Source organism: Anabas testudineus, chromosome 15 (genome assembly GCF_900324465.2).
Source record: "Anabas testudineus chromosome 15, fAnaTes1.2, whole genome shotgun sequence".
In the NCBI taxonomy this organism is placed as follows: Eukaryota; Metazoa; Chordata; class Actinopteri; order Anabantiformes; family Anabantidae; genus Anabas; species Anabas testudineus.
The window spans coordinates 10,078,439-10,623,006 of NC_046624.1; the positions used below are offsets into that span (position 1 = coordinate 10,078,439).

The 544,568-nt window shown below is 40.5% G+C and overlaps 28 protein-coding genes, 1 long non-coding RNA gene and 1 other non-coding gene across 48 annotated transcripts; 18 read left to right on the forward strand and 12 right to left on the reverse strand.

The window, feature by feature from the left end:
• Positions 1-4,901: 4,901 nt before the first annotated feature.
• npm3 (nucleophosmin/nucleoplasmin, 3) lies at positions 4,902-7,458 on the reverse strand. The gene is made up of 5 exons (XM_026356979.1): positions 7,295-7,458; positions 7,010-7,095; positions 6,720-6,839; positions 6,528-6,621; positions 4,902-5,637 (listed from the first exon to the last, which is right to left on the reverse strand). The coding sequence occupies exons 1-5, from the start codon at positions 7,365-7,367 to the stop codon at positions 5,519-5,521; spliced, it is 492 nt and encodes a 163-aa protein (XP_026212764.1). The 5' UTR covers positions 7,368-7,458; the 3' UTR covers positions 4,902-5,518.
• A 424-nt stretch (positions 7,459-7,882) lies between these two features.
• Positions 7,883-20,280, reverse strand: oga (O-GlcNAcase). Of its 4 annotated transcripts, none has more exons than XM_026354152.1 (19): positions 19,758-20,280; positions 19,226-19,277; positions 19,022-19,119; positions 18,713-18,843; positions 18,398-18,569; positions 18,202-18,300; positions 17,791-18,075; positions 17,504-17,662; positions 17,208-17,398; positions 16,809-17,069; positions 16,497-16,700; positions 15,938-16,112; positions 14,287-14,340; positions 12,710-12,795; positions 11,576-11,680; positions 11,053-11,144; positions 10,755-10,947; positions 10,503-10,662; positions 7,883-10,253 (listed from the first exon to the last, which is right to left on the reverse strand). In XM_026354152.1, exons 1-19 carry the CDS (start codon positions 19,921-19,923, stop codon positions 10,117-10,119), a joined length of 2,820 nt encoding a protein of 939 aa, XP_026209937.1. In that variant the 5' UTR covers positions 19,924-20,280; the 3' UTR covers positions 7,883-10,116. The 4 variants fall into 4 exon arrangements, with proteins under 4 accessions (XP_026209937.1, XP_026209936.1, XP_026209939.1 ...); XM_026354151.1 differs by having other exon boundaries at positions 16,794-17,069; XM_026354154.1 differs by lacking the exon at positions 14,287-14,340.
• Positions 20,281-21,467: 1,187 nt separating this feature from the next.
• On the reverse strand, positions 21,468-30,750 carry pprc1 (PPARG related coactivator 1). Its single transcript, XM_026356307.1, has 14 exons — positions 30,622-30,750; positions 28,638-28,733; positions 28,364-28,513; positions 28,092-28,172; positions 25,946-28,010; positions 25,773-25,826; positions 24,824-24,884; positions 24,507-24,574; positions 23,563-24,283; positions 23,265-23,468; positions 23,097-23,175; positions 22,887-23,008; positions 22,418-22,569; positions 21,468-21,927 (listed from the first exon to the last, which is right to left on the reverse strand). The coding sequence occupies exons 1-14, from the start codon at positions 30,700-30,702 to the stop codon at positions 21,827-21,829; spliced, it is 4,035 nt and encodes a 1,344-aa protein (XP_026212092.1). The 5' UTR covers positions 30,703-30,750; the 3' UTR covers positions 21,468-21,826.
• LOC113159964 lies at positions 22,652-22,791 on the reverse strand. Its single transcript, XR_003298655.1, has one exon. It is a non-coding gene; the product is annotated as a small nucleolar RNA SNORA50 (small nucleolar RNA).
• Positions 30,751-36,302: 5,552 nt separating the features above from the next.
• Positions 36,303-53,188, forward strand: ldb1a (LIM domain binding 1a). 4 transcript variants are annotated; one of them, XM_026355755.1, is made up of 11 exons: positions 36,303-36,492; positions 46,314-46,416; positions 46,999-47,043; positions 47,257-47,332; positions 48,387-48,489; positions 48,639-48,811; positions 48,898-49,020; positions 49,101-49,178; positions 49,293-49,416; positions 49,619-49,767; positions 50,721-51,582. In XM_026355755.1, the coding sequence occupies exons 1-11, from the start codon at positions 36,465-36,467 to the stop codon at positions 50,940-50,942; spliced, it is 1,224 nt and encodes a 407-aa protein (XP_026211540.1). In that variant the 5' UTR covers positions 36,303-36,464; the 3' UTR covers positions 50,943-51,582. The 4 variants fall into 4 exon arrangements, with proteins under 4 accessions (XP_026211540.1, XP_026211542.1, XP_026211543.1 ...); XM_026355757.1 differs by lacking the exon at positions 50,721-51,582 and adding an exon at positions 51,590-53,188 and having other exon boundaries at positions 36,305-36,492; XM_026355758.1 differs by lacking the exon at positions 50,721-51,582 and adding an exon at positions 51,590-53,188 and having other exon boundaries at positions 36,306-36,492; positions 49,619-49,761.
• A 2,581-nt stretch (positions 53,189-55,769) lies between these two features.
• Positions 55,770-67,193, forward strand: prom2 (prominin 2). 2 transcript variants are annotated; one of them, XM_026355105.1, is made up of 24 exons: positions 55,770-55,925; positions 56,783-57,131; positions 58,560-58,609; positions 58,862-59,067; positions 59,257-59,377; positions 59,778-59,841; positions 59,932-60,021; positions 60,922-61,118; positions 61,638-61,712; positions 61,875-61,938; positions 62,069-62,219; positions 62,308-62,460; positions 62,587-62,710; positions 62,808-62,896; positions 63,004-63,088; positions 63,210-63,353; positions 63,447-63,515; positions 63,602-63,694; positions 63,793-63,846; positions 63,951-64,031; positions 64,562-64,630; positions 64,772-64,861; positions 64,989-65,101; positions 65,222-67,193. In XM_026355105.1, exons 2-24 carry the CDS (start codon positions 56,879-56,881, stop codon positions 65,283-65,285), a joined length of 2,499 nt encoding a protein of 832 aa, XP_026210890.1. In that variant the 5' UTR covers positions 55,770-55,925; positions 56,783-56,878; the 3' UTR covers positions 65,286-67,193. The 2 variants fall into 2 exon arrangements, with proteins under 2 accessions (XP_026210890.1, XP_026210891.1); XM_026355106.1 differs by lacking the exon at positions 55,770-55,925 and adding an exon at positions 56,341-56,446.
• A 1,596-nt stretch (positions 67,194-68,789) lies between these two features.
• On the reverse strand, positions 68,790-73,870 carry LOC113159442 (HPS6 biogenesis of lysosomal organelles complex 2 subunit 3). Its single transcript, XM_026356117.1, has one exon. The coding sequence runs from the start codon at positions 73,527-73,529 to the stop codon at positions 70,779-70,781; it is 2,751 nt and encodes a 916-aa protein (XP_026211902.1). The 5' UTR covers positions 73,530-73,870; the 3' UTR covers positions 68,790-70,778.
• A 63,959-nt stretch (positions 73,871-137,829) lies between these two features.
• On the forward strand, positions 137,830-207,716 carry LOC113158881 (Kv channel-interacting protein 2-like). 4 transcript variants are annotated; one of them, XM_026355182.1, is made up of 9 exons: positions 137,953-138,047; positions 202,916-203,014; positions 203,755-203,879; positions 204,062-204,131; positions 204,546-204,616; positions 204,791-204,898; positions 205,020-205,124; positions 205,254-205,316; positions 205,599-207,716. In XM_026355182.1, the coding sequence occupies exons 1-9, from the start codon at positions 137,975-137,977 to the stop codon at positions 205,644-205,646; spliced, it is 762 nt and encodes a 253-aa protein (XP_026210967.1). In that variant the 5' UTR covers positions 137,953-137,974; the 3' UTR covers positions 205,647-207,716. The 4 variants fall into 4 exon arrangements, with proteins under 4 accessions (XP_026210966.1, XP_026210967.1, XP_026210968.1 ...); XM_026355183.1 differs by lacking the exon at positions 137,953-138,047 and adding an exon at positions 198,906-199,415; XM_026355181.1 differs by lacking the exon at positions 202,916-203,014 and having other exon boundaries at positions 137,830-138,047.
• An 89-nt stretch (positions 207,717-207,805) lies between these two features.
• On the reverse strand, positions 207,806-211,511 carry LOC113158879 (cytochrome c oxidase assembly protein COX15 homolog). The gene is made up of 9 exons (XM_026355178.1): positions 211,303-211,511; positions 210,267-210,439; positions 210,058-210,180; positions 209,545-209,731; positions 209,230-209,397; positions 209,060-209,141; positions 208,711-208,865; positions 208,454-208,567; positions 207,806-208,359 (listed from the first exon to the last, which is right to left on the reverse strand). The coding sequence occupies exons 1-9, from the start codon at positions 211,375-211,377 to the stop codon at positions 208,228-208,230; spliced, it is 1,209 nt and encodes a 402-aa protein (XP_026210963.1). The 5' UTR covers positions 211,378-211,511; the 3' UTR covers positions 207,806-208,227.
• A 265-nt stretch (positions 211,512-211,776) lies between these two features.
• Positions 211,777-214,661, forward strand: cutc (cutC copper transporter homolog (E. coli)). The gene is made up of 9 exons (XM_026355179.1): positions 211,777-211,926; positions 212,037-212,117; positions 212,252-212,311; positions 212,414-212,623; positions 213,232-213,267; positions 213,408-213,541; positions 213,678-213,705; positions 213,790-213,895; positions 214,009-214,661. The coding sequence occupies exons 2-9, from the start codon at positions 212,048-212,050 to the stop codon at positions 214,118-214,120; spliced, it is 756 nt and encodes a 251-aa protein (XP_026210964.1). The 5' UTR covers positions 211,777-211,926; positions 212,037-212,047; the 3' UTR covers positions 214,121-214,661.
• Positions 214,662-216,615: 1,954 nt separating this feature from the next.
• On the forward strand, positions 216,616-233,066 carry abcc2 (ATP-binding cassette, sub-family C (CFTR/MRP), member 2). Its single transcript, XM_026354642.1, has 33 exons — positions 216,616-216,886; positions 217,037-217,186; positions 218,572-218,748; positions 218,948-219,094; positions 219,186-219,326; positions 219,488-219,610; positions 219,723-219,778; positions 219,867-220,122; positions 220,241-220,422; positions 220,871-221,048; positions 221,211-221,465; positions 222,794-222,859; positions 223,145-223,282; positions 223,370-223,516; positions 223,595-223,679; positions 223,791-223,857; positions 223,977-224,103; positions 224,861-225,037; positions 225,502-225,669; positions 225,784-225,967; positions 226,220-226,355; positions 226,477-226,579; positions 226,672-226,891; positions 227,511-227,665; positions 228,130-228,285; positions 228,407-228,606; positions 228,715-228,841; positions 229,017-229,118; positions 229,255-229,398; positions 230,096-230,254; positions 230,346-230,512; positions 231,140-231,334; positions 232,464-233,066. The coding sequence occupies exons 2-33, from the start codon at positions 217,142-217,144 to the stop codon at positions 232,591-232,593; spliced, it is 4,713 nt and encodes a 1,570-aa protein (XP_026210427.1). The 5' UTR covers positions 216,616-216,886; positions 217,037-217,141; the 3' UTR covers positions 232,594-233,066.
• Positions 233,067-233,437: 371 nt separating this feature from the next.
• On the forward strand, positions 233,438-236,986 carry LOC113158392 (pyrokinin-1 receptor-like). The gene is made up of 7 exons (XM_026354290.1): positions 233,438-233,481; positions 234,381-234,551; positions 234,691-234,787; positions 235,221-235,426; positions 235,663-235,884; positions 235,971-236,148; positions 236,586-236,986. The coding sequence occupies exons 2-7, from the start codon at positions 234,399-234,401 to the stop codon at positions 236,984-236,986; spliced, it is 1,257 nt and encodes a 418-aa protein (XP_026210075.1). The 5' UTR covers positions 233,438-233,481; positions 234,381-234,398.
• A 1,531-nt stretch (positions 236,987-238,517) lies between these two features.
• LOC113158809 (rho GTPase-activating protein 19-like) lies at positions 238,518-243,183 on the forward strand. Its single transcript, XM_026355059.1, has 11 exons — positions 238,518-238,576; positions 238,891-239,144; positions 239,561-239,641; positions 240,190-240,399; positions 240,508-240,734; positions 240,854-240,940; positions 241,573-241,638; positions 241,965-242,174; positions 242,263-242,358; positions 242,539-242,631; positions 243,114-243,183. The coding sequence occupies exons 1-11, from the start codon at positions 238,530-238,532 to the stop codon at positions 243,117-243,119; spliced, it is 1,377 nt and encodes a 458-aa protein (XP_026210844.1). The 5' UTR covers positions 238,518-238,529; the 3' UTR covers positions 243,120-243,183.
• A 4,469-nt stretch (positions 243,184-247,652) lies between these two features.
• On the forward strand, positions 247,653-325,251 carry slit1a (slit homolog 1a (Drosophila)). 2 transcript variants are annotated; one of them, XM_026355057.1, is made up of 37 exons: positions 247,653-248,259; positions 257,388-257,459; positions 259,766-259,837; positions 261,316-261,387; positions 290,436-290,507; positions 291,285-291,356; positions 292,603-292,674; positions 293,476-293,639; positions 297,553-297,700; positions 301,321-301,392; positions 303,530-303,601; positions 303,702-303,773; positions 303,985-304,128; positions 305,165-305,328; positions 306,337-306,360; positions 309,153-309,297; positions 309,439-309,513; positions 309,590-309,733; positions 309,839-309,982; positions 310,080-310,246; positions 310,930-311,062; positions 312,637-312,705; positions 312,777-312,848; positions 312,951-313,022; positions 316,579-316,650; positions 317,727-317,890; positions 317,981-318,105; positions 318,210-318,313; positions 318,411-318,550; positions 318,837-318,930; positions 319,057-319,194; positions 319,297-319,525; positions 319,624-319,754; positions 319,859-320,013; positions 320,907-321,189; positions 321,609-321,820; positions 321,908-325,251. In XM_026355057.1, the coding sequence occupies exons 1-37, from the start codon at positions 248,051-248,053 to the stop codon at positions 322,144-322,146; spliced, it is 4,608 nt and encodes a 1,535-aa protein (XP_026210842.1). In that variant the 5' UTR covers positions 247,653-248,050; the 3' UTR covers positions 322,147-325,251. The 2 variants fall into 2 exon arrangements, with proteins under 2 accessions (XP_026210842.1, XP_026210843.1); XM_026355058.1 differs by having other exon boundaries at positions 317,984-318,105.
• Positions 325,252-326,540: 1,289 nt separating this feature from the next.
• On the reverse strand, positions 326,541-352,188 carry wu:fc17b08 (ligand-dependent corepressor). Of its 2 annotated transcripts, none has more exons than XM_026355055.1 (7): positions 351,846-352,183; positions 342,832-342,897; positions 342,106-342,185; positions 341,732-341,864; positions 341,142-341,462; positions 340,912-341,008; positions 326,541-333,229 (listed from the first exon to the last, which is right to left on the reverse strand). In XM_026355055.1, exons 1-7 carry the CDS (start codon positions 351,940-351,942, stop codon positions 328,498-328,500), a joined length of 5,526 nt encoding a protein of 1,841 aa, XP_026210840.1. In that variant the 5' UTR covers positions 351,943-352,183; the 3' UTR covers positions 326,541-328,497. The 2 variants fall into 2 exon arrangements, with proteins under 2 accessions (XP_026210840.1, XP_026210841.1); XM_026355056.1 differs by lacking the exon at positions 326,541-333,229 and adding an exon at positions 335,606-339,518 and having other exon boundaries at positions 351,846-352,188.
• Positions 351,271-359,257, forward strand: morn4 (MORN repeat containing 4). Of its 5 annotated transcripts, XM_026355061.1 has the most exons (6): positions 354,191-354,238; positions 354,643-354,727; positions 354,877-354,950; positions 356,321-356,435; positions 356,522-356,631; positions 356,726-359,257. In XM_026355061.1, exons 3-6 carry the CDS (start codon positions 354,884-354,886, stop codon positions 356,872-356,874), a joined length of 441 nt encoding a protein of 146 aa, XP_026210846.1. In that variant the 5' UTR covers positions 354,191-354,238; positions 354,643-354,727; positions 354,877-354,883; the 3' UTR covers positions 356,875-359,257. The 5 variants fall into 5 exon arrangements, with proteins under 5 accessions (XP_026210849.1, XP_026210848.1, XP_026210850.1 ...); XM_026355063.1 differs by lacking the exons at positions 354,191-354,238; positions 354,643-354,727 and adding an exon at positions 351,276-351,745; XM_026355065.1 differs by lacking the exon at positions 354,643-354,727 and having other exon boundaries at positions 354,115-354,238.
• Positions 359,258-359,750: 493 nt separating this feature from the next.
• On the reverse strand, positions 359,751-361,782 carry LOC113159280 (ankyrin repeat domain-containing protein 2). The gene is made up of 7 exons (XM_026355895.1): positions 361,737-361,782; positions 361,535-361,642; positions 361,350-361,448; positions 361,176-361,274; positions 360,966-361,064; positions 360,779-360,877; positions 359,751-360,449 (listed from the first exon to the last, which is right to left on the reverse strand). Exons 1-7 carry the CDS (start codon positions 361,746-361,748, stop codon positions 360,324-360,326), a joined length of 642 nt encoding a protein of 213 aa, XP_026211680.1. The 5' UTR covers positions 361,749-361,782; the 3' UTR covers positions 359,751-360,323.
• Positions 361,783-363,584: 1,802 nt separating this feature from the next.
• Positions 363,585-366,047, forward strand: st3gal7 (ST3 beta-galactoside alpha-2,3-sialyltransferase 7). The gene is made up of 8 exons (XM_026355894.1): positions 363,585-363,702; positions 363,940-364,090; positions 364,182-364,299; positions 364,378-364,715; positions 364,843-365,029; positions 365,175-365,315; positions 365,417-365,566; positions 365,662-366,047. Exons 2-8 carry the CDS (start codon positions 363,957-363,959, stop codon positions 365,746-365,748), a joined length of 1,155 nt encoding a protein of 384 aa, XP_026211679.1. The 5' UTR covers positions 363,585-363,702; positions 363,940-363,956; the 3' UTR covers positions 365,749-366,047.
• A 981-nt stretch (positions 366,048-367,028) lies between these two features.
• On the reverse strand, positions 367,029-373,152 carry hps1 (HPS1 biogenesis of lysosomal organelles complex 3 subunit 1). Of its 2 annotated transcripts, none has more exons than XM_026355892.1 (18): positions 372,889-373,152; positions 372,250-372,444; positions 372,024-372,158; positions 371,522-371,664; positions 371,278-371,386; positions 370,446-370,606; positions 370,229-370,331; positions 370,044-370,128; positions 369,554-369,612; positions 369,311-369,478; positions 368,955-369,134; positions 368,738-368,814; positions 368,508-368,645; positions 368,241-368,306; positions 367,906-368,050; positions 367,542-367,655; positions 367,344-367,426; positions 367,029-367,264 (listed from the first exon to the last, which is right to left on the reverse strand). In XM_026355892.1, the coding sequence occupies exons 2-18, from the start codon at positions 372,364-372,366 to the stop codon at positions 367,102-367,104; spliced, it is 2,046 nt and encodes a 681-aa protein (XP_026211677.1). In that variant the 5' UTR covers positions 372,367-372,444; positions 372,889-373,152; the 3' UTR covers positions 367,029-367,101. The 2 variants fall into 2 exon arrangements, with proteins under 2 accessions (XP_026211677.1, XP_026211678.1); XM_026355893.1 differs by having other exon boundaries at positions 369,554-369,609; positions 372,889-373,151.
• Positions 373,153-375,785: 2,633 nt separating this feature from the next.
• hpse2 (heparanase 2) lies at positions 375,786-422,438 on the reverse strand. The gene is made up of 12 exons (XM_026353849.1): positions 422,017-422,438; positions 419,943-420,097; positions 419,080-419,241; positions 397,662-397,835; positions 396,438-396,609; positions 392,758-392,805; positions 385,999-386,092; positions 385,101-385,207; positions 384,835-384,949; positions 381,821-381,966; positions 379,638-379,784; positions 375,786-377,552 (listed from the first exon to the last, which is right to left on the reverse strand). The coding sequence occupies exons 1-12, from the start codon at positions 422,301-422,303 to the stop codon at positions 377,393-377,395; spliced, it is 1,767 nt and encodes a 588-aa protein (XP_026209634.1). The 5' UTR covers positions 422,304-422,438; the 3' UTR covers positions 375,786-377,392.
• A 3,993-nt stretch (positions 422,439-426,431) lies between these two features.
• LOC113159870 (metal transporter CNNM1) lies at positions 426,432-436,328 on the forward strand. The gene is made up of 10 exons (XM_026356833.1): positions 426,432-427,896; positions 430,760-430,903; positions 431,980-432,120; positions 432,272-432,441; positions 432,593-432,692; positions 433,898-434,046; positions 434,467-434,710; positions 434,827-434,931; positions 435,370-435,471; positions 435,895-436,328. Exons 1-10 carry the CDS (start codon positions 426,450-426,452, stop codon positions 435,972-435,974), a joined length of 2,682 nt encoding a protein of 893 aa, XP_026212618.1. The 5' UTR covers positions 426,432-426,449; the 3' UTR covers positions 435,975-436,328.
• A 2,107-nt stretch (positions 436,329-438,435) lies between these two features.
• On the reverse strand, positions 438,436-441,844 carry got1 (glutamic-oxaloacetic transaminase 1, soluble). Its single transcript, XM_026356834.1, has 9 exons — positions 441,682-441,844; positions 440,893-441,074; positions 440,681-440,804; positions 440,385-440,497; positions 440,205-440,309; positions 439,893-440,043; positions 439,562-439,727; positions 439,345-439,487; positions 438,436-439,193 (listed from the first exon to the last, which is right to left on the reverse strand). The coding sequence occupies exons 1-9, from the start codon at positions 441,788-441,790 to the stop codon at positions 439,054-439,056; spliced, it is 1,233 nt and encodes a 410-aa protein (XP_026212619.1). The 5' UTR covers positions 441,791-441,844; the 3' UTR covers positions 438,436-439,053.
• A 9,087-nt stretch (positions 441,845-450,931) lies between these two features.
• LOC113158035 lies at positions 450,932-457,915 on the forward strand. Its single transcript, XM_026353696.1, has 7 exons — positions 450,932-453,641; positions 453,795-453,875; positions 454,179-454,268; positions 454,367-454,462; positions 456,219-456,329; positions 457,611-457,703; positions 457,789-457,915. Exons 1-7 carry the CDS (start codon positions 452,084-452,086, stop codon positions 457,833-457,835), a joined length of 2,076 nt encoding a protein of 691 aa, XP_026209481.1. The 5' UTR covers positions 450,932-452,083; the 3' UTR covers positions 457,836-457,915.
• Positions 457,916-466,145: 8,230 nt separating this feature from the next.
• On the forward strand, positions 466,146-468,962 carry nkx2.3 (NK2 homeobox 3). The gene is made up of 2 exons (XM_026355754.1): positions 466,146-466,831; positions 467,780-468,962. The coding sequence occupies exons 1-2, from the start codon at positions 466,441-466,443 to the stop codon at positions 468,430-468,432; spliced, it is 1,044 nt and encodes a 347-aa protein (XP_026211539.1). The 5' UTR covers positions 466,146-466,440; the 3' UTR covers positions 468,433-468,962.
• Positions 468,963-471,896: 2,934 nt separating this feature from the next.
• nkx3.3 (NK3 homeobox 3) lies at positions 471,897-474,614 on the forward strand. Its single transcript, XM_026354003.1, has 2 exons — positions 471,897-472,290; positions 472,691-474,614. The coding sequence occupies exons 1-2, from the start codon at positions 472,056-472,058 to the stop codon at positions 473,164-473,166; spliced, it is 711 nt and encodes a 236-aa protein (XP_026209788.1). The 5' UTR covers positions 471,897-472,055; the 3' UTR covers positions 473,167-474,614.
• Positions 474,615-483,668: 9,054 nt separating this feature from the next.
• On the reverse strand, positions 483,669-489,711 carry slc25a28 (solute carrier family 25 member 28). The gene is made up of 4 exons (XM_026355463.1): positions 489,022-489,711; positions 486,615-486,843; positions 485,858-485,914; positions 483,669-485,414 (listed from the first exon to the last, which is right to left on the reverse strand). The coding sequence occupies exons 1-4, from the start codon at positions 489,688-489,690 to the stop codon at positions 484,840-484,842; spliced, it is 1,530 nt and encodes a 509-aa protein (XP_026211248.1). The 5' UTR covers positions 489,691-489,711; the 3' UTR covers positions 483,669-484,839.
• On the forward strand, positions 489,653-490,740 carry LOC113159011. Its single transcript, XR_003298596.1, has 2 exons — positions 489,653-489,729; positions 490,626-490,740. It is a non-coding gene; the product is annotated as an uncharacterized LOC113159011 (long non-coding RNA).
• Positions 490,741-492,986: 2,246 nt separating this feature from the next.
• Positions 492,987-498,673, forward strand: pyroxd2 (pyridine nucleotide-disulphide oxidoreductase domain 2). 2 transcript variants are annotated; one of them, XM_026355676.1, is made up of 16 exons: positions 492,987-493,232; positions 493,558-493,577; positions 493,707-493,800; positions 493,945-494,018; positions 494,147-494,302; positions 494,520-494,673; positions 494,793-494,854; positions 494,936-495,033; positions 495,134-495,275; positions 495,357-495,491; positions 495,578-495,650; positions 496,338-496,491; positions 497,071-497,222; positions 497,524-497,630; positions 497,984-498,104; positions 498,362-498,673. In XM_026355676.1, exons 1-16 carry the CDS (start codon positions 493,103-493,105, stop codon positions 498,430-498,432), a joined length of 1,743 nt encoding a protein of 580 aa, XP_026211461.1. In that variant the 5' UTR covers positions 492,987-493,102; the 3' UTR covers positions 498,433-498,673. The 2 variants fall into 2 exon arrangements, with proteins under 2 accessions (XP_026211461.1, XP_026211462.1); XM_026355677.1 differs by lacking the exons at positions 497,984-498,104; positions 498,362-498,673 and having other exon boundaries at positions 496,338-496,486; positions 497,524-497,606.
• A 612-nt stretch (positions 498,674-499,285) lies between these two features.
• On the forward strand, positions 499,286-508,554 carry zgc:123010 (RRM_SF domain-containing protein). Its single transcript, XM_026355903.1, has 16 exons — positions 499,286-499,486; positions 501,990-502,072; positions 502,158-502,238; positions 502,308-502,364; positions 502,453-502,665; positions 502,858-502,971; positions 504,107-504,152; positions 504,335-504,425; positions 504,522-504,663; positions 504,794-504,898; positions 505,047-505,140; positions 505,255-505,288; positions 505,440-505,517; positions 505,673-505,775; positions 505,865-505,986; positions 506,089-508,554. Exons 1-16 carry the CDS (start codon positions 499,429-499,431, stop codon positions 506,222-506,224), a joined length of 1,557 nt encoding a protein of 518 aa, XP_026211688.1. The 5' UTR covers positions 499,286-499,428; the 3' UTR covers positions 506,225-508,554.
• Positions 508,555-511,180: 2,626 nt separating this feature from the next.
• On the forward strand, positions 511,181-531,902 carry loxl4 (lysyl oxidase-like 4). The gene is made up of 15 exons (XM_026356892.1): positions 511,181-511,231; positions 512,416-512,749; positions 513,483-513,784; positions 513,865-514,079; positions 519,752-519,790; positions 519,972-520,185; positions 520,275-520,452; positions 523,865-524,019; positions 524,103-524,270; positions 524,626-524,788; positions 524,885-525,128; positions 526,102-526,217; positions 526,540-526,676; positions 528,830-528,941; positions 529,041-531,902. Exons 2-15 carry the CDS (start codon positions 512,437-512,439, stop codon positions 529,109-529,111), a joined length of 2,427 nt encoding a protein of 808 aa, XP_026212677.1. The 5' UTR covers positions 511,181-511,231; positions 512,416-512,436; the 3' UTR covers positions 529,112-531,902.
• The last annotated feature ends 12,666 nt before the right edge of the window (positions 531,903-544,568 follow it).

Sequence of the window (544,568 nt, forward strand, 5' to 3'; positions counted from 1 at the left end):
CTGCTGCATTCAGAGGAATCTCAGAACACAGTGGAGGAGGTTTGGACGATGATTTGTTGCAGACCGGGCCACAGCAGGCCCATTATCTGCCAATTTAGGACAGTTCACTTCCTTGTCAACATCCTGGTCTCTGGCAAAATCTCAGTCTCATCTCTCTTTGTCTCATTATCGGAGCTGATTGTCAAGTTAGGTCAGAGAACAGAAATAACTGATGAGCAGCACCTCCCTCCCTCCCCTCCTCTCTCTCTTGTCCTCTCTTGGGGTACCATTTGCTGGGGCTCGGTGCAGAGGAGGAGAAGGGTTAGAGCGGCGGATGATATAAGCGCAGAGTTTTAATGAGGGTTGGGGCAGTATAGTTATCTACTTATCTGTCACTCATACTCCTTTCATCTGCCCCCATCCCCCCACAGTGAGACGGTTACATGGTGGGAGCAAGCTGAGGGGTGGAGAGGAGGATTGAGAGGGAGGAAGACTGGTTAGAGAGGTGGGGAACTGCGGATCAAGAAAGGCAACATCACTTATTTATGGGATATAAAATGTTCTGCACTCCTGCTCAGTTCTCTCTTTTCTTTTGTCCCATCTGGATTTTATTGTTATTTAAATTCCAGAGCATGTAAACAGTAAATAGTAAAATTTCTGCTATTCTTTCTAAAGAGCCGGGCTCCCTTTAGCAGAAATGAGGCAGATGAGTAGGAGGAACAGCGCTTTAGTTACAGTGTGGCAGCAATTTGAGTGTGTGTCTGTGTGCGCGCCTATTAGTATTCTGCTTGTGCACCTTTTCTTCAGTGTGTGTGTGTCAATAATAAAACATGCAATAGGACCCTATACCACTAATTTAATCCAATTCAATTTATTGGTAAATGTGCAGTAATATAAATCCTGCTAATGTAAATAGTTAAAACAAGACATTTAGGTGGTTAAATGTTAAAGAAGACTGAATGCTGTTTTATTTTAATTTGATAATAGTAGTAGAGTATGAAAAAATGTAAAAACTCATTGTGAGGTCTGCTAGCGTTGTCATGTACCTATCTTGGCAGGCATTAAGCTTGAAAAAATGGTATGTGGCTTTGTGTGTTTGGTTTGTGCTGCCTCATGTGCAGGCTTGGTGTGACTCGAATCCTGTTGTGTGAGCGAATGTGTGCTCAGGTGTCAGCACACAATCAGCCAGTTAGTCTGTGCTTCCTCATATACTATGTGCAGAAGCGGGCTCAGTATGTGTGCGTGTGTGTGTGTGTGCACAGTGAGGTTACATATAGGGTAAAGAGTGATGCACTTGACAGCTGTGCTCTGCTGTGGCAGGTGTGTTAGAGCTGTATATGCACAAGTACAACACGCCCCTGCCTGCAGCAGGCCGTGGGGCTGTGGTGTGTGTGTGTGTGTGTGTGTGTGTTTTAGTACACGGGGAACTGTCAGCTGTTGTGCAGCTGTTGTTTGTGTGCTTTAGCCAGTGGCTGTTAGAGTTACAGTGGGCACAATCTTCCCTCTGTTCCTCCACACACAGGTTTTCTTACCCAGCAGCTCCAATATTATTATATTCCTCTGAGTGTATTTACATTTAATGAAATGTTGATACAGTAGCAGATGTTTGCACCCTGAGATGTCAGCAATAGTTCTACGTCATTTGCATCACAGTGACAGATCCACTGCAGGCCAAGCCAAAAGAGGATGTTTCATAGAGAAGTGGATGCTTAATAAAGTATTGAAAGAAAACAAACACCCTAAAAACGCAGATTTTAATGTCAGTCCCACGGGGGTGGGTGGGGGTGGACCTTTTTATTAAAATAAAGTCACCTAACATGGAGACATTGAGTGTAAAAATAGAATAACACCTGGAATGTACAGAACATCAGTGCCTGGAGTTTTCCTTTGTAAGCCAGAGATGAGTATTATTGACATAGTTGCTGTATATTTACACAGCCTGCAGCTAGATGGATGGATCGGAGAGGTGTCTAACATTGAAGCATTCACTATTTTAGTATTTTTATTACAGTGTTTATTAGTGTCGTTCATGTGGACACTCAGTTTTATCAGTTCTCTCACTACAACTGGCAGGAACATGGTAACATACAGTATAATGCATACAGAGCAGCTAGTCATCATGCAGAATGCTAACCTGCATCTGATAAGGCCTTTGAAATCAGTGCCAAAACTCAAATCCAGAATAACAGTGTACACACACACATGCACGCACAGTCAGTGCACAAACATCAAAGACAAAGCTCCGTGGCTAATGTTTATTGATCTCTTGCTTGTTCGTGGAAATAATTGTAACATAAACCAGTCGTCTGTCGAGCTTCTGCTGAGGGGGAAAATGTAAAAAATATTAAAACAATAAGTACAGAGGGTGTGTGTGTGTGTGTGTGTGTGCGTGCAGGTGAGCTCTACCAGTGGAAACATATGGCAGGCATTTCATATCAGAAATAATGTGCATTTCAGAGTCCCTCTGTGGAGAACAGCTTTATCAGTTTTTGAGTGAGATTGCCAAAGTGGCGTGCTTCAGCTGTTGCCATAGTAACTTTGGACTACACTGGAGTGACACATGCAAGTGTCAAAGGTGGAAACTAATAAATAACTATCTTCACTGGAGTACTGCACATACGCTATGCATCCCTTTGAGTTTATGGTTATCCCCTTTATTTTAGTTATTTCACAGCATGCTGGGGGACAATATTTATCTTTCACTTGAATGCATCTTTCAGAGGTTGTGGACTTCTTTAAAGTAGTACACACATGCCTGCATACCACTTCAACGTCTATTATCTGCCACAATGAGCAGCTTTTCCATCAATTTGAGTCACATGAAACTGGCAGATGCTGAGCAGTGAGTATAAATGTACTCTGAGGGGGAGTGTTGCAGCAGTAAACATAGAAAAAGAAACGGTCAAAATCTCCAGGCAACTAGAGTTATTGCAAAGGCACCAGAAAATCCCCAACTTTGCCTCTTCTGGTTCAATATAACAACATGTTTCTCTTTCTGTCCAAAAAAAACAGTACTTTCCAAAATAGTCCCCACTGCTGGAACGCTGAACGAATTGGGTTACTGGCATCTTCATGTTAAAAATGCTAAAATGCTAATTAATTAAGTAACGACTGTGTTCAAATAATCACTTTTAGTATTTTTATGTTCAAATATAGACTACTTTTCTAACAGGACTGTTGTTTCTCAGTAAATAGATATTTTTAGGAACATTTTGTTTTAGTTCGAGAAACAAGTATAAAACATAGTTATAGTAACATAGTTACTATAGAAACTAATTTGCTATTTAATGCTATGTTTAAGGTATTCAGTGTATTTCTTTATGTCCTTGATGTGATATGGACACGAAAAGTATGAAGTTTAATGTACTTCCAATTTTCTGGAACCGTTAAAATGACATAGGCATATGGAAGAGCGTGTAAATCTTTGTTTGAGGTGTGTAAACCAAAGAAAGCTGATACACACAATATTTACTAATACTGTCCCAATGGAGATTGTCATGAAAGTAAGAACAGGAGACAGGAAGAAAGTTGTGGTGGGAGAATATTTTATTTAGCCGTGGTAATGTTTCAGTTTTAGTAACATTTCTTTTAACGTGCTTCTCCGGCATATCGTTGTTACGCTGCAGACACAAGCAGTTCTCTGGAAGTAGCTGTAACCTCTACACCAAGGTGATGACTTAACGTACCGCACAGATGCTGGACCATAAAATCCTTATACCCAATAAAAAATGTGTAAAGGTTCACAAAACTCCCACTCAGCATAGACCAGTTAGATGAGCTTTATGAGTCAGAAAATAAGAAGCAGCAGCAGCAGCAGCTGCTCTGAGTCAAGGTGACATCAACTAGTTGGGAGATTGTTACGCACTGATTTGCTGTCCGTCACAACCCTCCTCTCACTCGGGTTGTGCATAATTCAACTCAACGGACCCTGCTCCCCAGTAAGAGCTGAGATGCTCTGATCATCCAAAACACACTAACAATGCAAATTATTACTACTTGAGCTTCCTGTGAATAAAACATCCCCACCTCCCTTGTCTGTGTGCCTACGCCTCAATCCTGTCCTCCTGTTAACAGAAAGCAGCCATCGAGAGCATCACACAGGTGGTCATATCTCATGTTACCATGGCAGCACCTGGCATGACTAGGTTGTTAGCAATAAAGTTGTGGTAGTGTTACCTTCTTACTGACGTCTGTATTTTTTAATCATTATTAATAAACTCAGAAGATCATATTCTTCCATGCACCTCTGTAAGATTTTTCCCTGTATCTCCTCCAGTCTTTCGCATGTGGAGAACTGTATATGTGATGAGATATATCTTTTTGTAATGTCCTAGCTCTATAACTCAGTATGAAGTGACACGTCTACTTCAACAAAGGGCTCTTTGGGCGAACTGGAACTGGATCTCGGACAATCTGCAGCTAAACAGTCCACATGGTGACTTCCACCTGCCTCGCTAAGATCACATTTGCAGTACACATGCAGATGTTTGTATAGTGCAGGTGGAATGGTAATGTGTATGTAGATAATGCAAACTGTAACCTGACACAGCCACATCTGCCTTCACTCTTCTGCAATGGGTTATCCATTGCTGGTGGTTTACAGTCAGCTTAGTTAATAAAACGTACACGGCAGCAGTTAACTCTAGGTAGTTTTTCTTTCTGGGGAAGTAACTTTAAGTATTCACTTCTCTAGTTCTTGGCCTAAAGTTCTGTTTTGTAGTTTTTCTATTGCTTGTGTATCAAATTGGATGAAACCACACCTTTAGCCGCAACAACACAAATACGCTGAGGTGTGCGCTTTTCAAAGAAGGCATTAAACTGACATAGATACATAAACTACTTTATATTCTTACTGTAACTGGTAAAAAATTACCATATTATTTATGAGAATTCAAAAGGCAGAAAATGTTTTTTTTGACTCATTCACTAGGTACAAAAACCTTAATTTTATGACACATCAGAAGGTACAAACAAATGGAGATATGCTTGTGAGACATTTAATAAACTGCGTCATCAGATTGCACCATTTGGTTCAAATCACAACCTAGAAACCCTTCTTTTCTGTCACACACACACACACACACACACACACACACACACACACACACACACACACACACACACACACACACACACACACACATACTTTTAAAGAAGAGTATAATTTTCACCACTGGTGCAATAAAACCATATCAGTGGTGACTGTATGATATACATATACAGTATAAAACACTGAGTAGCATAGCAAAAAACAGTTCTTCTGTAAGTGAACTTCGGAAGCGTAGTTATTTACACTGCAGAGACAGAGAACTTGCAGTAGGGGGAAGAGAGGCAAGGACATGCTGATGTTCCTTCCTCCAAACAGCGTGTTTAGCTGCCACCACACTCAGCATTCACGTGGTTGTGTGGAGAAGTAACTCTGTAAAATGGGTCCGTCTGGTACAAAACTGTGCGTTATTTCTTAAAACGTATCCACGAGCATCTGAGGCCTTTACAAAAAAAAAGACAAAAAAAAAAAACACATCGGCAACCCCTCCGCCTACTGTTTCTGCTTCTTCTTAGCGGGTTTAATAGGGGTGATCTCCTCCTCGTCCTCATCTTCGTCTTCATCATCGTCATCTTCCTCATCAGACAGATCCGAGTCTTCAACTTGTGAGGCTGCACAAGAACAGAAGACACAGTTGAAGCCCTGTTTCTATTTGAATCTGGGTACTATATTCAATAATAGGGCCAGAAATGTCACTTTATTTAATCTGCCATCACCACTGACCTCATGCACAGTTAGTTATATGCAGCTGCACAGAATCATTATAACCAGGAGTAACACCAGAAGAAGAATCCTAATAAATCGCCCTGAATGATTCCCAGCAGTACTACGAAAGTACATTTCATAGTTTACTTTAATATGTTAGTCTAGTTTTAATATTTAGAATTTAAACACATGACAAACGTGTCAAAGGTCTTGAATTTGATTTGAAGGGAAATGTGACATTTTGGCCAAAGATACATTTAAGGTTTTCATGTCACCAGGGCCCAATTCAAGAGAAACTGAAGAAATAAGTATTAAAGAACCTGAAAACTACAATTCGATCCTATTGTAGACCAGTTATTCTAAAAGGTAGGAAAGCATTGAAGTGACTTTAACTGGTCGAAACTCACGATGTCTACGTAAAGTTAGGTAAATATTACAAAATAACACATAGCTAATTTTTCATTATGTAGCTCTACACTCATTTTCATTAAGGTTAAGATGCAGATTATTTTGGTTTGAAATGTCTGAATACATGCTGGTCACAGTTTCTCTTTGCTCAAATTGCCAGCCATCCAAACAAAAGTCACAGACTATTTCGAAAAAAAGAGTGCATCCAATTATCAATTAGGCCCCTCGGAGAAGGTGTATTTAGCTTAAAAGTGACTGAACCACATAGAGTAATAGTTGTTACATTATGCATTTTTATAGTTTGGTCACTGCTGAACATTTATCATAACTATTTTTCTATTGAATCACATAAAGAATTGTTGTCAGTGGTATTAGCTGGGAGTTTTACCAATGAGGTGTAGGCCGCTGACAGTAACTGGTCCTGTCCCAGCCTTGAGCCGAATGGTCACCGGGGCTTTCAGCTCGAACTCTCCCAAACTCACCTGAGGAGAGAAGAGTAATAGCAAAGACACCTGAGACTTCAGTCTCTTTGTGCAGCGCTTCAGTCAGTGTGTTGAGTCTATTCACTACATCACAGTACCATGGGCAGACAGCTGATGTGCAGGTTGGCGATGGGCACAGAAATAGTCTTTCCTTGGTGGTTCATGGCCGTGACCTCCACCACGTTGCTTTCTTCCTTAACACCTTCACCTAGACAAACCTGCAGGGATCACATATAATTTCAATTGTTTAATATTACTGTTGGCATCCAGTTTAAAGTAGTTAATATAGTTATACATACAATATCGACAATAATGTGTATTATGGGTGGTTAAAAACTCATTTAAACATGCGGCTTAAAGACCAAATCTGTGCTGCAACTGTACATACTGTTCTGAGTTCCAGGAAGTGCTCCAGGTCCTCCTCTTCATCTCCTTGGAAAGTGTAGAAAGGTACTTTAGAGGACAGCTCGCAGCCTGGAAGAAGCACAAAACCAAGATTACATTTGTCGCAGTATGTTTTCATTTCTCTATATCTGTGCACCGACTAATATCTAAGAAGCTGTATGGTCAATTTAGGGATATCGAGGCAGATTTTCGCTGTCAGAACATCACAGAGGAAACCCACGTGTGCGCCAACAGAGCTGCTCGAATAAACAGTTTAAATTCTTCTTACTGAACAGGAAGCTCTCCAACTTGGATTGACCGGTTAATCCGAGATCGCAGGATTCATCGTCGCAGCAAGCCATTATGTCGAAACGCACAATTTTAGAAAAGCTGTCAACACGTTACAGTCAAATGAGCCCACCACGAAAAATAACAAGCGCGTCGCAAGCTTAACGCGTCATCACTGTGCGCCAGAATCTCGGTGATTTATTTATTTATTTTCAGCCATTGAAAACAGTCAATGCTTTAAATTAACCTAAAATGTTGTAATAAAAAAACATAACACACATACAGTAAATAAAACGATTTTTAAATTGAATTTGTTTTTAATATTTCATAATATAGTGGTTTAACATAACAAAAATTAAAAGTGACAATTTCAGTGTTACCAGGTATTTGTTAATGTGTATATTGCTTAAAAACAAGTGTTGTAAGAAATATTTGTGCGCAGGCCAATTAATATTTTCAGGAATAATGCAATAATGCTCGTTTAAAATAAAAGCTTACACAGATATGAACTAAACTAAATCCAATGCATAGAATGATGGCAATGTTGAGCACATAACGACCTGTACAAAAAAGGCAGAAAGTATCAAAGTAACATAATATGGTTTATTAGTTATTAATGTTATGCGTCTTACATACACATTTTACACTTTTATGACCCCACCCCTCCCAAATCAAAATGTACAAGCCCTTTCTCTCAGTCACAACCTGTTTTATCAAACCCAGTGAACAGGGGATAAAGTTGGTGCATCAACAAACTGCAAAAATGAGCCATTTTAAACAATTGTGAAATGTCTGCTGTCGTTTAATAGAACCAGCAGATCCGTTGGTAAGTTTCAAACCTTCCTGAAAGAATAAAGATAAACAAAATAACAACACTTAATGATTGACAGCGTTAACACACTGTCTATTTACATACTACAGTATTATGCTCACAGAGGTGAGTAGCATGCTTCTTCCTCTATGCAGCATAAGATGAGGTTATTCTAAAGACTGCCACAGCAAATCCAATACACCTCATGCACATTATGAATGTACACAGTATCAAAACATCACATTGGCAGGCAGCTACTGGAGAGCAACTGATGATCCTCATGTAACCAACAGAACACACCTATCTATAGTCAAAGTGCTTTTTATCAGCTATATAGATTTACAAAAACAAATGAGAAATGCATCAGAATATAAAACATTCAATGGACAGATACTAAAACGTCTAGGAATATCTGCCTTCCACTATAGTGTGTGAGTTGGGGCCACTTTGGTGACATTTGGTGGCAGGATTTAACAACCTCAACAGAGAGGACATTCGAGTGTGTGCAATATTGAAACAAAGCAGGTAGGGATGTCAGGTGTAAATCGATTATTCACGACTACCAATGACCTTTAAGCACAGTATGTGTGACACTGTACTTCAAATTACACGTTGTGTTTGACCTTAAATTAAGTTATGAAGAACTAAGCAGACTTGTGACAGTGCGAGGTTAATGCTCCTATGTTTTAGTCTTCTTTATCATTTTACCTCTTGAAACACAAGTGTTATATTTGTTCTAAAGCAGATCAGAATTTCAGCATTTTGGTCCCACTAGGTGTTGCCATCAGGAAATGTTGATTATAATTTTCATTTTTAAAGGCAAACTCAACATTTTAAAAACTTATACAAACTTAAATTACAAATCTTAACATTTCCATAACATTTAATGAATGTATCATTTTACATAACTTGTCTAGAAAGTCTGAGCTTTCTCTTACAGTGATATTCCTGTCAGTCAGCTTAGGTTTTATGAAGGGATTTTCTGCTCAAGTTTCCGTTCTGATTTGAATTTTGAATTTGAGCCAGATCCAGTGTCCAGAAATAACCCTTTGCCTGTTGTATTTGACCGACAGGTGTTAGCAAACTTTTACATAGAAGACACTGGGGTCTGCAATATAACCCTAAAAGGCAAAAGCTCAACAGGAAAGTAAGTAAAGAACTACTAAATCTTTAAAAAGGAAAAATGGCCAAAAGCAAAGCATGAGACTGAAAAAGGCTAAGAATAAAGTTTGTAAACTTGTGAGCTTTTCTGTTAGAATCCTGGTCTTTTACAGTCTCAACAAGAACTGTTCTGTGATGATCCTTTATTAAGGGTTTTATAAACCCAAAAAGCTACAACTTCCCATGCCTCAAGTGTGCAGATTCTTGTAAGAAACACCCCACTTAAAAGGCCTCTTTCTCCAAGTCTAGTGTGGAGTAACTGGAAATACCATGATGTGATGATGAAAGGCAAACACATCCTTTACAAAAGTGTCCTACTTATGTCGACGGCAATGTTATTTCTTTTAAGTCAGCGCTGGGAAAGCAGGATGTGGGGGTAGTCACACACTACCTCAGACACAAGCCGCCCTCATTTCACAACTCTGCCTCCATTTCAGACACTTTGTGTTAGGGCATGCCAGCAATATCCATGTGCTGGATTAAATCAGAAAAAGGCTTATGGAATAATCACTTCTTGCCCCTTGGAGGTATACGAGTAGTAAGACCCGAGAAATTAATGCTGGAGTGGCACACTTCCATGAAGGCTCAAATCAAACGACTACAGACCATGCTCTGCCTTTAGCTTCAGATCTGCTCAACCCTATAGAGCCATATCATCTAAGGGCAGCGCAGGGAATCTGTGTCTGGGACTGTTGTGCTTCTGTACACAAATCCTAAAAATAGGTCTCCCTGGGGCGAACCCAGATGTTATGTAGTATAAAATCATCATGGAAGGTTTTCTCATGAAGGTAGCAAACATGTTTAAAACTGTGTTGACTTGCTCTCCGTCTTTATTGTAGCAGATTACTTCTTCATAGGCTGCGTCCCATAATGATGACGTCTTTGGGAAAGCCCTCCATTTTGGCCACTTCAAAGCATCCCAACTTGCTATAGAAGTCCAACATTCTCTTATCGGTCTGACGAACCTTACAGAATGCACCATGGGACCCTGGAAGCGAAGAAAGGAAACAAAGCACTAAGTCAGCAAATCAGAATATCCACGTGTAGTTTCAGTCTGAGTCTGTCTCAGCCAGTCTCAGCCAGTCTCACAGTCTAGGTGGCACAATGACTGTTTTTTGTTTTTTACTTGAACATCCCGTTATCAATCTGACTAATAACAAAAATGCAATATGTTCTTGCTGAGTACAACATGTATTAATGTTGCCATAACTAAAGACAGCTGAGACCTTTGACCTACCATTGGCCTTAATAGAAGATAGCAGACATCCCATCATGCTTTTGGCCACACTTGGGTCAGTGACCTTGGCGTGAATGTCCACCTTGATGAGAGAGGGAAAGTTGGAGAGGAAAGAGTCTGGAAGACCTTCCTCGTCTTCGTGGAAACTTAGCATCATCTTCTGCAGTGACCATAGACAGAGATGATAAAGTAAAACTGAACAACAGGAGAGTTGTATTCTACATCTGATTTGAAGAGAGAAGAAGACCTTACCTCGGCCTCTGTGAGATCCTTCTCGCAGTCAGGTTTGTGGTATTTCTCTTGCATGAAAGGAATCCAGTTCAATTTGCATTTTTTAATGAAGGGCTTGACATCAACAGTGCCAAGAGCATAACCGCAGATGCCTTCATCATCCTCTAGCACAAATCCATAGTCTGAACTCAGCGTCAGAAGACCTCCTACTAACCTGTGAACAGTAAGGTTTTTGTCAGCCATGTTCATTTGTAGCACAGGCAAAACCCAGAGTCCAGACTTTAGTCTGGGTGGATTTTAAACAAAAATTCCATTTTACCTGTCTCCTATGAGGTCAGGATCATCATTAGAGAAAGGTACATCCTCCATTCCTTCACAGTACATTTCTTTACAGATTTTATAAACTGCAGACTGCAAAAACAAAGACAGATACAACTGTTATTGTAGCACTTTAAGTTCACCTCATCTCAAAATAATATAATACAATACATTGCACTCCAGTACAACACCACCACCCTAACACACTATGATGTCAATAGTAAACATACAGCAGAATTATCACCTTTGTGACAGTTTCAATAACACTGAGCAAATATAACCTTGTAAAGGTTACTAGCATAGACTTGTGGCATAGAGCATTCACAGCTTGAACTAGGCCAGTTCTGCTGGGAAATACTTGCAAATGGCCAACATTAGCTCTGCAACCATACATTTTCAATATTTTGGTTGTAATATTATTCATGCTTAGACATACAGGCTAAAAATATGATATAAATAAATGTACATATTGCTTAAAAAAATAAAGTAAAAACATTTTATGAATAATTGCAAAAACATCTTACCTCATCTTTGGTAAAGTATGGCCTTATGGTATAGATTTTGGAGGTTGGCATTGAAGGTGGAGGCTGGTAGAAAAGATCGTTTGCCCCTTCTATTGGCAACAATCTCTGTGGGTATCAAAAGAAAGGTTCAGTTTCACTGTGACCAGGTGGTGTGGTGTGACTGCCTCACTGAGTATTTGCTATAGTTGAGCCACTATCAAACCAACTGAGCAAAGTGCTTTGGAATGACAAATATTTGAAAAATATTCATGTAAATATATCAATATTGTTGTTGATCTGACAGTGGACAACAAGAGCAAACGTCACATCTTTCTCAATTTTGCTCAACAAGCGAATACATATTTGCTTTTTCGAAAAATAACACATTCGTGGTATTTTGGTCTGACTAAGGTTTTACTGGCTGAAGGAGATGCTCCTTTCCCTTTTGTAAGGCATCGCAATAATTCGCTGCGCAGGACCCTCCTGTTGAGAAAAATAATGATGCTAGCGCAGAGAAACAGGGAGAACTCCAGGAAAAAAACAAAGAGGCAAATTAAATGTGAGCAAACCGACTAAGTCAACAGCATATCCATTGCCATTATTAGTTTTACTACTCTCCAAGAATGGAGATGCAACTTTAGGTTGGACAGGTGTGTTTGATCATGGAGTTCTCCCATTGCAAACATGCTTGCGTACTCGCTGGCGCTGCGATGCTTGTGCGTGCACTTGCAAAGAGTTGGCTTGGTAAATTGTGCGCTGTGCTTTCCTGCAAAGAAATGAGATGTCATGAAAATAAAACCTAGCCATGCTCGCTTGCGCTGCGTGCGCTTAGGAAAAGCAGCATCTCCTTGGGCAGTTGCTGAAAGAAACTGGAATTAATTTATCAGAAAATGCCACGCCAAACACTGGCTGCCAGCATGGGTTTCAGGTCACCCTTTCCCCTCACACGGAGTGACACAAAGACATTAAATTTGTTTGAGAATAGGTTAAGTAAAGGTGATGGAACCAAGATGTTATGAAGCCCGACCCCTTACAATCAGCTCACCTTCGACAGACCAAAGGCCTTCATACCTACGCACATATTACCATTGTCTTCTTTGCTCACAACACTCTTTTTTTTCCATTTGATTGCTGTAAATTCAGTGCATTAGATACCTGGAACTCTCCTGCTAGACCTCCCCTAAAGGCCCAGGGCTCTTGGTCTCCTCTAAGGAATTGTGCTGAGGACTGACTACGACACCCTGTTAGGAGCAGAGCCAAGCGGACATTGTTACCACAGGATGGGGCTCTCTGACATAGATGAAGGCAGTGGGGAGATGGGGAGGAAGGGGTCATAAGTATCTAATAGCATATTCCATATGAATTATTTTTTCTTAATCATTAAAACATAAAAATTAACTAATTTAGAATAGATACGTCATATTTAGAGGAAATGTTTTGTGATGAAAACGGGGCTCAAGCAACTAAAGCTTACATATTTACAACAAAAAAGGTCTAAGATATACATTTCTCAAAACACACAAAGTTTTAAGAGCTCTGCACCTTAAATTCTTAGTGTCAGCATAACGTGAAAGAGGAATGTTTGCTCTCTATAAAAGGGAAGAGCGAACGAAATTAAGTGCAGTTCAGCCGCTTTGGTGTTTCAGTTAGGGTAATAGTCATTTGAAAAGCTGACAGACTTCATAAACGTCATACTGGCCATCAGAACTCCACTCCATACTATCTCTAATAAATAAGCTTCAGCTGCTGTCACCCCACTGATCCTAGCACCCCGTGTGAAGTCACATCCTCATTTTATCTGCCTTGTCACATGACTGGGGAGCATGAATCATCAAATCGGGAAGACAAAACAAGAGGTAGTATTAGTTTTGTTCTCTGATTTAAAGGACCTGTTATCTTACTATTAAGTAAGATAACGAAATTATCTTACTATTAAGTAAGATAACTGCTCAGACAGAGCAGAGTTGAAATATAAAGGAATGTGTATTTAAAATCACACGGGGCTCTTATACAGTATTGTTGTCGCTAACAAAGTCTACCCCTGCTTGACGAGGAGCGCCGTCATGTGACTAGACAAATGCATTGCGCGAGCAGAACACCTAACACTTCTTTAAATATAAATCTAACCCTGATGCCTAAAACAATTCCTCTGATGAGCTGACACGACACAGCATGCAGATGCACCCACGGGAAGGAACTGAACTTGCTTACCCAAATTACAAAATAAAAAAGCAGACAAAAAATAATTTCTCTGTGGTTTACTTGTACCTGAATTATCTATTCAGACTGCATTGTCGTAAGACACATTTCTGCAGAACATATGCTACTCTGCATGATTCAACCACCCTGTATATGAGCACACTCTTCGTAATCATAGTCAGATGTATCCTTGAGTTGGATGATATCATGTATCATATATCATGATAAACTTTCAATGACAAGTATAAATTCCCTTGAGTAGGTGCATCAGGCTGGTCTGAGTCATTTCTATAAGCCTACTGACAGAAACAAAAAAAACAAGTTAGAGAGAAGCTGCCAAAGAGAGAAATTTGGAAGTTAACACTTTAGATTCAAAGCTAAATCGCTGCGCAAAATGTGACTTCATCCGGAGGACTGTTTCCTTTCCTCCAAATCAATCTTTTACAGTTATAAATCTAATTTAATTTTAAAAATTACAAAAATCTTTTTAAAGTATGAACAAAAGAAAGGGACAATGTCTGCATTGAGCATACATCGGTCACTGTCGATCCAATAGCAGTAGAAACTTGTACTGTGGATTCTTCCATCTGTACGTAGTGAAGGGAGAAAACAGTAGAAAATATTTATTAGTAAGTATTTCAGTACAATAACCAGGGAGGTTGTGACTAAGTGCCGGCTGCACAGCTTCTATTAAGGGGGAAAATGTGGACAGATGTAAAAACGTCCTTATAGCAACAGCAGTAACACTGCAGCAGTAATTTTCAAAGATGCAATATGTTTATGCATTACATTTTCTGTTGGCTAGAGTGGCTACAAGCATTTCCTGATAAAGCCAATATCATGGATTTTTGGTGTGGTTTTGCCAGTATGGGTATGCTGCCTGCTGTGTACTATGGGCTAGAGTCCTCAGCTTTACCATATAGCCAGACAGGACAGAAACCTGCGAATGAAACTGGGTTACAGGGAGTAACCTACAAGCCATGCTGGTGCTTCAGACTATTTCAAAGAACACTCCAAAAAAGATGGAGGTGTTATCACAAGGCTGAATATCACTCAAACTGCATCACAGTGCACCATCTGAAAGAATGAAAGACGGAGTAAAGTGAAGGGAGAAAATGGGAGAGAAAGAATATTATAGAGGGTGATGGCTTCCACCCTGATACAGTTGGAGCAAATGATTTAGAGAGTTAAAATCCAGCCCCATTTTAGAGATTACTCAGCGAGGCAACAACATAAAACTACTTTATTCATATGATTTGTGTAAACAAATAACAAATTCCAAATCAGATATTTCGCATTCATTTATGCACCAGAATGGCCTTCCACAGTCAGTCAGTTAACTTGCTCTCCAAGCTCGCGTGCGCGCTAGGGCATGGAGGAGGGGGGATGGGGACTTCCCCCTGGCGCCCATCCCCACAGACAGAGAGATGGAAGCAAGTGTGTCTGTGTGGGAATGTAGCAGTGATGTTACTGGATACACAGCAAGCAGCAGTAACCCTGCTGGGACATTTGCCACAGAGACCCAGTTTAGATACAACCAAGATGGAGCAGCTTGTCATGACATAAATTGGGACGGTGCTAGCAATGCAAGCGGCATTCAGTCAGATGAAAAAAAGAACAAAATGTGTGAAACGAGAAATAGAATCATAGAAACATAACTATTCCAGGTGATGCATCTGGCCTGATGTGTGCAAAGTTGATGAATAATAAACTGCCAACAATGAAACTGGATGGTGTTAGCTACTACTGCTATATTGACTGTGTATATATATGTATATAAAAATGTAATTATTATTATTGTTATTATTGTTATTATTGTTATTATTATTGTTATTGTTATTATTATTATTATTATTATTATTGTAGGTGGTGGCAAAGGTCTCCAGAAAGCCATATTCCTCTTTCTGTGATCAGTAAAACTAAGATCTTTTACACAGACTGTGCAAGATGAGAGAAATTATTTTAAATTTGCCTCATTAAACTAAGCAGCATTGGACTACAGTATAATCCATGCAGTTTAAATAAGACAATCATTAAAGTGTTTTATGTTCATAAAGCTGATTTTTTCAAATATGACTGAATATGACTAAGAATAATGAATGTCAGGAATACCATAATTGATAAGACTATTGCTATGCTACTGGTCTCTAAAGGTAAGCCCCTTGCGTATTTCCTCATACATACCTAGCCACTGAACAAAAGACTTGACCATAGAAATGATGCTCTTGATGTCCCAGATGTAAGGGTAGAGGTCGTATAGGATGGTGCGGTTGGCTGTATTGGACAGCCGTGTGAACATGTGGATGACTGAACAGCACATCTCCTCAAACCTTTCTGCTCTTGATTGCCATTCTTCTACCTGCATCCAAAAAACAAATAAGGTTAAAAAAAGGACAGAATTAAAACTGTTTATTATGTAACAGACCTTTTGGCAAGGTTGACATTTTGACCTGACCTGTCACCATACCAAATTGTCTCATTGAACCAGGATACATGATTTATTTTATATTTATACCTGGACTTTTTCCCTATTGTGACATGTCAAAATGTCTGCCTGAGAAAAACACACACTCCATCTCCTATTATAACTACACCACCTGATGGGCAGTATGGGTAGTACACATCCACCATTTTGTTTTCAGCAACCAACACTATCACAAGCAAGTTCAGTTTATAACATCTAGTTACCCAAGATAAGCCTTTTTCAAGTCAGCTCATGAGTTATACGGATATGTTAACCCACCTTTTCAGTTTCCTTTCTCTTGCAGTTGACACTGACGACACTGCTGTTGGCTCGTAGCCAGTTGAACTCCTTTAACATTTGCATGGCTTTGGGACCGTGTTCATAAGGCAGGTAGAAAAGTTCTGCCAGCAAGCACAGGTCTTCAAGTGAGAGGGGCTCTGCAGTGAACAGAGGCTTCTCATTGGGTCCTGGCACAAAAACATCCTGAGGAACCAAAAATATGCATTAATACAACTTTCTAGATAATATTCATTTGTTTCTTCTTCAATTTCAGAGATAAGGAAAAAAATAACTCACAAATGTTTGGAGCACCTGTTTAAGCTGATCATCTGTCTGCATAGGGGCGATATCACTGCCAGAGTCCTCCTGTAGAGACTCTTCTGGGGACTTCAACTCTGCCAGACTCTCCTTGTCTGTGTCCATGGGCCTCAGGTCCTCGGTCATCTTGTCAGCTAGGATAGGACCCACATGCTTTTCCTCTGTGTCAGCTTCAGCTTCTGGCTCTGGTCCATCCTGCTTCTCAACCACCATCTCCATTGGCTCCTCATCGGAATCTTTCTTTTCTACATCAACCTGCACAGATATTATATTATAATATGGTTGAACCTTGGTGAAGGCCAAGACCTTGATCAGAAGGTGTGAGGGGTGTGCATGTGTACTAGCAGCCATTATATAGATGGAATTTTATCCAATTGTGATAATAAACCTTACCTCCTCCACCTCCTGGGTTCCTTTTGCCAAGGGGTGTGTGAGTGGATCCAGACAAAGAGGTGGCATGGATGGAGACATGATGGGCTGCTGGAATACAGTTGTGACTGTTGTCGAGGAGCAGAGAGAGGGAGCAGACACGGATGACACATCAATAGCTGTGCTTTTGGCACCACTCTGAGGCACCTGTCGGCCTGAAAGACAAAGATAAGCCCCAATCAATCATGCTTTTCATGATCATTCTCATTCTATAAACACCATTAGCACAGTGTTATGTATAAGAATGCAACTGTTCTTACTGTTGTATTGATGAGGCACACCAAATTCTCCAAGCCATTCTGTGAGAGCCAGTTTTAGAGCAAGCTGTGGACTGTAGAGCATATCTGTCTCCAGTTCTTCATCACTGCCCTCATTCTCTAACTTGATCTGGATAGACACTGTGCTATCCTCACCATCAGCTAGTATTGGGCAAAATGGAGAAACATTAGAAGAATAATAATATGGCAGTGCATTACCTCATACAGACAGAACAAACTATATCTACATCAAAGCATTACAAATAGGTAAACTTTTCAATCATACGTACTCATGACCACATCCTTGCGCACACCATTCATATTAGACTTGTACCAGGTGGCCAGAGTGTGGATCGCTACAAAGTTGGACTCAAACTCGCAGTTTGGGTTGGTGAGTACTCCTTTCAGCCTGGGGATAAGCTCTGTGGAGCGGCCTTTGTATGGACCCAAGAAAAGCCTCTTCTGGTCATAATCATTAGCGTGAATGTTATCCCAGATCACAGGAGCCCTTTTTAGGATTTTTGACACCTCCTCAATAGACTCCACTGTGATATCTTTGGACACAACCTTTGGGCCTGCAGAAAATATATAAAATAACATATGTCATCTACATTTTCTATCCACAACTCTGACAAATATGACTGTTTGCTTAACAGTAGCAATAATGCCAGTCAGTTGACAGGAAACTGTGCTGGACTCACCTGTCCATAGCACATCAATGCCAGGCAGAAGCTTTTCTCCAACTGTGTGGAGGTATGGAGACTGAGAAACACTTGGGTAGCAGAATGTTCCACAGTACTCTGTATTTTTAGGTAAGAAATCAGACAAATAATGAATTAAAAAACAGATCATACAAGTGTGTCAAATATGCAAAGGACAGACATAAAACCGAGGTACCTGTGGGGCAGAAGAGGAACGTTTCAGGCTCTCCCAGGTACTGGTAAATTTCGTTGGTAATTGAAACCTGAGCGTGTGCAAATGAGCTGAATACCTCCTTGTCAGCAGGGCACATGTTGTGGTCAATATCGTCAAAAAGTAAGGCAAATGACTTGCAGCCAAAGTGAGTAACCTTTGGAGGATGGAAAGGGGATTGAAATGAAACCAAACAAAATGGTTTCAAAATGATACAAAGTGTAAGCTCCATGGAACACTTCAAGACATGCATCAAGAACTTTAACACATCATTTGTACTACTGTCTACTACTAAAATACCTGATCAAGTTTCCTCTTGAGTGCAGACACCTCTTTCTGATTGGAGAAGGTGATGTCCAGTCCAGGGGAAATGGCATAGATGAACTCTATCCCATGTTCCTTAGCAGCACCAATTAAAGTCATGAGTTGCTCTATATGGGGAGTTGGGGAGAAGACATTGCTAAATGCATTACTGTGCTTTTATAATGATGAATCTTTTTACATTTCATGTTTAAACTGGACTAAGAATATCCTTTGACTTAGAAGACATGTATTATTAATTTTCCTTGCATCACGACAGATGATCCCAAATCTATTCTGAATAATCACCTGCTTCTTCCACCGAGTACAGCTCTCTCCAGAACATTCTGTGTTTGTAGTCATCTTTTGGTGCATAAAGGTATGTACTCAGTCCCCATTTCTGCTGCCTGTAGAGTATAACATTAAAAAACCTAGTAAGACAACTCAAATAATCTAGCTATATTATTAATGTAATCAACTTGAATGCTTAAATAAACCAATAACTCATTGTACCTTCTGAACAACTCCTTCCTCTGCTCCATTGTCCATGGTCGCCCATAAAAACCTGCATAAGCAAACAGTAGGTTCAGTCTGATGCAACCTGCAGTGCTTATAACCATTGGCTTTCCTCTGAATATTGAGCTGTTTGACTGCTTCGAGAAACAGTGGGATGGGCTGGAAGCGACATCAGACATGCACATTTTTACTGTTAGATTATTCATCGCCTTAGCGTAAGTGTAACTTGCCACTATATGGTATGTTGTATCAAAATCGATCGGTAGCGGAATTACTGCGAATCACCAAGGCATCTGACGGTATTGATTTGTAATGTGAATACAATATTAATCTGACAATCCATTTCTGTTTAGTGATTTCAAGTATTATCCAATTATAAAATAACCTAATGGCTTATATTTCCAACCGATAGCAACGACCATTTTCCGCAAAGGGCAGGACTGCTGTACCATCTGGATGCCCTATTTATCTATATGCAAATCAGAACAAGGGTTAAACTGTATTGTGTTAGTGGTACACTCAGTATTACCTTCCACGACTCCACTAATGAATTTTCTGTGGCCTTGAGGCTCCACTCCGATGCCGGGCTCTTCCACCGCGCCAGGGGCCTCGGCACAAGCCTCTCCGGAGACAGGGATGGGGCTCGGCTCACCGTCCACTTGAGGCGTCTCCAGCGTCTTATCTTTTTGAACCATCGTAAGTGGTTCCTCTCGATGTAAAGCCACCAAACTCGGAATATCCAGAAAGCAGAGAGTTATTTAGCAGTGTAGCAGCGAACCCCGGCGAAACCCAGAGGAAACTAGTCGCGTCACCCTCCTTTTACCGAGGACGTAAGCTAGTGTTAGGATATTTACGAGTCTACGAAAATTCTCGGGAATTTAGCAACTGCTTTTACAAGATAGTCGAAATAGCTATCGTGTGGTATATGATAACATTTGCGTTGGTTAAAATATAAAGAAATACAAGACGCTCGGGCGTAGCTGTCCGATCATTTCTTTTCTTTATGGAGGATTTGCCCTAGTTTTTCAGTTGTTCTTCCTGTTTACACCAAGTGCGCATGCTCCTGGAACTAGATTAAACCAGTCAGAACTAGATCTGCGTGACAAAACACCACAAAGATGTCACCACGACTAAAAAGATAGTTAACATTCACACCCCGCAGCGCTAAACATAAGCGCGTTATCCAGTATTACAGAAGGTACAACGATGCGTTTTTGAAGCCACATCACTGCTGCTTTTGTATTATTAAGTCAAATAACTTAATTGACATTGGTGCAACATATTATAATTTACAAAGTTATAAAGCAATAGCGGAAAAAACAGTTAGAGAAGACTTTATTGGTATTAAGATGTATTTATAGTCATCACACGGAGTTATTTAAGAATGAATAACAGTTAAAAGTTGTCATCAGAATAATCAAAGTTGCAACCATTGACTGTTGTATATGGTTTGCAACGCTCAACTGTGTTGTCAGCGTTGACTATCTCAACAGCTTTGCAACATCTTGAGATTCCAATCCATATTAGGAATGCAGCAAAGCTCCGACGCTCCATTCAAACAGCGCGGAGGTGCTGCTCGTTTGTTAGGGCTCGACTATCTGTCAGCAAAACACACATGCTTTGTTCCAAGTGGCAGAGATATAATCAGTTTTACTTTTGCCCACTTACACAAAACGTAGCATTTTACTCTGCTGAGGACACACAACGTGTATTAAGGGAAGATGGTGCATGCTTTGTTTTATGTAGCTTTTCTCAGAGCAGACATTTTAACTAGTGAAGGACAGATGTTACACATATATATATATATAAATAAAAAAATACACAAAAATATTAAATCCAAGTTTGTGCAGATCTGTGACATGAAGTAAAACATCTGGTGCGGTGATATATAAGAGTTGTTCCTGGTGATCTCTGTGCTTCTGATGGTTTTAAAGAAAAATCAAAAGCTTGACAGGAAATTTTTTTACTATATCAAATGTTTTAGAGCAATAGAGGCTTTGTTCTGCTAAAGCTTTTTTTACACAGCATATATTTGATGTTTGCACAAATAGGAGAACTCATGTAGCAAACCCAAATTCAGCCATTACTTTGTTTACCCATGTGCCTTTCTTGTTAGATGTCAAAATGGCCCCTGTAAGAAAGACTTCTTATTCTAAACTTTGGTTACACCTTTTAAACTAAAAACAGTAACATGTGCTGGATAAAAACAAAACAAAATAAAACACACACTTTACTTTCCTTTTTCTTTATTTAGGTTTGTAGTACATTCAAATGCATTACATCCTTTCCCAATAATAAGGGAGTTTCATTCCACTTAGTCTTCCCTCTTAAAATTACTCTCTCCATACCATTTAAATTTGATTTCATATTTAAATAAACTTTAAAAAAATTTATTTCACTTATTTCTTTTTTTTTTTAACTTCTTTTACTACTTTCATTACAAATGTTCACTTCAATAGAAGGCATTAGCTTGCAGAAACAAAATAACACAAACAAAAACTAATGCAACAACTAAAATGTAAAGACAGTGTTGCAGGTGAGAAGCCAAGTCATTGGCTCTGAGGTAAGTGTCAGCTTCTTCCTGCCGCAGGCCTCTCGTTACCTCTTCTGATTCTGCTTGGCCTGCTTCAGTAAAGTGTCGAAGTCTAGTGCATGAAACTTGTTTTTTGCCGGAGTTGGATCGTAATCTCTACTCGAATCTGAAAAGACACAAACAGACCAAGTCAGCTCCACATTCAATAACAAATAAAATTTAAATTCAGATTTTAATGGCAGAAAAGTCAATTGTGACTACGGTCAATAAAATTTTTTAAAATGCATCATAAATGTCATTAAAACAGTCATACTGTAAAAATGAATATAGAGGACATGACTAAAGGTCTCTGCAGTGGTAGATACAACTTTACTAGTAATGTATGAAAGGCAAAACATACAATTAGATAAAAGTATTTGACATTTTATATGTTGATATATAATAATTAGAAACATACTAAAAGCACATTAAAAGACAGTTTGCTCAAAAGGGGCTTTGTTACATTTGGCTTGTGAGCACACTGAACTAGGATGAACTATAGCCAGTATCTCCAGTCTTCTCCAAACACCCAAATCCAAGTCAAATACAATTAATAGCCCTCTAGGTTAGAGCTACAGGACTTCCTTTTGTGTCTGTCAAATTGAGACCATGCCTACCCAAGTCGGAATAACTGGACTTGCAGAACTGTCTCCTCCCACCAAAACAGAGATCAAACGGGAGCTCATCAGGCTTGCGCAGCTTGCTTCCGTTTTCAATGGCCGTGAAAGCATCCTTGGTGTTGTAATAAGTCACAAAGCCATAGTTGTCCCTGCAACAGATAACCAGAGCCTCAGCGTATGTTCAGTTTGGCAGAGATCCAGGGAGGATCATAAAGGACTTTTACAGTTCTGCGCTGTGACTTGCTTTTAAAAGAGCAACCTGGGAGAGTTGCCAGGAGGCCCCAGTTATGAACAAGACTCACTTTGCTTTAGCACTGTAGCTTGGCCTAAGAGGTCACGGACACGACCAATGAGGTTCAAAGACAGTGCAATTTGTTTGTTCTAGCCTTATTAAAGTAATAATTTGTTACACAAACAGTAACAGACAAGTGTAAACATATACAATCCCTTCTGTTTGTGTACTCACCCATGGTTTCTAAAGTGCAGGGTGCAATCTTCAATCTCGCCAAATAAAGAGAAGCGCTCTCTAAGCTCTTTCTGGGTCATCGTACCCCGAATTCGACCAACGTAAACAACTCGACGCTCCTCCTGAGAGAAGAAGAAGACAACTTTTAATATTCAAGAATAAAATATTGTATTCTGCATTTAAAAACTGCCCCCAGTAAAATTAACTTACAATGGCTTTCTCTTTGCTTCTTTTCACCTCTTCCACATCTGCCTTTGCACTGTGACCATATCCACATTCATATGAGGGACTAAGAAAGACAAGACAAATCCTTTTTAAAGTGCATGTCAAATTAAAGTTCATGTCAACATAGTACTGAATATAGTTAATATACTTTACCTGTACATTCTTCTGCTTCTACTCCACTGTGCTCGCCTATCAGGTGATCTAGATCGCGACCTGGAGCGACTCCATGAGCCAGAACGAGAGGAAGAATATGAGTACCTCCTCCTCCTGGGAGGGGAGCAGGACACGGAGGGAGATGACCGAGAGGAGGACCGAGAGGAAGAGCTGGAACTGCTCTCCGAGAGACGGGGGCGATACCTAGAAAGGACAAGAAGGAATGCAAATAAAAAACACAGTAAATCATACCCCAGAGTAAAGAGCATTAAGATGACATTTGGACAGAGATACAAACCTTTTTTTAGATGGAGAGTGTGATCTGGACCGAGATCTAGAGGAATGAGAGTCTGACTCTGAACCGCTGGACATACTGCTGGGAGATCTATGGGATCTTTTTCTAGACCGGGCACCAGTTCTCTCTTTGGGACTAGATCTGGGGCTGGTTGTGCGTGAAGCAGCATGTTGACGGTATGACCTCCCAGAAGGTCCTCTCCTTGGGCTTCCTTCTTTCCCAGCAGAATCAGTCTCCTGTCGAGTAGGAGAAGCATCTGGAGTTTCCAGAACAGAATTTCTCTCCAACCCATCAGGTCTGTGATCCAGGGGCTGTGTCAGTGGAAACCGTGGCGTTTTGGTTGTAACTGCAGGGTCTACCTTGGCAGAGGAATCCAAGGAAGCTGGGGGTGTTTGTGTAGTGGCTTCGGTGGGTTGTTTGATGGGTTTAATAGTGATAAAAGATTGCTGTTTGACGTTCCAGCGCTTGCCTGGCTCTCCAGTGGAAGTGCCTTTGTTGGGTAGGCAGTAATCATGGTCCATACATGCAAGGTCAGCAGCTATAGTAATAGCAGCAGGAGTGGGTTTACTGCGGGACCTGACTGAGGGCAGCGGACGAGCTTCTATCTGGATAACCTTAGAGGGACTCAACTTGGAGGCCTCAGAAGTCTTGCTTTTCCCTAGCAGGGCCACAGGGACAAGAGGTTTCCACATCTGATGGGGAGGAGTGGCTGGAGGAGTCAGAGCTGTAGCAGAGACAAACAAAATTTACCACCATTATACCTGACTTTCAAGAGCAGCAGCCAGTATATGTTGAATGCTGGAAGCATCAAAAACACATAAGCTAACAACGGCAGAGTAAACAACATTTGTACTTTACCTTTTCATAATAATAAAAACCTGAATGTGACATTTAACTGCTATTTTAACAATTCCACTGATTTCATATTAAGCACAACTCTAAATTACCTGCAGTACTTGAGAGGTCATTCGCTCTCACACGTTCCACAACAGTTTTCTCTGGGGCCAACTCAAAACTGCAAAGTAAGCACAAGAATGTGTTAGTATATCATTGGTACACAGTGTAGTTCACACCTTAGCCAGTCTTTGGATTAGAGGGCACCAAAGTCCAGACAAAAAGTCATTAAGCTAGGCCACAGAAATTCAGAACTGTGGCCAGACAACAGCAAGGTCTGCGGTAGGTCTTGGCGAAATGTGTGTCTCCTCCACACACAGCAAATAGTTTCACTCATAAAGAGCAGCTTAGGGGCTGTAGGGTAACTCACCTTGAGTTTCCTACAGCTGCTGCTCTACCAGAGACCTCCGGCACACATTGCTCCTCTTTGGCTGAAGGGAGAAGGAAATAAAAATGCATCAGCAATGGGAATTACAGAATAGACAGAGCAACACTGAGAAATTCCAAGATATGTAGATAAGTGTGAGAATAATGTCATGTATTATGAGTTTATTGTAGAATTTCACCACATGGTCAGCAGCTACTTTAGACACTTTACAAACCGCACAACAATAGTTCAATAACACATTCACTGACATGACTAATGGCACATACAGTCTAGGCACTTGTTAGAATTGGGGACAGTACATCCGCACAAACAAAGACAGCAGGGCGAGAGTTAAATGGATTTGCGGACAGGGCAGAATTCCAGCAGCTGAGCAGACAAGAGGACAAAAACAGCTTCTCTGCCCCCCGTAGCACACATCTCTTAAAGGGGAATGTTTCAGTGGTAAGGCAACAAAAACCCTGTCGTCAGTCAACCTCTGAGTGTTAAACATGCTTCTCTAGGGAGGATCACATAAGCTCCAAGGTCTTATGAAAATCATATCTTTGTTCCGTAGGTCACTTTTGGTGGACTGTGAACTGTTGTATATGCTGTTGCTCAAATAAAGAAATCCACCTGCACTGATGACACATTCCTAAACACATCCACAACAGCAGTGAAGCTCTGTGCTGCCACTTCTGTCTTGTGGTGAAACTCGTTCTACCTACTAACCCACTGCTGCCAACCAAAGATAGTGCTGCTATGTTGTATGCCACTTCCTGCCATTACACAACCAGGAAAACTGATACTCTGACTACATTTAGCTTATACTGAACTATGTGACCCACTAAGCTACTGGACAGTACAACCATCCAGATGATGCAAATAAAACACTGTGACACAGGAAATAGACAGAGGAGCTCTTTGAGAAGACCAATCAACCATTATGGATTACCTTGAGTTTCCTCAAACTGCTCCAGCAAGCTTGTCAGATCAGCAGCTTCAATACCTACAAAATATATGTATTAATTATCACACAAAACATGATTGAATTGTACTTTAACTACAGTTTATTGTATCTTATGTACAATTTTTTTTATTAAACCATTTGATTAACATTAAACTTACCTATCTCACTGGTGAAGGCCTCAATCAGCTCCTGTGTAGGGCTCTTTGTCCTTTGGGGTTTTAGTGCCTTAGTGGGGTTCTCTTTAGTTTCAAGCACAACAGGTTGTGCCTTCAAACTCTTGGATTCAGAAGAATTAGCAGCTGGAGAAGGACTGAACTGGGTACCACTGGCTGTAATTTTGGAAGACTCATCATCAAAAGTGATGGGCTTATTTAATGAGGTAGCAGCAGTGACCTCAGCCAACTTCGGGGTAACTGTGGTCTTCTGGGGAGCACTGGAAGCAGACACAGTAGCAGCAGTGGGTGCGACCCCCTCTGTAGTGGTTTCAGGACAGGTCTTGGTAAGCACTGCAGACTGAGTGACTTCGCTATTTTCTCTTGAAAGCACAGGAGAAGATTTCTCATCTGTTGAAGACTTCAAGTGGCTGACTTGTTTTGAACACACTAGAGATGCAGAGCTCAGAGGCACAAGAGGGACTGCAGGTTGACCAGTGGTGTGCTGCTGTATTGATGAACCCTCCACTGATTTAGGGGCATGAGATAAGGGTTTTTGAAGCAGACAAGATTCGGAAGGTTCGGGGGTTTGCTGAGGCTTAGGAGTAGGAGGAGTAGCAGCTGAAACTTTGCTGGATGAGGCAACCATGTAGGCTGGTGGCACCAATAGTGCCTCAGGTGTTGGTGGTGCAGCTGGTCCCCTTGGCTGCCAAGCAGGCTTGATCTCCTCCACTTCCTTCTTTGTTGTCTGGGTGTTGGGACGTCGATCCCTGGGGCTGGGGTCAGGCAGGCAGGGGATAGGAGGAAGCTCTTTAGGAAGCTCCTGAAGGCTGGGCCACTTGGTGCTGTTGTTGTCTTGTTTTTCCACTGGGGCAGGCTTTTTCTGCTGTCGGAGCCGCCGGTATTCCTGGAGACTGAGTGATTTGGGCTTCGGTTCTGGAGCCACAGGTGCCACAGAAGGAAGGGCCTCACTAACAGGTGGTGTCCTCTGAGTTATGGGACTAGCAGCAGCTGCAGGACTATCTGAAGACGGCAAGGGCAGCACAGCAGAGGATGCTGCTGCTGACTCTTCCAGGTTCTCAGAGACTGGGGCCGGCTGTTTCTGCATTTCATTGGGCTGCTGGGAGCTCAGTGTTGTGGGAGAACAGCTAGGCTCAATCTTCTCAGCACTAATGTTTAACTCAACTGTATCCTGTCTTGGTGAAACAGGTGTAGCAGCTTGTATGTTCATTTCAGGCAACAGAATTGTAGTGGTGATTCCTTTTTGTGTTTCAGTTTGGCATGGATTTGCTTTCTTTGTTTTTTCTGAAAATAGAGTTGCAGTGGGAGGAACCTTTGGTACTTTGGGTTTCTTCTCTTTTTTCTCCAACTTTTTGTCAGGCTTTCTGGGTGTTTCCTGTGCCATGTTTGTGACTGTGCCACTTCTAAGAACCCTTTTCTCCACAGGCTCAGGTTGTTCCTTACATTTCTTTTTCTTTTTTCTGCGAGATGGAATTTTTTCTTTAATCTCCTCCTGTTTATTGCTGATCATGTCATCCTTCACATCTGAAAATGAGTCTGGTGTTGCAGACGTTGCAGCTTTCACTACAGGTTCTGTGACTGTTAAATCATCATCATCATCAACAACTATATGCTCAGAAATGTCAGAGGCTGCCTCTGTTATTTCACTTGGCACCTTCTGCTCATTTTCTGTAGACTGCTCTTTAAGTTGCAGAGACAAAGGGAGACCCATATCAGGGATGGCAAGGATGGGTTCACCATTCTCTGCCTGGTCCACAACCTCAAGTACGATGCCTCCTTCAGGAAACATCTGTTCCCCATCTTCATTCTCTAAACAAATGGTCATACAGTATGGGTGCATGTGCCTGACCAAATCTCCCAGGCTGACTGAAAGACCATCTTCACCACTCTGCTCAAAAGTAACAGGAAGTGGGAGGTTGAGACCATCCCAGTCTAAGAGGTCATGATCAGGAGATGAATCCTGCCTCACTGGGCTTAGAGTGAGGGAGCTGTCTTCTTCTTCTTCCCCATCACTCCTCTGGAGAGAGTCAGGCTGCATTCTGGGGAGACTCTGAGAAAACAAAGTAAAATTATAAAAATCCATCTCCTTTTCAACTTTATATAAACATTGACTATCTGGAGGGAAGGATACCTTTCCATTTGATATGGGTCTTGAACTATATAGGGAGTCTTTTTCTGGAGGGGAACGAGACAGACACAGCAATCTCCTGAGCTAGAGAGTGAGAAATAAGCAAAAGCATTAGGACAATAATACTTTCACAAACATCTAAAACCAATGAAGTATGTTTAGAACCACACAGGACAACAGGTTTTTCCTTTCTGTCCCTTCACTCTCTCTGCCCCAAGCTAAAAGGCCCGGAATCTGTGCGACTAGATAGGTATGTATGACAGCTGGGCACTAACCGGAGAGTGTTCCCTGCCCTTCTGATTTGACAGCAGGTCGGAGTCAGGCAGTGTGTCGAATGGGGACAAGTTCTCATCATCCACATTGTCAAGTATCTCTGTCAGGGCAGTTAGCAGCGTGGCTTCGCTCTCCTCATCAAGTCCTTTAGTCTATAAACATGATAATTAGGTCAAAGCATGAACAATTCAGACTGCAACAAACAACTGTAGAAAGTTTACACAACATAGATCTATTAGGTTATTTGAATATGTAAGCATGTGAAAACATTCATACCTCTATTGTTGGCATGTCCTCAAAGATAGAAAGAATGGAGGGATCTACGCAACTTTGCAGGGTCTCTAGAGTTTCTTCAGAGCTCAGTCCAGAAGACTGGAGAGGAAAAACACACTTCAGATTTCTTTTGAAAAAACTCAGACAAAACTGAAAAAAACCAAACAAACATGCAGGTGAAGACTATCTGGAAGCAGCCACCCACATGTACATAACTGTGGCTATAAATGTGTATTTACCACACTACTAGTAGACACAAGGCAATGAGCTCTTAATATATATGGACCACTGGGCTTCTGTACCATTACAACTAGTTTGTCTAATTCTCTAATTATCCTTTCTTTTTAATAAAAAAAGTGTGTCCACTTGCCTTTGAATTTACACTTCTTGAACACATTTTTAACTGTAAAGAGTGCTGCAACAATTCAAAGCAAAACACCCCATTGTCTTGTTGTACAAACACAGAATCAACATCCTGTTTTGAAAGAATTTCATGAGAAAATGTTAAAGAAATTAAGTCTTTGTAAAAAAAAAAAAAGTTGCACAGCAAAACTGGTTAAACTATCTCGATGGGTATCTGAAGTTGAGTAAGCCATTTCAACATGCAATTTATTTTCATGTTGTGTTCCAGTTTAGAGGAAAAACAAAATACCAATCATTTCCCCACAGTCTGAAATAGGCAAAACAGAGTGAAAACATGTAGGATGGAGGCTCAGTTTGTGTTTAACAACTCCCCACATTTAAGTAATATGTATAACTACACTAAGTCCAGCACATATAACTGATAACGTTATGCACTTTCATCTAAACATGCAGTAATGATCTAGGGTGACCCACGTGTTTCTGTCCACACATGGACACACAGTGCGCAGACATGTTTGAGCCTCGCCTCACCCCGTCCAAAGGGAGGCTGCTTAGCCCACGTGTAGCACTACAACAAACTCCAGCAGGGCCCGCATGTCTGCTGCTCGCCGTTTATTTCCAACCATCTCATGTAGACAACATGTTAACACGTCATCCAGCACGTTTAAAAACTTCAGGTGTTTTTTTTAAATATGCTCTATAAGCGGTGTGCGTACAGTTAAACTGTAGCCATCTTCTGCGCATGTGTGAGAGGACCCAACATGTGATCCACCACGACTCCACCGCATGTGGATATACACACATGTGGATTTCGACTGAAAACCTGTCATGCTGCAGCAGCAACAGTGAATAATGATACAGGTGTGTGTAACTGTATAAAATACAATCACTGTCTGAGTGGGAAAGAGCTTCATCATGGTGTGCATCATCACTGAGCAGATGATTCACTACTGCAACGTGCTGGCATTAAGCCTATAAACTACACCAAAGCAAGATAAACCAGCTGAAAGAAGCTAACGAGCTGAAAAGAAGTTTATATCCACAATGCAACGACGTGATTGAGAGAACTGACGGACATGTTGTAGTGTTTGTTACCACGTGTGTCGGAAGATGACCAGGAAACTGACTACTTTTGCACATAAACCCGCATATGAAGCTTAAATGCTTAACATTGATAGTATTTATGCAACTGGTGCACATGCCAGGGTACCACCCAATAAAAATACAAAACTGTCACTTTGTTTGAAGCACAGTTTCTATAATAAGGGAGGAAACTGCGTCGTTCACTAGCCAGCCGGCCGGCCGGCCTGGGCTTCACTGACCCACCAGCTAGTTAGCATTTACATACAGCTAAACCTAGCAGCGGGTTTTAAACCAACTACTGTGTTCTGCTCATTTGGTTTATAAACAGCGAGTTGTCTAAATGCAATAACCAGAAAGCAATGAATACTTTTTGAATAAGTTTTACTAGTGATACCAGGGTGGCATCCACGTGTCACTTTTCCATGCGCAGTGTCCAGCTCCTACACACAACACACGCTCTGTCCTGCGTCTAAAAACACACACGGAACTAGTAACAATTACATTTCATACCAGGAGACACAGAACGGGTGATAATCTTTACCTCGTCTAGTGTATCCATGGGGAAAAAATCCATATTGCACGCAGTTAAAGTCTCCTCGCCTACTCCCCACCGCGCCGCCATCTTGCCTCTCTCCCCTGGCCCGACTCGTCTCGGAATGAAAAGGAATGAATCGAGCATCAGAAACACAAGCTCGCCGGTAGGAAACACGTGTTCCCTGTTCCCGGCAAAATGACGTATAATGACGGCGTCGGTCAGGGGTTACGTGGTCACGTTTTCTTTTGTAGTTCTTTAACACGCTTGAGCTCTACCTTGTGGCAGATGTGCTGCAAAAATGAACACGATAGAAAATGGACATTAGAGACATAAGTCAAATCCTGTTGCAGCGGTTTATTATACCACAGACTATTCAGTGTGTTTTATAGTTGTAACAATAGCTGAAACTACTGAAAACCCAACAAACACATCCAGGTAGGGAACAGCAGCAGGTAGATATACTAGAGAAAAATATATAATATAAATATAATAATATAAATATAATATAAGAAGGAAATATTGGCTATATACTTATTTCTATAGCTTTTTTCCGAGATGGGTGAATTTGATTATTAGCTTAAGAGCAGAACATTGATAATTATTCATTGTGATTATAGATTGAGGCATTAATCAAGCACAATGTGTAATATTGTGGAGTAATATTTAATGTTGAGTGGACAAAGTAAGACGTTTGAAGATACCATCTGGTGAAGTGGTGGCTTGTTACTTGCAGCCCTAATGTGATTTCCAGCTAAGTCCTGAGGTGTTGGTGACAAGTCATATTGCAATGCATGCAGAAGGGAAAATACTTCAGTTAAATGGAGTTGAGCCCAGATGTTGTTTGAGTTTCTTTATTAGAGCAAAATTACAGAATGGGAAAAATCAAATGATTTTACAGAGACAAATATTCATGATGCAATTGATTCTGGTTTCTAATATATAAAGACAAAGACTATTTCTGGTCAGAAACGTAATATGATGCACATACACAAAATGCAGGGAGCATAAACACAACAAACTCTCAAATATCCCTAAGATAAATATCCACAGTCCAAATTTGAAAAGTTTAGAGGAAGTTATCACTTTGCAAGCAAATTCAGTGGCAGTGCCTACACTGCTCCTTGGCTTCGTTCCATCTGTTTGGCATTTTTGCTCCCACAGTTTTAGTTTAATTGCTTGTACTTCGAAAGACTGTGGAAAGGAGGAAGTAAGAAGGACCCTTAAGTACTTGGGAACTCTTTGGATGAGAAAAAGCATAATTTGTGTGGAGATGAAGTGTATTTTTGCCACATTTAAATCACATTTCTCTTTCTATAAGAAATTTGTCAACACTATATATTTTGACCACACTGTTAGGTTACACAGTGACAAATATGGATTTCTAAATGTGCACAGTTGTGCTTCAAAGTGTATTCTGCTGCCTGTATATTTCATCGGTTAGAAAACAATTATATACTGCGTTTGGCAATCTTGTAATCATAATTTACACCACCAGTGGTCGCTGTTTAAGCAAAAGTTATGTACTGTATGAGGTTTTCAATATGCCAGCTGTGTAAATACACTTTTATTTTGAAAGATGCTGCCTTAATGTCACTATTCTGGTGCACATCATGTCCTAGTAATTAAAACACCACCTTTCTGTTTCCCAGGAGTCAGTGAATGGTTGGAAAAAGACCAAGAGACTAATCACATCCATCAAAGACAGAGGTTACGGTCTCTCCCTATGTTAGATCCACCTGTTATAACAAGACTAAACTCTCATACTAAAATGGACTGATGACAGCTGTACACATTGGTAAAGCTGATGAGCTCTGGAAAAAGCTGGCAAGTGGACCTTGAGTATTTATTTGTGAATGCTTTGTCAATCAAGACACTGGTTGATGAAGGAAGGGTACTGCCAGTGAATCAAAATTTCAAATTATTATAGGTGGGGATTACATTGGGTCAAATACAGAAGTGGGTGTGATGTGCAACTCATTAGGAGTGGTACTGCATGGCGGAGAAAGCCCATAGGCAATATCCTCTGTCCCGCAGGTTACATGGATTAGAGGTGAACCTAGCTACGACCTCACATACACATACGGGGTGGTCTTCGGCTTGTTTATCTTTCTCTTCTTCTTTCAATTCCGCTACACGACGAATAAACCTGCTCTGTTCTCTCACTGCTATTTGTGAAGTTCGCAAACCTTCGTTCTCCAACAGCTTCCTCGCTGTGGCAGAGCTCTTCAGTAAAGCTCATTATGGTGAATTTGAGAAAGCATCCTTGTTGCCAAGCAGTTTCAAAACAACAGACACACCAGGGAACACAGCAGACCCACTGCAGTGTAGATTTGTTTCCATGTGCTGCATCATTTCTGGCAATGATCCAGGCATCCCGAAGGCGACAATTAATGATCTCACTGATCAATTGTGTCCCTTGCTGCATTTCCTTTGAAGAACATGAATTTTCCATAGAGAACAAATCCAATTTAGTTATGTGGTGCAGCACATATGCAGCATTTGTATGAAAAATGTTTCAAATGTTAGTTTAGTCGGCAGGTTCTCCAGCATTTGAGCAATTGTAACAATCAGTTTTGTTTGATCTCTTTTCACATCAATGTTTCACTCAGACGTTACTTGTTATGTGGTGGTTCCCTTCTTGTTTACACGTACAGTCGAATTAACTTGTGCTTCCTTTGTGCCTGTTCCCAATGTGTCTGAGACACAACAGGCCCAAACAGTCTGCTTCCCATTACCTGTCATGTTCTAATGAATCCACTGCTCACATTTCCTCTGCAGCTTTTTCCTCCAGCATATCAGAGACTGCGTACTGTACATCTGTGGGAGCTGAAAGAGCTTGTCTGTGTGTGTCTGAGAGAGAGAGAGACAGAGAAAGAGAAGAACACTACTGTGCCCCAACACACTCCCTAACCGCTACCTACCGCTGCTCTGCCGTTGCCATGGATACAGTGCCCTCTCTCTCTCCCCCCGTCTCTCCTATCTCTTGGTGGGTATGAAGGGATGAGGTTGGAGAAAAGAGAGAAGAAGAGAAGTGGTTGTGGTTGTTACCTCTGCGTCATATTCATACCAGTGCAGCTGAGAGTTGCCCCCCCCCCCCCGTCCTTTTCCCCTCATCCTCTTCCTTCCTTTCTTCCTTCCCTCCTTCCTTCCCTCTGAACATCCAATTTGCACACTGCTAGATCCCCCCTCCATTTGTGTCTCCTATCTGCATCTGCTCATCACACTCTCCGTCTCTCTCTCCCTCTCTCTCTCTCTCTCACTCGCTCTGCTGGCCCAGCTTGCTTTCCTCCGCGCGACTGACCCAGGCGGACTTTTTCGAGCAAGCGTGGGCGCAGAGGAAAAAGGAAGACAAAGGTAAGCACTGACATGGACGATGTCTAACAGTGATTGTCTGTGAGGGAGAGTGTGGGAGAGAAATAAAAGGAGAGGAGGGGGGGCGCAAAACAGCTGCAAGACAAAAGACTGAGAGGTAAGGACTGATGGCATGAACTCACCTGAGATAAGTATTTCACCAGGAGCCTTTTAAAACATTTCTTGGGAATTCAGGAAGAAACAAGATAGTCAGTAGATGAGAACAAGTATTTGTCTGCTGTCAGAGGACAACATACTAAGAGTGTATCAGTGCGTGAGTGGATGTGTGCTTCAGTAAGCCAAGCAGTCAGTGTGTCTGTGTGCAGGCACTTTGCTGTCTGTCACATAGTGTTGGTGTTGTGGAACTGCTGCCGCTGCACGTTCCCACAGTAGAGAGACGGAGGCGAACAGAGGGGGAACTTCATTATCCTCAGAGAGCCTTTTGAGCGATATGTGGATGTGTTGACAGAGCGGGAATCTCTATATCTGCAAAGAGTACGAGAGTGAGAGGAAGAGAGGAGAGTGAAAGCCTGACAGTGCATTTAGTGGTGAAGTGCACAGCTTCAAAGCCCAATCACTCCTGGAAACAGAAGCCATTTCCCAAATCAGATTCACTCACCCCTCCTTTATTTCTTCTGTCTCAGTCTTCTCTCTCCTCTTTTTCTCTCTCTTGTTGTGTTGGGGATGCCTCTCTCTACTATCTGCTTTTGTCCACAGTTCTAGCAGTATCTTCTGTTAATGTCAGTCTTGCACACTGAAGATGGAATAACAGCGAGAGCATGAGAGAACTCGGAAAGAGACAGACCTTGTTGAAACAGTTGAGTTAAGACAAAAAGTGTGTGTGTGTGTGTGTGTGTGTGCTTGTTTGTTTGTGTGAGAGAAGGGGACATGAAAAAAGGGGGGACAAGTAAGAGGGGGGTGTGTGATGGAGGGTGAGGAGGCCCGCAGGATTGTTCATTGTGTCTCGGTCCTGAGAACAGCGTCTTACACTGTGTATGACATTTAACTGTGATGCTTCTGCCAGTGCGCTGGTGTGTGGGGAACCTGCCTGTCAGCTTTCGTTCCAGTGTAGACAGTTGTTTGTCCTTTGGTAATATACTGGTTGTGACTGACAGACAAGCGAGATCCGAGGTTTGTCAAACTGGACTTTACGTCGTGTGGGGTTTCCTTAGTAGACAAGCTACACAGATATACTAAATATATATAGACATTATTCACTTTAACAACATGTAGATACATATTTAAATTAAAACTTGTTGATGTACTCTACAGTCTTTCAGAGGAACTTTATTCTTTCTTTATTGTATTCAGTCACAGTAATTTACAGTGGAGTCTGTTAACAATCTAACAGGATCAGGTACATGAGCAACAAAGACATCCATCTTATAGGAGTCAGTTATATGCTCGTGTGTTTGCGTAGTGAAGTGTGAGATTATTGAGATTATTGGCTGGGAGGACAGGCACGCTCGAGCCAAGAGAGCCAAGACAGATGATCGGAAATAAAAGATGAGCAGGGAAGGGAAGGAAATTAAACAAAATCACATCAGGCCACATCAAGCTGCAGAAAGGTCAAGGTAATATCAACAGGGTAAGGAGATTAAATTGACAGGGTGAAGTAAGATTAAAAAGCAAGAAAAGAGTAAAGAGCGATAAGAGACATAGGCTGCTGGGCAAACAGCCTGCAGTCCAGTCACACTGTTTACATGCGGCTCCTGTTGGATGTGAGCGCGTGCACATTTGTACATGCACACCCCTCAAGCCTCCCATTGGTCTCCGGTGTCCCTGCGCTCCAGGTGGGCTTTGAATTTTTAATCAATAATGTCTGTAGTCATTAACACCAGTCTCCTCTATGCAGCGGAAAAACAGAAGGAAGGAGAAAGAGAGGGAGACAAAAAGAGAGATGGAAATCTGTCATACACGAGGCAGGGCGTGTGAGTGTGTGTGAGTGAGTGTGTGTGTGAGTGAGCGTGCATACGGTTCGTGTTTGTTTGGCAGTAATGACCCTCTGCCTCTGGGCTCCTACTGAGTATGTTTATCTCCCACAGCAGCACTGGGCAAAAATAGATGATGCATCACTGCCACACACACACACACACACCTTGTGCATTTTCTCTTTTTCCTCTCCTTTGCTCTAATTGCCTCCATGCTGCATTCTCCCTTTCACACATGTGCACAGACGCACTCTCTCCGATGCATATTACTTACTCCAGCCCCACATACCGTGAAGGCTCTTTCTTCCTATTTCACTCTTCCTATTTTCCCTCCCACTTGTGTTGCAATATGCCTATTAATGATGCAGCTAGAGCACCACTGCCAACTTCCTGCCTCTGACAGAGAGAGAGGAGTGTAGTTGGTGGTGTACATGCCCTGCTTTGTACCACTTCCTCTTATCTCTCCTCCCCTCTGTCTGTGTTGTTCTCTTCAGAGTTGGCCCATGCGAGCAGCGTGTGGACTGAGTGCAGTTATTTCGTTCAGAGAAGAGCCCAACATGTGAGAAGATGTCTGTTGGAGGTTGTGCTTGTCCCGGTGAGTAGCTACTCTCTTTCTCTCCCTGCGTCTCTTCTCCCCATTTCCTCCTCCGTCTCTGTGCTCAGTGGTACTGTCAGAAAGGCGACTTATGTAAAAGTGCTGCAAAGCTGCCTAGGGCCAGAATCAAGCTGTGTGAGTGTGAGATTGTGTGTGCACGCATGTGTGTGTGATGGTGACGCCATGCTACACTTTCGACAAATGTCTGAAAACAAGGTTATACACTGAGGCTACTGCACTTTAGGATTAAGTTGTTCAGCAGACCCTCTCAGTCACGCTAGCTTGCTGTGCAGCAGATCAATGGCTCTTTGAGTTCTACCACATACAGTACAGAGACAGTGAGATGTCAATACTTATTTAAAGACTGTTTTCACTCTTGTCCTCAGCTTTATATGCATATTATACGTCGTCTTCTTGACTACTTTTCTGTCGTCACAGTCATTGTTAACATTTGTCCCAGTGGGTCTGAGCTGAATGAGGCAAAAACGCTTTAATGTATTTGCAGCAAAATGGTTTAGCTGGTCTCTTGATGAGTGCAACTCATTAATGAGGGTACTTAAGAAGATTTAACTTAATCTTGCATTTGAAATTACTGTCAAATTACAAACTGCTGTTTACATAGACAGCTCTCTGTCACTGTGACTTTGCATTCCTGCGTAGTTTTGTTTTTTATGCAGTTATTCTTGTCTTGGCTTTTCCTGGAATCCAGATTCTTTATCTGTTTTGCTTTAAATAATGGTTACATAAAGTATTGTTTACTGCCATTGTTATATTGTCTTAGAGGTACTGTCAACACATCCACAGTCTCCTCTTATGCTACTTTGTCAGAGCAAGAAGTAAGAAATCTAGTACTGACTGAATCTGTCTGCACATGTCAGCAAAATGTTTTGGCAATTTTTATCAAGTTGATCTTATAATCGGTTCTCTCCCCAAGAGTATTTGATCCTTGTTCCCTTTGGAGCAATTTCTCTTTAACGCTACCCCAGTGAGAGCGGACAGGCTACAGAGACGGTTGCCTTTTGCACAGTGAAAAGCCTCACAGTGCCATGGGACGGACTCTGTGCAGCACAAGGGAGAGAGTAACAGATAGAAATTGAATCGTAGCATCTGCTCGGGGGGATCTTAGTGAGGCCATATTGAATTAGGGTGTCAGTATCATTTTAATGGGGCTGCTTTGATTCATTGGCAGTCGGCTATCAGATGGAATAATATCAGAGTTCGCTGCTTGATGTTCTCCTCTCCGATCTTCTGTCTTGTCCACTATCTCACTGGCTCGCTCTTCTCTGTAGTTTTCCAGTATCTCTTCCCCCTTTCGCTCCCTTTGTTGACAGGCTTTACTGTGGAGCAGAAACTTTTAATGACATCCACATGTTTTGTGAAGGACCAAAAAAAAAAAAGGTCCACCAGAGCGATCTGCATGTTGTGCACCAACTTTCAAACACATGCACAGGTTTATATTTGCAGGCATGTGGACAAATTTACCCCATGCACGTTTTACGTGTACACCTTCACGAGGAGCCCGCGAGGGCAAGTTCAGGCTAGTGAGTCTCTCAGATAACCGCAGCGCAACATTGATCAACACTGGTTTGCAGTTTCTCCCTCCTCTGTGCGTGTGCTGTAAATCATTATATTTGAAGCCTGGTTTGTTTACATTCTTGTACGATGGTGGATAGAAGATTCCCCCCGTCCTTTCTGTGTGAATGTGCTTTGGAAAAACAAATACTCTCTCGTTCCAGCATCATTTTTCTCTTTTCATCTGGTCCTGGTCATCTTTGTTTTCATGCGAGCATGTCTTACAATACGGGAATTGATATAGCTGCATGCGTGTGGCAGAATGTGAGCCATAATAAAGAACAGACTTCATTGACAAGCCTGTGACATCATGCTGTTGTTGTGACTTTGCTGTGAATCAGCCTTTTTAAGGCTTTGTTCCCCGCATGAAGGAGATCCGTCCTAACACAGTGGAGCCAATCACATCCTTTGTTCAGACTAAATGGTAAAAATAGATTGCCTGTGAGCTGAAGACACCCCTCCTCCCCTACATTTTCGCATGCACCCACTCAAGCATGCGCTCCCCTCTGCTCACCCTTCTCTCCGTCTGTCACCCAACTCACTCTGACCCCTCCCTCCTATTTATACCTTCCTCATCTCACTCTCCTCCCTCTTTCTTTCCCTCCCTCTCACTCCTCATCCGTCGTTCATAGCCTTTTGCAGTAACAGTGGTGTTACCTCATGCAGAAAGTCACATGGCTCCTGATTGGAGAAAAGTGACTTAAAGCAGAATCAAGATGGCAGCCAAACAGCCAGGCTTTTTTTGATTACGTTATACAAGAACACAACTGTCTCAGCTTTATCTACACTGCATTGAAAGCCATGTGCCCTTCTTTCTCTCTCTCCCCCCCCCCCCCCCCACCAATTCTTCACTTCTCTCCTCCTCATCCCCTCCTCTGTCTACCCTAGTGAGTCTCTTAGATCTTGTTTGCTAGATCAAAATGGCTGTGTGTGCAGAGGCAGAGAGAAAGAAGGAATGTGTAGGAGACAGAGATGCTGGAGAGTCGGAGAGATGGGGGGTGGGGGTGCAGAATGGAGTGGAGCTGTGGTGATGTCACATCTGCTATAGGCCGACAGGATGGCAGAGGAAAGCTGGCATGTGCCACACACCCAGGAGGATGGGGAGAAAACTGAATGCGTGGGATTTTCAATCAAAGTACACCTTTGTTTGTGAGAAATGTGCAAGCTGCAGAGTCTTTAAAACATAAAAGCAGTTTTGATACTGAGATAGAAGGTGATGGTAACAGTGCTCAGATTAAACAGAGCGGTGTTGAAAACAAAAGGTGTGAGGAGAGCCACAGAGTTGTTTGAAAGCTTTTGTACTGTGTCCCTGTGACTATTATGTACTGTATGTGCAAATGTGTTGGTTCAAGAGTGTGAATACAGTGCAAAAACCATGAACCACATTGATATTTTTTTCATAATGGATCTCAAATTAACCAGCTTGTTTGAGCTACTGGTAGATGGCATTACACTGGATGAGGTGTATGCAAATCAAGGCACATGTTTACATACTGAATACTGAGTTTATATTGTGGTTTCAGAGAATCAGAGAAGTGTCTCCCTAAACTAAAAATCAGAGCATCCAGTTGTGAAAATCGGATGTCAGGAGGTAGAAGTGGAGTTGGTCCATTTACTAACCAAATTACCCAGGAATTAGCAACTTACGTCTCATCAGGATTACAGAATTTGTGTGTGAGATGTGACCATGTTCCAGAAAAATCCAGTGTTGTATCATAATTGTTTCATTATGTATTACCAGCGGAGAGACCCCAAGATTATTTTTCTAATTAACATTGTCGCTGCAGTTCTGGAGGAGACATTCAAAGTGAGTTGCATAGAATTATTAAAAGATGAGAACACATTTTTGGTCATATTAGGCTGAAATGAAATTCCCAGCACAAACCTACACACTGTACACTTTCAACTACACCTGTGATTAGCAATTGGCTAATTCTGATTGGGTTCGGGTCAGTGACCTCTGTCATTGCAAGTTTCCTGAATATCAACCGTCACTTACACATTCACACATCGGCCTTCTTATGTTATCTTAATTTTATCTTAAACACATGCTGTCTTACTTCCTCTCGTCAAGCCACAGTCCTCTGGTTGCAGTTGGTGTTAGTTCTGTCTGCTGCCTTGTTGTGATCAGTACCAGTCAACTGTCACAACAGTTTCCCTGACAGGTTTGTGCTTCCACTGAGACGTCTAGAGAAGCAGCAGCAGAATTCTGAACAAGACATTCGTCTGCTTCACCTCAGTACTGCTTGACTGTCACAACTATGTGTACAGACTCGATATCGCTTATAAGATATGATTTTTGAGGCTCTTTTAATGAATGTCCCTATTTTAAAGTGTAAAAATTGTCAAATTGTGCCAGTATTTGAGTAATGAACCAAATAAATTTAGATCAGATTAATTTTCTATTAGTTCTGTATTAAAGACTATGCTCAACTGTTAGTTGCTGCATAAACTAAGACTTGTAAAACGGTATTGGGAGCTATAAATATAAGAGGGTACATCAGAGCTTGTGTTGACTAGCTTTCCGGTGACTAAAATAGCTAAGTTGTCGTGCATATGACTGCCATATTATGATTCTGACATTAATGTTATCGCTTCCTGCCAGCCCCTTGTTTCAGGATTGTATGTAAGTGGTAAATGTGACTCTTTCTCAGTAAGATGAAATAGGATTCAATTCTCAGAACTGAAACACTCCCACATTAATGCAACCAATACCTCATATTCTGTTTCATATACAGTAATAAACACTTCAATTTGAAATTATCTGCTGTCAGATTTAGCATGTGATAAATGCAGTCTAAATGTCACGGTTAGCTGGATGCTACTCATGTCTGTTGAGAGGCAATAAGACTGTTGAAAATCTAAACATGAAGCCCTTTGGAGGATTTCACCCAATAGATTAAATACATAGTTTACTTAATAGAAATTCTGAGGCCTGCAACAGCCACAACAGCCAACTGACTTATCCTCCAGTTTCAACAAGTTGGCTTGGATTTAAAAACTGTGTATTAAATGTGACGCTTCTTAGACACGAAATAATCTTCAGTCATCGCTCAATCTGACATTAAATAAGCACGTATTAGTACAAGTATAACTTCCTGATCACGTATTGTAGGTACTTCAAGAGTTGTGTAACACATCTCGTCCTTTTATTTGCACTTGTTTCTTCTTGTTTGCTTTGACTTTTGCTGGATATTTTAAATTCTATGAATAATTTAGAAAAAGTTCAACGTAACCTCAATATACTGCATCACATTTTTAATGAGAAATAACCAAAGACCATTTAAAATATAAACAACTTGTGAATGTAATTGCAGTTAAATTATATAACATGTCCTGCATTCAACCACAGACCAAAAACTGGCAGGATTACATCCTGTGAAATTGGCAGTGTCTGAGAATACTTTTCCATTTATAAAACCTCTGTATGGTGCAGGAGCAGTGAAACCTAAATCAGTCGTATCAATCAGTCATGAGGAATAAAGCGATAGTGAAATTATTTTCCTGGAGCTGCGAAGACTATGTGTGCCATTGCTGGTCATCCAGTACTGTACAGTGTATCCTGACCTCAACAATCCCAAAATTAATGAATTTGCCTTTGTTTAAGTCTGTGGCCTGTGATTAAGGCTTTTGCACAGTTCAGCAAGTCTGTAACAATGACTTGTCACCTAAATAGGCAGTTTGATTCAAGACAGTTTTGTAAAGGTTTATGAAAAATGTGGCCTGTGATAGCCTCAGATTATATAAGGGAATCATCTGCAGCCTCGCTTTTAATCAATAGCCATTCTAATGTGTACAAGCATTACATTTGAAGGCCAGAAAACCTTTTGTGGTCGCAAAGTGCATTTAAAGCTCAATTTGTTGAGGCGTTTACTTTGAGCTGTCTGTCTGTTAGTAGAATTATGTAAGCCAGTAATGGAGACTTAGAATTAACGCAATACATTTCATTGAGAAAGTAAACACTTGTGACCCGTACCCGTCAGTCAGATTGCTCCTTCCAAAATCTTCTTGTTACCAGGTGTCGTCCAGCAAATCTATACTCTCCATCACTTAGTTCAATTTTTTTCTCTTTCTAAATCCTCTGTGTGAGTTGTTTATGTGACAGAAAATACATTATCAAACAGCTACAGTGGAATTTTAAAGTTTTTGTTATAACATAGGTTCAGGCTAAGGGTCTGGTATTGAAAAAGTCTTTCAAAGTCTTTGGGTTCCAGACTATCATGTGTAGAAATGGGATGGAACAGCATCTCCCTCTGCTGGCAAATGCTACAAACATCTTCTTCATCCTTCAAAATAAAATGGAGCACAACAGGAAAGAAATACATTTATCTTGTAGTTTATAATTTATAAAATTGTCTATTATAGGGCTTGTTTTAAATAAAAACTATAAAATCTCTCATTTATTATGTTGTTAGGATTTTTGCTTAACTGGCCTGTCGCAAAAATCAATCATTTTTACATGCACTAGTGTTTAGCATATATTTCAAGACATATTTATACATTTGAAGGAATTCTGCAGTATCTAGTAAACTAAAAAAGGCCAGAGGGATCTCCTAAATTTATTTTAAAGATCCACTTCAATTCTGGAGAAGCATGTCAACCATGACTATAACCTCTCGGCAGTATGAGCATCTAGAGATAATAGTTCCCAAAGTCCCACCGAGGTGACTCTGAGGTCATCTGGAGGAGTTTTTAAGCTGCAGGCAGAGATTTTTTAATATAGGGAAGGCAGAGGTATGATTACTAGCATTCATTTACATGTACTCACTGAACCATAGGAATAAAGTTGAAAACTGTCGCCATTTAATAACATCTTAAACTCATCTAGCTTGGTAGGTGGTCATTACAAACTCATGCTGTGCAACCATATATATGTCACAAGGGAATGCAGATTTGCCCTTTTCAACATTAGAAAGATCAGACCCCTTCTTTTGGTCAATACAACATAACTCATTGTGCAGGCTCTGGACATAACTCGGCTTAACTGCTGATGTCTTACTAACGGGGTTACCAGCATGCACCATCAGACCCCTCCAGATGATCCAAAATGCAGCAGCACATCTCATTTTTAATCAGCCAAAAAGGACACACGTTACAGCACTTTTCAGATCCCTGTACATGCTTTTTGCAACTTCCCACATCAGGCTCAAAGCCCTGACCCTTGCCTACAAAGTGGTCCATCCAGTCTCTCTCTCTCACTTCACTCTGCAGGTGTACGACATGAACTTTCACAAACTTGCTGTAAACAGAACTCTTCCGAATCTTTCTCTGCACTTAAAAAAAAACTAATCTTGCACTTTAGTTTAAAGTTAGACATTTACTTTCTTTGTACCTCACCTGTAAGTCGCTTTGAATACGGGATAAATAACTAAATGTAATGTAAATATGTTTAAACGGACCAAGTCTCTAAGTTTTAATGCAGATTTAAAAGTTTTCCAAAACACCTATCTGTCAGTGGAAATGTGCACACATCATCAGTAGGCTGATTCTTCTATTTGAATGGTTCAGTGGTTTTAGTTTGACTATTTAACAACATGGCACCGTTTCCGTGAAAGTAGATGTTTGGTCGTGCGGGGTGTTGGAGGCTAAATAGGCGGATAATAGTTTTTCTCAACGGGGAGCAGTCTGCACGGGGCCACACATGGGTCCCGACCAGACAAACCGGGGGCCCCTGTGTTTGGGAGCCAGGCCTGTTTGTCCCGGTCTGTGTGTCGGGATGGGCGGAGTCGCCTGGGGGAGGCGGGGCCTTTGTTTGTTCGTGTCTCGGCTGGCAGGAACAAAGGGTCCTATAGTAGTAGTAGATGGGTAGCACGGTCCCCCGAGCAAATGACCTTTAAAACACATAGTTGGGGACTGCAAATTTGACAGGAACCGGGGAAGAAGCGGGAGTGTTTTACTTTCCGTCGCTTGCCGTCTTGTTTGGGAGGACTACGCTATCAGCGGTCGGCGTCGGAGCTTCCACCATCCAGCCGCTCCGGCTAGCAACAAAGCTAGCTGGCTAGAAACACCGAGCGGAGGTGTTGAGGAACACCGCGTTTCGGTTTACCTTTCTCTGCAGGTAACTCCAACTTACAGTCGGGCCACTTTAGCGGTGCAGCTGGTTCTCAGTAAACCGCTGCAGCCGGCTATAAACAAGCCCGGGTTGGCACCGGTGGACGGCGGTGATCACAGGAGTTTAGCAGCCAGGTTAAGAGCTTAGCAACGGGATTCGTCTGCAGCAAATGCTCAATGAACGCGGCCCTGCGCTCCAGTCCGTTTACGCCCGTGTGTGTGTGTGTGTGTGTGTGTGTGTGTGTGTGTGTGTGTGTGTGTGTGTGTGTGTGTGTGTGTGTGTGTGTGTGTGTGTGTGTGTGTGTGTGTGTGTGTGTGTGTTAAAGTGATCACTGGCTAAATTGTAAATGTCGACTGTGCATGTCCACAGACCGAGCGGACATCGGTGCAAGTATGCCGGCAGTCTTTCTGCACATTGCTCTGGATGTTTTATTGGCTGGTGGCCAGCCTCTGGATGCAGCTCTATTGTTTGCAATGAACAATTTGGGCGGACAAAACTGCACCAAAGTCTTTCTATTTAAAGTTGACCTTTTTTAGAGTGCTTATGCGCCATTAAGATTCATCTAATATTAATAGGATGTCTTCTGTTTAAAAGAAGCTTGCAGGCTGCAGTTATTTCTTATTTACATACGTGCTTCAGTGAGACTAGGACCTGTAATCTGCAGATATTGTGGAGATAGGTTTAATGCTGGTGACTGGGCCTCTTCAGGGTGTGTGTTGTTCTCCACTAAAACTGAGAATAGTCTGTGTGTGTCAGCATTTTTGCAGAATATGTGTCCCAAAACACATTTGCTTTATATTACATAAAATAAGATATTATTTGTCATGTTGCAGAATAAAAACGTGATTATGAACAGAATTAGTGCTTTGAACATTGCGCATTAGCATCAGATTAAACAAAGACTGATCATATGGGACTGAATGCTGTCTGGCTGATGGTGTTTAGGGGGGGTGGGTCTGTAGGGTCAGATGTAATGCATAGAGACTCATTGTTGGATGCTCCTGAACAGGTTCGCCCACATACTAATGGGGAGGAGAACATGACCTGCCTTGACGTTCTTGGGTAAAGTGAAGCAAAGAAGAAAAGGGTGAAAGAAAATGAAGGAGGAGTTGTTGTTTATGGAGCCCAGACTGGGCTGTGAAGACAAGATCAGAGTTCACAACCCCAACTCAAGCCTTTCTTCAGTCTTATATGTCTTTGTTTAGACATATATTTAATCCATCAGTTTACTAAAATTAATATGGAAAAAAAACAGTCAAGTTTGATCTTGCATTGGACTGATCCAGTTTGGCAATCCCATGTTTTTCCCCCAAGCAGATGGTGACTGAGTGTTCAGCATAAACTATGAGTCAAAGTAACACAATTACATTATGCTGACTTTTGGGGCCTGTTGGGAATACCTGATTTACAAGTAGGGCATGCAGTCAGGACTTTCTCTGATCTTACTATTTCCAGTAGCCTGGTAAATATTTGTAAAAACTAAAAACTGGAGGGCGGTTGTGATGGGACAGTCTTTATGAAAGGGGTTCTATTTGTTGTTCTGCCCAAACATTGTCTGCAGATGTATACAATATCTCTGGGTCAACCTAATTGCAGACCGGCACTGGCTGACTGTGTGGGGTCTCCTTGATTATAGAAACAGAAGAGATGTTTTCACAGAGCCCCGAATTGTTTGAGCATGAATGCCTTATCTGGGCTGACAAGGGTTAACAACAGTCAGGGTAGGGAGTGGGGGGATGGGTTAGAAGAGGCAACTAGAGGGGGAGACATAGACACACAGCGCAGAGGAGCATGGTTAGGATCAAATAGGGCTGTATGCAAAGAAGAGAGTTCCTTTTAATGGTTTGGATGGTACGAGGACAGAAAGACGATGGCAGATCATCTCCTCTGTTTGTATGTCCCCATTTCACTGAGTATTTTCTCAGATTTCTGCGGGCTAATAAATAATGCTGTTTTTCCCTGATGATGGTTTGCTTTCTTATCCATTTGCCAGATTGAAGATGCATTAGGTAATGAAAGCAGCAGGAAATTGTTTTGGCAGGCCGCTTTTATTTGAGCAAATCTCAACAAAATCATCCAACATTAGATTACTTTGATGATGCTGTGATTTGAATGAGCTAAATCTAAAGTAATCTAAATCTCCTCTAAATCTCTGCTCTTTTTTCCCCCTCCTCCTCTGCTTCGTGCTCATGTGCAGGCTGTTCGTCAAAGTCATTCAAGCTGTACTCTCCTAAGGAGCCCCCCAACGGCGGCAGCTTTCCCCCCTTCCACCCAGGCGCTATGCTGGACAGAGATGTGGGGTAGGTCTGGGTTCTTCTGTCAGGACACAAGATGTTATGTCAAAAGGAAAGGGCATCTAAAACTAGGTCACCTTTTGCATTAATTCAGGCTACTTATTACTTTCTGATTTTTCATTTTTTAGTTTTTGCAAGCTGTCAAGCCTTCATATTGAAATGTTCTGTGCTGACCTAGATATATTTCCTGAAGAATACAAGATGTCTATTTTTAGATGTCAGTTGTTTTAATAAATAATGATCTGTACCGATATTTTATGGTTTGTACTATGTTCAAAGCGTAGTTTTACAGGTTGTGCAGTTTAATCACTTCGCCTTTGATGATGATATTGGAATAAATAAGAACTTACTACACACGAGCGTATTAGTTAGTGTGACCTAAATAAATAGAAAAAATAAGGAAGAAGCAACATTCATCTTAAATAAGAGTGACAGACAGAAGTCACGTCACACCAGCACACAGTTTTGCTCTCATTACTTTTTACAAAATGTATACTTGTTTGTTCACTACTTTTACTTTACTTTATTGCTATATAGGGTGTTGCTATATAGTCCGAAAGGCAGTAAATTGTTGCTTTTTTCTCCTAGGCCTACACCCATGTACCCTCCGTCATACATGGAGCCTGGAATGGGGTGAGCACACTCATGTCTGAATAGTAAACATAAACTTGTAGTTTGTCCTAGCTCAGAAGTTATTTATAAAATGTTTACTCTGGGTGCTTCACATTCATGTTAAAACATTTAGCAAACTTTAGTTTGAGACCACTTGGTTTAAAACATTTGTTTGCACTACGGGCGCAGAAAGAACCCTGAAGTGTGGAGTGCTGAATGTGGTTTCTGTTTCAGGAGACCCACACCATACGGGAACCAGACAGACTACAGGATATATGAGCTGAACAAAAGGCTACAGAATTGGACAGAGGTGAGAGTCACATCAGTTTTGCAGTTATAAGGACTCGGCACCAAACTGCTGCTGTAGAAAACCACAAGAACAGTCACTATACCTAAAAGAATTTCAGTGCTTCATTTTGAAGCTGGATGTAATTACAGTCCATAGTGCCACGTTCTGCAACTCCTGTGAACTGCTTACTGTTACCGTGTTTTCAGATTTTGCTTCCCAGCTGCTGTTAATGTTACTAACCATGTTAGGGATTTTGTGGGAAATTAAGCTAGAGAACTCAGTGGCTTAATTTACATTCAGGCTGTAATGGGATTATCTGATCAACCTGGCTAAAATGTAATTGGAGTGCCAACTGTGTATATGCCTGAGTAGCTGTCACAAGCTGTGCTCTGTGACTGTCGGTCTGCACAAAAACGGCAACTACATGCACTGCAGGCTCTTTAAATTGAAGGGGTTTTAATTACGGTTACCCTTTATGTCCAGCAAATCATTTGACATTTAAATTGCAGCATGCTGTGACCTATTTAATCAGTGCAGAACCAAAACATTCAGCACTAACCAAACCTTTTTATTTTTGGGAAATGATTAGAGCCACTTGCATACACTCATGTTACATGGATGACCATGATGAAGCATAAAGCTGTTCTCATGTAATCTTTTAAGTCACACAAATTAATATTCTGTTGACAAGATTTTACAGAAAGAGAAGGATTTGAGATGTGATTAATTTTAGAAAACAATTTATGCTTCTTTTTTGAGCAGTTTTAGAAAATTCAATAGAATTGTTCATTCTGATGTGAAACTTCCTCATTAATTGATATTTTACTCCCACATTATCAGGGTTGAATGTAACTTGTTCTTTGAACTGTATGTTTTGTTTTTATGTTTTTGTCATTGTGTTGTCCCACTTCAATTAAAGGAACTGAACTAGTGGGTTCATATGAAAATAGGGAACATTCATCTAATCCATCTTCCTACTGCATAGTAAATTACATTGTGTAATTTTAACAAGGGGAGACTTTTGACATTTGAAGAATTGAGAGGCTGAAGGTATTGTTTCATTGACTGCTTTCAGGACTGTGACAATCTCTGGTGGGATGCCTTCACCACAGAGTTTTTTGAGGATGATGCCATGCTCACCATCACTTTCTGTCTGGAGGATGGACCCAAACGATACAGTAAGAATATTTTATTTAAGAAAATGCTAAGTTTGACATAATGGTGGCATCTATTTGTGTGAGTGTACACCTCATCTTAAAATATATTGTTTGATTTGTTTTTTGTGTATTAATTAAATATTAAATAAAATGAAATTTTCTGTCTGCAGCCATTGGCAGGACATTGATTCCCCGCTACTTTCGAAGTATTTTTGAGGGGGGTGCCACTGAGCTGTTTTATGTTTTGAAGCATCCAAAAGAGTCCTTCCACAGTAACTTTGTATCTCTCGACTGTGACCAGTGTACCATGGTGACTCAGAATGGCAAACCTATGTTCACACAGGTACAGTTAATATTAGAAATTTACAGTCTTCCTCACATTTCCTGTTGCTGGTGCCTTAACACTTTTGTTTATCTCCTGTGGGTAAGGTTTGTGTGGAGGGCCGTCTGTACCTAGAGTTCATGTTTGATGATATGATGAGGATCAAGACGTGGCACTTTAGCATCAGACAACACAGAGAAGTCCTACCAAGGAGCATTTTGGCTATGCACGTGAGTTCCAGATCCACAAAAAACACACACATACTGAAACTGTGCATGTACTCAAATCATTGTTTACCCCAATAATGCAGGATCCCCAGATGCTGGATCAGCTGGCTAAAAATATCACCAGATGTGGGCTGTCTAATTCCACGCTCAACTACCTCCGTGTAAGCCAATTAATTGTGATTATTTTATTCTTTTTAATCAACCACTAAATTAACCTTAGGTATACATGTTCTAATTTGCTAAATATTTCGATCTTCTCATTTTCCTCCATAAAGCTATGTGTGATATTGGAGCCCATGCAGGAGTTGATGTCCAGGCATAAGACCTACAGCTTGAGCCCCAGAGACTGCCTGAAGACCTGCCTCTTCCAAAAGTGGCAAAGAATGGTAGCACCTCCAGGTAACACACACTACTTCTAAATTTCCAGTTGCATTTAGGACAGTGTTGCCATTACATTCATTAAGCTGAGTAGTACCTGTAAACACACCCAGTTGCTATTGTATGACCGCACCTTACCTGCAACAGGGCTGGACACAACTGATTTGTAGAGATTTATACTAAAATTAACAATAATAAACTTTTTTTTTTCCCCTGCCTATAGCTGAGCCAGCCAGACAAGCTCCCAATAAGCGACGGAAAAGGAAGGTGTCCGGTGGAAGCACTGTAAGCTCAGGCGGTGGCAGCAATAACAACAGTAACAGCAAAAAGAAGAGTCCAGCCAACAGCTTTTCACTCTCCAGCCAGGTACCTGTAAGCATTACGTCTACTTGACTTATATCTGCATCTTCAAGTGCAGCAGGGAAAAGCATGGGAGGATAAGATGAGAGTGGAGGGGCTGGAAAAAATGGCAAGAAAGGGTATTTGTGGGTGTAGGGGGGTGGTAAAGGGGTTGTCAGTATATGTGGGTATGGCAAAACTGACAGCTGGTCCTGATGGACATGGCATAGTGTGTGTGGGGGAAGGGTGGGGTGGAGGGGGATAGGTATCTGTAATTTTACTGAGGATGAGTAGATTTAGATAGCAGACCCCCTGATATGAACCAGTGATGGGCAGTCCCTGGTCCTCTGGGGCTAAAGGTTTGTGGGTTTGTATAGAGGGGGTGCAGGTGACCTCCATCTAAATGCTTAATATATTTTGGGCCCATGGAGAAGGGTTAACTTGCTCTGATTTTCAATGGGAGTTAGGTTTTCTTTTTAAATCCACGGGATCCACTAAATATCAGAGCACATGATTCATGCAGCACTGCTGTCTTTGCTTACTTGGTTGCTTGACTGAATGAGACCCGAGGTGGAATGAAACGCCCCCCCCCCCCTCTCCGTGATGCAGCACTCAAGGATCAGGGATGCCCACTGCTGGCCAGTAGGAAGGGTCCCTCATCCCTGGTTCTTGGAACAGTGAGTCAGGGCCCCATGGACTACTGGACTATTAGGGTACATGCCCTGACAACACACTGTTGTGATTGGGTTCAGAATTCAGAGGACTCTAATATCCCAGCATCCTATTACTTTTACTACCTAGGTCCCTAAAACATAGCTTTTACCATCCATTCGAATGTGTTTCATTATCTTAAGTTGAACCCAGGTAGATTTCACCTCGACCACAGTCAAAAAACATTAGTTATAAGTCGTCCGTGTAGCCAGTCATTCCGCGCACCCCCCTTAATTATGGGGATAATATGTACCGGCCCTTGCTGTCCCCTTTAGGACGTGATGATGGTGGGAGAGCCCACTCTGATGGGCGGGGAGTTTGGTGACGAAGACGAGCGTCTGATCACACGGCTGGAGAACACGCAGTACGATGGGGTGAATGGCCTGGAGGATGAGGACAGTTTCAACAGCTCGCCTGCACTGGGGGCACACTCGCCCTGGAACAAGGCTCCCTCCAGTCAGGAGAGCAAGAATGACAACTCCCAGTCGTCCCAGTAAAGTGCTGAGTCCCTAGCCAGCCCCGTTTTTAGTGCTTATAAGCTACTGGGATCCATCTGAGCCAATGCACTAGTGAGAGGAGTCAGGGTGGCCTCGAGCTCTTGTGTTGTATTAATTTTTGGTTTTGTTCCGTTCTGTTATTTTTAAAGATAAGGAGGGTGATTAGTGAAAGTGATGATAGTTGATAGACTGAGCTCTTTGCTGTTACACAATGTCAGCAAATCCCACTCTCGCACCCTCACATTGTTGCACATGATCAGTGGTGCTCAGCCTTGGCCCTTATCTGCTCGGCTCCAGTCAGTCCTCTTAGAGGTGTGGTAAGACTGGCGGGGTGGCGGGTGTGTGCATGCCTGTTTACTCCCCATCTTCGCTCACCACAGTGTTTGGGCTAAAGTTGGCATATCCTGTTGTCCGAGTGCTCGCCACGGCGACCATGTCGGTGGGTTCTTGTTCCAACCTCGGGTCTCTCAAATGTGCGTTTTCCTTGACAACGCACCTTGTTGTTTCTGTTGTGCTCATGTCACAGGGAGGAACTGCTTAGCTTTTATTTAACTTATTTTTTTGCAGGCTGCAGAAAAAGTGTGTGTACTCTTAGTAACAAAAATTCAACGTCCAGTTTTTAAAAACTCAATTATTTGTTTTTGTAGGACCTGGTTGGAACAAAAACCTGTACAGTGCCGGAGCTTGAGGACCGGAGTTGAGAACCACTACGCTAAATCTTAAACGCCTACACACAAACAAACACTGATATACACACACAAACACACACACACACACACACACACACACACACACACACACACATCTCAGACCAGTGCATAGACTGACACACACACACACACACACACACACACACACACACACACACACACACACACTCTCACTCTCACCTGCAACATAAAACATTGAGGTACTGGAGAGACAGCATGTCTGGACCACAGCACCAGACGCTACAGAAGTGTGTTTTCATTTTCTATGTTTTAGACTTGTTTTGAATTTTTTTTTTATTTTTGTAAACAATTTCTAAAAAATAAACAGACAAGCAAACAAACAAAACCCCCAGAAATTCTTTGCACTGTTTTCCACTATTAACTCCAATCTATTTTTCTTAAGAATTGACGGTGTATTTTTCTTTTCTTTTCTATTATTGCTAATGTAAGAACTGTAAAGCATATGAAACCTTCAGTATATTAATGTATAAGTATTGCTGTTAGATCATTCTTATTGTGATGGTAATAACTTTCATGTAAGTCTATGCTTGATATAAAGTCCTTCATCTGTGTCGCACACTGTCATCAGGTTCGTTGGCTTTAGTGCTAGAAAACACTACGGGGAGAACAAAACTGGTGGTTTAATACTGTACTACATCTTGTTTGATGCGAGTCCAAAGCAGCACACTGGAAAGCTGTCTCCCCACTAAATTTCCATCATACACCTGGTTCGGATCTGTTGTCTTGTCTTTGCAGAACTGTTTGCTTTGTCTTGAAATTTCTATATGGGGTCCTCTCTTCTGAGGACATAACAGAAAACAGATTTGCTACTCAGAATATTTTAAAAACAAATTTTGACAGGATTGTAAAATAAAAAAAAAAAAAACAAAAACCAACAAACTTTTGTATTAACTTAAGTTTCCCAGAAATGTTGTAATCACAATTAAGAAAGCTGCAGACCAAGGAGCTACATGTAAAGATTCTTTAGATATTGATTACACTGCGCTGTTTTATGTTTTATGAAGAATCATTTGTTGGCTTTACTCCTCATGTTTGTGTCTGTGCTTGTATATTTTAGGTAGTATTTTCTGTAAAAGTTATTCTATGTATTCCTCCCTAGAAGTATGAGAAACAATCTAATGTAAAGAGATGAAAAGCCTCTTAAAAGTTTTTTAAACGTGATTTTTAATGGTACAATCACTGAAAAGAATTTTGCCCTCATTTTAGCAAACTGTATTTATTTTTCTATGTACTGACGTTCTGTTTAGGCCCAACCCTCCTGTACAATACTCATGATAATATATGGAGGAGTCTGTGGGGCTTCTGAGTCAGTTAATGCTAACAGAAGTCATCCCATCACGTGTGTTTTGACATTTGGATCCCAGGTAATTGGGATCTGCCTCTTTCATTTCAGTGGTTCAATATATTCACAGTAAAGAGAGATTTAATAGCCATTTTGTGCTGTTTCTGGTCTATCTGAAAACTTATCAGATTCACTGAAAACCAATAAATAACCACATTTAGAGAAAATGTCAACCTCGAAGTCGTCTTTTTTTCTGCAAAATGGTTCCGTTTTGTGGCGAGGCAGCCTCCATTGAGGAGCCTCGGGCTTCTCAGATTTAAATGATTTCTTTAAACCTGTATTATCAATTTTATGTATTTGTTTTGTAAGTTATTTGATGTGTATTTGCAGAAAGATTTAAAATCTGAGAAGTTTATATGTCATAAATGAGAGTATATGTTGACCATTCACAGGAGGAAAACAAGACTCACTTGACCACAAATTGCTGTGTCATGATTTCACGTTTTGCCTATAAACAGTAGAAGAGAAAATGTGACCCATATGACGACTGACGGCTATCAAATAATAATTTGCCAATTCTTCCACCAGGGGTCTCTGATCACCAGGACAGGCTGAGGTGATAAGATATTCCTCTGTCTTATCTGGCAGAAATGCCATCTGTAAATCTACACTGAGCTGCAGGCTGTTGTGATTAGATACTTATTCATTGTCTCTAGTATCCCTAGACTACTTTTGCGCTGTGTCAGTTCAGCACGCTGGCACAGAGTTTAGGGACAGTTTATTGAATCTATCTTAACACTCTGTTTCCTACACTTATGTCATTTAGGGAACGTGAGCTTTGTGAGACAAAGGTAAAATGCATCCATAGATGTCTCTTGTAGCACCTCATCGTAGGGGTGATTTTATATCTATATTTTTTGCCAGGTTCCTGTGATTCATAATTAATGTATGGTATCAATAAAGATGAATTTTCACATAAAATACCTTTGTCTTTTTTGGACTCAGCTGTGCTGATTTTTTGTAGAATATATATATATATATATGTGTGTGTGTGTGTGTATAAATAATCTTAAACATAAAATAATCACAACCTTTTCTTATTGTTATCTTAGTATTATTATTAACATTTGTTTGTCAAGTGAAATATGAGTAAGATACTGCAGCTCTTTGTTTCTGAGTTATAATAAATGATCAAGGATGAATTGTACTGAGATACAATTGTCTTATGTTATTTGGAAATCATTATTTCCTCTCTCTTGCCAGGTTAGAACTAATCTAGTAGATAACTCCCATCTCCCATGACGGTTGACAAGAAAAGAAGTATGATAACGGATGGAAATTATAACAATAGCAGTGTGTGTGTGATAGCCGTAGTTATAAAAAGCTGAAAAAGCAGAACTCCATGTTTATTTTTTCAACCAAGCTATTGACTGAAACAAGGCTTTCCGATGTACTGTGACTGAGAAGAACAGAGCGCTCACACTTCCAGACTAAAAAGTAATTTTTCAAAGCTGTTTCCTAACAGGCACCGGATGGAACTTCATAAATCAAGTTTGATCCAACAGAAGGAACAAAGTAGCTTTTGGACATTGGGAACAGTTTTATGTACGTTTACTCACTTTCGGAGCCACATCTCAAGGTTAAGGTGAAGAAGCAGTTTTACAACAATTCAGCCCGAGGTGATGGTTAAACAGTAAGCTGACCATAGAGGTCTTGCTTCAGGAACATACAATCAGTTGCTGAGTGACAGCACTGCAAGGCCTTGAAACTTTTCCCATGCCAAAACTACTTGCTCAGTGCTCTGCCGGCAGCAGATTAAAAAGTCAGCCTATAATTAATCACCTTACGTGCAAACGAACCCGAGCTAAGTAATAAACAAGTGTTTGTTCACCTGTTGTGGAAAATTGGAGAAGTGGACCTGCATGTAAATATTCCTTCTGCTTTATTTGCATTGGTTTAGAAGAGGAAATCAGATTCATACGTATCTCACCACCATGTTCCCCTTCATGCAAACATATTTCTTGTCATCACTGTAATAAGATTCCTGACTGCCAGGCTCTCACACAGAACAAGTAAAGGACAATTAACATCACTAGTTCACAAACTACACTTAAAAAAAAAAAAACTGTGAAAAGTTCTGATAAGATCAGCTCTAGGTAAGTAATAACCTTATCTCTGTGTGGCTTCTTCTCCTGAAAGGAGTTTGATAACAGACGTGGTTCAGTCTGTAGAACAGCCGTTTACTTCTTGTTACTATGTTATTATTTGTCTCACAGTAGTGAGAAAAGTGAGAAAATATAATACATAAGCTGTTGCCAATAATGTCTGCTAAAATAGTTGTTAGGATTTATGGGCACATTGGGATGTCGTTGCTTTCCAAACGCCCACCCCCGAGCTCATCCCTCCCAGCTGTCTTGCATAGTTTGGCTGTGTAAATGCTTGTTTGGATATCACAACATTGCTGATGTGGATGGCTTCATTTAGAATGAAAACATGACCTACAGTAGAATTACCTTTTTTATCACCATTACCTTTTATTTGAATGAATAGTACATTTTGATTAATAATTGTTTCCTGATTTGAATACATTTTCCTTAAACCCATTAAGTAAGTGCTGGTATTTGAATAACCTACTGGCATGTTGGCTTTAACTTGTGCCGGTATTGCACACACAAAGCAGGAAACTTTGTTTTTTTAAGCCAAACCTGACAGTAATTAACTTCCTTTTCCAATGCTTCCCCCTACCTGTTTCCCTGTTTCTCTCTTTAAGACCCTCCCCTCTCTCCCTCCTCCGTTCCCGTCTCTCCCTCCCTCTCGTCTTAGTCCCAGTGTTGTCCTGTCGAGTACACAGTCAGCTTCAACTTGACAGCAGCCATAGAGCATATCAGGTTTCCACAGTCCGAGGAGTCCCACACCCCTGGAGATCAGAGCAACAGTGGCTGTCCTCCTCTCTCTCTCCAGCCAAACGAGGTGGGTTGACCAAATAAAAAGACAAACTTAAGAGTTGCATGTGTTTTCTTCTTACTCCTTCTTCATCTGTCCTCTTTTCACTATGAATTTACTTTTTTTTCCCACATTCTTGCTTGATAAGTGTAACTGCTATGTTTCATGTCAAACGGTGTCATTTTGATTTTTATTGATGGCATCTTAAAAAGCAAAAAGAAGTGAACCGTTTTTTTCCCCTCTTATTACGACAGCATGCTTCAGCCTCAAGAGGAAGTAGATTCAGTTAGTCAAGGGCCTTACCCTTTTAAAGTTATTTGCTTAAGAGAGAGCCACACATTCAAAAACAGAAAGCCTTGAAGGATAACAGATATTCAAATGCTGCCAGTGTTTCATGAAAGCAGAAGATGTGCGGATAAATGCTGCTGTGTCCGCTGTTCTGAGAGACAGGAACGAGTTTCGACAAACAGAAGGGATGCAGGTCTCTGTGTTGGATGCAGCTTTTCAGTGTTTACACTATTAACATGACGGACATCACAGCCAAACAGGTTATATAAAGATTTCATGTGTTGTATATTTTTATAAGACGTTTCCTGTAACTTTTAAATGTGGGTATAAGTATATTATGTAAGAGTTTAAGGTTCACTGTTATTCTCAGGAACTCAAGACGTGTCGGCTTAACATTTCGATTTTCCATTTACAAAATGCCGTTGTTTCATCTCTCCTGAAAAATAGCACCAGTTGTTTTACATTGTCACTGTGTATGGAGCTGTGCTGGGGCCTCTCTCTGTGTGACTCACTCCCTCGCTCTGTCTGTGGGTTTCTTCTCCTGCTTTGTATAAGTGTGTCATTGTATTCAGTCTTTTTTTGTGTCCTGTTTTTAGATACATCACGACAGAGCTTGTGCTATGAGCTGATCACTCTCCAAACCCTGTTTCTTCGAGAGTCGAGAGTTTTCCACACCTGTCTCATTTCTAATCATGGGGCTATGTGAGAGTGCGAGGAGTCCGTGGGGCAGCTCTGCAGCACTCGGGGCTGGAGTAGGAGTGATGCTGCTGGGGCTTTGCCTGGCTCAGTCCACCGCTCCACAGGCTGCGTGTCCAGCGGCTGCATCCCTGCAGACCCTTACCCAGCCCCAGTACCAGAACATAACACAGGACATCGGTGCCAGCTTTATGGCAGCTCTGGTCCAGTCCTTTCTCCACACAGTCCAGCCTAAACCATTTCCCGGAGGTCAGTATCTGATACACACTTCATTATTCTGTCTACTTGCCATATCTCTTGTCTGAAGACTAGGTGCAATTTATCGTACTAAAATTAGTATTACAATTTGACGTTCATGTCCAGTGAACGCGATAGATGAGATTTCATGTTAAACTTTCAATCCTGCTTTGTGCTAATAACGCCAATGCAAAAACCCGAATCACTGGTCACTTAGTAAGTTAAAGGAAGTTCTCGTCCAGGTATTGCTTAGCCAATCTTTAACCTTCGTGAGATTAAGATCTGAGCTACACCTGTGGGTTTTTGCTGTGATGTGTTGAAAATGCTCGATGAAACCCTTTTAAATCTTTTTTTATTACTTCCTGCTTAGTGTTGATTTAAGAAGAAATACACAAAAGACACAAAACGTATCTGTTGACCTTTGCCCAGTTCAAAGTCATTAAATGTGAGTGGATTTCAACCACTCAGTGACTCATAAAGAAATGTTTGTTACCCCTTTTATGTTTTAACACAGCATTTGTCATTGCTCTATGATAGCTTAAAATGTCAGTAAAGAATGTAGTAATAAAGTAAATATTAAGTCGCTAACAAAAGTCTGGCCCGGTTCTTAAGTCTATCTAGAGATGTTTTATATAAAAGTATAAAAGCATTGATAAAAACACCTGGCAACTCAAGATTTATTCTAATGTCTTATTTTCTTTACTGAACTGATTCAACTATTAATAAAGTAAATGTGGACATATAAAACTGAGAATGGTAAAGTTGCTCTCACTCTTATTTCTAATGCCCTACAAGTCAGATGACTTATATGTAATTAACTATGGCTTCAAATAACAGACATTTGTTTGTTGTTGTTTTAGCCTTAAGGCTTAGAGGTCATTTTCTATTAACAGCCAACCTCAGAGTCTGGTGCCTGAATTTGACCTGCTTGTGAAACAGCAACGCTATTGTTATGCCAATAATATCATGGAAAATGATGACAGTTCTCAGCAAACACTCCACGGCACTCCGCCTTCTTGTAATATTTGTGCTTAGCTCACTGTGACATAGAGACGCTGCACAGAGTTTCATGGTAAAAGTAAAGCATTGGCCATATGGTGTGATAACGTGACACAGCCAGATGGTGAGAACTGTACTAATAGCTCACATGGTCACCTGGTCAACGTGTCCTCTCAGTTACCTGCACCTGTGTTTCGTGAATAATGTCCACAGTAACAAGATTCAGCGGGACAATAAATGAAAACCTGACGTTCTCTTGGTTTCCTAGAAACCCCAAGATGGAAGTCTCAGATTTCTACTTTTACAATGCCGGCTATCAAAATATCTGCATGGTGCTCAGGACACGTTGTCCCAGTGGTTCGGCTATTGTACCAACAGCAGAGAATAGCAATTATATATTCTTGAACAACAAAAAGATTTTTCTCTTCCTTTTTTTTCTAGATCTGATCCTGCAAATAACCAAGAATCCGAATCAAGACGTCATCAAAGAAGTGAGTGATTGTACTTGGAATTTACATACATCTCAAACAGGTGTCCTCAGGGTCATTCAAGCATGTAATCTGAGACGGTTTACCATTGAAACATCATTGTGTGGCGTGTACGTATCCCAGTGGAATGACGTTACAAAGACTCTTTCATCCTCTCTGGTTATGAACCGTCACCACAGTAATGCAAAACTACTGTTTCTGCCATTTTAGTTGTAATACATGTTATTTGTCTGTATGTGCGTGTTCTGTGTTCAGGTCCTTGTGTATGAAATAGGTTTCCTGGTTTGTGCGGCCATTGGCATCTTGTACATCGTTCTGATGCCCATAGTTGGTTTCTTCTTGGCATGCTGTCGCTGCTGTGGCAACTGTGGTGGGAAAATGTACCAGAAGCAGACATCCTCCATTCACTGTCGCAGAAGAGCTCTCTACTGGAGTGCATTCATCACCACAGTCATTATCCTGTGAGTGTGTGCTCCCGTGTGCGTTTGTGAACACTATAATGATGTGTTATCTGAAATTAGCATCAAAAAGAGACAGCTTGACTGTGCATGCCTCACCGCCTGCGTGTGCCTCCTTCTGAACAGCATTATGGTCATGACACATTTATTTCTGTCTGTGTGCGCATGTTTGCGCGTGTGCGATGCTCACAGCGCCGGGAACATCTGCATGTTCAAAAGCAACGAAAACCTTAAAGTGAGTGTGAACCAGAGTCCAGGGCAGCTCAGCAAAACTGTAGACAACATCAACACCTTCATCACAGCTGTGCCTCAGGTAAGAGACTGAAATGTTATAGAAATACTGATCTTTATTCAGTGTAACAGTTACAAAATGAAAACAATAAATTATCTTGTTTAGGATTAGACTTCACCCGCTGATCTGTCGTGAACAGACAGCTTTTGTGTGAGATTCTCACACATTGTGTGAGATTCAAACAGACCTCAGTTCCACAGTCAGTCCACAGATTAAGCACCAGCTCTGTATGCTGCAGTGTCAATACGCTTATCTCAGTATGCAAAGAGTAGGAAAAGGTTGGAGTATAAGAAGGGTTGTTCTGTTTGTTCTTCATTTGCAAAAACTGAAAGGATTAGCTGATTGTAACAGTTTTCGACCAACAGATTCTGACCACACTTTGAATGATTTATGGTTTTTTTGCCCCTCTTCCTCTCTCCAGCAAGTCAACTATGTGGTGAACGAGAGCTACAGCGTCATACAGAAAGTTACCAGCAACCTAGATGGTAAGAACTGTGCACTAAAAAAAATAAAAAGGCAGTTTTACTCAACATGTCCCCACTGAAATGCATCTGTTGTGTGCTTGTTTACATCAGCTATTGGACCTCAGTTGGGAACCGCGATCCAGCAGCAAATCAAGGGAGTCCTGTTCTCAGCACTGTACCCAGTTAGACTGCTTAACCAAGGTATGTGGTGACTGCTTGTTCTGTCCTGTTTCATTCTGAGCATGTAAATGCCTGTGTGCATTTTGTATCTGGTAGAAGATGAACAGTGTTGTGAAACTAGCTCTAGCTCAAAATTCAGTTCACAAAGATTCAAATGAATGAGTTTTTGATTTTGACATTTGAAGTTCATACTCCCATAAAAATGAAGGAGTTCAACTCCACTTCTCTGATGTCACACCTTCGGAAAACTTTGTTTCCTCGAGCTATGTCGTTGGCAGGGGGTAGGCGGGGGGTTTTTGTATGGTAACTGAACGCCGCCTTATAGACAAAGAGTTAAACAAGGTAGAGTAGAGAGGTAGGATTAGAGAAAAGTGACAGTTGACTGGAAGCAAGTCAGGTGAACAAAGCCTTTACCTCTCATGTTCACCTTTTATGTGAATGACGTTCATGTTCTTCAGCTGTAAAATAATCTATTCAGTCATTACAGAGCTTTAGTGACCAACACTGAAGCTGTTTAATGGCATGAATGGGTCCTGCTCGTAAGCTCACTGTGTGGTTTTATTGCTTCTCACTTATGACACTGAAAAGTTTAATCTAATCTTGAATTCAGTCTTTCATATTCAAACAGCTTGTTGTGACCAAACCAAGGGAAGAAGAACAAATCTGTACACAATACAGAAACATAAACAGTTAGAAATGATAGCCCATATAAAATACTATTCATAATATTTTATATTATTATATTTATATTTAATATTATTTAACGATTTGCTAAAACATAATCTACTGACATGTTCCTTAACAATACACTCCGCACTCTTAGACGAACACATCAAAACCAATCTCTGTGTGTTTTAAAATGATCATGACTAACACTGTTAAGATGACTAAAGTGTGTGCGTTTTTCATTTGTATGGGCAGAGACTGTGAACATCAGTGCTCAGCTGACCACACTTAACTCATCTTTGGCCCAGCTCCAGTTCAGCCTAAAAGTCCTCCAGAACAACCTCACTAATGTTAGAAATAGCATCAATGCCACTTTGTCCAATCCAAATTGCACCGGATGTGGCAGCAAAAAGTCAGAGCTACAGAAACTAACACTGGACACCTCAATTAATGTAAGTACTGGTTTTGTTGAACCTCATATATAAGGCGGGACATTACTATGAGTGCGGATTCGTTACCTAAATGCTTGAACAACACAGGAAAATGAGGAGGTTTTAGCTCACAACTCAGCCCTGTCGCTGGATGTGACAACACATTGTCATGAAGCAACAGGAAGAGTCATTTATGCAATCAAACTGCGTCTGATGCAGGCTGAGAGAGTGTGACACATAATGACACCTTATCTGAACAGCTGATTTGTCCTCCTCCCATCTGTTATTCTCCAATTCCTCCTACACTAACTCTGACACATACAGACTCCCCCCCCCCCACCATTCTTTTATCTCGCCTTCTCGACAAGACTGATGAGACTGAAAACATACAGATACCATTCAATATGCTTTAGAATAAGGACATTTAACTGTGGTCTTGTGGTTCTTGGATAACAATGAAAACCTCTAAATGCTTGTTTTGCTGAAGTCTGCTGCCCCCTTCAGGGGGTTTAAATCATAACATGTGGTTGTTCTCCACAGGTGACAGGCTTGAACATATTCCAGTCTGCAGTGGATGAAATCATCAAAATTAATCTCACATCCAAAATCAAGGAGGTCAGTGATGTCTGAGGAATGAAAATAAAAAGATCCCTAAAATATAATGTCAGTCGTGTTAACTTAGCAGAACTAGTTCAAAGACAGGGAAGAAGTGTTTAAGCCAAAGACAATGTGATTAAATGTGAGGATCATGAGGAATGAACTGCTTCTACATTTCAGGTGGAGAACTATTATGACAGCATCCCGCAGATGGTGACCAATGACACCAAGAATGTAGTTCAAAGTGAGTGAGCACATCGACTTTCATAAACTTGACTAAACTTTTACTTCTCTTTCAAATATGACCTCATTTAGCTGCAAGTCTGTTTTTAATTGTGTGTAAATGCTGTTTATTTGTTTGTGCATTTTTTCAGGCAGCAAGCAGCAACTGGCTAACATAGAAAAACAGGTCTCCCAGTTTGTCAGTAACAGCGCTTTATCTGCCCTGAGCAATGTGCCTGTGAAGCAGGTTCAGACAGATATCAGCAACATCACCCCGGATGTTGAACGAGCAGAACAGATCAGGTAAAAACAAATCTGCAAATGCAAACGTACATGGTCTAAAGAAGAGAAAACCCAACAAATGAATCATCGTTTATGAATTCTTTTCCAGATGGGGAGTAAGTTTAGCCATATGCTGCATCGTCCTCTTGGTGGTCATATGTTATCTCCTCGGTCTACTACTGGGACCTCTGGGTCTGATCCCCAGAGCAGACACCACAAAGCGCTCCTGCACAGCAGACTGTGGAGGCATCTTCCTCATGATGTGAGTGCTGGGTCAGCAGTTTTAGTCACATAGCTGACACTCTTATCCAGAGGAGAAACATTCAACTTTTCAACCTGTATGTCCTCCTGAGCACTTGCTTGACTCTGGACCTGAACGTTTTTGCAGGGGTGCAGGCTTCAGCTTTCTCTTCTCCTGGCTGTTCATGATAGTTGTGCTGCTGCTGTTCCTGCTGGGCGGCAATATTTACACTCTGGTGTGTCAGCCCTGGAGCAACGGACAACTACTAAAGGTAGTAATAAACACACACATACAACTGCACATAGATGCACAATGGAAGTACAGCTTAATCATCTCTGTGGTAATATTATTGCTTTTTCCATCCACAGTTCATTGATACTCCAGGCTTAATACCAAACTTCAACTTAAGTCAAGCTTTAGGATTGAAAACCGACCTCAGCATCTCCAACATTTACAAGTATGTAATGCCAGTTTACCACTTTTCTAAAGCCTATGATCTAAAGTCATGGGGCTTTACGAAGCACTTCGGTTAGAGATTATTTAACCTGATGTTAATGTTTACAGAGACTGTGAGCAAAACAAGCCTGTGTGGACAACTCTGCACTTGTATGAACTCATAAACCTTGATGACTTGCTCAATGTATCTAAAGTGAGTTTCCTTGACAGCCATAAAAAAAAACAAACAAACATTCAAACCTACTGTAACTGTATGTGCATTAAACCTGTATCATCCCTTTTTCTCTCCTCTCGCCCTGCTCTCTCACACTTAGTATACAGAACAGATCCAGCAGCAGTTTGACAATACAAACATGAATCTGTCATCTATCACTCTCCTGAGCCCTCAGGTTAAAAACCAACTCAGCAACTTCAGCTCCAAGGCAATAAGCTTTGATAGCACTGCGGTCACACAGCAGGTAAACATTACGCGTGGGCTTACATGTATCTTAGTGTAGATTTGTTGTCAATCTGCAAGTATTATTTGACACCCCTTTGCTTGTCTTTCTCAGATGAACAACATTTCCAGCATCAATCTAAATACATCAGCAGCTGTACTTGAAAACCTTGCTGGCACCTCAGTGAGTCACAGGATATTAACATATTGATGCATGATACTTTTTAGATTACACCGATTTTCAAACAACCGTTGTTTTTTTGTTTCTAGACGAACAGTGGTATTAAAAAACAGCTCCAAGATGAAGCCATGGCTCTGACGCAGCTCCAGATCTACATAGAAACAATCATCACTCCACAAGTGGTTAGTAGCTTTCTCCCCATAATCTCCTCAGTACTCCAAGTGTTGGCCTTTAATCTTAATTTTAATGGAGACATATCATTTACTTCTTTTGCTCTTAGAAAAATCTGAACTCTACCATCAAGAGCCTTGCATCGATGACAGGAGGAATCAATGTGAGTACAGTGGCTCCCACTTGGATCTGCCAGTAATAGAGATCTCCTCTAATTTTTTTTTATTTATGTCCTTTGGCTCATTCTCGCTTCTCTGGCTCTTCCAGAGAACAGTGGGGGAGGTGTTGACCAACGTGGGAATAGCACAAGACTTCCTCAACACAAATACGACACAGATCATAAAGATTGTGAGTAGAGTCATGGGTCACATGAGTTGAAAGAAAGAGTTATCCATGTGGCCTGTTAATGCCGGTGGTGGGTCAGTCATTTAGCCAGAGGGGGCGGACGGGCGGGAGGGGAGATGTTGAAACAATATGCATCCACGTCCACAGAGAACCAAGACTCTTTGTCTTCAGCTGCAGTCACGCATGTATTTTGATAATGAATTAATGTTCTGAGGTGTCCTGGAGGATATGTCTGTTTTACCGTATTTTTAAGATGAGTTTTGTGTCACGTAAACATCGCTGAGAGGATTCTGACAAATGTGTTTAGAAGACTAAACATATATGACCAGATGTAACCGTCAGTTGACGTTCACCTTGCCGTGTGTAATTTTAATGCTATTACAACTATTTACTTTAAGGGAATTAACCCAGAATTCCACACTGTGGAAATGGTTATTCCCCTGATTCCTCATTACTTCCCCTGATCCCTCATGACTTCCCACTGTAAGGCATGTGTGGAATTCACTCATTCCTTCTCTCTCTCCTAATCCTAGGAAAGCAGAAGTTTTTTGGACTGTCAGCTGAATTACTTCACCGCTTACGCTGACTGGGCTAACCTAACGGTAAAGTCTGTCCCAATTGTTGCCCACACTTGTGAGCACGTAGAGTTTACGTTGTGTAACCGCGAGTTGACCTTTTGTAATAGTGCTAATGTGTGTGTGTGTGTGTGTGTGTGTGTGTGTGTGTGTGTGTGTGTCCTTCAGATCACACAACAGGTGGGTCGCTGCCAGCCTGTGGCAGGAGCCGTAGACTCTGTAGAGACGATCCTCTGCTCACAGATGGTGGAATCTCTGGTGAGGATTAGACTTCCCAAACTGATCTGATCGCTTTTTGATATATGAACACAGGCACTGTAGAGATTAGATACTGCTTTGAGCAATTGTCACACTGTCATAAATTGCCCGTGCCCTCTCTCTGCAGAATGCGTTCTGGTTCAGTCTCGGCTGGTGCCTGATCTTCTTCATCCCCAGCATCATCTTTTCTATCAAATTAGCAAAGTTCTACAGGAGAATGAAGCACTCTGATGTCTATGAGTAAGTAGCACAACAAACTCATAACTAGATCTATTTACACACACGCAGAGTATCCACGTGTACATTAATTATGCTGGCCTGCCTTTAACTGCTGATAATTTTGTCTAATCATGTTTTCAGAAACCAAACAAGCAACCAAATTATCATGACTCACATCCCACGGGCCCAAATGAAAGCCACCTGAGAGGACGGCACATATGCGCTACAGCTTTAAAAGACTGCAACCACAACTGAACTGTGGCATGGTTTCACTAAATGAAAACACGTGTTGCAGCCCTACACAGACATTTGCACATTTTCACCATAAGGCGGAGGAACATTGCCACTTGTGAAGTGAGCGCAGTGGTCACACAACACATTTCAAACACCACACACAACGTCTTTGACTTGACCTCAGGGGGACACAGGGCATAAGGGAATCTGCAGGGATTTTTTTCATCATTTAAAAAATTGACATTTAAATAAGATTTCTATTGTTTATTTGTTATTATAATAATGTTTTGATCGTATTTAATGTATAGTCTGAACTGAACCTGCTGCTGGATTCTGAGAATATACTTTATGTTGGTCAGTATGACTAAAATGTTAAGAAATGACAAGTCTCTTTAATACAGTTCCTTTATTTGTAGCCAAAGAAGGATAAAGCCAATTAATAAAAACAAATCATTAAGCTACAATAAAAATTCTATATTCAATTCATCTAAAGTCAGTACAACATTCAGAATGAGATTGTGATGTTACATTTTTTAATATTTTGTATATTTTGTATGTCTGTCTTTATTTTAGATCCTAAACTTTATCATTAAAGATGCCACTTTTTATGAATCCTTCAAAAGCGACATATTTGGCTAGATAATATATTTTTTTCTTTATTCCTTTTTCGCAAACTGATTGTGTTAAGTTATCATTTTGTTCATACTCCTCATACTCCCTTATTTTATGCAATGTCCTTTGCCATGACTGATCCGTCAGAAACTCATCAATTTCCATAGAACATCTTTGTGCCAAGTCAGCAGAACATACTTGTTACCCTGTTGTCAATGTGAGATTGTGCAAATAGCAAATTGTGCGTGATGTCACTTTTTGGAAAACAGCAACTGTGCCTTACTATGACTCATAATTTCTCCTAACCACTGCTGATATTGTCTTCAGGCTCATGTTCAGTAGCTACTAATCCTGTTTTACACTATCCTATCTTTACGAGGTCTCATAATCTGGTTTCCTACTAGTTCAGACAATTCCTCACCATGTTGAGTCATAGTCCATCAGACCAAAGCCAGATCAAAACTGAGAAAGCTGTGGTGTTCACAGGTTCTTTTTATAACTGTGTTCATGCAACTAGCCTTAACTAGAAAATGTAAGTGCAGGTGTTTGTGGCAGTAAACACGGGTGCAAGATCAAATGCCATATGATTCTACTTCAAAAGAATTACAGTTATTGTAAGATGACAACATTTTCAGTCATTTACCAGTTTAGTTATGTTGCGTGTGGTTGGACTCAGTTTTTATTGCAAACCATATTCACATTTTAAAATGTAATGTAGGTTTTTATTAGGAGTTGATCACATTCAGACCTTTGCTGTATATATAGATCACGTTGGTGTGCAGTGCTTTCAGAGTGTATTACTGTGCCAAAAGGCATTTGTAATGTGCCAGCATCTGTCTATTTATTCTCGCTGCTTAGCAATCGATTTTTAAAGGGAAACACTTTTACCTACAACTTTAAGTCATATTTGCACTCTTGTTGAAAATCAAAGCACAGCTTCCCTTATGAAATTGTGAAAATTACACTTTTTGAGAGAAGAAACTTCTATACTAACTTGTTGTCAAACTATACAACTACTAAACTATACAACTTTCTTTGCAAAGATGTTTTTGTACTGATATAAATTAATGTGGTTAATGATTTGATAATGTGAATGTTGTACTTGGTACTAACTTGTATACAAAGCACAAGTGACCTGTGGTTTTTCTCTCTGTTACAGTACTCAGCACTTTATATGGTCTTGTGATTCAAAGGTTGTAAACATTTCTGAGATCCATTGTGAAAACTACTGTACCACTACATAAAAATTTATCAGTGATAGACACTATCTGCGGTGTGTTTTTTATTGTGTTTTAGGTGTAACACAAACTACTGTTCAAATGTTTGGGGTCACATACTGTAGAAACTCCATGTTTTTAAAAAATTATAAAACTGATTTTATAATGTCAAACTAATCAGAAAATGTTTAGAGGGTAAAGAACACGTTAATATTGTAAATGACAAACATATTTTGAATTTCTTTTTTCAGGAATAGCTACATAGGTGTGCAGAGGCCTGTTAATAAGGTTAAGGTCAGTCATCCTGTGTTCCATTGACTTTGCTATTTGCTATTGCATATTTATCCTTTTGGACCATAGTTCATGGTAGATCAGCTATCATGCTCACGTTTTACAGATAAACTGGTTACACTTCAAAAGCATTTGAATCAGTAGGAGTGTCAGCGTAATGCATATTTTGACGCGTCAAATAGAAATTTACTCTAGACTCAGAGTCTCACTTAATGTCCTTTAATGCTAATAACCCGCTACTGATGTATAATTTGTGCAGCTCTGCATGATACATTCTACTGTTCAGAGACAAGCAGCATCAGTTCAGATGTATTATTGTTTAGACAGTTCCTGTAACTGTAATTAGAACAAGTGAATCAATGGCAGTAGAGCACCAGAACACAGCACAAACAAAGTGAGACAATAGTGAAAGAGAAAGAAAAAGGGAGGAGGGAGAATAATAGAGGAGGGATGGTTGGTATCAGGATTTGACTGTTCCTGCAGCTCTCTTCCATTTTGTCACACAGTCTGTTTTTACCCTCTGCTTCTCACAGTGAACATATAGGTCTCACTACCTTCAACTTTCCACCTCTATACTTACTCCACTCCTGTGATTATACGCTCACATGCTCATGTGGAACCTGGCTGTGTGCTGTGAAAGGTGGCAGCAGCTGCACACGTACTCTCTGTGTCCTAACCCTGCTTTTGTTGTGATCACTGTTGGTTATGAGGAAGCCTCTGATTCAGACACATTTTGGTTAATGACCAAACATTCCTCATACAGGCCCCGTCCATGGCAAGATTTGACTGCATTTACACACTCAAATCCTTCCAGCAGATCACATACACACATCAGACTGCAGCTGTAAGTGGATTTGAAGGGATATGGTGGCAGTGGATCATTTGAATGAATGAGAACTGTGTGTACAATAACTCAAATGTTGTTAGATCAGCAGGTTGGTCTTCTGTTGCCTTAACCTCAAAGGAAATATTGACCTTGTCATTTTATTTGTTTGAGATTGAACAGTAAGTGATCTGTCAGCTACATCTATTGTGCAGTTGTGTGAATGAAATATGCAGAGCAAACCAACCAGATCTACAGCAATCTACGGGAAAGGGGACTCTGTAGCTAGGTGAGAATAAATAACACATTAGTAAGTGCTATTAAAATAACTTGGATGACACATGACTCTTAGAAGCTGTAGCAAGGAAACTTAAAACTTTCAAAAGTTACCAGGGTGCAAACAAAACGACCAGTCTCCAAAACACTGGACATTACAAGTGTGTATTATTGCTGCAGTGTTCTTGTAATGGCCTCTATTTCACTGTACACATTGCAGAACAAGGTCTTATATAAAACTCAGGACAGCAATAAATACGTTTTTAACCTCTGTTTAATAGCATACAGCATAAATACTTGCATATATGTTCTTCGCCAGAAGTAAACAATGTAGCTGTGAAACTCTGACAAGTCCAGGAGGAACCCCTATTTGTTAAAAGATACCAGATGTAAAATTTATTGCAATTTAATATTTAACATCTGAATAAACATAGCATTGGGTTTAGTGACCTGTCTGGGGAAGTCAGGGAGTTCCCAGTCAGTCTCAGGTTCCCAGCGAAACTCATGGCACTGAACTGAAATCGGTTGCACGCTTGTCCTGCTTGTTCAAGCGTACAGAGTTTGGAATGACACTTAATAAAGTAATAAGACGAGAGAAGATATTGAAACCAACATGAGACAAAACTGTCTTTCACTAAAGAGACCAGGAGATGTTGCGCTAAAATGATGATTGATGAGTAAAAAACAAAAACAATAAATGTTTTACACTACAGTAAACCCATCCTGAGTTGTACATAACAGCAATTCTCCCAGATTATGAAGCTGAAGAGACGCAGCAGTAATGCGACACTACCCTGTAAATGAAAGGCAGTACTGTGTAAGGCATTCTGACCATTCTGCAGCATTTTGGAGCCTGATTGTCAACAAACTCCTCTGTCAGTAGCAAAGTCATTTAGGGCACAGGGTTTTCATTTTAGTAGTCTTATTACAATATAAATAATATATAGTTTTGCTGGGCTCCACATTTATGTACAAAAACACTTTCTTAAAAGCAGCAAGCGATTGTTCAAACAGTATGCATTAACAAAGGCATCAAAGACATAAGGGCACTTAAATATAACATTTTTTAGAGCACTTAATCAGATCAACATGAATCAACATTCATTTCAAGAGATGCATCAAAAGCATAATACTGCCAGTGTGATATAAAAGTGCAGTTTTGTGAAGAGAAGCTAGGACAAAACAGAGGGCTTAACATTTCTAATAGCATTGACCTCACAGGCACCATAAAGTAAGATGTACATGACCATATGCAAGCAGCGGGGCATCTGTGGTAGTCACAACTTGCTCACCCAAACTCCAGTCCTAACAAAATTACTTCTAAAATTGAATTTCAAGTGGGACTGTGACTCATTTTTACTTGGTATTCAGCCTGGAATGTCCTGCGATTTGGACTGAGAGGAAGCAGAGTAGACAAGATGGATTCGAAAGAGAAAAAAATACACAGGAACGGAAATACAGAAATGGTCTGTTTTGTCTGGTCGAGTCCACCGAAACCAGGTAGATGTTAAAGCACTTATAATCTGTTAATTACAAAACTAGAAGGCAGTAAAAGAACCTTGACCTCTCATCCTTCTCTACCTCCTCTAAACCACATCACACGTAAATCATTCAAATGCCTGCTTTTCCATTTAAAAGTATATTACTCACTGAATGAACACATCAAGCAAAATGCTGCTATACTTGGCTACAATTAGCAGATATCAGCTACTTTAATGGCTAAGACGGCAAAATGTCTACATAAAGATATGATAAATCCCAAAAACAGGAGTTAGTGGCTTTGTTTTTGGCAGAGCACTTAAAACACTATATAAGACTATATAATAATATTTATTGATCATATTCTGATAAAGGCTAAGCTTATTCAATGCAAGACTGCAGTAGTTTCTTCTCATGCACGTGCAGTTAAGGCTTAAGACATAAATAACACTGTAGATACTGTATGTACACGTAAAGAGTTAAAATTAGTTAAAATTGTAAATTGCCTTATTTACATTGTTAACATCTTCAGTAGTCATTTCATAGTTTCAAGATGTGAAATTATTAATCTGTTTAAAATAATTTTAAACAACACAAATAACTGTATTATAGTGGTGCATACATAACATACTGATAATATTCTGTTTAGATTTGATTGTCAACACACACTGTTACACAGTTTGGTCAAAATATGTGTGGAATGTTTTTGACATGCGTTTTGTTCTCCATTTTGAATATTTGTTTATTTTATGTGAATCAGACTGGGCTAGCAGGCTAGCAAAGAGCCACCCTGGCTATTTGCACACACAGTGTGTGTGGACTGCTGCTCGAGTGTTTCTGTAGGCTCAGCTGGGGTGCTGCCCAGAGCCGAGTCTGTGCTGGAATCTGTGACAGTCCCAGGATGCTCTGCAGGCTGACGAGGAGGTGCAAGAGGGGGGAACAATGGAGACTGAAGGATGTCGGCATATCTCTGACTGGGCTTGGTCTCCCGCTGAAGGACTTTTCTCAGCAGGGGTTTCAGCAGTCCGATGGTCAACTGGCTGCTGTGCTGGTCTGCGAAAGGTTCAGGCGATGAGGAGGAGGAAGGGAGGGTGTTAGGAGAGGGGAGGTTTTTCAGAACCAAGTTAAGAATGGTGGTGACAGTGAGGTCCTCAGGGCAAAGTGTCCATAGCAGGTCCAGGTAGGGGTCCAGATCTCTGTGTTGGGCCACCTCACACAGCAGAACAGTGAAAATCTCTTTGTTGAGCAGTGGACTCTGCTTGCAGAAATCCTGGGCCACCTGGGTGACCCGCTTCCAATCCCGCTTGGCCATGAGGATCCTCAGTGCCTGCAGGATGGCATTAGGCCGCCAACTGACAAGCAGCAGCTCCACTTCCAAGTCAAGTTGTTGGTCTCTGTCTGGGCTCAGGCTGGACAAGACGCACAGGGCTCGCTTGTAGAGTGGAACATTGCTCTCTCTGCCCTCCCCTGCTCTTCCGCCAGAGAAGCTCCAAGATGAAGAGGCCAAGCTTAGGCCCAGGCCAGTTGAGCTCCGCTGCTGGCCGAGTTCGAGAAACTTAGGCAGCCAACTGGGCTGGAAGCGTAGTATTGAGTGGCAGAGGAGCTCAAACACAGGCAGGACAACAGGGGGAGTATAGCTAGGAGTATTGGCTTTACAGTTAGCAACATAATCACATTTGAGACTGTTATGTTTTGTACCATTTGTGAGGAAGGCTGGGGTGCAGGAGGTTGAGGCAGGACTGAGGATAGTTTTCCACATGTCTGGGGAAGCCCTGCTTGTCAGAGAGCCCTCTCCATTGTAGTGTAGCTGCAAGGCAGCTTGCACAGCCCTCCACGCTTCGTAGGGAAAGATGCTGAAGATGGAGTTGAGGTAAAACAGATCCTCTTTATCTAGCTCTGAGATTGACAGAAGCCTGGCTACTTCTTTTTCAATTAGACTCTCACACACAGCCTCTACCTCTTTACCACTTCCCCTCACTAAACTCCCCTTCACCTCCTCCAGAGAGACCAAAGCCTTCAGCTCAGCCTCCAGAGAGGCCATCAGCTTGTCTTGCTCTGCCATACATCCAACTCCTCCATTCTGGGACAGCTCTGCTCCCTTCTGTCTTGACCCTGTGCTGAAGTAGTTCCTGAGGATAGACGCTAAAGAGATAGGAGCCTGGAACCTACCTTCTTTTTTCAGCATGTCCACAGTGAGCTTAGTGCTACTCAGGCTCCTCTGCTGGTAGTATTTACAAGCCTCCTCAAAGACAGCTTCTACAAGCAGGGCTCCAGGGGGAACACTCTCCACTGTACTGAAACTAGAAAGCTTAATCTTAGAGTTGAATTCTCTGGAGTCTGTCTCCTTATATTCGACCACCAAAAGTCCAGTTTCTGAGAGCAGGTGAGGTGTCCACCCTTCAGCTTGGTTTGAATATAATAACCCCCGTCTCTTCAGTATAATCTTTTCCAGCTCCCTGCCACAGCTCACATCTATCAGATGCAGGGTTTGTCCAACCACCAGTGCCAAGATGTCCTGGTACATACAAATGCTAGTTTGAGTACCATGTTTTACTGAACAGTTGTCTGCCAGTTTGTAAACCTGTCGCAGCAACCCATCTTTCTCTAGAAGACACAACCAGCCTGTGCTGAGCAGTAGCAGCAGGCCTCCACAGCCTGTAGGAGAAAAGTCGTAGATCTCAGGTGGTTCAACAGCTGATAAATATCCCAAACAGTCTGTCACCAACCTCTTAAAGTCAGACTCTTTAGCTGAAACTGTTTTTAGGGGGGTGTTTTTGCACGCAGTACTGATCCTGAAGAAGTCATGGTGAGGTGACCAGGAGAGGAAAAATTTGGAGATGCTCAACAGTGGATTTACTTTCAAATCAGGAAGAAGGTGCACATATTCACCTGAGCTGATGACAGTGAATTTGGGGTTGTTGTGGAGGGCTATTTTCACTCCTCCCAAGTTAACAGCTCCCTCCTCGAGTACAAAATCACGTCTGCACACACAGTATCTCAACTTATTCCTTGTGGAGCCGGGGGCTGGGGAGCTTTCTGAAGGTGGCCGCTCCTCACACCAGATGATAAGACTGGAGCAAACACACACTGACACCACTCTGGCCCGGGGGCTGTTGCACAAGTCTGATGTCTGCAGGAGAGACCAGCCAGGTCTGCCCTCCAGGAATTTCCAAAATTCAGCTTTTCCATTCTCATAAACCACCAACACCACTGCGGCGTCTCTGCTGTTGTTATGATCCAAGTATAAAATGTCCACAATAGGCACAGTTCGTGTCAGCCACAAATCCAGCTTCTTCTGGTTCTGGATCAGCTGTGGTCTCTCGTACTTGTCAAAAGTCACAAGACCGACTTTAGGCTTGCGGAGGATGACATGGATGTGGCGTCCATCTGGGCTCAAGCGGACGTTTGACAGGTTATTTATGGGCTCGTTATTGGCCAGTTCAAGTATTTCAGCCAGCTCTTTGTTGCCAGTATAGTCCCCGAAATCTGACAGTTGTTTTAACACCAACCGCGCCATAACTCCTAACTCCAGCCTGAGCAGAGGAATGTAACTTGTAATTAACCAGCCTCAGGGTATTAACTAGCCTGCTAGCTTGTGTGGCTCAAATCTGACCTCGCAGTGCTGAGGCTAACTGAACATCATCCCGTTAGGTCCAACCAGAGGCTTCACCCCGATGCTAGCGTCTGTGCGGGGGCATACATCCACCGACAGCCGTCGACCTCGGTAAGTCCATGTCGGTAGACGACAACAGTGCTAAACTGTTAGCTGACAAAACAGTCTGTATAAGTTTTATGCCCAAACCGAATATGTCACTACAGTCATTCCGATGCTATGCTAGCACAGCCCTGATGTCACGGGTTTTGTGATTTCCGCATAGCGACGTTGTTTTGCATAAATCGAGGAGGAGCCAAATGACGTAACGACTACAAAGATTGTATAAAGACACAGAGAAGAGCAACTGCAGCTGCGCGTCGGTCTTCAGCCAGCCATTCAGCTGGTACACGCAGCCAGACAAAGTTAAACATCTTAACATCTTGAAGTTGAAAGTCGAGTTAATAAAAGTACAGTAACGTTTGCTATAGGGTTGGAAATAAAACAGAAAATAAAAATGTAAAAAAATAGTAAATAAGTAAAAATATATCATGATATTTATGTGAATATGCGCAGTAATGCTACTGATGTGGTTTGGCGGAAAATATCTTGAAAGTCGCACTAGGTGAGTTGTAAACAATGTCTAGATAAGCACGAATGAGGAACTGTGATCGTTTCCTCATTTGCTTTAATAGCAGATGTTCTCAATGTTGTTCCTAATGCACGTTTTACTTCAACACATCTGTTGGCAAGATCCGGCTAGACCTGAAGCTGAGAAACATTTTCCAGGTCATCCTCATTCATTTTGACGAGAGACTGTGAAAAAAGTGGCATCAGCTGTGTTACTACCAACCTGAGAGCATGACTCACTTCAATCAGCTTCAGAAATAAGAGCCATGTGCCTCACACCACAGATGTGGTTACAAGAGGATTTGAGATGTTATGTTGGTTAGGTTTAGATAGATCTGTAGATAACAGTGTGGCAGGTTTCTCAGTGGCAAACCATAGCAGTCGGAGAGTAAATGCCATTTAGTCTTTGAGGGAAAATAACATTTATTATGACGGGACTGACACACTTAGTGGTGACTCCTGTAGAGTAAGTAAATGTCTGCCTGCTGCTTTTTTTCTTTTGCTAACATTTAAGGCAACTTTGAGGTCAGCAATATTCAATCAACCCACACTGTCACACTGTACTGACATTTAGATCAGTACAGACGGATCCATTTGTCATATGACTGGCACAAGTACACAACAGTATCTAAAATATCTACTAATATGGTCGATATTTTATTTGAAAGGGCATCACGTCAGCATGTTGAGGCCAACTCAACCAAATCTGGGTTGAATTGTTACATCCCTTTCCTTTATAGTGATAACAAAGAGCAATCAAATATTGTATTGTTTGTTGAACTTCCCTTTGTTTTTCTACATCCTCTTACATGTACTCATTTAAAAATAACCTTCTACAGAGATCTAATTTTATCTGCTGCAGTCACGCAAGTAAACACTTTGAAGCTCACTAATGTGACTGAATCACTTCGGGTTACGTTTGCTTGTGTTTGATCATAATAAATAAATTAACAGACAAGGTTGGGATCCCAATAACCTTATCAAATTATGATGAAAGTTCCAGTGTCCTTTTCCCGCCACCTCATAATTATCGGTGGCACAAGCCTGTTGTTGACACATCTTGCTCATATATTTTTTTACAAATTATAACCCTTGTTTAATATTCTCTGATGAATTGATATCACCCGATCAGAAGTTTTAATCGGTGGCTAAAATATCTGTGTGTTCACTTCCTGTCCAGTAGGAGGTGGTATTGATCTTCACTCACTGCATATGGATGGTTTGAAAACCCAATGTACAAATAAAACATAATTAAAAGTCTGTAAAGTGCTCATCAGGGTTAAGAGTTAAGTGTGGTGGATTGTGCTTATTGTTTCTGCTTTTCCCTGTTATCCTGTAATGTAATTTATTTAATCATACTTTAAAGCACTACAGACAATGCTCTCTGTGTTTTCAATTAATATCACATGGCTGTACAGACTCGGCATTACAAGGGTGCCATCTTTTCTCACCAATGGGTAACTAAACTTGTCCTTTAAATCTCATGACTTTCATTGTTTCTGTTTTACCCCATTGCTTTTGGACAGTTCAAGCTGTCCAGTTAAATCCGCAGTTATCTTGTGGCGGCAGCTGTGTGGGTTCACTGAGAGCTGGAGAACATTTACTCGTTTTTTTTTTTTTTGAGGAAGGTGAAAACATTTTTCATCCACCTTTTCCACCTATATTTCCCCTGTGTAATGGCTCAAAGTAATGATTTCTGGTCACAAAAGCTAAATCTTTCTCCTTTTTTCTTCAGCCTCATGTCTGCGTTTGTTAGTGGCTGAATGTAAGAGGCTGGGAACAGATGAGAAACAGTCTGAAAGTTGCTTTTACTTGCTTGTTCTTTTGTATTTTCCCTGATAAATAGATGAAGAATTGCATATGGGTTTGTCTGAGGTTGCTCTTTTAAACCCGGTGTTTTTCTTGCTTTCCAGCTTTCATACATTCATACATATGGGCTGCCTGAAAGCATTTTTAGGGAGGCAGGTGTTTACGTGTCAGTGTATTTATGTCCTATTATGTCTTGTGTCATTAGTGATGAATGCACTGTGTTATTCAAATAGTAGATTCAAGCCCTGCAGCCTCCAGACAGGCTTTCTTTGGTCTAAAAAACACCCTGTATTAGAGTGTTTAGTCTGCTCTGTCTGTAGACAGGAAGATAAAGTGCTTGTATGGAGACTAGAGGGGGTTGGAAGCAGGGGAGATTTTCTTTTTGAGTTATATGGTGTAGAAAAGAAAACCAGTGACTGCAAGATTTTGCTGCTCACAGGTAAAGAAGATGGGTAGGCTGTCAGCTTTGCATGCCCTTAAGATAGAAATATTTTAATGTGAGCACAGTTTAGAAGAAAGATTTGTCTGTGCATGCATGAGTGTGTGTATGTGTGATAAAGGAAATATGTGTCTCAGTCTGTTTGGGGTTTGAGTGAGACGCTACTTCTCTGTGTATCTGTGTGTCAAACGAAAGTTGCAGCTGCCTGTCAGCCTCCCGTCTCCCGTGAGAACAGGCAGATATTACTGTCAGTTTGCTCTCGCTGTTGTAAAGCTGTCATGTGTGCAGCTTCTCTCTCACCAAATCTGCCTTTACCTCTCTGGAGCCTTTCGTCTTGAGCTTCAAGGGTCTTTTATCGACTCTCTGTGCTGACATACAGTAGCATTGTGAGAGCGGAAGTCATCCATCATTTTTTTCTTCCCGTGCATATTGTTTTTAAGAATGAAAAGCTAAGACATTGCTCAATACTACTGCCATCTTAATTTCATTATAATGTTTCCATCATATTGCATCATACAGTTAATTAGAAGTAGATTCAGATGTATAAAAAATAAATAGAAATGGTGAGATTGTTTTTAATATTTTTACAGCCGGCAGAAATCACAGGCAAACAAAAAGAAGTGTATTTGCCAAGAAACTCTCAATTGAAAAAGCATATCAAAGCATTTTGTTACACTCCAAGATTATATTGTAACATCCATGCACATATCTTGGCACTGTCTCTACAATACTGCATAATGAATTTGTACGAAAACATGAAGTGACAGACGAGAGAGGAGAGACGATAAGGAGTGAGGGAGACTTAGTGGTTCATTAGGAAAACAAACATACTTGTAGATAATTGTGCTGTAACAGAATGTATCTTCAGTTCTGATGACAAGCTTGCTGAGATGTTAACAACCATTTTAGTGATGTTATCAACCATAAGCCACGATTTTGACATAATGAAGAAAGTTATTATATGACAGAAGAGAAAAAGTTATAATGAGAACATTTCAGAATTAGTGAAACTTCTGATGTCCCTCAAATGAACCAACGTCTGTAGCAATGTAGCTCATAACAAATACCCCGCCTCATTGGCTCATTAGATAACCGGCTCATTTACAATTGGCTGTCCCTCTGCATTTAGCACTGGCTCTCTTCTCAACGATCCATAACCCAACTCTGAGCATAAACAGCTTTAGCTCTCACATCACACTATTAATCGGATTCATGGCCCTTGGCTCATCGCCGGATGTGCTGATGTTTTGGGATCTCACGCTTGTCTTTTATCTTAATCGGCCCTGTCCTCATGAAAGGCACGCAAACATCACAACCACTTGGCTAGTGAAGTGCAGTACTGTGTGCGACCACAGATTGGCAGCATGTGCGTATGAGGCTAAAAGAAGGTCGTGTCTCCACTGTTCTAACCCACGAGTTGCTGACTGCACTGTTAAGCTGTATCTAGTGGGTTTAGAACATCAGTATGTATACTCTGCCATCAAATCCTCTTTTCTTCTGCGACTGTGACAGAGAGCTCACCGGGCAATAAGACAAACCCATCTCCTCTGTGTTTTTATAGCCATTAAGATAGGTGTTAGTCACTTGCTCCAGCTCTGAGTGCTCTAATTTCTCACTGGGGCAAAAGATCAAAGAACAGGATTCAGCTGCAGCTTCCTCCCTGATTCCCTGTTAATTTCACCTCACTGCCTCTTCATTAGTCAGCCTGGAATCATATCAAGGTTTCCCTACAGCTTTGGTGTTTATGCTCTCTGTCTTGCTTTGAGCCTCAGCTTCTCTTTGTGTCTCCTTCTGCTTCCATCTTTCTGTTGCAGGATCATGTATAATTGCTGTTGAGATAAACCCTCCAATGCAATTTCTACTTTTGGTCTGTGGAAACATCCGCCTCACCTCAGCAACATGGAACAGTCAAACCTGTATCGGTGTAGCCTTTGATCAAGCGGAACATCCTCTCCCTCAGCCTTGGCCTAATTTATCTGGGTCTGCTTCCACAAAACCTTGATGCTGTCACTTGAAAGGCCTCCACCTAGGCTGCTTTTAGAGGGGAAGTTGACGGCATTTCACTGTGATCAGGCCCTCTAAACACAGGTGGTGTTTGTGCATGTGTACTTACACATGCGTTTCTTTGTACATGTGTCGAGCATGTTCCTGGTGGGTTTTCACTCGGATGAAGAGAGAAGCAGTGAAACCTGCCGTGAAGCTGTGCGTGGTGAGAGCCTCTCGCGATGAGCTGTGAAATTATGTCTTGCTATGTCATTAGAACGGTCTGGCATTTTAAATTGTTTGTGTGTGCTTTAAAATGCCTTCGTGGTGCCTGCACTTTTTTATAGGTGGTAATGATGGCTCAGAGATGCAGCAAAGGCAACATCTGTTTCCCTTGCTTTGCCACACATAAGCACACACACAGACATTCAATGTCTATTTCTCCCTTCCTCTCTGCTGCTGCTGCTGTCCTTAATTGATTGGTATATTCTGTTTCAAGACGCCTGTAAATGGTTTAGTTTTCTGCCTGATCCAACAATCAACCTCCACACAGGCGACAACTTAATATAAATACTAACAGTCAGCTTCCATTAGATGAAGCTGAACATGTAAATGAAGTATTGCAGGTTGTGAACTGGTAAACCCTCCAAGCTTTCTGTTATTACAGCCTTAGAAAGCTCATTTAAAGGATTATTGCTTCATAAAAACCATAATTGTAAAGTTTTTTTTTTCATGATAACATTGTGCTAAACATTATACTCACCAAGTTAACTGCTCTAGGAAGATAGACACATAAAAAGAAGAAAGTTTTTCAAATGTTAATCACATTAAATGTTCATTATTAATTGTTATCATGCCTATAATTATATTTTAGTGGGGGGAAATGGTACCAGTAGGCCTGAAGGTGCATAGTAGCCATAGTAATTATTGTATCACAGGAACTACACTCACCACTAGTGATCTCTTATGAAGAGCGACAAAGTCCTTGAGTGTGAGTGAGAAGGAAACTGGACTTGATAGGTGGGCAATAAAACACATCAGATGGCTGTTACCTTCCTGTTTCACTGCTTCCTGTTCAATACTAATACAAACGTTGGGTCTTACTAACCCATTAGCTTTTTTCTGATGACATAAATGATATAGCATGATAACATTTGAAGTTACAGACATAACAGTAACATATACTCAATCACTCCTTGAGCATTTCAAGCTCCAAGTATATGGTCCTGTGGTTTTATCCAGAGGTTAAAAGTCAGTTTCTTCTTTGAACATTAACCACAACTCACTCACTCCAATGAGCATGAGTGCTTCCTCAAAACGTAATCACAAACAAACTGAAGATGATGTAGAAGAAGATGCACAGTCTTACGTTTTGGGACTGTGAGTGACGGCCCCCTAATTTTGCCTTTGACCAGTAGTGCTGTGAACATCTGGTGAAGAGGCAGGGAGCTGCTTATCATCTCACTAGAAGGATATTATTGTCATTCTGGCCACTTCTGTCTGACCTTCGATGCATCTGGTGTCTGCTATGTTTTGGAAGTGCGCTCTGAGAGTGGCATTCGTTTGGCCAATGTGGGCTCAGGGAGGAAGACTGAGAGGTCGGACATGGGAGAAAAATAAAGAAAGATAAAATTCATCAACAGCTCTTTTTCTTCTTTTGTTGTAATTTGACATATTTGATGACAGGTTCAAAATCTTTGAATCAAGCATTAAAAATTAGCAGATGTGACTTGTTGTGGATTTCTGTGTGTTAATAATTTCATTACCACGTAGATGTAGTTCAGGACATTATTTTAAAATGTATAGCTTGATAGAATGATGAAACAAACACAATTAAAGCATCGGTTGGGCATCCGATACTTGTTTCCCAGCATCACACTGTTAAAATATCATGTTTCTAATGTGAGTGCTCTGTTGTGAACTGCATTGCAAGTTTTTTAAAGTTAACAAGAAGTTGAAAGTGCCTTAGCAGAACCCTTACTTTTGTGATTACCATTATTGACAAAATGCATGTGTCTCTTCAATATTCTGTAGATGTGAAACTGGAAATTGCAGTCATGAAAAAAACTCATTTCAAGGCTCATTTAGACGGACCAACATGCACTCACCTTCAGCATCACTGTTGAGATTCTTCCAATACAGAACTATGAAATATTCACACCATATTAAATGCAGATAAATCAGTATTTTCCAGAGACAGGAGACCTGTCATCTTGCATTATCGTCCCTACAGGCCTGTGCATGCGTGTTCCATTTATTTGACCTTAGCTCTCCCACACACAAGATACCGTGGAGAATACAAATACTTATTGCTACACCTGCACATTATAGTCTCATTGAGTCATTTGCTGTGTGGCTGCATCTCACTAGGAAATGACTTTGACACTGCTGGACTCTGCTTGATAAATTAGGAGCCTGGTTATTCAACTAACATTACAGTGGACATTCATTATAAGCTAACCACAGGCCATATGGCAGGGAATCTGCTACATCACCACACATTTGCTGGGCACGATCAGAAACACTGTGAGCCACAAGCTTCCCTCCAGATTTTGAAAAAAAAAAAAAAAAAAGATTTTTACACTTTACACCAATGTTCAAATTCACATCACATTTCTATCTGTATCTTGGGATTAAAGAGGTATGAGTTCAGATTGCAGTAGCTAGCAATCAACCAGCATACCTCCTAATTGGAAGAAAGTGGAACTCAGGGGACACTTACTGGTGGAAAGTTTCACACTGGGTGTAATGATTTCCTGTGTGCAGCAGAAGAGCCGGGGGCAGAGCCCGATCAGCTAGGGGTGAAAGGAGGGGAGAAGGACGGGGTAGGAAGGATCAGACGATGAAGAAGACAACTATCTTGAGACTCATTTGTGTAGCAGTTCTGAATTAGGAGAAAGGCACGTTACACACTCTTGAACCCAGATCAATGTCTGACTTCTTCCCCCTTCCTTCCTCTTTCTGTTTGTGTGTTTGTATGCCTCTTCAGTCATTCGTCAGAACTTTTCGCCTGAAGAGCTTTAGGTGAGAAAAGATTGTCTGACTGTCCTTCTAGGGGTCTTTTGTATTCTTCGTGTTTTGCTTTGCAAGTTTTTTCTTCCTCTTCGCCATAGTGTGTTATTAGAAATTAAAGATTGAAAATCCAGTTTCAGATCAACAAAAGTTCAGTATATTTGAGTTTGCTACCTAAATTATCATTCATAACTCTTAGATAAGTTTTAATTTACAACTTTTTTTTTGTGTTGGTGGATGACTTCTGTTTTTTATTTTTGATTTGTTATTGAATTTTAGAACCTTGTCTTATTTAATCTCAAACAAACAAATTGACTTAAAATTCATTTAATTTAATTTAATTGAAGGTCTATTCATATAGTTGTGGACATATCTGTTTGGGGAGACTGTTGCCTATAGTCTGGTTTAACTGTTATGGTTTCTTGATAGAATAGTGTTGGGTGAGTCTCTCAGGGTGGCATAGTTGTTTTTTTGAGTAAGGCCTTGTTGAGTGCTTGGCATTTAGTTGTACATTACAAACCATATTAAAGTACACTTCTTGTCTCCCCCAGGTACATGTCATAACTAGATAATAAAACGACAACAAAAGCAAAATGAAAATGAACTTCACACAGTACTAAGACGCAGACCGCTGTTCTCTAATGCAGCCTACCTGTCTTTCTTATTTATCCCCTATATCCTCTCTCTTTTCTTCTCCGTCTCCCCACGCTGCTGTTGTCATGCCCATTAGTCCTCAGCATACAATCGATACCTCGGGCCTATAGCTCTGCTGCCTTAAAAGCAGTGAAGGAAATGAGGAAAGGAGGAAGAACATCACTTAGGGCAAGGAGAAGACAGAGATGGTGGTGTAATTGTGTATGAAGTCCTCTTTTTTCTTAAAAGTCTATCACTGTCACTAGTGCTATTAATTAATCCTTAAAATGTGATAAGAGCATATTAAATGCCCTCTAAAATTTCCGTTGTGGATTATTGGCTCTGCTTTTCTACCGCTAGAACCCAGTGAATCGGTTTCTTCAATCGTTTAGTACATGACAAAACTGTTGCTTTAAGAGCTTGAACATTTTGACCAGTGGGACTTGGCAACAGTGCAGCATTTGTAGGTTTATAGTTGAGGATGCTGTTTTGTGTCAATAAAGGTTTTGAGAGGGAGGAGAGAGGGTGTCTGAGGTTTAAATTAGACCGTAGATCAGGGGAACCAGCAGTCACTGACGCTGCAGGCCTGATGAATGGATAATGGTGCCTCTGTTGCAAAGGGCCCTTGGCATATGGCAAATAAACCAGCATGCACACGTGGAGGGCCAGCAGACAAACAGGTGCATGCTCATGCACACACATTCATGCACGAAGATGCACACAATTTCAGTTCCGTGCCAAGAAGCTGCAGACAGTAGAAACCCAACGTGAATACAAAACATTGGTTGGGTTGGAATAAAAACTTTTGTCTGGGTACTGAAACATTGCATCAGGTAGACTACACAATGTACCACAGGCCTACAACTCTCATAAAGTAGCATGTCTTTGTAGAGTTAGTAGATAGTCCATGCAAATATAGTAATAATAAATTACTATTTAATTCCAAAAGCAAACAAATGTTTAACAATTCATTTTCACTACTGTTCACATTGTGCAAAATGAAAACAAACCAAACACTGGCAGACTCACTGACAGTACCTAACAGACACTAAATTACTATTAAAACAACAACTTAAATAGCCACTGCAGTGTCTTGCGGGGGTTTCTAATTATAGGATCATAATAAGATTCTGTAATGGCCAGCTGAATGGGAAAAACACAACAGCGTATTTAGGCAGAGCTATCTATTGTGACTACCAGAGATGGTCTTGGAAACTCTCAGCATTGAATTTTGATTTCAAGATGGTTGCGGATGTGCTGTTTGCATCATACATATCATACTATATTTGCAGCATGACTCAAATATCAGCATTCATTCTGCCTGGTTGCCTATGAGGTTGATTCTTTTGGTATTTTGAGGGGACTTTTTTCAGAAATGAAGAGAAGCACTGAACCTTTGCAGGGAATATTTAACACTGTCAACACCATTACTGACAAATCATTTAGATGCTACAATGATTAGAATTGCACGTCATTGATTACTGTTAATGCGTTTGCCAACATTTTCCCTGCACAGTGAATGTAAAAGTCTGATTAAAGACAAAAGAAAGCGAGTGTGAGAGAGTGTACTGTAGATGTAGATGAGTGTGGGTGTTGAAGAGATTAAAATTACTGTTTTTACCTCCCCTACACTTGATATCCATCACTTTATAAATCTCCATCGAGCTGTAACTATGACTCAGCCAGGATCTTAGATAACTGAAATATGGCTAGAAAGACAACATGCAGCAGTGCGTGGCTTCTAAAAACAGCCGTGTTATCACATCAATCTGAGACTTTAATGTTTAATGTTACAGACACATTCGTCACACTGGCTGTAAGCCACAAACTCCTCCTTCAGATAAAGATATCTAAAGGAATTGATTAGCGGGATTATTATTTTTTTAATGCAGTCATTAACCAGAGAGCTGCTTTGATTTGTTTATACAGAGATAAACTCGTTTCAATGATCCAACCCATGGGGCTGTAATAAATAATGTCACTTTTTCTGGTGATTGATCATGTTTACATTCAAGCGCAATGACAGCAACAGATACTGTGATTAAGCAGACATTGTGATAAGCATAGTTACAGTAGCTTATCAGAACAAAGACATAACAAACAACTAAAACTTTTAAATAATGTACAGAATGTGGGATATTCATTAAGTCTTACAGTTACAGTACAGTGAATATTATGATTATATTAATACTCATTATATGGATACAGTAAGTATGCTTCAATATAACATGATATATAATATATAACACTTAATATAATTATAGCAGTTTTACACTGACTGACAGCCCTTCTCATCTCAATATGTGGTTATAACGGCACAATATAGTGATATAAATAAAACACAGACACTACTATCATGTTCTGCCTGCAATTCTTGATACATCAGTCTCTAGATGTGCTGTGACGATAACGTGGTGGCTTTAAGGGGATTTACACAAGTAGGTGCTGCTGTGTGCTGGGTTTGTCTGTGAGCTCCCAGTGACGCCATTGGCAAAGCGCAGTAAACATGGGCTGCAGTCCGATAGCTTGGCATTAGCTGTTGAAACTGGGACTGAAGGATTTGATGGCCCACTAAGCTAATATCTGGGGAGATAATTTATCAACCAGACTGATTTCAAATGATATGACTAATTGAAGAGGGGTTTTCCAAAACTCATTCTCGCCATATTTGGTCCCCGAATCGCATTCATTCAGTTTAAAACATAGAAAGAAAAATCTTATTTTTGTTCATTTTGTAAATCAGAGTGTTTAGTGTGTTTGAAAGTGGCATGCTTTAAAGTGCTTATCAGGTTGTTGGACAGGATCTTATTATACTATTATTATATTTTTGCATGTTTCTTGCTCTGATTTCATTGCTACAGCTTCATAGAGAAAAAAGTTCTTAATATATTTTATACATCAATAACAATTGCTCATTCGTTTTCTCTATGTTACGTCACATACCACAGATCACATACGTCAAAACTTGTTATATTTAGAGTCTCAATCGGCACGCTTCACTGTTTGTGAGCTTTACTGCAAAAACAATCTGTTGGATATGTCATTTGGATAACTTTGCATGTACGAGGATGTTTTGAAGTAGCAATACATTTAGAGAGATGAGAACATAAATCAAATTGAGTCTCATTAAAAAGCGTGTTCACCCAAAGTGCCTCACAGAGATCAAGCACATCACAGTTTAAGCTACGAGGCAAGTGGATTAAACCGTGTGTGTATGTGTGATGTGATGTGAACATCAGAGCATCAGCAGGGTTTTGAGACTACAGATGTTGATCGAATTTAGATTCTGGTTGAAAGGTTTTTAACAATGCAGCAAAAAAAAAAAAAAAAAAAAAAAACAAGTTCCATCTGCATTTTCTTTTAAAGAGCAACAGGTCTTTGTACTGTGTATTCTTGAAACTTGGACCGAAATATGTTGTTACACATAGTGTCAACCACTAAGGGCAGCAAATGAGCTTAGAATGGCAACTCAATGACATGTAATACAACAGAAGAAGAGCATCAGGTGTGCAAATGTGGGGAGAGGGAATTCATCACATCACAAAAAATAAAACTAAATTAGTCATCCATCAATGTACTGGACTTGAAAAAAAGAACTTATGACCTGATGTTTTGTGCATGTGCAACATGTAGTTTCCTTGTGCCCATGTAGGCAGTGTAAAAAGTGAGGCTTGAGGTCATGGTAATCTTAACAATTATTAAATACATAATTAGAACTTTAACGATTTGTAGAATCTAGGTTGATTAAACATATCATGAATTGCATTAATCAAAAGGACGCAAGTGATTAAATCTCTCTAATACGAAGTAGCTTAACGATCTAGATATATTTCACAGAATTTAATTACAGGCTAAAATGTTCACACAATAGCAACCAGTGAATCAAATAGCCATAGTATATACTGTATATTCCACCTTGTTCCTCATCTAGAAGCTTTTATATTTTACTGAAAATGTCCCAGTTCACCAAGGTCACTAAGAACCGAAAGTACAGCATAAGCCAATTAGGAGCACTTTAAGCTATATTAACAATTAGCAATTAATTAGTTGCATTATTATTCTGTCCTTATCATTTTTGTTGACCATCTGCAGTTTATATAAAAAAACTAAATCTTAATTCACTTTGTCCCTTGTACAGTTTTAATTTATACTTTATTAATCATCTTGTCCAGGGACACTTGGATGTGAATCAGGAGAATCAGGGCGGAGCTGGGATTGGAACCACTAACCCTGGGGCTCATAGACGACTGCCCTACCTACTGAGGCACAGTCACCCCCTATAAACTAATAAAAACAGTTTGAAATACTTTTTAAATTAGAATGGACTCTCTGGTTTTCTCTCTCTCTCTTCTTGCCCGATCATCCTGTCTCTGTCTGCCTCTCTCTCTCTCCACACTGTGAGGAGTTTCATGTTCTGGCCCTGGACATGCTCAACCAAGCATTAACACTTCACTTTACATGTCACACATACAACCACCCACCCACCAACACACACGCGTGCAACACACACAAAATACTGACTTTCCATCCAACTGACAAGCTGTCTGCTCCACTTCATCCCTAAAAACACCTGTCAAGTCTACCCTAACTCTCCCTCTCTGCCTCTCTCTTTCCCTCTCTCATACACTCACACACACACACACAGCGAAACATTTCACCAAATGTAGCTGCACAGACACAGCTCCATGCTTAATGGTGGCAGGATGCTGGGATTCAGGGATCTAAGAGAACTCTCCCCCAATTATCCCTGAGGAAACCAAGATGGCTATGTGTGTGTTTGTCCGTGTGTGTGTGTGTGTGTGTGCACGTGGGAGAGTGCATGCACATGCTTATGGATGACTTTCAGCCTCTCACTCGGAGACCATTAGAGAACCACTCAGCTGTAACAGATCACTGTGGAGAGAGGCAGAGGAAGAAGAAAGAAGAAGCGGTAAAAGAGCGAAATGAGGTTTTCTTCTGTAAAGAGCGAAAACAAGTTTGTTTGACTTAGTTGGATGTCATGCAGGAGAGCAAACCAGCTGAGGAGTTCTGGCCTGTTTATGTGACAAATTAATGTCCGTCCAGTTACAGGACAACAGTGATTCTCATCTGTCCTTCTGTATCGACTGTCCAGTTGAATAAGGAAAAGGCATTCATGAGTACAGCACCTCGTAATCTGCAGCCTTCCTCCATATAGCTGAGGAATAATCCTGCCACTGGGAAGTGCAGTACATCTGTGTATCTGCCTGCCACAGTGCTGTGATAAGAGGCTGACACTAGGAACAGCCTGGGGAGATGCTACATTGATATTGCCTCTGATTAGCAGTGCATTGAGGGAGGGCTTCTCCGGCGTATGGGAGGTGGAGGCAGGTTCTGCCAAAAGAAATTGGTTTTGTTGATGATATCTACAATCAGCTGTGTATAAAACTAAAACCTGGCAGTAACCAAGCTGTTCATGGCTAAATATAAACTTGAATCCACATCCTGAGAGCACGAGGCCAAACCTACAGATACACAAACAAAATGGATATTCTCCATTTACTTAACAAGTAACTTCATTTTATGAAGTGTGTCTGCTGTGTAGCATCTACAAACTGTGCTGACTGGTGTAAGTGACAGTGTTGCTGCATACAGTACTTTATCACACACGTATTACTAATGATAGCGATGCTTTGGTACATGTTGTGAAACTAACTTCTGCTTGCTCAACCGCTATATGTCTTCCCATCCACTTATTCTAATTCACGTTGAAATAGGTCAATTGGGAGTATATGTGATTAAAAAAATAACTCAGAATATTGCAAAAACGTGTTTTATATTTGGCTGAGGTGCAACACTTGGTGGAAAGGGCATGAAGTGCAATACATCATCAATTATCCTCTTGTACTTGGCGCACTGGACTTAAACCTCCTCTGCAGCTTCTGCTTCATTGCTGCAGATGAAAACATTAGATCCATGTTAACTGATTAGCCTTGAATGCCATATTTCCACCAATATTCACATGAAAGGAATGGGCGGTAACATATTCATTCTTCTGCTGCTGACTCCTCTCCTAAATCTCTCATCATGTCAGCCAATTTGTCCTCTGATCACACAGTTGAAGCAAACCAGAATAACTGCAGTATAACTGAATTAAAAACTTAAGGAGTTACACATCACTTTTAAGAAGAAGATGCCATTACGTGTTTTGCAGTTGAAAGTCTTAAGAGTGACGGTGTCAGAGCATCTCTCTCTGATTTAGCTGGTAACTGACAGGTGTGTGTGTCTGTAAGTGAGACTGTGCAAATGTGCTTTTGTTTTAATATTTCAACGTGGGCTTATGTAAAACATGCATTTACGTGCATATGTGGGTGGCAAATGACTCTCTAAAAGTGGACTGATGGATTTGTACATCCTGTATGTCTTGTTGTAGGAACCCCACACATCTCTCCTACCGAGAGGCATGAAGTGCTGATTGCCTCTGCAGTACATCTCTCTCTCTCTCTCTCTGTACTTTGCAGAAGCCTGGTTTGCCTTGCATTTAGAATTATTCTTATCAGCCTCTGAGGAGCTGTTTGAGCCAAAGTGTGGCAGATAAAGTAATGATCATTATTGCTGCAGTGATAGCACATCTTTATATCCTGCTGTACGCACCTAATGACACTATGCATTCCAGTGTGCAATGACACACCTGTTACCAAACACGCGACTGCAAGTGAACCAACACTTATTTTTGTCCTTTTGTGACATTTGTTTTCTAATGCATGCAGAGAAAAGCTCCCAAAGGTTCAGTTAAAACTTATTAAGGTTTATTTTTCTTCTTGGTTTGACACCAGTGACTTGGGTCAGACCTAATACAGCAGGGAACCTGTCTTAATATAATGAGGAGCTGAGACCTGGCTTATCATCACATCTGTTCCCACAAGATATTAGCTACACTGTCGTTCAAGTTATTTTATTACACTCCGGGGCAAAGGGTCTTTGATGCAAATGTAGAACATACTTATCCAAACGGGGACAGTATTTGAAATGACAGGTACAGTGTTTCTTAATGTTTGGACATCATGGGCCTGTCTTTGTGCGCCCTGCTTGGTAAAAATTGCATCTGTGTCATCATTTCACCTTGAAAGCTTGTTTACTGTCCAAGTGTTTTTGCAGAAGGAGCTATTAGAGCAGGCATTAATTAGTGTCACTCCGAGTTAACGTAGGCGGTTCTCAGGCAGTCCTTGGCTTGACTCCCAAAACACGAGCACAAGCACACACACACACAAAGGAAAAGGACAGTGCATGCTGAATAGATTTTACTGCTAGTGTTCTTAATGAAATAACCAACCTTGTAATGGTCCAACATTTTGGTTTAGTTTTTTTTTTGTATTACACTTTTGCGTCTTTCCCTGCATCAACTTTTCTGAGACTGTCTTGGTCCTGATGACCCTCTTCCTCACAGTTTGAAAAGTGCATTGTACCACCTGGAAAAGTATCAGATTTTTCTTCAACCGGTTAACTACTCTCACTTTACTCTCATTAATTTAATATGAAAAGGTTGAATACTTTATATTTGTTTTTATGAACATATGAAACATATTAGGAGATGTGCACCATAATGGGCAAAATGCAAACAAAAGACATGATGTATATTCAATACAACCAATCCCAGGGAAGTTGCTATGAATTTTCTATACAACTGTAAATCTAGATTTGCCTTTCATTAGATGACTTTGAATTATTCAGCTCCTGCCTTTCACCACCTGATAGCGTCTGCTGCTTTAAGCTTAGATTGCTACTCTGGAACTGGGCTGCCTTCACTCTAGGACTGTGATTTAAAAGCGAGTAGTAACCTTGGAAAATAATTGGGTTATTTTTCAGACTGTGCCAAAGAAAGTGAATTCTAATAATCTACTTCAACTCACAATTTCGATCCATTATTTTCACTCACTCTACAGATTAATCAAAATATACAACATGTGCACAGATTGACACAATACCCACTCAAGGGGACACAAATGAGGAAGAGGACTTTATTTTTCAGTACAAATATAAGAAAAGAGATACTAATGGGCTCTCACAGATCATCCCAGGGACTGACACAGTTTCTCTCTATAAAGACAGTATATTTCACAAATCCATCCTTCCATTCAGCTTGAGGTGCGGTGACAAAACGAAACTGGTTCTTCAGTTGCTTCAGGCATGTCCTGGAGCCTGTTTAGCATGCTGCCCCAAGCATGCTTCCTGCCCTGGAAACCATGTTGTGTTTGCCTCTCAGGAGTTCAGTCTGCATCCCATAGTTGGCTGCAGTTGGACTGGGTGGGGTGAAGCCGCCACCACATAAAGCTGGGTGAGCTTTTGGCTGCTATTAAAGTTCACTGTTCCAGCGAGCAGACATGGAGAATGGACACAGAATAATGTATGAATGGCTTCTCTGCTGCAGGTTAAAGTGCTGCAGAGTGTAGCAGAGCGAGAGCATTTGAGAGTGTGTGCGTGGGCTTGGTGGGCATGACAAATGCACACAGACTAGATCTTCAAAGGATAGGGTGGGTTATTATGGATTTGTGTTTCTGAAATTGTACATCTTTATTCAGACTTGTAATTTATTTTTTTATTTAAGTATGATCAGTGCCTTTTTTGATTTCGTCTTTTGTCCTGTGAAGAATGTATTAGTAGACATCAACATGACTGGGCTATCCTATCTTATTATACTATTCATCCTCTGTGTCTTCATCCTGCCCTCTGTGGGATTAGCAGTGTTCCCCAGTGCTCTCTGATATCCATTAATCAGCTCTATTATTAAAACGTCTGGGCAAATTGTGAATGAAACTTTCTTATAAAGAATAAGAGGAGAGCAGTTGAGGAACCTTAGTATAAAGAGGCAGCATGTGGCACTGTGTTAATGAGTCTGATAAAGCCATAAAAATCAATTACTTGAAAATGTTATGCAAATAAACACTGTTAGGATTCAGTACATGAGTCCCAGAGTTTTCATTGGAGGGAATTATCGACCATGTGAAAAAACATTTTTCAACAATTTTTAATGCCCATCAATTGTGTATGATGAACGTAGGATCTTCAGTTTGATGATTTTTAGTGGGAAATAAATCCATGTATGTTCTATTTTAATGAAACTGCAGAAATGTTTTCATCAGCAATAAAGTATATGATTGATTAATATGTCATAGAATTTACATTAGCCAAAGAAGTAAATAAACCTCCTCAAAATTAACATTTTTAGGATACACATATGAAAATAAATATACTGTATATTCCCACATTAAGAGTATGTTTAAATCCTATACCCCATACACACACAGAAAGAACAATTTCCTTTTTATGAACTTTTTGCACAACAAACAAACACAATCCTGACAAACATTGTATGCCACTGACTTAACTATTGTCATAGCTATTTAAAAAAATATGGAACAGCTTGTAAAGCACCTCCCTGTGACATTAAGCCCATTTGCAGAATCGGCAGCAAACAGCCTTCTACCGTGCTTGACGTCCCTGTTCACGCAGCATTTTACTGTACCACTAAAAATACATCTCCCCAGCTTTCTCAAAACAGCAGCAGAAAAGTTTCTAAAGTTAGGATGAGTTTCCTCTAAGAAACTATTCTCAGGGCAGCTTTTACAGTGAAGTGTTATTAGGGAAGGCAGAGGCAGCTCTCACCTCTTTAGACATACACTGTATGCTAGTAATAGGTGTTTTTAACTGGCTGGTGAAGAAACCATTATTGCAGTAATTACCACTGCCTGTCAAGCTCCACATAAGATATGCCCTAATATGCAGACAACAAGGAAGAATGGTCATTTTCACTGTAATGATTTTAAAAGTGCTCTCATAATTGCTGGAGAGTTGCCACACTGTGATGGATTAAGACATTTATTGCCCCACAAGAGTCTGCAACATTTTATGTGTCATAGTAAAGAATAGTTTTATCCTCTCCAAACCTTCCATCTGCTTCTTTGGGATTTTTTTTTCTGCTCCAATGCTTGGACAATTGCTTTAAGAGATGCTTTTAAAATCGTGAGTAAAAAGCAAATTACTTTTGGAATTTGTTACAAAATCGGTCAATTAGGGCCTTTTGGCTTCAGCGGGGTTTGTGAATACGGCCCCTGTTCATGATTATTTCATGCACTCTTATTTGGACTAATGAATTATGCAAGGCATGTCATAAGTCTGAAGGTTTGGCACTTTGAACGACCCTTGTGTGTGTGAGACCGAGCGTGTGGGTTCATATGAGTTTGCGTGATGATTACACGGTTGTGTCTACGCCCCGCTGAAAGGAGACAAGGAGACAAGTGAGGGGACAGATTTAAAGCCGTCAACAGTGAAGGGAATATTTTTATAGGGGGAAGAAAGAAAGCCAGTATTTAAGACCTTTGATGCATGTGAGCATGTTTTTAAGTAACAAACACAAGAAAATGCACAAAGCGCCACACGTGTGTCAGCGGAGGCAAGAGACGTGTATGTGTTTAATAATGTAACAGCTCGCTCCTCTTTCCTCTTTTGTGTTTTAGAGATTAGGCAAACTTCTAGGAGAGTGCAGTCACGAACCCAGACTGCGTTGTGTGTGTGTGTATACACACATGAAGGGACACAGCATTACACACACCTGCAAATGCATATTTAATATCTACAAGGCTTTCAGAACTTTTAATCACCCTTACCAGTGGTCTACACACTTTTGCTGTGTGGTAAAATTATTTAAAAATGTAAAAGTGCACTTTTTGTCCATTAATCTACACACAATAACCCACAACCAATAACTAATATAACTGATGTTATAAAGCTGAACAAAACACTGAAATTTATGCAGTGACAACTCTAAATTGTGGCACCCCCTAACTGTAGCACAGCGACTGTAATAGAGGATGAGTTGGTGGACCCATCATTTTAGATATACAATGAAAATAGAATCTAAATCTCATATATTGTACCTGGATAGACTTCTTTTATTGAGCTGTATTTTTAAGCCACAGGCAACAGGTGTTGGTGAAATGCTGCTAAAAGTACACATTAAATTGAGTCGACAGTGAATAAGTGATATTAACTCACAGCACAGCACATAATTGGAAAAAAGTTCCAAAGCTAGATCTTTATTAAATGCCAGTGTACTTCTGAATGCTCCCTTGGAGAGTTTCATTTAACTTTTGCTCTCTAGTCTAGGTATATTGTAAGAACCCAAGAAGCAATAATAATGGTGTCAAGCAGATGGCATATGGTGATACGAAAACTAAGTATAATTGTAATCACCTATTGTTTCAGTTCAAGGTGTATTGTTGTTTGTTTTTTTGTCACACTACAGTTTGCAGAAGTTGCAACCAGGCTTCCTCACTCTAGGCCACAGTTTGATCCCTGGCTCCTCCTGGCCAGTGTCCATGGACATATTTTTTAATATCAGATTACATACAGTTAGATGTAGCCATCATTTCTTCCACTAAAAGAACTTTTATTACTTATCTCCTGAAAAGAAGGTTTTAAATTTGCTGCTATAGAGGTGAACCCCATCAATCTGTCCATTGGTCCGTCTGCCTACGTGTACTTTATGTACTGTATGTGTACGTGCTCGTGTTTGAAATACAAATTAGAATTCTATGTGACATCTATGTTATTTTCCATGTTTCCTCGGGGTAGCAAAGCATATTTTGGCATTCACAAACATTAGGGGTCCTGACAGGTCAGTTTATTTGCTTGTAATGTGTTGCATTTTGTCTTCTTGGCAGACCCAAGGCTGCAGCATGACTGGCTGCATTCATTGTCTGTCCAGGCACATGCAGGTTCACATTATTACTGCAGCCTCAGTGTAATCAGTCTTGTTTATTGCTGCTTTTGTTTGAATTTCTGGTAACTGTGTTTTGTTGATTTTATACTTTGACTTGAATTAAAGATTTAAATCCTCCTTTAGAGGTTCAGAAACCTTCGTGGGATTCAAAGCCCATTTTATTGTAAAACCGCTCTACCACCAGTCCTAATGGTGAAACTAATTCAAACTTTAATGATGGTCGAATAATATGGATTGTAAATTGAAATTGTTATGACAGGGAATTAACAAGTTACTCCAGACCATAAAAAACCTGATGAGATCTGTGTGACTAGGCCATAAGAAAATATATATATGAAACCTATACCTTTACATTAATCTGATCAAATAGTTACATATAGTAACACATTCATGTGATTATTGAATCTCTGTACTGAAACTTTTATAATTATCTATTATTTCTATTATTGCAGTTCTTTTTTAAATGTATGCTGGTTTGTGATTCATTATACATTTTAATTGCACTTGCAATCGTTAAGTTGAACTTCAAATGTCACAGGATTAACTTTCGGCACAAGCGATATTAAACATACAATATGCAACTTAACACAGACTCAAAATTAATCCACTGTGCTCCACCCAGCTCCCCCTCTCCCTGCACCTCTATGCTCTTCTGCTATCTGCTTTGCTCTGCCATGCTCATTATCACATTACAATAAACACAAATCATGCGGAACTTGCTAATCAAGGAGAAACCACTGAGACTCTCTGGTGGCTTAGAAGAGCAAGCCTTGCTCTAAAACTTTTGGAGGCAAATATCCCTGCACTGCTGCGAGTCCTGTTCTGGGAGCCCGACACCTCTTAGGAGGTGTTGACTGCACCTCTCCACAGTAAGATAAGTTTTGAAATACATATAAAGAAGTTACATAATGTAGCTTTAAGTGGTGTTTTTATGTAAATGCATCACTTTTCTGTAGATGGAAATGAATCATCCTGGCACCCCATCTACCCAACAATATGTCAGTGCATGTAGCACAGCCTGTCTCATCATGGTAGTTGATTTTATGACCCTTTGTAAAGATAATCCCCATCTTCATTTTCTTCTTCAGCGGGATGCTTATCGATCGTTCAGATCCCCCTTGAAATTAAAATCCTACCAGGGACTCCTCTAGTAATCGATCATCATACACAAGAGGACTGCTGTGGGTGGACAGATGAGGATTTAGAGTTTATGTTATTGGCAAGATCACAATTAAATGCACTTACATGCTCCACACACACACACACACACACACACACACACACACACACACACACACACACACACACACACACACACACACACACACACGACCAGTTTGATGAATGGGTTTCATCTGTGTGCGGATGAATGTGATGATATCTCACAGTAGGGGTGGTCAATTGTTCTTCCATGTAGCACCTGTTCTCTCCCAGAGATGCTATGTTATTATGTTGGTCAGACTGTGTACTGGACAACAGTGACAAAATGCAGAGACGAAAGGTTTTTTATTGCCTTGGTTGTTTAATTGGCCTTGTTCAACACTCTTTTAGTATTTTATCACTTGTGTTTTTACCCTTTCACCTCTGTGTTTCATCACTGAGTGAAAAATAACACACACGCTCTAAAAAACAAGACTAAAAGTAAACTACTGTAAACACAGTTTTCAGCACTCTTGCAGCATTCCCACTGTTAACTGTTATATCTAAGAGACTAAATCCCACAGCCTTGTCCCTGGCTATTAATCCCTGGCTGTTGTAGACCTACATTACTTTACCTGGAGCTGCCCACCAAAACAAGAACAGTTTGTGCTGAATGAGGGGCTTTGTGGAGGAGAGAAAAAAAGCAATCAGTGGTCAGACACAGAGAGGGGAAACACAGGGAGTGAGGGGAGGGAAGAGGGGAAAAGACCTCAAGGAGTCCGGGAGGAAGGCAGAGGGAAGTGAAACAGATAGAGAGAAGATGTTTAATTTGGCACAGTGATCCACAGACACAATTTATCTTCTTCAATTTGTGAGGAAGGTGAAGCAGGGTGGCAGAGGGTGTGAGGGGTTTGGCTGGGCCAGGTGGAGAAACCACCAATCTCCCACAAGTGCACAACCGAAAGCCTCACTGACTCGTCACGCGTGTTCTTAGCTGCCCTGCTGAATGCCAGGCAGACTTTGAAAGCTGAAAATCATGACCCATCAGTGAGAATCATAAAAATGAACAATCAATGAACAGTTACAGAAGAAATCACAAAAGCTCAGAAGATAAGCTGCTGAAATACACAGTAACAAAATAACCATTACAGAAAAATCTAAACAAAAACAGACCAACGCAGGCGATACAACACATACAGTTAGGAATAAACTATATTTATAATTTAAGGAAAAACATAAAAATGCAAGACATGCGAGGTCCCAGGCTCCTGGATGACTCGAGGAAACAATGGCCTGAGGCTGTTTCTATTAACAGGACACAGCACTGTGATTTAGTATTGCACTATAAACTGGACAAAATGTTAAATCAAACCAGCAGAGGCTGAGACAACCTGACTTTATCAGACCTTTGAAAGCTCCTTCCATTGTCTGAAGAACACTGTGATGACTGACTTTCAACCATCGTAAGTCTAATTTCTCTCTCTCTCTCTCTGTTTTGTTTCATGGCTAATTAGCCGTCCAGCCATCTACACAGGTGCTCTTGTGATCCCCCTTTCCATTAAGTAAGTTATGGAGTCCCATATGGTTGTCAGCCACAACTGGCTGTATCTTCAGTGGAGCATATGTGTCCACTTCATGGTCCAATGCAACCCTTTTCCCTGTTTGATGCTATAGATCTATTATATAGTTTCACATTCCACAAAACTGTAAACTACTTTGCTAATTTCATAGTTTTGCATGAAAGATTTAAATAGGCAGAATGAGGGTGTTGTGGAATATAGAGACATGTTAATTATGTAAATCTACATTATCTGAGGGGATATGGTGTTTTCCTCGCACAGCATCTTTGCAGCAGGTCGGGATTCAGTGCTTTGCTCAAGGGTGCGGGTGGAAATGTTACTGACACAGGGCTTGATCCTCGCCGCCCCTCAACTCTATAGGCCACCCTCTTGGCCCAAGTGGCAAATCATCAGAGCCGGATGTCACGCTGCACCTGCTGCCTCTCTCCTCTCTGCCAAAGGGTGGGGGCTTATCCAGCTTGATGGAGGTGCAGATGGCCAACAGGACAAAATGCCTCATGTGCCTCTGTTTGCAAAACCACTGAGTCACACAATGTGATTCACAAATGACTGACTTCAATTTCTCCTTTGCCAAAGAAAGCATCCCGAATTATACAAAAAATAAAGCAGACACGGTCTATGTTTATATTTTATCTATTTTGGTACCCTTTGGAATAGCAAAACAATTTCGATCCACCAATCTAACCTGTGGCTTCTGAGTCTGCATCATCTTTCTTCTGACTAAATAAAAACCTAGAAATCTACACATCAATTTGTTTATTGGCCATGAAATACATGGTTTAGTTCCAGCATGTAACTTGATATCATCCATGTAGAGAAGGTGACTGATGATATTTCTACTCTTGAACCTTTGTCCCTACACACTTAGGGGACTCTTAGGCTTCATATGTGTGGCACTGATTTATAGGCGTTCTTCTAGTCGATCCAGGCTCTACTCAGGTTGGTCTGCCAGGTTCCTGATTCATTAGTGACTGATTTATCTGTGAGCAAGTAGTGCTTTGAAGTTCTGGTCATGTTTCATATGCCCTTCTGAGCCGTGCTCATGTACTGGTTTATGTGGACCTTTAGGTTGGTAGCTATGATATCTGGTAAGACCTTCTATGTTGTATAGAGACAGGTAATTGGTTGATAGTTGGATGGTGCTTTTCCATTGTGGAGTTTTTTCATCAGCTCTGTCCTCCTTGTGTTCACCTGTTGACTTCACTGCAATCTAACAAAGTTCTGCCATCAATTTTACTTATTGAAACTGTGAGATAGATAGATATTTGTATTGTACACTATATGTTTATTATTGAGCTCATAATGGATGGCAGAGCTGTACTGCAGTGCATTACATTAAGTGGTGTTTCTAATGTTTCCTTTATGTAAAGAGGGTGGCCAAAACATTAAAAACACGTTGACTAGACTGTGAGTCAGTGAGTGTATTGCATATACACAACACCTGTCACCTTGCAGTATATGTGTTGCTCATAATAGTGAGCGTACAGAATTCATCACCCAGCTGTGCGATTTTACTGAGATCTACAGAGCATTTAGTGTGCTTCAAATCTTTGTTTGTTTTGGTTTTATGACTGCAACTTTACAGTTTTGTTTCACTTTTATAGGTCTATTTAATATTGTTTCTGGCTGCTTTCTGAAAAAGTGTGTTATAAAACCGCTGTAAAAAATATGTGTAAATATCCAACTGTTTTGCTAAAACCATATCACAATATCATTGTCGTAATATAGTGCCGTGCCTGTAACTGTCCCACTCAACCCAAAAGGGTAAAAAAAAATATTGCAAGGCTATATGGGCAACATACATATTGAGTGATCATCACATGTACCCTGATGTTACAGCTAGCTCCTCCGTGTTCAGCTCACCCCACTATGTCTTATGATTTATGTAAATGATTAGAAGCTAAATGCTTTTTATGAGACATACCCCTCCTGACCTTAGACAATGTGTAGGTTTGAAGACATTGTGCATGAATAATAAATGTACAAAATGACAAGTGCTTAAACAACCTCCTCTAGGGATATATGCACAGGCACACAATCAGAATGCCGCTGTGAGTTGCAAAACCAGCACATATGTAAATCACCTGTACTGACTTTATAACTAGCTGCAATTATGGGTGTTGACTTTCGTTAACTGTATAGCTGCATAATGATCCTGGACAGTCTGGCCTGAAGACTGTATGATGTTTTATTGATTGCAATTAAAAAGTATATTAAGTTTTCAGTGTTGAGGGGAGATCCAATCAAAGCCTTTATCAGTTTTTATGTCAACACAGCTTCTCATTCTAGGTGATATTAAATGGTCTATCAATTGCATCTTATTATACTGAATATGACACTAAATATTGAACTCTAATACACACAACTAGAGTTCACATAAACTATTGTACTTTCTCTGTGGGTTAAGTAAACAAACCTGTTAACAAATCATTCATCAGAGCCTGATTGTTGTTATTTAATTGATATGTGTTCATACAGGACAAATATCCATTACAAAACAAAAAAGACAGATTGAATCTAAATATACCAATAAAAAACTTTGACTCATGTGCAGTAACACTTTCAGAACAAAACAGAGAGAAATGTTGGTGCCAAATAAATAAAAACTATCCTCTCTCGCCAGAGTGTTACGTTGCTATGACTACACACCTACAGCTCTTATTTATGAAAGTAATTTCATTTGCAAATGAAAACCAACGCTGCAGAAGTGAATCTTCAGAGACAACAGCTTCTGCTGTGTCTATACTTCATGTCACATATATTTTTAAAGTTTAGAAAGTGAAGTGAGGTCTCCATCTTAAAATCTTATGGCCTTTTTTGAGCATTTGTTTAGCTGGAATCATGTCAGAGAGTGCATGGGTGGACCTGCATGTGGGTGAGAGCTGGCTGAGATTGCTGTCTGTAGGTGGAGGTTAAATTCTGTGTTTATTGTGTGAACAGTCAGTAAGAGTGACAGAGAAAAAAAAGGAGGGAATAGAATAGGTGAAAGCTATTCAGCCTTGCCAGAGGATCAGCTTGTGGTCCATTAGCATACTTAACCTAGAACGACTCCATTTGGACAAAGGTGATAAAGGTTTTTTTTTTCTTTCCTAACTTTTTGTATTTTTGGTACAGGTTGTGTTTTATATAGATTGATACGACTGTTCATAATGCTACTGTGGACTATCATTATATGTGTACAAAATATAAATTAATGAAGGAAATTAGTCATAAACCATTTTAGAGGAGAGAATAATTGGGAGAACACACTAAAAGGGCAAATAAAGGAATGATGCATCAATCAGAGATTATATGGGTGAGATAAGAAGGAAAAAATGGACAGCAGGATGCCCTGAGAACAGAGGGTGTACTAAGGGCTATAAATTTGGCTTAATGGGCAGAAAGAAGTCCTCAGGCATCCATAACACCGCACTGACATACGCCAACCTGCTAGCAACTCCAGAGTTAGACCAGTGTGTGTCTATGCTCACAGTATGTGGCTATAAAAGTGCATGAAGCAGGAGGGGTGATCTGTGGGAGGTGTGTTTTATGCAAAAACGACAAGGTGTATTTTATGGGTTGAGTCTTAATAGGAATTCTGTGATCAAATATAGCTTTTTGGTGTCTTTCTGCTGAAAATGAGTGGAGAAATGTGCGCTTCAAGCTGCATTTAATTTACAGGCTCAGTTCCCTTCACCCCTATTATTTGTTGAACCACATTTAGCTTTGGTCATTGCCGTGGCATCACTTCGATAAGCTTCTGCAGTGTCACAACTTTTATTATTGTCCAGAGTTGCATTAATATTTCACCAAGATGTTGTACTGATGATGTGAGAGTTGGACCGCTGTGCAAAGTCTTCTCCAGCACATCCCAAAGATTCTCAAAGGGGTTAAGGTCTGGACTCTGTGGTGGCCAATCCATGTGTGAAAATGATGTGTCATGCTCCCTGAACCACTCTTTCACTCTTTGAGCCCAATGAATCCTGAGTAATTCCGGGTAATTTAGTATATTCAGGTAGTCAGCTGAGCTCATTCTTTGGACACAACGTTGCTGAACCTAAACCTGACCAACTGCAGCAACCCCAGATCACCACAATGCCCCCACAGGCTTGTACAGTATACACAAAGCATGATGGGTGCATCACTTCACCCAATCAATCTCCTTATATGTTTTCTTTGCTCGATGTATATCCAATAATTTGACTCTTATGAAACAGACTGACATCTTTTCCACAACCACATGATGTGTCTTCCAGCATGGTTATTTAAGAAATGAAAGGTACTCGCGGCATCAGTTTGGGTTAAATAACTCGTTGCCACCTGAAACATAATCATTCATTACTATAATTATCTAGTGGGAGGCTCTTACCTGCTTGGTTAGTGAAATAAAGGTGGTGACTTTTTTTTTTTTTTGATGAGCAGTGTACGTGGTCCATTATGGTGACTCTGTCCACTTACTTACAATATTGGTCCTTCAACTGATTGGTTACATGAAGTGGCTGGATAGTTGTCAACTGTGAGGATTTAATCATATGTACTGTAAGTGGAAGAGCTAAGGGAGGAGGTGGAGCAAAAAACTGCAACTCAACACTGAAAACTAGAATTGAATAAGACAAGGAAATGATAACATAGTCAAGAGACACCTGAAAAGCGAGTGACAGCACAGGACTTATACACACAATACTGTACTGTGACGTAAGTCTGCTTCACAAACATTTAGTGTATTTCCCATTAGACCAAATGACTTCTGAACTAAAAATGTTGTCTGGAAGAAATGTGTTTGATTTGAGGGAGTAAAACGTGTTTAATGATGCTGTTTAACATCACTCAGTCTATTTCTTTACTGTATAATTGTCATAGCACAACAAACCCCTGGCCTTTTTCACTCCTGACCTTTTTTGCTCCATGAAACAAGAAACAAACATGAGCACAGCTCTCTATCGCTCTATCCTTGTTTTTGAGTTGAGTTCTGCCAAAAAATGCCTGTGAGTCACACTTGGCGTCCTGCTCTGAAAGTCTATTGTCATCTAGACTGTCATCTGCTGTTCTCTTTCTCTCTCCTGGTTCACAAATTCCTTATTCTCTCCTCTTGTTCTTTTATCTTTTGTTTCACTCTACCTTTCGTAGCACTGTAGTGCTGTTGTGAGCGTCTTTTATTCCCCATGTGAAACAGTGCATGTGATCACCGCCATGGCATCTCATAGGATCATGCAGAATGTACAAGCGAACCCAGTAACAGAAAAACAGCGTTTTCTGCGTCGTGGTTTGTTCTTTTCTAATCTGTTCTTTTCTATTTTGTGTCTCTTGCAGAATGTCTCAGTCTGCTGTGCTACCTCACTCTCATGTAAACAATGTGAACCATGCAAAGAGCCCTTCCTCTTTGAGAAATCTCCGTCATGAGCACTCAAAAAGATGCAGAAGGAAAACATGGCCTATTTCCAGTCATGATTGAATTTCTTTTTGCAAACCTTCATGGTTATTTCATAAGGCAAAGGAAAAGGTTGTGTGCTTGTGGGGGGGGGGGGGGGGGGGGGGGGATACTGAAGTAGATGGTTGCTTTTGTTGATAAGAAGATGTTTTTTTTTTTTTTTTGGAAAATAGTCCAAATGGACAAAAATACACAAATATAAATCTGAGCTCTTGAGTTGTGTGTTGTGTTTTGGTTTGTCACTTTCTCTTCTGAAATGTAACTGTAATTCTAACAACACAGAAAAAGACTAAGTCTGCTCCCTTAGACCGTGATGAACGTGCTGACCTGGATGTTTGTTTCAGAGGCTGAAGTGCATAGATCACACAGCTTCCTTTGCACCATTAGTAATAGTAGAAAACGAGCAAATGTACAATATTGAAATTTAGCCTCATTGTCAACAGATGAAAAATGAACTAGTGTCTGTGCATTTTATTAATAATACATATTATTACATATTAATTCATATTTAGCATAAGTGTAGATTTTAAACAATAAATAAAACTGTCCACTCTGCCCACTAATAGTATGGTATACTATATTATAGGTGACTGTAAGGGCTTTATAGGCTTTATAGGATTTTATAACTGAGTTGTACAAAAGTTCCCTTGTAACTATGCGAATTATGCGATGAACAATTTAGTTTTATTGAACACTAGTCTAATTTCCAATCCTGGCTGCCATTCAGTAAGAGGCAGGTTGGGCGTTGGACAGGTCACCAGACTATCAAACGGCTGACATACAGACATGAACAACCATTTGCACTCACATTCACTCTTATGGGCAATTTAAAATCACCAATTAACCTACCTGCATGTCTTTGCACTGTGGGAGGACGCTGGAGGAAACCCACGCACAGGGAGAACATGCAAACTCCACACGGAAAGACACCTTACTGGCTGGTGGATTCAAATCCAGGTCCTTCTAGGTGTGAGACACTGGTGCTAACCACCACGCACACATGTTGTCCTATAAATAAATATATCTAAATCATGTAACTTAATTTATTTTAGGTTTACAACTGTGTAAGAGGGAAGCAGATAAAGCAGCTAAATTAAATTTTACCACACTAGAAAGAACAAAAATAGTACAGTGACAATTGTGCATAAACTGTAAGTTACCCTGAATCAGCTACCTCTACAGACACACATGCAGAAACAAGCTGTCATGCATATAAATATAAATTAGGCATTCTGTCCCCTTAAGACACTTCAGGCAGATAAGCACAGCAGCAGCCGAGATGTAATCTATGTGTTTATGACTTCCATTCAAAACGGCAGTCCTCATCTCCACAAAGACATATCTCCTTGGCCCTCTGTGCGTGGATAGACTCTGTATGAGTGGCATTTCTGGGCCGTTAATACCCATTCGCGTTCATGAGATCCAGTAATGAATTTTACAGAAGTCAATCTAGTAATGTGACATTTAAGCCGTCCGTTTAATTCAAGCCCCTGCAGCACTGACCTCATTCAAATGGACTTGTGTAAGAAACAATGGAACATGATGCAGAGTCTGATCATGTTCTCTTCAAGTTTTTGTTAAGCAATGAAGAGGAAGAATTGCTCTTTTAACATTGTAACAGAGTTTCTGTCTAACTCCTTTACATGTTGGAATACATCTGCAGCCACAGCCTCGTTACTGATAATAAGAAGTACATGTCTTACGCTACCATGCGATTAAAAAGCTCAATTACATAATTATGTGTCACATTTGATTTGAAGTGTGAGAAGTACATATTTCATACTGAAAGCCTTCTATAAAACTCCAACAGCAAAGGAGTTTTAGAACCATGCTCAGTAGAAATGGTCAGCATGGTTATAATAGGGGTCCAAGTGGCATCATCCGCCTTAGGCATAAGATCATAAATCAGGTTGCCCTGAAACACACAAGTTAAAGGATATCTCCTGTGTCAGACTCTTGTGTAATGGGAAGTCATGCAAGGATTCATTCTTTTTGTTATATGAAAAACAAGCCTGAGACACTGTGCATGTGATAAATGAGACGCCTTCTTCTGGTTCACTGTATTCCACAATGACAAGAGGACATATGCAGAGGAGGAGTCGGTAATTCAGCCAAGTGATGTTCAACTTCTTTATTCAGTATGAAAGGGCACTGACATAATCCTGTGCAGTATAGACCTACTGTATGTACTGATGCGTGTAGTGATAGTTTCTAAAAGGCGGGCAGGTGTAGCAGGGACGGGGAGTGATGGGGCTTCCCTCTCTGTAGTCTAGCTGCTGACCTTTTTGAATAGCCCTGGGCTCAGGACCTCGTTTGTCAAGTGGACAGCTCTGCCCATGGCTCTCAGACTCCGTCAGTGTTTGCTCGCGGAGAGACAACTCAGAAGAGAGACCATTAGCATATCCCGGCACCCAGTGGCATTCTCTAGTGCTCTCTCAATCAGAAGACTTTCGGATTTCGTTTGAATAATGCAAGTTATGAAAGATGGGATTCATTCATGGCCAAAAATAGCAACAGTGGAGTGAACCCCCTCAGGTATGACTGTGTGTGCGTATCACGTGTGCCTGGTTTTGTGATGGCGTTTGTGAGAACCTATTAAAGTTGATAGGCGAGAATGCTCACAGCATTAGTGGCTGATGTGTTTGTGTGTTTGTGTGTGTGCACTATGCATGGATCACGATCAACAGTGATAGCTTTGGGTAATTAGAAAAATGCTATCACGCTATTTGCCTACAAGATGCAATTTGTCAATGCTTCCCCTCTGATCAAAGCACAAATCTCTTTGCATATAAATGCGTGGCATTAACATTAATAAGCCTGAATGAATGTATTCGGCCCAGGTCTGCGCCAATATGCAAAAATTGTTTGTGTGTACTTAACTTTCACTCTGTATGCTCTATTATTATCCTCTACCTAGGGGCTCCTGAGCACTATCATGTGTAGTACACCAATAGCTTCCTCAGTGTCAACAAAGACTGTCTGGGGACCAGTCAGCAGCCCAGTGAAAGATGCACCTGGGTGTTTTTCCCTCGGTCACAGCACGAAGGTTTGATGTATGTGTCGCGTATAAAGTACGTGTGCGCATCACTGTGTGCATCTGACACTGTCATCCTCAAAAGAAACAGATTTCATATTCTCTGTTGCTTACCTGCCTTTACAGCCTCTCTCCCGAGATGGATGACTGTTCATACGCTCATCACCGTGTGTGTTTGTGTGTGTGGGTGTTTTCTCACGTGAGGGTGAGCATGCGAGGTTGGAGGAAAGAGCACAAGTGCACATGGAACAGCGAACAAGTAGGGGGTGAAGAAGCAGCTCACTCACATACTTTATAAGATGACAAGACAAGTGCCAAGAGACTGTAAGATTTTGACATTTTCTCCTTCCCCGTTCCTTCCTTTCTGTCTCTCTCAGAGTGTTTCTATTTTTAGGCTCCCTCTTCTGTATTTGTAGTTATTACAGCGGTTGAGAACAACAGCACGAACACCTGTAAAATTGAAAGCATGTCAACACAAAAAGTATTTGATGAGTCTTGTAACTGGTTTTTATTTAGGATCAGATTCCAAGTTGGTGTAATACCCATTCGCTAAGATATAATGATAAAAATCAATCGAATATATTTCACTTTGTACTCCTTTTGAATAAGCAATGAATAAAACATTTTGGTAATTGGTTTCTCTTTTTAGTCAGCGTTTATCAGTGGTTTTGAAAGCTGAAATCACAAATGTCGCTGCCAGCTGATTATATCAGTTGTGGTTTATGTTAAGCCTCAAAGGAACTAAAGCTAGTTATTTAGAGAAAGCAGCTCAGTAACAAGAAGGTATGCAAAATGAGTGGTTTGATATGGATTTAATAAGCACACTCAACACTGGACTCAGATTTGATAATGTGTTATCCATCACTGCTTTGTAGGGATGGGAAAATTAACTTAATAAGAGAAAATGTGAGCTGCTGTAGATCTTGCGATATAATGTAGTAAAATACATAAAGACATCAGATAATGCCGTAATTGACTATTGAACATTAGGTTCAAATTTATAAAAAAGAAAGTCTTACGTAAAACGGTAATTACGGTTTAGGCAGTTTAGGCTGAATGCACAGTAATTACTACTTACAGACATCTTATGTTTTGTACAACTCAGTGAACAGTAGCTGAATGATGCTTGTACCAATTAGTGTCACTTTCAGAGACGTATTATTCCAATTTAAGCCAATTCTAGATTTTCACAACATCAAGTTAGCATTCAGTTCATCATCAACAATCAGCTCTCATGACAAGTCACGTGTCTAAAGGACACAGAGGTCCCGTCAGAGGTCCATCCTGTTGTCTCAGCACTAGCCTTTCTACTTCTACAACCTGAACGCTGTGATCTCTGTCACTCTTTGGCATGCACTTGTTGTTTCTTACACTCATTATATTCTGCAGTTTCCTCCTTTCCCAGTTGATGTTATAACTACCCCCTCCTCTTCCTGCTCAATGCCGTCTCGGGTCTGTACTTCAGTATTTTGACGTTTCGCTCCTGCTGAGAGATTAATTAGCCGTCTGCCTCTGAGATTGGTGTAGGTGCCTCGTGGCATCCTTTTCGGTTTGCCTTGTCATCTCTCGCTCACACTCACTCACTTTTCATTTCCTCCTCTCTTATTTTGTACTCTGCCTCATTCTCCACCATGTTACTCTATCTGGTATTCTCATGAGATGCTGTAGCAATGACGACAGTCGTTTCAGCATAATTCTAATTGATTCTGACTTTGCATTTAGAGGGAAAACTAAGTTTGATGGATGTCTACTTGATGCACTTGAGGCAGGCTGTGTTATTGAACAGTTTATCTGTATTCAAGCCATGAGCTTGCCTGTGAGGCTTACATACTGTATGTACAAAGGATGTGAAGCAGATCAGACACCAGAGACAAAAGCCTAAGTCTTTGTGGATAAAATGATCAATCACTGTGCCAGAGGACAAGAGCAAGAAAGATCCAAAAGATTTGCAGCATTATTTACAGAAATATTTAATCTCAGATTTTTATCACAAGAATGCAAAAGATAAATCAATAACTTAGCTTAAATGGACTTTTCCCATTTACTCCACAAATTTAATGTAGATGTCAGACCCTTAGGTTGAAAGCTCACAGTGAGCAAAAACAGCTTTACATAATTTTATGCTCTTGGAAAAGCTAAACAGCAGCAGTTCCTTGCTTTTTCTCCATAGCTAAGAGCACTCTATTTTAAAATTTCATGTGTTTCCCGAGTGAGTCTAAAGCAGAGTAAATGCTGTGGGAGGAGATCTTGTCGGGGTACATTAAATAAGCACCATTGTAAGAGATAAGTGAGCCGCACAGTTTGTCAGCTCAGCTGATGAGTTGTATATTTTACACTATATTCATTTAACATCTCTTGTAGAAGTTTTAAGAATGTGTTCCAGCCTTTGAGGATAACCTTTTAAATTCGGCAGCAATCCTATGAGATAAACGAGATAAACAGACATTTCCAGGAGACAAGTTGGACCCTGTAAGTGAAAATAGAATGAATGGACAAACAAAGCTGCAGCTGCAGAAGAGGTGGCTCTCCTACAGTTTGTTATTCACATGCAGTGTAAAGAACACAGTTACATTTAGATTTCCGTTCTCACATATTATACAGTAGTCTGCAGCTACAACACTTCAGTGAAGCTGCCTAGTGACATAGAAGTTTAAACACAGGGGCACAAACCTGTTGTAAACGTGTATCCAGATCTTCTGTGATCTATTTATTGACAAAAAATGACCAAGTTACAGATTCACCTACAGTCAAACACTGAAACACTGTTATAATGAAGGGTGCATGTGTAGGAGTCTTGACTTAACTATTAAAGTCTTATAACATTACAACATTACTATTTAAATTGTTGGCAAAGGTCTCACTGGAACACATTTAAATAACGTGACCGAACTCCAAGGACAAGGGTTTGTGTTAACAGACACAACCACCCATCTGACTAAGATTCACAGAGTTTCAGCTTCATTTTCACTGTGACTCAGAAAGCTTTAGCTGTTATTGTGCCCATGGCACAGCACAAAGGCTTTCCCGGGGAGAAAACACATGGAGTCACTTCACCGGCTGTGTAATCTAATGATTGCTCCCGTGGTGCAGCTAATCTAAATCTGAGTGTGCCTGTTCATATTAGTGTATGTGCTGGAGTATTGGCACATCGAACACTGCTTTACACTGTACATATTGACTGTACATTTGAAGTATTTTGGATCACGTCCATTCATTTATTTATTTTGCTTTTTTGGATCATTCATCTCACGCAATAGATTTTAAAAGAGAACTCTCATCATAAAAACATACTTGTCACTTGCCAGCAAAATATTCTGCGTCATTTGTGTTGATTGTCAAGATGTTCATTTGATTGCAATGCAAACTCCTGTGCATGTGTGTGTTTGTACATACAGTATAGGGATGTTCACCCTTCACCACTCAAGCTGATCCCATTAGTGCAGAGTGTGATAAGTGTAGCTAAGCCCCAGTGTGATTGCAGGGATTTGAACTTTGGCAACAATAATTAGAGATGATTACTGTGTAGTCACACAGGCGACATCCTTTCATCCTTTACTTCATGTCAGGAGACCGCAGCGGGCTTCTTCTGTTGAACCCACTCTCTAAGAGAATAAGATAAAGCAGCGCTGTGATTACTTTGGTGTCCAATTTTCTTTCCCTAAAGATTATTTGTTGAAATTGTATTTGTTGTTGCTCTCTTTGTTTTTGTGTTGTGTTGGAGACAAGATGAGATGAAACACGAACGCATTTCATTCTGTTTTGTTGTCTTTTTCTTTTATTTACGTTTTTTTGGCCACTGTCCTATTTCCTCTTTATTTTCATTCTTTAATCTCCCCAAAATACCCTGAATATGTTTTTGCCCTCTTGTATCTATTTTATCTCATCATCAAATTTAAGTAAATATCTAACTATAACTAATCTCCCAACTCATTCTATGTTACAAAGGCCATAAATCCGGGGGAATCAAGGGGAAAATGAAGTAATCTGAGTGACATATTCACAACTATACCCAGAGAAACTTTCAAATGATCTGCTGCTATGGTGTTCTTAAAGAAATCTGATAAATTAGTCTCTTTTTGTCAGAAAAAAGGCCAAGGAAATTCAGTGAGTGTGCATTATACAAAGGCCAGTGAGCACATTTAGTGAGTAAATGCCACGAATAAATGGCTCCACCATGGGCCCTGGTACCTCTGCCATGCCATTTTAGCTCTGAGGACGGGGAGAGGAAATGATCCCTCATTTACCTTAAGGCCACTGGGATCTGACAGATGTCATGTGACTGCATGATTGACAACTGCCAGAAGCCCAAAGGAGTGATGAGTATTGGTTGCAGTAGTTCAAGTGGATGAGTATTGACCAAATGTTTGCTGCTGACATTTAGTTCTATTGGGATGTCGATGTGCAAACAGCATCTGAGACAATTTAGGTGAATATTCTGTCTTTTTTATAAAAATATTGTATATTGATGCAGACTTAGAGTACGGACACAGTCTTTGTTGCAACATATTGATGTACTAATACTGCTTATTACTGAGGTAGCTAAAGTTATGAGTTGATTGGGTCTGAGGTACAGAGCTTTGAAAAGGTTTGAAGAAATAACTGAACTTACCAGACTTCTTTCACCCATTTCTGTGTCTCAATGCTTCATTAGCGACTACTGGCATGATACTGTACATCTGAATCTTACCTAACCCAGGCACTGATGCTGCACTAGCCAGTGCTCCCTTAATGCTGGCCCCAAGCCCAGATAAACTGGGAGGGTTATGTCAAGAAGGGCCTCTGGTATAAGAGCTGTGCCAAATCAGATACAGGGATCACAAATGAGATTTCCATACCGTATCTGTCGAGGCCAGCGTTACCATTTGCCAACAGTACTGTTGACCATCAGGGTCCTGGTGGAATCTGTGCTATTGTTGGGGATAAGAGGAATCCAGAGTGAGATGGAGATGGGTTATCCACTGTGTCGATCTCCTTAAGGGAGCAGCTGAAAGAAGAAGAGGATGAAGGCTCTGAAAGTCAGTAACTGTGCTATATTGATTTTGACTCCATCAATGCTGGCTTATCAATCAGCCAACAGACTGACATTGACTGGACATAGATGAAATAAATATGCATAATAGTCTTGTCAATGTGACCATTTAACACAAAGCACCTCTATGCCTCTAAGTGCAACCTATGCAGTTCTGAGAGAAGTGTTAATCTGGGGTCATCTGGTCGATAAAGCACATTCACATATCTGCTTAGTCTATTACATTTCATTTCGGGATATCAACAATGTCTAGAAGAGATGCATTGAGTGCTTTGCGTTTATTACTGGATATCGTCAAGGATGAAAGTGTGGAAGATGCTACATATTGTAGCCTGTCAGATATTTGCTTCACACAATCCACCACTTTAAAATGAAAGTTATAGTAAGAGACAACATCTCAAACTAAAGACAGTGAGAGACAAGAAGATTTTCTTTATCCAGATCTAGATTGGCGGAGCTCCAGCTCCAATAAACCACATCCATCCCTCTCTGTATTTCACAGGCCAGTGCCCAGCCATCACTCTCATCTGGGAAAGCAGCTGCTATCTATACTCTCATTCCACTCTTCCTCATCCACAGCCTCGATCTCCCCATGTATATTAGTCCTCACTTCTCAGTACGATGTGTCCCAGTGTCCCAGGAGAGGGGGAGGAGGGGAATAACAGGGAGGGAGAGGAGGTGGACTTCAACTTCAGAATGACTGCAGTTTAGCAGAAAAATGAAGGCAGAGACTGATGAGGGGAATTGCATCTTAGAAATGGAAATATAAACCTAGAAATACTAGAATTATCCTCATACTTCCTACTTGTTGGTTGTATTTTTGTTGTATCTGTACCTTTACATTGTCTTTTTAGTTCACCCTTTAGTACTAACTGGATCATTTACTCTTTGGCTCTCCCAAATTGTTTTGACAGGCATTTTTTAATCCCTACAGAGCACAAATTGGCAACAGTCCTATATCTCTGCTGGAGAGGTGAATCAGGTGACTTCAGGTACCAGATTATTGGCAGTCAGAAGCAATACACAATACTAATATCAAACAGAGGATGCTTGAAACATTTTAACTGCATACACAAGAGAGAGAATTCGATCATAAGGATAAAGGTTTGTAGACAGTGGAAGTGAAAAGGGCAGTATCTGCTGTGTTTAAAAGACAAAATTAGAATAAACATAAAAAAGAAATAAATGGAGGGTAAGAAACATGTAAATAAGAAGAAGTAACTTGGAGGAATAAAGTGTAACACTGCCAGGCAGGTGCTAGAGAGAGTATGAGAACAGTTTCTGGTGCATGTGGTTAATGTGGCTAGTTCCTCTAAAGTTAGAGGAGCAGCCAAGCGGTGGAGAAAACGGTGGGAGGATGTCAAGTTAATGCATGGGATGTCAAGGGAGAGTAGTGAGAAGATCACAGGAGACGATGAGAGGAGAAAAAACAAATGGAGACTGGCTTCATCAAGGTCGTAACCACATGGATTATCAACAGTGTTTGGATAGCCAATTATTTTAGTAAGTCTAGGTTTGTCTAATTAGTAACATTATGTACCTTCAATTGGCCTGAATGGTGTTGGCAGCTTAGCCATGCACTCTTGTACTTTTATGATAATTAGCCATGTGGAGCTTGTTTGAGGCAGACTTAGTTATGTAGTCTCCTTGTTTAAGTTTGTGAAAAGTTAAAATAATAAAACATAATTTTCTGTTAACTGTGAAAAAAGAAGTTTTGATAACTATAATTAAAACTATATAATGTTTTATCCAAATCCTATACATATCCTATGTTTCGAAAGACCACTGCTTTATGTACAATTTAATCCTTAGTCTCTCTTGCAGTCCACTGCCCCTCACCCACAGCCTCCATCTCTGTGTGTATAATAGTCCCCACCATTCACTATGATGGCTCAAAAACTTGTCAGAATTGTACTATTAAGCAGACTGGACATAACTACTTTTGCTTTTTATAACTTTGGTTTTACTCTTCTGAACATTCTGGACAGAGACGGTGCTGAAACTGGAAACTAAATTTTGGCTGACAGTAAAAAGTGCTCTCCCTCAGTTTAAATCTATTCAGTACAAAACTACCAAAGATGTAACTCAAATAAAAATACCAGTATTTCATCTCCCTGTGAAATGAATGGTCTTGTTTGACCATCTTAAATATTTGTGCCGTTTAGGGTGATCTTGAGTGAAATTTAAGAAAGTGGCCACTGCCTCTTTCGTGTTCTGTCCTTTTCTTTTGTCTGTCACTCACTGATAACCTCAGGGTCTGCCTGTTCATGCCTTCTGACACATTACTTTCCCTTCAGCTCTTGCTTTCCAATTTCCCTTTTCACCCTTCTGGTCCCTGCTTTGAACCATTATTCTCTTTCACATGCTTGTTTCTTTCCTCCTTTGTCTCTTCTCCTGTCTGTCAGTGTAAGACCCAAGGTCAGCCTCAAAGGGAGTGCTGTCCAGCTTTGGATGAAACTATTTCAATTAGGAGGTGTTTGATCTGTAGATTAGCATTTGTATCATTCTTTAAAGGTTCAATGAAATTTGGCAGTTAATACTGCGTCTCTGGAGTCCTGTAAAGAGTTTAGTGACATAATTTAGTTAAAAATCAGCAAGGATCATCCCCAACAGGCTGAAACTTCCCCAGAAGTTTCAAAGAAACTGCAGTATAGCTACTGACAATGTTTGACCCAGAATCAGACCCAAAAAGAGTGTGTTATGTGTTTAGCAATAATAAACAAGGCAAATAAGGGGTGCAAAAGGCAAATACAGTCAAAGATAATACAAAGTGGTTTGCACACACAAATAATCATTTGCTGTTTGACTTTTCTATCAGAAATCATGTTTAACCATTGACCCCTTTCTGCGCCTGAGTTTGTTGGTAGCTGTGTTCTTCAGCACAGCCAAATGCACCACAGTTCTTGTACTTCTTTCCTTTAGTAGTTTTAGCCACTTATGAAGCTATTTCCAGCTACCTCCCACACCATAGGTGGTAGTTCAGGGGAGCAAACTCACAGTACGGGCTTGTTATGTCAATGAGCCCCAAATGTATAGAAATTTGGGGATGAATCAAAACAGAGATGTTAGATCACAGGGTTTCAGACAAAAGGAAAACCACTGAGTGACTGGTTTTGACACGGATCAGTAAATATGGCAAACACGTACAGTGACATTTGCACTTGATGGGACGTTTAATGTCCTCTTGTTTTGTCTTCTTTGTTTTATTCATCTAGTCTTACCCATAATGGTAAGACTAAACCAATTAAACAATACAAAGAAGCCTGTACTCTGTGCCCTGCTGTACTTTATAGTGTTTCCACAGAATTAATAAAGCTCCTCCAATGCTGCAATTTAAAGTCAAACTTGTCTCCATGGAAATTTAATCTAACACTTTTCCTCTTGCAGTGTAGGAGAAGTGGCTGATGCAGCTAACAATCGCTGGTGTTCATTTGAAAGTCTCACCTTCATCCTCTGAACTGTCTGGTCACCTCAATATTTTCTAAAATAGTTTTCCATTATTTTTCTGTCATTCACTGAAATATTTCCAGAAAGCAGCCAAAATACAGCTGATCCACTGCAGCAAAGGAACTACATTTAAACTGCTACAATGCTCTACTGCTTTATCATTAGCTCAGCTATGATTAAACACCACCCCTAGTCATTGTTTACATTGCATACTAATCGATGTACACATCTTATTAGTATGAAAAACTATCATCTGGTTAACAACAAGTAATGCCAACTTTAAGTTTGAGTATTGATTTTCTTTATTGTCAAATATTGCCAAGAGAAGGGAAGCAAATTTGAACTGTAGTAAACACAATATAAAGGTGAAAAGGTCATGGTTTTTTCATCTGAGGACCAGGAAGTAGAACAAAGACATTACATATGGCAAATCCTGACTGAGACTGCAGATAAGTAAACCACATACCATTTTTAGAAGGTGGGATTTGTCTGTTTCATATAAAAGCAAAACAATATAGAGTTTTTAAAAATCGTCTTCTTTTCTTTTTATTAAAACTAACTTTATTCAAATGTATTTTAATTGTTCAAACTATGAGAACTGGTTATGTAACTTTAATCTCCTAAACAATATAGTCCAGAAGCATTGAACTGAAAAGGGAATTAAAGCCACATTCTTTAGTGCGATACTTAATCTTCTGCAGGATAAACTCTATCCCTGACTTAATCTTGTATCTGTGCAACCGCCACATATATTAGATGCATATCTTTCAATTATAGTCATAAAGTTGTTTGCTTTCTTCTGAGTTTGACCTTCAGCTTCACTTCAGAGAGGGAGTTCGCTGTGCTCTGCCCTAAGACATGCAGGGAGGAATGATTTACACCCCTTCATGGCTGATTTCTAATGATAAGAACATTTCATCAACTGCATCCTTTTCTCTGCTTATCCCTTGTTCACTGTGACTGAGGTGGAGGATGAGGAACATCAGTCACCCAGTGATTACAAGGGCAGTTTTTATTATGTAACTCCTGCACCTGCGTTTCTGTGAGCTCATGTATGTGAACAGTCATAATTGCATGGGTGCTAAACGGGTCTTTGCACATTAAATGTACGTGTGTAGTAGCTAACTAGTGTACTGTAAATACTGTATGTGTCTCTATGTGTAAGTACGCAGGTGTGCCCCAGCAAATCGAATCCTCTGGAGAAAACTCTATGAAGGTCTGATTTATTTGTGGCGTAGATTCATCTTCTCGATGGCACATCTGCTTCTCTGCCTAGGGCACTGTGCACACTCTGGATTTGTTGGCCCTGTGCTATGCAAACGCAATGACTATGCATGTTCAGAGTGTTCAAAGCTTTGCTTAAATGTAATTGTGCAGTATATTGATATACTGCAACTGAGCCTGGCTTAGTTTAAACCTTTTGAAGTAGGTGACACCCAACCTTACTCATCAAGATTTACTAAATATAGAACCATCAAGTCCTAATCCAGCAAAGACTATACATAAACCGAGACTTTAAATCCACATGATCTTCTGAGTATTAACAAATGACTTCTGAAAGGAAACTTGCTGTTTCCGTTGGTCTGATATTTCAGTTACACAAGAGACGTGTCTGATTTACAATCTATAATGTTTTTTTTTTCCTCTGAGAGTGTGTGTGTGTGTGTGTGTGTGTGTGTGGGAATGCCTGTGTGTATGTGTCAGAGCTGTTGCTTGTTTGCGTGGGGGATCTTTTTTGACACGTTTCTTGTGCTGTCAAAGCATATTGTGTGTGAGTGATTACCTGTCATCGCAAGCCTTGAGCTCTGCTTACTCCTCAATCACGCCACTGCTGTTGCTTTTCCACTCTTTCTTTCTAACCCCTGCCAGCCCTATTCCTCTCCTTTTGTCTCCCCCCCCCCCCTATATTTCTTATTTTCTCCTTTGCTTTGAGTCTGTGTATCCTGCCAGAAAGGTGATATCAGGGTCTTGAGGTTGGTTTCCTTGATCTGTCCATTATATGTATTTTTTCACTTTTGCTTTTCCTGAAGGCATTCAACCACTAAACAACCAATGCAGGTTGTCATGAAATTCCTGCCAGGCTGTTGCTGTACCCTCCATTTGTAGGACATGTAACAACCAGGTCCAGAGGTTGTGCTGATGATGACAGGTCGGATGTCAGTCTTTCTCTGCGTGGGCCATACATGTTAATGCCTGGAAAACAGCCTGGTGGGGATTTGTTTGAAGCTTTTTGAATCATTCAATTCAATGTTGCGATTTTAATTTCTCTGTCTTCATGTATTAAGAGTCATGATATTTTTTTAAGCCTACTCTCAGAATAATAATATGGGTTAGATGCACATATTATATTGAATTTGATTTGTGCATTCATGCAATGTTATTAAACTGGAATTTCTTCACTAGTTTTATACTTCTCTTTAGTTATAGTTGTTGCTTTCTGTGCAATGGTGCTGTTTATGTTGACTTTATGAGAACAAATGGCCCTTCTCTTCTCCAATCAGACATAAATATCTGCAGCTAATGGTATACAGTACAATGTATTGGAGTATTGATTGTGAAGACCACCCCACACCACGCTACAAATCTCTGCCAAATAGCTGCCTTGACTAATAAAAATTCTGAATCTCATTTGTGTGTGTCTGCCTCTGCTTTTTAAACTATAGGATTATGGTCTGAAATAGGTTTATTTGCTACAGTAGTTTGTTTGCAGTGTGCTTGAAGCAGCTTTTGAGGGTTGACTGTGCCATCAGGTTGGGTACCAGGTTAATTTTATGTCCAGTGGCAAGAGAGCTGTCTCCAGCAGCTGACTATCTGTGTCTGATTTTGTGACTGACGTTGCCTCAGATGCTCTCTGACATCTTCTTATTGCCTGCTGGGTAAGAGCTGTCTCCTGAGTGTTTACATTCTTTGTCTATAAGTGGTAGCATAGACTGCTTTTATCACTTTATTATCCAAAAGGTGACATGTAGAACTGTACCAGCTTGATGCATCGCTATCTGTTTTACTGTTGTTAAATACTGTCACATTCTCCACGTGTTGATAGTCACTGGGGTTAAGTCTCCTAGTTCACTATTATGGATGTTAAAGTCAATTAGCTCTGATTGACTTTGTTTTCTTACTAAACCCACCATATTGTTCATGTCCATGCATATACAGTATCTTTTGACACCTTCCTATATTTCGCCTGAAGTTGTGGCATTACTATTAATAACATCAACCTTCTCTTCCTCTGTTTTGATTGGTACTACATGGATGAGGGCCACCATACAGTGTACATGTGGATCAAACCTCCCACTCTTCAATCTGCGTGGCCATGTGGCACTAAGCTGGTGGTTAGGTGACAGAAATGGGGTGAGCTCCAGTGAAGCATCCCTGTTTGATGATAACTCTGCCCTGTGGGAGGAAACAGCAGGATGCCTGAGACAGCTTGGCTCTGGCACTGCTCCCTCTCAACAGGTACAGGGGAGTGGTGAGTCGAATACTGATGATCTGGGATTCTGTGTGTGGCTAGAAATAACAAGCAACAAGCATATACCTAATATTTAGATGATCCTTAAGGAACTGGCCCGAGTCAAATAAAGATCCCATAATTAAAATATGAATTTTAGCTCAGTTCATATTTGCTTTAGAAAAATTCTCATTTTAAGCCAGATTTTTCTAAAAGAGTGGCACCCCTCGATGAGCAAAGGATTTGTGAGTGGGATGTGAAAAATGTCTTTGGCTTTGCCAGTTTTATCCCATGTACATCCTTCTTTGCGAAGTCATTATAAGCCAGAACACACACACACACACACACACACACACACACACACACACACACACACACACACACACACACACACACACACACACACACACACACACACACACACACACACTGACATTTAAGGACAGGCAGAAGCCTCAAGGATGAAGTTTTTGTGCGTTTAGACAATAGATGGGAAATGTATTATGTGTTGGGACACAACTTGTGCATAAATTAAAGTAAGTAACACTTTACTATTTATAATGGTATCAACCACACCTAATAAATGCCAATATTAAGTGGGATGGCACACAGAGATGGAGCCTTTATGGATGGCAAAGCACATTGATCACAGTGCATACTCATCTTCCAATCAATAGACCACTGAGAAGTTGGGAGCTGTGTGGATTACAAAGAATCATGGGTAAATGTGAAGCATTCTCTGATTGCAAAATATATAGAACTGCGGGGGGAGGGGGGGGGGGGGGGCAGGAAACATATGGTTTGATTTCAGTCTTAAAATACTGCAAGTTGGAAATATTGTGAAACAACATCTCCATCCTGTCATCACCCAGCCCGGGTTTGCAGTTAGAAACCTTGCAACGCAAACAGCTGCAGCACATCCTCGTGTTTTACACTAAAATAATCAGACAGCTTCCCTTAGACTTGAATCATGTGTCTCATCCATCACTGTAAATATGCTACAGACAACTTACTGGCCACGCTTGATGATTTAATACACTGAAGAGCCCTGTATGTCAGTGTGCATGACTGTGTCTGCCTTTGCTATATGTATACAGAGCAGAAGGCTATCACTGTGCTACATACTGCCACTGCATTAGGAGACCAGTGGTGTGCTTCACTGACTGACATAATGAATAACTGTGGTCGGTAGTTTATCCTTGTCTTGGGTGCCACTGGCGGCGTCTTCTGTGGGTGGAGGTAAAGCTTAGATAAGCTTGTACGGTAGGTGGTGAAAAATGAAACACACTGTGCATCCTCTCAATGCAATAAAAGCCTGAGTTTCCTTATGTCCTTATGATGTGAGCCAGTGGACAGCTGATGTTCTTAAGTTCTCAGAGCAAAGTTAACTTGAATGTTGAATGTACTGAACGTAACTTGATGGGAAGTCAAGTAGAATAACACAAAACAGTAACAATATATCAAATTAAGGAAGCTATGATCCCTAATATTTGCTTAATATTTATATTATTTATTAAATAAACAAATTTTTTACAGATGATCAAAATAGATCAAATTGCTGTTGACTATTGACTGTTTGGCAGTTCATCCTCAACAACATTATGGGCAGTACATGTACGCACAATCTTGTTAAGCTCCCATTTATTCTTCTCCATCTCTCCTCTATTGTGTCACCATATTTAAAATTATTCCACATTTGTGTCTGGCTTTTTTAAAATGGTTCCTTGACCTTTGTCTGACCTCCTCATTTGCAGTCATTCTACCTGCTTGATGTGTGTGTCATGTCTCATCGATGCCTTTCTGCTATGTGTGTGTATATACTGTATACACGTTACCTTAAGGCATCATTCATTTCAAGGCCTGTAAACTTATCTTGGCTGACTTTCATTGTTGTGTTTCATGTTGGAGCCACGTCTCCATACAGTAAATCACAGCACCATCATCAGTCATTACTTACCACTATTTCGCAGTGGCTTGGTCTCACTGAGAAAGAAAGTTGTTGCCAAGATTAGCAGTAAGAGCTCTTCTGACAATGATGTGTGGTGAATAAAGCAGAGGCTAATCCTCCCTCCATAGCTGTTGGCTAGATGTCCATTTATGGGTGGTTGGCTGTTGTGTTCTCTTTCCATCGCCTGTGTTAATCCGCGAGAAGCTGAAGTGGTGGAGACGCTTCAGCACTTCTCAGTATATACACAAACAACCCAGCACATTCACTAGCTCCCAAGCTTAACCTGAGCATAATGCATTCTTCGTTGAAATGCTTTTGTAATTTTGATTTGCGTGTGTGTGTCCATGTGCTATATGCACATGTCTGTGTGTATACTTTGTATACAAAGAAGTAATATCCTCCAGTATGAGTCACAGGGTGGAAATTAAAGCCTGGGATGATCCCTTCCTCAATAAGCAAACACTTCATTTTGACAGATCATTAACTAGACATTATCTTTCATTAGGCGCCTCTGCATTACTTATTCAACACCCATAGGACACACATGCACATTCGCAAATGGAGGCAAACACACTTAACCCCATCTGCACATACACTCATGGTTAAACTGTGGACTGATTTAATACAGTGTGTTGGAAACTCTGCACTATTGAGCACTATCTGTGTCGCTGGATTGGACTCTTATGAGAAAAATATTCTGTCCGTTGATAGAAGTCTTTGTGCAGCTTGCTGTGGTTATTATACACTCAAATCTAATTTCTGTAGCTCCCATTCATCTCATTCATTCCCTACTAGTATCATCGCACACTGATCACACAGCCACTTTACAGATGGTCAGAGTAATTAGATCGACAATGAATTTTACAAGAGAGAAAAGCAGGCGGTGTTGTAGAGAGCATCCTGATGAAAAGAGGGACGCTCTTAAGAGCATCATCAGAGAGGAAATCATCGCATCATAAAGTGGTAATTCAGATGCCTGCTGCTCCTGCCTCTCTCAGTGGAGACAAGTGGAGAGGGACCAGGCTAAAACACCAGCACTGCAAGTCTTCCCCTCCTCCACAATAGCATCAGTGATACAACTTTTGTTGCAGCACGAAAACAACCCTCTGGCGACATTAATGGGACAACACATTTCAGGGTAGAGACTGGGGCAGTTTCCGGCCCACCAGACTCCATCCATCTGCTCAGCACATTGGCACTTTTCTTGTTTGCTCTCTCCATCATATCCTGCATCTACCCACCAGTCTCTGGTCTCCATCAATCTCCCTTAGTGGCTTTTTTCCCCCACTCACGCCTATAAAAGCCGTGAGCCTGTCTTGGCCAAGCACACCCAAGCGATCTATCAGAGGGTGATTTTATGGGCTTTTTTCCCCCTACTGATGGCTATTTAGCTGTCCTCATCCAACCCAGAGCAATTTGTTATAATGTTTGTCCAACACATTTAGACCGCTGGCTCTGATGGTACACTCATGAAAAATGAGGACGTTTTATGAAAACTTTGACAATTCATTACATTGACAGATCAGTGACACGGAAGGGAGGTAGGAAGTGGTAATGAGATTGTTGTGAAAGAATATTGAATTGATAAAAGATCGAGATGAAGGATGTTATGAGATGCTGAAACAAAATGGGATTCACAATCATGAGTTTAAATCCTCCCTCCTTACCAGTCATACATGGGTAAAAGGTCTCCAAACTACATCTGTCTCTTCTTGCTTTCTTTGATCATTTTGACTTTCATAGGCTTGTGGACACTTCATCTGGATTCTGTGCGGTTGGATGCTGTCACTGCTTCTACTGACAGGTTACACAGCTTAAAAGAATACAAGGGGCTGTCTTACCTCTCAGTCAATGTCCGTTACATGTCATAAAAAAATCACTTTGAAAATTGAATGGTATACTCCCCCTGGAAACATTGGTGGTTGATTATGAAGTGAGGTTTATGTGTTTTCAATCTTGTATATTAGCTTTGAATTTCAATGGTGTTCCCATCAGGGATGACTGAACTGAGAACAATGCAATCAGGTATCCAATAAGCAAATCAATTTGAAGTTTGTGGTTTATAGCGTAAACAACAGCCTCTTGGTCCACTAAACAACACTTTTCATTACTGTGGGATAGCACGGGAGGTGCATGTGTATGTGTTTGAATGCACATGATTATACGTGTTTTCATGCAACGTGACTCCTTAATAAGAGAAATTAGCCATTAGCAAATGGCATTTGGCAGAAATATAATACCTTTGATAAATGTGTCTGAAATGCTGAAAAATGTTAACACTGAACATTACTGACAATATAGTAGTCAATATATGTGTTTGTTTTAACTTCAAGGAGCAAAATGTGATATATTTGCTAAATAATATGACCTTTACAGTACATGTCATTAGAGATTAATGTAACACACTAAGTGGAAATATTCTCAGACAACAATGCTACAGCCTGTAAACGCTTGTTGCAAATCGAGCGGAGCATGTTGTTTCCTCTTTGGTCTGTGTGATCCTACCCACTGTACATTTGCCCAGTAAGAGCTGGGCACCACAGGTTACCTGACACGAAACAGCTTAGAGTCCAGCGACATTTTGAGAGGGATGTACAGTTGGCAAGTTTACTTTTGAACAGGTAGGTCTAAGCATTAGCTAACTTTAACTAATCACAGCTCCTAGAAGAGGTAGAACTATCTTAAGTAATGAAAAAGCACTGGCTTATACTGTGTGGTCTGTGTCCATACAGTTTATCAGTGTAGTGTGTGTGTATATCAGAAACACAGCTGTGAAAGTTATCCCGACTTCTGCTGGCTGGTGCTGTGATGCTAAAATTAAATGTTATTACTATATAATATAATATAGTATAATGTCACTTCGGAGGTGCAGACAGACTTTCTTACCCGCCCTCAGTGATTTCACTTAACGCCAGTGTGGGGCACTTCATTTCTTCATAAGTGAGATATCCACTGGCTACAAAAGAACAGTTCTCAGAAATATATTTGAAATTATGTATATGCATATGTTACCCATTAAAGTGAGCAATACGGTATCTATTATCTTACATTAGCCATAACATACAGTGTAGAACTTGACATTCTCATGTTCACTGGTGTACAGTGCTGCACTTTAACCAAATAGTTTTAAAGCCTAAACCTAACCACAGAGTAAAACACGAACCCCATGCTCCTGTGTCAGAGTCAATTTGGTTTCCTCTATTTAGCAAAAACATTCAAGTTTTTTAGGAAACAGGGTTGTAAAAGCCTTCTATAAGGCTTTTTACAGGGACTGCTAGGGCATGAAGAGGCTCTTAAAATAACTGCTCACTAACCGCACTTTAAGCCTACCCTTGTCAGATTTTATTGTATTATTCTCTGGACAAATAGCTGATAGATGATTTGTGCAAACACCAGTTGTCTGTTGATTAACCATCATAGAGGGCACCTCCAGATTATGTGCTCCAGTTTGTGTGTGTGTGTGTCTGTTTGTCTACCTTTCCACACAAATGACTCCACTGTCTGGACGGCGAGGACACGTCTGGGACAGGCTCCACAAGGACACACAGCAGGAGTGAAGAAGATGGCAAAAAGGGGCCAAAGACAGCAAAGGGAAATGAAGAGTGAAGCCAAGGAATCAGAAAGAGAAAGCATGCACTTTACACTCATGAGTAATTCATACACATTTCTGTTCTGCCTGGTTTTCTTTTCTCTAAGCCAGTAAACATAAAGAGATGCAACATTATTCAGCTGCTCTCTATAGTGAACAAAACCTAAAACACAAGCTGCATAAGTGAGACAAAAAGAGAAAATGGCGGTTAATGCACACCCACGCTGTCACAAAATTCACTATCCATATGACAGGCAAGTTATGGCATGACTCTGTGTGTGTGTGTCACTCTGCCTCACAGGAGTGTTGAAATACTGTAATTTCACCAATAGGGGCAGTGTGAGTTGTAACGTTGTTGTTCTGTGTTAATGAAGAAGTAATAAAGTGAACGGTGAGACCTGTGTTGAAATTCATCAGGTTATGGGCCCAGTAGGACGCTAAAAGGCTGTTTTCACTGTATTTTGTGGACTAAACAGCGTTGTGAGTTTTCACAATGGAAGATAAGCTGTTTATAGACAAGCTGAGCGGACCGGAAAATTGGGCAACATGGAAGTTTCAGATGGAGCACTTGTTGAAGGCTAAAGGTCTGTGGGGCATGCTAACGGAGACGGAGACGCTAGCCGCGGATGCTAACGCACAAGCACAAGCGGAGTTTAGCAAACGGAGAGAGAAAGCATTCTCCATGTTGGTGCTGAACGTGAGTACACCCCAGCTGTACCTGGTAACAAGCTGCCAGACTCCCAAAGAAGCGTGGACTACGCTTAAAAGCCATTTTGAGAGAGATACATTGGCAAATAAACTGTTCCTTAAGAAAAAATATTTTCGATGTGAAATGAAGGAAGGATGTCAGTTAACTGAGCATCTGAAGCAAATGAAGGAACTGACTGATCAGCTGTCAGCTATAGGAGCTGATATTAAAGAAGAAGATCAGATCGTAACACTTTTAGGTAGTTTGCCACCTAGTTATGCTACCATTGTCACTGCATTAGAAACTAAGATGGACAATCTGACGCTGCAGTTTGTTCAACAAGCTTTAATAAATGAAGAGCAAAAGCGGGTTAATGCACATGAAGGTTACAGTGGTGCTACTTCAGGTGGTTCATCAGCGATGTCATCTCAGTGTTGGGGAACTGTCCCAGACAACTCCAGGACAGTAGGAGCAGAAAGACCAACCACGTGGCGGTGTTATAAATGTGGAAAAGAAGGTCACATTAAACGTGACTGTCCAAGTTTGAAGTATAAAGCAAAAAAGAAAACTCATAAGGCTAAAAGCATGATGTGTGAAGATGCAGAAGGTGGAAGTGCCTTTGTCAGCAAAGAGACAAATCCAACTGACACACCACAACAGGTTGAATGGTTGATAGATTCAGGAGCATCAAAGCACATGACATGTGATAACAACATTCTTCAAAATTACCAAGAGTTCTCGGAAGCACAGTCTGTGAAGCTCGGTGATGGCAGGGTGGTTGATGCCCTAGGAATGGGAAACGTAAAGTTGAACATGACTTTCAAAACAAGTGATGTCAAAAATGCCACAATGTATGACGTGTTGTATGTTCCAAAGCTGTCAGGGAATTTATTTTCAGTGGGAGCAGCTATCAAGAAAGGCAACACAGTGCAGTTCAGAAAGTCTCACTGTTACATACGTGGAAGAAATGGAACCCTTCAAGGAATGGGAACACAAAGAGCTGATGGACTTTATCAGCTGAATGTAAAGAAGGACTTATCTGTTTGTCACAGTGCATCACTAGCAACCAGCTTATGGCACCAGCGGTTGGGTCACACTACCAAGCTTAAAGAACTGAAAGATCTGGTAAACGGAGTGGACTTCTCCACAGAAACAGATGTTTCTTTCTGTGAGGCATGTGTGGAAGGTAAACTGTCTAAACAGCCATACAAGTCGATTGGAGGAATTCGTTCCAAACACAGAATGCAGCTGATTCATAGTGACGTCTGTGGTCCCATGCAGACTGAATCTATTGGTGGAGCAAAATATTTTGTGACTTTTATTGATGATTACTCTAGATGCTGCAAAGTGTACTTCCTGAAACACAAGAACGAGGTGTTAACCAAATTCAAAGAATTTGAAAGAACATTCACAAATGAGTGTGGACAAGCTGTTAAAAGACTCAGAACAGACAATGGGGGTGAGTACACATCAAGAGAGTTTCAAGAATATTTGAAAGGTCAAGGCATCCAACATGAAGTGACTGTACCTCACTCACCACAGCAAAATGGTGTTGCAGAGAGAAAAAACAGGACATTAGTTGAAGCAGCTAGAAGTATGCTGTCACATGCTAAGTTGCCAAAAATGTACTGGGCAGAAGCTGTAGCCACAGCAGCTTACATTCAGAACAGACTGCCTACATCTGTACTGAAGCAAGAGACACCCTATGAGAGATGGTGTGAAAAAAAACCTGACATGAGTCACATGAGGGTTTTTGGATGCATTGCTTATGCACATATTCCAGGTGAGAAGAGACAGAAACTGGACAAAAAGGCTATGAAGCTACGTTTTTTAGGCTATGCAAGCAACGCTAAGGGTTATCGCCTATATGATGAAGAGAAAAGGAGGATTTTAATCCGCCGGGATGTTGTTTTCAATGAAACGAACTTTGACTGGAAACAGAAAGCAGAAGAGTCTCGTCTTGAGAATGAGGTAACTGTGGACACAAATGAGAATGTAACACATGAAGTCACTGCTGACGACACAGTCAGAAGAAGCGACAGATTAAGAAAGGCTCCAAAGCGATTTGGATATGACGAGTTTGCTGAAACAGTCGTCGTTGATCATCATGCAAATATGTGTTGTGTGACAGAGCCACTCACAATGAAAGAAGCTCTGAAGAGTCCTAATGCAAAGGAATGGCAGGAAGCAGCTGATCTGGAATATGAGTCGCTGCTTGAAAATGAGACATGGGATCTAGTGGATTTACCAAAAGATAGAAAAGCTGTAGGTTCAAGGTGGGTGTTCAAAGTCAAGCATCATAGTGATGGACAAGTGGAGAGATACAAGTGCAGACTTGTTGCCAAAGGCTACTCACAGTTGTATGGTGCTGACTATGATGAGACATTTTCACCAGTGGTGCGTTTCAGCTCCATTCGTGCACTACTAGCGTTTGCAAATCAAAACAATCTGCATGTACATCAGATGGATGTTGTAACTGCATTTCTAAATGGACACTTGGAAGAAGAAATCTATATGGAGCAACCAGAAGGATACATCCAACCAGGACAGGAAAACCTGGTGTGCAAACTAAAAAAATCAATCTATGGACTGAAGCAATCTCCTCGTTGCTGGAGTAGAGCCTTCACAGAGTTCATGATGGAACTTGGTTTTAAACAGAGCACATCAGATCCCTGTGTGTTTGTAAGATCAAGACAAGAGCTTGTGATACTTGCAGTTTACGTGGATGATCTCATTCTGATAACAGAGTCGACTGAAAGCATGAACGAGCTGAAAGCAGCGCTCAAGAAGCGCTACAAGATGAAAGACATGGGTGAGTTGTCCTACATCCTGGGCATCTCTGTGGTCCAAAGCAAAGAGAAGAACTGTGTCTTTCTACATCAGAAGAACTATATTGAAGCCATGCTTAAGAAATACGGGATGGAAAATGCTAATCCTGTAGCAACTCCTGCTGATACCAGTGTGAAACTGAAAAAGAATGATGGTGTTAGTAAACCTGTACACCAACAGAACTATCAGTCAATGGTGGGAAGTCTGCTGTATGCGTCAATAGCTACACGACCAGACATAGCTCAAGCTGTGAATGCTGTGTCAAAGTTCAACGCAGATCCCAATACTGCTCATCTGACTGCTGTGAAGAGGATATTTCGTTACTTGAAAGGGACAGTGAATCTTGCCCTGAAATATGAGCGGTCAGAGTCTGGATCTTTAATTGGATTTTCAGATGCGGACTGGGCTGGTGACCAAGATGACCGACGCTCAACAACAGGCAACGTGTTTTTACTGAGTGGAGGAGCGGTGAGCTGGCTGAGCAAGAAACAGGCAACAGTTGCACTATCAACGGCAGAAGCTGAGTATGTTGCACTTAGTCAAGCTGCTCAAGAAGGAGTTTGGCTGAGACGTTTACTATGTGATCTTGGAATGGAGGATACACCGACAGTGATCCTGGAAGACAACCAAAGTGCCATTGCAATCGCAAAAAATCCAGTGGATCACTCGAGGACCAAACACATAGACATTCGATATCACTACATACGTGAATGTGTGCAAAATGGACAAGTAAAACTACAATACTGTCCAACACAGGATATGAAAGCAGACATTCTGACCAAACCGTTGACCAAACAGAGGTTTGAAAGTCTCAGAGGACAGATTGGACTTTGTTTAATGTGAGAATAGTTGAATATTTTTTGACTGGCGAATGCTGAATACGACCTGATCATATAAAGATGTTTCCTTGTTCAGTAAAATCATTATATAGATAAGAAATGTAAAAGAAAGGAAATAAGCTTCTCAGGGTTACTGAACACAGATAAGTGAGGTTAAAGACAGATGTCTGAAATTTAAGTTATTCTTGTCTTTTGAAAAAGGGAGAGTAGCCAACTTGAGTAAAAGAGAAGGGTTCAGAATTCTTTAAAGTCCTAAATATTGTGAAATTAAGTGGGAGTGTTGAAATACTGTAATTTCACCAATAGGGGCAGTGTGAGTTGTAACGTTGTTGTTCTGTGTTAATGAAGAAGTAATAAAGTGAACGGTGAGACCTGTGTTGAAATTCATCAAGGAGGTCATCCCTCAGGCAAACGGTGACATCAGTAGCAGCAGCCCAGCTGACATCTGTCAGAAGCTATCACGGATTTTAAATGCTTCATGAGACAGCAAACGTACCTGTGGGTCAAGGGTTAGGTTATCCTTCTTTTCTTGAGAAGGCATCAGGAAACAAAATAGAAAACACAATTACACTTAAGTCTGATCACAAGAAGAATAATCTGTTGCATGCAGAGAGGGGGTATCGTGTTTACTGAAGGTCACACATTTATCCTTTACTGAATTGTATCATCACATGTCTCTGGCTTAGAGGAGAGGGTGGTTGTTTCAGAAAGATGGAGATACCTCAGAGAAAAGAAAAGTGGATTACATTGTGGACAGGCAGATCTAAGGGATATAATGCACAGGACATTCCCTATACACAGATGGCATACATTCTTATCACTTTTATAATCAAAAGCCATTATGTGTGGCTTTATCAAAAGTGAGCTTAGTACTGAAAATGAGTGAAATACAATCTGTCCAGCAGGAAACTTATATAAGAAGAACACAGTGAGACTAATAATTCAACATTGTCAGATTGACACTAATACAAAAAATATAGGTTGATTTTTACTTGAACGCAGCTTTTAATATGGACATATTGTATATGCATATTAGTAGTTTGTTTCATATGAAATGTATATAATTGCACTCCAAATAATAATCATTAAGAATGAAATACAACAAAAATTGAGATTTTTCAGGGCAAAGAGGAGGAAGAGAACGAGCACACGTGGCACCGTTGAAATAGCTGCATACACATTTAAATAAATAAAATCAGTTTAAATGAAAATAAATGAATGGCCTTACACAGAGCAATACAATAAATAAAATGAGTTAGGTGGTGCAGTTGGCAGTGTTAGAGCAACATGAGCTTTTTAATACACAAACAGTTTATTTCCAATAAAGTAAACCAAATAAATCATAACCAGGTTGCAAGCTCACTAACTCTTAAGCTTACCTTCTGTCTTCCTGTTGCACTGTGATGGGGTTAAAGTAACCGGTATGCTAAAGGCACTACATAATGTAGTGTTAGCTGTTTTGCAAGCGGGCTAGAGTGGACTTTTGCTGTGTTTCTCAAATTGCTTGTTGTTCTATTTCCATTTAATCTTATTATGCCACCTTTGTAGGCTGGGTTTCAATTGCATACAGTATGTGGCTTTTGTCTTGTCATTATTCAGTTTGAAGTGTTCCCACATTTACTGCAGTGAGCGAGAGGGATGTGAGTAGCACAAAATCAGACATAGCCAATGTATTTGCCCATTTCAATTAAGCAATTAAAATTAAGTGAATACTGATATCATACATGTAGTAAAACAGCCATCTATCAAAATAAAACAAATCCCACATTGCTAAAAGATGTTGAATATGATCAGCTGGTGTTAGAAAACACACTGCATCACACTGCATGCTATGTTAGAATTAGGGACCAACACAGTATACAGTAAGGCAAATAGTTAAATGCTGCGGACAAAATTTGCAGAACAACTCAGAACTACTGAAAGACAAACTGCTTAAACTTGACAAGGGCATGGATCAGTTATTGTTTTGTCACTGAGTTTGCTCATTTGTGGCTGTGTGTGCACTTGGTGCTTGGTGTTTGTATGTGTGTGTGTGTGTGAAGTCTCTAGGCATCACCAATCAATCACTCAGTGTGTATTGGCTGGTTGACTGAGGCCAAGCTGAAAGCTCTATGCTGGAGGTCGCTGGCTGCAGTGAATAATGAAAGGAAGTGTCACTTGAAGTTTTTTTAAATACTGTTTCAGAAGGAAGGTTTCCTTTTTACCTTTTTACCTTGGGAAGCGGCAGTGCAGAGTTGCTCTGGCAACAAATCTTTACTCCGCTGTCCCACAGAAACACCATTGATCATTGTCTTTGAACAAAAACAAGGCTTTACATAGAAAGAATTGTGTTTTGTTATGTGATGTGACATCCTGATTTGATTGTTGCTGGCATCACTGTAGCTGTGATGTGAGCACACAGAAACACACCCACGTTGAATTGGGAATCCCAGAGATTTGTGCTATTAATGTTCACGGTGCAATATGGCTCCTGAGAGAGCTGCCAAGGACGGGGGACTAACCTTGGGGTTGTTGAGAGAGCCAGAGGTTGCGTGTCCGTAGTTGAATTAATTGTTCCCCCTTTTATCCTCTCCATTCTTATGCTCTGCTGTTTTTCCTACTCTGACTTTTATCATGTCTTGCAGACGCTAACAGCATAACCTGTATGTCCGAGTGTCTGTTTGAGCTTTTGAGTAGGTGTGAACAATCTGCTTACAAGGTGCTGCAGGTTTATGTGCAGGCTGTGATCAAACAGCTAATTCAGAAAAATAGATGCTAGAGAGACTGGTGTTCAGATGCCTGTAGTCTCTTTATTGTTTATAGACTAGGTCAACTGTAGGAAATTAGCTTTAATCACAGACATGAAAAGGCCCTCGTCTTGTCCTTAATGTTATCTGGTGTTAAATATATGGATACAAACAACACCTCACTATAAAAACAACTGCGGACCTTGCTACCCTGCTGGCACCGTTCCCGGTACTGTAATGGAAATTTAAGCTCTTTGCATCTCCTGATATCTAACTTCCTCAAACACAACCTTCTGTTTTCTCACCAAAGTATGAAACAAATGTTGTCTTTTGATCAAGCCGTCTGGGTCTCTCAGGAACTATCACCTGGGTGTAAGATCCTACGGGAAACTCCTTCAAACCCACATCCCAGAAAGATAGTGACAACACTTACAAATGACAAAAGGTTGTGAAACCTACCTGGGGAGGTGTTCCCCAGGTATAAAAGCCCTGATTTTCCTTTGTCCGGGGTCTTTCTTCATTCTAACCATTTAGTGTGTTTGATTGACCTTCTTTGCAAAGAATAAACCTTGTCGGCCGGCAGAAGTCTCCATTTCCTTACTCACCAGAGCAGAGAAAATTTCCACAACAGTTTGGTGTCAGAAGTGGGATCCCACGAGCAGCCGTCTGGGACGGAACGCGGACAGCGACAGGCCATCCTGGAAGAAAGGTTTTCCAGCCTCCAAACCTCAAACCCTTCTGAGAAGGGAGGACTGACCGCAGTCGCCCCAGATCGTTGCCGCTGGGATTCCAAGAACGCAATTTAGCGAAATTCATCTGGTGAGCACTGAAATATTGACTTTTAAATTTTTAAATTTGGGGTTAAATTGATGTAATATTTCCTTTCTCTTATTATCCATAATTGAGTCGGTTTTATTATTTGTACCATTAAACGAAATAACAGGTCTTATTATTTGTTCCTTAAACGAAATATAAGGTTCTACATTTACATTTACATTTAGTCAATTTGGAGACGGGCATTTCATCACATGCCACAACTTTGTATCGCTATAATATCTGCGATACGCTTTTACCCAAAGTGACTTTTATCTGTTTCAAGAGATTACTTGTACCATAAAACAATATAGAAGGTTTAATAGCTGTTTTTTTCACATTTTACATTTATTGATTTAGTAGACGCTTTTATCCAAAGCGAGTTCTATCGGTTTAGTTGTACCATAAAACGATATAGAAGATTTAAATAGCTGTTTTTTCTTACATTTACTCATTTAGCAGACGCTTTTATCTAAAGCAAACAAGGCAAGCAAACAAAATAACGAAAATAAGGGTCTTAGCATTTGTTCCTTAAACGAAATACCGGCTTTTATCACTTGTGCCTAACAGAGTGGTCTTTATAGAGACGTCTGTATCGTAGTTGTCGCGCGTGGCCTCCACATTTGAGATGGGGAGTACGTTTTCCGGGGAGCGTGAGTCTCCGGAGGGACCGATTGTGGATGTTATGAGAAAGAAATATGGGGATAAAAGCTTAAAATTTTTAAATGTCTGGACAGCTGAGTTTGGATTTCCAGTAGGGGGATCCCTCAGTCTCAAAAACATAGCACAATTAGAACAAAAACTAAAAGGAAAAGAGCAACATATGAGAAGAAAAAAGAAAATTGCTGTTAAAAAATTAGAAACAATGGAAATGCAAAAAGAATGTTTACAGATGTGGAAAGGGGAAGCAGAGACCCTAAACAGGAAAACAATGCAGAAACAACTACCCTTTTCACAAGAAAAAACTGAAACTCAAGAAAAGCACAATTCAAACACACAAAGAACACCAGACTCGCAGATCTCCTCTTCTTTGTTTCTGCAGTTGATGGCTTTGAAGCTGGATCCAAACCTCAACGGCAACCCATCCCTCCATTCTTCAACTCCACCACCACACACCTCTACAACACGCAGAGGACAAGAAATAGATTCCACCACACTGCAACAATCTCCAATTGCACATAGACCACAACATCCCAACCAATATGCAGCCTTCAACATGCCCATGGTTGAAGTATCTGGACCAGAAGATACACCTTTAGTTTCCAATCTTCACTTTGCAGCAATAACCATGTCCACAGTCAGAGAACAGAGACAATCAAGCTATGATCATAGAAGGAAGGATCGCAGCCAGCGCAGGAACTGGAAAAAGATCAACCTCAAATGATATCTGTCTTCTCTGTGGCCAACATGGACATTGGAAACGTGATTGTCACAGGTCAACCTCAAATGACATCTGTCACCTCTGTGGCCAACATGGACATTGGAAACGTGATTGTCACAAGAACACCAAAAGACAAGTCAGACTGAGAGAGGATAAGGGTTGTCGGAGAGGAATGGATTCCTGCTGACAAGCCAAACCAACTCATGAGACAAAAGGAAGGTACTGCACCCACACACATATACTGAACACAAGAATACACAATCCACTGAGATCTCAAACAACTATTATTACTCTAACATATATTCAGTATACATCTGCCCACATTAAGTGTAAAATATATGTACTCTGTTGATTCATCAGGGCAAACAGTTAGAGAGAACATCCCCCTTCCACTCAAAGGTGTGGATAAATCTTTATAAATTTTAAACATGCCTTCTTACTCTCTGAAGTAAGAAGGACAAAGACCTGATGTGCAAATTAGGCCTCTGTTTGATCTCAACCCCAAACAGTGTCAAAGTCCACAGGCTATCTGATCTGGAACCAAATTGTTCACACTCCTTTGTTCACCATACCCCAGACCTGACACATACATATCAATGGAAGTTGCAAACAACAACGATCTCTTCTGAGTTCTTTACAGAAACAAGGACACTAGCTTCAACGGCTGCAACAGACTTCATGGCACCAGAGGATGTGCGTTGCACCTCTCATGTGCCACCAGGACCTGATGAGCCATATGAGAAAGTTGGTTGAGGGAAAGCTCTGACGAACATGTATTCACACATCAGAACAGCGGATTAATCGATTTTATTTTCACCAAAATTGCAGTGATATATTAAAAGTTTGACATATTTTGTGCACACTCAACAACAACAATCCAGCTGGTACCAAAAAAGCGCTTCTAACATTTTTTTTCTCTTCTTAATCTTTTTCCTTTTGCATGAATAACAACTTACCTAACTAACTACAAACTAACCTAACTATTACAACCCTACAGGAAGTCCCCAAGACACTGTGGGCTGTCAGTAAAATATATTGATGAATTGATGACCTCATAATATGCAGTCCAACGAAAGAACAGTGTGAAGCAAACAGTCAAACTCCTGAAGCATCTGGCTAAAAAGGGTCACAAAGCCAGCTTGTCTAAAAGTTCAATTTGTCCAGGGAAAAGTTGTTTTCCTAGGTCATGTCATCACTTCTGCAGGGAAAACTCTTTCACCAAAAAGAGCAGATACAATTCAGAATCTTCCAAAATCCTACCAACCTTTTCCCCATTCTAGACAATGAACAAGAACATAATTGTGTTGCTGTCTTCCAACAGGTTTCCTCCCCAAGGCCAGATCTGCAAAACACACCCCTAACTAACCCTGACTTTCTTTTTGCAGATGACTCTACCTCGCGTGACCACAAACAGATCACAACAGAGTTGGATTTGCTGTTGTCACTAACCATGAGACTCTTGTCTCAGATTTACTATTCTGCACAAGCTGCAGAACTGATAGCATTGACAGACTAGCTAGCAACAAAGATCAACCATCTACACTGAATCTACATATGCATTTGGTGTCGTATATGATTTCGGCACTTTATGTAAACACAGACAGTTACTGAAATCTGATGGAACACCCACTAACCACCATGACAAGGTTGCGGCTCTGTTAGATGCCGTGCTACGCCCAAAATCGATTGCTGTTTGTAAATGCCTGGCTCACACTAACAACTCAGACTCTTTCTCTCTAGGAAATGCAAAAGCTGATGCCACTGCAAAGAACTGCTCTCCAACCTTTCATCTTCAATCCTGTATTTATTTCAACCCCAATCTCTTTACCCACCTCTCTTACAGCAATACAGTCCTTTGCCACACAACAAGAGAATCTGTTGTGGAATCGCTGTGGTGCCACACAGACAGAGACAGTGTGGTGGGGACCTGATAACAAACATGACCTGTCTAACTATTTCTTTCCTCACTTTACAAAACTGACACATGGGCTGAACCATGTGTCAAAAGGGGGGAATATTGGACGCCATAACTCAACACTGGTTCACCAAAGGCTTTTTAGTTCAGGCTCAGTTCAGGCTCAGTTCAGGCTCAGTTCAGGCTCAGAAGTTCTGTCAATCATGCATGGTTTTGTGCTACACACAACACAGTCTCTCAACAGATGAAGTCAGCCCTTCCACCACCAGCTTCCACATCACTCCATGACCTCCAACCAGGGAACTGGGTGGTGACAAAGGACCTCAGAAGAAAAGGCTGACACTCCAAATGCTGGCGAGGCCCATTCCAGGTGCTCCTGACAACACACACTGCTATGAAGATCGCAGAGAGATCTACATGGATACACGCTGCCTGCAGAACTCAGCTGTCAACGTGAGCTGAGCCAACAGAGGAACTCAGCTGACAACGAGAGGACCGACAATGGGAGGAACACCAACAGGAGAACCGCCAACGGGAGAACGTCAACGTCAGAACCGGCAACGGGAGAACCGTCAACAGGAGAACCGTCAACGGGAGAACGTCAACGTCAGAACCGGCAACGGGAGAACCGTCAACAGGAGAACCGTCAATGGCAAAGCACAAGAAGAGAGGACACAAGGAACCAATCTGTACATTCAACATACACCAACCGGAAGTGCAGGACTGAGAACCCAAAACATCTCCACAGAACTACACCATGCACCACTGACTTTCTCATGTTTGACAACACTGATAGACACCTACACCTACACACCTGCCAAAACTGTCATTCTGACAAGAGGAACAATGCAAACACTAATGATGCCGACCAAAATTCAGCTTTGTTTCACATTCTTGATCCATATCATTACTCCAGCTCAGATTCGGACTCTGATGATGACATTCTGTAAACAATCTCTCTTTTTCCATTTTCTCTTAAACAACTGCCATGATGATACATTTTAAAATCCAGAGAAATGAGTGCGTTAGATAATTCAGTTGTGATTATTATTATTATTTTTTTTTTTTTCAATTCTTTTATTTTACATTATTTTAATTTTTTTTGTTTTGTTTTTTGTTTTTGTTTTGTTTTGTTTTTTGTTTTGTTTTTTTTTTGTTTTTTCTTTTCTGTTACTGCTGATCAAGTATCTTTGCTTTGTATTTTATTTCTACTACTCTTCTTTTCTGTTCCGTTTTTTCCATCATTGTCTAATGGTAATAGAAATTCTTTTTTTTTTCAACTCATATTATTTTATTTATTATAAGTTTTTTTTTCTATTGTTGTTGTTGTTATCATCTCAGTTGTGACTATTTTTCTATTTTTACTTTTTATTTATTTTTATTTTTTTTTTCTTTCTTCTCTTTTCTGTTATTGTTGACTAACGGCCAAGCATCTTTGCTTTGTATTATCTTATTTCTACTACTATTTTTTTTTTTTTTTATTATTATTTATTTTTTATTCCGTCATTGTCTAATGGTTAACGACTCATATTATTATTTTATTTTATTTTATTTTATTTTATTTTATTTTATTTTATTTTTATCTAATGATTAATGAATAATCAAAAGGGAGGAATTGTAATGGAAATTTAAGCTCTTTGCATCTCCTGATATCTAACTTCCTCAAACACAACCTTCTGTTTTCTCACCAAAGTATGAAACAAATGTTGTCTTTTGATCAAGCCGTCTGGGTCTCTCAGGAACTATCACCTGGGTGTAAGATCCTACGGGAAACTCCTTCAAACCCACATCCCAGAAAGATAGTGACAACACTTACAAATGACAAAAGGTTGTGAAACCTACCTGGGGAGGTGTTCCCCAGGTATAAAAGCCCTGATTTTCCTTTGTCCGGGGTCTTTCTTCATTCTAACCATTTAGTGTGTTTGATTGACCTTCTTTGCAAAGAATAAACCTTGTCGGCCGGCAGAAGTCTCCATTTCCTTACTCACCAGAGCAGAGAAAATTTCCACAACAGTTCTCAGTTCTGGGATACAACAAGGTTGTTTCTGGGTCACTGCACAGCTATGACGCGCACACGTCCACATCTAGGTTTGTCTAGAAGTGCCGACCCCCGCAGTCACAGACAGCCCCCTCATCAATGACTCACTGATGGTCTTTATTCTGGCTCTGAATCACTAAATCCCCTCTAACTCACCATGAATCGATCTCCTAACTTCCACTATCCTTCATTCTTGCACACCTCTCGCCTTCATTTAGAATCCACCTCTCCTTGTCTCCTTTCATTTACCACACACTGAAATCCAATCACTATCCAATCGTCCTTATCTGTGAAAATTTTTGTTGGTATTAGATGACAGAAAAGCAGGCATTGTGGTTATTGTGGACCTCCCTCTGTTTATTGACAGCATGCAGGGTTTAAATGGGGCTTAGCGGGAGGAACATCCAACTCTCGCAACCTTAACTCGCATATTTTTCAATGTGTTTTGGTGCCTTTCAGTCATAATTTACCCTCAAATTGTAACAGATCACAGATAAACCAACCATCTAGGCATCTATATGGAAATGAGACTAGAAGACAGGGCACTGTATATTAGGATGTGTTTGTCCATCTTCTGCTCATGAAATCAGTAAAGCCATGATGGGTAACATTAAAACTTATTGCTGTTTTGTAAAAGCACATAATCAGAGGTCTGATCAGAGTTGGCCTAATGTACCAAGGCCAAAGTCATTTGTGTGTGCTCATAGTGGGTCATTAATGCTTGCAAACTCAGCAGTTTCCTCCCAGGAGGACTACACACATCTCTTGGTCTGTCTGCATGAAAGACAAAGACACACCAACAAATCATTTTCAAAATGTGTTATTTACTGTACCAACATTGTTGTTTGTTGCATATTAAGTTTGACACTTTGATTGTTACATTTTAATCCAGACTGAAATGTATGCCCTAGATTAGTTCGTCTGACCCGCTGCACTCCTGGTGTGTCCTCATGTGATGAGGGTGATGTACTTATCTGATTTTTGTTTTTTAAATAATGAAAACAATTTTAATGGCAATCTAAGGAACTCTCTCTCACAAAGCCTAAACCTTCATCAACCCTGTCCTCCTCAACCTGTTTACTGCCACAATTTGTATTCACCTGAACACAGTTTGAGGCTGTAACATGAGAGAAGTGCATGTTTCAATGCCTATTTCCAGACAGGAAAATAAGCCAGGCCTGTCTGAGGACAAGGTCTCAATATTTTTTTTTTTTATTATTATTTTTTATAGATGTGTGTGAGTTGGTTACTGAGAGACTGAGAATGAATGCATTAGGACCCACCACGCTGTGCATAGCCTATCTTCAGCAGGGGGCAAAAGCTATAAACATCTAAATAAAAGATTTTATTCACCACACAGTGAAAGGGTGACAAATATTCCAACAGTTCAAGCCAAACATAAATTAGCGGCTGCATGTAAGAATGGAGCACGTTACTGGTGCAAAACCTGATGTAATGTAGAAAACATGGCATCAAAGACAGATTGCTTGACAGATTGGGACCAAATGTCATACTGTTGTAGTAAGTGAGGAGGAATGATGCGAAGATACTGGGAGGGAGAGAAGAGATGAAGAAAAGGGATAGACATAAGGCTTCCCAGAGCCAGTGAGTATTTATAGATCAGATGTAGTCAGAACCTCTGCCTGGCAGCAGCAGTGTGCTCCTTGTTGCTGGTGCTGATGTATCTGTACACATCCGACATGGCTCTGACTGAGCTGAGATTATTAGGAGAGCATGTGAACGTGATAACAATGGCAGAGATGCAGTCTGATGTATGAATGGAAGCCACAGATGCAGTTTTATGCCGCTAGGGGAGGATGTTGGGGAACTCACTGTGGTCATGTGTTTTAACCATGTGCGCATTTGTTGCGATTTCCCCCCCCCCCCCCCCCCCCAAAAAAAAAGTGTCCAAGCCCAAGTAATCTGATTCAAAGATTTGGACTCTTTATGTGTCCCTGCTTTTTCTTTCTCTGTCCTTCTTTGTGTGTGCGTGCGTGCGTGTGCGCGTGCCCCCTCCACGTGAGAGTGCCGACCAGTGCGCAGTGCGCGCGCGGTTTTCCTCAGCTCCTGGATGCCGAGAGCGCACACAGGAGCCGACGCGCGATCCAACGACTTACATGGGCTTTTTTAAAATCCAATATGACTTGTTAACGGCGGCACACTTGTAGCCATCCTCCGTGAAGGCGAACAACAAAACCGTGACTGTTGTTCACACGCAGAATCGCGCAGACAGCGGCGGGGTCCACAGTTTCACATTCCGGCGCACACGGGGAAAAATGAAGGCGAAAAACCGCGACCAAAGCTTGTCAGACTCCAGAGAGCTGGATGGATCCTATGACCAACTAACGGGTGAGAGAAACGTGAAACACCGCTACATGTTGTGCGAATAATAAAAAAGATCCAATATGTGTCCGGATTCAGATCAAACTTCAGCAAACTAAACGTTTTTAACGCCTTATTCGTTGTGCGTAACGATAAGTTTTTATTAAGTTTGTGTCATCTTTACCGTGGCTCCCATGGTAACAGCATTTTCCTCTTTTATTCCTCTAGTTGCTGTATGAAGTAGTGGAGCATCAGAAGAGAGAGTTAGGGAAAGGCATTTGAATGGAAAAAGACACATATTGAATCTTTTAATGTCAGTGTTGCATGTCGTTGTGGTTTTTGGAAGTGGTGCGTGGTCACGGATGAATTCTGTCCATTTGAACAGTGGTTTTGCTGGTCTGGCTCAGCCATGGGAGATCACCTTATTGTCGCTTTCCCCAGTGAAACGCGCTGCGGGGGTGAAAACACCTGTCTGACCGATATGATGCCCAAATTGTGGCGCTTAACCAGATTCCTCTGCTTTGGCGTGTTATCACTCTCTGTATCTGTAGTTAAAATAGGACTGGTTCTCTCTGCACAGCATCTGAGTGATGCTTAATGCCATGGGGATTTTTGGTGCGTACTTTGATTTGTCAGTGTGTCTCTATGGTTTGGAAAAAGAAAAAAAAAAAACATTTGGTCTTATATTGTGCCTTCTTTCTATCTGTTTTGTGTGAGTTGATGACAGAACTTCCAATTTATCAGTACAAATGACAGTTTTACAGCGACACAATGAATCCATTGTGCTTTGTATGTTTTCCCTCTATTGAGGTGTTTTCCTGTCACCACAGCCTTTACATACAGCTCACAGCTCTCCCTACTCATCTGAGCACTGTTAGCTTCTTAAATGCCAGCTGCCTACCAATAAAATGCTGTGTTTTAAGCCTGAACACATCTCAGGCATGCAGTGGGGAAGTTGTGTCTGTCCAGACAGCTTTGTGCCTGGGGCTCGACAGGGACACTATATTGTTAATTGCAGTAGTTAACGCATTATCAGCTAAAAAGCCCTTTGTCACAAATGTAATGCTTTCCAAATAAAGAAACGATTGCAAAAGGTGTTTCAGTGAAAGCATGGGAGATGCAGATAATGGCCTATGTGGACATTTTCTGTTGAGGTTATCTGTGGATATTTGTGTGTTTTATACATATGTACACTATATGTGGGTTTGTTTAGAAGAAGCAACTTTACATTTTCTACTGCTTAAAGTAAAAGAAAAGAAGAAAATTGTTTCTACAAAATAAAAACAAATAAAAAAAAAAAACATTTTATACACCTGTCACAGTAGCGTCATTTCTTTCCTGCTGGCGGCTGTTTTCAGAGTGTTTTTCACCTTTAGCCCTGCAGTCAGATCAATAAATACAGTGTTATACACCTGGTTAGGTAACATGTGTCGTGGATGTTAACTAAATGTGACAATGGATGTCATGTAAATCTAGGCCCTTAAGAACTATCAGCATTTTCCTCTCCGTCCCTCTTTTCTGTCCAGCTCGGTAAACTGGTCCCCTGTGTCTGACTGTCCACAAGAAGTCATATTGCTTTTTAAATAGTTGTGCAAGGGTGGGAGAGTGGAGGGTGGGGAGGTGGGGGAATCATTCAGTGTGGCAGAGCAATTTACTCCTGGCATAGTTTTTAATGACTTTTTCAAAGCTCTAAATTTCATGCTTTATTCATCTTTGTAGGACCCTGTCAACTCTAAAGCACACTTGGCCCTGATAGTGTTCATGGTTATTAAGGCTGGCTCTCGTCAATAAGACCGAGTGTAATGAAGATTTCTTTCTATTTTTCACACGATAGAGATAGTATTGTATTATGGGTGTACGTCTCGGACAGAGAAAGAGCAGGTGACAGGTGAATTTGTGCACAAGCCATATTAAAATGAAACCGTATACACTGTAATGGGAGTGCATGACTTGTGCGAATGGATTCTTAAGTGGGTTTTTGTGTGGGAAGAACAGCTACAGGTGAGTCATTCCTCGTACTTACAAGCAACTTGTGCGAGAGAGATGAGAGAGAGAGAGAGAGACTGTGTGTGTGTGTGTGTGCTCGAAGCAAAGCTGACCTGTGTTACTTAAAGGTAATGTGGGTGGTCTCCAATCGCCATTTGAGTGAAATGTAACCCTCTAGAAATAACTCCCTCTCAGCCCGCTACTTTGTACTGAAGCGCGCCCCACTGTGCGTGTGTTGGAGTGTGTGGTAGCCTGGCATTCCCTGTTGTGTTTAAGAGCACCGGCTGAGAGATGAGTGGTAATTATAGAAGCGTGGTGCAGTAATCTCCTCTTCCACCTCATAAGCCCAACTCAAGAGAAATCATATCACCTACACACACACGCTCGCACACACACAGGTGAACGCACACATACACAATGGCTTCTCTCCACATATGCATATACAGCTATTATCCCAACGTCTTCATGCCTCTTTTTCCTCGCTACAAGTCTACAGTATTATCGAAAGGCTAAATCCGTAGTGCTTGGCAGTTTTGATTAACAGTTGATCATTTAAGTCATTTTAAGCTAAAAGCAAAGTGCAGTATTGTATGATGTGAATAAAATGATACATTTATAGAAGTGATCCTGGGCCCTGAGAAACTGTGGTTTAGAGGTTACAACAATTAATTATTAGTGCGACTGTCAGATAGAACTCAATAATGTAATAGTCTGTGTTTTATGCTTTTTTATCCCACTAGTCACTAGTCAGTGAATGAATGTTCATCTCTTAAATTAACTGGATATCTTCCCTTGGCAAAGTAAGCTGATCGCCCACTTTCCAGCAGTCGTCACAAGCTACGGATTGCAGTGCTCACACATGCACGAACCATCACAGACAAATGCAAAAATATGAAACACTTGTATACGCTCACATGTGGATATCACACACACAGCTGTTAATGATGTTTAAAGCATGGAAACTCACAGCTCTGCCAGGCTTTAAGTTTCTCTTTGGCTGAAAACGAGACTAGAAACTATCCCGACGTTAGACCTCTCAGCCAAAGTGAGAGATTAGAGGTGCTGCGGTGAAGCATAGGCTGTTCTTGTAGCCACAGGACACACAATCACTGATTAATGCAGAGTCTCCATGGTAAAAACCCTGTTTTACTTTTGTTCGACCAAACCAATTTCAAGGCAAAGGCTGCCTTCATAATTGAGCCTGTCAGAGGAAGTTAATCCCAGAGTGACCGTCTAGGCATGACAGTTTTTGGTGTAGCTTAGAAATGTAATGGCCACTGGCAGTAATTAAAAGCCTTGATATAATGTGTCATGTGATGTGCCAGGGCATGTGTGACACACGTTTCCTCAACTGGGATCCTCTGGATTTCCAGGACTAGGTTTCTCATAGAAGTGTCAGAATTTCTGATGTGAAATGGCTTTAATGGAGGACTGCTTGGGGTGGTCCACTTAAACTTATCTATCACATTGGTTACATCAGTAAAGAAAGGAGAGAAGTAAAGGACAATGAAAGGCAGATAGGAAGGGAAGGGGCAAAGGAAGGACAGAAGGAACGTGCAAGAAGATGAACTGGGTTGCATACAGTATTGCATTTGCCTGGCAATGCTCTTTATTAGTCTGTAGGCGTTGCTCTTCCTGCCAATCACATCCTGCTAATGCACAACTCCTATCCATCAGTATAGTCCTGTAATTATATTGGAGATGTCCACCTGAGGCCTGAGTTCTTTTTGACATTCAAATTTATGTCTCCTAAGGTAAAGTGGATTGGATGTTTGCATGTATATACATAAGTGCCCCTCTATCTTTTATCTCCTCTGCCTAATAGCACTATATTTCTAAATAATCTTTTTTTTTTAACTCTGTCACACTCCTCTTAACTTTGTCTCTACTCTCACAAATTAGATTATATAATAATAACATAAATACAGTATACATACAGTATACCCGGAAAGATAAGGGTTGAAGACAGATCTCTACCCCTTACCCCTTTCATTGTCCAGTCTCTCTCCCTGACCCCTGTCCCCGTTTTTCCTCCATCCTTTCCAGCTCTTTCAGGCCACAGTGGGGCCGTAGCTTAATGTAGGAAGCCAGAATCAATCCTAACAAGTTCTAATCTTTAACTGACTCTATGGAGGGCTGAGTGATCGTTAATTAAAATAAATCCTGCTCACCTCTCTTTCTCCCCCTTTTTGTAAACACCTATAGTGGGGAGAGGGGAGAAGATCACTGCAAAGGAAGATGGGAAGACAGTGAAGGAATTAGGATGCGGCATGGGATTTACATTTACATTTAGTCATTTGGCATACGGAGGGACCTCTACTGGAGGCAGGTAGGTCAGTAAGGATTTGAAGCCCAGTCTCCTGCATTAAGAGCAACAGTCTTCCCAACACACTATCCAGCACTAACTTGAAAATAAAAAGAAATATTTGATTCCCTTTTTTACATATATGTTCGAGTATTTTTTCCAGCATCAGTCTGACACAGTGACGTTGCCAGAGATGTTTTATCGACACACAGCTGATTGACTCATTGATGGAGATTGTCTCTGAGTATGACAAAACCCTGTGTCATCATTGCATCTCTCCATCGCTTCACTGTGCTGTCACTCTGAACATCTGATCTGCATTAGAGGTAGTTTTCTGTCCATTAGCTAAGCCATTCTCCATTAGGATGATGGTAACTCATCAGTATGTGGAGGAGAGGCAGCACAAAGCCAAACAGTATTACTGTGTTACAATGTGGATTGCAACCCCTGCTCCCATCTCTTTGTAGCTCCTAAAGACGTGTGTGTGCTTAGGTGTGTGTAGAGAATTCTTTATCATCCCAGGTTTTCAGTCTCAGATTGAAGATAGGGGATCACTGTCGTTGTGCTTGTGGTGTGTGTGTGTGTGTGTGTATGTGTTTGTGAATCAGTACAGAGGATGTCTGAAGGGCAGGTGTAATTGCCACCACCATCAAAAACGGTGTCATGTCTGTAGGAGTGTGTACTGCTGTCTATTTCCCTTTTCCTGTTTTATTTTATCATAAGGCAATTTTGTCACATATTTACGTGTTACATACATAAAAATGGAGTTTGTAGGAGATTTGGTGTAGGTTTGACTTCTTTCATGCATGAATTATGAAAACCAATGCCAGGATGTGTCTTTGTCTCGACATAGGCATGAAAACCACTTTTTCTTTTTAGTATGGAGGTGGTCTTCTAAAGAGTGCATTTAACCATTTAGTGTAAAATAACACATTAAAATGCTAAACATGAAATGTAACTTTATTGTTAAACAAACCAAACAGTATATTGAATAGTGAGAATTTGTAGTGTTTAGTTAGTTAGTAGAATAAAAAGAAATTTGAACACATCAACATTAGCTGAGAGAAATTATAATCTAATAATTTCTAATTAACATTCATAATGAAAATAAATAATTGTTGGTTGCAGCCTTAACAACATCCTTAACTTAACAAACACTGTAACAAATAAAAGGCAGTAATCTTCGTTTTTTCTTTAGCATTCTTGAAATATTCATATGTTCCTCCACTCTGTTGTCTGTGAGAATTGGCAAAGAACCATGAGCTCAAAGACACGAGACGCTGTAAGCGATGGCACTTGGTTTTTCTTGTTCAGGCAGCATCATTTGTTTTTCACTCTTTGTTTTCAGTGAGTTGAGGCCAGAGTGGTAGAAAATTGGAATTTGAGCGGTATAGCAATGATATTGTTAACTAGCTGCTCTCATATCACATAAGTAAGAAAAAAGATTATTCTTGAGGTGCTTGGCATACCTGACAGTCTGTGCACCATCTGGGAGAGATGCAAGAAAATACTATTACACAAGGAATTAGTTTTACAATAGCTGTGCACTGGCGTTGCTCCATTCATCTGTGTGTGAGACAGACCAAATAGGCACATAATAACTGACTGTAATTCAGTTGTAAACAAGCTTATTGAGGACATTTACTTTACTCACTGAAGGTTCTTGTGTAACAACTTCAGTGTGATTGACAGCACAGCGGTGAGTTATAAGAAGAAAGGTGGAGGTGATTAGAGGAAGCCTGGGGTTTGCTCTTGTCAAAGCAAACTCTCTCATGCACTCACACAACACACATGCACACACACACACACACACACACACACACACACACACACACACACACACACACACACACACACACACACACACACACACACACACACACACACACAGGTTTTGGCCTGAGGGATGGTAATGCAGGAGAACACTGCAGCTGGTCTTACAATCAATCTGTTAGTTCTGACAGAATGTTGGACAAGGCCTAGCCAATAACACACAGTGCACAGTCACACTAATACAAACACACACACACACACACACACACACACACACACACACACACACACACACACACACACACACACACACACACACACACACATGCATATACACATGTATACATGCAATGCTGTGCAGCAATCAGAGAAGAATACACAGTGAGCAAAGTCAAGTCAATATCTGTCAGTTACCCCACCAGTCTGAATAAACTCAGTGTCTCTCAGTGCACACACTGTCTGATAGCCTAATCAAGCCAAGATTAATGTCATCCACTGTTTCCAGTCAGTGGTGATGAGAAGTGTTACTGCGTCAATGCAGTACTGAATGCTTCAAAGGCAAAGTAATTGAATACAGAAGTCCCGAATGACAAGTCAACCCTCAAAAGCCTTGGAAAACACCACCTCTTCAACATCAAAACAACTATTAAGATCAGCTTGCTTGTTTCCTGTGGCAATTTTATGAAAAAGTTAAAGAAACAGAGGTAAAAGATGATTCAGGTAGCTCAGCAGAGCTCAATAGAGATAATTAAAATGAGCAGAATCTTCATATCTATGCCTGTTAAATTGCACGGTAGCAGAAATTGTTAAACCAGCTGTTAAAATGATTCTCATACAACATGGTTTACCCAGCATCATTAGCTCCTTGGCAGTCCTAACTGCCCTTGCTCTGGCCCCAAAGTGGCTGTCTTCATCATTGCTCCTCTGTCAGCCCTGGGCCAGGTTGTCAGTGGGGAGAATTCCTGACAGCTTGGTCTTTATCTCTCCCGAGAGAAATGCTGAAATCAGCCAAATCGTCAACCAGCTAAATATGCACGTTGTGACAAGGTAGAAGGAAATAGGACCAATTGCATTTTGGAGGCTACGATATGGTTCAAGGTATAACAATAGTGTGAGAGAAGGTTATTGAGAAACGCTGAAATGCTGAGCAGGGAATTTTGTGATCAGCTTCGCAGGGCTGTGTTGCTGTGTGTCCTGACTGTTGAACCAGCATATACAGTACTTCCTCTCAGCCATACTACACACTTGTAAATTCTAAAGACGCGGACTTTAGAAGTCCAAAAACATATTTGTGTTTTTGAAAATCCATTTGCTTTAATCATCTCCGTTGCACACTTTGGGTGTTTGCTTTTTGGCTGTGGGGCTTGAAAATCCTATTTTCCCCCCCGCTATCTCCCTGTGGCACTGGTAAACAGATTACTCACACAGCAACCTGACGTTCCATAAGTGCTTCTCCCCAGGCACGACGGCATGGCACCAGAATTTCATAGGAGTTAATGGAGTCTACCAATCAACGCACATGCACTCGTACCCACACATACCGGCAAGTTTGATTGATTGGTGAAGTCACATTCCTGACAAGCAATGGGATCGTTACCAACCTTGAGTAGCCTCTGACATTGACATCAAAGGTGGATGGGAATCTAATGGCGAATATAGAGTGGAGAGAGGGGACGCACTGGGAAGGAAAGAGAGGTGAAATGTAAAAAATCAAGCAAACAAAATTAGGATATTATAATAATAATTTCAAATTTGATTTGGCATTTTGTTCCCTTTTTGAAGTTAGTGGTTGTACGCCACACACAAAGCTAATTGTCCACCAGTCAACACTAGCTTGAGTCAGTGTAACATGTAGTTGAGCACCTGCTCACATTCCCCAGCTGCTCACCTGCTGCTGTGATGTGACATTTTCAGCAATGCTTTTGTGATGCTTTAAATGTTCTTCCAGACTTCGTGGCATTCACTGGAAATGGCTGTATTTTGTGTTATAGAGAGAGCTCAACTCGAGCTTCCACTTATAGATTTGAGCGTTTCATTTCACCTCTTGATGGAATTCAGGATGTAGAGCCGTCGTCCACAAATCGTTCGGTAAGTGGTTCAGTTTCCGGATTCTGGCACATGTTGCGGATGGCTCCAACATCAGTCTGTGTGAATGACAATAAGAAGTGGTTTAAAGCACTTCAAATAATGATAAGGTAAAAAAGTGCTTCTGTATATAAGTACAGACCATCAGTGTTAACTTTGATAAACTGGTCTTAAGCTCATTCTTGTTGCTTAACATAGATATTACTTTCTTCTCGTGATCCAGGCAGTAAATTAGCACCTAGTTAGGAAACAACTTTGTGGTAGTTGTTTCAGTTGCAATCCACTCTTTATGTATGCCAGTGCATCACCTGACCTGCAACTGTAACCAAATTTGTAGCACAGTGCAGTGTTGCCCTTGGCCGGATTGTCAGATGGGACACTTCCCGACAGCTCAGTCTTCATCTTTGCCCAGGAGAGAAGCAAAAGTCAGCCAAATCTGCAACAACCGTCAGGTAATTATATTGTTTCTGGCGTTTCAGAACATTTAGGGACACTTGCGGTGGACAAGTAGAGATGAAAACACAAAGGTAAAGCTAGAGAGAATGAGTTACTTTGTGTTCAAGGAACACAAGATATAAAAGCTGGCTAAAAATACTTTCTCTCTATTTAATGTATTTGTAAAATGTACAAAATGTGTACCATCCACAACCAATCATGATATTAAATTGTGACTTGTAATTCACAGTTTACTGTATAAGTAATGCCCAGCTCCAAACTATTATGTGTAATTATAAAAAACGTAATGAAAAGTGTACTTGAAGCAACTCAAAGAGTTGCATTGTTTTTTGCTGGTCACCATTCTTTTTGTTACAACCACAAGATGTTTGTTTCTAATGAGGGTGAATTAAGGAGACGCGGTGTGCACACTCTGATGCACACTCAGAGAAAGTCATTAAGAGGGGTAACGATTATTAATGAGGCCAGTATAAAATGCACGCTCTGAAATATGGGCCTGTTGTTTCCTTCCTGCGTGTTCATGACTGAGAGAGCCTTTGCAGAATCTTGGCATCAAAGGAGACATGACTGACGGTGTGTAATAATACTCCTGACTCTCGCTGAGCGGCGTAAGCACAGTATTGGGATTGAACCAGTTAATTGAAGTTTCATTTTATGTGCATTTAAAGGCCTTCAAGGCGTTGACATGCCAATCATATTCTTAATCACTGTAGTGTGTTTCTGTGTACATATGTGTGGAGAAAGCTGCTCTTTCATCCCACTCTTTAGTCCTCCCTCCTCGGTTTCTTATTGGCCGAATACCTGGAATGAATCAGTAATTAAAGTGGCTTCATGGTGGAATATTGATCTACTCAGCTGTCAAAACTGTGACGTCTGTTTTGAATCCAGTTCCAGATTGATATGATCTAGCAGCTACCAAATCGTTTACGTATTTAAACGAAACAGAAGGGTAAGTTTTGCCTGGTGGAAAAAATCATTTTCACTTCACATCTCCCAGTTGGAGCAAAGAAAATTCTTCTGACAGATGTTAAATCTTAAGTTGACGAATGAATCTTAGTACTACTTTGATTTGATGCACATGTTTGGTAGTGGATAAATATTCAATACAAATCTGTCTAACACCAGTGTGTCAACATCTGACAGCATTTTATTAGAATTTACTGTCCAAAAGATGTAGTAAAGTATTTTTACTTGTTCACATTTAGGGATCAGTCATTGTGTGAGCAGTTCAGGGAAACATCCTGGTTGAAGGAAGTGTGTACAGTAGTATCTCGTTGATATTCCTCAATAGATCTTGAGACCAAGTGGAAGGTGGCTTCTTCTCACCTCTTCTATCACCTCCACTTTTCAGTCTCTTTCATCTGTTCTCTCCTGCTTTTTCTCCTCCTCTACATGCCACAATTTTTATGAAAGAGAGGCGCCGTCAGTAGTGACGATTTCTCATGTAGCGAGCTCCTCTCCTCTTCAGAGGTGGAAAAGGTGATTAAAGTGGATGTAAAGTTAATAGTTTCGGCTCCAGCTCTCATGCTTTGGTGGGCACTAGTCGTGAGTGCACTGGGCAGAGAGATGGCAACAGTGGGTGTGTTTGTGTGTGTATTTATATACTGTATATAGGGGTTGTTGCTCAGGGAGATATATTTATATTAGCCCTTGAATTTAGCAAGGGCAGCAGAGTGAACATAGATTGAGGTTGTACAGTTAAAGTAGTGAAACATTAGCATCTTTCTTTCCTTTCAGGCATTATATGCAAAAGATGAGACTTAAGGAGCATAAGCGAAAATAGCAACTTAAGATAAATAATGTAAGAAAACACATTACCCCTCGTGCACTGCGACTTAGACAGCACACACAGACCATCTGCGGTTTTCAGGTTGAATCATTTCTAATGCAACAAGCTTCTCTCTATTGTCCTTCCAGATTTATGAACTTTAAATATTTTAGCCTGGTGAAGTGCCAATATGAAGAATCTGTGAACATCACTGAGATTATATGTTAACTTGTTTATGGGATTTTTTCTGCTTTTTATTTATTTACTTAAAGTCAGCATCGATTTCTTCCTCCACAAGTTGCTTTTGAATCCAAGCTGCTGTTGAACTTTTGTACTGTAAGAACAGATGGAGTAGTACTAGAATTGCCAGGATGCTGTTTGTGTTGTTTTTTATTAAAAAATAATGCCAAAATCTCGTACTTTGTCCTCTTTACCCTCAGTTTTCCTGCAAAATTTCAGTTGATAAGGAAACAGTGGCTTGCAATGACCACCTGCAGGGGAAATGGAGCATTTACATACACACTTGCACCCATGATTGTCTTGATGAGATACATGCAGTACGTATACATCCATTCAATCCAAAATATTGACATATAAGGATAAGGATCCAAACATAAATGGTGTTTATTGGGTAGGGCCTGATCCCTGTCAATAACCTGTCATAATAAGAACAACCTCATCTGAGTTGTAGGAATGCTACAGCAATTGCACAGCACATTCATGTAGATAATAAAACGGAATTATTCTGATATTTACAACCATTGACATTCAAATATCCCACTTTGAATCTGTGTTTAAAATATATATATGCTAAAATATCTTTGAGTGTGTGTGTTTGCGTGAAGGAGAAAGAGCAAGGATGAGTCTATGCTATGATAGTGATAATGGTATAAAAAGTGAAAACGGACTAGCTGCCTGGACTCAGACAGCTTTTTCTTTGAACCTCTCCAGTTTCTATCCAACACAAGAAAAAGAAACATCTAACTTGCAGTTAAATGTGATCAGGGCAAGCGGCCAAACAAAAACACATACTGCCAGACAAACACGGATAGACTGTGAGCAACAGCAGTTTAATATGTGCACAAATGACCCTGTACTGTAGGTCAATACTTTGACAAAAATGAAATAATTTCAAACAGCAATATCATCTGGTGTGTGTGTGTGTGTTTTTTTTATTTAACAAGCTTTCCAGGCAGTGAATCAAATCAAAAGTTTTATGGACTAATGCAGCATCAATTTAGTGAGTGAGTCAGTCAAGAGAGAGCAGATACACACAGAAGATACACATAGGTTTGTGCCTTCACAGACACACACCCAGGCTGGAGGTGAGACTGATGCCCGTTGATCTGTTGATTCAGAACTATAATACTACATCTGCTCTCTGTCACCACGTTCAAGCAGCTAGAAAAGAACCTCTGTCATCGCTGCCCTCCCTCTTAATTTGGCTTCGTTTCAGCATAACCCTTATGGGAAACATTTTGAGCACCTCTCTCGTTTTGTCCTTGGATGCAGTGCAGTATTACCACGGGTGAAGAGAGGGGATGGAGTTGATTATTTTAATACAGGGATGCTTTCTAATAAACTAGTCAATCTGTGTAAATGTGTATTTTGCAAAAAAAATGGCAGAAGTTCAGGGTGATGTCATCTCGTGCAACACATCAGTAGCATCTCGACCAGTTTGCTGTCAACAAACGTGATGTAATCCCGTCTAGTCTACTAACTAGTCTGCCTCCATGATTCAATAAAAGAGGATTCACTCCTGCTGCTACAGTGTATTTGAAAGCTAATAATAACAACATGCCGGAATATTTTAGCATGGTATCCTCTGCGGATGTGCTTACTACTAAGTCATTACCTCTGGCGCTTTAGAACACTTTGGGATTTTTTTTTATGCATTGTCATTTTTTCCTTCCTTCTCCCAAAATGTTTCCAACCCAGTAAACTGTTCAGCCTCACTTTGCAGAAAAGTAGATAGCAGATAGATAAGTCTGATTAAATAACACAAACATGTACTGACTGACTATGAGTTTTAGGATTTGAAAGACAACTGAAATGTGTCTTTATGAATTTGGCAGAATGCTCCCCATCCCCCCACTACAGGTAATAAACCTATAGTTTAACAAAAACTAAGAAATTATAACCTTGGAGCAGAAACTGAATTCATGGGAGAGCTGCTGTGTTAGATTGCATTAGATTGTACAGGTGTATGTAATAAAGTGGCGACTCAGTGCGTCTATGATTAAGTAACTTAAGTCTGTGGTGTGACATTCCTGCACGCTTTACGCCTGCCATCTATTAAAAACATATGCTGCATCAGAATATAATCATCACATGACTGCTTTTGCTACTAGAATGTAATCACACTTAACCTTTAGCTGTGATATATATAATATAAGTGTTAGGAGAGTCTTATGTGGGAGACTGGGGTTCAGATCCCAGGTGGGGTCCTCAGGCAAGACCTCCTTATGCTTACCCTGCCTTTGCCTTGTACCTTGTAAGTCGCTTTGGATAAAAGTATCTGCCAAATGACTAAATGAAAATGAAATGCTACAATGGTTTTTGTAGGAATGTTTGATATAAAATCTTCATGGGCAGCTTACTGCACATTGACGTGTGCAGCCAGTTTCAGTCTTAGGATGCTCAGAGCATGCAGTATATGTGTGCATTATGTCTGTGTGTGTGTGTGTGTGCGCCGTTCAGTTCGTGACAAAGACACCTGTACACCTGTAACACAGGGAAACAGTTTCTCAGTTCTCCCTCTCTCGCTTTTCTTTGCATTTTAAGGATGGCAGTCAGTGACAGCAGGAAACGCACACTAAGGAAAGCCAGTGACAGATTGTGTGTGTGTGCATTACCCCTCAACAGAGACAAAGAAAAAACAGACAGGTGTGTGTTCCTGCTTCTCCTACTCTGCTGTGGCTTCACAGCAGCAGAGATGAATTGGTCCCTCCATGTGTCTGTTTCATAGCAGCTCCTTAAACAATCCTCTGCACTGCTCTTCACTTAGCTTTGAGTTAGACAGTCTAAAGATAGAATGGAACAATGAGGACTGTGCTACGGCTCTGCTCTAATAAGCAATGATTGGTACTTTGTGTTATTTTAATGGCTCAAACTTTGAAATAAGAACAGCTTAACTAAGCCTGCTAATAAGCACCGCTCCCACTGGTGATTATTGATCATGCATGATGCTATTCCCTCTCCATGGTACTTATAATTACTTAATATCATCAATATTTATGCATGTAAAAGTGTACGCTTTCTATACATTATACTAATATTATATGATTTACCACAATTGGCTTATCCATATAAATAAACATGCATTTTCACTGGTATCTCTCTTGGGGAAATGTGTAGCACTCAGTGATACTTTCAGTGTTTGCAGCATCAACAGTTTTATTCTGTAATACATGCAGAAGAAAAAATGGGTGGTTAGCAGGAGCATTGACAGTTACAATGGTTGACCAGCCAAAAAATAAAAAGAAAGGATATTAACATGAAGCAGTCATTGGAAAGTGCAAAGACACCTTAAAAATTAAAAGCATGATCTCATAAATTGTCACCCTAAGTGTGTGGGTATGTGTGCATACAGCAGGAGAGCAATGAAAGGTTTTGGCAGCTGCTCTTACCTCCCTGCTTGTGTGTGTGTGTGTAAGGGAGAGAAAGATTAAAGTTGAGAAGGAGAAGAAGATGGTTAGGAATATTAAAGTGCTGCTCAGGGCTCTCACTTGGCACATACATGAAGTGATATGTCTGAAGGATTCGAGGAGCGCTGGTAATGCTGATGACACCATTTGTCTCATTTGTTAGTCAAAATCTTGGCTCCATAGGAAATCCTCCTGCTCTCTCCCTGCATTGTGGCAGTGACAACAGCTCACTCACAGCTATGACAATAATCCCCTCTCCTCTGTTCTCCCCCTCAACCTCCTTTATCAGCCCCTCGCCCTCAGTCAGCTCAACAAAAACTGTTTTCGGTCACAAGACAGCAGCTGTGTCATAGTATCAAAGTATAGCTTTCCACACAAGTCAGTCAAGTAGGAGCGCTTTTCACGCTGTATGATGGATGGCGGTGATACGCTGTAGTGCGGTCGGAGATATGAAAACAGACGATTTGACAGAGCACTTTTTTTTTTTTTTTTAGCTTTTTCTAGTTTAGGGTTACCATAAGAAGACATCCCAGTACCATGAATCTCCACCATCCCTGCTCTCCCTTCTTCTTAGCCAGAATGTTCACCTGTATCTTGAAATCATCTTTATGAAAGATATTCTACCGCAGTAATGTATGCACATCCATCAGAGCTTCATAACCACCTAGTACATGAGGAAATTGCGTGAAACGAATGAGTAGCATTTTCACTTTGGCAGAGATTTCTGTCAGACTGCCAAGCTGAACTTCAGATGAACTTAATGCATTGTACTTTCTCCCTACCTTTTGCTGCCAAAGCTATTTTTCTTAGGATGTGCTGTTCAGAACATAATAGGCCAGTTCTCGTTATCAACTTCTTCTTGGTGTGAGTCATCCTTGCATTGTTACGAATAGGGAGATTTTTCTTAGCAGACTTTTTTTTTTCTCTTTCTGTTGTTGTGACTGTGTCTTCTTGACCTTGTTGAAGTTTGGCATTTTGAGTGGAGCACTTTGAAAAAAATTATAGACAGATGAGAAATAAGGCTGGGTAATGTCACAGGCTAATGCGCCAGTATGAAAGTACCATTTTAAACACACACCCACGTGCACACATAAACGCAGACACATACGCAGAGACACATAGTCCCTGTGTAGGTCTTATAAAACTGTGACATTTCTCTGCTGCACACCTCCCTGTCTCCTCTCATCTTCTCCTCCTCTGCTCCTATTCAGCTGCGTCCTGATCGGGGAGCCTGTTTGTCTTATCGCCCTCTGCCAGCTGCGGTTCGGATTTGGGATCCAGGGGTCCCTCCATCCCTCGGCTCTCCCCACTCTAAAAGACAGGGACACAATAATTTGGCATGCTTCACACACACTCATAAACAATTACAGCACGCATGCAGGCACACGGAGACACACAAACGCTGACAGATATGATGCAGATGCACACATGCGCACACTCGTGGAGCTCATCCAGATTTCATGGCTGCTAAATTGTGTGGACCTCAGAGGCAAAATAATAATACTGAAGAGGAAAAATTGTCCAACTTCTTTCAGCTAGGGCTTTCCTCTTCATGCTGTCATTATCTGCTCTCTTTGCTAGACTCTGTAATGCCACCTGTCTGTGGCTGTTAATGACTACAGCCACTCTCTATTCCCCCATTCTCCTCACTCACTTAAGCACCTTAATGAACCACCTGTACAGTGTGTGTGTATCTTTTTCTATGCATGTGCGTGTGTGTATGTGGGAGAGGGAGACAGAGGGATACCTAAACTGGGTTGCCTCTTGTGTATATGAGCCAATTATCTTTACTTACCTCTCTCCTAACGACTACTTTGAAATGAGCAAGGTGGAATAGAGATAACTCTGGCAGCTACAAGAAGCACATGCACTGGTGTGTTTGTGCAAGAGGCCAGAGGTTGGAGCAAATCACTGAGATGAGTCTGGCAAAAAAAAAAAAAAAAAGGAGTTTGAATGTGGATAGTTTAATTACTTGGATTACAGCTATTGCAGCAGCCAGTTTGCCTTATTATTTATGATTGAACTATTTCAATGCCCATTTCCTTTTAAATGCTCATATTAACTCATTTGGTGACCACTCCATAGGCATCATGAACTTGACTGATGACTTATGTGAATTTATTTGTTACTGCTCATGCCTACTAGATGATTTTGTGCATGCTCTGCCTGATCCAACGTGATGCTATGGTAATAATTTTTAAATCAACATTGAATCATAAAACCAGTAAATTGACTGTGATTGGTTATTGTGACAGAAACCGAGCTCTTAATAGCAGTATCAGAGAGCTGTTTTAAGCAGGAAAGTTCAGATAAATCAGTGTACAGTATGCTACATGCCCAGCAGACAGTATATTTGATTAAGAAGGTTAAAACATCATGTCTCATCAGCGTTTACTGCCCCTAGTGGCTAAAAACTTCTCTATGCTACTTAATTTTGTTCAATAGGATGGAACAGATTGCCTTTAGAAAAAAAGCTCTACTTTTTGCCTCAACTGAAGTCAGTAATTGGACTGTCTCTCAAGATTTTTTTCAGACACACATGGCCAGACCTGCCTAATTAATCCCACGCAAACCTCTGACAGTTTCCCATCTCTATCTCTGTGCTGTGGCCTTTTCTTATAAAATTGAGGTTTTAACTTGTACTGCCCGTGGCGTAGCTGACAATAATGCCTTTGTTTATGATGCGTTCCACGTCACTTTTAAATTACCTGAACACCAGAGGCAGCAGTTTCTGTCGCCTGGAACCTCAGTTTAATAAACAGAAGTCATTCCCTCTGTCTGTCAGCATTGTCACAGGTGGGAGACTGAGTTGTGCTGTGTCAGTGAATGCTCAGTCAAATAGCTGAAGTGTCTTGCTCATTTCCTAAAACCAACTGGGGGGTGTGTGTGTGTGTGTGTGTGTGCTCTCTTTTGAGCATTTGTATATCAAGGAGCTGTGTTTTTGCTTTGTCATTCAGGTGACCTGCAGATATGTTCCTGTGGGCTTCACACTTTCTCCAATCATTGCTTTATGCAGCCTCTTATTAAAAGAGACATCTAAACAAGAGTACAAAGACGCCCAACAGCTGCCAAAAATCCATCAGTGTTTAATACTTTGACCAGTTGACACAACACATCACATGATCTAATTTCATCTGTTGGACAATTTGGTTCCATAAAAAAATCTCTGGGATTAGGACGGTGTCCCTAAACAAACACACACACACACACACACACACACACACACACACACACACACACACACACACACACACACACACACGCACACACATACTGTGGGTATTTATGTTCTTTCCATGCTGAGGTTGTTGCCAAGCTTGTAATGTCTCTGAGGTGTTTGCTTAGATAAAGGTCATCTCAACAATTAACCTTGTGTGACAAGTGAGGCAGCAGTATCAACAACAGAACAGCAGCCGCTGGGTAACAGGCAGACAGTCTGCGTCTGAACAAACACAGACATGCATACCTAGCATTGCTGTGCACGCAGTCACCTGGGCTCTGATTTCCCCTGGACCAAAAGCTCTCAGGGCTGAGGTGTGTGTGTGTCATCTAGTTCAATTCAAATCAATCTCAACAAAAGTCATCTTTACAGTGTAAGGTTTAAGACCTTACAAAATTCATAGCACACAGTTTATCATATCCTAATGCCGGGCTCAGCACCAGAATCTATCTGACAGAAAAGCAACAGAATCGAAGGAGCTGCACCCGTTTTGAGCCCCTGAGAAAGGACAATACGGCTACAGCCGACAGCTTGGAAACAAGTAGGGTTTGTTATTGAACACCTGCTGGGCTGTTACAGGGCTCTGGCTTCCAGTTCTCTCGGGTATCTGGGAGCTGAAATCTGTCTGGGGTTACTTAAGAGATTAAATGAATTGTGAAAATGAAATCACCTGGAGGTGATTTAATTAAAGTTATTAAAAAGTTTGACAGATAGAGATAGAGCTGGCTCCAAGTTTATCAGCTTTTATTTAGTCATTTCATTATGTGGTTAATTTAATTTATCAGTTATAATTAGATTTAAACACCACTACTACTATGAATTAGGGCACCCTTGCCAGAATCATCAACCCATCGTACTAAAAATGAAAAGGGAAAAATTTAAATCACAGGCTCATCCGAGCTGTGTGAATTTCATCGTGGCTACTCAATGTGACTCACCAGCGAGCTCCTGGACAGTGTGTGGTGCTACGGTGCATCGGATGCACTGTAATGTCCCATTGGTGTCCAGAGGGAATGTGAGAGCCAATGGGAGGCATCAGTGCCTTTATCATCCAGGAATTACCTACACACTCTGGCCACATTAAGGCGGGCATTGTGCTGCACCAGGAGGAACCCATGGCTCAGTGTACTTGTCTAAGGTCTGACCATGATGCTGAGAATCTAAATCAAAACCCTCTTCTGACTAAAGCTCAGATGCCATCCGGCCGTTTTCATTTGAATTCAACTAATAAATTGTAAAGTTTCTTAAAGAAGAATATAATGTGTCTACTACAGTGAACTTAATAAATTAAACAATGCAATGAGATACAGTATACACAGGCTATTGTAATACTGTTAGCCGCTCTCTAACTTACTACCATTTCCACATAACTAGTGCAACAGCCACAAATAGACTTCTGTCCTCAGTACAGTGTCTTCTACCTTAAAACATCAGATTCTCCCTCCTCCCGAACTACCTGCAACTGCGAACCACTCTAGTAAAAGAAAAAGGGCAGCATGACCAGCAGATGGAAAACCATAACTATGTTAACGGCATGCTGTGTATAATTCACACTTTACAGTCAATTAATACAGTGTTGACCCAGTGGATGATGAGTAGTAATGACTGTACAAGTGAATACATGTAGAGTTTATTGTACTATAGTATACAACATATACTGTTGAATGAAGCACATAGTACCTCAAAAATTAGAAATGAATAATCACTAAGTGATTACAGTACATCTTTAAGTACCTTTGAGAACACTATCTCTAAATGCATGTATACGGACAGACACAGCTTGTAATTCTTTTCCACATGTAGAACTTCTAGTGCCATTTCCTCTTTCACTGCACCACAGTGCGCTCTGCTATACAGCCAGTGTGTAGGAAGCTCCTCCATAGGGAGTTGAGCTCCAAAGTAATGAGACAGCCTGAGAAACTGAGTCTGGGAAACTCTGTCGCACGCACAGTACAGTACAGTAGGTGGCAGAATGGCCTTTGTGCTCAAATGTCACACTCCTGCAGTTTTTTTCTTTCCATTTTTAAATTATAATCTTTGTGAAATAGAGAACTTCACACCTACATAAAAATAGGTTTTGTATCTGTGCTCTGTACTCTTTTATTATAGCGGGATTGACAAACTATTTTTAATGTATAATTTCTACTTATTAATTCAGCTTTCTAAATCTAGACTATAGATTTTTACTTGTAACCTGGTAGTGATGAACAAGCAGAGAAAAGGCTACAGAACTGATTGGCCGATGGTGTGTGTATAATAATAAAGACAGTCATTCCCTACAAAAAGGACCTTTTTACAGTCAGAGGCAGTACAGAAGCATTACATTTTCCTCGCTGCCGGGGGTATGACACTTATTCCCGCTGTAGTGGATCCTCTCACTCCCTCAGCGTCTCTTCGCCCACTCGTTTTTACGGCTAGTTCTGTAGCTTGCTATAAGTCTAATATGCGTGCATGAACGTATGTGTCTTTAAGACCTGAGTGGATTGGCTTGGGTCGTGTTTGAATAGAGCTAATCTCTCCCGGGAGATGTACTGCATCGAGAAAAATAATAGGATCTTCTTTCATGATTTATGAATGATGCACAAACACATGGTCACATTTACACACACACAGATACAAACCCGCACACACGCGGTCAGATTTTGTTGGTTAGATTGGTCCGTGTTTGTGTTGTGGTTGTTAGCATTACAAAAGCTGTCTATTTCTGTTTTTGGGTGTCTCTCACTTTTGATTAACTGATTATACTGTATGTTATAATGATAATAATAATGACGCTAATTTATGGTAACACGTCATCTGTTAGTTGAAGAAATGTGCCACATATTGACTTTCTAGCTCCTCAGTTTTGTCCTAGGTGTCAGGAAACTGAGTTTTACGCTGACGGACTCTGGCATACTTTTGATTACCAATATTATTAATTGAATACTTATTTATCATACATCAGTTTACCTGGTGTGTGTTTTAGACAGGCCAGTCTTCTGTCAGCACCACCTTTCCTGACAATCTATGAATAGCAAGGTTGGTTGAATAACTGGTTATTTATTTTCATTAAGATGCCCTGGAGCGCCATAAAGTGATTTTTTAGCGGTGGTCATCTGCCTTGGCCATCACAAACATTAAATGTGTCACCTCAGCACTATACAAACTATATTCTCGCAGCAACAGCTCTGCTTATCTATCCTGGTTTGCAGATTGTCAGAATATTTAGCTTCTCCCCCTAAACAGAAAAACTAACTGTCCTCTGAAGCAAAGGTTGGTTAAATCAACCATGATATAGAACTATCCTCTAAGGATGTTATGAGTGCATGAGTGGGTGAGTATTTTTCTCACCACCTCCAGGCCCTCACTCCTTTTGCGTGAGTCAGAAGAACAAGTTCTCCTGAACCGGTTGAATAAGACCATGTGTCATTGTGGCTACCTTTTTCTGCGGAGATTATTTGCATGTGTTGACACATTTAAGAAGCGCAGAGGCAGCAACAGAGCAACGGACCGTTTCCAATCACAGTGTGTGTGTAATTTACTGCATCATTCATTTATGTAGCTCTTTGTGAATGCTCAAGTCTGTTGTATTGTTTGCCTACTCTCAATTAGAAAGTGCTCTGCTCTCAGATTTTGTCCCCTACTGCTGCCTTTTTGACTTCCTATTCCTTTGTCCTTGTCCATCCTCCCAAACTGTGTGTCAGGACTTAAGAAGAACACAGAAAAATGAGGGAAGAGGAGAAAAGATTGAGTCAGAGGTAATAGGTGACAAAATTGTTTGGCAGAGATGGGTCAGTAACACTGTTATAGATAAATGAGCGTCATTTTAGAGTTGCAGTGTTAAACATAACCCTTTCCATAGATAAAAAAGTACTTTTTGCAAGGTTTTGGAATAGAAATGGTTCTGCAAAGAAGGGTTTCACAGTGAAGCTAGGCTACGGAATGAATTGAGAGCAGGGGTGCTGCATTTAATATCAGCCACAATATATATTATAGATAAAGGAAAGTTGTGAAGCCTTGAGAGCTTCTTCTTCTCCAGCCCTGGCCTACATGCCTCACCCTGTGTCTGTTGTCACAAAAAAAAAAAAAAAAAAAAAAAAATGAGCACAGCATATGATGGAAGATTTATTTTTCAGAAAAATAATAAGTGGAAAAGTAATTCAGGAAGCAGGTACAAGGCAGCGCTGAAAAAGAAGGACAGACGAACCAGATATAAAATAGAATCCACAATATAATATATTGCATATCTAGGCTTAAAATGATTTCCCAGTAATTAAATGAATGAATTTATTTTGTCAAACTCAAAAGTCTTTTTGAACAGTGATGGTAAAAGTCTAAATGATATCTTGGAGGATTTCCTTCTCAGTGCATAACTCATCATAATTGATTTCCTTTCAGTGGTAACATTTTGCAGTGGTTGTGACTGTAAATTATAATTAGCTACACTTGTCATATTAAATTGAAATCCATTCTGCAAAAGGTGTCCACATTAATAGAGATGTGACAATTTACTCATCGACTTTTTTACAGTAACGTTAAAAAAAAAAAAAACATCCTGGTACGAAGAGGACAAAACGCAGCTGCCTCGATTGTTGTGTATCAGTCACAGATGCTGCAAGTTATGTAACAAAGAAAGGGGGAACGGAAAATCGCAGCAATAACAGGAAACAGTGGTCACAACACAAAAAGACATGGAGGATATATTTTGTGTTTCTGTTTTTTTGTTTGGTAGGTGCCTGACTTTAGTCAGGAGAAGAAAACCTGGTTAAATGTCTTTGTTACAGTTTGAGTAATGAGGTGCAGAAGTTTTTGGTCTATTAATTCAGCAGTTATGTTTTCTTTGTTTGTGCGAAGGCCAGAGTGCATAAATAAAATTTATGTTTCTCCGTGTGACAGTTCACTTAAAATTTGACACAGTCATTTTGCACAGAGAAGGCTTATTTTTCAAAAGTGAGCAAAAATGCACTTTGATGGATGGCTAAATTTGACGAAGCCTTTCTTTTTGTTAGTCCTCATGTGAAAACAGTGTAAAAAAAAATGCCATTCATCATGATCCCGGCATAATAAAGAGTTTTTGTTCGCTACTTAGAGCAGGTGCAGTTTTTTTCTGAAGAAAGAAAAAGAAAGAATCCCTAAGAGAGACGGCGAGAACGAGAGCATTAAAGTGTGTTAGAGAGTGAACCCAATCCAACCTACCAGCCCTCCTCCTCCTCACCATCATCCTGCCACTGATCCATACCTGTCCGCCCACTGATTTCCCGTGAGCCTTTCGCTGATTTTTTAGCAAATTCAGCCAAGCCGGGCTCCTTTCTACTTCTCACGCATGCAAGAACACATGCTGTACACAAATACTCACATTAGCACGCTCTCCCACATGCACACACTGACTGTCCTGTAAGTCTTACATAACGGTAGTGTTTACGGTGATGGAGCTTCTTGTTTGGAGAAAACTTACAGGCAATATGTTTAGTATCTTCTAGGAATCAGTAGAACTCAATACTAGACGTTTTTTTCTACGAAAGATGTTGTGATCTCTGATGTCTGTGTAGTGTTTACTTTGTCAAGTCTGTCTAAATGCCGAAGTGTCTGCTGAGTGTCTAGACTTTAATCACTGAAACACAAAAAGAGGCACTGAGAAACAGGGAAACTGTTTTCTGGTGCTTCATTCTGTAGGATCTCTCCTATAGATGCTGTGACCCCCTCACGCCATCATACCAGTGTCATTAGACAGAGTCTCGTGCAAACTTGTACACGCACACACACACACACACACACAGAGTGGAAATAGTCAAGAGTGGAAGCACTTAAGAAGCCCTGCAAGAGTAGGAGATTGAGCTCTGAAAATTGAGTTGTGAGCGAGGTGGAAAGTTCAGCAGCGGCCCTGCTGGATGGACAGATGGAGAGAGCTCCTTAAGAAAACTCTAGATGATGTCAAGAGATGTGAAGGATCACATTAGGAGAGTTAGTGATTATAGTAGTGTAGTGTAAGTGCTGTGCTTGTCGTGATCAAAGCTGCTATTAGTGCTCTTAGCGAGGATCAAATCAGGCTCAAGAAACAAGTAATATAAGTGTGAATGGAGAGGCTGTCGAGATGGAGAGAGAAAGACGGGCAGGAAATGAGAAAGTCAGAGGTGTTTGATATTTTTGTTGATTTCTGTTGATCTCTTTTGGGATTAATATGGATTCTGTCTGTCTTGGGACAGTCACTCTAACCACCCTGCTTAGATTCACGTGCAGGCAGTTGTGTCAGTATATTGTCTACACTGACACTTTGGATGAATCGTCCCCTCAGGGTGTGGGGCACAAATACCTTCCCATCAATAATTTCCAGCCTTTACTTTCGGACCAGTCAGTGGCAATCTGACTTTTCTGACAGGTTTCTGCGCTGTAGCACAGGACATGAGCAAAATGTTGCTGTAAGCTTGTTGACAGACGAGTGACACGCTTGACAATTCGTGCACACAGGCAAACACACAGTGCCATGCACAAATAGCGAGCCGCACAGCTTCAGGTGCATTCTCAATCAGCTGGACTGTGCCTAAATCACGGTGAAGGTGACCTCCTGTCCTCAGATGGTTGACAGCAATGGGACTGATCTGTCCCTGTTCTATTAGGACTGATTATATCATTTAGATACAGATGGGTTGTTTAATCCAGCAGCTGTCCTCATCAGACACGCCAGACTGAGCCCCTTGGTTAATGGCTCACAAGAAGCCATGAGGGGAGCAGAGGCTCTCAATGAAGAGGAAACACACAAATTAAATAGAGGGGCATCGGGGTGGTAGAGTGGATGGAGTAGCCAACCTGTTACCAAAAGGGCCAAAGCTCTTTCTGTGCCCAAACCACAGATGTGTGGTCCCTGTTGACTAAAGCAGCATCCTTTTGCAATTTTTCCAGCAGTTGAAGTAGCAAAGTTGAACTTTTTCCACCACTAGGGGGCATAAAAAGCTGTAATTCTAAACCTTAGTTGGTCACATCCACCTACAATGACCGCCAATCTAATACAATTTAATACAGCAGCTCTCTGAATTTCACTATTACAAGGCTGTAATTTCTCTGTTTGTGTTTTAAGTTGATAACTCTACTATATATTTATCATTGAGGTGTTAGCAGTTATCCAGTGATGACTGATGGACAAATAGTCAAATTATTACGCTGTGGTAAAGTAGTGCTACAATACAATAATATCTACATTTGACTAAATTTAGTATTTTGTTTTTTTAAAAACAATTTATTTTAAATTGTTTAATTTTATTTAAAACCAGAGGTACTTGTTGTTATAAACCATTTGCATCATATGATTTGTAACAACCGCAACCTGCACGTCAATTATATTCTCAAAAAGGAAACATACTAGAAGCAAGTCAGACAAGATGTTTTCAGAGGAAGAATTGTGTCATACAGAAATAAATTTTCCACTTCACACAGTCATCCACCCACCAGTGGAAGCTGTGCCATTTCCACGTCCATGTTTCAAATTTAGACTACATAACCAAGGTAGGCAAGATAATATGATGCTTTTATCCGTGGTCATTTCCATTGCTCGGCCTGAGCGGAGCAGAAAAAATAATGAATACAAAATGATCTACACATGATGTGGCTCTGATATTACAAATATTCCCACCTTTAAGACAGGAAGTGTCACTGAAGCTTCATGCAGACTAATAGCAGAGGAGTGTTAGAGTCAGCATCACTGAAACTCGTTTTAGGTCAGAGAATGGGGTGCAGTGAAACTGGGTTACCTCAAAAAGGTTTGATTTAATCAGTGCAAAGTCACGCTGCTTTTTAGGGTTACGTCTGCATATTTTAATGGAAATGATGAATAATCGAGCTTTATCTCATTCCCTTTCTATTCCACTCCTCATTTATGTGCATTATCTGCACCCACACTCCCTGGTGACACCTCAACTCAGCAACATGTAGCAGATATGCTTCTTAATAAAAAAAAGGCCCCTCCCTCAGCCTGTAGGAGGCATACAGGAGCATGGATAAGACACATGCACTGATATTGAACTGGTGCGACTGTTGTCCGGGGGTGGGATAACCGCTCTCTCCGAATTTCAAGAAGAAGACAGACTCTGAAAATGGAAGCGTAGATTTTCTCTCTCCTCCTCCTACACAGGCAGCCGAGCTCAGAGGGGCTCCGTTTCTCTGAGGCTCTCTGATCCTCAAGTCACAAAACACCTGCTGCCTGCCTTCAGACACGCAGTGGGGAGAGGCGGGGGAAAAGAACAGCAGTCAAGCAGCCAAGACGTTGGGGTGTGACAGCAAGCATAAGAGGCTTCAGAGGAAATGCAGTGTGTCTGTGTTAGATGATAAGATGTAAAACAGGAGTGGAGCAAAATGTAGCAAAGGTGAGCTGATAGTGACACTTGCACTTAAGGAATTTCAGAGACCTTTTGTCAGTGACTGAGATCTTGATGTCTTCAAAGAGGTGCAGCGAGCATCGTGTGATTTGGTGCTTCTCCTTTCCAATGTTAGGCTTGGCTGACTGCTGCTGGTTGGTGCTGGCAATAAAAAAAATGTGAAAGCCATAGAAAATCCCCTGCGAGGTATTTGTAGACCTCATGCCCCGGTGATCCATTCCTCTGCTCATCTCTGACTGTTTATTTGTCAGCCTCTGCTCCCTTGAGTCTGGCCCGTTTCCATTTTCATTAGTCCACAGAGTAGAAGCTTCATTCCTGGCTGTATCCAAAGGAATGCGTAAGGAACTCCCACAGCTGAGAACAGCAGAAGAGAGCAGAGCGCGTGTTTGTTTCTTTTAATGAAAGAAAAGCTAAAATTGTTTGTGAATGTACAGTATGTGCTATACAAGAAATGACTTTTTGTTGTAGGTTCACCATTAATTTTAATATTTCATATATAAAGGTTTTTTGTTTTTCTGCAAATGATTTGTTGTTTTGTTTTTATTTCAGCTGTGCTAAAAAAAAAAAATCATTCTCATTATTTTATTATTATTCATTATTCATTTCCTTGTTCTTATTTCACTTCCTCTATAGCCTATTAACAAATCACTGACCACACCAAATCATGGCATGACCTTCCAGCCATGACAACATTGAAGTAATAAAAAATGACATATCACTTTGATGCCCAGAGCAAGGAGCAAAACAAAAGTCTGATCCTTAAATCTGAAGCAACTTGTCTTTAGGCTGATTAATACCAATAAATATATCTGCTGCGCTACCCTCCAGCCCTGTCTTCTAATGGTTCAATTACACTGCTGTTATATTTTCTGCAGGCAAGATAATTAAGTGTATATAAAAGCAGACAGCAGTAATCTGGTGCTAGACATTAATCCAAGGAACCTCGGCACAAATAATTGCTTTGCTTAGATTGGTCTGAAGTCATTACCAAGATGTAAAATGGCTTTATCCGTATACTTAAATATTATTTTGCTGGCCACAACCAACCTTATTTAGAGTAATGCTGTGATGTATAATATTGTGTTGAGTACCATTTCATGTGCATTTTGCTTCTTTCTTATAAAAGTAAAATGTTCTTTCCTTCATAGAGGGACAGTTATAGGTTGCAAGAAATGTTGCTTTAGACATGAACTAGCTGCGATTTTACTTGTGTGTAACTGCCCTCTACTGGTCTACACTGTTTGGTACAGCCAACAATTTAGAAATCTCTGGACAAAGCAGCAAACACTGCACACCATGTTTTAATGTAGAATACAGAGACTATCTCAGAGTGGGAGTATAAATAAACAGCACTGTGCAGTACTTTAATCAGAGGGAAGTTGTTGTGTTACAGTTATACCTCTAATTGTCTTTACATGTCAGAGACTTGCCACAGACAGAACGATGCTAGAGCCCATCATTAGGGAAACACAAATTAAAGAACGACTTGATTTGAGAACGACACATTTCCTTAACTAACCCTCTCCAGTAGTAAGCAGACTACAAATGGAGGAACCATGAATCTTCAGCTGGCAGCACACCCCTTAGATGCCTTGATACAGATATATATTTGCTCACACACATACACCAATCGCTATTTTCCAATCCATATTTTCTTATCTTGAAAGCAGCTTTTAGTGATATTCATTAGCATTCAAATTGAAATCTGCTGTAGTCATACAGTATGTCTCTCAGCTGGAAGAGGCGCGCATCATTAGTTACTTATAGTAAATTAATATCCATTCTCCTTCTCTGCTTTTCATTAAAGTTAGAAGTTGATGTGTATGTTAATGTCTGAGGCAGAGTTACATTCCCTCCGCGTCTTCTCTCAGTCCATTAGTTTGCCCTCAGAGCAGATGACTGGAGTTGTAGCTGTGCAGGTTTTTGCCTGCAGATGGCAGCAGCATCATGGAGCTTATACTCTGGTTATTGGCCTCTGCACTACTAAAGTATTTATAAAATAATATTCACTATACTATTTAAAAATCTAATTCATTTATAATATATTGTATTTTATTGTCCAACCTTTTTTATTAGATCACCCAAATAAAATGTGAAATGCTATAGAGGCCGCCATGTCCAGTGAGAAAGGTTGTGAACTGCGTTTGAACATTACATTAAAATGCACGACGTGACAGTTGAATACTGCACTTTCCTATTTCTGTGCATATGGATGTTAGATGTCTGGTCTGTTTTATGTAATTGATGTATTTATTAATGTTTTACACTATCATGGTTCACTGGTAAATGATCACCGGACCTTGCTGTGAGTACTAACCCCTACACCACTGTGACCGAAGTGCTGTAAATTATAAAATCACATTATAAAATCAAATTAAATGATGAAGTTGTATTGACTTACAACGTAGTATAAAACAAGGCTATTGCACTGAGCTTGTCTTGGCAAACAATACAAGTATTTTCTAGCTGCTTTCATATCTGAATTTAATAAACTCCTAGAGAGTACAAAGTAAACATGATTAACAATAGCAGGCAATATTTAGAGTGTGTTTTCATGATGATTTGGTATTGGATAGTTGTGTTCATTTCTTATTTAATTTGGCCCGCATCTTTAATCCAGCAAAAGTCAGCACCAGTGCAAACTGCCAATTCAAGAGTTTTTTAATCCACTTCCCCTCCATTACCTCACTTATTACTCCCTCTATAAGCACAAAACCTTCCCTGCATATGTGCTAATGGAGCAGGAATGGATAGGGAGAGGTTGTAAGGGTCATAATGTCTTTCTGTGACAACATCTCTTCATTTTTGTTTGTATTTGAGACTGCACATCCCTGAAGACGAGTGTTTCCACCTGTGCCTCCTTCTTGCTCCTCCCTCTCTTTCACCCCATCTTCTTTTCTTCTCTCCTTCCCTCCACAGTCACATGTTCTCGGTGAATAGAGTGTTGAGTGGGTTTCACCAGCTGGTGCCTTTGCCTGCCACATAAATAGTGTTAAAAAATACGTGTGTGTGCGTGCATGTGTGCCTTTGCCAGATACTTGAGTGGAGTGTCAGTGTCACATCTGCCCTCCAACATTCCCGTGTGTCTTTGTGCTCATATGGCAGCCTACACAGACTGCTGCACCCATTCCAAAACCACGGAAAAGCATTATGTTGTCCCTCACAGCACACAGGCGTACACACACACACACACACACAGACGCACACACACACACACATACTTTAATAACTCTGCATCTCATTCAGTACAAGTTATTTTTTAAAATTGATTTTAGAAGCAGAAAACATGGGCTAATGAACAAAGCAGGCTGCTCAGTGGTGTTTCTGACAATCACTTGACAGTCAGGGCAGGTTGGTTTCCAGGGTTTCCATCCCAGTGATTGACCCAACTACTCAGACAGTTACTCAGCAAAGGTGCCTGCTACTTAACTCATTTTTCGTCTTGTCTGTTTGACCTCTCTGTCTTTCTGCCAGACACCCTGTCTTACCCTTTTTATATTTTCTAATCATTTTGCAGAAACGGACACTACTTTTAGTCATTTCATGATTCGGTTGTTCAGTGTGTCAATACTAAATACACAAAAGGTTTTGATAATTGGTGCTAAAGGGGCCAACAGTGTGAGGCGTTATGATCTTTATTCTCTTTGTGTTGTTTCTTGGCAATAATGTCTAATGGACTGCAGCCTGCATTAGGCTCTTCTAGGTGGACTGGACGTCTTGGTGGTGGTGACTCAGACTGCTGGTTGGAAACATTTGATAAAGCACATGCACAAACACACACACACATGCACAAACACACACACACACACACACACACACACACACACACACACACACACACACACACACACACACACACACTCTGAGAACCGGCGGCTGAGTCAATTCCCAGGTAGCCTATGTGTCACAGTTTTTTTTTTATTCATGCAGTCCCTATTCTATTCTTACACTTCTTCCGTAAATTGCAGTCAATCAATGCACAGTTTAACTTTGCTTGTTGGTGATTGGTTCATTGGTTGGAGGGAGTCTCGACCCAACACTTCTTTTTAAACCTCAGCAAACCTGAGTGCTGCTAAAGTAGCAGTAGCTCTAAAATTACAAACTTAGTACAGGTGAGACTGTTTTGTTGTGGTAAAAGGAACAGATTTAAACAATATGCTATATATATATATATATATATATATATATATATATATATATATATATATATATATATATATATATAATATAATATAGACATGCTAACATGCAATTGCCAGAAAAGTCACAAAATAATTTATTATTGTTGAAAAAAAACCCAAAGCAACAGTCTTTCTTTCTTTTCCAGCACCTAACACTAGTTACAGTGTCTGATAAATTAGCACTTGAACTGAAAATGTGTAATGTGTTTGACTTTTGAACCTTACTGGTTTCATTATTCGTTCTTGCTGGCAGCAACATCTGTGATTACTGTATCTTTGTTAAACACCCACTGTCGATACTTGTTACCAGCTGTCACACATCTGTGCTTAAACGAGAAAGTCAACACACAAGAAAAAAAAAAACTGTTTCAGGCTGTGAGAAACTCAGGAACTCTCACTCATGCCTGAATTTGAGACCTCAAAATATGTTTTATCATATTAATTTGCGTATATTGAATAGTTTCTTTCTTCTGTTCCTGAAAAGTCCTCTGAATGATTATTAAACTTTAACTTTAACTCACTGTACTGTATGTGTGTGTTCAGCCACCACTGCAAGTCTGTAATCCTTCATGCTACACTGCTCACTCAATCACTTCGGTTCCTCCTCAGCTTTTTTCCCTTCAGGATGTGTATGAAGTGACAGTATGAGCACATATGTGTGTTTATAAGCAGACTCTATTATTACTTTAGGCTTCAGGAAATGATCAGTGAGTGTCAACATGAGTGAGGGAGTTTGTAAAAAGAAAACAAGTCCTTATATTTTTATTTGCTTCACTCACATCAAAAACCTGTCGGCGGAGTTAAGACTGAATCATCAAGATAATCATCTACCTCAGATCATGTATTAAAAGAGTATTTATCTCACTTTTATTAGAAAGCTTTCCTGTTTCACAACTTACTCTGCATGTACTGTAATAAACTGGGCCTGGCTATAAAAGTCCTCAGCACCAATATAAAATGAGCTTTTGTTGTTTCTTGTTTTTTAAGGGGTGTTTCCAATGGCTGAACTTTTTGCTGTTGGAGCTGAGCAATGCAGTATGGATTACTAAATATTTCATACCGGGTTGTCAGGGTTGGCAGAATGATGAAGACAGAGGCTGCAGGAAGCAGACAAGTACAGCTGACGACTGACTGCTTCAGTTGACCACTTATGCCAAAATATATATATATATATATATGTCAAAAGCCTTTGCCTCTATTCTCACTTTGGGCCGTTTAATATGGTTAATGTGGAGGCATTAACTGAAGATTAAGGTATTAGATACAACACATAAAATAAGCCTATTAAATATAAACTTCCCAGCAGCATAGAAAGAATGCAAAATTAGCTCTAACTTGAAATGACGACCTTGTCCAGCAGAAACAGTCACAGCACAGGTTTCCAATATTCCCCTTCACTGATAAGTCTCTCTGGGTTTGTCACTCTGAGCGACCCCTTTCACATATAACACAAGAAGAAGTCTTGTGAGCCACCGTTAATAAAGAAACATTGATTTCAGCCACTTTGAGCTTAAGTGTCCGACACACTGCAGTGATGTTTCAACCGCTGATTAAATCCTCATCTGCATCAGGGACTAAGTTCATAATTAGTAAGTAATCCTTAAATGATCTTTAACACTGAGTAAAAAGAAAAAAAAAAGTCCCACATGCTCTTCCAAATCTCTAGCTCCTTTGCTTTTATTTGAAGTCATTCTGTGTTGTCTTGTGTTGTGTTGAGTTTGTCTGGCACACACTCACCTGCACTTTGACCTCTCACTGTGATGTCTAGTGGGAATGAGAGTCCGGATAAAGAGAACAATAAACAATAACATTTAAAAGACGCAACTGCCTGATGTTTGATTGATTTTTCTCTCTGACGTGAAGAACGGAGTGTGTGTGTGTGTGTGTGTGTATCCGCCACACAGACTGTCAGTCTATCAGAGTATTGGGTTGCTGTGGTAACGGTAATCACTTTTAATGCAACCTATGGGAGACAGAGAGGATAAAGGTGGAGTGGCAGCCGTTTAGTTGGGTAATTTGGGAGTTGTAGGGGAAAGAAAACAAACATGTCGACAGGGAAAACAGGTGAGTGTTTAGTGACTCTTCAAGCATTCAACACTGAGTGAGACAGCGAGCGGAGGCAGAATGATGAGAATGAAGACAGAAGGGTTTTACAGAAATACCTTTCTTTCTCAATCCCACAGGATTTAAAAGCTCCTCCTCTCTTTCCCCCCCTTTTTTTTCCTTCTCCTCCTTTTCTTCTAACAAATGTTAATCCACCCGTCGACTGATGGTGAGGGCTGGTATTTGTCGAAAAATCTCTTTCCCCTGTCAAGCTTTTCCCCTCTTTTAAAATTTTTACCACATTGGAGAAAGGAGGGAATATATTAATTATGCATTCAGCTTTTTCCTCATCTCCACCTCCCTATCTGTCCCTTCATATACCTTCACTTTTTCTATTTGCTTCGTCTCTGTACCTCCTTTTTTCCCTTCCCTCTCTGTTATGAATTTCATTAATGAGCGAGCAAGAGACAGACAGTGTGTGATGCAAATTAATGGCTTTGCTTTGTTTCCTCTGTCACTTTACTCAACCTCCTGTTGGCTCGCACACACACACAGATACACACTCTCAGAGGCTGTCTTCTTTTTAAGCCACGAGTGGAGGAAAAATAGAAAAAAAAAAAAAAAGAAAACATCAACAAGATGCGTGGAGCACGCAGCCAAAGAAAAACCACCACCTGCCACTCATGCCAGCCTCCTCATAGTATACTACTGAGACACACACACACACACATGCACGCACACATGCGCACAATTTTCCGCCACACTTCGCTCCCAGCCAATCAGAGGCCAGAATAGGGCTTGTCAGAACGTGAGGAGGAGGAGACAGAGCGCTGCTGGCTGATTGACAGCCAGCACCCTACAGGTGGAGAGGAGAACAGAGAGAAGGAGAGGGGGGGGGAGGACAACGGAGAGAGGAAAGAGAAGGGGGTGAGGGAGGAGAAGAAGAGAGGCAGCGGCAATCAGACTTACACACACACACACACACTTACTCACACACACACACACACACAGAGCTGCACACTCACAGTGCTCTGTTCCTCCCCTCCTACCTTGAGAGCTTGCCTCCCCCAGCAGACTAGCCGACTAGCACCACCACAACTGAAATCATCACTTCTACCTTCATCACAGCCGCACCAAGATGAGCCAGTGCAGGAAAAGGTGCAAGAGGCAGCTCACCAAGGTGGCTCGCTATTTCTACCGCTTCCTCATGGGAACGCTCACCCAAGGTAGGCACCCAAAACTTCCACTCCCACGCCCCAGAGGTTCTCTGGTGGGTCGGCTTCTGTCACAAGAACAGAAGTAAAGTGGAGACGTTGTGGAGCAAAACAAACGTGACAGTTTGTTGTGTATTTAGCAGAGGTGTCAGATTGGAGTGTTCAAACACTTGCGGTGCGGTTTCTGATCTTTTGCTGATGGTTCTGCTGTTGGTCCATCAATTTAGTACCATTTGCCAATTTATTTTCAAGTGATCAGTGATGAGCCACTGCTTATTTGCATAGATCTACAACATACATTCACTATGTTATGGTTTGTGTGTGTGTGTGCGTGTCCTGAATGAATCTGTATGTGTATATAGTACATATGAAACAAAACAAAGAAAGCTTAGGCGTCAAACAGCAGTCAAAAGACTGCAGTCATCCTTCTCTGCAGAATGCATGCTCATACTGTATGTAGTGTAAATAGAAGTATGTATGTGTGTGTGTGTGCATGTTTTTCTACTTCTTGCTCACTTCTTAAGCCTAACAACAGAATCAATAACCCGCATGCATGGTGAGATTAGAAAGCTGTTGAGGTTGACTGAACTCACTATTTACCCCCCTTTCCATTTGCCTTTTCACTCCCTTCTCTCCTACCTTCCTCCTCCTCTCCTCCTCACAGCTCTGTCCTTCTCTCTCCTCCAGCTCTCTCGCTAGCAGTCAGATTGTCCTCTGGAAGAAAGTGGCATTCCACCTTTATTGAGAAACTCTCAGTGGGGAGAAAGACACACGCAGCCTTTTATCCAGACCTTCACCCAGCTCTCAGTATGACATCGACTCCCTCATCCCCCGTCCTCTATCCCTCTCCATCTCTCTCACTTTACACTTTTACACATAACACATAAGAAATGCTAATCTGCATTGAGATTAAAACAAACTTGCCTAAGCCCAGTAACAATCTTTTCTTGGTACTTAAAAGGACTTATTTCTTTTATGCCCCCCATGCTTTGTCCCACTGGGCTTAGCTTTGGCTGAATAAAGTGTCATTTGCCAGAAACACCCTCTATATCGTTTCTCATTGACAGCCTGCTGTTAAGCTTTACATCCATTTCCCTCTTCTTTCCTTTTTTTTGTGAGTGATATTGAGCAGTGGCGTACATTGCCTGGGGGGAGACACAACAAAGTCGGGTGGTTCTGTTGAATCTCAAGACTTAATCCAAGTAGGTGGGGATGAAACTGTGTTTAGGTGACCTTGTCATTAGAGCAGTCTTTACGTCAGCTTTTCTCCTCATTGTCTCTTCAGACATCTGCAGAGCTACATGGTCATGTACTGAAAGCAGCAACAGACACAAGCACATGTCTTCAGGGGCACTCACACACTTCTACACACACATGCATAATGACTTTATGAAAATGGTGTCTTGGCCAAAACAACCTTCTTTATTTGGAGGAGAACAAACTTTAACTCCAACACTCATCTCTTATTACATGTCCCCAAAGACGTAGCTGAATGTTTTTTTGTTTTTCATTCATCAAAAGCACTGGCAAGTTGGAAACCATCATATTACTTGTTTTATTGTCTTTCATGAATTTTCCGGTAGGTAAAATAGAAGAAGAATACAGAATGTTGACAGCCTTATTCTATTATTCACTTTATTCACCATTTCACTCACTAAAGTACTTATTACACAGTGAGCATACATGTACGAATTTAATACCAATAACGTGTTAATTAATTAAATTTCATTGTGCTAATTTGTCAATTTGCACCCATTGAAATGTATGAAATGCTTTGTAATAATTGATGTTCCGAACATCTGTTGCATGTACAAACACAGAGAGACAATTAGGAAGTGTGGTAACGTCATAGAAACGGTGGTAAAATCACGGAGTTTAATAGTGTGTTGGCAAAACAAACGACTCATTGTCCAGACAGAAAACTAGCTACCACAGTTTCAAAGCCCCATTCACCAGCTCCCATCCATAAAGTATTTATTAAAAACGTTGTGTGTATGTGTATGCACGTACACATCCTTAAGTTTACCGAGAATGGAGTTACCATGACTACTGGCTCCTGCGTGTCTGTTCCAATGGGAGAGAGAGAGAGAGGAAGAGAGAAAGAGAGAGAGAGCGATGTCTGCTTCAGTGCGATGGGAGCCAGTGAGGGCTGAACTGTGTAATGGCTGTGCTACATTGGGATTTGATCAAGGCCATTCAGAGTTTGGTATTTGACTATTGTGGCATTTTTGGCAGTGCCAAGGTGCTGAGCGACGTGCCATTTAAGTCAGACACACAGAGACAGAATGTACTCTGCTGTGGGCGTTGTGTATTAACTATAGAAACTGTATTAACAGTGATTCAGTTTATGCAAAAAAGGACTTATGACAAACATGAAAGCCCCAAGTTAGTTGGTATTTTACTCACTCATTGTTAAAGTCAATAGACCATGAAGAAATCTACAATTTTATTGCTTGTATTCTTCTACTGGGTCTTGATAGCACTTGGATAGACTTGTGTCTACTGCGTAATTAGTTGTGTAAATTACAACTATAATCACAATCCCCAGCCTATTGTACTGGAGACCTACACAGTAGTTTGGAGGCTGATTGTATCTAGTTATAGATCATTGGTATCTGTGTGTGTGTGTACATGTGCGCATTACTGATGACAGTTATTTGTTGTTAGCCTCCTTATTGCCCCTACTTCGCCCACTAATTAGTGTTTCATTAACCTCTGTAGGGGAAACAAGGCTGCGCTGGTGTGTGCTGGTGTCTTCTCATCCTCCTCCGCTTTTTGTTCGTGATTTACCCATTAGTGACACTAGCTCTGTATAGTGCAATTAAGCAGTACTTAATAGTGTTCAACTGTCCCCACATAGACTTGTACCAATTCATGTGCACCTACTGTACACACAATTTTATCTTCCCTGTTTTACCTCACACTGTTGCATGACACTATCTTAGTCTGTAGAGCTTCTCCACAGATCTCTGTGAGCCCTATTGATCTGTCCTTTGCTCTTGTCTAACAAAAGCAGTCCAAGCTGACAGCACAGCTCTCCTTCTTCTTCTTCCTTCTTTTGTGCTGGACCCTCTACTCCAGCTGTACCTTCTGTCACAATCAGCATCACATTACTCTACTTCCTGTCTGCAAAAAAACCTGTGGGCCTGAGGCTGACACACCCAAAATCAAACAAACCAGTTTCTTCTAGGTGTCGGGGTGCAGTAGTTTGAGCATGTTCACAGGTATTCCTAAATGCATTCTGGTTTTGTCGTTGCTGAATAACATTTTCACAATGACAAAGTGCAGTTATTTATTTCTTATCAAATTAACAAGTGACACTCTGTGCCCTAACAACTTTACACATTAATTTGACTTTTAAATTACTTTAGCTTGTAATACATGGCCTCAAATCAATATTTCAGGTCTGAAGATTAATGTCTCTGATAACTGTGTAATGAGCAGCAATACATGCTGGTCATTAATGCAAACCTAATTCTCTGAAGAGGATCAAGAATCCTGTGTTTGTACATTTCTGCAGACACTAGATTCCTGTGACTTATTATTTGTTATTAAACTCTCTACCACTGCACCTATTACACTGCTGGAAGCTTCCACCTGCACTTTGCAGTATAAATATGAACTCTAAGAAACAGTCCATTCATTTCCTTCTTCAGAGTAGAAGTCATTTGTTAGGAACTCTGACATTTTCCTAAATGAAACAGGGTGTTAATCTTCCTCCAGAACCCATTAGAACTTAGTAGTTTCTAATTAATAACCTCTGATTACCTCCCACATGTCCTGTTTCCCCTTTCTGTGGCACTGGACTTGTACTGTATACTTCCACAGTCGTATATACACATGGAAGTGTCACACACTGGCTGAACTTGACAGAAACACACACTTGACAGACTCTTGTCTTTCAGGTGTTGCACCTAGAACCAAATTCTCTTTGCAGCTCACCTGTGGCTATGACCAAAGAGATTGTATAATCAACCTTTCTTTTATGAATGGAACAAGTTTAGGCCCCAGGATAAAGATGAAAGAGTGAGTTTCACATGTTTTTGTGTGCATGTGGTGGTGGTAACTTTGAGTATTTTATTATGAAAACTTCCTAATACTGTAACTGTTGGTTAACGTTTTAAACCTTCATAATGATAATGACAAACTTCACTGATCACCTTGAGTTCATTTTTGTTCATAGACAAAATACATATAGACAATATACATTTAGTTTTTCACTGATCTGGAACTTACAGATGCAGATTTATTTCTGCTACAATCCTTGAAATCCTACAAACGTTCACTGCTCTCAGGTCATTTAACTTCTTGTGTGTGGCTTCTTGAATGATTTAGCTGAGTTACTTCAAAGGGGGTAAATATTTCTATATATCTATCTCTACTTTCTGGCAAAAAAATACCTCTCATGGCCTTTAAATACTTTTTATAGGCACTGTAAACAGGGGCTGCCCATGCTGGCAAATGTTGACAAATGCTTGCAGGGGTTAGCGTGTGTGTATGTGCATGTGTGTTGTATTTGCATAGGAAGTACTAAACCATATTGCTGTGTAGTAATGGCCCTCGCAGTGGTAAGGGAATTGTTCATTACTGTAAGGTAACACTATTCCCGATTAATGTCCCCTGCTTGTGTGCTACCATGCATGGGGTGAAGGGGAAGACATCCTGCTGGGCAGAGCTGGATGATCTCTCATTTCAGTGCATAATAGGCTATATGAACACACAGCAGGAAGCAGCACTGAAGCCTTGAGAACAAGAGTTGCACGGAGGAATTTGAGAGAACTATTCACATTCATTTGCAAGATTTTTCATTCTTTCATTTGAGATTATTATTTAACCGGCTGCAGAGCCAAGTTGTGACAACTGTTCTATCATTTGATAATCTGTTGTGTGGAAAGATAACAAGTGACAAAGTGGGAAGACAAGAAGGGATAGACAAAGGAAAAAAAAAAAATCACGTCTGAGCACTCGAATCCATTTTAAGTTTTGCCATTCTGTCGGCAGACATGTGAAGATTCTCACTGAAATGATCTCACTCGTGTTGATTATTCGCTTCTGTTTCTGTCTGTCGTTGACACCTCCTGACTCGCACATTCACAGTCAAGATGAAAAGGTGGCCTAAAAATAAACTGAAGTTCAAGGTCAAATTCTGTGCAGAAAAAAAAACAAAAAACTTTCCCCCTCTGAAGCTCTATATTTAAAAATTGCATTTCTATTTTGTGCGTGCTGCCAATTTTATGCGCATGCAGTGGCATTCCAGATCAAGTTATTAAAGGAAAAGCGACAGTTGGTTTGTAGTTATTTGTGCACTCCCTGTATGCTGAATAATCCCTCTCTATATCTGTTGCTTGCTTTCTTATCCTTTGTTTTCTCTGGCACCTATCCCGCTGTTTTAGCCCTAATCTGCTCCATGCTGTTCACATTTCACTCTGTCCCAAGCTGATGGAGTCAGCGCGAGCTTGCTCTGCCCGGCAGGTGATGTAGAGTCTATATCAGTCTGGTATTGTGTCTGCACTTTCTACTTCTTATCTTCACTTCCAACATGATTTAAAACAAGGTTACAGGCTTCTCACCTCTGGCTCACTTCCTCTCAAGAGATACTTAAGAGAGAAGACGAGAAGGTAGAAATTATTTAAATTCAGTTCTCACCCAGAGCTAAAGCTTGTGTGAGCTGTGTTTTAATTGGACGGTACAGTATATCAGGCAGTTCCCATCATCCTTCATGTCGCTGAAGAAGAGCACTAATACATGGTGCAGAGGGGCCTGTTGCTCTTCAGCTGCTTGTAGGTCAGTTCACTGTGCCAGCGGGGACTTCAGGTGGACGTCTTGTCCTGTTCCCTCCTTTTGTCAGCTGAGCGATTTGCTCCATGCCTCTCGTGTAGTAACAGCCCCCCTCCCTCAGCACGTCTCCTTGCTCAACCTTTCTTTCCTTCACCTCTATCCATCTTTTCCTCATCCTTTCTCTCCCTTTTTCAAGATAGGTGTGAACATCACCCTCATCCATCATGTGTATACACACACACGTCACGTGCTAAAAATACACCCCTATTAGTAGCAGTCTGAGGGGGTTGGAGGGTGTAAAACCAAATGTGACACGTGGAGAGAGAGGAGGAAAGAGGGCTTCAATGCAACGTATTGCAGAGAATAATTGCAGAAACCAAGTGAAAGGGGCGAATGAGACCATGGCGCTTTTTGTGTTAATGTAAAGTATTTGTGGTTTGTTAGTCGGCTTAGTATGTTGGGAACAGAGAACGTAGACATGATTTTGAGCAGCAGGTACTAAAGTCAGAAAACACAGACTGCACCAAACAGAGAAATGTAACCACTTCCACGGTTGATCTTTCAAACCAAAACCCACACTCAACTCTTTAAAAGCATTTTTCTTCATCCTTTCCTGATCTTTTGGAACAAAAGTTTATTTATTTTATTTTTTTTGCTTGTTACAAAAAAAAAAGGGGATTGTTTTATGTAAAGTGTGACATTTATTTATTTAAAAGAACACAAAGAAACTGGACGTGACCCAATATTGTACCTTAGTCTTTCTTGGTAGTTGACAGAGTGCTAAATTCCTTTTTCTGTGTTTCTCTGTCCCTGGTGCTGAAATATGATTTCACCCACAAGGCGCGTATCAAGTGCCATAGTCTTAATGGTATTTCCACCAAATGTTCTTGTTATGCAGTTTCTGTAGCTAACAGGCTGATGCCCATTACTTTATCTTTATCCATTGGAATACATATCAAGTTCACAGTGATACTACAGAAACAGGACAGTAACATCAGCATCATGTTTACTGTACTGATCCAGCCTGTGTGTGTGTGTCTCTCGTTATTCCATCTGGTGGCCATACATTTGCTTCCTTCCTCCAGGAGCTGTCGCATTTGTTTTGGACAAAGCGTAACATATATTCTTGACATATATTCAGGTTTTGTGTGGTTTATTTAAATTGATGAGAATCATTTAATACAAAAAAAAGGATTGTGATGAAATATATTTCATTGGCCAGAACATACTGGATTTTATTTTAAGATAATAACCTGGCATGTGTTGCTTTGTCATCATACCCACAACCATGACTAGTTTCTGAATTCTAGTTAATATGGTTTTGATACTCGATGCACAAGGAGTCTGGTTGATTCATAGCAAGAAGGTCAATACAACTGCGCAGGTGGGATTGTTGTGCAAACAAAGGAAAATATAAATAACAGAGAGAGCATGTGCTGTAGCTAAAAAATAGCAACAACTCGAGTGAGCAACTCTGGGGAACTCTAAAGGTTAACTTTATTGAACCTGAATACTCACAGACAATGTCCCTCATTGAAACCTATTTGAGAATGACCCTGAAGTCTGTCCCTTGAAAAGCTCCTAAAGTAAAATAAAGATAATGTGAAATATCACAAACAGAACCAGAAACAGATCCTTGTGTCATTTAGAACTGGAAAAAGCTCATTGTCTATACTCTGGTTAGCTTTAACAGCAGACTGAAATTTTTAAAAGTGATGTCATGTTCAGATTTTTTTATTCTCTTAGAAAGGCAGCGGGTCAATACTTCAATAATGTATTAAAGGGAGAATTTCAAAGGCTACTCAAAAATTGAAGCCTGAGTTTGAACAGTACCATCAATTATTGTAAATGTATTATTCACATGATGTAAAAGCCACCAGATGAAGGTAAATGGATTTATGGCAGGAGAAGCATAGAGAGAGGAATACAGAAAAAACACTGACGTGTGTGTAAAACTGGGTGGAGCACATGGACATTAACAGCAGTTAATGTGCTGTGGGCACACAACCCACCCAGGTGGTCAAACACAAACCTACATCAACTCATTCAAACATACCCATACATACATGAAGGCTCTGTCCACACGCGTGCTCATACATAAAGACGTATAACCCTCATTTGAAATGTAGAACATTCAATTTACATGTTAATGACTTGTTCTTAATTTTTCAGGGGAAATTTTTAGTAGTATTTTGATAAATAATTAATTTTCTAATCAGCTCTTTCCAGCGGCTCCTCAGTCATTAAAGGGTAACTAACTCAATGGAAGTGTATTTTCCATCCTTCGTTGACAAGTTCCTCTGACAGGTGGATAAATTTACTGCTAACTATAGCTATAAGAGCAGTGAAAAAAATCTAAGCTAACTATAGCTATTAAATGCCTCAGGGATCTCTCAGTCTCACTCCCCCTGCAGTATGAATGTGAGCACAATGAGCTGATTCTCTACTTAAAAGTTAATGTTTTATGGTAAATTGCATGAGTTTGTTTTACACACTTACATTGGATAGAAAGGCGAATGCCATATAATTCAGGTAGTGGTGTAGTAATGACAATTACTATAGACCTGAATAGTTTATTTAAAAAAAAACAATTCCTGGTGAAATTTGTGTGCAAAGTTTGAATTTGTCAAGTGTAATAATAAATTAAATAAGAAGTGGTTTGTGTATACATATTCTGCAGTGTAAGTTTACACGGTGTTAGTCATTTATTAGATTTATTTCCATCCATCCACCAGCCAGTCATTCTTATTTTTTCCGTCTGTCTTTCTCTGTGTCACACTCTTTGTAATGGACAGCAGCGAACGGCAACAAAGAAAGGATGTACCTCAGCCCAATCCACCAGGGAGGCCGGTGGTCAGAGGCACTAAAAGTCTAATGGTCCCCAACTGGGACAGAGCTGTCTGTTCCACTCAGCCATCCAGGCATGAGAAGGCCAAACCTCAGACAGGGACGACCTTGAGAGACTCTGACACTGACCTCTAGTCAACATGACAGAGAGGGAGCATGGGAGAAAAAAAAAGAACCAAAAAAAAAAAAGTAGGGCAGTTGTAGGGGAAGAGGTTGGAGGTGAGGAAGAGAATAGATTACGGTGATAAGAGCTTGTTCTGGTGAAGTGAGAAAAGGAAGTGAAGTTAACCAAGGGGAAATCAAACCTGGGGGAAGAAGGAAGGTGAAGGAAGTGACAAAACTAAGAAGCAGTAGAAGTTGGGACAATTCATATAAAACAGTCATATCAGTGATGACGTTCCCAAAACAAGACTAAGCAATGTCGACTCTTCTCGGATAAATAAAGCTACAAAATAAACTTAAAAAAAAGTACAGTATAAATAACTGACCTATTAATAAAAACCTAAATAAATAAATATATGTTTCCCCACCGAGAGACTTCATTACCATGATTCCTGATTGACAACAATTCTCAGCATCTCGCTTCCCTCCGTCGCTGTGAACCTGCTTGTCATTTTCTCGAGTGGCACTTGTCTGTCCCCCCCCACTGCATCAACTTGATGTCTGTCAGTCAGTTGTGCGCTCTAGACAAATGTTTGCACACGCGTGTATGTTCAGTGTGTCACAGTCGAGAGTGATATGTCTTTTTAGGGTTTAGAGAAGCAGACACACAGACACACTGTAAGAAAAGGATGTGATGCAATAGTAATACAGTCGACTTACTTGATTGTGTCCTTGGTTAAAGTCAAACATATTGAAATCGTATTCAAATGGAGAACAGAGTACGCGCTTCATGGATGACCTATCACACCAAAGCGTTTCATGTGTTATTAATACGCTGACGTCCTTGTTCGGAGCATATTTGAATATTAGACATCTCAACTCTTTTCCCTGTTTCAATGTGACGTGTGCAGTTGCATCTCTAATTTATTTTGGTTTCTGTTTCGTAATTGCGCCACACTTCCACTATCTTTTCCTCATCCTCTGTCAGGCCCTCCCCACTTTCATCACCTTGATGTCACTTCACACTCTCTCCTCACTTGTAGCCCGTGTGTTCAGCCTGTTCCCTCTCTCTGCTCTGCTTCCTTCCTGCTGTTCTGTCTGCTTGTCTGTCTGTGAGTCTGCATGATGTCAGTCTGACTCCATCTTCGTTTTCTCAGCTCCATGCCTTTGCTTGGGTGTGTATGCACGCACGCACGCATGCACGCACACACACACACACACACACAGACATATATGGGTATGTGTGATCGCATCAGTTCCCACCTCCGGTTCTCTAAATCTGATTCCTCTCAGGGCTATTTATAGCTATGGAGGCCCACTCCACACTGTGTAACACGTCATGACCTGTGTTCATGCCTGGCTCTGTGAAAACGGAGCACACAACACTTAAAAGCTTTATCAGGTGTGTGCATCAATCTGTGTTTTCTCTATAGCAGTTTTCTGGGAATCTAACATATGCTTACTCACCATGTGCTTAAGTTAAGTGAGTTTTAATTTAAGTTCACACATTCTGTGTTAAATCTCGGGTAATACAGTATAAGCATTTTCATCCTATGAATTTTTATTTGCAGAGCACATGATCTGTCACTAACACCCCTCACATAGAAATGAAATCACAACTGTTTGTGCATAGTTCAATAGACCAAAACAATTTCTCACTCCAGTGTCACCAAAAATTCTAGTACACAATTTATTATTATTATAAATAAGAAGAAAACAATAAGAAAACAATGGTTGATGATGATTATGACTGAACATAATGCTGCAGGCAGGAATTGATTTATCCAAACTAGAAATAAAATGTACAATGTATGTATTAATGTATGTAGTAGAAAAATGCTGTACATATATTTACTTCAAAGATGGTGGAGAGGTAGGAAAAAGGATTAGAAACTATTATCCTCTGAGAGACATATGCATCTCTTTTATGAACTAACCCCACTCTGCACATGTGCATGTATTTGTATGTGTGCTTTTTTGTGCCTGCTCTGCAGAATACTAATAGGCACCATAGCCTGCATGCAACCTGATATTGAGCTTTGTCATGTCCACAAGGTCTGGTAATACCAAAAAGGCAGCTCTGGAAATTCTTAACTCTGGGTGGTGCGTGTCTTTGAATGTGTGTTACCATGCGTGTATATATGCTGGATCGCTACAATGGTCTAGTACACTGTACATGATGAAATATAACAGATGAATGACTGTGTTATTTTTAGGAGATAAGTGAAAAAAGATGGGGGTGTAGGGTGTGTATGTAGCTTCGTGTTCACCCTGGTGAATGGATACTATGTGTTGTGTCCATGACGACAGCCTCTCTCGCTGTGTCTCCCTCTGTCAGTCTATAGCTCCCTTTCTCGCTGTCTTTGGTGACAGTTGACAGGTTTAACACAATGGAGCGTTTGACTGGGCCTGGCTGTCAGAGACAATCACAGCTTTCTCTCCTCTCATCTTCCCTCCATTCCTCTGATCTTCTCTCCACTCCTTTTGAAAGCATCTCCGGCCTTTCTTTTATCTATAATGTAAACAGTTGCTTGCACGTCTTAACCAATGAACAGATTGTCCCTATATGCAGGTTTAGATTACTGATATCTATCTTGTTTGCATGTGATTGTTTACTTAAATGCATTTTTTTTTTGTTTGCTCTCCTCCCTCTGTGACTTTGCAGGGTTTTACATATGAAGAACAAGCAGATTTGTCCTTTAGTATTGGCTGGATCTTCTTGTGCCTTTTCATCAGCTGCTGAATCAGCTTAGCCTCACCTGCTTGTTGTAATTGTCCTGTTGACTCCTGAGACTTCATTTAGACGCTCATGGATGAGCTTTGAGACTATTTATTCTTAACTAGGCATGAGTCAGTCAAAATGACAAATAATGAATTCAGCAGGGTAATTATAAATTACATGTTGCATATGCTGGAAAGCTCTGTTTTGTATTTTACATGCATTTGAAGTCAGACATTTTCTGCTCAAGGACTTACAGGTTTTTTACCTGTAATGTAAATTACACCTGTGACTCTTAATACCTCACACCAGGTCATCTGGCTGCATGCCAAACGATACAAGCCGCTCTCCTCAAGGATCGTCTGATGAAAAGGTGCTTTAGACTTGGCATTAACTCAGAACTGCTCCATGCCTTTATCCATTTAGTAGATCATAGAACATTTGAAAGTCACAGTTACAGGTCACAGCTTTATAGGACTACCAGAACATTCTCTGCACAGTTGAGATTTGCAGATTGTAGGTTTCTGAGTGAGTGCATGAGTTGGTACAGTGTCTTCAAGTAGTTTGAAATATATGTATATGCTTTATTCTACACTGACCTCTAGTGGACGTTGTTTGAAGTTGCACTTGTTATGTTGAATGTCCAGTCACTCTGGTGATGACACGTTGTTTAGGATTGCATATGCGTTTTGCTTATGCAAGTTCACCCTCTATATTGCATCTGCAGCTAAGTCTCACTCCTGTATTATTTTGTGATTCTCTTTCAGTCAGTGGTCTGACTTTGTTCCCTCACAACCTTCTTTCCCATTCTCTTTCTTCTATCCCTGTAGGTTTCTTGCCATCCTGCACCTGCTCGCTGGCACTATGAAATTCAAAGTTCACTCACTCCACATTCTGTTCAGGGTATAAATAATACATTGTTGATTTCACAATATTCATATCCTTGTATAGTATACAAGAATCTTTTTACACTTCTGTGTTTTCTTGCAGAGTTGAAAATTGGAACTGTCCTCCACTGTTTTTTCCCCGTATCTTTTAACAGCTGTGTTGCCATAACTGTAGCTGCACTTGTTGTTTGTGTGCTGGGGTGGCCCACCCATGTTGTTGTTCCACATTTATTGTGTGTTGCCATGGGGCATAATAGCACACAATACAAAAATGGTAGTTTATAAGACACACTGTCAGTTCACAGTCTATATATAAAGGGCCTCATTCAGGCTTGCTGAATAGGTTATTGATAGTCTGCGTCTTTTTTTGTAAACCTTTACAAAAGTAGCTAAATTATGAGGGTAGAACAACGTCCACCTTATCAAAACAAGTGATGCGTGATGATGTGTGTACAATATATGGACCCACATGGTTCATGGGAAAATATACTATGTGTGTGCTGACGCTCATATAGGGAGGGAAAACCCAGCTGCACCACTGATTAGCTCATAAAAAATATTCACACGTTGCCTGGCTATCAGGATCACCAGCCTTTTTTTGGGAATGTGGTTTAATGATTCTCGAGTCATCCTGAGCAGTTCTGAGGAGAGCATTGGAGGTTTCTATGCACTCATCCTCATGTCTATATTCCCACTGTCTTACTGGCTGTTTATGAGGAAAGGTAGGTGGCGCTTCCTCAAATTAGGATTAAAGTGTGTTTTGACCCCATAGTGAATATTCTGACATGTCAGTAGAGCAGATGGTAATATGATTTATGCTTGTGCTGGTTTTAGAGCAAGAAAGTAACATAGTCTTAATGTATCAGACTCACAAACAAAAGTTAGTCACAATAAAAAAAGCTTAAATTGGGCTGGTAGCTGTCTCATACTCCAACCTATGCATTGAGATAATGAGACAGTGCTGTACTTCCGGAGTCTAGCACCATCAATGTTATTGCCAGTGTGACTATGTATGCAGGGAGTATACATGCATAGTATCATGCCAGAAGGAGAGACAGACAAAAAGCCAGTTATCAAGTAAATGTGAGTGTATGCAGAATGACGGTATTGTCATGTGTGGGGCTGCAGCATGTGATCTTCACCCTTTGTGCCCACTAGATGTCCCAGCTCACCTAGAATTTAAAAACTGCCGGTGATGCCCTCTCTTCTAGCTTGTTGTACTGTATCTGCATTGATCGTCTGGATATGGATACTAAAGGTGTTATGTTTGTCCACACGTCTTACTTGTTATTGATTTCATACATACTCTACATGGTTATCCAAGCCTTCTCACGTGAAGCCTTAGCATCAGGTGACATTACTATGGGTGTTGCCTGAAGAGTGAGTGGAAATCAGAAATAGCAATTTTCTATTGACTAATGGCATCTTCCACACGTAATTTTGTTCCGTGTGTGTGTGTATTTGTGAGTTCCTCTCTCTTAAGTCGGTCAAGTCTTATTGAAGCAGAGATCAATAGTCATGTTCTCCAATTAGCACATTCTGTGGATTAGAGAATGTAACATGCAAGGATCGATATAGCAAGACTCAGCAATAGCAGATCAACTGTCGTGCATTTTCAACCTACGGCGCTGTGGAAAATGTATTTTTATGTACTACAAGATAAGAGGCCTGCAGGCCTGAGATCTGTCATAAATCTTTCTCCACTGCTTCACATCACAATCTGTCTGCCAGAGGTGAAATGATCGAGCTCAAATGTCAGATCGCTGATTCAAAATGTTCCCCTAAGGCCTTAAGTTTGACACATACAAACAGCACATAAATGCTGAGATATGAGTTAATAAAGCTATTCATGTCAGTCTATCACGAAACCCATGAACCCATCAGCACAAAGGTGAACACACACTCCAGAGTTTAGCACCTGCTGTATTAGTTGACGAGCTTTTCTTCAGTGCTCACGTCCCACAGCATCTCTTACAGTATACAGACGAAATTGGGAAAAATCAATATGAGCCTGAGGGTAAAGAACAAGGGAGTGGAGCAGAGACATTAAAGAGGGAGCATTAGTTTGCGTGTAGAAATATTATTTGCAATTTCCAAAGCTCGGGAATAGTCAAAGGGGATTGGTTATGATCCCTGATGCATTATAGAACATATTGTTTCAAAGGCACATGACAAAGCTGTTGCTCAGCAGATTTAGAAAATTGTCCTTCCTTGTAAATTTGAAGCCTTACAGAGTTAGTTGTGCTGCATCGTTGTATAAATTGGATGAAGAATACAATGGAAAGCTGGGGAGAGGGATAACAAAGGGGTAGAGGACACATCTCCTGGTTCAATTTTCTATCATGACAGGCAGAATGAGGTGAAAAATCCTCCAGGAGGAAAAAAGGTGCTGGAGGGTAATAAACAATAGATGCTTCTTCGCCTGTACTTTGTAGAGCAGTACACCTTAGACCTTAGTCACCCAGCCTCTTCAGTTTGTCCTTCTTTTGTTCCTTCGTGTTCTCTTTCCGTCTGTCTCTTCTTACCTCTCATCAGTCTCTCGAGCCACTGTGTCTCAAGCAACAACCTGCCTCACTTCCTTTCCCTTCGAGCTCTCGGTTTCACCACCGCAAACGACAGCTCTTCAGTAAACAAGTGGGCAGAGAAATCATTTTTAACCAACAAGTCAGGCTCAGATTTATCTTTCTCTCGCTCTCGCTCTTTTCAGAGTGTGTGGTTCAGTATTCGTCTGTTTACATTTATTACGTCTGCACTCTGAGATCCTTCTGTAATACAACCCGGTATACATCACCGCCATAGAGCAAACAGAAAAACTGCTGTGGTGTAGTGTTTGTTTGCCTTCATAAACGAGAAGAGTGACGTCACGTAAGAATAGATTTCCTGTCACCTTGTCTGACTTGTGGGTATGTCGTGATGTGAAGTTGTGTCCGTGTGGATGTGTGTGTGAGTAGACGCCCGGTTGACCCATATGGCCCTCAGTGATGCTGTGCATGTGACAGACGCCTCCATAATGAGGCATGCTGCTGTATAGCCCGGGAACAGGAATGTCAACAAAGAGAAACAACAGCCCGAGTGGATGCAGACACCACACATTTGTCAAAGCCCTTCTGTCTTGTCTCTCTCAACCTTCGTCCAAAGAAAGAGGCTGAATACACAGTGGGAGAATATAAGACCAAGAGGGAACATACCTTTTTTCCAATTCTGTTATTTTTGTAGCATAAGGCAAAGTGATACCCTCAGTGGGAGTTGTGCTGGGGTGGGGTGGTGGAGGGGGTGAGCACATCGAATGGTGGCTAACGGGAGCAGCCTGCACTTATTCTTCCTCGTGATGCTTTTGAATCACTTAGTGTCTCTTTGGATGTGCAGGTGGCTCTATTTGTATTAGCTTATACGTTTTTGAATAAGATAGTGAGAAATGCCTGGAATAAATTATTTGTAAGTGAGGAATACTCACCGTACATTAACGACAAAGGCAAAGTTAGTTTGACGAGCAGGGGACTATTTTTATTTATTTATTTGAATACCAGATTTTAATTTAGTCATCCCATATCACATCCCTATGTAGAACAATACAATCTCTGTGTTAGGCCTTCAAGTTCTTATTCACATTGGTAGTTATTACAAAAAGTAATGTTAGGCATTTTGTTGTTACGACACAGTAAAGGTGTTTTGTTTTGTTTTTTTTTTGACTAAGAGACCAAACGGATTAGAGTCAAGCAAAAATAATATTCACATCAACAGCTACTGTCTGTTTTTCAAATTATTGCATTTAGCTTTTATTTTTGTTCTCATCTCTGATGTTTGTCTCCCAAATTTAGCATTTTCTGTACCAAAGCCAAAAATCCATCGAGTTCTGATAGCAACACATTTAAAAAGTTAATGAGGCATTGCATCGACCGGCAGGCATACAGGCTGCAAAACAGCAGCACTCCTTACAGTGAAAACACACATTTAGGATGAGACTTGAATTCAGATGAACATAAATATATTTTCTTTCCATTAGTTAAATCTGGGTTTAAACACTCTGTCCCAGTTACCAAGGAAACCACTTTAGGCAAATCAATGAAGGTAATGTCACTAGAGAGGGAGGGCATACCTCAACTCTCTCATCTTTCAAACAATCTGGCTCACTACTTGTGTGTTTTTCTGTGTGTGTGTGTGTGTGTGTGTGTGTGTGTGTGTGTGTGTGTGTGTGTGTGTGTGTGTGTGTGTCTGCTGCTCTCTCTCTCTCTCTCTCTCTCTCTCTCTCTTTGAGTTAGTCTTTCTCCGGCTCTCTCATTTTCTATGCCATTTCGCACTCTTCCTCTCCCCCTCTCTCTCTCTCTATCTGCTGCCTCTCCCTCACTCACTCTCTCTTTCCCCCTCACAACACTCACTTCCTGACAACCGCTGCCAAAGGACTAGCAGGCGCAGCACATCCCCAAATTCCATTACTCTACGGGAACCTGGAAGAAAAAAGGCAGAGGAAGAGAAAAGAAAAAGAAAACTCTTTAAACTTTTACCCAGGTGCTGTGACAATATGGAGTTTTGTTTTGCAGTCTGTACCTTCAACAGTATGGCCTCCACCAGGGAATAAGAGGTATTGACTAAGCCCAGGCTGTGGGTTACAGAAGAGAAACGTCCATCAAGCCAAGCAACCGGCTGCATATTGTTATTTTGTTTTTTATTATTCTTCATTTTTTAATCATCAGTCTAAAGTAAAACTAGCTGTTTAATTGGGTCGAAGTGGATAAACGTAAGGAAGTAGGCAAAAGCTGCTACACTAAAGTTGGGTAGACTTGGGTGATTGGGTGCAGTTGGACAAGTCCGGTGTCCCGGTCCGACCTGACCTGGCTCGGTGGTGCAGCGCTGGGCAATGACAGACAGTGGCATCCCAAGATGTTGAGTCTGGACGGCTTAGAGATGATTGCCGTGCTGGTGGTCATGGGTCTCTTCATCAAAGTCCTGGAGCAGTTTGGGATGTTCGAGCCCGTCGGCGGGGAAGGTACTGGATTTTCTGTGAGATTTCTCTGGCTTAACAACAGGTCAATAATGCTTCAGTAAAAACAGAGTTCACAGACCTTAACGTTGGTGCAGGTGTAGAAGTGTGTGTGCATACACTGATACTTTCCTCTGCAGTGGCCATTCTCTCTGGTCCTGAGCGGACTGCAGTCCTATCTGAGGGTTTGGGTTACAAGTGCAACTGTGGACGACACAACACACATTCTCTCTCTCTTTTGTCTTCTCTGTCTCCTTCTCTGATTCTCTTTATCTTGTGTTTGCTCCCTCTCTTTCTCTCACGTACATAGAGAGTAACTTTAGCTATGTGTGAGGCCTCCCTCTGCCCCTGGGGCGTGTGCTTTTACTCTTTGATCGATAACACTATGGACAGAGTGGGTCTGAGTGCTGTGTGGGAGCACTTGACTTGTGAGCGAACATCAGCCTTGCTCTCAGTACTCTGATTAGCCTATAACCTCACTATGGAGCTATATGAAAAGAGGAAATATTATTAATTCTTTGATGACTCAGTGTGTTTTTGTGGTTGGGATGGTCCTTATGTGATATTACTAACTAAATTTAGTTAAAAGGTGTTCTAATTCGTTAATTTTGTCCCATCAGGACAACGGGAAAGAGACAGAACTGTATAGAAACCCTAACTGATATGTGGTAAATCAGTAGTCAATCAATTAGAAGGTCAATCTACAGATGTCTTGTTTAATTATAGCTTGAATGACACATTTACAGCATTTCAAATAGCACCCGTCTATAAAAGAAGCCATGGCTGAGAAGGTCATCGTCCTGCTCTGGCTCACCCCCAGAAACCGTCATTATGTTTAGCCAGTATTCTGTGGACGACCTGTGTTTTGTCCCAGTCTAATCTACTTTACTTTGTTTACACTTGTTTATGTGACAATAGGAAAGATGAGATTCTTATCTCCATTCTCCTTTTTCATTTGCTCATTGCTCTGTGCACTTTGGCAGTCTCCCAATAATGACATTCTTACAGATACCTTTGTTTTATTCTCATAGCAGGAATCTATAGGGATGCTCTACCAATGTCATTTTGTGACTCTATCAAAAAGAGAAGGTATGCGGTTAAATAAATAAAAAAAAACCTACATAGATTAGTAATTAGCTTTGGTACATTCTTCTAGATGCTAAATTTTAAGAGACACTCTCCATCCCTGATGCATCAGCTGGACTGGACCCAGTAGTCAAGGTGCGCCAACAGCTCTGTCATCTAAAAAAAGTTCATTTTGGTAACCTGTGGTCTATGCTACAGCACTCTACACACACACACACACACAGACATACACACACACAGTGGAGGCTCCATTTATACTGCCATTATCCTCTGAGCATCCGTCTTGAGCATATTTTCACCATTCTTTATGGAAAATAGCAAACTTAGTAAGTGTATATGCCTGTGTGCCAACTCCCCTGTAAGTACTTTAGCTAATGAGTTTTTTTTTCCTTAATGGAGGAACCTAGTCCAGATGGCAGAATGACTATATTACTCAGAATATATGCACAGTCATGTGCTCACGGGAGGGTTTGGAACCAATGCACTCTCAATATATGGGCCTGTGATTGATATTTAATATACACAAGACTCCTTCAGTATGTGAGCTATGTTCACATAGAAAGCAGTGTACTGCATATCCCATATATTCACAATCTGCTGGTGATGGCATTATGTGATTAGTTGATTGATTTTGGCCACATGTTCCCGTGTACTACAGACTGAGTAATATTCACTAGTAGCTTTCCCTCTTTCTTGCTGAGGCAGGTCCTCTCTGTTCATTGTGCTTGACCTGTTGCTGTAATGGTGGAGTCTTGTGTTGGCTGCTTGTGTTGTGGTGTTTATTTACTTCTCTCTCGGCATTGGCAGCAGTTACTAGTCAGTTGCAGTTAATGTGCACTGTTACAGGATGCTTTTGTCACACTGATATGACAAAAATAACCTCAATGCAAACCTTTGCAAAAGTAAACTGTGTCTGTTTTGCGAAGCTGACCTTCAACCAAGGGAAGGTCGTTTTTAGAAGTGAAGAAAAGGGATAAAATATTAATTGTGGTTGAAACATCCTCTCTACTCCCTGTTGCCAGATTTATAATGAGTCGTTTTCCAGTGAGACAGAGCGAGACAAGTGAAATGAACAAACTGAGACTCTCATCACTTTAATGAGTTGTGTCGTTGACCTTATGGTGATTAAGCACACATGTACACAAACATGCACACGATATTTATCGTTTCCAAGAGAAAGCTAGCGAGACAGGAAAGGAGTGAGAACTGGATGTGTGTGCTCGAGCATGCACGCAGTGTTTGTGTGGTGCCCTCAGGTCTGGAAGTTTACAAGACTCTGATAGATTTAAGGCTAATGGCTAATGGCTGAAGTGTATTCTTTAGAAGTTTATGAGGTGGAAATTGAAGAGTTGGACGATGGGATGTTCTGGCCTGAGCTAGATGGCATCGTGCCTAAGAAATGACTTTCTAACAACACAGCGGTTTCTTCCACACCTTCCTCTTGTTCTAAAAACATCCCCTGGACAGAATGTGTTGGCTATACTTACCCAAAAGTACAAATAGAAGCTCTCTGTCTGAGTGTTTGCCAGAAACATCCATTTATTTTCTCCCACCTGTTCCCGCCATAAGGATCTTTTTATCTATCAGCAGATACTATTTGATTAATTAGGAGCCACTCAGAAATATAAAGTCTGTTCTATGTGCTGCCATATGTTGTGGTATTCCTAAGCCCTCACTTCTTGCATGAAAGGTATGGCATCTTGCCACATGCGCAAGTGCACAGTCTCTATAAGCATTTCATTTTAGAATAAATTGAATTGGCATTAGACTTTGCAAGGTCCTGGGTGATAGGAGCATGTCCCAGCACTAATTCATCACTTCTTAGAGGGCTTTGATACTGTAATTTCTCTCCTCGCCTTCATGTCAGCTTATACCTGGTTGTAGCTGCAGGATGTGAGCCATATTTGAAATCAGCCACAGTTCTAATCATTTACATTCGACCCTGGTGTATTACTGTACTCTTTCCTTTTTTGTGTGATCCATGTCAGGTCAGTGAGAATTAGAAGTGAGTCCCTTGTGATTAAGTTGGCACACAGATGAGAAACTCTGTTAAATTAATTTTGCTCAGGGTGCTGTAAAAGACCCAGTGAGAAATTTAGGAAGGACTGCTCCTGGATATTGCTATTCAAATTGATTTGTTTACAACTAATATGAGTTTTAACCAGTCTATGGCTATGGATGGCCATATTACTCAGATAATTTTTGAATTCCTTAGGTCAATCTACAGATGTCTTGTTTAATTATAGCATATTATTTCATATCCCCTATTATTCAATTAAATATCTCAATCTAGCAAATTTTTTGTTCAGATATTCCCTAAGGATTAATTATTATAACTTAAGGACCTCTTGACCACTTTTTGTGTGTCTATATCTCTTTGTCTTTATTTATTATAGTCAACAGTACATGTTGTGATCTGCAAAAACTATGTATTTAAAATCGTATTGAACTCATTGTTGCTGATAGCAAGTCTAGCCCATATGTGTGCAAGACACTGTAAATAAGGTTTCAGTAAACTAAAATGTTTAGATTAAGTTTAATTCATGTCCAGAGTCAAGGAGTGAGAAAAGCTTCATTAATCATCAAAATCATCAACATGCATTTTATATACTCTCTAAAAGTCTGCTGCATCATAAATGTTGAATTAGTGGATTCATAAAAAAGAAATTAATTCATCAGCAATTGCAAATGGACAAAAATCCTGCACCTAATAAAAAATTAGTGGGCAATACTGTTAGCTGTAATATGTATTATAACAACATCCTTTTGCTGTACATTAATAAGACTCAGCAAATTTTTTCTTGCTTAAGAGGATATTTGGCTATGATCAGCACTGCTTGTGTGTGTCTGTGTGCATCCACGTCTTTATTACAATGTATAGACACATTTTAGGTACCGTCGTTGTGAGGACATATTGTTGTTTAGGTTAAGTTAAGGTGAGAGTTGGGATAAGCGAATAGAGAATGCATTATGTCAATGGGTGTCTTCAGGACCATAGAAAGACACAACTCTGTGTGTGTGTGTGTGTGTGTGTGTGTGTCTGTGAGGGAGACGGTATGACCGAGAGGGATAAGTGCAGCTAAATTGCTTAGCGGTCAGCAGAGGCCCCATTTGTGTCCAAGCACATACACCCACAGAGACACGTTCGCAGATGGACGTTATTGTAATTGCCCTTCAACAGATAGGCAAGTTAATGGAGAATGCTGTGAGTGTGTGTGTCTTTGTGTGTGTATCTGTTTGTAGTCTATTTAGAGTGAGCTGCACCACTTCACAAACTCTTCACAAACCGCTCAGGTCTGAGGGCACTGATGGCTTAATGAATCAGTCACCTATAGTAGTGCCTTGACCGTAAAAAGAAATAAATTAAAATGGCACCTGAAGCTCAAGATTTTTACCAGAATTGATTGTTTAAGTTTTTCCATTATTAGTAAAATAGTCATGATTCAGTTCTGATGCTGAAGGTTGAAACAAGGGCAGGTCCACTAATACTCCAGCCTCCATCAGTGGTTTGGACAACAAGTATCCTGGTTGTGGCAAACTATATAAACTGTAACGAAACTGCAGTGAGTACAGAGGAGACTGTCCTTGTTGTCCTTGACTGAGGTTCTTTCTCTCTCTGCCCCTCTGATGGCTAGCCAGCCAGGAGATGAGCCTGGGACAAAGGAGGATCAGACAGGGGATATTTAATACACAATCTCTTTCCTCCACCATCCCTCTACCCTGATTCACTCTCTTTTACAGTTTGTCTCTCTCCCTCTTCTGTCACTGCCTGTCTTCCTTTTTACTCTGGCTCCCCTTTCCTCATTTGATTAGGTGTGTGTGTGTGTGTGTGTTTTTATGTGTGCGGATGGGAGGCTGTATTTAAATGGCAGGTGCTCTGTGGATAAAAGAACAGATGTTCTGCTACTTCTCCTGTGACACACGTCTGCAGGAAGATGATAACATTGAGAATAAACTAATGAATACACACACTCATACACAAGCAGACCTGCCCTTGAAAATATCCCTTGTATTATTAGGTTTTGAAAGATTTTCATTAAAACAGCTTAGCCTTGAGTCTAAAGACCTTTTTCCTGCACACGGCTTAACCTGTTTCAATATATAACGTTGTAGTCGGTCTTCTGTTTAAGATGCTGCAGCAGTTTGCAAGTGCAGGACCAAGAAATGTTTCATGCGATATTTTCAGACACAGTTTATTGATATATATCCTTTTGAGGAATTAAAGAACAGGTAAGAAATGTGTAGATTATACTTTATGTCAAATGTGTCTCTAACACAGTCTTGGAAAATGACTGAGTTACTGAGTTTTGAAGTATCTGTCACTTTAATTATGTCACAGTCAAAGTCTGAACCTGACAGATTTAAAGGATAGCTTCACAGTTTTTCAAGTTGGAGCTATTTCAATAAAATTAAAAAAATCCTATTTCTGCTGCTACCCTTAAAACAAAAGAAACACAATTAGGAAGCATATATGCTATAAGTGTGAGATGGAAAACAGCTGTTAACTAAATGTCTCACCGTTTCTTTTTTCACTCTCAGTTACTTACTGATGTGAACCACAATGTGAGTAAAGTGCAGTTTTTATGTGGCTGATTCAAACTTTTGGCTTTTAACATACTGTAGCTCTCTCTCTCTCACTCTATTAATCCGTCTCTCTGTTTTCTCTTACTGTCGACTCTCTGTAATGACGAGGGCGCACAAGTCTTACAGCAGGAATAACCAGGTTCAAATATTTGTGTTGAGCCAACAGTGGCTGTTTTATAACAGGACATACACACTGCTGTCCTCCTGCTATTGATTTAACTGTCATTATGATTTTCATTCATGACTGGATCTCAGTTTGGGATCCATGTTTTGGAGAACTTTCCTGTAGGCTTTTCCCTAAGTGTTCCATTGTCTTTTGTCCCAACATAGTAATGTTGTAATGTAGTTTAGTAGCTGTTACTGTTTCCTGTGTAAAACATTTGCTGTGACAATAATTTCCCTGTTGGTGTCTTCGTCTTTTTAGTAACAAAGCTTTCAACAACTGAAACCAAACCCTCAGAGAGCTGCGATTTAAACGCTGTTAGCTGTTATAACATTTTTTTTTTTTATCGATCCATCCAGGATGTTTACCTGATTTAGTTCCTGGCAGGAAACAGCAGAGCAGAGTGTTTATGATTTGATGGAAATAAGTTTAAAGGATTGTTGGGAGCGATGCAAATCCAATTTATATTGACTGCTTTACACCACTTAAAAACACAGGATGCATTTTGAAAAGCACCAATGCAGGTGAGTTCTAGAAAACACGCAGCTTTAATGTTATTTTAACATGAAAGTGAAAGTATGCTCTTAAACCATATCATACAGCAATATCAAACATTAATGTTACCATGCTGTTCAGTATTGTGTGAACGTGTGCGTGCTGGAAATTAGTAATGGCTTGTGAGACTTGATTACTTTTAGTCTGGTCTCTTAAAAAAGGGGCAATAACAAAGAGAATCGCCAGAGAGCACCGTTTAACACTGTGCTGCTAATTGAATAACTTACCTTGCACTGCCCTCTTCAGGTGTACATTTTAATTGCTGCATTAAAAGGTCAGAGACTTTTTTGAGTTTTTAAGATTAAACATTCAGCTGCTGTATTATTTTTTATTAACCTGCTAAGTAGTTTCTTTATTAAGTGATGTTCTCTTTGGTTTATAATCTTGAAAATTACCCACCACAGTTTCTCAGAACTCAAGCTGACACAATAAATGTCTAGTTTTGCAGTGCAGTCAAATTGTATATTATGGCAATGCATAACATCAAACCCCCTTTTACATGTTCATATTTAGCTCTTAAACATTTTCCCATTAACTGTAACATATACGAGACTTTGTAAATGTTGGCATAGATGCGGCTCGTGTACACAGAAATAATCCACTGTGTCTTGTTTTCTCAAAAGAGAAAACCCTCTGATCCCTCATCGTCTCATCTGATTCTATGCAATCAAAAAACTGTTCATTAGCAGTTCTCTGTAGTTTATGCTAAAAGGACTCTGCCTCAGTAGAATGAATCTGTTTTTGTCCCTCATTGCAGTAGTAAAAATATCCTCTAAAGCTAATGATCTACGCAAATGGTTCTCTCCTTTCACTTATCTAATTGGAAACACACTAGCCAATTTTGAGCACCATTTGTCAATGACCTCCTCTGTGTCTCTGTGTGCGTGTGCGCCGCACACTCACAGACACACACATACCTCCCTGTTAGACATTTTAATCAGTTTTGAGAGGAATAATTGCCCAGGTAGACATCTAAATATGGAGGTATTTCAATTACTCTGTGTGTCTGGCTTCAGGCAAAATATGTCTCACAGAGGCTAATCAACTAAGACCGATTAACGCAGCATTTTATTACAGTCTCAGTGCGTGTGCATGTGTGTGTCAATCTAGCATTTAGGCAAGTGAATGTCCATTATCACACTAAGGTCAGAGGACATGATGTGATAGATTACAGTCGTCATAGTCATCACAAGGAACTTTTGAGGTGATGAGTAGAGGTCAAGGGAGAAGAAGAAACATGTGAGAAGTGTGTCTGAAAGCTGTTTTGTACACTGACCACCGGCCTGATAATTATATCTCACACACGTTTAGTTTCCAACACTATGTGGTTTCTCTGTGAGACTGTGCAGAGCTTGTTGTCTGATTAGCACTGACATGACAGCTATCACATAATGTGTATGCGTGCTTGTAGTTGTGCATGTGTTTGGTTTGATTACCTAAAATATATACATACATATATCTCCATAAGCTTCCCAGAGTCACAGATTCAGTGATTAGCAGGTCAAAAGACAGACAGACCTTCAATTTGGCAGGCAGTATTACTCTAGGAATGGTAATGTCTGTCACTGGCTATTGGTTGGATTGCTACGAAATGTTTCATAGATATTCATGGTTTCCAGAAATGTATCTTAATGACTCGCCTTAACCCCGACCCCTGACATTTCCTGTAGTGGCACCGTGAAATGTCTGCTCAGCTACTGGATAAATTGCCACAAAATGTCACTTCAGGATGAATTGTAAATACTTTGGCAAACCTTTAATTTTTTCATGCATCTCTGTTTTCATGCCACCATTAAGTCAGGATTTGAATAGTTGGTCTAGGAACAAATACACCTTAAATATACAGTAACATACTGTAGACGTCTAGACGTCTTTTGACCTGCAAGTTACAAAATCAATGCATATAGGGTTACAATCAGAGCAACAGTGAAGTAAGCTAAAATTGATCTTGCCATTATTAGAAACAACCACAACAATAGGAACAGGGTCAAATGTCAGTGCCTTACAATGTTCCTGCAATCACAGAGCCGTCATACTGAGGCTTTGTTAAGTTTCAGGAATGAAGTTTTAGGAATGAAAGGGGAGATTTTTTTTGTTTGTTTGCAATATATTGATCTTGCGTATCTGTCTCAATATATGACAGGTTTTCTAATACTTTATGTAAGAGGCAATGACAGATAGGCACGACCAGCCTTAATCTCTCATACTTTCATCCTTGATTTGGCTCTCCGACTGTGTTTGAGAATTTACTGGCCTAAATATGTCATTGTATTTAGGAATTTATGTAGCCTGCTCAATTAATCATGCCCATAAATGTATGCAAAGTGTACAGTAGGGGGGTAATATACATCTTTATAACTCTCTACAGAATACCAGCTGTGATGTAATTCACATTTAATGACCATTTTTCTCAGTTATGTTCTCTTTAGTCATCTCAGTTCACATAATCATAAATAGTGTCTGATCCTAACAGGTCTTCCGTATTGTATTTGGACCGTTTGACACTCAAAATCAACGCGGAAATTCAGTGACAGTGACCGATTATTGCACATCTTGAGTGAAATCAATCCGCCACCACAAAATCATTGCTTGTTGTAATTTTGTGTACCAAAAGAATATGTGTCAGTTTCTGACTGAGTGCAGGTTGTTTAGTCTCACAAGGCTATTAGGAAGATGTGTGTTCCCCGAGGCTCTGCAGTATACTGTAGCTCTAGGTCTCAATTTTGACTCTGAGAACCATTAATCACACGTCAGACAGATCAAGCTCTCAGTAGACCTTTCTGTCTCCTACAATTTCCCTTTTACCTTCCCTTCCCTCTGCTGGTTTCATTTTGTCTGGCTCTGGACTGACCTGCTCACAGGCAGAGAGAGACAGACACACGGACATACAACATACAGTGTTTAGGACAAACTAAGCTTTAATTTGTTGGGGACTAGATATCGATCCATCTATACTGTCATTGCCCTGTAGAGCAGCTATGGTAATGGGGGGTTCATTCACATGTATTGTAGGATGTAGGTGATGGGGGACTTTGAAGCCCAAAGGTCATCTAACTATATCTTATTTAGTGATGCATTGAACTTTTTCCATATCATACCAAAAGTTAAGGTTGGTTACTTCTTAACCAAGCAACAACTGTATTTGAACCCAAACCATGCACTTTCCATATCCTTGATGAATCCATTTTTAAACCTAACCAAATCATGTCAGATCAGAAAATATAATTTTGCAACATTGATTTATAACTGTGATGGGCACAGATAAATGCTATTGTTCTACTGTTTGTGCTATAAGACTAGAAAACAATTACATGTGTTGCTCCGGATGGGATGCACTAATGATGTTTAATTTGGAGGATTAGGATTCCAATAACTTAGGGTATCTGCCAACACTGCGTACCGAGAAGTGAAGAAAAAAAAGAGTGAAGGAAATAAGCTGTATGTCGGCCAAACATCATCTTGAATCTGTTCTTTGAAATCCTATTTTTGAATTTCCAGTTCCAGTTTTGTCGACAGACACTGTGTCTGTCTGTTGTAGGATGGAGGATGCCAGATGTGACATCAATACATCATATCCCTACTGAAATACTCCCTAATGCGCTGCAATGCATATGCAGTACATGCTAAAGGCAGATTTCACCTCTAGGCTATGTGTGTGTGCACGTGTGTTGACTTTACACTCAGGGGAGAATGCCACATCTGTGAGTTTGTCCACAGTAGCTGCTGGGTCAGACGCTTCGCCTCTCTGTCGTCACAGTCTCCCTCCTCCTGCTGTTAGTCTTTCTCTGCTTCTTCATCTTTTAGTTTCGTCCTTAATTTTCCCCCTGCTGCCTCTTTTTGATTTATCACTTGTTTTGGATTCTTTGCTACGCCCCTGGTTGCCATCATTTCGTACTTTTACCACTTCATCTTGCATCCTTTTTCATCTCATTTTCCAATTCATTCTTCTCATCTGTCTATTTTTTCTGTTTCCCCTCTTAATGCACAAGTAGTACTCCTTCATTTCTCATCCCCCTCTTCTTTTTTCCCTTCACTCAGTCCCATCACTGACCCAATTAAGCACTGGGAGGGACACAGCAGGAGGAGAGTGACGGAGGTAAGGCAAGAAAGAGAGGGAGGACAGGCAGCGGGTAGAGAGAGTTTGAGAATCAGTAGCTGGAAAAGCAGAGGGAGTCAGAAAACAATATACGCCTGCCTGCCAGGACACATACAGTGAATTGTCCGAACTTCACCTGGAAGTTAAACAACCTTTGACAGCCTGGAGACAGCGGGGGAGGAGCAGCAAGTCGACAGTCCTGCTGCCACGCACTTACCACTCTCCATAAAGAAACGAGGGGAATAACAATCTACCTTCACTGGAGAAAGCAGGCGGGGACCTGTGTGTGGAGTTAGCATGGCCAAGTACCGGCATATAGAGGGAGACTGAGAGGAGAGACTTGAGAGACGAAGACGGTGCATTCCTGGTTGGAGCTGAGCAGGGGGAGCGTGGTTGCCCTGGGGCAAGAGGAAGATTTTTTACCAGAAAGAGAAAGAGGGGAAGGGGTAAAGGATGCATCTGTTCTTCCAAGACAAGTGGGAGGTGGAGGGGCTGCAGACTGTGGGAATCCTGCTGGTGGTCTGCAGCTCCCTAAAACTGATGCACTTTCTGGGGCTTATCGACCTTTCCATGGCAGGTAAGAGAAATGGTAAGAATGCAGAAGAGACGTGCTGAGTAAGAAGCCAAAATGCCGAATATGGTGAGGTGACATTAGGAGATAAACGCTGAGCTGGAAAAGGGGAGTGTCTCTTTGTAGATCTGTGTGTGTGTTTCTGAAGTATTTTTAGGGTTAAACTTAACAAAGCGCAGTAATTTGGCCTAATTTCTTTACTAGCTGTCATGCTTGTCACACGTATCAATGGTTTGTTTGTGGATGTGTGTGTGTGTGTGTGTGTGTGTGTAGCTTTGTCTTATGACTGAACTACTAAACTATATACTGTACAGTATATCCATACTTTTGCCCAGGGTGCAGAATGATAAAACTGCATTCAAAACTTCTAAACAAATCCATTTGAATATAGAATTAATGTCCTGAACACGTTTTCATATTGGCCCATCCATCTCCCAGGAAAAACATATTAATTGAACACTTTACTTTTTACATCTAATGGATTCTCTCTGTGTATTATTTTATCAACCATGAACTCCACTAGTTTTATCTATCAATGTCAGTTCGTTCATCATGAAAAGTACAAAACCGTGTCTTCTGTGTCTCTTGGGGGGCTTCAGTATATCAGAAAATAAAACCCTGATGGTATCAACAGGGTTATTTAAGCTCAAGTAGGAGGAAAAAGAGGGTATGAATGCAACAAATGTAGGAAACTGAAGCCAAACCAGCTTTTTGCAATTATAAATGTGTCATCCACACAAGACCACCAGGATACCCAAAGCCCACACAGTTCTAACTGAAAACCTGCATGACAAATGTGAGGTTTTGCTACACAGCGAGGTGCTAGCAAAAAGATTCATTCTGGGAAATGTAGGGCCCACTGTTTTGAGCTCAAATATGTATATCTCCAACCATGCTGCATTCTCCCTGTCTTGACTTTTGTTAGTCTCTGAGTCTTATGGAAGGGAAATACTGAATGGCTGGGCTGCAGATGATATTAAGAGAGAGGCCTGAGAAGTGGGGGGAATGAATGACATCACATCCCAAGCATCCTTTGAAACCATTTGAATTATAGGCACATGAAAAACCAACTGGACCCGCAAAGCAACATTTTTGAAAAGTGCAACCAGTTTTAAGAAATTGCTGCTCTACTTTACTCATCACCGGATGTCAGGAGGGCCCTGTGATCATAGCTGAGAGCTTCAGTGTTGGATCTCCACAGCCAATCTCTATCAGCATCAGCTGTGTGACTGTGGCTCTAAACTCTAATATGTTTTCTGCTTTCACTTCAGTTGAGGGATTACGTGGTTTCTCTGTGCTTCGAGAAAAATCCTCAACTCTCTTGGGTTTATGAAACCTGAATTCCTTAAAAAGTTAATGGATATTGCCAAAAATGTGTTTCCATCAGCTAAAAATAGAGCTGTTTTTCTTATTTCCTGTAGAGTTGTGATGGTCTGTCAGTGTATACAGGAGGAAACTAGTGAACTCTAATTGCACAATCACTACAGGGTGTGCTGTGTAAGTGTGTCATAATGCTGCACAACAACAACACAAAAAGTTGTTTTTTGTTCCCTGCCTGATAGAGGAGTAGACAGTTTTTACTTTTCCGCCTACTCAGGCTAAAATGAAAGAATTTCCAGTCTCATTGTCAGTGCCACTCAAAAAAACAATTTTAACATCAAAGGCTGGAGAACAAATTGGTCACGTTACTTCAGTAGCTTACAGAGCACCATAACCTACTTGTTTTCAACAAAGCAATGTTTTTAATATTGTGTTTAGGTAGATAGATAGATAGATAGATAGATAGATAGATAGATAGATAGATAGATAGATAGATAGATAGATAGATAGATAGATAATTGCAGTGAGATCAAATGGTTGTTTTCCAAGAGAGAGACTTCACAACAAGCAAGCGATTTCATCACAAGCAATGGACAAAAAGACTTGAAGAGGGCTTTGACACAGCAAGAGAGGAAAATGTGTCTCAGCCCTAAAACGCGCATATCTAAGCATTGACAGTTTCCAGCAGATTCAGCTTTCATGATCCTTACGAGTATTTTAAAATGAGTGCTTCAAACTGTGATATGTAATGCTAAGCAACAGACGTTCCACACTACAGTAATCATTACATAGAAGTACTAGTTGCAAGTATTTACAGTAGTGTCGTTATTTATAGTTTTTTGGGTATATGCAGGTTTGACTGCACAATTCTTGTTAGCTATTTTCAATTTATTATCACCTTATAAATAAAAATACTGCATTATTAGTCCACCACATTTATCAGCTGTAGCTTCTACATTACTTTTAATGTCAAGATCTTCTAAGAAATACGGTTTAATGAGCCTATAAAATATGGTGTGCACAGTTCAGGGGTTAAATCAAAGCCCCGGGTCTTTCTCAGCAGAGGAAATGGTATTATTTATTATTATTTTTCTGTGTCTTACTTGTTACTGTATGTTCTCATATAAACTTTAGGACTTTTTGATTGCTGGTAAAAGTATTTGATACTTGTTTCTGTATTGTAGTCTGATGCTGGGTTCGTATAGAACAAGAGCTGCACTGTCCTGTAAACTTACAGTACAGTACTATACACACAGACCCAAGGGCCGAGGGCTGTGCTACGTGGCTTGATGTATTAATCTGGTATCTGTTGGATACCATGTCCTCCACCTGTTCTGACTCCAAATGAAGGCAGAGCCTGTGAGGTCAGGAGGTGTCAGAGTCCCTGAGGCTCTGTGGTGCAGATACACAACCGGGTGACACATTACATAGGTTTGATTGTCAGTGGAGGTAGTGTGGATCTATTGGTTTTCTCCCCATTATGGCCTTCATCCCTCCTACTGCCGGGGTCGTGCTGAAGGGGTGATAGGACTGTTACTATGGAAACTAGGAGACAAGAGTAAGTATGTGGGTTCATGTGTGCATGTATTTTACTTCTTCTGTCAGATTTTCATGGTCATTCTGCAAAAAACGCCCAAAAATATGATAAGTTTGGTGGTTTGATTATGTGGTTTCAGGCGTGATGGACTCTGGTGGATGGCTCTGGTTCTTGTCTGGCTGAATACAGTCGACTATGACATGACGTCCTTGTTTAAGCTGATTATGGGTTAAAACTGTTGATGTTTGACTTGTGTTTTAAAATTGATTCTGTCTGTTTGTTTTTCTAATACACACAGTTTACCGAATGCAGCACTGCAATATGAGAACCTGTCTGATTAGGGAAACTGTGTGTTTCTAGAGGTCACGCTGTGGTGCTGTTGTGCAGTGATATCTACAGTTTCAAGTGGTAATCATGGTCTCCCATCACTAAGCCAGGTTAGCAGGCAATTACCAATTTGCCTGAACGGCATGACTCAGTCTCTTGTTGCATCTGTTCATTGCATGGAGTGTGCGTGCGTGTGTGTGTGTGTGTGTGTGTGTGTTGCTTTTTTACAGGCATGGGTGCATGTGTGTGTGAAAACAGAAATACATCTCAGACTTGTGTCTGTGTGTGTGTCTAACCTTTGTGCTATGGTTGGTGATTGCAGGTAATCCTTCCACCAGCCAAAGCAAAAAAACCATAAAGCAGCGATTCCTCAAGCTGCTGCCGTGCTGCAAGCCCTCGGCTGCCCCCTCAATCAGTCAAAGCAAGTGCTCCTTCACTCTCTATACATCTCTACTTTACTCAACATGCCCAGGCTCTTCAGTGATCTAAGATCCACACGGATGCTTGTGTGGATCAGCCGGGTTCACACATCCACCAAAACATACTAATCATAAACTCTCACACAGTTACTCAGTTACTGATACACACACAACCACAAACTTGCACACACTGCAGTGTTATTGTGGCTAATGGGTGAGACCTGGTTTTGTATTTTGTGATTTGAAGCATGTGCTGCTCCCCCGGGCACTGGAACATGTGTCTATTTGTGAGTGTTCATAGTGTAGTGTAGAATATGACACATGCTGTGGGTTGACAGTTGTTTTCAGAGAAACAGATGAGATGACAATGATGAATGATGAAGAGCTCTTTGTGTGTTTTCACACCTATTAGTTTTTCTTCTTGAACTCTTATCTCTTCTTTGCCATTCTTGTTAAACTTAAACATCCTCTCTCAGTATAGGAGTTTGCTTTAGCGTACTTGATCTGAATTTTGCTTTACAAATGTTCTGTTCTTCATCTGATTTGTGATACAATAAATATACAGGTAGCTGATACTAGACAAATGCATCCATTCAAGATTTCAATAAGTTATTTAGCTCTATGTAAAGCGTATACAGTTCACTGAGCTGAACCTCAGTTTGATGACTTCATTGTTCTCCAGTCCCTGCAGGCTGGTGTGAGCATACTGAAAAATGCTAACACTGGTCTCTCCCTCACACAGACAGCGTGGAAGATGACTTTGAGTTATCTACCGTGTGCCATCGCCCCGAAAGCATGGACAAGCTGCAGGAGCAGACCAAGTTCACCAAGAAGGAGCTGCAAGTCCTCTACAGGGGTTTCAAAAATGTATGTTTGAAGAAAGGATCGATAAGGCAAAATGAAAAATTAAAAGAATGCTGGTTCTAATTAAGTCATTATGGAAATCAGAGCAATATCAATCATGCAAAACCTGAAGTTACCATGTAATCCATTAAGCTTTCTATAGTTAATAAGCTAATAGGTTTTCTCAATTCACATTTGCTTCCCAGGAGTGTCCGAGTGGAGTGGTGAATGAGGAGAAATTTCAGACCATTTACTCCCAGTTCTTTCCTCAGGGAGGTGAGTTGTCAGCTCCTCAAGAGATGTTGAGCTCCGACTGTGTCCATAATGTTTTCATTTACATCGTTCTCTATGTCTTCATTCACTTCATAAATTTCAGGTAAAACTGTAAATAACATCATTTATTTGATTTTGTGGAGGTACGCACGTAGCTTTTCATCACTTCAATGAAATGAACGTAATTAAGTCATAAATCTGCTGTGCTGAACTACGGTACATGCTCTGCAAAAAGGCAAGGCAGTTTTTCATTTCATGATATTTAGGTTGATGAAATGTTAACCACTCGCCTCCAGTTGTATTTGAAATTATTTTTATATCTAGGCTATATTTAACTCTCCGCTAATCCTAGCTGTTCAAAGACTTTGCTTCCTGTGTTGAGGGCACGCTGGTTACTACAAGTCTCTGCCTTTGCAGATTCAAGTATGTACGCGCACTTCTTGTTTGAAGCCTTCGACACTAACAAGAATGGCTCAGTTAGTTTTGAGGTAAGCTCTGTTCTTATGTCAGAGAGATAAAAACAAGTATATGATCCTATGAACAACACAGCTATATCCACATAAATTGATAAATATATCTTCTTTAAATACTGTACTGCATTGGTACTGTGATACAGACTTATGTTAGTATGTAAAGATGTATTTGTTCCCCTTCTATCCCAGGACTTTGTATTTGGCCTGTCTATCATCCTGAGAGGGACCATTAACGACCGGCTAAACTGGGCGTTCAACCTCTACGACCTGAACAAGGATGGCTGCATCACCAAAGAGGTGACACTATGTATATAATTTGAATTTTTATGGATATCAGGTGAGGAAATTCAACTGTACTTGCTTATGGCAGTTTCTACCTCCTAAATAATATTCACCCCCTTTTGTCATCACTTTACAGGAGATGTTGGACATCATGAAGTCCATCTATGACATGATGGGGAAGTACACATACCCCACTATGCAGGATGATGCCCCAAGAGAACATGTGGAGAGCTTCTTTCAGGTGAAACTAAACAGTCTTTTCTTTCAAAGACCACAGAAGTATAGTTTATAGAGCTAAAAAAATAAAAAGTGTATAAGTGGAGCATATTTTTTAGGGAGTGCGTCTCTAATGGCTGTATTGTTCTTTCAGAAAATGGACCGGAATAAAGATGGAGTGGTCACCATAGAGGAGTTCATTGAGTCATGCAAAAAGGTAGAAAAGTGGCTTTTAAAGTACTTAAGAATTAGTTTGATTTGGAAATATGTAATTTGCATTGTTGCTGTGTCAGATGAGAAGATTGACACCACCATTTCTTTTACTTTAACTCTGGACAAACTCCTGTGCTATGATAGCTTTTTCTTTTCTTTCTGCTACACTAAGCCAATCCTCTCCTGAATCTAGCTTCTTACATTTCGGAGAGAAAGTGGCGTTCATCTTTTCATCCTAATCTTACCAAGATAATACTGGAATCTAACCCTCTATGTCTCTGTCTAGGATGAAAACATCATGCAGTCCATGCAGCTGTTTGACAACGTCATCTAAAAGTCTGAACCAGTTAAGATGCTGGCACCAGGGAGAGGAGAGAGAGAGAGAGAGTGTGTGTGTATAAGAGGAATCCACATTGAAAAGACACAGTTTGCAAATGTGTGTGTTTGTGTGTGTGTGGTCGCATTCTGACCTGCAAGCTTGTGCTTGTCTATGTTGAGAGTCTGACGACACCAAGAGGCTCTCTCCCTCTTCCTGGGTCCCCAGTGGCATTTCTCCAGTGGAGTTTCCCCGACTTCCTTTCTCATCGTGCAGAACCTTAGTTTTACCCAGAGACACAGACAGAGAAGGAAAGCAGCGGGCTCACAGGAACTGGCACACCCAAGACCCCTCACCTGTTTTATTTTAACTTTATTTATTACTTTATTGGAAGACGAACTATCACAGCCTGTAATGGCTGCACTCAGAGGAAGGAATTTGTTCCAAAACGTGGACTTAAGTTCACCTTTCCCCCTTTCTCGATGATGGCTGAGATTTGGATTTGTGAATCTGATCTTTCCTTTGTGCATGTGGGTAACGCCGCCCTGGAGCTGTCAGACTGCTCATGTCCCGGCCATAAACATAGAAATGAGCCTATCGCCATCTAGTGGACGAGAGCGAGAAAGACACAAGGGAACAAGTGACACGCCGGAGATGCAGGCGATCCCCTTTTTACACATGGAGCTTCAAACATGTTGTTTTCCATGAGGAACTGATTTCAGTATCGCATGATGATGTCACTAATATCCAATTATGTATTTACAGAGATACTCCAAAGTCTGCTCGTCTGTCTGCTGTCCCTAGTCATTCACAGGTGCCTCACCCTTTGTCGTGTGTGTGTGTGTGTGTGTGTGCATGTGTAACTGAAAGAGATGTCATCTATCTTACCTATGTAAGACTCTAATGATATAATGCCCACCTCCATTCATGGGATTCTGGTAGAATAATTCCCTGCCTTCCAAACAATTACAGTCCTAGCTCTAGGTGTCTGTTGACTGTTGTACATTTTCTAGTATTCCCAGTGGTGTGACATTAGGCAGCACAACGTGGACTGCACTATACAGCTATACTGCACTATAGTTCACAAGTTGTTTTGACCATCCCAGTTTCTCTCAACACGAGACTGTCATGCCACAGTTGTACCAGTCTAATAATATACATCAAATGGGGAATTAGATTGCAGATTGTATTTGTGAACTTCTTGTAATCGGAAAAAATAAAAAATAAAAATAAAAATCCATTTAATTAGGCTCATTAAATTTCAATGAAGCATAGTATGTGCGTGTATGTACTGTGAGAGACGTGGTTCTGATTACAGCTTTTTATTTTAAGCCCAGCATCCCATTGCTTTCTCTCCCCCTCTCTGTAACACCAAAGAGAAAATACAGTAAAAGATACAAGATATTTAAAGCCACTCTAAGTTAAGACATATAGCCCTCCCATGGGTGAAGAGAGGGGGCAATGGTCTGTAGTAATGAGGGCAAGGGGCAATCAGAAATAAAGGTTGTAGTCTGGTAAACTGACAACATGGTTTACGGCACACTGTCCAAACCCATGTGTAATTTTTGATTGTGATCCCACACGTCAGGCTCTGATGAATTATTTTGGGAGAATTTGCAACCATTTTAATTAGTTTGTTCCATATTACAGCTACTCTTAAATGTAAGATGGTATGAGTACCAGAGGCACTTCAGCTATAATTGAATAGGCTGTAGTGCACTTCAAATGCAAAGATTACCATGGTAAAGCAATAATGTTCTCTCTTACTTTTCCAATCATCCAACTTCTTATTTGTGTCACCGCACAGTATAAGGGTGCACTATAGCCCTGATGAATATGCACTTCAAACCCTACAGTTTCCTTTTTCTGTTCTGTATTCTTTCTGCAAACATTTATTTTCAAGCGAAAAAGTGGTTTGGTTCTGATTGTTCCTTGCCCACAGTTTTACAACTTCCCTTCCTGACCACAAGTAAAACCTGTCTATGCCCGCATGTACTGTCTCTACCACAATGAAAACCTACTAACCCATTGTACTGACTGTCTAGTTAGCTATCCTCAACTGGTTGCATTACGTATTCAGAATGTGTATATTTTGTACAGAGACAATAAAAATCACAGTTACTATGCAAAATGGAATGGCGTTTCAATTTAAAAATGTGTACATAATATTGTTTTTATTAAAATAAGAGCGTTTTCAGGTTTACAAAGAAACAATCGAGATTCAACATATTTGTTACCTCACAATGTCAACATTGTTACAGTCATACTCTAGTCTGACTCCAAATCTCACTTTGATCTCAATATAAAAAACAAAATAGAAAAACAAACCGTAGAACTGTCACCTTTCTGATCAAACAAAAATTGATAAATAATAACCATGTAAAAGTAGAATTCCTGGCAGAGCTGCTGTATTGGATTGCATTCGACTGTTCAGGTGTACTCAATGAAGTGGCCAGTGTATTATTGTACATCCTCGCTTTATTAACAGTGTAACAACATCGTCCACTCTCACCGCATGAGGATTGCTTTGCACCACGACTTCTACTTTGCTAGAAGTGCGGCCTGTAAGGATTAGATGTGTCCATAAAGGAGCAGGGATTTACTTGGGCATTTTGCGGAGCTCCGCCAGAACCCAAATGGCCAGTGAGAGGAGAGCCACGGAGCCTGACTGGTGAGTTGCTGCCAGTGATGTGGGGACATACAGTAACAGAGTGCTGATACCAAGGACAACCTGCAGAGTAGAAACATACAGTTTCTTTGACTTAAGTTGCACTGATCAGTTACAGAGCTTGAATCACTTGTGTCTGTGTTGACTGACAACCTACCTGTCCATAGGCCATTGCTGCAAGTAGGCTAATGGCAATCTTAGCCCTTCTGGGCAGCAACATCCTTCTTGAGAACAGATAGAGGCCTGTAATTGCAGCTAAAGAAGAGATCCCCTGGAGATAAAAAGCAGAATAGACAGAATACTTAACACACCACTTCTGCCTTTCAGTTCAATAAACAGAAGTGTACAAATGCTCATTAATTTGAATTTAAATGTTGTCCAAAAGGCTACTTCTTTCCAGAAATGATAACATACCAAAATTCTGTGGTCGAACTGCACTGTTGTGGGATTTTCAAAGAAGTTCTTGAGGGTAGGAGAAAAAGCCAGCAGATCATCAGGGATCCATCGCTCTCCCATTTTAGGAAAAGAGTTATACACTAACCCAGCATCCAAACCAGCAACAAAAGCACCTGTATTTTAAACAAGGTTAAATAGTATTGGTTCAACTTAAACTTTTACAAAGTGTAGGAGATGTAGATTTGTTTTTACATACTAGACCTAAATATTCAGATTTCCTTGACAGTAACAACATAAAAAACAGCTTGACAAACTGAATAAAAACTCAGCATTTATACATTTATGTCTGCAAATGAACAAAAAGTACCTGAAAGAGCAGTAAGGAACACCAGTCCAGCAGTACCCTTGGCAAATCTCTTGAGCTGCATGATATGTCTGGTCTCTGTCATCTGAAAAAGTGATTCCCAAAAGAAGTATTAAAAAAAAAAAAAGTAATTTGTGATCCTATTTGACTCACATGTGTGATTGCCCCTGTACCTTGTGTGCAGGCAACAGTTGAGTAAGCCCTATCCAGAGACTGGCACAGTAGAGTAGCAAAGCAGAACCAAGGTGAGCACTCAGACGATACTGGCTAACCCGTGGGATGTCATACGACTCAGGCTTTTCCTCCAGACCACTTTTTACCATGTACCACCCCAGAAGGCCCTATTAGGACACACACAATGTTAAAGTCATTAATGTATTCTTTTGCTCAGATTTGATCTAATCGTGGTTTAAAAGCGCGTGTCCAACCTGTTGTAGAAAAAATAGCTGTTTTGAAAGACTAGACTCATAACAGTTGTACTATCTTACCTGAAAGACAACAAATCCACAAAGCCCCAGCACTTTTCCCTTCATGGAGCGAGTGAAGTATCCTTTCTTCCAGAAGTAAACGGTGGGGAGGATGTATGCAAGTCCAACCAGTCTGCCCCACATTCGATGACCCCACTCCATGAAGAAGATGAATTTAAACTCTGACAAAGTCATATCATGGTTCAATCTGGAAAAATATGACAATATATAATTAATATTTGTATTAAATGCCCTAGATTATATGCAACTAGTTACGTAACTGAGAAAACTGCCTTGAAAAATAAAATACAATAAAGGTCTGTTTGGATTCAGAATTTAGATGCTACTGAAAAAAACTTCATACTCAAATTCAGTGTCAAGAGATAGTTTGAATAATTAATTGAGGCATGCTAAACCATTTCAATATCATAACAGATTCTCAAAGTATGTTTTATTAATTAATGATAGGGTGCATTTAAAACTGTGCAAATATACTGTATTTTCATAAGGTAAAGAGAAAAGATTATGCATTACATTTTGAATTCTGGAAACTGCTGGTACTTGGAAAATTCTGCCTCCCATTCTGCTTGTGACTGAGGTGGCTTCATCTCTCTCACCAAATGCCAGTCAACCATGGAAAGTCCAGATTCTGTGAGCCTGATTAAAACAAACGTGAATATACAGTAAGTACATACAACACAGTAATAAGAAGACTGTTACATGAGCAGACACATCACTATTACCTTGTGACACCACCCAAGACAATAGCTCCAGCTACCAGACCACTGCATCCAAGTAACCAGCGACCTACAATGCGATTTGTGGCTGTGTTTGGGACAGTAGAGGCAGCCCCTGCTTCTGCTGTGATGGTGCTCTGACCTCGTTTCACAACCCATTGTCGTAGCTGTGGACTCCTCTGAGGTTGTAAATAATGGGGAGAGAGGACTTGAAACAATGCTGGGCAAAACAAGTTTCAAATCTATAATAAAGTAAATCTACACAAGAACTTCAACATTTACTACTAGACAAAATCAACAGTTTACAGATATTCAACACAGTGATTTGGTGAAGACCCTTTTCTACTTCAACAAGCCAATTGCTATCAACAAATCCCATTAAAAAAAAACTAAAACCAAACAAATGCATCTACTCACTGTAACATCTGTGAATTCAGAACCCCCTTTTCTGAAGTTTTATTTATACAGCCCCAAATCTTAAATGTGCAACAACATACTTCCAATTTTATTTAAAAGCTATCAAAAACACATAAGAGAGGCACATGCTGCACTGGGAATCATTTATTTTTCCTCACGAGAAATGTGGCGCTGTCAACAATCATAGGGAATATAAATCATTGTTGATTTATGTCTTATAATGGGGTTTGTTGAAAATAACAAAAATAGGAAATAACTGGCTTAGTGCTTTAAGGAATTCAAAATGCATACAATACAATAGACATTTCATACGATTGGGTCATTTTCAGCTCTAAATTTAATAGTTTAAAACATGGGTGTCACGCAACACAAAGATGTAGGAGGTCGATTAGATAACTTAGCTGTGACCTGATAACTTGAGGACGTGACTGCTGCTGAGTCCAAACACCCAGGTAATAGCCCTAACACACAAGAAAGCTGAAACAAACTGTAGTTGGCAGATGGCTTTTCGAAAGTGGCTCACAGTCTGTGTTAAAATATATTTACATTGCTTACACACTGTCTGACCTTTTTCATGCTTAGCTGGCTAATTGATGTTAGCTAACATTAGCAGGTCGCTACTCACAGTGCTGGGATGAAATGCCTTGCTGACACCTCTGCAACTGTAAAATATCGTTGTCCGTAATGAGGAGAGCAACATTTTTGTTCCTTCAAATCCGTTAACGCTGAGCTGATCCTACAGAGCTGATATAATAATGTTTTAGCCTGAGTAAAAGCTTACTGTCACACGAACATGTTTCCATAGCACAGCTACTATGCACCGATCAACTTTGACCTCGTGACGTCACAGCAAGTTAAGGAGGAAATTTTAAAGTAGCATTATTTTTTTATTTTGTTAGACAAAAAACACGGCCCGCAACAGAAATAACAAATATCATATATGTATATATTATTTATTCATGCGTACGACGATCATACAGCGAACGTTCAGGCGGTTGGTGTATGTTTTGTGTCTCAGCGTATCCCGCATGGGCGGTCACAGTCCTTTAGCTTAACAGAGCAGCGTGACGAGTATAGCACCGCCCGCCCTTTAAACGGTGGGTTTGAAATGTAACCATCCGGAAAACGCAGATCCATTGTAAGTTGGTGCCCAGTAGCAGTCACCCAAACAACACAACACGCACTGACCCCATGTCGATTCTCAACGACGGCCACGCTCCCATGAATCGATAGGAAGTGGATTTGACAGGTAGCTGTTCAAAGTTTCAGTTGTTCATTACAAGATTGTAGACGCGTTGGTTAACTCATTCACATTGAATCTCTTTCTGGCCCTGTTTGCATGTGTGTCCGTCCGTCCAGACTGTCACAGTATGGCAGAAGGCTTTTTGATGGAAGTGTGTGTGGACTCCGTAGAGTCTGCTATCAATGCTGAACGAGGAGGTGGGTAGCGTGCAATTGTGCCATTTCTGTTTATCTTACCAATACCTGCAGTTATTCTTGAAAGACTGTCTGTAGTCAGCACTGAACTGAACTGTGCTGGTTCACCTGAGTTCAGTGTTTGTCTTTCCTCCCAGGTGCTGGTCGACTGGAGCTGTGTTCCAGTCTGCTGGAGGGGGGGCTCACTCCCAGTCTAGGTGGGCACAGGTCACTTCTTCACACACAACCTTAGCATTTGCTGATGCTAAGACAAGCATATAATGATCACCTGTGCTTTTATTTAACTTGCTTCGCCGTAGGTCTTCTACAGGTAGTCAAGCAGCATGTCAAGATTCCAGTCTATGTGATGATAAGGCCTCGCGGAGGGGACTTCCTCTATTCAGACCAGGAAGTGGAAGTAATGAGGAAGGACATAGAGCTGATGAAGAGTCACGGAGCTGATGGACTGGTGCTGGGAGCCCTGACAGAGGACGGACGGGTGGACACAGAGCTCTGCATGGAGTTACTGGGTATTGTCTGCCAGTATATTTGATGTTATCTGCGTAGGCTGACAGGGCACACGATCACAGATACAGTATCTGTGATTATACTGTCATATTAAAGCTGCAAGTTTTTTCTTTCAATATTGCCAATGCAACAACCTTCCCTCTGGATTTTTATTTGTTTGTAATAGTGAAGCCCTTATGCATGCAAATGTAGGCATTAATACTGGTTTATTTATATACCCCAAGATCTCAAATTGCAAATTCACCCAATGCCATACAAGCCCCCTGCCCATAGACCCTTAAATCAGATTAGAGGACCTCCCTATAAACCTTTTAGTTTAATTTGAAAGAAAATGGAAGAAACTTCGCCATTGTGTACAGAACAGAGCAACACGGTAAATAGGCATTATGGAAAATAAGACACACGTGACAACATTATATATTATAAGCATATATAAAGAATAGGACGATCTCCTCACCGCTATGAAGACCTTGAAACTGAGTTTGTAGGCTCACAAAGAGGAAAAAAAACATTCAGAATGTAAAGCTCTTTTATTAATACAACTTTCCTTAAGGTACTGAAAATTAAAGTGTTTCATTTATTTTTTTATTTGTCATCTTATGTACGCTAGCTGCTGCTCGTCCATTGCCAGTCACATTCCACAGAGGTAACATTTTCTTCTATAATTAAATTCCTTAAGATTAAATTAAGATTTCTATAGTTGGACTTAAGAAATGTCACAAAGCCTCACTGGAACAAAAGTGAGTATTAGCTCTGGTTAATAAACCAGTATTGATCCTACTGCAGCCTTTGACGTGGTTCACGACCCAACCATAGCTGTGGAGACGCTGGTGTCATTAGGGTTCCAACGCGTGTTGACAAGTGGCTGTGACAGCTCTGCTTTGGAGGGCCTCCCTGTCATTAAACGGATCATTGATCAAGTATGTGTGAATTATAAACATGCATACCTGTCTAAGCACAGGAAAACAACGTGGCTATATATTCCTAGTCATTCCAGGTCAGCATCTCATGTCTCTCCCTTTCTACCACTCTTACATTATAATTTTTATTCAACAGGCTAAAGGAAGAATTATCGTAATGCCAGGTTAGTGCCTTTATTTTTTCTCCAGTATGTCATTTTATTTTTATTTCTTCTTCTTTACTTCATTGTCATTTTTTTTTATAACAGGCGGGGGTATCACAGAGAGAAACCTGCAGAGAATTTTAGAGGGTTCAGCAGCTCAAGAGTTTCACTGCTCAGCCCGCTCTAATAGGGAATCTGCCATGAAGTTCAGGTAGGTTCAAAGTATTTGCAGATGCTTACGTACAATACTATGATTCAGGGATCTATGTGGAGTAGGATTTAATTTTTTTGGTGCTCTCTGTGTATTAATATTTTCTTGTGTAGGAACACTTGTGTGACAATGGGAGCTACTTTCTCAGCACCTGAGTACGGCCTGAAGGTGGCAGACGTGAGCAAAGTCCGCACTCTTAATGCAATTGCCAAAAATACCTTGTGAATGGGTACGGGATTAAATCATGACAGACAACTAAACAGATACCTCAATAGTGATCATGAGTACATGTACTGATACATCATTTATTTTCATTGTATCCCAGAATAAGTGGACATTTCAGCATTACCATTTTTTAATCGGTTATAAAACAGTCCTTGGAAAGTTGGAGCTAATGGAACAGCCCTGAAGCTTTCTGAGATATACAGTCTATTAAAGTATTTCACAATGCAGAGAGCTCTGCTTAAATAACATGTTTTACTGCAAGTGTGTCTATGGCAGAAGTGAATGTGTACTAAAATACCCAGTACACTGTTAAGATAATGATACTGCTGAAACTAGAAAAATAAGAGCACTAGTCAGTCACACTGCTCTTTTCAGAACAGTTTTCTATTTGCCATAAAGATAACATATTTATTTACAACACTCACTTTTTCAGAGGAAGAAAAGGCAAAGCTGTGACCTACTGTACTTTGTGTTTTTTACAAGGACAGAAACATTGTGGCTTGAATCAGTTTGCTCACAATGTAATAAAAGTTTGAAAATATCAGGTGATTGGAGTCACTTTTGTTGCAAATTTTGTCAAACGTCTCCTATCGGTTTTATATAAGAAGCAGTTTACATCTTATCTAACTTATTTTATTCAGAAGTTACTATAATAAACTTGCTTCTTTGAAAACTTTCCTTTTTTTTATTAGTCAATTTCATTTAAATATGACTATCTTATATAAAGGTCAGCTAAAAATTCACATAGATCTCTTTCCCTTAATTTAACATTTAAAGCATAGTGTCTTTCAAGAGTAATATAAGGTGTATCTAGTGTTGGCGTCTGGTTAGAAAGCAGGGGGAAAAAAAAGTTGGATGTTTGATATTTGAGTTGTCAGAGACTTTGTGCTCGCAGATAGTTGTTATGTAGCAGTAAAAATGAAGAAACTACAACTCTACAGTACAGTATATAGTGTAGGGGCAGATTTCAAAGCATTTCTATTACTCCAGCCATAGCTAACAATTATTTTATAAATAAAGGGTTCGCTCTATTAAATGTCCAAATTTTGTTTTAAAAATGCAGTTAGGTCATAAGTCCACAGTTACATTATAAATCTTGTATCTAAATTGTTAAAAGACTACTTGTTTTGAGTTTATTTACAAATCAGTTATTAAGTTAATAAGCTGTAGCTGTAGCCCAAACTGCTGGGCCCAACTACTTCTTATGTTGTTTTTTTTGTGTGTGGCATTTTACTTTCTCATAGACAGGAAATGTTTTCAATCAAATATTTATCCACATCACCAGGTTTCAGATTGCTCTTGTGCCTGGTTGTAATCTGTGTTTATTAATTACTCTGAACTGCCCTATACCCTCTTTAAACCATGCATGGTCATGCTTGCGTAACACACAATCAGTCTCTGCTGATAGGCGCTAAGGGTTAATTATCATATACCATCCTGATTGCCATTCTGTGTAGCACAGCAACCATTACAATGCTCTTCAACTACATATGATTCATCTTCACATGTCACATGGTTGTCCTTGGAACTATACACACAGTGACTCAGGCAGATTACCACTGTGTGATGTTATCAAACATGTAATGATTAACCACCACACAGTTTGAGTAATCTGTGTTTGGATCATCTTAGTCAGTGCAATACTTTCCACACTCTTTTTTTTAGGTGCTAATCACAGTATTATTGCAGAACTGTGAATGAATAACTTTAAAAGTAAGTAAATCAATAGGAAGGAAATGCCCCATGTGTCAATTTGCTCTAATGTTTCATATTTGTCCAATAACGTTAGTGTACCAAGGATAATTTTCTTTTTTGCCAGGTTATGACCTCTGTATTTAAAAAAAAAAAAAACTTTAGTATAATGCTGCTGCGTTAAAATGACGCCAAATGACAAACCTCTGTACACATCCAGCCTCAGATTTGTCTGTATCATAAAGTAACCAAAACAATTGTTGGTTCATTTCCTCTTTTTTTTTTTTCCATGTGCATAGTCCTACACACGCAACAGCATCATTACTCATTGTTTCTGTAATTTATGTTGAATCAACATCTGGAAGCAATTTACCTCTGGAGTGATCTTTTAAAAATTAACACATGCTAGAGCTCTAAAGTTTCAGTTTTGGTTATGTACTATATAGTTTCTTTTTCTTTGTATTTTTGGTTGTGGAGCCTCTTCCTTACCAGAAATAAGATAAAATGCCCAGCAGTCATTCTGCTGCCCACTCCTAAAATTCCCATCAGCTATCAGTTATATTCGATAAATATCCTGCATCTTTTTAAACAACATTCCAAACTAGTAACTTCAATCCAACAACGTCATTTGCTCGTTTGACTGCCTGAAGATAATCGGACATGATTTGAGTTCTGTCCAGAGAGAGTGAAAACATTCAGAGAAGTTGAAATGCGACAGGAAAAGGGGTCTAATGAGCCGACTCCCTCCCCTGGTATAAACACATTCCTTTTTTGGTGGGCTGTCTCCCTAACACAGGAACAAAGCAGTGTAAAACTTATGCAAGCCCTTCTCTCTCTCTTCCTCTTTTTTCCTCTTTCATACCAGAAAAAGTGAACTTTAGACACCATTAGAGGTTAAGAATTGTCTATGGGCTGGTAGAAAGCAGGATTCTCTGTGACTTTGACTGCAGCTGATGAGTTCTCTCGTCTGCACCAGGAGGACTTCACGTGTCTGCTTTTTGCAGATATCTCTGAGAACTGCTAGAAGATAATCCTCAAGCTCTTCGGCCTGAAAAGAACAAAGTCAACGCTCAAGTATTAGTTTTAGTCAAGTTTCTCTTTATATGAATACAGTACTTTCTCTGTATCAGAAAGATGAAAGTTTTTCTTCTGGCTTAAAAGCCTCATGGCTCAAAGTTCCTCAGAGTCACATCCTGCAATTGTCTCTGGGGTGTGGGTGGACAGGGGGAGAGACCAGGAGCACTTGATTTGGCAGCAGTGGAACAGAGGGCAAGAGGCATCAGTGGTTGTCTAGTCATCAAAGAGCGATTGAAGCCGTCGGTGAGGACCATGTGTGCCGCCGCTTTGGATGAGTACTGTGGGTCCGTCTTCTGGGTGAGTTCAGCAGCTGAGGTTAATGTATGAAGGGTAATAGCTCGTAGCAGCCTTTGGCTGACGTTTTCGACTCTCTAAATGAAAAACATTGACTGACTTGTAAAATGTTTGACAGAGAGATAAATGATCAATAAAGTAAAATGTAACCAGAGAGTTGTAGAACAATGTGTTATATTTTTCATGTAATTACACATAGTAATGATCACCTCATTGACAGACTCAACTTATGTGTATTTTCAAGTACACGTTTATTTGTAGTTTTGTAATTTAGTAGTAATACAGGGCTCCTATATATTTTAAATTGTATATAATCTGTCTTCTGCCACATGTGAAGGCTATTTCTAAATAAAAAGGTAGCTGAGAAATGTTTATGTTTAAAATGTTATAAACTTTTATGTGAAGCATAAAAGTTGTTTTCAACCCCTGTACACAGTGAGCACAGCAAACATGTGACTGTCGAAAAATTAAGTAAGACATGACTCAGCATGTCTAGCAAGTGCACATGTTTGTGACTAGTAACCTGATTGCGTATGATTGTAAAAATAACTTGCTTTTTCGAGAATCGATTAATCACTTCATTCACCAAATGGTGGAAAAATAAGACGTGTTTTTTGAGATTTTGTTTTCTTTTAGGGCAGACAACTGACAAGTGGCCATGACCTCTGTGAAACTGAGACTTTACTTATTCTGATATTTTCTAGACATAGCAATTATTAACTACAGTTAATAATTGGAATTGAAATCTTAATTTTCACATAGCTATATTTATTTTAAAAAAAAAACCATTTAAGCATCCACAGAGAAACATCATGGAGACTAGAAAATGTAAACACATATGCACCTCTTCCCTTCGGCACAGCTGGGTTCTACATTTCCTCCTGGAGCTTATATTGCGAGTGTAGACTGTGAAATGGATCTACACTTCTCCTAATAACAGGGTGCTTGCACAGAAAATGGCAATCATTTCCAGTGCTTGAAATGTTAGTAAAAGCTTTTAAAGCTCTTCAGAAGCTTTGAAACCTGTTTTTTTTTTCTCTCTCTCTCTCTCTTAGGGCCATTTGTACTAACACATTTCCCTCCTCAGTGTTTAGCTCCTTCCACACCACATTCCTGTCAGTCCATTAGCTGCCATCTCTCCATCATTCTCCTCTCCGAAAGTGCTGCTGCACATCGTGAGCGGGAGTTATAATTTAATCATTTGTAAATCACTGTCTAGTGAATTTCTAATCATGGATGTGTGGGCTGTCCCTGTGACGTGATATGTGGTGGTAAATGTGGAGATGCATAATGGGGTTGTGTTTGCCTTACTAAAGAGGTAGATTTTGTAAAGCTCGTCATTAATTGAGGGGTTATCCTCTGTGTGTGCTTGTGTGTGTGCGCTTCAGAATTCCTCATATCTGAATAGAGAAGACCCAGACCTCCCAGTATGCTTGGAGCAAACGGTGTTGGTGTGGATCCCCCTGGGGTTTCTGTGGCTCTGTGCCCCGTGGCATTTAGTGTCTCTCTGCAGAAGCACACGCGTGACAAACAAACACCTGTCCAAGCTCTACCTCTGCAAACAGGTAATGCACACAGCATGAAAAAGAAACGAATAAACACACTGTTCAAGGTTGTTCCATTGAAGCTGATTTCATACAGAGACATTGACAGCGTGTAGTTCCTGATTAAGAAAGATACAGTTTCTCAGTCTAACAGACTGATATAAGAACACAACATGTTGGAACAACATTTTAATATGATTCTTGTCTTTCTTCCCCTTAGTTTGTGGTGTCTCTCTTGTTCCTGACGGCCATAGCGGCCCTGGCCGTCACATTAGGACAAGATTATGGTCCGAGCAAAGATCCACCATCAACAGTTAAAAATCCTGGCGTATTCTATGCAAACCCTGTCCTGTTTGCTGTCACATGGGTACATGTTACATTTCTTTATTTGCTTTTGCACTCAATATCGATCAAGATGTCAGATTTCATTTAGTGCTCTGCGTTGTCTTCTTTGATAGATCCTTCTGCTGTTGTGCCAGGAGGCAGTGAGGCGGAGGGAAGGAGTTGTAGACTCTGCCACTCTCTTTGTCTTCTGGCTGCTCCTCGTTCTGTGTGACATTTTCCCTTTCCAGACGCTCCTACGAGAAGCACTGGCACTGGTATGAGCAGAGACGTTAGGTCAAGTTGGGAGCATTAAACCCAACTAGAAGAAAAGTCGTTACTTACAATGCCTCTCCATGTTTTTCAGTAAGGCACCATTCACTGCTGCTGCTTCTTCATCACCCTTTAACACTTTTTTCCACTTATCTTTGACCCACAGGGAGAGGTCAGGGATGTTCCCCGTTTCTGCCTTTTCTACATTTCCTTTGCTCTGGAACTGATTGCTCTTATTTTATCAGCCGTGGCTGATGTTCCTTTGGAAGCCAAGGAGGTTGCGAAAAAGGTAATTTGGTTTTGAATTTCTTTTATTTTGAGCTGTAATATGTGTGATAATCGAATAAATATTTTCTGAATCCTCATCAGCTTACGTTTGTTTTCAATATTTTTATCCATAGAATCCTGAGGCAGGTGCAGCATTTTTGAGCAGAATCACTTTCAACTGGTTTAACAGGTGAGTAGTAAATTGGTGCTACAGTAAGAATCCTAACAAACAACCACAAGTGTAGGCAACAGCTTTAAACTCGTCCTTGTCTCTCCAGTATGGCAGTGAAAGGCTACAAGCAGCCCCTGACTCAGGAGGACATGTGGGAACTGAATGAGTCAGACAGCACTGCTCATATCAACCAACGCTTTCAGCATTTCATGGAGTCAGAGCTGGCTGCAGCTCGAGTCCGCTTCCAACAGCAGGTGAAGACGAAAACGGCTAAGAACATAAATAAAGTCCGGACAGAGGCCTCTACAAATGACCTCTCCAACGGTCTGGGGAAAGGCGTCAGTCAGAATATGCTGATGATGGTGAGTGTGCAGACGAAAGCCTTTAAAACTGATACAGTAGAAAGAGTACATACAAGTATGTTACACAGTCTATCCATGTGTGCTCAAAGACATTGCTAAAAAAAATGTTCTTCTTTAGGAGGAAAAGGGAACGAAGGAAGATAAAAAGAAGAAGAAAAAGGACAAAAAGGAGGAGGAGGCCTATCCCAACTCATGGCTGGTTACCACCATTTATAAGACCTTTAAAGGGATCCTGATTAAATCAGCCTTTTTAAAACTTCTGCAGGACCTGCTGTCTTTTGTCAGCCCTCAACTCCTAAAGTGAGTCACATTTAAGACAGACGCCAGAATATTGTCACTGAATGCCTGCAGTTTTCTTATCAGATTTCACACAGCTTCACTCGAAACTACAAAAAAATAAAAGTGAAAACATGTTCACATAATGCGGCAGTACTCCTCAAGCTCTGTAAACAGAATTTGATGACATCAGTTGCATTTCCCTTCAGAGCTGTTAAAATACCATGAAATGCCTTTGTGAATGTGAATGTGAATCTAACCCTGTACCTCAACTGTTAAATTACTCAGTGGTTCATTATCAGTTGATAACGCTTTCTAAAACCAAAGGAGAAATGGTGAGAGATGAAGATACAAAAGAAAGGAAAAGATAATAATGCATGATTGAGAGTTGAATAACTGCAATTAGGTGCTGGAAATATCGTAGTACCATGTGTTGAGCTGCCCAGTTATCTAACTGTTTTTCTTTTGGTAGATTGATGATCTCCTTCACTCAGGACTCATCCAGATTTGCTTGGGAGGGGTATTTATACGCGGTGCTGCTGCTTGTCGTGGCCATTTTGCAGTCTCTGTTCCTGCAGCAGTATTTCCACCAGTGCTTTGTACTGGGGATGAAGGTTCGCACTGTCCTCATAGCTTCTGTGTACAAAAAGGTAAAAATATGAGACACACAGAGCACAATGGTCTTTTCTTCCTTCGCTAAGTTAATAAGTTACTGTGCCATTTTACTTCTTAACTTTTTTCTTTTTTTCTCTCAACAAATTGTTCCTGTATTTCCTCTCTTTCTCCTGCACCTTCTCGATCCCTTATCCAAGGCACTGGTGGTGTCTAATGACACTCGTAAAGAGTCAACGGTTGGGGAAACAGTGAATTTGATGTCTGCAGATGCTCAGCGCTTCAACGATGTCACCAACTTCATCCACCTGATATGGTCCTGCCCTCTCCAGATCGCCCTTTCCATTGTCTTCCTGTGGCTGGAATTAGGACCTTCAGTACTGGCAGGATTGGCAGTCATGGTGCTAATGGTGCCAATCAATGGTTTGCTTGCCACAAAGGCCAGAAAATTTCAGGTCAGTAGAATTACACACATTCAGGATAGTATAATTGCCTTGGATATAATAGAAATATACCTGGACAACAACTGGAACAATTTTATTTAAAGTCAAAGTGTTGCTTAAATGAAATTAAAGTAAAATTGAGTTCAATTAATACAGATTACTTCCGTACTGTGGACAGGGAGGTGAAGTGTAGGCTCTTAGTACAACCTCCTCCATCCACTAAATATTCTACTAGTTATGTGTATTTGCAAACATTATATGTTTGTAATCCTGTAACACTGTTTACTGGGGCACAGGGCTATAGTGTAGTATAGAGTACTGTGTCTTCACTTATGATAATTAATAATAATGAACACATTTGAACAATACATTAACACATTTTCAAGGCACTTTATTTAAGAAATACATAAACCTCAACATCAAGTTTTTATTTCCAAATATTCTTCTGTCAACATTTATTCCTAAAAAACAATTTGCACTTTCCGACTGCGCTAACATTTTACATTTAGAATACATTAGGAAACAGCAGGGAGAGTGGCGCTTTTGAACTCTTGACTTTTTATTATGCAGATTATTTAAATAAGCCAGGAAATGACTGAAACCACACATAATTTGTCATCTTCATTCCCTGAGCGACAACAATTAAGGGTGTTCTGAGAGCTCAAAATTGAAATCAAAATGAAGAAAATAGTTTCATGGTCAAGAGCGCTGTTCTCTAGTTTTGTACAAACAACCACATAATCATTATTTAAGAAACTTGTTTTTCAAAAGCTCTTAAACCACAGTTCTTTTCCACTCACAACAAAACAGACACACTAACACTCATTACTGTACATACTCTCTGGAAACAGATGTACAGGAAACAAACAGAAACAAGACCTGAACCTTTTTTCTAAAAATAGGCATCACATTAGAAAATAATGCTGGATACATGGTTAGGTAAACGTGTGCTAACAGCTGCTCCAGTTTTACTCTAATTTAATCATATTTTCGTGTTTCAATCAATTCTATTAAGATGATGAATGCATTCTTGCCTCCCACCTTTTTTTTGTTGTGCACCTTTTGCCTTGTGTTTGTGTGCTGTGTGCGTAAGGTACTAAAACAACTTCCTTAGCACATAATATTCTTCTTTAATTAGGGTTATGTAAAGCTGCAGTTATTGAGGTTTCAAGGGGGCCAAACATTCAACCCTAGACTTAACCTAGTGTTGTTCTGTGTTTGTGTGGGTGCAGTTTAATGTTAATGTTTTTAAAGAAATTTGACATTTTCTCTGTACTGCACTGTAACATAAAGATAACAATGAGCTGTGCTTCTTGCTGATTTACATGATCTCTTTTCAGATAGAGAACATGAAGTTCAAAGACAAGAGACTTAAAATCATGAACGAAATCCTCAATGGAATCAAGGTGAGCCCCGTTATTATATTCGCTTTCAGTATCACCAGACATCCACCATCACTGGTAATCAATGTAAAATCACTGGCTCTGCTCCTTTTTGTGTAAATATAGTTTATTAAATAGTTGAATTCATTCTTGGAGATTGTGCGACTTTAGGTCTTCCTCAGATGAAAGTCTCAGGAAAGAGCTGAGTGCTTTCTATTGTACTGCACCTACCGCCCTTCCTTTTCAGTATGCTCCACAATACCCTGTACTTCCTCACCATCTCCACCTTTGTTTCTCACCTCCCACCAGATTCTTAAGCTGTATGCATGGGAGCCATCCTTTCAAACCCAGGTGGAAGATGTTAGGGGTCAAGAACTGAAGGTCATGAAGAAGTTTGCCTACCTGACATCTGTCTCTACCTTCATCTTCAGCTGTGCTCCAGCTCTAGTGAGTTTGGAAAACTGAATAGACAGCAAACAGCAAGGCAAAGGTGGTCCTTGCAAATGTTTTATTGCTCTCACTGCCTTTTTGCAGGTTTCTTTGGCTACATTTGCAGTGTTCGTGGGGGTGAGCTCAGACAACGTGTTGACTGCTGAAAAAGCGTTCACTTCCATTTCTCTCTTCAACGTCCTCCGATTTCCCCTTGCCATGCTGCCCATGCTCATTGCTGCCATTGTGCAAGTAAGACCCACGATATTGTTCACGCACACATATGAAACCTATACTAAAACTCTACTAACATATTGTTTGACACACCAGACAGGAGTGTCTAAAAAGCGCTTGGAGAAGTTTCTGGGAGGTGAAGATCTTGAGAGTGACATTGTGCGCCATGATCCCAGTTTCGGTATGTTTACTGTCCTCATTAACAGCCCTTCATTCACTTTTTTCCAGTTTGTTGCTACGTGTACAGTTTATATGCATTGTCCCTCTCCATCACTTTTCTTCCATTTGTTAGACTCTGCTGTGAGCATATGTGATGGCTCTTTCGCTTGGGATAAAGAAGCTGAGCCTCTACTGAAAAAGTATGTTTGTTGTGTCAAACACATTTTTATACATTTGGATATATGTGGCTTCAGAACTTTGTATTTGTCTCTACTGTATTTCACAATATTGCACATATGTATCTATTTGTGTTTGCCAGTGTGTCCTTGGACATTAAACCAGGCCGGTTAGTAGCAGTGGTGGGAGCTGTTGGCTCAGGGAAGTCCTCTCTCATGTCAGCCCTCCTGGGAGAGATGCACAGCACCAAAGGCTTTATCAACATTAAGGTAAAAGCTCAATTCTGTTTGTTTAACCAGTGACAAACTGTATAACATACAGATTTTTTGAAGTTTCACATTATGAGCACAAAAGGCAAAGTCCTTGGTTGATTTTCTTTTGGTAATTTTTTTTTTTTTTTTTTTTGTGATGACTAAAACACTGAATCACTGTATCAAAGCAGTGGTTAATCATAAAATTAGCTTTAAACTCAAACATGCAGCAAAAACAAACAAAACAAAATATGAAATCAGTGAAGATAAAACATCAAGGATTACAAAACACACAGCCTGCATATTCCAAGATCTATATTCTTGTAATATCACTTATATGACAAGAAACAAAATATACAAAGATGCAACCATGATGTGATTAGTACACTTGAATAAAAATTATACCACTGTGCAGCAAAGTAATGGGTTTTAAAAATGTGTGTGAATCTGAATAATGTGTATAAAATGTGTTTTTGGCCAAACAGAATGTACTGTACAAAAGTTGCTGAACAAACTTTTGTAAAATAAAGCTGTGAGTTTCTTTCCTTTCTGACAAACAAGTATTAAAAAGCTTTAGTCTTGTGATAGAAATGTAAAGTTTAGACGCTATTCAAGTTCAGTATAAAGCCTTTGTTGATCTAAGAAATGGTCAAAGTGAAACCTTGAAACTTTTTTCAATTCCAATTTCTTTTTTCATCTGAAATACTTTAATATGTTAGTGTGCTGGACAATACTGTGGTTAGAAGGTTCCTAAATCTTACATCTTTCTGTCCAGGGTTCTCTTGCCTTTGTGCCACAACAAGCCTGGATTCAAAATGCAACGTTGAGGGATAATATCCTGTTTGGCTCTCCATGTGAGGAAAAGAGGTTCCAGCAGGTGATACAGGCCTGTGCCTTGGCCCCAGACCTAGAGTTGCTACCTGGAGGTGTCCTCACTGAGATTGGAGAGAAAGTAAGTTAGTTAAGTTAGAGTTATGGGTCAAAGGGTTTTAGGTTTGATTTTGATTAGGTTAGATTTAATGTGTTTCTATAATGTTAAAATACCATTACATTGAATTGGACATCATTATTTTGTGACATTATTACATTACTATTGGTCAAGTTGCCCTTAACTACCAGTGTTTTTCATTTTCAGCCCATTCACTTAATATTAGGTAACTTCAAGTTAGATTTTTATTTTCCAATATAAAAAAAATACATGTACAAACTTGCAAATCCAAAGAACATCTGTTTTTATGTAGATCCATCACAGGTCAGAAGCTTCACAAAATGTTCCTTAAAACACATAAGGCAATATGGAAGACATACAGTACGAGTATGACATGCAGCTCACTGCATGTATAGAGAGACAGAGATACGAGAATTCCTGTGTGATGCATTAAACCCCTCTATGTTCCTCTCCCTCTCTCTCATCAGGGCATCAACCTCTCAGGGGGTCAGAAGCAACGAGTGAGTTTGGCTCGGGCAGCTTACAGTCAGTCTGATATTTATCTGTTAGATGACCCATTGTCTGCGGTGGACTCGCATGTAGGAAAGCATCTCTTTGATAAAGTGATTGGACCCAATGGACTTCTCAAGGACAAGGTTCATACTTAACAAACACTCGTGTTTTCCTGACGTATTTACATAAGCATGGTAGCATAACAAACCTAACAAAAACTAAATTATGTTAAGCCCACTGTGTTTTTGTCTTTGCAGACTCGTATTCTGGTCACCCACGGAGTGAGCTTCCTGCCCTATGTGGATGAAATAGTAGTCTTGGTGAATGGAAAGGTCTCTGAAATTGGATCTTACAACAGTCTTCGTGCCAGCAAAGGAGCTTTTTCAGAGTTTCTAGACACATATGCCAAGGAACAAAGCAATCAGCCCCTTTCAACATCAGGTAATTACTTTTGTAATTTTTTTTCCCCATGTGTTATGGAGGAAAGCTGATCAAAATGTTTCACTTCTGTTCCACAGCCAAATGCTTTAATAGCGGATGTAGGCTGACAATGCTGCAAAAAATGCTGCAATGGCTTTTAGGATACTTTTTGTGGATCTCAACTTGAATGTTTACTCTATATTCTTAAGCGCAGTAAGTTAGGTAGTGGTGGTATTGTGTACAAACATTTGACTAACTTTAACATTTGTGCAGATAATTTCCAGGAAACTGCAGATATAGACCTCATCCCTGAAAGAGAGGACACTCAGCCCGATTCGCCTTTGGAGGACTCGGTCTCTTTTACACTGAAGAGAGAAAACAGCATCCGCCGCAGCCAGCGCCATGGCAGGTTAGAGCACAGAAAAAGTGGTGGATGACAACTAAGAGAAATAACTGGTGTGTGTGCGTAGTAGTAGGTATGTCTTAAATCCTGTTTTGTTTCAGTTTTTCTGTTCTGTCCTTTTTTCTAGTGTTAGACTAAGAAAAAATAGTTCTTTAAGAAAACCAGAAGATGTTGGTGAAGCCAAGAAAGGCCAGAGGCTAATTGAGAAGGAAACTATGGAAACAGGAAAGGTAATCTAAGTTAGTGATTCACAAGTACAAATGACACAAAAGAAGAATGTGAAAATTAGATTCCTAAGCCGTCTTTTCTCTATAATATCTAGGTGAAGTTCTCAGTGTACCTCCAGTACCTGCGTGCCATGGGATGGAGCTATACCATTATGGTATTTGTGGTTTACTTCATTCAGAACATCGCTTTCATTGGTCAGAACCTGTGGCTCAGTGACTGGACCAATGATGCAGTGGAATACTTCAACAAGACATACCCTGCCCAGAAGAGGGACACCAGGGTGGGAGTGTTTGGAGCTTTGGGAGTGGCACAGGGTAACTCAAAATACAAATTTTGAGTTTTATATAATGCAAATATACATTTTTATTCAGCAGACAATCACCCTCAGTTAAAGTATAGGGTTTGTCTGCCCTATACCTTCAGCAAGACATATTTGTTGACATGAGACATTTTTATTATCATTGCATTATTACACAAATTTACTCCCTGTAAAACTACAGCTTGACTTTTTTCCAGTTCTCTTTGGAAGCACATAAAATGCTATTCAAAGAGCTTTACAGTTTTACTAATACGGCAATTGTATATGAACAGAGGCAGGATTGCTCCTTATTCTTTTTATGCTGAATTGAGCTATTACCACATTATTTCATAGAGACTGATGTTAACCTCTACTCATTTAACAATCGGCATCAAAATGAATTTGCCCAAAAAGGATTTCTTTAATGCAAAGAATCAGAATCAGTTTGAGATCCAACTGACTTTGTTAAGGACATACTTGTGATATCTGCAAGTGTGTGTGTGTTTGTGTGTCTATTCTCTTGTCAGATAAAGGAATGAAAAATGTAATGACCTAAAGCCACAGTCTCTTATGCTCTATGAAATCACTGTGGGAATGTGTTAATATATTTCTGAAGCTGTCTCGTTTTATTGCAGGCGTCTTTGTGTTTCTTGGTACACTCCTCCTGGCCAATGCTTCAGTCGCTGCGTCCCGTATTCTGCATTCAAGGCTGCTTAACAATATCCTGCGAGTTCCCATGGTATTCTTTGACACTACACCAATAGGAAGAGTCGTCAACCGCTTTGCAAAGGTAGTTTCTTTGTCTTACATTTTAACAGATTTTTTTCCACTTTCTATTTCTTTAGTTGCTTTTGGAGCTTTGAGCTAAAGATACAGTTGAATGAGCCATTTGGGTAACTTGAATAAATCAAAATAGACAATGTCAACAAGATGCCTGTAGAGTTAAAGCAATTTGACAACTAAATGGTTTCATTATTTCTGTCTGCTTCATTTATTACCATGGAGATTCCATTTCTGTTGGACGTGGAATACACTGAGGGCACCTGCACAGAAATAGGACTTTGAAAGCCTATTATGTGTTACCAGTTTGTGCTTCTTCATGCTCTTCACACTCATCCACTAGGAACTATAGTGTAGTAGTTTAAAGAAAAGATTGTTCAGAAGGATTGTTTTAATGTGCTCTCAGTCACTCGCAAGCATCAGCAATGAGTTGCTTTAAACAAAGACTAACTTCTTCTTACACTGGTCCTCAAGGACATTTTCACCGTGGACGAAGCCATCCCTCAGTCCTTCCGCTCCTGGCTCCTGTGTCTGCTGGGTGTACTAGGGACGCTGTTTGTCATCTGTCTGGCTACTCCTTTCTTTGCTATCATCATCATTCCTCTGGCCATTGTCTACTACTTTGTTCAGGTAAGAAGAAGACGAACTAAGAGTTTTTTAAACTAACAGAAAGTGAATTTAATAGGGAAAGACTTGTTTCAATTAAACCTTCCACTGTTTGCTCTTGATTTTTCTTGCACTCTGCACATAGCGCTTCTATGTAGCCACTTCAAGGCAAATGCGTCGGCTGCAGTCAGTATCTTGCTCACCTATATACTCCCACTTTGGCGAGACGGTGTCAGGTCTGTCAGTGATAAGAGCCTACGGCCACCAGGAAAGGTTTCTAAAGCACAACGAAAAAACTATTGATGAAAACCTCAAGAGCGTCTATCCATGGATAGTGTCAAACAGGTCAGACACTAAAAACACCAAGTGCACATTTGAACACAACTCATCAACAAATCCAAGCCATTATTAGTGCACATTTATATGTACTTCTGTGTGATTTTTACACTACAGGTGGCTAGCCATCCGTCTGGAGTTCCTGGGAACGCTGGTGGTGTTTTTTGCGGCTTTGTTTGCTGTTATTTCCAGAAAGTCTCTGGATAGTGGCCTGGTTGGCCTGTCTATATCCTACGCCCTCAATGTCAGTCACTGATACACTCACATTCTTATCATAGACACTGCAGATAATGATGATGTTAATGTTAATAGTAATAATTAGCATTAATGATTACAGTGATAGTGATAGTAAGGTACACTAATGCTAACAATATGAACACAATCTCTCACAATCTTCTCTCATAAATGGGGCATTGCAGGTAACCCAGACCCTCAACTGGCTAGTGAGGATGACCTCAGAGCTGGAGACCAACATTGTGGCTGTGGAGAGAGTGAGTGAATATGCAGAGCTGGAGAATGAGGTATGTTGAATCGAGAGCAGAGCTTTTTTTCCTCGTCCTTTCTTTTTTTTAAATTTCATTTCTTCTCATACAAGTAGGCACCTTCATAAATAACAGACCACTATTTCACATGTCCTCTGTGTTTTTGCATTTGCAGGCTAAGTGGGTAACTGACACTCGACCTTCAGAGAAGTGGCCTGAGGAAGGAAGGCTACGCTTTGAAAACTACAAGGTCCGTTACAGACCTGAATTAGACCTGGTGCTGCATGGAATCACCTGTGACATCGACAGCACTGAGAAGGTCTGTGTATGTGTGTGTGTGTGTGTGTGTTTCTGTTTAGTGTGTTGAATGCCTGTTGGATTTCCCAGTAGTCTCAATTAGAATGGCGAAGAGATAAACTATGATAATAATAATATTATATTAAATATGTAACTGAAACAAGAACATGCATAACAATAGACCTAACCAGGTCATTGTCATTATAAAAAAGGGAAAATTGTTTTAAAGTTGACATGCAAACTTAATGCCAGTAAAACCAACTGCCTAAAAGGAAAAAACTTACAGATGTATATCTCCTGTCCTCCCCTTCCTTTGGTGACTGTCCTCTTTCTAAGAGAATCTTGGTGTTTTGTTTGCCAAAGTGACTGAAATGTTTTATTTTCCCTTAGAGGAAAAAACAGATACCAGCATACAGATATAACCTATAACAAGATATAACCTCTCATGGAAAAGCAACATCTAGCAAAACAAACAAAGCGAATATGACTATAAAAGAATTCTCAGACAAATGGGATGTTACATTGTTGGTGGACACACGCTGTATAAGGAAATCTGTTCTGGGTAGAACTGTCTGCAATTTTTATGTTTTTAAGAAAGCAAACACAGTATGTTTACATCCAGAAAAGGATGGTCAGTAACTGTAGTTTTATATAAAACATATATGAAAAGATGTAAGTTATTATGTTTTCCTTTAATTAATCTCCCTTTCTGTACACAGATTGGCATAGTGGGCCGCACAGGAGCTGGAAAATCAAGCCTGACAAACTGCCTTTTTAGAATAATTGAGGCTGCTGAAGGTCGCATCCTTGTTGATGATATCGATATCTCCACAATAGGACTGCACGACCTGAGAAACAGGCTCACGATCATACCACAGGTATACACAAAACAAACAAACATTCATCCAGACGGAAACAGAGTATTCGGTTTTAAATGGTGCACTGATTTATACAAACCTGTTGGCACAGGATCCAGTATTGTTTTCGGGGACCTTGAGAATGAACCTGGATCCATTTGATAAATTCACTGATGAGGATATCTGGAGAGTACTTGAGCTCTCCCATCTGAAGGGCTACGTGTCAGGGCTTCAGGAAGGACTACAACACGAAGTTGCAGAAGGAGGAGAGAACCTCAGGTGGGCCAAAAAAAATAAAAAAATAATAAAAAAAACTCTCACTCACATTTAAGATTGAAGAAACAACAAGAATATCTTTTTTTTTTGCTTTTATAAAAAGTGCACTGTCAACAGGTTAAAACAACACAAAATTGGCACAAATGATAAATATTCTTATCATATTTCATATTGTTGTCTATATTCATCATTCATTCATTCTTATTTAAAAATACATAAATCTTTTCCACTGTATTTTGTATTTGTTTTTCACATGAATATACAGTAATCACCATTTAAAATGCAATCTATTAATCTCGGTTTTCTTTGTCTTAGTAATCAAATAGAAGAGTTAAACATTGGAGGATCACATGGTTAATTGTGTTTTCTGTTCAGCAGATGATGATGTTTGCATAAGCATTCGCAGATGATTAACTTGTCATTGAACTTGTGGTTAATGTTTACACAGTCTAAGCCTAATAGTTTTAAACTACACCACCTACACAGCTCAGATCTTTGTTCCAGCAGATACTAAGTTCTCCTACATCAAGGCAAAACTTTTAACAGTAAATTATTCCCTGTACTGATGAGTGCTTATCTCTTTTGTGGTTAGAAAACTTCAGAAATGTCAACATATCACTCTCTTCCTAGTGTTGGGCAGAGGCAGTTGCTGTGTCTGGCCCGAGCGCTGCTGAGAAAGTCTCGTATCTTAATCCTGGATGAGGCCACAGCAGCTGTTGACTTGGAGACTGACAACCTGATTCAGACTACTATCCGCAAGGAGTTTTCACACTGCACTGTCCTAACTATCGCCCACCGCCTGCACAGCATCATGGACAGCTCCAGGTGAGTTAATGTGCCCTAAAATCAAGTGAAGTGCATCTGAGCTTATTTCAGTATTGTCAGTGGCAAATTTGCTCTGTTCAATTCAATTCACTTTTGTTTAAATTGCAAATTTACCAAATTACAACAAAAGTCATGTCAAGGCACTCTACAGTTTAAGGTGGAAAACTGTAGCTGTCAGAAGAATTTCAACTCTGTGTCCATGTCTGACCATTGTCTTCATCAGCAGATGTGGTCTATTTAGTTGTCATGGTTGTTGTCAGCTTTCAGACTGTCCATAATTTTTGAGCACTTGCAGGATTCAAATATTGTCAGCTATGCCATTATTTCTATTGTTTTTTGCGTTCCTTTCTCATCTACTTCAGTCCCAAACAATGAGCTAGTCTGATTCAGTATCAGGTGTAATGGACCAGCTGTGCCAGCAGCTAGGATGATTCATCAGTTGTGACAAAAGCCTGATGGCCACAGCCACAAGGTCCCACAATTTCCATAAATTATCTCCTTTTTTTGCAAGCAAGGACTTCAATTGACAACAAAACAATTATTAACTTTAATATTAGGCAGACAGCGATGACATAAAATTAAAAAAAAAGTTCAACGTTCTTGCTGTGTTAAGATTAAATATTTTTTCTAACATTACAATTTAATATTTTGAAGACAACAATTCGTACAAGTGCTGGGAACTGATCTGAAAGTGAGGGGAACCTGTGCTGTATGTGACACATTAAAGACAGTATTTTTTATTTAGCCCTTTACTTTTTACTGGAGGACACCAGACTGGTGCATTCAGAAAAAAAAGTCTCCTCCACCCCTTTGTCCATCAAAGGATCCAACTATCCTTTTATCTTTCTATTATCTTTGTCTCTTTATTCCCTTGGAGCTCACACTCGTATACATTTGGAAAAGGGCAGTGTGCCAGTTACTCCTTTACTTAAAATAATAAACATGCTCTTCGCCACATCTTACCTTCTGTCCTGTTTCTTGATTTGACATGATGCCTTCAAAAGGACAACACAACTTATGTACAGGAATTTAATTTTCATTTGAGCGGGACGTTTGTCACTGTGTGAACATACACATAAAATACACTGCTCAGCTGCTTACTATTTCTCCTTGTGTTCCTCCTCTACAGGGTAATGGTACTTGATGCTGGGAAAATAGTGGAATTTGATTCTCCAAGTAATCTGCTTGATAAACAAGGTCATTTCTATGCCATGGCAAAGGATGCTGGAATAACACAACAATACACAACAGCGCTGTAATGTTTCTGTTTCACTTACTGTTTTTTTGTTTGTTTGTTTGTTAGTTTGTTTAATTGTTTGTTTAGGATGGTTAAATTTCATAAATGTTCTTTGATTTATAATATTTCTATTTATAAGACACAATGTGAAGAAATTCTGTAAGTAAATAATGTTTATATTTGGACAAAGAAATATTGTTTTTCATAAAGGGAACTAACTATCTCAGTTGAGATAAGATGAGATGACTCTTTCACTCACTCCCATAACTGTACAGTAAATGTGGAGCTACAGCCAGCAGCTGGATAGATTAACTTTGCATAAACACTGGAAACAGACAGAGACACCTGGTAGGTTGGTTGGTGGACTTTTAATTTTTTATTAGCTACTGACTGGTTAACTGGCTACTAGACATTTCCCATAGCCAATCTCATGTATTCAGGGGATGAATGTCATCACAATATCAACCTGCGAAATAAAAACATGGAAATATAAAATGGCTGTTTGTGTGATTTTATGTCTTTCTATGGCAGCAGTGTGTCTTGTGCACTTCCCACTGGGCACATTCACTTATTTCATAAAATACCCAAAAACAGTGGTGATTGTGCAACAGCTGACTGTGTTTGCATCTGTAGTTCAATTATTCATTTACATTTTTTTTTACACATCTTGTCATACTATCTTGTGTATTAAGCAGCTGCTTTGACTTCTTTACATTTTTATATGTATCTTTATGTGAGCTGTTGTTTGTGCATAAAGAAGGAAGTGGAGGAAGTGAGGGAGAGGCAGAGACTCACAGAGGAGGAGGGACAGTGGGATTCAGTGAGAGTCAGAGAAGTAAGGAGGGAGACAACCAAACAGATAGAGACAGAGAGCTGTTTGGATTTATCCTATATTTTTTGCATCTAGGAGGTAAGTCTACACTTAATTGATACTGATACAATACACCTTCAAACGGGTAAATTCTAAGTGTACCATAACTGTAACACTAGAATAATTTTCAATTTACTGACTAGGCTGGCAGTGTAATAGGTTGTATACTATTCAAGTCAGATTTGAATAAGGCATCATTAAAGCTCTCAGATTTATATGTTCAATATTACTGCACTGGGCTCTCCATGCCATTCCTTAAGCTTATCTATCCTTTGACTGCTGCTGTTTTGACATTTTGTTATTTGTCATATTGATTGCTGGATCAATGGTTAAGCTGCCCTTTTTAGTACAGTAGGTAGATGGGTGGGTAGGTTGAAAACACTTCATTAATAAAGATTGATATACACTGCACAATGATAATAGTAATGTCCAACAACATACTGTACATTAGTGCAAGTCTGCTGTTTAATATAAAACAAGTAAAACAATAACAAGGAGGCCTACACTAATAAATACTTAGCGATGAATTCTTAAACATGTCCCTCATATGGCAGCTGTAAGTTTTTCCCACCCAGAGACTCCACAGCATCGAGAGGTTAGTCCCTTAAACATCTCTGTGTAGTAGGAGATTATATAGCAGGCAACATTCCTCCTCTTTTCTTTTCTTGTCTGACATTCTGATGAATCATACACACTTAAAATGCCTACTGCATCACTCATATAGAACTGACAAATTTAGTAAGTAATGGAATAGCATCTGGAAAATGGACAATATATAATGATTTATATAATGATTTCTAATTTCCATCATCAGCATGAATTATTTTAATCTTAGGAACATAGTATAGGAAGTTAGACATTAAAGACATTCCTTTTATTATGCACAACCCAAACTGGTTAATTAATTTAAAAGTTATCTCTCAATAATGTATTTCTAGTTGTCAACCAGCTGCCCTATGACGAACCTCTCAGTACAGATGTCGCTCCTCTTCAGGTGTAATGTCAGCCCAAGTGAGACACCCCAGCTCAACATTGGTGTCACCAAAAGTGAGCCACTGACAATTGCAGTCCCCATGACCATCTTCTACAGCATCATCTTCTTGTTTGGAGTATGAACATTCAAAATCCTAAATATCTTTGCCATGCTTGATTATAAAATTCAAGTTAAGCACTTAACCACTAAGCATGCTAACAGAAAATATTTTTTACTGCTTGACCACACAATACATAACCCACGATGCTCTACAGGTCTTATTCAGTGGTGTGAGCATACTAACCCTGCTCATGGATCCTCATATGAGAGTTAGTGCCATTCGTTTCTATCTGCTCAGCCTCGTCATATCAGGTACGTGCTGTACTCACTTCAAAGATCATAAACAAAATACCAAATTGAAATTTATCATCAAAAAAGTAATTGAATTGTTTGCATTACGTAGTGATATAATTGTAAAAAACAAATTTTATTAAACTGAGAAATGTAACTCCTGACAAGTTCTCCCATATTTACTGTACGTCTAACTAGCAAAATGTGTCAAATTGCTCTTTAATTTAAAATTGAATCATACTTCTCTTCTTATGAAATTGTTTAAATGTAAATGATTATTTTTGTTATACATAATGCAATTAGTTTCCATTTGAACAAATTAATTATTTGAAAATTGACATTGCAAATCTTCAGAGATCCTTTTTAAAGCTCACAGCTGCAATGCATTGCATAAACTTAAAAGAACCATGCTCATTGTGCAATTACTAAAACTTCTTCTCTGTATAACTTTTAGATATTCTGCAACTGTTGACCATCCCAATAACTTTATATCGGTATTACTGGGAAAGCTACCCATGGCGTTTGGGTCAAGCAGTATGCAAAGCCTACTTTATGGTCCGCCAAGTGTACTGTGCCACCACAAGCTGGGTTATCATGACCTTCACCATTGAGCGCTATGCAGCCATTTGCCACACCATGTGGTCAGTCTCCAGTCTGAAGGTTGAGTACAGACTGCCCATATAAGTAGACTCTATGTCATATATTATATGATACATTTAATGGGCAAATTGCATCATTTGGTTTTATCCCCAAAAATAATATTAACATGGAATAGTACAAGATAAACTGCACAAGGTACTGTGAACATCCAGTTAAAGTAAAGCATGCACTGAAATATATGGTGGACAGAAAGGGATGGGTATCAGGGTGAAACTTGTCTTCTTTCTTTCAAACAGAAGTTTCGACTGCCATGCCTGCTCTCTGTATGGATCATTTCTCTGGTCTCAGCAGTACCCTTTGCTCTGGTCTATGACCAGGCACTTGCCTGCATCCTAGATTACACAGCCACCACACGAGAAGATGCCTTCCATGTTTCCACCATGTGTGAGATGACGGAGCCTGATCCTGCACACATCTACAAAGGAGCTTTACTCCTGAGGGCAGGGATTTTCTTTCTGGTAAGATTACTCCTATTCAACATAATGCATTTTCTTATTTGTATCAAACTCAGTGAAACAAACGCTATATGCCTCTCTAACTACAGGTTCCACTGGCTTCCATCTTTACTCTCTATCTGCTCATCCTGCTCTACCTCAAAAGGAATGGGCGTCAAAGGAGAAACATGGGTCTCACACGGTCAGATCCAGAAGCAAGACGAGATGTCCAGTGCCATCAGAATGGACAGCTACTTTTAAATGAAAAGAGAGCTCTAAAACTCATGGGTGAGTTGCACCATTGTGAATCTCCTTTCATTTGGATGAAGTGCTTTATATATGAAGATCAAAATGTTTGGTCAAACCAGACACAAAGTAGGTGATGCTGGAAGCTTGGGGACTGCTGCTTGTGTGAACATTTGCAAACTATCTCATTATAATTGCCAAATGCAAAGAATAACATATGCACATTAAAAGAGGCTGGATACTGATGTGTCCCGATGGTAGAATTGTAGCTATGGTCAACTCAGACTAGTTAATCCAATCAGCAGTCAGGTATGAACATCTAGGTAGCCCTTATAGGCAGCAAATAACTCCACTGTAAGGATCATACACTTTGATGCAATGCATGCCAAAAATGCTACTGGGTGCAAATGAACTGCATTAACATGCTATGCCATTTACTCTACATATTGTTGAGTCTTGTGTTTGTTTTTGTTTTCCAGGTGCAGTGGTAGTTGCCTTTTTTGTTTGCAACTTTCCAGATATTGCCTCGTCGCTGATGCAAGTCTATGTGGTTGTGTGGTCTGACACTGTTCTTTCTGTCTACACAATCTTGAAATCCTACTTGTCCCTGCCACTGTGGTACATCAATGGTGCTTTGGACCCCTTGTTGTTTTGCATCTCCTCCCACACATTTCGTAGGGCATGCTGGAGAACACTGGGTAGGCTCAGGCCTCAGTGCTACTGGAAATATGGGAGCATGTCTTGGCTGCATCAGAGAAGTTCTAGTGAAGAAGCAAGCACAATATCCAGAAAGAAAATTGATGGTAAATGCTACAGGGAAACAGAGGACAATAAAAGAGGCATGGAGATAGCCATGAAAGGCCCTTTTAGCATGAGTTGAAATAACAAGTAATGTAAATTTTTGAGCATGCGTAAATATATGATCTTAGCTTATTTAAAAAACAAACAAACAAAAAAAAAGTATTATTCACCTTGAAACTGTTCTTTTTATTCTGTTCAGTAAAAGTATCTCGGTATTACATATTTTTATATTAGCTGCACTATAACTGCACCGTTGATATATATTGTCTCAGATGTCTTAATGTCAGTGGCTAGAAATACATATTTTATGCTTTACACTGTGCATCATTGTGATGAACATAAGGAAAATCAACTTAATACAGTAATTCCGTTTGTCTGTTTCAGCACTATGTTGTTAAATATATATGTTATATCATTGTGAACCTTGTTTGATTTTGAAAGAGATTAAAATTCAAGTTTGTGAAGTAGAAAAGTCTTCTGTGTTGTCAAGACAACCAACCACATAATGTCTCTGGGGTATAAAAATGGGTACAAAGAGAACCTCTTGCTATGTTGCAAACAAGCCAGCTTCCATGTTATTTCTCCTGGTCATGTTATAGTGAATTTAAATCCTTTACATCATTACCATAATTCTGCATCATTTTAGCTTGCATCATCGTTATTATTATCATTATTATTGTTATTTACTTACATTATTTTGAGATGTGTTTTCAGTCCTACTAAATACACAGTGGACTTTTGTGTAATTTGTGGATAAATTAAGCATTAAAAACAATCTCCAATCAATAGAACCAACCCATTTCTGCAGTAGATTAACTGCCAGACTCCTGTGCTTGGTAATTTCAGCAAGCTGTATCAATATTGAACACCTGTGTTTAATAGCACATTTAAAAGCATGGTCTGACCTCACTAAAACAACACTATAATAACACCTCTGAGTCACAACAAGCATGCATGCACATCAGTTATCACTAAGCAGTTTAGGGTATTTATAACCCATTTTTAACCATTTTTAACCTTTAATATGCTGACATTTTATCTTCCATGACAGCAGAAGGGGAGGAAGCACACGACACAAGAATAATTCTTTTAATTTTATGAATTGTAGGGCTACATTGCTGACAGACTGACTGGGCTAGACTGTATACAACTACACTGTGTTGTAATGTAAACAAACAGGGTCAATTGGGTCACGTACCCTGGACGCCTCTGACTGATTCACGCATAATGATTATTTCTGTCCAAAACCTACACTTGTTCTAATTGCCCCCATGCTACTGAACAGAATAATAGTGTCAGTGTCTTGCACTACCTGTGCCTCACTCTTTGCACAACTTATGCATGTACATAATGTCCAGTCTGAGTGAGCAGTAAGTCTTCTAATAATAAATATTTTAGATTTATATTTTTGTCTGCTGTATCAAATCAAAGCAACGCCCCAAATCAATATATAAGTAATATATAATCCATAAAAATATATAATACAGTTGACATCTTGTTAAAACTGCCGTGTGCTCTACGCGTGTGCTGCATATCGCCCCGCCCACACTGACACCTATTTCAGCCAATCACAACGCTTTGGGCGGGACCAAAGATGAAACAGCGGAAGATTTAAAACGAAGATGGCGGCCGAGACGGAGTCCCAAAACAATCACAAACTGGAGCGACGGTACCAACATTTGCTTTTGTCGTTATATTAACAAATTACACAGAAATGATGTAAATTGCAGGTTTCTGCAAGGACGAGTACCGATTAAATATCTTTGTTTTTAATTAGTCAGTACCGTAACTTGTTATTGGGAGTAGCGTTAGCCAGCGTAACATAAGTTAACGTTAACATTAGCTAACTAGCTGATTTGTTAGCTAACTTATGTCTGCCAGTGTGTTAATGGCTAACTAACTACATTTACCAACTCTAAACTATACTATTCCCCTGAACTCCAGGATGAATTCCAACTCACCCTCTCTTTTTTTTCCTAGCAGGGCAACAAAATGCAGTGTGTTTATCAGCCAGGAAAAGCTAAACGCAAGCCAGCCTGTGATCTTTAACCCGGACTTCTTTGTGGAGAGGCTGAGACATGAGCATCCACAGGCCTTCACGGATTTGGTGCTTAGCAATATCACTCGACTCATTGACCTTCCAGGGGATGAATTTGCCCAACTCACCGGAGAGTCTGAGCCTAGAGTGCCCTCCTCCACTGGCTTTCTACGCTCCTTCAACTTCCTGAAACGGAAAGGTTAGGCGTTTAGTGTTTTAGACGAATATGTCATAGTATTTTATTGGTATTATTACTGAACCACACATTACACATTTACACACTAACAACTTTGTCATAGGATGTCGAAATTATTACTCATTTAATCCATAAATAACTTTATCGTAACGTTATCATCACATTGGACTTTTTAGTGGCTCAACACTTTAGATTAATTCATAGATTATATAAATAGTAAATATTAGGATTACACTGTCCATTTACAGAAAGTGTCAATTTTCTCAGCTTGACACAATAATTGATAAAGTGATGTATAGTTTCACTCTAAACATCAAATTTTATCTATAAATGTTAGGATTGGTGTAATAGAAAAAACCTAGTTAAATACTTACAAACAATTACAGTCAGTCTTATTGTGCTATTTTAATGGCTTTCAGATAAAGGAGTTGTCTTTGGTGCACCATTAACTGAAGAAGGAATAGCACAGATCTATCAGCTCATTGAATACCTGAGTAAAAGTGAGTATCACCTCATTTAGCTGCATAACATCTGCCACATGGAAGTGATAGTGTGGGCATTTCCATCCAATACTACATAATGCATGCCTGGACTTGAGATAGAAGCAAGTAGTAAAAAATCACTAATCATTAATAGTATTTGGGACAAATACTATTAATGATTTTAATCTCTTGGAATATCTGGTCAGATTATCAGATATATCTTGATCAGCATATATCTTTATGTTATGGAAGAACTGGATTTATTAAGCATAATGGCTATATCCTGACTTGTACTACTTGTTCTTTAGTTCTTAGTTGGAGCATGAGGTCATGGTCTATTTCTAGAAAGCTTTGATGTCATTCACAGAAAGTGGACACTGCGAGCAAATCTTTGAGTCAATAATTCATCTGAAAGCACTTTACTCTTCTCCCTTCCATTTCATTCACTCTGTCTTTCTTCACTTCTGTCTCTTTGTTCACTCTGTGTCTACCCTCCTACACACCTTCTCTTTTTTCCCCTTCTCACTGGCTGTTTCTGTTTGTTTTGTTTTTTTCTCACCTCTCAGACCTTCATGTGGAGGGGTTGTTCCGTGTGCCAGGCCACAGCCTACGGCAGGCAGCCCTGAGGGAAATGCTAAACACTGGGGCAGAGATAGACCTAGAGACAGGCGACTTCCACCCCAATGATGCAGCTACATTGCTGAAAACCTACCTGGGAGAGCTGCCAGAGCCTCTGCTCACACACAGGCACTACCATGCTCACTTGAAGATTGGAGGTGTTGTCACTTACATGACAAAATCTAATTCAGATCAATGTAAAGTTAATAAAACTATGGGGACATTGTTGCTCTTTGGTTAATGTTTCTCTTGTCTGCTGTTTCCAGAGCTAACTTGCTTCGATGATAAAGGGAATAAGACAAGTCTACCTGACAAGGAACGACAAATAGAGGCATATCAGCTACTTTTCATGCTGCTCCCTGCTGCCAATCGCAGCCTGTTGAAACTGCTGCTGGATTTGCTGTACCATACTGCCCGCAATCAACATATTAACAAGATGTCAGCAATTAATCTAGCCACAATGTTTGCTCCACACATCATCTGGCCCAAAAATGTGAGGTTCTGTTTTTTTACCCCCCCATATGTTACATGTCCACTAAGTATGCAGTGAAGTAAACCATGACAGTAGCAGTTACTCTAAATTTGCCCAACATGTTTTTTTTTATGCTGCAGGTGATGGCAAGTGATCTACAGGGAAACATTGAGAAACTGAATAGTGGCGTTGCATTCATCATTAGGCACTCACAAAAATTATTCAAGGTAAGCAGCTTAAAGCCTGTTTCTGTGGAAATAACCTCTGTAATTATAGTTTATCTTACTGCACATCTTTAAACCACTAAATGCAGGATGTTTATCTGTTGTTTTATCTGTCTGATGGAGGCAGCAATGTGAAGAGGGTTTTTTGTTTGTTTCTTTTTTCTGAGGGTGTTTTTTTTTTTATTATGTGCTAAGCTTTAATGTCCAAACCTAACCGCAGCTTTTTATTTAAATGTTGTGTGATAAAAAACATAAAGTACATGACAGGTGTGTACTATGTTCACTCTGTTATTTTATAATCTTTCTCTTTTCTTTCATGGGATTTTTTATGACAAGTAGTGTAATTGTTGCCAAGGTTACAAGAAATACAAAGGAAAGAACAGACAATTTAAAGATATCATTAAGACCTACGTATGTTCCTAATTGCTCTGCAATCAGATACCTTTTAAATTATTATGATAGGCTTTATTTTAAAATAATCTGTCCTACAGTGTGCCCTTACAAGTGGAATACTGGCAGCTTTAATACATCATACATTGTGTTATGAATGAGTTAATCAATTTCTAATGCACTAGATTATTTCTATGAAATCATTTCATTGGACAGTTTAATATACATTTTTGCTTTTATTGAAGGCACCTGTGTATATCAAGGAATATGCACGCTTATACTTCACAGGATCAAAAAATGTTCAGTCAAAGGTGAGTGTTTGGTCCTTTTTTCTTTTTCTAACTTCTTCATCTTAATTAGGAGGAAACACCTACATTTATCTATAAAGCTGTTGTCAAAGCTTGTTTAATCTTCCGTTTTAGGTAGGTCATGTCTAAATAAAGAACTATTAGACACTTAGTTAAGAGAATGATTTACAAAGTACATTTACATCAACATTTGGTATACTGTGTCAGTGTTCAGATTTTAGATATAAAAGTTTTGTTTGTTCTTGTTTGTGCATTTGTATAAGTTTTGTTGTGGCTTTCTTAATTTATAAAGAAATTCAGTGAAACAACGTTTTGTGCAATCCTTGTAGGATGACCTGACACTTTGTTCTGGTACCAAAAATGCGACTGAAGATGAGCCTGTGCCTGTGGAAACAACTGCCTTCCCTTCTCCCTCCATGAGAACCGGTACCATCAGGTCATCTGAGACTCAGACTTATACTGAAACAGCTCTACGGGAGCTATACCAACAAGTGAACAATATGCCTGAGTCTGCAAAAAAGAAGAAGCTCATCAGACAGGTACAGTAGGCCAGCATATCAATTATGAAGAGAAGAGCATGCAAAAAAGGAAGCTCAACCCCTAAAGATGTTATGTCTTTGTATGTAGTTTGAAAAGCAGCCTTTACTGACGCCTTCAGCTGACTCAAGGACACCATTCAGCAGGAAACACTGGCGCTCACGCTCTTTGGGTGGAATTATCAAGGTTTGTTCTACGGTGTACAATATCCTCTACTTCTGCACCTTACATGTATTTGTTTATGTTAACACACTAAACTCAGTATTTTCTAGTGAACGGTGTTTGCAAGTACTTGTAAGCAATGAAAGAAAGAAAAAGCCTGGAAAATTATTTTTTTTCAGTAATGGTGTTTTGTTTCTAAAACAGAGGAAGGTGTTGGGAAGCCAGGTATTGACAGAGAAAGAAAACAGCAGACTGCAGAGTCCTCTATCCAGCAGAGACAACACAAGCTGTGGAGGAGTGAGTATTACATTGTTACACCAGAGAGCGAACACATTTAAAAAAATACATAGAAAACAGAATTGCTATCAAATCTGCACTGCTGGATAGTAAACTACAACGGATATATCTAAATTGTCAGGATGATTCACTGGCTGCTTCATATATACATCAATGAGAAATAAATGTTTGACAGTGGTGAAATTGCCTATAATTTTCCACTGTGTGTATATATGTAGAAATAAGGGGTGATATCATTTTATTAAAACCAAAACTAATTTGTGGCACAGCAGGATTCACTCCTAAAACTGTCATCGAGTAGTGAAGTAGTTTTCCTCATGAAAGTGCTGAGGGAGTTTTTTGGCACTTCAGACCTCTGTCTGTGGTTCACCGCTGGCCAGTCTGGCCTCACTTTGACTCAGCAGTGTTTAAATTGCTAATGATCCCTGAAAGAATTAAAAAATGACATTATCCTTCTTTCTGCCTCTCTCTTCCTCCTGCAGGACTAATCATCTTTTAAAAGACAACTAAGGAAACAGTGTAAGTGCTTTGCCAGGGATAGTAAAGTGTGTTCAGTGTCAACAAAAACTAAACAGACACCATGTTTAAATAAGTGCTCAGCAGTTTTTTTCTCATATTAAGTCTTAAAATTAGTAACATAGCAAGAAATAATCAGAATTTAGGGGCATAAAAGGAGTAAATGGACAACGAGAAAGCAATTTAACAGTTTCTTTACTTGGCGCATGATGTCCATCTTTATTTTCCTATGTCTTTTTATCCATGATGTAGGTAACATGCATGTACACAATTTGTAGTTTATTTGACTTTATTGTTGCTTTTATTTAATTTGCAAACCTAAATGTACTATATTTATGTTTTATTGGTCAGCTAGACATTACAAGCCCTGGGATCCAGTGCATCAAATGTATTGTTAAAATTGGGTTTTCTATTTAAATCTTAGATTTGCTGTTGTAGTAGTTAGACTTCTATTAGAAAATGATGAATTCAGAGATGTGCCTTAAAAGTAAATATATCTTAAGTTACTGTATAATGCAGATTTTATTTAACCTTAAGACCTTTTTTTTTCTCTGTAAGATCTCAACAGCTTAAGATTATGCTGAACCATTTCAAAAAATGTATTCAAGGTCAATAAGAGACAGAAAATTTGAGATTGGGAGATACAGAATGAAAGATTTTATTTCAAGTTTTGCTCAGATTTGGTCTGACTTCACTGTGATGCTTTAAACTACTGCTATTTTTAAACTACGTGTGGTTTTGCAGCCTATTAGTTTTCTCAGGCAAGTTTTATCTTTTTATGCAACTCTTTTATATCTTTATATGCATTTTATCTATTCACCTGTTAGTGAAAGATATTTTTCATTATTTGCCTTGATTGTGGTTGTTTAACCAGTTGCTTCTGAAAGTTTGAGCCAATTTTGACAGATACTAGTGATCTTACTCTTTATGTAGCACTGCCCATTTCAGTGGTCACTCAGACAAGCTGTTACAATTGAGCTATAACATGGTAATTGCTGCATGGTCATGTTAAATTACCATGTAATCAGATTATATTGATGAACTGTGAAACTATGCAACTCATTGTAATTAAAAGACATCAAGCGCAGTCGTGTGTGCTGTCTTTTTTTTATATATGTAACAATAGCTATAGTAGGACTTGAACCTTTATATTATATTTTTGTCATACCTAAATAAAGGTATAATAAAGTTTCCTTTATTTGTCCTCTGGAATTTTAATAGCTTTCTGCATCTGTATACATTTTCAGCCACAAGGTGATGCTGTTGAGTTGCAAATAATTAGTCAACTACAGCATTGCGAAAAAATCTGATTTACCTCTGTGCTGTTAAATACCATAAATAAGTAGACACATATTCCCTAATAAAATAAAATCAAGAACTGAAATGTATTAGCCCAGTGATCATTCTTTTAAAACGCATTTGAACATATGCAATATTTCCTTTAAAAACAATAATTGCTACTGAAAAGGAAAAACCAGAATGCTACTAAAGGGAAACTGTCACTAAAATCATTGCGTTCTGAAGTAAATGATTTGTCCAACTTTAACATATTTTATAGAGCTGGGGGTGAGTGGGTGGAGCGTAAGACTGAAGCCATTTCTCCACAATAGGAGGAATGTCTAAGTATGTCATTATGGTGTCCATGTCAATACATGTTTGGTATTGTAAGTATATGTTGTAAACATCTGTGAGAATGGGTCTGTTTTTTCTCAACTTCTGTAAATACACTACAGACAGCTTCCATGTTAGGAATAGTATTGTTTTACAGCCAGATCTCCAGAGTGGTTTTATTTAGCATCCCTTCTCCAGAATGAGTGTGTAAAACGAGTCAGACATTCTGTAATCAACTTTATATTATGCACAAACCCACATACATACATGTTTAGTGGAATGTATGCACTAAAATGACTTTCAGATGAAGCTAAATCTGTCTAAAACTCCATACAGTAAAAAAAAAAAACGTGTTAACAGCAAAACTAAACTCATTTTCTGGTGAAATATTCTGGCATACTTAGATCTTATTTTTACATTTCATGGAGAGTAGAGGATTTTTTTTTTCCATGCCTTTTCAAACAGTAATACCTCAAGTAAAAAGTATGCTGTTGAAATTTCCGGATGCTAAATTTAGCTTCTTTCTACTCTCTCACTATATTTGTCAAGCACATTTCATTTCCATTTTTGTGTGGCCGGCGCGCAGAAGTTAACCAATTCTTTACCCTATTCAGCAACAAGCAGCTGCTAGCTCCATTAATGTTTGTATTTTTAGTTTTTTTTTTTACATAAGCTGTAGAAAAACAACTTCAGGAATACTGTGAATTTAAATTTGATGTTATTCCACATTAATCACAGTTAGTCCCTCAATTGAGTAAATTGTTGGTGGGGTCTTATGTTTTGCAGACTAATTGTAAATTACTGCCATGTCCTCCCACATCTTTGAGAGATGTGGGAGGACCTGTTGTGTATTGTGTGAGCATTCCTAACACGGCTCTGTGAGAGCAGAAGAACGTTACCACCACCCCCCCATTACCGCTAAACACCACTGTCTCCCCTTTAATTAGCCATTCATAGAAGGAAGATCTACATTGCACTGACACTTTTACTAGGACAAATTTAGTTTTTTTTGTTGTTGTTGTTGTTGTTTGAGGTGCGTATTTGTATGCGCACCTGCATGTGCACATAAATACGCATATGCATGCAAGTTTGCAAGAATGTAAGCAACAAAGCAGACAGATGCGCACAAGTCAATTGTTTCTGCTTGCATCCTCCATGCCTTTTGTTTTCAGTTAATGTGAATGGAAGTCTTAGGTCTATGCTGATATTTACATTGGGAGGGATCCACCCCTTAGCAAAGCCCCCTGTAGGGCCAAAATGCTTTTAGCTCGAGATGGCTGAGTAAAGGCAAACTATGAAACACTTTACTATTATTATTAAAACCACGTGTAGTAAAAAGTAACAAGAAAGAACAGATTGGGGGCTAATGCTATGAAAATCAATCTTGTGGTCTGTTTTACAGTCTGTTTAATTTCCAGGTTTCTGTGAATGTGCATGTTTATCTAATGAATGATTCTCGATTAATACTGAATCAGGCGCTGAATGCACTGAAATAATAATGTATTGTTATTTACTTAGTTGCCATTTTTCTTTGTGCACAACAAAGCAATCACCCCATCAACCAAGTTTCAGGTGTGCTGCCTTACATGAGGTGAAAGGTAGGCAGGTAAAACGTGTAGCTTATATAAATTAAATATAACAAAAAGGTGAATTGAGTGTTTATTAATCACAAATTCAAAGTTATATAAGACGTACTTGGTACTCCTCTCAGTTACTTTGCTTTATTTTAAAGTGTTGCCTTTTTTTCATTGTGTGGTCAACTGTGAACAATGCACCTTATGACTAACCTCATAAAAATAAGAGGTCTGTTTCCTGCACCCACCACAACTGATTTGCAATTCCATGAACTGCAAATCAATATGCTTTTGGAAAAAGTTTTCCGAAAGCTACAATTACACTGTCAACAGCTGCATGACTCTGAAATATATACTGTTTTAACTAAATGTCAACCTTTGCAAAATAATATTTATTAAGAATGCCATTAAAGTAAATAATGGCCCGTAGATTTTTCAGTGTTCCCTTCTCAACACAGTTCGGTTTCTGTCTCTATACCTTGAGTCTACTTCAGGGAATGCATGGCCCCGGCGTTAAGACAGGGATTGTGTGCCAGTTCCTCCCATAAAGCTAAATCTTAAAGCAGGTATGGTTGTCAGTGTAGCTGTTTGTCTTTTGATTAGTGCATATTAGGACATAATCTCTGTTCATGTGCCCATGCCGTACTTAAAATATAGTGTTGACTTACTTTTTATGGCTGCGGTTTCGCCTTCCCAACAGATCATGAATATTTGTGTGTGTGCGTGCTTTTTCTCTCCAGTTCCCGGCTGCAGCTTCTGTGTGTGTGGCCACACTTGATCTACATGTTAAGACCCACACTTACGGATTATTTATTCCTGCTTTTTGCCTCCGAGGACTGAGGTGTTGATTCCTCTCTTCCCCAGTGGATTCTCCTTCGTTACATTCACACACACACACACAGACACCATCTCCCCACAGCTTCTCCCTTCGGGCAGGGGTTATGCAGTGTCAAGCAGGTTAGGCCTCTCTCTAGGGGTTTGCCTGGAGGCAAACCTGAGAGAAAAGAAGGAGTGGAGTGAGTGGGGAAAAAAAAATGAAAAAGAAAGATTTGGAGTAGATTTGTATTGTGTTTAGAATCAAGGGAATGAAAGAGGGATCTCAAGAATGAGAGTGAGTTCAGGCAGGGTTCTAGGGGGTGATGTTGTGTGAGGAGGGAGAGGAGTGGGGGAGGAGAGGAGGGGTAGGGGTGGAGTCGGGGGCTCTGCTATTTGTAGATCCTTGTGATGGATGACTGGTGTGTGTGTGTGTGTGTGTGTGTGTGTGTGTGTGTAAGAGAGAGAGAGAGAGAGAAAGAGACTGGGTTTTTTTTCTTTCCCTATTCCCTCTCTCTTCATGCGAGCAGAGCAGAGCAGAGCAGAGCGGGACTGAATGAGAGGAGGACTGAGGCGCAGACGTGTGCAGACCAGAGCGCAGCAACTCCACAAAGACAAGAGAGAAGAAGAGTTTGCAGACAAACATCAGCAAACTGTGGTGGATATTAAACAACACCTAAAAGAACAGAAAGGATTTTCTTTCCCTCACAGCTAAGAGGAAAATAATAGCATTTCTAATAGTGATTTTTCTTTTTCTTTTTTTGTATTTCTATTCGCCACATACATAAAATTATTCTAGAGGACTTGCGAGGTGAAGCAGGACTCGTGGTTTTTGCAGAGAGAGAAAGGTGGACAGAGTGAAGCAGGGGCTTGTTGAAGAAGATCAGGCTACAGTAGTGGTGAATATGCTCATCAGAGGTGACTGTTTTGGGGCAGGCATGGGCAAGCTGGCTGGGCAGCCACTCTGGTTTTGGGTGGTGATGCTCTCTGCACTCCTCATGGGCAATGCCAGCGCTTGCCCAGCCCTATGTACCTGCAGCGGCACCACAGTAGACTGCCATGGACTGGGTCTCAAAACCATGCCAAGGAATATCCCCCGCAACACTGAAAGACTGTGAGTACCATCTGTACTCCACGTATGTGTCTGTGTGTTTAACAGAGAAACTCCCTGACTGTGTGCCTGTCTTCTTTTCTCAGTTTGCCTTCTCTTTCTTTGCTATATTGTAATGCACACGACTTCGCTTAGATTCAAAGAGAACAATAGCCTTGTCCATAAAGCTGTGTGTGTGTGTGTGTGTGTGTGTGTGTCACTCAGTCACTCACTGACATTCCAGTCAGGTATAAATAGGCATGAGGGACTGGAAAGAGCAGGAGCAGATGTGTGCCTTTCACATGTGTCCATAATCTACTTACCTGCTTATTTATTCTTGCTGAGTTTATTATTATTATTATTTTTATAAATCATGTAATCAATTGCACGGATGGGCCACTTTTTAACGAGACATACATTTAGAGTTTTACAGTAAAGTTTGACTTGTAGTTTGCGATCTGGAATCGCTGTGATTTCGGATTTGCTACATGGTTCTTCTGCTATGTTTGGGAATATGTTTCCTCCACTCATATCATGAGTCCTGTCAGCAGAGTGCTGCGTCTCTCTTTATCTCCTCCACTTGCCTGCTTTTCACTTTTCCTCTGCTCCTGGGCCAAAAACTCCCCTTCTCATGCCCCTGAACACTAACTCCACAAATTGTTAAATCATGTAGAAAATTAAGCAAATCTGCTACTTAAGTGAGTCTTGCACAAGGATCACGCCGCTGTCTTGTAAAACGCAAGGAGGATGGGAGACGTTGGGAGACGCTGGCTTGCAGCGCGGAGTTTCTCTTTTTTGACATTCCTCTGAAATATTCATCACTAAATCAGAAATGAGGAGTGCAATGGGAAATAGATTGTTCTATTTCAGCTTTTAGAATATCAGTCTTGAATAAAACATGCAGTGGGAACGGAGGAAAGCCTGTGTCAGAGGCAGCATCAGCATAGCGGGAGCTAGCTACATATTTTATGTTTTTCATATTTAATTTCTAAGAACACCTTTTTTCTGGCCCAGCAGTCTGCATGTTTCCGGGTTGCTTATGTGCACATGCTGGTTCTACATTGAAGCAGAGAGGAAACATGGGCATTTTGTGGTTTCCTTTTACATGAATGGCCATTCACACTGGAAATATACCCTGCCCCTCCGTTCAAGAGCATTTTTGTGTTAAAAGTTGCTTGTGCATTCATAGGTTATGTACTTATGTACAGCAGAGGGTTTTATCGCTGCAGCATCTCTGGATGTTTTTAAGCACATCTAACAAATTCAGGACACTGCATTTTAAACATGATATGTACAAAGGTCATGTGCAATTTATCCCTGGGTCATTGCCTTTTTGGTTCTGCGCGTGTGTGTGTGCTGGTAGATCATGTTGTAGTTGTGTGCATGAGCCATGTAGACTAGTCTGCAAAGACAAATACTATTTAATAATAGAAACTCTCCAATCTTTGTCAAAGATTACTTTTTTGTAGAATTGTCCCAGAGGATTTCTTTTTAGAAATTCATTTAAATGACAAAGAAGTCATGTGTGTAATGTTGCAAAATGTACTTGTCTCATTTCACTGGAAGGTGGAGGCGTAGTATTACTGTTGGGAGGGAAAGCAGATGCAGATCAGAGGAAACTAACAAAGTAGCAGAGGCTTCACTTTGCTTTGTTAGGGTGGTTTGCTGTAAATGTACCTGCCAAATCAGGCTATATGCTTGTGCTAATGTACACAGGGCGATGCTTTGGGACAGTGTGCATTTTAGCGAAGGAGGGGGTGGGTTTTAGGAGAAAGTGTGTTTGTGGGGCAGGGCATGTGTATGCAGGGTGTTGAGACAGACAACAGAATCCCATTTGCACTTGTCAGTGTGCATTTGGATCAGCTCTGACCCCTGGGCTCCTCAGACCGAAGCCTGTAATGAGACTGTGAGCTCCACGTGTTAAAATCACACCCTGCCTCGTACGGGCCACTGTCCGCTCCCTCCCCCTCTGCTACCTCTCCGTATCCATCCTCTTTCTCCAGCTCTCTTCTTGCCTATCTTTTCTTAATATTCTTCTTATGTACAATATATCACATTAACATGACATCATCACTTTGATATCATTTGAAACATAGTGAAATGAGAATCTGTAGGGCTGATTAAAGCCAGTTTACATAGACAGTATTGTTAAGCTTTTACGTGGACAGGTATTGACCAAACCTTTTCTCTTATCCTGCTTTATCTCCCTAACAGCCCCTCTGCTTAGATTAAATGTGTCTCATCTGTGAATGAGTTGATTTGCAGAAGGGGTGGAGCTGTGTGTGTGTGTGTGTGTGTGTGTGTGTGTGTGTGTGTGTGTGTGTGTGTGTGTGTGTGTGTGTGTGTGTATGTGTGTGTGTAGCTTAATCTAATTGCATATAGGGAATGTATTGATGGATTTTCTGTGCCAGAAAATTCCATGTACTGTGATTTGGGGGCATGTTTGAGCTCCTCCAATATAGAGAAGGTGGAGGCTGCACACCATATGTGTCTGTTTGTGTGTCTGTTTTCATGCATGCCTGTCTTCACTTGTGTTTGTTCATAAATTTGGGCATGTGTGCATGCATGCAGTGAATAAGTAATTTTAGATGATGAAAACACGTGAGGCTTAGAGGAGGTTGAAGATGAGGGGCACCCTTGCTTTGATTATCATGTTTCTGTATTTGGGGGTTGGGAGGTGGGAGGTGCGTGTGCATGTGCCAAGGAATGCCTGCAGTGTTCTTGGCACCAGCACATAGCTGGTACAACTGACAGCTCACCGGCCACCTGATCCATAATTTACCCTGACAAGACTGAACACTGCCTGCCCACTACCTGCCAACTCCGGCTATGTGACTAAAGGGGAAAGAGGAAGATGAAAAAAGACAAAGACGTGGGGTGGAGCCGGGGGTTGAGAGCAGGATGAAAAGATCCTTCAAGGTGAGGTTGGCACAGTAACTGAGGTGGTACTCACTGATGAGTGGATTGCTGCACAAGGGAGTTAAGAGACTTGTAACTCAACCACAAAGCTAATGAATGAATAAACAAGACCAAGTTATTTATTACAAAGGCCTAAATAGGTCTAGCCCCAAGGCAGACCGACTTTCATTTACGTCCTTTTTTACAGTCTAATATATCCATCCTCATAACTGGTCATCCCACGAGGACTGATAATGCCTGGAATGAGGATCATTCACAGAATGTTTATGCTCAGCTCAGTGTAGGATTGTGAAATTATAGGCCTGGGACTGAGTCAGTTCCATTTACTGCCTGCACAACACAGCTGTGGTCTTTTCTGTTGTACTGAGTAATGAGATGGACACCAAGTCTCTCTCTCTCTCTCTCTCTCTCTCTCTCTCTAGTTGCTTTTGAGTTTAGTTTGTGAATCTTCTAAGTCTGTAACTGCTTTTTTGATTGGTCTGTCTTGCTGTTTTTGGTAGACAAAAGTAATTGGTTACGCAAGACAATTTTATACAAATGAATAAATTATGAAAACGTTTTTTGCAGCCTTATGTGTCTATGCATCACTTTTTGCAGACTTATACAGTTTGTGCAGTCTGTGTTGTAGCCTGTCTGAGTGGAGTGATGGTGCTTCTGTGTAGACTGTCATCCTGATGAACACAGGTACTTTATGAAAGTGTGTGATTACACTCAAGAGCTAAGAAATGACCCCATAATATGTGTGTGCATGTACATATGAGATTGTATGTGGATGATTGCTTTGCACGCCCATCTGAGAGTGGCTGCATCTCAGCACACCATGAAAATTGAATTTGTAGAATCCACCTGGATCACCTTTCATCTCTCAGAAGTCCATCTTTGCTTGTAATCCTCCTGGCTAGTGTGTAAAAAGATAGCAATGAAGAGTGTGTGTATGTGTGTGTGTGTGTAAAATACACATCACTTGACTTTAGAGATTCATAACACACATTACACTCTAGTGAAATTGCTTTTGATGTGATGCAAGTTTAAGAGAAAATGACAGGCAGGATTTGAGATACAAAGGGCACTTGAGATTCGCATTGGTCTGCACATTGTACTCTATCAGTGCTGTGTTCAGTGCAACACTGGAGTAATTATCCGAAACTAAAAACTAAGAAAAATGGTTCACATTTTCTAAGCAAAACATTATTCAAAATTCAATAAAAAAAGTTTTTGCACTTTTGTCGTATAATAGCACATAGGCTAATCTCTGTAATCAAATGTAAAAATGCTGACATCAGTGGTGCTCAGTTTGGGGTGTGTGTGTGTGTGTGTGTGGGTGGTAGTGGGTAGGGGGAAGTACATAGAACAACTCTTTATTCTTAGGGATCAATAGACAGATTCAAACATACTTGCAGCATCCATCAAATTACCAGTCACGGGTGCACATCTGTCAAACAGAGATCTTCTCAGTCTTGTGCATAGAATAACTGAAACATAATACATGTGGCAGAGCAGATGTTTTGTCCACATGATACACTTTACAGTCAAAGTAGACATTCATACAGCTTGAATGCCTTCATGGGGGACTCAAAGCCACAACAGAACCTCAGCGTATGTCACTGAACAAACTACAGATACAAAATAAACCATGTCTCTGCTTCTCTTGCAGCTAGGTGTGTGTTCTTTCTCCAGTGTGGTGCAGTAACACATTTTGGAACAGATGTTTAATTGATTCACTACAGCCTGGGAGTCATATGTTATCTATGTTTGATCGGAAAGTGTCTGTGTGCTACTTTATTCCCTTTCTTTTGCCTGGCTCATTTTCCCCATCCTCCAGTCTTACTTGCTACATGAACAGTCTCTTTATCAAGGTGGTTGTTGTAGTGTTAAAGCCAAGTGAAAACAGCGAGTCAGTGAGACATTTGAGTTGGGTTTTTAGACTTTACCTGCAGCTGTTATAAAGTGAGAGAGTCTCTCAGAGATGCAGGAGACCTTACATGGGTCAAGGGTATGAGAAAGGGTTGAGTGTGTGTAATTCATGTGTGGGATCTGCTTGATGTTTACTTTTCTTATCAGTAATCTTGCTCCAGAGGCCTGAGTGAGCAGAATGAAAACTGTAAATAGCCCTTGCAGAGCCCGGCAGCCGGGAAAACACTCTCGGACATGGTCTTTGCACACTGAACATTCTCACACACACCCCTATGCAGATGCTAGGAAACGAATGCACGTCCTCGTTCACACACACACACACACACACACACACACACACACACACACACACACACACACACACACACACACACACACACACTGTAAAGCTAAAGTCCTTAACTGCTCGTCTGAAAGCCACATTTCAGTTTTGCCTAAGCTGAGCAGCAATCTGACCTCTTAGTGTGGACAGAAGTGTTCCAGTTGGGTTTAAAAGTGTGTTATTTTGGTCGTGGTGGTCTGCTTCCTTTCTCTCTCTTTCTCTCTGTCTTTCACTCACTCAGCCTCACTGTCTTGTTGTGTGCTTCGATGGTACTGCCTATTTCTGTAGCCTGTTGGACCAAGTAGTATATAGGTCACTTTCTCCTCCTCATAGTCTACCAGCCATCAAGGCCTCATCTCTCCACTGATGTTTTCCAGACAGCCTGTCCACTCTTCACAGCACCCTGTCTACTCGCAACACTCCACCACACTTCTCCAGTCCGTCGCTTTTAGGCAGCTAACATCACTGTCAGAGCAGCTCTGGTTGCCTTCTGTCTCTAAGTGACTTTTTTTTCCCAACTTTCTCTACACCTGTGTGCTTCACGGCTGTCACGTCCATATGCTGTAGAGTCTAGAGGAGGAGGAGTGCTTCACTCTTCTGCCGCTTGTTAACCACTTCAGTTCATTCATAAAGGAGAGTGCGTGCTGATCTGGTCATAGCATCATCAGGGTGCGATTGTGGTTAATGGGCATCCGCACTTGGCTGCACAGGACCTCAGGTTTCTGGTCATCAGATTGTTTCCACGGCGAGGAGTTGGACAGCACCCTGCCACCAATCCTCAATCAGCAGGCTCCTGTCTTCCCTGCCAAGCTAAAGCTGTTCAGGACAAATGGTCCTGTGGTGCTCCCAGCAGACATGCAGAATGACTGCACTGCAAAATATGAGCACTTTAATAAGTCATTTCAATCTTATTTCCAAGAAGAAGGAGGCAAGATGTATTTACCGCCAATTAAAATCTGGAACTTCTAGACTTTGTTGTCTAGAGTTTAGTCTGAATAAACTCGAGTAGTCGACCATATTCTGCCTTATTATCATTTGTGTCTCTAGTAGCTTTAGTTCTGCTTAAATTCATGTTGTTGGTCAAAAGCTCTAGAGTCAACAGAAGTCTAGGGATCAATATGTTCTTATGGTGAGACCCCAACAGATATGCATACATCTCAGCAGTGCATGTGTGCATTCCTTGATACAGAATATTTATATGGTCTTTGTGTTTATGAAACATAACTCATGTGGATATTTGTGTGTGAGTATGCAAACTTTTTGTGCCACTGTGTTTGCTTATGCGCCCTCAAGTCGTGGGGTTTCATTTCATGTAATGTTGCTCAATTCTAACCAGGTCTCCCTCAGCAGAGGGACCTCAGCAGCTGGCAGAAATAAACATAATGAGTTTTTCAGCATTGTAGCTCTGCTCTGAGCCCCTTTGAATTATAGAGACGTGGAGAGGTGGAGCGTAGCTGCTGCATGTCTACCCGAGGGAAGGTGCACCAGCATCAATCAACCTGCGATGAACGGTGAAGACTAGATAGTGATGTCATAAATCCACTTGCTCCCCCAGCAAGTGTTTAAGCACTGGGGATTCTTACAGAGGTTCCACAGGATGAACTGGATTTGACTGAAGCAGTTGGAGGTAGAAATCCTTTGCTCTAGGAACTGGGAGCGATACATGACAATTTTCAGCCTCTTAAGTAATATTGCAGTACTATAATGTAAAAACCTGCACAAAGCCAGTTCCACAAAACAGCTGTCCATGAAAGAATGGCCCTTTGCTGTTGTGCCAAAAGCCATTGCTTAGCTCCCTTTGATTGTAAAACAAAGAAAACAGCGGTGACTAAGACTGTAGCTAATAATCAGCAGATTTTTCTTTGAGCCACTGTCACCATATTTTACTTTGGCATATACCGTAGTTACTTAGGCACATGCAGAAGTCAATTTTGGCTTGAAGCTGATGTGAATCCCAGTTACTTTCTATCAGCTAGAGCATCCTCACAGACAGAAGTCTCCCCAGAGATTGAATACTCCCTCAGGTCAGCAGACATCGTCAGATGGGTCAAACACCAGGGGCTTTGTGTACTCTTACCATGAAATGAAGTGTCCACATTATTAGTAACAACTCCTTTTTTATGACACATGCTGGCAGACAGCAAATTTTAATTGATGTAATATTTATGAATAATTGAAAAACATTTAACATGCATGTCAATACGTGCAATTCATCAAACTTTCGAAGCCACAGCGGGAACATTATGAACACATATTCAACGACCTCACCTGGGCAATTTCTAACACTCTCAAAACTTCCAAACCAAAATGTCAATGAAAAAGGTCAGAATATGTCAAAAGCAGTGTGGATTCTTACTAAGTTAAACATCACAGGATGCTGTTGGCATTTGAGCATTGCTTAAATGTCACAGCATTGCTGAACAGGTGCATAGCCAGTATGGCTTTTAAGATGGACACTTCCAGTGGGACAATTCAACAACCTCCAGGCATTACCAGGAACTATATATTAAGTTCAGCTACATCTCAACTATCATAACAATTTGAGATGTGGTTGCATAACATATTCTATTAGTAAGCTCTGCAGAATCTATGGTATGTCTCTTATTACAGGATAAAACAAGACTTCATTGCTGGAGGATTAACGTGTGGTTTCACTTGTTTATGTGTGAGTGATTTTTCTGCATAGTCCCCCTGTCACCCCTCGCTTTAACCATATCTTTCTCCTCTTCTGTCTTTCTCTTTTTAATGTCCTCTGGGTGTCGTCTGCAGTGACCACCCTGAAGATAAGACATTGACAACCCAGAAGTTTGTGTATGTGTCTGCCTATCTGCGTAAGCACCTGTAATGAGCACCACATGTGTGTGTATCGGAGCCCAGGCTAATGAAGCCCAGTCCATTATTTATTTCCCGTGGCCCTGTCGCTTGGCCTGTGGATGCACATGTGTACACACACACACACCATCTGTCTATAATGACCGTTCTCTTTCGTACTGCATAGCGCTACAGTCCCTGGAGTGGTCATTAGATGAGAGAAAGGCAGAGAGACCAGTGCTTTCGGCGTAGATTTGGAACGAGTTTTTTGGTTGTGCTTTGGGGTGGGGGTTTTGGCGGGGGGGTCGGGGTAAGCTCATAGTGCTTAGAGAGTGCAGTAGCACAGGGAAATTGCATATTTTCATTTCTCTCACCACTTGAGTGACTTGGATTGTTTGTGTGCTCTTCCTGCTTTCTTTTCCCTATGTCTCGACAGTACAGTCTGCTACACGGGTTATATATATAAATCAATTTCTTATATCAGCAGAAGTAACTATCAAATCCACTTAACTAACTTAACTTGTAAGAACTCAACAGTAGATTCAAAACCTTTTTTTGTTTTTCTATTTATTTGCCTTCTTTTGCAGTGATGGCCAGCTCTCAGCAGGGAGGCTGCTCCCATTATATCCACAACACTTAGCTTTCTGGCCTTGTGGCCCTACCCAAATCCCCTCCACTGGCTCCTGCTAATCTCTGCCAGTAGTAGAACGACATGGCAGGCAGAGAGAGAGAGGCGTGTGGGTGTTGGGGAGGCAGACAGGACTGGAGTAAAAAGACAAACAGGCAGCTCAAATGTGGCTTCCATTTTAATAGGACTTCCTAATATCTCCCAGTGGAATTTGAACTGAACCTAAACTTTCCTCTAACGCAACTTTTGTGATACTATCCAGCAACGCATGTTACATTACCATTACATCTAAAGCAATTTGTAGTACATGACATATTTGCAATTAAAGACTTTTCTCAGCATTTATTACATCACTAGGAGCACTCAATCTGTGAACCATGTGTAATTGAAGTATGTGTTTGTGGGATTTTCTAAGCTAGAATAAAAGATTTGGCTCTGGTGTCAGTAGACAAAAAATTCTCCATGCCACTGTCTGCTCCTTTACTCATCAGGCTGAAGAGGCCCAGAGGGAGAATAAAAATTAATTATTTATATATGTTTGTGCATCTGTCTTCACAGGGAGCTGAATGGGAATAACCTCACACGCGTCACCAAGAGTGACTTTGCTGGACTTAAGTACCTCAGAGTTCTGTAAGTATTTGTTTTTACATTTACACGTGATAATGGGATGTTTGTGTGCGTATATGTGATGCATATCAGTGTCTGTGTTTTTCTATTCATGCATACAGTACCTGAGCTGTATCTAACCTTGCAGAACACAAGTTGTACAGGCTTGCTGCTCAAATTAGCATAAGCCCAGTGAAGTGGAGATGCTTCTGTTGAGAGTCCTACTCCAGAGTACATTAAGCTTCTGAGTGACTGCAGCTAGAGATGAAATGAACTTTTCTTTCGCTCTAATATATCTGTTGCAGTAGCACTTACTGTGCCTCAGACACACACACACACACACACACACACACACACACACACACACACACACACTTGCCCTCTGTTCCCACACATCAACCTCTAATGTGTACACAAACGGCAGGCCTTAATAGGCTCTCTACCCAGTTAACATATTCAAGTGAAATCGTCAATTCCCTCTGAGCTGAAATTAAACAGCACTTGTGACTTACAAGTAATAAACTAGTTGTAAGTGTCTTTGTCTGTGCACACACTTGTGAGTAGTACCATAGGTGTCAAAACATTACAAAAGGGGAAGCTGTGTAGACCTGAACATGTTTTAAATGTAACATGAGCTGCACGTAATTCCTGCTACCCAACAGACTATTTTAAAGCCACATCATTACTTGCCCATCCCCCTTTTCTCTCCTTGTTCCCACCACTGCTTGTCCCCTCTCGTCTTCTTATGCATGCCTCCTTTTCTGCACCATCTTTTACAACCCACGTGGAGGTTAAATGCCTTCATGTCGCCAGCTTGTCACTAGCAAGTAGGATGTCACCAACTCCTTTTAAGGGTACTAAAGGCAAAACATCCATTGCTGTAAAAGCATCATATTCACCCACATGACCACCATTGTGGTACATGTAAAATGCACGCACACACACACACACACACACACACACACACACACACACACACACACACACACATAGCTTGCTTTTCAAAATGTCAACCAACTCTTTACTGTACATGATGCTTGCCTAACATGGTGTAGGTGCATGACATGCATGTACGCATAACTAAAAGATCTCTTGTCTCTGTGTGTGGTGGGTGACCTCTGTAGGGCTGCAGCCAAAATACTAACAGTAGGTTGACCTCTGATCCTGGTGACCCCTGGGCAGCCCCCACGAGAAGCTGAACAGGAAAATAGGTTATCTTCACAGTCACCTATGCTGTCACTCCAAACTCCCACCCACAGCTGATTTACTTCAATCTGCCTGGCACTAGGTGCTCAGATTATCTGAATCAGCAATGCATATGTGTGCGTGTGTGAGGAAATGCTGAACAACAGTGGAATGCTCTGGGGGTAAAAAGTAGATCACATAAATCGAAGACTAGTATGTGCCCTCAGACTGACTGTGAAAAACTTTTCTCAGTTCAAAAGTACTCATCACAAAATTTTTTCTCTTCCATCTAAATTCATGAGAAAGAGATCGGAGGTGAATTGCACTTTTCTCTCTATGTTTATGGAGTGCGAACAGTGATTAGCATTTATATTCGATGGGGAGGAAGCCCAGACTGCTGAGTAGCAGCACGGTGTGGCCTCACAGGAGACATGAGAGGTTGCCTTCAACACAGAACAGTCGTAATGAAGGAAAGCTCTTGTTGCTTTTAAGGCCTCTAGACGCTTTTCTCTCCTTCCTGACCTTGTGTTATTGTAACACTTCCAAAACCATCCTCAAACCTCTTTTTTGTGTGCGTTAGCTTTGGCAATGTAGGTGAGGACTGGATGTGTTCTTGCTTGTGCGTGTGCTGTACAGTATGTTTGTGTGTAATTCATGTTTGTTTGTGTATGACTAATAGCCTTGATGTACTGCCTGCAGCTGAGATACTGTCCAATCATGCAATCCAACAGGCACAGTCTACTTGCCCTTAATTGTGCCAGTTCTTAAAACCTTCAAGCCCTGTTCAGTTTCCCCTCACACACTTTCTGACCCCCTGCCTTCCTTTCGTCTCGTCTCCACCCCACCGCTACACCCAGTGGACCACACCAGAGCCTGGACCCACACTTTCTGAGCCACCTTTGAAACTTTCCTGGCTGCGATTCCTGCTTCGTTTGCCAAGATTCTGCACTGTGCCCTCAGTCCACACTACTGCCCTCTGTGTGTGTGTGAGAGAGAGAGAAAGAGAGAAAGAAAGAGGTGTTGAATACACTGCAACCAGCTTGAATATACATACTGCAAGATGTCTTGGCATCCAAAGCCCCAAAGCTCGCTGTACTTTGTTAAAGCCCGAGTGACCAACTTATCTTTCTGTCCTCTGTCTGCAGGCAACTGATGGAGAATCAGATTACTGTGATTGAGCGTGGGGCTTTTGATGACCTGAAGGAGCTGGAGAGACTGTGAGTACCACCCAGAGTTGTGTGTAGACTAACCAGAAATAACAAATTCGTATTTTCATTTCACTTAACTTCGAATTAAAACAAAAATCCCACCCTTCTACCAGTCTGTATTCTCATCTTGTGCTAGTTGAGTGTAATGATCCTACAGGAGGAACCAATTGTAAAGGATGTGTGTATTGTATAATATAATATATGTATAAGTGTGAGCTACTTCACTGTCATTCCATTGTGGTCAGATGGTGCTGAGAGGGTATAGCATGGATTGGGAGTATTTTTTATTAGCTTTGCCCAACAGGAATGCCCTCAGTGGGACATGTGGGCTTAAGAGGGCTCCCCCACCGCAGACCCTGGCTCATCTGGACAGCAACAGGACTCTTTGACATTCAACCACAGTCAGCCACACCTCAACCAGCTCATTAGCAAATCAATAGTGCTCTTTACACAGAGACTTTATGGACACATGCCATCATGCACACATAGTGGTTAACTTATAAAAGACATTCCCCTGACCCGAAACCCACATTAACAATTTGCATTACCAAACGTGAGGCCATGCACCACTCGCCTATATTTGAATGATCCCAAACATTGGGTAGACACATCCATGTTCCAGACCAATGTGGAAATTAAGCGGCTCGTTTCTCTAATGTTTAAAAGCCACTAACCCACCAGCAGGTACAGTTCAGTGTGAACAGCGCAGCAGCACACCATTAATGCCCATTACGTACTAAATCTCCACCTCAACTGGCCAAGTACTCACTCAGTGTTTGCAGTGAGTGGCTCAGGTCCCAACATCTGTCTGAATGTGTGTGAAGGCATAGCAGCAGCCCGCCTTCCAGATTTGCAGTCTGTCCGGGCCACAGTCGCTGTATTCACTCCCATGTGCCTCCAATGGGCCATTCAGAGGAAAGAGAGTTGTGGTTTCCAACAGATTAGCAACAGTCTGTTCCTCATTGACTTAATTGTTGTATTTGCATAAAGCCTGCCAGTCTTGGATGTTAGTTGTTTGACATGGAATCTATTGCCAACCACCATTCCTGTCAGTACTTCCTCGGACTTGAATAGGCACATCCATTTCTCTTAATTTATTGAGAAACATCTTGTATTGATAGTTCACCCCAGATAAAATCTGTTCATGTTCAGATAATTGTTGGATGTAATTCACTTGTTTAAATGGGAATGTTGCTTTTCTGTGACTCTGGGAAAGTCAGCAGAGCACTGAGACCTACTAGGTGCTGCATTGTAATTTAACTGTGCAGAGATAATTTACGGCGCTGTCTCTGACTAGCAGTTTAATTCCCCTGAACTTTCAGTGGATATTTATGTGACATTCAGAGCACACTGAAACACAATAGCCTGTGGCTAAGCCAGTTCTATGGCAGCCAGCAGAAATTATTCACAGCCTACACACTGAAGGGCACACATGCATAGACACACATATAAACCCAATGGTTGATCATATGTTTTCTCTGCTGTAGGCGGCTGAACCGTAATCAACTGCAGCAGCTTCCTGAGTTACTGTTTCAGAAGAACCCTGCCCTGTCTCGATTGTAAGTACATTCATTTTTTTATTTCAGTTGATTGTACTTTTTCTTTTCTACGTCCGATGCAACCAGGTCTACGTTGGTTTGGTTTAAACACAAATCAAAGAGCAGTTAAGCTGGTCTTTACTTGCTTGGATGTCACTAACATTTTGACAGATTAGGTGAAAACCTGCAGTATCATGTGATGTGTGTACTGTATTGACTGTCTGTGAGACAAAATGAATTGTGTCAAAGGAAATTATTGTGCCTTCAGGCCAATTCATCTGCACTTTCTCTGTGGTAGTCTGTCTGTGACAGCTGGTGACAGGGTGTTGGTGTTACACAGAAACGAAGGGACACATTAGACTTTGAATTCTGTTCCAGATGAAATGATGTCTGTGTTACCTAATGAGGTCTTTTTATTGTCACTTGAGAAGTCCCTAAAGTCCACCCTGCCAAAAGACTGTAATACCTAAGTTTTATGAAACGAATTTCACCAACAAATGTTGTCACAATCTTTATTTGGTTTCCAATTGTTAAGCACTATCCCTACACCCACAATTCTCTACAGTTATACACCCAGTACAGTAGAGTCCCACAGTAAAGCTACATTTTTATCCCCTTCGTGTGTTTTTTTTTTTTCTTTTGGATAATCAGTATCCCCGCTGCTAGCTGATATTTCCAACTCCTATTATTCCAGTTCAGATTGACTGGAGCATCTGGGAATAATGAAACAGTGGGACATGGAAAAATCATTTCCCTCCCTTCTATCCACATAGTGGTACAAGTAACCCATGATCCCTGCCTCAGCCCTCCATCTGTTTATCTTGCGTTTGATGTTTAACACCATCTTGAATCTATCTGTCACTTCCTCTCAACTATCTCCCCATGTCACCTATCATTACGCCAGAACCAACCTGTGGGGCTTTAGGGCAAAGCATCATCCTTTGGGACAGGGGCTGGGCTTCTTGTGGCTTGCTAACGCTGAGCAGCACTGAGTTGTCTGTCTAGCTAGAACAGACGCAGTGCAGACCAAGACCTTCCAGACCAGCGGATGGCCTTGAACAAGCATGATTAATCCATCTGGAGGATTGGGCTCTGCCAACAGCCAGAGAATTGTGCAAACGCAGCTCCCCTGTTTTGTCCAATCTAACTTCATGCTCATTATTCTAAACCTAGAGCTGGATTTTCTGCCACGTTTGGGCGAATGAGACTTTGTTTAACATTGCTTAATCGATTCGCTATGTGTCTGTGTATATACTCATTTGCTCTTTATCCTTGGATGGACAAAGGGGATCAGTAATGGACCTTAAACCATTTCAGGTGTGGAAGTGCCATGAATTCTTTAAAGTTAAGACATATCCAGGGCCATGGAATTGAAAATAATGCAATCTTCATGGCACCTGTGTTTGATTGACAGCTATTACTTTATGAAAGACTTCTAGTGCTTGTTAAAAAAATTGGGTCTAGTAGCGTGGGATCAGGAACAGCAGTGGAAGACAAAGGGTTTTTCCTAATGTGTTTCTTAACTCCTGAGCGGTGTGTCTGGGCCACACTGTGGGTTCTGGTTCCAGTCTGATGCGGTTAGGTTACAGCCCTGTCTCGCTCCCACCAGCAGCTTTTAATGGACTTAAAAGGTTCTCAGCTCCCAGAGGAAGACTTTCACTGCTTTTTCTTGTGTGTGTGTGTGTGTGTGTGTGTGAATGACAGCATGAGAGAGAGACAGAGAGAGATAGAGAGATGGCAAGAGACTCTATGGTTGCATATGTATTTGTGTGTGTGTCCTTGCACTTGCTCAAAGTGCTCACCGGGGCTTGTTAGGGTCTGCCTTTATGATCCTAACAAGAGAGGTTAATGTGAAAGCCCGCTGCCCTCAGGTGGAGTTCTAAGCCAGATGGTTTCTCTTCTCTTGGACGCAGGATTAATTGCCCCCTTCCCGTTGCTGTACTTTTTTTTTTTTTTTTTTACATTCTTCTGCTTTGTTTTGTTTTCTTCCTTTTTGCTCGTTCTGGTGTGACGGTTTTAGGAAGATGCCTAACAAGGTGGCTGTCTCCCTCCAGCTAAGAGAACAGCTGAAAATAAAGGACATAGAGGCTAAAGGGAGGAAGGGATAGCGGATGAGACTGTTGCTCTCGTTAAACTTTAGAAGAAAAACCAGTTGGGTTAATAAAAGCCTGTCTGTTAAATGAACAGTAGACTGTTGTTTGTGGGAGTTTTTAAATACTTGCCTCCCATGCAGTCATTAAGCTAACAGGGTAATAAGTTTCCACTACAAAGGAAAGATGGAGAACTAATGCTTGTTCTTGCAAGAACACAAGTGATGAATAATAGCACGGTTTTCTCCGAGCGCTATTAAAACCTGCTAACAGATGAACAAGAAATTCATTGTTATGAATAATTACTTTTTATCTTTTATGATAATTATTCTAATGCTCAAATTGTCTTGTTTCATGTACAAAACAGCGAGTTGAGGTAGTACAAGAACATTTTTCAAAGCCACAGAGTTTTCTGTTTTGAAAGCCTCTTTATCTACACCCCCTCTCCGCTGCCTGCTCCCATGCCTGAGAGATACCAGAGACACTAATGCATCAGGGGCAGAGTTGAGATAATTGGAATTGATTAGAGATGATTAGAGATAGTTAGAGTTAGTTAAAGCTGCCTATGATAGATGGTACTGACTAAAATGCATGGGAATTACGGCGCAGAGGTGAGAGGCGCGGAGCAGAACATCAGTGAACAATAACAGTGAAAATAGAGTTGCATTCATCACTGTTAACGACCTGTTGCCCCCAGCCCACCACCCTTGACTTCTTCTCATCCCACTTCCACTGCATTTCAGATCTGTAATCTACTCACCATCATGTCTGTAATTAGTGTATTTTCGCAGTGGGAGAGCAGGAGGGAAGAAGGATTGCGGGATGGAAGAAAAAACAGGGATAGGTGAGCAGAGTTGGAGGAGTGCAGAGTAGTTAGCCTGATAACCTGCCCTAGGGAATAGCATCTGGTTTGGGATCAGGATGAGAGCTTAGAGACGAAGGAGGAAAAGGGATATTTTGCAGTTTTTGATTACTGTGTTGCCTGTTGCTGCCACAAACACCGCACCAACACCACAAGTTTGTTTGAAAGGGTGGTTATTTCCGTTAATGGGCAACATGCGGTATTACGCGGTGGGGTGAGGGAATGGTTAGAAGAGGTTTTCCCCCTTGAGGCATGAAGAAAAAGGAGGGAGGAGGGAAGGGTGTGGTAGTACCTGCACTACAGGGGATCCCAGAAGACTTTGGCAAAGGTTTGGAGAGAGGCTGTGCCTTATCCTTCTTTAGGATCCTTCTTTCCATCTTTTATATTCATGTTAATGCTTGACGACAGCTATCCTGATTTACACAAACGTCTGTGACGTTTCCCAAAAGATTGCTGCTCAGGATCAACCGGACTTGAACTAAACTCACATGCTGAAATATTGGGTGGATGCGAGAGCAAACTGTAAAACTGAAATAATACTAATTAGACAGAAACACACAGGATAACATTATAATTACATCTCTGGGTGTTAATGTGTGGATGGCAGGCACACACATGGGATTACATTCTTTATATGTTTTTGACAAGAGATAAAAGAGCCGCGTCAGCTATGTGTCGATGCAGAACTGTCTCTGTTCTGTGTTTATGTTGGAGGGATGCTGTGTTTTCTGTTTGTTGATTGCTTGATGCTTAGGGAACGGTAGCTCACTGCGAGAAGACAGAATTGTTTGAGGGAAGGAGATCTAGAATAAATAATGTGCACCATCATTAAACCTATAAATCTTCTCTCTGCCTCAGTATTCTCACTTGTTTTTGACTTTGTTACCATTCAGTACACAGCACCCCCCCCCCCCCCCCCCCCCCCCTTTCATTTGCTGCAGATTGATTGGCTTGTAAACTTGCTCTGGCTCCAAGACGTTTTGTGCCACAGAGCAAGCAAATTAACTCTTTAACTTTTGACTTTCTGTATATGACTGCATGAAAGACTGATGTGAACGTTTTTTCTTTCTTCTTGTGACTGTTTTGAAATGCTGGCCTGTGTGTGCATGCATGTGTGTCTGGCAGGCTGTTAATGGTCCAAGCTGGTCTTGTCGTTTCCTTCTCTTTGTCTCTGCTGATGAATGACCTGCCTCGACGTGCTGGGTCTCTCCTTCTCTCTTGGTGGACTGTTTGGACCTCCAGCGGTCCCCATGGAAACCCGTCTTCATCAGGAGGCTGCTGTGCCGTCAATGTCAGACATCCTGATTTCTTGACTGCAGTTTGTCTGACGATAAGTAAACACTGACAGCAAAGACTTCCGTGAGCTGAAGCCAAGCTAACTGTAGACACAGTAAAATCATCAAACCTTTATAGATAATTTTAATTTAAGTCATCCAGATTTTGAGATATCAGTTGAGATTTGCGGATCACACTGTCTGTCACATCTCTTTCATATGAACACATCTGTACAACTGTTTTAAAGGGACTATTTTCTTTGGTAGCACTGAAAACAGTTCCCAGTGCCAGCTGTATTTGGGACACACTGTCTGGAAACAGATTCAGCTGCTGAATTTCTAAAACTGTATTTGTTAATGTTGCGAGCTCCACAAACAAATTCTCGTCCATCGTATTTGGGCGGAGGCATAAATCTTAGAAAACCAAAATAAATAAAACCAAAAATATTTGTATGACTCTACTGTTTTATTCATAGTCTGGGTAAAATCAGTCCTAACTTTATGGATACAGTGCTAGAGGTTAGGTTTTTGCAGGGCTATGAGTTCCTCACCTGGTGGAGAATACCTGGCAGACTTGAGCTCCATTCCTCTGCCCCTCTTCCTGCCCCTGTCCTTGTCAGCTGGTAAAAGTGGCTTTTATGGCTTGTCACTGTTTTCTTTACGAGTCGGACCGTGTGTGAGAGAGAAATGCAGACCAAACCATGTGAGGAGAGCGGAAGCCAAAAGGGGGTAATTTAAAAACCACTCCGCCATCTGAAATATTCACAACCGCAGCACAAGGGGAGCGAGAGAGAAAGAAAGAAAGAGAAGACAAAAAAAAAAAAAAAGAATCAGACAGAAGAAGAAGTGAGAGTGAGACAGTCAGAGGTGCAACAGAGAGGAGCAAAGATGCAGCAAAAAGCAGGAGAGAAACACAGTGTTTATATTTACTAACGATTCCGTGTCCTTCTTTATGAATAATTGAAGAGATGGATTGCGGCTTGTTAAATATTCACACTAAAGCGCTGGGACATCAGTGATGTTTTGTGTTTGTGTGTGTGTGTGTGTGTGTGTGTGTGTGTGTGTGTGTGTGTGTGCATGTTTATGTCCAGCATCTGGTACACACTGCTCTACATACCCGCTCATACCAGTTTTGGTGCTCTAAATATTCGTACAAGCAAACATGCACACACACAATTTCTTCAGTGATGACCGTCCTAGTCATTCTTGTGTGTGTGTGTGTGTGTGTGTGTGTATGCGCACATCTTCACACTGGGGACTGGCCTGGTCATTATGAATTGATACAGCATGAATAAGACATCACAGTGTGGTCTAGATCCGTCATGAGTATACACACACAGGGATTTCACTCGTGGTGCTGCTGAAGGAGGCCTCCTCTGTGCCGCTGCCGACAGTTCGCCTCTGTGACGGCCTGCTTTGCCTGGCACAGATTGGAACTGACACATACGGGAGTAAAGGCTGCCCTCATGTCCTCACATACATGCATGTGCAAACACACACACCCACACTAACACGCATACATTTTCTCCTTGGAATTTTGAAGCAGAGACTTGTGGAATGCCGCAATCCCAGCCAGGAATAACAACCCGTATACTGCTGGTTGGACTGTCCTGCTTGTGTGAGTGTGAACACATTCTTACTGGACATGTGTATACATAATGACGCTGTACAGTTAAGCAGCATGAAGTATGAATGCAGCTATCAGAATGAGAGACACAGCTCATCAATCACAACCATAATAGAGTGCAGTCTCCCCGTGATAGGTGTTTCCCTCACTCAGTGCAGCTGTCCATCTCGTTACGGTTCAGTTCAAGACCTGGGTTTTCAATCAAGGTTATCGACTCTGGATCATCACGTGGAAGTGGCGTGTGTGAGGAGCTTAACAGGACGACTACGGTATCTGGGTGTGCTCTCTAGTTATTAGCTGTTAGGGTCTGGACTTGGAGCTCAGTGTTGGAAGTTGCCCAAGCGAACCCGAATATAGCCTCTCATCCCATAAGCATAGAGGAAAGAGGGAGAGGGCGACCAAAGCCCTTCCCAACATCCTCCAGAACAGGAAGAAGCAAGAAAGCTCCCCACACATGCGCATGTGTTTCTTAGTGCACATGGCCAGCAAACCCACATGCGTACAGTAAATGAATGTTCCAGCCCTATCCTGCGGCCTCGGGCTCTGTCTCAGACTCCGAGATTTAAAAAGAACAAACAAACAAACTGCAGGGCAAATTATGCCTTCATGCATACACACACACACACACACACACACACACACACAAACTCACACACAAATGCCACTGGACACATAATTTCCCCACCTCCTGCTAACTTGCTGCTGTATCAACGAATGCTCTTCGGGGCTCAGACTCAGGCTGTTTACCTTTCCTGAGTGAACAGAAGAAACACGTAGAAAGAAAGAGTTGGCCAGTGAAATGGATCTGAAATAGCCTCATCTTTTCTGAATGAGAGCTGATCCATTTGCTTGGGAAAAGTGCGGTGTAATGGATGGAAAGAGGTTCTTGGATTTTGAGTTGTGTATGTATGTAATTATAGGCTTTAGATGCATCCCGTTATCCTCTGAAAGGAGAGCCTTTGGTTGAACTTCTTCTTCTTCCCCGTGGCGATATGTCTGTGTTTGCATATGTGTGTGTGAACTCTGGGCTCTGTCTCGTATCTGTCTGGGGTGAGCAGGTCCATCTTTAGGGCTTTATGCTAATAACACCTCAGGGCCTTTTGTTTCCGAGAATCCACAGGCTGCTGAGCTGCTACCCAAACTCTGACTCTATAATGTCGACAACTTGTGTGCCTCGCCTGCCCACCTCTATTGGTTGTATATCAGCTAAGAAATCTCCTGAGACAAAACTAAGCAACTTTAGTCTTACTGCAGCTGCTGTTGAGGTGCCCTAAAGCATCCCGCCTTGTTCATACGTCTCCTACTGAGCTGCTAATTGGCAGTTGTGAACTGCAGTTGTTCTGAGAAACTTCCTGTACGTTATATGTGACTGAGTGTGTTTAGATGTTTTACAGTTATGATAAAATCAACATTAATTTTATATGGTCTTGTAATGGTCATATACAAAATGCATTGGAAGTGTTTGGTATTTTGCTTTTGAAGCGGTTCTTTTAAAACTGCATTTTTTTTGGTTAAATAGGTCTAATGATAAAACAAAAACATATTATTCTTATTCTATGTCATAAAACATGGGTAATGTCATACCCCTTCTGCCTCAAATAGCATTCATTAATGTTTCTTTTAGGGGTCAAATTGTCTTTATTTTCCCCTGATACCACTATGATGTATTATTCCCTTAAGTACTACTGCTAAAACAGACTTCTAAGCATTACCATCCAAATTCAATGTATCCAGATTTTCATTATTTAGTTTAAAGTGTTTTTTTTTTTTTTACCTTTTTTGCTTCTCTGTCTGAGCTCTGAACTTTTAGACCAACAGCTGTGACTCTGAGTCATGTAAACACTCGAATCGACCTGTATAGCCGCGTCTCGTTATTCACAGTAATGAGCGGTGTGAGCATGTAAACATATTCAGTGTGACTAGTGGAAAAAGTCAAACAAGCACATCACCTGGAAAATAAACTCAGCTGTTTCATATGTTTTATATGTTTAATGCAACCAGGATTCCTATGTTGTGTGCCTCTGTGCTTTATACTCTCTCTCCTCAGCCATCCTACTTTCACAGTAAACAAAAGACACTTCTGTGCTTAGGTAAGTGGACTGCCCACATTCCAGTAAAAAGACATATTGAGCCATGCAATGCTGGTGAGCACAGCAAAAAGGAAAAAACTGAATTCTCTTACAAATGCATATCTGTTTCCAATATTGACTCCCCGACACAATACTCTCCTGCTGGTATCACAGCATGAAGCACTGATCTTATTAGCCCCAGAGTGTATGTGTATGCCTGCTGTGGAGATATTTTTGGTGAGAAACAGTATGTTGTTCTGTGTAGGGGGTGTCTCTCCCTCGCTTTGTATACAGTATAACAAGAAATTGCTGGGGGAAGGAATCGATTCCCCTTCCCTGCTGTTTTTCTAGTATACACACAGATTCTCACACACGTACCCCACCCAAACAAAGCTTCTTGAAATGAGTGTTACATCTGAGATGCAGCCAGATCTAGAGTGTGTGTGTTATTACCTGTTGTGTCTTGTAAATGGAGAAGGGTCACACCTATCTGACACCTCAGAGGGAGCAAAGAGTCATAAATAGAAAGTATACATATATATATATATATATATATATATATGTATACACACAATACATATTACTTTTTGTAATCTTTTTTTCCTATAGATAAAACTTTTTTTATTTTTTTTATTTATTATTTAGCCAACGTCATAAGTGAATATTTCACCGCTGTGATTTTTTTTTTTCTGCAGCTGCAATTCAATCGAGTTAAGAAATATCAAATGAAAGTAGTGGAAAGATGGTAAAAGGAGGAAGAGAGCAACAGAAGGACATGAAAGTGCTTGAGAAGCAATATATAGTGTGGGCATAGAGTAAGTGGGGGTCGACAGATAGAGTGCACGAAAGAAAAAAGACAGAGAGAAGAAAGATTTACCTCATATGTAAACTTTGAAAAGATTCTCATCTCTCCTCATGTATGTGGCTTTACTGAGCGACAGACAGGAAGAGAGAGAAAGAGAGAGCAGGGTCACCTGCAGTGGAGCATTAGCCAAAAGCCCTATTATCACTTCAAAGCTGGACTCTGCTGGAGGAGGCCTAAGTGACACTGGGACCCTGTGGAGGATGAAACAGAGATAGGAGTAGAAAGCCTCCTTCCTCTGTCAGCTTTCCCCATTTTCTCTCTATGATCCCCTCTGCCCCTTTTACTGTCCTTCACTTCCTCTCTGTCATGTGCCTTCCTTATCTCTTCCCTTTCCTCCCACAGTATTACGTCCTCCCTGCACCTTATCTGTGTCTTTAACACCTGGGCACCTGGATGGCAGTCCTTCTATGAGCTCTCTTTCTTCTTTCCTCTTCCCTCCTTGGCAAATTTCTCCATCCTCCTTGGCTTATAACAGACCAGAGGACTGGAGGGCCTGATGAGCCCCAGGCTGTGGTAATGAGTTTGCAGGCCCTTTTATGTGGAGATCAAGCTGATGGCTGGAGGGCGTGTTGTTGGGGCTGGTGTTAGTGGAGTGGTTATTACCAGAGCTGGTTTGTAGCTTGTAGAATAGAAGAATAGTAGGTCAACCCCAGCCCAGGCCTTACTTAGACATGCAGACAGTTCTCATGAAGTCAAGAATGCTCTAGGCAGAGACAAACACATTTTTGTCAAAGAAATAATTATAGTCTCTAAGTTATAGCATTCCTCTGTCCAATAATTTATCTCAGAGACTGTTTGGGATCTTGACAGGCCATTGAGGGTCAGATACCTCCACCAGGACAATGGTAGAGGCAACAAATCAATGACAAACCTGCATGTTCATACAACGTTCTACATCTATTACTACTCTCAGTTTGTTCTCTGAGTGTGTCAACATGTTATACATTTACCATCTGAATAAATCCAGGGACAAAGAAAGAAGGGAGAATTTCAACAAATTCTGATACTCTTTCATTTAAATTCGCTCTGCAGCTGCATCACCAGTCTTCCTTGCCCACCCGTGTTAAATCCTCCTAAAGCAATATGCATGCATCTGTGCGTGTCTATTAATCCGTAACGCCTAGCCACACACCATTATTTTGCCCTCCCCCTGACACCTTTATTAGACCCACAGACAGGGATTGCTTACTCATTGTGCACCTCATTGTATGGCTGCTATTTTTTTGAGAATTGTTTATTCTGAAGAATATACGCATCACAGTTTCACATAGCCCCAGGTACAGTCTGTCTGTGTGTAGTATACACTAGAAGCAGAGGGGACAGGCCCAGGTTTCACTTCATAAAGCAGTTGTTAAAGAGAGGAGGCCATTCATGGCTAACAAAGAGTTTTCACATGAACAAGCTAACAAACGGGTGCCCAACAGCCCTCTACACTTCCTCAGCACTCATTTTACCCACTTGTACCCACTACTTTCTCTCCTCCCCCATTTGCTCAGTTCTTTCTCAAAAGTAAATGGTAAAACTGTGGTGATTTGGGATGGTGGTGTGTTGGAGTCAGTTTTAGAAACAGCAGAGATCTTTTTACGGGAGTCGTTTTTACTGTCAGAAACCTTTGGGGTTAATGTCAAAATCAAAATCTAATCAAAGATAGTCAGATAACTGGCTCATGCTCTAAATCATTACATCATGGGACAGTTATCTGGGTGGCTTTTTCTTTGTCTTTTTATAGTATCCTAATAGTTTCTATGGAGACTGAATTGGCACAGTGTTGTTATGCTGTGTTTGGCCTCTTGGCAATCTCACCCTCATTCACCTTCCTACCTGTGTTTCTAGATATAGAAAGTTGGAAGATGGTGATATATCTGTGTTGACACCCTCGCTCCTCCAAGGACAGAGAGATAGAGGACAGATAGAAGTTGATATTTTACAGCACAAGTAAAGTCAAAGCTTTGTTGCAGTGTCAACTGTCAATCAGTTAAAAGTTTCCTCAGATGACTGCGAGTAATGTGGAGGACCTCAGTTAGTCTGCATAGCATAACAAAGACATTTTTAATATTTATAGGCGTCTCTGCTGTAGAGAACACAACACCAAATTACATAACATTTTATTTTCTTCTGCTTTTGCATTTATTGCTTTCTTCTCGGTCTGCACGGTGGATGCAGGGAGGCGGGGGGAGTTGATAAAAGGTAGAATTCAAATTGTTTTTCTTTTTTTTTTTTCTACTGGTGAAAATGAGCTGAGCTGAGTGTAGCAGTGTTAAACCTAGCCGTCCAACAGGGTTAGAGAAGCACAGCCTTGTTCCCAGGCAGGCACCCTCTTTGTGACACGGTTAAAGATGTGTCCTAACACTATTCCCATCACCCCTCGTCCCCTCCTCTCACCACCTCGGCTCCCATCCCTCCATCCCTCCCTCCATCTCCAGAGAATAGCCTGCCCTTTGCTCAAGCCATTCCGTCTCCTTGGAGCTCATTGTTCCCTGGTTGCTAGGCGATAGTTGGGGCCTCATTTGGTCACCTTGGATACAGAGGGGGCCTGGGTATTTGGTATAGGGTCAGGGCTGACAGAGGTGATGTGAAGGTGTGTGCGTGTTTGTCTGTGTGTGTGTGTGTGTGTGTGCGCGCCTATGTACAAGGATTGCATGCACACATTGTTAGCCATCAAAGTGTGTGTGTGCCTGCATGCATGTGTGTGTGTGTTTGGTTAAGGGTCAGGTGTGACAGCGCTAGTACAATAGGGTGGGGTGTGACCAACCCCTCCCTCACCATTTATTAGCCTATTCAGTCACCCACTCCCTTGCTCTGAGGCAGCCTGGGCCAGGAGGCAGCCGAATTGACAGTCAACAGACAGGGGGAGGGGCAGAGAAGCGATCCCAGAAAACATAATTAATGTGTAACACGAGCTGCCTTATCGCCCCTGAAGAGGAAATTAAAGAAACAAGCAGGCACGGTAACGGCAATTACGCAGCGCTGAATAGGCGACTGTCTCTGAGTTGTCCGTACCGTTTCAGGCGTTCACACCTGCTCTGGTTTTCATCTCTCACCCTCTCTCTCTCTCTTTCCGTCTACACTGTTCCTCTCATTCTGTAAAACACACACCAGGGGAGAGCCTCTTTGTCAACCGCCCTCCTGAATTCCGATCCTCAGTCGTCAAGCTGGCCATGGCCTGGCTCGCCAGCCTTGGAGAGGCCTGGAGTGGCTTTCATAAACCCCCACCAAGCACACATGCACAAAACTATATTATTGTTGCTGAAGTTGAAGCACTCGTTGAGAGTGTATGAGTAGGGAAATGAGCAAAACGGAGAGGGACATTTTTAGAAAATGATCTTTTTTTCATTCTCACCTCCACTCTCCATTTCCCTCCCTCTGTCTGCAGTGCCATCTATATCATCTGTTTAAGTGCGTGATTAGCTGCTGAGGCCTGTTCTCTGATATCATTAGGTTCTGCGGTGCATCCCAAAGCCCTTAGAGCAAAACCAACGAGTGTTTTACCCCCAAATTAAGCTTCATTAGGGATGACTCAGTAGCAGTGTTATGTGTCTGTGAGTCATCAATCTCTGTTTTGTGTCCTTTATCCAACTTTTTAACACAAGACAAGAAAACTTTTCCTCTTCCATCTGTCTCTCATCTGTCTGTCCCACTTGCCATATCTCGCCCTTCTTTTTTTCTGAGCCTGCTGACAATTGAGCTGTCTGTTTTGTCCCACCAAGAACGTGAGTAGCAACAAACCAGCAGCCAGAATGGTTTTTGCAATCCACTGCAGAAAAGCTCTGTGGTTGCTATTTAGAAAAAAACTATTCCCTCGGGAATACAGTTTTCTTCCTGCAGTGTCTGCATGTGTGTGTTCCAAAACCGTCCGTGGAATAAAAATTGTTGCAGATTACCAGCTAAATCGCTGCCTTGTGTTCCTGACACTTGTAATGAGTCAGAAGGAATGCGCTGTCCTCACCTGAGCTGTAACTGATAGCACCTGTAAAGAGGTTTTAACATGCCCACACAGAAGGAAAGGAAGAACGCCTGGCACTGCAGAGGGCATACAGCACTCTGGCTGAGGGGCAGGGTGTGTCCGGCCTCTCAAGGTTCACCACACTGACACAACCGCAGTAGTAATGCATCATAAAATGACTCCAGAAACTGGCAAATAAACTTAGACTCAGTGTGACACTGGAAAAGTCACTTTTGTTTTTTTCCAGGCCTCACGCAGTTTCCGGAAGAGTCATTAAGGAATCATTGAGTGCTGAAGCAGAGAGATTCATATCCATGGAATTCATCAAAACAACTTATTGAAAGCCAATGCATTCATTTAGTGGGCTGCATCAATGCGATGTTGACCTCCGACCACAGCGTGCACTGCTGTCAGTGTGGCTTTGTTGATGGAGCACTAACCTTTCTTTGTGCCCATGTTTGGGCCAGTAACCTTGCTTTGTGTTGCTGTGTTTATCGCGGTGTAGTGTGACTCTTCTTCTCCATAAATCACTGTCAGATTCCATTGGTACAAAACAAAGACCTCGCCTGAAGCTTGAATAATGGGGTTGTTGGTATGCGTGTGCGCATGTGTGTGTGTGTGTGTGTGTGTCAAGCCTGTAGCCTTTCATTTACCAATCATAGCTGAACAGAGATTATGAAAATTCATTGAGTGTGAGATGAGCTTTTTCCTTCAGATGAATATTGCACGAAATGCAGCACTGGGTGACAAAACACTCCATCAGTTTCAAGGAAGGGAGGGAAGAGGAAGAGGAGGGTGAGGGAATAAGGTTGATCGCTGGTGCATGATGGAATAAACTGAAGAATTTCTGTCACTGTGGGCGCGTGTGGCTGTGTGTGTATGTCCCTCACAGGGAGCTAATAAATAAATGATGTCTGAAATGAGAGCAGCTCTCTGTAGACCATCTCCACTTCATGAGAAGTGCTTGTTTACAACTCCGCACGCGCACACACACACACAAACAAGCGCACATACTAGATACATTTCTACTGGAGCTGAGTAATATACAGTTTCTCTCCTTTCCAGGAACACCACTGTCCTTTGAGCCTCTAAGTGTGTGTTCCCATTCTCTACATGTTGATAGTGAAGGGATGGGAACCATTACTGTGCCGGCCAAAGCAAACACACACACATGCATATAAACACCTACCTTGTGAGAGAGGCTGGAGAGCATTAGAGAGCTCAGCAGAGCAAACACAGTGATAAAGGCAGGATTTGGGCAGATTCTAACAGGAGGAAGCGGTGGAGCAGGGAAAAGATTTACCCCCGGTATCCCCGCAGGCCCGGGCACGACAGAAGCCCTGAGAATTGTAACCAAACAGTGTGTGGCGCTGACTAACGGTTCCTGTGTTTGCTCTGTGGGCTGTCCTAATATATCATTACTTCTCCTCAGGAGAGACAGCTACCTACCTTCCAGACAAAACCTGAACTTTAACTTTCTCCCAGCGGTACATAAACTCATGCCATTCTAGATGAGCTGCGAGTGAAAAGGGATTTGTGTGTGTCAAAGGGAGCGAGGGCAGTTGTTGCATAGATATTCCCACCGTTTTATTGTTTTTGGAAGACTTTCAAACATCCTATTTCTAGGCAACTGGAGCATAGGTTAAAATGGAGGAAGGACCAGGAGAACAACAGACCAGGAGAAGATGAGGAGAGAAAAAGAGAACAGACGAAATGGGTTGTTTGTTGGAGATACAGCTATGGAACGCTGCAGTGGTTTTAATTACAGACAGAGGAACAGTCTTTTTAAATATTTAGAGAGCAGATGATATCTCTGGACATGTTTGTTTGTGTGCATCAGGCTTTTGTGTGTGTGCATGGACATTGCACATGTGCTGTACATGTACATTGTCATGTGAGAACTTGTTTTGTGCATACATTGTGTATCTATAGTCCTGTGAATTACTCATTTACATGGGTGCACATGTGAGAAGCATGTGTGGGGGCAGCACTACATTCAAAGACATTTCGACAGTTGTTGCTTCTTATTAACTGCAGTGTGAGTTTTATGTCAAAGCTCTCGTACATTAAGGTAATTTTTGTGCTTTCAGATAAGCTGATTTAGGACATGCATTGTTATGAATTGAAAATATCTCCTGACTTCTGACATAAGGGTGCAAAAACATACAGGGACAATAATCTCCTAATCATTAAGCAAAGAACTCTAGGATGCAAAGAGATGCGACTTCTGTCTGTGAGCACTAAGCCATAGGAAGTCGGGATGCCAGAGTTAAGTAGAGCAATATCCTCCTTGCTCACATGAGGGGGTGACTCTCGTTAAGTTTGTGCTATCATGAGCAAACAATTGCCTCGTCTCTTGCTGCATTGTGTGTTTCTTGAGAACTCTGCCAAGACCAATCTCAGACCCGGAGTGCTGAATAGTCTGCAATTTTGAGGCAGTGAAGCCTTCGGCAGGCTCACATTGATCTGTCATTGACAAAGTTAATGAGCGTGGACATGAGGCACGAAGTCTCACCACAAAGACATCAAAGAACCGCCACTATGACTGGCCCGCTGTGAGACCAGCCTTCAGGCAGACACCCAGGCTGCTGCAGCCCCTGACTCCCTAGGAGGGCAGAGGAGTGCGGGGAGGGGGTGGAGGTGGAGGCTATCTTGGCAGCATGTGTAAGAAGATTATATACAGTATCTCCATCTCTTTCTTCTTGTCTTCTTTGCCTCTCTCACACACAAACACATGTCTTTGCTGCATGTCTGGCATGTTTCTGTGTCTCTAAGCTAGGCTAAGAGAACCAGCCACCTTTGAGCAACATTTCTAAACTAGATAGCCTCTGCTTCTGGTCACCACTTGGGAATTTACTGGCTTCGCAAACACACACACACACACACACACACACACACACACACACACACACACACACACACACACACACACACACACACATATATATGCACAAAGGTTTTGCTACTAGGTAACCTGTTGGCTATCTGCCTTTTCATTCCTTTCTGTCAACAGCAAATAAGAGAAGGGGAAAAAGCAAAATCCAAGAGCAAATATTAGCCTATGCAGACAAAGGCATTCCAGACAGGGTTGTCACTCTCACTTGCTCATCCTTAAAGTCCCATCCTCCTCCAGCTCCCCCCTCCTCCTCCCATTACACGACCACTCCTTTTCCCTCTTTTATTTCATACCAGGGTCTCTGGTTCTAGCTTGAACTGAGCCATCTCAGCTCACTTGTGACATTTTGTTGAACTTCTATCTGACCTCTTAAGGCAGATTTTATCTGTGTATGTGTATAAGTACATGACACATTTTTCTTTTATTATTTTGTTACAGTAAATTAACACATTTCACAAATGATCACGATTGTCACACTTCATCTCTGTCACACTTTATTTACTCAGGCTTACAATTTTTTCTCTTACACCTCCTTTTCTGCTAATAAAATCACTGCAACCTGATACACTCAGCTAAGAAAGTAATATTAGTCTTATCTGATTGCTCCAAAAATTGTTAATAATAATAATACATCATACATAGTTAAGTAATAAGGCATTTTTTTTAAATTGATTGCTCAAATTTTAAGGGTTTCTTCTCCTCACTCCCACAAACCGTATACTCGCAGCTCTTTACTTTTCCTCCTCCTCCTGTCATCTTCTTCCTTCCCAGCCTCTTGGGGTTCAGATGTCATCCTCATCCTTGTCAGAGAAGTCTAATGGATCGGTCATGCTCAGGGCCCTCCCTGCCTGACTCACAAAGCTGGGGTGAAAGGTCATGGCTAGGGTGAGATAGGAACCTCAGGGAGAGGACATCCGCTTGGCTGTTCCCAGCTGTGTGTCTCTGTGTGTTTTATTTTCACAGAAAACACCTTCCATGTACCAATGTTCAGGGTAACTAGGGGGATGATTTGCACAGAGCGGTAACATACTCCAAAGAAAATAAATAGCAAAGTTCAGCTACAGGATGTAGAAATTCAGGTAAGCATACAAACCTGTGCTTACATGCACTCACATGCACACTCTCCCTATGCCTACCATATCCATTATAACCTCCTGTTCTTTCTTGAGGTCAGAGTTGAAAGTGGTAGAGAGGACGCCTACACTGACATGAAGCATAGAGTATGTGTGTGTACATGCCTTATCTGTGCGCAGCCTCCGTGTTGATTAAGGCTAGACTAGAGGGATGATCTATCGCCATCACAAGAAACACAAACCAAATGTATGTCTGGCAACAAGGCAAGTCAACACATATGATGATATATGGTTTGAAGTTCTGAGGGTCAACGGCACTTTCTTGTGGCTTTTTGATAGTTGCAGTGGTTTTTTTACTCCGATTCTTTTTTCTTTATTTTCCTTGATGCAGATATATGAATTTCAGGCAGGCATCATTAATGCAGAACACATCTCTGCTCTTGCAAATTTTCTTTTGTTTCCTATTTGGCTTGGGTGCTTTTATATTGATAGTCTATTGTTTCCTGTCCTCCTCTGCATCTTTATTATCCTTTGTTTCTCCTCCATCGCCATTCTCTCCTCCTGCCCCTCCAGCTTCACTTCCCTCTGACTTTTGTCTCCTTCTTTCTTGGGTAGTGAGTTTTAATTTCATGCCCTCTGCTCTGGCAGTTGCTCCTCTAGTGAATGCCAGGCTAGCTTTGTGACACACAGCTTCCTCAGGGGCTACCAGTCTCTCTTACACACACACACACACACAAAGACACAAATATGCATGCTTTCTGCCCCGGGTTATGTATGAGCATCCATGCAGAACTCATGACAATAAAATGATCCAGAAGTTGCTTTCAGGAATACACAAGGACACATGCTGTCCGTGTAAGTGCGCAAGTAAGTGCGGCGGCATGTTAGTTATACTTGAACCGATGAACTTAAGTGTTGACACTTATGGAACAAAAAGCCTCTGTGTATTCAACTCTCCATCATAGGTGTCTCTTCAGTAATTTATCTAAAGGTATTGGCCCTGTCTGGTTAGTGACAGTGTGTTAACTGTACTGGCATACATTCATTAGTCCAAACAACCTGCAGCTCTGGGGAGTAATCAGTCTTTATGCTAATGCTTGTTCTTAGTGATGGATGTGCTTCATCCTTCATTGTGTTGGAATTTGTCTGTTTCCTTCCTTCAGTGACGTATTTATCTATAGTCACTTGAGACCATGACTTATGATGATTAAGTTGAAATATACCTTGAAGAAATTGTTTTGATTCAACTAAAAGTTGGACAAAGAAAGAAGCTAGATATTGGCACAAGTCTGTCTGCAAGTTTGTGCGTTCGGTTTGGATCTCATAATCCATGCCTACGGCGGCACCTCTGCAAGAGTTCATTAACCCTGAAAACACAGATTTCTCGGGCCTCATTTTTATCTCTTGAGCCCTGCAGCTCACATCTGCTGCTCCAGACGGGTCACTCATTAATAAAAACACCTTGAGACCCATATGTGACACTTTTGAAATTGGAAAAGGGATAAGTTTGTCAGTCGGCAAGTCAGTAATGCCAGATGAATAAAAAATAAGGCAAAACCCGTTGTCAGTCATTTGTTGGAAGTTCTCTGTCTTAAATAAACATCTGACTCAAATCACAAAAATAAATATTTTCTGTAGTTTTGAGAAACCAAATTCAAATAAATGAATTCCTTTCAAAGTATTATAAAATTACAAAAGAGCAGCATGTCTTTCCAGAAACATTCTCACAGTTATTTTGGATAATCCACAGATCTTACTATGAACAGTTTTCATTGGAACTACTTTTACCAAAGAAACAAGTAAAAAATGTTCAAATTAAAGTTTCCTGTTACACCATTAGAAATAAACATTTTGTTGGTCTTAGTAACAGATCATCTCTATCCACAAGCTGTACTTGTTTTCTTTGTCATTGTTTGGTGGGTGTAAGGTTTGCTTCACTCACTCCCCTGTCTGCATTGTATGTGGGCTGTCAATGTGGGAGGATGAGGATATTCCAGAGGAGTGTGGAGGACAGAGTAGGCATCCAGAGCAGCCACTGATGTCCATTGTTAAGCTTGTTTTCTCAGGACGACTCCCACCCATTGCAGCACAGCTGGGACCAACTCCATTGTCCTTTCCTTCCTCTGCCAGTCTCAGTTTTGCAAACAGAACACACACACACACACACACACACACACACACACACACACACACACACACACACACACACACTCACACATGCTCCAATATGCATACTATGCAAAAACACACACACACTACCCTCAAGCCTTAGTCACAATTCCAGCTGGGTACCTTTTGTCTCCTAGCAACGAGCACCTCTACAGTTTCTGGCCTTGCACCCCTAGTTTCGACTGAGAGCCCATAGTGACATTAGGTTTGCACAGACACGCATACATACACAAACTGATTACAGTTGAGTTGAAATAGACTGAAATAGAATCTGAAAAGTACTCGGATGATGCTTTTGTTGAATTAATGCAGTGAAGTTAATGTAGAGCATCGATAGAAAGCACAGAGATGTTGATTTACATTCATTGCAATTGTCCTTGTTCTCTCTTTAGTCAAATTATAGTTGTAATTGTAGGTTAAAGTCAGTATTAGTACCAGTTGGCATTAACATAAATAGTTTTATTAACTGAGCAGAATTACTTTTAAAATATATAGAAATACACATTTTAACCACACATATAAACATATAATATAAATGATTATTTTAAAATTGTAAATCGTTAAACAGGAAATTAGCTCCTCCTTACACACAGTGCTAGATGACCGGCGGTTAACCTTTGCCTCATTTCCAGTGTCTTAGTTAATAATCAATTATAGCTGCAATGGTTATGTCAAGTAAAGTAAGAGAAAATTGAAACAATATTTCAAGACAAAAGTCTCAAGGAAAAGATTCGTATTGTTCTTCTAGATGCCAAAGTAAGTTTAGGAAGGGGAAAATATGATATAGCCCACATAGTCTTCCAGTGTTGCTATGAAGTGGTGAAATCTGACTCTTGGCTGTGAATTATTTCATACCCTGAACGAGACTGCAAGTCCACCTACTGTCTGACATCTCTCGTCTACTAACCACCAGTCATGTGTGTTTTGAATTTTGTGAAGCACTGAGTGCATAGATACAGCGACAAGAGGGCCTGACTTACTGCTGATTACGCCGCTGTCTTGTTGCATTAAGATAACGTGTGAGGGGGCGAAAAGCCACGTATGAATGTTTGTGCATGTCTTGGAGGGTGCACTTGTGTGCATGTGAGTGTGTCCTGTTAAAGATAAGGTGATACATGCCCAGGGTGAATTGTTGACTTGTTGTCATCCACAATGCACCTGTCTCATACATCACGGTGAAGAGCCTGGAGCCTTTATTGTACCATCACTTCACCTCTCTCTCCTGGTGGGCAATTAATTCTCCCACTCATCGAATGTAGCATTATTTTCCCCACAGCAATGCTGCATATACAGTATGCTGCATCGTTGGGTCAGTGCAAAAGCACAAAAATGTAAACATATGATGGGAAAACAGAAGGGAAAGTGGTTAAGAATCTAGAGAAGTAAACATCAAATCAAACAATAAGAAGATTAATTGAAGGGAAATCATGTTTTCCTTCTAATGAGTTCTATTTAGACCTGGTGTCCTTGACTGTGTATATCTAAGCAGGTACCTTCAGGCTGTTTTTAAGTTTAGCTTTCATAGGGATTTGGACAGAGAGCAAGCACAATATAAAAGTAGCTACTCTGCTCACCTTCCCTCAGGCTTTGTCCTCTCTTCTCCTCTCTTCTCTTCTCCCCTTCTCCCGCCTGATACTTTCCATGTGTGGAAACGACTGCCGGCTTCACTCTCCATTACTGTGAATGTAGAGAATACAAGAGGCTGTGTACGGGTTCCTCGAAGAGCAGAAGGCAAAGAAAAGTAGAAAATGATCTATGCAGAGGTTCATTTTGGTCAGCATTCATCAAACCTTCTACTCTCTGTCTTTTACCTTTTTTCTCTTTCTCCCTGGAGCTTTTTCTCACTCCGCTCCTTGATGCAACTCTGCACCTCTACAAAGTGCATGGAGTCGATTAAGTGTCTTGAAGTGTATTCAGTTTACGTGTTGACTGAAATAGCTCCTGATTGTGTGTGTTTCAGTAACAGTCCTCTGATCTGGTATCAGCCGCCTGTGGTTAGGTGTGGTGGATCTGTCATCACAGCAGCTCAGTAACACAGACCTCAGACCAGCGTGTCCAGGAAGGACTGTCATCCGATCTTCGGGATCAGTTTTCTACATTTTAGGTAGCCAGACGTTCACAAAGAGGCAGCTTTAACTGGTTTAGTAAGACCACACAGTGTGTGTGTGTGTGTGTCTGAGAGAGAGAGAGTCAGAACAGATACCCAGATTGGCTGTGTTGTATTTCTAAATGGCTGTCGACTTCCCCTTTACCCCCATCCTTTACACAGGGTAAATCATTAGTCCAATCTAGCTAAATGATTTCAAGACAGTTCTCATAGATGGAGATTATTTCTGACTTGGTATAAGTCCACTAATGTAGAGACGCAGTGATAATGGACACATTGAGAGGTGCGTCGCCCCTTGCTCGCCCTTCTTTCCTCTATGTTCTTCTCACACTTCTCTTCCATTGTCCAGCAGGTAGACAGCGTGATGGATGGACAGGGCTTGGCTGTGTCGCTGTGCAAAGTGGAACTATCGTACACCCCGCTGTCAGTTGATAGAGGCTCTAAGCATTTGTCATGATCGATGCCACTCAGCCCTGCTCCATCACTCAGCTTGACTGCCAATGAAAGGCTTGGACATACTCAGAAACACAAGCAGACATAATGGTAGGGGGAAATTGGGGTAAATTAAGAGCTGGAAGAAAGGATGGGTTTTCTCTCTTCTTTCTTCGCCGTTTTAACTCTATCATTTTTCTTCACGGGTGGCGGCAGTGCACGCAGCCAAATGTATGCACTCATATGGGATTTCTAAGCCTACAAATACACATCATGAATCATTTACAGTGAAAGAGGAGATGCGGGCAGCAGTTAAATGAGCTCTGTCTTGATTCTGTCTGTGTGTGTGTGTGTATGTCTGTCAGCCCTCATGTGGACTTGATAAGTTCCACTGACATTGTGTTTTCTCTTGGTGGTTGTTGAGTGTTCCAGTCTGGGAGCACTGTATGTTTTTCATTGGTTGGTGAGCTGTAGATGATTAGAGTGGAGTCCATCCATGAAATCCCCTTTAGGACTGATCGAAAAAGAGACAATTTGGGGACGTGTGTGTATTATGGGAGCAAAAAGAAAGAGAGAGACGGAGGGTGTTATGCTAACTGTATTTTTCAGCATCACAATAAATAACAAACCCTCTCCAAATGCGCCGACATGGCCTCCCTTACAGCATGTCTGTATCATACAGGGTTCATTATATAAGCGAACGCTGTGGTATGACAGTCTGTGGGGTCTGTTGGTAATGAGATGATACTGCTTGATGACTTATTTCATGAAATCTATATAAATAAATAGAGAAAGTGACACCGTAGAGGAAAAACACAAACCATGGCGAGTTACCATGCATCTCAACTCAAATTTTCCCTTGCTGTTTGTACTTGTTTTCGTGCACTGGTGTTGACATTAGTTCTCAAAAGCAAAAATAAATAAATAAAAATCTACAAAGGCAAACAGATGCTGTTGAATTGTGCTGCATTTGGAATTAGTATAGTGTTTGCTTTTCATTAGGAGTCTTTGTAGAGTCTATATTTAGTCCTAGAAGACAGACAGAGAGGGAAAGAGACTTTCTCTCATGGGTTTTTGTGTGAGAGTTTTCCTAAAACAGGCTGTTTATTCGTCTCTTTATAAAAGAAGCAGTTTTTCCTTCCCCCACTTATCATGTCCTCCTCCCACTGAGCTGCATCTAGCTCACTCCTCCTCCTCTCATCTCCACCACAAAGGGACTAGAGAAACACCTTACACACTCTGCGTGCTTGCATGTGCCTGGTGTGCGTGCATGATAATTGGTGTGAACATAAATCAAGGATTTTATTTTTAAGACTGCTTTTTGACCTCCAGATGATAATGGTGATTGTGATGATGATAGGGGTGTCTGGCTCCCGTGTCCAGATTGGACTGAGTGCTACGTGGTGGTACAAAACACTGAGGGTAGACACAGCTAGGAGGCACGTTTATCATTTATTTTAGTGAGAAAGACGCGAAGGTGCGGAGAGAGAATGATGATGTAGTGGAGGCATAAGGGGAGAAGAGGATGGCACAGATTCTCCTGTAGAAACAGTCACCCTTTCCAGGCCACACAAATACACACATGCCTGTGTTTTGGCAAGCACCCAAAGGCCCTGCAGCCTCAATCCATACTCCTTCTCACCTCACTCTCTTCATGTCATCCCCCACTCTTAACACCTTCCCTCTTTTTTCATCTGCCTGACATTGTGGGTTTGTTGTTACCCAAGATATGTCTACACAGAAATGCAGCGCAGTAACAAAACCGGGTTATTTATTTTTATTTTTTCACGTTTTGAGTGGAGTTTCATGTGCTCACGACGCTTTACAGTTCAGAATATGGCCTTAATTAAGAATCTATATCCTGACTTTGTCTTTACTACCATTTCTCATTGAATGTTGAATTCACTCTTTGGTTTGCTGCATCAGCTTCATTCTCCTGTGACACGGCCAATCAATTCATTTTTACATTAGGACCTATTGAGCCATAATTAACTCCCTACTTCCTGTCTGTGTTCCCTCGTAATGCTGTCACATCACTTGAGGCAAGTCCAACTCAAATCTTCAGTCTGTTGTGTTGTCTACCAAGTCACGTGTCAGTCTTCAAGTTTCTCGAGTGCTGATACTTAAAATTACTTGACATTTCGCTTTGAATCGGTGTTAAAAGTGAAATGATAACTTAAAGATGGGTTAGGGTGAGTGTGAGTATAAAACGTAGACGGTTAGTACGTGTTTGGTTTTGGTTTATTTGAATGCTGCTTTATTTGCAGTCGTACATTGAGTCATTTTTGGTACATTTCCAAGTTCAGCCACTTTTCTCTGAAGGCCCACAGTTTTTGTGTGCGGTTGTTTATATGTGTGTCTATTTGTGGGTTTTCACCGTTCAGGGAGGAAGAAAGTAGTTAGCAGTTAGTGGCAGCACACTGCCATTCTTTTAACAGCCCACACACACCTCATTAACTCCCTTAATGAGTAAGTAATCAGACACGTTCCCTCTCTGTTTCTCTGTAGTTTTGTACCCCTTTAAATGGTAGAATAAAATTAAGAACATTTGGCTAGGATAAACATTTTCTTATCATGCAATTGGATCAAGAAAACAAACACTCTACTTTAGATATACACTTAAATTAATGTGTTTACTCTGGTACGTGTGCAAGCACCACACAAGCACCTTATTTCAGGATCAACACTCATTTATCTGTAAGAAATTGAATCATTTGCACATAGAGCTTGAAATGTACAATACAGTGAGAGACACAATTCTGACCATTTATGTGTAACAATTGATTAAGTTGCACACTAAATGATTGGTATCCACCACTTTCATTTGATTTTCAAATCATCAGAGTGCCAGACCCAAACAGAGCAAACAAAGACGTGAGAAGTAGAAGAACGTGATAACAGTGCACTGTAGGCTGGAGGTCACTGAAGGAAAGATTATATTGCAGAGAACACATGTCCATATAAATCTTTAAACAGCAGTTTGTATTTCCCCTCGGTGAAACCTTTAAAACCAAGACATTAGAACATCAGATCATTCTGTCTGATTAATGATCCCTGTGTCAACGGCTGTTGTCAACCAAGTGTGGAGGCAGAGGTTATGAAATCTTTACGATATGAAAGAGGCAATTGTTTGTGTTTGCACAGAGGCATGTGCGTGCATGCGTCCGTGTGCATGTTTTCATTTGTGCAAGAGGAATACTTGTATATACCCACAAACTCCCACATGTGAAGCTTGAAGCTCTGGCCTCAACCGAAAAAAGCTCTCCATGTGAGGTGGCTGATCTGACGCAGCATCCCTATAACTACTTTTGCTGTCAGAAATAAAGATTAAAGAATGTGTGATTATCATATGCTAGTCTCTTTAAACTGCTTTCTTTTTTTTTTTTTGATTGGTGGGATTAAAATGCCATTACTATAGTTATGCAGCCATAGTATCCGAGTCACTCAAAAGAGAGGTTGAAGTGGAGTACAGTATTAGTGCCATGTACTGAGATATAGATCAGAGGTTAATGATGTGAATCAGACAGGAACCAGACATTACCTTCAATGTGCAGTTAATCTCCAGACCAAGGCGCCTTGAGGTATGCCTGATAACATTGCTAATTATCCCAAATATAGACTCTGCGGGGATTCTTGTAAACATGCATATCAGTAGCTACGTTTATTGTCAGAACACATTACACGTCTAAACAATACCATTGTTTGAGGTCTTGTATAAGTGAAACCTTAAAAGTCCTGACCCCAGCATGTTAGGGCCTGTGGTTCATGTGGTGAGGACACACCTGAAAACATGTGTGTTACCTCATCATTAGGGCTACAATGGGAATGAACTGTGAGCAACATCACCTAAAGAGAGCCAGGCTAATGAACTAACTGCCCACTTTGAGGTGTGCAGTGCATTAACGTAAATCTATACCAGGTCTAGTCTTTTTGAACACTGGCGGAGAAACAATCTCGCTCAGTCAGGCATCGCTTCACACACCTGTAAGGAAAAGGACTGGTAGGCATGCTGTGTGCAGGAAATAAGGAAACAAAAATTGCAGTCTGACATCATTACAGAACTCTATAATATGTCCAAAGGTCTGTGCTGGGGCTGGAGGCCACAGCCATGCCTCAGGATAGTCTTCATAGCAAAGTAATGAGTGCATGGAAGTAGTCTAGGCAGTGGAGAGTGCAGCGTGGCTTTGATGCTTTCCATGAATCCTTTTACTCTGAACAGACCTGTGCATGTGGAGTGAAGTCTGGAGGTTATGATCTGTGATCCTGCTTCTAATACTTTGTCTGCTCTCTGCTCCTGCACTACTTCACAAGCTGATGATCTTGAGGTTAGCTAAGTCTGAAGCTACATTATATAGTGGACAGTGGCCACGCCACATACTCAAAGGCAAAATAATCTGATATTTTTTTATCTAACTGTAATTTCATGTCATGCCAGTTTGGTTGTCTTCAGTATATTTGGGCTGCCTCTCAAGTGATGCTCTGTGGTGGTATCTGCTGGTGGTAACAATAGATTTACTGTCATGAGTTAGTTAGTTAGTTGAGGCCATGGTGACCAATATCCCCCTTTGTGGTGACTGTTCTCACATAATTATGCCTTTTTTTGAAGGGATCAGTGCTTCCCTGAAAATGTGCCTCTAAACTAATCAGAAATGTCAAATGTCTCAGAGCCAACACAGTCGGGGCTGAGCTTAGAAAATACCAGTGAGGGGTAACCACAGACTATGTAAAGTACAGCATGGTCTCCCACAGAAATGTCCTGTTTGCCGTTTTGAGAATGTGTAAATGCAGAAATGTAGTATTGCTAAATTTAATTTAGCTCTGGCTCCTGTAGGAGTTGAACACGTCGATAAATCCTCAGAGGACACAGAAGACTGCAGACTCCAAACCATGACCACTGTGATTATTCTGTTAGATGTGACAGAGCAACCAAAGAAACAGGCAGAGGGTGAAAAGCACTATAAGGCACTATAGTTTCTGGCAAGATAGATAGTATCGTTTAAGGTTGTCAGTGGGCTTTTTTTGGGTGAGCATTGTCCCAGAACAGGCCTACAGTCATAAAATGACCTCCCACGACCTCAGCAACTAATCCAATCAACCACACCGTAAGTGGGCGCGTATAGATCACTCCATCCAATCGTGTTATAGCGTGGCAATAGGATTATGGAGGTTTTAGAGTGCGGATTCCACCCTAAAGCTTTAATTTTACTACTTACACACGTCACATTGTAGTCGTATTGTCAGAGCCCTTCTGCCTTGTCTTGCATTCCAGCCTCTCAAGCATGTCTCCATCTCTCTGTCTCTCCGTCTTCATTCCTCTCCTTGCACCTACTGTAGCCTCTGGCGATTCAACAGTGCTGTGGTAGCGCAGCAATCTGTTATCATTTCTCATTGTAACCTGGGAGCGAACACAAGCTTATAGACGCTCGCAGAAAAGACATGCCGCACCCCTCCCAGGTGTCCGGGGGGAAAAAGTCATTAACAGTGTGTCGGCAGTAAGGCATTTCTGTGTGTGTTGGTGTGTTTGTTACAGGAAGGTGAGAAGAAGGTGAGAGGACTAATTAGTCATCATAGAGTGAAGGGCCAGGTAGACCAAAAGCATTCCTCTCACCTGGTGGCGCACTGATAAGAGGAACCGACAGAGCCCGGGTGCCAGACTGACTCAGCTTTCAACTCTGCACTCAGGCTGTTTTTCCAAGACAAATAACAAACAACAAAGGAGCTGGAGGGAGAACAACTGTTCTGGCTGCCTGGCTTGATAGTGAGGAGACATGAAGCTGGTTTGATGTTCGAGATGTGAACCTACAAAACACGACTGACTGACAATTGATAAATTATCGTTGTGTAATTGCCTGCTAACCGTGTTGCACGAAAATCTCGGGGAGAGCAGATGCTGCTCAGATCTTCTGAGGAAATAAAATAGATTAATAAATGAAAAAACCTAAGATGATAAAATTAGATTGTGCCATGAGATGGAATATTTATGTTCTCTTTGAACAGTAGCCAGTGATGTGTTCATTTGAACATCTGTATATGTAAATTGCATTTGTGTGCCATATAAAGCTTTATATATGGCACAAATTAAGTTATTGCCTGTTCCACTGGAAGTGTGGTGCACTTTTGATAATTAGCTTATCTGATAGACTTTATTAGGTGCTTATTGTATGGCAATTCCTAGGTAGTCTAATGTGACATTTATCACACAGTAATATTTGAATGGGTAACATTGTAAAGATAGGGCAGGACCCAACAATTTATACTCATCTGCCAGTATGTAGCTTAATCTCCGTGGGACCAATCACTGCACACACATTTGTGTCCTATGTAATACTGCACCGTGCATGTTCAAACAAAATGAAACATCTTGTTTTGGTAAACAATCAACAGTTGCCTTGGATTTAATGTAGTCAAAGAATATAAAAGCAAACAATTGTGGTGTATTTGCAGTGGCCTGCAGAGCGCTGTTTTAATTTCTGCTGCACCATAAAGGCACAACTACCCATTCATTAGATAGATTGCACAACACAACCACAGTGGTGTGTTTTGCTCCCCTCTTTTGTATCCCATTAAAACAATGTCTGTGCAATATTCATATGCGAGGAAAAAATTCTGGAAAGGTTGACCCCCTGGGGGACACTGTGGGACTGATGTGTCGCGGGAGTCTTGGGAACTCATTTTAACATTACCACATGTGGCTTTGTAAGTGTGGGTACTTGTTGTGTGCATCATGAGATTGCGTGCTGTGGTGTACATGAACATGAAATAAGAAATAGTCATCAAAATTGTATGCAGAGCAGTCGTGTTGTGTCGTTTTAAAGATTCTGGTGTTGTGCTTTAGTCTCTCTATGGGCAACATAAGTACTCTGTTTACGTCTGTCTGAGCTGTGGGAGCCACCTGTGTGTATGTTTCAAGACAGGAGCCTCTCTTGCAGTGCCCTACAGTTTCCCTGTGTAGAGTGTGTGTTTAGAAGAGAGGCATATCCTTTTTTGAATGAGGTTAGCTCACCATTTAAATGATAGACAAAAGAATCCACTAATTAAAACTATGTCTACTTGTGTTTCCATCGCTCTCCTTTCCTCCTCCCGTCTGTCCCTTCTCCCTGTTCTCTACTTTTCACACACTTTTTCCAAATGCCCACTTTGTACCCACTGTTGGACACATATAGAGTTTCATACTAAAAGACAATGTTCTTTGTGCTGCAGCGACCTGTGAATCCACATCACAGGATCAGCAACCGGTCACTGACTGGGCATCTCACACCAGACCATGGTCAAGGCGTAAAGAACAAATTATAGCATGAGTGACAGTGAATAAAACAGCCATTATAAAACTGTGAGTAGAGCTCTACATGCAGAACCACACCTCAGGGGTTTTGCACACCCTAGAATGAAAAGAAAAAAATAGTCTTGACTTTCTGTTACGCGCCAGTGAGTGTGATTAAAGAGGGATTGACTGTGAATAGACTGTGAATTCTGTTGGTTGGAAAGCATTCCTTAAACACTGGAAGAACATTTCAGAGGAAATTGTTGAAACATGTTAATAATGCTCCCAAGGGTTGATTTGTGCTTGCACTTTTAAAGAATACACATCCTGTTGAACCAAACAAATCAAACTATGTCAAGGATAAGTTGTGCGGAACTAATGCCTGCTTATTGTCTCCCCAGGGATCTGAGTGAGAACTTCATCCAGTCTATCCCTAGAAAAGCCTTCAGAGGAGCTACAGACATCAAAAACCTGTGAGTACTTCTTCCTGATCAGCAGATGTATTTACTTCATTTTCAGTACTGTTAATGACCAAATATATTTTACCTTCATAGAAAATTCACATTTGAGAAGCTGAAGACATAAATTTACAGGTTGAGATATGCCATTAGACAATTCTGAAAATGGTTGCTGATTCATTTGCTGTGAAACGTCTAACTTATTAATTGACTGATCATTTTCACTCCAGAAGTACAGATAGTTGATAACTTAGTAAAATCAGATTCGATAAATCAGCCAACAAATCAAGATAATCCAGTGCATAGCAAATCACACTGAAAGGTACTGAGGAAAGCACACGAGTGCACTCCATTCCCAACTCACTCAGCATATTAACATTTTCTTTATTTGACTTTGGGTTTATAGCCCTCGGTAGGAGCAAAGCTTTGTGCATCTTAGTGTGTGCGTTTTCAGTGGATTGTTTATTACTTTGACTGAACATGCTATCTACCTTACACACACACGTAGCTCCCCAAAGATGCCTTGTCGCAAATGTGATTTGCATCTTTACAAGAATGTAGGCACATTCGCACACAGATTTATGAGGTGTATCGATGCAGACAATCACAAATGTCCCCTATCTGCTTTGCATGGGGTTACAAAGCTGAGATGACTAAACCAGTATTGATTTACAATAGTCCATCAGTGTTCTACTTACTGTATCAGTGATTATAACTACCCCACAGGGAGACTCAAGGATTGTGTATGTGCCTAGAGTAACAACGACTCTATCTCTCCTATGTGCTCTGCAGTCAGTTGGATAAAAACCACATCAGCTGCATCGAGGATGGAGCCTTCAGAGCTTTGAGAGGCTTGGAAGTGCTGTAAGTATCTGAAGTGATGTTATTTATCCAGCCTCACCCTCCTCATTCCATTAAAGCATTTAGTTCAATTAAGACATTGTTTCGCCCTGCTAATAACCATAACTAATATATACACATAACACAGGCCTTTAATTAGTATGGCCTTGGTTATTATGCCAAAACACCCCCAGTGGGCTTCATGAGGGGGTCTGCATCATGAAAACCAAGCTCCATTAACTCATTGTTCCACACAGTTGACAGCAGTGTTTCCCTCCATCCCATTAACACCCCCCACCCACCCCTACCCCTCCTCCACCTCCATCTACACCCCATCCAGCCCCTCAGCAGGCCATCTGACAAGGAAGCTCCAACCATCTTGATCAGAAATCCCACTCAAGTGAGCATTCCACCCCGGACACGCTGGTGACCACGTTATGCAGCTTTTCAACATTCAATTAATCATCCCTTGTCAAAAATCATAATCACAGGCCTCTGTTAGAGTTCTCCACCTGAAACAATGTAGACTAACTGTTCAAACTGGGGGACAATGGCATTTTGACAGCCTTGTTGTTTTTATAGTGAAAGACCGTATTGTGCATGTGTGTTTGTGGGGGGTTTTCGGGCGTGGGGAGACGCCAAAAGAAAAAAAAAAAACATTAAAGGCTCTTTCATGGTGTAGATGGATTGCAGATGTATGATGATGGGGTTTTCATAATGGGGGGGTTGTTTTGATGGGGTGTGTATGTATAGCTTTTATGGGGGAGGAGGACAGATTGTGCTAGAAAGGGGGCTGGCAGGTTGAAGTATGGTAAAGGGTTATTAGGCTGATTGAAATGACCTGATTCTCTTGCTGCAGCTGATGCTCAGGATTCAAGGGAAATGTGTGCTAGTGTGTGTGTGTGTGTGTGTGTGTGTGTGTGTGTGTGTGTGTGTGTGTGTGTGTGTGTGTGTGTGTTTTTATATGTTCCTCAAACATGTCAGGGCACTTGTGATCATGCTTGAACGTGTACGCATGTGTGCATACTTGCATCCATTACTGTATGTGTATGTGCGCGTGGGAGGTGTGAGGGCTTCCCATCTGCATTGAGCGAGGTCTTATATTCCTGAGGGGGATGCCACAAAGAAAGATGGAGAGGAGATGGGGGGTTGGATTTGAAAAGATGGAACGCATGAATACTTCACAAAACTCTTTGTGAAGTATTCATTTGAAAGTGGCTTTTCTCCCCCAGCATTGACAATGACTTTGCGTTCTCTTTTCATCTGACAGGACGTTGAACAACAACAACATCAGCAGCATCTCCGTCTCCAGTTTCAATCACATGCCCAAACTGCGGACCTTGTAAGTAACACCTATCCCACAGCAGTGCTCTGAATATTGCTATACTCCACATTAATGCAGGCACAGTAGGGAAAAGGCTGAAGTCCCATAAAATCTCAATGGGAGTAGATACTGTAGGTTCTGTCGTTCCAGGCTGTGTTGGGAGGCAGCCATAACCACAGAGCACCACAGAGGGGTCTGTAGCAACGCCAGGGGCCATTATCCCCTCCATCTGAAGCACACATAACAACAACTGGCCTAGATAGATGCAAATAGCCCTAGAAGCCTATTGTGTATTGTGCATTGTATGTGATTACTAACTCCGAAATTATGTACAAATTAAAACAATTATGCCTGCTGAAACCCTCAGAGCCGTGACTCCACTGTTCTTGTGGTAACTTTTTGGGCTTCCTCTCTCCCAGTGGGGTTATATTATATAGCTCTCCTGTTTGCGTGCACGCCGTGTGTCTGTGCACGCGGGTTTGCAAGTTAGCATACGTGTTCCAGAGGTCCACCACACCACAGGAAGAGTTATTCTGGACAGGCAGAGCATTCCAGGAATGCCGTGGAGTATTGGGTTTAGAGAAATCCTCTTTAGTGCTCTTCCTTTTTAGTATGTGCCATTTACAATCATCCATGTAGCGTATCATTTAGTGTGTTTTGCCACACTGGTGTGTTTTGGATGGGATGTGGGGATGTGATGAGTTCTAGGAAAGAATAGCCACTTTTTATGCTAATTTTGTCTTTGGCTGATGTTTATTTTAGATAGCAAGGAAGGCAGAGAAGATCTTTAAATGCATCTGTGTTTAAATCTTTCAACAGCCGTCTGCACTCCAACAATCTCCACTGTGACTGTCACCTGGCCTGGCTGGCCCAGTGGCTCAGACAGAGGCCTACAATTGGTCTATTTACCCAGTGCACTGGCCCTCCTGAGCTCAGAGGCCTTAATGTGGCAGAAGTGCAGAAACATGAATTCAGCTGCTCAGGTAAGACTTGTGGATTTACTTACATAAAACTTTAGAAGGGAGATACTTAAAAGGGATCTTTTTGTTGCATGTTGTATATTGTTCTTTGATCTGATCATTCATGTCAAAAAGTTCTTGTCCTTGCTGCAGATATTGCCTTTTGTCCACTTCCATTGTGTTTTTGTGTCAGTGTATTCACCTGGCAGCCAGCTGACAGCTCCGCTGCCCCAGGCAACCCCATGGCTCTCCTCTGGCCCTTTCATGTGTCTCCAGCTTTCAGGAGGTGGCAGCAGTGCCAAAAAATGCCTGATATGTATAAAACACATAGCTGGAGCAAAATAGGCCCCCACTGATAGTAGTATCCCTCTCATCAGCTGTCAATATTCATGGCCTCTCACCCCTTCACACAAAGATTATTGTGGCTTTGAACTTGCTGTTTCCCTCTTGCTGTGTGTGTGTGAGTGTGTGTGTGCCATGCATTGGAGTAATCATATCAAGACAATGGAAAAACAGCATGGGAACCTCCACTCTCTGTAAGGCCATCTCAGTCTCAGCGCCAGCTGTGAGGGGTGTTTGCATCTACATGTGTGTGTTTGTGGGTCTGTGTCCTTCGCTCTCTCCATGGGTTGTGATTTTTATGCAGCCATACGGCGTGACAGCACAGATCATTAACTATTCATCGCCCAGGGAAAGAGATTCAAGATGCGTGGGAGTGTAGCAAATCCAGATACAGAGGGGAAGCAGGGGAAGTGAGGGAAACTTAGAGAATGGAGGGATACAAATACAGAAAGCTGTGGAAGTTGCAGCTTACGCTGATATTAGCTTCCATTGTGCAAGACTTTTAATGGAATATTTTCTTTTATTTACTAAAGCTGTTGTTATAGACTAGTGCTAGTAGTTAGTGTATTAGTAGCGAATGGTCATTTGCACTTCCTGAGCAAGACAAACAACAGGACGACATGTTACTACGCTTTTCTGCTTCTCTGTGCACAAGTCACATAGTCATGAAAACACGTGCACACATTCAAACACATAGTCCCAGTTTCTTCTTGAGTGGATGACTGACCAGAAGTTGAACTCACAGGAAAGGACTCATTAGGGACTAACTCGCTGGCACACACATACATACACACATACTTTTTTTTTTTTTTTGTATTTCAGTGTTTAGCACTGTGTGTTTATGCGTGTATATAGTTTGTACTGTGACCAGGCCAGGCCACCTGCGGGGGATTAGGGGCGGGGTGGCGCTGTGTTGGAAGACAGGAAGGCTGAGAAAGGAGGCATGTTGTTGGAAAATGGGGTACAGTGCGTTATTAGTTGTTGCAAAATCCAATGGAATTCTGCAGCACTCTACACATCTCGACTCGCTGACTGATCTCTCCCAGTATTTGGCTGGAAAGAGTTACGATACTGAACATTTCTGTCAATAATGAGCACAGTAACAATTTTACAGCTTCATTTGGATGAATAATATCACATTTTTCCAAATAGTTGTTTGACATCAATCAATCACATTAAAGTTAAGACAATGTAAAAAACCATTTAATTTTTACTATCTATACTATAATTCTAATAAAACACAGAGGAAAAAACTAATCTGGATAAAAATTGGATTTAAAAAATAACATCTGCAGAGTAAACACTTTGGCTTTTATTTTTTAAATAGTTATAGGGACTCTGGTGCATGACCAGCAGCACATTTGTGTTTTCCCTCCTTTTTTCTCTCCATTTTCTGAGACCACAAGCGGTTTCTGAACTATTCTCATTACAAAGCTGTATTTGTTTTGAAATAATAAACAGCAGGAAACACAAGTTTCTACTGGAAGAGAACCTAAGACCTGTGTAAAACTCTGCATCTATTAGCTCCATTTGACATAACCAGTAAAAATATGGTTATTACTTGAATACTGTTGCCAGCTCATGTTCATCTTAATTCCTCATAATCCACTGACTATAGTTTGGATAGAGTGACTGTAGCGTGTCTGAATGGCTTTTGCTGGGATTTTATAGAACAAAACACTTTCATCTATGCTCCCATTCATCTTTTTCATGGCGCTTAAGTAAAGTTAGAAACTGCTTGTGCTAATTTAGCTTTTATTAAAAAAGAATGACTTGTACTAAATGAATACTCCCAATGAATAATAAATGAAACAGAAATATTGTGTTTGAAATGAGCAATGAGTAATACATTGCATTTTGGTATGGTGGGAAACAGGGAAGGAATTACTGTTTAAAAAACAAAAAAGGGGAGAGAACACAGGAGCCCAACTGCTGTGCTAAAAGAGCATATGAGGAAAAAGACACATGGGAAGCAGCCAGTGATAACATTTTAAAATGATGAGAGAAATGAGGTGGAGTGAGGCTAAATGTAAAGACTTGAGAGCAAATAGACAGGAGGTAATTGATTGCAGTGCAGTGGCAGAAATATGGGTATGGGAAGGAGGAAAATAAGGGCACTGAGGAGGGAGAGAGAGCAGAACGAGCAGCAAGAAGAATGGAGAATGAAGGCAAATAAAACAAGGGAGACGAGATGGAGACAGAGGGATGGAAATGGCGGATGGGAAAGAGATAATGGGGAAAACAGCACCAGAAAGAACAGGGGACCAGCGTACATCAAACAGTTTCACCTCAAGTATACCTGTCAGGGAGCTGTCACTGTTCGGGCCATTCCAGCTGTGCTTCGAACTCTCCCTGATCCCAGGGCTGTCAAATATGCCATGTTAGATCAGAAGCCCTACACCTGATCCCAGATCTGTCAAACCTCTGCCATTCCAGATCACAGGGCCTCTGAATCACGTGGGCTGAGCAACTGTGCGAGTGTCAATTCACTGTCTTTGTTCTATTTGTTGTGTTTACCTGATTCCCAAATTAGTTTGTTACAGGTAATTGATTATGTCTGGTCAGATGCATGAAGTACGACCTTAAAAATTGCTTATTGTCTAAATGGCCCAAGAGCCGTAGCCAGTAGATTCATGGTTTGGCATCAATCATTTTTTGAGGGAGTAAGGTTTTGAGTTCTTTGTTTTCTGTTGTTGTCACTGACTTTTACCATCACTCTCCCTGAATCTCTGTCCCCCCTTCACTCGCTCTCCAACATTTTTCTCACAAGCCGAGCGATAGATGGGAAGGTCATCAAATATTCATGTTTTGAAACTCCGATTTTTAATGGTGTGTAAATTAGGCCATTTAAAAGTCCGTTTTATTCATTTTATCTGGGTTAGGCTTACATACACACATCTTGTACACACACATACCAAACGAGCCGCACTGGCAGTGCAAGCCCAGCATCATTGACAGTACTGCAGCTATTTGAACAGGTATCTGGAGACAGTGTGACGGCTTGTGCGCTCTGTATGCAAATCAAAAAGTTGAAGCGTTTTAGAAAAAAGAAAAATTGAAGTCAAGAGGTGGGGGTTGCAAAGCTGAATGCGCAGAATGATATAAGATCCACCCAGAGAACGCAGACTCAGGAGGAAAATTTGCAGAGAGATCAATGAATGTTATTGGGAGACCTTCAGTTCCTGCTGCAACTCTTGTATTCATCTCTGTCTTTTCCTCTCAATGTGGAACTCCTGTGCTAGATAACCTAGTTTCTTGCCCACTGATTCTCAAGGATCTACAGCTGTGTATGAAAGTCAAGAGTAGGATGTTTCACTCCTTTTTCAGAATGTCAAAACATCCCCGCAAATGTATGTTCATTTGCTATTCGGTTTGTAAAGCACAAAAGGTGGATGACACGTACAGCAGGGGGAATAGTTTGAGCCCGATTTGAGTTCAAGCGCTGCTCCGTGTCACCGCAGAAATCCCCTGTCAAACAATCTCATCTTGTAATCCAGAGATCTGCTGGTCTCATTGAAACCGTCTAAATCCACCTGTGGGAGCTGGATATCCCTCTATTCTCATTATGTTTTCCTCCCGTTTTTTTTTTTTTCAGGTCATCAGGAGTCTTCAGGCCTCCAAACGTGCAGCGTAGGTGGAGGCTCCTGCCCCGCCATGTGCACCTGCAGTAACAACATTGTCGACTGTAGAGGCAAAGGTCTCACTGCCATCCCGGCCAATCTCCCTGACAGCATGACAGAGATGTAAGTACATGCTTCCCTAAAATATTTTCAGAGTCAATTTCAGGGCAGTGATACACACTCAGGCAAAATAAGTCTCAGTGTCAATGACTGTACAGTTGCAGGTGAGCACTTTGCAACAATCCCTGCCTCAGTTTATCAGTCCTACACGTATCAACATCTCTGTAGACATTAACTGTTTATGGCCCACATGCTATCAACCTACAAGAATTTCTAGCAATGCAAGGCTGAACTTTTCAAGGTAGTGGTTATGCTCTCTTTATCAGGGGTTTAGTTCCTCCGGCAAAAGTTTGCAAGAAACGGTACCGACAAGCTGTGATTTATGCACAGTGAGGAAAGGGGAGGATCAAGGGAGAAAGCCAGCAGTGCATTGCATGTTCTTCCATGGAGTATGTGTGTAGTTAGGAGGACACAGCAAGTTTCTAGGTCTCCTTCTCCCCGTGGGGTCTGTTTATAAATACCCAGCTACCAAGTCAGAGATCCCATGTTCCCCAATAACCCTGACCTATTTCTGCTGCAGGGGTGTGCTTCATTTCCTAATCTGGACATGCAGATCACACTTCTATGTGTTCTTCTCTAATTGAAGGACTGCCCACAAAATGTTGAGCTATTTAAATAATTTAAAAGTCTTATAAGTACAAGTCCTGTGTTTTTACTCATGACGTGAATAAATCAACCTCACTCTTGCATCTCTTACGGTACCTAGTTCTCTTCAGCATGCTCTCCAGCTGTAATGTTCCACAAGTGGAGTAGCTCATAGAGACAGATGTGATCTATGGGCACAGTAACCAGTGAGCAGCACTACTAGAAGAACAGAGAGAAGCTCTTGAACTCTACCATGCACAGGTTTTATAGACCGTGGATTCACTCTGCACAGCTGAGGAGTTAAGACATTTTTAAAGTCTCCCTGCCCTTCACATATAATTGGTGCTTAACTGTGTCCTGCTAATAAACTCTAGAATGTTCAGATTCATCTTTTACAAGACCAGGGTGAAACACTGGTTTATATCATATGCATTCCTCCTGTCCAGTCTATCAGAGCCTCACATTACAGGTTATATCTTTCTAAAACATTCCTCTGCATCTTCTTGCTCTCTCTCTTTTTTTTTTTTTTTTTTTCGTGGGTTGCCAAATCACCACAGGCAGGTCTGAGGAGCCAGATCAACGTTGAAGGAATACATGTGGGAGTGAATTCACTCCGTAATTTGGTGCAGCAGGTTTGATCTGTGCGTGAAGTTCATTATAAAATCAGTTTCAATTACAGCAAGGCAGGCTGCTGGGTATCAAGGCCAGTCTAATGCCTTGTTAATGAGGCACTCTGAAACTCACACACACACACACACACACACACAAACACACATGCAGCTCTCATTACGTACAAATCGGAGAATTGCAACCTTGCTGCCCTGCTCTCCCCTAATGAATGCCAGTGTGGTGTTTATGGCTGTAGGGATATGAGCTGGTTTCTGTACTCCTCTTTTGTGAGACCAGGCCCGTTTATCCAAAAAAAAACTACAACAACAGATTATTATGCACCGTAGTCTCTGTCTGCAGTGTCTGAACTCAGCCATGAAACTCTACCACTCCTTTTTAGCTGCTGTTGCGATCCTGCCATCCATTTCTTACTCGTGCACACACTGAGTGAATACCCAAAGGCATAATGTGTTTCCCCTTAATGAAAACCATGCTCGGACTCTAATGAAAAGGATGAGGAGCATTGACTGGGCTGACACAAACACCAGCTCACGGACGTACATAAAAATGCTCAATCTGATAAACTGGGATGGGAACCATTAATGGATCACTGGAAGGCGACGCTGAGTAATTGTTTCTTTTTCCTCTGCCTTGAACAGAGCGGGCCCTTTGTTGATTTGAGTGATTAGGTTGCTTGCACATATCGACCTGCAAGGAGCGTCAATGCAAAGACTAAAAAGATGACACGCAGTATTTTGTGTGTGTGTGTGTGTGTGTGTGTCCGTGTCGGGCTCTGTTGTATATGTATGCTGACACACACCGGAGTATCACATCGTGCACGTATTCTATCAGCAATAACAGTAAAACACATGCAAACAGCATGAAGACTGACAGACTGGTTTGGACTGGTCAGGCAGACTAGCTGATGAGAGAAGGCGCTAAAGCCACTTGGCCCAACACTCCGCTGCATGATGAGGGCAGAGGAACCACAGCGCTGTCACTCTGCTGTAAATCCACGGACACATTGGGACAGACAGAAAAAAACAGACAGAGAGAACATGGCCACCACAGGAATCTGTGGTCTGGAATCACTGCTATCCTAAGAATGTCAATTGCGCTGCTATATCTCTCCATAAATGTAGGCCACTGCTTTGAACAGGACAGATTCTTGATTGAAATTTTTTGGAACTCAAAACTGTTAAGTGGCTGCGTCTAATGTCTAACAAAACACCCCCCCACCCCCCCCACCCTTCACACGAAAAGACATAAATTAGCAATGCAAGGCATATAATAAATCATAAATGTCTCTAATAGAATAATATAATCATGTGGAAATGGTTCTGCGCCAAATAGTCATTTAAGAAGGCCGTGGTTAATCTCTCAACAATGTTCTGTTTGCCAAGGAGTTTTACAGAATTTTAAATAGTTCTCTTCTTTTTTATTTTTTATTTTTTTGCGGTGACAAATAGCATGTTAATGTTCTTATATTCTGCCGTGTCCACTGGCCCACCACGCCTCGCACAGGCCCATGCCTCCTGTTCTGCAGCCAGACCCAGAGCTCTGCTGGGAGGCAGCATTGTAGGACAACCAGACAGGCCCACAGCTGGCTCCCTCTGGGCCCTGCTAAGCCTTGTTAAGGACAGTTTTAAAAGCTGTGAACTGACCTGCAGATAAACAGCCCTCTGCCAGCTACACAAGGGAATAAGTCTGGAACCGAGCTAGGTCCTAAGTAGCAGCCAGCCTGAAACACACAGACATGCATGCCCACACTAATGGGGTTTAGTTATGTCTGTTTCCCTGGGACAGTCTGAGACTGATTAGAGTTTGTGACTGGTCTGTACTAAATGACTATGTGCATGCTTGTTTGTATATTCATTTCAGTCTTTGACAGGTTTTTTTTTTTAAGGTGAGATTTCGTTAGACCTTTTCCTTGTCAACTTTGTGTCAACAGCTCTTAGGCTCACAGGAAAACGTAAACTAAAAGGAGCAGTATTTCACCCAGACATTTTGCAGACACCCAGAGGATAAGGACAAATTTCACAAGAACAAGTTAGATCATTATTGATTTCAGGATCTCATATCAGGACACCAGTGCTGGAAGCTGTAAACGTTACACCGAGAAGAATTATGACTTTTAGTTGGAGGCCTTAACACCCTACTACAAACTGAGATAGCGCCTTTTCCCCTCCAGTCCTTTTCCACAGCACTTTAGTATTCAGACTGTTTATTGGTTCTGAGGATGTTATGACTCCAACATGCCTGGACCTATTACAGCTGGGAAATAGATCTCCACTAATATAATCAGGCCAATCATCAAGGGTCAGAGGTGATGGGGGGATTACTCTGCTCTGTTGCCATGGAGAAATCTATTGTTTGGTTAACTGATGATCTCTTCTCTTCTCTTCTGTCCTCTCCTCTTTTTTCTTCAGACGTCTGGAGCAGAATGGGATTAAATCTGTTCCTCCTGGAGCCTTCTCTCTCTACAAGAAACTGCGTAGGATGTAAGTACAGCAGTGCACTCACCTCTGGGCTAAATAATAGAGATGAGAACAAGAAGTTGAGGGCTTGAAAAAGAAGAGACATTTGGTAGTCTTCTCATTACACTCCTGTGGAGTATTTATTTCGATGGTGCACAAAGAACAAATTCTTGTTCTTCTGTTGATATGTGTAATGGAAGACAAGCACAGAGATGCAAAACAGGCATAATAACAGTTCTCATTTTTCACTCCTGTAAGTTGGTATTTCCCTGGCTGGTCCTGTGTCCAGTCTGTGTGTGTGTGTGTGCTGTGCCTGCGTGGGCAAACTGTAAACTGTGGCTGGGATGATGATGAGGGGATGGAGAGTGTGCTGGAATGAGGGCTGAGGCTTTGCTCTCTCTGGGAATCAACAGTGACAGGCTGGTAGTTGGGACTGAGTGATTTTTCACCCATTCAGCCAGCTGTCTGTTCACCCAGCCAGTACTCACCATTCGGCCAAACCCATGACTCCAACACCACCAGGACTGACCGACATAGCAGCGGGGAGACAGAGGAAACGGAAGGTCAGGGAGTTTCTCTGCCCTTTTTAAAGGATTCCTCGCTGTTTTATCATCCAACTCAAGGGGACAGTTGGAAGTTCAGTTGAGGTGAATACAGAGCAGTCAAATAGGCCAAAGCAGCTGCTGTCATGTTATAGCTCCAGTGAAATCTCAAGGAAATTCATATTATTCATAGAAAACTTGTAAAACAAAGAAAACAGAAAAAAAAAGGGATTTGGAATATGCTGTGAGTGTGTTACAACTCACCCTAATCTCCCAGGAAATTTGTAATTACATTTAAAAAAATAAAAGTAAACTAATGGTGAGCCTTGAGGATTCAATCAAGAAAGTTTTCATATGGAGTTAAACAAAACTGTAAATCAAAATCTTCCCAAATCTAAACAACTGGCCTCGAAAATGAAAAGAAAAATGATTCATTCTTTTTTTTTTTTTTTTATTTGATACAAATTTCCCGGTGCCTGACCTCTTGCTTGTGAAAGCGTTAGATAGTTGATTGAGCTGGAAACCAGTCCTGTGTCCGACACGTCATTAGAACCGTCAATACATTACAATGAATATGGTCGCTCTCCTGAGTCAGAATCTTCAGCTGTTCAATTAAATGTTTTATATTCTATTGCTGCATTTTGTTGGGATAATACATTTGAATTCGACTGTAAGACAACATTAGATTGGTCAAAGTCATATGTAGGCCTTTGTACACGTGTTTGTATTTGAGGTGTGTCTCTGTATTAGTGCAGTGCTTCCCCGTCCTCCTTCCCCAGTAAGTATGTGGATGACCTACACATGAACCACTCCTTAAGTCGGGGATGCAGTAACAGCCTTTGCAAACCAGCGCAGGCAAAAACATGCCAGTGTCTGAGTTTACAGACACACACCAGTGCAGATGTTGGCTGCTTTGTTGCGTTTTTGTTTCCAGGAAACCTCAATCCTTTGCAAGAAGACAAATGGGTACTTATTTAACTGTTACCCCCAAATGAGAAAATATCCCTCTTCTTCACCACATGATGATTTTCCTTCAAAGGTATCCAGTCGACTGGAGCTCAGTCCACATACTCCATTAACTCCCTCTCTCCATCTGTCTTTTTCACTTTCTGTCCTACTGTTCCTCATTTACTGTTGCATTTGCTCACACAGACACACACACACCTTAGCACACAGATACACAGGCTTAGTGGTTATCCTGTTGGGATAGGCCTGTGGATCCTATTAACAACAGCTATGTTCAGAGCAGTCTACTATATTTTGCTTTGGATTTCAGCCCTGCACCCCACTTCTACTCAAACACACACACAGCACGACACAGCACAGGGTTGGTTGATAGGTCACAGATAATACAAGTAAATATTTATATTGACTCTAGCCAACATGGTTTCGCTAAACCCCTTGAAGGAAAACACTATCAAATAAGGGAGAGAGCTGGAACTCATCTTCATCCAAGCAACATCAAAAAGCAGAGCCGCTACATCCATGCCACATGATGTCCTATGATGGTGACACCATTGTGACAATGGGGGTCAAACCTCTCACAGGAAAAGGCCCCTAACATCTTTCCAAGATCTCCACTTCCTCGACTAATTCTGTGGCTTTCTTGTTCAATACAGAGACCTGAGCAACAACCAGATCTCAGAAATAGCTCCAGATGCCTTCCAGGGGCTGCGCTCCCTCAACTCCCTGTAAGTGGCCTCAAATCGACTTGTGCGCGTGCATGTGCATAAATATTAACTTGGTTGTCATTTCCCTTGTCTAAACCAAGTCTGTGTTGTGATTTCCCAGTGTGCTGTATGGAAATAAGATCACTGACCTGCCCAAGGGGGTGTTTGATGGCCTCTACGCCCTGCAACTGCTGTAAGTTGAACGCCGACACTCGGCTGATGCACTGCAGGCGTATAGTGAATACCAGGCACCCTGTACTCCTACTCAGGAAAGGAGTCATAACCTTCAAATAAACTTTGTACCTGTGCATAGTTTTCACGATGGAATGCATAATGAATGAATGCATACGGAAACTCTGACAAGCTGCTTCCCTCCTTCTTTCATCCTTATTTGGTTTTCCCAGGTTGCTGAATGCCAATAAGATTCACTGTGTTCGCGCAAATGCCTTCCAGGACCTCCAAAATCTCTCACTGCTATCACTCTATGACAACAAGATCCAAACCCTTGCCAAGGGCACCTTTACTTCACTACGAGCTATTCAGACCCTGTGAGTCAAACACACGCACACACACACACACAAATACTACTGTATGCCGCGACACACACCGAGCCAGCATCATAAACCGTGAGCCAACACAGACATTGTTTACTCACAGGTCTGGTAATAACACAGCAATGGAATCATGAGGTAGAGAGTAAATCTCTCGTCTTCACAAATATGGACTCACACGGCTTCTGTGCCCAGATCGGGATCAGAAACACCACACCCACTCTTTCTTACACTGTTACTCCGACAGCATTCTGGATAAAATGAATGTGACCAATAAACAAGGCAAGTTGCATATTAATAATGTTAGAGGACCCCAAGCTGCTGCGTCTGTGTCAACAGACACCTGCTGAAGAACATGGTTAGTGCGGCCATTTGGCTCACAGCTCACACGCTTACACTGGGTTTGAGGGTCTCAGTCTTTTTCCTGCACTCTAAAGCTGGGTTCAGACTTTGGTCATCCAAACTAACCACATGACTTTGCTGGTAATGCACGTGTTCTGATGCAGGGCTGGTATGTATCATTAAATTCAACAAGCAGATTTTGCAGTATTTATATATCCCTAGTTTCCAGTTTATTGGGTATTTCCCAGTTTAAGTGAACAAGCTGCTGCCACTAGTTTCATATTTACCACATGGACATGTGATAAGCGATTTGGATCTACTGTACTCAACTAGCTCTCAGCAAGAAAATACACTATTTTACAAAAGTTAAACTATTGATTCAACATGATAAGATCATATCTATATGATACGATTCAATGTAAAGTCAATAAACTAAGTCAACAGCTTGTTTCCCGGCCCTACGCTGAAGTTCACACTGCTGATTTACATGCTCCTATGTTGGTTATGGTTTTAAATCTGCGATTCTGTGATGTTTAAATACAAAGATACTACTTTTAAATTTTCATTCATGGCCTTTATTATATTATATATATGTGTGTGTTCCCCTGCCTTTCATTCTTTCCTCCCTTTGTTCTTTTCGGCTAACTCTCTTACTTTTTTCCATCTCTCCCCCTCCCACTCTGTTCTCCAGTCACCTGGCTCAGAACCCATTTATTTGTGACTGTAATCTGAAGTGGCTGGCAGACTACCTGCGCTCCAACCCCATTGAGACCAGTGGCGCCCGCTGTGCCAGCCCTCGCCGCCTCGCAAACAAACGTATTGGACAGATCAAGAGCAAAAAATTCCGCTGCTCCGGTAGGCCGGTGTCTCTGTGTCATTGTCTCCAAATGTCTTGCTCTTATTCCTCTCTAGCTCTCTGTCTCCCAGACAGGCTTTGTTTTTATCCCACTTGCCCATCTGCTCTGCTCTTACCTTCTCTCTTTCGCTCTGCTGGGAGTGGCTTTTAGCTCTGCATTGTTCTCTCGGCCTCATACAACATTTATTGAGTGATCATTCCTGGCAAAAGGTTTTATTCTACCTTTCATTTGCTGTGCCAGTACTCCTCAATCAATAACCCCCCAGATGAATCTAGGGGCCAAGGAGAGAGCGATCGTTCGCTGTTTCTCCATTCACCCTCCATGTTACCACACTGTGAGTCTGGTTTCACATTCAAACCGCAGTGAGCTGAGATCACCAGTCGAGGCTGCTATAAGGGCTGGAGTTTCTGTACGTGCCAACCATTCCTCTGCCCTCTGCCAATCTCAGCCTCCCCTCCCTTCTAGCTCATGTCCCCTCCAACCGAATTGCCTGCTCATGGCTCTCTGCCTGCCAGACTCAAGATTCCTTCATGTCCCCTCATCCTCTCACTGCTCTGTACTGTAACAACTACTCCCTGCATCCTGTGCTCTCAATTGTGTTTATGCACTGCGCAACTGTCTGGCACTCCACAATGTGCCACAATGCTGAGGTTTCACACTTCTTAATAGTCTAGTCTTAATAGGCCAGACCTGTTGAAGAAGGGAGTACATGTGTTTTTCTCTTTCTTTTCTTCCCGTTTTTTTGTCTCCCTCTTTCCCTCATGTCACTTTTCCTTAGCAACAAGCAAATATTTACCATCTTTTAACATTGCTGCTTGTTTCACCACATTGACATTCACAGAGATAGTCTCAGACTTCTCTGTTTTTTATTGTTGTATGCTTTGATTCATGTGTCGTCATATATAAGCTTTCTATATATGACTTTTCTGAAGCATAGCGACAGCACAGCTATGCAGACCGAAGTGGTCTCACTGACATCCGTCCCTCTTTCTTTTTTCCATCACAGCAAAAGAGCAGTACTTCATCCCAGGTGAGTGGCTTGTAAATGTTCACACCTATCATTGTCTTCCTCTTTTCTTTCATTGTCCACCTGGAGCCATGGAGTAATTTTTTCCATTACTTACTTCATTTATATAAAATTCTCCCACGGGGTAAAAGGATCATTTCAGTTTATTACATCTCGGGGCTCACTTTCCAGGTTTGGCATGATTTCTTCTGGTAATAATTGCATTGTATTTACGAAGTGAATTGCTGGGAACATGAGAAAATTACTAAAAAAAAGTCAGACGAGGCAAAGAAACGCAAACATTTAGGCAGTCATGCAGGTTTTAAAGAAACCCTAAACTAGACACATTTATGTAAAAGAGAAAAGAATTGAGGATGGCAAAGTTATTGCTTGATTATAACCAGCATTTCTACTGCACTCACTATCATTAATTTCTTGAACTATTGGCCCAAACCATGACAGAGATAAGCTGGAATACATGGGAATCATCTTTTAATGTGGATGATGGCAGGATAAAGTTCAGAGGAAGTGGTCTACACAGGAAGCATTGAGAATTTATGGGTGAAATTAGTTGTATTTTCTGGTTATAGTGGCATTTTAGGTATTTATGCATGTGAGAACAGCGAATAGGGCCCAAGAGTGACTGTGTGCATTTTAATGTGATATACTTGTGAGAGTGCCTGTTTCTCCTCAGCTCTGTTTTCCTTCTAGTCTTAGCAGATAGAATGAAAAGGAAGTGGCTCTTTGCTTTGGCACAAGCACAGTCAGTCACTCACCAAGAGGGACAGAATAGGAGGGAGGGAGAGAAGGACAGAGAGGGGAAGAAAGTGTGTCCTTTCTATCAGTAAAAGCTAAAGAAAATAAAGCCCACCAGAGGACCCAGATTCCTATCAGCGGATGTTTCCGGACCTCTTAACAAGAGCACTTCCAAGAAAATAACTAGGAGGAGAAGCGATGTGTGTCAAAGTCTGTGTACGTGTGTTTGCGGTGCAGACAGTTGCATGATTCACTTTCTGTGCCTGTGTGTCTGTGCGTGTGCAAATTAATGTGTCTTGGTGCGCTAAGCTGAGATAAAGTTCTACACTGGCTCGGCAAACAAATGGGAGTATATGTAAGCAGAAGGAAGATCAAAGCCAAATGTGATTAATGAGAATTTCACCCTCCCTGAATGATAATAACAAAAGCCTCTACAATACACACATGCACGCGCGCATGAACAACGCACACAAGCACGGACGGTACAGGAATTCCATATTACACTGATAATGAGGAGCCAAGCTGCAGGGAATTATGAGAACTTCTACAACACCAGCGATGAGTCACTCAGTGCCTCAGAGGGGGAAAAACCTCATCCCTTTTTCTCTGTTTTCTCTAAATCTGCTGACAGTAAAAGTGTCGCCACCACGCACTTGTGACGATGACGATGACTCAGGCTCACGAATCTCCCCCAGCTCCTCAACATCCTCAAGATCAAAGTGCTGTGCTGTACTTTCATTGCTTCCTCTCTAGGAGGAAATGTGTTTTCCTGTTGTCTGGCCTGGTGGGGGGAAAAGTTCCTTAATGACCTGCATTACTGTGTCTATCTGCACCCTCTACGGAGCCACTTTAGAGCTGACACGGCTTCAGAAAGTCTTTACGCAGGCAGTCAGAGGAAATCCTTTCAGTCAGTGTGATTCACTCTCTCACTGTCCAACCAGAGTCTAATAAAGTCAACAATACGGGTTTGGGGTTTGAAGTTAGGTTAGGATGTTGCCCCATTTATGTGGACAGATTTTTGATACTCAGCCCTTGAACGCTGTCCTGGATCTTTGGGGTTTCTTGCTTGTGATTGTGGTCTGGATGCCACACGGTAACCCGCTGATGTCATCTCCAAACCTCAGGCAGCGAGGTGCACCGATGTGAGCATGCAAAAAGGAAAGAAATGCACAAAAAAATGATATCCTAACAGAAAATGCTCGGCCGTTCCTGCTAAATGGAACATATGCACACACATAAGCTGTACACGCACATATGCACACATATATACACACAGACACAGAGGCGCAATAGACACACTCACAGACACACACACTGTTTTAAATGGCTCCCAGTGCTGTTTCATTATTAAGCTGCCATGATGTAACTGGCAGCATGCTTTTTGGCACGTAACATCTATTCATAGACGGAGGAGGTGCAGGAAAATGTCCCATACTCCCCTTGCTGCCTCATTCTTGCTCTTCTTGTATCAGGACGTATGTCATTCTACTTCTCTGCCACTCAACCTTCTTTCTGTCTCTTATTTGTCTTCTTTACTACCCTTTCTTCTTTTTCTATCCAGCATGCATTTCTGTTTCCTCTTTCTCCTCCCTTTCATCTTTACCTGTCTACACACACTTCTTGTGCATCATTTCAACAACCTCTGTCCCACCATCCTCTCCCATGAGAGCTCTGCTTCACTGAAGCTGGCTGCCCAAATCCTCTTTGGCATTCCTATCTCAGTCTCCCCTGCTACTGTTCTTTTCACCCCACTGCTCCCACTCTACCACCTCTCTAAAATAACTTACACTTGCCCAGGCGCATCCATCCCTGTGCCCCCGCCCATTTCAACTCTCTCATATGAATGGTAGCAGAGCTGCAGGAGGATCTTTAGGGTGCTTAAGGTTAAATATTAGTTAGGGAAGCTGCTCAAGACAAACTACTGACATACAGCTGTGGTAGGAGGCAGATGGGTCACTAAGAGCAACACAGGAAAGCGAGCTGCTTGTGTCATCTGGGAGAGGCTGATGTTATTTTGTGCTATAATAATGTCGCATGTCTTTGAATTTTCTCTTGTTCAGGTACAGAGGACACCCGTTTGAATAATGCCTGCAACAGTGACCCAGTGTGTCCTCCCAAGTGCCGCTGTGAGTCAAACGTAGTGGACTGTTCCAACCTGAAGCTCACCAAGATCCCCGAACACATCCCAGGATCCACCACTGAACTGTAAGACAACAAGAAAAAAAGTGTATTGTATAATGTGAACAGTAAGAGGTGAAGTGAGGAGAGAAATAATGAAATATAACGAGAACAATACATCTCAATGGAATGTTTGATTCAGCTTTTTCAACTTTTCTTTCTTTCTAGCCGCCTTAATAACAATGAGATCACCAGTCTGGAGGCAACAGGAGTTTTTAAGAACCTTTCCCAGCTCAAGAAAATGTAGGTGAAACCTTTTAACTTCACCTTTCATCACAGTATTACGTCCAAATCTCTGACGTGCTTTTATTTCCCACAGTAACCTTAGCAACAACAAGATCACTGAGATTGAGGATGGGGCATTTGAAGGTGCCTCATCTGTCAATGAGCTTCACCTCACAGCCAATCAGATGGACTCTGTCCGAAGTGGGATGTTCCGTGGCCTTGAGGGACTGCGTATGCTGTGAGTGACACACGAACACATACAGTATAATCACACACACAGTGCTGACGTTTCTGAAATGCAGGGATTTCGGTATTAAAGATATTTCATTTCTGTCCCCTTCAGGATGCTGAGGAACAACAAGATCAGCTGTATCCACAATGACAGTTTCACAGGGCTACACAACGTTCGACTGCTGTCTCTGTACGACAACCAGCTGACCACAATCAGCCCTGGAGCCTTCGACACACTGCAGACCCTGTCCACCCTGTGAGACCTTCATATACACACATGCCCTACCTAGCTTCAACCATGCATTTGAGGTTTCACTGTTCTTACAACATCTCTTACGCTCACTTTCTCTTAGTAACCTCCTTGCCAACTCCTTCAACTGTGACTGCCGGCTGGCCTGGCTTGGTGATTGGCTAAGGAGCAGGAAGATTGTGACAGGTAACCCTCGCTGCCACCGTCCTGCCTTCCTGAAGGAGATCCCACTACAGGATGTGGCTCTGCCTGACTTCCGCTGTGAGGAGGGTAGGTGATATCTACTAACCCCTTATCATGATAAGAATTGTTCTATATATATTTATTTAGACTGTGTCTGAAGTTTTGTTGCAGCTTCTCAAGTTAAAATAATCTATCTTTTTTAAAAGGAGATAAACATCTTCACTATACTTGATGACTGTGTGAAAATAATCTTTCTGGGTCTGGCTGATGAAGATTTTAGCAATGCACTGTGCTTCACAATACATTATGGACAAGAGCTGCTTAAAGTGTCTGAGATCATCTTAAATAATGGCCGCTATTGTGTGACTTTTTTGTTTACTGAATAGATTGCTACTCAGCAGTTCCTAAGCTGCTGGTCCATCACTGGCTGAGTGGAGCTATTGAGCTGTTTGCCTTATTGACCGTCAGCGTATTTGCACCTGAATGAATGTTAGACTTGTCTATAAGCCTCAGGCAGCTTCAATTCTTTGCTCTCGCTGGTCGATATTACATTAGTGAGGCTCCTCTCTCTGTCCTATTTTCACTTCCTCTTTTTTCATTGTCTCAATGCCTAACCATCAGTTTGAAGGATTTGTGTGCTTTCTTGCCTTTAGGTTTGTTCTAGCTCTCTATTATGTACTTTTATCAGCTCCTCTTTTGGCTGTTCTCCATCTCTTTCCTACCCTCCTGGCCTTTCCTGACTATAACCTCCATGCCCTACTTTTTCCCAGGCCAAGAGGAGTCAAGCTGTGTGCCCAGACCCCAGTGTCCCAGTGAATGTACTTGCCTGGAGACAGTTGTGCGCTGCAGCAACAAGCACCTCCACACACTGCCCAAAGGCATCCCCAGAAATGTGACTGAACTGTGAGTTCCTTGGCATTAATTATGCTAACTGTATTTACATCATATCAGATAGACTTTTAATTATTATTGTTCACTTGTCTAACTTTGATAGAGGCAGATCTCAAAAGGAAACCAGAGGAGACAATATTAAATTGTAGAGAAAAGATTAGGAGATGTGAGAGAGATAAGAGTTAGTGAAAACAATGGAGGCAAAGAAAACAGATCTTTGGAGAAGAGAAAGGGAGTCAATAAACCCTGCAGTTATTCTCTCAGACATTCTTCTTTTGTGTTTCCTGCAGCCCTGAGGGCTAGCACTGATGTCACTCTCACACTCAGAGCCAAGGATGTGTGTGTGTGTGTGTGTGTGTATTTGTGTGTGTGTGTGTGTGTGTGTGTGCGCACACATATTTTTGTAAGGGCCAAAAGCCTGTCCACAGGAGCATAGGGGAGCAAGAGGACAATTTAATGAGCAGTTTTCGGAATGGGTCTGGAACTTTCCAATACTGCTTCAAGCAATACAGACTCACATGCACCCACACACACAGATGCACACACACGCTGTGTAAACCTTAAGGCCTGTCATTGTCCCAGCAGGTGTGACCAGGTGTGCCCTTAGTCCTGGGCTTTCATCTAGTCATGTGGAGAGTTTTCTACTCCATCATTATCCTGAGTGTCCTCTGCACCATCATTACCTATCATTACATGTGAGCCCAAAGCCCCCCCTAACTAACCAGCAACCCCCCTGCTCTTCCCAACCTGAGTATAGTCAACAACAATAGCAGGAGAAAGCCCTTACAGCCCCACTCAGAGGGACCAGCCTCTAAATCAGCCATTTATCAAGGTGACAAACCACTGCTAGCACTTAGTGTTGGCAGTCATCAGGGTGCTTGTATCCCTGAAGGCATGATGTCAACTGTAGAGGCTTGTACATACACCAGTAGGTAAACACACACATGCATGAATGCACATACAAGTGTTTCTTAGTCATTTCAAAAAGTGGTTGCTGTGTGACATCAGGAAATAAAACATGAATGTGATAAATTTGCCATCTATTGTATGTCCAGCTGTTTTAGAGCCAGTAGAAATGTTAAATAACACCAGTATAGCTTCTGGCATGAGACACATGTTCTAAAATTAGTATTTGAAAGACAAAACATGAGATTGTTTTGGCTGCAAACACATGGGAAAACAGTGTTGTGATGTCCTGAAATAACCATCTTTGCCTAACCAGTAACACCAACCTGGTGACGAAAGGGCCAAATAACATAATGAGAGAATTTCCTCCACCTAAAACCTAAAAATAAATGGTTATACTTTCTTGGAAGAATTTGAGGACCACTTATTAATACAGTATATTATAACAAGTAACTGTTGCTATACTACTTCCAAAACATGTGCCATATTTTAAATGTCCTTATGTATGAATATCACAGTGGTTGAATTTAGTTAGATTGTAAATACTTACTGACTTTGTAGCTGCTCCTAGTGTTGTTTGTGTTGGACAAACTGTGACTGTGGTTTGAAGAGTGTTTCATTATGCACTTTGGATTGTATATATCTGCTCACTGCTGAACTGTTTGTGTCTCTTTCTTCAGGTATTTGGATGGAAACCAATTCAGTGTTGTGCCAAAGGAACTGTCCACTTTCAAATACCTACAGCTGGTGTAAGTTTTTGTCTATCTGCCTCTGTTTCATTATTCAGATCGGTTTGGTGAACTTATTCCTTTTTTTTTAGAGACCTGAGCAACAACAAGATCAACTCTCTGACCAACTCATCCTTCGCTAACATGAGCCAGCTGACCACTCTGTAAGTCCTGACCAACATCAGCCCTTCAGACCAAAGATCTTAGATGTGCTGACAGTAGGATTGAAACAATCTTTACATGTGTAATTATTTTTCTATTTGCAGAATTCTGAGCTACAACTCCCTGCGCTGTATCCCCAAAATGGCCTTCAGTGGACTGCACTCTCTCCGATTACTGTGAGTTTATTTTTATGTATTTACATGCATGCATACATGTGCATCTCTTTTTCGCATGTCAGCCTAGGGACTCAAAATCCTATTTTTATTATAGGTTCTATGTGTCTTGCCAGTGGTATGAGACTGTGTGTCTTTTTTTCTCAAGCAAATCAAATGTTTCTTTGTTGTCATATAATTTCAAGCTAATGCTCAAAACAGCAACTTCATTGGATTTTTGAAGTTATTTTGAAAGAAGAGTTTTAAGAAGGATATTTTTACAGCTTGCTCTGACTACAGAGACAGTACAGCAGATGCTGAGAATCTTTGATTGACTCCAGAGGACAGAAACACAGTCTAAACAGTTATGGCAGCACATGAACTCACACGCGCACACATGCAGGCACAACCATCAACCTATTTTCTATGTTTGACTGGCAGCTATGGGGGCAGCAGCAGTGCTTCTTCTAGCTCCTGCTTCTGCCCACACATCTTCAAACATCTGCCCAGTCTGCCTGTTCACCTCTAAATGCCCCAAGCTCATCACTGCCTCACCGTCAGGGCCAAACACGCTCCCCCACAAGCCACTGTACAAGATCACTCTGACACTGATTACCGGAGAATGTTTGCCCCGCTAACCGTAATGGTTTTGACGCTGCCGCCGGGCTTTTATGAAGTTATGAAGTCTTTGATTGTGCACTCTCAGTGACCATGGGCTCCCAGTAGGCGAATTGGTCTGCTAAATAACTGAGATGTAGAATGTAAATGTGTTCGACAGATAAATGACGAAACCAAACCAATCTCTGGACCTGCATCAAAAATATTCAGCAGCTGGATGCCTCACACTTTAACTCAAATGAACAGTTTAGTTCTGTGAGGGAGAAATAGAAACCAGGCCCAGCAGTACTCCTTATAAGATTATGTATGCTTCTGTGTGTGTGTCTGTGTGTGTTGGTGCCTGTAAGCATAGCCTACATGTTTGTCATCTACTGGCTTGGTGCCCGTTAGTATGTGTGTGTGGAAGCAGACTTATCGGCCTTCCATGTGTGCTCATAGCAGGCACACTTTTTACTACTGACAACAAAGCTTCAACAAAGCCTCTTTTTATGGTGAGATTCGACTAAAGCCCCCAATCATTACGAGACACAAAGCGTAAGAGCCCTTTTAGTGTGGAATGAGAGCGAAGCTCGGTCATCATTAGCTGATGCCGCCGTGCGAGCTCAGGCTCATTGCTTTGATCTCTAATGAAGCTGCGTCCGTTATTTCTGCTCTTACTCACTCACGCCACCTTTACTTCTAAAATATTCCCCGTGCAAGGGTGCTAGACGCCATGTGAGGCCCTCCCTCAGTGCCACACATAGAATACAAGCCCCCAAAACTACAGTCAAGCTCAGTTGTATCAGACTGTCCGAAATACCTTATTGTCTCTGTCAGACAGGAGTCCAGATGAAGCAGAAAACGTGTGATGTGTTTAATGTTAGTGTGATCAATCATAACCCTCTCTTAAAATGTCAATAGGTGCAATGGCTTTTTCTTTTTTAACATCAGGCAAGGCTTGGGGCTGCAACAAAACTGACGCGACAATGAGCTCCATTTAATTGTTTCAAGTTTAAGACTCCACGCAGGGTTCAAAGTTCAAAGTTGGAAGCTTCATAAAAACCACAGTGAGATGCCAAAGCTGGCTATGAGAAGGGAACATACACACGTACTCACACAAACTGAGGTGCCGAAGCCTTTATAAAGCTGCACCTTTGGCTTTACAGAGCAGTAAAGAGCAGAAGAATCATTAACGCTCAGGGCTTCAAACAGACCAGAGGTCTGAGGCTGGCATGGATGTGGTGTGGTTTGGTGCAACTGTACATATGTGTGTGTATGTGTGATGGTTGTGGTTTGAGCTGAAGATTAATAAGCTGCTAATTGGCCTGCTGGGTATTTGGTGTGAGGTGAGTGAGCTTAGACAGCGCCGGGGTGTGGCCCGCCAGGATTTGGGTGGAAAGCTGTGATAAAAGAAAGTGATATGAAAGAGCGTGATAAAGAAAGAGAACAGGAAAGAAAGCAAAGCCTGCAAAGAATGAAATCAAAACAGACGTGTTCTCAAACTGCTGTTGGGCAGAGTGCTGTGAGAAAATGCTAGTAGCACATGATCCTCAACACAAAAGCCAAAGAAAATCATGCAGCGCAGAAGACACAATCACTTAACATGATTAAGCGTTTGAAGGTAAATAAGTCTGTTTGCAAATTTTGAGCAGCTGGACAACCTACGCAGACTGCACAAAACATCTTTAAGCCATCATTTCGCTCTGTCCAGAAACATCTAATGCAATTCCATTCCTAAAATTGTGCCAAACTAGAGATAGGTTGATATATGTCAGATGGAGTGATGTAATGAGATAGAAAAGAAAGAAAGACAGAGGGACAGAGAGAATTTTGGTAGGAGAGCAGATCAGGTTTCTTTCTGGAGACTCCCTGGCTCCTTTCTCCCATGAGATCTCTGCCTGGCTGGCACACTGCTGCTGGCATCATGCCCTCAGTATCCTGTTCTCCAACTACCAAAACCCAAACTCATTCTACACTAATAAGCATTCTCCCCTGCACACAGGCCAATTAACTTGTTGTCTCAGACGGTTACATTGTATATTTTCCCTTACGTACTCCAGCTTGGCTCTGTATCCTTAACACTAACCAGCTTCCCTCTCTGTATCCTTTCCCCTGACTCTTCCACAGCTTAGTGGTAAATCACAGATCAAACAAAGAAGGAAGTGAGGTTTTAGAGTCTGTTTATACATCAGTTCCCTCCATCCAGACATAGACAGCAGGTGTGTCATGTATTGGTGCTGTGAACTGAGCTGTCTAACATTAGCGTGCGGTCAGCTGGGGGTTGGAGGTGGTAATGACCTGGCAGATTACAGCAGCCATCAGTCATCAAACCATTAAAACATGTTGGGTTGTCACCCAAGATACAATGCAGTAAGGAAACTATTTTAATAAATAACAACATATACAAAATCTCCACACAAACATCTGCCCAAATATGCACATATGGAAATAAACCTATCAATCTGCACCAATGTTTTTCAGTCTCCTCTCTCTGTAGCCTTGTCGGCCCTGCCAGCCAGACGCACATACTGTAGAAACTTGACACCGGTCTTTTACAGACTTGCAGAGCCTCACATCTTTGCCAGCTGCACAAGGCTCAAGCAGAAAAACCACCTACCACCCATTTAGAATTCCAACACAAAACTCAAGCATGTTCACAGTTATTTCTGGTTTAAGGTGTGTGAAAACAAAGTGTAAGATAAAGGCTGCAGCTAACATTTATTTTCATTTTTGGTAAACATGCCAATTATTTTATTGATCAAATAGAAAATGCCAAAAATGTTTTCATTTTTTGATTCATTTAATCTGATCTACAGTTAAAAACTATATATCAGAAGTGATTAATTACTGATCAGTGAATCATCTTAGCGTTCAACTCTACAGGTAACAGCTGCACAGAGAAGCTGTTTTTCTATGATGATATACATCTACGGTCATACATTTTAATTTTTTAATGTCATCTCCTTCCTCCATCACCTTTAAGGTCTCTCCATGGCAACGAAATCTCAGAGCTTCCTGATGGCATCTTCAACGACGTGGCCTCTCTTTCCCACTTGTAAGTAGTGACCACACATGCGACTCTATGCCCCGGTGGCAGCCTATGTGATACTATCTGCATGGACCACTGATTTTGTGAAGTCTGCACACATGTGCATACACACACAAACACACACACAGGGGGGTCTGGTCAGACAGCCAGAGAGTGCAGCTCACAGTGGCCTGTCTGTAGTCCTCTTTGGTGGGCTCCATATGAGCCGAGACCCTCCCTTAATCAACCACAGTCCTGTGGTTAAAGCAACACACAGACCCTTGTACTGTCTCATCTCTGAAACAAACACACACACATTTACTCATACACACAGATTCTCCACGGTCTGTGGACTTCAGTATTTGTTTTGGTTTGTTTATTTATGTCTGTAATTTTGTCTGTCTTTCGGGTGTGTGGTGCGTAGACATTGTATGGTTGTGCATGCACTAGCCGTGACTTTGCTTGTGGGCCTTCCACCTTCTAGATATTGACATCATCCCTTGACAGTCACTGATCAATAGACCTATCAGAGCTCAGGATAGAGAGAATGACACAAAGACATTTTATGGAGAGCAGTTCAAGAGTCAAGGCTGCATGAAAACACAGTGGGAAGGGGAGGATTGGAGGGGAGCCACTGATCCACAGTCACACTCAAGTGACTTTCATGTTAACAGATGTCAGGTGTCAGCTATTGGCTCAGCCTGAAAGATGAGCCTGTGTTCCACCGTAATGGAACCGCATCGATTCAAGAGTGTTTGTGCATCCAGTGGTAGGACAGAGCGCCATTGATTCACGACCACCATGACAGAAGTGGTTAAGAGTGCCTTCTGTTTACACCTTTCCCTATAATTGAGAAGTCTTCCTCCAGATGATGCATGGCCCAAAGTGGCATTAAGAGATAAATAAATTAAATCTGTTTTATTCTTGCAGCGGCAGTGTTTCAGTTGTGAAGTATTCCAAGTTGACTTGGGCATGGTTTGTTTTAAGTAGGGACGTAGAGACACCTGCTGGTGAAAGAGTGTACTGCAGTAGCAAAACAAATGAGGTATAAAACACCTGTCACCAAATCACTGATAAGTTTGTTTCTTTTTGTCCTTTATCAGGGCAATTGGCGCCAACCCCTTGTACTGTGACTGTCGCCTGCGCTGGCTATCTGACTGGGTGAAAACTGGTTACAAAGAGCCTGGTATTGCCCGCTGTGCTGGTCCACAAGGCTTGGAGGGCAAATTGCTGCTCACCACACCCGCAAAGAAGTTTGAATGTACAGGTACGTTATTATGTTTGACACTGAAAATATACTGAAAGTATCGCTAGTATCCATGTACAGTTGATTCTTATTGGTGTTGTGTTTCCCTAGGAGATGTGGATGCTGCAGTGCTGGCCAAGTGTAACCCCTGCCTGTCTAGTCCCTGTCTGAACCAAGGCATCTGTCACAGTGACCTGGTGGAAATCTACAGATGCAGCTGTCCTCCAGGATTCAAGGTCAGAGTTGCACAGTGCTACCACCTATTTGTATATATCTGTGGTGCAGCTTATACAAAGATATTATAGGAAAAGATGAACATCATGGGCGCTTTCTGTCTTAGGGAAAGAACTGTGAGACAGCTGCCAATGCCTGTGTGAGTAACCCATGTGCCAACGGAGGAACCTGTCAAGTGAGGAGTGACGAGGATGAGGAGGGGGAATACGGGTGAGAAAGGCTGGCTTTTAAATCTGTCTCACCTACGAATTAAATGTTATTTACTTTAGAAGGAACATGACATAATGATTTGTGCATGTTTTTGTAGTTGTGCATGTCCACTGGGCTTTGAGGGCCCCACCTGCCAAATCAACACTGATGACTGCGAAGACAACGACTGTGAAAATGGAGCAACGTGCATTGATGGAATCAACAACTACACTTGTTTTTGTCCCCCCTATTACACAGGTTAGTCCATACAGTATAGTGTCACTGATGTCTGAGAAGCTACACTGCAAAAAATCAAGCTACTACAAAGTACAATATTACCTTAAAACCATTTTAAAAAGTCTCATGAAACTGGGAAATTGAAAACACATATTTAAAACTCCAACTTATTGAGGCATTATTTTTTAAACTGGTTACTTGACAAGATTGTTTACCTTGTATACATTTTTTAAAAATACTCTTTATTCTGTTTTTGCAGGATGATTAATCTGCATAGTACTTTTTTTCCACACTTGTTTCTATGTAGGGGAGATGTGCGAAGAAATGGAGGATGTGTGCGCCCCTGGACGGAGCCCCTGCCAACATCAGTCTACCTGCCTCATCACCTCCACTGGACCCAAGTAAGTGTTTGCACATCAGATATATAAAATGACCCTGTATCTTACATATGTTACAGATTAGACTAGTCTAGTCTAGACCAGACCCTGTGTTGTTCATGATTTTAGTATTGTGTTTGTGCGTTGCAGGTGTGTGTGTTCTCCTGGTTATGTTGGTGATGACTGCAGTATAGACTATAATGACTGTGAGGGACATCGCTGTCAGCATGGAGCTCAGTGTGTGGATGAGCTTAACGGATACTCCTGCATCTGTCCTGTTGGATACAGGTGAGGTCACCAGTGTAACACGAACAGGATTTATTTTGGCAATTTAGTTTCCTTTGCTTTACTTGCATCATCCCCTCATCTTCACTCTCTTTCTCAATGTAGTGGTCAGTTATGTGAGATTCCCCCATCTGCACTGTCCCTGTGTGAGCTGGCTGACTGCCAGAATAATGCCCCATGTGTGGAGCGAGGTGGGCATGCTCTTTGCCAGTGTCCTCCAGAGTTTGGGGGGCCACGTTGTGAGAAGCTGGTCAGTGTGAACTTCGTTGACAGAGACTCCTACCTACTGCTCTCTGACCTGAAGAACTGGCCTCAGGCTAATATCACTCTCCAGGTATGCAGAGTGTTACTGTGTGAATATGCAGGAATATTTCTATGAATTCTGTCTTTTGGGACACTTGTATATTTCCTAAGAACTCCCTTTGTCTGTAGGTGTCAACAGCTGAGGATAATGGTATCCTGCTATACAATGGAGACAATGATCATATTGCGGTAGAACTCTACCAAGGTCATGTCAAGGTCAGCTATGACCCCGGCAGCCAGCCAGGACATGCCATCTACAGGTAAGGCACCATGTGCTTTTTGACAGACTCAACTTTACTGACACTGTTGGTTATTTCCAGATTATCATGACAGTATTTCATATCGCATCTGTTTCCTTTGCCAGTACTGAGACCATCAACGATGGTCAGTTCCACACAGTGGAGCTGGTGACCTTTGACCAGATGGTGAACTTATCCATTGACGGGGGTCTCCCTACCACAATGGACAGCTTTGGGGCAGTGCGGCCCCTCAACGGGGAGGCTCCACTATACGTGGGGGGTAGGGGCCCTCTCCAGAACACACCTCCCTCCTCTGCAGGCACTCTAACTACTACACTACTGTCAATCACCACCCCTCCCCCTCGCTTTGTCACCACTGCAACCAAACCCTCCCCTTAACCGTGCAACCCTGTCCTACCTCCACCCATACCCTAGTCTTCAACCACACCATACCCATCTTCACTCATGACTGTGTTTGCTAGGAGACACAAATTAATTCATAGTATTAAACTAAACTCAGGTCTTCCAGTATGCTATATGGACACATTTCTAATCTATTCTAGACCATAACCTGTACTGGACATACACAAAAAGCACCACAACAGTTTGGTGTAGTCCTTACACTGTGTAAAGTACTCCCTCTAGTGACTTTCATAAGAACTACCAGACACAGTCTTGTTTTGTATTTGCATGCGTTTTACTTGCATAAAATGCAACTGTATTTATTTGTAATGTGTAATTTAGCCACTCTTGACATTAACAAAATTGGATATTTAAAATTTCAAAATGTAACTGAAGAAAGCCTCACATTTGCTGCCATGCAGCGCCAGGAGTGGCTCAGAATGTGTGTTAGTGCTGTGATGTGCTGTGTTGTGCTGTTCTTTGTTTTTACAACACTGCAGGATACATTTTCCCATTATTCTTTGCCGTCGGCTTTCGCTTCTTTCAAGGATGATGTGTCTTCTGGTGCAAATGCAAAATATCAAAGTCAGTTTGATAAGGAGCTGTGTATATTAATTTGACAACCTGTGTATGCACTGCTGGGACACACGTGTTTGAAAACGCCTTCCTTCATTACACTCATACCAGCCCTGTGTTAGCTGTCTGTCTGTGATCCAGTATGCATGTCCTCACACATTTTAAACATCAATTCTTTTTTCTCCCTACCTCCAGGCATGCCTGTGGACGTACATTCTTTCCGTCTCTGGCAGATCCAGAACGGTTCCAGTTTCCATGGCTGTATCCAGAACTTGTACATCAACAACGAGCTCCAGGACTTCACAAAGACCCAGATGAAGCCTGGCGTGGTACCGGGCTGTGAGCCCTGCAAGAAGATCTACTGTGTACATGGCATCTGCCAGCCTGATGGGGTCCAGGGACCTGTGTGCCACTGCCAGCCAGGTTGGAGTGGGCCTCACTGTGACCAGGCTACGACCAATCCCTGCCAGGGCAGCAAGTATGTCTACAAATGGGATACATATAATCCACAGCAAATATCTTATAGCCTATTGGCTTCCTATAGAGTAGCAGTGGTGTATTCAAATCTTGTTGTATTGGCACCAAAAATACCAATCCAACCGCATAATGTTAAGATAATCTCTTACACATCTAAGTCCTACGGCAAAGGGTTTGGACACCACTGGTGTAATATTTATCAGTGGTTAAATGTCAAATCTTGATCTGAAAAGGAATTAGTATCTATCTGTTAGATATATTTAAAGTAGATTTCTCTCTGATATGTATGTAAGTAAAAAATAGTAAGTATGAAACTCCTTGAGTATGTAAATATACTATTTTAAATAAATCTAGGCCCCTTTCCTTGATACTGCTCTTGTAATATGAACTTTAACTTATTAATATATTTTATTTTACCAGGTGCGTCCATGGAAAGTGCATCCCCCTGGACAGTCAGTCATACCGATGTGAGTGTGTGGAGGGTTACCGTGGCGCCCTCTGTAACCAGCAGGGAGAGCTGTTCAATCCTTGCCGTCGCCTGTCCTGTAAACATGGCCGCTGCCAGATCTCAGACACAGGAGATGCCTTTTGTCATTGTGAAAGTGGCTACACAGGAGAACTTTGTGATGCAGGTTGGTTTACTCTGTGTCTGTGTGTCTAGAAAAAGAAAAGTAATGAGTAGTCATTTATAGTAATGTCGGGATTTCTCTGTTTTCCAGAATCTGAGTGCAGAGGGGAGCCTGTGCGAGACTTCTACCAGGTACAGCGGGGCTATGCCATCTGCCAGACAACACGCATGGTCTCGTGGGTGGAGTGCACTGGAGTTTGTGACACAGGGGCTTGCTGTGCCAGCCAGAGAATGAAACGCCGGAAATACACCTTTGAGTGCAGTGACGGAACCTCCTTCAGCGAGGAAGTGGAAAAGACCATCAAGTGTGGCTGCGTGGGCTGCATGTAGCAGCATTCGCTCACATTTCCTGCCACTGCCGCCGAGCAGAAGATAGGAAGGAAGGAAGAGAGAGGACTGGAGGAAGACGAAGGAGAGAAAGAAAGAAAGAACGAAAGGAAGAAAGAGATTATAAAGAATATATATAAAACCTCTATCTATATATTATGGACAACAATGTTTGTAAAATAGGACATTTCCTCCCCTTCTAAGGGTTTGTGACCTACAGTAACAGAGAAACCAACATCATGAGCAACAAAGTAGAAGTGACAACAACCTCAACAAGACCACTGTAGCTGCAACATTGTTCCAAGGGTTCAGAGATGTCACGTGTTGCATTAGGAGTGTGGCATCCCTCCAACCCAATTTACCCAGTGTGAATTCCCCATGCATCAGTGAAGCCTTCGACAGCCATCTCCCATCTTTACTTTGTCGAGGCAGTAAGAACATTGGGGCCGGCCTGGCTAAGAAATGCAGAAGAGAGGCAGAGAGGGGAAACAGAGGGAGAAGCAGAGAGCTGGACCAATTGACTTGGCAAAGCTATCTTGAGTTGAGCTTGGCTGGGTTACCTGGATTGGGCTGGATATGGTTTGGGTTGCGTTGCGTTAAAGTTGTTGTTGGTTTGGTGTAGTACTTCTCTGCCAGGATACAGTCATCCATTCCACACATGCACATGTAGAAGCGAGCAAAGAAAAGTTAGGGTTAGTGCGGCACATAATCCAGAGTGGATGCTGAGGCTTCAAAGCCAGGTTGGTCTGGTGTCACAGTCGTTTGCTGTGAGTTGTCATAACATAAAAATTCCCCCAAAATAGAGACTGCACTGACTAGCAGCACTGAACATGACACATCTCTGAAGTACACGATCACACATGCATGGCATACATACACCTACGGAGTCTTAACACTTGTAGAAGTGAGAGGGCTTGTGTGGTACAACTTCGTTTTGCTCATACAGCAAACAATTTGGGCGCTGGCAGTGCCAAGTGGTTATCAGTCCCCCCAGCATGCATTGCCTCAGGGACAGGATGATTTGCATTATCCCACCCCCTTTTTTTTTTTTTTTTTTGCAGGAAGCAGTTTATCCCTGCTCCTCTTGATGCCTGCAGTATTAAACTTGGGCAAACTGTTGCATGTATGGAGAAGAGTTTGCCAACAAATATGTAGAGCTTGTTAACATCACTATAAATGTTATTACAAAACAAAAGTTTGCAGAATCAATGTCTGATTGTTTTTGTTTGTTTTGTTCTGCCTAATTTCTCATATTGATTTGTTTTATTTTTTTGTTATATTATGTCTCATGATGTAACCTTACTCCTTTAGCTCCCTCAACCCTCCCCGCCAACCCTTTATATAGAAATACCTAACAGATTCTAATATATATATATATTTGTATTTCATTTTGGTATAGTATTTTTCTATGTTAAAGAGTAAGTCTGGAAGCTTTAGGATTGGTGGAAATGCATTCAGTTGGTTCCCTAGGTGTTTTTATTTGTTGATCTCACTTACTCCAACAAAGTAATTAATTATGTTAATTGGCCAAAATTACAGCAGTTGGTTGGCCTTATTGTATAGGAGTCAGTATTGGTCTAGAAATATGTTTAATATTGTATATGTTGTCTTCCATGTGAATATTACATCTAATTCATGAGAGTCTGTGCTTGATTTTATTTATTTTATCTAAAAGGCATTTTCCTTTAGAAAGTGAAAGGCACAAATGATGCTGATGTTCAAAAATTTCAAAATTATATAAAAAGGTAAAATATGGAATAAAAACAGCATAAAAATCTGTAATTGTAACAACACTTAATGGCGAGTTACGACAGTGTTTTCCTCCTCTCTGGCGCACACATTCCTCATTTGCTGCAGGGACTCGAGAGGCTAGAGCTGCGTGTAAGAGACGTCCCTCTAAAATGTACCTTGTAATTACCATACCACGCAAGGCTTTTGATTGTTTTCATGTTCATTTTGTTGATGTGCTGGGTGGTGTTTCTATGATTTTTAATTTGAGAAATGGTTGTCATAGAAAGGTGTTTTTAGTTCAACTGAGTTCAAGTAGTCAAGCTCAACTGATCATAAGCTGCTGTCAAGCCAGAAGAAATGGGATGAAGTTGCCTCTGTGGACAATGATCATGTTAAGGTATATCATCCTAGAGTAGGCAACTGCGTGAAGCATTACACGCCTACTTCTGACAGATACTAAATGAGAAAAGGGTCTGGACATTTCAATATCTGTCAGTTCTGACTGGCTTTCCATACAACAAAAGAAGAAACGGTGCCAATTACAGTGAACACAACAAGTCATACCTGAATGTATAAATGTGTATAGATAAATATGACCTATGCTTATTCATGAAGTGGTAACTTTTAGCTGTTATTTAGTTTCCGATGTAAGATATAGAAATCACATACTGTTGAATAAGTGACAGTCCAATCAGGGCGGCTTAAGTCATTGTTCTCCCTGCGGATTGGGATGGTGTTTATCCATTTTGCTGATCTAAACGTTTAAAGTGTCTTTATCGTGTGAAAGGCTGCAGACCCAGAGCTCAGCTTGGTACCATGCCACATCACGGAGTTCCCATTCATATTGCTACCCATGTTAACTTTGTTTTACATGCTGTTGATGTGATCCCAGTGGTGTACAATTACATTAAAGATCTCAAAGGATACTGATGAACAGTCACTGTAATTTTTTAGGCTGTGTACCTCATAAAGGTACATATTTAGTAAAATGTGGCTTTTTTCATGTCTCCTTTCTTTAATCTGCACTGGACTGGTGAGATTCAACTTCCTGGTAGACATCTTAGTGGTGCTTGTGCTATATTGAGATGTAATTCAGTTATTTGGTCGCATGACCAGAAACGGACTTGCCATCTACAAATATATACGTAAATATGTTATTGTAAACAACACAGTGTCTCTGTTGTATTGAACTGGTGCAAAAACTTAAGAAATATACCTGGTTGGGTTCTGTCTGTTTCCTTTTTTTTGTTACAGGATTGATGGTGGGATTGAACTGAAAAACTCCCAATAATGCTGAATGTATGTAGTGCCACCGACAAAATGTTTACCAAACCTCCACTCTTTTCATTAATTAAACTTAAATGTGTGTGCTTTTAAGAATGTGCTGTCTTATTTCCTTTCCCTTGTACTTGATTTTTTTTTTATTTAAGAAAACTTAAATCTTTAAAAACCTTAAAACTAAAAGTAAAAATACTAAAATTGTCCTTAATAATTTCAGAGTTAGCTAATAATTTTTAGTTCATTCAACTTACGTTCTTGAGGATTTTACCATTGTATTTGATGTCCATTGTAAATAAACATCTATAAACCTGCAAAGAAATACACTCTTTAATCTAAATCATGCAAAAGATTTCTATTGTTCTCCTTACAATCTAAGTATTCAAGTGTAAGTTTTCTGTATGTTCACGAGTAGAGTATGAACAAGAAATAATTCAGCATATTTTTAGTGGTGCCCATCTGGCAAAATATTAAACAACTAAAGGTCAAAAAAGAGAGATACTTATTAGAGATAATGAGAGTAAAACGTACTCACCATAGCACATACTGCAGAGAGAGGATGTCACAAAAGGCGACCACTGAGTGATCACCTCAGCTCTCACCACTAGTTTTCATGGGTTGCGTCACATCACAGGTTAAGTATATCAAAATTAGATTAATTACTTTTAGTGTTGTCTTGAAACTTTGCCATTTCACTATTATAATGAATTAATCACAAATTTCTTCATGATGTCTTGGTTTTATTGAGAAGTTGTTGTTCATTCACTCTCTGATTTTTGCAGCGACTGAGATGATGGCGGACAACTGTTCACCAATCTGTCCCACAGTGGGAGCTTTCTGTGGCGCTCAGGACTTTTGCCTATGACCGTATGGCAAGTCATGCTAGGTCCCTGTTACAAGATACGCCTTCATTGGCTGCATCAAGTCGTTTCACAAAGCTAGCAGGCTTGCCATCAGGACAGAGTCCACCAGGAGCACAGTAGCTCAACTGGCCGGTTCCCATGAACAGCTATTTATTAACATTTGTTAGTTAGGGTTATAGTGAGTAGGGTTTCTTCTCTCTAGTTCTTTACTTATTCTTCAGCTCAACTTAAACTGCAACAGCACGACACTCTTCAAGTAAAGACAGTCCAAAAGTGTATCCCCTCATCACTATTTGCACAATTCAACATTAGGAGGGCTCTTGAGGAAAGGGAGTGGGATGATAATACGCAGCTAATATGCCAGAACATACAAAACAGGTAAACACTGTTGCATTTACATCTAGTTTTCAGCACATCATTTACTTACTTTGTATAAAAAAGGCCTTGTTCCCTAAAAAAAGTAGTTCAACTTTGTCTGGGTTCATACAAACAAGCCAAGAAACAAAACATAAAATTCAAACATCTTTTTATCAAGTCCAGCAAAAATACAAAGTTTTTAACATAAAGATGCATCATTCTTGGGATTAGCACAAATAAAGCAGTTATTTCTTTCTAATATACAAAATCAAAATCTTTAAATAGCAACTGTAAAGAATAAGCATGTTCAAGTCTGATATTTGGTGGGCTGTTTTAGATTAGCTAAATACATTAGCCTGCGAGGAGTTCTTAAATAACAATAAAAACATGACGGACATGTTTTGCATTTACAGATGATTTAACCTCTAAAGATGAAAAATGAAGCATAATTTAAAAAAATAACACTGTGCTAAAACTGGTAATTTTCCTTTAACTTATATTTAAATTAACTTACACCATTGATGTAAGTTACTACTGTGGAAGTAAAGAAACTTCACATTATGAGAACACTACCTGACAGCCAATGACAAAAAAAAAAATAAAATAAAATAATAATCATAACACAATAAAACTTCAACATGGATACACAAATCAGAAGTATGACTAGACTACCCCAAAATTTCATATGCAACTTGTGAATAAGCAAGGGAAGAAACTTATCACCCTGTAATGTGCCATTAACGGTCAAGAGGCGTTAAACTATCTAAATGTACCCAATTTTCAGGCCTTTGTTTTTTAGAAATTGTTGCTGAAGTGATAGCAGGTCAGTACCACAAAGTCATCTCAGATGGTTTTCAGTACGGGGAGCAATTGTGCATGCATAGTCTTGAATGGGGTTAGCATTTTCAGAGATTAAGGACATAAATATAGTTCTGGGTTTCAGGTCTAAGAAGGTGACGCCTGTATGGCAAGAGATGCTGAAACGTTCTGCACATTAACAAGACTGAACACATGCAGCAGCAGGTAAAATGCTGAAAGAGTAATCACCACTACAAACAGACAACAGTAGGTGCAATGGTCAGAGGTGACTGCACAGGTGAGGCAAACTGACCCAAAACCATAACAACAACAACAAAAAAAAAAGAAACTTGCCATGACACATACAGGGCACGCCTGACTGTTTTAACAATTGAAACTATTTGCTTTAACATCTAATACAACTTTCATAAGAACAATTTAACGTTAATGCTATGGGAAACTGGGAATATAAAAATAAACCTGTCAGGTAAGAGTAAATGAGGACATTTGAATGCCTCCGTCAACATAAGAATTTACAGATTAAGTACGAGGCACATACTGTGTGGAACGGAAACAATTTGCACACACTCCGTGAAACATGAATGTTGACTGCCTCTTCAGAAATTGAAAGCTGTTACGAGAGGACAGGCATTTTTCACATTTAGCAACACATTCTATTACTTTACACTTCATAAATAAGGCACCTGGTCACAACAGTCACATATTCACACTTTTGTGATTGGAAGACAGGTTGGAGATACAAACTGCCAATTTAAGTAAAAATGCTATTCAAAAGCTGGTCTCCCTTCTCATATGAAGCCTTCTGAGCAGTAAATGCAGCGCATGCTATTATCTAAAACAATAATTATATACAAAATGGCAAAAAAAAAAAACAAAAAAAAAAAACAAGAGGATGGTGAATAGATTTAATGTCACCTTTGAAACCACATCATAACTTGATGGTTATCCCCACTTTTAAAAAGAGGTTTGATAGGCTATTGTTATCTCCAACCATGTCATAGAGTGCTGAAACATAAAGCCAAACAGCAACTACATCTGCTAGACATCATGTAGGACTTGTCTGTAGTCCCTGAACACAGAGCAAATGCTCAGCAAATAATCCATCACATTTGCATTGTCACACTGAAGCTTTACAAAAGCATATATTAATTTCCTTCTTCAAATGTTTGCCTACTGAAAAAGGTATCCTCTGAAGAGACTGGCAAAGAGTACAAAATAGATACTTCTGGTCTTTCTGGATATATTTCAGATAAAACAGAATCACAAAATCCTCTAAATAAAAATTAGCTCTCCCTGCGGGTCCGTTTTATTTTGAGAGTGATGTCCTGGTGCGCTTAGCTGGGGTCTCTAAATGCTCCTGAGCCCTCTTTGTTGCACTGCGTGGCAACAAAGCTGCCTGACTTCTCTTGGCAGAGGATTTTAAAGCCCCACTTCTGGTCAGAGTGGATTCCTCAGCTTTCCTGACTGATTTAAGAGATGCATTTTGTGTTGTCAAGGACTTTTTGGCCCTCTTTGAAGCATGACTGGGGTTCCCACCTGAAGGGACTGCCGCCTCCATTTTTCTCTGGGATCTTGTTAGTATCTGGTCAGGTGAGGTCGAAACTTTGACATCCACGCTCTGCTGAGAGGTTTCAACAGCGTTAACGGTACCTTTGATTTCAGCCAGTGGACTCTGTTGTAATTCCTTTGTTTGGACTTTTGCAGCATTCATTTTATTCACAGAAGGTTTTTCCACCTCTGCTTTCTGCGATTCAACTAGTTTTTTATTATCAACCTTGCTTTTAGGGTTATGTTCAGATATTTTCGGAGACCCTAGTCGTTGAGAGCATCTCTTTGGCAGTTCTTTTTTAGTTGCATCTCTTGAAGCTCTACTACTGCTCTGAGCCTTGATTCCCCTCTCTTGCACAGAATGCTTTGTGTTCTTTTTGCTTCCAAAAGTTTTCCTTCTTTCCATTTTTGCTGCAGACTGTTTCATTTGTTTACCGACACGTAGGGATGATTTCTGTGATTTCAGAGATGACCTGGCAGTAGACTTTGTGGTGGCCAGTCTTTTCATATTGCTGGTTTTTAAGGTTTTGGAGACCTTTTTCAGTCTAGCATTCGTTTGTTGGACCTGCATCTTCTCTCGGATATTAGAGTATTTCCTCAAAATTCTTGCACTAGCTGGATTCTTTGATTTACCAGAGGCTTTCTGGGCTTCGCCTATCTGTTTACAGGCTTGGGCAGAGGAGCGTGATTTAGTCAAAGTCTGAATAGTACTGGAAAGTTCTCTCCTCTCTTTCCCTTTGTTTGCATTTGCCTCTTGCTCCAGTGCTTTAGCAATCAGTTTCTGACTCTTGGGATTACTCTTTACAGGAGAGGCGATGGCAAACTTTTTTAAATGTTTCTTTAAGCGCTCTGCCTGTATGCTTGGAAATACCCCCTGAGAGGTCCCTGAAGAACTAGACGAGCTGTGGAAGCACAGCTGTGTTTCTGACGGAAGACGTGTATTCACTTTCTTGACAATGACAAGGGACTTTGTTTCTGTTGATTCAAGGAACCAGCGACAGATGCTGGTGAGATTAAAACTTTTCATGAAAAGCATTTGGACTGGTGAGTATTTCTGATGCTCTGAAGACTTTGGTTTTCGTGCTCTACGTTTACTTTTCCATATGGCTGCCTGTCTGTCTGCTTTGCTTTTGTATTTTGCTCCTGGTTGACCCTCTTTGTCCATTTGCACCCAACCTTTTTGCATTTTATCATACTTTATGTTCAGATTTGAAATTATGTGCTGGCTTTCCTCTCCAGTCAGAGTCTCAAAGAATTTGTTTGCAGTTTGTTTTGGGGGTTCAGGTCTGGGTGTAATGACAGGGATAGCTAAGCTCTGGGACAACACAGATGCAACAGATATTGGAGAGGGCTTCACCTGTACTTTAGATATTCTTTCCGACATTATTCTGATAGGGGACACCACATCACTTCGCCTTCCAGTTACAGTAAGAGCCGTGGTAAAAGGTGAAGCCAATCTTTGTGATCTCAAAGCTAATTTCTTGTTGTCCACTGGCGCTGACTGCATAACAGACTGGTTGAACATTTCAGCCTTGCTACTCTCACTCCGTAATGGCATCCTTGTGTATCTGTCTGATTGTGAAGAACTGCTGTTATTGTCATTTGCTGACCTGTCTTCTAAAAATGCTACATCTGGCTTCTGTGGTAGAGCAACTTCAATTGCATCTGTGTCCTTTCTGAGAATGCGTTTACTTCTTGGTGGCAGATGTGCGTGTATTTCAGACTTTACACAACTTTGATTTTCTAGTGGACTTGATACTTCACCGACAGGTTCCTGTTTCTCATTCTTACTGTTGTCTACAACCTTTGCAGACCTTAGTTTCTGTTTGGCCTGAATACTACTATCTACTTCAGTGTTTTGTGTTTCTTCTAAGGTTGTCTCTGCTGGCTGAGAATTTTCTACGTTTAATTCAACAGTTGTCCCCACATTTTCTTGAGACTGTTCAATGGCTGCAGTGGAAGAAGGCGTGATTAGAAGAGGAGAAATATCAGTAGGGGGGGAAGGAATGGAGACAGAGGGGAGCTGCTCTGTAGGTAGAAGCAGATCGGTAGTAGTTGGTTTTGGAGACAATCTAGAAGTGACAAGATACAAAGCGGGTGGCGATATTGGACATTCAGCTGACTTTTGGCTGGCTGATCGAAGTTGCCGTTTGGACTCTGCGCTCTGAGGATGATCAACAGACTGATCAGAGAGGACTGGCAAAGCGTCCTGTTCTCTCTGAACTCTCCTATGTTTATGGATTTGTTTAGTTCTTGCTGGGCTTGAAGGTGTATCAGAAGATGATTCTGTCACTTGATCAATCACAGGAGTAGTTTCAATTGATTTTATAGCCATGTCTGTTTCAGGAAGAAGTTTCTCAAAATCTGTGTCTTCTATGGTTGAATCAATAGTTGAATCACCAGAAACCTTGCTGGGTATATCCTGACTAGTATTAACTGAGTTTTTATTTGGAGATGTAGTGGAGTTACTTGATCTACGACGTAGACTTCTGTCTGAGGCAGATATGGGTCTACCATTAACATAACCCACTATCACGGTTTCTGTTTGCTTTAATCGTTTTGGCAGTGAAACAAGGGTACCTCTTTTTCTACGCCAAGGGGGTAATTCCTTCAACAGCGCATCAAGTGTCTTTGAAGACACATCACAGTCCTCTTTATCTTTAGTCTCTAAAGGAATAACAATATCAGCTGTTTCAGATGTTTTCATTTCTGGGTCTATCACCAGTGGCTTGTCAGCTGAATTTGTGGTGTTTGACGTTTCTCTCACGTCAAGGTTGCTACAGTCCATCCGTGTTTCTGGTTGAAGTTCCTGAGGCTGCTCATCATGCATTTCCTCCCTTTGCTTTTCCTCTCTCTCGTCTTCAACTTCATTCACTGCTGATGGGGGTGACAGGGTGCTATTCTGCTGTAAAACAGGTATACTCTTGTGCAGTGTATCTGAAGAAAACTGGGGCTCAGCTTCTTCTATAATTCTTTTATGGTTATGTTTAGTTTCTATTGGTTCAACTTCTGCTTCTACCACTATTTGCTCAGTACATTCACCTATGTCTTCTTGGGGCTCAGGTTTGTTATTCTTTTCTATTTCAAATGAAGACTCAGCAATACTTTCTTCACTTCCTGTTGGCATTCGTGAATCTGCACTTGTATCCTGTTCTACATCTAGGTTCATATGCATTTCATTATTCTGTGTTGGAGACCGAGGAGATAGAGGAGAAGACTGTCCCATGTTCTGACACTGATCTGTCTGACTAGTTTCAACTATAACATCTACTTCACTAGCTGCTTCCTCTACCACATCTCCTGTTCCAGGAATCACACTTTCATCTGACTGTTCAGTAGACATCTGTTGATTCATTGTCTCCCTGCATGGCCCAACAAAAGGCATATCAACAGGTGGTACACCTTCAGGCTTTGAAAGTATCTGTTTCGGAGTGACCAATGTGATCAGCTCTGGCATTGGATTAGGACAGTTGCCCCTTCCAGCCAATGTACGGACAGTTTTTAACTCCCAGATTTCATCTGAATACATATGTCCTCTGGTGCTCTTTCTGGCATTGCGGCGTGGGAGCACGCTGCGGTGTTGTTCCTTAAAGCACTCTGTAATTGGTTTGTCAATAAAAACAATGTCACAGTGGCCAAGATCAGGATCAGCCAGTCCCCTAAAAGCAGAGTCCCTGGTCCGATGATCAGAGGATGCCCTGATGGTCTTCCTTGCAGTCCGCGGAGAGTCTGATGGAATTGTCATATGGACTGAAATCAGTTTTGCTGGCGTATCTTTGGCATGCCCAAGAGTCTCTTTCTGCCTAGCTTGAAATGTGTGACCAGCCTGACTGTGCCTTTTCACAGAGGAGCTAAGTCTAGCACTACATGTCTCTGCTCTGTTCGATGAATTTAAGTTACCCTGTCTGTCGTCCAAACTGTCAGAATGAGTTGAAAGAGAAGTGTTGAGCACACATGACAATTTCTTACCATCTGCAACATTGCTGGTCTTGATTTTCATTTTAAGTGGTGCATGTTCACCTTGACGGTTGTTCTCTGTGTCCACTGGATTTGCACTGGGAGAGACCAAGGCATGGTTACCTCCAGACCCAGGGCTACGAAGATCCAAACCAGGGCCAGCAGTAAGAGATGTTTTTAGCGAAACAGCATTTTCTGGAACTGTGTTCATTGCACAATTGATTGGGGTAGAGTGAGAAAGATCCTGGAATTCTGACTTGGGAGTAGATTCAGTGGGTAACCTTAGCTCGGGGTCTGACTTTTCAGGGGTAACTGCAGTGGGTTTTGAAGTGGAACAAGCAGATGCCTGGATCCCAGAGGTAGAGTTAGAGGCTTGGTGTGTATTTGCAAGTGCTTTGACCTCCGTCTGTAGAAAACCAATGGCATCTACTATCTGTCTCTGATGGTGGAGGCATAGTTTGGCCATGAACTGTTCCAACGTGGAGGTGGACTGCAGGTCTTTTGCCTTTGCAACACGCAAGTCTGGAGACTCACTGAAAGGTGAAAAAAAGAATAAAGATATAATTGTGCATCATGTAGAGGAAACACTGGTTCATGCTATTGGTTAAATAATGTAACCATTAGATACTAAACATAAAAATACCCCTTCATAATTACAAAAAACTTGTCGAAATGTGGTGGTGCAATATGTTTGACATAATTCACAAATATATAACAATGGTTTTCATTGCATATTTATTAGAAGTGACTTTAAAAGTGACATTTTCATCCAGTGTACTTCAGTAATTACATTATACATACAACCGTTACATTTTTTTTTCTGAACAGTAGTGCTTTTGTTACATTATACATCAAAAACATTTTATACATGCACAAGACATTTAGTAATGATAGCCAACTTGAATTAAAACAAGCCAAACACGTTTATCACTAGAAAGAGCAAATACATAAAAGAGTACACCATTTTTGTTTTCTTGTAATTAATGACTGTTAACTTAAGGTAAATTAACCAGTAAAAGAAAAATCTTAGTAACGTAATTAGTTCTTATAATACCACTGCTTTTTTTTTTTTTGCCAGTGCACTACTAAAAGTTACCTGGGGTAAAGGGCCTTTTTTTTGTTTCTTTGTTTGTTTCTTTTTTTTTGGATAAAGTTGTCAGCGAGGTAGGTCTATTAAAAAATCCTCCAATGTCATTGGAGTATTTATACCGTCACATTACGCCGAAAATATATTTAATATATTTATAACTCTGTATAGTCTATTTTGTCAAACAGGTTAAAGAAAAAAAAAAAAAAAGAAGTCATTCCCAAGTTACACTGTAAAGTTTTAAGAGCAAAATTAACAAACAAAAAAAAAAAACACATTTAGATTCCTGAGGTGATTTGTCACAAGGCTATGTCAAGTAATGAAAAAGAAAAACAGCCTCGCAGAGTAAGAGGTGCTGGGAAGTGTGGGATGAATATGTAATTAGAAAAATATGGATGTCTTGTTGATTAAAACCATCAAAAACCAGCTTTATATATGCACTACAATTATCACTGCTAATAATATTGTTATTTTCACACAGTAGAACTAAAATCTGTAACTTTAATTTGTTGTCAAATTTGAGCTACAACACAAATTATGTTATTAAGCCAGTTAAGAAGACTTTAATTTGGTTATTTTTGATGATTTATGATTATTTAGCTGGATACGCACTAAGTGTTAAAATGAATATGGGTGGATCAAGCAGGTAACTTGAATGTGAATATGCACTAAAGAAAGAACAAAATAATTAAACATTACAGATTTCAGTTTTAAATCACCAAGTTCACAATACAACCTTTGAATTGGGAGACTTGAATGCCATATAGGCATATACAGAATGTTTTTAATTTTAGGATGTTGCATCTAGGCTGTGTACAAAACTAAAGAATCATGGTAATTTAATTCTCTATTTTACTCTCTATCAACATCTCAACTACACTGAAGTTATACTGAAGTTGATTGTTTAACAAAGTACAAAAATAACAGTGAAAGGGATATATCAGGTTTTTTGGCTCTAAACACAAACCAATTTGTACAGCATGCCAAAATATCCTAAAAGTAACATTTAGAGATTAAAAAATAAATTTCAGAGATTAAAAAAATAGCATTTGCTTCAAATGGAACCTGACCAATCTCTTTTTGCTAAGCTCATTGACTTAACATCCCTGCTTGCAAGGTCTGAGGAGTAAAGTGGAGTACCTGAATCACGAGTGACACGTGTTTTATCCCTGAGGGTTTTCGTTCTTCATTTCACTATGCCCTGCAGTAAGGAACTGACACAGAGTACAAGCCTTTTTCTTCCAGAGGAATAAAACAGTCACAGAAGCAGAAGCTACTAAACTAAATGACAAATGACTATTTCACAAGCATACAAGAGGGGTTTTGTGAAATCGTCTACAATGTTTATACTGTACATTAGTGATATAAATCAGCTTAGTGATAAAGACATTTTATTAATACATCTTTCAATGAACCAGTAACCAGATTATGAACTGGTTTAGTGATATTATAGGTTCACAATTAATCTACTTACATTGCTGACTTAGTAAATGCACCAACACTTAAGTATTTTACGTAAAATATCCTGTAAGATAAACCTTTCTATATACAACTAACTTTTGATTGACACATATAATTTAGTCCATTCATGCAAAAATACACCCATTGTCATTCCTTTATACATTAAAAATGTTAAATCAAATCAAAAATACACATTTTTATAAACACCATTTTAAGCCATTTGAGGAGCCACTGCATTTGCTGTTAGTTAGAAGTGGGACAATCAATCATTTAATAAATGTCTTTAAATCTCATGAAAGATGATTATATATATATATATATATATATATATATATATATATATATATATATATATACCTTTTAAGCATTTTATACTTATTGTCTGCAAACACTTATACAAGTTACTTTTATTCAATTAAAGCCATTTACATTCATGGTTACTGAAGTGATAATAAAGTAATTAAATAATAAATATTGCAAAGTAATTTCAAACATATCAGTTTAAGTGAGTTTGTAAAGGATGGTAAATTATTCTTTAAACTTAAGAAAACATTTTTTTCTCAGAAGCAACACCTACAATGCTCCATTCCCACCCAGAAACCAACAAAATATTCAGATAAATAAAATATTAAATAAATGAAGTTGGAATAACTACAAGGATGCACTGTAGTATTTACACTTAGTTGAACTTTCATGTACTTAATGTTCTACAAGTATATTATAATTTTATGATAAACAGTGTGTTGAGAACAATAGACTGAATTTTCCAGATGAGGTAGTCAACCATTAGCTTTGCTACAATAGATTGAAGAAAAAAACTAATATACAAAGTGCTTGAATAGCCTTAAAATACTAATTAAAAGGCATTACAAACACTAAGTGAGAAATAGGGTGTCTTTTGCAAGGTGGCAGATAATTGTCAGTCCAAGAACAGCTATTAAAAAATAAACAAGCAACTAGATTTTACTTAGTAATGCATACATTTCTGAAAAAACAAAAAAAAACCAAAAAACGATACGCTCTCTGAAGTGCTAGTTAAAAACATTTCAGATTTTTTCTTAATCTCAAAGGAAGAGGAAATGCAAAATTATTATAAAAAAAAACAAAAAACAAAAAACTCAACTAAACCATATCTGTAAGAAGAAGTACAAACAAAACTAAGAATAACCCAGCAAGTCAGTAAATTTACCATTTAGTATAAAGTTATGTAATTGTTACAGTGCTATCAACATACACACATGTGCAAGTCCTTTATATATATTTTACTGCCTGAAGAAAGCCAACATTGGGAATGTACAGCCGAAAAAGTTAACTGTTTGTAGTTAAGGATTAATTAGTTTTATCAAAACATCCATGTTCATCTAAATAACATTGTGTACATCTAAAAGGCTTTAAAGGTGTGTAATAATGCACAATGAGGTGCCCTGATAGATAATAAAATAATGAATGAGGCAAAGAGTTTCATCCACCAGGCAAAAATTAAATAAGTGTTATGTAATATCAGCTGCAGCAGGCCTTACTAACAGTTTTAATTTTTAGAAATGACACTCACATAGAGTTTTATATATATTAAGTCAAGTTAAGCCATTTCTCTTTGAAGCACAGACACAGCAGCCAGATAATCAATTCAAATTTTTCCTCATCACAACAAGGAATTTTTTTTTTTTTTTAAATCTTGTTGCGTTAACAGTGTGTGAAATAGGTGGGTCTGAACTGAGGCATGATTGTACCAGTAGCTAACAAGTTCGCTAACATAGCTAACTAGCATATGTTGGAAATCTTGCAGTCACTGAGTACATACATTTCTGTAAGCAAGTACGTTAGGTCTTTGTGGAAGCTTAGATCTTCTAGAAATAATACTGCAGCTAGAATTTATTTACCCTTACATCAACACAAGGGTGAACGATGTTCTGGTTTACTTGAAGGAAGCAATTTCAAAAATACCTGAATAAATTCTAGAGTCTGATAACAAGAGTCAGCTACTGCGCTTTTTGTGACTGAATAATAAAATTACACCAGAGAAACATCTCGCAAACCGAGCGAGTTTGGTTATTCCACCTATGAGACAATTCTATATCATCATGTAGCAAAGGCAAGCAAGATGTGTATACAAATGTATAATATGTTCTACAATAAATGCTTACTAGGTTTTTGCATCATTTTGATCAAAAAATAAAAAAAGACCACCTTTCCTATCATAGACAAAGAAATCCCAGAGATAATACCTGAAATCTGAATAAAGAAAAGCCCTAAATCACAGAGAACTGAGATCATCTGAAGGCTTAAACTGGTTCTGAAATGCTACTGACACCTAGTCAAGGTAGGTTGTGAAGACATCTGAGAATAGGATTCATACTTGTCTGTAAGTCATCCTGAAATGTTTCCTCAGAAGGGGTATTTTGGTATTCAGGTCTTCCTCCATTAGAGGTGACATATATGAGGCAATTATTTTGTTAAACATATCTGTAGCTGAGGCATATATGCATGTTTATAGTTATTCCTCAACTGTTATACATTTTCTTTGACAAGTACAGCAGTGAAGGTAAAGGAAAGAAACTATGCGGTTTCACATAGCAGAGCAAAATATACAGGGAAAACATGCCTGTGAAGTAAATATTTGGATTGAAGAGGAAGGTGATATTCTGAATAACAGTTTATGTTATTCCAATAAAATATAAGATAAATTCATATTTGGATATTAGGTTAGAATTAGTAAATATTTTTTAATTTAACAAATTCAGGGCAAATCTACTTTACATCTGCAGTCCATTTCAGTCACAGACTGACATAACATTTACCAGTGACACCTACGCCAACCTTCAATAGTCTTTTAAACATACTGAGGGCTCTAAGAAGTACTGAGAAAAGACACCGAGGGGCGCCCCTTGCACTTTGTGTAAAGAGCACATTTAAAAAGGAAAGGATGGTATTTCATTTCCATAACCTAAACCTAACTGAAATGTATCAACAACAATATGAAGAATTTAACAATATGTAGAATATTAAAAATAAATAAAAATTCTTAGACAGTAAGTATGCTTTTCAGGCACAATATGTACTGTAGATTAGGGAGACAGTGTTTAAAAGTATATTAACATTTGAAGGGAAAGGTACAATTAAATAAGTTATAATAAATAAGGATTATTTGATTTAAATGTTACATGAAAATATTGAGGTTTTACGGAAAAGCAAGTCAGTTACTACCACAGCCTGGCAACATTTGTCTGGTTAAGAAGTACTTCATTATCAATACTATGGCTATCACTTATTTGATGAGAGGCTTTTATCATGATAGTCATTCTCCATTCTCTTCAGATGCACCATCTCTTTTCTCAGAAACAGTGTGCTGAAAGTTTTGGACTTCTTTCCTCTCAGGAGACTGTGGAACCCCCTGTTCCTCTACCTGGCTTATCAGCTTCGGTTTCTTTTTCGGAGGATGTTTCAAGGTTCCTAGTCGCTCTTTGACTTTGTATTCCAGGGTGCTGTGTGGTATCCCATAGATCGATTGGGCTTTAGACACACTCATTTTCCCACCCATCACCACCACAATAGCCTCTTCCAGTAGTTCAGTGTTGTACTGTCGATATCGCCCACGTTTTTTTCTTGGCTGTTTGTTACCCAGGTCTGACTCTGAATCCAAATTATCGCTTCCACCCAAGGCTTGGCGGTCTGTGTCGTAAGGCCAGTATTCCTTCTCCAAACCTGAGTTATTAAAACTTCCACTACACTTTTTCTGGATTTGTCTGGGGAGAATGGAACGAAGTTTCTTTCCGAGGCTGTTCTCACAAAGTGAATCTGAATAGTCGGTGGGATCTGTTCCTGTGGCCAAAACTCGCACCTGTGGAATCTTTAGATCAAAAGATGATGAAGGAGAAAAGGAAAGGCTGTGGTCCCCGCAGTCATCCTGGAGGTTTCCTTTCTCATAGGCAAGTGATTTTGTCAGAAGTCCAGTGGCTTCCAACAACCTGGGTATGTCTTTAAGGTGCTCACTAGCCTCAGTGTTGGTTTTAAGCTTGAGGAGAGCTCCAAAATGAGTTTTTGAATTCCACGAAGCAGATCCATTTCTGAAAAGGTCAGTGGGTCTGGAACTGCAGTTATGGCTGAGAGGTGACTCTGGGTCGCTCTCCAGATTGGCCTCCTCTTTGATGTGCAGCGAGTATGCAAAAGACGAGGAAGGTTTATAATGGGTGGAGTGGCCGATATTCTCCCTCCTCCTCCCATCCTGTAGGCTCCTCATAAACAGCCCGACTTGTCCGTCCGCTCTCAAGGATCGCCTGATTGGATGGAAGGAAATTGGTGTAAGCAGAGCTTGCACAGTGGTTTTTTTCTCTCTTTTCTAAAGGAGGATGGGTTGGGAAGGGGAGGATGTTGGCCACTCCTTTATTATATGACCTTGCTTTGGTAACATCACTATCTTAGAATGACTCAGTGGTTGTGTGTGTGATTCTAAAGAACAAAAAGGCTCAAGTTGGACATGTTTTTATTTGCTTCCTTTGATGACTGTTTACAAAATTTGCTGTAACATAAGAAATGAAAAACAAAAAAAAAAGAAAGACCAAAGAAACAATGAAAAGAAGAGCAAAGAAAAATGCATTTATTGGAGTGCAAAAATGTTTTAATGTTCCTGTAGCTCAAAAAGCATTGCCAGGAGGGATTATTTGTCATTGCAGTAAGGCACCATGGCATGTAGCTGCTAAGCAGGAAACAATAATTATGCCATACGAAATGACTAATGCAAATGAACCTTTTGACATTTTGTATGTGACGTTACCACTGAACAAGCACAGCAATAAAAGAGTAAGCCAGGGTTGTTGAGTGTATCAAATTCAAAACCTAACTGACCCTAACTGACTAACTTAAGTGTAATGAAGAAGAAAAACAATTCCCATAATTCATACAGAGCAAAAATCTTATCCAGTAGTTGAATAAATGAATAGATAAATGTAATTTTTTTTAAATTGGACTGTTTTCCAAAAACAACATTTTGAGTTATTCTCCAGAGTTGTCACTGCATATGCGGCAATTGGTGGTCAAATGGCCTGATACAAAGCTAATGTACACAAGTTATTTTATAAAGATACTGTCTGAAAATGCAAATTTTTCTATGAGCATTCTAGTATTTATTAAATATAGCCCACATATTTCTAATGAATGATGTCCAAGAAATTAATATTTTCCATTTTTTTAATATCAGTGCAACAGTTTTCTTAGCAAGGCTGTGATTCCCATAGGAAACCATTAACAGGCCAGCAGATGCTTGGCCAGACCAAAAAGACAAAAAAAACAAAAACAAGGCTGCACAAAGAATATATTTAAGCCACCACAACTCATAAATTAACAAGATGCTGCCCCTTCAATCACTAACAGATGATAACAGCAACCTTTCTGATAAAAAAGAATGAGGAGCAGGTAGCGGCATAAACTACGGATAATGCATTTTGAATGGCAGCATGACACATATGGCATCTTCTTAGATGACCCTGTTTGCTGTAAATTTTCATCAGTTGACCAACAAGCTGAGTGGGCCCCAATTTCAGGAGGTCTCAGCTGATGCCCATGCATTAATGCTACTACTGGTAACCAGCACAACTTCTGTTGTAGTCGTCCTAAACTACAATTCAAAAATATTACTGCTTAAGGAGAAAAAGAGAATGAAACTCAGCTTACCCTTTGAGCGTGGATGTGGTTGGAGAAAGGCAGGGACTATGGACAGGCCGGCTGCTGCTATAGCGATTCTTCTTAATTGACAAATCAAGAACTCCATCTGTTAAAAAACAAAAAAGGTAGACTCTACTTAGATTTGATGAAGTTCATAAGAGGCCTGTCACCAGTGAACTAGTTTAACCCTAAATAAGCTGCTATGTTAGACATGTTTGTGTGTTTAAAATTCACATTACCTTGTTCACTGGACTCAGCCAGGGGCTTCTTGATAGTGAGGTCAAGAGGAGCATCCTGGTCAGCCATGAGGAGCTTGCTGAGGACGGGATTCTGGTTGTGTGCAGGTCCAGCCTGGGTGGGAGCAGGGCTGGTAGAAGGAGGAGCCCCTGAAAGTAAGGGTGGAGTCGGCAGGCTTTGGTCAGAGTGAGGCTGGGAATCTGAGCAAGTGTCCTGAGGGGAGCTGGTTTTTGAGGTATATTCGGCAGCAAACTGTCGGATCATTCTCTGAAGGATCTCTCGAGCCACTATTGGAATGTGTGGGTCTGAAAAATTTGGCACATCTGTAGGGGAAAAAAAGTAAAAATGGTTAAGGCTGCATTCCTTTCTGGGGAATAAGACTTGAATGATTGTTAGTAATACTGAAAGAATATTTTTAGAATTAAAGTCTGGTTTGGTACTTGTTTTGGATTCTATAGTCGTAGCATTCTGAATTAATGCAGAGATTTAAATAGGAGCAAGTCGGGCCTGCAGGCAAGTTGTTTTGTCAAGAGTACTTGACTCATTAATGAAAATACTGACGCACAAGATCCTTTAAGAGATCAAGACTCACCTTGTCTGCTGAGGACGGCACTGAGAAATTCCTCAGCTTGTTTTTCTAGTCTGTTGATTGTGGACTGATCTTTAACCAGGAGACTTTTTGGTGTATCTTGAAGGCCCTCGTTGTTTATGTCAATTAAGTGTTCCTGTAAAATGTCAACACGGTCTAGTAAGTGGTCTTAAGATTTTAATAGGATTACATACATGAGCAAGATTTTTTTTTCCCCAATTTGGATGACTAACGCTACACACTATGCAAAGCTGACAAGAAAAAAAATTACTTTAACTTAAATCACCCCAGTTACTGAGTTAAATTTTGAGAAAAATGTAAAGAAACAAACATAGAAATTAAAAATATATATTCAAATAAAATCAAAATAATCTTACCTTTACTTTGTCACGTCTCAAACAGCAGAATAGACAATTTTCATCAAATGACCAATCAGACACTGCTATGGGCTCACAGTCTGTGGACAAAAGAAAAGACAAACAAAAACAACTTTTTTTAATTTTTGTAGATTGTGTCTATTTTTACTTAGTGAGTTGGGCAATTAATCACTAATGGTTTAAGTTGAGAAGAAATCTTGACAAAAGTAAAATAAACAAATGTACACAAATAATAGAATGTGCTGACAGACTTACATATTTCCTTTTAAAGGTATAGTGTATTTCTTTACACCAAAAACTATATAGCCAAGTTCAGATTTAAATCTGCAGTGTTGAAAACATAGAGCATGGTATATTGTGGATGAATTTTTTTATTTTCAAAAGCCTTCTTCCGTAACTGCTACTTGATAGTCCTCTCACTACAAACATAATGAAAACCCAAAATAATGCCCACTATTGTCTCATTAACATCATGCATTGTAAATATGTCTGTAGGACACTGCAGACTTTTACACTGGCCCCACTCCATCCAAAACACCAACTTTGTAGGAACACAAGGCATCTTCTCTTCTGCACTCAGAGGGGCTGTCTTGTACAGTGAATGTAGAGGGGTACCAGATGGTACAATACAGCAGCGTCATAATGAGCAGCTAACAGATTATGATCAAATCAGAAAATCTAATTTGAGAGAATTTTATGATAAAGAAAATGCTCTGGTATACTTACCCTTAAATAATTTTAGGTCTTCTACCAGCTCTGGACCAAAGAGACCTTCAAGAATGCTTTCAAAACCTGCAGAAAGATATGAAATTCAATACAAATTTATTCTTCATTAAATCTTGGTGCTGAAAGCATTAGCATTGCATTAAAGTCTTGAAATGAATCACTTTCGTATTGCAACAATGTGCCCAAGAGCCCAAATTAAATTACTGTAGTAGTTAGATGTATGTCTTATTCATCCAGCCCTCCTTCCCGTTCTGTTTCATCTTGACAACTCACGTAAACAATCTTCCACTTCTGTTAAAACACACATCAGCTTTCACCCCAGGTTTTTACTTCAACACTAAATACATGCACTCCATACTCCTGTTGCCAAGCAACTAAAGCACCTACGAAGTTGGGAGTGACTGTATGTTGTAACGTTAAAAGGAAACAAGACTGGTAGCTGATGATATCCTAAAAAATGTTGTTGGGAATTCAATCAAAGCCAGATCTTCACAGCCCACAAAATAACCGGTTACAGTTAAACAACTTACAAAGCACTGCCTGAAATAGCAAAACATCCCATATCACCTAAACATGCAAAAGAAAAATCTGGATTTTACAGTGCCAGCTGTTTAAAAGCTACATCATAGTGTACATAATGTGCTACATAGGACCTCACACACATGAACACAATATGTAGTGTCTGCTTATTGCTGCAGGGTCATTAAAACCAATTCAAAAATCACTATAAGCATTAACTCAAGCACTAAACCAGTCAGAGGCAACATCTGTCAACTGGATTTTAAATGAGACAGTGCTCTATTCCAAATGTCATGAATCAAACCATTTTCGGCACATAAACAAACCTAGCGGTTGTTAAAAAGTGGTTGTTGTAAAATACCAATAGTCCCGAAAATGTAAAATATTTAAGCCTTTATAAAACTGAAAAGTATAAGTCAAATTAGCAAATGTGCTGAATTGGTCATCTAACTACATGTCATTGTAAAGGCCTACTTACAGCATGTCCTTAACAGATAACAAGTGAGAAAATTATCAGCTCTTACCATCCACTCTCTTGCTAAACTCACAGTGAATTCAATAAAAGCTGTCATCTGTTAAAATGCCCTTGCTCTGCTTCCCTACAAATTCCCACCCACTTTTCAACAACCAAACATAAAGAGAGGAGGGGGTGAAACACAGTCTTGCCTATAGCTGCAACATGAGTCTTTTCTGGGTTAGTGCACAGGACTTCAGCTGAAGCTATCCAATCCTATTTCTGAAATATTTCAGAGGCAGGGGGAGAAAAGTAGGTCATCCACTTTTGTTTGACAGAGCTGCACGATGACATCAAGCTACTCTTCAGGAATTCAGTTTAGGGCATTTAAATTGTGCCATAGTATATGGCAAATAATTAATGTAGTGGTTGATGAAAACCTAACACAACCAGGGCTTTAAATTTAGAAGAGCAAGCTGCTTAAATGTGCAATGGCTAAAATACTGAACAACTCAACATAATAAACGGACGTACAGAAACAATGTTTAGTGGCCACAGTTAAAACTAAAAAAAAAATAGCATTAACTACAGTTGCCATATATAACTCATCTAAATCTGGTCATAGTGATGAGATAGCCACTAGATACTTAATAAGTACTGTATATAAAAGGTACAAAGTAATTATAAGAAAAAGAAAAGGAAGCCTTGTATTTGCCGGTGGGTTTAATGCCTAATAATATAAAGCACAAATTAACAAATTATAGTATAATTTTTAATATATATAAAAATTTAAAGGACTAATGAAATGACATTCAGCTGCGATATCAGGTTAATGAGACTGGCAATCTCCATCCAGTGTAAAAACATAGGGAAAAGAAACAGCCTACAGAATTAATTGCATTTAAATGTTACTGAGCCTCATTGAAAGATTTGTATGTTAGATGATGGGTGGGATTTTGGTATTTCTGAGGTAATCACTTTGTATTTACAAAATGGATAAAATAGTCTTTAGTGAGAATATCAATATACCTACTCTTTAATTTGTCAAAGGATTATGTGAGTATGTACACTTCTGCACAACATCGGCTTCCAGGAAGCCTTTCCATGCAGGAAACTTCCTGACAAGTAAGATTTCTATCTTTCCTTAGTCTGCATAATTTTCTGTCTTAATTTAGGATGTGGTTGATTTTAGAGAGTGCTGATAATTAGATCATTTTTGAGAACTGGTATTGTAAAACTGCAGACATTTCATGACTCTCATTGACATACACTTGATAAATGTCCATAAGGTCTTATACAGCATACAAAAATATTGAGTGCTTGTTAATATACAGCTTTTGTATATATTTATGAGCTATATATCACAACTATGGTTTTGGACTGCAATTTGATAAACAACTTATAACCCGACCATGAAACTTTCTAGAAGGTCTTTACATGAAAGCTTATGTACGTTCACAGTGAGTAACAACTCTCCCTAATCTGCTTTAGCCTTCTTCTGACCTACATCTCTAGCCAATCAGCGACAGGAAGAGAGGATAGATTCAGAATGTGTAACACCCTAGTCCTTCCCACAAGCACTTAGAAAGACAAATCCCACAGATCTAGGACCAGATTAACATCCCTAAATCCTAACCTTAACCTATGCTTTACATCACTATGAACTGAACATAATGTATGATAAAACCCCTCTTTAATGCTTATTGCTGAAGCTATGCACTAAATAGTTTGGCAGTGTAGCAAATAGTCAATTTGGTCACTGTTGATATTGTCTACAACCAGCGTGCTGTTATGCAATTCATACCTAAAATGAGAGTACTTGTTTAAGAATAGGGCAAAGTGAGCAGGGCTTCTTATTCAAAGCATAAACACTGACACCACACCTCAAATCTGTACTTTCTTCCTACTGTGTATTTGCAGTTCAAGTTTATTGTTGGTTATTGCTGTTTATACATTTTACACAGGGCATTCTTTAAAATAATACAGCAAGGTTATACTTTGTTATGTGAATTTTTGAAAAATCTAGTATCTATACTAATCTATAATCTAGTATTTTTGAATATGACACTGTACAACAGTTAGCATGACACTGAACTGCTGTTACTATAAGGATGAAACAAAGTGGGGTGCCAAAATCTCCAGAGTGTTATATTCAAAGTGTTTGCCAGGAGCAAAACAATATCATACAGTTTACAGAGTCTATGCAAATTGATCTATAACAAAAGTGAATTCATTACCACCCCTGGGTGTATTCAGAAAAGTCTTCAGAGCTTATCCTCCAATTTAACAGGCAACATAATTTGAATGTAAATGAATGTTTAATACTGCAATGCTCTAGATTTCTTTCAGCAGTGGTCCATATTATTTGTTATGATTCAGCTAGTAAGATGTCTTACTACTTGCCCTGCCAAGTGTTAGAGAACCGAAAACAAGTCATTTAACATGGCCAGTGTGCAAAGGTCATGGACTTATTTACACAATTTTGGCACCGGAGGTAATTCTCAACTACTTTACTACTAGTCATGTTGTATATGTCTATCATTTCATTATTACACCTTTTCTAACAAAAAGCTGTTATCCTTCATAGGTACCAGGTAGATTAGATAAAAGTTAATAAGTATGAGAGACATGTGTCCCTTCTACATTGGCTAGAAAAAGTCAACTTTTTGAAATTCCATGGTTTCTGCACTAATTTGTCATAAAATTTTATCTGATCTTCATTCAAGTTAAGAGTATTAACAAATATAATGCGCCTAAAACAATAACACAAAACAAAATATGATCTTTTATGTCTTTATTGAGAACAATCATAAAACTCTCATAGTGCTAGTGGAGAAAGTATGTGAACCCTTGGAATTAATAACTAATTGAACACAGATGTTAGCCAGTTCCAATGATGCCTTCAAATCTTTGGCTGTCACTCTGGGTTGTTTCTTTACCTTCTTGATGAGTGTTTGTTGTGCTCTTGGGGTCATTTTGACTGGCCGCCCACTTCTTGGTAGCGTAGCCACAGTCCCAAAGTGTCTTCATTTGTAGATTGTTTGCCTAACTGTAGACTGGTGAATTTCTAAAGTCTTTGACATGACTTTATAACCCTTTCCAGCTTCATGTAAATCAAGAATTTTTGATCGTAGATCCTCTAAAAGCTCCTTTTGGCGAGGTATGGCTGGTTTGAGTGATTTTTGTTATTCAAAGTAGCTCTAGTCCACACCTACAAAATAATGTTCTTAACAATGACTCCAGGTATGCTAGCACCTGACCCATTAGCTTTTTTAAGGTCATTATTCCAAGGTCTAGCATACTTTTTACACTAGCACCATGAGGGTTTTATGGTTGTTCCCAACAGAGATGAAAGATCAGACTCTTTTTGGGTAATTATTTTAGGCACACATTTGTTAATACCCTTGACTTAGATGAAGATCTAAGATGAAGATGAAAATATTTTATGGTAAATGAATGCAGAAAAACAATCTTTTTATGCCAACGTATGTCTGTTATTCATACAGTCAGTAATCAAATTTTTAAATCTGTATACCTTAAGCATCACAAAAAAACTAAAAAGTTCATTGAATGCTAAACATTTATATTCATCATGGGACTGCAGTGCTTATTCCACCGGATTACCCACTCTTCCCTCTGCTGCTCTAGTGCTGAAGGTGTACAGTACTGCATCAACCTCCATTCAACCCTTCCCCCACTGTAACAAGTGTACACATCTCCAAAAGAGTGACGACAAGCTCATGGAACAAGAGCTTTCCTAAGCTAATAAAATCAGTGTAAAGCCCAAATAAATCTTGCTAAATGTTGCATCTTTGACTCTAACCTTTGGCAGTAATAAAAATAACTGATCAAGAGATCATTTAATCCTTTAAAAATGTACCATGTTTCATAATAAAACTAATGTTCAGACTGTGATGTTCATGAATTTGTAGGAAGAGGGTCATTGATATCCCGGAGCAAGGCTCTATGATATAAAACAGGGCTAGTGGCTCAGGGCTAAGGATGAGTGCAGAGATGACAAAGTTACACAAATTAGTCGAGCTACATGCCTATTTTCATCTCCATTCAGGCCATCACAAAGAGACCATGCGTAATGCCTACCCATTGAAAAAGTATGTATTGTTAGCTACTATTCTGTAAACAAAAAGGAACTTACTGTAGGTCAACAGACTAGCTTACTGGTTGTGTAATGCTTTACAAAGCACAATTCAGAATAACAAATATGAGACGACTGTGACTTTTGGAAAATGTAAAAAAAGGGTATACACACACACACACACACACTGTGTGCCCAAACACACACAGCCAAAGGCATTTCAAGCAAAACCATTATAGTTGTTGTTTATGTTTTACAAAATGTCAAAACTTCAAACTTCTTTTTAGTTAGGACGTTTTAGGCCAGAGGTCCATCACAGTGGACACATAATGGGCCATGCTAACGTTTAAATTATAAAACAAGACAATTGGACTGGTGTCAATATTAGCTAGTTAATTGTTGAGCAAAGCCTTAATCCCACTCGTCCACATGTCGAATACAAGCATGAATAACTGACATTCCAGACATTTTTAAATGGTAGCTAGCGCTGTTTCAGTCCAAACTCCCAAAATCCAGACAGAATACACATTTTCTGCCACATAGTTTGCATCTGGGGGCCGATGACCATGAACACATGTATAGGCAAACATACAGACAATTGTTGCTGCTGTTCTATGGAACAATTGTCCTAGTCTCTGCCCTGCAGTTTCACAGCTCACATTAAATACACAAAGACAAAATGTCCATTTCAGCATCAGCATGGTGATGGTGGCGTGCAGCCCGCTCCTCCAAAAAGCCAAACAAAAGTATGTCCTTGTTGTCATGGACAGAATATGCTATTCTGCAGATGAATGCTGTTGTCATGTACTCTGCAGCATCACAATTATGACCCAAATACAAGAGATGTTTGTCATTCATGAAAGGGGAACCGACGAACTGAACAGTTCAGTGTCAAAACTATTATTCTCTTTCCAAGTTCTTTCCAATGATAAGCATGCAGACTACCTAGTATTGTAGTCTCCCTGCTGAAATATATTTGCTCTGGATTAGTTGACACGTACCAAAAACATTACTTAAACAGCTACCCCGTACTAAGATTATCTCTTATGTTAAAAAGTGTTAACCTGTGAATTTTACCCCTACTGTTCTAACAGAATTGCAAACTGGTGAGGGTTCAAAGAGTTTTCCTGGCTCCTTACAAATACTATGACAACTTAAGTTGTAAGTAAATTATTGAGAGAACAAATTAGAAATACATGGGTAGGATTCTACAGTTACATTTATTTTTCTTGCCACTGGTGTCTGTGTATGAAATCAATTAAAGGCCACGGTCAATTAAACATTATTTATCACATAGAGAATATATTTATCAACTATGGTGCATAAAACATCACACATAATGATGGACCTAAACTTTTACTCCACTGGCCTATGACTGGCTGTCAAGCAATGGGCTTTAATTGGTGTCTTTAAACTGTTATACAACAATTGCTCTTTGCTCAATTCTAGTCAACATCTAACCTACCGCAACAAAGCAAAGATGTGAATATTCATCAACATGCAACTTCAGCAAAAAGTAAACATAAAAACTTTACTAAAGACTTTACTGTCAGATTCAATGTTACTGCTTCAAGTAACTTCACACAAGTGGTCCTTTGAGTCATGAATTTTGTGCGCACAATTTACATGCCTTTTATCAACATCATAGACCTATAGGAAGCAGCATATTTAAGTGAGATTGATTTAATATGACATTTTGAGATCAGCAACATCAGAAGTTGCATTCCCGCATTAAATTTGTTTTTTGTGCACAGTGGTTTAAAGCACATTTTCGAATCTTGTTTTACATGTGACCAAAAATCACAGACACAGAGTGTCAACGTTCTTGATAGTTTGCAGATTTCTGAGGTAGATGTTCAGATTTGCAAGTTGTTTTTTATTCAGCAAAAAAGCACTTAGTCTTGCATAAAACTGAATCACTCTTTAATGAATCACATTGCATTTGTTAATGATTTAATAGAGGAAACTGTGTGATCTATATTTCCCTATGACTCTGAATAAAATATGATTTATAATTAAAACTGAAACTGTGTGTGATGGAGTCCATATTGACTGTTGCTATGTTACCAAGTCAAAAGGAGGAGGTTAGTAAGGTGAGGATTTAAAAATGGCCTCTCCCTTAAGCCATTCTGTCAGAGACTGTAAGACGACTACATTCAGTATGTAGGGAATTAAATAAAAAATATCACAGAGAACTTCAGTGCCAGTGGAGAATTATGTTGTATTAATCATGTGTTTCAGAAAAAGGAAACTGCAAGAGTCAAAAACAGAAAGTGATGTAATCCTAAAGAAGTATTGTCAAGTTCTACAATTTATTTTATTTAATTTGGAGCAGAACAACTGAACATACAACCAAGCCTACAGACTTTGTCTACTTGCCATTCAAGATAAGTTACATGATACTGTTTACAATAAACAACATGTCAAGCAGCAGAGTATTCATCCTGGATAACATATATACTAAACCACAAAACAGGAAAGGTAATGCAGTTACACTGACTTGTATTGTATTTTAAAAGTTCTCCTGACCTGCTCTTAATATATTAAGGCCAATATTCTAAAGTCATGCTTCGTCTCTGAGGATCACTGGGTCACAGTATTAAATGTGAATGCTTTTGTCAAGCTGATATAATATTTTACCATGGTCACTATATCAGTTCAGCATGTTAACATGGTCACAGTTACTAATTAGCATGAGACAGACAAGAAAATCCAGCTGCGCGTGATAGGACTGTTGTTAGTTTTGCAGCTTTTCATTAACCTCCAAGTATAAATTTTCTCTTTAATCTATTAAGACCCTTCCACAAATGCATCTTTTGATTAATCTAACAACGCCTGAACTTGTCTGCTTCACGTCTCAATGAGAACCATGGTTACTTCTCCGTAACTCTGTCAAACCTAGTAGCATTTATGCATCACTTTCAACACAGCACAGGTTTGAACTGCAAACAGCCACATGAACGCACAGGATTACAACATATGCATGTAAGACATTTCATATAATGACTCCAATCATTGCAGTCTAGGAAGTGATCCACATTTTGTGCAAACCCATCCAAAAGATACGACAACTCAGGAACAGGAAAAGGAAAAGCTTTGACTTGCCAGTGGCAAAAAAGGAAGCTTTGGGATCAAATGTTGAATGAATAACATGAATAAATAGATTAAAGCCCAAACATTTAGGCCTACTGTAGATTATGTGCTGTACTGCGTGCGCCTACCAAAATATATTAAAAGCAGCTATAACATCACAAAATTATAATGCATCTTCAATTCCCACCCATCTTAACCAACCCCCCCACCCTTCCCCCTCACAATACAATGAGCTGAAGTAAACAAATGCCTTTGAGTTATTTGTTTTAAGGAGGTCTGAGAAACTAACTCATGTTAGGGGATGAAGTTAGGGGATCGTGAAAAAAGAAACTCCCCAATAGAGGGGGGGGGGGTCTCAGACACTTCCTCGATGCAGTGTGTCCACAGAAGATCATTTGCAAAACGCAAAAAGCCGACGTGAACTGAAAACATCCACCACGGACATATGTTGCCCTCCCCCATCCAAAATACAGTAGCGTCACACGGGTGCGCGCATTTTAGCAAACGGGGTCTGTTGGCCGACGAAACGCCTGGTGACACTCCCTTTAAAAGAAGCACGGTGCCTTTTAAACAAACTAACATTAGGCCAGTAAATAAGTATGCGCTTTGAATTTGAGGACAATAAAACCAACAACGAAGCCCGCGAAGCAGTGCAACACGGCAACAAACTGCAGCATTTGGCTAAATGCTCCGGCTGGGTGCCGAGAGAAGGAAACAGTTGAGGACAAAAAAGTCACACGGAGATGCCCCGAGTGAGTGCGGTAATAGATGCTTATTTACACCGATAGCGGTCACACGGAGCTCAAATCCAACCCGTAAAATTGCACAGTGTGCTACTGGCATTATGCTTACCTACACAGTTAATGAGTTTGTGTCGCCACGAGTCAAGTTCCTGCCGAAAGCCGCGCCTGTCGATTGTGCATTGCTGCCGTTTACAATGACTCGCCATTTTCTATCGTTCTTGTGCGGCGGGCGCGAGCACGAGAAGAGGAAGAGCGGCAGGCGTGAACGCGCGCGCCTGGCTCGAAGAGGAAATACTCTCACACAAAAACAATTACTCGCGGTTAAACATCAGGGGCGCTAATACGCTACGCTAATATTCTGGCATATTTACCCATCAATGTAAGCAACGACTATTTTTGTTATTTAAAATATAATATAGAGTTCAGACTCGTACGTTTTGCTGTGAAATGACGTGGTTTAAAGGGTCACTAATTGTGTAGTATAGGCTGGATTTTATTATCTAGGCAGCTGCCCCATTGCCCTATTATTTTCTATGTTGCAATTATTAAGTGGTGATTTGATTACCAGACTACAATAAATTAACTTTTTTAACCAGTTTGGCTTATGGTAGTTAATTGATAAATATTATAAAACGTACTGGCTTTCATTAAACATAGAGGAGGATGAATAGCCTACTAATTACTTTCTCTGACTTTTTCTCTAGCACCATCAGTCAGTTTTTCTTTTCAATTAACTTGTGCAATATTTTAACATCTGTTTAAAAAAAAAACACACACGGTTATATGGGCAATATAACTAGCAGTGTAATGTGAATCAATTCCACTCCACAGACTGTGCAAATTATTAATAAACAAGGATATAAAGAGAAAAACTAAGTAGATACAAACACTAAAGAAACAAGCTGAAAGAAACTGAGAAGTCTAAGAAGTATTCAGTTATAACTATAACCACAATAACATAAATATAAATATGAACAGGAGTGAGCAAGCTGTGCAAAGAAGCAGTACAATATTGCCAGTTATTACCTAACGGTAATATAACTAGAAGTGCTGTGTACAGGTGACAATGTCCAGTATATCTGCATGCTAAGTTAAGAGTCTAGTAACTTAGAGTTCAGGAGCCTAGTGGCCTGGGGGAAAAAGCTCTTCCTAAATCTCTTAGTTTTGGCCATCAGCCTACAGAAGCGCTTACCAGATGGTAACCAGATGAATAGACAGTTACTAGGGTGGTTTGAGTCCTTAATGATTTCAGCATCCCCATGTTCTGCAGATGGGGTAGAGCAGTCCCTGAGATGCACTCAGCTAGGTACAACCCTCTGCAGTGCTTTGCAGTCCTGACCGGAGCTGTCTGCACCACACTTTGATGCACTGAGTTAATATATTTTCTATGGCCCCTAAATAGAAAGTTCAGGGGGTGCTGGATGTATTGTTAGAAAATTGCATGCAGCCTATTTTACTAGACTCTTTTTATTTAATGTCTCTGCTGACTTTGGTTTCACCTAGGACCATCAGGTCAAAATGTATCCACTACTTACAGATCATCCGCTTATCAATAAATACCAGATCCTGTGTGATATTCCCAGGCATCGGTTGTACTTGCCATTTGTAACTGGCAAACAATAATATGCTAAATTAAAATGGTTATAATGGTAAATTTCAATGAAAAGACCTAGTGAAAGGGGTTTCCAAAACCTCTTCTGATAAAGTATACGGACACCTTAGGAAATAGTATAATGTACCAATGTAATATATTGTTAATAATACCATCATTATACAAAATAGTCCCAGTCAGCCAGTCAGCAACTTACACATTTTACATTTTATAGCCTCCTAGATTACAAACAAATTACACAGTGTGCTTCTTTTAGCTGTAGTGCATCAAGAAGTTTCCTAAATATGCCCAACAACCATTTATAAATGTCTGCCACTGTCTCTATGCTGTAGGACACTAGGCCAATCAGAAGGAGTTTTCAATGGGAGCCAGAGGAGTCATGCAATCAAACACAGCAGCAATGATGCTGTTGTAATGCTGCCTTTAAGTGCTGTCGGGATTATTGCCATCTTAAGCCGAAGCGGGCATAAACATAAACATAGACACGACAAATGAAACAAATATGTCTAACAGGAGGGTAGGTTTCTGTTAATGTTGCTGTATGTCTCTAGGGGTCAAAAACAAGTGAAGCCAGTCAAAGAATGTAACGTTTTAATATTATTAGGTCTATAGCCTATAGAGACATATTGCGCAATTCCTGAGTTGTTGTAACTAAGCTGTTCGTTTTAATCCCTAATAAAACATCAGTATTTGAATGTTTATTTATATTTCTAATATTTCTAACGTGTGGAAAAGGCAGTGTATCTGAAGGCTGCTGGACTCGGACAATTAATTTACGGGGAGCACCTGAATGCAACACAGGGCTCTCAGCCGGTGTTTTCATATTTTGACGCCCCTCCGCTCTTTTACGGTGCTTTCCATGCTTCAACGACGACAAACGTAGCGTACAGGTAAATGATGGCGTTAATAGGATCTGTCGATCGTCTGTGATGCTTTAGTTTACAGTAGATTTACGTACAGCGGGCTTGTCATTGAAGGCGATTGTCTGTCCAACAACATCCAAACGCTGATCGAAATAGGCTATTGACAGTCTAAGTTGGATATTTATAATACATGTTTCAGTGCTGGGGTTGAGCTGATGAATTATAGATATTCACTGGCGACCGCATGTGTAAAACTACACCTGACTGCCATTCTGCCACATAGTCAGTGGCTTAGGAGCGAGAGAGCTACTGAAATATTTGGAAATGGTCACTAAGTGAAAAGCTTTTGTTTATGTCTGCAGTCGTTCTTCAGTCACGTTTTCCAGTGTATGCTTTCACAGTTAGAGGGCGTTTCTTCCCACTTTACACAGCATCACCACCAGCAACATGCACTGACCATTAAACAACCTTGTTGGGTTGAAAGTTCATAAAGCCTGGAGGGTTATTTCTCAAAAGGTTTGTCAATAATTCAGCTATTTAATTGTGAAATAGTTGTCAGACTAATTTATTCATGGCGTTTAGTAGGCTACTGTCACTAGAGAAATTGAATACTAGTCACATGAGACTGTATGGTCCTGTGTCTAATGTGTATGTGTTGAAAACAGGGGGGCCATGACTCTGACCAGAGGATCATTCACCTATGCCAGTGGAGAAGAGTACCATGGAGAGTGGAAAGAAGGCAAGACAGCTCCGTAGTTAGTTTTTAAATAAAGTGTGTGTGCAAATATTACAAACAAGCTTTTATTTTTGTAGTAGATGTGCTGTAGTCCCCCGTGTTGTGCACATGTAAGTTGTCATCCATGTGAAACAGAATAGTGAGGCATTTATAGCGTGAGAAAACTTATTCTATGTTTGTTACATATCATTTAAATATTAATATTTTAACTGACAGTTTGACTATTACTGTATGTAGGTAACCTACAGACATTATACTGTATATTTTCCATTATTTTAACTAAGCCTACCTACCCAGTGTTTTCCATATATATGTGCAGTTTAGCCTACAGCAGATTCCCTTCTCCCCCAATTCCTTGCCACATGTCAAGACACTGATCCCAGAACCTTAGAGCTTAAAATGTGGCTGCTTGTCCACAGAGGAAGGGGACTAATAAAGTATGAATTCTTTTTATATAGTAATCACTTCATTTATAAAAGACAATGTTTTACCCATTGTAAAATACTGAAAAGTAAAATATCACCTTTGATTAAGAGGATGCTTGGACTTCTTTCAGTGTCTCTCTCTCTTTCACACACACACACACACACACACACACACACACACACACACACACACACACACACACACACATATAACTAAAGCTATTTAGTCAAATCCCAATTAGCTGGCATTGACAACCCATGACGAACAGGGACAGATTTGCAAGCTCTGGCTTTGTCAAATCTTCTGGATTAGACTTTGGATCTGTTTTGAGAATTTTACAGAGGCCTCTGTCAGCTGCTGTTAAGAAACCAAATCAGTCCAAATACTATGAACAAGAGCATTGTGATTTTCTTCTGCAAACATCCACAGAAATGTATAGGTGCGTGCCTTCTGAAATGACTTTGAGCTTTAGCAATGAACCGTAGACTACCAGGAGGGGGATGCAAGTATTTCCTGCATCCTAAAGTGGCGATCCTGCTAAAAATCTCTTGGATTAGAGTATGGTAATTCTCACCACACATGAGGCAGATGGGACTTCTAAATCAGTAGTAAACCTTTAGCCGGGGGGGTGGAGGGGTGTTGCAGGAGTTACTTAAATCCAAGCACGTACTGACTCGTGACATATGTAGTTGTTCTACAGTATCAAGTGAATATAAAACCCTGAGCTGCATTGACACGTTGAAATGTCATGCTCAGTCGGTTGTTTCAAACAGTATGCTACACACTGTTATGAAAGAATAACCTATAAAAAGCACTATGACACTCGTGTCCACTGAGAAGTTGTATCGAGAAACACAAGAAATCCTGTACAGGCAAATGGCTTTGTGTTTCCGTCATCTGTTTGAAGCTTGAATCCTTACTCATGGTGATGGTGTGCGACTTTCCAGGTCGGAGGCACGGTGTTGGCCAGCTCAAGTTTCAGGACGGGACCTGCTACACTGGCCAGTTTGAGAATGGACTCTTCCATGGCTCTGGCGTACTTCTCTTTACAGATGGATCCAGGTCTGTCAGAGTAAGAAAAAGGAAAGCAGGTTTTGTCCTCAATCAAAAGTTACAAGTGACACCCTGCTGTCTTTTCACATCATCAGATACGAAGGAGAATTTGCACATGGGAAGTTTCAAGGTACAGGGGTCTTTAGTCGATATGATGGAATGAAATTTGAAGGGGAATTCAAAGACGGACGTGTAGAGGGTTATGGTAAGTCTATTCCACCACTGGAACAGATTGTCCATAAGGATGTCAATAATGTCTTTCTGTGGTTGGTTATATTGTCCTGTGTCTCTGCCTCCAGGGCTATTGACTTTTCCAGATGGATCTCATGGTGTCCCACGAAACGAGGGCTTTTTTCAAAACCACAAGCTACAGAAAAGAGAGAAGTGTCCTGGCGTGGTGCAGCATGCACAGGCTTCAGCCTCCAGCGCTCGCTGTCTGGCTCTTTGACTGTCACGGTGCCTGGTGAAGACACGGTCAGGGTTCGAGCACCTTCCAGGAGAGCCTCAGGGATGTGTACTTGTATACTCTTCTCCAGCTCTTCTCTCTGTGTGTGTTTCTCTCTATTTTCACCACCACTTCCCTTTTTCTTCTTTCTGCAAATTCCTTGATTCACAGTGGCTTGGAATGCAAATGCAATTTGACCAAACAATGTACTCCGTGAAGCACATCTTTTAATTCAGAATTTATTTAAACAGCAAATGTGGCTGTTTATTATTGTTCTGCTTCAAACTGTTTTTGGAGTAGTTAGCTCTCGTATATTAAAACAAGTAAAAATGGGTATGGGAATATATACCTATTCTTACCATCTTTATGTCAAGACCTTAGCTACTAAAAAGTCAACTTAAAATGCTGCAATCCATCATGAAGTACCCTGTGGAGTTTTTGACCACTTGCAGCGCTACATTTTTGCAATTGGATCTGTTTTGTTTTTGTCATGCACAGGCATGAGAATGCAAATGCATTGATGCTAATAGTGGTGGTAACTTGGAAGAAAGATTAACAATGTCCCCACAGGAAACACAGACCTACACAAGAAAAAGGAGCTTAAAATTAAATTATAAAATTTACGAAACAGGAAATGCATTCATTGTATATGTCAGGTCTCCAAAATACACATAGTACATTTTAATAAAAATAACAATAAAAATAACAAGCCAATGTAAACAGAGTTTTACATAATTTTATGTACAAAACGCTCCACAGGGACCTTTAAAATCTCAATTAACTGCGCTGCTGCAAATTGTATAATTTTAAAAATGTGTTTTTTCACTGGTGTTTCTCCATTTTGGAGAGCAGTAGTCACATTTGCCTTAAAGACATTTTGGTACAGGAGTGTATTTCAAGGGCATCCATCTGAAAATCAGATGATGCACAGTGCCCTCTTCAGCATCATTTGCCCTATGGTGTCTGTCAGCCCAATGAATTTGAGGTCTGCCTGATGATTGCCTTCACGCTGAGAGACACATTGCTAATCTGGTGCTGAGTTTCAGCTCAAATCATTCAGTCCAGTAGCTCTCCTCCAATAAACATCCCACTCCCAGTGGAAATCACTGGAGAGGAGAATTGACTGAATCATTTTCTCATGTTTCTCCCTGCGTAATCTGCAAGACTTGGATAACTGGACATCCCCAGTGTTGTTAAAGAAGAAGAATCTTAATTAAATGCATCGAATTAGGGACGTATATCTTAACTGAAGCAACTGAATGAAACATGTTATTCATCAGATCTATATTTAAGAGTATGTTATTCTTATGCTTATCTTTGTTTTTCTTTCTGAGGTGTCTAGATATGTATTGTCAGTAACTGTAATTGTTCTGACCTTTCAAATTATTCATTGTTTGAATGGTCAGGCATAAAATGGACTTAGATGTATATTTACGTAAGATCGCGTGGTTGAGTATTTTGAGGTGTCTAAGAATTTATTTACCATTATAGCCAGCCACAGATTAATTCAATACTTGAACAGTTAACAGGCCTTATAACTCACTTGTAGACATGGCTTGTCTAGGGTTGCCTACATATAACCAAAGACAATCAAACGATATTAAAGGTATGACAGCCTCGAACATGTTATTTCATATAGATGAACAATAAGGACAAATCAATAAGGACAAATCCACCTGGGGGATAAAGCATGCAAGAAAAACAATAGAACCGACAGCTGAACAGGGAAATGATATAAGATTCTGTTGTAAATATTCCTGTTGTAAAGCTATAGCCTGGATTATTTGCACTTACTGATTTGTTATAACTGTTGTTATACTCTAGGATGATAAAAAAACAAACAAAAAACAATACTCAATGTTGTGAGCCTATACTATTGCTTGCTTCACATACACCCTTTGTTATGGACGTGCACTGCACAGTACAGTCAGGAAGACAGACGATAACAAAAAGCAGATCAGTGCATGCATCAGTATCACTAACTACAAGCGCACAGTGATTATTTCATGTTTTCTGTATGTAAAATATGCTATATTTCGAATCGTATAATACTATTTCTCCTTTCCACTATTGTGGAGATGACACCTGCTCAAGCCTTTTTTTGTCTAAACACAGTCTTGCCTGAGTGGCATTAAATACACAAGAATACGACATCCATTTCCAACTTGAAACAAATGGTGCTTTATAAGCGTGCCTGTCCAGACTTTCACCTGCCTGGAAAATATCATTGCCATGGTTACCTTCTTTTCAGTGACAATATAATGTTGCTTTGAGTGCTCTTAGAGGAAACTACTGCACAGTATGCTCTCGTTCTCCTGAAATAAGTCTGAGTAGGTATCACCTAGGTGGCAGTTGATGTGTTTAATAAAAACGTGTGTTGAAAAAGGAACATGCTTTTTATTGGTTGTCACAGCATTGGATTTGTATACAGAAGCGTTTATTCATTTTTAGATGATATTGCGGCCGCACCTGATGTTCTAACACAGAGGCTGAGATGTGCAGCATTTGCAGCTGTAAGGGGAAGTTTAACCGTCTCATGGATGAACAGGTTTTTCTGGTTTTTGCTGCTACACATTATGGAGCCTCCCGTTTCCCCATCCCCCCCCCTCCCCATTCGACACAACTTCAGCCCTCAGCAGCTTGACAGCGAAATCTGTAAAGCGTGCATAAGTCAGCTCAAATTTAAGAGTCTGTTTTTCTTTCTGATACATGAGCTACATTATATTGATAAATAATATCTCAAGTTAACAAAACACTGAAAACATAGGATGTATTGTGCTGGTATGTGTCTCCACTAAGGTCCCTGACAGTTACGCAGCTTTGCTTGGAACAGGAAATACTGTGTGTGGCTGATAATGTATCTGGTGAGTTGTCTACAATAAACACATTGCTATTTTAACAGAAGACCACAACTGCATGCTTGTCAAAGCAGCATTTTACATTTGGATTATGAAAGACACAGCAGAAGCACAATGTTTGTTGAAATGTATTCATGAAATGCTGCCTCCCTATGTACAACTGCACTGTAAGGAGGGGTGCAGGCAGCCCTGTTCCCCAGTACAAATGATCAACCTTCCTGAGGAACATTTAAGCCACTGATGACAGAAGGAAAATATGTCCACTGAGCTCCCCTCGAATCCCTGACTTTAGTGAGGGGCATGCCAGCCATCTGCTATCGTCAGCTGACGTCTCAAACAAACTACTGTTGCTTTGTTTCCTCAATGAAGCAACACCTATATGTTGATTCAAACAAAGCTTCTCTACAGCACTGTCCATTATTATTCAACTTCCAAAGGCATCAGAAATCATATTTGCAGACACCAAGATAATGCACGTTTAAACATGGTGCATACAGATTTGCATTGAAATTACAGGATGTATTCGAACCTGAGACATAGAACAGTCACGTGAGTCTAATGAATGAGTAGAAGTATAACGCTCCACTGCACTATTTACTTCTCTCCTGAGTTGTTTTCAGGCGGCACCAGTGTCATCCCCTTCAGTTTCTCCAACCTCTGCAGGGTTTCCACGATGTCAAATTGCCATTGCTTTACCTGCTGCACTGCCGTCAATCCCTCCTGTAACAAAGTTCTTAGTGTTAGTGTGGGGACATAGTGTGTGTATAATGTTTAGATATAAGCCACAGTAGGTAGATTGCATCAGTTTGCCTCTTTTAGGGAGATGATGTGCTCAACTGTCATGCTGCAGGCACTACAGGAAGTTGTTGTACAAGACCAAGAAACCCCTCACAATGCAGCAAAATTTACTTCATTATGAGCTAATTACTGAATTAACCGGCTGCTGGCTGTAGAGTCATCAAGTAAAGCTATCAAGTCTAGTTCTTTGGGAAAAAAAACACTAAGTACATTTTGCAATCTTCAAAGTGAACCACATTTGCATAACTCACATGATTTTTTATTTTTGTGTCGGCGCCTGCAACTATTAGAAGTTCCACTATCTTGTATCTGTTGAGATGCACAGCATCATGCAGGGCTGTGTCCCCTTCCTGACAGCAGAAAATATGTATTAATGACACAAATGTTTTGTAGATATGATGAAACACAGAAATTAAAAACTACTGAGGTGTTGTCTACCCGGTCTCTGGAGTTGATTTTGGCACCAGAGGACAACAGGTACTCCACAACAGAAGTGTGACCTGTTCTTGTGGCCACATGCAGAGGAGTGCTGTACAACTGCGGTGTGGACACAAGCATAAACTGTAACTGGGTTACTTGTCAGCAAATCCCTATAAGAACAGAATTTATCTCAGAACAAACACAGGCACAAGTAACAAGCAGATTTACCTCGTCTCTCATGTTCAGGTCAGCCCCATGGCTCTTCAGGGCTTTGACAACTCCCAGGCTTCCCCCTCTGCATGCCCAGTGAATTGCCCTAGAGCCCAGCTGAAAAACATTAGAGGAGCTTTAGTGTGTGAAGATGATCATTGTTACACACAAGCAATTGTCTGCATTGCTTACTCGATCTTTAAAGTTGATATCAGCTCCTTTTTCTAAAAGCCTCTGCACTACTGCAGTGTGTCCTTCCAGAGAGGCACGATGTAGAGCTGTCCTCTTCAACTGCAAAGGTTACATATTTTAGAAGTGGAAATTATTTATCGTAAACTATATTTTATAATTTATCTTTGCTATCAGTAAGAGCTAACCTCATCATGTACATTTGGGTTCCCACCATCAGCCAGATACTTGTCTATGACGTCCAGTTTGCCTTGACTGGCTGCATTCATGAATTCTGCAGTATGCACAGACCCTATCTATTGAAATAGAGCGACAGATGAGATACGATGACTCCGTTTTTATGCCACTCTAGTGCATGAAAATATAAGGTTTATGAAAATTCTAGCTCACCACAGACACCATAGGCGAGTATAATGTCTTTTTTGTTTTGCACAGCTCTGAGATACTCTCTCCTCTGTTTAAGTGCAAAATGTCACAGTGTAAGTCTGAGGTGGTCCTGCTCATTCTCTCTTCTGCCTGGAAAATGATAGAAACAGTCATAATGCAGAAAGCAATATTAGAAAGCTGGGTGAGGTAGGCACTGCTGGCTTGTAAAGCAGAATTGCCAACTAGGCAAGAGTTGGGAGTTGGGAATAGTAGTGTTAATGGCAAAATAAATTCACAGCATAGTGCAAGCTAGGTCTAGCCACAACTAAAGTAGTTTACTAAATACAATGGATTTCTTTTGTTTTTAATTTGTTTTTACATGATTTATTCATAACATAAAGTTCAAAGGTATTGTATTGAATTTTGTTTAATTTGTCTTATTTTTAAGTAAAATGACAATTTATTTGACAAGTTCTTTGTAGGTCTAGTGCATAAAATGTCCGCAGCATATTACCAGGAGCATTAACTAAACACTCTAGTACTTTCAATGTGACTCCAACTGCGAGCAGGTTCATGTCAAGTGATCACTGATTTGCATGTGCTATGCAGCAGATTTTATGATCTGCAAATAGACAAAGTTGAGTTGAGTCCACGTGTTCTGTGCTTAACATTGGTGCTGACATTTTCTAGGATATAACAGCTTATTATACAAAGGATTTAAGGGTTTGATTTTGTGATGCAGTAACAGTAATATGAGGCATGCAAACTCCTGTGAATAACATCTCCCTAGTAGTCAGTGATTATTGATTATTATTCCACAAATCAGACTTTTTGTACTGAGAAATAATTAAAAAGTCACCAGAAATCCCTTTGGCACATTAGTGTTTATCTCACCTACCTGAGTTTTATCTTCTGCTCCTGTTTTGTGGTTCATCATGCTGCCTTCCCACTGCCCACATTTTCCCTCTGTTGGTAGAAAAATACAAAAAAAATACATCAATAAAATATTATTGAACAGCTGACGTTTTTTTAAATCATAAACTGATATAAGAAAACAAAAGTAAAGTGGAAAAACTTGGCTGATTGCGTGTCACCTTATACACAAGTGCTGCAAACCCAGCGGCTTCGTGGATGAAATGCCACGTTCATGGTGGGACATTGTATCACCCCAACAAACAGGTGTGTGCGCCCTTTGGTGTGTGTATGCACATACTGTATGTTTGTGAGTACTTGCCAGCTCCACACACTCTCTCTCTCTATCACCCTTTCTCTTCCTGTCATCCATGGAAACACACACACACACATTCATATACAAGTACATGCAACACCTCAGGCATGTCAAACCCAGGTCATGGGTTGAGGTTGCATTCATTCCACAGGATCCTGGTTTTACTCACTCCTATTGTTGAAACTGTGTCCACTTGTACAGGAGCACAGCCCCCATAAACAGGCTGTTTTAGGGGATTATGTTATTTATAAAGGTTTCATTACTGTCAAGTGATACCTTGTAAATATCTGTTTGATAGCACACCAACAATCAATCACTGAACAGCTTAAGCTTTAGTGATTTTCCATGAAAGCATTGTATTGGTTTAAGATACTATATATACTGTATATATATATATATATATATACAGATATTTATATATAAATTATCCTTTTATATCATATCCGACATTTAAGGGGTCCTTTAGTGATTTCTTGTCTTTTCTCACACATAATGGATACTTCCTTTTTCTTGCAAACATTTCCATGCAAAATGTTATTGAGTGGACAGGACCACACACTTATTTACAGGCATTCCTGCCAGAATGTGACTGAGTGACATGTTAATGGTTAACCAGTGTTACTGAGAGAAGTGGCAGAGTTCAGTAGGATATGAAGCAGCAGCCATTTTAGCTGCACATGACTTCTTGCTTCTTTCCTTTCAACCATGGAGCACAGAGGAACAGACAGTTAACTATCAGCTGATCTCTCCACCAGCCTGGATGTGAGTTGTATCGTTTTTATTAGTCAAACAGATTTGATTTATTTTTTTAGTGGTAGCAATTTCATAAGACAACAATGGTTTACATTTGTAGTAAATAGGTAAATGGTACTCTAAGCATTATAAGTAATTGATTGTATGTATTAAAAAGAGCCTATAGAGACTATAGAGAGAAGCATTTTGTTATTTATTGATGCCAGTTATAATCACTAAGAGTTAAAAAATCTGTGTGGGTTTCAGGTGGAAGAACAGGTGCCATGGTAACGCTGAATCACTTGAGTGTTGATGACCCAGATGATGGCTCCCCACTGCTGCCTGAGGTTGCAACACCAACACCTGTCAAACAGCCCGTGGCCTTAAATACTGACTCAAGGGAATTTTTCCTCAGCAGGTACATCTCTGCAGATGGCATATTTACAGTATTTTGTGGACCCGTTATTTAATGCTATAAACCAAATCATGTTTTCTTCTCTGCTGTAAAGGAGACAGAACATCTCCTTCAGTCTAATGCTGCTCATTGGATGCTACTCAGCTATTCTAATTCCTGCATATTTCCCCTTGGATAAGGTCCATGATGACAACCAACATCCCAAAGATTTGGTAAGGACACATATCCTAGTAAACAATTTGGCTAATTTCTTCACTCTCACCAAACTCCTATCTAACCTCTCTCTACAGGTCTTAATAAATCAATCAGCCTCCCTGCTATCAGAGCCCTGTCAACCTCGCTGGTGTCTGAACCACCTCAAACCTCTGTCCTGCTCTGAAGGTCTTCTAGACATCCCTGTGTTTGTGCAGCACGACAGGCTTGTGCCTTGGGATTTGTCCCCTCCTCTGGGGCTCCAGGGCACAGAAGAGCATTTAGCCCTTGCTCTTGCCTCTCTACCTCAGCCTGGCCTGCCCCCGTCACTGAGGAGAGAAGGGAGTTGCAGACGATGTGTGGTGGTGGGCAGTGGTGGGGTTCTTCATGGGAGCCATCTTGGATCTCATATAGATCAGTATGACATCATTATCAGGTAAGAGTGCCAATGCTCAACAGACAAAGGTGGAAGGATAACTTACTAGGTTGCTGATGGCATACTCTGGGGAGAGGTTAAGGGAAAATTATCAGTTTCAAAGATGCATTTTCATCTCTATTACCAGGCTGAACAATGCTCCAGTGGCTGGCTTTGAAAGAGACGCTGGTTCCCGCACCACTATCCGCCTGATTTACCCAGAGGGAGCACCTCACTTGGCACATGAGTACCAAAAGACCACCATGGTTGCCCTGGTGGTCTTCAAGAGCCTGGACCTGGACTGGCTCACTTCTGTCATCACCAAACAGCCTCTGGTAAGCCTACATCACAGCAACTGCTGCACACAGAAACGGTGCATTACATGAGCTATGTTTTGTCACAGTACCTCATGTAGTACACTGGTTTCACATGATCACACTCATGCTCCACATCTGCTGCGTTGTTTTTCTGTTTTTATAGAGTTTCTGGTCCAAAATGTGGTTCTGGAGGGAGGTGGTTGACGATATTCCCCTGAAACCTGAAAACTTCAGAATCGTACATCCGGAAATTATTCACAAGACAGGACAAGTCTTACAGAAATATGCTCTGAAACAGGGAAATGTAAGTTGTAACATGAGATATACATAATTAATTGCCTTTTGACAAGATGAGAACCAACAAAACATTGCATACATCACAGAACATTTTCTTTTATCACACAGATGGTGCCAACACTAGGCGCTAGTGCGTTGGTGATGGCGTTGCAGCTCTGTGACCAGGTGAGCCTCGCAGGTTTTGGGTACGATATGCAGCATCCAGAGGCCAGGCTTCACTACTATGAGACCATACGCATGGATGCAATGAAGGCTCAAGTAAGCTTTGATTAAAACCACATTTTTAAGACTCGTAAACCTCAGGTTTTGCCTCCAGTGGGTCATTCATGGCTCCTTTTATTATCACAATCCAGGTGGTGCATGACGTCAGTGCCGAAAAACTATTCTTGAGGGACTTGGTGGCTGCAGGAGCTGTGACTGACCTCACAGGAGCTCTGTGAGTCGGTAATAAAGAAGTTGATAATACACAGAGCTCAACATGCACTCCTCTCTCTCACTGTGAGCCTGTGTGGAGTCGACCATACAGTAACTGTACTGGAAGAACCCCCCCTTCCCCTCCACTGTAAGAACTAACCTTTAAATGCTCACATTGTCCAGGATTCACTGATGGTTGAGCAAATTAAACTCTAAAGGTTAGCGCATGATTATGAAAACCAACCTAATGATGTCTTATTTAATTTCAGCTGATCAATATGTGTACAGTAATTTTCATGAGTGGAAATAAAGCCAATAGTCAATAGTTCAAACCGTGCTCTTCAATTGTTTGAAATGACTTACTAAACATGTGAATGTGAGACCACTGATATTTATTGTCTCCAAAATATAATCTAAGATAAATGTACAGTAGATCATTACGTTTTATTCATACAGAAGTAATACAGGTCAAATGAACTGTATCTCTATTTATAAAAATCAACTGCAAATTTTAAAAAGTGAAAAACCAACATCAACCAACATTACAAATAAATAGGCAATTTGTCATAAATGAGTATTCAAAAATATATTAGAATCTACAGTAATTAAGATGTGCTACTATCTATATCGATTTTTATAACTCAATAATGGTGCACAGTGGTGTTCGACTGATCATGAACATAAGTGCTTCAGAAGATTACTTTAGGTTGCATATCTCTGAACAAAATGAAAATTACAGAAAACATGGGAAACAAGACACACACACACACACACACACACACACACACACACACACACAAACATATGCGCATATGACAATAGAAATGTAAACCTTAATTTTATGGTTTTCTGCATTAATTTGTCTGATCTGATCATCTAAGTCAAGAGTATTACCAATTATGTGTCTAAAATAATAATAACAAAGTTTCATTTTATGTCTTTATTAAGAACAACCATAAAAACCTCACAGTGCTAGAAAAAGTAAAAATTTATGTGGAAATTAAAGTGGAATTAATAACTGGTCCCAGACCTCAACCAGATGCTTCCTGTAGCTGTGGATCAGACCTGCACATTGTTCAGGAGGAGTTTTAGCTCATTCTTCCTGCAGAACTGCTTTAGCTTTGTCTTTATCCCTTTTGGTTATTATTTTAGGCACATTATATTTGTTAATATTCTTGATTTAGATGAAGATCAGATCAGATTTTATGACAAATGAATGCAGAAAATTCCGAAAGGTTAACATATATTTTCTTGCCACTGTATATTAGACAGACACACACACACATATACTACATACAGAAACAGGTTTTTTTTTTTTTTTTTTTTTAGTTCTTGGCTATTCAACACCTTGGTTACTGAGTTCAAGTGTGTGGGTGTGTTTACAGCAATGGATTGCGTGATGGCTCCCACAGTTTGCTTGCCAGCTGTCTGCAGTGCTGGAGGATGATCTCAGTGGGGATGACCCCCAGGTGAACCGTCAGCAGCTCATAGCACTTCACCATCTCACCCTGGTGATTCTTACTGTAGTACCGCAGCAGTTTCCTGTTGGACATATTACTTCCTGTAGTCAGCAGCACCTTTTACATTAACCATATGTTTTTTCCCATGCACGGTTGTTTACCTGTAGTAGTCCCAGGCAAGCATCCCGATGGGGGCAGAGTCATCCGGCAGGATAGGTATTTCTCCTGCATCTAACTTAAAGCCCTGATTGATCACATATACACATTATATGATGCCGTCTTTAACCTTTCACAGTATCCTAGGCTGCTGAATTGATTTTGCACATTGGAAAGTAAAACATGGCATGCCAGTGACTTACCGTTTCATTTTCAAACCAGAGGAAGTAGCAAAAGTAGAAGTCTCCATCCCGCAGTGTGACGGTGGAGTAACCCTTGCGGAGAAAGCGCCGTGTTGTGCTGACCAGGCTCCAAACCTTGAGTATGGATCAGTAAAGAGAAATTAATTTAAGACCCAGTGCTTTTCAGTAGTGAGAATTCGGCCAAGGAAGGTCACTTAATACTGTAATATAAACACATCTTCTATTTATATACTGTAATTTAATAATTAATTATTATTATTAATGATTCTCTGCACTGACTTGAATAACTAGACAAGATGAACAGTTTCTAGTTAAACAGTAAATAAATATCACACTAATTAGTTGCATTTCTCATATGCTTGACCTTGTTTTTGATGAACTGAGCCACTGGTCCCTTCCCCAGCTCAGATGTTGTACGTTCTGTGATGTTGAGTGATGGTGCAATCATTTGGCCGGTGGATCGGTCCACACAGATAAAATGGATGAGGCCTGGAAAATCCTCCAGGTAAGTGAGATTAGGTCAAGATCAATAAACTCAGGATAACAGTGTGTTATACCTAAAAACATTAGGTGTACATACAGGTGTATGTATTTTGTTAAGGCCTCTAAAAGCATGTGCCTCTATAAATATTGCAAATTTTGTTTTATGCAAAGCAGCATGGCATCATAGGGAGCAGGGTTATTTTGCAGACAGGATATGACACCATGGTGATATTCCTCTTGCTTTTCACCAGCAGGAAATCCTTCCAATCCATCAGTTTCTCTCTGGGAGAGGAACAAAGGGTGATAGAAAAAGAGTAGAGAAGTAACAGAAGAAGACAAGGAAACAAAGAAAATGCATGTGATCAGGTATCTGGCTGTGGACTCTTGCAGATAAAAACTGATACAGAAAGATTCACATGTGGAAAAAGTAGTAAATAAACAACAAAAATAGTGCAAAAAGATATCCAGGTAACTGATACCCACTGCACCATGGTTTGAGCCCGATCCTGCAGTCCAGGGGAGAGATGTCGAGGAATGTCGGCTGGTCCACAGTCAATAAGAAAGCACTGTCGGTATATACCACACAGCTGAGTCTTCATATTTTTACAGCATGGGATAAGACTAAAACAAAAACACCAATAAAATCATTTATAGGCCATCCGACAGCTGAGCTATGATGCATTTTGACCAGCAGAGGGCTGTAACAGACTTACCTTCTGTTGAACCCGGGTCCTCCTCTTGCAAAGGCTCGGTTCTTGAACTCCGTCCAGACATTTTGTAACTGTGCAGACTGGACAGAAAATGGAAGAACAAAACTGTAACTCTATGTGTGATTAATCACACGTCTTTTTATAAGTGTGATTTGATTTGACCAACAAAAAAATCATTTATATCAAAATATTGGTAGACAGCACACTTAAAAACTCATACCTGAATCTCACTAGTTGCCAGCGCTTTAATGAATTTATCCAGCTTGTTGCGGATGTCGTGTATGTTCAGTTGGCCTCTAGTAGCAGCAGAACCTTCAAGGCCTTCGCGTAAACGCTTCTCCAGCTTAGCGAATGCCTCCAAAAACGTATACACTGACATGGCCACTGCATTGGTGGGAATCTGACAGAGATATACCTAGATTCAGTAGCTCATCAAGAGAGCAAAGATGTATTTAGGTAACTGTGAACGCAGCGTAAAACTCTCCAACCACACACGTTAATACTGAAAGAGGAATTTGTATTTACATTTAGGCAAGAAAAAAGTACATACATGGGTGTGTGTTAGTGTCCACAAACCTTAGTGAGCAACACTAGTGTGATGCCAGGCCACAGTGGCAGACAGTACATGGAGTGAGGCATCATGGGATACAGCCCATCTTTGCTTGAGACATCCAAGAAAACTCTGTGGGGCGTTGAAGGGTCAGGTGGAGGAAAATCCAGCGCCTGCAAGCTGTCTTCCGCCATCTGAAGACATCAGTATTTAGTCAGTTTTGTGGTCTCGTTCCAGTGTATTTAGGACAGAATCAGAATTATTATCACCTGAATATCTGGGTCGATAAACTCAAACACAGGAGTACTTCCTCTCACTGGCTTGTCTGCTGACACACAAAAATATAGATTTTACGACTTTAAAACTGTAGCAATGAACAAGAAGGTCTCTAAATTCACAAGTGAACACACTCTCAATCCAGACTTCATATTACTAACATCTTGTTGCAGATTTATTACATCAATATGATGAAGCGCTTTGGTCCCTTTCGCCCTGAACAATAAATTCTGACATGTGGATAAGAATGTGGGCTGGGATACAGGGAAGGGCATCAGTCTATATGTATCTATATGTATCTATATATCTATGCAACCAGGTGTCTATTTTTTTTAATGAATTGTTTATGTCTGCGTATTTATTTGTGGAGTAAGTAGTGACTGTAAAAACAAACAATAAACAGGACATGACAGACGTCCTACAGTATCTATATAGTTGAATAAGAAGATCATAGAGATACACAGAGTCCACTATTTAACCCACCTGAACTGCTTGAGTCTCTGTCTGTAGGGGAGGGTTCTGGTGTGTAAAAACTTTCCGGACCAGAGCCCGATGTACTCTCAATGTCCTTCACAGACAAACACACAATATGCACAGAATAAATAGATTATGAACACTCTGAAACATACCATAGTGGTGCTTGGTGAGTGGCTGTGAAAACGTCCTACCTCAGGTCCTGGGTCTTCCAGGTCTACAGTGCTAGGATACATATTCTGTGCCATAATAATGAGGGCCAGAAGGTCTGAGGTGGAGAGTGTGCTCGCACTGCGGCTGGAATAAGAGGAGGAACAGAGCCACAGGATACTTTACAATAATACCTCAATAAATTCAAATAAATGAATAATTAATAAAAAATATTACAGAACAAATGTGAAACTCATGCACCTGGAGTAGAAAGCTAGCAGTTTGGTGTGAACCAGAATAAAGGCGTGTAAAACCTCTTCTCCTGCTCTCTCCACACTGCTGTTGAGCTGCTGAACCAAACGGCGCTCCAGGAACTCAATGCACTGCTCACACAGTGTGGGGTGGATCAGCCTCTCCACTGCCTGAGAGAGACAGAAGGGAAAAGAGATAGGTAACAATAATATAATTTGTAAAATATATATTTTTGATGTTCAGCTACCAGGGCGTTACTATTAACTCTGATTAATTTAACTTTAGAGTTAGTTTTAGCTCCTGGTTCAGTGTATAGCTGAGTACTAATAACACATGGCTTCAACCATGAGCTTCAGTCTAGTTAACCCACTACCCAATTACAAAAGGGGCTTTAAATAGTAAGGACAATGTATCTTTCTATACGTTTCTGCCATCTAGTGGTTGACTTTATATCCTAAAACTGTAAGGACAGGCATTTTCAGCCAGTGTGACTTGATGGAGACAAATGCACACATTTATTCTTGTGCAAGTAAATAAGCTAAAAATTCACCAATTCACAGACACATGAGATGATTAGAGACTGGGCAAGGGTTAGAGAGACTAATTGTTGGATATGAAAAATTCAATGGCAAATCACCACTAGTCAAGCTCGGTGTTACGAGAGCAGCTGGTGCATTTTCATTATACGAAGTGCTCAAAGAGATCTCTGGTCCTGCTGCATTGATCGTTCCAATGTGTGTCTTTTGTCTTTTGGTACCGTCTTGTTCTCACAATCTATATCAACAATCAAACTTCCCTCAAGATGAGTACAATGTTTCTGATGTGTACAGTAGCAATGCACCTCCACTAAGAAGCTCTGGTCATTTGCTCGGAGGTGGCTGTAGGTCTCCAGCAGGCCCTGGAGATGCTTCCACAGCCTCGCTCTTTGCTCCGTGTCCTGAGGACGCAGTCTGGTGGCGGAAAACACAGTTCATACACCAAACAGATGCTATGTTAAAACTGTGCAGTATCAAGAATGAACACACACACACACACACACACACACACACACACACACACACACACACACACACAGAACGTCTTACTCTTTTCTAAGGAGGTTACTGCTTAGGGTGACCATGCCAAACAGGACCTCAATCATCTTCTTCATCACATAGATCTTCCTCCTCAAATCATCCTCTCCCTCCTCACCATCTCCGTTCACAGCAATGTAGACACACTCATCGAACTGAGAAGACAAGAAAGTGGAGGCGACTGTATTTAGATAAATATGTCAGCTGGAAAACACCAAAACGTCTGTTGGGACTGAAAGGATCTGAAACACCTCGACTGTTTGGACTTGATAACTGTATCATGTGCTGCAGGGGGACAAAGCCTAGTTTGATTCCCTCACAAGACTCACATGACAAACATGATGCTTCATTTTAAGAGAGGCTGCATTTAGGTCACACTGTCGGCAAATAGAAGTTCAAGAAAGCAAATCTGCTTTTTAGTTTGTCCTATATGTCTGGAAAAATATTTTTTTAGGTCATAAACCCAATTGATAGAGGGGTAAGGACAGCTTTTATAGTGGCAGACAGTTGCTACCTGGTGTAAGATGTAAATGTGGTTGTTTTCTGTGGTGAAGGCAGTGTAGTTGTCACCCAGCCTGTCCACCATAGTGCTGCAGGAGATGATGATGGGCGCAAACAGAGTGCTGATGCAGTCCTCGAACGCTGGAAGCTGAAAAATAAAACAAAGAATATATGTTTGAGATTCAAAGTTAAAAAGCATACGCACCATATCAGTTGAACATGGCTTTCTTGCTCCTTACCCCCTGGCCTTCCTCTTGAGCTGCCCCATACTGCTCTTGGATATTCTGCTGGAATTCGGGGTCGGTCCAGTGAAAGAGGACCTCGGCGCTCTCACTAGCTATAAGCAAGCACTTCATCTGGACCGCAGAGGCACTGCTCCTGTCCTGGCTTTACTGCGATGCCCTGTTTGTGCCAACAGCTCCGCATGCAGTGTTCTGTAAAGTAAGAAGGGCGAAAGCTTTGAGGCAGGAGACATAAAACACAGCCCAGGGATGGAGGATTCCCGGGTATGTTACTTCAATGATCTTTAGGAGATATACGTGTGAGATCCTTTTCTGGCCTACAGGAAGGAAAAAAAAGTTAGTGCAACACTTCCTTAGTGTGCCAACCCACCACAAAGCACCCAGCTGCCCGGTGTAAAGCATTAGATCATGCTGCTGTGCTGGGACCCAGCATGTGGTGAAATTCATATAAAATCAGCCTGTTGCTGATGCTTTAACATTTATTGTTTGTTAATTCATGTTTTTCATCTGAAGCTAATCCGATCCGCACATTACACCCCGTGTTTTACCCCAAACCTTCCATTCTTTATGCATTTTGATCAACTTGCGATCCGACTGTCCCAAACTGCGCCAAACAAGCACACAACGATAACTCACTCTGCGGGCTTTCGGCGGCGGCATCTCGGTCCGGTTTCTCAGTGCAGTCCAAAGCCCGATCTCTCTTCAGTGTTTGGTGCAACTTGTGGAGCAACTTCTTCGTCGACTGCTTCCTTCCGCAATGCGCGCAGCTCCGCGCAACCCCCCGAGTCATGTGACGCGAGCCGCTCCGAAAACAGAGCGTCGGGCTGCGGGGGTGCGTCCTGTCGCTGGTCCTGGGTTAGTGTCGGTTGTGAGTGGCTGTTCTTCCCAATGCACTGCTCCTGAACAGCCCCGGGGTCAGTGAAGCAGGGAAAAAGTCATGTGCTGGTGAATCAAGTGGAGCACATGACCGAGAGGCTGCGCGCACTTTGGTATTTGTGGAATTCAGCTTTGGTTGTTCACACTAGGATTAAACTTGTTTGTGCCTTTTTATTCCTTTTATTCGCTAACAGGGAAATAGATGAACCCTTTAATCGAAGTCGTAGAGAAATTAAACTCATAAACACGACCAGTGAATCAAATAGTGCTTTTATCATGATACACATACACACACACTAGAAGGAGCAAGAGAAATGCACACTTTGAGGCCTGTCTGCTGAATATTTGCACATAAACCTTTAACCTGACAATGCAATTCAGATCAGTCTGCAGGCATATAGAGTAGTATTCATAGATATGAGGGTGTTTTCAATTTAAGAGAAAAGCATCAAAGCAAAATGTCCCAACACGACCATGCTCAGATCAACACATTATTATTATTATATGATGGACATAAGAAATTCATGGTGCACTATGAGCTCCAGATTGTCTCCCGTACTTACTCCTACATAATTAATGCAGGTTTTTCATATCAGTGGCGTAAGGCGACACGCGTATATGCTGCATATAGCTACACACTCACCAAACGGGAGGTTTCTCAGAGAATGTTTTGATGGCTACAACAAATCTGTGTTGTATCATAATATTCAGCAGTGATTGTATGTTTTGGTCTCTGAGCGGAGCAAAACGCCCCATAGGAACATAAATATTTATGTTTTATTAACCTTGCTTGGGTCAAAATGGTCCAAAAAAGCCAAAGAGTTGTAACTCTGTGGGCCAAAGTCTAATCTAGTCCATCAGTTTTCTGGGGTTCTAGCATTCATGGAAATCTTATTTAAGCTGACTCCTGTATATACAGAGTAAACATCATGGAATCCTCAGTGTTTGTTAACAGGCCAAGGTGGCCTTGCATGTCTCAGACTGGATCACAGAGTATAAACAGTGTTATGCAGGCCTGGGTAACAGTTACCTCCACTAAGGAGCACTGTCACGCAGAAGTGGCCCAACACGGCACAGTGCTCCGAAATCGCAGCGCCAATGGATTTCGTCAGTTGAATTGACATTTGTGCGTTGTTATTACAAGTTGCAGGTTAATGTGAAGCAGAGTTTGCCAAACAAAGTGGCTTGATAAGATCCTGGTCCGGACGTCAGAAAGTTCGATGCTCAAAATTCCCTTAGGGAGTTATTGGTGACCTATTACACACTCTACAAACACGCTTTTAGTTTCAGACTTGCAGTTTTTTTAGATTGTTAATACATAATCTGACTGTTTCGAACAGGTAGCTGATTTAAAAAAGGTTTTATAATCACACTTTTAAACCATTTTCTTGAGAGTGCAGCCCAATTCAGTGTACTCAATCTGTCTGTACCTTAGCTGCATGTTTATGTTTGCATGTGCTCCCCAAATAAAACACACTGTATCTGCATATTCATCTAAATCTGCCTATACACTATGTACGATCTTCAAAGTGAAGACTATTTTCTTCTCAAGAACCTCGATTAAACGGACCAGGTGTTAGCAAGTCTGGTTTGATTCTTACATGTCAACAACGTCAGCCTGTTTAAAATGAACCACATGCAAAATGAGACGGTTCCAAGTTCGTTTCTGAGACCAAACGTTTCTGCTACTTACATAAAAGCGAAAGCCCAATTCCCACGAATGGAACTTAAAGTACAAATATAATTAAATGTACATGCTCTGGATCACGGCGCTTGAAGGGCCGCCAGCGTTAATGACTCACTGACGAGAAATGTCAATACAGGATTCAGTGCAGTTTGTCTGGGAGAAACCGAGGCCACCTGAACGACGAGAAATGTAGTCAAAGAGAGTGCACATGATCTAACTGTAGTGCTTCATCTCTTTTTGACATGATCCTATCAAGCTGATCCCACTTGTATGTGCATTAGCAGACACTGCGCCAAGTCTGGTCCAGGTTTAATCTGTCTGGGCCAAAGCTGATGTCTGCAGGTTTTTGCCCATTTCGGCTTCATGTTTCCCATCAGCAGCTGCCTCATGCATTTACAAGACAGCACTCTACAAAGACTCGCTCCAGCTGCTTTCACATCTGGGGCCGTAGAGTGTAACGGTTTGTGTATGTGCGCGTAAGAGTGAATTAGTGAGTGAGCGTATGAGTGAGTGAGTGCATCGATAGCACAAACCTTTAATGCTCTGAAAGCTTTGATTAACAGTGCTGCTGGAATTTGGCAGTTTTAACAATTAGGATGCTCTTTCAATCTGAGGGTATTTCTACTTTTCTTTGTGATCCCGTGAAGGTATAAATCATCTCATCTCGCTGCTGCTTTGTCTTCTTCTTGTGAACATGTGCTGCTGCAGATCCCTGTCATATGCTGAGAACTGCCTTGGAGCCTGGTTGTGTTGCTGTGTGTTCATTCAGATGACAGACTTGGCTGTTTACACTGAAGTATGCTATAGTACCTTTAACTCGCCTCTTGCATTCAGCATGGTGAGATTCTAGGCAAAGTTTAAAGTAGTCTGAAAAATACATATTTTAGAGCAAATGGGGCACGAGGACTTTTATTTTTACTGATACATATAGAGAACATGTACAACTGCTTGGGTATTTATGGGTGTTTATTATCAATGTAAACTTTTTTAACCAAAAATAATATATAGGCACACTTTACATATTAAAATAATGCTCTCCCAAAGAAATATTAACATCTCTGCATTAACTACAAACACATTCAGAGGGAAAATATTCTTTATATTTACCATGTTCTGCACATCTGCCATGAAAATCTAGAAATGTTATGATTGCCTTTATTTATGCTGGTTCAGAACACACGGCAGGCAACATAAGCACAGCAAAGTTATTACTCCTTCTGTGGCTTTGGTCTCCAGAATCACAAGCTCTTCTTTAAATAGGAGTCAAAACATGAAGAAATAAAACAATATATAAATGCAGATGTTAAACATTGGTTACGAACCGTAAACCATCTTAATGTAATTCCATAAAAAAGCCTGCTTCTATGACATCTTGGTTGCCCAATTATTTAATTAATACGTTCTTAAATTTATTTGTGACATTTTTACTAAAGAGTCAGGGCATTAGTAAAACTAATATAACTGTCTTTTATAATATAAAGATAAAGCAAAGTATTTAATCACATAAATTAGGTGTGTACTGTAAGTAAGAAACCATAATAAGTTTATGTTATTTATATTCATCACTCTTTTTATGTACATTTTTCTAATAACATGACTGTAAATCTGTACAAAAATACGTCAAATATATAATAATGTATATTTAAAAAATAGCAGCATAAAAGGATTATAAAATGTGACAACAGACTGAAGAGGACTAAGGTTTAAACATACCTGAAAAACTGGGATTTTAGAACGTTTTCTAAAGTATAACCCGAGTTTTGTGTGGACGCAGGCCAAGTGAGAACTAATGTTACGGACGAGTTCACGTTGTTCTTCAACAGCAGCAGTGACACATCGTGGCTGCCACACTCACTGCATTTCAATTGAAACCTGCAGCAGAGGAGCAATGATACACAAAACATACAAAAACACAGAGAGCCGATTTCCCCTTTAAGCCGCTCGATCTGGCAAAGGAAGAAATGTGTACTCTCAGCGGCGCGTCGAACAGGCTGGACATATATCAGTAGCTTTACCAGTAAAACTCATATACGCACACATACTCACACACACACACACACATACACAGCACTTAGTTAGTCCATGCATGACCTTACACACACCACAGCATGTTCTCTTTGTGGAAAGGATCAAGTCAAACTGAAGCTGACGTGGGTATGCTTCAGAAATGCTGCTGAGTTTTCTCTCATACTGTCTGTCGGTGAGAGTTAACAACAACCTCCAGGTTTGACCGTCCAAGACAAGAAATATGTAGCTTACTTAAGTCAAAGAATGTGAAATCAGACTTCATATAAAGACAAAAAAACCCATCGCTGTTCAAACAGGTCTTCTAGCATGAGGGATGGATGGTGAACAAAAGGGTTCAGTGCAGCCCCTTCTATTAGTCTTGGGCACATTTCTCGTTGTTGTGAGGAGAAAAGGGGAAAAATGGGTTTAATTGTAATTTGCTACACTTTTTCTAATGTTACCACAGAAATAATGGTTAAAGAGACTGGTTATACCAGAAGACTGAACTGCATGGGAGCCAGTAGTTCACTCTACTGAAGTGTCCTCGGAGGGGACAGTGAGGGGTCAGCGTTATCTTCGGCAGGCATTTGCATTCATGTTTTTGATTACATAAAATCCAATGGTCATGGGAGGCATGGCTATTGTCCGTCCAGCCCTCAGTGTCTTCGGTCTCAACTCTGGGAATTCATTGTCCACCATGAGCAGCTTCTCCCCGTTCAGCTGGACATGTCTGAAAGAGAAGACGATGGAAAATACAGAATGCATTAGCTCCTACCTCTGACACCTAAACTGGTGTATGTCCGTAAAAGAAAAATGAGGCGGTGCGTCAGATTTTTACCGCATTATCAAAAGCCTGAAAATGTGCATAATTTCACGGACTTTACTTTAGGTCTTAAATGATTATGATTCTATCAGTTGTACACTTGGGGGTGCTGCTGTTACAAAATTGCAGTTTCACAGCTGCTGTAACCAGATCTATTCCTCTGTACTGTATTGGTTTGAGACCTTTGCACTGAACTTATTTTATATTTAGCTTCAGCAACAGGGACTCATACTGTTCTTTGCAATATGAATAAAAGAGCTACAAGAAGTGACAATAAGAACTTTTAAAATAAGGTTTAGAAATGTTCAAAATATTATTTTAATACAATTTAACCGGTCATGGTCTCTAAAATGAGCTTTGTCTGAGAAACAGGTTGCTGTAAAACTGTAGATTCAATAATAAAATGTCAGTAGGATGTTGGGATATTGCAAGCAGATAAATCACTTTTCCCTCCATTTTGTCTGAGGAGGGAGGATTAAATCCAATCCAAACATTAGGTGTAAATGGAAAATGGTACATCTGTTAGCTAAATGCTAACAAGCAGCTATTAATAATTTCCTACCTTTTTTGACTTTCTTAAAATTATGGACTAACATTTAGTAATAGTCTTACCACAGCAAATTTTTTAAAACAATATGAAAAAATACTTAAAAATAACTATAGTCATGGTTATAACTCAAGGTGCACTGTGCACATTATTGAAAATGGAGCATGGGCCAAATGTAAAAAGATAATTATCAAACACGACTGGAACAATTTTGTAAAAAAAAAAAAAAAAGCATCAAATTTAAAATATGTTTATTAAGCTATTGTGATATGTTGCATAATAAATCATGTGTATACATAGAAAGTATCTCCTTAAACCCTACTGTGGTGTCACCTTTAACTAAACTTTACAGTGCTGTTATTATTACAGGAACACATTTTTAAATTATATTGTAAAACTCATAATACTACAAGCATTAAGACCAGTGGTCTGGACATTTTTATGTGAACCTCAAATTCAATAAAACGTCACATAAAATTATGCTCAGCAAAGAAAAAACGTGAATCAAACTGAATTGCTCAAGTCTTTCTGTCGGCAGACACGGCTCTGAATATATGGCCTAAAGCCTAAAAAAGTCCAACCACCCCGACAAATTTATAGACATCTGGTGTTGCTAAATTCTTCATAAAAGTTTCCCTGTGCTGCCTGTGGTAAAAAAAAACAACAACAACAACAACAACAAAAAAAACCTATGGCTTGAGAGCCCTCGTTAGCTTGCTCTCCTAATAATTGCCTGGCAATCCTGTTCTAACACCTAAAACATCCTCCGCCATTATGCTGTTATTGAAAGATCATGCCTAAGGCTCCATTAAGGCAGTATGTAGGTGTTGTATAGCACACACACTTAGAGACACTCCAGTCCTGAGTCATTAGGCTATTATTCAGGATTTTAGGCTCAAGTCTCGGTCGGAATAACAAGCCAAGTGCTTAAAGGAGAGAGAAAAAGGCTGAAAGTATAAACCTTTTATTTGAAGGGAGGTTTTAGGAAAACGTTATTCACCTTGTTACATGAAGTGTAATATATCATTATAAATATTGAGGTGATGATAGCTCTGTGAGGGCAAACGCTATGAATATAAAATGTGATCTAATGTCATGAACAGAAAAAACGGGTTTTAAAAAATGTGGGAAAACACACGGCAAATTCCTCGTTCACAGAGCGCTGAGTTCTGTGAATGTTTCCTTTTACAACTCGGTTGGCAAGACTCTGTGAAGATTTTTGGAATATGTCACGAAGGTCTGAATAATTATTTGGTTGTTTAAAATAAAGACCTTGAAATTTGTTTCTCATCATCCCTGCTACTAATCTTAATGCATCATGGCACTCCTGTGCCTGTTATAACCTGGGGTTTCTTACCATTTGCTTTGTCTAGTGGGACGGGAATAGGAAACAATTATTCAGTACCTCTGGATTGTGATTGTGTATGTATGTCTGAGACACTAACTTGGCTCTTAGTCCGTCAGTGCCGTACGGCTGCAGCAGGTACTGATGAACAGTCTTGTCCCGTAACGTCCCGGCCAACTTAATTTTCTTTCGTGATCGATGGAGGTTGATGATGTAGATTGTTATGGCCCCTCTCACGTAGTTATGACTGGCATCATACAAAAAAAGGATAAAGATTCATTATATATTACAATGCCATGTTGAATAAAATTCTCTGTAATTAAAGATGACTACAAAGAGGAGAAACGCTTTGATATTTTTATCTCATATAATAAGCTCAAACCACTACCCCTCTATCTGATCTAGATCAAAAGGCTTGAAGAAAAATAATAAAATGTGATAATACATGCTCAAGGAGGGAACTCCAATAAGTAGGAAGCCGACTTATCCCACTGCCTATATCTATATTTAGTATGAACCATTTCAAACAACAGTTCATTTTCAAAGCCTTTCTCATCCCTGTAAATGTTCTCCAGAGCAAAAATCTGCTTCTCTTATACAGTATCCATTATTTAAACCTGTCACTGCACTGTCCAAGGTCAGATGAAGGGTGTGAATGCAAGGGGCAACACGTCTTGAGTTACACAGACAACAGTGTTGAGTCCCTCTCCTGAGAGCAAAGCACTAGGGACACAACTTGATACTGGCCAAAGGTAAATAACTAAGAAAGACAGATAAGACAAACATGATAAAATCTAATAAGAGCCCAGGTCTGAGGACAAAGACAACAAAGCTGTAGTGAATACCACATGTCGTCCTTGGTGTTCAGGGTCAGGGCTAAATGGCCTGGTAGATATTTCTCCCAGTTACCACCTCTAAAATCGCATATCTTAAAAGCAATCCTGGTTTCTGGTTTGATGTTTATCCTGGTTCTTTTGCGCACAGGGCGAGACATTTATTATATTAACCCTGCAACACTGCTAAAATTCAATTTATTTACCGAGAGAAAAAAGTAATGTTCTGTTGATGGGAAAAAAACATGCTTCTGGCTCTGCGTTAAACTCTTGGAGCCTTGTTTCTGAGAAACATGGACCACGGCTCAGAGTGATAGATCAGATGGTTAGATGGAGAGAGAGATAATGACCTTTAAGGCCTTTAAAATGATGAGGTTCTTAAGGATTCAAACCAGGAACATAAACATATGTTGATGCTGTTTGATGTCGGAGCATCGCTGTAAAGTAAAAAAATGCCATGCAAACCACTAAAAGGGGTAAAAGGGTGGTGAAAGTCAAATATCTAAACTGCAAAGACTTTTCAAACCACTGACTGCCTGAGCTCATTTATAGTTTTTAGTGTCTACTGCAGGACAGTTAAACCACTAAGACTACAGTGGTTTGTCCACTTAAGGGTTGACCACAAAGTGGCAGAAGTAAATGCAGCTGAAGTTGCTTTAGATTTTTGTTTCACTGTGTGATAAAGGCCTAATTAATATGTAGAGTGAAGATCCGCTCCCTAGCTCCTCCATAAATACCAGGTAGCTGAGAGGAAACACTCATTGAAAACTATTTCAGATATTTGCGTGCGTGTCACCAACCATCTATCTGTGCAACACTTCAATATTTTGTAAGAGATGCTCCACCTGCAAATGAGCTCTGTCTAGAGTTAGGCCGTAAGTCTAGATGGTGCTGACAGCCGATGGTCTGGGTTAAATGATAACCTTGAACAGGCCATGGTGGTACTCTTCATCTCCTCTCGGCACAGACTGCCTTATTGTCCCTCCCCATCCCCCTAGAATACCCCCCTACAGCCAATCCAAAATGAAATAAAGGCCTAGCGCCCCTTTCAGCAGCTCTCTGACGGCAGTGAGACAGAACCCACACACCTGATAAGTGATACCCGTTAAGTTTTATAGGCTCTGAGCTATGAATGAGCGGGTGTCTGCGGTCTGCTTATTTATGGGAAGCTGAACGGCCTGGCTGGGGATTTTGTTCTCCCCCCACCAGACACAGAGCCTCAGGTGTTTGCAGGAGAACATAGTGAGTAGGCAAAGTAAAAACCAAGCAGCAGTCTGTAAATCTTGAAAGACAAGAGTAATGCAAGGCTAAGGGGATGTGTGCCTTGTCATCTGTCAGCATTAAATGAAATAAAACGACCAAAATACAGTATATGATGACAGTGTACACTCCTGGTGTGTTTAAATACAGGTTACACCCTAATTTAAAGTGGTTACGCAGTAGCACGTACTTGTCGTAGCTGGTACAGTGAGCGTAAATACGTAGCTTATCTCGTATGACTCGTCCTGGTTGTGGCTTCCTCTGCAGTCCAGCCACCCGCACAGCTAAAACTCTTGGACCAACCAGGCGCTTGAAGACCAGAGAGAACCAGTAATCCTGTAAGGGTGACACACATTTGGCGTTACTTTTAGGATAACATGGGTTCATCGTAACGCTCAGGACAGGATTTGTTTGGTTGCTATTTAAAAATACAATGGAAGATCATGCAGGCATGGAAATTAGGGGCCTGATGTGACTGATGGTAGAGAATCTGTCCAAAAGGGCTGCCAGCTCCACTGTATCTGTATAAAAACATGGTTAAACCTATAGTGAGGATTTCTACATAAAGAAACCTTTTACTATTCAACCACGAAATATCTTGGTGATTGTAGAAACTATGTGAATTAAGAATGTGCCAGCAACAAGCAGCTAGTCTATGAGAAGGTAAAGATACGTTTCAGGAAAATATGTCAGCACTCAACATTTAGCTGGAGCTGATTGTCCCCCATAAAAAGTCACAGTGTATCCAAAAAAAAAAAACCTCTGACCTGTTTAAAATTGACAGGTCTTAAACATGACATTTTTACTAAATATTATGCTCCATCATGAATTGCTGTTTTCTGTTATTACTGTTGAGTGGTCCACCATACTGTGTCTCACTCTATAGACTACACAGACTCAACACCTCTCCAAGAGACCCAGAACAACATGTGCTCCTCAGGAAGTTCCCATGCAATCCTGCATATGGCAACATTTAAGGGCTTCTTTTTTCCATGCAGGCTTTAACTTAATTTGCTGCCAAGGCATCGAAGAAGCAGAGCACAGTATGGAACTGTATAGTGTCAGCCACAGGCAGAGGGATGGACAGATGAATGTATGACCAGAACAGTGATCTGTGATTAGCGGATAATGTGTAAAACTAAGAACGGCCGTGATTCTGGAGTTTTATTTATGCACGATGGCCGGAGAGATGCTATGATCTTGCTATGTGTGTACATTTCTATATACAAATAAAAAAAAAACATTAATAAATGTATATAAACTATGTCTGTGTTAAAATTTCTGTTGAGACTGTTGAGACTTAATAGTACAGGACAATTTTTTAGGAAATGTCAAATGAGGTCCTTAATCGTCGGCAGTCTGACTGCCTGTTTTCCTGTCTAATTGCTTGTCTGTCTGTCTGTTTTTTGCCTCCAGCACCCTTCTCTGGATAGATGGATAGAAAGTCATCAGATGGAGAAAGCTGAAATACAGTCGATATCAGGATCAGAAGGAAAGACCATGTAAACCGTGGGACTCCAGGAAATCATATTCCACTGACCACATCGGGAATAACTATTAACCTTTAATATTTAGCCAAACACGGTGAATGAGAGTCCAACTGCTGTGTTGAGACTCTCAAACTGAACATTTCCAGGTTTCTAATTTAAGTAGATACATAAGAAGTAAAAAAACTGTGCTTCTCATAAAATAACAAGAAGTAAAACATGTATAAGCATATTTCCAAGACGCTCATTCCTAAACGTTTGGAGTCAGATGTCGAACACGTCTTTTTTAGACGGTCTAAATGTACAATATACTGTCTTATCTCAATGTTTTCTATATGAGAAATAAAGAGTGTGTTGAGCCAAGACGTCTTTATTTATTCAACAGAAATATTTTCTCTTGAGAGTATCTTAAAGAAATCTGAAACAATATGGCCTCAGCTTCAGCCCCCAAACTAAATCCTAAAAATTCTCTTCAAAGAGTGAACGTAAGACAACAACGTCCATCACAGCACAGTTTTAGTAATTTACAACCCAACTCTGAAGGGAGGCAACGGGCACGTGTGGAGTGTAGACTACACAAAACTGGACAAGAGAGAATGATTGGAACAGAAGAGTAAGTGAGAAAAATGGCATAAAATAAGTGCAGTAAAAGGTGAAGTGCTTGAGTGATGGTGGGCCGGGGGCTTTAACTAGATTCTACCAATGGGGTTGTCATCCTATAGGGGAAAGGGCCAAGTCGTAAATTTCCCATGCAGCGGACAGGTTGGCCCTGCAGTGAATTCTCTCAGCGGGTAGGCTGGTGCAGGCTTTAGACATCCAGCCATGTTAAAAGCATTATGATCCTAGCAGGGGAGCGTCAGTCCCAGAAAAATAATGGAGACAAAGAGGGAAGAAAAATGAAGCCATCTCAATTGTTTAGTATCTTATAGCTGAGAGGCAAAAAAAAAGCTAGAAAAAAACCCTCATTAGCTAGAAAAAGAGCTAATGAGGGTTTAAGTGAAAAATGATTGTCACTATGCTGAAAAGATTAGATCATGAGATCAGTAGGATTACCAGCTTAAAAAATTGTATTCAATTGTAATTATTCAATTGAATAAAGGATTGCTAATACTCAGAATGAAATAATATTAACAGGAATAAAAGGAGTAATAACTATAAGATTTCAACTTCTCAGTCCTTTTCTTTGCTTTTATGTGAATTTTACACATCATTCCAACTTTTTTTTTGGAAGTTGAAATGTTTTTCTAACAGTTAATACAACGCTGTGGTCTAAGCTTGTTTTATTTCTGTGACAGACTAAAGCACGGAGGAACTTGGTATTTGGCAGTTCCATTGCACACAATGTTGCAGGCTATTTTACTAATATGCCTGCATATCAGCATCTCAGGTTGCAGATCTCTCACCGGCCGACTGTCCCACACAGAGAAGCACACAGTTGTGATGGGAGCTGAGGGGAACAGTGACACTGTCCTGAGCTACTGATAAAGGGCTAAAGTTACATGGCATTTCGCCCCTGCGTCTAACCACTCATCACCACTAAACACCTTTCATCTCAGCTAATAGCTCCCACGGGAAAGAGCAAGAGGTGGCATCGAGGCTCTGGAACAAAAAAGGTCCAGGGAGCAAGATGACTACTCAGGTTCAAAAGCCTGAATTGGGGCTCTGATAATGTGAACTAATAGCCACAACAATTTTAAAGTAAAATTGAGAGACTTACAGGTAAAGGGTTAAAGTGCTGGTCCACAAGGTGTGTGTATCCGTAGTCAAAGAATGAGTGACGCAAGACAACATCTATTCCCTGCACAGCAGCCATACCCAGCGTGTTCACCCACCTGGAATACATATGAATGCAGGAAGACAAAAAACTAGGAATGCAACAGCCTTCGATTTCCAATAAAATACAAAATGCATGATTATTTTTGCTTGACAAATATAAAACCTCACTTTCTTAAAAAACTACTGGATAACAATAACTGTACTCACAGAAAGCCAGCAGCGTATGTATCAGAGAGGTTATTGATCCCTCCTGCCCACGCCGGCCCCAGTCCACCCAGCCACACCTTCTTGCCGGGGGTATGTGTGTTCACAACCTGCAATAGGATCATACTTTTTAAAATAAGTAATTCATGTAAAAAATGCGTAATACTTTATATCATACTGACTCTTTTGTCATAGTCCCGGAATATTAGTGATGGAAAATCATCACAACTGTCAGCACAACATATGCAGCAGAGATATTAAGAAGCACAAAGTGCAGATACACAAACCAGAAACACAAAAACCTGATCTCACCAACTTTGGCAGAGCTCAGCAGAATCCCATTATTGTTACATTTCATTGAATGTTTTACATTTTGGTATTGGGAGGGATTGCTTCTTTTTCTCTGAGGCACTTTGGCACTCTTCGGGTCTCACAACTCAGCAAGTCTGCCACAGCAGCTATTGTTGATAAGATTACCTCATGGTGGACAAAACTCTTTTGCCCTAAAGGCTCACTCCTGCGGTTTGCACATGTGGCTTTATCATCACAAAAACTAGCTGGGGTCTGAACGATCCATAACTTGGCAGACTCAAACGCATGCAAGAACACTGTAGCTCACAATTAAAAGGAGTTATTCCTTCACATCCTCCCTCAATGTTAAAGTATAAATTAAAAAAGCAAAACAAAACAATGTAGTTCAAATAACAAAGATCCAAGATATGCATGGTAAAATATATGGCAGACAAGCTAATGTTGTATCTGCAGGAAAGATCGAGATTTATGGTAAGGTATGAATGAGCAGCCACATCAGAAGATATTTAAAGTATACTGTAAGTGCATTACATACAACCTGACATTATTTACATTAGGAGATACATTTCAGGACAGAAAGGAAAAGTACCTTTGTGACTTTAGTGATCTGTTCTGCCAGTGTGTCCAATAGACGTGTTTTTAGGAAGTCCTCCACTTTGTTCACTCTGCCATCCATGTAATAACTGTAAATATAGAGAAAATGCTGTGAGAGAAACACTCTACGCTCTTTGTACCAACGTGACAAATTCAAATTGGGTCAAAAAGGTTTTACGATCCATTTACACTTTAAGGGACACAACTGCACAAGTGCCGCACTAGCTTGGACTCTCCATCACCTTTGCTACATCAGTTCACTACTGATGAACAGATAAGTTATACTTTAGTGCATTGACAATCCGATTCTGTGTAAAAATCTGGGATTGCATGAGAAAGAAACTGGAAGCACAGAGAAGTCCAACTGAGACTGGAAAAGAAAAGACATGCAGGCATCCATCTGTGGTAATTCTGTTTGTTAGTGATAAAGACACACAGAAAGATGATAATAAGACATGATGTTAAGAGACCATGATGGGGGAAGAATTTATTGGTAAGTAGAGTCAAAGTACCGAGGAATATCAGCCTGTGGGCAGACAGAAAGCCTCTCCAAGATCCTTCGCAAGAGTCCAAGAGTGGAAACAAGCGAGCAACAACCACACATTGTAGTTCATGTTTCAGGCACAATAAAACGCATTCACAGAAAATTTACACTGCAGAGAGAAAAAGAAAAAGAAGATGCACGACTCTTAAAATCAGCCCAATATGACAGCTGCTTATAACACTAAGAAAACGCCATTTCTAGGAACACTGTTAAAAGTGCTCACATGTTAAAAGATACAGTCCATTTGGTATTATGCCAAATTTCCTGTGTTGGATTTAGCTGAGAGGAAATATGGGCATTTTAACTATAATTCCTGGTTTTCTGCATAAATTGGTCATGAAATGTGATCAGAAATACAAAATGAATTCAAGTTGTAACAATTTGTAGCGTAAAGTGGTATAATATTCACACTGTAATGTCTTTTATTCCATTTCCTTTTATGACGTGGAATTTCATACCCTGGGATGCGGACCAAAAGGATTATTGCGAGCTCTCTGGAAAGATGACAGGATAACTAAATAATTTGTAGAAAGCTATGACTTAATCTGTGCGTTGTTTACACTCTGAGGCCGGGACCTTGGGACTTTTCCAAGGCTGTGACGAAAATTTCATCGAGGTTAAGCTCCGATTGCAACACTGCCTCGCCCCACGTGAGGAAAAGCCATCTCTGTTCTCAGCAGCTTTGTTCACACATCTGTCACATCAGCAGACCTCCGCTTGGAGATTTAACCTTTGTTTCAGAATGTTTTGATGCTGCATTTGTTATGATTATATGGCCTTCTTGTCTTGTACAATGCAATTTTCCATTGGCATTGTCCCCCGTTTAGTTTGTTGAACTTTCGATTGTGAAATGCTCTGTTGACTAGAATTCTCTAAGTCACTTGATTGCCTCAATTGTAAATTTCCTGTCATTGTTTTCCTCGAGTGTTCTCCTGTTTTGGAAGAAAAAAAAAAATCTGAACTGGCACAAAACGTTTGTAGCTTTAAGCAGGACTGAAGCGAGCTGGTCTGGTTTGTTATTAAGACCAGTTGTTGCTTTAGAAGATTCAGATGAGAAGTCTGCCCTGCAATGAGTCAGAGCCTTTTTTTTTTTCAAATCTCTAATTAACAGGTGTTGCATCTGTTTCTGTTATGTCTTCTATTATGTCATGGAGTTGATAAAAGAAGCAAGTGGATTTAGAGCTAAAGAAATTATTTATTTCACATTTCACTTTACAGCATTTCCTTTTATCTCATGCTGCTTTCCTATTGTTTGAATGTAACTTTGATGTTTATGGGATAGGCCAGTGTTGTTGACTCTATATGACATCACAGTTTTATTTAGTTATGGTCATTCTGCAAATGTCATCTCATCCTACATGGCTGAATATTCACAGATGGAGGTCAGTTGAATTTTTAGCATTTAGTATTTATACCTATAAACATTTAGTTAAATTGGTGCAATCCCAAATTGAACAGTTCAGTTAATGAAAATCTTTCCGTCAGATTACTGAGAAAAGATTTTTACATAAAGGCAGACTGGTTTCTTTTACATTAATATTGTGTTTTATCTGAGATGAGACATTTTTATCTTTTAACCTTTATTTTGTAAACAAAAACTCATGAATTAAGTTAAAATAATGGAAATATTAAAATAAAACACAGATTGGTCTATAACAGAATACTAGTAACAATAGCAAATGTAGGTGTCACTGAATGGCCACGTGGTGCACAAAGACATTTGGGTTGATGTTATCATGATGTCAGTCATTGCAGATGAAGAATATGTATGTTTCCCTTAGGAACAGCATCAGTACATTTATAGCACCTTTGTGTTTTTTAGGCTAGAAAGGAGATCACACATCTTTAACCTATTTTTTCTTTCCTCAGCAATAAATAAGAAGCACACAGGGCTGTCTGGCATGCAGTAATATTGTCTTTCTGACAAGAAACAAAAAAGATGTGGATATCTTGTATGGCCGTGCATGTAGTCGCAAAAAGTACAATTGATAAACACACACTTGAACAACCCTATTTCATTTCTAAATCACTCAAAGACAACACATTAGAGTCTAAAAAGAACTTAAGAATGATGTTTCTCAGTGGAAAATTGCGCAGATTGTAGGGAAATCATGGACACTGTGTCGTTCGGACTAAGGAGAAGATGGACCCTCTGACTTGCTGTCAGCGCACAGCACAGTTCAAAAGCCATAATCTGTGATGATATTGGGGTTTATTATTGCACCCAGCACATCTGTGAAAGTCCCATTAATGAGAAGGTCTTGCTTATATTAGCAAGACAATGCCAAACCACATGCTGCATATCTTACAACAACATAGCTCTGTAGTAAAAGAGCCCAGGTGCTAAACTGGCCGTTCTGTGGTCCGGACCTGTCACGCATTAAAATCCTTGAAACATTATGAAGAGAAAAATATGACAAAGTACTGTAGGCCCGAACTGTTGAGCAGCTGAAATCCTTCAATCTTTGACATTTATGCCCATTAATCTTCACTCAATATCTAATGACAAAGTGAAGAATAAGTTTATGGTCATGTGAATCGAACTGCGTCTAGAACTTGATTGGAGTCTATCGACTGAACAGTTACTTTTGGTCATTTGCTTTTATTCTATGCCTTCCAAGTGAAACACACACAGGAGCAACTTGGGGTTCAGTGTCTTGCCCAAGGGTACTTTAGCACCATGGACTGGACTAATGACCAGGGACCAGAGTGACCGGGGAGGTCACTTTAACAGAGTGTTATAAGTTTTCTGCAGAGATCAGGGAGCACATTGGAAGGATGAGCAACTCAGCAGCACCTTATCGGTAGAGTCGTTCGACAGAAGCCCCAGCCTGCTCAGAGGTTGCCAAATGGCACCTACCCTCTGTGAGCATGACAAAAATATCCTGTGTTCTGACAAAAAGAAAAACATGCAATAATTTAAAAAAAAGGGAAGCTGTTCAGAATTGAAGGAAGGATTATTGCAACCAAAAACAGAGAGAGATGAAAGAAAAACCTGCTCCAGAGTACATGCAGCCAAAGACTGGGGTGATGATTCACTTCAGAATAACGAAGCAGACAGCCCAGACAATGCCGGAGAGTCTCTGACTGTCCTTCAGTGTCCAAACGTTGTCTGCTCAGGAATAAACTAAATCAGACTGAAATGAGTGAAGTGATCTTTTTTTTTTATATGTAAATGAAAGGTTTGGAAACAATTGTGTCAAAATGTTTGTTTGGAAAAAGAACATGCAAAAGTATGTGTTACTTGGAAACAATAGTGAATAATAGGGAATAATAAAAAACTGGTCCCACCCAGGACAGAGCAACGGTTTAGCCCAGAGAGTGTAGAAATTGAGCGCAATCAGCTTTGACAGCGTCTGAATGTTGGCTCGGATGCCGTCTCGGCTTATTGTCAGTGCTCAGGAATAAACTTATACTCACAATTGATCGCTGTCTTCTGCCTGATTATTTTAAGTAGTTGTTGGAGAGCTTTCAACCACTTTTAAAGAACAATAATTTGATTGTCAAATCACAATCTGACAAAGGTTGAGAGCATCTGCCAGGAAGAAAGAGAAACTGCCCCCGTGTTCGAAATTAGTACAGACTTAACCAGGAAGAACTGAAGCTGTAATTGTTGCCACATGGTCTACAAAGTTCTGATTTGTAGGTGTGAATACTTTTGTAGAAGAGAACTTTTAGTTTAAAACATAAGCAAAAGGCTCTTATTAGGCTTTACTGAATGTAAGCTGATGGACAAAATGAGCAATTCTATCAATTCAACACTGAATCTGCAACACAATAAAATTCAGAGGTCTCTACAGTCACACTTTTTGATCCAAGGAGTGCTCGTTTTCAAAAGCAAGGTGTACTAAAGTTAATCTGTCATCACTTCTTTACTGAAAAGAGTTTAGCAGGAGGGCGTTGCATGCTTCACATTCAGATGTTCACACCACTAATGCCCCAATGCCGGAGTGATTAGGGCTCATGTTAGGTGTGTTGCTAAGGGGCATCTAAACAGCAAATCTCGTGGAAAAATGGTAAATCAGTCTCGTTCACCTTTCTTGCCCATATTTTCACAGCTAGAACTGGCAGCCATCTGGTCACACACTTCGGACGGGCCTAATTGTCTCACCATGAAGCAGCCCATTAGGTAAGGAAAAACACGTTCATTAGAGCCTAAGTTGGAGGTGTGGGCGTTTTAGTTCAAATTGGTGTTTGTTTAAATCTGTTCACTTACTCTACTACTATATTTCTTGCCAACACCCCAAATAGAGGTTAACGGAGGCAAGTGATGTTTTTTTTTTTTGTGGTGCTCACAGCACTCAAGCATCGACAGCTATGCTAGTACCACTGTACTAGGACCCTGTTCTGTGAACTTAAGCACATAGCCGAGAGGAAAACTCTGCTTTTGTCTTTCCTGAGAAGAAAATCTAATTTGAATGTATTCAAGTGTGAGCCTTTTCTCCTAAGGAGGAATATGGAGCAACAGCTCAAAGAGAAATGACCCTTGGAACTAGAGAAGCTAAAGGCATGAGGGTGATCATATTTATGATATGCAGGGCTCATAAATTACCTGAAGGGTTGTTATGAAATACAACGATATAGAAAAAAACTATCACGTCCTTTCCAAAGTCTTGACTTAATAAGAAAATAAACATTAAGCCTTTATCTGCAACATTTTTAATTAAAGAAAGAAACTTTGGAACCATCAGGTTATCTGATAATAATGTAAGTACTGATGTAAGTCGATCTGACTTACATCTGACTCTCTTAATTATTCTTGTAAGACCCAATATATACAAAGACAGAATTTCTTTTCTTCTGGGTGCCTAAACATAACTGATGATATAAATGAGAGGTTAATCCAAATTGACACAGACACTTTTTCTGGAAAGAGGTGTGGGTGTTGATTTTGTTTTACGTGCTGCGAGCATCACAGCTGAGATTCAGTGTTACAGAACCGTGAGAAACTGAATCCCTGGTTTAATAAAGCTGAGACATTCTGCATGGACACAAAACATTAGGAGACAGTGTGAGACTTTTTCTAATGACTTGGCTAAATTGACCCTTTAACTTACTCAAAAGCTCAATTTTGGTTTAGGGTTAAAGCACTCTGAAAAGAAAACAGGAAAATAAAACTTTCGCATACAGACATCCAGCCAAGCATCTTTAGAAAAATGGGCACACTCGCTCTATAAAAAGAAAGAAAACCAAATGTTTCGGAAAGAGTAGTGACAGAAAGATTAAGAGAGAATGTCTGAACATTCTGATAATGTTTTGTTGGTTAGTCCAAGAAACGGATAAGCTGTAACTGAGACAAGATGCTGCAAATGTGAAACTACAATGTTGTGGCTCAAACGTCATAACAAAATGCAAACCACATATCAATGTTTCGTGATGTGGAGATACACAAATATTTCACCACATAACCAACATGTTTCATCACCGCCAGCTCCCAACAGAACACCTCTGACCATAAGCCACAGACAGATGTACTCAAATCCATATGATGCCCTAAACCGGGGTAATAATGGATGCTGCGTTTCCACACTTGATTCAAAACAACTCGAGCCAGCTGCAGCTGACTAAAACCTGTATTCTAGACGTGTTAATGAGCGGTCTCCACTTTTATTAGTTTGGCTTCTTTTGTAGAGGTCAGAGGCCAGCCTGGTTAGACTGGAATCTGGACCTCTAGTGTAAAACTAATTGACAGAGAGAATGAGCCAGAGCATATGGTTTGGTTTTAACGGTGTGGGTGGTGTTTTTCTAAGCTTTACTGACAACATTTCCTCCTTCCACTGCTGCTAAAATCTCCTAATTAGACCCGACCTTCACCTTAATGACCACTCAGTCACAAAGGGCTTGTCTGGGTTTTATAGTCAGTGTCTTTTTGTATTATTCTACATATGTGTGTAAAGAGATAAAACATAGGTGGAAAAGAAGCTCAACCTGCTGATATGTTTTGGAGGCATTCCTATAGTATGTGCAATATACTGTCCAAATGACAGGTGTTAGTAATTTAACACACACACTCATACACTTTGAGACAGCGAGAGGCACTGTGCTCTATTTTTGTTGTTCCATTGTGCAGGATCCACATTATGCATCAGTGCCTCCTGCATACAAACAGTGTTGTGATGGTAATACATGGTTATGTAAGTATTCGATTCAGAGTTTGTTTGTTTTTTACAGACCATCATAAAAGAGAAACAAAAAGGGTAAAATACCTACTGTTGCCACGTAACTGCATCAACAACAGAGCCGGCATTCTTCATGAACCTGAGGACGAGAAAAACAGAGGTATCATTATCTGAAAGCGTTTTTTTTTTTCTCAAAACGTGAACACGCTGTTTTACATCCGTTGTCATGTTTTAATATAAAATATTCTGACACATTTTCTACCCAACAACTTAACTGCAAAGACCAAGATATGTAAATTTCCCAAGAGCCCTTAACATATACAAACATAGGTTCAATTTGCCCTAAATCATTTTGAAAATACAACATATGCAAAGGTGGATTTCCCCAACAATTGTAAGTAACTAAAGACACAGCTGAGAACTTGTTGAGGTTGGCAGGTTCAAAAGTATTCAGGAGGAAAACAAATTGTGTGAGCTGTGTGTTGTGGGAGGAGTGTAAAGTAATCTTAATAAGAGTTTGCCTTGATTTTTCATTTACACCAAGTGTTTTGCGTAATATGGTAAAACTGCGGCGCTGCTAGTTTCGTAAAACCGTAAACACCACTTTAAGTGTTTTCTGCAGCCGGTGGAGTTTGCTTTTCTAAGCTCTAAACATCGCTTGAGGACACACAAAAATTCTGTGAACCCAGTTTACCTTTTAATGGAGCCATCCTGTACACAAACACAAGCCCTCATGCTGTCTGCATTCTTCCTCCCAAGCGTTTGCATCTGTGTGTGTCTTTCCTAGCCTACCTGACCCAAATCGCTCCATATTTGGGGGTAACAGCTTGTCAGACGTGTCCAAAGGGTGTCTCTAAACATCATGTCACTGAAACACAACTTTCACCACTCTGGCTTGTTTAGTCTGTGCGGCTCTGATATTTGGACTGTTGAGCAGCTCAGTGTCTAATTCATCTCATTTCCTGAAAGCAGCAGAGTGGTTGCACTGTCAAACACAAGAGCCACCCCCTCGTAACAGTGTCAAACACGCAAGAATCACCCTGTCACCCGTAAATGTGACACCCATGACCTGTGGATACTCCAGCTCTCTCCTTTTCATCCTCTCACTCCTCCTCCTCCTCCTCCTCCTCCACCTCCTCTTCTCACCACTTATCTTCTACATCCTCCCACTGCTCATCACTCACTGTGAACTGTGCACTACATACTTACACACACACACACACACACACACACACACACACTTGTGCACACGAACACACACCTTTTATTTGCGAGTAAATTTAAACTGTCAGTACTCAGTGAGATAAAAAGCAGCTCCTAATGGCTTCACTGATGTAAGTAGCTCAAGTACATAAGGGAGGGATTCCCATATCAAATTATTCTTTCTGCTCTTTCTTCCAACTACCTGTCAAAATGTGTGTGGCTGCAGAGAGGGGTTGGAGACAGATTCGGGGTGAGATATGAGACATTAAACTGTTCTCATGCATTTGTCTGCACGTGCACTTGCATGTTTATGTGTGTGTGTGTGTGTGTGTGTGTGTGTGCGCGTGTATAAGCGCTGTAATTTTAGCAAACATCCCTTTAACTTTATGGACTCTATTCTAACTAAAAGGAATGCTGTTCCCTGTTTATTTAACCATTCCTGTTAAAGTCCAAGCTATATATTGTGTTCCACCCCTGTCACTTCTAGATGTTTGTTACCTGTGTAAAAATAGCTTCATCTTTATTCACAGTGGTTTTTAAGCATCTATTAATTTACAATATGAACCAATAACTTCTTCTGAGAAGACATCCTTTATTATATGACAGCTGTGTTTAATATATTGTCATTTTCTGTTTATATACACCAATCTCTTTTTAAGAGTGCCCACAGGAGGAGTTACAGTTCACAGCAAATAGCAACTTATAACCAACTAATTATTTGTATACAGGAAGTGGGATTAAATTTAAGAGTTATCATTTGTTTAAATACAACTCTACATTTCATATTCTTAATACTATTGAGCTATTTTCTTATTCAGGCACACTGACAGAGTTGTGTACATCAATCTGTGTTTAATCTTCTATCTGTGTTTGTTGTATAAGGCCACTGAGGCATCCATTTTGAACAAGTTTGTTTCCATTTCCACAGACAGAAAAGCTCAGACCGGCTTAGCTTTTTTGGAATTGATTAATATGTTTGAGAGATGTCGTCATATATTTGGTCAATTAGACTGAGCAAGCATTTCTTGTTTGAAAGGACTTTCAACAAACTAAGTCAGGCAGTAACACCCAAAAGTAGCCCACATACCTACAGTCAAAGTCTGATACACAGAAAATCTGGGGGTTGTGGCTAAAGTCAATATCAGGGTGAATGGGAGAATGGGAGTTTCTGTTACACAGAGTCGCAGTTGATACTTAAATGACATTTACAATATTTTGTTGTCTAATTTCATAAGTTGATTTTGGTGTTTGCAGGTTGCAAGTTACATTTGAGTACTGAGAAGTTGTGCTTTAAAAGTTAATTTGGACTCAAAACTGTATCACAATATTTTTGCAGTGACAATAAAAATTAGATTTTGGAAATAGGAACATTATCAAAATAATATGTTTTTGGCGAGGTGGTGAAACAAATTCAGTTTGTACAAACAACGATTTCCAATCTATGCCAGAGAAATCTCTGTTTTATTAACTCTTCCTCAGACTCTTCTCATGTGTGAAATCCTCCTTCTGCCAAACTTGTCATGTTTCCATGAGCATATAGGCCCATGTGCAAACATCAATGTCAATACACAACTATTATATATTTTCCATATTACAGTATATTGTGGATGCTACAATATGGCACAGCTATAGCTCGGATAAGCATCTAGAAGACGACTGACTGGGTTCAGGAATATTGTTTCTGTCAGATTTAAGTTAGAGTAAACAAATATTGACAGGAAAAACTTTGGTAGGGAGACAAGCCAACAAACCTGCACTGTAGCATCAATTCATGTGCTGACAGCATATTGGCTGGTGGGTTCATATGCTTGTGAGCAAAAAAAAAAAACAAAACAAAACAAATTCATATTATGATTTTATGCTTCCAGTGTTTTTAGTATGACTTTTCTGGTTCATTTTCCAAGACAAGAAAAAAAAACATGTTGTGAATGCAATTTTTGTTGGCAGGACACTTGGATCTCGACCACTTTGAAAGCATGAACAAAAAGATCCTCATTCCAAATATATTACCATCTGGCAGTTATGTTATTTTGTCAAAGCAAAATGAATGTTCACAGCAGGAAGGCGTACGCTATCAGTACGGCGAGTACTAGTTTAATGCCTCTGAATTTGCAGCTGCCCAGAAGTTATGGTGGGATTCTAAAAACGTATTTACTTTAGAAAATAATTAACGTTAAAGTTTAGAAGAAGAACAGAAACTGTTTATATGGTGCTTTTTGCAATTAAAAGGTACGACAATAACCTATGACACTTCAGTCTAACAGAGCTTCAGTCTGGTGGAGCTTCTGGGTAAAACCAGCAGGTGGGACGCGGTGCCGTCACGTTATCAATCAGATGACACTTTATTTAGGCTGACATGGTATAACTGGGGCTGAGACCCTGAAACCTGCAGAGTGGAAATCCATAAACACTGAACACTACCACAATGTGTGTGTATGTATGTGCGTATTAAACAGAGTAAAGCTCAGTAAAAGTCTCAAACACGCTTTCCACTACCTTCCCCCATTTACCAGCAGGATGGCCTAAGAAGGAGTGGAAACCCAATCAATGTTTTACTTGCCGACTTACCCGTCCAACAGCAGGATGGCATTCTTCCGTGGTCGTCCTGCATTGGGACCGTAGAGGTGAGCTCGGTGGTAGTAGCGCACAGACTGCAGCAGGGTCCGTAGCTTGGTGTAGTCCTGAGCCAACTGGGTGCTGTTAACCGCACGACCCACCATGCTGCGGTAAGCATTAGGCTCTGGAAAGAGGAGATGTTATATGTTGAGACAGACAGAAAGGTTTATACTAGCAACAGTGGGGAGGCAGCAGACAATATTGTTGTTGTTGTAGTCTGATCTTTCTCTCCTAGAGAGTATCCAACAGCCGGTAGAAAAAGGGATAATTGGGCAATTCTCAGTAATACAGACAGATGGACTTGGTGTCAGGGGAATGGTCCAAGCACACAGGGTGGCCTTGCAGAATCAGTAAAACAAAGAGATTGAAGGAGCTTGTTTCGCCAAAAGAAGTAAAACTACTTTTGGAGACCCACTACTGTAGAAGATGCTGATTACATGTGTAGCAGTGTTTGAAATGTAAAATAAAACCTTCATTATGTCTGTTTGTGTATTTATGTGTATAGTACATTGTATGTCTGCTGTCTGACTATGTTTGGCTATGTCTGGCTGTATTCCTGAAAACTACATTATAACCTTTTAATTCAGCCTCTTCCACATTTAGGATGTCTCCACTGTGGATAATTTACTTGTGTGATTACTTTTGCCATGGTTCAAGTCCCCACTAAAATTTTCACATGGTTCAATTAATGGATTTTGCATGGCACTTATAGGATTAGGCTAAAATAAAAGTTTCTATTGTGAGCTGTATTACAGATGAAATGAGAAGAAAATATGAAGTGATGTGCAGAAGGCAAACACAGGGCTCTCTGTGCACTGCAGCTCCCCAGGAACACAGATGGTTAGAATGACACGAGGACTAGCCGTTCCTTTCATCCCTGAATCAACACTAGCTTTAACCCTGAAACTGCTAGATGCATACTTACTGTTCACTTTACCTTTTGCGTTTTTTGGTTTGAATTTTAAAAATACATATCTAGGAACGTCTGATGAAAGAACAAAATATATGTGCTAAACTTTATAGTTGGTGAGGTAAAGACAGGCACACAGAGAAAAGTGGTTCAGTATCAGTGACATTTATATACAGACGCTGGGGCAAAGGCAGGCACATGGACTTACTTTTGACTACAAATAGCCCCATCATGTTATTTGCTTTGCTTTGTGTTGCTATACTCACCATTGCCCAGCTCCCAAGAGATGTTGTACTTCTTGCCTGCACTGTACTTCAGGAGACTCAGGATGGAGGAGGTGTTCCACGAGTTGTCTGGGTTTCTGTGCAGCGCGTTGATCCCAAAGATCAGGTGCAGACCAGCACAGTCGACAAAGTTGTACAATTTGTCTAAAGACCTGGCTGGGAGAAACCCACAAAGCAGTTGTAACTTTGATTCTTTTTATGCACCTGGAATCATTGATATTCATGTGGGCCTGATGTAAACCATGTGGAACTCATTCATCCACTGATCTATGTTTAGGTAATGTATGATTCCCCTTTTATTGCTCTACAGTCATATCTGGAATTTTCACCTATATTTGCACATTTGTCTGATTTCTTATTGCTAAACAGATGATTATATAAACACATATGGTAAACTGCTGTTCACACTTTTGAGCACAAACTCATGCATTTATTGTGATTCTGGTGCTCTGCACATCATCATCATGTATTAATACATACATATTTACCGTATTACTTATTTACCATGTGACCTTTAAATTACAACAAAGAAACTCTTCAAATGCGGTGTACACTGTCTTTTGGATAACCTGTGAGCTACTGCAGTGATTTACTCAGCAATGATCTGAGGTACTCAACTTTAAGTCTACAATAATGTGCGTACGTCCATTTATACACAGTAACAGTCTAGTCTTAATCCAGAGACACTGATTTTCCCATTATGGACTCCTGTGGTGATGCACTTTTCAAAGCATTGAGGGGTTTATGTCTGCTGTCTCCATTGAAACATGCTGTTCTCACCGTGCAGTAAAGGGCCAATACTACCAAGTTTCCTTATGGTAAAAGTGCCTTAGGTGTTTGTTTATATTTTAATGTGTGACTGCAAGCAACTCTTCAATATCTTATGCTCTTATTTTGAAATGTGATATGTTTGGACTCGCTCCACTGATGTAAATATTACCCTGAACTCTGACCCTTACTTCCTAGGTTCACCTGGAAACAGATGAAGACTTTGTGGCAGTCTAGTCTTGAAATTATCCCCAACTTTGGATGTGCCAACTGATAGATCCGTCCAATGTGGAATGATGACAAATGATGCCAAGCAGACCAGGGTCCATGTGAGGTTTTTCTTCTGATACAGCTAAAGGTGAAAAGCTATCTAATATTCTAACATTGAATCAATGGACGTGAGTGAGATATACATGTCTGGCCTTAGATCAGAGTCATAACACTTGCACAATGTTTGATAAGTCATGCTTGAGCTAAAATGTGTTTTTCTTATTTAGCATTTACTTTGTATCATGATCCGTTCACCGACTTACTATTTTACTACAAGATTACTGTTTCACTCAGTTGTCAGATCCAACCTGCTCTGTTTCTATTATCCTTATTGACTCTTGGACATTTTGGATTTGGATGTTGGGCCTCACATCTGACTGGATCAGGATATTTGGATTGAGAATCTATGATTAAAGGGGTCATATTATGATTTTTGTGATCTGACGTTACATATATCCTTTTGTGAAGTTGGGTGCCCACGTTACACATTGCTAGAGGCCCAAAGCCTGAGGTGAACAAGTGTGTGCATGCTGGCTGGTAGAGAAATAGTCAGGTTTCAAGCGCTCAGGTAAGCTGCCATCACTTCTCTTACAGCTAGTGCTAGTTTAAATGATTCTGCAGAAGTCAAAATCTCCCCCAGAAAGTGTTCCCAAGGACAAAACTATTTGGAGCCTTTTTAGTCTCAAGGCCAAAGACGCTCTCTTCAAGAGACATTGTAACATGTATTGGCTCTATTCTTACCAGAAAACCACATACTGTAAATTTCTATCACTGGGCCCGAGAACAAAATCAAAACTAAATCATATTAATAAGGCCACTTTAAGGACTGGATGAGGATATTTGACAACATCTGTCTGTTGAAATGAGAACTAGAAAAAAGATATTTGAATTTCTGGGTTTTGGATTTTCGGCCTCGACCTCCCGATTGTAATCTTTTAGATTTACCGACCAATGGAAGGTTTGGTCTTGTAGTTATGCTTGTGCCACATACTCGACCTTCTGTTCTCCACCATTTTCTCGACTTACCTGCTGGCTGCAATAACCTTTCAGTCCAGTCTGGATCCCACACTTACCAAGATTGTCTTTCTAGAGCATCATTTACTCACCTGCTCTGGTCAGTCAACCCCTCCAATGCCTTAAATTCATTATTTAACTCTTTTACAGATAAACATTTAAACTTTCTTAAATGTTCTTTACAGTAAGCCTATAGTTCCAGTAAAGCAGTCATTATCTATAATCCACAGAGCAAATAGAGCAAACAGAAAGATTGCTTGTTACACCTGGGATTAATTCACTTTCCATCCATGGCAAGACAAAACCGGGAAAAAAATGCCAGGAGTATCATTGGTTTTATTGCACACAGTGCTCAAGAGTGTATTTCTTCAAAGTAAACTATCTGTTCTCCATCTCATTAATAAGCACAAATAACATTATTATCATAACTCCTTCCCTCTGTGGTTAAATTCGAGTGGTGTCTGTTTGCAGGAGCAGAGTTGAGGGCAACAGGACAGAGAAAGTAGCGCCAGATGTGGCTGTCAGGGTGAGTGATTCCAGGCCTTTCCTCACCTGAGATCTGAGCACAAGGCAACCAGTCTTTCTCCAAGACACAGCCCTGCACACACATCAGAAACACATCATGAGATGCATCGAGCTACTAAAAATATTGTTTCTCTTCTGGGTCTCAGGTGTAAGCAGGGATGGATGTGTGTTTGATCAAATAAATGTCTACAGGTGTATCTATGTCAGTTTGATCTTTGGAGAATTTAACTATTGGATCTTCTTAGTCAAACATTCACATAAACCTTTCTGTGTATTCAAAGGAATACACGAGAAGAGATACTGAATGGTGAGGTCAACAGAAGAAGTACTAGTACTATGCATTCATTACCTTTGTCTTAATGCTTAACAAATACTACATTTTTTTATTTACTTCATATGAATTAAAGAGCTACAATGAAATATGTTTATATATATGCAAAGTATAGTAGGCACTCATCCTGCTTGTTATTGTCATTTTATATTTTTAGATTTGAACTTTTGATCAGACAAAATAGAACATTTTATTCTCTTTTGACACTGCATATACCAAATCACGAATAATCGCGTAATGGAAGTTATCATCATTTGCAGCCATCTAGTAGATAATTGTATCACTGTATTTACCTATTGTTAGGAGAAACTACCACTTATTGAGCTTGAACAGGATAAACAACAGTAATCTTCATTAAGAATAGTTCTCTTGGTGGTGATTCATTCTTATTTGGCTTTTTATATATTTATATATTGGTTATACGCATTTACAAGAGCTACTAGCCAGAGGAGGAAGTGTGGATTGACAAGAGCTGTGCATCTTATGCTTTCTTCCAAAGAGAAAGGGATTCTGAGTAGATCCATTTCAAGTGTCAGGAAATCTGCAGATCACTAAGGCCAAACATGAAAGAGCTCCTACACAGACACCAGAAAGCCCTGAAGCTACAATTCTGTGACCTTAAACACGAAAATAATGACATTACCAAGACACTATGAATCAGTGCATGTATGCACATGCACACATACCATATGCATTTTTGCGGATGGGAGCTGTAACGCCACACTATCAAATTTGTGTTCAAGGATTCAATAAAATGTACACTTATTGTTATTGAACAATCACTCACCCAAATGAGAACAATACAAATGACCAACAGTCGTGTAAATCTGAAATTGCCTTCGAGTTATCAAGCCAATATTAAATAGCACAGATCACGCTGACATTGAACTTCATTTGCTGTTTTAAACAATGAAAGTTTCTCATGTTGTAATGTGGTTTAAAGTGGTCTCAAAATTCTCAATTACACATAACACAATGAAGGCCTGTCTAAGAGGTCAGACTTTACTGGACTCACTCAGCTACACACTTCCCTTTTATCTTACAAACAGTTGAGCCAGAAACAAGCAGAACAAACCCAGAAAGCTGTGTGTGCATATGTGTGTGTGTGTGCGCGCATGTGCTGCCGTGACTCCGTGTGTTTGTGTGTAGCGGAAAGAGTGGGGTCTGGATATTGTCAAGCTGTCTATCTGATAGAAAAGCCAGTTCTGTGAAGCAGAGAGGTCGGCAGCATCAGTCAGCGCTATGCCTCATTTCTGCAGCTCTGCATATTCCCTCAAACGCTGAGATACACACAGGTCTATGTACGCTGGGCCTGTATTAACTCACACAGTGTTTGCTGTTTAATGTACCACCCACACTAGCCAGACACCCATCTGAAGTTTCTATTTATTCACGTTTTTCTGCACCTTTGGTGCAGGTGTATATTTTTTACATATCAATCACTCCTAGTAAAGCTTTGAATTTAGGATTAAACATAGCTCAATATTATCCATATTTGAGTAATATACTTAGCAATACCAATTTAACATTGCATGGCCTGTACACTGTAGAATAATCTGTACACTGCTTTACACGAAAATATCAGCATATTAAAAGTTGTGGCTGAAATAAATGTTTAAATAAATGTTAAACTTCAATAAATTAATATACAGAAAAAAAAGTTTTTCTTTTTACAATTTACAAAATAATATATGTTATAGATTGGATTGCTTTTGCTCTTTAAAGAGCTTAAAAGCACAAGATAGATAAATCATTTAACACTTATCCATTTAAGCCTGTTAAGTGAAATGTTCCTCTAGATAGTGAGAGGAAAGTAAATAAAAGCCTCAAATTCTGATGATTTGTGGAAACAATTCTTGTCTTGGACAAAATCTCAGTTTAGTGCTTTTATATTTCTACATTCCACATCAATCATGCCTTGGGAGAGAAACTAGGGAGCACTGCAAAAACTTTGTTTTGTGTCTCTGGTTTCATTCAATACAGAAATGTAATGTCTTGCTGCCAGACGTAGCTTACTGCCACAGCAAATGTCAATTTGGATGTTTGGTCCCATCAAAATCAGTGTGGAACTGCACACACAAATACACACATATACAGTAAATATACGTGCTCATACACACACATAGAGAGTCTTGAGCTGAGTTCTGGCTTGCTTTAAAAGCCAAATCAAACCCCAATCCTCAAGAGATGTGGAGACAGGGGAGAAGGCTGTTTAGAGAAATTAATTCTGAGTCTTTTTTCCTGTGTATGGCCACAATGTGTTTTTCCATATCTAAAGATGCTGCACTCGAGCTTCCAGAGCTCTTAAAAATGCATCTTAAGTGTCCACAGTGCTCATGAACATTAACTACAAACACACTTCTAAATAGAAACTTATGAGACAATGACTCTAAATTTTTGCTAAGTTTCATACGTAGTTGTTTAAAAAGCACAGATTCTGGGACCAAGATACATGTGCATGAAATTACATCATGTTCTCATGTGTAAGGGAAGAGAAGCTTGTAATTTTCTCTGTCAGCTGTAACAACTCATATTACATTAGCTAGTGTTCTAGTGTCAGCTAGAACACACACCCACACACGCACGCACACACTGAATTTGTATTTTGATCTCAATAGGGAAAGCATGGTGGAAACGGCTACTCTACGACTGCGCATCAATCAAATGGTTCTTAACATACTGGGGACAATTGTTGCTGACAGTATTTAGGGTATTACCAGATGGACTGAAGGGTAATTTAACATTTATACTTAACACACACCATGTGCACACATTTATGAGTAGTCATTAATATTTGGGGAAACTGCTAGAACATCTAGGAAAGCCCAAGTGTGCCGTGTTTATCATCAGTTCCTCCATCATGGCTTCAATCTCTTTTCTGTTTCTCATTGGACGGTCTCCTCCACTAACAAGGTCCTCTGTGTGCAGAAAAAAAAAAATAGACGACGAATGAAGCTTTGTCATCACAAAAATGACATTTCCAATTCAATTTTTGAAAATACAGTCAAAAGTTTAAGAGCAGCTATCGATGCAGTTTGATCATTCATCCATATCGGTCAAAGCCAGACCAGTATACTGTTACGGTCTCTGTATCGAAACTTATTAAATGCGGTGGTCTGCTATGTTCACATGGTGAATCTGCGACTTATCCTGACGTTAACTTGACACTGCATGTTCGGGTTGCACAGAGGGAGAAATGTGGTTCTAATATAGTGCGAGTCTGTGCTGCTCCACCAGCGTGTTGCACAGAACCCAACGCCTCCATGTTTACACACACACATCTCCACATGGACTCTTCTTTCATACAGGGTGGCTCCACTCCAGCAAAACCATTCAGGTCAAACCACTTTTGTATTTTGGAAGAATGCAAGATATGTGGTGGGCACCTGTTTTCAATTCTGTTAGAAGAGGCGGACTGATGTGTATGTCTGTGCGTGTGTGTGTGTGCGTGCACGTGTGTGTGTGTGTGTGTGTGTGTGTGTGTGTGGAAACAAGAGTGTGAGAGGGAGAGATTACCTCAATCTGTGAATTTGCTGTGAATAGAGTTGTGTGTGGCCCTCTTTTGTGTACCCAGTGTAAGGAGATGCAGAGCAAGTCGACAGAGCTGGTGAGTAAGATGAGTGGTATGTTAACATACACGGTTCCTGATGTAAAGTACATCCACTCTCTGCTGCTCTGTGTGTGTGCTCCAGTCTGGGCAGCAGACTACAGTAGACAACAAATCAAAGATGCAGAAGTAGATGAAATGGCATCTACTGCCTTGCACTGCTTTTGGGCTATGTAACTCAGACCAGTTGTTGGAATTCTGTATGGAGTGTGAGTGGTTTCTACATGTGTTTGCCAATAAAAAGACCACTTTTTTAGTCACTAATGACCTCACTGCATTTGGCATGTAGAGCTACCTACAAACCACAACGAAAGAAGAATGAATGTAACATCCGTTACCATGACACAAAACTGTTTATAATTTATCCTGTTAATATAGACTGATATTCTGCACAAAAACTTGAACTTGAATTTAACTGAAGGTTCATCTCTCTACGACAAAAAAGCATCTCTTAATTACTCTCTGATTAGTCTCTGATTATTTATTCTGTTTTTTTTATTCCTTTTCATTCTATATATATATGGCACAGACTGGTTGGCACCTTAATCTCGTTGTACGATGTTGCAATGACAATAAAGTTTATCTTATCTTATCTTATCTTATCTTATCTTATCTTATCTTATCTTATCTTATCTTATCTTACAAGATGTTTTAGGCACCCACAACGGTGAAATGTGGCTTTAGCATTCAAACCTTTGAGGGGGTGGTTTGATTGACGGCTGAGCAGGCAATGACATGAAGTTGAAATGTAAGCAAGCTGTAACTACAGCTTATAAATAGACAGTATTTCCAGTGTTGAAGAATAAGGACTGTACTATATGTCATTCAAAGTTGACTAACCTTAAATATCAGATCTCTCCAGAGATGTTTAATCAGGTTCAAGGCAGGCCACTTAAGGACATTCATGTCTTGTAGCCACTCCTTTGTTATGTAAGCTGTGTCCTTAGGGTAGATGTCCCGTTGAAAAATGAACCATCACCTCAGAGGTCCACAGCACTCTGGAACAGATTTCATCAAGGGTGTCTCTGTACATTGCTGCATTCATCATTCTCTTGATCCTGACTAGTCTCCTAGTTCCTGCCTCTGAAAAACATCCCCACAGCATGATGCTGCCACCACCATGCTTCACTGTAGGGATGGTATTGGACAGGTGGTGAGTAGTGCCTGGTATCCTCTAGGCCAAAGAGTTCAGTCAGTTGTTGTTCGAGAGTCCATCAGGTGGCTTTTGGCAAACTCCAGGCGGGCTGTCATGTGCCTTTTACTGAGGAGTGGTTTCCACCTGGCCACTCTACCATACAAACCTGAATAGAAGATGGTTGTTTTTCCCATCGTGACCATCGAGTTCTTAGTCACCCTGACTAAGGCCCTTCTTTCTTGATTGCTCAGTTTGGCTGGGTGGCCCCCTCTAGGACGAGTCCTAGTGGTTCCAAATGTCTTCCATTTATGGATGATGGAAGCCACTGTGCTCATTAGGACCTTCAGTGCTACAGAGTTTTTTCTGTACCCTTGCCCAGATCTGTGGCTCATTTTAAGGATGATCAGTGGAAACAGGATGCACCAGAGCTCAATTTTGAGTGTCATGGCAAAGGCTGTGAATACTCATTGTATATGGGTATTGTTTGGAGAATTTTGAGGCAAACAATGAATTTAATCATTTTGGAATAAGGTTGTAACATAACAAAATGTGGAAAAAGTTAAGCTTAACTCTCTCGATGCACTGTACATGGTACTCACAGAGTAAATCCAGCTGAAATCTACTGCAGACCTTCATATTGTGTTTTAAAGGCAGAACCATTAGAGTGAGGAGGTGTCAGAGTCAACCTGACATTTTTACAATTAGAGATTAGTAACACCGTCTCCTTCAAAGAGGGAGGTTGTAAAGCTTCCCTCTTTTATCTCAACACACACCTCTGCTGAGGCTGTTATTGAGCACTGATTGCACTGTAATTGCAGAGAAACAAGACTCCTTCAGGCAGTTAAGAGTGAAACAATAGGAAGACTAACCAAGGGCTTTACTGACCTTCAACCATCAAAGAGTCTGGACTTAAAACAATGTCTGCAGCCCTTCCCACAAGACACCTGCTTATGCTGCAAACACAGCGCAGATCACTGATAATTCAGGTAGAGGACAGACTTTATTTTTAAATCATGTCTTTTCTATTATATTCATTACGTATTCATTTTTTAAAACGACGGACAAGCCAAGGGCAAACAAAACATTTGTTTTGGGGTATTTAGGACATCTGCTACATTCCCAGCTCAGGAAGGGTATCTTTGATCCCAGGCTGTATGATGGATGAGGGTTATGAAGACCAGATCCCAAGCAGGGCAGTAAAGCAAACACACAGTATCCCAGACTGCCTTTCACTGCTAGAGTAATCACCATAATCACAGCAATCATCTTCCACTCTCAAACTATATCCACACACATTACTTCTGCTTGAGTTAAACTGGAGGTTCTGTCTTCAGCGGGGAGAGCAGAGCCAGATTAAACATTTACGGAATAACCAGCTTACCTTACAACAGTTTTATAAGTAATTACACATTTATTAAATCAGATAATGGAAAAAGTTACAATACAATATTTTTTCAGAAAGCTTCTATGTTGTGTATTGACCACACTGACCACATAGGCTATTTGTTATTTTAAATATAATGACAGATAATAAACCTAATTAAATGTAATTGGATGAATGATGGGGTGATTTTTGTTTTTTAATTTAAGTAATACTTTCATAATCATTCTCAGACAATACCTATACAAGCCAAGGAAATATCTTGACATGTAAAATGGACAGATTTACACTTCTCAGTGTACAACTCTTCGCATCCAGCATGCAATTCATTGCTGGGTTAGTTATTGTAGCTGCTATAGCAATTCATCTCACGTAAAAGGAAAAGAGCAAAAATAAATAAATCAATAAAACAAATGCTGGCCGGTGCAGGACGAACACTACAGGGGGCACCTGCCTCAGTCGCTCGGACAGTCTGTGCTTCCCATAACTCTCTCGCTTTAGGTCCCATTTGAGTTTCTGTAGCAACCCATTATGACAAAGCTGGGAATTGTACCAGCACTGTGATAGATATTCCTGCCAGATGTTAATGGAGAAAGAGAATGGGAATTTTCCAACTATTCACAAATATCTCCCCAAGTCTCAAAACCATCTTTTTCATCAATCTTGTTCTCCTGCTGTTCCCTTTCTGTCCGACTTAAATCTGCGTAATAAAAATCTCAGTCCACCTTAACATTACAAAGCAGATTTTGTTTCTCTGTTTGTGCTCTACTGGCAGAGGTTTGCACGTAAGTGAGATTTTGATTTGTTTTATTATAGTGTTGTGGTCCATTAGTCCGTTTCAGATGTTTGATGTTTGGAAAAATGACATCCTGCTTTGGTGCTTTAACACTTGAGGTGGTGGTGGTTTCAACTGATGCAAAAACCATATTGTATCCTAAAGTGAGTTAAATCAATCACATAGTGATTTCATTTTTATAAATAAATGCCAATTAATTTACACCAACTGAAGGAAAGCTCAAAAAGTACACTAATCTGTCAAATCACTGCTGCAAGATCATACATTTGAATAAACACTTTTGGTATTTGCTTCATTGATTTGATTTGGGCAGTTTAGACAGTTTGCTGCACATGTTTACATTCTATGGTGATTAGGACCAATCTGCACGGATACTGTATACACTGTCATTTCTCAAAAATCTCTGCACAAAGTTTGTTGTGATATGATACAAAATAATGCTTGGATATATTTAAATATTAGCACTGTATGTTAAGTGTGTTTAATTTGTAACCTTAATTTGTAATCTAAGCTGTATAACTAAAGCAAAATCCACAAATTATGAGCGTAACGTGAACATTTAGTAAGTTTGTAAAATGAGCAAAACATGTGCAAGTCAGTTCATTTTATAGAATAAGGCACATTTCAAAGGTGAGTGTGATTTCAAAGTTACTGAGGAGAAGCTGGTTCACATCTGGTGAGAACAAGATGTTTAGGTTACATCTGGAGGATCTCCAAGATGTTTCATGTTGGAAGTTTAAGAACCTCGGGAGGGGATTTTCAAGAAAGAAAAGGAGAAGCCTCCTATCATATTATTAATGTCTACTCTCACTCTACACTGTTAAAAACAATAGGTAGTTGTATTGAGTTTGTTTATAACAAAAAAAAAAAAACCATAATATCTGAATTAACTGAGTACAGCACAATATTAATATAATATGCATCAATTGTGTCTGAGTTCTTTTATTTTTAAATTAATGTGTATAAAAGGATTAGACAGCACTAACTTGCTTAGTTCACCCTTGGCAAAAGTAAGTTTTACAGCAATTAACATTTATTGCCATTACAAAAAAAGGTTCACTTTAAAAAAAAAAAAAAAGGTTAGCATTTTGATTCAGTGGTTCAAATTATATCTGGGCTCATCATAGGCTCAGGTAAAGAAAAACCTTTGGTAAATCTGTAAAAAAAAAAAAAAAAAAAGGAGGAGCACTACTGTAGCTATCTGTTGTCCAACATTAGAACAGAAACACCTACAGCATCGCTTTAATCTGCTAATGTGTGAATGTGCAGGAGTTCTCCTCGGCCTACTGTAGCTCCGTCTCTGTCTTTTCTGGACCTACACTGATGTTTAAAGGCAGTCGAGTTCACCAAGGGGAGAACAAGAAATGTAGAACCAGGCTATTAGTGTTGCGAGTGGGGCACGCTGGCTGCAGCAGACCCTGGGATTCCTACTCTGCCAGGCGAAAGGACCAGGCCAATCCAAGTGAGCCAAACATCTGCTCCTGGTTAGAAGTGTCGGCTCCTGCCATTCACAGCAGACCTTAAAAACTTCAGGGAAAAGGTTTTACTTGGCCTCTTCTTGCCTGGGCCATTGCGAGCAGTCCTGTACGCTCCCTAAGGGAATGGAGGTCTGAGTAAAATACCACCGAAAATTCAATTCCACTTCTCCTGCTTCACTGCACTGACCAGGGCAAATTTCATTTCACACTTATGGACTCATAAAATTCCTTCAACAACCCAGCGCTGCGCCCTGCAGAGCAGAGATCCTTCAGAATCAAACAGCTTCGGAGTAAAATGGGCTTGGAGCAATAAGAGGCCTAAAGTGCATGAAACCCAGTCATGAGCCTGGTCCAATTCTTTCTTTCAACCATTTTCTTTCTTTTATACTTCTTTATTTGTTTCTTTACAAACACATAAACAGCTGGATATTACAGTTAAGACACAAATTAAATATGTTTTAAATGTGTTGCTCTGCCTAAGTGTTGAAAGGCCATAAAATAGTTTACATATTTTCTCTGTCATCTTGTAACCATACATCAGCCAGCATCTAATAAAATCTCCAAATAAAAACCCAAAGCACCAATTAGGGAATAGTTAAGCCAATTAACAAAAAAAAGAAACAAAGAGAGACTTTGGCAAATGAGAAAGAAAACAATTTGGTCACACATCTAACATTAAGCTTCCATTACCCCTCTAATGAGCCAATAAACCTTTCCGAGGTGACTGATCTTAAGATGTAGCCCAACCTCTATCTGTTGTTGGTCTCGGTAAAAGTAGGTTACAATCCTAACAGACCTACAGTAAACTGGCTTCCATATGTGCCCATCCAAGGTTCTAGCACATTTTTAAGACGTACAAATAAACAAATATCCAGGCTGTGTCGGAGATGTGTGTTCTGACAAATTCAAAGAGCCGCCTGATCTGAAAACATCATTTTCACATCAGTAATCTATCTTTTACAACATATTGAAATTCAGAGACGTTCAAGGAGACAATTGTGCTGAAAAATATTGTTTCTTTTTAAGAATTTCACCTGTTTCCTGGATTACATTGTTATGATGTGTTGGAAAGTGGGTTTGCTTGTTATTTGGCTGTTTCTTTGCAAAATCTGTGCTGAATCATTTTCCTGGAAAACAGAATATATTTGATGTACGGGATGGATCAAGGACAATTCACATTATCTCATAAACATTAGTAATAATTAGACTTAGAGTATTTTCCCCATGCATAACTGGGGAATATTCTTCCCCTACAGTTGTGATGATGTAGCAAAGTCGTCTGGTATGACAGGAATCTGAGGGAATAAATCTACCAATTTGTGCAATTTGCAAACTGCCAAAACATTTTGTCAGTGAATAATACACGTTGATCGTGATCTATTTAAATGCAGAAGCACTTCATTATGAGCAACATTTCCTAAACACACTCGTGTGAGTCAGAACATGTCGCATCAATACAAGATTTAATGATTTCTTTCCAACAGTAAACCGGTTTTAACCAACGTTGTTCCATTTTTTTGTCCAACCATGTAGTATTATGTCCTACTGATGATAGCTTTGGGATATGTGAAGACGCTAAGGTGGCACAGAAGATAAAAGAGGAAGAAGAATGAATGATTTCATGCTCATGGATGTAATTGTACCCCCCCCCCCCCCTTTGCTTCCAGAGCTCTGCAGACAACATCTTACGTGCAGAATAATTACGAAGTAGCTTCTTCACATATTCCTCTGAGGCGCATGTTGTTGTTTCATGTGAGGGTCAGAGGTCAAACGCAGCCAGTAGCGATGCTGCTTGAAAAAATAAAGTCTCTTTTTCATCCCTTCAACAAGGAAGGACACGTTTTCTCAATTATTGTCTTGTTGTTTGTTGATTATCTGTAACAGAGTAATATCAAAATATAAACACTGTAGATTATATATGAATACAACCAAGAATTATCTGCGGTGCGCATGGCAAACAATGTGAAATGTGAACGGCTCTGTGTTTCATCACCGAGCTAACTAGAGATTGACTAAATTTTCAAAGTTAGCGACCTTTGGACCCCCCCCCCCCCCTTTATTATAAGATGTTTTCTGTAGAGAGCTCTGAGGATGTTATTTGTGCGTTGAGGCCGTCGAAACTCACAGGTTTGCTCAACCTTGAAGGCGCAGTTTTACACCACAGGTGTCAGCTGGAACTTTAGCTGAGAACATCTCTAAACTGCCAGAACTCTCTGGCTGAATGGAAAAAAAGATTGGCTCTTTGTTGGCCTAACAATGTGTTATTCATCTTTATATTTTGTTCTTTCTTTGCTCTTTTTGCCCCTTTGCTCGCTTCTTTCCCATCTGTCTATTGCTGTTAATTCATTCTTCTCTCCTTCCATCTCTTTTTTCCCCCTCTCTCTCCTCTTTCTAAATCTAACTTTGTTCCCTCTTGCTCTTGTTTTCTCATTTTGAGGGCTGAGTGCTGTGCTGTGAATCTCCAACTCAGCGGGACACCGTGGAGTGATAGATGGCCTCTGACAAGGTCCAACACAATCCAACCAGCCATATGCTCAGAGTGGAAAGAAAAGAGTAGAATTAAAGAGGATTCACAAGTGGCCAAAGGAAAAGCATGCCAAACTCTTTAGCAACATTTTCTTGAGTTTACAATAATTTATGGGTGGTTCTGACACAGTAAGATTAATGTCCTGGTGCTGAAGTGTAGTGTACTGGAGCATTTCCTTTAGTTAGCAAATTTACACATAAGGGATTTTTTTGTAAATACAAGAAAGATGTACTTAACTAGTGAATAATTTAAATTCTAAATTAACTCTAGATACTATGCTAGACAACAAACAGATTTTGGTGGAGGACGGAGGATATTGATGGCTGGTTTGAAAACTGGATAAGCTCAGATACTGTATTTATAGTGTACACTGAAGATAGTTGCATTTCATATAAATAAGAAAATCAGCACTTCTTGCTATCAAATGTACTATAATAAATTAAATTTAAATTGAAAAAATGTGTTCTTTTCATGCTAAAAATCACATTGGTGTAACATCCTTAAACACCAGGTCAAATCACCTCCTTAAAACGTGGTTACAGCTAGTAGTCTCTTACTGGCCCCTGCTTCCAGTACAAACATGACACACACACACACACACACACACACACACAACATATACATATAGACACACACACACACGCATGTGCGCACACACGTATAGGGCAATCTCATAAATTACGGATGACAGCCTGAGAGTCAAATTAAGGAAATAAAATGTGTCTCGCTGGTAATGAAGGAGGCATGTTTCCCCTCAGGATAACAACTTCATCTGGACCCATACAGAGCTGACACACACACCCCACACACACACACACACACAGTGCACAAATTAGAGGTACTAGCAATCCTACTACAGGTCCATCCCATTGGTACAAACTGGCTCTGAGCATTAAGAGAACACAGTGCCATGATTTGAAATTTGACACAAAACGTATGTTTTCTAGAGTTCTGAGGGAAAATGTGGAGGTTGGATGTCATGCCAAACGATCTTAGGAGAGGAAGGACTGCTTTCAAACATTTCCCATGCATCAGGCTATTAAAATGACATTCATTTGCAGGTTGCTGGCACTTGTCTTAGGGCATATTGCAAACACATGGAATTACATGTTATGTCCATCAATGATTTAAACACTCTAGGTATTCTTTAGATCAAGGAAAAACACTTCTGGATGTGTGTAGGCCATGTGGAAAGAGTAAAGAATAAAAAAAGCAGGCAATATGGCAATCAATAGTTTGTCACGCTCATCTTACATTAGTGCTTACTATTGTAAACTGACAGGTATAAGTTTTAAAATAGCATGACTATATTCATAAAATACAAGGTTGTGTTCATTTGAAATGTATTCAGGTTACTGTTTCAACAGAGCTCCTTTGTTGGAAGATATTCTGTGTTACATTTTAAAAAATCCTCCACGTGTGAAACTCTAGTGGTTAAAATGCTGTGCTGCAGGGCATCGATCTCGGTCCAAAGCTTTTTCGCCGTACAGGAAAAATGAGTAATCTCATCACACAAGTTGTTTCAAGAAAGATCCTTATTGAAGATATGTGAACGCTACTTTAAAAGCTGCGCTAAAAATATGCACATGGTTGCCGAGAGACAAATGCAACAGACTAAATCCTTTAAAACCGCAAATGTACGACACTAAAAACTTTCTGCCGAGTTGCTTTTTATTAAAAACATAAAACAAATGAAAATGTCTGGTTTTACACACACAGATACTGTGTCAGTAGATGCGACTGAATTTAAGTCGGTAAGTAGTTATGGTGCAGAAAATCTCTTCATGGTTTAATGTTCAAGTCTACCGACTTCCATAACCATATAACAATTTTATATTTAACATTATGTGCAGGTTTTGAGTTCAGACAAACTCGCGCAACCAATAGGTTTAGGATATCAATTTGTTATGGCTGATTCATGCACAATTGTTGGAAGTTTTCATGAGACTCTGTGATCTGCTTCGAAAACCTTACCACTAGTGTCTTGATTGTGTTGGCATCATTTAATCAACTGTCTCAAATAACATTAACACCAAATCAATGTCAATTTGGAATAAGATGTCCCCATTTAATGGTCTTTTTAAATGTTGATTAATTATCATCACAGATTTCTTTACACAGTTCAGCTTGCTAAGATGCCACTTGTATCACCAGCATCTATGTACTTTTGGCTATAGACCACTGGAATATCTCGTCCTAATCTTACTGAATTTCCATCTCTCGCTCTGTCAATTATTAATAAGTTGAATGCAAAAAAAAATAAAAATTTAGTTAAAACATACAAAATTGTTATCATGCTTTATTTTTAACTGAAATATAAACACAAATATAATTTTAAAAGTGATAGAAGGGACAAACTAGTACTAGTGAGAGAATGGTACAAAAATAAAACCCATTTCTATGCCTTAACATGATCAGTACACACAATCTGTAAAGTGCAACAACGTACCAACACGCTTACATGTTCTTAGTTTTACCTCGTCCTTCCAACATCCACAATGACTGCTCATATCCAATAGTATCATCATTAATATCAACGAATCAATGCACATTAAATCAGTCGTCGCAGTAACAGGCTGCACAGTGTAACAGTGTGAAAACTGGCAGGAGAATCTCATAAAGCTCCAGTCAGCAGTGAGCTGGACAGAAACGGGTACTGAAGCAGCTGCAACACCAAAACTCAGCCGACCACAATTCATGCCTTGTGCTGTGCTGAGTGTGCGCGTGTGTTCACTGAGGGAATTTTAAACAAAGAGATAAGGCAGACATTGGAGAAACAATTCTTCTTCTTCTTCCCTACAAAAGAGGTTCAGCTGAGATTAAGGAAAGAGTGGATAAAAGGCTGGGAGGAGTCATATAGCAGAACTAATAGGAAGAATGGAGCATGTTTCCCACTGTTGCAAGAAAATGTGTTTTGATTTTCAAATGAGTAAAAACAGAAAGTTATAACTAGAGGCCCTCTGACTATAGACAGCTGTGCCAGTTTGTTTTGATGAAAACATTTTCAAGCCATTCACAGATGTTCAGTAAATTCCCCTTTCTGTGCCTGCTCCTAATGTTTGTCTTTCCAGACTTTTAGCCTTCTGCCTCTCCGTACGTCCTGCCTAGTGATTCATAATGCCTTTTGCCAGGGACATAAATTTCACATCAGTCTTCTCTATTACTGTATTACAGTGTGAGTTTCAAACAATGAAATTGATAACTGAGCCAAAGCAAATGTAAAATGTTTTTAATGTCTGTGTTACAATAAATACGGAAGTGTGGATGCATAGTTTTTACAATATAAACGGTAGATTAAAGGGGAGACCACTCTCAGAATAGCTATCAATATATATATATATATATATATACAACAGAATAGGTTCATTTTTAAACTTGTTCGATTCTTACAGTGATAGTTCAGAGATGAAGATCAGCTTTTCTTTCATTCTCCTCTAGGGGAGCGAAGAGTTAAGCAGCTGAAACAGTTGGATCTGGTTAGAGAACAGGATCTGATAGGGGTCAATATTAAGGAGAGAGTTGATAGCAGGTCTGTAATGGACGCCAACTCCAGCCTCTTGCATGAAGGTCAGATGTGTAACATGCCCCCATCATCCAACCCTCGTGATTTGGCCATCATGAATCTACAGTGTCATGTCAGTGCTGGAACACACACTGTGGAGGCCAGCGCATTTGGAGTTCCCTCCAACTTGGCAACAAATGATAATAAAATAAAATCGGGACTCCTATCCATTCTAGCTTGTGCAGCTGCTGAACAGTGCGTAACTGCTACCTCCGCTGAAAATAACAGAGGCTGCTCTGCTGCGCTTCTTATTAAATCAGGGTCACATTTGTTCCATCCACGCTTTTTTGTTGTCTCCTCTTATGTTGCCGTTCTTCTCGTGTTTCTTTTCAGCGAGAGGCTTCTGGCTGTGACTGCTGCACTTCTGTGTCAGTTCAAAGCGAGGGGCTCAGGTATGGGTGACTGATGTATTCTCAGCTATGTTTACTTAAACCTAATAACTGATTAGGCACTGTAAACATTTGTGTCACTTGATACTACACACGTGAGATCAGACTAGGAGAGGAAGTCATGATGTCAGGCTCTGTACCATCAGCCTGATCATGAAGCCACCGTTTGACTCACCTAACATTAAAATTATACTTTTTAATCTGATGCCACGAAACTGAACTTAGCACATTAATAATAATATAACCTCACTGATCATGTGATGTGCTCCCTCCTGGGCCCCTCTGTCAGTTTTTTAAAGACTATCTATTGAAAAGTGTTTCACCTTTTGCAGTGATCTAACCCTAGATTCAACAAGCAGCAGCACAATCAGGTTTACGGCAATAAATAAAAGATAAAGTTAACCCATAACAACCAGCTACTTTTCTACAAGTTGTGATTTCATCTGTAATTATAAATGCACAATAACGCTTCACAGGCACTTACTGATTCTAATGCTGGTTCTTTATTTTGAGTTATAATCATTCCCCATTCACTGCGTCACAAGCAGCTGCAGACCTTACAACTGATAACATCCGATGTTTGACTTTTGCTGCTCCAGTTTCTCTGTTTTGGGAAGATTTTCTTCTTGTCTGTGTTCACTAATATTGATCAGCGGGCTTTAGATGACAAGAATAACACAGTGTAGGAATTCCTAAATAGAGTTGTGTTTATCCTATAGGTCTTAAACACCCGGACAAGACCTTCGAGGTCACAAGTTAAACGGACTGACTGCCTCATTCTCTGAAGTGTCAAATAAACGTGGGACCTTCACATGAAGTCACAATATACACAGCTAAACTAACAGTAAACATGAAAGTGAAATGAGGGAGAAGTGTTAGGAGGTGGAGAAGAAGGAACCGACGGAGGAAGACGAAGAGGGCGAGAGAGAAATGAGGGCGTGAGGGGTATTTTCTCAAGTCAATTTGCCCACTGAATGAGTGTGTTTGTGCACGTGCATGTGTGTGTTATTGATAGCACTAACAAGCCTCAGCCAAAGGTCAGACGGTGGTGAGTGGAAGAGGATGGAGTGAGACTGTTAATGGTCCTGTAAGCACCACCTGCTTTACACACACACACACACACACACACACACAAACACGAGCACGCACACAGTGAATCTTGGCTGATTGCTACCAGACCATATTTAAACACATCCCTCGTGCCCCTCGTTCCTCTCCGCACACAGATGAGAGGTATTTGCACAGATTCCAGTTTACACAACATGCTTAGAGTTCAACTGAGTGTAATAATGAGGCTGTAACGCAAACATGTTCGGGAGATCAGGACGTTTTCAGCTTAAACAGTGCTCGCGCTGGCAACTTATTTCCCCATGTTAATTAGCCCGTGCATGTTAAAGTCCACCAGAGACAACCTGTGGTACCATAAAAAGAAAACAAAAACTCCACCTTCACGGTCTTTTCATTTCCCAGGGGTAGACCTGCAGCTTGTATCTGTGCTCGGAGGAATGAGAGTTTCTGTGAGAACACTTCCCAGTAAATTGGTTTTGGGTAAATAAAGTCCTTCTGCTCTGATAACAACTATGGCACCTGCTCAAAAACAGCATAGCGCCGCTCTCTGTCTCTCAACTCTCCACTCCTACCGCTTAATGGGAACCATCACACAAGGGCTTCATATTTAAAAAAAGACAAAATCCTTCATAGGACAGAAATCAATTAGTAATATGATGCAAAATCATGCAGTATAGGAAAAAAGTCTGAAGTGTTACTGCAGAAATATTCAAATTCACCATATCCCCACCTGTAAATTATAGTGTCTCATATACATTTAAATTTTAGGCCTTTCACTAAAGTGACTTGCTTCAATTATCTGCACGAGAAAACGGCTTAAATGAGACGTGCGTGTTTTATCATTACCATGTTTTGTCAATTTATACTTGACCATGACAACGACCACTGGGAGCCTCTGTTGGCCTCTGTGCTGCAGCAAAACAGAGTCAAGCAGTAGTAACATCCTCTTTGTGACAGGAAACTGCAGGGTTTATGGGAAATGTGGTCTTAATTTCGAGATACATTAGCACTACACCACATGTGTGAGACAGTGGCTAGTTGTCTCGACCGTGGTTTTATTAGATTACAGTGACTTTTACCAAGACTTCACATAGTAATTGTATAATTATGCAAAGCTGGGAAATATAAAGACCACGGCTTTTCATTACTGTAACATATTGCAGTATTGTACATAGTATAGTTTCAATAATGCCGAGCCTTTGTGAAACATCCTTAAGTTCCTGTGGTAACAGAATTAATGACCACGCGGGCAGTGTAACTTTTAGCGCAGCTGCAACACTACAAAATGAATGACGATGGGTGGGATGCTACGTAACTAGGTGACCTGAACTTGTGAACCGATCCTCTCCACACGAGCTGGTCCGAATTCTTCTTTTGTGTATTTGCCTACTTTGATAAATGCTACAAGTCCATATTATGACTGCTGCACTTGAGACTATTTGAAAATACGCAGCTGATGCAGGTTTTGCACATGCGCCTCTATCACTCATACAGAAACACACCGAGGGTTAAAGTGAGCCCTTCTACAAACATGGAGGGCACACTGCAAAACCACTTGTGCAAGTCCACCAGTCCTGTCTATGATGAGCAAACGTATTAATCACACATTCTGGGTTCAATTAAAGTATATTTAATAGATGTATTGGTTTTACACATCTTATTAATGTATTTTCAAAACTCCCGGCCAAACATTTCATTTTCTCTGGATCTAAAGTGAGCGTGGGGTTCTACACATTGCGATATCGAAACCACTATAAAGCTTACATAAGTATGACAAAGCTATTGTCATTGGCTGAGTTGCCAAATTCCAATTATTGTTCCACAAGCTCTTGGACTTTTAAGACTCACTTTCCGGGTGGTTCTCTGTTTTTTGAAAAACTGCGCCCTCCCAAAAAACATACTTCCCTCACCTTTGAGAGAAGATGGGAAGTGTGTGTTTCTTGAATGCAACCCACTAACTAAATAATCTTCTACTGATGCGGAGAACTCTAAAAAACTGTTTACAGTGCTAACTGATCATTTCTGACACTGACTCACTCTTTGTAGGCAAATCACTGAGCAGGTTTGCGGACAACTCCAAAAGCAGCAGTAATTTTAAAAGACAAATCCCTCATTTGCTCCCTTTTTCCTGCAGTGTCTCGTTTCCATCTCAATCACACTAATAGATAAGAAATGCAGCCCACCCAAAATCCCGACTCCAGAGTTCCTTCTGTGGTCAGGTTGTGTTAACTTCAACCAGTGAAACCGTCAGTCCTCTGTTTACTAACTTCTGCTGTTGTACCCTGTATCCATCTCCACATTCCTTCTTTCCAAATTACATTTGTCATTCTGAAAGCTGATGGTTTACATTGGCATGCTTTGAACCTTGCATGCGTGCATCTCGTGCACGTGCACACGCACTTGTGCATGTGCATGCATGAATGTGGAGAACACCCAAAGTCCAGACTGTGTTATGTGAATGTGGAATACATGTTCCAGAGCACATTTCCCTGCATTCGTGGGCGTGCGTGTGCGTGTGTGTGTGTGTGTGTGTGTGTGTGATCTCCTACCTGTTATTGTAATGTTGCTGTAGATGTTGGACAGTTGCTCTTTCAGGAGAACGAGCTGGGTGCTCGCTGCTTTCTCCCTCTGCAGCTCCAACATTATGTCGGGATGGTTGGCCACTTTGCAGCCGTTCTGTTTGTCCAATGCAATGTCACTGCGCACTATATCTGCAAGCCAGCACAGAAGGAAATAACAAATCCATAAAAAATGATTATGTATGCCAAGTTTCAAACACTTCTGTTTAGTTTGTTTAAAATGGTTCTTTGAAAGTAAAGAATTAAACTTATTTAGAATAATACCTAAAACAAGTGTTGCTTCCAGAAACCAGAATCTCTCAAATGTAATGTAACAGAAGATTTTCTGTTTTAAAGAGCACTGGAAAGTAACACAGCCTTTCTTTACTGTTACTCTACAAAGCCACATACACATTCACGCACATATACTGCAAAAACACCATACGTGTTTAGTGCATCATATTCACTCACTGTGTTTTCATTGGTACCCCCTGTTAAATATAGTCTTATACAAAAACACTGGATATTTGTTTCAACTGTTTCAGATATGGTGATATGATTTTTATTCCATTTTCCAATTTTGTTATAGGGAGATGTGCTTCTAATAGTTTGTCTAACCTGTTTTGTAAAGTTGGTTTAGTGGCAGAGGCTTTTTTAAAAAGCACATATTGCAAAGCTTAAAGGACGTGGGGTTTGTACACCCAATTTATTTTGTTGTGCCTAAACTGGCAACTTATAATAATTTACACTGACGCTCTGCAGAAAAAGGAAGACAATATATATTCTGACCTAAATGTGGGCCTGAAAACAACCGAGACTGAGACAAAAAGAAAACGAAAAGAGAATCTCATCACCATCTTCGTAGTTTTTCAGGTAGTAGTCTGGTCCCGGCCCTCTGAACTTGGCAAGGTTCTTCTGGTTGTTGAACTGCAGGAAGTCGCTCCTCTTTCCTCCAAAACGCAGAAAGGCAGGTGACAGGCCGCGCGCCAGGGTCACCAGTCGCTTGGAGCTGCAGACACGCAGGATGGACAGAAACCATTTGAGAGAAGATCATCTACAGAGTCGCCACAGCGCGTCATCCACGCGTATCTGGCCGTGTTGCTTCAGTTTCTAATCACGGCAGCAGAAAGTCGCCCTTTCCTCCCCTGACGCTCGGTCTAGTTTATTTCACAGCTGCAGTCCGGTTCTAAAAGATACAGATCTATGCAAGAAAATGTGCATCAGCAGTAGTAAAGTAGGAAATGTAATTTAAATGTGACGTGATTGCTACAGCATCGCAGGAACCTTTCACGAAACAGCTGCCCTGCGGCCCGAGAAACAGGTAGAAACATCATCTGTCAAACAGTGGAAAAGGCGTCAGGAAGCAGCTGTAGCAGATACACTGCGCCTGCAACCTGAGGTAACCTGAGGGTTAAGACAAAACATGTGTCATGTTTAAAGGATGAAAGGGTTCACGCTATTTTAAAGACGCAGGAGCTCAGCTCAGTAGTGGTCTATCTCCAAAGGCCAACGGATATAAAATGCAGCTTTCTCCATGAGGCTGCTAAAAAAAAAAGTGCCTTTTGCTTATTTTGCGCTGCGTCCTACAGGTAAAAACGTGATTAATTCTCTCTGATAGTAGAAAATATACAAAAAATGTTCATCTCTAATGCATATCAGTCACGTATTAATGTTGGGATTAAAGTAAGCAAAGGTACACGGGGGGGATTTTACGTTACAGCCGACGTGGCACTTGGCTTTAGCGCCCTGAAATAAAAAGACGGAGGCAGCCGACAGGCCTGCAGACGATGAATCTCTGGATTATTGTAACTCAATCAACAATTTCTCATCTTGTAGTAAATGTACACAACATGTAAAGCCTCTGCATAACTTAATAAGCCGACCCAGAACAAGTTTTTTTAAACAAGGCGAGAGATAAATTGTGAAAAAAGATAAAAAGTGGTGTGATAAAACTGAAAATGTAAAAAAGTCCACATACATTTATTTGTCAAATTTAAAAAACGGGGTTTTCTGCTGTCAAGAAAGAATCACACAAGCTAAAATATGCTGTCCTCACGCTTCAGTAAATACTTTACAGTTCATACATGTTTTGTCCAAAGCGAAATAATATTTTTCTCAATAGATCCCGTCTAAAGATTATTTTTGTAAACAAGCAATACTATGATTTAAAACAACAACTACAATATTAAATGAATCCATAGTCACTGTTCTGAGCCAAAAGGTTTAGTATAAATATGAAAATGTTGACAGGTTGTTTTGCCAAGTTTTGCATTTTAAACTGTCATGTTTCATAATTCATTGTCAAATCCTGGGCTCGATGCCTGAGTGTCTCCAGTGAGCTTTATGACTGATCTGAGAAATGCACTGAAGCTGATATAATAAATAAATAAATACTGAATAAAAATCTGTCTATATATATATATATATATATATATATATATATATATATATATATATATATATATATATATATATATATATATATATGGCTGACATTTGATCCAAGTAAATGTTGTTTTTAATAGTTTTATAGAAACAAAAATAAAACCTTAAACATATATTAACAACTAGTGCAACTAGTGAAATGTACTAAACTAGACTAATGTTAATAAGTTTACTGTAAACTTTATTTACATTGTAACAGCCATAACCTCGAATTAGTAGCTTTTGAAGCAACGCTTAGCTCCATCGTCGCCATATTAAATTATGTGTTAGGATTGGACTTTACCAGTCTTGATGAAAATCATCCAGTAATATGGATCATCGAACCACTTGGTGCCATGAGTAAAGAGAGAACTTTGTGGCTCACACATTGACAATTTAGACAACGTGGCTGCGTGCGTAATGAATAGGAGACCCACCATCCGTATCACAAGTGGACTGCGAGTCAGATCGATGTTGCTGAAAAGCAATAAAACTCTTTGGTACCTCAGAAAGTCCAGCCAGCCGTCTTTGATGATCGAGGGGTCCAGCTGCAAAGAAAGGAAGTTGTCGTTGAGGACTCTGATCGGACTGCGGGTGTTGACATCCAGGAGGATCAGCGTTCTCTCCATGAAGCCTTGTCGCCTTCCACTGGCTGCGGGTCTCTGGTACGCAGAGGAAGAAGTAGAAGAAGAAGAGTAGGAGGAAGAGAGCACCGACTGCACTACCAAAGTAGCCAGAGATGCCAGCCACAGGGAGGACCATGGGAATACGCACGGTGATGATTTGGGCATCTTCTTGGTTTGGAGTGCAGGAGAATCGGTGCGCGTAATGAGGCTTAAATGTGACAATGGGGGGGAAACAGTTCAACTCTGTTGCCTCGAAGTTCGATGGTGGTTCTTTACGTTAGTCTCATCGATCTGGAGCTGTCTTCCTGTCTAGCTGTCTCACCCCCTCTGCCCCCCGCCCCTCTGAGTATTTTTTGGGAGCTGCTCACAAGAGCGCACGCCCCGAGCCAGCCTTCCCGGTGGTGAGAGCCAGAATCTGAGAGGAGGAGAGGAGGCAGCACCGCCCCTCTAAGGTTCTTTGAGGTATGAGTACAAACCGCTCACAAGTATCTTCCTCGGCTCGTGGGGCTAAAAAGTTAGTCTTAAAAGGCACGAGCACGTTGTATTCTAAAAACTGACGATGTTAAGCTGTAAGATGGAAGAAGTTTTTCTTAAATCGTGTGTGAAATAGTGCAGAAAACGACTTATAATTTTGTAGAAAAGCAAAGTAAAATTCAGCAATAAAGTGAAACTAAAATAATGTCTAGTATCAGCAAATAGCTGCGCGTGTACACATGTTCATGGTCCGTTATGATGATGAAGAATATGCTGGATGAGTTAAATAAGCCAAGCGGGCCGACGCGCAGACTTTTCCTTGATTAAAGCTAAGAATCTGTCAAATATGAAAATATTAGTTTGAAGAAAACATGATTGAAAGTAAAACAGGTAATGTTCCTATGTGAACATGAGAGAACACGAGAACACTAGAACATGCTTATGATGCAAATAAAGACTGCGCAAAGACCTGTCCGTGGATGTTACATTTACCTAAGCTCTTATATCAGCGCCTTACGTTCATTTGATTGGCACAATACGCATCAAACTAAGGAGCAATCAGTGATTAAAGGTCAGGTCTACATGGTTGTCTGCACGTTTTAAATTAAATATACAAAGAAATGGGTGTTTTACAGGCCTACAAGAATCCCCATGCTACACAGATCAAGAGGACCAACAGAGGCCTGCTGCAGAACTAGAAAGGATTCAGCCTCATCCACGGAATGTTTCATGTTCAGTGGCAGCACATTTTTGGACACTGATGGCATTTAGAGATGGCAACTTAAACATTTTGGCCCCTTTTCAAAAACATTCAAAACCAATTGTGGATTTAAGATCTTACACATGGAGCTCACCTATAAACTCTTTATATGCCTTTTCTCTCCAGATGTTCTTGGAGCCCGGTGAGCAAAAAAAAAAAAAACAAAAAAAAAAAACCAGTCCAAAGACTCATCAGCGTGACGAGATGTGGTCGTTTAAGGACACCGCTGTCTCACAGATGAGCAGCAAACTACACAAGAAGAAAGTGTACCGGCTAAATCCCGTTTGGATGTTTTTATCCAGGCTTACAACGCGTCCTCACGAATGCACCAAACCGCCAAATTATCCAAGGTGTTGATGTTTCAGGTTTTACGCTCGAAGGTTCCTATTAAACGCATCAAAGGGACCCAGCAGCCTGTGTTCAGCAGTGACGCATGTGCAAAAAAATGCTCTGTTAATTCTGTTAATGTGAAAAGGCTACGTGTGCAGCTCAGGGTGACTCCTGAGCGTCGGATCCTCACATGTTCCGTACCGTTGATTTGTTTCTTTGTCCGACCTATTGTGAGACATCGCCATGCGAAAGGTCTGCTTCATGTTGTCATTTTGGCCGCAGCAAGACATCATAGTTAACATGTGGCTTCAATATAACCAAAGTTTATGTTTTCAAAAGAAAGATTTTTTAGCTTTTATAGATTTACATAGGCTAAGAGTTCTTGACTTATAGCTCTTATATATTAAACTGTGTGCTGTGGGACATCTAACATGTCATAGTTAGAGATTTAGTGATGTTTTCCTAACAAAGCTCAAAGAAACTTTACACTAACTAAACATCAATAGAATTAGAAATTCCAAGAGGAAATTGTGACCATGGTGGGTTAATGTGTTTCTCAGGACTGTTCCCTGTACTATATTCTTTTTATTGCTTCACTGTGAAAATTGCGCCTACTTTATAAGGATGACCTCTTTTGCTGACAACATTGGATAGAAATGTTCAAATGAAAGTATTTTTATTGGTTTTCCGCATTTCTGAGGCTCAGATTGAAGCTAAATCAAAACAGCACCACGGCTCCTCCACACACACCCGGCTCCTCAGCAGATGGAGAATATACAGCAAGGGCGTCAGTTTCTTCACGGATAACTTCAGACTAGATTGAGACAATAATCCATCCCAACAGCATATTTAGAATAAAATGTCTTAATTGAACGAAAATAGCGACCTGTGGGAAAACAATGCATTTGCAGCATCACAAGTAAAACAGTTCTTCAAACACGCATTTGGCCTAAAGATTCAGATGGTGCGTTCGTGGCACCAACCTGTCTATAGGGAAACGGTTCCAACTGCTCCTTCTGTGTATCGACTTCATGACGTGTTGTTTAGAAAATATTATTGTTATCAGGTCTAAACGTTTTATGTATTATAGCTTTTTCTTTTATGTTAAATGTACCCACGGTCTTTTTTTTTTGTTTTTGTTTTTGCTGATATATAATTTGGATAGCTACTGTAATACAAGGCGTGTGGATGCTTGCAGCACACAGAAAGATAAAACACTTTATTGTAGTGGAACATCCGACCCGGTCTTAGTAACTTCAAAAAGTGAAACACGTTTTGTCAAATGATCCGTGGAGCTTCTCCAGTGAATTTTCGTTTGGAAATGAACTATTGATTGTGTGTCACTGTGTGTTTCAGTTATGTTTTTTTAACTTTTGACAACATTTATATATCGAGAAAAATAATATTTTAAATGAGAGTTTCATATTTTAAATGGGGGGGTTTATTTCTTTCTTTCTTTTTATCTTTAAAAATCCCACATTTTTTAAGTTCGATTTTCAAACAAGCAAATGAACAAGTTAAGTTATCTGAGCTTTTGAAATGGGATCAATCCGATGTTACGGGGTGGGTTTCCTGTTTTCTTATAGGTTATATTTTCGCATTCCGATGAAATGTGCAGTGAAAAGTTGAATTATAAGCGGGTTAATCCTTTTTTTGATTTCCATTTGTGGAGCTCGGAACTTAGATTGTTCTGTTCTTTCCTGTAAAGTCTTTTTTTTTTTTTTTTTTACTACAGTGTTGCTTTAAGTGTGTGACTGATGGAAAGCAGAGACTGTGTTTAAGTGTTTAATACTGCAGGACACTGTTCTCACCTTCAGCTCCCTACCTCATAAAAACTGGCACACTCTTCAAACTTAAGTGCATGAGGCTTTTTTTTTACTATATTTCAAAGACAACAACCACCAAGTATAATAATAATAATAATAATAATAATAATAATAATAATAATAATAATAATAATAATAATAATAATAATAGCAGCAGCAACAACATCATTGTCCCAGTCGTCATATGGGATCATTTATGTAAGTACTTAGCTGACCCTGTTTAATTCATTTTGCTGCCTCGTCTCGTTCTCCTAATAATAGATGGGTCTTTATGTTTAATATAATCCACAGGACATAAGAGTTTAATGCGATGTTCCCCTTTGAAGCTTCGGGATCAAAATGGATTCTTCAGACGCGCGTTGACATATCGGATTTATTAGAAATGATTTCATTTCTTAGAGATCGCGGATTCTGATAACAGGGCTGCTTTACGACAGAGATAAATCAACACTCTCTTGTCTGTGCGTCTTTAAGCTTTGAAAGCTACTAAGTGGAGTCGTTTTGGGGACGTGCTGCACCGAAGCAGACGACAACGCCGCCATCTAGTGGATATTTTAAAACATGAGTAAAATATGAAAGATGACTTCACAAGCACTCCACGTTTGTGCTTTGACGTTTATCCTTTTAAATGTTTTCTATGTTTGCGTTGTTTGACTTATGGTGCATCACAATAATCATTCACGATTGGGCATTTCCTGCCTGCTATTTTTAGAAAACAGCACAAAGCAAACGAGACAGGCCTACGTCACGGTTGTCATGTATATTTAAGGACTCTGGTGCCCCCCTCCTCTCGCTCTCTCTTCCTCTATTTGTGCCATACTCATCCTCTTCTTCGCGGATATGGCCACCCAGCTGCTCCGTCCATCCCATCTGCGGACCACGTGACCCAGCTCTCCCGTGTCCTTCAGTGGTTCATTCAGCATGATGGCTGCGGATGCTGCGGATGCTCTCTGCTGCATCCCGCATCTGCGCCGGCTCTCTCTCATCCTTCTCGCCGTCACCCTCTCCTCTCTGCCAGCGCCGACAGCGGCGCTGCTCGGTGTCCGGCCGGAAGACACCCAGAGCGGAGAGTTGTCCGTGCAGGATGGGATACTAAGAGCTACGGAGGGCACTCGCTTCATACTGAGGGTTTACTACTCCACATCCCCAGATGCAGAGCATCCCAACAGCTTGAACCTCACAGGCAGACCTGACTCCACTCCTACCGCTCCGTGGATCGCGTTTATAGAGGAACCAGATCGGGACAACGGAGACACGGAAAGGCGGCTCCGCTTCAAGGGGAACCCATGCGAAGAGGAGAACGCCCGGAGCTCTGACATCGAGCTGCTGGGCTCCTTCAGATCCAGCTCAAGTCACAACTCAGTTTTGGTGGAGCTGCTCGCCAAAGACCTGCGCAGAGGCGAGGTGATCAAATATTATTCCATGTGCGCGTTTGATGGAGTTAAATGGGAGCACTTCAGCACCAAAGACTTCTGGCTGGCGGTGGAGGAGAGACCTGCAGAGGCGGATGTTTGGCTCCAGGCAGGTGTCTCTATACTCTTGCTGGGACTGTCTGCGCTCTGCAGCGGTCTGAACATCAGCATGCTGGCTCTGGACCCCGTAGAGCTGCGGGTCCTGCAGAACAGTGGCACGGAGAAGGAGCAGAAATACGCACATAAAATAGAGTCGGTGCGTAAACATGGGAACTACATCCTTTGCACTGTGGTGCTGGGTAACGTGCTTACAAACACGTGCTTTGTGGTGTGGATGTGTCAGATTTTAGGAATGACAGCTCTCTCGACTGCCTCGTGTACTTTCGGGATCTTCTTTATTGGCGAGATTTTACCTCACTCTGTGGCGTCGAGGCACAGTCTTGCCATCGCCTCCAAGACCCTCTGCGCAACCCGCCTGCTGATGTTGGTGTTTTTCCCCATCGCCTACCCAGTCTCCAAGATACTAGACATCATGCTGCACCAAGAGATCAGTAACTTCTACACCAGGGAGAAGTTGGTGGCCATGCTGCGCGTCACAGATCCATACCACGACCTGGTCAAAGAGGAGCTCAACATCATCCAGGGAGCCCTGGAACTGAGGTCCAAGACGGTAGAGGATGTGCTGACCCCGCTGTCTGACTGCTACATGTTGTCGTCGGACGCCGTGCTGGATTTCTGCACCATGTCCGACGTGATGCAGAGCGGTTTCACCCGGATCCCAGTTTACGAGAATGAGAGGTCCAACATCGTGGACATCCTCTTTGTCAAAGACTTGGCCTTCGTGGATCCTGACGATTGCACTCCTCTGAAAACAATCACGCAGTTTTACAAGCATCCCATGCACTGCGTGTTCAATGACACTAAGCTGGATGTGATGCTTGAGGAATTCAAGAGAGGTACGTCCAAACTTATAACTTAGAAGTAAGAAGCCATGAGTGTGTGAGGCCCCAAATGTTTTGGCAGACTCAAGGCTACCTCCTCCCACCTAGGAGTTCAGTGTCCTTTGAAGTGACTGTGCAGTGGTTTAAAAGTTTTCAGTGCAGCAGTCAATGTACACATCAGTCCACTGGCTCCTAGTAAAGCCCTTTGATCCCCAGAGCAGTGAGAGCCATATGTGAAATTGAATCCAGTGTCACACAGTCAGTGTGGTTCAACCAGAGGTCAGAGGCTACCAAGGACTGGAGTGGGTTATCTCTCTAATTTATGAGTAAAAGTCATTTTCCCATGACAGCACTGTGAACTTTATCCCCCCCCCCCCCCCCCCCCCCCCCACCACCACCCTGTCTGCTCCCATTTCTACATGTGTACCAGTTATTAGAGCTACAGTCTAATGTAACATTGAAGTGTTTTAAAAAGGAATTTAGCAAGACTGTGCCATCACTGGAATAGAGGTAGAGGCGATGAATCCAGTCACATCACACACGTCTTTTGTCGGGTAAGTGTCTTTGCTGATAAGTGAATTCACAGCATTGAAGTCCCCCTCTCATACATGCACAGTGATAGCATCTGTTCACTGGTAAGCAAAAGTGTGTCACCTCTCTCCGGGGACCTTGTTCAGTCTCCATGATAACACACTGAATGCGATTCGGATTCAATGTTATGAGAAGCAAACAGTTCAAACTGCTCTCCTGATCACATCGGAAGGTAAAATGGACACTTACAGCACGAGAGGCAGTTAAGTTACAATTTAATTTATAGGTTTAAAAGGTGGATACAAAGATTTAAATCAGTTTCATGACGAAGAAATCTCAATAGATGTCAGTGTGGAACAGCAGGACAGCAGAGTGTGAAAGGGGACAGAGTGGTGACGTGTGGTCATGAATTACATTCCAATTCCTCTTGTCCCGGATTAGAAATGATAGCTTTATTATGACACAAGTCACCCGCTGGCTCGGTCCTGACTTTGCGTTTCTGTGTGCTTCCATGTTGCTGGAATGTTATTCTAAAATAAAATGCCAAGGCAAAGTCAAACTTCACCTTTAAATTGTCTGCGTGCACCGAATAGTCAGCTCCCAGTGACTTTGAAGCGTCTTCAAAGTTCAGTGTAGGTCATCGCCGTTCAAGCCTGCCGAGCAACCATGAAAAATTCAGCACTAACCTTTCCCTTCCCCACTCGCCTCCTTCCTACTTTGCTCTCACGGATAGAAAGACTCCTGCTGTTCAGGAAGCCAGGCTGGGAGCTGTAAAGACGTCTCGTTGAGAAGGGTGATGGGCAGGGATGAGGTCTGTGTTAGGGGAAAAGGAAAGGAAATGTCACCAGTGATGTAAGAAATTAGAGAGAGGGCTGCAGATATACAGTGAGATTTCATGCTATAAAATTGAATGTGCGTCACAAAAAGCTGCCATAAGTCTTAACATCCTGTATATCATAATAAACATGTGCATATTAATAGTGACCGTGGTCGTTAAAGCCACGTGTCTAAGTTGTTACCTGCATACACAATTTCCTTTCTATTGTACTGTATGGCTGTAGTGTTTGCAGAAATCACTGTCAATTAACACTCGTATATAAAAACATATTACGAGGGATTTAAAACAATAAATGGAGTTCAAACATAGACTGGAGGAGCCTGGAAAACTGGTTAAGCAGAAACATTCTCAAAGGGGGCATCTATGGTAGACCCAGTTTTGCTCCAGGCATGTGCGTCTGCGTGAGTCTGGGAAGTGTGTGCCACTCTGCAAGAGTGTTATGTAACATGTGAATGATGTAATGCAGTGCCTGGGCACATCAGCGGCTGAGGGCAAATCCACGTCTGATTTACCTGAACTCTTCAGACAAGCTGACCTGAGCGCAAACCTCAACCTCAGCCTCATGTTTGGCAACGACTGCCTAGTCAGTCAATCAGCATTTATTTATTTATTTATTTGTTTGTCCCAGTGGATTAAAACATTTGATCCATTTTATCCCTTGGCAGTAATCCCCTAAATCAGACCATCTCATATGAGCCTCTGATTTGTTCAAAGTAAGGTTGGAGACAGTTTGTTTCCCCGATGTCTGTGTTCCAGAGACATTATACATTTGGTTAGATAACTTGTTTGGTCTAATACTTTAAGTAAAATTGATTTTTAGACATATAAAACATATATATATATATATATAGTACACTCATATTTTGTTAATGTGTTCATGGCAGTTTTCCCCATAACTCTCTCCTTGTCACTTCTCTCCTTGACTTCTTGTCACATTTGCTTTATCAACTCTTTCCAGAGATGCTGTTGGCTAGCTGTGTCACTGTATCTGGCAGGCTTGTCATGTTCAGCCAAACACTGAGTGGGAGCGCTGGGTCTGCTCACGGATGTGTAAAGTGTGTGTGTGTGCATTCTGCGTATTGTATGTGTGTTTACAGGGGTGGCAGCAGCATGGGCAGTTTAGTCAGCAGATGCAAGCATCCCAGACTGATTGCATAATCTCCGTGTTTATGTAAGGGGCGAAGTCTTCCAAACTGTCAAAGTGTCTCCAGACTAATCCCCCATTGCACACTTACTACTCGACTGAGTCACACACACATACACTGGGGCAACCCCGACACTGAAATCATTTCATATTGTTAAATCTCCCCTGTGTTTACGGCCTCTGCGCTCTGGTTGCTCTATCAGTGTTGATTTTCATCTTGACTGCACAGATCCAGTTGGAGGCTGTTGACTCGCGTTATTTTTATCCAGTGACGTTGCCTCTCAACCCGTTGCCCGAGCGGTTTTCAACATGAGCTCACATTTTGAAAAACTGTCGTGCTTTCTTTCCCTCTCTGATGAATGCAGGTAAATCCCACCTGGCTGTGGTGCAGAGGGTGAACAGTGAGGGGGAGGGAGACCCCTTTTATGAAGTGATGGGCATCGTCACCCTGGAGGACGTCATAGAAGAGATCATCAAGTCTGAGATTGTGGATGAGACAGACCTGTATAGTATGTATGATGCACGAACGCGCTGATTATGAAACTTTGAGTTTTGAAAATCACTGTTGCGTTAGCTGTGAATCAATTTTCCAGCTCCCACACTGAATAGATTTTGTCCTTGTCATAGCAGCTGGCAGCCTGTTTAACTCTGTGGTGAACAACATGGCTGGAAAAGGCTCATTTCAAAAGCATATTTTATTTAGGGATGTTAGTACAATGGTAGTATGAATAGAAAATTACGATTTGCATTCTCTGCCATCTGCTCTTCTGTTTTCTCATTAAACTATAGATCTGACCTTCTCCTCCCTGTTGGCCACAGCTCCTCCATGATGCATAATTAAATAATGTGAATTAATGGCCCAGTCTCACAGATAATCACCATAATCCACTTTAATTGGCTGGAAAGACTCTCTGCAAAGAGGATTCAAACAGCACACTCCCTTCATTTCATATTTAATCTTATTTTGTACTTTCTTTTCACTCACTGCATTTTGCTATTTGCTTGCCACAGTTAGAGAAAGAAAATCACTTTAATTATAATCTTCCAAAAAAAAAAAAAAAAAAAAAAACAGCTCCCAGAAGATAGAACAAAACATTGTGTAGCGTGTAACCATTTTAATTACATACAGAGTGTGTGAGTCTCTGTCATGGGTGCACTTGTGTGGGAGTTCATAAACTCTGGGCTTCTTATGTGTCTAGGTTTGCATATTTTTGTGTGCGTATTCTTTATATATCACAAACCAACTAATTGCAACTGACATTGCACTTCAGGCATTTATAGCACAAGCTGTTACTGGTGCAGTTAAAATGTATGTTTAAAAAAGGGAATCAGAGACGTATTTGCACATACTGGAACTTCGTGTTTATGTATTTAAGTTTCATACACTTAAGTCTAAAAGTTGCATCCACCAATGAGGTATCTCAAAGTAGTTACTAAATTGTCATACTGCTTAGTCTGAGCATTGAAAGAGTAATACTTTTTCCTCCCTTTGCCATTAACAGACCATAAACAGACATAAAATGTGACATTTGCACCGCGCAGTATAACGTGCACTTCAAATGATTTGTAAACTGTGTATCCACAGCTGACAATCGGACAAAAAGGAGGGTATCCAACCATGAGAGGAAACAGCAGGACTTTTCTATTTTCAAAGTGTCCGAAAATGAGCTGAAGGTGAAGATCTCCCCCCAGCTGCTGCTTGCAACGCACCGCTTTTTAGCTACAGGTAACATTACATGTTGCTTTTATGTAGCCGATATGTGCATTTACTGTGGGCTGCACATGGAGGACTGAAGGATAAAATGTAATAGGACATGTTGTCCCTTCTTCTTTCTGCTGTTTTGGTGTGTTTGCATTTAAATGCTTCTATCTTGTAGAGGTGGAGCCCTTTAGGCCATGTCACCTGTCAGAGAAGATCTTGCTGCGTCTCATTAAACATCCCAGCGTTGTGCAGGAACTCAAGTTCAATCCCAAAAACAAACACGCTCCTCAACACTATCTCTTCCAGAGGAACAAACCTGTCGACTACTTTGTCCTCATCCTGCAGGTAAATCCCAAACTGACAACACGACTGTGAGTTGCAGAACTTTTTTCTTTTTCTTATCTTAGGGTTCATTAGATAGGTAATCAATGAAGTATTCACACCATAGAGCTCAGCCCTAATGCATCTGCAGTAAATGGCTGTGTTGACATTGCAGGGACGTGTGGAAGTAGAGATAGGAAAGGAGGCTCTCCGCTTTGAAAATGGAGCATTTTCCTATTATGGCATGCCAGCACTCATCCCACCCCTGCCTATTGGTAAGTAAGCACACACGAGGCAATATAGATCAATAATTCAACAGCACTTCAAAAGGGAATAATGATGACAACACAGCAGTAATAATCATACCACTAAGGCAGCAGTGCTGGTAATGGAAGTGTTTCTACAGTCTAAATCCCAGCTAGTGTCTGCGTAGTATCAGCCTGAGAGAGCAGCAGCAGCAGCAGCCGTGGGAAGTGAGTAATTAAAAGAAGTGATTTCAGAGAATTTCCCAGCGGAAAGGACACGACCTGCACAGGATTAGATGGAATCCAGCTAAAACTGCAGAGCAAGCAGTAAGCCTCTTCTTGTGGGTGTGTGATATTTAGAGTAGGCTATTTGGAAGACTCCATTAAATATTTTCAGATATTTAAACATTGGCAAATCCCTCATCTGCATTTTTCTGAATAAATCCAGAAATTCTTCTTAAAAAGCTGCAGAAGTGCTTCACAATAAAAGCTGTTTCTACTGTTTGTACATCGCTCTCTCTCTCTCTCTCTCTCTCTCTCTCTCTGAGTCATTGCTTCTCAGTGGTCTTGACAAGAATAGCATTACTTGCCACTTAGCCAGGAAGAGCTTCATTCAAAACCATGTAGAATAGGTCAATGGAAAGGACTTACTTAACAAAATACACACATATTCATATTTTAAAAGTGTGTTCACTAGGGAATCTGCTGACTCAGATATTTTTGGCACCTTGGAAGTTACATTTTAGCATTATAGTAAAGATTGTAATAAGCTGGTCTGTAAAGTAATTGTGTGCGGTACATTTTTAGGAGTCTAGGCTACATTCGACTGTATCACTCCAGTGTGACAGTAGACTCCTATAGTTTAATTTAATAAAAGGAGCTTTACACTGAGCATGTTCATTTACTTGAACTAAAATAAACACACACACACACACACACACACAGTGAAGGAAATACTAAATGTAAGTGCAAAATTAAGGAAGCATGCAAGTGCTGAAGGATGTTGTTCAACTTATTTTAATGACTTAACTTATTGTATTTAGGGTCCTTTTCCTTAATAACAGGTAATTATACAGTTTGGGGAAGTCAGGTTTTGGAAATAGCAGAAAAAGTCAAAGCAAGAACTGCAGTTCATGTAACTATATTGATCTTCCAGCAAGTTTGCATTAGACAGTTTTTCATGAAACATTGTTGATGCATGAAATTCACAACTTTTCTTCTTCTGTTCTTTTCAGGCCAAAGGTATAGTTCTCGGGGCAGTGGTCTGAACCAATCAGATTCTTTGCTGAGTGGAGGTAGCGTCGGTCAGCTCACCACAGGAGGAGGGGGGGTCTATTTACCAGACTACTCAGTTCGACAACTCACAGACCTGCAGATCATCAAGGTTACAAACAGAAACACGCCACAGCAACATACGGAACAAAAATCAACCTCTGCAGTTTTACCCTCAATTAAATGTTGAATTTCCTGCACACTCCAGGTGAAACTGGGAGCACAAGCAAACAACTGCACATTTAAGCCCCCTGTATTTAATCTCGGAAAGCCCCAAAAATGCTTACTCCTCCTCTGCTGCTGTGTTTGCCTTTGATATGTGCTGATCCTTGATTCTGACTGAACACAGACATCCTGTCTAATTCTGCCTTCTATACACCCTCGTCCCTTTAATCACTGGGGATAATTGAGCTCCAAACATGAAAAATATTTGCCTTAAATAATGGATGTGCCCTCTCACTTCACCTCCCCTCTTACTCCTGTAGCACAGATCAGATGCTGACGATATATCCTGCTCTCAATGTCTTCACAGATCACTAGGAATCACTACCAGAACGCCCTAACGGCCACCAGGATGGACAGCTCCCCTCAGACACCAGACCCAGTGGATCCCGATGCTAAGGGGAGGTCTCAGATCCCAGAGGCTCGCTCGCACAGCATCGCCCTCCCCCTCACACACACGCACACTCGGCTGGGTCTGGCACGCCTTGCACATCTCCATCCCCACGGTGGCCTTCGCAGCACCTCTCAGCTCAATGAGCGAAACCGTATCGTTCGTAAGTGTGGATCCCTCAGACCATCTGACCCATGCTGTGCAGTTTGTGTGTTCGAGTCTTTTAGACAGGTCACTACTGGCTCTTCAGGTCAGCTTTGTGTAATTCTTTCTCTACAGGCAGTAAATCTGATGGACAGAGAAGTCCAAATGATACTGTGTTCCTTCGAATGGATGAGATCCCCTACATCCACGAGGACCGACCAGACAATTATGGAGAGAATGGTGAGTGTCACTCAAAGCATTTTGATTAGATCACGAATTGTAAACTCTTCCTCAATGAAAAAGAGTGCTGAGTACTTTCCTTTCAAAATGTTTCAGGCAGTAGAATTAAATCATATTGAAGAATTTCATTGCAAGAGTCTCAGAAGAGATCTTGACACAAAGGCTTTTATGTATGGCGAGACTAGGAAATAAAATACTTTTCCTCTCGAAAATTGAAATCACACGAATTAAACAACAACTTTTCTCAGTGCACTTAAGATTGTAAGTAGCATAATCAGTAGTAGTAACACGAAGAAGACACGAACGTTTTGTGACTTCACAATTCTTAGGGTGTCACATGTCAGTGTTTTTCGAAAGCTGTCACTTCTCACTTTCATACTTGTCATTTCTGCTGTATCCCTTCTGTCTTACTCTATTCTCTTAAACGCTCTCTTTCAGATGTGCCTACAGAGTCTCAGCCATCTACCTCTCCCTTCATCAGCTCTCTGTCTCTGTCCAGCTCAGAAGAGAACATTGGAAAGAAGCTTTTGCGTAAACTGAGTGAGTGAGCCATTTGTCATGAACACTGATGCGGCGGCAGCACGCCCACACAAACCATCAGATGTGCCCAAAGTTTTGTATCAGACGTAGCAACCTGCTGTGGGTATCTTAGCAACAGGTGATGTGTCGTGTCCTTTGCTGCAACCTACTCCTTCCTGCTGAGCAAATTCTCCAGATGCAACTGTCCTTCTTGACTCAGACACGATATGACTCATCTGTTTCTTATTTATTTAAGTGAGGTGTTAGCTGCGCTATTTTGGAGTTAATGGCAAATGTAGTTTAAAAACACTCTAGTAAGTTGCTTTTATTCACAGTTAAACAAATGTGAACATGACAAAAGCAAGAGAGAAGTGATGCCGTTGCAGCTACAGGCAGGTATTTTTACCAGCACAGACTTTTCAGCATGTTCTCCTCGGTTTCTAGGTAACAAGAGGAGGAAAAAGTCTCGAGAAGGAGAGAAGAGTTTGGAGGAAGGCTCAGAGCAACCACCAGTGACGAGTTAGCACAGTGACACTGAGGAAGAGGCATGAAGCGCACACCTTCTTCCTCTTTATCATTCACTGGGAATCCTCACAAGACAATCACCCCTTCACAGACGCCCTCTTTCCAAGCCAGTTACGTCTGCTGTAGCCACTGATAATACTCAGGTCCCCACTGCCACACTCAGCCCAACATCTGCCTGACTTCACACCCTAAAATCATGAATAGGTCTAGGCCACTGATGGTCCAACAGCATTGGACAAATCTAAACCAGCCTTACACTGGACTGTATGGATCTGCGGGTTTTAATCAAATGTTGCGTAGTTCTGTTCATAATTTTAACATGTAATCGTCTTATTTACGCCATGATGTGTTACTTAAACAGTAGCATAGCTTGTCATTTGATTTGAACTCTACAAGATCTCTGAATATGGAGAAACCCAACAAAGTCCTTTAATCATGTCTGAGCCACCTTTGACCTTCTACTTGATCAACAATTGATAAAGAGTATTTATTATTTGTTTGTTATTACGAGTCAGTTCCCACAAACTTGGGAACTGCCCAGGGAACTGTCCAAATGTTGCCATAAGGGGACCACCTATTGCCACCACAAGCCAACACACTAGCCATTGGCTAAAAAGAAAAAGCCACTAGACAAGAGCACATTTTTTAATTGCATTTTTATATCAGATGAAAATAAGTATTTAAAATAAGCCATATATTAAATCTGAACTTGAATGACTATGTATTGTACACACTTGCCTCTCAGCTTCAGAGTGGTATGCACAATTTAAAAAAAAACCCAAGAGAGAAAACACACAGTTTCTTATGGATTTTTTTTATGGAAATGTCAGATTTACTGTCCCTAAAGTGATATGAAGATAGCAATATAAGTCATCTTAGACAGTATACTGTATCATAACTGACTTGAATTAATCACTACACAATTTCAGTGTTTCTATCTAACCAACACCCTCACCTTTTCTCCTGTTATCATCCGCCTGTCCTTACTGTAGATTCAGTAGAACATGCAGCATCACCACATTCACAATGAATCTCATTGACTTCCTACCATTAGCCACTGAATTAGCCATTTGCCTATGTACAGTTCATCTCAGTTACTAAAGCTGCATACACCAATTAAAAATAAGCTAGGGGTCTTGGGATTCAAATGGATATTATGAGTATGAGTATAACTGAGGAGGTAGCTTCTACTTGCATGTGTGTTTACACTGTTTTGACTGTAGATTTAACCCCTGTACAAAAAAAAACATCCCTGGTTTTCCGTATGCATGTTTATGTACAAGTACGCATGAAAGGGATGATTCCAGTCTGCAGTAACTTCTCTCCATAGAGGTGCAGTGTAACTTAATTTTACACTACTAAAGGTCTTAAATCAAATTCAGAGAGGAGCCACATGTCTTAACTGTTGGAGTTGAGACTGAAGCTAAAAATGGATCAAAAGCAGCTGCTAGGTGATCACTTAAGGAATTTTAAAGCCATCCATATAGAGATTAAAACTATTGTGAGAATTTAAAAAATGTTGGATAATTCCCAAGTAGATAATAATAAGATTTTTTAAATGAGAGTTCTAGCAGCAGTCACTGCATGCACTGTGCTCTGCATTGTGAAATTCTGGCAGGTACACCGAGAGAAAGAGAGATATGAAAGAGGAAAGCAATATGACGCACACTGACGTCAAGCCAACACCTCCCTTCAAACACACACACACACACACACACACACACACACAATGTGGTGTTTGGAGAAACTCGGACAGTGATATAATTCATTCTGCCTGGTAAGGCAATGGAAGTACAAAGAATACTGCACTGCTAAGCTTTTCACATTGACCCCTACATGTACGCAGAGCACACAGTGGGAAGTCTTTTGATCTGACAACTGACTGAGCGACAGGATTTCTGTGAATCAGAAACTCTCACAAAGCAGAATCCTTTCAGGGGTTTTGCAGTTGGTTTACAGGGATTTATATTTGAGAGGAACCAGAAACGTTTATTTGGGATGAATAGGCAAAGTTACATTTTGTAAAGCAAAATATAGATGATTATATAAGTTACCCAAAGATATCAAGAGACAGACCATATGTTTTACGTGAGAAAATTAGTAAAATATGAATAAATTGACTTAACTACTGTTTTGTTTCTGGTATTTGGTATTTGTCTCATTTCAACTATAAAGTGTGTGTTCTTTGAAATGACTCCAACATATGTGAGAGCATTACAAACACAATATTCAAAGTTCTTTATTAGTCATTTAATCTCATTAGATGAATTGATGTGGACAGTTTCATGTAAAATTCATTTGCTAACCAGTATGACTGCTCTGCTAATGCACTGTGCACAGTGATACAATAGCAAACAGGTTGATAAGTGTGTTTGTGCCACTGATAAGAGGCTCTTACACAACAGTTCATAAAATTGCTGAAAACACTGGGATTGTTGTGGTTCTAGTTGGAAAAGTTCAGTGTCATTTGTGCTTCCTGAATACAAACAGGAGGAACCACCATCCCACAAAAAACAGAATCATAGAGAGGTAATTATGACCCTCTGGGCACAGGACAGTTATATGTTATTAATAAATCACACAGTTCAAAATATATTCCTGAGATGTTTCACATGTCATTCAGCAACAGATGCTGTACTGCCATTTAATTCACGACAGAGGTGGAAAATACTTTTGACATTTGTATTAGCTTCCTGGTATTAAAGCCATATTGAATCAGTTTGGTCATGTTTAACGCAGGTTGACATATGAGTCAACCCTGCTGAGGTAACAGTAATCTAATGATATAAGCAGGTGACAACACACAGGCAACGGGGGACGAATTAATAATGTAATCACTGAAAAGAACACCTCATATTTTGAAAAATATGAGAGTTAGATTAATAGTTCTAACAAAGAAAGAGGTCCAGGATGTGTTGAGCTTAGCTTAGCACAAACAATGAGGGGAAACAGGCGTGTGTGTGTGTGTGTATTTGTATGATTGATGGTTTTCGTTTACCCCAGACATTCAGCTGGTTATTAACACTGAACCTGGCATCAGGCAGGAGGAAGTGCTGAGATCTACTGTAGTCTAGTCTTCTAGTGGACCTTGGTGACGGCATCATGGATGGACTGAGCAACATAGTCGATGTTCTTGGTGGTCAAACCGCACATGTTGATGCGACCACTGGCCATTAGGTAGATGTGTTTCTCCTTTATCAAGTATTCTACTTGTTTGGCTGCAGAAGAAGAGCAGCAGAACCAGATTTAATTATTCACTGATAACTAATAGTAAACATCTTTGTGTGTATCTGTAGGGAAAGGCATTGCGTGTTAGAGGATACAGTGGAGTTCAGTGTTTTTGTGTGATTGCAGTAAATTTGCACTCACGATTGAGGCCCGTGAAGCTGAACATGCCAATTTGCTCTGTGATGTGGTCCCAGATCCCTGGTGTCCCCAGAGCCTGAAGCTTAGCTTTCAGCTGCGCCCTCATCAGTAAGACCCTGTCAGCCATGGTCTTCACATTGTTCTTCCTAGAGACAAAGAAAACCGCTACATCAGAAAATGCATTATTTTAAGTGGACTTCATACTTGATGCAGCACTGACCATTCACTGAAAAGCTGAGTTGAGGTGAGAGTGATGGCAACAACGCGAGCTCCCTGAGACGGTGGGTTCGACCAAGTGGTTCTGACAATCATCTCCATCTGGGACAGAAGTCGCTTCAAGTTGTCTGCGTCTCGAGCCACAACGGTCAGATTGCCCACACGCTCATCTGATGAGACAAACATGTGACACATCATCTAAGTCTGTCCTGTCTGACTGATCTGACAGGTAAGTTAGGGGTCTATCCTTTATTCTAGTGTTAAAATGTGGCCATGCAGGGTACTTTTTGTCATGTCATTGTGATTAAGGACAATACAACCCATGGGTGACTCACTATAAAGGCCAAAGTTCTTGGAGAACGACTGAGCGCAGAACATTTCAAACCCCATGGAGACAAAATGACGAACTGCCCAGGCGTCTTTCTCCAGATTGCCAGAGGCGAAGCCCTGATAAGCCGAGTCGAAGAACACAAACAGCTTCCTCCTCTGGAAAATATGAAGACGTAACATCAAACAATCTTCTCTACGCATCAAGCATGCAAAGCAATGTCTTCTTTAATCTGACGCTATGGTTAGTGGTGAAAGCTAAGACGACAGAACAGACAACATGTTGGTTTGCATTTGTGTGCATGCGTGTGTTATTATACCATCATAACTTTAGCAATCTGCTTCCACTGATCTTGCGTGGGGTCTATTCCAGTTGGATTATGGGCGCAGGCATGCAGAACAAAGATGGAGTGCTCCGGGCAACTCTGTGAGAGAAAGAACCATAAACTCCTTATGAAAATAAATGATGACCAAAAGTATGTCTATCGCATTACACTTACCTCCAAGTCAGCGAGGAAACCGACAAAATCAAGGCCCCTCTTCACTGAGTCCCAGTACTTGTATGACCGGATATCTACAAAGCCGGCACTGGCGAATACAGCATTGTGATTTTCTGAAACAAGCAGTAAGGAAACTTGATTATCTGTATTTTCTTTAAGAGGTTGCTCATTGTTTTCTTAATGTTTCTTACATCTGAATTGATACCCAATCAACATCACACTCCTCCTTGAACATGGAGCTCCTTTCTTGGAACTATGTTCATTTCCACTTTGTTTGCATGTATGCACTGACATACCCCAGGTTGGTGCAGATACATATACAGGGGTTCTGGTGTTGTTGTTTCCATTGTAGAAACGCCTGAGAAACTCTGCCCCGATCTTCAGAGCACCTGTACCGCCCAGACACTGGACAGCCCCCACCTGGCAGTGAACAGAAACAGACTGACAGTCAGTTTAAATGGAGGGAGATTACAAACAGAACAACTGTACGTGTTTTCACCACACAAACCCTGTTCTCCTTGATGGCAGGACTACTCTCTCCCAGTACAATCCTGGAGGACGCAGATCTGAACTCAGGCAGGCCAAGGATGGGCAGGTACTCATGGTTCAACCTGTCATCATGCACAATGACCTTTTCCACCTTTTTTACTACAGGTAAAACCCACGGCTGGCCTTCATCTGTCCGGTAGGCTGCACCAAAAATAATAATAATAAGAAAATATTGAGTTTACTATCAAATAAGGTTAAATAAGCCACATTGAGCTACTTGTTTCACATCTACGTGTGACTTTTAATAGACCCCGTGTGGCCTATATTTCCCAGCTGCCCAGTAGCTGAAGACCATCTGGAGCACTGAGACTTACAGAGAGGAGATTATGAGGCCTCAGCCTCCTGCACTCGCCATGGGACTCAGGTAGAATCATCCTGCCAAGCAGTGTCACAAACAAACAGCCACAACACACTTCAGCCATGTTTCTCATACTGTTCCTTTGCAATGCAGGCAGCAAGGATTACTACTTTTAATGAGATTAACAGTATACACAGCTGGACTGAGGGCTGAAATGTGCCTTTAGCTTGGAGGAGAGAAGCAGGAATTAAAGTAGACTTGAACTTTGAAGAAACAGTAATTTAATTGACTCCACAGTCCACAAAGTGAGAGATTATTAGGTGAGACTATATTTTAATATCACAGCATCAAATTGCATCATCAGATTTTTGCATCATAAAGCACCACATGTTAATAATAACTAACCCAGACCACCCGCTTGCTCTAGTTCACATATTGTGGACAACTTACCTCCCACTCCGAGGTTCACCTTGATGGGAAATGGGTCGTTATTGAAATCCTGCGTTAACTTGAAGACAGCTACAGGAGCTGTTTGGGGGACGTCGGCAAACACAGACATAGCTGCTGTTTATTCTGGAGACTTTGGCAACAAGCAGCAACAAGAAGCCGGGGATGACTGTGATTTAGAAAAGTGGGCTTGAGCTGCTTCACCAATAGGAATCCAGTTGGATCTGCCAAACCAATCCCAACACTGATCCTCTCTGGGTCAAAGCTCAAGAACACAAGCGTGGACCGAGGCTGTTGACCAGTTGATACGTGTGCAGCAGGACGGACAAATGTCGTGCGCCACAGGATTTGGCTGCAGTAAAGCGCTTCGCCGGAAGGTGGCGCCACAGCCCTGTTAGTGATTTTTAGCACCACTTGCAGAGGATGGGGGTTGAATATGTGCAAAGATTTTCGCCGGCTCCGTCCTGAGGGTCTCGTCTGAGCTGTGATGTAAACACGCCGGCTCCTCTGCGCTGTCCCCACAGCTGTCTGCTGGAGCTGAAGTGGTTGATAAATGCAGCTCTGCCCTGCAGGGACTTTGCTGGAAAGTCTCTCAGCTACACTGGAAACAGTGCGTGTGTGTGTGCGTGTGTGTGTGTGTGTGTGTGTGTGTGTGTTTGTACTTACTACATAGTGAGAACCAGCTCGGGTTTTTAACCAACAAAGTGAGAACATTTTTGGGGAGTGAGGACATTTTAGCCGGTCCTCGCTTCTTTTGTATTAAAATTGATCCCTAAACCCACCCTCTCTTTTTTAGACAAAGTCCTCACTTCAGTCCCAAGTTGAGATTTTTATACCTGTCTGTTCACACGCTTTTGCTCTAGAGCGACCCATATCGTCAAAAACGTGATATTACACCTATTATGTAACTCTGTGCCGCTTTTGCTCTAGGGCGACCCCTATGGCCCAATGTGATATTACACCTAGTATGTAATTCTGTGCTACTAAGGTGAGCTTAGAGGTATAGCCATATATATAGCATTTTAACATGTTAATAAGCCTTGTGTATTCAAATTTAACTCACTTCTGTATCCCTAAAAGCCTGAACAGTGTCATCAAAACTGTCATTCTTTAAAGAGAGAAAGTGTTATTTGTTATCAAGATTTAAAAATAAAATTAATTCCAGAGGGAATTTGTTTTGTCTTGTTACAGTTGCTCTCAATTCAGACAGAAAGAAAAGGAACTACAACCAGAAAAGATTCACACCAACACAAATACAAAATGGCATCAATAGAAAAAAGACAAAATATACACAAAATATGTAAAGATGGATGGAAATATGTCAATAATTATAAATCTAGGTAAAATGCTAACAAATATGATAAATAAATGAATATGAATAAACTTCTGATGATAGTTCACCTCCATCTTACAGAAGGGGTAGGAGTTTTACAGGAGTTCTATGGCCACAGACAAAAAGGATCTCCCGTGGCACACTTCATGTTGATCAGTTTCTGGCTGAATGTGCTCTATGTCCAGAAGCACACTGCTGTGAGTCAGAAGGATTGTCCAGGATTGAAAAGAGGTTGGACAGCATACTGCTCTCAATTACAACACATAGAGGGTCCAGCTCCACATCTAGATTAATTATTTCAACCTGTTAGTGTCTGCCACCTACATTTTTCTGCACAGCAGACCACTATATGTTTGCTTCACATCAATTTTATTGTAATAGTAAGACCCCATGTTGATGTGATAAAAGAGTGTCAACGACAATGGAAGAAAAGGTGTTCAAGGCGGAGATGAGATCAGCGATGCTGTACAGCTTTGAGACAGTGGCTCTGAAGAGAAGACAGGAGGCAGAGCTTGAGGTAGCTACTGGCACTCATGTGGTCTACATTGTATAACAAAATGGCCTTTGCCTTTGTATTTGACATGTCATTAAACTTGCTAAGCTGCAGATTAATTCATTTTGTCAAATGTAGTCATAGTGATTAACAATGTGCATCGTACATGGTTAATAAAAAAACATGGAGAGGGCGGAACTTCCAAGAAGCCCCTCTGCCTATAATACAGATCGCAAAAATCTTAATAGACAACATCATTACACATATAATTAAAATGGTGATGTCCGCCTTGGCACAACATGCTCTAGTTCTTGGCGTGGAGAGGAAAACTTCCTTTTAATGGAAGAAACCTCTCGAAAGAAAGAAAAGAGAGAGAGAGATTATTTGTTTAATCTGTAACTATACTAACTGTATAGTTATTGAATGTTGTATACTACTGTATATGTAGTGTGTAGTGCTTGTCTATAATTAAAGAACAGTGTTTATATTGGCCTGTACTGAGAGCCACAAACACCTGGAACCAAATTCCTTGTGTCTGTCAATATACTTGCGAATAAACCTTGATTCTGCATCTGCTCATGATTAAAAGGCAACGAAATCTTTTACTTTGAAATTAATGGGTTTCCGGTGCCGTGCTTTTATTTTGTACCGCTTCCTGTTGCAGAGCTATTTACGGGCAGCTACTTGACAAAACAAATTCGCTAGCTCCAGGACACAGCTAAACGCTACATTAACTCTGAATATGTGATATCATCATAGTATAATAGCAGAGTCGGTATCAGAACAAATCATATCGGAGGTATAAGTGTAATTGCACACAAAACTTAGAATACACATCCGCTCTCGCTGTCTCTCTTATGCGCATGCGCGCTCCGTAGACTACGGTGCACATCAGTAGCGCAGCATTGTTCCAGGTGTTGTCATAGTGTTAATTAAACATACGTCTTGTGTCAGAGTGGATGATAATAAAAATCAATTAGTGCGTTTCGCTGTGGCTGCTACAAATGTTGAGACACGGAGATGTCTGCATATTAAGATCTGGAAAGTAGTTTATATAAGTTCACCAATCATGCCTTCACCTGTAGCGCAGGTGAAGACATGATTGGGAACTGATGTAAATGCCGTCGCAGACCGTTATATATAGGACAACAAGACACAAACCTTTCTCTGTTATGGTGTAAAATATCCGAGCACATGTAGACGCATTTCTGTCGGCGACGGGACATTTGTAAACGGGAAATTACTAGTTATTAATCTTTTGCACTCTCGCGATCTAAAAAAGAAAAAAGCAGATGGCTTATTAATTGCAATTGTAATTTTGTCGGTACCTAACTGTGAGTTTATGTGATGACCATCAGTTGTATACTTTTTTCAATTATGTTTATTAGCGGTGAGTCAATACCAAGACCGCGTTTTCATAGTTAGATTTATGTTCATCCCCTGCCTTTGTCTTTGACAAGTCATTAAACTTGCTAAGCTGCAGATCAATTAATTTTGTCAAATGTAGTCATAGTGATTAACAATGTGCATCGTACATGGTTAATAAAAAAACATGGAGAGAGCGGAACTTCCAAGAAGCCCCCCCCCCCCCCCCCCGCCTATAATACAGATCGCAAAAATCTTAATAGAAAACATCATTACACATATAACTTAAACGGTGGTACGATGTGATTTTGCTGTCACTGGATTGGCTAATAGTTTTACAATTTCACATTTGTGTGTGGAAAGCGGAGGGCACCGTCAGTGTGACGTAGTGCTATGGATGCGTTCGGCTCCTGTTTGGACATTCCGCCGTAACTGGGCTGCATTCCATTTCAAATCACGGCAAATCTCTCCCAATTACAAGCGACTCTTTCGGCAGAATTGTAAAAGTTGCTTATTTGTTAGGTTTCCAGGAGGGGTAAATGCATGTCTGAAGATATATAATGAAGAATGAGTTTATCTAAATTTACCTCTGTATTTATTTATTTATAATACATGGATGATAACATGAAATTATATTTCCCAGGATCTATTAATCATAAAAATCTAAACATTTTCACACCACAGTGGAGTAGTAACAAACATGTCGACAATCACAATCTATTATTTATACATTTGAATAATACATTTACACTACGGTTAGTAAAGCATTTAAATTCTTATAAAATCATAAAAAATCATATTGTTGGTGCACTTCCTGGACTATTGATTTATTTATTGATTATATACAACATGTAATTGTGTAAGAGTGGGTCTGTAGCCCTGACATTGAACTGCTGGCTGTGGGACTCTATCCACATAATTTGCTCAGAGAGTTTTCACACACCATATCAATCTGTTTATATTCCTCCATTCACGAACGCAGCTGCCAAATGTGATGTCATACAGATGTTCACAGCCAGTCTGCAGACTGGCTGCCTTCTTCAGGTCAGAGGGGGACAATGTTGCCCTGCAGTAATGCTTTAAAACTGGAGGACTCTCTGTGAGTTTCATGATCAGGACATTGATGGACTGGCAAGCCTGCATCACCGACCACACAGACTTCCATGTACCACAGGGGATAATTCTGCCTCCCTTCCTCTTCACCTGTGTAGCTGAGAGGAGGATGTGGTCCAAACTCCTCTCAATCCTTGACAATACCTCCCACCCCACTACACAGTGTGTTGGCTGGGGAGAGAAGAATTTGATCAACATCAAGTGCTCCACAGAGAACCACAGGAGATCCCTTCTGCGCGAATCATGTATGTATTTTAGATTTTGAAAAAATCATTAATCCCAGAGTGACATTGGTATTCCTAATGGAGTTGCTCTCAGTTCAGACAGAAAATAAAGCCATCAATCTGTACATGTGTTCTGTACTGTTTGCGGTTCCTTTTTTTTTCTGTCTGAATTGAGAGCAACTGTAACAGGAATAACAATGTCACTCTGGCATTAATGATTTTTTAAAAATCTTAAATACATACATGATTCACTGATTTAAACTGATTTTCTTTAACCATTATTTTATTCTGTGCATTTCCCATAGAACAACATTCTAGCACATATTGCTAAAACAGATGTGGTTATGCATCACAAAACACTGATAACTTGCTTTGCAAAATGTTTGAAATGTCTGGAAAAAAATTGCTTCTTTTTTCTTTCCTACCAGTACATCATAGCTACTGCTCTTGGCAACATACAAAGACAGGCAGCTGTCAACAGCCCATGTCAGATGTTTTGGAGATAAAGTGGGAGGCCAGATTGAGGTGCTTTGTTCCGAGGAGAGTTGGGGAACATATGGATGCAATGTTGGAGCTGCCAGGCAGGAGGTCTAGAAGAAGACCAAAGAGGAGATATGTGGATGTAGTGAGAGAGGACATGAAGTTAGTTGATGTGTGAGAAGAGGACGCAGTGTCCGAGGTGTATTCATTCAGCTAATCTTTTTATTTAATATGGACATCACATATACATTGGACAACCAGATGTATTGCTTAGGTGTGTTAGCACATGTGCTAATTTTCAACACCAGTCCATATGGGGCTTTTAGAAAGGATAGATTACACAGTACAAAATACCATTTTAAAATGTAAGACAAATACTACTACTAGGCTCGAGTGGATGGTCTAAGTGAGCTCTGGCGCCTGACAATAAGAGCTTAGAACAGTGGTGACACATGCTTGTTCACACATTTAAAAACCAGTTTCAATATACTAAAATTAACAAAGTTTTCAAAGGTAAAAGCTTGTGCTTCTTTATTGTTTCACAGTTATGCCACCTAATAGGTTTCTTATCTAATACTTTGATGGATTGATTGTACAGTGACATAACTGTCTGAGAGAGACTTGAGACCATGTTGTGATGCAATATGAAAGATGGGAAAAAATCATTGCATGTATATACAACAGAGCCGCTTGATAAGATAACTCCCTTCTGATAAAATGAAAGCAGTTTAAGTTTGATTGAACTTTTTTCATGTTTTTCACTTGACTTTGAAATTTAAGGTTTTTATCAATAACAATGCCCAAATATTTTGTTTCACTGACTTCTGTGATTTTTTTCATTGTTTAAATGTACCTCAAAGTTACTGTGAGAGGGTCTTGTAGTTATGGAAAAACACATTGAAACTGTTTTTTGGACATTTAAAGTTAGGTGCGATAATTCAAGCCACTTTGAAACATTAAGTAGGGTCTGTGTCAAGCATTGCCCGGCAAGAGTGGGAGTTTTGGCAGACACATAAATAACTTTGTTGTTAGCGTGTCAATTGCAAGCTATATGCTGATGACAGTCAGGCAGGTCATTAATGTACATTGTAAACAATAGTGGTCCCATGTCAATAGGACAGAGATTAGATTTAAGTCCCCCAACCTTAACACATTGTTGCCTTCCCTCCAGGTAAGACTGAAACCATGAAAGAGCTGGAGATGACATTTGAAATTGTTTTAACTTCTGCAGTATGATCCACAGTGTCAAAGGCTTTTTTTTAGGTCCAGGAACACTGCACCGACAACATGACCTTTGTCAAGTGAGGTTGTCACCTTGTCCAATAGGTAACAAGTAGCTGCTTCTGTGGAGTATTTTTGTCTGAATCCAAATTGCTGAGGCTGGAGTAGATGTTTTGACTCCAGGTGTTCTATTAATTGTTCTGCAACAACTTCCTCCAATACTTTTGATACTACAGGAAGGATGGCTATAGGCCTGTAGTTACTTCAATTCAATTCAATTCAGTTTTATTAGTATGTAGCGCCAATTCACAACAGAAGTTATCCCAAGGCACTTTACAGAGCAAGGTGCAAGTTTAGGACCTTACAGAAAACCCAACAATCCCATCTGAGCAAACTATAGGCAACAGTAGAGAGGAAAAACTCCCTTTAGAGGAAGAAACCTCCTACTTGCAAGGTCTTTTTCACCTGACTTGTGGATTGGTGTAATAAAAGCAGTTTTCTTGCTCTGTGGGAATGTGTTTTTTGTATTGAGAGATTTACTAGGTGGGTGATAGGTTTTAATAAGTAACTGACTTTTTGAGGGCAAGATCTTGTTTTTTCATAATATGCCAGGTGTCATTGTTAAACCATGGGAGAGAGTACTTCTTTGGTTTACTTGTCCAAGTTTTGGTATGTTTGTTTGTCAGGTTGCTTATTATAGTGATGCCATAACAAAACAAAAGATCATTCTATTATTATTATTTCTCCTGTAAACCTTACTTTTGATCACTGCACTGCCAAATTGTTTAAATCCTTTCACTTTTTGCATAGTTTCTGTGTTGTACATTTTTGTGCTGGAGTGTCTTTGGGTGTTTGTTTGACTCGGCCCCTTCTAGTCCAAACAAAGCCAAGTATGGGCTTTGGATGGACTGTCACAGGACTCCTGTGGAGAGACCTGTATATGGTCACAAACATTTTCCATCCACTGTAATAGAGCTGTATAGGATCTGCAGTTGTAGCAATTTATTTATTTATTTCATTGTATTTTATGGAATAAATCGTGCAGCTTGTTATTAATAGTTCATTATGAAATGCATTAATAAGTAGAGCTGAGAGACTGGAAGTGTGAAATGTAGATGCCATAACGTCTGTCAGTTTGGTTTGTGACTCCTGCCTGTCCCAGAACTTTCACAGAACAGCCCCTGTTACTAGGCAAAAGTTTGCTCCCCCGTCCCCCCCAGACTGAATGGCCCATTAGCCAATTATCCAATCAGAGCGCTCCCTGAGTTAGCAGCAAGGTGGAAAGTTCAGCTTGGAGCAGAAGTGCAGCTCTTTCAGTCTGCATGAAACCTGAGACTTTGAATTCAAAAATAAGCTCTGAGGATGTTCTACATAAGATTTTCTACATAACATTGGATTAGGGATGTAAATATATATATATATATATATATATATATATATTCATTTTCTTTTTCCTTTTGTCTTTATGTAACATCTCGTGTAAATCTGTAGTGATAGTTAATTATCACATGCATTAAGAAGTGGAGCTGTAAGAGTGGAAGTGTGAAACGTAAATCCCTCAAAGTCTGATACTGATTTTGAAGTTTGGTTTGTGACTCCTGCCTGTCACAGAACCTTCACAGAACAGCCTCTGTTACTAGGCAGAAGTTTGCTCCCCCCCTCCCGTCCCCCCACAGACTGAATGGCCCATTAGCCAATTATCCAATCAGAGCGCTCCGTGAGTTAGCAGCAAGGTGGAAAGTTCAGCTTGGAGCAGACGAGCAGCTCTTTCAGTCTGCATGAAACCTGAGACTTTGAATTCAAAAATAAGCTCTGAGGATGTTCTACATAAGATTTTCTACATAACATTGGATTAGGGATGTAAATATATATATATATATATATATATATATATATATATATATATATATATATTTTCATTTTCTTTTTCCTTTTGTCTTTATGTAACATCTCGTGTAAATCTGTAGTGATAGTTAATTATCACATGCATTAAGAAGTGGAGCTGTAAGAGTGGAAGTGTGAAACGTAAATCCCTCAAAGTCTGATACTGAAGTTTGAAGTTTGGTTTGTGACTCCTGCCTGTCACAGAACCTTCACAGAACAGCCCCTGTTACTAGGCAGAAGTTTGCCCCCCCCCCCTCCCGTCCCCCCACAGACTGAATGGCCCATTAGCCAATTATCCAATCAGAGCGCTCCGTGAGTTAGCAGCCAGGTGCGAACTTTAACTTGGAGCAGACGAGCAGCGAGTGTGAGAGCGGAGACTGGAGACTGGAGAGATGGAGACTGGAGTGATGGAGACATTTAAGAAAAGAACTGGAAATTTACGGACTCACCACGATAAATGTGAACGAAGATTTGAAAAAGCTCAGGTATGTACTTTTGGTTTATTGATACTAGAAACATGATGTTAAGATAAATGCTGTGCGCTTATTTGAGGCCTTATAGCGGCGTTGTGTTGTGTGATAGCAGACAAAACTGTTAAATGATTATTCTTCTGTACAGTTTTTTTTAAAACAACATTAAAATATTAACATTACGTCGCGGACATAACGAGAGCTAGCTTGAACGGTGACGCACGGTGAAATGCGTTGGATCAGAAAGGGAACGGTAAAACTGTCGAGGCCCGGGTGGTTTTTAATTTAGGACCAGAAAACGGAATGAATTTGATGAAGTTTCTTATAACAGATAGTGGTGTATCAGACCGCAGTTTATTTGTTGTCACCCTCCACGGTTGCGGAGGCAAGTGAACCGGGGATTAATCGTCAGGTTTAGCTGCCATAACGTGACATACAGTTATTCCCTGCATTAACATGCAGAGTTGCGGCGAAAAGATAAAAATGGCTGTGTGGTCAGGCAGCGGTGCATGTTAACAGCAGACGACAGTGTCCGTCATGGCCTGTGTGAGAGGGGAAACATACGAACCGTCATCATGCAACCTTTAATGTTACAGTATCATGATGACGGAAGAAGGCTGGTGGACAAAGTCGTTACAGTACGTAGACATGACGTGAAATAGTAACACGTCGTGCATGGCCACACAATTAAAGTGGTTTAATTAGTAATAGTGCATGTTAATAAATAAAGCATTAGCATAAGCATTACCTGCAGAGAAAAACTGTATCACCTGTGACACATAGATGCAGTGTGTGGGAAGCACTGTATTTTAATATTTAGCTCAGTGTATAAATAGACCTTGTAATTCAAGGTTGCTTGCAAAAAAAGTTGCATGTGCTAATTAAGCTGATACATATTGTTTATAGCCAATATGTGTTCCCTTGTCATGTAACGTGTAGTGTTTGACAATGCACAATTTATAGTATCTAATGTCACACTGTAAGCCATAAAAACAGTAATTACAATTTAACACTGGTCTAATAAAGGGATTTCAACAGTAATTTGCTCATCCTCCCAGAGTCTGGGAAAAGCCATTAACCAGCTTTAGGGGTGGGTATCTTTAGGGCTATTACTAAATGATTCTTTAAAACCATTCATAAAAGAAAAGTACCATATAGAACATGATTAGGACTTATTTATGAACTAAATAAAACTAAATTAAAGCTTTAATGTCCACTTCTGCATAGTCACCATAATCATCATAATGCTTGGTGAATATATTTCATATTGATCAGACGTCCGTCAATATCACTGATTCCTCCTATCCTGTCATCCTGATTCTGCTGTTGATGTCACCACTGCCTGATAGTTCCACTGTTAAGAGAGATGACATTTTTTCATTTGTCTCAGAATTACTACTTTTACAAAATATTTCCAGGTATTTAAAAAAAATTTAGGGTGAAATAAAATAACCAGTTGTGCTACATACAGTTAAATTTCATCCTAAAATTTCACTATTTGCATAATAATGAGCTGTTTGTGTAAAACCTTCTGGAAGAGTGCAAAACGTATCAATATTGCTTTTTTTGCATGCTTGTTCGATGGGTGGTGGTTACTGTCCTGTTTTAATGCACATAAACTAAGCATGGTTATTGTCAACACAGTGTCCAAATTATCTTCACTTTAACTGTGCCCACAGTGATATGACATCAATATGTTGCAGCCTATTTTAAATAGAGGTTTTATCTGTGTACTTTTGAATGTAAATTTGTTTTGGTTGGTAAATAATTTGATTTCTGACTTTTATTTTTCAAGGAGGATTTATGCAGCAAACATGAGGAAATGGAACCAGAGTTACTGTCATCAAGCAACAGTGGCTCTGATGAAGATTACTACCCCTCACAATTACCCACACAATCCTCTGATGAAGATGAGGTGGTCCCAGAAATGTCAGGTTCCTCAGGCCACAGTGATTTAGAAAAAGACTTTCCCTTATCTAGTGAACATAAGGTCATAAAGGGCCAAGCAACAACAACGTCAATTCAGACAACTGAGCAATCAAAAATAAGGAAGAAAAATAACCCACAAATAACTGTGAAAACAATTAAAAAAAAAGATGGAGGAAGAGTCTGGCACAAAACCCACTATTGTTTATACTGTAAAGAGGCCAATTTGAAGATAGCTAGACATTTGCAAAGAAAACACAAGGATGAAACTGATGTTGCCCATGCCATCAGTTTCCCACCTGGCTCCAAACAAAGAAAGACTCTATTAGAGTCCCTTCGCAATAAGGGTGACTGGCAACATAATGTTAAGGTTTTTGAAGAAGGAGATGGTGAGATAGTGACATGGAAACGGCCCTCTAAGAAAGTTTCTGTAAAAGACTACTTGCCATGTCAACATTGCTATGCAATGTTCAAGAGGACTGAACTCTGGAGACATGAAAAGTCCTGTGGCAGTAGGAAAGGGGTAAGCGAAAAAGGTAAAAGAAGAAGAGTACAAAAAGTTTCCTCACAACTCATTCCAACAACAAAATCATCTGAAGGAATTCAAACGGTCATTCATACTATGCAGCAAGATCATGTAACATCTCACACCAAAAGTGAGTCTGCTAGTGCTCATACCACAATGGAACAACGGAGGTGGAACATTCAAGAGTGTGTATCTTTGACAGAGGATGTTATTACTCTGCAGAACTACTTGAGAAAAATTGAGGACGGGGCTAAAGCAGAATTAAGCAAGCATGCAAGCACAGCAACATACAAAATGCTGAGTGAGAGCCTTCTTGCCCAAATAATAGTGTTCAATAACAAGCGAGAAGGAGAAGCATCACGCTTAACATTGGAGACATATCTAAATGCAGACACTGGCCCTGTGAATAAAGACATTTATGAGACCCTGACACCTGTGGTAAAACAACTGAGCCATAGGCTGACACAGATAGTGACACGTGGAAAGAGAGGAAGAAAAGTGCCCATTCTTCTCCTTGAGCGCACAAAATCCTCTCTTGATTTCCTGATCACAAAACGAAGTCAAGTCGGCGTAACTGAGAAAAATCCATTTCTATTTGCCAGGTTTGCCACAGCAACCAACATTCGTGGCTGTGACTGTCTAAGGAAGTATGCTGCAGAGAGCAAAGTAATCAACCCAAAGCTCCTTACGTCAGCAAAATTAAGAAAGCACGTTGCCACCTTAAGCCAGCTTTTGGAACTTGATATTAAAGAACTGGAGCAAGTAGCTCGTTTTATAGGACATGACATAAGAGTCCACTGTGATTATTATCATCAAACAGACAAAACGTTTCAGGTGGCCAAGATTGGAAAACTTCTCTTTGCAACGGAGCATGGAGCTGGGTTGCTTAAAGGCAAGAGCCTGAAGCCACTGGACTCTGTGGCCTTTGGTGTGTTCATTTATAATTTTCATTTTTTAGTGTTTTTGGTGTATCATCATATGTTTAATTAACAGATCCATCAGACTGTGTGCATTTTTGCAAGAGTATTATGTCTTCTATGTCATACATTTCTAATGTTGCCTATTGTGCACATCTACATAGGTAAAGGACATGATGGCACCTCAAACAAGGGTTCACCAGCAGTCAAAGAGAGAGAGACATCAGCTGCAGACAGACTGCCAGGTAAGAGTAGTGATAAATGTACTTTAAATCATGATAATGTAAATCTAACAAATTCCATCTGAGGCTGTTGCAGTTCAGATTTTAAGTTCTATCTGGAAGTTAAGTCATGGCATCTGGACTTCCTTCTTGTTAGGTTGAAACATTTTGCTACTCATCCAAGTAGCTTCATCAGTGTGATGAAGCTACTTGGATTAAAAGACATCTTGTGAGAGAAGTAAATGAGGCTCAATGTTTATAATTGTGCAAGTAGGCCAGGCATATTCTGTGAACATTTCTCTATACTAATCTATGCCGTTTTAACAGACACAGAACTGCCAAGCCAATCTTCTGCCTGTCAGCAGATGACTTTAACTGACAGACAAGACAATGAAGATAACAGCCTTACTGATGGAGGTAAGTCCTAGAAATGTAAAGAAAATGATCAGTAATTGGTATCAATTTTCTTGCAGTGCAGTTTAGCACTTTCATGCTACTAAACTAATCTTTCACAGGAGAGCAGGAACAAACCCCCACAATACCACCGGTTGAGGGGCAAAAAAAGACAGCCAAAAGAAAGCATTGTGAAGATGTGATTTATAAAGCAGGGGGTAAGTAAAGCAGAAGTGATTAATATTTCTGAAAACAAATTTACTTTGGGCTAAGTTGCTCTATTAGAAGCTGTTAGAAATATTGGTTTAATTACAATGGATTTGAGATGTCACTGTTAAGTATACTGTAAAGCACATTTCCTTTGCTGTATCAACCTTACTCAGCATATCTGGAGTTCAGTGGCTCTCTTTTCTGACAGACAACATTTTCAACATAAAGGGTTGCAGTTTTGAAAAGGTAGTGTCTCCCATAGTATTACTTATACAGACGTTATGCATACAAAATTTGTGGGAAAAAAGGGTATACTTACTGAAAACTCAATACAAGGTCAAGGGTATGTTTAAGACAATGAGTGGGTTTATTTACAATTGTTAAACTGGCACAGTACAGGAGTCCAGTCCAGCCCTTGCATAAAAGTGGTCTACGATAGCCAGCCTGAGGTTGACCAGTACAGAGGTACAGGCTCAGGTGAAGAGATTCATCCAGCTCCATTCACTACCTTCATCCCAGTGTTTCCTCTGTTACATCTGCACTTGCACCTGCATAAGTCTGAGACTACAGATACAAGTGGAGCCACACTGGTATCTGTAGTAGTCGTTTTGGTTGCTGAAAAAAATTTAAGCTGCAAATATACTTTTACTGCCTACGAGATATTAATTTTAGGTTCTTCACTAAACCAAGTAGAATCTCATCATGTGAACCTGGCTCAGTCACACACAATATGTCTTTTATATCAATGAGGAGAGGCTATGTACACTGTAAGGGACCCTTATATCACTACAAATAAAGCAGACTGTACTTTATTTAGCAGATTTAGCAAAAACTAATACCAAACAATAAGTGTTTAAAATGATAAAAATCAACAATACAGTAAATCAATCATATTGGTTTATTCTTTCCCTATCATAACTATCATTCTGCTCACAACTCCTTGGTAGTGGATGAATAAGGCTGGTTGAACAGCATAAATGTCCAGAATGCAAAAACTGATGGTTAAAAGTCTTTGGTTGAAGCATGATTCAATCCTCCAGTTCTCATCACCTTGTTGAAGTCTTATCTCCTGGCCTGATGGTCTGGATAGAAAATCTGTGAATTCAGTTAAAAACTCAGAGTATGGGACAGGGGGACGGTACACAATAACAAACAGGACTGGTTTTTGACTTTTCCAGTCAGGATCAGGGAGGCTAAGAGTGAGGCTCTCAAATGAATTAAAACAATATTTAGGTCTGGGGTTGATTAATAAACTTGAGTGGAGGATTGGTGCTACTCCTCCACCCCATGTGTTCTCACAGCTCACAGCATTTATACTTGTGTCTATAGGTAGGGATTTTGTAAATTCAGAAATAATGGAGACCCAGAGCTGCAGCAGAGCAACAGTGTACTCTGCTGTGGGGCAGGTAACATGTTGTCTGTATTTGATAAGTTCACAACTGAGGTCTGCCTATTAGTCACCTACAGTAATACAATAACCAGTGTTGCTGGTGTAATTTAAAACGGTACAGTGATCCTCTCAGAGAGCGAAATAACTTCAGTCTCTGAAAAATAATAAGTCGGGACCAGATTTTGAACAGTAAGATTGAACATTTTGTGATTGGTATTAAACACTGGAATCCTAGCAGCAGCATATCATCTGGGGTAGCTGCCACGTCTCAGTGGAATGGAAGGCAACAGAGAGAAGCAGAAGCAGAAACACACCACTATCCCTCTCTACATTGATTATGTGAGTTGATTTCACTGTAATGTGTCATTTCTCAGATGAAGAGGAGAGCCCATGTGAAACGACAAAACCTGACATTAAGAGGCAAAAGAAGACGAAACGGAAGTATGTCGATGATGATGACGACAATTATGGTGATGTTGATAAAGGTGAGTCCAGACACAAGTGTTCTCAATCTTTGTATTAGTATTTTCACTGTACAAGTTATATTATCTTTCTTAGATGAAGAGGAGCGTCACTCTGCCACAACACTCCCTCTCAAGGGGGAAAAGAAAGCTGCACATATAAGTGTACACAATGACACTGATAAGATGAATTTCTGTACACTAGTGTAGTTACATTAGAGTACTGTAGTACGAGTGATGCACAAGACGGTGATTGACTACATTGTTAAAATGGTGTTGCAGAGTTATTGTCCTAAAGTCTTACTATTTGCTTAATCCTTGTGAGTTGCATTAAAGTTGCTAGGTTGGATGTTTTAGGGCTGTTTGATTACTATGTTTGTAGCTGTTGCAGGAGTGTTGGTATGGGCTGTGATATTAGAAGTACTTATTTGTACTAAAGTTACAAATAATCTTAATATCTGCTAGGGTAGTTGATAAACTACTTGAAGTAGCAATACTAACTGTACTGTTGGTGGTGCTTATACGTGTAATATATATAATCAAGTCTAGTCAAGATAAAAACAGAAACATGGCATGAGAAAGCTAGACAGACTACTGTTTGACTAAAACTAATGATTTAAAGTTTCTAAAGGGAGGAATTGAGAGATGATAGGATGACCTAACCATAGCGGTAAACAGTGATGCATGATGTAGGTGGAGACAGGCACAACAGAATCTAGAACCAGAACTCATAGATAAACACACAGAAGACACAACCTAATGGTTATCATAACTCATATATTTATCACACTCATTTTAGGAATAAGTTATTAATTGAAAGGTTTAAATGAGGTGAAGCGGACTTTGCAGTAGCAGATGTGAGACTAAGCTAATGCGACAAATTAATGTTGGTGAAGATTCTGTAATTTAGGTAAAGTTATCTGGAAGTTCAGTCATGGCAACTGGACTTCCTGGACTCATCCAAGTAGGTTCTCCAGTCTACCTGATGAGTATTGCAAAATTTTGACCTAACAAGGAAGTCCAGTTGCCATCACTTAACTCATGTTTTCATCAGAATTCCATTTTCCATTTGAATTCCCATTTTTGAATAGGAGATTCATTATAATCAAGTATGTAGCTAAATATTATGGAAGTATCACTAAAGACACAGACGCAGACCACAGCCTCGGGTTTTCTCCTGAGGTGGTCACATTCAGCTTTAGGGACAACAGCTTTGTTCAGACCACTGATGACAGCTTGACCCCAGCACTTTGGCAGGACACCCTGTAACTCTGCATCTAACTTAGTTTGTTTTTTGGTTCATAGGAGTTCCAAAAGTAAAAGGAACAAGACCCTGGAGTGAGGAGGAAAGGACTGCAGTCCAACGATGCATGGCAAAATTTGTGGACATGGAAAGACGTAAAGTACTTTGCAAACAATGAGATCTTCAAGATCAAAAGGAAGCATCATTTAAATTTTTTCCTGTTTGTTGTTGTTTTTTTAGGAAAAAAACCTCTTGCTGCTAAGGACTGTACTGCACTGCACATTTAGAAATTTGCACTTCTGATGTTACTTCTGAAGTTATCTGGACGTTGAGTCATGGCAACTGGACTTCCTCCTGGACAGCTTGGATAAGTAGCTTCTTCAGTCAGAAGAAGACTGTCCAGAAGGAAGTCCAGTTGCCATGACTCAACTTTGAATTTGTTTCTCTGTTTACAACAGATAAGCTAAGGACTGTACTGCACTTTCAGACGTTTCTGAATGCTGATGCTTGTTTGAATACTAAGTACATGTTTAAAAAAATAAATAATTGTGATGATGATTACAATCAGTTGTAACATATTACATTTGTAATTACAGAATTTTATTTATTTATATACACATACATACATAGATACATACACATACATATATGTACATACACAAACACAAATTTGTATAGACCATTCTCACAGCCGTAACAGTATACTGACCGTACAGTTTAACTCAGGAGCCCCGCCCGGTCCTCAAACAGATGGTTAGAAACTTTTTTTGTAAAACATGGTGATCAGAGTTATCTAATGGGGTGTGTTGGTTAAGATTGCCATCTAGTGCCTAGAAATGTTATTTTGGGGTTAACAGGAGTAGTAGAAATGCCGGTTCTCACTTTGTTGGCCCTTTGACTCGGTCCTCACTGCGTAGGAAGTACAAGAATGTGTGTGTGTGTGTGTGTGTGTGTGTGTGTGTGTGTGTGTGTGTGTGTGTGTGTGTGAGGCCCCTGAATCAATGAACAGAACAGAAAATAGTTTTACCCACTACAACATTAAAAATGCTGCTTACATGTGTTGTTATTTTTCATTATAATAATCCATGTATGTGATATCTCTCTATGGGGCTTTTACTTTTAGTACTTCAGTACTTCGTACATTTTGCTGGTAAGACTAATACTTATTTAATACTTATAAATATCCTACTATTCATTGAAAGTGTAAAGAATGTCAGCTCTGGTTTTTAACAATGGCCATCAGTGAAACACTGATGGGAAACTGGAGTCCAGGTGGGAGTATTACTGAGTAATACTCAGTAATACTCAGTCAGCAATAAACTAATGATTAGTTAACACCTAATATACTAGTTTTATGAGTTTGTGTGCAAAACCTTCTTTAAAACTATGGCCAGGTATTTTCCATAAGGGACAATTCAGCTTCATGGAGCGTCACTTGAGACCTAAATGTGTCCTTAACATAAAGGTTTCAGTGATTAACTACACAAAAATGGCAACATATAAAAAACATATGTAGTTAAATTACTATGTAAATAGAAATGCAGTTTATACCATCAATCAACACATTACCATCAAACTACCGTAAAATGTAGTTAAACTACTAGTTTAATCACATGTAGTTCACGGCTCCTCAACACTGATGATATTAATATTCTCATACAGTAGTAGTTGTAGTAAAAGTTTTTGATGAATCAGGCCTTTTGTTGGCTGAAAATGTGTTTAGTTTGTAATACATCACTTTTACACTTACATCAGACACAAATTGTTATTCCAACTTCATGTGATGTTTTGTAGATTAGCTTTAAGTTTGAACTTAATGTTTCTGTCAGGTCAGTTACTAACAAGTCACGTAGTTAAAGCTGCACAAATATGTCTGTACAAACAAAGGCTCAATTTATTACATTTAATTAATAATCTTCGTCTCTATTGTCATCAGCAGCCTTTTTCATTAATGACCTGTTCTGTGAGTGATTCTGATGCTCTGAAGGTTTATTAGAGATCAGTCTGACAGAGCAATACTGTGGTCTTCATGTTGAATTAAAGAACGAGCTGAACAAAGAAAGAAAGTTGTGCTTTATTATATTTATATATTTTTTATATATATTGGACAATTGTAGTTTCACAATTTGTGAATCCAAAAGTAGAGTAATTGCCTCATTTCTGATTAATGAATCATGAAGAAATATATATACATTTTATAACCATCAAAAAAGCGTCAGCGCTTGTAAACAAACAATAAGCGTTATAATTAATCCTAAAACTAATCCTAATTACAGATCACTGACTTACTGTTTTCCCCTCCCATTTGATCTCAGATGTTACTCACTTTTCTCATACCTGCCACCACCCCCACTCATCTCTGCTCTTTGACAGTAGATGTTTTCATTCTTTCCAACCAGGTGAGGGTGTCTCGTATGTTAGCTATCACTGTCAGCCCTGCAATTATGGGATTTGAGCTCCCAGAACAAGGCTTGGGGGCCCAGAGGAGGGCTTGGTGTGTACGTACTGGTGGGGCCCCAGGGCCACAGCCTGGGCTGTGATGTGAAGTTTGAGTCAGAGCAGGGGAGTGACAGGAGTAGCCTCTGGCAAGGCAGTGCCAACAGGGAGAGTGTGTCACATCCAGATCAATGAGTTAGTCAGCCAAACATTCACAGGCTCTTTCTCTGCGATGCCTTGACATTGATATGTGGAACATTTATTTTGGCATCAAGCAGCGCAATTCAAATATGACACAAAAAAAAAGACTAGTGCCAACAAGATTTCTGTTATCACAGCGTTTTTATTTTGCATGCAGGTTATCATGCTGTTGTATGACACTGACACTAAAACACACAAAGGCACACATTCAGGCACAAGACACATTCCAGCTGTGGTATCACTGAAACACAAACAGGAGCGTGTGCACACACACAATAACACACACACACACACACTGCAGCACATTCCAAGGGGGAACGTCGCAGGTTTGCTCACATGTTGCAATGGCCTCTGTGGCTCTGGGTCAGAGAGCTGTGGTGAGTGACCACCTTTTTAGCTTCCCGCCTTGTTTGTTTTCCAAAGACAGTGTCATCAATTCTCTAACAAGGGACTAGACACAGCAACAACAAGGAGCACAGGACCTCCCTGTTGTTCCCTGTGAAGTATAATGACTGATCTAGCATGCATGCAATAACAGACATCAGTGCTCTGTGCGTCTGACTACATTCCGACCGGCGTATTTGTGTATACGTCTGTTCAGGTTTGTGTGTGTGTACGTGCCTCTGTGGGCTCGAATTGATATCATGAAGTGAAATCTCTTTTCTCTTGTCTATACAAACATGTAGCCCATGCTCATACGATCTGACAAAAGACCAAGAATGTACACAGTTGAAGAAGTATTAGTACCTGTATAAGTAAAGATAATCATCTGAGTGACTGAGGGTGTTTGGATTAGTGTATTTCAATTGAATACAAATTTAATATTCCATATAAAAGAATAATTGCTCCTCCGATAGCTTGTCAGACACACCGCACACGTGGATTTTAGAAATGCCAAGATACAAATATCCACATGGATCCACCGCTAGATGACTATAACATAACATTTTTTTGATTTTTCTGAGATAATTAGTTGAAAAGCTGATCTACAACTCACACACAGTAAAATAATAGTTATTTACTGTGGAAAATATAGGCTATTTATAGGAGGTACACACACTCGATTGCAAGTATTTACTCTGAAATATACTCCACTACAAGTAAAAGTACCCATTATTTTTCCTACTATGAGAAACAAAGTGCAAAAGTACTTCACTGAGAAAAGAGTAGAGAGTAATTGAAACAATATTCAAATTGATGCTTATTATAACATACATGTAGGAATCACGTCCAGAGTTACTTAACAAATTGTAAAAGGTGAAAATTATGATTAATGTGTTGTTACCTGCAGTTTTAACCACCTAATAATCTATGAAAGATTTATAGTTTATTAGTTAATACAGCTTTTATAAGTATGGAAACCTGAAAAAAGTAACTGGCAACTAATGATGAATGATTAAAACAAATGAAGCCTGTCACGATCCAACTAGCAACACAACTGTAACCAACAACTGTAAGGTTCCCTAATTCACACCGAGTTACTGTTAAATAGTGAGGTTTTGAAATGTGACTTTGGTTATTTTAGGACAGATGGGGTCTTGTTGTTTCCCCCGTGCCCCCCTAACCATCTGCAGGTAGCCTTATATTTATTGTTCAAACTTGGCAAGGAAGTGAATCAGCATATTTCCCAAAATGTCGAACACTTCCTGTGACTAACAATAATACACTTAATTTATGTAAGACTTTTCTGAAACAACGTTTAAAGTAAACATCACAGTGACACAGACATTAACCATAAAAATTACATCTACCACAATTTTTTTTTTTTTTTTTTTTTTTTGTGAAATGTACCTTTTTAGAAACAAGTATTGTTCACATATTTGATATATGATTTGACTTTGATCAATATTGTTTCTACAAAAGTCTGCAAATATTATTGTCTTTTCATTGATATGGCCTCCCCACCCCATAAGGCTGGGTGGGACCTCAAACTCAAGGTCTACAGTGGACTGTTCGAATTGATTGATGTTGTCTTTTGGCCAAATCAGGCACGCCAGACCTCGGCTTTGCACAAATATTCATGCAAAGAAACAAAGACAGGAAGTAGAAGAATCATGTCTGAATTTTTACACTTTATTTTTTTGTCTGCATGAAGCAAACTGCCACAAAAATGATACGCGAGAAGAAATTGGATTCTGATGCTCTGTAATGATGTGATATTTTATCAATCTAGATGAGGAAATCACCTGATCCCTTTCTCTCATTTACGGAGAGGTCAGAGTTCGGGGTCAGATACAGAACAAGCATGAAGAGTCCCTGCTGTTACTGTAGCTTCAACCAAAGTAGTCCAGTTGAAGAACAGTGTCTCAGTTCTTTACTCATCATTATTAACACCAACACAGAATAGCGTTGTGTTGCTTGGTATTTTAAACATCATTTTGAAAAATAATAAACTTTATTCAGAAATGTCACGTTTTGCCAAAACAAACTTTGATAAAATACCAACGTAGCTGCTGGAGAGACAGTAGCATTTTCTCCCGAAGGATGTTTACCTCTCGAAAGCCAGGATGCATGCATGTTTTTATTTTACAGCAACATTGTCTTTCCCCCGGAGAGCCATTAGTGCCTAAGCAAATTAGAGAAAGTCCCTCCAGCAGCAGGCTGAACTTGATTCAACCTCTCGATAGTTTGACGATTTTTCACGAGCCCTGGCCAAGTAGGACAGAACATACACTCTACTAGAGGGAACACTGAAAGCCCCACACGCCCTAGTTAGTGAAGGCCGCCTCCCTACCCTCCCTGTCTTTATCTACATGGCCAGTGTGACAGCAGAGAGGATAAGCATATTTAGGTTGCTTGTTTCCTCCCGAACTAGATTCCCAACACCGTAGATCACAGACATTACAGCCCTTACATCCTATGTTAGCGCTCATATATACAAACACACACCTGCTTTGGGCAAGGCCGTCTGGGAGAGAATTACAGCAGGCTAATTTATGACACCCAAGGGAGAGCAGAGGGTAGGTGACCCAGACTGGCCTGACCTCACTTCCTCCTCTCATGGTCTCCAAGTTAGACCTTTTCATACACAGATAGGGCTTTGCTTTTCACATCACCTTCTCACAGTCAAACACACTACCTGATTAGGGTATCTTTTTCCTAACCTGGTTGAAACAATGAGCCCTGAGGGACTGCTGCAACATCCAAGTTGGCGTTCACATCACGCGGGCTATTGTGGAATATTTGGCACTTTCAGACCAGAAGGTAAGTGGACGAGAACAACGTTTTGGTAAAAATATGGCCCCAGGTTCGCCTCTGGCCTCCTCATTTCCTTCAGTGAGAAGGCGCTGTCATCCGTCACTCGGGCCCAGGCAGGGGCACAATAGCACGGTCTGGGTCCTGGCTACTGACACCATCACATGGACTGCTGATAAGACTCACCTTCCGGGACCCAGAAGAACTGAGCCATTGCTGTCACACAACAGTTTGGTCTTTTGCCATTCTTACTGATGGCCGTGAAATAAAAAGGAAAAAGGAAAGTACATTACGAACTGCAGGAGGAAAGCAGACTCTACATGCACTGTATTTGTGTTTTCATCTGAATTTCAAGGTCTTTTCATCTTTAGGGCCTCATCACTTCCATATTGCAGTGCTCTCTCTGTCTGGGTATAAGTTATTAGATAACCTACCCTTAGACTCACACCCATCATGGAAAACAGATCGTGCAGACACACTTGAGCTAATCTATTTTCCTAATGTAACAATCTGTTGTTGCTGTTGGCTTAGTGGGAGTACAGCGGGGCCAAATGGATAATCATACTTCAGTTCCTCATCACCACATCCACACTGTTATAGTAACACCTGTAAACAGCCAGCTCCTTTGTAGAAAGATCTTAAGTGCTACTCTGCAAAGCTCTGGCAAGTCCTAATAACATGGATCCTCTCTTTGAATACACACGGGTGCAGCAGGCCTGTGCGGTGCACCCACCCACAGTGCACGCTGGAGGTGTTGATGTTTTCTTCACGCAGAGTTTACTACTGTGGTAAAACCCATCAGATACCAATCACCTCTGGGCTTTACACAAGCAGAGACCACAAGCGAAAGATAATTGCAGTCATTAACAAAACATCAAACCTCCATTCATGCAGTTCAGGGATCTGTTGTCTTTACAGAACATTCAAGCTTATACTGTACTGTGTCTCCATGTGGACTGCTTTGCTGGGCCTGCAACCACTAACATGACTATACACCTGCCACTCTGCAGAGAGGACACTGCTTCAACAAGCTGGCCTGCCTCAAACAAGAAGAAACATGTTCAGCACTGCCTGGGAAGCTGACAACGTTAAAGCAGCTCAGCAGAAAGTGAATTGAGTGGGATGATTGAAATTTGACCAGAGTATATATAGGTCCTATACATTTTTTTTTCATTTAGTTTTCAACCCCTCTCTGTTTTGTGTCCGATCCTGTCCCGTGGGCCTGCCCCCAGCCAGCTTATCACGGTGATCCTGAGATGAAGATGATGGATTCATTCAGCACTGCAGCTTCTTGACACTAACTGCGAGCCTGGGTTTTGTTACAGGCAGGAAACAGACTCTTCCGCCCCGTAAACACGCTTCTCTGCTTGGCCACTTTCAGGGCTGCCGGTGGCACGCGAAGACCGCTGGTGATGGTCAGCTGAGGCTTCGTGTGTGTTTGGGGTTGAAAAGATAATCACTCCATTAGCCGCGTCTCCTGGCTGTGACGCATTAAACTGACACGACTGCAGGTTTCATGTTTAGTTCATAAATAACAGGTAATAATAACAGTTTGCACCCAAACTATTACATTTATTTCTATAATGTTATTTCTGTTTTTGCTGGTTCTTTTTAATTAATCACTGCTGGATAAGTATTTGCTACAGAAACTGTGTTTTGGAGCTTTTTATGAGTCAGACATAAACTCGCGCAAAAAAGACCTTTAACACTGGAAAAAGTATTAGTTCCAGATATTAAGACAGCACTTAAATAACTTAACTTAGGCTGTGTCCGTGCAACTAAACCTCCTTCCATTTCTGTACATTTGAACCAGCTGAAGTCTTGAGTTCAGTAGTGCCCATTTTATCCGCAGCACAGTCCCTTTCCCTGTTTTCCCACTACACTTAAATGGACCATTTTAAATACATAGATCTTCAGAAGAGGGGAAGACTCCATCTTAATCTAAACAGCGCCTCGTTGTCGGCGTGTTCTCATTTTCTTTCCACACGGTTTAAGAGCCACGGGCCTTCAGACAGACAGTCCACAATAGGACAGAGGCCCTTTGGGACACATTGTAAAATAAATTAATTAAATTAATAAGATACACCGAGAATAGTTATTATTATGATGATGATGATTATTATTATAATTATTATTATTAGTAGTAGTAGTAGTACCAGTATGCGCGCACTGTTTACTGGGTTCTTCGTGTTTTTCCCTACTTGGGGTCATTTCCGCACACACACATCTGAACAGATCAGACCGTCTTGTTATATTTTATCCGTGGCCTTTTTCGGGAAAACGGACCTAACGTCAAGGGAAAAGCATCTTCGTGGCCAAATTTGGGTGGAAAATATGCCACAACTTTCTCAGGGTAAGAAGAAATAAATAAACGACGAATAACTACATTTATATTCTTCTTGCCAATTTGATCTTATTTCCCACAGCCATAAGATGTATTATCTTATCCGTGGACTGCCGAGACAGGAAATGGAGATATGCCTATCTAAATGGGAAAACTGGGATGTCTATGGACCATAAAGACAAAAAGATCTTTACATGGGAGAAACCTAATTCCCAATTTTGCTGTATAAACCATTCATTTATGCAAAGTTAAAACGGTGTGTGCTGCGTTTTCGTTCTAACTGTCAGGCCTATGTGCCTTTCTCACAACGCACAGAGAGAGAGAGAGAGAGAGAGAGAGAGAGAGAGAGAGAGAGAGAGGCTGACTTCTATCAATCCCTCCCCCGCTCCAGGACGTCACTGAATGGGAGAGAACAGCATCTTGGCTGACCCAGCTCTTTCTCTAGATAACTGAATTCAGCCAACCAAACAGGATCAATTTCTCTCTTAGGTTTCTCTCAGCCCGTCAGCCGCAGACACTCAGCCAAAGGAGAGGGATGTCACAGCTGAAAGAGAGCCAGTCGTCCTCGGTCTGCATGAAAAACAAGCAGTGCGTGACCATTCCTAACGCTTACGCACGGGGTATTTACTACTTTTACGCGCAGCACGGAGACAAGTTGGTCCCATTTTAAGCCAGCTGACTATTCGTTACCTGTCATTTCTCTTTTGGTGGTAACTATGTTTCCCAGCCCAGTCATAACGTCTTCCACCACGCCTTTTTCTGTGAAGGACATTTTGAAGTTGGAGCTGCAGCAACAGTCTCAGCAGCACCAGCTTCAGCTTTTCTCCTGCTTCGGTCTCTCAGGTGCGCTGTCACAACCGGGGGCTTTTCCACATAAATCGCTGCGCTCTCATTCACCCCCCTCCTGCATGTTGGCCGGCAGGGACAGTCCAAGTCCCGCAAGCTCCGGCCTCTCAGAGAGCGAGGAGAGGATGTCGTATCTCAACACAATGACGGCACCGGAGCGGCTGGCGGAGTCCAGTCTGCCGGTGGAGATGTTCAGCAACCACGCGCAAAACCACTCCACAGACCTCGGACTAGACACCGAGCAGGAGGACAAAGACAGCAGTGAGTTCACAATCTAATGACAAATATTGCATGTTCCTAAATACTAAAATTAACTGTAAAAGGAGAAACAAGTGGTCCTTACAATTTGAAACACTAGAAACAAATGTTGCGAAACAAAATGCAGCGAGTTTAGGCTTTTAATGTCCCTTTAATGGGAAAGAACTATCAAATGACGCCGTCCTCAGAAATCCACTGGATTAAATTGTGTTAATATAATAGGCTACTATCTAAATAAACAAATAAATATACTGTACAACCCTATTGCTTATTTTTCTATCATTTAGAACAATTCTACTGAACCTTTTCACAATGGATGCCTATAAAAGAAGTAGGCCTATTATACTGTACCATTCATTTGCTGCCAGAAATGTGATTGTTCTAGATAAAGCTTTCAGGTGTTTAAACGTTGTTTTCATCTGATTAATAGAGGCGGGTTTGTTTTTAAAACCTTCCTTAAAGTCGCTGTACTGAAATATACAACAGCACAATTTTAATTACAGATGAACAGTTGCTTAGATTTAGCTTTAGATTAAATGTGGATAAAAAAAATACATTAAAAAACAAACAAAAAAAAACAACTAAAAAAATCTCCATATGAAATTTATCTAACTTCAACTTTTATTTTGTACTTATAATTCTAATTTACTTCTAATTTAATGGAATAAGTGACAAATAGATCAACATTTCCGCCTAATGTAGCCGTTTAATTCCGTCCTATTTAAACCACTTTTTGATTTCTTTCCTGACCCTAAGCTATAACCTAATTCATTAAGTAAATAAAGAAAGGAATAATTCTTTTACATAAATATGTGAAACAATACGGCTTTCAAACAAATTGGTGTAATGAGATTCTATTTCTAATTAATAGAGTGTTGGACAAAAATTTAAAAAATAAAACTTCAACTTCGTTTTTTCTGATGTACCATTAAACGTCTCCTTTTCACGCAGAAAACTGCGGTGTGCTTCAGGCTGAGTGTGAGGATGCGGACTCGGAGAAGCCCGCAACCAAGCAGCAGAGGAGCAGGAGGAAACCCCGCGTCCTCTTCTCTCAGGCTCAGGTGTTCGAGCTGGAGCGGCGCTTCAAGCAGCAGCGTTACCTGTCCGCGCCGGAGAGGGAGCACCTGGCCACTTCGCTGAAGCTCACCTCCACCCAGGTCAAAATCTGGTTCCAGAACCGGCGATACAAATGCAAGAGGCAGCGACAGGACAAGACTCTGGAGATGGCAGGTCAACACCATCACCACCATCACCACCACCTCCCACCACCGCCTCCCAGAAGGGTGGCTGTGCCAGTGCTGGTCAGGGACGGGAGGCCTTGTCTGACTGGATCTCCAAATTATAACACTTCTTACCCAGTCGGAACTCCAAACCCGTACAGCTACAACGGGTATCCACCCTACAGCTACAGCAACTCGGGCTATACTAACTCTTATTCTTGTACTTATTCTAGTTTGCCTGCTCTTCCTCCTAGTAGCAGTAGTGCTAATGCGTTTATGAACATGAATTTAGGAAACCTCGGCTCACAATCGCAGAGCCAGGGACCCCAAGGACCAGTGGTCACACCCTGTCAAGGAACTCTGCAGGGCATCCGGGCATGGTAATGCAGCCTTTGCGGACAATAACCACTGGGAGAGATTCATTTTTTGGCGACTGAATGGGTTCAAACATGTAAATCTGGTCAAGTAGTGCGAAAGGAGCACAAGTACAGAACAAGCGCACAAGGACAGGACAATTAGATGTAACCCAAAGCAGCTTATGAGGAACAATATGACCAGTTACTTAAGTTACACAACATGTGCATTTTCCCTGAGCCATAATGTTTAACAAAACTATTAAAACCTGCTGTTGGATGAACGCTGCCGATGAGAAAAGACTGTGCGTAAAGTGGCCTGACGGGGTTCAAAATGACTGGAGCGCGTGACAACAAGAAGGAGAAATTTGACCTTTATCAATCAAAACGTTTTTATTCTTTCAGAGCAATTGGATTAATTGCAAAAATAGATGGAAAGTAAAGTGTGTAAAAAGGATGTTTTTACAGTCTGACTTTTATTCGGCCACAGGAGCATCTGTTGTTTTTACTCTTATACTAAGAGAAAAGGGCAAAACCGATTAGACCTAATTAAATTATCACTAATGACGAATTCAAAGTAACTGTATTGTACTGTGCTTTCTGTGCGTATGCGAGTGTGTGTGTGTGTGTGTGTGTGTGTGTGTGTGTGTGTGTGTAGATGTGTGTGTGTAAACACTACACATATAAATAATAAAATGATACATTATACAAACAGAGACGAGACGATTTCTGCTCATGTGTCCCAGCAGATGTCTCTGGATAGAAACGTTGATGAATTAATTCTGTGTGTTGAGCTGGATTTATTATTCCTCAAACATAGTCTATGTGTGGAGTTTCTCTTTTCCAAGCCAAACAACCTTTTTTTTTTTCCTGTGTGAAAGCTTGTAGAGTTTGGTCTGAGACAAGAAGCAGAAACAGGGAGAATTTAGAGGCTAGCTAGTGTCCGGTCAGGATTCGCAGATGGACATTAACCAGACAGCCAGCATCCTCGGGAACCACAGAGCGAATAAACTCACAGAGCTCTGAATGATAAATATTGTTGGAGAAAAATTGTCAGTGTTGATGCATGACTCTGTAATATGCATATCCTAATTTAAAACAAGGATTAGAATATACAGTGCAATATTCCCAATACAAAAATCATATATACAATACAATACACGTACATATATAATATTATATAATATACACAGAACAAATACTGTTTATTGATCAGATATTGAGATCAACCTCAACAATATTAATAAGAAGAAAAATGCTGGTTGTACTAAAACAGCCTGTCCGTGTTTTAATATTGACTTTATTATATAAATATTGTACAGCAAATTAAAGGCTGAGTCAGTCTAATGCATCAGCTGTGCAACGTGACCAACTTCAGGAAAATGACCATGTTTACTTTTATTATTTTGTCCATTTGCATCATAGGGTTGAAGTTGTATAAGTATCTATGTGATGCAGCACAATTTAAATTTTACCAGCAGCACACTGCAGCCAACAAAAGGATCACACACTCGAACCAACAGCTCTTATACAACTGGGAGAGATTGTATTGTAGTAATTCAGCATAGTGTTAAACTATTATTCTTAGAGTTTTAGAAAGCTGTATAATCGTATAATCTCTTATATTTACCCCCATTTCACTCACACCGGAAGGCAAATGCATGAACTCCTCTGGTTGGAGATGGACTTAAACACCTTCAGCTCCTGGGCATGGTGGGAGAGGCAGACACTATTAGTGGAGATGAATAGCAACGTAAACAAAGTGTTTGTCTCCTCTGATAGCCTCACTGGCCACTTCCCCTGACTACTGCACTGCCGGTAGGACATACCTGGTGTCAGCGCTAAGTGCTGCAGAGTCACTAGTGTAAATAGAGCTGGCGACAGGACGGCGATGCCTGAGGACGCGACCAGACCACGGTTGCCTTGACAGGCGCGGCGATCGCTATCTGGTGCTTCCAAAGATAGAAGCTCGGCTCATCGCTGCGCCAGGCGTGGAGTTTCCCAAAACAAACTCTCCAATGGCAACCACTCACGGAGCTCACAAAAGAACCAGGGCCCAAATATAGAGAAGAAAACGTGCGTGGAGGAGCTGGGATAAGGTTCTTCCCATTAAGGTGGCACTTTACCCGCCAACGTGGCATCAGGTGGATATGTACAAGACTAGAAAAGTGAAGGTTAGTCCAAATGAATTTATACCTAGTAGTATTCTGGTAATACTACAAACATATTTGTAGTCAGATGGGGATGATGTGCAGGTTGTAAAGATGTATAAATACAAATAAAGTGTTGAAAGCATCACGAATTCAGATTTAAATTAAAGTAAATATATTTAATTCCCCTTGTGCGTAACAGAAATGGTCCAAATCGTATAAAGGCTTACATTTGTCTAGATAAAGTAGTTGTCTACACAGATTAAATGGCTGCACATGCAGAGTTGCAACTAAGTTAAGGCGATTAATCCTCTATAATAAACTGTAAGATGGTTTTGCTGAATTAAAACGTTAAATTTTTTAATTATAGTGACGACGTCTCGCAGTTTGATCAACACGAGTGTAAAGTGAGCTACAAGTTGCGTGATTCTCATCCAGACATGTTTGAACATCCTGCTGGTTTGCGCTCTGTGGCAAACACACAGAGATTTCTCGGTTTAGTCGGAAAAAGAAAAACAAAACAACACGGAGGAGGCGATCACTTCATCTGTCATCGCGTCTCCTCGTTGAAGGATCGGTCTGCTGATTGTGTAACGCGCGTGTGACGGAGAGAGAACAGAAGGGGTTTTTTTTACGCATACTTTTACGCGCGTTTAACTTTTGGAAACCATCCACTATTCCCACAGGGCGGCGCTACTCACCTGTTAGAGCAAATAGTCTGGAAGTTGTGATCCGTTCCCACTGGCGTCTTCCATCACTGTCACTCAGCAAAGTCCGTGGCATAAAGTTTTTTTATTAACGAACATTATGATTTGATGACATCACAGCCTTCACCAAAACCTCACAACTGTAAAATCCACAGTGTATCCATGAAATTAAATAATCCTTAAATTCACCACTCTAAAGAGTTGAAAGTTAAATTCTATTAGCAATTAAATAACGGAAGTGAGAAAATGTATTTAATTGAATTAAAATTAGACCAATAATTTTAGAATCACGTAGAACTAAGTGGGGAATTAAAATCTAAATCAGAAATGTAAAAATAGTCAGATTTACGCAAAAGGTTGGTTTCTGAAAATTACAAGAATAGTTAAAAAAATTAATTAATAATGGGCCATTCTAATTATTCATGCATAAAGAGCTAGTACCTCTTTTTATAATTCTTTCTCTAAGACAAGGTAATAAAATGTTGATGAAATACCCCTTCTGCTAAATCAGTGGCCCTAGAAAACAGAGCACACACAGAGCTGGGCGGTGCGGAGGAGGGACCGGGCACAGAAAAGAGCCTATCAGAGCTCAAGTGGAGCTGCTGGGGAATATTGTAATAGACTTGACAGGTCCTGATGTAGCCTGTTTATTACCAGACCGGACTTACTTCACCGCAATTAAATTAGAGCAATTAAATGTAGGCGTGAAGGACTTTTGCTTTCTGCGGCTGATCCCTTGATGCCTCCTGCGAGTGTGAGGAAGAAGAAAAAAAAAAGCCCGTGCTCTTGTTTTAATCATGACATTAAGTTTTTCGTCCTTCTCCATTAAAGACATCCTCACCAGACGTGATGGAAAGACCGGCTTCAGGAGTTTGGAGGAGCTGTGCACCGGTGATCGTGGTGATGATCTGACTCATCAGGACGCGGAGGAGGATCGCATCCACCCGCACAGACTCTCTCCTGAGCTCAGGTTGTCTGTTGGAAACCTTCGCTCCGAGAGCTGCAGAGAGGAAGAGACGGATCACGGAGAAGGTGAGACGTTCACTTTTATTCTGCAGAAAGGAAGTTGTAAGATTCAAGTGCACGATCCTGTATTTGCTCTACACAAGATTCAGTATCACAATTTCAACACAGAGAGAAGTTGTCTTTCCGCTCTTGTAAAATGTGGTTTTAATTCACATGAGAACAATAATATGATGACACCAGTGGACGTTTCAGAAGGATTAAATGCACGTTTCTCATTATAAAGATACTTTCTCTGAACTTTAAGATCACCTGGCTTTCAGGTGATGTGTAAGCGACAGAAGAAGAAAAACTCCAAGTGATCAACATCAGCATCTCGTTGTAAACCTCTCGGCTCCAGTGGCCTTGTAGTTTTGACCCCTCTCCAGGGAGAAAACACGCTTATTCTCATTGTCCTTCTTTGTTGCAGATCAGCAGCCACACTGTGTGGGGTCGGATGAACAAGAGAAAGAGGTCCGTCTTTCATCCGACAAGCTCCAGTCCAGGTCCGGGACAAAGAAGCGGTCCAGGGCGGCCTTCTCTCACGCACAGGTCTACGAGCTGGAGCGCCGCTTCAACGCGCAGCGGTACCTTTCAGGGCCTGAACGGGCCGATCTCGCTGAAGCACTGAAGCTCACAGAGACCCAGGTTAAAATCTGGTTTCAGAACCGGAGATACAAAACCAAACGGCGACAGATGGCGGCCGAACTGGCGAAGTGCAGCTCACCAAAGAAAGTAGCTGTCAAAGTGCTGGTGAAGGACAATCAAAAGCAGTTCTGTCATGCGAATGGAGTAGTTCACTTCCCAGTGACTGGACCGCTGTACCAGAGCTACCAGTACCACCCCTATCTGCAGCACTACTACCAGCCGTGGAGCATGAGCACGTCGTGCAGAGGTCTGCTCTGAAGCCTCGGAGAACTTTGTTAGAAAGAGGTCGTTTTCTAGTTTTCTGGCCAGTCAGTGGATGGAGCGTCTGTTTTACTCTGAACAAACCTGTGTGGACACTTTTCTGAAGGCTTTCAAACGGATTGAACTTGTGCCGTTTTTCAGAAAATATACATGATAATATAATTATGGTCGTTGATTGTAACGTAGAATAGAAATCAGTTCAACATCCAACCACTTATTTTGAAGTAAAACATCACAAGCTGGACTGCTATTAGACATCTATTATTGTTATAATCAGAGGACATTAAATAGATTTTATATCCTGCGTTAGAGTGGGATTGGATTGTTACAGTGTGAAGAAATATATAAACAGCATTTCAGACCAGGTTTTGAGTGCTTTATGTTGAAATGATTCGCTGAATGATGAATGTTAAAACACGATTCAAACGTTTTTTCTTTGATCTACTGGAAAGTCTCTGAATCATTTTAACTTCTGCAGCTTTTATGTCACATTTGGACACAACTTTACATTCTCCTGCATGATCAATAAGAAATGTTGCTGCAACTTTAAAATCTGTAATTTAAGATTTAACTCCCTATATGACTATAGTTTGTAAAAGTGCCATAAGTTAAGTTTGGGTTTGTTAACACAATATTATATTATAATATTCTAGAAATACTCCTGCATCTGAGAGGATATAGCTGGATTTTATGAATGACATACAAAGTATTTCCAAACTATATCAATGCGATTACAGTAGTCACTTGAAATACAGTACAAGAGTCCATGATGATCTATATTTTGCTTTGTTCTCTTCCACACTAACAGTCTGTTTTAAGTGATCAGACAGAGCAGAAAGGAATCCTGACTTTATACAAACCAAATGAGAGAAAGTAGCTTATCCAGTCACACAACCGTCACGCTGACATTTTTAGTGGGTATTTATTGTATAACTGGGACATCTTTAGTGATTATGAAACACCTGCTGGAACACTCTTTATATGAGGTATATGAACCTGCAGTCACACAGAGAGCGTATGTGTGTGTGTGTGTGTGTGTGTATCTGGGCACAGACACCATCACAAAAACATTGCTCTTGTATACGTGTGTGTGGAAAGCGGCATGTAATGCAGACGACAACAAAACGATGGTATTGATTTTAGTATTACTCAAACTACCATGTGTTACTGACTCAAGCGAATGATATTTCCAAGGTGATTATTTATTGTTGTTTTTAAAAGGTGTGCTGTTTAAGTGTGTAAAGAATCCTGCGTAGGCCTACTGTCTGTGTGCTGCATGAGTCAGAGAGGGCCAATAGACCGTGGAGATGTTGCACCATCCAGCCGAGCTGCACAAGACAGCACCCATTAATCATGCCTTACTGAAGAGACTACACCCTCATCCCGAAAGAACATACACAATGGTCACACTTGATGGGAAAATAAAAACATTATTTTTAAATGAGGTGACTAGTACTTTGGCAAAGTCCTTAACTGATTGTACTGTCCGTTGGCAATAACTAGGCATACATGAAGCCAACAGGCTGCTAGGGGAGGGCTGAACACCATGTCGTCTTTAAGTACTGCTGATAAACAGATAAAAGATGGTTTGTATGTGGTTAGAAATATCTATATAAAGAAACACTTATACTGTATTTTAACATATTCAGTGAAACTACTCTGACAATAGAAAGTCTTAGTAGTAAGAGAGGACACTGTTTGCCAACAGCAGGTAGTGTTCTGTACCACATCATAAAAATATTATTATCACAACATCACAGTCTTAAAGAGGCTGTGACATCAAAGAAATGTGATCTAAAATAGGCACTTCAACTTCCCAAGCTGCTTTGGCGGACAGGAACACCATGTGCCCTACCTTGGCCCTCGCCCAAACCTCATTTGTCTCTTACATGAAAACACCACTTCAAGCTACTCTAAGTGGTTGGCATTGTACGCTGCAGGTATGAATAACACGTCTTCTCCACCAAGTCACCAGGGCACCATTACATTTAATTATGTTTTATTTACACAGGGTGGATTTCCTATTGAGGACCTATGACTAAGACTGCACAAAAGAAAAGGTAATGGTGTTGGACTGTGCACCAACGTATGCCATTTCTAAGAGCTCTGATTATTCATATTGTGTCTGTGAATAGTTGCTCTTGTAATTGCTGTCTACCGTGACAAGATAAGGGCTTCTTCTGCACCTAGTGTGGGACATCACATTAACGTGAGTTTCCACAAAGACCAAAGAAAGACCTTGAAAAGGAAAAGTGACTGCAATGATCTTGTTTTTAAATGTTTTTATAGAGAGGACACCTATCTTCACTTAAAATGTAAAATTACTTGTTATTTTTCTGTGTTCTGGACGTTATACTTTTCAAGTTCCGCTTAAATAAGCCAACATATTAGCCATAGTTAATATGTTGCATGCTTTAAATACAATCGAGTTATCCACTTTGTTTGACGTTCGACACCAAAATAGAATAGTTTGATAATAATAATAAAATGGAAATTGAATTTTTACTTTAGTATTTTCCTAAAGGCTTATTTCTCTAAACTTTGAGGTTGTTTAAAATTGGTAAATAATTGATTATTCATTCCCTCCAGATTTACTTTTTTTGTGATTAGATGCTATATAAATAAACTGTATTAAACTGAGACACTCACAAACAGAAATCATGGGCTAAAGTTTAAAAATAAGAAGTTGCAATAAAACTTTATTTTTTATTAGTTAATGGTATTGTTGTTCTGTCACTCCACTGTTGAGGTCAGTAATGAAATATCTCAACAGTCATTTGAAGATTTTACAAACACAATACATTCATGCTCATTAAAAAAAAAACAGAGTGATAGTCTGCTACATGGTGAGTGGTGAGTGAAGGAACCAGGGAGTGAAGATGGACACATCGTGTTCATTTAAGCTCAGCAACTGTGTATCTGAGTCCGTCACCTCCGTCCATTTATCACCGAGACTCAGCACTCAAACACATTGCTGGCGCAAAGGACAACCTGTCAAAATACAAAACGTGTGTTCTCTGTCTGTTGCTTAATTATCACTAAATCACTTTCATAGCCGTGTCACCTCTTTAACTGCCTTTTTGGCTGGGAATGTGCTCCAACCAGAAAGCCGCTGAGCCGCTGCACATTACTGTAGCCTATGTATAAATATGTAATGCTCAAGTATGTAAACATTTTGAGTTGTGCTTTATTTATGTGCATCTCCATGAGTAGGCTCATAAAGCAGAGGCAGAGAGAATGAAGGGAGCCAGGCGGTGGTGAAGCAGAACGTATTTGTCTGCCTCTTCTGAACCATTGTTGGCACCGGCTTCCACAATTAACAACACACAAATGGTAGATTTAAATAGAGCTTATTAATAACAGTGGAAACAGGTAATTTCCTGTTGTCTTTTATGTAGCTGCACATTTCTCAGTTGGGAGGAATGTGTTGAGGGTGGGGCTGAGGTACAGTGAGCAACACATGAATGACCTGTGTCCTCACCTAATCCATGCTTGGCTGCACTTTTAAGATAAAGATCTATTGATGGGACTTTCTCATGAACAGTAATTATAGATGCATTTCCGATACACCTGTTGTTACAAGAGCCTTGTTAATTTAAACAAAATCATCTTGGCTTTAAGACTTCTTCATAATGTGTACAGACTTAACACTCACACAAAAACAAGACTGGGAGAGGCCTCGAATTTGATGATTCTATCAGAAATAACTGTGACAACCGCTAAATGTTTTGTTTTGGAATAAAGATGGAGCAGTAGTGTGTGTTTTGATGGAGCAGTAGTGTGTGTTTTACTGCCATTAATGTGTTGCAGCAGACACAGGGCAGGACTCAGGAAGGAGAGAGGTCATGGTTAATACCACTGTTTAAAGACAGATCTGCTTCCCTTTGACCTGCTCTCTCTCTCTCTCTCTCACACACACACACACACACACACTCAAGCATGTGCATACTGCAAATAATCCCACCCAGAGGACTCTTCAGGCTTGTACCAGAAACTATTAGCAGATAACATCAGTGCATGCAGGAATGTAAACATTTACAGTAAAGCTATAAGACATCAACTCACCCAGAGGAAGACACATCCATCATACAGCAACCTCATCAGCACTTACAAGCCCTCTGGTTTCAAAAGGAATTAGCCATCACACCTTTGGGTGCAACCTGAAGTGATTCTGCTTAATCAGGCCCCTATTGTTCAGTTTGGGATGTTGGGAAGTTCACAGCTGGATGCTTACGCTTCAGTATAAAAAGGTACTTTAGCTTTAATAATGTTTGTTATTAATGTGATCATTTCACGAGGCTGGGCAGATGAGTAGATCCCATCCACGTGCATGTAAAGAAATGCAGCGACCCCAGGTCTGTGTTTGTAAGAGCGGGAGCAGGGGTCATGACGAGGATTAGAAAGGATAGAAAGATGAGCCCACCCAGAAAAAGAGCAGGCAGCACGGGTCCATACTGTGGTCCATACCGTGTGTGTGTGTGTGTGTGTGTGTGTTTATCTGTGGCAGCCTGCATGTACTTGAAGGCAGGTTAAGGAAAAGCACAAAGATAACACTCACGAGAAAGTGGAATGTAAGATTAAAAGCACACTATACTACTACACATCCTCTTTCCAAACATTTAATAACTGTATTTTTACTTCTTCATCGTGTGCCTCTAAGTGCACTGCTTTATATAAAACATAAAGTAAACAATAATTATTCAATTGAAACACACTTTTAAAACATTTGTCAAAAAAAGACACCACAGCTCCGGAAACCAGAGACCAAAAAAGTGTGTGCGTCTGCAGAAACAGTGTGTCTATCAGTTTTTGCGGGGTGAGCACTCTTTGAGCTCCACTGTCCATAGATGGACAGGAAGACATACAAGCTGCTACATTTCCTTCCTCTGACTCCTCTCCATGTCTCCCACACACATGCTCAGACAGACATACACTCCTCCAGAGCCAGTTGGAGGAATCCAAATGTTTTAATTAGCGCTGATAAACAAGAGACAAGGAGCGCATTGAGCAGCTCTGACACACAGTGAAACGTCTCTTATCGGCGGGCTGATAAAGAAACTACTCAGGCCCCACTTACGGCCTCTCAAACTTCCCTCCTCCTCTTCTCGTGGTCTACACCTCCTGTGAAGGAGAATCTCAGCGCTGCTGTGCGAAACAGAAAATATCAAAATGATCTTCACAACCTTTGAGCACTTTCCACTGTTCATTTTTACTTCATGCAGTTTGCACTAACTCTTACTTGGAGCTGTTGGATTTCCTCTCACACACCTCTAGCTTATAATCCCCAACTCGTGCAGTAATGTGCAACATACTCTGTCTTGCAGACACAATTTTCTCTTTTTTATACCACGGGAAAATATTTTACAAGGCTAGAGAACAAAGACTCAGAGCAGGAACTGTGTCCTAACCTTGAACCAAAGCTGTATCTCTGGAAGTCACACACACAAGCCCACGTACACACACAGTCTACCTGATACGCACCAAGTCATCTTCATACACACTAAAGAGAGAGATAAAATGTAAATTGGGCAGATATCCCCTGAAGCTGTGTGCCAGAGAAACAAAGTTCAGCACATATAACATATGTACAATCTTCACCTGGACTGTCCCAGTGTAGAACATAGTTAAGTGGATTATAATAAAACATATTTAAGTATCAACACTGATGAGAATGAATGGCCTCACTATAAATCACTGCTGATAATACCTGTCATTGAAGTTATTTCAGACAAGTGTGTAATGAAAACTTTTGAATTGTATGAATGCGTGCAGTGAATAAATGAATGGCTCACGGTTTTCACCAGACCAGTTTGTGCTGACTAGAGCTCGGAGGCATAACAGTTAAGCTTATTTGACAGGAAGGGAAGACAGCTTTCTTTTCAAGATCAAGTTCAAAGGGCAGGAGGCCTGTTTCTTCCTCAGTGTCCCTGACTGCACCTGTGTTGCTTCAGCACACACACACACACACACACACATGCAAGGAATCTTCTCCACCGTGCTGACAGACAACTTTAGTTTCGGACCCCAGTCATTTTATGAACTACGAGGTTGTCACACGTGCTTTGAGTGTGTGTGTGTGTGTGTGTGTGTGTGCATCTTAAGTTGCAGTTGTGGCTCTCTGAAGTGTGTGTAAGAAGATTTTATGACCTCGCTTACCTTTTGTCACAACATTTGAGACAGACGAGAGGGCAGAAGAGAGAAAGTGGTGGACACCTGCAATCATCCGTAACAATGCAGCAATTCACCAGCCGCAGCCAGTGCTTCACTCCCAAAGGCCCAAGGCATGATAAGTGTGTGTGTGTGTGTGTGTGTGCGAGTGTGTGTATGCCTTTTGCTTTGATCATGATGTCTAAATTTTAACACAGCCTTACTAACTCTTGCCTCTTTTAGCTCTCATGGTTTTTTTATCCTTACTTTTTCATCACATTGCACTTTGAATTTGACACACAATATGAAAATATCAGCTTCCCCGCTGTAAGGGTGTTATCCCCCTCGCTCCCTTTCTCCCCATTCTGGCCCATTAGCAATGGCATTTTACTATAAACACTTGGATTTATCGAGGAGCTTTCTATTCAGCGCAAGTCTTGCATGATATTCTCTTATTGCACGAGAAGTGAGACGGATCCTGTTTCAATCTCACATGCACGCGATAGCCACACACAAACATCTCCATGCTGTCCTGTGTCATCCGTCAGCTTCACATCATATTTTAATGCTCCTAATCAAAACAGCTGTTTCCTGTTCGGTTGCAGCTTTCTCCCACATCAGAAATGTTGTGAGTGCCAGAGCATGTGTGCGTATTAGTTTGTGTTTTAGTGATCATCTTCTATCTTTGGTGCTGGTAGGAAGAATTTCTCCTCCCCAACTTGTTCTCTTAAGTGATGACAGGAGCTATACATCCCCCAGATCTTAATTTTCCACAGCACAGTATTATGGGAGATGTTCAAGCCACAACTGGCACAGGAAGATGTGAATCTTTCTGTTATATTAGTCGTTTGACCAGCTGGAATTCACATTTTGCTATGCTTCATAATTCACTCTAATGCTGCCTTCTTTGGAGTTATGTCAGAGTATATGGTCATTAAACAGAGATTAAACAACCAGGCAGGAATGATTGTCCATACATATTAGAAACACTATGAATACACTGTTTTTACAAAATCTAAAACATGGTCAAGAGTAGACAGTGAGGCCAAGGGCAGTACCAGTCCTGTGGCAAAATTCTGTTTTAGTACTTTCAATAATTCCAATAATATGCGTACATAGTGCACAACCGTAAATATAATTATGTTCTGTAAGATTATAACTAAACTAACTAAACTCAGCCGATCATCCAGTCACAGCCCATTTTCTCTTAAGTGCATTTGTGGCACAAAGACAATAATTCAGCTTCACTTGAGCCAAAGGAAAGCCCACTTTTCTCAGAGAGATAATGTACATCAGGTTGCATAAACCATCATTAGCATCATGCTTGTAGTCAGTAATGAAAATCAAACATGATGAGAAACTGAGATAGCATTCAAGTCCTTGGTTAACTTGCTTGTTCACTGTTGAACAGTGTCAGGTTTGACAGATTATCAGTAAAAAAAAAAAAAAAAACCGAAACAAATTACAATAACCATACAAAATATATGCACCGACATGTTGGGTGTACTCTAACTAAACACTCTTGTCTCTCGTCTTACATTTAATCACCTGGCAGACACTTTTATCCAAAGCCTTCTTTTCGTCTTCTTTTGGCTTCTCTCCTTCCCTCAAACGTGCTCTATCTGTGCAGAGTGGGAGACGCTACAGCAGCCAGAAGGATTACAACAACAGCTTTTTTAACCAGCAGTACCCCCTTAGGAGCGTGAGATCACAACCTGTAGGTGTCTGTGTGTATCCCAGAGAGTTAGACGAAGTGCCTGTAATCACACCTCATCCATTAGCTGCTGGCAAGGGTGGAATAAAGTGGACATTAAGGCATAATTGTGTCTCACTCTGTAATTCATGCTGAGTGGTCCAGTCATAATTTGGCTTAATATATGGAGAGAGGTCTTACAAGAGATGCAACAAAAGAGCCATAAATCTGCTGAGAGGGGGAGAGGGCGAGAAACTACTGCAGAGGACCTGAGTTCTTCAGGCATTCACATTCCTAAGTACCCTTGGTGCACGTGTGTGCATTTATGTGTGTGCGTTTCCCCAGGTGCTTGCTGTAAGGGGCTTTGACCAAAGACTTAAGTTTCCAAAACATGAGCTTACACCAACACACAGAGCCTCTCTTGGCATGGGCCATATAGGCAGTCGCCTAAGGCGCCACATGCTGTAGGGAGCGCTCAAGCAAGCCCTCAAGAAATTAAAATAATAAATAAAATGAATAATAGTAATAATTTGCAGCTCTCATTCTTGTACTCTGTCCTCAGACTCTGTCTTGAAAACTAAAAATAAACAAATACAGGAAAAAAATAAACAAGAACATCATAAGTCCTGGCTACAGAGCAGGATGTAAATGTAAAAGTTTCTTTACCGTCACACTGAAATAAATCACTGCATTTGAGTCGCACAGACTCAGTCACTTAAACACACACACACAGTAATTATGACTGGCTGTATGTATATGTATGTCACACTGAAAGTAATAATTGAATCTTATCTTTCAAGTCTGCTGTAGAAAAAAACGAATGATGATTGTTTAAATGACCCAATTGCTGCGATAAAACCACTGCTTATTATTGTAATGTAGACAGCATTCTCATGGTGGTAAAACTCCATACAAGACATGAGGGCTGAAGAGAAATCAGATTTATTTATTCGACAGTTTTTCCTGGGCAGCATGAGCCTCTCTAAAAGGACAAGTTGAACTTTCCTGTATTACAGGAAACATTCTGGACAGGTAGAAACTAAAACATCAAACCGCTATCGCCCTTATTTCGTTTCTTCTGTGTATATCACCTATATCATATACATTATCACCTGTTTGTGCGTGTGTGACCAGTGACTGTTTTCAGATTACCTAAAGCTCTGATGCTCCAATAATAACATTTTGCATTCTGCACCCAACACAGGAACAACATAAACAGATTTGTCATCTACTGCCAAGAAGCCACTACGCAAACTACTGCGAAGTGTCTGAGTATTCCCACCCTGACCCTGCTTGCCTCTACATATTACTCATATTAAGTGGATGAATAGTGTGCAATGCATGCATGCCCTCCTACTCTCTCTGTCTTACACACACACTTAAATACACACACTCTTATACAAACAGAGTGAGAAAGAAATGGGCAAATGACCAGACTAAATAGTTTACTCCCTTCAGACTGCTGATATTTGGAACGGACAAGCTCAGTCACACTCTCCCAGACTGACTAACTTACAATTATGCACAAAGGTCGTTTCAAGATGCAACTCTCCAATTCATGTAAAACCTGTTATTTGGTCTCTCATGAGATATTTTACCACAGACACTGTGAGCAAGCGTGCACATGCAAACACACCACTGTAACAGCATCATCTATGTCAGGTCACACATACTACATGCATGCAGAAACACTGTGAGAGACAGCGACCGAGACGGTTCATTAACACTTTCTGTTTGAACAGGTGTCTGTCTGACAAGCATATGTGTCTGAGTGTGTCTGTGTGCGAGTATGATTCTGTGTGTTTACTGTATTTGTAGAGGCACGGGTGTGGGATCTGTCACCACTTAACAACTCCTCACCATGATCTGTAAAATAGGCCTAAACCTGATTCTCTGCAGCTCATTTGTTCACAGATTCTAACTAAAGGATTTCGGTGTTTGTCTATAGTCGGCTACATTTCTTTCCCAGAAGAAGCAACAATTTGACTTTATCCAAACTTTTAAGTGAGAGAGATCTTTTTCAGCAATAACTATAATCAGGTTGTCTAATAAATCTAATAACCATTTCCCCCCACAATTTAAATTAAAACACTGTATGGTGCTGTGGCTGGCATAAGTTGTGTGTCAGATTGTCTTTCAGTGTGGATCATACATTTAGGAAAAATGGGTTTACATGACCAGTATCCTTACAGTTGCCATTCATTCAATTCAAGTAAGTATTAATATAATTTAAAAATATAAATAAATACTGTGGTTATTAAAGTTTATTTTATCAAGCATCATTTGCAGAAAGCCAAAGCTCCACTAGCTATCTGTGTGCAGGTTGTGTCCACAAGTTCAAATTCTCTTTTCAGTCTTGTAGGTCAAAGTTGAAATCTGCACCTGTGTTCAAGACTAAACAATTGTACCTGCCTCCAACTAAAAATAAACACACACACACACACACACACACACACACACAAAATGGGTCTCTAGCATAGCAGATGTGGCTTCAGGCATTGCCTCTTTAGCATCTATCCTCTTTTGTGGACTCTATACATTCACGAATACTTTATGTTTTATACATACCCAGATTAAAATATGCAAGCATCTTCTATTATGTCATTTTTACGTAGCTAGCAGTTCACAATCATTTCAAGAAATCAAAGGAGGTCTCCCATCGTTTATGAGCAGTGAGCACCTCTGCCCAGCCTTTATTCAACAAGTGCAATTCAGTGTAGGAAACCATCAGACATCAATCAGTAAGAATGACAGCTTCCATTTATATGTACTCAATGTGGGACACTGAACTCCTTGAAATGTCTAATAAATGATTTGGGGCCTAGGACAATGTAGACAACTCTGCTGCTGAGCACAGATGGTGAAAATCAGTACCTCACAAGCTGAAAACAGGCTGATAGCTACAGTAGATGCTGGCCTGGTCTGCTCTGCCACACTGGCATACAAGGCATTAATGGTGAGCGTTTGGTTGATTCAAGGGCTGTTTAAACACATATGGGGAAAACAAAAGGGGAATGAATTCAAATTATTACAAATAAATTAAACACAGTCTGCATCCCTCAGAGCTACTGAAATCTGTGTTTTCTGACAAGTTACTTTTTTTAGGAACAATCTGAAACATCAACATTTGAAAAAGGGAACAAAAATATAATTAATAACAAAACAATTTAACTTCCAATTTTCTCTGAATATTATTGTAGCACATATTGAAACTAATTGAGATGCTCTTGTCTATTTGAGTTGTCATGTTCGCAAGGTCCCATTATATAAGGTCATCTGGGTACTGATCCATATGAGCAAATGGATGCATGTTAAATTATCAGCTAGGGTCAATTTGCTTTTGAGATTTTTCAGATTTCCAGAAGTGGAAAGGAGTCAGTAATTAACTTTAATTGCAAACTCAAGTTTTGGTTTGGTGAAAATTGAAAACCGTGTCCTAGGACTTTAAAATTAATGAAACTACTAGACGACTAAAGTTACACTACTGCCCTCTGCTGACTACCTTTCCTCTCAGTCTTGTGCGTTTTTCACATTTATCCTTAGTTTGGACAATGCAGTGGTCACTAGAATAACTTAAAAATCCAGAGTTCTATAATACTGTGTAAATGCTTTCTCCTGGAGGAGAGAAACATTGTAACTCAAACCATATGTTGTCTTAAAATATTGTAGCAGAAATCTAACTACTCCAACTGTCTTTGAAGATGTCCTTCTTATCCGTCGTGTCTGAAAGGGATCGGACAGCTGAGGAGGATTTTAGATTCTATGTGCGTAACGAATTCATCTTCTGCTCACGGGGAGGAATATCAGTGGAAGTTAGACCGATGAGATCTCTACATCTCAGCCTTCATGTGCTGTGTTCTCCTCTTGTTGTGCTGGTGCTTGGTGAGTCCATACTTGAAGAACTCATACACAGACCAGCTGATCGCTGTGGAGGGCATCTGGTAGATGACCCTCGCCTGGACTCCCTTGAAGAAGCCATGCAGGCCGCCCAGCCTGTAAACTGTCCGGAAGGCATGGGCCAGGCCTGAGATGTGTCTGTGGGCTCCTTGACCTTGGCTCTGTCCAGGGCTTTGGCCAGAAGACAAGGAGCTCAGGGCTTGAGACTCCTGAGTGTTGAGCAGGGTTTTGCAGACGTCCAGAGGTGTAGTGGCAGCAGCTGCAAAGGCTCCTGCCAAAGCGCCGGACAACATGTGAGATGAGGGATTGTACTGTCTGTGGGGGTTGAGCAGCTCCTGAAGGTACTCATAGGTTATGAAGTGGATCGCCTGGAATGGCACATTCATTGTGAGCTGGGTGGTGTAGCTACGGTAGAAGGCAGCGGGGCCTTCTGTCTTCCACACGGCGCGTATACAGTCCAAAACACCACGGTAGGGTGAGTTATACATCTGCATGCGCTGCTTCACAACTAGGGACGCGTGGGTAGAAGAGTTCACGTTGGACAACATCAAATGTGCCCAGAGTTGCCAGTACAAAGGTGAAAACAAAAGGAGATATTAGTGAGGCGTTATCTGTAATTTCAATAAAGACAGAAACAAGTAGTGTGTCATTTTGAAAAGCATCTGCTCAGACAGCTGCATTCCCATCTAACAGCTGCACACGAGGACACTGACCAGTGTCCTTCTACTGACATGTTTGGGCAGGTGGACTACAAGCAGCTGTGAAAGGGATTACGTGAGACTGCAAGGTTAAAGCCAACATGTGAAGATAGAAGTTGGAGCAGATGTGGCGCCTGTAAGTTCTTTCGCTAAAATGTCTGCAGGGCTTTTGTTTTGAGAAAGATGTCTTAATACCAATCGCAGTTCTGCGGTCAAAGGCAAATAACATTATAAAGTAAAACGTTGCTCTTACCCTCAGCTGGGTTCATGGCTGCATCATGAAGCAGTGTGGCCACACACCCGGCTGCACCTGAAAGAAACACACCTCGGAAATCACTCCACATTGAGACAATCATGAAGAATACACAGGGGGGAAAAAAGGCTACAGTACAGATGCACAAAAAGAAAAACGGACACGACTTGCAACACCTTGTAAAACCCTGGCCTGTAAAAGGCTGCAGATGTTATGCTGAAGTGCAAACTAGACTCCTGTCTTATATTGAGATGTCTTAACCTGATCAAAGAGAGACGCCTGCTGGACAAGGGGGTTCATTGCTCTTTTGAAAGCTTCCAACCAAACCCATAAGCTTTAAAAGACAGGACCAACAGAGCAGATGGAAGGGGAGAAAGAGGACTTACCTAGTCTCTCACTTGACTGGAAAAAGGAAGACAGTAAGGAGAACAATGGATAAGCAGACGACTGACATTTACAGCAGGATCTCCAAATGTAGTTTCTTTTGTAGAATTTTGTAAAATAACACAAACTGTTCCTTAAAGCCAGTGACATTTCCTTACAGTGTACTGTAGGTATTGTATGACTGAGCTGATCTGATGGCCTTCCAGGGATTTTTATGAGTGGCCATTGGCCGTGTCTAATCTATTCCCAGACTGGGCTGAGTTAGTAGCTTCACAGAGTTTAGAGTAAACCCCTACATCAATCTATATAGTCTATTACAGACATAAGATAGCCATACAACTTTATGTGTGTATATGTGTATGTTTTATGATACCATTGGCCAAATGACTGTTAGCCCCTGGATGAATGACATCACTTAGAGTCTTTTTGAGTTTCTCATAGCAGGCAAAATACAGAGCGTGAGCAGGTCCTGCCCCAACTGCTGTGGCATTGAGCCCTCTCATTGGCCGCCAGACTCCCTCAGTGGCCACAATACGGCGGAGTGCATCCATCACGTTCTTGTAACGGGCTGCGGGCTCAGGCTGGAGACTCTGCATTCGCGTCTGCAAAAAATAAAAAAATAGAAATAAAAATAAAATAAATAATTAAATAAATAAAGTAGAATTTAGCCAAGTTCACAGTGTGTTCCCTTCCCACCCACCACAGAGAGGCAACAAGCTTAGTACTATGTCCATGACTTTGACCTGAATTTGAAATTAGAATGTAATGCATGATTTAGGCCTTGCCATATGTCTGCCCATTGTAGAACAGAATATGACAATGAAAAGTGCGCTGTGAGTAAAGGGTAAAATACGAGGGAAACAAGGTGTCAACATTACGCATGTGTGTGTGTGCTGGTGTACGTGCATAATTGAATTGAAGGAAATATGGTGTTACAAGCTCCAAGGTCACAAGAGGACATAAGCTGACTTCCTGTAAATCCTTTCGCCCGCCCCCCCCATGACCCTTAAGCACACCTTGCTCTCTTCCTCCTAACCCACATGTACCCTGAGATAAATGATAAGTTAAATAAACATTATCTAAAGGACGAGTGCAAGGGGTCAGTATTAGTCATCTGAGGTTGAGTATTTAAAGACGGCTGCCTACAAATGGACTGGGTGAGCACATCTGTGAAATAACCACTGAACACCAAACTTCCAGCTGAGTGGACAGACTTACACCCTACTGCGTTTGTGCACATAGTGCAATAGAAATGTGTAGCAGGGATTCAAGTCACCGTTTTCTGCAGCTGTGGAATGCAGGGTCAATACATTCCTGTGAGAGAGCTGGCGAATAAGTATATGAATCAAGTTACTTGACGCCAACACAAAAGCTCCACTCCTGTTTCATTCATGGCTATCCATACACGCAGATATGAAGCCTTTAGCAGCCATAGGGCTGCTGTTTTTGTCTTTTGACATGTGCTTGCATCTAGAAAGCAGCAACCTTTGTGCTCAGTGCAAACAATGTCCCCCACTCTTGAGTAAATCTTGTTGGTTTCTAGATATTCCATTAATTTACACTGTGCACATTGAGAGCCCTAAGTAGAACACATAATTATACAACAATTTCCTAAGTGAGATGCTTTTGGTACTTGAGTTATAGTGCTTATATGGCTTAGATATTGACTGGGTGCAAACAGAAATGTGTTTGCAAATATTTTTCAATTTTATGCAACATCTACGTCTCTGCATTGATCTGTCTCATTGTGCATGTGCGGTAGATTTCATTTTGCTGAGTCACAATGCTCCAACTCTCCCTTGGTTTGCTTGGGACGATGCTGGACTCCATTAGCAGTGTAACAGATGCTCTGTACATGGTGAAGGCTCTGTAAACATGGGTCTTGTCCTGGTTCAGGGCTGCAACAGATATGGACTACAGGTGGAAGAGACATGGATGAAGCATGGGTGGATGAGCAGCTTTTCAGTGTGACATGAACAGCTGACTTGACTAAGCTTGTACTGATTTTCTTGCTCTGCCCCTTACACAGTTGCATGGCTACAATACGCAGACCTCTTGGGGCTATAGGTCAGGCCTCCTTGCATGTTGGGACGGGATAAAATGAACTCATACATAACGCAGACATGACATGATAAGAACTGTCACAGTAAAGCTGCAGGATCCCCGTGGCTCAGTGAAACTACCACACTGTGTGTTGGGTAAGAAGCAACAGATGCTTCTTACCCAAATTGTCCCAAAACTTCCTAGTGTGAGTTGTAATCGGTGCAGAGTGTTGTTAGAAACAACAATCACTGGTCTCCTGGTTTTGCAAACATAGGTTTGGTCTCTCTGAACTGCTCGTCCTCTCATTAGTTTACATTACTTCACTTACTTAACTTAAACTATTCCCCTCCGTTTCCTTACACAGCTTTAAAAGTGCACATTAGTTACGCAACATTAAATCCGGTGATGCGTTGACAGCAGATTGGTTTCATTATGTCCAGCAGACTCCAAATTGGCTCATGTGTTTAAGATTAACGTAATAATTAGCCGACAGCTAACTTTAGTCGCGCTTAACATATTATAGCATGCTAACGTGTTAGCTAGTGTGTGGACACCGACTGAGTCGACTTGACCTTGTCCTCATAGCCGCCAGCTCTGCAGCGTGTTCAGGTTAGCAAAGGCGAGCTAAGCTATGCTAATGAGCAGGCTGGCTACAACAACAAGACCCACAAAGGCAACAGAGACCAGGCCGTGAAGGCACTGAGCAGGTCAGCTCGTTAGCCACTGAGCTATGCTACCTTGACACTGTCGATGGGGAACATGAGGCAGTGCTCCATGATCCCGGCCACGGCTCCAGCCAACATGTGGGTGCTGGTGGAAGCTCCCTGTGGCAGCCCCTCATAGTCTGGTTCAGAGTCCTCTGTTTCTCCATCATGTGCGCTACAAATAAAATCAACAGTCTGTATTTCGGCGTCGCCTCCGATTCGAGGTGTCAGGCTTCCAACGATACTTTCAGAAACTCCCCACAATCTGCCCCCGAGCCATCGAACTTCTGCTCCGGCAGAGGCACCAGCAACCCCGGGATCATTTCCTGCCGTCTCCGCTGTCATCCGACGCCTCCTCACAAATCCATCTGCTTCCATAAGAAACCAGGGAATATGTTGTGACACGCACACACGGGATCCTCTGGGTGTTTTCAGTCCTAAAGTTTTACATTCCCCCCCCCACCGGGGTCGTTTCGGTTTCGCAGCCTGCGCCTCCTGATCTACCCCCTCCCTGTGTCTGTTTTTCCAGCCGGAGCCAAGCAGCGGAGGCCGAAGCGGACAAACGCACACCGAGCGCCACCGCAGGCCGCGATGAGGAAACGGACCTCTGATTGGTCCGTAGAGCCACGTCCTACGCACTCCATTGGCTGATAGGCCTGTCCGTCTTAATTGCATTTTGGCGAAGACTTCAAATCTTGTCATGTGGCACTTGGCTGTAAAAAGTTATCTTAAGACACACTTGTAAGTCACTGAAGGTCAGACTGAAAAATGATTAAAGTGTGCAGAAAACAATTGGTAAAGATATTCTGACAAGTATTGCTTCAGTTTAATCTTCTGCTGATGGTCTAGGTCTTATGTCTGGTGTTGTGCTTTCACTCAAGGTTTTATATGTTTGTAATTTATCTTATCTATACATATCTTGTCTACATAAATTAATCTAAGGATACAGATTGCAATCAGTGCATCTCCCCTCAAGTGCATTTTGTTGACATTATCATTTGCTGTTATTTTTGGGTACCTTACTAGAACAGATGGTCAACCAATGTGCAAACCCTAACCCTAACCCTAACTCACAATTGGTGAGAATGCAAAAATACAGTTTGTCCAGAACCAGTAAAATGAACTGTGCCAGATACTTTCATACGAAGAAACTATTTCATTTGCTGTAGCCTATATTTTATTAGAAGATTTATTTTTCTGGAGTATTATCCACCCCATTAACTTGATAAGTTTTTGTATTAAATTGTACATTTTAAAATAATATTTTTACAGTCTAGCACACACAGCATATGACATATTAAGTAAAACAGCATATGACATATTAACCCTTATATTAAGTTGAAAAAAACTCACATTGGTTATGTTGCGGGTAATTTTGATCCCGCACTGTGTAAATCCACTCAGAACTGTCAAAAAACTGGGTTTAAACAACTGGATAAACATTTTAAAAACTGACATACAACACAATTGGAAATTTTTTGAAATTTGTTTTTGAAACTATTTAGTTTAGTTTTAGATTTTCAGTGTTCAACATTTTCAATGTTGTCCACATGATGGACATAATGTAACTGTGTGCTTTCTGCACATGTAATTCTTGCATTTCACACAAGATGTGCTTGTTTTACTGTCCTTTCCAGAGGGACAGACCTGGCATCTCTTCCGTTTCTGTACACCTGTATCCACTGGATCTATTGCAGATTGGATGGATGGCACGAACTTGACTTTTTCCAATTATATAATTGTAATTGATAATTATTGGTCTTCCATTCTTTGACCTGTATACTCTAGCTAACACCAGAATTCCAAAATAAGCATGCAAGTAAGTCTGATCCATTGGCTTCCATTTCTCTTGAAATACACGCCTTCCCTCCAAGTTACTCATGGCAAGTATAATCTTCTCTATTGGTGGGGATATGAAGAGCTGAAACACAGATTGAATATCATCAACTCGTGTGATGGCAAATCTTGTAGGACCAGGAGTCATTTTGATGACAATGGAAGATGACAGTCTGCCTCGGCTTAGGTGTGGTGATGTTGACCATTTTAAATTACCATCTTTAGATGTTCATGTCCCCTCTGTGGATGATGATTGCTGCAGTCCTTGGTTTCCGTCTAATGTAGAGACGGCAGCAGACTCCTCCTCTGAATCCTCCACATCGTAGGAAAATTAGCAGTCAGGATCATCAATAACATTGTCCTCGGGCTCTGAACAGTCCTCTGTCTCTGAAATTTCTTCTTCTTCATCACTATCCCAGTTAAAAATCAGTGATAAAGCTTCTTCAGCTGTAAACCTTCTGGAGCTAATTTTTAGTGTGCTTCTCAAAGAGATGACATGAGAACAGTGACAAGGACAAAGGCAAGAAAGCTTGTCCTGTACACACACCTGGGTCTGAATGTTTATTCAGAGGATATTCAAAACTAAGTACATCAGAGAGACATGTTGATTTTGGATCTGACCAACTTTTTACCCACATAAAAAGTGTCCGGGTCAAAATGACCCAGAACATGACCTTTGTATACAAACTCTGTACAGACATTCCAGGACACATCAGAGTGTCCATCTTTTACAAACCATTACATGACCCCAGATGAGGAAAAGTCATAAAATGTCATGAAGATAAAAGAAGGATAAACAGTACAAAAAAACTGAAATGGGTCAAATTGACCCTTAACATAATATGAAGGTTAAGTAAAACAGCATATATAGAGATGTTTTATCTGGCTTGAGAGCACCTAACAATTATTTACTTATTTATTTGTTATTAAGCCTTTTGATTAAAATGTAACCAGATCCACGGGAACACTCGAGAACACTTCTAAGTTGGAACAAGTTTTTGACTCCATTTTATTTTCTCCATTAACCCAAGATGATTTTGTGACTAGCACTATCCTTACTCATCATAGATTAGTAACACCATTTATAGACTGCAGTGAGAATTATGAATGTTGTGAGGCATCTTCACCAGAGAACCTCATGCATGCAGGCAAAGGATCACTTTTTTTTTTCTTGAGAAAATTAGGTAATTGTGTTTTGGAGTGGCGCTGTTATAACATAATTACATTTTCTCCTTTATTGCCTGGGAGAGCCTTCAAGGGCTGTAGTGTTGAATTTCTGCCGACAAAGGGGAATGAAGTGTTAATTTCTGCTTACAAGAACAAAATCTCCTGCTTCTGATCTAGTTATGGTTGATTGGCCGTCGTCTGCAGATGTTCCTTAAAAGAAAACCAAGCAGACAGTGTATGAGGATCATTTCTCTTCCCCTGAAACTAATGCTACTCTAATACACCAAGGGAGGGGCATGGTAGGACTAGCGGGAAACTCTAGATCACCATGACACCTCATTTCATTCCATCTACTAAGAGAGTGCATAATCTATACAAACCTCAGGAATTATTTTACACTGTCTAAGCAAAACATAATCAAAAATACACATTATGATGATAAGACGAGAAGATAACTTGTTTAAGTTCTGCTGTGTTTGGTTGTTTTTTTGCCAATACCATTTAACACCCTACCTTCCTAAGATATCAGTAGATTGACTCTTTCTCTGGCTGTGTTGCTCCTCGGATTGATGCTTAGGTCCATGATCTGTGGCCTCTTATCTTATTAATGTGTGTTAAGAGAACCCATAAGCTAATATGACATCTTCAGCAGGAGCACTAGGAAATACTTCTATGTTAAGAGCTCATCTTAACATAAAATGACTCTTAGGGTGCACCATTAGTGTGAGAAGACTTGTGTCCAAGTCCTGACCAGCTAGGAGAGGATATGTTGAACTGCACTTTTGAATATAAGGACATTGTACAATATGTTTTTAATGTGTGAAAAGACTTTGCAGAAAGCATTTTTTATATATTATTAATACATAAATGAATATACATAACTAAATACATAAATAGTCCAACAAAAAAAATGAGATCTAGTGAAAATATTCCATCATTGTTATTCATATTCGACTTACATTTAATAGGTTGCCTTCTACGGGTCAGTCTCCCGCCCCTTTAGTGCACAGCATCGGTAACGTATTGGAGTTAAAACCCGGATCTACTTTATGGGCCTCTTGAGGGGGAAAAAAAAGGGCTGGGGGGTGGAAATCCCATAGAAGTTTGTGCCATGGCTGCAGCGGTGTGGAGCGACAGAGGACGGAGGTCTGGGACTCTCGCGGCGACAGTGATCAGCTCCAGATCCAGATCCAGTCACAGCGTTTTAAAATCCCAGTATGACGCGCTGGTCATCGGAGGAGGTGAGATCCAGAAAGCGCAGGAGAAACGTCTTTACTCAATGCAACTAATGTTGCCTGATTGATGTAACGTTACGTAACTGTGCTGGCAAACGTTTGCAAACGCTGTCTTGAGGCGGTGTCTTTCTTATGTCTTCTCATGTGGCTTTGCAAAGTCACAGTTTTACCTTTCAACTTGACTGAGTCGTTACTGCAGAGCAGCTTGCGCAAAAAGTTCAATTTGAATTGCTACAGAGTGTGAGTGAGTGGATTTGTATGAAAAGTTATGTCTGTGGGGGAATTAAAATGTTTATGAAAACTGACTGATGTTTTTTTAATTCATTTTTAGGTCACAATGGGCTGGTGGCAGTGAGTTCATGCATTTACTTGACACTTTCACTATGCTTGTCTAATACATGATAGTTAATAGGTTATGCATTCTGTGGTTGAATAATAGAGGGTTAAAGGACACATGAACACGTGTGTGTATGTGTGTAGGCCGCCTATCTTCAGAAGGGAGGTCTGAAGACAGCAGTGTTGGAGCGCAGATATGTGCTGGGAGGAGCAGCTGTGTCAGAGGAGATCTTCCCTGGTAGGATGACCCAAATGCAAAAACCACACAAAATATAACAGCAGGCAATGAGTTTTTATGGAATGCATTGTTCCTACGTGCTTATCACACTCATACAGTATGAGTATATTCTTGTGAGAGTTATAATACTCTACCTGTATGCAGGCTTCCGCTTCTCAAGGTGCTCCTATCTGCTCAGTTTGTTACGACCCCACATATACAACGACCTAGAGCTTAAGGTGAACCCTGCCTTTACATCAACATCATAGTGTTTTACAAATCTATCAGTTTATCTGATGTGCTGCTATTGAGTGTTTCATTTTCACAGTTCTTTGTCCTTTTTTTTTTTTTTTATATTTGCATTTAGAAACACGGGCTAAAGGTGTACATGAGAGACCCTCATGCTTTCACCCCCATGTTGGAGGAGGGGGTGCGAGGTGCTCCACCAAGGTCTCTCACCTTGGGCTCAGATCTGGCCATGAACCAGAGGGAGATCAGCAAGTTCTCAGAGAAGGATGCTAAGGTTATTTAGGAAACATGACCACAGTAGTATATGGCTGATTGCATTGTGCATGCTGCTGTATTTTGTACTGCAGTGCATTGTCACACTACGGAGCAAAAAAAAAAGTTCTTCACTGTCTCTTGTGACCTTTATTTTATTATAAATATAATGCTTTCTTTTGCAATACAACATATTCACACTCATCATCATACCCACCCATTCTTTGGGATGTACGCAGGCTTTTCCAGATTTTGTTGCCCACCTTGAGAAGCTAGCAGAAGCTATTCACCCTCTCTTGGATGCTCCTCCTGTAAATATTCCAGGTGTTACCAGTGGATCGCTGAGGAAGAGGCTGGCTGCTGCTAAAACACTGATCCCTATTGTCAAATGTGGTGTGTTGGTGAATGTGTGCATTGATATTCTGCATGTCAGACTAACAAATTATTCACCATGCACTAATTTTGTGTCCTGGGTTACGTAATCCACAACGAGTAATGTTTCCTTTTTTAAGGTGTGAAACTTGGAAGAAATATTCCCGACTTTTACGAAATTATAACTGCACCAATAATGAAGGTTGGTTACAAGCTTACAGTTTGGCCTTGACGGCTGCTTTTTGTTGATTGCACGGCGACCAACAAGTCTTTTGTGTGGTAGATTCTCAATCCGTGGTTTGAGTCTGAGCCACTGAAAGCAACACTGGCTACTGATGCTGTAATAGGAGCCATGACCAGTCCAAGTAATCCCGGTAGTGGGTGAGACACATTTTACAGAACTCTTCAGCAGAGAAACACTCAGCAAATACAATGAAACACTGCCCTGTCTAAACACTGATTTCATGTACTTGTCTTGAAGTTACGTGCTCTTACACCATGTGATGGGAGAGCTGGAGAAGGAGAAAGGAGCATGGGGCTACGTAGAGGGAGGCATGGGAGGTGTGTCTCAGGCTATTGCAAGCGCTGCTCGATCCTATGGTGTAGACATTTTCACAGAGAAGGTGATGTGATTTTGAAACTTTTTTGAAACTAACTATTTACTACTGTAAACTATATTCCAGCGCCTGTATTGTCTTTGGCAGGATGTGGGTCAAGTCCTGGTTGGTTCAGATGGTGCTGCCAAAGGAGTGGTGCTAAAGGATGGCACAGAGATCCACAGTAAAGCCGTCCTATCAAATGCTACCCCACATGTCACATTCAAGCACATTGTGCCACAGGTAATGAAGAGCAATATACAGTACATCAAATGTAACCATGACACCAAACAATATGAGTTATTCTGGGTTTCTCTGTTATACTGTAGGCTGCACTTTCTCCAAAGCTCATCAAAGCCATAGATCAGATAGACTACACCTCGCCAGTTACAAAGATCAATGGTACATCTCCTCTGTTTCAGTCATACTACATGCAATGTCATGGTCTTTTGCAAAAGTGTTTTTAGCTGGTAGGTGTTGTGTTTTTGATAACTAAAATAAGGGTAGATACAAAATCCTAACCACTCCTGACATAGAGTAGAGAAAGGCCCTTCTCAACAGATGTCAACTCAAGAGACTTTACAGCGTTTAAGGGATAAGACCTTACAAAATATTACATAAATAAATATAGTGTATTAGAAGGGATCAGCTCTTAGTCTTCCACTGTTGAGTGCTGTATATTGTCTAAACTATTGGTACTGAAAACACAAATTTCACACAGGTTTGTGGTACTACAAAACTGTGTAAAGCACACACGACTGAGAATAAGTTTAGTTCTTTAATCTCCTGTATGCTGCCACTTGTAGTTCCTACTTGTTAATAACAGTTAAGCCAGAGCTGTAGAGAGTTATTGCTCAGAAAGTCTTCGCTCCTAACTAATCCTTTACAGCGCATTGCTTCTTAGACTTAATGACAGTCTGCTCTGTTTTGTAGAATTAATTTTAAAAGTATTAGTTTTAAGCAGAAGGGACTGAGCACTGTATCAAACATTCTGTATCAAATGCAATGTAGAAGTTAAGCAGCACACACTTTGCTTTACCAAAAAATATTAATTTACATAAAAGTAATATACAATTCCTGTTTTTACAGTGGCAGTGGACAAGCTGCCAAACTTTCTAGCTTCGCCCACCCCAAATAATAAACCTGGACCCCACCATCAATGCTCCATTCATCTTAACTGTGAAAGTGTAGAAGTGCTGGAGAGTGCATATAAAGAGGCCATGAATGGACGCCCTTCTGTACGGTACTTATATCTTCACACTCCTACATTAGTGAGCATTAACACATAAAATGTGCTCTTAAGTCCTTATACAAGACTTAATGGTCTGCATTCAGTAGCTAAATCATCGGAGTGACTGCAAGTTTCTATTAATGTTCTATGCCAAATTCTCATATAGATTTTCATACATGTAGAAGGTCATAAATACAAGAGCTCATCATATATTTCTGTCTGTAGAGAATAGAGAACAAAAACAAAACAAAAGGTGTTCACTCTAGATTAGTGTTTTGACCTTGCAGCTGCTAAAAGTGCTTATAACATGAAATCATTTAAAACTTTAACTTTAATCAAAGTGCGCAATAATGTTTTTTCAATATAATGTTAGTGTAATGTAGTGTGATGTTATGTTTCATAAACATTAGATCTACAACTTTTCATTGAAGAGTCTTTGCTTGCAGAATTCTGACTGTGACCAAAAGTATTATCGGTATTAATATGTCTTTAAAAACAATAGTCTTATATTCTTTTATCTGGAATTTTCTGCAACTCGTGCATTTTTAACTTGCCACCATCTTGTTTCATCATGATCCTGCATTCCTGCAGACCCATGATAGAGATGACCATCCCCTCTGTGTTGGACCCTACTCTGGCTCCCCCTGGCTGCCACGTGGTGTCATTGTTCACCCAATTCACCCCCTACCACATAGAAGGCAGGGAGTGGACTGAACAGGACCGAGAGGCCTATGCTGACAATGGTGAGATGTACTGACGTTAAGGTTTGCATTTATTACTCAAATGAACATGTTTTAAAATGCGATGCTTAAAGCTGGTATACTTGTATTATGGCAACGTTAAAGGGAAAATAATACCCCGTTTTAAAAATAGGAATTTCTAAACTTTTCTGCCCAATTTACTTCCAGACAGGTCATATTTTATTGTCTTTTGTATAGTATATTTTTCAAAGATAAGTACACAGTATTTAAATGAATTACACTCTTTAAATGTGTATTGAGTCATCTGTTTCATTGTGAAGCATGGGTTTTTCTGTCTCTTTAGTTTTTGACTGGGTGGAGCAATATGCCCCTGGATTTAAAAAGTCAGTTGTGGGAAGGGATGTCTTGACTCCACCTGACCTGGAGAGGATCTTTGGGCTCACTGGAGGGGTGCGTACACTGTACACATTGCAAAGCTCAGCAGCAGTTTGAATGCTGGAGCTTATTTGCTAAACACAATCAGCTGATCAGTAGATGAGGAAGTAGTTTAAGCTGATGCTCTGTTATTCACCATTCACCCATGGATAGACCCACTGTATAAGCAGTTAATGGTTACAGACAGTTTTACAACAACCCATGAGTCAGAATCAAAGTCCATATGTGTTCATTTATTTATGTTTCCTTCAATGTATTATGTGGAACTTTAGGAGGCACTGATTAAAAGTTATAGATTTGCTCTCCTAGTAACATAACCATTCTAAGAAACAAAAAAAGAGACAAAACATGTTGCTCTCTGTTTACAGAATATCTTCCATGGATCAATGTCACTGGATCAGCTCTACCTAGCACGGCCTTTGCCCTTTCTCTCAGAATACCGCTCACCAATAAAAGGGCTGTATCTGTGTGGCAGTGGCTGTCATCCAGGTTTGCTTTTAATACTTAATCTACATATAATTCTTAAATTAAAAATGTGACTGATGTGTATAGTGTAGTGTCATGCATGTATAATCACTGAGGTTAAGTTGTCGTGTGTCCTAAGAGGACAGTTGATAAGCCTTTGGTCCTCTAGATTGAGTCATATCGTCACCGGTGATAAAGCAATTAAGTCTCAGGGTTATGTCATGTGGCTGAGCAAACTGTATTTGATCTCCCTACATTTTCCATGTGTAATGTGTTTTTAGGTGGGGGTGTAATGGGTTCTCCAGGCTGGAATGCTGCACTTACTGTCATGGCTGACCTCAAACATCACTGAAACACCGAACAGCATCAATGTGAGGGCCGCACAACAATGTTCAAACTCTCTTTTGTCTGATTTTTGTGAATTTGACTGGTTTAAGCAATACCTCTCCAAAGTCACTACATCTATCTTTTTGATATTATGTTACACATGAAATAATGCTAATGGTTGATGTAGTATTGCAACTGATATCACAGAAAACACAGACAATAAAATGATCTTGCAAGCTTTTTATAACTTTTAAACTGAATAAAAACTCCTGAAAGAACCTGAAATCAAACAGTGTAATGTCATGTAAATCCTCATGTCTCACCACCAGTAATCTGAGTAATCTGAGCCAGCAGAAAATCACTGATACCACTACAGCATTACCATGGAAGACAAATGCATTTTTGTACCAGGCTGATGAAACATCTATGGAATTCGTCTATTAATCTTATCTCTCTATGCGTGCACTTTTTCTTAAGAACTAGTGTGCCACTCACTAGTCTAAGTAGTGTTACTACCAACTTAAAGTATGACACTGAACCTCAAATAATTTCTGTCAGACCACTCAAGGCCCCACAGGGTTAGGCACTTTCACCATTACTCTTCTTTGTAGTAGATTGACAAAACATTTGTGACTCGAGTTCCCTTTACTAGAGTTATTCTAAAAAAGGCTCTGGAAGTGCAGTGCATTGAAATAATATATCTTGCTTTGTTGTTGCATGCAACAAATACCACAAATGCCAATTTCTAGTATGGGTAAATCATAATTATATACCTAATTATGTCACCTTTTATTTGTGCCTTCGATAAAGTCAATAAGCGAAAACGGTGTCCTGCGCCTTTAAGACGCTGCTCAGGGTGGACCCGACGTCGGCGGCTGACGCTCCGGAAGTGGACTAAACCACCAAAGATTCCCGCAGATTCGTTATCGATTTGTGCCGACGATACAAACGCGTTGAGACTAAAAGCTAAACATTTGTCGAATATATATTTCCTGTTGGCTACTTGAGACGATAATGCTGGATGGTTGCGCTCATGAAATTCACCAGAGATATACGCTGGCTTTTGGGACTGGGGAGCGGTAAGAAAATGTCTCACTTTTCAAAAACTTTCTGAACTCGAAGCCCAAAACTTGGAAGAGATCCCGAAAGAAACGACGAAACACGACCGAGAAACGTACATCCACCGCTCGTTTTAGTCAATTGCCGATTTTTGTGATGTCGTTTCGTATGTGTCTGGACCGTGAAGTTCAACTTGTGCTCCTGGTCAAACAATGAAAGTTCCCCTCTGGCCAGTTACACCCTTACTTGCACCACTTCCAAGTTTGCGCAGTCGGTGCCATAAAGTTGTTGTAATACGGTATCTACACACAGTCTCTCAGACCTTTACATTCATAAAGAAAGCGATAACTTAAAAACCACATAAGCCCTATGTAGTACGGCATAAAAGGCCAAAACTAATAGACATTAGAGGTTCAATCCGTGCTACATGTTGTATGGTAATAGTTCCTCGAATATGTGGCAAAGGCCCCGTAGCTCACCACACGACAACCGGTAACTGAAGCCACATCATTATTATCATTATTAAGTTATGTGTTAATATGCTTCCTCTGTTTAGTTCCCTAGAACAGGCTGTAGAGCAGGTTTGTTTACTGGCTAACACTTAAAATCACATCACAGATAGCGGAGCATCCTAGAAAAGCTCTTTAAAGAACGATGATAGATGTTGGACGTGGATGCAGTGAGATCAACTCACATCTGAGACTGGTTTTCTTCTGTTTTGTGGCCCTTTCCCAAACTGAACATGCCCTGTTAGGCTTCCACATACTCAACTTAATCCAAATCAGCGGTGCCTTACAGCCAAGCCCTTTGTCGTGGAAAGCCTTGTGATCAGCTCCTACTAACTCAATGCTGTGTAAATACGTAATGAATCCCTGAAAACCACTGACACTAGATGTGCTGGTGACTGCTTTAATCAGAGTTAATCAAGTTATGTTCTACCTCTATAACGCTGAAGAAAACTGATCTAAAGCTCCGGTCCAAGATGATACACTGTTATTTTGCATTCCTGTGGAAAGAGCTCACCTTTCAACTCCATGCTAATTTAGGCAGTCTGCATGAAGGAGAGCAACAGAGACTCTTTTGTTACTTTTGTCCACAGATTTGAGATCATTTCAGTGTTAAGAGGAAATTCCATTAGAGTACAGTGATGTTAAGCTAATGCAGTGACAATGGGTTTTACTGAAGAGGTGAGTCAGACATGATGGCAGAGGGGTAGACTCTTCACCAAAGCCAGTATGATTGTTTATTAGAATTGCCAAAACATTAGAAACACCTCTGTATGTACACTCTAGTAACACTCCAACACCCTCTATGACGTCAACAATAAACATATAGTAAACTGTCACCTGTCAGAGCAATTATAATCTTGTAAAAGTAGAATAATGACAGAGTTGTTGTTGTATTGGATTGCGTTAGATTGTAAAGGTGTACCTAATAAAATGGCCCCTGGGCGTACTTTGATTCATGTGGAATAATGTGCTGCGGTTTTTATGGATAGGCCTAGAAGGTGACATGGGGACTTTTCTTTGCTTTCCCTCAACATATATTTAGGGTGTTTATGGGCGCGGATTACATGCTGACTAGATACTGGTACACTGGAGAATATACATACAGAGAGATAATGAGGAAGTCCAGGGTGGTGCTTGTCATCCCACAAGAAAGTCTGTAATACACAGAGCTGGCGCTCCTACATCAAAACCACATTGGGCACAAGGAGAGTTGCAATATTTCCCATGGGTGACTCATGGGGCATTTTATAAAACACGTGTCACAGACCTAGGAGGAATTTGTCTTTGCTGAACAAATGGAAATGTGACATCACATTAATGCCTACATGGTCTAGTGTTACACTTCCTTTTGTCTTGTCATTTGTTTGCTGCCGATGGGCCTAAATCAGCTACAGGCATCTAGTTGATCTGATCTATGCCCCCCAACACACACACACACACATACACACACCCCCTACATCTAGGGCAATGGTTGTTTTTTATGTTATTTTTCAACCAAGTTTCTGAGAAAAGATCATGTTCTCAAATAGCAGTGCTTGTGGCAGCTGTGTGTTGCATTTTGCAGTGGACAAATTAAATATCTCCCTCTTAGAGCTGAAACAACATGAATCAGTCTAAACAGTTTTTCGTTGTGTATATATTTTTGTGTTGTGTTGAGCTGTTATTCTTCTTTTTAGAATAAAGCATTACATCATCTTTCCTATCTCTACCCAGTGGTATTTGGACCTGGGGTTATTTTGCTTTTTATTATCAAGACTTGAAAGTGTGAAAGAGGAAGTAAGAACATTGTTGTCTAGAGATGGTGTGCTGTAGTGGTAAACCATAAAGGATGCCTGTTATTTTACTTAGCTCCATGTTGGCATCTGACTTATTGCACGGACTTGCTGTATAATACAAGAACAAAAGCTACAGTGTATTTAAGACATTTTTCTGATTAGAACTGTTTCATCTGACAACATCTGGTTTCCAACATTAGGAAAATAAGTGTACTGATGTGCTGTGTATTTTCCAACAGCCCCCCCTGTCCAGCAACAGGAGGAGCAGATGGACTGTGGTGCTGCTACCCCTGACCCAGAAGATGATGCCACTTTGTCACAGGTAAAAACATTGTGTCAGTCTGACAGAACAGTGTCAGGTCAGTAAGGGTGAAGGTACAACGTGTAACTCCGTTTGTGTGTTTTAGCACGCATTAAATGGAGAGGAGGATTTGAGTGAGGATGAGAAGACCAGACAGAGGGCAGAGCGACGCAGGGCCAAAAGGAAGGTGAGCACACAAATACTTAAATTCTTGTTTTTTTTTGCACTGCATTTTCTGATGCTGCATCTGTTTCAGCGCCGTCGAAAGCGTAAAAAGAAGGAGCAGGTTACCCAGAGTGAGAATGCAGAGCAGGTAACTATTACATTATTAGTGATACAAATATAATCTGTATTGGTCTCTGCTGTGAATAGCTGGACATTTATATATTATTACACATTAGGAGGATGAAGATGAGGATGCAGGTGCAGAGTCTGAACTGGAGGAGAGTGCATCAGAAGCAGAAGGTGGTGCTGAAGTTGACAAACAACAAGTGGAAAAAGAGGAGAAAAAGGAGACTAAATCAGCTGCCTCACTCAAGTGCACAGACACTCCAGTGGTGGCTCCTTCAGGAGTCAAGGGCCATCAGAAGGGCCAAGCCAGATCCACAGAAGAGGTAAGGAAACTATACTAGATTTTATTTTGCATGTATTATAGGTGTTTCAAATTTCTGTAATAATAAACACAATACCTATGCATGCATATCAGTATTTTAGTCACAAAAAAAAACTATCATGAAGTAAATTAACCAGTTGCTGTAGTATTTGTTTGAAATAACAACAAACCTTTGACTTTCTGTGTCCCGTAGGAGCCAGAATGGGATGTGAGCAGTGCCTTTGTTGCTAATGCTGCTAGCCATATAAAACCCAAAGGATCAAGTCGCAAGTCCAAAGAAAACAAGGAGAATGAGGCTAGGAGAGAGGTAAATGAATAATGGATAATAATATAATAAGATCAGTATGTATGACTGAGTAGGAGCTCCTGTCCTAACTGTCCACTAGTTTTCTCGTGGCAGCAGTGTGTCCTCGTGGTGTTTTGTCTGACGTTTGGAAAAGTAGATTGTGGCCTGTTGTTTGTGGTGTGTGTCCATGGTTGCATGGACAAAATCACTTCACATTTGCCCTGCATGCTGTAAATTTAAGTGGATAAAACATGTTTTCCCCTCAGCCTACACTCAGTAACCTATAGTGTGTATTGCTAAAATCGTCCTTGGATTCCATTTGGTTTTGTGTCTATCCTGTCCTTTAGTTTCTAAACTGTGCCCACTCAGATCAGGTTCTAGATCAAACATGTTTTGACATTAGGGCTTATTAAATTGACGGATTTTATCAATTTAAAGTTACATCAAGTACAAGTTTTTGTACTTTTTACTAGATTTTATTAAGAGCAGAGCAGTGTTTCAGAGTACTGTAATAAAAATCTGTCGTGCATGTTTGTCACGCATACCTGCATGCTTTTGGTATGCTTTGCCGTGTTCTTGCTCTGGAACCAGGTGCCCTGAATCTGTGCTGAGTAGACTGAATTATCGAGGCATACTCAAGAGAAACGGAATACTAATTGTGAGAGAGCTCCTCTCATTGTTTCTAAAACAGAATATAGAATAGACATTGGGCTGTTTTGAAGTGTCCTGCTGCAAACCCTGATCTTAATCCATTTGAACATCTCTAAAAGCTGAAAAGCTGAAACTAGCAGAAGGGAGAAGGTGCCCATCAGACCTCAAAGAACTGAGGTAGTTTGGTCAAAAAGAGTGGGCCAAAGTACCAGTTGAAAACTGCAAATATCTAATTAAGAGAAACAAAAAGTGCTTAATTGCAGTTATTGTGTTAGGATGCTTGCTTACAAAACATTAGGTTAAGGGTGCCAGTATTTTTGCCTATGCCATTATAATTTGTTTTATTTTTTCAAATAATACGTTGCCATACAAAAGCAGTGCATCTCTGAAATAGAGAATGTTCTATTCAGACATTTAAAGTTTTTTTTTTTCTTCTTTAAGTGGAAGCATTTTTAGCCTTCTCTATATAATATGAAGTGATGAAAATTATATATCTTTCTTACAGTCAAATGGAACTGACACCATAGCAAAGAAAAGCGCATCACTGACAGGTAAGGAATGATTTCTGAATAGAATGGTACATACCCCGTCCTTCTATTCATTGGTACAGTAACAAAGGCTTCAAGGAAAGTTTTGATTACACGTTCATTTGTACAAGCACGCAGCACTATGTTTAGTTGATCCCTCTGAGGTCACCGCAGATACATTTACGAGTATTTTTTCTTTTTCACAGAAAAAGGGATAAAGCTAGTTCAAGAGGGACAGTATGCACAAGCAGTCACTATGTTTACAGAAGCCATCAAATGTGACCCAAAGGATAACAGGTACATCTTCTGGCAAGTGACATTGAGTTATTACAAAGGAAATACATACGAGACGCAGGCACCATAATGACTTTATTTGTAAACTACATTATCTAGGTTCTTTGGGAATCGTTCCTATTGTTATTACTGCTTAGAGCAATACCCTCAGGCTCTGGCAGACGCGGAACGCTCTATTCAGCTGGCCTCAGAGTGGCCCAAAGGATACTTTCGCAAGGGGCGTGCTCTCATGGGGCTGAAGGTGTGTACATGCTAAAGGTCATGTGATATAGCATGTAATCAAATAATTATCTGTTTTTGTTTTTTAAAAGCCCTTCTGGTATGATTAGCTTTAACTTGTATATTTCTGTGGTTCTTTGTGTGCATTGTAGCGGTACAGTGAGGCAGAGAAGGCTATGGAGCAGGTGCTGAAACTGGATAAAGACTGTGAGGAGGCTGTCACTGACCTCTTTAACTGTAAAGTTCTGCAGTTAATGGTAAATACAACCATAAGCTTGATGTGAACGCAAAGAACCAGAGCTTCTCTGATTTTTTTTTTTTTTTTTTTTTTATCATTCTGTCTCAAAGGTTAATTTATGCAACTGTATTTTCACTACTGATTATTTTTCTCAATTCTTTCATCAGGAGCTTGGCTTTGAAGAAATGCAAAGTGTCCAATTGCTAGAGAAGTTTTCAACAGTACAGGCTGTTCAGGCATCTTGGTTGGAAGCTGCGAGGGGTACGTTGTTAGAAGTACATATGTTAGAAGCAGTGCCTGCAGTTTGTCTTGAAAAATCATGTAGCCTTTTTTTTTTCTATATATACTATTGATTACATTCTTTTTGTTTTGCAGCTGGAAGCCAGGATCCCTCAGTTGTGCAACCAGGGTAGGTCTCTGTTTATCCAATCAAAACCAGGGGTCAGAGGGAGTAGTAGCTTCTCTTGTGGCTAAAATGGACTTTGCATCTGCATACATTTAGAGTGTTATCAGCACATATGCTTAAGCTGTTAAGCCATTCTTTGTTTCTCTCCCTTTAGGAGCCCTTGCCCATCTCTGTGGGTAGGAAATGTGACAACTGAGCTAACTGAGAAACACCTATGGGACCTTTTTCAAATGTATGACCCTACAGCACAGTAAAGTATTTGATACTAACCTAATTTAAGACTAAATCAGTCCAATCAGTCATAAGCACAGTGTTTCTATTTCTATAACTAGATATAAATTTCACTTTTAAAACGTACTTACTTTTATATGCACTTTTGTAATGTAGGTATGGTGACATAGAGAGTATCCGTGTGCTGCATGACAGATTCTGTGCCTTTGTCAACTTCAAGAATGCACTCATGGCAGCTCGTGCAATGGAGAAATTAAATGTAAGTAGTTAATTGGTTCTCCTTCCCCAATACTGGGCCTGTTCTAAAGAACATGGTTATGGACATTGCGTATATGCTTTCTCTCACAGGGTTACTGTATTGAGAATACACGTTTAGTGGTGCGCTATCCTGACCGCCATACCCAAAGGTTTCTTCCCATTCCACTTAAGACCTGTCTCCCTGTCACACAGCAAGCGGGGGCGACAGCTGGGTAAGAGGCATTTCAGTCTCACTGTACGACTCTGTAAGTCACTGAAATCTTTTTGGCTTTTATGCCTAATCTGTTTTCTCTGCTACTGTCTTGTTTATCCAGACCTCGTCGACGTGGCCCAGTGAACGGAGATGAGTGTTACTTCTGGAGAACCACTGGTTGCCATTTTGGGGACAAATGTCGCTACAAACACATTCCTGATCAGAAAGGGAAGGACAGGAAGCCATGGCAGCCTTGAACTCAATTTACGGTCTGCCTCGGGAGTGTGCACAACACTGTGGTGCACAACACTGTGAATCACAGACTGAGCCAATGGGACTGGTACTTAATGGACCAAGTTCTCTGGGCTTTAAATATTTACTATGGCAGAATGGACCAGAATTTTCAAAGGATCAGAACCAGCAGTCAGGCTTAAGGACTGGGATAGTCACACCTGTGCCACAGAGGACTGGGATTATGAAGGTTTTAATTTCAAACAAAGACCACAGTGGTTGTTTAACCAGAAGAGAGCAATGATTTTACTTGGTGTTTTGGTTGACAACCTTAATATTTGCAGCCCTTCATGGCATTTGGTGACTTATTCCTGCTTTAAGGAATACAATTAAACCTTACAGGCCTGCAACATAAAGAGGAAGTGCAACGGACTTGGTCTACTATGAAAAAAGTTATGCCTCTGCCATGTACAGCAATAATGAAAGGATTCTATGAATTGTTGAGGCTGTAGTACTTCAGTGTTGATCCTGGAGGCCTCCTTCATTAGAAATTCCACCACAAAGCAGTGTTCCTCCCTATTTTTTAAAGTAGAGTAACATTACTTTCACTTGTAGTTTGTGAACCAGATTTTAGGTTTATCCATGGCCCACAACTGCTGGCATCAGTCTGCGCTTCATACTGGGGCTCGACTTCCTATTCACAGTTTCTGTGCCAATATCAGCACATTTTCCACTAGACCAAAGACTTAAAGAGAGATGTCTTCATAATGTTCTATGTAGCCTATCCTAAGGTCATCATATAAGGTTAAAATTGACATAAGAGCTGCAAATTCAATGTGAGGTACCATACTTGCTTATTGAATCCTCCAGCTGCATGTCTGTTAAGCTGCCTTGGTAAGTTATGGAGCACTCATTGTCTGTCCTTACAATACCTGTAGCGTTTAGAAGAAATAATGGTCACATATGTGCCACAAATATCATGCAGTCCAACAGAATACATACTGTATGACGGCTATAGTTTTCACCTTTTGGTGAGACTGTGCCAGATAGGTGTTGCTTTAGATTCTACGTACTTTCATTGGGGATTTCATGTTATGACAAGTGTGAAGCTCAGTTCTGAAGTGACTTCAGTTCTGCATTTCCTCTCCGTGTTGTGTTCCTCCCTGTGGAATATAGAAGATAGTTGAGACACTGATCTGTGAGCCCAATGCAAAAGTTTGCAAGTAGAAAAGGCAGTATGCTTTCTTGGTACATTTGCATAGTTAACATCACCGGGCTTGATGTTTATGCAAAAGAAAAGTGCTGACTTGATTTTTTTTTTTTTTTTTTTTTTGTGTGTGTGTGTGGGTGTCAGACATGCCTACAGCTACCACATGTGGTATTAATATCTAAGACAGACATGATGATATCACTGATAAAATGAGTTCACATTACAACACAGTGCCTTACAAAAAGGTCATGCTTTGTCATGTGCACAGCATCCTCCACTGACAGAACTTCTGAATCTTGATGAGCAGTGTTTTTGACCTTATGGTCTCCAGTTCAGTATTTCAGTGAACCAAAGAATGCATCATCTGATGGCACTACACTGAAAACGGCATCAATCTTTCACCAGTGACAACACTAGACAGTGCATTATTATTGGCATGTGTATGCATCACCCATTAACAATAATTACAGATACCACACCTGGTTTAAGTCCACACTACATTCATTAGTAAAGTATGTACAGCAAAAGAGTATTTATTTTCCTATTTATACCTACATTTTTTTTTTTTCTATAAACCTGGGAGCTGAATTCTTTTAATTTACTGGCCCTTTTGCCATTCACTTTACAGCAGGTTGTGTTCTGTTTAAGACCCTAATTTTTTGTTTCTGGCTTTAAGAGGCGAGCATCATTTAGAACCATTTCGTGACATTACTGTCACATGCTGCACTTCTGCTTTTCTTTGTATTACTTTCAGTCATGTGGTTAAAACTTGTGAAAAAGGAATTGAACACCAAACCTTAGGACTGCACTTGACTTTTAACTGACATGTTTCTGTTTTGATTGGTGCTGTTAACTCTGGTTGCACAGTGTAATTAATTCTGCAACTGACGAAATGCATTTTGTATTATCCTCTTCAAATGACATCTTCTAGATATTTCAACTTAGACACTTTCTCCTGGTTTAATGTCAGCTTTTCTGTTGATGTTTTTTTTTTCCTTTTAAACAGTTTCAAACTATTTTAGGAAAATGTATTTTTAATCATTAATGTACACTTTGATAACCAGAGCACTGCAATTCTGTTAATCTTCCCATTATATTTTCATTACTGCACTGCAAAAAAGAATATTTTATATTTAATAAAAGTATCTGACCACTTACACAGCTTGTTTCTCAGTGAATACATGAATATTGGTACAAACTGGAAGAAAACATGTCTGGTAGGAGCAGTTATTTTGCTAATATGTTAAACATGGATTTTCTTGCAGCGGTGGATGGTTGCCCTGGCCTCCACAAGGCGGCAGTGTGGTACTTGATAGCGTTTCACTGAAATAAGTCACCAACCTAACCAGCCTGTGCAATGCTTATACATTCATTCGTTTGATCTCCGTAAACCAACCAGAAATGTTGCTCCATGTCATTCCTGATGCTCAAAAAACACTGATGAAATAAATCAAAGCAGGCCAGGCTGGTATATGTGTGTGGGGGTATGGTAACCCTGTCATCACTAGTCGGAGACATGTGTGGCCAGCATGAAAGACACATTAGGGAATCTGTAACCACTCAGACTAGTGGGAAATGGGAGGCATGACTAACAGTACTGTGAACCTGTGGGAAAAGCAACCATCACACCACAGATGACATTTTGAGGAAAGAAGAACTGAGGCCTGATGCCACCTGTGAACATCCATGGGTGTGAGAGCACAAGATGCTGTAAAATTAAAGGAATACTCCACAGATTTTACATATAAACGTTAGTTCACTTGTCAAAAGGAGTGCAGCTCAGATTGTTAATAGCTTTACAGCTTAAAACTGCAAAGTTATTGATTATTTAGGAGGTATGAACATGATTTTCAATGAGTGTGAAGTTGACACTTTGAGACTTTAACCTCTACAGTACAACCTGTACAGCATATCCTCAATACAGCATGTGCTTATGAAAACCTGCAGAGATGGTAGTAAGGGGTGAGCTTGAGGAGGTGCTGTCATTTGGGAAAGGTTGTTTATTGTTGGAGGGCATGTATTTATTTCATGCCTCCACAGATTGCGGGTAAGGGCAGAGCCGGCTCGGTCGGCGTAATTAGAGAGCTGGAGAGAGGGAGAGAGAGCGCTCCGCCACAGAGAGCCGCTTCGCTCAGACACTCTTAGCCATGTGAGCCCTCCAAGAGCCCTGCAACACACTCTCACTAGCACACACACACACACACACACACACTGAGCGGGCTAGAACACCTGTCTACGCTACTTTAATTAGTCTGATATGCAACAGCCCATCACAGGTTACAATGGATGCATGTCACACACAGCAATGATAGTTATGCTTTTAATTTAGCCTTCCCTTTTTCCTTTCGCCTTTTTTTCTTACCTTATTCTTCGGTGTCCTTGTCGACCCTGGAGATCCCTCTGATTTGGCCCAGCTAATAGGGGGTCTGCTCTTCCTGTTCGGGTTTACCAGTCAGGGAGGGACCACCATCCTGCCAACCAGTCACACCATCAGTGGCACACACAAACATCTCAATTACAGCTTCAAAGTACACATATATGTAACATATGATTTTTTTTCACCCTGTTGGAAATCTGCATAGGAGTTAAGTGTTTTTACAGCCGTGGTTGATGTTTCAGTTCCTACCTCCCCTGTCATGACTGAAATTTTTCATGTCTATGAATAAACCTTGCTGCCTTAAAAAAGGTGCCCACTGATGTTTACTTGAAAACTGAAATACAGTTTATCAACACAACACCCTGAGGCCAAACATTTCCATGTAGCTAAATTTGTTCCATATGCTCGTGAAATGATTCAAAAACTAAACAAACACGTTTTAAACATGTAGAAAGGCCTTTGCTGACATTTGGAAGAAACCGAGATCGGATCAATAGAGCACTTGGTCACTTGATTAGGTTCATAGCTAGTTATTTGACTAGATATAAAGCTATGAATAGGACATTTCTGGATCTACAATGATTATTTGAATCTTTACGCCTTCTATACCATGATGATAGGTTAGACTATAGCAACGTTCTCCTGGGCACGGGTGGTATGGCGTATGCTCATCAAACACGTTCACCATGGCTACGGTGAGGCTGAGCTTATTTTAGTGTTGGTGGTTTGTGGCCTTCTCAACAAGGAAATATCTACCCTGTGGTATAGGGAGCTTCTTTAAGGAACTTGGAAGTTGATGTTTGAAACTATTCTGGAGCCAGAGCCCTTCCTGTTGGTTACATTTACACACATTTACCCTAAAGTTGTGTAATACTCTGACGGAGTATTGTGAAAAGCATCTTCAGTCAGTCTGAGAAGAGGTGTTAAGAGAAAAAACACCTGCTGTAATTGTGCTAATGGGCTTTATAAGGTGTGCAGGCCATTTCTGATAAGGTACTAAACATTAGATCCCAAAACAGATGACGCTTGCTATAGATTCATTTCTGAAAAAAATTACTGTCGGATTGATTTTTTTGTGAGGAGAGGCTGCCCCATGTTTCATTTCATCCACAATTATACAAATGTCAGCACAGAAAGAAACACTGAATCAGTAAATAGGTCAAATCCTCCATCAGTGGAGGCAACCACTGTTTTTAGATTTCATTGCAACTTAACATGTTGCAACATCATTTATGAAATTAGGTGATTTTAGCTCAACACCTCTGAATGAGTGAAAGAAACTTGGTGAGAACAGAGAGCATGGGAAGGAAGGAGGGAGGGATATAGGGAGAAGGAGGGAGGAAGGGAGGATTGACTAAGGAGAGCATTTAGTAGACACACTCCTTCACTGAGTCACTCTCCCCTAGCCTGTGAAGTCCAGCACTGCAAACATTTGCTGCCTGCCAGGTGAGTGAACATTCACCTTACATTCCTGATACATTCCTTGATATTTTTGATTTTTTTATGATAGATTATTATTTTATTTTCACCCGGCTGGTGTATTGTACACACATTGACTTTTTAAACTGACATACAGTATGTATCAGCGCTAGTGTAACAGGTGTTCTAATGGTTGTAATGGATCAGATGCAGTCGCAGTCTCCTCTCTTGATTCTTTAACTTAACTCAGTTGATTTTAAAATCTATTAGCTACGACACCACCGAAGTTCAACCATTTATAACTCATTGAATTTTAGTTCTTCCGTCGATTTAGCAGTAACAATACACAAACAATACACACAGAACAGTTATACGCAATACAAGCCACATTTGTCTCTACTTTATTTTGATTTATCTAGGTTTGCCCTGGAAAGTCTATTTCCTTGTTGTTAGTGATAAGATAAACAGATTTTGTGTATTTTGAGCTCAGTGTTGTCCTGTGGCCTGCAGTGACATAAAGTTTCGCTGTCTGTCTTCACCACTGCCTTCTAGTTTGGCTGTGACACTTCTTAACCTGCAATTAAAACCAGTCTCATGTTTCTGTCTGGCTAGTTAGCCTTGGGGATGTGTATTCATGAAAACTGCAATACAAAAAGTGCACGGTGTATCTCTAATTAGAAGCCTGCGTTTGACATAATTAGTCAAGTGTTCATTTAATGCTTTTTGGGACTACATGACAAGTCTTGTTGTACCAACAGGTAAGCCACTTCGCTGTCTCTGCAAGCCGATATTTGCTGATAAGGGCATGTACTCTGTAAGGTCTTAAACCTTACACTGTGAAGTGCCTCGAGATGACTTCTGTTGTGATTTGGCGCTATACAAATACAATTGAACTGGACTGAATTGAAATCTGTTCTGCAACAGGGTAGGCTACCTGAACTATTTTGTCCAGAGGATGTCACCATTGGTCTGTTTAATAACCAGGCACTGGCTGTCTATTTGACTTGTGATGAAAGGAATTAGGCCCACTCAGCATTTATGCACTGGCTCAGTCTCTGGGTTGATCTAAAATTCATATACTTTCCACTAGGCCCCACAGAGAAATGTGCTATCAGTTTAAAACTGACTGAACTGAAAAAATAAGTGCAAGATGGTCTGATTAGCCAGAAATGGATCAAACTGAATCACTGTGGTTCAACTGTTCCATGCAGACCCCCTGCCTCACCGCCACGATGACCCGCACCCTCTGCTTGAGCTTCCTGGTCCTGCTGCTGCAGGTCCTGTCCTGTCCCGTCCGCGCCGAACCTCGGCGGACCACATCCTCCCAGCGCAGGGCGACTCGCGCACCTGCGGTCAAGGTGCGTCTGGCGAGCAGCTTTGCGCGAGAAGCGCACGAAGGGCGCTTGGAGGTGCTGCACGACAACACATGGGGGACGGTGTGCGACGACGAGGTGAACATTAAACTGGTCAACGTGGTGTGCCGAGAGCTGGGCTTCCAGGGAGGCATAACGTGGGCGCACAGCGCAAAGTATGGAGAGGGGGAAGGTGAGGAAAGTGAGGAGGTCAAAGCCAAGCGACATGTCTGTGGAAGCCCTTTAATATGAGGCTGATTACTGATACTTAACAGATAGATCATTATTGGTATTAACCAGATCTGTGCAATTGTATGATATATAAGTCAAAATACACACACAACAAAAAAAGACCCATTAAACTAACATTTATGTTTTAGACTCAGTCACATTTTATCTCAACCTGTCTCCTCCCTAACATCCATGCTTCTAGTGCTTGGCTTCATGAAAAGACCACCAATTAAGACATCCAAAATAACTGGCATACAGTGGCAAAGATAACGTGTTGTGGGATTGGAGTCTACATCTTGTTAAGGTTGTCTGGCAGTCTGGTAAAGCAAATAGATGGGCCCATAAGGGCATTTGTTTTAAAATAATGACAGCATGCGCTTGCCAGAGTTGCGCAACACTTGCTGTGGTTTATGGGCATTCTTTACTGCTGCTTTTAAATCCAAATTAAAGAGAAGGTTGAGTGGATTCAAGGAGCACGATCTAGAGCACCCTACCTTGTAAAATACTGTGTATCTACTACTAAATAGGGCACTAAGGTGCAACCCTAAATCAGTGTGCCAGTAAAAGTCAAGTGTTAGGCATTTAGGAACTCAGCTGTGCCATAGATGTATTGCTCAGTCCGTCTTAGTCTGTCTATTGAACAATCAATGAAATTCACAGTAAATGATGAATGAATTGTTTATCCTTACACAAAGGCCCCATATGGATGGATAACGTGCAATGCGAAGGCTCAGAGAAGTCCTTGAAGGACTGCAAACACAACGGTTGGGGGGTGAATGACTGTAAGCACTCTGAGGACTTGGGAGTGGTGTGCACACCTGAGCGCAGGCAGGATCAGACACCTAGTCGAGGCTACACCACCGCCACCAGATCCAACGGCAGTCCTGCGCCTCAGTGGCAGGGCCACGTGGCCACTAACAGGCATCCAGGATACGGCTATTATGGAAACGGACATCCATATGAGGTCCCCAGGTTCCAAAGACACCAGCTGTACCAGGTATAACACTTGAGTTCTGACATATTTCCGAGTTTTTCTTAGGACGATATGTAACAAATATGATTTACAATCTCCTCAAGGGTTACAGTAGGGTGCGAATCGAGGAGGTCCGTCTCCGTCCTATCCTCATGGCTACCAAGAAGAAGAGCCTGATCACAGAGGGTGCGGTGGAAGTGAAGCATGCTGGGAGATGGAGGCAGGTTTGTGACCTGGGTTGGAGTCTCAACAGCAGCCGGGTTGTGTGCGGGATGCTAGGCTTTCCAGAGGCCACTCAGCACAATGTCAAAACATACAAGTGAGTATGAATTTCCCCCACCATCTGCACCGAGAGCAACACAATTTACCTTTGTGAACTCTATTTATTAGGTTGCAAAACTCTGGGCTGTTGGCTGTAGTTCAGAAGGCTAACATGTTATACCATCCATCCTATTGGTAAATGATTAAAAACACATCCCGTTTCGAGCCCCTCTCAGTAAAGACCTCTCGTAAGACTTATCTTCTTCCACCAGGTACTTCTCCCCCGATTCCCTCTTTATTCCTCCCCTTATTCCTCAGCACTCAGGATAATGATAAAAGGATCCCTGTCCCCTTTTTTACTGCCCTTTCTCTACACCTCTCTCTAGGCAAATCACCTCTGCTCACCTCATTGCCTCTCTCACTCTCTCCCTGTCTCTTTCTGATGCTATCTTCACCTTGCAGCTCTTGGAAAAAACAGCCTCACTTTAACTTTTAGATTCCCATGCCAGGGTGTAATATCCCAGCTGATTGTGCTTTAACTGTGCCATGGATAGCATGTGAAAGACAGAGGTAGCCATTGAAGAGTGGGATGAGGCTCGTTGTGAAGCCGACTAATCTTATTGGCAGGACAGCTTCTGCACGCTTGAGTCAGCCGTGCATCTCTTCAAATATAATCCCACTCCAACACCATGTGTGACATGATGTGTGTATGTGTGTGTCTTTGTGTGTGTGTGGTAGGGCTGGTATAACTGGAAACTGTTTTCATGCTGCTGTAAATGCAGTACTTGGGATTTGGCACTAGCATTAATATTGTCATTGTCAATATTATGCTTTTTAAATAGAAGGCAGATAAAAAAAAGGCCCTGCTTATTTTTCTTATAAGCAGCCTTTACAGAGAACCACTCCTGACTCTCTAAAAGGCTTGTTTGAGCTGAATTGTGCTCTATTTCAGTGGCTTATTTTGCCCTTTTGACACAGATCTACACTTTTGTTCCTCCTGCTGGAAAAGAAAATCATTGACGGTGGTTTTGGGAAGGTTCTGCTCTTAAACCACAGGAGGGCCACACATTAGTAGAGAATTACTCCATTGCTTTTAAAAGAATAAACTGTGTCACATTCACTGTCCTGAGTGGAACGGGGCCCAGTTGGATCTTGCTCTTGGAAAGCTGCCTCTTGTAGGTGATTCACAGTTAAGCTATTACTTACCTCTGCTGGCCCGGGTCATTCTGACTCAGCTGGCAATAGCCCGCAACATCTACTGTGCGCTGTAAGTACTAGATTCCTTTTGCTACTGAAAGGCTATAACTGTTGAGGAGGTAACTTATTTGTTTGAGGGTCTTTTTTCACCTGTTGTCTACGGCCCTATTGAAGCACATTCAGTCACTCACATCTTTGTCCTTGAATTCAGCTATCTCACTTGAACTCTGTGTTATTGCAAAGACAGTAAAGCTATTACTGGATTCTGTTGTTGGATGAGAGCATCATCGGGCATCGTATCTTCAACAATAAAAAGGTTCTTAGAATTAGCTGTTGTTGAACAGCCTGGCCCGAGTCTGTACGTAGTATATATACTATACTATAATGGATCATTTATTAGAGCACAGCTTTCCCGCATTGCAGGTATGATGCTTGTCATGCTCCTCTTTAATTTTCTATTACAGTACAGCTTCAGTACAGTACAATACTTAAAAAAACAGGGAACGAGAGGTAATACATGGATAAGCAATCAGATGGGGAGACTTGTGTGACTGTAAACTATAAGGAACTGGCATGGAAGCGGTCATGACTTGATAAATCTTGGTCTGCCTGGCCTGGGTATGACCCAGTGTTTTACTGAAGCTTCAGCAAAACTCGGTCTGAACCACGATGATGTGTTTGTTTCTAAACCAGTACTAGTTTCTCCTATTATCTCCACAGATGCACATTTGTTCTCTTCGAAATATGTTTTTCTTTGCCTTCAAATTGGTTCAAGGTGTACACATGCCACATGCAAGCTGCCAGTGATATACACCAGTTATTTTTACAGTAGTTGATTTTTAAAATTAGGATGGGACCTTTTCTATGTTGATGAAATGGGGTGTGGTAATTATATATACTGTATAATCGACAGTAACAACCAGAAGAATATGCAATGAACAGTTATTTCAGCTTCAGCTTGGACTTGAGTGGCAGTTGTGAGGTTTGCACTCTGACTATAAACTCCCTGTAATTATGATTACAAAATGTAATCGGGGTGAAAGAAATAAATGGATTTGAGACAATATGATGTTCAGTTTTCATGTAACGTCTAGTTACTAGCTAACGTTGTATTGCATGAATTGTATTCCTTAGTTTGATCATATTTAGCCACTCACACCCACCCGGAGTTTCTTCACTTTCCAAGTCTCTCAGTCCATTCTTAGAAGTCCCAGACCATGCCATGTCTCTCAACTCTGTGTGTCTCTTGGATGAGACTCTGAAGATGCTGTAATTACAGGTTGGTCAGGCCCAAGGCTCTCCGGGGTTTCTGCTGAGGGTGAAAAAACACCCCCAATTATAGCTGTGTGTGTGTGTGTGTGTGTTTGAGAGAGAGAGAGAATAAGACAGAGTAGGTGAAGGAGCAGGAAGAGGTTAAGAAGAGAAAGAGGAGATGGAGCAGGAGCAGCAGTCAGACGAGCCAGATTTTTGCTTGCTCGTGTGAAATATGTCCAATTACAGCTGCAGTTTGCAGTGCGGCCCGCTGTGTCAGCAGCTGTCTGTCTTTCTCTGTCACTGTAGTGATTTGGGGACTTAACCAGCATTTTATGTTTAATTATGTTTCAGCTAAAATTCTTGTTATGATGAGGGTGTCATTTGCAGGATTTTGGGTGACATTCTGTGCGACCAAGTCTGGTTTTCCTGTCAGATGTCTGTGTGATCTTCCTCAGTGACCTTCTCTCTAATTTATTTTCCCATCTTTCATTTTCTGAGTGCATGTCAGAGGCTATTTCTGTGGTTTGGAACAGACTGTGGAAGCCGTCTTTCAAAAATGAACTGGAGCTTAGTGATTTTTATCAGCTTACTATGGTCTGCATGGAAATATTTAGCAACCATTTCACATGCAAGATCCTTTTCAACGATACTCAAAGTAGGCTGACAATAATTATTCTAGACTCTTTAATGTTGGCTTCATACGCTCTGTGTGAGAAATCAATTTACTGTTTAGATAGCTCCTTAATGTGCTCTGTAATATCAGTTTTTCCAGTAATAAATAGCAATAATTTTTTTTACAGGAGCGTATTAAACTAAAACATTAAATTAAAGTAATGGCTATATGTTGCTTAAATGTTCCCAAGCAAGTTAATGTGTTTTCTGCTGCAAGCAAATATAATTCACTGCTGTTTACAACTTAGAAGCTCTGTTTCTTAAAAAATAAAAAATAAATACATTAATTAATAAAATATACACACATTTTGGGATTACCATTAAAACCAGAAGGACTAAGAAAAAGCCAGTGAGTCGAGTGGGGTGATAAAACCTAAACAGTGGTGTAATGCTCGTCTTTTAACAGGCGGGTGGGACTCTGTATTATTAGCCTCTGTTTTCTTGCCTCCATAACAAGTGCTGGATACACTGTTTGGTTAAGCAAGGCTGATGAACACTGTGGAAGTGGAAATCACATACTGAAGCAGTCGTTTCAGTGCATCAGCTATGGACAGCTTGTAGAGAAATGCCCTCACTCATACTGCCCATTACAGTTACATTCAACTTTATGGAATTAGTAACCAAGAGAGGCACCTAATTTTTAATTAATGCTTTCATATATGAACTGTGTAATATTTATGTACAGTGTCATACTGTGTTCGAGGGAAGTACACCACTAGCAAACAGTGCTGTAATTTGGTCGAATGAAAGACCTGTAAAAAGACCTAAAGGTAGCTGACGGCCCTGTGGTGAGGTCACAAACAAGTCACAGACATGTTTGTCATGTGGGAAAATGTTTGTGTATATGTATGTGCATACATGTCTATCTGTGTATGTCTATCCCCACATGGTAGACACATTGAAGATATTTTACAAGTGTAATTCAAGACACTGTAAAGAATAAGTGGTAAACTCCAGTGTGTCAGTCACAATCTACAGTCTTGTGTTATTTCATACTGATTTGTGTTCTGCTTGTGATTTAACATTATGGGACCTTTCTGCCTGTAGGGCTGTTTAAAGTGCTGAGATTTTATTTACTGATGTTTGGGATTTAAGAACTTCATTGAGCTCGCCTGAACTATATATTTTGCTTCCAATTAACCTGAGAAATGACCATTTGATTGAGTTATTCAGAAAGAGCATCTGCAATTTGCTGAAAATACATTTCAAAAATGTATTTTTCCTCATCAGATGCTCATTTTTTAACTGGCCTATTGAAAAGTATAGTCAATAGCCCATGAAATAAACCGCTAAATAATATCATGACAATGCTTCACTTGGTTCCAACATTCTCAGTTTGTTTATAAGTTTTTTCTTTTTGCTTTAACTTTATAGGAATGCCGAGAATTCATGTCAGAATTACAAATATTGACCTGCCTGTGGTTTTCATACAAATATCTTTAGACCTGTTTGCTTCTTTAAATAGGAATACCACTGAAATCAGCATTGGAATATGTTTAATTAACACTTCTTCACAGTGTCACTAGCCCGAAACAGAGACTAAAGATCACATAAGCCACGAACAAAGAAGTGTGTGTGTGTGTGGTTCACTGTTTAAAACTACATGTCACCAGCTTATATTGATGTTTTATGTTTGTTTTGCCCATCTGCTAGCATATGTGACACTATCAATTTATCAGTGATATGCCAGTCTGGATGATAAAGGCCCTTTAAAACATCAGTCAGGCTTTGGAGCATGTCTTTGAGTGTTTTGGTATAGTTGGTTTGAATGTTTGTGATGGTGCGTTCACTTTGCAGTGCTTTGAGGATGTCCTGGCAAGGTCTGCGTGGCATGTCTGCTCTGTTTGTCTGCCAAGAGAAGAGGAGGCTTTCCTCTCCACTGCTCTCGCAAGTCAGCCAGCTTACTCTGCGTATAAATCTCTATTTGATTCTGTCCTTTCTTGGACGTGCAGCATAGTGTGTCGCCAGAGTATTTGTTTGTATAGCGTGCTTGGTCAAACCCTGTTTTCCCAGAAACGTTGTACATCACTGATGTTGAATGTCATGATTTTTTTGGACTGTATGTGGCTTTGGAGGTTAACAGCTAGTTCAAAATATCTTTATGTTTTTTTTCCCTATCCTGTTATAGTTCTTACATCCTGTAGTTATGTACAAATCTCTGTTTGCACCAGGAGTACAGCAACAAGTCTTATTTTCAAAATGCCTGTATACATATACAATTTGCAAACAATTACTCCACACATTCATGTGGAACACTTGTCCTTGTGTTGGTGGGTACTTACTTGTAAATGTGAATATGTTAAATAGAAAACACATCACATTCCAGATGAAAACATGCGCTACTGAGCCTATAAAACAAGAAAGAACGAGGGAAAGTGAAATTACTGAAAGAGAACATAAACTATGCCTTCTTCCTCGAACTATATCAGTCATCACCATGAATATAATTAACTTTACACTAACCTCAGGGACACGTTTGCAGATCATTAGTATTGTTTGCCAATACACCACTGTGGCAGAAATCCCTCCTCTGTGGTCTGGCTACCTCATCACCTCACAGGTTAATATGTACATGTGTTGATAGTGGTTATTTTTTCTCTTTTACAGGAAAATATGGGACACCAAAGTTGCAGATCCTTCAACAAGGTAATAAAAAGACATATTTATTTATCTGAGAGAGAGAAATTGTTATTTTCTAAACCAGCTTCTAAGATGGGGTCCAACATGAACACAAAAGTGCTTATTTTTTTATTTATATTTATTTATTATTTTTTCAATCTAGCAACATTCAACAAAAACTAAAAAGAATAATTTGTTGTATTTCTAGATTGAGCCTCATGGCAAAGAAGAAGGGATTCTGGGTAGAAAAAGTTCACTGTCTGGGCATTGAGAACAGCCTGTCCGAGTGCCATGCTCAGCTGTCGATCCCCCGTAGTCCCACCCCTTGTAAGAACGGGAGACATGCAATTGTCAAGTGTGTACCAGGACCCCAGTTTTCTCGCATGTCCTCAGGAAGACCCCAGGCCCCCTATCCAGTTGTGGTAGGATTAATAAAAATTAGACCTTTATAATCTTAACAAACTGCAAATAGTGTCAAGGTAACTCATAGTCTCTTTGCTGCCCTGTACAGCCTGTACGTCTGAAAGCAGGCCCCAGGTTGGGTGAGGGTCGTGTGGAGGTGCTCCGAGACGGCAAATGGGGGACCATTGTGGACCACTTATGGGACCGAACAGCAGCCAGTGTGGTGTGCAAAGAACTGGGCTTTGGTACAGCCAAGGATGCCTTGCAAGGAGCCTTTATGGGTCAAGGTGAGGGACAGAGATCCAACTCTGTCTATGGAAATTCTTAAAAAAAAACAAACAACAAAACACACATTTAATCTATTTTCCTGAGTCTGCTGCAGCTTGTGTGTTTGAATGTGCTTATCGTGCGTATTCCAGAGAAGACAGGGAGCATTTTGCTTACCTTTTGCTTATCTCAGACACCACACCCGTCTGCCCTGACTGATCAGATAATGTATGGGCATGTGTGTTTGTCTGTCTTTGTATGTTAGCTCATGAAGCTGCTAATTTGTTGGCAGCAATATCTCCAGCTGTGATTGTGTGAGTTCTTTCCCGGAGATGCCAGCTGCTCAAACACCATGCAAGTGTACACACTTGAACACCCGCACACAAAATGTGACACTATTGTTGTGGTTTACATTGGCATTTAGTAACTGAAGCCATGGACAAATCTTGCTGGCATCAAGCAAGGTTTTCATTAACTCACTGAATGATGTGGTCTTTGCAGATTTCCAGCTTCAGTGGCACACAGGTTCAGTCAGTATCCAGCTGCACCAGCGGTGTCCCCACCCTTACGAATGGGTTCCCCATGCCCAGGGTGTGGTCCCTAATCATGCTGATCAAGATGAAATGAGGGATGACAGTCTGTTAGTTTAGTTATTCCATTTATCATACATATTTTTATGTGTGTCGGATTAGTAATTTGCATGGTTGTGTGTGTGTGTGTGTGTAATAAAATCAGCAGGCGAGCTAAGATGTGGCTTTTGAGCTGTAGTTTTGTTTGACAAATGACAGCTTTACCCTCCATTTTATCTCATATTACTCCTGTCTTGCTCCTGAAAATGCAGGTTTCTTAAAGCGTGTTTCCTGAGTTGGTGATTCACTCACACAAGCCCTATTTTTGCAGCAGTGCACCGACCAAAAGCATGACTCTTTTGGTTATGTCCAGCCTTTAAAGCTGCTTTGCCTGTGTAGGGGGTTTGATGAAAAAATGATCTTAGATGTTCTACTAAGAATAAAAAAGTTTTACTGCCACAGCTGCTTTTAGTGCAAAGTCACTCAGCTACCACTACCAGTTTGTGATTTTTTGTCAACAAGAGCAGCAAACTAAACACTTGAAAATGAAATTAAATAGCTCCATGGATTGGAGGCATTTAAATCGGCAAACAGTTAAAACATATAAAAGTTTTTAAAGCATCAATAAAACAGTCAGCATGTACGTATAAACCAATATGAGTAATTCCTTTAGTATCTGCTGTCCACAGCCACTTTAGACTGTATGAAAAGCTTCCATTCACTTCATTAACTCCACGCAGCCATTTGAGAAGTGGCCTCCTATCCTAGTTTTTCAGTATCAGAATCATTGTCTGTGAGGGGTCTGCGCAGATTTTTACTGCCTGTTTCCTGTCTCTGCTTCACCAAACCGTTTTATTGTTTGCTACCATCATCATTGCACTAATTAATGCCAGTATGATATGTACTATTAATCACCACACACTGTGGTCAGTATTTAAGTTCACCTTGCACGATTTGCACACACAGCACATGAACCTAAACAGCGGGTGCTTGGACAACCACCGCTTTGCATTTGTTATTTAACAAAAAGGTCCCTAAAATGCTTCACATAACATCTGTACTGTACATGCTCTCTAGTCTCTAACACCCACATGCAGATGTGGATGGCCACACACAAAGTACAGCACGCTCCCTTTTTTTACATATACACTGCCCTTGTAGGATTCAGTTCCCTTTCACTGCTTCTTTTCTATAACATTTCGTCTGTTAGACATTTTACTGGGACATGTAATTTTCCATCTGCTCAAAGGCCACATAAATACAGGCCTATATGCTGTTGAAATAGAATTTGATAGAACAAACCCACACTGAAAATGATTTACTGAAAGAGAGAATAGTTTAAAATGTAAGTTTGAACAAATGTATAATTTGTGCAAAGTTGATTTCTCTTTAATCTATTATATCTTAAACATCAAGATTTTGAGACATTGAGCGTTGAATTATTTATCAAGAGCAGATATGATGGTTGACTGGCTGCTCGGCTAGAGAGGATGAAATACATTTGTGGCAGATACATCTGTTCCTGTGTCATCGTATAACTTGATAGCCAGCTTTAAAATCCTGTTGACAAAAGACACGTGATTTGGACTCATCTAAAAGCCCACAGGCGGGCACATCTGTTTACAAACTTACATGATTTAGTATTTAACCAAGAAACAAATCTATCTGATGACAGAAGGTTTTTGTTAGAGGAAAAAAAAGGAAGACGTTCTATGGAAAGGAAAACATGACACACTCAATGGAGTTTAGCTTCAAAAAGGAAAAGAAGAGGGTTTCCACCATAACCACTAACCAACTATTTGTACTATTCTCAATGAGAATGTGACCAATGTTACCCTATTTCCGTCCCCTAAAATGAATTTTATAATCTCTCCAAAATGAATGGTGGCATCTGCAATTCTAATTATATGGCAATTAAGCTCAGTCCATTTCTTCTAAATACTAATCTCACATATCAAGAGAAACCCCGTGTTTGTCTTGATAACCTAAACAGTGAGAGTTTAGATCTAATTTGTGGCCTTTACCATGCAGATAGAGGCAGAAGTGGTTTGCATTTGTCTTTTTCAGATGTATGAACCCACGCGTGGTGACCAGTATGGGAGCAGGCCTACAATCTACTAAAACCAACAGAGAGACAGATTGGGTTAGGCTGCAATCTGGTCAAGACCATTTTAAACATCATCTTTTGCACCCTTTTTGTTGGTTTTTCTCTCTTTTCTTCGATTTTTGTGGCTTTGGTTGTGTTTATTTCAATGCTTCCTGATTTTCGAGCTTGCAGCTTGAGCCTTTTGATTCGAGAAAACACTGAAGCCATAGTTTGCTGTGTGTTTTCATATAATTCCACCATTATGGCAGCAGCTGTTTATGCTTACAAAATTTTAAGCCTTTTTGTTGTTTGGAGATTATATGGTTTTGAACAACAAACGAACACTTGTGAAAGTCTTTTTATTTAGTTGACACCGATTTGGCCTCGTTTGTTCACCCAGGGTGGTGCTGTGCACAATGTTGTTGTTGTTGTTGCGCCTAAAGCAACAGAATGGTGGTAATGAGGCGTGACAGATGCCCAAAGTAGATGTTAGTGGTGCTGTTGCTTGGCTTGCAGGAGCATTTTGTCATGACAGATAGGAACTTTTCATTGTAGGTTTGGATGCTAAAGTTGAGAAAGCTCATTCACATGAAAGGAATAGAGCCTCACTCGTATGTGTGGATGTTCCATTGCGTGATAAAATCTATTAATGCCATTGTGTCCACACTGGGTGGCCTCAGATTTTTTCTGTTATATCTATGCTTCCTGTTTTTTTTTTTTTTTCTTGGATCGATTAGCATGTCTGTAAATCCAACCCATGTCCTCTTCCCTCTTTAGGTACAGGACCTATCCATATGAACAGTGTCCAGTGTATGGGGTCTGAACGCTCCATCCTGGACTGCTTCTTCCAGGAAGTCCAACCGTGGACATTCAAACACAGCCAGGATGCCTCAGTGCGCTGTAACGTCCCTAAGACTGGCACAGAGAACACGGTATAAAAACTACATCATCACAAGTCAAACACTTATCAGCTTTTAATTATAGCACGTCATCAATTAATCCAATGGATTACCAGGTGCGGCTGGCTGGTGGAAGAGTTCCATCAGAAGGACGTGTGGAGGTGTTGATGGAAGTTGGGGGTCGTAAACGCTGGGGCTCTGTCTGCAGTGAGAACTGGGGCCTCAACGAAGCCATGGTGGTATGCAGACAGCTTGGCCTGGGTTTTGCTGCCGGTGCTCATCAGGTAACGACCGCACCGACCAACACAACATCCATAACTGACAACATAGCAGCAAACAGTTCATCTTGATCTCTGAGTGCAGTGCCACGCCTTGATCTGGGTAAAAACAACATACTGCAGCAACTTTTTTCAAAGGCCTGATCATCAGTGTCTATTCTCAGACTAGAGTAGTCGGAGGCATTATTCATCAAAATCTCATCCTCAGTAAGTTATTGATGAAAGGACAAACAAACAGATGAACACACTGAGGCCAATCCATTGTCACAGCCCCTATAATTACTGTGGTGGAAAATGACCTATGATACTGTCCATTAATAGAACACCTAACAATCTCTCTATGTCTTATGGCACTTTACAGGAGACCTGGTACTGGTCCAGTGAGCCAAGTGCAGCCGATGTGATTCTCAGTGGAACTCACTGTGTAGGCACAGAGCTTTCAATTCAACAGTGTCGTCGCAACAACCATGTCCATTGTCCTCGTGGAGGTGGAGCTAAGGCCGCTGGGGTCAGCTGTTCGGACAGTAAGCTAAGCCATCTTTATGTAGCTCCTCATCTTCTTCTCTAATTGTGAACCTGTTTGAATTCTATCGTAACCTCTCACATCTGACCTACTCCAGCTGCACCCGACCTTGTTCTGGATGCCCAGCTGGTCCAGGAGACAGCTTACCTAGAAGACCGACCCCTCCACCTGCTGACCTGTGCCAATGAGGAGAACTGTCTCTCCTCATCTGCTGCCAGGATGAACTGGCCTTATGGCCACCGACGACTGTTGCGCTTCTCCTCCCGCATCATGAACATGGGTCGGTCTGATTTCCGACCCAAAGCGTCAAAAGAGAGCTGGACGTGGCACCAGTGTCACAGGTAAAGCACCCCTGAAGAACTGTTTGAATCTCCAATATATGGGGGATGGTGTGTTCGCCCTTGTGGTCACTCCTAGTATTTTATTTCTTTTTGAAAAACTGGTTTTGTGTGTCCTTTGAGATGTGGTTTTTAAAGGTCGTCAGAATGTTCTGACACCTGTTTCTAGTACAAAATTGCTTGTACGTGCATTAATGACATAGCTCCACCATTTTGAGTAATTGACTTATATTTAATTTAATTGCATTCAATTGCAAGCAGGAAAGAAAACATGCTGACGTGTCTGTGCAAGTGTATTTATGATTTGATGTGGGGTGTGCAGGTAGCATGCAACACGGGCATTAGACATAAGAGCCTTTGTCTGTCACTGGGCCTCAACAGCATTTTTCCCCTGTTAGTTGTAAATAGATGACATATTGTCCTTAGGTCTAACTTTAACACATTACACTCTCCTTCTTTGTTTACTGCCTTCAGTAAGTTGCTTCTTACATGACACTTTTTGGTTATTTGAAGCCAGCAGTATTGGCTGTGTGAAATGTGTCACAGTGAGTTATGGGTGGCTTGAAACAGTTTTGTCATCTCTCCAGATTTATTAGCCGCACTGCAGCATGTATCTGCGGAATGGTGGTTGAACTGCTTTAGTTAGCGCGGATCGGGTTGTAATACAAACGACAGATTAGCCCACTTAGGGTCGAGTTCACCTCAGCTTGCTTCAGCAACACGTCAGAGCTATTGGATGTGTTTTTCAAAGCAGCCCATTCACTCACATTGAATAAACAGCTCAAGCAAGATGGGGCTAAAACAAGCTTCTTTGAGAGGTGTTGCGGTGACACCCACACTCGTGTTCAAGCAGTGAGGTCATTAGGCTGCAAGCCATAGGGAGCCAGTGTTCAGTTAGCGTAAATGCACACACTCATAGTACTCAAGTACGCACACATGCATACTCTCACGTGGAATTTGCCTTTTGTTGTCTTAGGCACTACCACAGTATCGAGGTGTTCACCCATTACGACCTGCTGACTCTGAACGGCACAAGGGTTGCAGAGGGACACAAGGCCAGTTTCTGTCTGGAGGACACGTATTGCCCCGATGGTAATGTTCACCACTATTCATGACTCCCAGTAAAATACAGTTTCCCATTAGTGACAGGAAATTAATATCAATATTTCAGCTACAGCTATTTAGATTTTTACTTTGTGGTTAATGTATTAGATCGCTGCTGTTGTTGTTTGTTCACTCTCCATTTACTTGTTATATCATGGATGAAATAGCTCATATAAGAAAGCAGCATTCATACGTAGTCTAACACAATTCAGGAAGCTAAAGGCTCTTAAAAATAAAAAGGGAATGCCGAGCATTAAATGAGCTTTGGTGTTGTGATTGATAATGCTGTTGGCGTGTGTATGTGTGTCAGGACTCCAGAAGCGGTTCTCTTGCTACAACATGGGTGACCAGGGCATTTCTGTGGGCTGCTGGGATACCTATCGCCACGATATTGATTGTCAGTGGGTTGATATGACAGATGTACGGCCAGGAGACTACATCTTCCAGGTCAGAAGCCATTTCATGTCTCTGCTTTATCCCCTTTTGTTTTGAGTGTATTTTAGGTTACAAAATCAAAAATGATTAATTTTGTGTTTATAGGAATAATTTGAAATGTTTAGGAGTACATTTATTTGCATCTCGGTGTCAGATTTTTTCAGAAAAAACAGATTTAGTGAATAAGAAAAGGTTTACAGGAGCACAACACGGACTTCCTCATGACACCTATTTTAGTAAATCTGCTCGAACTCCCTGATCACAGTCATCAACTCAACTAGTCTATCGTTGGAATAGTTTCTTTAAAGCGGGTGCATTAGTCCAGTCGCTGTGGCTACTAGACTAAAACACATCAACTCTATTCCCATTATTCTCCATTTCCAGTTCAGACTGCTGATCCCAGTACAGTATGTAGCAGTCCTCAGATCTTAGCATGCTGCTAATTACCTCCCATCGGTGGAAGACCTGTTACAGTGTAACTTACTGTCTCATAATTACTGTTGTTACCCAGTGTGTCTGAGAGGTCACACTCAACCCTTGTAATTACACTTCTCCACTCTCTGTTGAAGATGGATTTATTTAATTTACTCATAGTAGACATGACACACATAAATACATGTGTCGACTGGAGGTATTTTAAGCATGTTGCACGGGCTGTAATTATGAAGTAGTACATAGCTACAGGACAATGTGGAGGAACACAGAGGGCATAATTGATAGGGGGGGACAGAAATAGAGTGGAGATAAATGACCAAGGGAAATTGGAAGAATTACTGAAGGTGAAAAGGTCAGGGTCAAAATAGCACTATAGGGCCATAACCAAATTTAGTAGAGATTAGCAAGACAGAAACAGCAAAGCACAAAGTTTGTAATTTACTCAGGCTGCAGGACTGGAAACAGCTTTTACTGCAGCTCTCCTCGTCTCTGCTGTGTTCTTTCATTCATCTAGTAAAGTTCAGATAATGCCTGGCTTTTCTGATCCTTGCCTTTACAGAGAGATTCAGCAGGCCTACCCTTGAACCACCCAGTGCTAATGAAACACACCAATTATCCAAATTAACTATTGCCTCCCTTCAATCAAACAGCACCTAGTCCCCCCCCTCCATTAGGAACGGCTAATTTGCCACCAAGGAATTCCTCCTGGCCTGTTTTTATTTTTATTGCCACATTCTCACTGAGCAGCACATTCTGTCACTGAATCAACCTCCTGCAAAAGCCTCTGCACTCTGGTCCAACACTGTAATTTAGCCAGAAAAAATTAAGAGACCATTTTTGTGCATTCAAGTTTTTTTTTTCTAAGTTTTCTCCCTTTTTTTAGTGCAGTTTGCCTTCGTTCTTCTTCCTGTAGAAGTAACCTGTACTTAAAATGGGTGTAGCAGTTTACAGAGCAGCTATTTGAGTAAATGACCTCTGAATATTATCACCAGACCAGATTAAGAGAATGGCCAAATCAGCAGTTATCGAACTGCTCTGCAAATGAAAAGCTATTAGCCCAGTGTATGGTAGCACTCAGAATAAGACCTATTTCAGACACACAGCATAAACATGGTTATGCCTAACTACTTTATTGCAGCAGATTTAAATATCATGCTAAATCACTCCATATTATTGCATACCTGTGCTGGTGTGAGGAGCACATTTCTCCCTCGCTTGAGGTGCAGTCTGCGGTGGAACCTCATTCCATGTGTCTCAGCTGTAAAGTTGCATAAGCTCTTACGCAGCCTGTTGCTATGATTTGTGGGCTTTGTTACATGTTTCTATTCCACTTATAAAATATTTTACAATAGCTTTTCTTTAAAGATCTTTCCGTACACTCCACTGTTTTCACTGTAAGAACAAGCTTTTACTGCCATATGCTATTCAATCCATATGCGTGACTGCTCAGTTGCACACTACGAATAGAACATCACTACAATGTTAAGCCCATGAGAAAGTACTATATAGTGTGTGAATATCTTTACACACAGGACTAAAATGTGTAAAAGTCATCCAGTACCAGTCTGGTATTGACTGGTACTGGTTCCAACAGTACCAGTCATGAGTGCTGCTACGGTGTCAGAGCAAGAGCAACTAATTGATAAATTGATAAAGTCTTTAACAATGAATGTCATAAACATCTGTTATGATAGTGAATCAGACTTATGTGTGATTGTGTGGCTTTGTAGGTGGAAGTCAACCCCTCAATGGACATGGCTGAGTCTGACTTCATGAACAATGTCATGAGATGTCGGTGTAAATATGATGGCCACAGAATTTTCATGTACAGTTGTCACGCAGGTGAGGACATGAAATGCTTTTCTTCTTTCTCACTTCATCTTTATATCTCCCTTCCCCCTCTGTTACACTTCAGTTACGCTCTTCTCTCCCCTTATATAGGTGACGCCTACAGTGCAGAGATTGAAGACCTGTTTGAGCACCAAAGGCAGATCACCAACAACTTTGTGTAGCCCACCCCAGGGCTCAGTACAAAAGCCTTCCAGTGAGGCTCAGAGACTACTCAGGGTGGTCTGAGGTTAATGGCCCCAGGCCCTTGGGACCGTAGGACCAACACAATTACAGAGATAAAATGTAAATGTAAAATGATGCCTGTTCTCCTCTTTACAGATGTGGATAAAATATTTATAAGTGCATCTTATCACAGCAGCAACCAACACAGAGACTCCATTCCTAACTTATACAGGCAATGACAACTAGAGTGGAACAGGTGCCACTAGGCTTAATGTCTAGTTAAGTAAGATATTGAAAGAAACTTTACAGATTTGTGAGGATGTGGACTACTAGTAAGTTAAGTTAGTTATTCAAAACATATACACACAAAATACCTTAATGTCACTATAACTAGTCTGTTACAGAGGCAACAGGGAAGCCAACCCTTCTCATTCCCAAGCTAAAAGTTGACATCTGAGAAAAATAATATTATTAATATTAGTGCTATAACTATATATTATTTGTGAGTTTGAATCATTTCTTTCAAAAGATTGATTTAATGCACTTGTAGCAAAACCAACTTTATTTTTCCCAACAGCTTTACCTATTGGATCATCTGTGAGTGTTTTTACCTTGCTTCAATCCTTCCTTAATGTTGGTGCTCTTTAATAATACTGTATGTCGTTATCGTAACCTCGCAACGTATCAGGTGAACAGTGTTGTACAGATATAGGTTTCTCTTACACTTAATAAGGTATTTTGTTATTGCTTTGGTTACAGTCATTGTTTTATACAAGTGCAGTTATGCTTGAAAGTTTTGCTTCTTATCTAGAATAGGCAAGAAAATGATTTTTATGGAACAAAGCACTTTAACTTTTAAACATCAGTATTCTAGTTTTCCGCCCACATGCTTATTATCAGCAATCCGGTTTAATTTTTAGGGTGTTTATATATAAGTAAAATACCTTACTGTGTTTTACGTTGCTGAAAGTGAAATATAAGGTTTGTGTTTCATATTCAATGTAATATTTATGCTGTAGCTTTTATTTATTCATGGAATTCACATTTACACAGTAAAGAGTTTGTTAGTTGGGTTAATTAACAGTATATAGCCTTTTTTATTATAATTTTTTTTTTTACATATTTAACCAGAGATAAAAAATCATCAGTAGGTACTGGACATGGTATCAGAACATCTCCATGATGCAGATGAATGATTGTTGATTTATTTTAGTTATTAAAACAACTGTAACTGTACAGCTTTTCTCTCTCAGCCTCTCTGATGGATGGGAAAAAAGAAACCGCCTGAGAAAACCACAGCATTGTGGTAGGCAGGCGGGCTGGGTTTTGAAAGCATATAAAATGTCTTTTAATTACGTCTGTTTGGGTTAGACTTAAGGTTACGGTTGACATTAGGGCTATAGCATGTGCTTTATAAAGAAACACTATGGAATTGTTACTTTTGGAATCATGGAAAGCAATAATCCAGATTTCCATCTAAACTACAAGAAAGATATTTCTGAGAAATGTTGTGAGGGAGACGGCGACTGAAAGAAAGACAGAGAAAGTACGATAGGAAGAGAAGGGAAGTTTAGAGAAGGACTTGTGCAGACATACAGTTGTTACTACCAGAGCTGCCTTTTTGTAGGCAGCCATACAGCAACCACAAGCTGGCCTTTTTTCAGCTCCTCAACGAGAACAACATGTTTGTCTGTGAGAAAAAATAAACTCCTCAATTCACGCTTAAACACTGGCCTTATTTTCACTCAAGCTGGGCCTGCTTAAATGTGCCATATAGTTCTACACTCTCTTAGCTGAATAAGGAACCTTACTTATACTAGCTCCACACTTAAAACAATGATGCAACTCAGTTTTATTTACAACATGGAACTTGTGTTAATTATGCTTTTTTTTTTTTTTTTTTACCCCAATACGTGTCTGGCGTGTTTGGCTTATTGTCTCAGTGGTAAAAACCTCTTAAGATGTTTTTCTCATGGACAGTCTCCAGGACACGTTATGGAAAGGACACATGTAGACTGTAGACTTAGGCAGATTGTCTTCCTCCTCACTGGGAGTTCATGATTCAACTCCACAAAGAAGGTGGAGAAGATTAGAAATTTGCAGCTCATAGTATAATTTACAATCATGCACACCGTAGTCAGACCTATTACTAAAGACTGTTGATGCAGATGTTAATAGATACGGACAGAAAAGTCTAAAGTGAGTGTTTGCTGACATGTTTTTCTGTTGTTTGGTGCTTTTATACAATTGCTATTGACATATTACCATGGTATTTTCTGTGTTATTTAAATTTATATGACATTACATAGTTTAAGTTGGTTCATATTAACTACTCGCATCATGTTACTGTACTATAAGCATAGATATGGGATGTAGTTTTCCATGGCCAGTTATGCTTTTATTTTATTAAAAACTGAGAGTGTGAGCGACATGGTGCCTATCTACAGTTATATTCATAGAAAGCTCTGCTCTCAGGGACTTTGACCTCATCTAAAGAGTAAAAATAACATTTAGTGTGATGTGATTTAGGTTGCTTTTAGCTGTGATACATACATGATGACATCAAATCATCTGGACCTTTTTTTTTTTGTCAACTTACAAAAAGTAATTTGTACCCACATGTTTATTTTCTGTGTAAAAATTGAAGGTATGAAAGTGATAAGCTTTGTTGCATTTTTTCTTTCCTTGAGGAGAGCTGTGATAACTGTGGATAGACACTGGCTAAGTAAGAAGCAAATTTCACTTCAAGAACAACTCACAATCCATCCATTCATCATTACTGTGAATCAATAAAACTTCATCACATACTAAGCTGTCCTCTGCTTCCTGCCTCTTTCTTGTGGTTAATGCATGACACAGCAGAATAGTTGCTGATGAGAATGTGGCTTTAATTTTTTTTTATTTCTCTGCATCAAGAACACAGTGCATGCTGTTTTTTACATGTACAGTATGTAAGATCTTCCTCCCACCTGCTACACGTGAGTTATGTAGTGGGAAGATCTAATGAAGTACTCCAGGTTTTTGGCTTTTAAGGTACTTATCAGCTGGTGGAATGATGGCACTTTATTTTATAAGACTGTCCTGAAATGACTGGGCTGCCCAAAGACAACCATTTCATGCTGTTAGATTTTCAGTGACTTAATCCTTTACAAATACTGTCCCTCCTCATGGGAACCGGGAAGCTGCCTTGCCATTCCAGTAACAAAAATACACAAAGGTGTCAAAGATTTAGAGGCTAAATTCAAGCGTATGAAATCTGGTAGAAGTAGAGTGGGTGGAGTAATCAGCTATGTCTGGAAAGGAAATTTAGTCTTAACAAAAGTCTGATTTGATCACAGCTGACAAGTCCACCCAGTAAGAAAACAGTGGAGCTGTGAAGTGGTCACTGGCTGAGATGAAACAGCTGCTGGGCAAACAGGAAAGGAAAGACTTGAAAGCAGAGCACCTGGGTTCACGGTGTGTACTTGTACACATTCAGCATCCTTTCATGCAATTTCAGCATACTGCATTCCTATAAACATACACACAAGTGTACACATACTGTATGGTGAACTTCACTGATTATCTTGGCTTATATACAGACTATATACAAATATTTTTATTTTATCCTATTTAACCTTTCAACCATTATAAATGGAAGTTAAAGAGAAATCCACACACTCCTTGAGCAGTTTCCCTCATTCTCTAGAAACCTGTCACTACCTTGGAAAGACCTAAAATTATCTCATCACACCGGCAGACTTTAGTATCTAAAACTTGCCTTAAGAGAAAATAATGTTTTAACTCAGAAAGTGATTACATCTCCACGAAGGCTCATTCTTGGGCACCGTGAACATGTGTGGACCTACATTCAAAGTGAAACCCAAGCAAACTGAATCACTTCATCAAGATGAATCAGAGCACAAGAAAGAAAGCAAACCGAGAGGGAAAAGGTGAACAAATATGTGAAAACTCCATTCATAAACACTCAGCCACGCAGTCTCATTTTATCCTTACAGGCCAACTTCCTGTTTGCTGCACGTGTTTTTATTCGGGAGGCCCCCTTTGCCACCCCACCCTGACCCACTGGGGACCACAGACGGCTCCACAATGGAGACTGTGTGCAGTCAATGAATGTCAGACCTGTCCATACAAGCTACAAGCAACCCACCCTGTCATACACACATGCAAACAACTAGACTGCATAACAGGTTTTGCCATCATCTCTTTGAGAATCAGTGTTCCATAGTTTATAGGCTAGACAGACAAGATGAGTGATTTTCGTGATCAAAGATCTGATTATTGAGGAGGAATATCTTCGCTAAGAGCCATGTGGCAGCTTCAATAATGAGAACCATTAGAACTGTCTGGTATTGTGCTGCCGTCATGGTGACTTGCTTTTTTATCATATTTGACATGATGAGCTGCTGCTGTATAATCTAAAAGCTGATGAGGTTGTTCATTAGCATTGTCTTCCTCTTATAACTGATTTACCTGTTGTCCCTGTGTTGTGTGTGTGTACATGTTGTCGTAGCCAGTTGCTCATGGATTATAAGCAGGCCACCTGATGTATGGGCCATCACCTGGGATTGTTAATATTTACTGATAAGGATATGCTTTACTGAATAATGAATGCATTTGCATAATTGCCCTTTGCTGTTCAGAGAAAAACACATTATGAGATGTATACAGTTCCCATGTCAGGCCCATTGAGAGAGTAAATGAATAAGGAGAGATATGATGACTTACAGATGCAAAGAGAACACTTGCAAATGAGTACAATGCATTTTCTTAGGTTATTGTAATATTTTTATCTATTTCTCTGTGTATGTATAGCACGTTGTTTGAGCATTGTGTATAAATTAATGTGCCTTTATGTATGCATGTCCCTGTGCACGTACATAACCCCCACTCCCTTCAGTCTCCACCACTATGAGATTTACTGCAAAACATCCCTGTGAGAGAGTACACATGCTCTGCCCAGTCTCTGTACTGCACCCTGACAATTACTGCTATATATACCACTCCAAATGAGAGCCATGAACCAGCGTGATTATAGGGTGGAGCAGAAGCAAAGAGCGAGAGGGGGGGGGGGGAACGAAAAAGTGAGGCGAGCTGAAAGAGAAAGAGTGAGAGAGAGAAAAGGGGCCACTGGCAGTGCAAGTGGAGGTGACTGGAGCCTGCTGTAAATTGCATTGTGCATGTTTCTTAAATCACAGCATTATATTACAAACTATGTTTTAGTCTGAATAGCTTCCTTTCTAAGTAGTGATGAGATTAAAGGGATGAGAAGAATGCAGGGGGGGATGATCAGCATGTTCTGGACTTCTTAGTATGAAAAGAATCAAGATGATCACCTCTATCTACATGCTTCTCAAGGGATTACAGGGCAGAGCTTTGGCAGCAGAATATGGCACAGGCAGAAGTTACAAAAACATCTGGTAAAATGCTGCCCTCTTCTGGAAGTGAGAGCAACCAAAAAAAAAAAAAAAAAAAGGAACATGAATGAGTATTAGAAATTGTAAAAAAAAAAGAAGTAAATTTCTAATTTTCTCACTAAAATATGGAGATGTCCTGGTAGGTGTAGAAGATTCCCCAGGCTACAAATGATCAGTCTCCATTCCTCTTGTCCATCTATTTGCCACTTTCCCAGTGACTGTGTAACACTGAGCTCATCGCATCAGCTGAGTGACAGCTGTCAGGGCTGCCACGATCGTGCAGCCACCACAGTCCGGCTGTTAGGCAACGTCAGGCTGACTAAAATGAAGCATGTAAAGAAAGACTATAACACAGAAACAGATGTTTGAGCAAGAACATGCAGATCAGATGTACTGAACTGTTGGATGTAACAGATACAGGTTGTTGCAGAGCTCAGGCCCCGGTGATGATGAGCCATTTACTAAATAGATCAATCTACCTTATGAAGTCATGACTGTAAAGTGAAATGTTGAGTTGAGAAATATCTGTTCTTTTAATCCCCCCCCCCTTTCCATGTGTGGAAACCATCCCTGTGGGGGGAAAAGCAGCGGGATCACATTACCCATGGAACAGTTTTCATCGTACAGAAACCCACGCTCTGCCTCACTTCAGCGACTTGCATAATTGGAAGCATCTTGGCATGAAGATAGAGTCAAGGTGGCATATCAATAGGGGTGTACTCCAAGGGCATGCAGATAAGAAAAGGCTGCTTCTATTCAGAGGTTGTGTCCGTGATAGGGTCACTGGCACTCCCTAAAAAGACAGCAGGCTGGGTGTTGTCTCACATACAAATAGCTATAGCAGATCAGTGGTGTGGAGCCTTGTAGTACAATTCACTTCCAGTAGCGCTCATGCTTAACACCAACAACAAACAGTTTTGTTACCAAGCCTTGTTTCATTGTATAAACAGTACACATATAGCTGCAGACAAACCGTACAGCTCAGGATAGAAACTGAATGATAGTTACAGTGGCTACATGCAACAAAACCAAAAACCATATTATCTTGCTGTAACTAGGGATTTATGTGGTTATGCAAAATGTTATGTTGTCAAATGAAACCTTGTTATGCACCATTTTATCAGGGTTGAAATCAAAATCACAATATCAGAGATATTTACAGTTGGATTCTGTAAAATCCAACAGGGACTCACCACAGACAAAGTTTAACAGGGGTCAAAATCAGTGGAGTGGAAGCCAAGTCAAATTCCAAAAACGCTGAGTCCTACATTTAAATGCAACTCAATAGCGTTTAGCAAATGAACATGCTTCTCAAAGCACACTCAGAAGATAACACACTTAATGAAGCCACCTGTTTGCATGTTGGTAAAACACAATTACTATTAAAATTACAGATGACCCTGATGTACACTGAGTGTGACGCTAGCAAGTTTTTTTTTCTCTGACTGGGAATGGACATCACTGTGGTTGACTGATTGGTCAAGTATCATTTTCTGCAGCATTTTTTTAAAACTGCTAATGCAAAAATGCTGTTATGATGAATTCAGTTATTGTGCTGTGAACAATAATAACCTGGATGAAGCAGCTGAGATATTACGACTGCTGCACTAACAACTCGACTAACAGCTTGTCATTGCTCAACATTGACATCGTTTACCTGAAAGTAAACATTTTGCATAATTTCCACTGGTTGAGTGGATTTATACAAAAACACCTATAACCCATGTTATTAGATTTCAATTATCTATTTTGTGAAACAGCACAAGTCAATTCAAAGGCAAAAATATAATTATACAGTTTTGACCAGCTGTAAATCATATGGTTCATCGAGTCAGTCCTGCATTATCCTCATATAGCAGTAATAAGATGGTCAGTTCCTCTCTCTCCCGCCCACTTGCTCTGTCTTCAACTAAGTATCCTTCCTGTCCTGCAACAGTATCCACTTTGCCCTATGCTCCACCAGCAGGGAGAGGAGAATGAGACTTCTCCGCCTCCTCACAAATAAAACTGTGAGCCAAGCCGCATTAACCCTGCATCCTTATCGCCTTTCTTACTTGACACACTTTATGAGTGGAAGCTGTCAGCCCCTCAAACCTCAGCAACGAGAAGACACATGCTTTACGCACTGCTGCATAACAGACAGCACTGTTTACTAGACACCATTATCATTTTACTGCTTCGACACTACAAAAGGTCACAGTTTGGACTTCAGTCTGTTACATCTCATTATGTGATATATGCAAAATAGCTTTAAAAGGAGCTTCTAACCTGGGGGCAGGTAAAATTGAGCAAATTTGCGGTGGAGTTACTCATAAACAGAGCTATGTGTATACACCTAGTTGAAGCCAAATACCTGCTGTGGTTTCTACTGATGGCCTAAACGAGCTCTCTAGACTCTCTTAAAGTTTCTGCCCACATAAACGCTGACCGCATTGGCCCTTAGTCTCTCTGAAATAGGCGTTTATGCTTACTCTGGAGAAAATGACTCAACGGTCTGCTGGGAATGTGTGCATATTTCCACAAATACCTAAAATAATGTGTGTCAGTATCTAAATTTAAATTAACTAGCCAGTGGGATGTTGTATCTTGGTCAACATGCGCCACCAAGACAAAATTCATTTCATGCTACTACGTTTACAATAAAAAGTTTTGGTCTGATAATTATGGGTTTTCTGTATGCATCCACTGTTGCCTGAATCAACTTGTATTCTTGTCAGCAACATTGCTCCGGCTCGCACACGAGCATTAGTATATGCAAAATCACATAATCACGCCGAGGCTTTGGCCCCTTGTGGTTTCTATAGCAGTAACTTAATTCTGCTCCACTAATCATAATAATTATAGATATTACAGTAGCTGTGGTAATTACCATAAAGTCTATCCTTCCTTTAATGGATGCTTAAACAAACAGATTTCAGATAAGTTTGGGAAGAAAACTAATTTATGGCCCTGAGGGGAGATCAATCAGGTGAAGGGGTTGGGGTTGGGAGGATGTAATCTGGTGGGGTTCAGTAATTATTACAGAATGCAGTAAGAGATGGATCTTCCTTTTTCACTTCTGCTTCCCTTTCATCCCTACATCCCTCCTTCTCTCTGTGCCTTTGCCACATTATTTATCTGCCCTGTCACACTATTGTTGTGATTATGGATGTCATGTAGCCGTAAAGCGTTCCACGATCAATAGGCCTGAAATTAAACCAAAAAATGAATTTCCGCGGTGTTGGCCACATGCACTCCTGAGCAGGAATTACCTTGCAGGAGAATGGCTGATTACCCCACTGAGGAGGCAGCAACAGCAACACAGGAGAAGGGATAGTGTTAGACTCAGGCTGTCAGCCTTGGCAACAATACAGGAATTAGAAATAGTAAGTGTGATGCTAACTTTAAAGCCACATACACAGAGAACATACATGTTTAAAGTTTGTCCCTCAATCATCGGTTATGGATTTCAAGGGATAAATCAATTTGTGGAAACATGTGAGGCCGGTATTCCATATGGCAGCCTAGAAAGGTTCACAGAGTTTGTGTTACATGCATTGCCAAATGTCTAAGGTGTAACGTAATGCGTCTGGGATGTACAGTATGACGCAGCCTAACTAAGGAGATGATGTAGTCATTTCTTCCAGCCTGAGATCAATAAACTATTAAGCATGATGAGATGAAACTTGGCTCATTACTCCTATCATCAAGTGATTTGGAGAAGCTTGTAGACAGGGAGACGTTTGTCACAGGGCACGACCTCTAGTGATGATCAGCACAACACCACACAAATTAAATAAAGATGTAAGATTGAAGCTTGAAAGACTTAGAGACAGTAGTTATGATCAGTTTTATACTCCAAATAGTTGAACAGGTGCAGTCATTGTGGAGAGCAACAGGGAGTGTTTTAGGATTATGTTCCCACTTCCACTATTCTGTTTTTATCCATAGCAAGTGATAAATACTGAAGGTATAGAATTTACATCATGTAGCTTCTTCAAACCCTCCTGTCATCTATCATTTTTCTCTGCCATTGTCCCTTTGCACATCCCTCCGCCGGAGATGGACGCATCCTTTTGTTTCTCACTTGTATCCATTGTCCCTCATTTACAATCGATTTGCTATTAAAGGCAGAGCATCACAGAGGGAGGGTGACGAGGGGCCAAGGTGGCTGCAGCTGCTTGACAGGCTTCTTCATCTCCGAACAGGAAGTTTGGTTTACATCAGCCACGGGGCGGGAAATGTCATCAGCAGACCTGAGGGCTAATGGGCTGGATTTATGCTCTGCTCTCCTCCTCTCACTGTGGACTAAGTTGGATGAAGCTGAAGTCACTGATCTGAGGTCTATTTAGTGTTTCTTCTGTAGGTTCAGGTTCGGAGGAGGTAGCTGATTCTTGATCTTTGCTCCAGAGAAATCTAGAAATGATTATTTCTTCCTACGATAAGTTGTGAAATCTGATCTTAAATTCAAGCAGAGTTATGACTTTAATTTATTTTTATAACATGGTCAAGTGCATTGCCTGGAGTAATTTCTTTCCTTTCCCCTAACTTGACATGTCAGGACATATTTCATTCATCACTCCTTCAAGTATCCTGGTACTTGGCAATAACCACAGTTTGGTTTTCAAATCAATTTGACAAATCCTCAAAGAATTTGAAAACAGTCTTAGAGCAAGTAATGGCCTGACACTCTGCATTAGCAAAAAAGACATGACTCAAGACTGACATCTAAGCATGTGGCTTCTGGGTTTACAAAGAAACATCATGTTCTGTCACATATGACACTATGGTGAGTTGTCAATAAAGGTTAGCATTCTTAACACACAAAGGACAGTGATACCTGGAAGCAAAGTGCATTATAGCTCAATGCAGTCACCAGAACTAGCTCAGCCTTCAGCTCTGACCCAGCTTCATGTTAAAGTGATGAAAACACTAAGTGACTACGTGCCCTGATTTTACAGTTATGCTCAAAGGAGAAACAAGTAAAAAGTTAATTCTAGTAATTGCATTTTTATGTGTAGATAAATGTTCTTAAGCACCTTTTTAAATGTGAAAATATGCATGTGAATGATAATTATCCTTGCAGTTTTACAGTAATCTTAGAATTCCTTTTCTATTCCTGCTCTTTCCTCTTCACTTTCTTTCCCATCCTTGTGAGCATCGCGGTGACTGAAGTCATTCTCAACTATTTATTAGCTTTTATTTCCTGAGATCAGCTATAAAGAACAAACACTATTAAGTCAGCCAATCAATAAGGGAACATCAGCACCCTTATCCCCCCTGCCCCCCCTCTCTCTGTGAAATAGATTTATATCTTCTGCCTGAGCAACATAAATCACATATTCATATATTAAATTAAAAATGTGATTGATAGCAAAGCAGAGTGTACAAAACCTCATGATATAAAAAAAACAAATATTAGTTGGGGACTGTGGAGGGTGAAGAGAAAACAAACATCGTTTTTCAAATGTAATTTCTCACAGTCTTGTGAGGACGTCCAAGTTCGGGAGATGAGTTGTTGTTTCGGAAAGGGAAAAGTTACACATCATAAAACTGTAGGTACAGAAGCACATCGTGCAAATAATTATCAGCATCTGAACTCAAATAGAAACTCAGAGAAGTCACAATAGAAACACTAGCTGTAATAATGCCTGAAAGGCTAGCTCAGGGTCCAAGAGGTATTTATCTTGACTTTAATGGATCCGGTCAGCTTCCAGCCTCTATCTTCTGCATGTCATTCTGTGAGGTGAACTGAGTGTGAAGAAACAGGTTCATTCAAAAAGTGACACTTAATGGGTTATATACAGATTGTGTCATGCATTACAGGGCCCAGTGGTTATGTGAGCATTCCCGAGGAGAGAGACAGAGAAATATGGCAGCATCCATCAGAGGCTGGGCCAGAGTAGAAAAGGTGCAGGAGCAGGACAGGGAATGAGGGTCGGGGTTGGGGGGCTGCCAAGGACATTTAAGAGAGCTGTCAGAGGAGCGTGATCTATGAAGGACCCTGTTGGCTAAACCTATATCCCTGTGTGTGAGTATGTGCGTACGTGTGTTTGCGGGGAGAAATGTACTCACACTGATTCATGCTGGAACACATGAGCTCACACCCTGGAGGCTAAAGTACAGTAGAGTAGTCTGAGTGCACAGGTTCAAAGATCAGAGCTGGAGCTCATCCACACAGAAAATCAAATGTTTTCATTTTCAGTTTGAGATGAAACAGGATGAATAAAAAAAAATGGATGAGAAAAAAAAGTTTTCTGGACAAAACTGTAATAAAAAGTTTAGTCATTATCATTACTGTATGCAACAAGGCTAAGTGATAATAATTTTATTAAAATAAATTAGGTTTACCATTTCAAGCATATCACCTATTTAATTTATGTAGGTGATCTAAAGATATTCTGACTACAACAAAACTATACTATATATTAAAATATAATTTAAATCTTAATCGATGAAAGGAAATGAAAGGAGAGCCTCATTGTGCAGGACTTTTGTAATGTAGACAATTTAGTGCTGTAGCTATAAAGAGAACACCAAAAAGAAGAAGAACAACAGTTCACTTAGGTCAAATTAAAGTTCAGGGTAACAGCTAAAAGCTCAAAGGAAACATCTCAGTTCAAAAGTCTACCACACACAAATCATGGTGTCTTGGCATCCTGCAGGATACTGTCAGGGTGGCTGTTTGCCAGCTGAAGCTCACTAGGGGTTTGGTGATGCAGCAGGACAAAAAAAGCCGTAATTAGAAGTAAATCTTCTGCTTAACAGCTTTAATAAAAGACAGTTCGCTGTTTTGAGCAGAGCAGCCTGAGTCCAGACCTCAGTTCAATAGAGATGTTGTGGAATGACCTCAAGAGACACATTCACATCAGACATCATAAGATTATGGCTGAGCTGAAGCAGTCCCGTAACAAAGAACAGTCCAACATTCATCTGATTCTCGTGCGGGTCTGACAAACGGCAGCAATATTGAAGGGTATCGCTGCCAAAAGAGATTCCACCAGGGCTCATTTACAGTACTTTTTTCCACCAGCACTCTAAACGTTTCGTGAGTGTGACCAGTCAAGACAAGAGTTATTATTATCAATTGTTGCCAAGATGTCCCAGATGCTGGAAGATGTGCAGAGAGATCATAAACCTTTTTTTTTTTGACAGTTTCGAGACCCTCGGCGTTAGTGTAGTATTGTTTTTATGTTTTCACATAGTTTTACATAAAAAAGATTTTTCACTCCTGTATAAAGTGCAAGATTAATCTGGGATTAATGAAGTTTTGTAAACCTTTTATCTGTTAAGAAATTGGCAGCAAACCAACAACCTGTTGTATTCTACCAACTAAATGTAAGTATAACCAAAGCAGAATGTGCTGTACTAAAAACTAACCTGAAACAAGTACTGGTACTGCTTAAAAACATCATAGTGCCGTCTTTCATCACAAAATGGCATTTTAATATTAAACTGATGAGAATATATTCTGGATCTAGCATCTTCTCTAAACATTCCTCCAGGAAGCTGAATCTGAGGTAGCCCGGCAGCAGCAGCAGCGGCAGCAGCAGCAGCAGCAGCACAGCGCTGGGAATCTGTAGGTAGCGAGCAGGCCAGTTAGCCAGAGGAGTGAACAGCAGGCAATCCTGCCAGGGGGGGATGCAGCATTGGGACCATTACTAAAGCTTAATGATTTGAGAAGTGTTCTCCTATCCACCACGGAGGGGATTCATCACGATGCTGTAGCACTATATATCTTTCAACAGCCCTTAAATAGGAAAGGGGACATTTCTTCATGCTGTAGTAAGAGCCCCTCCCCTCCCTGCTTTCCCCCTGAGCTTTCTACATTCTTCATCTTCACTTAAAGAAGCTCTATTTTAAGATCATTGCGCATCAGCAGGAGGAGGATGGGCTGGGGGGGGCACGACCTTGGCGACAAGTGAGGGTGAGGTAAAGTGGTGAGAAGTGCTGGATCAGTGTGTGTGTGTGTGTGTGTATAGCTGATGGAAACAGTCACAAACCACAACGTCTTGTCTGGGATTTGTCCCAGTGTGCCCCTGGGGAAGGAAAACAATTCAGTCTCTGCTTCAAAGTCACACTACACCCTGTCACCGGCTTCAGCTCAGTGCTGATAGATGTCTCTTTGTCCCTTCATAAATAAAAACAATCTGGTCTCGGCTGTGAGAGACTGTAGATCAGGCAGTAAACAGCTGAAGGTATCATGCTCTGCAGAGTGTCAAGCCCAGAGGATTTTTCTCTTTCTCTAACCGTTAACATTTTGTATCCGTGTCATAAAACTCTGCAACCTGTAAATCAAATGGAGCAGATAAACCGCAACAAGCAACACAAATAGGTTAAAGCTGTGTTGACTTGGGGTCTTTAACTTAATTTTATAGCCTGGAGCCAATATGCAGTAATCACAACATGAAAAAAGCTTAACGTTTCTGCCCCAGTACTGCATTCGCACCGTTTGAGTCACAGCCACCTGCCTGTGGATTTACACCAGTAGATCACAGACAATAACAGTAAAGACAGAAGTGCACTGTTTATGACTTCAGCACTTTCAGTTTGAAGTCTTCCAGCACCAGTGAGTTTAAATTATGGTGGGAGACGTCCTTGAGATGTGAACATCTCATTTCACCAGGCTGTGCTCAAACACACACACACACACACACACACACACACATATGCAGGCAGGCAGGCATTCGTGCTCACACACACACACACACACACATCTCATTTCATTGGGGGGTCTCTGGGAGGCTGGACTCAGCAGAGCATGACATAAGAATTGTATATCCGACCGCAGTAAACCTGCAAACTCTCTGACACACACACATACACACACACACAAAAGAAGAATTCATTATTTCTAAGGATCATCACTATTTATACTTATATTTCTATAAATGTAAAAGTAGTGTAGTTTCATCTACAGCTCTCATAGCTCTCTGGTTCTTATACGTTGCCATAGAAAAGTTAAGTGATTGTTTGTCCGTATGTATTTGATAACTTAATTTACTTCCTTCTTTAGTCAGGTGATTAATTCATCTAACTCAAACCCTTCAATGTCCAAAAAGCTGTTGTTGGGTTGCATAAAGTCACATATATTAACAAATAATATTAAAGATTCGACTCTTTGGGGGTAAACAAAAACATTTGTGAAAAGGTTGTTGCTGTAAATGTAGTCCTTAATTTCAGGGTTTGCAGGGTGCGTCCAGGGTGGAACAGAAATGAGTGCACAGAGAGAACAGGGTGACCCCAGATTTACTGTTGTTGAATTGCTCCCTGCAGGAGCATTTTCATCTCAGTGTCCCCTCATAACCACATTTAGACGTCTATTATCAGAACTAACTTTCTTGAACATCTGAAGATCATATAAAAACAAGGACAAAACGTCACTAATTTAAACCGAAAAAGGACCAAAAGGATGGGGACCGGAGCGCGCCGGGCTCTGCGTCCCGCCACAGCTGTACCCGACTCTCTCCATCCACATCGTAATGAACACCTGGGAGCACCGCCCACCACCCGCTTCCCAGCTCCACCATTGGCTGTCCATTTAAATATTCCGCAAGCTGCCCGCTGATTGGCTGGAATTTCACACAAGCGATTTCATAAAGCAACTCTTTAGGAAGTTGTGTAAAGGGAATAAGTGGGAAAAACCCCTGAGATAACTGCGGCATCTACGGCACAATTAGCTGACTGCCTCTCCCCCTCTTCCTCTCTCACCTCGCTGTTGCTTACTGGAGAATCTGTCGGAGTTTCCGAGCATCTCTACGTCTGTGAGTACCTGAGTTTTCTCGCTGCTGCTGCTGCTGATGCTGATGCTGCAGCTGCTGCTTCCTTTCTCACAGTGCAGGATTCTTGTAGTGCTCCACTGGGATTCGCTGCTGATAAGAACCGACAGAAAGTTCATCTCCGTCCGGATTTGAACGCAACTTTCTTGAAAATCCTAATTAATTAAGACGTTTGCTTATCAGTGTACAGTCAGATAATCCGTAATATTATCATCAAATGCCACTTCACCTAAAACCCACCGATGTTTAGACAGTATAAATCATTTATTGCATTAGATATG

Excerpts from the sequence above, each read along its gene's own strand:
- pprc1 (XM_026356307.1), bottom strand. The coding sequence starts at position 30,702 with ATGGCGGCGCGGTGGGGAGTAGGCGAGGAGACTTTAACTGCGTGCAAT. Across the intron at positions 28,514-28,637 it reads AGGACATGCCAACAATAGAG|ACTAAAGGACTTGATGAGGA; the intron begins GTATGAATGTTT and ends TCATGTTTATAG. Across the intron at positions 25,827-25,945 it reads GGCCTTCACCAGTGAGATAG|GTATTGAAGCTGCTGATCTG; the intron begins GTAAGTTTAATG and ends TATATTTTGTAG.
- npm3 (XM_026356979.1), bottom strand. The coding sequence starts at position 7,367 with ATGGCTTGCTGCGACGATGAATCCTGCGATCTCGGATTAACCGGTCAA. Across the intron at positions 6,622-6,719 it reads ACATCAGCTGTCTGCCCATG|GTGAGTTTGGGAGAGTTCGA; the intron begins GTACTGTGATGT and ends TTCTCTCCTCAG. Across the intron at positions 5,638-6,527 it reads CAGCGGCCTACACCTCATTG|CCTCACAAGTTGAAGACTCG; the intron begins GTAAAACTCCCA and ends GTTCTTGTGCAG.
- slc25a28 (XM_026355463.1), bottom strand. The coding sequence starts at position 489,690 with ATGACAAGATTTGAAGTCTTCGCCAAAATGCAATTAAGACGGACAGGC. Across the intron at positions 486,844-489,021 it reads TCCCCATCGACAGTGTCAAG|ACGCGAATGCAGAGTCTCCA; the intron begins GTAGCATAGCTC and ends TATTTTTTGCAG. Across the intron at positions 485,415-485,857 it reads AGCCATGAACCCAGCTGAGG|TTGTGAAGCAGCGCATGCAG; the intron begins GTAAGAGCAACG and ends ACGCGTCCCTAG.
- abcc2 (XM_026354642.1), top strand. The coding sequence starts at position 217,142 with ATGTGTGCCGCCGCTTTGGATGAGTACTGTGGGTCCGTCTTCTGG. Across the intron at positions 221,049-221,210 it reads TAGCTTCTGTGTACAAAAAG|GCACTGGTGGTGTCTAATGA; the intron begins GTAAAAATATGA and ends CCCTTATCCAAG. Across the intron at positions 223,283-223,369 it reads TCAGCTGTGCTCCAGCTCTA|GTTTCTTTGGCTACATTTGC; the intron begins GTGAGTTTGGAA and ends GCCTTTTTGCAG.
- LOC113158881 (XM_026355183.1), top strand. The coding sequence starts at position 199,292 with ATGCATCTGTTCTTCCAAGACAAGTGGGAGGTGGAGGGGCTGCAGACT. Across the intron at positions 199,416-202,915 it reads TATCGACCTTTCCATGGCAG|GTAATCCTTCCACCAGCCAA; the intron begins GTAAGAGAAATG and ends TGGTGATTGCAG. Across the intron at positions 205,317-205,598 it reads TCATTGAGTCATGCAAAAAG|GATGAAAACATCATGCAGTC; the intron begins GTAGAAAAGTGG and ends GTCTCTGTCTAG.
- LOC113159442 (XM_026356117.1), bottom strand. The coding sequence starts at position 73,529 with ATGGCGCGGTTGGTGTTAAAACAACTGTCAGATTTCGGGGACTATACT.
- LOC113159280 (XM_026355895.1), bottom strand. Across the intron at positions 361,449-361,534 it reads ACCCAAATGTACATGATGAG|TTGAAGAGGACAGCTCTACA; the intron begins GTTAGCTCTTAC and ends TAACCTTTGCAG. Across the intron at positions 360,878-360,965 it reads AAATCAACTCCAGAGACCGG|GAAGGGGACACAGCCCTGCA; the intron begins GTAGACAACACC and ends TTCTGCTGTCAG.
- hpse2 (XM_026353849.1), bottom strand. The coding sequence starts at position 422,303 with ATGCCCAAATCATCACCGTGCGTATTCCCATGGTCCTCCCTGTGGCTG. Across the intron at positions 420,098-422,016 it reads GGCTGGCTGGACTTTCTGAG|CTCCAAGCGACTGGTGACCC; the intron begins GTACCAAAGAGT and ends GCGTGTCTGCAG. Across the intron at positions 392,806-396,437 it reads GCCATCCTGCTGTTGGACGG|GTTCATGAAGAATGCCGGCT; the intron begins GTAAGTCGGCAA and ends TCTCGTCCTCAG.
- oga (XM_026354151.1), bottom strand. The coding sequence starts at position 19,923 with ATGGTTCAAAAAGATAAGACGCTGGAGACGCCTCAAGTGGACGGTGAG. Across the intron at positions 18,844-19,021 it reads GTACTCGGTGGAAGAAGCAG|AGCAACTCATGACTTTAATT; the intron begins GTGATTATTCAG and ends CTCCCCATATAG. Across the intron at positions 16,701-16,793 it reads AACAGGTGCTCCAAACATTT|GATGTTTTTGTGCCAGGACC; the intron begins GTGAGTTATTTT and ends TTGGTTCCTCAG.
- nkx2.3 (XM_026355754.1), top strand. The coding sequence starts at position 466,441 with ATGTTTCCCAGCCCAGTCATAACGTCTTCCACCACGCCTTTTTCTGTG. Across the intron at positions 466,832-467,779 it reads GCAGGAGGACAAAGACAGCA|AAAACTGCGGTGTGCTTCAG; the intron begins GTGAGTTCACAA and ends CTTTTCACGCAG.
- zgc:123010 (XM_026355903.1), top strand. The coding sequence starts at position 499,429 with ATGGTTGCGCTCATGAAATTCACCAGAGATATACGCTGGCTTTTGGGA. Across the intron at positions 502,972-504,106 it reads AGAATGAGGCTAGGAGAGAG|TCAAATGGAACTGACACCAT; the intron begins GTAAATGAATAA and ends TCTTTCTTACAG. Across the intron at positions 505,987-506,088 it reads CAAGCGGGGGCGACAGCTGG|ACCTCGTCGACGTGGCCCAG; the intron begins GTAAGAGGCATT and ends TTGTTTATCCAG.
- nkx3.3 (XM_026354003.1), top strand. The coding sequence starts at position 472,056 with ATGACATTAAGTTTTTCGTCCTTCTCCATTAAAGACATCCTCACCAGA. Across the intron at positions 472,291-472,690 it reads AGAGACGGATCACGGAGAAG|ATCAGCAGCCACACTGTGTG; the intron begins GTGAGACGTTCA and ends TCTTTGTTGCAG.
- got1 (XM_026356834.1), bottom strand. The coding sequence starts at position 441,790 with ATGTCTGTGTTTGCCGACGTCCCCCAAACAGCTCCTGTAGCTGTCTTC. Across the intron at positions 441,075-441,681 it reads GGTGAACCTCGGAGTGGGAG|CCTACCGGACAGATGAAGGC; the intron begins GTAAGTTGTCCA and ends TTTTTGGTGCAG. Across the intron at positions 439,194-439,344 it reads CAGCTTCACGGGCCTCAATC|CCAAACAAGTAGAATACTTG; the intron begins GTGAGTGCAAAT and ends CTTCTTCTGCAG.
- st3gal7 (XM_026355894.1), top strand. The coding sequence starts at position 363,957 with ATGGTAACGCTGAATCACTTGAGTGTTGATGACCCAGATGATGGCTCC. Across the intron at positions 364,091-364,181 it reads AGGGAATTTTTCCTCAGCAG|GAGACAGAACATCTCCTTCA; the intron begins GTACATCTCTGC and ends TCTGCTGTAAAG. Across the intron at positions 365,030-365,174 it reads TCATCACCAAACAGCCTCTG|AGTTTCTGGTCCAAAATGTG; the intron begins GTAAGCCTACAT and ends CTGTTTTTATAG.
- LOC113159870 (XM_026356833.1), top strand. The coding sequence starts at position 426,450 with ATGATGGCTGCGGATGCTGCGGATGCTCTCTGCTGCATCCCGCATCTG. Across the intron at positions 430,904-431,979 it reads GGATGAGACAGACCTGTATA|CTGACAATCGGACAAAAAGG; the intron begins GTATGTATGATG and ends GTGTATCCACAG. Across the intron at positions 432,121-432,271 it reads GCACCGCTTTTTAGCTACAG|AGGTGGAGCCCTTTAGGCCA; the intron begins GTAACATTACAT and ends TCTATCTTGTAG.
- prom2 (XM_026355105.1), top strand. The coding sequence starts at position 56,879 with ATGGGGCTATGTGAGAGTGCGAGGAGTCCGTGGGGCAGCTCTGCAGCA. Across the intron at positions 60,022-60,921 it reads AGTTAGACTGCTTAACCAAG|AGACTGTGAACATCAGTGCT; the intron begins GTATGTGGTGAC and ends TTGTATGGGCAG. Across the intron at positions 62,711-62,807 it reads GCAACGGACAACTACTAAAG|TTCATTGATACTCCAGGCTT; the intron begins GTAGTAATAAAC and ends TTCCATCCACAG.
- cutc (XM_026355179.1), top strand. The coding sequence starts at position 212,048 with ATGGCAGAAGGCTTTTTGATGGAAGTGTGTGTGGACTCCGTAGAGTCT. Across the intron at positions 212,624-213,231 it reads GCTCTGCATGGAGTTACTGG|CTGCTGCTCGTCCATTGCCA; the intron begins GTATTGTCTGCC and ends TATGTACGCTAG. Across the intron at positions 213,896-214,008 it reads GAATCTGCCATGAAGTTCAG|GAACACTTGTGTGACAATGG; the intron begins GTAGGTTCAAAG and ends TTTCTTGTGTAG.
- LOC113158035 (XM_026353696.1), top strand. The coding sequence starts at position 452,084 with ATGGAACCAGAGTTACTGTCATCAAGCAACAGTGGCTCTGATGAAGAT. Across the intron at positions 453,642-453,794 it reads ACTGGACTCTGTGGCCTTTG|GTAAAGGACATGATGGCACC; the intron begins GTGTGTTCATTT and ends ACATCTACATAG. Across the intron at positions 456,330-457,610 it reads TTATGGTGATGTTGATAAAG|GAGTTCCAAAAGTAAAAGGA; the intron begins GTGAGTCCAGAC and ends TTTGGTTCATAG.
- slit1a (XM_026355057.1), top strand. The coding sequence starts at position 248,051 with ATGCTCATCAGAGGTGACTGTTTTGGGGCAGGCATGGGCAAGCTGGCT. Across the intron at positions 318,551-318,836 it reads TTGTCCCCCCTATTACACAG|GGGAGATGTGCGAAGAAATG; the intron begins GTTAGTCCATAC and ends GTTTCTATGTAG. Across the intron at positions 319,195-319,296 it reads ATCTGTCCTGTTGGATACAG|TGGTCAGTTATGTGAGATTC; the intron begins GTGAGGTCACCA and ends TTCTCAATGTAG.
- pyroxd2 (XM_026355676.1), top strand. The coding sequence starts at position 493,103 with ATGGCTGCAGCGGTGTGGAGCGACAGAGGACGGAGGTCTGGGACTCTC. Across the intron at positions 493,801-493,944 it reads GTCAGAGGAGATCTTCCCTG|GCTTCCGCTTCTCAAGGTGC; the intron begins GTAGGATGACCC and ends ACCTGTATGCAG. Across the intron at positions 494,019-494,146 it reads ACAACGACCTAGAGCTTAAG|AAACACGGGCTAAAGGTGTA; the intron begins GTGAACCCTGCC and ends ATTTGCATTTAG.
- LOC113158879 (XM_026355178.1), bottom strand. The coding sequence starts at position 211,377 with ATGTTGCTCTCCTCATTACGGACAACGATATTTTACAGTTGCAGAGGT. Across the intron at positions 209,732-210,057 it reads CAGTTTCCAGAATTCAAAAT|ATTGAACCATGATATGACTT; the intron begins GTAATGCATAAT and ends ATATTTTTCCAG. Across the intron at positions 208,866-209,059 it reads GTTCCTTACTGCTCTTTCAG|GTGCTTTTGTTGCTGGTTTG; the intron begins GTACTTTTTGTT and ends TTTAAAATACAG.
- LOC113158392 (XM_026354290.1), top strand. The coding sequence starts at position 234,399 with ATGACGAACCTCTCAGTACAGATGTCGCTCCTCTTCAGGTGTAATGTC. Across the intron at positions 235,885-235,970 it reads GGGCAGGGATTTTCTTTCTG|GTTCCACTGGCTTCCATCTT; the intron begins GTAAGATTACTC and ends CTCTAACTACAG. Across the intron at positions 236,149-236,585 it reads GAGAGCTCTAAAACTCATGG|GTGCAGTGGTAGTTGCCTTT; the intron begins GTGAGTTGCACC and ends TTTGTTTTCCAG.
- loxl4 (XM_026356892.1), top strand. The coding sequence starts at position 512,437 with ATGACCCGCACCCTCTGCTTGAGCTTCCTGGTCCTGCTGCTGCAGGTC. Across the intron at positions 520,453-523,864 it reads AGGAGCCTTTATGGGTCAAG|GTACAGGACCTATCCATATG; the intron begins GTGAGGGACAGA and ends TTCCCTCTTTAG. Across the intron at positions 524,789-524,884 it reads TGGGGTCAGCTGTTCGGACA|CTGCACCCGACCTTGTTCTG; the intron begins GTAAGCTAAGCC and ends GACCTACTCCAG.
- ldb1a (XM_026355755.1), top strand. The coding sequence starts at position 36,465 with ATGTCTGTTGGAGGTTGTGCTTGTCCCG. Across the intron at positions 47,333-48,386 it reads GGCTACAGAATTGGACAGAG|GACTGTGACAATCTCTGGTG; the intron begins GTGAGAGTCACA and ends GACTGCTTTCAG. Across the intron at positions 49,417-49,618 it reads AAGAATGGTAGCACCTCCAG|CTGAGCCAGCCAGACAAGCT; the intron begins GTAACACACACT and ends CCCTGCCTATAG.
- wu:fc17b08 (XM_026355055.1), bottom strand. The coding sequence starts at position 351,942 with ATGGCGAGTCATTGTAAACGGCAGCAATGCACAATCGACAGGCGCGGC. Across the intron at positions 342,186-342,831 it reads AGACCTAAAATTATTTAAGG|ACTGTGAGCCCATAGCAGTG; the intron begins GTAAGTATACCA and ends TTTTGTCCACAG. Across the intron at positions 341,865-342,105 it reads TGAGACGTGACAAAGTAAAG|GAACACTTAATTGACATAAA; the intron begins GTAAGATTATTT and ends GACATTTTACAG.
- LOC113158809 (XM_026355059.1), top strand. The coding sequence starts at position 238,530 with ATGGCGGCCGAGACGGAGTCCCAAAACAATCACAAACTGGAGCGACG. Across the intron at positions 240,941-241,572 it reads ACTCACAAAAATTATTCAAG|GCACCTGTGTATATCAAGGA; the intron begins GTAAGCAGCTTA and ends CTTTTATTGAAG. Across the intron at positions 242,359-242,538 it reads CTTTGGGTGGAATTATCAAG|AGGAAGGTGTTGGGAAGCCA; the intron begins GTTTGTTCTACG and ends TTTCTAAAACAG.
- morn4 (XM_026355064.1), top strand. The coding sequence starts at position 351,679 with ATGCTCCGGCTGGGTGCCGAGAGAAGGAAACAGTTGAGGACAAAAAAG. Across the intron at positions 356,436-356,521 it reads CTCTTTACAGATGGATCCAG|ATACGAAGGAGAATTTGCAC; the intron begins GTCTGTCAGAGT and ends TCACATCATCAG. Across the intron at positions 356,632-356,725 it reads CGGACGTGTAGAGGGTTATG|GGCTATTGACTTTTCCAGAT; the intron begins GTAAGTCTATTC and ends CTCTGCCTCCAG.
- hps1 (XM_026355892.1), bottom strand. The coding sequence starts at position 372,366 with ATGAAGTGCTTGCTTATAGCTAGTGAGAGCGCCGAGGTCCTCTTTCAC. Across the intron at positions 368,051-368,240 it reads AGGAATATCACCATGGTGTC|TTACCTGGAGGATTTTCCAG; the intron begins ATATCCTGTCTG and ends ACCTAATCTCAC. Across the intron at positions 367,265-367,343 it reads CTTGCCTGGGACTACTACAG|GAAACTGCTGCGGTACTACA; the intron begins GTAAACAACCGT and ends TATGTCCAACAG.